The sequence below is a fragment of the Macrotis lagotis genome, chromosome 7 (assembly GCF_037893015.1).
Source record: "Macrotis lagotis isolate mMagLag1 chromosome 7, bilby.v1.9.chrom.fasta, whole genome shotgun sequence".
Lineage (NCBI taxonomy): Eukaryota > Metazoa > Chordata > Mammalia > Peramelemorphia > Peramelidae > Macrotis > Macrotis lagotis.
In genome coordinates, this window is record NC_133664.1 from 219393147 (window position 1) to 219869059 (window position 475913).

General features: G+C 37.1%; 3 protein-coding genes, 1 long non-coding RNA gene and 1 pseudogene across 13 annotated transcripts; 2 read left to right on the forward strand and 3 right to left on the reverse strand.

The window, feature by feature from the left end:
• Nucleotides 1-3308: 3308 nt before the first annotated feature.
• Nucleotides 3309-28857, reverse strand: LOC141493492 (tubulin alpha-8 chain). The gene is made up of 5 exons (XM_074194925.1): nt 28652-28857; nt 15118-15340; nt 12270-12418; nt 8553-9233; nt 3309-4049 (listed from the first exon to the last, which is right to left on the reverse strand). The coding sequence occupies exons 1-5, from the start codon at nt 28652-28654 to the stop codon at nt 3756-3758; spliced, it is 1350 nt and encodes a 449-aa protein (XP_074051026.1). The 5' UTR covers nt 28655-28857; the 3' UTR covers nt 3309-3755.
• A 29996-nt stretch (nt 28858-58853) lies between these two features.
• On the reverse strand, nt 58854-71955 carry PEX26 (peroxisomal biogenesis factor 26). 2 transcript variants are annotated; one of them, XM_074194937.1, is made up of 6 exons: nt 71754-71955; nt 71352-71571; nt 67661-67798; nt 67094-67389; nt 60309-60455; nt 58854-59026 (listed from the first exon to the last, which is right to left on the reverse strand). In XM_074194937.1, the coding sequence occupies exons 2-6, from the start codon at nt 71546-71548 to the stop codon at nt 58923-58925; spliced, it is 882 nt and encodes a 293-aa protein (XP_074051038.1). In that variant the 5' UTR covers nt 71549-71571; nt 71754-71955; the 3' UTR covers nt 58854-58922. The 2 variants fall into 2 exon arrangements, with proteins under 2 accessions (XP_074051038.1, XP_074051037.1); XM_074194936.1 differs by lacking the exon at nt 71754-71955 and having other exon boundaries at nt 71352-71633.
• A 21136-nt stretch (nt 71956-93091) lies between these two features.
• Nucleotides 93092-440477, forward strand: MICAL3 (microtubule associated monooxygenase, calponin and LIM domain containing 3). Of its 9 annotated transcripts, XM_074194929.1 has the most exons (44): nt 194168-194307; nt 198530-198649; nt 247332-247429; nt 285308-285641; nt 287204-287411; nt 290031-290147; nt 290568-290669; nt 291271-291426; nt 293784-293884; nt 296051-296308; nt 296761-296876; nt 299001-299127; nt 299949-300045; nt 303163-303310; nt 305414-305610; nt 306831-306937; nt 307048-307110; nt 308185-308361; nt 309764-309844; nt 314716-314814; nt 316828-316884; nt 319938-320045; nt 323075-323182; nt 323743-323929; nt 333414-333502; nt 334650-334737; nt 362508-362703; nt 369995-370245; nt 373734-373823; nt 376742-376879; nt 381965-382027; nt 391143-391247; nt 397200-397346; nt 398473-398552; nt 399275-401123; nt 401446-401540; nt 409234-409284; nt 410923-411033; nt 412476-412569; nt 417052-417102; nt 428235-428300; nt 430900-430999; nt 431152-431225; nt 431310-440476. In XM_074194929.1, exons 4-44 carry the CDS (start codon nt 285378-285380, stop codon nt 431492-431494), a joined length of 6801 nt encoding a protein of 2266 aa, XP_074051030.1. In that variant the 5' UTR covers nt 194168-194307; nt 198530-198649; nt 247332-247429; nt 285308-285377; the 3' UTR covers nt 431495-440476. The 9 variants fall into 9 exon arrangements, with proteins under 9 accessions (XP_074051033.1, XP_074051036.1, XP_074051034.1 ...); XM_074194932.1 differs by lacking the exons at nt 194168-194307; nt 198530-198649 and adding an exon at nt 93092-93113; XM_074194926.1 differs by lacking the exon at nt 198530-198649.
• Nucleotides 93120-106233, forward strand: LOC141493495 (large ribosomal subunit protein eL21-like; annotated as a pseudogene).
• LOC141493496 (uncharacterized) lies at nt 309674-326891 on the reverse strand. Its single transcript, XR_012470230.1, has 4 exons — nt 326824-326891; nt 321735-321871; nt 312226-312430; nt 309674-311001 (listed from the first exon to the last, which is right to left on the reverse strand). It is a non-coding gene; the product is annotated as an uncharacterized LOC141493496 (long non-coding RNA).
• Nucleotides 440478-475913: the final 35436 nt, after the last annotated feature.

A 475913-nucleotide genomic window follows, 5' to 3' on the forward strand; every position in this document is an offset into this window, starting at 1 on the left:
TTCAAAACCTTACAGAAAATGATAGGTAGAAACTACTACTGTATTTAATTGGAAAACAAATAAAATAATAATAATAAAAAAAGAAAGAAGGAAGGAAGGAGGGAAAATGTTTAGTATGTGCCAGATACTGGGAAAACAAATACAAATTGATGAACATGTAAGATCAAATCTGGAGACAGTAAAGTCTGAGTTCAAACTAGCTTTAGGCACTTAGTAGCTGTGTAACCCTGGGCAAGTCAACCTCTCTCTGCCTTAGTTTCCTCTTCTCACAGGGTTATTGTGAGGATAAATAAGATATTATTATGGAAGATAACACATATGATGGAGTGGTGTTCAGGGAGGGGGAAGTTTTGATCTGGGAAGTCAATTGACCCCTTTCCAGAAATTGTGACAGTGATTCATTATTTATTGTATAAAGGGCAAGAATGAAAAGCACAGTAGTTTAGCTGAAGACAGTCTGGGGACACTTATAGATATAACAAAATCCAAATTAGCAGGAACATATAGTTCTAAGACTCCAGGACAAGAGCTACAGTCCTAGGTCTCAGGCAGAAGAAGATAAAATATTTAATTCCAAATTCTTTAGGAGGAGAAAAAAAACCAAAACAACTGCCTTGTAGAAGACAGCTTCTCAATATTTTCTTGACTTCCAACTTGCCTATCCAAAGACTTTGAGGAATTTTCCAGTGGTTGAGATTGGGACCTATCTCTTGGTGGAGCAAAATCTCAACTTACTCCCATCTAAAGGACTCATGTACTCTTTTTTTTGCTGAAATTTTTTTCTGAAATATTACAATTTGTAGAAATATTATTTCTTTTTGCTATCTACTTGGATACATGAGTTTAATCACTATGAACTACTTGTGATGGTTTTTTGGTGAAGTTAGCATTTGTTGGGAAGGAGTTAAGCATGAAGGTATAAATTTGGGTTACAATCCCCCTTTAAGAAAAGCTTTGAGGAATGTATCTTAAACCTAAAAATTATGTCCCTAGACTAGCCAATATTCAGAGCAGGAGAATGGGCCTCTGTTTTCCTCTGAGTGAGAAAGGTACTGGACTAGAATTATAACTGTCTGTTTCCTCTGAGGTCTCTGTATAAACCTCTGGACATTCCATGTGGATAAGCAGATCTTTGGGTAGCCTTATCTGTTGTTCACAAGCCCCCACCAATGAATTTACCCTCAGTAATCAGCCAGGATATAATTAGCCATGCTAACAGATATTATGAACCCCATTTTGGAGGCAAGGACACGAGCTGAGAAAAGTTATAAGTCACATAGCTAGGTCATAGTCAGAATTAGGGCAGAGGTTTCATGAATCCAAATTCTAATGCTCTTTTAATTAGCATATAAACTTGGAGGATCTTGAAAGGCAAGAGGTAGAGAGAAAAGAGCCCAAAGTAAAAAACTATTATTTTCCCCAAAATAAAGGGGAAATGGGCTGGGAAAATAATTCCCTAAATGAGCACAACTGAAAAAGAAGAAGAAAAGGGAAAAAAAAGAAAGTAATTCCCCAAACCGGGCTAAAGAAAGATCTAAGAGTGATGGAAGAAAAGGCCCAGGAGAATCCCAATGAATCCATACTCAATCAATGGCACCAAAGGCCTCCTTGGGCAAGTAACTCACACCTGCTCAAATATAATCATGTACCTCAAGAACAGCTAGGTGGTGCCATAGTGCCTAGAGTGCTGGGCTCGGTCAAAGATTCCTGCACCTAAACTATTTGGTCTCAGAAGCCACTAGCTGGGTGACCTTGGGCAAGTCACTTAACCCTGTTGGCCTCAGTTTCCTCAACTACAAAATAGCAGGGGAAGGACCTGGCAAACCACTCTGGTATTTCTGCCAAGAAAATCCCGAAAGGGGTCACAAAGAGTCAGACATGACTGAACAATATCAATATCTGTTTATAGGTTATAGTCTCTCAATAAAATGGAAGATCCTTTATGTCAGGGACTGTTTTTCATTTTTCTGCATTTTGTCTCAGTCCCTAGCAAAGGTGAAGGAGGGAAAAGGGGAAGGGAACAAGCATTTATATAATTCCTAGGGGGCCAGGCACTGTAGGTGACTTCCTCAGGATCACAAAGCTACTAAGGGTCTGAGGCCAGGTCTGAATTCAGGTCTTCCTGTCTCCTTGTTCACTACACCACCTACCTACCTGCTTCAGCATACCTGGGGCACCATGGGCCCATAACTGAATGTTGGATTGGATTGGGTCAGAACAAGTGGGATCTGATTATAACCAAAGCTCACTGATGTCCATGGTCTTGTTCAACACTGTGGATGGTCTGTCATCTGGGGCCCAGTCCCTCCCTCTCCTGCCACTACAGAGGGAAGGATGCAAGGCCCATTGAGTATTAAGGTGATGCCCTAGTAAGTTGGAGGGTAAATAGAAAACACAGCATCCCAAGGATGGCATCAGCAAACCATCTGGACCAACAGGCAGAAAATTAAGCAATAAGCAGAAAACTCAGGGGAGAACCATTGACACAGAGCAAGGCAATGACTGTTGTCTTCCATAACGTATGAGTTATGAGACACATGATATGAGAGCTAGTCAGTGGTGGGCAGGGGACCAAATAAGATCCTACAGCCAACAGTTTATGTATGATCAGCTCCAACAGAAGCCTTGAGGAGGCTACTCAAGCATCTGAAGGTCAGAAGAAGCAGAATTTCCTGTCCTTTCTAATCTAGAAGGATAAGCCTTTCAAAGTATATATTTCTAAAAAGTATATCCTTTATATTATTGCATCATGCCTCACTGTGCCATATCATAAAAGGATAATGCTACTCACTTCATTGTTCCATATGGAACTGCTCTGAGGTTTCCATTTGTTTGTTTTTCCCAGCAGTAGCAATTTGTGATGGGGTTTGTAAGATTAGCTGAATAGTGTTGGGGGCACAGGCTAGATACTGGGACATAGAGAGAAACTAACTAGCCTGTAATAGAGAATAAAAACTGTGTTTACTCTCATGAATAAAAGGCTTAGGCTACCCAGCCTCACCATTCACATCCTTGGTCAGCTACAGAAAGTGTCAAATCTGGGGTCTATGACCAGGAAAGGTTGTCTGGTAAGGAGAAATAATAGGATCATTGGATTTAGAAGTAAAAAGAAATCATCTCCAACATGTTATTTCTCAAATGAGAACTAAATTAAATTGATTCAATTAAATCAATTAAAGACATTGCTCAAGGTTACATAGATAATAAACAGAAAAATCAGGATTTGAACACAGATCATCTGGAAGCTTTTACAATGAGGAAAATGACCTCTTATTCTAATTTCCCCAAAATATGGAAGGACTCAGGTATTCTTTTAGTTTTATTTATTTAATCACAGGATCTCATAATCTCTTTTCTGTCTCCATTCCCAGGCTTTGAGGCTTTTGCCTAAAAACAAACAAATAATTAAACACATAACCCCATTCCCTACTACATTTAGCTGCTGATGCAAACCTGAAGTGCAAAGTAACTATTGGCCTTAATTAGAGCACTGAACCCAGGCCTTCAAACAGTGATGTTTTCTGGGCAGCATATTCAAATTTGGCTGAACATATAAAAGGACACAGTTGTCTGGGGTATGGGGAATGGGTTATTCTCCATTTCTGAAACCTATTAGCAACTGCCGTAATCTATTAGTTTTATTTCCAGATACCCATTCTAGTGAGTCAGGCCTATCCTCTTTGGAAAGTCAGATTTCATTGAGTAGAGGCCATGCAAATAAGGAAACATGGACAAGTAAGGGGAAACATATAAAATTAATACTCATCCCCTTCATTTTCATCTTCAAAGGAGTCAGTCCCCACTTCTTCATAGTCCTTCTCCAGAGCAGCCAGGTCCTCTCTGGCCTCTGAAAACTCTCCTTCTTCCATGCCCTCACCCACATACCAGTGCACAAAAGCACGCTTAGCATACATCAGGTCAAACTTGTGGTCCAGTCTGGCCCAGGCCTCAGCAATAGCAGTGGTGTTACTCAGCATGCAGACAGCCCGATGAACTTTTGCCAGATCTCCTCCTGGTACCACTGTTGGGGGCTGATAGTTGATACCAACCTAGAGTACAATAAGAGGGGAAAATATTAGAGGTGACTTGGGCAGTCAGTGGGATATTGGAAATAAAAACATAGCAAAGACATACCAAAAGACAAAACAAAGGCATATTAATGTTAATGATAAGCCTTGTAGTAAGAGATTGAGATTTAATTTGAGTAATAGGTTGAGATGTAAAATGATAAGAGTCAGTAAGTATATATGGAGGAAAATAATAAAAAAAAAAGGTGTGTCAGATCCTGGATATGGAGCAAAAGGAGTAGAAAAGGTTACTTGAGGGATAAGTAATAGTAACAGAGTGATAGTTAAGAGATATGGAAAATTCTAAAGTTCTAAGAGATAGAGAGAGAAAGAACTATAAGATCAGGACGGGGGAATGATGAGGACAAACTTTGACATTGTTATCTACCCCTCCTTGGAACTCTTTTCTCTCATGAATTGATTCTCTTCCACCTTTTCTCTCACAATAACCTTTGATGATTTCTCCAAATATTTATGCTTTCCCTTAATTATAGACATCTCTCAAAGTTCTTCCCTTTCTTCTTTATATACTTTTTTTGAGAATTCACAACTCCTCTGACCTTCAGACAGGATTTTACAATTCACTTTCTTATACTGAATAACAAGACTATTTGTAACAATGCAGGCATTTTTTCCCCCTCTTAAACTGAGAGCTCCTTGAAGACCAAGATGATATCTTACTTCTTTTTATTGCCCACAGTTCCTACCAACTTACCCTCCTAATAAGGACTATGTAAATATTTGTTGAATGAATGAAAATTATGAACAGAAAGGGTTAATGGAGAAATTCGAGTTGGTAAAGAAGAATAATAAATAGGGTTAGTACACATTCCCAAATGGGATCAGGTGTTAGGTAAATTGCTTTATAGATTTAAAATTTTGGGAAAAGTTCCTTTCCAGCTAGCAAGTTTCTTTTAGAAATGTAACTCAATTTTGTCATTTCCTTCTCCAGTCCATTTACAGATGAGGAAACTGAGGCAAAAAGAGTTAAGTAGCTTGTTCAGAATCACATAGCTAGTGTTTGAGGTTGAATTTGAACTCACAAAAATGAGTCTTTTTGACTTCAAGTGTTCTATCCTCTGTACTTTGCTGCTTTATTTATTGAGAAATGCTAGCCTACAATCCCTGAATTGTGTATATTTGACTTGTTTTTCCTATTCCTTTGTTAACTCTTTTAGTTCTGATTAAACATTTTGCTTTTGAAAAAAAAAAAAAGAAATGTAAACCAAAAATTTACAGAAGCTATCTTTCAAGGATTGGGACCTGTTCCAAATCTTCAGATCATCAGGGTTTAATGAGAGTTGGTACCCCTGTCTCAGGAGAGAGATACAGTTGAAAAGAAAAACATGAAACTTACCTAAGAAATAGCAAGCAGGTTAATAGCAAACAAAATGTGACTTCTGAGAATCCCAGACCAAAATAAAAATGAAACTATGCATTCCCCAATTGACAAATGGTCAAAGGATATGCAAAGGCAATTTACAGATGAGGAAATCAAAGCAATCTATAGTCATATGAGAAATTGCTCTAAATCATTACTTATTAGAGAAATGCAAATTAAAGCGTCTCTGAGGTACCACCTCACACCTCTCAGACTGGCCAATATAACCAGAAAGGACAATGATCATTGTTGGAAGGATTGTGGGAAATCTGGGACATTAATACATTGTTGTAAACTCATCCAACCTTTCTGGAGAGCAGTCTGGAACTATGCCCAAAGGGCAACAAAAAATGTGCATACGCTTTGATCCAGCAATACCACTACTGGGTCTATACCCTGAAGAGATAATGAAAAAGGGTAAAAACATCACTTGTACAAAAATATTCATAGCAACCCTGTTTGTGGTGGCAAAGAACTGGAAATCAAGCAAATGTCCTTCAATTGGGGAATGGCTTAGCAAACTGTGGCATATGTATGTCATGGAACACTGTTGTTCTATTAGAAACAAGGAGGGATGGGAATTCAGGGAAGCCTGGAGGGCTTTGCATGAACTGATGCTGAGTGAGGTGAGCAGAACCAGAAAAACACTGTACACCTAACAGCAACATGGGGGTGATGATCAGCCTTGATGGACTTACTCATTCCATCAGTGGAACAATCAGGGACAATTTGGGGCTCTCTGAAATGGAGAATACTATCTGTATCCAGAGAAAGAGCTGTGGAGTTTGAACAAAGACCAAGGAGTATTACTTTTAATTTAGAAAAAAAATTGATATCTTATTGTCTGATCTTGCTATCTCTTATACTTTATGTTTCTTCCTTAAGCATATGATTTCTCTCATCACATTCAATTTGGATCAATGTATACCATAGAAACAATGTGAAGACTGGCAAATTGCCTTCTGTGGGGGGTGGGGGGAGGGAAATAAGATTAGGGGAAAAAATTGTAAACTCAATAAAATCTTTAATAAAAAAAGAAAAGAAAATGAAACTATGATCCAAATAAATGCTCCCACATGACCCCCTAACTTAACTCCAGTCTCAGGGGAACCTGAAAGACTAGAAAAAATTTGGACTTTAATTTTGAGGGTACCAAATCACAGTGTTCTTTGAAAAGACCTGGGGCACAGAAAAAAATCCTCCAAAAATTCTATATTTCATCTCCTATTCATTTCTTAATCCCCTATAATTTGGTTTCAGTCCCATCACTCAAACAAAACTGCACTCTCCAAAGACACCAACTATTTTTTATCTGCTAAATCTGATGGCCACCTATCAATTCTTATCCTATTTGACTTCTCTGAAATTTTTGACACTAATGATCAACTCTTCATCTTGGGTATTCTCTCCTCTCCCTGGCTCTCTCTCCCCTAGTTTTCCTATTACCTAAACTGATCTTTCTTGGTCCCCTTTCTTCAAAGCTGATGCATCCCCTATCACAGGTGTTCTCCTAAATCCTTCTCTTTTTCATCACCTCTCTGAACCATTACAGTAGCTTCCTAAATGTCCTCTCTGCTTCTATTATGTATCCTCTTTAGGCTATCATACAATTGCCAACATTTTCTTAAGGAGAAATCTGATCACCTTCCTACCAATAAAAAAGCTTCAATGGCTCCCATTTGCCTCTAGAATAAAATACAAACCACTTATTCTTGAACTGGAAAGCCTTCCATAATATGCTCCAACTTATCTTTCCAATCTTGTTTTATGTTATACCTTTTCATATAGTCCAGGTTCTAGTTTGACTATTTCTAAAAGTTAGAATCTCTGTGCTGAAACATATTCCCTACTTAGCCTGCTTCTGACTATGTTGCTTCTATAATGGAAACTCAGTAAATTTTTAGATTCAATATATTTAGACTCGGAAAGGATTCTAATGTTTAACTCTTAATTTTATAGATGATGGATCTGGGACCTAGAGATATTAAGAGACTTGAAAAAAGTTACAATGATAGTAAGTGGAGATACGGGATTTGAATACATATCTTCTTATGTCAGAGCCAAGATGCTTTCCATTACATAGTGACACTGATGGCACCTGAGAAAGCTCATCATTATGAGGTCACTCAGCCCATGTCCCCTCATGGGATAGTGAGCAGAGTGACTCACTGTCACTTGCCCAGATGAAATCTCCATCACTAATCCATGTAAGTGAAGGTGATATTAAAATTCATGACTGCCACTTTCTAACATGAAGATGTTTCACCTATATTTATGCAGAGTGCACCTATTTTCCCTAGCTTTGGCTTAAACATGGCAGGGAGGAAAGTCTTGTGGAATTTTAAATTTTCCTTTTAATTAAGTATTCAGTTCTCCTATAGATAAATATAATGTCAAATAGAATCTAGCCTACTCATGTTAAGCATCTTAAAATTATTTGTTGATTAAAATATGAAAATAGTGAAGGAATTACTATTATATCTTTAAAAAATAAAATGTATATAGTGATTAAATTTTAGTACCATTAGGCAGGAACTCAAAGTGAATTGCTATCCCTGAACCAGAATGAACAGCTCTAGGTTATAAGGTTGTCAGAAGTAAATAGAAGGTACAGTGGATATAGAGATGGTTTAGAATTGGGATTATCTGAGTTCAAAACCTAGTTTTATGACTCTGGGGAAGTCAATTTAGCACCATTTGCTGAAGTTTCCTCAATTTCCTTCAGGGGTTGTTGTGAAGATGATATTTGTAAATTTATCATGCCAGGGTCTGGCATGTAATAGGTCTTTATATAAATGCTTATTCCCTCACCTCACCCCTAGGTTGCTGAATATGAAACTAAATTTACAATTATTTTCATCTGATCTGTAAATTGAATAAGGTTATATATCTATCTAGCAAATCAATTCACACCAGACCCAAACCAACATATTCTAAAATTACTAAACCAGATGACACTGGAATATCATAATAATTTGCTGACCAAATCTGAAAGAAATCAGTATTTCATAACAAATCCCTGTGTCTAAAAGGCTTAAAAAACCCCAAATGAATGCTTTTCTTCCATTTCCTGTATTCACCCTTCTCTAAATCAGTGTTCTTACCTTGAAACCTGTGGGGCACCAGTCTACAAATTGGATGGTTCTCTTGGTCTTGATAGCTGCAATAGCAACATTCACATCCTTGGGGACAACATCCCCTCGGTAGAGCATGCAGCAGGCCATATACTTGCCATGTCTTGGGTCACACTTTACCATCTGACTATTGGGCTCAAAGCAGGAGCTGGTAATCTCTGCTACTGAAAGTTGCTCATGGTAAGCTTTTTCTGAGGAAATAATAGGCGCATAGGTGACTAAAGGGAAATGAATTCGGGGATAAGGCACCAAGTTGGTCTGGAATTCAGTGAGGTCCACGTTGAGGGCACCATCAAAACGGAGGGAGGCAGTGATGGAGGAGACAATCTGACTAATGAGGCGATTGAGGTTGGTGTAAGTTGGACGCTCAATATCCAGGTTGCGACGGCAGATATCATAAATGGCCTCATTGTCTACCATGAAAGCACAGTCTGAATGTTCTAGGGTGGTATGGGTGGTCAATATTGAGTTGTAAGGTTCAACAACTGCGGTGGAGACCTGAGGAGCTGGATAGATAGCAAACTCCAATTTGGACTTCTTGCCATAATCCAAGGAGAGGCGTTCCATCAGCAGAGAAGTGAAGCCAGAGCCAGTGCCCCCACCAAAGCTATGGAAGATGAGGAAGCCCTGAAGGCCTGAACAGGAGTCTGTCTAAGAGACAAAGAGAAACCAAAAGGAATCATGGAGATGAAAGAGTTTTGAGGAGGGATTGGGAGTGGCAAACAATCAGATCTGCCAATGTTCCTTTAATTCAAGTCCAGGATAGACAGAACAAATAGAAATCAGACTGTGTTCCACTTCAACTATTAATACCAGAAAAAAATCACATTACCATAAATATCATACAGTCTTAAAGAAGAAAAAAAGTCCCATTATCCTAATAAATATATGTGCTGTCTGCTTTGTCTTAATGGTGGGCAGAATCCTCCTGATTGCTTTCTTTGTGTTTTTCGGATGCACTTTTTTTTATCTTTTGTTTGCCTGTAAATTACAAACAGTTACAGATTGCTCCTTCATGAAATCTAAAACTTTTAAAACTCAGTGTTAAGAATTTTTTTCAATACAACTGAGAAAAAATACTATTAAAATACTATTAAAAATTACTGGAAGTGTGGCACAAAGTCAGACAAAACAGGATAAAAAAATAGATTGAATACTGAATCACTGTAATTGAAATTAAATGGAGAAATTGGGGAGTGGGGAGAAAGGAGGAAGTCTCAATATCCTAATCCAAGAAATGAAGTGGGACTAGCTGGCCATGAGCCCCGGACATTCTTCTGTAATCTATCAGAACACATGGTTCTAACTCTAGCTCTATGATCCTTCCAGTTCTAAATCTATAATTCCCTTAAGATCCCAATGTCTTTCTCTAGGACTAGGTTCCCATTGCCAGGTACTATACTTCTCTAATAATAGAGACATTTGTGAGTAGATATTTTTAATATAGATTTTTATATGTTTGTGAGAAGATTTAGTCAATTTGGGCAGGAAGGTATTGCAGTGAATAGAGCACCAGACCTGAAGTCAAGAAGACTCATCTTTATGAGTTCAAATCAGACACTGACTAGCTGTGTGATCCTGGGCTCTTTTGTGAATCACTACAGGTGTTTAAGATGTCACTATTTTGTTAATTCCCTGAGATATTTAATACAGTGAACATTCTTTTATAATCTATTTAGCAAAGAAGTGCTCCTAACTTGGATAAGAATGCTCCTAACTGGGAGCTCTGTTTTTTTAGAGCTGGGAAGAACCTCAGAAACCATCCAATCTTTCTATTCCATTTTTTTAGCAAGGAAACTGAGTCCCAGATAGGTCACATGACTTTCTTATACTGAAACAGCTATATAATGAGGGAACTGGGACCAGATCCTATGAACATGGGCTCTGTAATGACTATACCTGTATGTTAGAACTTCTCTTCTTCACAAAGTAGCAAGACAATGGAGTTACACAACAACCAGTCAATTAGAAGGATTTCTGAGGCTTAGGGATACTTGACATACCAGTGATCCTTTGCGAGTGAACTTTAGCTAAATTTGGAGTCAATTTGGATCAATGTACAACATGGAAACAATGTAAAGACTGACAAATTGCTTTCTGTGGTGGGGGGGGTAAGATGGGGGGAATTGTAAAACTCAAAATAAATAAAATCTTTAAATTTGGAAATGACCTTATACCAGGATAAGGTCAAAATAAGCACAAGATTTGGACATTAAGGGTGATACCATAAGCCAGATAGGAGACAAGGAACAGTTTATCTGTCAGATCTATGGAGAGGAAGAATTTATGTCCAAACAAGAAAAAGAGAACATAATAAAATGTAAAAATTATGATTTTGATCACATTAAATTAAAAAGGGTTTGCACAAACAAAACCAATATAACCAAGATTAGAGGGAAAGCAGAAAGGAAAATAATTTTTATATCCAATGTTTAAGATAAGGGCCTCATTTCTAAAATATATAGAAAATTGAGTCAAATTTATAAGAATACAAGTCATTCCTCAGTTGATGAATTGTCAGAGGATGTGAACAGGCAATTTTCAGATGAAGAAATTAAAGCTATATATAGTCATATGAAAAATATGAAAAAAACACTATTGATTATAGAAATGCAAATTAAAAGAACTCAGGTACCATCTCACAGTGATCAGATTGATTAATATAAAATAAAAAGGAAACAATAAATGTTAGAGAAGTTATGGAAAAATTGGAACATTTTTGTTTTTAGAACAAATACATTGTTGGAAGAGTTATATGAATTCCATTCTAAGAGTAATTTGTAACTATGCCCAAAGGGCATTACTAGGTATATAAAGAGATACTACAAAAAGGGGAAAGGACCCACAGGTACAAAATATTCATAGCAGCTTTTTTTTGTGGTGACAAAGAACTAGAAATTGAGGGGATGCCCAGTAATTGGGGAATGACTGAACAAGTTGCAGTATATGAATGTAAAGGAATGCTAGTGTTCTAAAAGAAATGGCAAGTAGACAGATTTCAGATAAATCTGGAAAGATTTATATGAACTGATCTTGAGTGAAGTGAGCAGAACCAGGAGAACATTGAACTTAGTAACAGTAACATTGTGTGATAATCGACTATGATAGATTTAGTTTTTCTCAACAGTACAGAGATCAAAGACAATTCCAAAAGACTTGTGATGGAAAATGTCATTGACATCCAAAGAAAAAGCTATGGAGCCTGAATGCAGAGCAAAGAATACTATTTTCACTTTTTTTATTTGATTTTTTTCTTTCCCATAGTTTTTTTCCCTTTGATTCTGATTCTTATTTCACAGAATGACTAATATGGAAATATGTGTATGTATATATGGTATATTGTTTAACCTATATCAAATTACTTATTGTCATGGGGAGGGGGAAGGAAGGGAGGAAAAAAATAGAAATTTGGGACTATTGATGCATTTGAACATAAATTTGATGCATTTGATCATAAAATAGATCAGTAAAAAATAAAAATTTAAAAAAATAGATTTGAAGATGCCTATAACTGCCAGAAATCCCAGAACCAGTCTTGATCAGCTCAAGGATATTACCAATTCTTTGAAGTTTCATTCTTTAAAGCTACATCTACTGGCTAGCATGATGGCTATTTTTCTCACCAACTCAGAGAGAAAAGAATCCCCTTCACTATCCCCCCACCCCTTAATCTTACTAGACACTTACCAGCTTTCTAATTCGGTCCAATACTAAGTCAATGCTCTCTTTGCCAATGGTATAGTGGCCACGGGCATAGTTGTTGGCAGCATCTTCCTTCCCAGTAATCAGCTGCTCTGGATGAAAGAGATGTCTATAGGGACCAGCCCGAACTTCATCTGCACAAAGAAGAAGATAATGAGTATCCAAAGCCAGAACTAACACTGCCCCTGGCCTGAACACCTGGAATCAGCGAGGGATAAGGAAAAGGATCAATGTCAAAGGCCATTCCCATAGCTCATAGTAAATTGAGCCTTCATCTTCCCCAGTCCTTAAACTCTTTTGTGCTCTCTTTCTACTGAGTCCTCTGGAACTCAACTTTTTTTTAATAGAAGCTACTTTATATCTAATAGCTTTTATCTTCTTTCTCCACTCCTCTGATCTCTGGGTAGTCACTGAAACCTAGTTTTCTATTAAAGATGCCAAAATCTTTTCTTATCCTTTTTAAGAGATGCTTCTCCTTTTGTTCTCCTTAACATAGAGTAAGTTAATCAATAAGCATTTATTAAGTGCCTACTGAGTGCTATAAGGGAAATGCTGGGGAAACAAAGTCAAAAGATAGTCCTTGCCTTTAAGGAGCTTAAATGGTAACAGAAGAGGCAGTATGTGAACAATTATGTACAAACTATATATGATAAATTGGAGAATGGCAAGTTGTGTTATATGATTGTAATGGAATACTACTGTGCTATAAAAAATGATGAACTCTGTGTCCTTAGAAAAGCATGGAAATGGGGTGGCTAGGTGGCACAGTGGATAGAGCACCAGCCCTGGAGTCAGAAGTACCTGAGTTCAAATCCAACCTCAGACACTTAATAATTACCTAGCTGTGTGGCCTTGGGCAAGCCACTTAACCCCAATTGCCTTGCAAAAACCTAAAAAAAAAAAAGAATAACCTTGACTGAATAAATCATTTTGATTATTATAAATACCCAAATTAACTACATATCTGCATTCCAGAGAAAGAATTGATAAACAAAAGTATGTATAGAATGATTTAAAACACACACACACACACACACACACACACACACTAGTGTGTAATAGTAGCCATGATGGGGAGAGGAAGAAAAGAAAAAATTATATAACTTTATATATTTAAAAGAATAGCATGTTATTTCATGTTCAATCATCTTTTTTATTATGTTATTGAAATGCCTGTTTTATTCCATAAATTAAAATTAAAATTAAAATAAATAAACATATTTTTAAATTATATATGGGAAATAATCAATAAAGTGTCTAGGGACTGGGAAAGTTTACTTTTTGGAGAAGGTGAGATTTTAACTGGAACATGAAGGAAACAGAAATGAGGAAGGAGAGTATTCCAGCATGAGCAAGTGAGAATGCTCTGAGCAGACAGGTAAGGTATTTTGTTTGAGAAACAGCAAGGAGGCCAGTATCACTAGATTGAAGGGGTAAAAAAAAAATAGAAAAGTAGATGTGGTGCTAAGTTATGAAGGACTTTGAATACCACACACAGAGGTTTTTCTATTCAGTCCTGAAGGTGATAGCAAACCACTGGAATTTTATTGGCTACAAGGTCTCCCCTGTGCTTTAGAAAATTCACTTTTCTGGTTAAATGGAGGATGGACTGGAGAGACTTGTGGCAGTCAGACCAAGCAGGAAGCTACTGCAATAGTCCAAGAATGAAGGAATAAGGATCTGAACTAAGGAGGTGGCAGTATCAGAGAGAAGGGGGGAGTATTAGAGAGATACTATAACAGAATGAATGGGGGGGGGTAGTGGAGACACAGTAAGTTGTTCAGGATGACACCTATGTTTAAATGATGAGGAAACTTAGACCCAGTGAAGGGAAGGCCAGGGTTCTCTCCACAAGTAGCAAGAAACAGACTTGTGTTTGGACTTGAACTGGTTTCAATTGACTCTTTCCATGAACCATACTTCCTCTTGTTCACCTGCAAATATCCACATGAAGCTAAGAAGGGCCATTCTTGTGTCTAGTGCAATGACTTCTTTCCATCCATCACACTACTCAAAAAGACAATCAAGCATTTGTCCAGTTGTCTCTGAGAGTAACCTTCAGGTTTTAAGTTGTTTTTTTTTTAAACCACATGCATAAGATGTTGCTAGGAATTTCTATTGAACTGCATCACTTTTATGGAGTTCTTCTGACCTTAGCTTCAAATGAAGGGAAAGGCAGAATGATAAAGTAGGAAGAGCAAGAGGAACAATCAATCAGGACCAAACATATACCTCTCAACAAAGGGGTATAGAATGAGGTACATGTGTTCAGATATGGCTAATTTATTGACCTGTTTTGCTTAGCTGTATGCTTATTTTGTTACAAAGGAAGTTTCTACAGGGGAGAGAGAGTAATGTTTAAAACAAGAATGCTTTAAAATAAATGTTTAAAGCAAGGATGTTTTTTTAAAAAGAGCACCAATAACATTTTTTAAAAAACAAAAGCAAAGAACATAGGAATTGAGTTGGACAAGTATGGGTTGGACAAGATGATCTTGAGGAGTCATTCCAACTGAGCTTCTGTTATCTTGGGTTTGAATCCTAGCTCTTCAACAAACAAATTGTCTCACTTTTCTCCTCTCATCTTCAGTTTCCTCCTCTGTGAAATAAGGAGGTGGGACTAGGTGATTTTTGAGGTCCTTTTCAAATCTCAGGTTGATGACTCTTACTAAGAAATTCCTAAATATGGCTATGTGACAGACTGTTCCCCAGAATCAAATCCAAGAAAGGAAATGTAAAGTAAGGATGCACACTACCTCCATACAAAATCAGAATTTTCCAGTATTTGTCAACGTCCACTTGGGGGTGATAATACTGGAAGGTAGGTACTTACCTACTACAGATGGTTCCAGATCAACCATCACTGCCCGGGGCACATGCTTTCCAGTGCCAGTCTCACTGAAAAAGGTGGTGAAGGAATCATCATTGTTGATCTTGTTGGCCTGTGTGCCAAAAGTACCATCAGCTTGGATGCCATGCTCTAAGCAGAAAAGTTCCCAACAAGCATTGCCAATCTGGACTCCTGCTTGACCCACATGGACTGATATACATTCACGCTGTGAGAGGAGAGGGAAGAAGAGAAAGAATGTAGACGGTTAATCATTCTTTTGCCTTATAGTCTCCCCCATTTCTGGGAGTGTGTTCATACCTGGGACAACCTATCCAGAAACCCAATTCATACCTGTTACTATTCACCTAGAACAAGGGAGGAGAACCTTCAGCCCCCAGGCCAGCTTGGTCTGGTGTTGCCTAGGCAACCACAAGTGGGGACTTGGAATTCAATATATCTGGGAATTTTTTAGGGATGAATCAATTAAATGCTTGACTAAATATAGAAGGATTTTATAAATATCCAAATGGCTCTTGGCAGAAAAAAGGTTCCCCACCCCTAACCTAGAACCATCTCCCCTAGAACCTCTAGGTCTGGAATCTTGGGGTCCAGGGCAATGCTTCTCCAGAATTTGGTCTGAGATTATACACCCCACCACCACCACTCCTTCCCCCTCCATGTGGTTACAATACTGTTTTAGGGATGAGAGCAGGAGTTTAAAGGTCATGCCATGGATTTTTACTAAAAAGAGCAAGCTCTACTTTTTCCCCCTTCTCTCTCTCTTCCCTTTTCTACTCCTATGAAAGCAACAACAGCCTTCAGGATAGAGCTAACTATACACCAGCCAGCCCAGAGCAAAAAGGCTTGTGACATATTCCCATGGATAAAGCATGTGACTCATCTGTTTATGTCTATTCTTATCCATGGTTTGACGCACACTGAGGTGGCATTTCAAAATTCAGAGTTATCTAAAATGGGGATTAGAGCTTCCTAACCATTCTACTCATTCCTGAAGCAAGGACCATGTCAGAAAGAAGGTCCCTAGGGGATTTTGTGAGTTTTTTAGTTCTCCAGGGGTAGAACTAGGACAGGAAGATGAAGGCAATGTTCCTATTTATCATCCCCCAAAGGGTGCCTGGACCAATGCTTCTTAATTTGATAAATTCCATAAGTATTTTTTTTTGGAAAAAAATTTTGGGAGTGGGGTGAGCTGCAAAGCAAAGGGGTTAAGATCACATAGCTAGTAAGTATCAAGTGTCCGAAGTCAAATTTGAACTCAAGTCCTCCTGAGTCCAAGTCCATTGCTCTATCTCCTAAGTCATCTAGCTGCCCCCATTCCACAAGTAATTAAGGAAAATCTGCTATAAGTCTAAACCTGTACTAGATCCTGAGTGATAGAAAATAAGTATAAGATGTGGTCCATAGGAATACACAAGTTAAAAAAACTTAGCAAACAAATAAGAAATAATTAGGAATCAATACCAGACAGTATATAATAAGGCAGTAAAGTCATAGACTTACAGAATTGAGAACCAGAAAGGTACTTTGTTGTTATTGTTTGGTAATAACTAATTCTTCAGGAACCATATTGGAATGGGATTTTGTTGGCAAAGACACTGGAGTGGTTTGCCACTTCTTCCTTCAGTGAATTAAGGCAAATAGAAGTGACTTGTCCAGGGTCACATAGCTAGTATCTGAGGCTGAATTTGGACTCAGGCTTTTCTAACTCCCTCCCAGAGCACTGTCCACTTAGCCACATGCCTCTTAGGCATACAAAGGTTAAATGACTTGTCCTAAGTCACACAGCAAGTATGTTTCTGAAGCTGAATTTGAACTCAGGTCTTCCAAATTCCATTGTTCTATTCCCTGAGTAATCTAGCTGCCTTTAGAAATGCATTTAAAAATAATCTAATCCAATATCTCTATTTTACATATGCAGAAACTGAGGCTCAAAGAAGTTGAATAGACTTGTTCAAGGGCAGCTAAGCAATGGCAAAATCAGGACTAGAATCTTGGTTTGGTATCCTTTTTCCTATACCACAATTAAAAATAAGTAACAAAATAAATATAAGTTCTCTGGATATTGGGAAGTTTACTAATCTACATATTTTCCTGCCCCAAAGTCAGTCAAGCACATTAATTGAGTGGCTACTAAGAAAATAACAAGTAAGACTTATGCCAGCGTCCCTGACTTTTCTGCCTGGAGATCTTCAATGGAATTTTCTGGGACTTCTCTCAAACATTCTACCCCATCCCACAGTTCCTCAACTCTTCCTCTGTCTAAGAACTCCCCTTGGCCTAAGAGATGGCAATTATACTTCAGAGATCTTTTTATGGTCTGGGCCACTGGCAACATCATGATTCTCTATTTCAAAATACCTATTTCATTATCTTAATAGTTTGCACCCACACGTCTGGCAGGTAGTTGTGGCTTTCTGGTTTCTTACAGAGGGTATCATCACTGTGAAGTATTAAGACATCTTGAGAATTGACATTCCTTTGCTCTATAAACTCTATGAGAACTAGGCTATGTCTTATGGGCATATAAAAATGCTAGAACAACTAATTTTATATTTCCTCCAATACCTAGCAGCCCAGTATTGTTGCACATAACCATGTGCAAAAGCTTACTGAATGAGGTGGGGAGAAATATTGAATTTGATATTTTTTCTGTGGTTTTTACCTATTATATTCCAAGTAAAATCTTCCAACTTCTCATCCATGCTTCTTTTCTTATCCAAGGAACAGCTCTATCTCTAACCTGCTTCTCCCCTTCCTTTCCTCCCAAAACAATAGCCAAAATAACTGCCCTGGGCCTTAGGGGAGGAGGGAGAAAGAAGGTAGAGCAAAAATTCAATAAACTCTGCATACCATTTGATTCAGTGATGCCACTACTAGGTCCCAAAAAAAGGTCAAAGAAAGAAGAAAAGGATCCACATGAACAAAAACATTAATAGCAACTCTTTTTGTTGTAACAAGAGACTTGGAAACTAAGCATTCTTTAGAGAATGACTGAACAAATTATGACATAGAAATATGATGAAATAATATAAGGTAAGAAATTATGAAAGGGATGGTTTCAGAGAATCAAGAACTGATGTAAAGTGAAGTGAGATCAGGAGAACAATTTATACAAAAACAACATTTACTTAAGTACTACTATACAATAACAAAAGAAAAACAAATCTGAAGGACTTAACTCTAATCATTGCAATGACCAACAATGATTCCAGAAGATCAATTATACTCCCTACCTCCTAACACAAGATGTATTAACAAGACATACATTTTCAGACATAGCCAATGTGAGAATTTGTTTGGCTTATGACCATGCATTTTTGTCAGAATGCTTTCTCTTTCTCTTTCTTATTTTAAAAGGGGTGAGAAAGAAGAATGAAAACTAGGGTAACTAAAAATTTAAAAAGAAGAAAATAAAATAGAAATAAAAGATAACTGCTGAAGAATTTTAAGCAAATAGAAAAGAAAAGGAGGCCAGAAAGAAACTTTGAAAGAAAGTTATATGAAAGAAAGTTATATTTATTATTTTAAAATTGTACATAATTAAGAATTCACAAGTTCAAGTACTACTTTCTTTCTATACTACCATGAATATGAAAATGTTCATTTAATTTGATGTTTTAAGTTGAGAATTAAGGATAATAAAAGTCTTTTAAAAAAAGAAAAAAGAAAGGAACATTAAAGTAGATCATATTTTATAGCCTTAAAAAAAGTATAATTTGGAGCCATAAGACCCAGATCAATGCTGCTCCCTGTGTCACTAGGCAAATCACTTTACCTTTTGAACTTCAGTTTCCTAATTTGAAAATTGAAGGGATCATATAAATAATATTTAAGATTTCCTCTAACTCTAAATACAGTGACCTATGATTCTCTGCTGAGAGAATAGTTTTAAGGAGTTCCAAAATCCTTTAAGGAATTATCAACATGAATATACCATGAACCACCAGTTTAGTGACCTCCATATGTTAAGGTTCCCCTTAGTTCCTTTATGATCCCATCCCATAATCAAACAACAACATTCTCCTCTTCTTTCACCATTCTTGCCTATAGAATTCAAAGCAGGTTGTTCTCACTATCAAACATCTCCACAAGTTATCAGTTACCGGGGACCAGAAATGTTTTAATGACTCCCAACTGCCAAAAAGTCAAAGCCAATGGAAAGTCACCACAGGAAAAAAAGGGATACAGACCTAAGGATGTTATAATGGCAGAGTAGTAAACAGAAAATCCCTATACAATTATAGTCTTTATCATCCTGTCTGAGACATATAAAACTCTCCCACCCCATTGCAGTATAAGAGAAGAGAGCGATCCTCTTTCCCATTTAAATGATGTTTTGGGTGGAAGGAAAGAAAAAGGGTGGTAGATTGTTCTGCCCAAGTCCTCTAGTTTATAAAACAAAAAAAACCTTCTCTATCATCATCCTAATAATCTTCCCTATGCTCCTAAAATTTCAGAATGAAATTTTTTCCATATATAAAAATACAACAGAGAAACAGGGCCTGGGAAAGCCTGTCCTCCTGCCCACCAAGAGAGAAGGGGTAGCAAGATGATGCACTAACTTCCAAACAGAAGTCCTCAAGGTCAGTGTCAGGCAAGAGCCAAGTCATGACAGGGCAGCAGTGCCATTTTGCCCCTAACTAGATTCAAAACTTCAGGAAGACAGAGAAGTAGATGGATGGCTCATATAAACAGCTTCTTTGAAAATAGGTCATCCCTCCCTAACAGAGCCAGAGGCCAATATGCCTCAGCCCTAGGAGTAAGCTGATCTTACAGAGGAAATTTAAGTCCTAGGCCTACTGCAAACTCATATTTCAAATACCCTTTCTGGCCATCCAGGACTCACAATTATTCTTTCTAACTATATCTGTGTGGCTCTATTTTAGAACTGAGCTTTCACCCCAGGGCCCTCTGGTTTAAGGAGTTGATTTTTTGCCTCATCTCTGTATGAATTTACAAGCTAGTCTCAGCATCTAAGTTTTTGTAGCCAACTGAAAGAAGCAAATTATTATTAAAGGGGGTCTATTTCCATTTCCCTGAGGGGTGTGTGTGTGTGTGCATGCATGCGTTTGTACATGCATGCATGTGTGTGTGTGTATGTGTGTATGTACAAGTCAGCATACAGTGTTAGCCTCCAAAAGTCATGTAGTCACCTAAGCTATCCTCGACAGATAGTGGAATACCAACAAAGAAAGAAACACCACCACAATTTCCAAAGGTCCTAACTTCACTATCAATAAATCATTTAAAATGCTTTAACTATCATTTCTCTCTATAAGAAGAATAGCTGGTGACATCTTTTCTAAAAGAATTCTTTAAAGATTTGAAAAACATTGGGTCACTTTGAGAACTATTATTGGATATTCTAAAGAAAATACTACAAATTGCCATGTGGCATATTCTATGTTAAATCCTAAAACTAATTCAAAATCAGATTTGCAACTGACTCATTCATATGGAATACTGTGCTTTATATTTATCTACATTTGCCTTATTGCCCTATTAGTTTATATGCTTCATGAAGGCAGCTATGATTATGCCTATCTAGGAAAAATTTAGTAAATATTTGTTAGATGAATGGTTGATAAATGAAATTTGCTATTTCACATGGCATAAGCTTGTGCTAGGTTAAAAAATAATATTGCTAGGCTAATGTTATCAGGGATATATAATGTTGGTCAGGGTAGTTAGTGGAAATTAGATATTTATATTACAGAGGGAAAATTAAAAACTAATGAACTTCAAAAGAGATTGTTGGGACTCCCACCCTATTAATTCTAATTAGGACATATTTTAATTGAAGCCTCACTCAGATCAAAGGATAAACGTGAACAAATAGACCTAGATTCATGCCAATGAGTAAATGTGGTACAAAAAAAGATTCATTCTATTTAGGGGGCTATAATAAAGCATAAAATATTCATTATGATGAAAAAATAGCAATAATGGGATCTTATTAAGTGGTAACACAGCATTGGAAAGGGTGATAAGAAGATATGTGATCTAAATAGTTCTTTAGCATTGACAGGACTTTTCATAACATATTTAATTCAGTCCCTTCATTTTAAAGAGAAGGAATCTCATGTCCAGAGAGGTTATGTGACTTGATTAAAAGTTCACATGGATAGTGAGAGATCCTTAGAGGTTTTCAGTCTCAGATGAAATACTATCTATTTTTTTTCTATTCAAGCCAATTCAATTCAATATAATATTGATTGAGAGCCTGCTATGGCCCAGGCCCTTTGCTTGACCATAATTTCCCCCATTTCCCAACCTTTGTTTCCTTTCTGGTAAGAAAGATGGGCTTAAGTTTGTATTAAGGAGGACAAAGGCAAAGTTCTTTACTAATATAAGGGTCTGTCCTTTTCAGACTGGCAATTTTGATGTTTGAAAGGGACAAAAGCAAAAACATATGGAAAAAATACTAAGAAAACAAGGACAATTCTATTTGCCTGGAGCACAGTTACATTATTCTCTGTTACAATTGCTATTTGTATGTGATCTAGTGGAGAACTCTGAAGTTAATAAATGGGGATTTATAATCCCAGAATTGTTTTGTAATCATTGAAAAAATAGGCATTGCCTTGTTATGGCTTAGCTAGCAGAGACAAGCATTTGGTTACTCATCATGAATGATGAGCCATTTTTGAATCAGGAAGAACTAATCAAAAATAAAACCTCAGAGCTGTGAGAGTCTGTCTGTCTCTCTGTCTCTGTCTCTCTGTCTCTCTCTCTCTGACTCATCTGTCTCCCTTTCTCTTTCTCTTTCTCTGTCTCTGTGTCTTTGTCTGTCCATCTGTCTCTCTCTCTATCTGTATTAACATCTCAGAAGTTGAGAAAAACTTCAAAACCCAGCTGATGAAGCAGATCTAAAGAAGATTCCACCCATTAAGGTACTAAGGTAGGGGCATCTAGTTTTCTAAAAGAACAGAACATCTCTGCTAAGGACTTCATCTAAGCCTGGTGTGTGTGTGTGTGTGTGTGTGTGTGTGTGTGTGTGTGTGTGTGTGTGTGTGTGTGTTTATGTGTGTGTGTGTATGCCATCTCTAGCTACTATCCATTTGAGCAGAAGAACTGCCCCCTCCAGTAGCAGAGTAGCCATTAGAGCAGTCCAGTGCCTTGACCTTTCCAGCTGCGACTCCATGCTCTCTAAGGAGTTAGTCCAGCAGTAGAGCAGCCCAGAATCACTCGTCCAATACAAATGCATTAAAGTGACCTTTGGAAAATATAGACTCTAAGAAAGAGAAAGGCTATTTTGGGCCAAAGTTCCAGATTCATGTTATCCTGGTCACATAAACCTCACCACTATAGTACCTCATTTATGCCAAATTCCTTATGGATACCATATGCATTTGTGAGAAAGTATACCACATGTTTATGAGTGGACTACTTACATAATTATCTTTTTTGTTTTGCCTTTTTAGTAATTACTTTTGGTTAAGAATACATTGAGGGCAGCTGGGTGGCACAGTGGAAAGAGCACATCCCACCCCACCCCCACCCCGAGTCAGGAGGATCTGAGTTCAAATCCTCAGATACTTGATACTTTCTAGCTATGTGACCTTGGGCAAGTCACTTAACCCCCTTGCCTCACCCTCCCCAAATATATATATGTGTATAAGCTAAGGGAGAAATGAGCTAGAAAAATGGAAAGGTGGTCCACACAGATAATTCATGTTGATGTTTTTGTTCAGTAAGAACATGTTATGTCTGTTTTTTTGGTCATGTCTGATTGTTTGTGACCCCCCATTTTCTTGCTAAAGGTACTGTAGTGGTTTGCTTTTTTTTTCCTGGTTCATTTTAGAGATGAGGAAACTGAGGTGAATACTTTAATTGACTTGTCTTAGCTTCTCACAGTATCTTGAGCTAGGTTTGAACTCAGAGAGATGGCATTTCTCTGACTCTGAACATGGTGCTCTGCATCATCTAACCCTTTAATTCATGTACTTGAGCCAATAATAATAAAACTTACTAATACCCATTTTGTAGAGAAGCTAGAATTTCAGTCACTATCCTGAAGTAATTATTCTTGTCATTCATTATATTAATGGCATGCAAGCTTTCATTTTGCATTTTATTTAATTTGTACTTTTGTCGTTATTATTGTTGGAATAATTTTTATCATATAGAGGACCAGAACACTTTCCCATCCTCCTTCTTTAGGCATTCTCTTTCTCTTCTAATTCCCTGACCTCTCAAACTTCTGTAGTATAATTTCTAATTAACTTTAATTGTTTATGTAGTTCTTTGCAATGTTTTGACTCATCATCTTTAACCTTTTGACTTGTCACTTTCAATTTTTAATTAAGGGCATTTGGAATTTCTAAAATATATTTTTGTTTTTCAGATTCCATACCATTTTTGATAGCCTTTAATTAGATGACATGGAGTTCAAATATTTTATTGTATTCATTAGCTAGATATTGATTTAAAAAACTTCCAGTGTTTTTCAATAGGTCTTTAATAATTTTCACAAGGCATTTCTGTCCAGGTGGCATTTGGTGCTTGTCCTTAGAAGTTTCCCCAGATAATTCTATTTTCTTACTATGGTGCTTCCCATAACAATGGCCATAGTATATACTATATGTGAAGGTCATGAAATATCTTTTTTACTCATCAAATATTATAGAACAAAGCTTATCAAACATTGTCAAATAATGCGGGACATAATAGATACCAACTTTTTTGAATTGCTGTTATAGTAAGTCTATTTGATGGATTCACATTCAAAAAAGAATGTGAATCCAAGAACATTCATCTTTTCAAAATCATTCAAGCCATTCTCATTTTTTTTGCCATCTATTTCATTATTTGGTAGTACTTTTGGTGTTAGCTCTTTCTTCTTTAAATTTAAGGAATTTCTTAACTTCAACTTTTATTTTATGTATTCTGGGTTTATCAATAAGTTTTTAAAATAATTGTCCTACATTGATATGCAATATATTGTGTAATTTGCAGCTGAGAATATCTTTGAGAAAAAATAATATGAAGTCCATACCTAAATCTGTTAAAAATATTCCTATTTTGATATGTAGTAATGGTCCATAATTAATACATTTCTAACCAGTCATTTCATATGTATTCATGGTTTATCTGCTTTAGTAGACAGTATAAAATGCACTGAAATGACAGTTGATCCACTGTCTTACATAACAAGTTGCTTATCATAATTGTCTCAAGGAGGATCAGTGTGTAGTTCTGTATCACCAGAAGGTTAAGAGTAACCAATTTTTATTGATATCTTTTCATTGTTACATCATCAACATTTTTCTTGTATCCCTTTTAAAAGAATTTTCAAAAATAAGAAAAAGAAAAAAACTAATCAAAAATATATCAAAAGATTAGAAAGGGGGAAAAACACAAATTTGACATTGTATGCAATGTTCATACCAGTAGGTTGTCCCACCCTTACCCCAACACATACACATTTACCATGGCAAAGGAAATGGGTGAAGTGTTTTCTCATACCTCTTCTTTGGCACTAAACTTGTTCTTTATCATTTTGCAAATTTACTTTTGAATTTTTTTGTGATTGTTATTCTTTCCATTTTATATTGTTGCCTTTATTGTGTATATTGTTTTTCTCACTCTGCTTGTTTCATTTTCATTAGTTCATACAAGTGTTACCATGAGGAGCAATATTTTAACTTCCCCTGACTCTATGCAAATTGTCTAGGTTTTTCCTTTAAAACACACAGAAACAATTCTCAAGACTCACTTGTTTCTGACAACTAAAGTCTTAGGTTGTTGACATTACTCCCAGTTGCCTGATTACCAAATACTATGAAGAGTTTCAAGCTCTCTCTGATGCTTGCTTGTCTAGAGGACCACAGTAGGGAGAAAATTTTTGCTGAAGTGAGTCAATTTTTGTTGTCCTGACTACCAATCTTATTGAATATTCTTCCCCTACTATGGCTAAATTCTTTTGTTAACTCCTGAATGATTTACTAGTGTCTCATGAAATTTCAATATTATTCATCACTACCAGGGGATTAGCCTAAGTGGGGTTCAGCATAGAACACCTATCTGTTTTCAGAATTTATAGACACAGTTTCATCACACTGATTGTGGTGCTAAGCCCAAGCCCAATTGTATGGCATTATAGGCTTCCTTCATAGTTTCCACATTAGGTACCTCTGGGTACCTGGATACCTCTCCTTTATTTTGCCATTGCCTCCCCCTCACAGAATTGATGAAAGATTGGAATTTCTGGCAGTTATTATTATGATATTTATTATTAAGGGAAGAGCATTGATGATAGGTTGGGATTTCTGGTAGTTATCATTATTAATATTATTATTATTATTATTATTATTATTATTATTATTATTATTATTATTATTAAGGGTACAGGAACTTTAATAAGGATACTAAGTATCCCATATCCAAAGCTTTCCAATCTAAACAGATTGTTCCTGGGGTCACTGAGGGTTTACTCTCCAAATACTGACTGGTAAACTCACCATTATAAGAAAAAAATAATGAACAGTGAACATGAAGCAGGATACATGAGGGTTTATTGAAGTCTGTTTAGTCTATATTTGGAGGGGTACTGTCAGGAATGCCAGAACCTCTGACATAAAATATCAATCACATCCCAGGAAGGCTGATTGCCATCTGCCTGGAGAGTAGCAGAAGATATTGACTGTTTCTAGATAAACTTATGAACTAGAACCAGCTAAATTTAATAACCACAACATCCACTAAAGTGAAAGATTTTTTAAAAAAACTATAAATCTTCAACAAGTGATACATCCCCAAGTTTTGCATCTTTCACCAGCAACCCATCAGTGTAGGTCAAGGGAAAGGACTGAGTGGAAAATAATAACAACAGTACTACTAATAATAACTACAAATCAGTACACTCAGTAGGTACCCAAGCCAAATATTCCTCTTTATATAAAGAAATATTGTAACCACGTACATTAGGTACTGATTGCTTATTCATTCGTCAAAAGATTCTTTCACCTATTCCACTCCTCTAAAAAAAATTGGTCTCTTGGCAAATTTAAAATATGCTATTTAGGGGGCAGCTAGGTTGTGCAGTGGATAGAGCACCGGCCCTGGAGTCAGGAGGACCTGAGTTCAAATCCAGACTCAGACACTTAATAGTTGCCTAGCTGTGTTACCTTGGGCAAGTCACTTAACCCCATTGCTTTAAATAAATAAAATTTTTAAAAAATATGCCATTTAAAAAAATCTGATTTGCACAGAACTTTTCAGGAGCACATACAGGACAATGTTGGAACCTGCCCTAACCAATTATTAATTTTCAGTATGAGCACTTACACCTCAGAAATTGACAATTGCTTAAAATCAGGTCTTGACTTATTGTTTTGACTTGAGAAAGGTTTAATAATGCAGAGTTTATGCTTACTCCCCATTCCCACCCCAGCCTGAATTTTAAATATTTACCAGAACACCTGTGTATTATTCTATAAATAATATTTGAGCTGAAGAATAATTCATTAAAAAGGCAAAGGGAATGAAATTATCATCAGACTGGTAATAAACTAATACTACTAAGACTGTCAAGACCACTATACTACAATAATAATAACTGACATTTATATGGTGATTCAGGATTTGCAAAGTACTTTACATCAATTACCTCATTTGAATCCCACAATACTCCTAAATATATCTATTGTATAAAGAGAGATGTCCCTACAAAGCTTGTATGAATAACAGGCTTAATATTATGTAGTACTTCATCCAATAAGAGAGTCAGAACTCTCTTTGCTGTTTAGGTTTGGGTAACTACCACATGGAAGCCATACTATGTAATCCAAAGGGAAACAAGGCAGTAGACAAGAAAGCACTTGAAAATTTTATAAGTGCTATTTCAATGTAATATTATCAACACCAAAGCTTAAAGGAATCGTAAAAATCACTTGTTTCTTCTTTTTACAGAAGAGGAAAAAGGCCAATTAAGTAGCTTCCCTAAACTTACACAGGTAAATTTAGTGGCAAAGTCAGGACAACTTTCCCATGAGTCCTATTTCATTTTATTACCATATCCTCAAAAATGGAGAATAAGTGGCCATTATTAGGTCAGGATCCTTTAACCCCTAAAAAATGTATAAATTTTGGTCACAGCTCTTTTTTCAAACAATGTTCCCTGGACCAGAATACCAAAAAGTGTAGATGAGGAAGTAGGGAAGAGGTTTAGGAAAGGATTACATGGGGACGAGAGAAAGGAAGGTCACAAACAAGTAGAATAGAAAGCAGGAACTGAGAATTAGTCCTGCTCTCAGCAGAGAATTTGTTCTACCTTCCATTCCCCACCCCCATCATCTCTCTCTGCCCTTCCCCTGTAGTACTGGGGCCAGAAGTACTATAATTACCACTTCGTACAGGGACTGATATTTGAGAAGTCTTTATGGTTATACTTTGCTACCTATTTCAAGGATCTGGGATAGGGGAAAGTATTCTAACTAGAGATATAAAGATTCTAGAACATGACACAAGAGAAGATCTCTGAGGGAATCCCCAGAAAATTAGATATCTAATTGAATATTAGAGTACTCCCTGAATGTATAGCTTGGGAAGAGAAGAAAGGGTTTTTCTTTTCTAGGTGGGAGAGAGGTAAAAGAGGGAATAGAGAAAGGTGTCAGGATACACGTGAGTAGGATACTCAGCTTCCCCAAAACACTATGATCTTGACTCAGTCTCTCAGGAATGTGGAGATTTTCAGAGTTTCTCGTACAGACAACCTGGACTGAAAGTTAAAAACCTACATACTACCTTTTTGCTCACCCTAGTCCTTCACTCAAAGGCAGGACCAGGAGAAAGAACTGAAGGAAACACACAATGCCTCACCACCCAATTTCTGTGGCTATTGAGTTATCCAAAGTTGCCAGCTGAAGTTCCATTTTCCTTCTACCCACTGTGTTGGTGTAATGTTAAAGGAGCAATAGATTTGAGTCTTAATTCTGCTCCTTAACTAGTGTGACCTCAGAAAGTTATTTGACCTCTCTGGGTCTGGCCTAAATAAGCTCTAAAGTCCCTTCTAGTTCTAAATCTTATGAATTCATAAACACCAAGGCTATTCTCCCTGGCAGCAGCCCCCACCTTGTTTCCTCAAAATTACTCCCTAACCACCCCCATTCATGGTAAGGAAACACACCATCTTCCCCTGGCCCTATCTTTTCACATAAATTAATTGGAAGTTTCTCTGACTCTCCAGACATTTGCCCTGGATCCATAGTCTCTATTTCCCACTCCCAGGTTCAGCTCTCCCTAGTCATTTAAGTCTCTGTTTCCCCTCCCAGCTCCAGGACGATCCTATCCCATTTTCTGCACTTTCCCTTCAAGTAAAGTGTCTATGGGTCCTCTGTGGTGTTCTCTAACATTGCTGATTGCCTCTGGTCCCACAGAATTGTCACTCTACCCCTGCTCTCAGTTCCTCAAGGAAGACCATTTTCCTTTCTATTCCTGGAACTGCCGATTCTCTCTCCTTTGACCTCCTCCCAGGCTCCCACCTCCCAGGGACTCTGGGTCTGGAATCTCTCACCATTCTGGCGGCAAGCAGCTGCAGTGTTTTTCTCCCTCTGGTTTCTCTTAGCAGACACAGCTTCTCTAGCCCTCAGCTTGCAACTCCACCAGTGAGTGTCTTCTCCGCTGTTGAGACACACTGAGGCTAGAGGGAGCCAGGGACAGGGACTGGCTCACAGACTGTGGCCGCCCTCCAGCTTCATAGTCCCCTGGGGATAAGAGAAGGGGAGGAGTAAGTCAAAGTGACTTCTACCCCCATCTTCTTCTCCTGCTCTAGCCTTCCTAACTAAGAAAGACAAAAATACACTTTTATAATTTTCATGAATCATTGTTGCTACTGTTACTACTAACTATATTTACAAGACACTTTATGCTTGCAAAGCTATTTGCATGGATTCTCATTTGATCTTCACAAAAACCTTGTTGGGCAGTCTGAATATGGATTATTATACATATTTTGTCAAAGAGGATGAGATCCAGGGAAGTTAAATGACTTGCTCAGAAAGTTTCAAGTTTCTCTTGCAGAGAAACTGGGACTCTGCTTTTGCATTGCTTATGATCCTGATGCACAAAGCTATAGTCCTATTATGGTTAGTAAAATAGACCTACTGATCCATGGTACTGGAGCACTCTCCTACTAAGCTCCCAGCTCTGGATTCAGGGAAACTGGTATCAGAGAAGTTTGCTGCCTATTTCAGGGATCTGGGATAGGGGAAAGTATCAGAGAAGTTAAGCTTTTTCTCTTGTCTAATCATCTACCTCATGTAATAGAATTCTAGGGAAGATCACTGAAATTGTGGCTATGACTCAAGTCTAGGGTCTCCCCTAGAAGATTCTCAATGTATAGGATACCTATTTATTTCCTTCACCACAAAAGAGAAAGTCTCATAAATGTATACAGTAATTCCTATATACTTTCCACATGCTCAGAAGACAGGAGGAAAGAATGTCAGGGAAAAATTGTTTCTCACTTGATTCTCCCAAGGAGGCAGTTCATGTTGCCCACTGACTCTTTGGCATAGCTTTCCATCACTGGTGCAGAAGAGGGAAACACCCAGGCACCAACCAGAAGCCTCTGTTTATCAAGAGTCCAAAGCATTCTGTGGAAAGTACTCCTTTTAAAACAAATGTGGCAAGGTATTGGTTGTAACTCCATATGGTCTATAGAATGGCCATTGATTGATTTTCTGTGTGTGCATGCATTTGAGAGAGACAGAGACAAAGACAGAGACAGAGACACAGAGAGACAGAGACAGGTAGGGGAGTAGAGAAAGAAGGGTAATCAAGAAGCCTTCCTACCTGATCTACTAATTTGAGTACTTACATTGGAACTAACGGTGGACAAGTCACTTGTATATGTATACAGAATTTGTGGTTGGTCACCCTGTGAATCATTCCCCTAAAATTGCTGCTGATTCAGGAAACTTTAAAAGGGAGAGAATTTCTACTATTTCTCTACTCTTGTCTCTGTCTCTCAGACTTTCAGCCAGGGGGAAAAAGATTCCCTCTCTCTGATACAATGTTAGCTGCTCACCTATGGCAGAACATAACAGAACAATCCTGAGCCTGTACTCTTCTGTGTATCAGTGATCCTTAACAGTAATCCTGAAATGATTATTTCTAGCCTTGGTAGCAATATCTGTGAATTCAAAAGGTTGGGAACTCCTGGGTCTAGAATAAAGAAGGGCCTGACACCTTTTTATGGGGTAAGGTTTTCCCAGGATATAAATCTGTGAGATTTATACAGTTAAGGCTCTTTAAGAGGAGAGGGACAATGTGGCATTCCATATTCATAGCATAGATTATGATTTATAACTTAATTTACTTAATGTTTAAATTTACAGACATTTTCCTCAAATATTTAATTCTACCCTTCCTCCTAAATCCTGACTAATGCTTACTAAAGGTATGAACATGGACAAGTCACCTATCCTCCACAGGCTGCAGTTTCCTTAACTATAAAAGTTGGAATAAAGGGTCTCTATAAGGTCCTTTTTATGTATGATCCCATGTTCCCATATATCTTTGACATAACAAGTTGGACTGTCCCTAACTCTGAAAAATTCTTGGTTAGTTATTTAATTTCACAACTGATTGTGCCTGCTATAATAATTGTCCTTTCCCTTTCATTTTTCATCCTTTGTTCTATCTGACTCTTCAACAAAATACCCTTTCTCCTAATACAGATCAGATATCTCTACCTGTCCTAGAATTAGTTTCTTTCAATCACATTTTATTTCTTTTACTGGCATTATCCAGGCAGAATTCCATTTAAATTGATCCTAGATGAAGGTAAAAAAATTAGAAAAATCATATACTTTTCTCTTAGAGATAGTTATTTAGTTTTGGAGGACTGCCCCAAAACTATGAGACTTTGGGAGGAGCTACTAGATGCTCCAGCAATTAACCAGAGCATTCATTGTTTCCTATTTCATCTCCACTTCTGAGAGGTGCTAGTAAAGAGCATAAACAAGATCCAACTTGATTTATTTTCTTCTGTTCTAGATAGTGAAACTTTCCACCCTAGGACCAGCATTAGTGAAGGTGTTGTGATTGGGACTATAGAATACAGCCCTACATATCCCATCCTTTTTCCCCTACTAAGGGGAGGCTGGACAAATAATTCAATTCACCTCATCCCACATTTAATACTGTTTTGCACAGACACTGTCATGGAAAGCTTCCTAACAACTGGAATGGAACCAGCTACCTAGAGAGGTGGTGGATTTCTTTTCTTCGGTCTTCAAATAGAAGCTAGATGGCCTATTGTTGGATATATTATAGTAGGAATTGTTTTGGGGTATGAGTTCAACTACATGGCCACTCAGGTCCTTCTCAACTCCCAAATTCTATTTCCCAAGAGGGAAAATAACTTAAAGTTTGGATTTGGCTCACATTTAGGCTCTCCTCCTAAAGGGAAAGTAGCAGGTATGGGTCTGATATTTATTTCCTATTTAAGTATGCTAAACACAACACACAAGCATGTATTGACAGAATATAAACAGGATTTAGTAACTTTAATAACTACTGCTTACTCTTCTGGGAGGCTGAGATTTAAACTTTGTTAGAGCAGAGAGTAGTTGGAGGATTGTTAAATAGACATTTTTCCATTTCACCTCAGTTCTGGACAGAAGTTCGTATCTTGTCAGCCATACCAGGGACAGGGCTCCCTATCTTGTCTATAGCTATCTTTTCCTATGCAGAAACTTCCCTTCCTGCCAGTCAGTTCCACCAGACCTTCTTGATTTCTCAAACTCACAGTTACTTTGAAACTTAGACAAAATCATCTTAAGGTAAGTTTTCAGTCACCCTATATTCAGTAAAGAAGCATAAAACAGAAGTGGCTAGGACTGAGATACAAACTCAGCCTCACTTGGGCAGGATTGGGCAGGACACATGTTTTAGATGCCATACACTAATGGATACAGGGCAGTCAGAATGGGGAAATGATGAGCTGCTTTCCTCTAACTCTCACAAAAAAAGAAGCTTGAGTGACCTTGCCATGCTACACAAATGGAAAGAGAAACACTCAATTAAGCATGAGTCACTTCCCTTTTAAAGACCCACAGACTTAGCTCTTCTTGCTCAGTAGCAAAGGGTTAACTCCCAACTCTTGATATTAGAAGTCCATAACAATTGTTTAGTCCTCATTGTCTCTTGACTCCCGGTTTTTTGTAGTATACTACATGTTTATGATCATACAACTGACTGAAAGATATAAAGATAAAAAATAATAATAAAATGCAATCTTGAAAGCTGTCCTCAGTCAAGTTGCCTTCCATAAATGAATTAAAAATATATGCCATAATAAATATGACTACTGAGGTAAATACTTATGCTTCCCTAAGGTCATAGAGCTCAGGTTTAGAATTAGAAGGAATCTTAGAAATCATCTGCACCAGCCCCTTCACTGTACAGATGAGGAGATTAAGTGCCAGAAGGGTCAAGAGACAATCAAATAGGTATAAATAGCAGAATGAGGATTTGAACCCAAGTACTCTGACAGCATATTCAACATTTTTCGCACCAAACTTGATGTTCTTTGGTGCCATGGAAAAAGTTCTCTATGCATATAGAGATCAAGAGTATCAAGGGAATTAATAAAAAAAATGCAAAGGAACATGATTTAGCCATACCAGACCTAAATTAAATTATAAAGTATCAGTCATCAAACCTCTTTGGTACTGGCTAAGAAATAGTGTGGTGGATCAGTGGAATAGATTAGGTGTTGCCATCAATAGGGAATCCTTTTCATCTTTGGATTTCAGAGGACCTTATAATAAAGGGTTTTGTATTTAATAAATATTTGCTGAATTGAATTTTAGACAACTTTTTTGTAGAGCCTGAAAGGAAGATATAGCTTAAGGGAATGGCATGGTCAAGTGAAATTTTTTTTAAAGGTAGTAAGGGCCTGAGTGTATTTATAGTCAACATCAAAGGGAACACTAGTGTAACCCGTTGCAAATCCCATTGGCCTGTCCCAAAAGCTTGGGCACAGCGGATAGAGCACCGGCCCTTGAGTCAGGAGTACCTGAGTTCAAATTTGACCTCAGACACTTAATAATTACCCAGCTGTGTGGCCTTGGTCAAGCCACTTAACCCCATTACTTTGCAAAAAAAAAAAAAAAAAGTATGGCACTCTTACCTTAATGAATGTTCTACCCTATGTGAGGAGAGCTGGAAAGGACTTGTTGAGAAACTAGAGACTTAGAGCCTTCTCTAGTGCCCTTTGGGGCCTCATCAAGCTTTATATGGCAGGTTCCTATTTTGAAAGCAAAAATGAAAGAGGCCAACTACACTTTGGGAAGACATGAAAAGAATAGATAGTCTCCATACTGTATCTATCCCCGAGTCTCATTGAAGAAATTGAAAAATTTCCTCTTGGGTGAGATCTGAGATTCTCTCTTAGATGAACAGTTATCTCTATCCCACTGAGGAAGTTCTTTTATTTTCTATAGTCTGGAATATATATGTTTACTTTCTCTGATTTCTCTCTGGTTTTGAAATTGGATAAATGGATTCTTTTTCTATTTGCTATGTATATTCATTGTGGAACTGGTATTTGGTGAAAATGGGATCAAGTCTTGTTTGTAAAGCATGGAGTCTAGACTAATAATATATTTTTTAAATTTTATTTATTTATTTTTTATTCTCATTTTGTACAAATGTTTTTTTTACATTAATAAAATATTCTTGTTTACAAGTAAACAAAATACCCCTCCTCCCCCATGAATATAGATAGACTTGCTTGGGTGAAAAAAGTAAAGGGGAGAGAAAAAATTAAAATAAAAAAAAATAATAGTAATAATTGTAGGTATGGCCAGGTGGCGCAATGGATGAAGCACCAGCCCTGGAGCCACGAGCACCCGAGTCCATATCCAGCCTCGTGTAAACCCAACAATCACCCAGCCATGTGACATGCAAGCCACCCGATCCCCACTGACCTGCAAAAACCAAAAGAAAAAGAAAAAAGAAAAAAAAAGACCCAAAATAAAATAAAATAGTAAGAATAGTAGGGGTGGCTGGGTGGCAGACAGAGCATTGGTTCTTGAGCCAGGAGCACCTGGGTCCGAATCCGGCCACAGACACCCAAAGATCACCCTGCTATGTGGCCCCAGGCAGGCCATCCAGCCCCACTTGCCCTGCAGCCTCCCCCAAATAATAATAACAAAAAATGTGCTTGAGTCTTTGTTCTAACACCAACAACTCTGTCATGGGTGGATCTCATTCTTTATGATAAGTCCATCACAAAAGTTACTTCCGTATTTTTCCACCGTTGCCATTGCTGATCGCAACTCCCTCCTTTCTTATTTCTCCATTACCATGTACTGTATTTTCTCTCTCTTTTCACTCTGACTCTGCTGTAGGGTTGTTGACTGGCTCAGCATACAGATCCCTGGTCCTGGGGCCAAGAAGCCCTGAGCCCCCATACCACTCCTTAAGCCCAGCATCCACCTGGCTCCATGGTCCTGGGCAGGCCTTCCAATCCCAGCCCCTTGCAAGAAGTAAGAAAGAAAATGTGTTATATCTGACCAGTCTCCCCCCATGGTCCATACTCTCCTCCTTTATTCACATCTTCACCCCTTCCCCCTGCTCCCCCCTCCTTCTTACTCCAGATGTCTATACCCCATTGAGTATATATGCTGTTTCCTCTCCTAGCCATTTCTGATGAGAGCAAAGGTTCCCTCATCCCCCCTTGCCTCCCCACTTCCATATCATTGCAATAGCTCATTGTAATAAAAAAAAAATCTTATGTGAAATATCTTGGACTATTCCCCCTCTCCTTTTTCTTTCTCCCATTCCATTTCCCTTTTTTTCTATTGACTCCATTTTTACACCATATTTTATCTTCAAATTCAGCTTTTTTCCTGTGCTTCAACTATAAAAGCTCTCTCTACCTGCTCTATTAACTGAGAAGGTTCATATGAGTATTATCAGTGTCATTTTTCTATGCAGGAATACATGCAATTCATCATCATTAAGTCCCTCATATTTCCCCCCTCTCTGCCAATCTCCATGCTTCACCTGAGTCCTGTATCTGAAGATCAAACCTACTATTCAGCTCTGGCCATTCCAAAAGGAACATTTGAAATTCCCCTGGTTCATTGAAAGTCCATCTTTTTCCCTGGAAGAGGACATTCAGCCTTGCTGGGTAGTTCATTCTTGGCTTCATTCTAAACTCTTTTGCCTTCTGGTATATTGTATTCCAAGCCCTATGAGCTTCCAATGTAGCTGCTGCTAAGTCCTGTGTGATCCTGACTGCAGCTCCACGATATTTGAACTGTGTCCTTCTGGCTGCTTGTAATATTTTCTCTTTGACTTGGGAGTTCTGGAACTTGGCTATAATATTCCTAGGGGTTGGTTTTTTGGGATCTCTTTGTCTCGGGGATTGGTGGATTCTCTCCATTTCTATTTTGCCCTCTGCTTCTAGAATATCAGGGCAATTTTCCTGTAGTAATTCTTTGAAAATGATGTCAAGGCTCTTTTCCTGATCATGACTTTCAGGTATTCCAATAATTTTTAAATTATCTTTCCTAAGTCTGTTTTCCATATCAGTTGTTTTTTCAATGAGATATTTCACATTTTCTTCTAATTTTTCATTTTTTTGGTTTTGAAGTATTGATTCCTGATTTCTGGTAAATTCATCAATCTCCCTGAATTCTATTCTTTGTCTGAAGGATTTGTTCTCCTCAGAGAGTTTTCTTATCTCTTTTTCCATCTGGCCAATTTTGCTTTTTAAAGCATTCTTCTCCTCAATAACTTTTTGAACTGTTTTGTCCATTTGACCTAAGCTGTTTTTTAGCATTCTATTTTCTTCAGCATTTTTTTGGATTTCCTTGACTAAGCTGCTGACTTCATTTTCATGTTTTTCCTGCATCTCTCTCCTTTATTTTCCCAGTTTTTCTTCCAACTCCCTCATTTGATTTTCAAAGTCTTTTTTGAGCTCTGTCATAGCCTGAGCCCAATTTCTGTTTTTCTTGGAGTCTTTAGATGCAGGAGCTTGTGCTTCCTCATCTTCAGATGGAGTATTTTGATCCCTCTTGGGCTCATTTGCAAAATATTTCTCAATAGTCTTCCTTTTGTTTCTTTGCTTGCTCATTTTCCCAGCCTGGGCCTGGTTTGGGGGTGCTTCCTGAGCTTTTGGGGCATTCCTACAAGGGTCTCAGTGTGTGAAGCTCTGTCCTCCCTCCTGGTCTGTGAATGACCATAAGCACCCCCCTCTGCCACAGGGCTGAGGTGGGGGGGGCCCTGCTGTTCTATGGGCGGGCCTAGACTTCGATCAGGATCTAAATGTGATCAGAGCCCCAGAGTCCTGTTCCAGGGGCAGAAAACAGAGCTCAGCAAGTCTCTTTCTCTTCACTCCCCTCCCTCAGCTCAATGGGCTCATGCCCTGGAGGCTCCTGCTTACGGGCTACACCTGCTTCTGTTTCAGGCTCTGGGCTGCAGAAAGACCAAGCTGCTCCCTGTGTACCCCAAGGGCTGGGCTCCATGTGCTCCCTCTGGCAGAGGTCCCCCACTGTTCCCCCACTTCGTGCCCGGTGCTCCCCGGGGTGCAGCTCAGGAGACTCCCCCACTGCTGTGAGCTGAGACTCCCAGCGCCCTGGGGCTGCCTCCGGGAGGCTAAGTTCTTTTGCTCTGGCGGGCCACCCCTCTGGCAGGCCACCCCTCCGACCCCGGGGAGCAGAGCCTTTCTGCTCTTTTCTAGGTTACCTCGAGTAGGAGAACTGCCACACTGGGTCCCTTTGTGGGTTCTGTCTCTCGAAAGTTTAGTTAGAGTCCTTAGCTTATGAGTTTTATCAGAGAGCTCCTAAGACTCGATCTCTTCTTGTCGCCATCTTGGCTCCGCCCCCCCAGACTAATAATATTTAAAGGAATTGATACATATAATTCTAGGCTGATACCCCCCCCCCCCAGAGAGGCAGAGTGACCTCTGGCCCCAGTTTCCTATACTGCCTCCTGGCAGAAATGACTCATACTTGGAGAAAGTAGGTGCAGAACAGACTGAAATTGTCTATACTGCTGCCTCCTTTAGAGCAACTAGGGGCAACTAGGTAGCACAGAGAATAAGTGCCTCCCTGAGAAAGGGAAATGCATCTTCCTGAGTCCAAATCTGGCCTCAGATACTTACTAGCTATGTGACCCTGGAAGTCATTTAACCCTATTTGCCTCAGTTTCCTCATTTATAAAATGAGCTGGAGAAGGAAATGATAAACTACTCCAGTATCTTTACCAAAAAAAAAAACAACAATAAAACCAAAAAGGATCATGAAGAGTCAGTAACAACTGAAAAATGATTGCACATCTAGCAGCACTTACAAAATGTAAGGGGGCCCAGTCTTTTCCTACCATAAGCTTGGAGATGAGAGAGAAAATGATTATTGACAAGCTCTCACATGAGCAACTGGGGGCAAAATCATAGACATAAGTAGAGGGGGGTTAGCCCTAACAAAATAAGTTAGTCTCTTCCTCGGAGATCAGAATATAGGAGAGAAAATAAATGAGAACTCTCAGTACTGTCATTTTGAGTAAAGGAAATGGAAGTCCTCTGAGTCTCAACCTTCTTGACCTCTCTGTAGCCTTTGACACTGTCAATCACTCTCTTCTCTTTGATACTTCTTTCTCTTTAGATTTCCAGATATTCCAGGTTTTGCTCTCTTCTGCTTCATCTCTTACCTCCCTGACCACTCTTTCTCAGTCTTCTTTGTTGGATCTTCACCCAGAGCACATTTGAGGTCATAGGCTTTAATTTTTCACTATAATGTAAAAGGTAAGATCATCATCTTAGAGAGAGGTGGGTAAGGCATCTTGAGAGAACAGATGGTTAAAAAATAAAGGATTGCTGTGTAATAGTGAGAAAATAGTTTAATAGACTCAGTATGCATTCTTGCATGACTTCCTCTAACAATATTCAGCAACCTGAGAGTAGAAGTGAAGAAAATAAGACAATGAAGATGAGGCAGGGTGGAAGTTTGACAAGGTGTGAAAGGCAGAAGGTAAAAGAAGCAAGAAATTCAAGGGTGGAGGATAGAATATAATTGAATTAGTCAACTATAGTGTCTAGACTATGAAGAAAAGAAAGGGAGATTAGAGCATTTATAATAGATTGGGGGGAAAGTAGGAAGAGAAGAACCAAAGATAACACAGAAGAAGAAATGGAAAGATAGGAGCTTATGATCAGAAAGTTGAATTTTTTAAAATCTAAGATCATGGATTCAGGTGGGTGGCATAGTTGTAAGCATTAATTGTAAGCACAGCCATAGGCATTAGCAGGCTTACACTCCACGTTGGGAAAAAACATGCTAACAACAAACAAATGCCTTTAGGCAATGGCTAGCAGCTAGGTGGCACAGTGGATAGAACATTGGCCTTGGAGTCAGGAGAACAAGAGTTCAAATCTGGCCTCACACTTGACTCTTACCGACTGTGTGACCTTAGGAAAGTCATTTAATACTGATTCCCTCCCATTCAGATCATTTCCAATCATCCTGATTCATATCTGACCACTGGACCCAGATGACTCTGAAGGAGAAAGTGAGACTGGTGAGAGCCCCACCCCCGCCTCATTCAAATCCAATTCACATGCTTGTCATGGTGTCACCCACTCTGATATCATGGTTTTCTTCAAGAATGAAGGACAAAAAAAAAAAGAATGAAGGACAAACATTATTATTAGCAAAAAATATCTCAGGAGTAAGGGATCCTGAAAAACTCAGAGGCCAAGGTAGTCAAAGATTGTTCTTGTGTTTGTGTGTGTGTATGTGTGTGTGTGTGTGTGTTCCCATAAAGAAAGGAGTTAGGTAGAGAAGAAAATTAAGACAGTTCCTTGAGAAAGAAGGGATAATGACTTAGCATATTATAGCAATACAGATCTGGACAGAGTGATATAAGTGATATAAACCACAAAGGAAGGAAGGTTGCTGTATGATAGTAGCAAAGAGAAGATATGGAAGAGAAGAACAGACTAACTCCTCTTCCTGGGGAGAAATTGAGTTTCCATGAGTACCAGACTTTGGAAAGAATGCAAAATAGGAAGACCTAGGATGAAAGGATATCGACTAATATTTCAATGGATACTAGAGACATAATGGAATCAGAGATAAGATGATTATTTGTACCATGAAGGGAAAGGGTTGAGCCAGAAAGAGATGAAAATGGAGGAAGAGTCAGAAGGGGAGAAAGGGAAAGTTTTCATTTCAATAGATAGCATCTCTGAATCACAGGGATAAGGGGATCAGGAATTGGGTGCTTGAACTAGTAGATTGGGGATTCTACCCAGTAGGGTCCTGAAATGACTGAGTATTGTAGATATAGGAGCAATAGCATAGGTTTCCAAGACATGTAACTTCAACAATCAAAAAGCTAGCTAGAACTATGGGGGTTGGGAGAAGATGAAAGTCCTAGGAAGCTTTACCAGTAATCTGGTTCAGTTAATACATTGTTATTAGGCCTCCAGGGACTAGATTAAATTCATGTTGTGTCAGTCATCCCAAAATGGTGGAATCTGAGGTAAAAAGATAAAGTATATACAGAAAATGTTACACATCATTGTCTCAATCTCTGTAATTTTGATACCTTGAGGCTTAGGGTCTCTATATCCTATACATATTTTTTTCAACTCAAGTTGTTGATCAGTGAGTTCAATTGTGCAATAAAATTTGTCTCCCTTATTCCTTCTCATCCAGATTTTTCTCTGTGTCTTCAGAATTTCATTTTTGAATGTGTCCCAGCCCTGTAGGATTGGCAGAATCTTAGTTCTTAATATATTATCATATATATATATATATATGTATACATATATATATATATATATATATATATATATATATATCCTGTAAAATGTATGCTCCGAAAATAAATTTTCATATCAGTTTGTTAAATAGGCCTACTACTTACCAGACTGTGTTAAGCACTCAGGATACTAAGAAAGAGGAAATAAAAAATAGTCCCTACTTTCAACAATCGCACTGTTTATTGAAAATGACATCATGCTATGAACAATTTTTTCACTTATTTTCAATCTCTATCTGCTGGCTGCTTTCCTTCTGCCTACAAATACACCCATATCTCCTCCAACTTCAAAAAACTCTCACTAGATCTCTTCATCTTTTTGTGTCTCATATCCATAAGAATGCCATCTACAATTAATACCTCCACATGTTTTCTTTTTTACTCTCTTATTATCTCTTTTCCAACCTCATTATTCAATTGAAACTGCTCTCTTGGGGCGGCTAGGTGGTGTAGTGGATAAAGCACCGGCCCTGGAGTCAGGAGTACCTGGGTTCAAATCTGGTCTCAGACACTTAATAATTACCTAGCTGTGTGGCCTTGGGCAAGCCACTTAACCCCGTCTGCCTGGCAAAAACCTTTAAAAAAAAAAACTGCTCTCTCCAAAGATATTAATAATCTCTCTCTCTCTCTCTCTCTCTCTCTCTCCCCCTCTCCCTCTCCCTCCCTCCCTCCCTGCCCAAGGTTACACAGCTAGGTAACTATTTAGTATCTGAGGCTGGATTTGAACTCAGTTCTCCTGACTCCAGGGTTGATACTCTATGCCCTGTGCCACCTAACTGCCTCCAATCATCAAAGCTAAGTCTTTTTCTCAATACTCAACCTTCTTAACCTCTCTGTAACCTTTGACACTGTCAGTCATTCTCTTCCCTTTAATACTTCTTTCTCTTTAGGTTTTCAAGTTTTGCTCTCTTCTGGTTCACCTGCCTGGCCATTCTTTCTCAGTCTTCTTTTTTGGATCTTCATTCAGCTCACATTTGTTAATCTTGAGATTTGTATCAGAATCCTAAGGATCTGTCCTGGACCTTCTTTTATTCTCCCTCTATACTATTTCACTTGGCAAACTCATTGTCTTTCTTGGATTCAATTATCTCTATTCTGATGATTCTCATATCTATTTTCCAGATCTTATCTATCTCCTGAACTCCAAGTTTACATCTCCTACTGCCCACTGAACATCTTGAATTGAATGGCCTATTGTTGTTTAGTCATTTCAGTCATATACAATTCTTTGTGTTCCCTTATAGAGTTTTTTTGGCATAAATACTGGTGTAGTTTGCCATTTTACAGATTAAGAAACTAAGGTAAACAAGGTTAAGTGACTTGGTCACAAATAGTAAGCACCTGAAGTCAAATTTGAACTTAGGTGTTACTGACTTCAGGTTCTGCATTCTGTCCACTGCAAACCATCTAGCTGTCCAATAGACACTTTAAACTCACCAAAACTGAACTCCATCCCCATTCAAACTTTTCCCTCTTTTTAACTTCTCTGTTACTCTTTAATATACCATCCTCTCAGGTACCCCCGTGTCATGCTCAACTATTCACTCTCATCCCTCATATCCAATCTGTAGTCAAGTTCTGTCATTTCTAGTTTCAAAACATTTCTTGATTATTGTCTGCTCTGGCACTGCCATCACCCTGGTCTAGGCCCTCATCATCTTATAACTGGACTATTTCAATACCTTGTTGGTGCTGGCCCCATTCCAGCTCATCCTTCATTCATTTTTTTTTAGGTTTGTTTTTTTTTTGGCAAGGCAATGGGGTTAAGTAACTTGCCCAAGATCACAATGCTAGGTAAATTTTAAGTGTCTGAGGGAAGATTTGAATTTAGGTCCTGCTGACTCCAGGGCAGGTGCTCTATTCACTGCTCCACCTAGCTGCCCCACCTTCATTCATTTGTAAAGTGATCTTCCTAAATCACAGCTCTGACCATGTCACACATCCCCTCCTCATATTCAATAAACTTCAGTGACTTCCTATTACTTCCAGGATCGAATAAAAAAAATTTTATTTGCTTGTTTAAATCCCTTTATAACCTGGTCCTTTCCTGCCTTTCTAGACTTCCTACCACTTTCTTGACTCTGTGTACTCTGTTATGGGATTCAGTGACAGTGACTCTCTTGCTCTTTCTCATAGGACATCCATCTTCTGACTCCAAGCACTTCTATAGGTTGTTTCCCATTCTTGGAATTCTCTTTCCCCTTCTCTTTTTATCTTGGTTTCCCTATATCCCTTCATGTTTCAAATAAAGTCATACCTTCTGTGAGAACCTTTGCCAATTCTCTTTAATCTTAGGGTCTTCCCTCTGAGATTATCTCCAATTTATCCTGTATAGATCTTGTTTATGCATAATTGTTTGCAAGTTGTCTTCCCCATTAGAGTGTAAGCTCCTTGAGAATAGGGACTGTCTTTTGCCTCTTTTTGTATCACCCAGTGCTTAGTAGAGTGCCTAGAATATATATAGCAGTTGCTCTTTGAGTTGACATAAATTCAAGATATATTAAATTAAAACTAATTTAGAGGGGGAGCACTAGTATTAAGGGGATAGAGAAAAGTTGTTTTATAGGAGTTAGGATTTTAGGTGGCTCTGGAAGGAAATCAGCATAGCTAGGAGAGGAAGAGGAGAGAAAAATCTAGGTTATAGGAAACTCCATGCATAGAATCAGGAGATGAAGAAGGAGGAAGGCAGGCCGGAAGGCAGGAAGGAAGGCAGGAAGGAAGGCAGGAAGGAAGGCAGGCAGGCAGGAAGGAAGGAAGGAAGGAAGGAAGGAAGGAAGGAAGGAAGGGAGGGAGGGAGGGAGGAAGGAAAAAAGGAAGAAGGGAGGGAGGAAGAAAGGAAGGAAAGATTTATTAAGCACCTCCTATGTGACAGACATGGTGCACTTTACAGATATTATCTCATTTGATATTCACAGAAACACTTTGAAATGGATGCTATTATTATCACCATTTTACAGTTGAGTAAATAAGGCAGAAAAATATTTAAGTGAGTTACCACACAGATAATAAGTATCTGAAGTTAATGATGGCAACATTTTATTACTTCCTCTTTCTCTACTAACAAACTGTGTGTATGTACATTATGAGTAGGCCCAAGATGAACTGGCAAAATTCATTAAATGAATATTCTAAGCCTGCATTTATATAGTGAGAGCTGTGAAACAGACTTAGCTTGGTTCATTTCACCTTATCTATAATGCATGCTCCATAGTAGGGAGCCTAAAGCCTGCCACTTCATTACTTCTTTGACATTAAGGGTAGCAGTGGCAAACCAAGATAACCAAATTTTATGTAGTCTCACTTCCAGTTCACCATGGTTGTACAGACATGACTTCCTTCACAGTGACTACAAGAAAAATGATTCCTCACAAATTCATCTCAGTTCAGCAGAATTAATTGTATAATGTACAAACAATAGTCACATAAGAAGAGTACAAGAAAGGCAGGCCCAATTTCCATCCTGAAACCTCACTTTAACCTGATCCAGAATACATAACAGTCAAATATAAGACTAAAGGTTTAGGGGTAGCTAGGTAGCACCAGCCCTGAAGTCAGGAGGACCTGAGTTCAAATCCAACCTCAGACACTTAATAATTACTTAGCTGTGTGATCTTGGGCAAGTCACTTAACCCCATTGCCTTGAGAAAAAAAGGTTCAGCTTAGACAAATGACAAGTTCTAAATGATGCATACATATTGGGGTACTGCTGAGTTCTTTCCTGAAGGAGACAAACTAAAGTAGGTATTCCAGTGTATGGTGAATCCCTTGCAAATGCCTTAGAATATTCTCTAGTAATAATGATCTAATGAGCCTAAACATAAGAATTGGTTGAAGTCCTTATTAATCAAGCTGTATACTCCTGGTTATTTAAGCAGACATCATTTCACAGTACACTGGAATAACACTGGATAGGAATTCATAAAATCTGAATCCAAATTATGTTTCTACCATTTACTAACTTAAGTGTTCCCAACTCTTCTCTGTGGGCCTCAATTTCCTTACTTGTAAATTAAGAAAGTTGAACAAGTTAACTTCAATAGCCCCTTCCAGAATAAGTCTACAATTTCACTCTGTCTTTATTTGTGAATCCTACTTCCTCTCTAGTTTAAAGGTCCCGTTTTAACAAATATGTATCATTATTTTAATTTTTACTTCCAAAACCTTTAGTTCCAAATTTTCTCCCTTCCTCCCACCCCTCTTCCCTTGAGAAAGTAAGTTAGTTGGTGTAGGTTAAAAATGTGTAACCATGAAAAACATGTTGTAAACATTACACACACACACACACACACACACAGAAACCTCAAGAAAAATATAAGAAAAAAACTATGCTTCAATCTATATTCAAATACCATCAGTTCTGTCTTTCAGACGAATAGCATTCTTTATCACATACATCAGTGAAGCTCCTCAATATTTTTTCTCCACAGTGCTATTGTTAGCTATATTTCCATTCATCCTATTCCCCTCACCCCCATTTATTCTATTCTCTCTCCTTTTACCCTCAAAAGTGCATCACATCCGACTACCCTCTCCCACAATCTTCCTTCTCCTCTATCACCTAAAACCCCTTCCCCACCCCCCACCCTGCAATCTTTCTCCCATCCCTATCCTCTCCTGTTTTCCCCTAGGATAAGATAGATTTCTGTACTCAACTGAGTATGTTATTTTTGAGTCACTTCTGGTGAGAGTAAGGCTCATTCACTCCCCCTCAATTTCCCCTTCTTCCACTCATTGCAAAAACTTTTTCTTGCCCCTTTTATGTGAAATAACTTATTCCATTCTACCTCTCCTTTCCTTTCTCCCAGTGCATTCCTTTTCCCTCCATTAACTCAATCTTTTTATTATACCTTCAAATTGAACTCCTTCTTGTGCCTTGTCTATATAAGCTCCTTCTAACTCCCCCAATAAATTAAAAGCTTCATATGAGTTATCACTACTTCTTTCCATACAGGAATATAAGCAATTCAACATCATTAAGTCTCTTATGATTTGCCCTTCCCATCCACCCTCTCCATGCTTCACCTGAGTCCTCTGCTCTGGTTGTTTCATCTGGAAAGTTTGAAAATCCCCTAGTTCATTGAATGTCCATCTTTCCCGCTGAACAGTATATTTGTTTTTCTGGGTAGTTAATTCTTGGTTGTAAGCCAAGCTCTTTTGCCTTCTGGAATATTATATTCCAAACCCTATGAGCCCTTAATGTGGATGCTGCTAAATCTTCAGTTATCCTTATGTAGCTCAAAGATAATTGAATTGTTTCTTTCTAGCTAATTGTAATATTTCTCTTTGACTTGGGAGCTCTGGAATTTGGCTATGATATTCCTGGCAAATTTTCCTTTTGAAATCTCTTTTAGGAGGTAATCAGTGGATTTTTTCAATTTCTATTTTACCCTTTGCTTCTAGGATATCAGGACAATTTTCTTGGAAAATTTTTTGAAATATGACATCTGTGCTGTTTTTTTTTGGGGGGGGTGGTCATGATTTTCTATCTCTCCTGGAGAAATAATTCTAGGTCAGTTGTTTTTCCAATTAGATATTTCTCATTTTCTTCTAGTTTTTTGTTCTTTTGGGTTTTATTGTTTCTTGATTTCTCACAAAGTCATCAGTTTCCCTTAGCTCCAGTCTACATTTTAAGGAATTATTTTCTTCAGAAAGCTTTTGTATCTCCTTTTCCATCTGGTCAATTCTATTTTTTAAGGCATTCTTCTCATTGACCTTTTGGACTGCTTTTTCCATTTGACCCAAACTGGTTTTTTTGATATGCTATTTTCTTCAGTATTTTTGGTATCTCCTCCCCCCAATGTGCTGATTTGGTTTTCATGATATTCCTGCATCGCTCTCATTTCTCTAATTTTTCCCCTGCCTCCCTTACCTGGTTTTCAAAAAAAATTTTTTGAGCTCTTCCATAGCCTGAGACCAATTTGTATCTTTCTTGGAGGCTCTGAATGTAGGAGCTTTGACTTTATCTTCTGATTGTGTATTTTGATCCTCCACAGAACCAAAGCAATTGTCTATGGGTGGATTTTTTTTCTTCTGCTGATTGCTCATTTCCTCAGCCTATGGCTTGATTTTAACTTTTTATTAAGGTGGAGCTCTGCTTCCAGGATAGAGTACACACTGTCCCAAGACTCTGATGGTTTTTGCAACTGTTTTCTGGGATACATCCCTTCAAGGTCTCATGAGAAGCTGTGACTGCTCTCCTGGTTTGTGCTCTGATCTGTGAATGATCACAAGCACTCCCTTCTGCACTGGAACTTTGAGGAGAGGCATCTGCTCCTTTCCCCAAGACTGGAACCTAGATTGGGCTCCAGATCTGAGTATGAGTGAAGCAATAGCTTCCTCTCTCAGGGAGAGCAAAGAGACATTTGGAATCTTCCTCAATCCCCTTACATCCATGTGCTGAGTGCTCTGGAAGTAGCTACCAGGTGGCTCTCCAGATAAGCTCCTGGTTCCCTGGGCTAGGTCTGCACTGAGGCCTGGGTTAGACTGGACTGCACTTTCACTGTGGTGCAATAAAGTTTTCCTGCTGAGCTTCCCAAAATGTCCTTTGCAATCCCTAGGCTGAGGGTCTGGAAACTGCTGCTGCTGCCATGGACCCAAACACTCTGCAGTCCAACCCTGGATGACTGGAGCTGGGTTCCTTTGTGACCCAGGCTGCACTACAGGCCCTTTTTAATCTTGATATAATAGACCTTTCTCACTGATCTTCCAAGTTGTCTTGGGCTGGAAAACTATTTCACTCCATCTTTTTGTACACTGTCATTCTAGAATTTGGCTAGAATCTTTATTTAAAGGTATTTGGGAGTGGTTTGGGGGGAGTTCACAGGAGTTCCTGTCTTTACTCTGTCATCTCTGAAGCTAGATTTTCATTCATGTCTTTTTGCTTCCAAATGTAACTCACAATCCTCTTTACCACCAAACTGTCTAGAAAGCAGCATGGGAAGATTGTGGAATAAGGCACAAAATGGCTCTCCCAAATTCCCCCCTCCCCCCAAGTGGCAGATGACTTCAAATAATACCACAAAGTGAATTTTAGAGCAACAGAAATAATTATAAGTTGGGATAAAGTAACTATCCAACAAAAGGCAAATTTAGGAAAGATCTGAGCTCTTAGGGTGGTGGTTTGACCAGAGCAGGGATACCTCCGGCAGGTATCTCAGAGATACCTCCAAGCAAGCCCTGGCAGTAGCTGTATAGGCAGCAGTTTTAGCTTTGGGAACTTTTACCCACAGAAAGCAGAGGAGTTTAATGGATGATAGGATGATTGCAGGGCCCAAGTCCACTGATCAGACAAGGTCCCAGAGTATGAAGTAGAAAATGTGGTTGCAGAGGGGAAGGCCCTGCTGATTGTAGTCACTCATAGGAGATCAGAGTTCCTGGTTTCAATTCTAGGGCAGACAGGAGCACATGCCTGAGGCCCATAGAAGGACCACAAAGAGCATTTATGGCAGCAGTGCTAGGGACTCTGATGATTGACTCAGGGGACAAAAGTACCTGAGATCACTCATAGACCAAGATAAGAGTCAGAGGCCCTACTACACCTAGCTCTATATTACAGAATACTGGAAGAACCAAAAAGTCAAAACCCCCCAGATTGAACTCAGAAAAAAAAAAGCACAAAGAACTGAAGCCTGAAACATTATGCCCCACACTCCAGAAGCAGAGCCCAACCCTAAGATAAGCAGTCAAGAAATAGGCCATTTAAAAATAAAAGAGTAAACAACTGAATAAACAACAGATATCTGCTTTGGGTGATAGAGAAGTTCAAGGTTCAAACTCTAGAAAACAATTAAGTCAAAACAACTATTCTTAAAGTTTCAAAGAAAAATGTAAAATGATCATAAGTCCAAAAAGTGTTCTTGGAAGAACTTTAAAAAAAATAAGAGAATTGAGAAAAAAAATTGGGAAAAGAAAAGTAAAAAAATTATGAAAAGAAAAAAAGAAATGAAAAGAGAGATCTGAAACCTTATGGAAAAAAATAACTCCTTAAAAATTAGAATTGGGCAAAGCATGACCTTATAATACATCAAGAAATAATAAAATAAAATCAAAAGAATGAAGAAATAGAAGGAAATGTTTCATTAGAAAAACAACTGGAAAATGGATCAAAATGTAATATAAGAATTGTTAAATTACCTAAAAATTCTAATGATAATTTAGAAAAAAGAGTTTGGACACAATTCTTCATGAAATTACTATGGAAATTTGCCCTTAAGTTTTAAAACTAGAGGGCAAAATAGAAATTGAAAAAAATCTACCAATCACCACCTGAAAGAGATTCCAAAAATGAAAACTCACAAGAATGTTGTAAATAAATTTTAAAACTCCCAGGTCAAAGGACTCATGATGAAACATGTTATCTGCCTTTAGAGAAAGAACAGATGTTATCTGAATACAGACTGAAGCATACATACTACTTTTACTTTCTTTCTTTTTTAGTTTGAATCTTCTTGTACAAAATAAATAATATGGAAATTTTTTACATGATTATACATGTATAATTTATATTGGAGTGCTTATTGAAATAAGGGAAGGGGAGGAAAGACAAATACAACTTATAATTCAAACATTATCTTAAGATATTTAAAATTACTTTAATATGTAATTTGGGAAAATAAACTTTTTAAAATGCTAACAATAGCAATAAGAAAAGAAAAAGAAACTGAAAGAACCAGACTGGGCATTGAATTAATAAAACTATCTCTTTTATTTTTTTATTTATTTTTTTTTAGGTTTTTTCAAGGCAAATGGTGTTAAGTGGTTTGCCCAAGGCCACACAGCTAGGTAATTATTAAGTGTCTGAGACCGGATTTAAACCCAGGTACTCCTGACTCCAGGGCCGGTGCTTTATCCACTGCACCACCTAGCCGCCCCAAAACTATCTCTTTTAGAGAAAATACTTGGGAAATCCAAGAAATTCATAAAAAGCTTGTTGAAATAATTTTCGTAAAGAAGCAAAATACAAAATAAATCAACATAAATCATCAGTATTTCTATATATCGTCAACAAAATCCTGCAAGAAGAAATAGAAAGAGATGGCCCATTTAAAATAACTATAAATAGTATAAAATCCTGGAAGTAAACCTGTCAAGGCAAACCCTGGAACTACATCAACATAATTATAAGCATCTTTTAAACAAATAAAGTCAGATATAAAAACTTGGAGAAAGTTATTGTTCATGGGTGGGCAGAACCAATATAATAAAAATGACAATTCTACCCAAACTAATCTACTTTTTCAGTGCTATCCCAATTAAATTGCCAACAATTATTTGAGCTAGAAAAAATAATAACAAAATCCATTTGAAAGAACAAATGGTCAAGAAAATAAAAATAATGGAAAAAACTGTACATTACCTGATCTAAAGCTATATTATAAAGTAGTAATTATCAAAACCATCTGGTATTGCTTAAGAAATAAAAGGGTCAATCAGTGGAAGAAAGTAGACATACAATACACAATAGTAAATGATTATAGTATCCCTGTGTTTGACAAATGTAAAGATTTAAGCTTTTTCAGATAAGAGTTCATTATTAAAGGACTGGAAAGTAGTCTGGCAGAAATCTTGCAGCATTTAACAAGATAAGATCAAAATGGATGCATGACCTAGACATAAAGGAAGATGTCATTAAAAAAAAATTTTAAGTGGAATATTTTATCTATCAGACTTATGGATAGGGGCATATATGATTAAGTAAGAGAGAGTATCATGAGATATAAAAGAGGTAATTTTGACTATATTAAAATTTTTTGTACAAATAAAACCATTGTAGCCTATATTAGAATGCAAAAAAATTGAAGGAAAAGTTTTAGTTTCCATGAAGATTTCATATCTCAGATATGAACTTTGTCAAATTTATATGAATATGAGTCATTCCCCATTTGATAATCAAGATATGAACAAGTGATTTTGAGAAGAAATCAAATCTATATGTCATATGAAAAAATGCTCTAAAATCATTATTAGAGAAATGTAAATTAAACAACTTTGAGATCTCATCTCATATCTATCAGACTGTTTAAAATATATTATATTGGTAAAACTGTGAATTGATGTATTTTGAAGAACAAACTGGAATTATACCCAAAGAATAACCTTCTGACCCAGCAATACCACTATTTGTTCTGTTTCCCAGTATGGTCAGGGTAAAAAAGAAAAGAACCTGTATATTCTAAAACATTTCTATTTTAACTCTTTTTTATATTGGCAAAGAATTGGAAATTGAGGGAAGTTCATCAGTTGAAGAATGGCTAAAAAAGTTGGTGGTATATGATTATGATGGAATACTACTGTGCTAGAAGAAATGATGAGCAGGTTGATTTTAAAAAAAGAAAAGACCTGTATGAGCAGAACCGAGAGCATAATATACAGTAACAGCCATATTGTTCAAAGAATATCTATGAACAACTAAGTTATTATGAGTATTGTACTTATTTAATTAAATCAACTACAAAGGATCTATAAAAGATGCTATTTACCTTTAGAGAATAAGTAGAAGTATATATAGTATGATCTTCCATGTGTATATATGTGTGTGTGTGTGTGTGTGTGTGTGTATCTGTGTCAAATGATGCTCTTCTCCAGAGCAGGGTAGGGGGCAGTTCAGAAACTGAAATGTAACAAAAAAAATTAAATTGTTAAAAAAAAATTAAGGGGGCAGCTAGGTGGCGCAGTGGATAAAGAACTGGCCCTGGAGTCAGGAGGACCTGAGTTCAAATAGGACCTCAGACACTTATACAATTACCTAGTGTGACCTTGGGCATGTCACTTAACCCCATTGCCTTAGAAAAAAAACCTTAAAAAACAAATTAAAAAAACCTTAAGAACTCACATCATTACAAGGAACCACAATTCCAGGACTATTGATGAAATATAATACTTACCTCCTGATAGAGGATAGAGAAGTGATAGATTCAAGAAACAAAATGAGAAAAATATTTCTGTACATTAATAATGTGGAAATTTTTTTGACTGACTGCACATTTTTACAAGGGCATTGTGTTTATTGTTTTCAATTGGAAAGATGGAAAGGAGAGAAAATAAATGTTTATTAATTTTAAAAATGAAAAGAATATTTCTTGCCAATTTTCTTATTTATAAAATTTCCCTTAGAGATGTTAAATGAGCTAACATATGTAAAGCACTTTGTAAGTAAAAAACACTGTATGTTATTTCCCTCTTAACTTCGTTCAAGATTAATTTAAGCAACGATAGTTTTAAGCCAGAGTAAATCTCCTGCCCCATTCCTGCTATCCACTTTCCTATTTTCTGAATTTCTTTCCTTTTTGATATCCAAAATTTAGTTTGATTTACCATGTTTACCAAATTATGAAATATTTAATGAATGCAAGGCATTGTGATTGGAATATAGGAAAATTATAAAAGACCCATCCGTCTGATGATTTCCCCTGGCCACTTTCTCTGGGTTGAACATTCACACATCCTGCTATTTTGGCCACATCTGCACATTTTAACCTACTCCTCCTCCTCCTCTCAAGCAGTTTCAGAAAAATAAAAATACATATAAATAGCTTAAGGACAAATTTACTTCTTGCTGTCTGCTCTCAAGGGACTCCCATAAAAGAATCCCCTAATAAAGCTTGACTGATAATCCTGGTTTTGGGTGCCTCTTTCCTCAGAAAATGGTACATCAGAGGTGGCTAGGTGGCGCAGTAAATAGAGCACCAGCCCTGGAGTCAGGAGTGCGTGAGTTCAAATCCTGTCTCAGACACTTAATTATCTAGCTGTGTTTACCTTACAAAAACCTTAAAAAAAAAAAAAAGAAAAGAAAATGGTGCATCACAAAAAGATGCAATTGAGGCTGATTTGGTATCCCTAACTGGAACAATCCATCTACCATGCCAATCCTCTTCACCTGTTGTTGAGTTTCTTCCAAGGTCTCTATTTTGAGAGGGGTCCAGGCCTATGAGATTTCATTTCCCTCTCCACTGTGCTTCTGATTCTCCAGATATCAATCCTCTCCCACCGTCCAAGGTACCTTCATTCCTCTCACCCCATGACAGTTGGGATTGGGGGCAAAGAGGAGGGACTGGAAGGGGACAAAGGTGAATTCAATTTTGGACAGGCTGAATTGAATGAAGGCAGTAGGAAACATACAAATGGAAATCAATTAGAAATAGAATTAGAGCACATCCTCCCAAAGAAACACAATTAGAGCTCAAGTGAAAAAAAATCCTACAGCTGTAGCTACAAAATTAAGGATGACCTGAAGCAGAGTCATAACTAGAAAAGGTTCGAGGCCTACAGAGAGATCAAAAAGTCATTAGTAAAAAGAGCACAAAGTACAGTCAAGACAGAAGAACTCATCAAGATTACAGAAAGACCTCAGCCTTAGCCTGTGTCCCAACTCCAAAGTATATGCTCACTTTGTATTCATATGGGTGAAGTCTATCCAGTGAAGGGATGACTTATCATGCTGGAAGTCTGACCTGTTTCTCTTCCCCAATTCCAGACCTTTAGACCTTGCCTAAACCTAGCTAAGTACAAAGCAGGCACCGTGCCAAGCCCTGGGAGTACAAACAGAATGTAAGCTCCTCAAGGGCATAGACTGTCTTTTGCCTTTCTTTGTAACCCCAACACTAAGTGTTCCATTGTAACTGCTTAATAAATACAGAAACAAAAAGACCTGGCCTCAAGGAGCTTACATTCTAAAGCAGTAAGACAAAACATTGTCTCTCCTTCCTCAAAGAGAAACTTGACATCAGGAAGGCTGGCACCATGACTTGCAAATGATTTATGTATATAAAATCACCAACTTCACTTTCTCCTTAGGAGTTAGCTGGGTCCAGTGGCAAGATGTAGATCTGGAAAACTAGAAATGGCACCAGATGTAGTGAGAGACCTTGGCCTTTTTAAGCTAAGGTTTTTCCTAGGTTTGATGGAGGCAATGCCCATTCAGTGAGTAAGGCTAGATTAAGAAATGAGACAAAGAATGGCTTCTTTTACCTTGTTAAAAAAAATCAGTCTGGGAGGGGAAGAACTTCACAGGATACATGGTTTCTGGTCAAAACAGAAACAATTGCTTCAAATTGTTCATTTGAAGATGAAGGGGAAGGGTTGAGAAGTACTTATTTGAGGGGAGTAGCAGAGAAAGATGTCCTGAGAGTCAGGAGCAGCACCTGGAGAGTAATGGAGTGAACATATCCTGGGCCCAACAGGAATATTACCATCAAGGGTAATATTAACTTCTCTGTCAAAAAGGTTGGACTATCAGGAAGAAACCTCTGAACAAATCTAGAAATGACAGAATTCTAGTAATGTCCTTGTACTCCTGCTCTTGAGGTCTTTGCTTTCAGCTAGGTTGAGCTAAGGAAGGAAAGGGAAGTAATTATTAAGGGAAAGTCTCAACATCAAGTGAAGTTGAAAAGATAGCTGACTCAGTAGAAAGTTCATACTGGAGAAAAAAAATTCAGTGAAAAGTTGGGAAATTATACCATATAAAAGATGGAGGAGTTTGAAATTTATTTTATAGGGAATGGAGACCCACTCAAGATTTTGAGGAGGTAAATAATATAATAAAAATGGCTTTAATTTTTTATTTAAAAACTTTGTTATCTTTCATTTTGAAATTACATTCATATCTGACTATAAGCCCTTTCTCTTCTGCTATCAAGTATATATTATCACTTGTAACATAGCTTTTAAAAAGGAAGAAGGGGAAAACAATTTAGTAAAACTAATCAAAATACCAACTGATTTCGGCAGTATATGCAGTTTTGCACCTCTGCAAATAAGGGAGAGATTCATTTCTTATCTTCTCTTCAGTCATCATAATTACATAGCATTTAATTTCATACAGTGTCTTATGATATAACTTGCTCTACCCAGATATTACTTGAAATGCAAATGCTTTACATGAGATTGTTACCTTTTTTCCTGGATTATAGTTCTATAATAGCAGGTATTCTACTAGTTCAACTGTGGAATTGGCACATACACAGGAAACTTATCCTTTTAAAAAACTGCCAATGTGACTTTCCCTCAATTGATCCCTTTTCGCAAAAACTTTTTCCTTTTCAATCATGTTTTAATACAGTGTAACTACTAAGTTCAATAGGATTCAATAAAAAAAAATTTTTTTCAAATATCTCCAGGAGAAAAAGCTCAAACCCTAACCATTTTTGCTTTTGGATCCAATAGGTGCTGTTCTTCATGTACTTCTCCCACCTTCGTAATATGCACAATGACGAGTGGAAATTAAAAGGCTAATAAGAGGCTGCTCGAGAACAAGACCTTGTCTTAGGTAACTTTTAAAATTACAAACAATAAAATCCACTAACTTGTAAGGGCCCTGCCTCCTGATGGCAGAGTGTTTCCTGACAGGTCACAGAACACAACATATAAAAGACTATGTGCCAGAATAACAGGATGCCTCTCCCTCCATTTCCCCCTTCCTTTTTTGTCCCTCCCCTCCTCATCTGGGTGTGGTTTTTCATAATCACAAACTCAAGACTGTACAGACCTCAAAGGTTTAAACTTTCCCTTTACAACAAACCTGACAGGTGGCCATCCAGTTTCTCTCTGAAGTTTAGTAAAGTTCAGTAAACTGTCATTGGGACAGTTCTAATTTTTAGGAAGTGTTCCCTTCAAAGGAGTTGAAATCTGACTCTGTAATTTACCTATTTCTCCAAGTACTGCCCTGAGGCCAAATCAAATAGTTTAAGTCAATTATTAAGTGAGCCTCCTTTCACCTCCAACCCAAAACCTCTTCTCCAGTCTAAATATCTCCAACTTCCTTTAAAATGATTTATTTATGGCATGGTTTCCAGTCTTCTCACAATCCTGGCTGAATTTTTCTGGATATATTTCACTTTTTTTTTTTAAGGTTTTTTGCAAGGTAAACAGGCTTAAGTGGTTTGCCCAAGGCCACATAGCTAGGTAATTATTAAGTGTCTGAGGCCAGATTTGAACTCAGGTACTCCTGACTCCAGGGCCAGTGCTCTATCCACCTAGCTGCCCCTATGGATATATTTCAATTTATTAATATTATTCTTCACATGTGATTTCTACAGTTGAATTCAAAATTCCAAATGTGTTCTGATCTAGGACAACAGAACTATCACCTACATCATTCTGAACACTATCTCTCTTAATGCAATTAAAATAGCATTTGCTTTTCTTGGCTACAATTTCATTGTTGATGCCTATCAAGCTTGGCAGACTACAAAAAAATCCCCAGAACTTTTCCAAAGTAAATATCATCTATAATGCATATTATATGCATCATCTTATAATTGCATATTGATTTTTTGGTGTTCAAAGTCAAAAGATCTTTCCATTTGCCTTTATTAAATGTCACCTTACTAGATTCTGCCCTTAAAAGATCTTGAGTACCAATCTTGCCATTTAACACAAGCATTCATTTCAATGTTGGTTAAATTGATTTTTTTCTGCAAATGATACTTTGCTCACAGCTATAGCAGTGGTTCAGAAAGAGAAGTGTGTAGCTTTCAACATTAAAAGGCTATAACTGCCTAACTTTTTCTTCAACTCATTTTCCAAATGCTCTAAACACTGCATAAAGAACAATGAAATCAGAACACAGTTTTGGAGGAAGCTAGGTGGCACAGTGGAAAGAGCACAGGCCCTGGAGTCAGGAGTACCTGAGTTCAAATCCGGCCTCAGACACTTACTTAATAATTACCTAGCCATGTGGCCTTGGGCAAGCCACTTAACCCCATTTGCCTTGCCAAAAAGAAAAACAAACCTTAAAAAAAAAAAAAAAACAGTTTTGAATGTAAAGGTGAGGCAGATTAACATGATTTCAAATGGCTTAAACTTTCAGATGAGAGAGCTAGGTGGGGTAATACATAAAGCTCTAGGCCTGGAGTCAGGAAGACTCATCTTCCCAACTTCAAATCTGGTCTCAGACATGTACTAGCTTTAGCCCCATTGCCTGTTCATTGTAAAATAAGTTGGAGAAGGAAATGACAAACCAATCCAGTATCTTTGCTGAAAAAAATCCTAAATGGGATGACAAAGAATCAGATGTGACTGAAAACAACTGAACATACAAAGAAACCTTCAGCTAATTCCTTAGAGTACTAATCATGCTTTGGTATCAGAGGACCACACCAACCAACCATGACTTGCACAACTACGTTTATTTTAGTGAAGGGTAAAGCTGTGCAAAGTATCCTCATTTATCTTTACCAGAACCATTCCACCTCATGACCTGACTCATAGAAAACAGGGTTACTGGTGGGGATTTGGCTGCTGTGAGAGTCTCTTAAGTCTGGAATTGGTTTCTCTTCCTCTTATAACAGCAAGGCAACATAACATCAGCACTGGGCAAGCCCAAGCATGTGACATCTGGTGACAGAATGCAACCACCCAATATATCCTAACCTGTCTCTTGATGGATTGATCATCATCAGTATGGCCTTTCATCCCAAACCTTCTACCATTGAGATGCTTATCTTAGAATAAAGCTTTGGAAGTCAAAAAAGTTGTATTTTAATCAGTCTTGTTAACAAATGGCAATACATTTCAGCATTCTATCATGTTTGATCAGGATGCCCCCTATTGTTTCCTGTACCCTAAGTCAGAGAACAGTCTTATCAACAGTCAGTCCCAAAAGGAATGAGGACTAGTTGTAATGACTAACAGAGATATGCTTTTAGTTTAGCTCTTGGGAGCCTCCCAAACAACCCTGTGAGGTAAGTACTACAGGTAGTCTCCTTATTTTACCCTTGAGAAAACAGACGACCTCAGAGACTAAATCATTTGTCTGGTTGTCACATCAGAGGTAGGAGTCAAACTTAAGTCTTCTTAACTCCATGTTCAGCTCTAAATCCAAGGATATGTAACCTGGGATGTCCAAAAGACTGGGCTAACTCTGCTTTTATAATCCACCCACAAGTTGCTCCACAGAGCCTGGTATGCTCATAGGTGTTAACTGAAATAACAGTTCCCAGGCTACAGATCTATTGTCCTGCCTTCTCAATTGTGGCAAAAGATATGGGCAGGCTCACACTGAATTCTTCTGGCAGTCTTTGTACACTCTCCTCTTCTCTGGGGAGGGATGAGAATTTATTGCTCTGCAGCTACTGAAAATCAAACATTTAACATGTCATCTCCCCCAAAGTCCTTTTTCCATTTCTCTTGGCATTAACTCTGACTCTAGATTCTAGAAAAGTGAGGTTATTAGAGCTCACACTCTGGCCAGTTTCACTGAGCTAGTAAGTCTCTGAGGGTCTCAGTAACAAATTGTGGTTTGTTATACAACAATCAGCCTAGCCAAACTGGAGAGAATGGCAACATAACGATAGACTTTGCTGGTCACAACAAGAGATGAAAACTGCCTCCAAAGGCAAAGAAGGGATGTGATTTACATAACTGATGGAGTGTCCATGATGATGAAACTGTGGCTCTTCTGAAGTTCTGACATACTGGGGATGGTCTCTGCCAGGGGTCTGCTCTGCTGCAGAGAAGGAACATGACTTTCCTTGGACATCATAACATGTTAGTTGATTGGTGTATCATCAGAAAAATTTACACTGAAAATATATAAAGGTAAATAAGCAAAAGGCAAATAATGGAAAATATAGAAGTATCTCAGTTTGATTCAAATCAACTTTCAGTGTACTCAAATGTGATCCATACTACTTTCCACAAAAAATTTTATTGTACAGCTCTTTCAAGTCTGAGGTCTCCTCCACCCATATAATTACCTTAATTCCATTTTTAGCCATCAGTTCCTGCTGCTGCCCTATTTCTCAAGACCACAAGTGACAAAAACCCATGTATTATCCAAATAAATGGGAGATTTTAAAGCACAGAGTGGGAGGAGGTGATCAGGAATGATAGGACATGCTAAGGGATGAACCAGCTGCTGTCCCAGAAAAATGCCCAGCAATCCTGCCCCAGAGGAAAAGAAACAAAGAATCCAAGATCAGCCCTCAGTCAAAGAGCAGAAGACATGGGGCAGAACAAGGAGGCTGTGACAGGGAGCAGGACAGGCACAGAGGCACTCTGACAAAAGATGAGGTGAACACTTAGCTGACTTCTCTTTTCAGTGTAGCTGCATGGAGTTTCCCAATCTGGCACAAGCTCAGTTTCTAGCCTGTCACTCTTGCTCTGTTCAGCCAGACTGAGATCTGACCTGGAATAATAGTAAACATTTACATGGTGCTTATTCAGTCAGCACTGTGATGAGTACCTTTAAAATATTATACAATTTGATCCTCCCAACAAACCTGAGAAGAGGTAGCTACTATTATCAGTCTCATTTTACAGATGAGGAAACTGGGTTAGACTGCCCAGGATCACACAGTCTGGAAGTCCGGGGCCAGACTTGGACTTAGATCTCCTGACTCCAGACCCAGCACTGTATTCACCATGCCACCTACCTGCCTCTAATTTGTGGTGAGCTCCAGAATTCATGTAGAGATTCAAACGGAAACAAAAGGGTTTTCCCCATCAGCCCTTATACACGCTAATTAATTAACATAGTGAATTTCAGAGGAGTTTTGCAATACTTCGGTGGAATAAAGAACCAGAGTCTTTGTCAATTAGGTTCAAATGCTCTGACCTATAAAATCAGCTCCTTCCCTTCCCTCCCCTCCCTTCCCATATAACTGTCTCTAGTCTCCAAGCCTACCTCTCAATGGTCCTGCAGATGGACAGAGACAAGAATATTCCATAGCTCATTCCAAAATAATCCCATTTGAGAGGGACTCTAGAAAGGGAGCTATTCTAAAGGAGAGGGACAGACAGGCCTTTATCGGCACTATCCATGTTTTTATCACCTAGAATATGTCACTGAAGCTGGAGAAAGTAAAATTTATAAAGTCCATGTCTGCCCATCCCATTCCTCTGGGTTTTTTGCTGAGTAGGCTGTAGTCATGTGACCAGACCTAACTTTCCCAGATTAACATTAGCCCTAAAATAAGAGACCCCAGACAACAAGCTGAAAAATGTAGAAATCATTGTTGCTGCCAAGAGTAGAACAGCTGAGTTGAGTTGCATAGTTCACTCCATTATGAATTATAAGTCAACTGGTAGCATGGAGAAAAGATGGTCCCTCGAATTCGATAGAAGACATGAGCCAACTTGTAGAAGAAAGGCAGTGAAGAAGGACAAGCTGTAGGACACAAAGAGATTTTTGTGAATAATCTTCCCCTTCTCATCTTCTTCATCCTTATCTATACTTCCTACCTCCCTTTTAAAATTTCAACCACTATTATTCTTCTCCACTATGATCTATCCGATTAGAGTTTCCCCTTTTACCTACAAAATAATCATTGACAGTCAAAATTATCTCTTAGTTTCAGACCTGGGAAAAACTTTGGAATAAGTGTCAGAGTCTTAAACCTCAAGGAGAACCAGTCCAGATCCTTCAACATCTTCCCCTCAGACACTACTGAGAAACAGAGGCCCCAGACAACAAGCTTTCATAAGAGGCATAAAATAAAGAAGGCAAAGATTTGGCAGGAATGAATGAAAAACTATCCTTAGTTTACCTAAGCACTAGTGAATGCACTGAAAAGGCAAAATGAAGTTATTAAGTACTAAAATGAAAAGAAAAGAGACAGGTAAAAGAACTAGAAGAAAAAGGAAAAACAAGTAAAAATTTTTGAAAGTATATAGCAGTAGGGTGGCTGATTGGCACAGTGGATAGAGCACCAATCCTGGAGTAAGGAGTACCTCAGTTCAAATCCGGCCTCAGACACTTAATAATTACCTAGCTATGTGGCCTTGGGCAAGCATAGCAGTCCAGAATCAAAAGAACATGATACATATTAACAACAACATTTTGAGATGAGCATCTATAGCTCCTCTCTGTTTAGTGATCAAGGACATCCCTGAGACACCTGTTATGGAAAATGCCATCCACATCCAGAGGAAAATCTATGGAGTCTGATTGCAGAGAAAAATATATTGTGTTCACTTTTTCAAACTTCTTTTATATTTTTCGTCCTTCCTCATGGTTTTTCTTCCCCTTAGTTCTAATTCCTCTTTCAATATAACTAATATGTAAATATGTAAACACAATTATAGCAAGCATAACTTTTACTAGACTGTTCACCATCATGGGGGAAAAGAAATGTTAGAAAAAGTGGAACTCATAAACTTGCAAATGAATGAATGTTGAAAACTACCTTTGCATATAATTGGAAAAATAAAATAAAAATAATAAAGGTTAAAAAAAGAAAATAAGAAGTCATAGTAAAATTATTAAACAATTAAATGCAAAAGAATAACAACCTATATAGAGAGCAATGAAAATTAAATTAAAAGGGAGATGGTGAAAATACTGTAAATTTTTATCAATCGAGTTAGTGTTCCCCTTTTCCTATGGGGTCTAGACAACTGCCCTTGGGTCTTCAAGTGAGGAAAGTGAGCAATCATATTTCATCACTCACCTGGATCAAATCTCACCACCAAGAGGCAGAGGATCAAAGCAATCAAGAAGGTCTTCTTTAAGGGCAGAGAAAGGAGATGGTCCACTGCATACTCTAGCAACCAGCGCAGCAACTTCCATAAAGCCAGCAGCTTTCGACAGACGATACCTGAGAAAGGACAGGAAGTTATATTTGGAAGAACTACACTGATCTGATGTCCTAAGCTTGATTCCATGGTGCAATTGCAAGCTAATGGGACTATCATGTGAAGCTCTTAAACTGGCTCTAATGACAATCTCAAAAGTGTAGTTCAGGAGGAAGAAAAAAACAAAACAGAACTTCACATTTTAAGCAAAGATATAATGATTCCATGCCCATATTTCTATAATACCCCAGTTTAGAAGGAAATTTTCTCTATGATTAACACTATTATACATATGAGGACCAGAGAGATTAATTGCATTAAACATTACTTCTATTTTAGGTTCAGCTCTCTTGCTACTATACCAACAGCTGACTCCTAAGGCAATTTATATACCTCCTTCCTTGAGCAAATGAGATAGTGCTATGATGGAGAAAGTATAAACATGGAAGTTAGAAAGACCTGCATTCAAATTCTGGCTTAGACCTGCTGAGTGGCCTTGAGCAAGTCACTTAACATTTTCAGCTTCAGTTTGCTTCTCTCTCTCTCTCTCTCTCCATATATATACATACACACACATATATGTATATATATATATACATATATATGTGTATATATATATATAATATGGAGTTGATAATATATCTCACAGGGTTAAATGAGATATGAAAATAAAATAAAGGCATTTTGAAAACATTAAGGTACTCTATAAATGTTGCTATCAAAACCATTTTGCAGGGGCAGCTAGGTGGCTCAGTGAATAGAAAGAACACTGGTTCTGGAATCAGGAGGTCCTAAGTTCAAATTTGATCCCAAACACTTTAAACTTACTGTGAACCTGGGCAAGTCACTTAAACACTAATGTCTTGCAAAATAAAAAAACAACCAAAAAAAAACCACCCTATTTTGTAAATCTTAAATGTAAATAGCAGCTATGATTTTTTTTTTTTAGGTTTTTGAAAGGCAAATGGGGTTAAGTGGCTTGCCTAAGGCCACACAGTTAGGTAATTATTAGTGTCTGAGGCCATATTTGAACTCAGGTACTCCTGATCCAGGGCTGGTGCTCTATCCACTGCACCACCCAGCCGCCCCCATAATTATTACTTTTAAGGACAACACTCATTTGGATATAGGAATAGAATTGTTTTTTTTTTCTTAATAAGGCTCACTTAAGTCTTACCTCCTTACTTTGGCTTAAAATAATAAAATAACTAAATAGTTCAAAGAGTCAGCTCCTGCTTATTCATCCAGAAAAGGGTGAGCAAAATAAAACAATTGATAATACAAAAAGAATTTATATTAGGTTGGAAATGCAAACATAATAGATCTTTATCATTTTATGTAGAAGCTAGATCTGAGAGATGACAAACTGGAAACAGGGAAACCAATTAGGGACTGTTGTAATAATCCAAGTAAGATACAATCCATCTACAACCTAACATAGTTTTCTTCTTTTTTTTTTAATTAAATTATATTTTCAAAGATTAGCCTTCTTGGTTTTTCTCTTCCCTCCCTTGCCCTTCAAAAAAAAATCAAGAAAACTAAGACCCCTGTAACAAGTATGTATAGTTAAACAAAACAAACTTTCACATTGGCTCTATTTAAAAAATACTCCTAAATCTAAACTCTGAATTCATCACCTCTCTGCCTGAAATTAAGTAGCAAATTTCATCATGAATCCTTAAGAATTCTGGTTGGTCATTTTGTTGATCAGAGATCTCAAATTTTTCTTCTTTTTTTAAAATATATTTTGTTTCAATCAGTCAAAATACTGCTTTTTACTCTCCCATCCCATTCCACATATCCCCATTGAAAGCACAAGAAAAATAAAACCTATTACAAACATGGATAATCAATCAAAACAAATCCTCACTTCAGCCATGTCCTGAAAAATATTTGTTTCAATCAGTACTTTAAGTCCTTTCCCTTTCTTTCAGGACATGTGCAACATGTTTTATCAATAGTCTTCTAGAATCCTGTAAAACCATTATTCTGATAAGAGTTCAGTACAATTGTATTACATCTATATACCATCACTTGTTCCATTCTTTGCTACCTCAGAAAGAACTGTATTTTGATTCACCCTTAGAATTTGTTTTGCTTCCCTCAACTACCCTTCCTCTAATTTCCCCTCTACCCTCCTATCTCTCTGTTGAGTGAAATGTATTTCTGAATCCAAGTATGTCTGTGTGTCCTACCTTCTTTTGATCAGATCAGTTAAGTGAGGTTAAAGGGTCAACCACTCTTTTCCACTCCATTTTCCATTTTTGTATAGATATCTACTTGTGTACCCTGAACATATGGGGAAAATTTTCATAACTTCTCTTTTTCTTTTCCCTTCTTTTTTCATTTTATGTCTTTTCTTAAGACACAACAGTGCAGGGGCAGTTAGGTGGCATAGTAGGGCCTGCATTCAAATTCTGCCTCAGACTTAACAATTACTTAGCTGTGTGATATTGGGCAAGTCACTTAACCCCACTGCCTTGCAAAAACCCCCCACCCCAGAAAACAGACATAACAGTACCACTCCCAGATCTTGTCTAATTAGTCTTCCTCTAAACTTGGATGATGATAGGAACCAGGAGATACATGTATCATCTCTCCACATTTCAATGTAAGCAATTTTACTTTTTTTTTATTTTTCCTCTTCATTCTTGTATTTGAACTTCAAAATTTCTCTACAACTCTGATCTTTTCATTAGGGATACTTGGAAGTCCTCGATTTCATTATAGGTCCCCTTTTGTAATACTCAGTTTCTCTAGGCAAGTTAAGTCTGGGATAAAAGCTCAGGTCCCTTTGCCTTTTAGCATTATATTCTGAATTCTCTGCTTCTTTCTAGTATGGTTAAATCATGTTTGATATTGTCTATGCCTTAGTGGTACTTGAATCCTTTCTTTCCAGGTGCTTGCAGTATTCTTCCATTGACTTGGAAGCTCTGTATTTCAGATATGATGAAGTTTGGGGTTTCTTTTAAGAAGATGAATGGTAAAGAAATGTAGTAAATAGGGAAACAATCTTTACAATAATTCTGACAAAGGACTCATTTCTTTTTTTATTTATTTTTATTAAAGATATTATTTGAGCTTTACAATTTTCCCCCCAATCTTGCTTCCCTCCCCCCCCCCCCCCCCCCCCCCACGGAAAGCATTCTGTCAGTCTTTACTTTGTTTCCATGTTGTACCTTGATCCAAATTGGGTGTGATGTGAGAGAAATCATATCCTTAAAAAAGAGAAGAGAAGTCTAAGAGGTAGTAAGATATCTGTTTTTTCCTAAATTAAAGGGAATAGTCCTTGAACTTTGTTCAAACTCCACGGCTCCTTATCTGGATACAGATGGCACTCTCCTTTGCAGACAGCCCAAAATTGTTCCCGATTGTTGCACTGATGGAATGAGCGAGGCCTTCAAGGTTGAACATCACTCCCATGTTGCTGTTAGGGTGTACAGTGTTTTTCTGGTTCTGCTCATCTCACTCAGCATCAGTTCATGCAAATCCCTCCAGGCTTCCCTGAAATCCTGTCCCTCCTGGTTTCTAATAGAACAGTAATGTTCCATGACATACATATACCACAGTTTGCTAAGCCATTCCCCAATTGAAGGACATTTACTTGATTTCCAACAAAGGACTCATTTCTAAAATATACAGAGAACTGAGTCATATTTTTAAACAAAAAGCCATTCCCCAATTGACAAATGGTCAAAGGATATGCAAAGACAATTTACAGATGAGGAGATCAAAGCAATCCATAGCCATATGAAAAAATGCTCTAAATCAATTATTAGAGAAATGCAAATTAAAGCTTCTCTGAGGTACCACCTCACACCTCTCAGATTGGCCAATATGACCAGAAAGGATAATGATCAATGTTGGAAGGGATGTGGGAAATCTGGGACACTATTACACTGTTGGTGGAGCTGTGAATTCATCCAACCCTCTGGAGAGCTATTTGGAATTATGCCCAAAGGGCAACAAAAATGTGCATATTCTTTGACCCAGAAATACCACTACTGGGTCTATATCCTGAAGAGATGATGAAAAAGGGTAAAAACATTACTTGTACAAAAATATTTATAGCAGCCCTGTTTGTGGTGGCAAAGAATTGGAAATCAAGTAAATGTCCTTCAATTGGGGAATGGCTTAGCAAACTGTGGTATATGTATGTCATGGAACATTACTGTTCTATTAGAAACCAGGAGGGACAGGATTTCAGGGAAGCCTGAGGGATTTGCATGAACTGATGCTGAGTGAGATGAGCAGAACCAGAAATACACTGTGCATTCTTAACAGCAACATGGGGGCGATGATCAACCTTGAAGACCTCGCTCATTCCATCAGTGCAACAAGCAGGCACAATTTTGGGCTGTCTGCAAAGGAGAGTGCCATCTGTATCCAAATAAAGAGATAAAGAGCCATGGAGTTTGAACAAAGTTCAAGGACTAGTCCCTTTAATTTAGAAAAACACAGATATCTTATTGTCTGATTTTGTTACCTCTTAGACTTCTTGTCTCTTCTCTAAGGATATGATTTCTCTCTCATCACACCCAATTTGGATCAAGGTACAACATGGAAATGAAGTAAAGACTGACAGATTGCTTTCTGTGGGGGGGGACTAAGATTGGGGGGGGAATTGTAAAACTCAAATATCTTTAATAAAAACTAATTAAAAAAAGATGAATGGTGAATTCTCTGGTTCTAAAAGATCAGGATAATTTTTTTTTTTAAGATTTCTTGATGTGTGGCTAGGTGGCATAGTAGATAAAGCACTGGCCTTGGAGTCAGGAGTACCTGGGTTCAAATCCGGTCTCAGACACTTAATAATTACCTAGCTATGTGGCCTTGGGCAAGCCACTTAATCCCATTTGCCTTGCAAAATTCTAAAACAACAAAAACAAAAGAAAAAAAGATTTCTTGAAATAAGATACTTAGGTCTTTTTTTTTTGATAATGGTGTCAGATCATCTAATGATTTTTTTTCCATCCAATGATTATTAAGCCTTTTTTCTCTCCAGCTTTTTTGCTATGAAATACTTTATTGTCAGACTTGTGACTTTAATTTTGTTGCTGTTGTTTTCTCATGGAGTCATTGCCTTCAATTTGGTCCAAATGAATTTTCAGAAAATTTGTTGCTTGGATAAGATTTTGTACCACTTGTGCCAAACTTAATTCCCTTTCTAATTCCAAAGATCTTTTTTGTTTTCCCTTAAGTGCTCTTATTCAACTAATAATTTTTAACTCCCTGAACTCTGCAAGTTCCTGATTTGGATCTGGATCTGGGTAAAAGTAGATAGACTGCTGCTGAAAAAACTACCCCTCTCAGCCAGCTGGAAAACTCTAGTGGTTCAGTGGCAGAATTGTAGGTTCTCCTTTAATCTGGGATTCCCATCCTGGTTATTCTTCTTTATTTTGTGCTAGATGTGACAAGTACAACCTCACTTTAAACTTGGGCTCTGAGCCACATAATGCTTGCTGCTGGTGGCTTCTGAACTTTCTTTCTCTATAAAGAGTTTAGAGCCTCCCCACCTGGGAATACCATGACCCTGAAAAAGGTCTCCTTCTCAGAATCTGTAGCCCAGGATTGCCATTTGTCTCCTGTCCCCATGGGACTGGTTGCATTTCATTGCATTGCATATACATTAGTTCTGGTTGCCCCAGTCCACAACTTCTCCCTGGTTCTTGGAGAGCTCTACCTGCTGTGTGTTCCTAATCTGATCCCATGGCCTGGTCTGAAGATGTCCCTGTTGGTCTCTCTGACCTAGTCTGGACAAATATGGATTTCTGGACAAATGTGAATGTTTCTGGATTTCCCCACCAGGATCTCCCATCTGGTACAAGTTCTAGATTTGTTTAGAAGAATTTTGTGGAGACCTGTATTACTTCCTACCTCTCAGATCTTGATTCTACTCCTACCAGTAGATATAGTTTACAGGAATTTCTGTAACCAAAAAACTTGTCAGCATGTGGTCAATATGTTGTAAAAAGCCTCTCCTAATTTAACTTGTCTAGATCTTGGGCATTAGACGTACACCTATAACTGGCTATAACCAGAGAACCCAATTATCTAAACCAAACACTAAAGCTGATCTAACAGAAATAACCCTTATGAACATCTAACTCTTCTATTCTATTCTTTTGCTCTCCAACATAATATATTTTCCTATATTCTGGTCTGTTTAGTAAACCAACTACTAGGAGAAAGCATCCTAAGTGGAGTAGAGTTATCCTTCCAGAAGTAACACCCACTGCTCACAGTATTTCAGTACTATGATTTCATTCTAGTTGACAAATCAGTCTTTTGTTTAAGTTTCTGGAAATCAGGACCTATTTTATCTAAATTTTGTATGTCCACAACAATGTTCAATTTAGCCCAAATCTTTCATTTTGCAACTTCCACCAATTTGTTCTTATTCTGCCCTCAAGAGCCAAGCAAAACATATCTATTCTTTCTTCCATAAGACAGCCATAATAATAGCAACAATAATAGCATTTCTATAGGGCTTTAGGGTCTGCAAAGTGCTTTACATTTATTATCTGCATCCACCAGGTCTTTTTGTTCAGACTAAACCTGGCATTTATTCTCAAGCACTCATGGATATCAGAACAATGTTCTAAATATCTGTAGAGGTTTACTTCCCTAGTGGATTTAGAAGGATGCTGTAATGTCCTACCTCCCTGGTCCTCCTTCTTTAAGTCTGGTTCTTTGGTTTCCTCAAGGTTCTCCTCTTGTTGCTGCCTTGCTGAATAGATGGCCTGAGCAGCAGCCCGTCGCTGTTCCTCCTCTGCACAGAGTCCAGCTATATCCTCTGCATCTGTCCAACAGTGCAGGGGCAACAGCACCCGAAACAGATGAAGTTCAAATATAGCCCCATATTCTGGCAGATCTTGATTGGCTGGGTTTCTCAACCAATTGCTGGCCACCTCCAGGATCGCCTGGGGTTCTTTTACTTTGCTGTATAAAAGAATGCTACAATCCCCAACCCCAACAGAGAACAATGTCAACCATTCATTATTCATATTCCTCTTCTCTTAGCTCCCAACCTCCTTTCATATGAAATGCTAGGACATATTTAAAATACCCCCTCACACTTCCTCCATTCCTCTATCTATTGTGTTTCAGGGTCTAGAGATTCAGGGATCAAAAACATGGAAGGATATGGTCTACAAATGAACCTCACTGCAGGCATCAGACCCTTTTGTTTCTAGGGTGTATCTTTGAACTGCCAATAGTAACTTACCACAGTTCCAGAATTTGGGGGGGCAGATGTTCTGGGACCTGATAATACTGCAGAAGCCAAGAGAGAACTTCTCGCCATCGATCCATCTCTGCCAGGGCCTGGATCCCCACCACACACAGGAAGCACTTCAGGTCCTCGCTATGGTGATCAGAGTTTTAAAGTAAAGGCTACCATTTCCACCTCTCCCTTGCCTTCCCCCCTCCATCCTCAACCTCAGATGCTCTTACCCTCCTAGCTAAATTCACTATCATAATCACTGTAACCATTCATTAGATGCATTTCACAAGTGCACTAATTAACCTCAGCATTTATGGAATGCTTCTCTCAGGAGCTGAAAATTATTGAATATTCTTGAAGGACTGAGATACACTAAAGTAAAGTGCTTCCCCACCAAGTTTGTACAGGTGATAATCAGGTTAAAATGAAAAGTAGGCATTAGGAGATGAGAATAATATTAATAATAGAAGTCAGCATTTATACAAGTTAAGCACTTAAATATTAACTCATTTGATCCTCACAACATTCCTGTGAGGTAGAGATTATTGTTATCCACATTTTACAAATGTGCAAACTGAGGCAATTGAGATTAGGTGACTTTAAGGTTAAGTGAGGTTAAGTGTCCAGTCAAGGTCACAAAGCCAGTAAGTATCTAAGGAAGAATTTGAACTTAGGTCTATCCTGACTCCTAATTCTTGAGTTCACCTACCAAATTACCATAAAAGGACAGCCTGCAAGGTAACTGTAGAAGGGGGTAAAGCCTATTTATCTAGACCAGAAGGGGTTCAGAGAAGGAATATATTATTGTTAACTGTGGTATAGAAATAAACCTATAATCTATACACACATATATAATCATGTTATATATACAACCATACATACATACATGTTGTACACATATATATACAGGACTGAGAAATCTTTATCTTTTTTAATGTCTTTTTAATAGTATTTTATTTTTTCCCAATTACATGTAGTTTTCAACATTCATTTCTGTTAAAATTTTCTCCCTCCTTTCCTCCCCCCCTCTCCAAGACAGCAAGTCATACATTTGTTTAAATATCAATTCATGAAACTACTTCCTTCTCTCCTGAAAAGGAAATAGCTATGTCAACAGGAGCTGAACATTCTAGATTTTTAATTTAGCTTTCTGGAAAAATCTAAAGAAACACATTGCTCTTAAATGGCCAGAAGTTTCTTATGGCGATGGTGAGGCAGAATCAGACTAGATAGTTGAGAAGAAGCATATCTCAGGCCCTCTGCTACCATTGGAAGTATGAGGCACTGGGCCAAGGGAAGTAGTTATAGGGAGAGGTTCTTACTGTAAACTTTAACCTGATAGGTACACTTCCCTTACCATCCACCACCCTGAATGCTACTCTTGACTACAATTCCATCATAAACTTAGAGCATGTCTTCTTGTAAAAAATGACTAATATGCTTTACATAATTGCACATGTTTAATCTATATCTAATTGCTTACCACCTATTGGGGGGAGGAGGGCTCAAGAGGGAGAAATAGAAATTGAAACTCAAACTCTAAATAAAAATGGTTTTTAAAAAACTGTTTAAAAGAGGCTAGGTATTAGAAAAATAAGTAAATAAACTCAGAGCAAGAGTCTTCTGTTGAGAAAGCAGGAAAAAATATACAACTGCTAAAACTGTAAAAAATTAAGACAGCTTTAAAGTGGCAACACAATGAATGAAAAAAAATCACTTTTTTTTCAGAGTAAGTTAAAAAACAGAGGCAGCTAGGTGGTGCAGTGGATAGTGCATTGGCCCTGGAGTCAGGAGGACCTGAGTTCAAATTTGACCTCAGACACTTAAAAATTACCTAGTTGTGTTCCCTTGGGCAAGTCATTTAACCTTATTGCTTTACAAAAAAACAAAAAAAAAAGCATACCGGTCCTTTTTTTTTTTTTAACAATTAACTGCTAAAGGATAGGGTCTCCTGTACTATCCATTGACATTGTTTTTTTAGGGTGTTTTAACTATCTTACCACAAGTGTCTTATAATTTTGCTTTTCATCTATGTATCCCAATGGCTAGAATGATGACTTGTGTAGAGTAAATGATTAAAAAATGTTTGTTTAATTAATCCTTGTGGAATATTCAAGTATGAGGAGTAGAGAATTTATGTGATGAATCCAAACAAAATTTGTCACTTTTTAAAAAAATATTAACAGAGGGGGCAGCTAGATGGCATAGTGGATAGAGCAAGGCCCTGAAGTCAGGAGTACCTGAGTTCAAATTTGATCTCAATAATTACCTAGCTGTGTGGTCTTGGGCAAGCCACTTAACCCCACTCCCTTGTAAAAACCTAAAAAAAAAAATTAAGAGAAAAAGGTAGCTGACGTCTTCAAATTAAGCTTTTCTAAGGCTAAAAAAAGAGATGTCCTAATTTCTTTTTAATCCCATACCTATCAGTAAAAATTTCTGAGCACTCCAATATGTATATTCATATACTATTGTACTAATAGTTATGTTCAATATAATTGATGTAATATTAAATATTATAGAATTTATTTCAAAGGTATAATGAAACATTATAAAATTGACAAAAATGGAAATGATAAAGATGAAATAATATGTGATCCCAGAGTTAATAAAGCGGCACTAAAGTTTATCGAGTGGCGGGAGGGAGTGATGTAATCAGACCTGGGTTTTAGGAATATAAATTTGACGGCTGTCTGAAAAATGGACAGATAGAAGAAAGAGTCGGGGCAGGAGGACGGAAATCAATGGCCGAGGCAAAAAGCGATGGGGTGGGTAAAAGGGATGAGGCGAAGGTAGACTAGAGAAGACGAATAGGACATAGAAGGTTCAGGAAAACAAAGAGTCAAGGCTGATGCAGATGTGGTGGAAATATGGGAGTTCATGAGAGAGATGGTTTTTAGGAAATGATAATAAATAATAAGTAAAAGATAATAAATAAGAAAATAAAAGATAATAAATACGGAAATAAAAGATAATAAATAAGGAAATAAAAGATAATAAATAAGGAAATAAAAGATAATGAATAAGAAAATAAAAGATAATAAATAAGGAAATAAAAGATAATGAATAAGAAAATAAAAGATAATAAATAAGGAAATAAAAGATAATGAATAAGAAAATAAAAGATAATAAATAAGGAAATGAAAGATAATAAATAAGAAAATAAAAGATAATAAATAAGGAAATAAAAGATAATAAATAAGGAAATAAAAGATAATGAATAAGGAAATAAAAGATAATAAATAAGAAAATAAAAGATAATAAATAAGGAAATAAAAGATAATTTTAAAATAAGGTAGTGAGCTCCGTGCCGCAGACTACACGGCCGGCTGTGAAAGGGCAGCGGGCGGGTCTGATCGCGGCCAGGGACGCGCGGAGGGGTCCAAGCCAGCGGCCCGGGCTTCGGCCTCGGGGGCGGCGCGGGCTCCGGCCTCGGGGGCGGCGCGGGCTCCGGCCTCGGGGGCGGCGCGGGCTCCGGCCTCGGGGGCGGCGCGGGCTCCGGCCTCGGGGGCGGCGCGGGCTCCGGCCTCGGGGGCGGCGCGGGCTCCGGCCTCGGGGGCGGCGCGGGCTCCGGCCTCGGGGGCGGCGCGGGCTCCGGCCTCGGGGGCGGCGCGGGGCGCGCGGGGCCTCCTTTTTCTCCGTCTCTTCCGCACCACAACTAAGGCCCGGCCGGGGCGCCCCGCCCCCGACCTCGTACCTGTCCTCCGGGTCGCCGGCGCGCAGCATCGCGCAGCCGCGCTGGCACGTCTCCAGGCACGCCCCGAAGTCCCGGTGAAGCACCAGGTAGTCGGCCGCCTCTTCCAGCAGGCCCAGGAGCGGCCGGGGCGGCGGCGCCGAGGCCGCGGGCTCGCTGCACCTGGGCCAGGCCGCGGGGCCCCGGGCCCGGCTCTTCATGCTCCGTTTCGGCCGGGGGCTGCCTGGGAAGGGGAGACAGTCCATCTAGGCGCCGCCCCGGCCCGCGGCGGAGGGAGCCCCAACCTCCCCGGGGAGGCGGCTCCGGCTCCCCTCCCCGAGGCCACCCCGGGTACCTCGGGCTCGGCAACGGCTCCGCGCCGCCGCGCATCCGGCAGGGCCCGAGCCCGGGGCCCCGAAAGCTCACCTCCGCCTCCTGCAGAGAGGAGGGGCCCCTCAGCCCTCCGCGGACATCTTGGTCGGCCTTCCCGATAGGCACCTGGGCGGCTAGGGAAGCAGAGGCCTCTGGGAATTGTAGTCTGCTCGGGCTCCGAGCTGGAGCGCTGCCTGGGGAAGGACAACTACAACGTCCAGCGTTCCGAGCCCCAAGGAACCTGAGCCGCCGCTGGGGAGGCGCATGGTTGGACCGCTTTCCTCAGCCCGCCTGGAAATTGCTGTCCCGATAAAGGAATTACAGTTACCAAACGGTGCGTGTCCTTGGACTCAGCCGTAGCATTACCCCAAAAGAGAACCAAGAAAAAGGAAAATGAGCTCTGTGTAGAAAAATATTTAGTAGCCCTTTTTTGTGGTGGCAAAGAATTAGAAAGTGGGCGGATGCCCGTTCATTAGGGGAGAGCCGAGAATTTGGCTCTAAGAAGTGACATAGCAGGATAATTCTAGAGAAACCTGGGAAGACATGCAAGAACTGATGCAAAAGGGGTGGATAAGGGGCGCAGGGAATAGGGCACCGGCCCTGGAGTCAGGAGGACCTGAGTTCAAATTCGACCTCAGACACTTAATAATGACCTAGCTGTGTGGCCTTGGGCAAGCCACTTAACCCCATTTGCCTTGCAAAAACCTAAAAAAACAAAACAAAACTATTGCATGGCTATTCCAAAGGACATGATGAAAAATGCTTCTTGAAAATGAAAAAAAAGGGGGGAATGAAAAAATTTCCCAGAGAAAGAACTGATTGGTTCTTTCAAATCAAAGAATACTTTTTTTTAACTTTATTTTTTTCTGGATTTTTGTGGGGGGTTTTGAATTGTTTTTGTTTTGTTTTTTTTTTTGCAAAATGACTTCTATGGAAATATTTTACGTGACTCCACACATAATCTATATCAAGTTGCTTGCCTTCTCTAAGAGGGGGAAAGGAGGGAGAGAATATGGAACTCAAAAGTGTTTTTTAAAGAACTTAAAAAATTTTTGTTTACATGTAATTGAGAAAAATAAAAATTAAATGTAAAAGAAAAATGTGCCGATCCTGGAGTCAAGATCAGAGTTGGAATCTTCCTGACCGTGGGTCTATTGCTTAACTTCTCAATACTCCAAACAGTACTCCATTACTAAGTTGTGAAAGAAAATTGCCATAACACATCACTGAAGCCAATAAAAACATAGATTCCAGTCAACACAAACAAACAAAAATCTGGTTATACTCTTGTTACTATAGCTTCTAAGAAATCCAGGCATTTGCTCTTAACAGGTTTGGGAGTAAGTTCCTTGTTAGTAATTTATCACCCTTGAATCTCATGGATATGACCAGATACTGAGAAAGAGAGAATGTGTGAAGTTTAATAGAAATAAAATTTAACTCAGTAAATGAGTGGGATAAAGTCTGAGATTTCTTCAGTAGAATATTATAGATTGGAGAATAGTTAACTATGTGTTCCTCCACCCTTGACAAAGCAACCTCTGGGCTATTGGTGAAGAATTAACTATGACCCCACCCTATCTGTTGAAGTCTGGATGACCTTTCAATCCCTGGTGCTGAAGAGATAATCTGGTTTCAGTTTGAATTTCATGCTCTTTTCCCTAGATTAGTCCATTCCTCATTAATGAGGGTGGGTCAGGGGGAGCAGGAATTGAGTTAGGATAAATGTGACTCTTGGGCCTTTTGCTTTTGCCTTAATCTCTGTAACTGATTGTGGCCCTTCCTTGAGAAATAAATTTCTCTTCATACCTTGAGGGATCTCCGAAATTTATTTAAGTGGAATTTGTCCCACAGGTAAACAATTATTAGGAGTCAATAATGTTCAGACTATTGTGTAGGCATTAGAGATATAGAAACAAAACAAAAAAACCCAACAGCAACAGTCCCTATCCTCAGGGAGTTCACACACCATTAAAGGCATACAAACATGTATCCATATAATTAAATACAAAGTAATTTGAGTGAGGGAAGAACTCACATCTATATTGGTTACGAAAACCCTCACTAAAGAGGGAATGATCTGAACCCTTTAAAAAAATTTAGAATTATGAAAGGCAAGAAGACTGAGAAGGGAGTAAACTTGAAGTAGAGCAAAGGATTGGAGGAAAAGATGGATTACAAAATGAAGCTGATAGTCCAGTTGAGTTAGAATGTTGAGTGAGTTAAGAGGAATTATGTGTAATCAAATTGGAATGGAAGATTGGAGTCAGTTTGTGCTGAAACTTTAATGCCTTATTAAAGATTTTGTATTTTACCCTAGAAGATTAATGAATTAAATATTAAGTAAGGAACTGCTAAAGGTTTTTGAGCAGGGAAATTACTTGGTCAGACCCATAGGAAGATGAATTGTATTACTATATTAGTTGGAGGGAGAAAAGACTGGAAACTGTATAAAGGTAGTTCAGATGAGAGGTGATGAGTCTAAACAGAAGTGGTGGTTATTTAAGCCAAGAGATTGTGGCTGATTTTTAAAGATTTAGGGATTTAGACATAGAAAACAGAAGGTTTTTGCAAGGTAATGGGGTTAAGTGGCTTGCCCAAGGCCACACAGCTAGGTAATTATTAAGTGTCTGAAGTCAAATTTGAACTCAGGTACTCCTGACTCCAGGGCCAGTGCTCTATCCACTGCACCATTTAGCTACCCCTGAAAACAGAAGATTTTTAAGGTCACTGAAGAGACAATGAATTTGCACGCTCTCTGGGATGTTAAAACCTGCACAGGATTTTATAGTAGTAAATTACAAATATACAGGTTAAGACTCCTAGAAAAGCAGTAATCATGTTAAGGATAGGCTAGGTGAAGTTTGAGTGAGAAAGGGGCTGGGGAGAGAGATAAACAACCCCAGTCACGTGGCATGGGGGCCCATGGTCAACCACCAAGATCTAACATGGGAGCACATGGCCTAGGAAGGAAATGTAGATGTCCTACAGGATCAGAAGATAGAATCAAGAAGAAGAAGAGCCCAAAAGCTTTAGCCGGTGCTTCCTATTAAATGCTCTTCTGTAGTAGAGTGGACAAGGGGTGGCATTTGGGGGAGTGTCTTAACACCTTGGGTCAGATATCTTCCAATGGCAAGCTATGTACCAAGACGCTAGACCCCCAAGTTCAACAAGTTTCTAGTCACACCATCCTCTATGGCCAGGGTTAGATGAAGGGGGGAAATGAGGGACAAGATACAAAACAATAGGGTCAAGGGAAGACTGGATACAATCAACAGGGAGTCAGTTTATATCTCAGGAACAAACAGCACTCCACAATTAAGATTTTCACAGCATTAAACCTACATTCACAATTCTCTGTATCAAAATAACTGATGGAGTAGACATGCTGGAGGTAAAATCAATAAGACCTGGAAGTTGTTGGATAGGGGGAAGGGGAAGGTAGAAAGAAGTGCTGGGGAAAATTTCAGTGTTTCAGAATGGGATGACTGGGAGGATGGCGATACCCTCAAAAGAGATGAAGTTTATAGGAGTGGTAGATTTAAGGAGATGGTAAATTCTGCTTTAGACTTAGGACACCTGGTCAGAAAGGACTTGTAGTTAATGTGAGACCAAAGAACAGGAGAGAGATTAAGGCTAATTATATAAACATGGCAGTCATCTACACAAGGAAGATAAGTAAACATAGGGAAATGCTTAGATTTCAATTTATATATTGATATTCTCTTAAATATCTTTTTTTTTTAAGATTTTTCAAGGCAATGGGGTTAAGTGGCTTGCCCAAGGCCACACAGCTAGGTAATTATTAAGTGTCCAAGGCTGGATTTGAACTCAGGTACTCCTGACTCCAAGGCCAGTGCTCTATCCACTGCGCCACCTAGCTGCACCTCTCTTAAATATCTTAACTGCAAGGTTTGTTTTTTCTAATCTCCCATGACCTATTCCTTTCTCCACCTCAACTACATACGGAGTATGAGTAAATGAATGTAAGTAAATTGAATGAATGAGTAAATAAATTTAAAAGCATTTATTAAGTTCATGTACTTGTTATTGAGTTAATTCAGTAATTTTTGACTATCTGTGGCCCCATTTTCTTGGCAAAGATATTAGAGTGGTTAGCCATGTCCTTCTCTGTATTCTTAAATTTTTACCATGAGCCAAATTTGTGCAAAACACTAAGGATATAAACATAGCAGTGAGAAAGTCCCTCTTCTTGAGAAGGTCACATTCTAATGAGGGAGATAGCACATCTAGGAGGGTCCAGATGCAAGGTAGAAAAAAGAGCCCCATAATACTTGAGGTACAACAATGAAATAAAAAAAACTTTTTCTTTAATGTCATTCCCATTAATAAAGTTAAAATGGTTTCAAATACTAAAACCATTGATGATGCTAGGGATTTTTTTTCTGACCTGCAGAAACAATTGTCCTGTCCCATCTTCTGGAATTATGCTTGTGAGGGCTACCACTCTTAGGTGATTTGTTTTACCTACCTATGATGCCAATTGGTCAGCAATTGAAAGTGAGTCTCTTGTCTTTTATTTTGCTATCACCAAATGTTCTACTTTCACATTCATAGACTCTTATCATAATCTTTTATCATTTCTCTTTCCTTATAATCTTTAGCCCAGTTTTTTGTTCTCACCATGATCTCAAGTCCAGTTAGTTTTGCATTCCTAATCTCTTTTATCTATACATCCCCTTCTCTCCTCTTGATGCAACTAGCTTGTGTGGTTAGACCTGGAGTCAGAAAGAGCTGTATTCAGATCCAGCTTTAGATCCTTAATAACTGTGTGATCCTGGATTTAATCTTTGCCTTAGTTTCTTCAACTGTAAAATGAAAATCATAATAGCCCCTATCTCATAAGGTTGATGCAAATTAAATAATATTTGTAAAGCAGTTAGCACAGTGTCTGTTACATTGCATTCTTCTCTTCTTCCCCTTCCTTTCTTGGATATTGCTAACATACTGATGCAGGCCTTTATTACTTGCAGTAACATGCTGGTGGGTCTGCCTGCCTTAAATCGCTCCCTACTCTAATCTGTTCTCCAATCAGCTAACAAATCTTCCTAAATCTCAGAGCTGATTATGTCATTTCCACCAATTCAATAAATTCCAGTGGTTCCTTATTACCTCCAGGATCAAATTTTAAATCCCTTTATAATTTGGCCCTTTCTTACCTTTCTAGTGTCCTTATACCATACTCTGTTACACACACTTCACTTTAACTAATCTTGGCCTTTTTGTTATTACTTGAACAAAAGTCTTAATGCACTAACTCTAGATAGAAAAACAAAAAGAAGGGTAATATCATCAAAAGCAAGGAAGGAAGAAATAATTTGGACAACAAAATGGTTAATAATGCCAAAGAAGCATGAAAAAAAGGCCATCAGTTTAGCAGATAAGAGAACAGTTACAGTCCAACCACATTACAAAGGATTAAGAAATAATGCAAGGTGAAGAAATTAAAAGCAGAGATATAGGATTTAAGGAACTATCAAAATCAAATAAATCAATTTTCCTTAGGATGTTGGAGAATTGGGCCTGCTTCATTCATTCATTTATTCTTTTATATCTAGCTCTAATTCCTAATTGAGGAAGCAAATATACAACAAAATAGTTGTCTTATAACTATCTTATTTATGATGAATCTATCATAAATATTCTTGATTCCAGTCTTGAGGGGTGCATGTGAAGACAACTCTAATCCAAATGCCATTGACTTACACTTGTGCATGGTGGTGGTGGTGGGGTAAGCAAGGTTTGCTTTCAGTGTCTTCTGCAGGAAAAGAATACTCAGATAAGAAATAATCAAGATAAAACTTCACAGTATTTAAAACTAGATCATATGACAGCAGAAATGTTAGAAGAAAATAAATCCCACTAACATATGAAATCATTTCTGGTCCCTGGGTACCTTCAATCCTGAGCATCAATTCTGATTTTGAGTTTACCTTTTTAAGAATAAAAAACAATGGCAGAGAAGTCATACTATATTACTCAAGGTAAAGCCTGGTATGCGTTGCCTCAAGGTGGAAGCGGGACTTAACTCCCTGTCTGGTCTTCTACTAATCATACAATTTTCAGCTAATGTACTCCCTCCCCTCAAACGTTTTTTACCCTGGGGGAAAAATATTTATAGTATAATGAGAGTTTTTGCTTTCTGATTTTCTTTTATTCCTCCAGCAGTTTTTGATTAACAGCAGATCAGTCTTCTGTTAATATTAATCTCACCTGACCAGAACCTGATTCATAAATAATAGTAATATTAAGAGAAGGTCAGGGCCATTTCTCCTATTTGAGAGGCTGAGTTGGTTGAAACCTGTCCCTTGAAGTGTGTAAATTTGTGCAAGGCCTTAAACATGCTTAGAGAAAGAATCACAACTATCCCTGACTCCTTGTTGACGTGTAAACCTTCCTCCTCAATCAACCTATTTGTGAATCCTCTAAATGTAGTTTAATTTATAACCTTAGTTTACCTAAGAGTCTGTTTAATTAGGTTTGCACTCAATAGATAAAGAAAGAATGAAGATAAGAGGGCTGACCTGGGTATATGCCCTATGTTTTCTCTCAGTTTCAGCTTCCAAAAGATTAATTCCTTAATTAAGACCTTAGGATAAGGATATGACAGGTAATTTAATACACACATTGATGTGGGAAGGATATGGGGAGAAAAGTCCCCCTTTCCATCTTGGGGCAAAGCTCCATAACAGTGACTTCTCTGCCACTGTCTTTATTCTCAAAAGACAAACTCAGAGTCAGTATTGGTGCCCAGGATCAAAAGTAGTCTGGGTACCAGGAGTGGTAAATTAGTGGGAATATCTGTTCTCTTCTAATATTCTTATTATATGTTCTAAATATGTTATATGCTTTATGTTTTAAATATTCTAAAGTTTCATTCTAACTCCTTCCCTGATTATCATTTTCTTGCAGAAAACACTGAAAGCAAATTTTGCCACCCCTAGTCCCCCCACCCACCCAAAGAATGAGCTAGTGGTTTGACATTTGGTGAGGACTGGAAATGGAGTACTTATGACAGATTCATTATAAAAAATATAGTTATTAGACAACAAAATATGTTTGTTTCCCTACTTAGTAATTTAACCTAGTTACAAATGAATGGAAAAGAATTTATTAAGTACTTTTTATATACCAAGCACTGGGTTAAATGATGTAGATACTAATAACAACTAACTCCTATTCCCCCCCAGAGAATTACATTGAATGCCTTTCAGAAAGGGGAAGGTGATTCATTCAGAGAAAGTATTTAGATATTAATGTAGATATATACATACACAATACACATATATGTTTTTATGCATGTAAAATCAAAGAAAGAGTGAATTGGCATCAGCACTGGACCTCCATAAGAGCCTCTTACCCTGATGTCTCTGAGAACTTTTACTTTGCCTGAAGAAAGCCCTTGTTATTCTCACTTTCTCCAGAAGATGGTAGCATACTCCAGAAAGAAGCGGAACCAAGAAATTGTCTTTATATGGCTGATAAGGCTTTGCAAATAGCTGGAAAAAGAAGTAAAGAGAAATGGAAGGGAGAAAGGGAAAAATACACCCAACTGAATGTAGAATTCCAGAGAACAGCAATGAGAAATAAGAAAGTTTTCTTAAATGAACAATGCAAATAGAATGGGAAAGATGAGATCTCTTTAAAAAAATTTGAGACATCAAAGGAATGTTTCATGCAAAAATGGGCATGATAAAAGACAAAAATGGCAAGGACTTAACAAAAGTAGAAAAGTTTAAGAAGAGATGAAGAGAATATAGAGAAGAACTATACAAGAAAGATCTTAATATCACCAATAACTACATTAGTGTGGTTACTAATCTAGAACCAGGCATTCTAGAAAATGTAGTCAAGAGCACTTTAGGAAGCATTGCTATCAATAAGGCTAGTGGATATGATGGAATCTTGCTGAACTATTTAAAAATCCTAAAAGATGATGCTATTAAAGTGCTGAACTCAATATGCCAATAAATATGGAAAACTCAACAGCAGACACTAAATTGGAAAAGATCATTTTATGTGCCAGTTCTAAAGAAAAGCAATGCCAAAGAATGTTCAAATTCCTTAACAATTTGCACTTATTTCACTCACCAGCAAGTTTATGCTTAAGTTTCTTGTAAGGAAGTCTTCAGAAATATGTGAACTGAGAATTATCAGAAGAGCAAGCTGTTTTCAAAAAGGCAGAGGAATTAGTGACTTGGCCATTACCAACATTCACTGAATTATGTTTCTGCAAGGGAGATCCAGCAAGGGGGTTCCAGGGGGAAAAAAAAAGTCTACATCTGTTTCACTGTCTACACTAAAACTTTTCACTATTGTAAATCACAATAAAAGGTGATAAGGTCTCAAAGAAATGGGAGTACCAGATCATGTTCTTTGTCTCTTGATGAACTTCTGTGTGTGTCAAGAAGCAACAATTAGAATACAAAATGGAACAACTGATTGGTTTAAGATTAAGAAAAGAATTTGAAAAGACTGCTTATTGTCACCTTATTTATTTAACTTGTTTTCAGAATACAACATGCAAAATGTCAGGCTAGACAAATCACAAGTCAGAATTAAGATTGTTAGAAATATCAACAATCACAGATATGCAGATTATACCTCTATATTGGAGAAAGTGAAGAAGAATTAAGAAGCCTCTTGATGAGGGTGAGGGTGAAAAAGGAGAATGTAAAAGCAAGACTGAAGCTTAACATCGAAAAAATTAAGATTATAGCAATTGATCCCATCACTTTCTGGCAGAGGATGAACATATGGTAGCAGTGTCAGATTTTATATTCTTGGGCTCAAATATCACTGCAGACTGTGACTTTCAGTCATGAAATTAAAAGATGCTTGCTTCTTGGAAGGAAAGAAATGGCAAATCTACTACTAAAAAACAGAATCACTTTGCCAGCAAAGATCTGTAAAATCAAAGTTATGGTTTTTTCCCAATAGTAATGAAAGGGTGTGAGAGTTGAACTGTATGGAAAGCTGAGTACCACAGCATCCAGACTTATTAATTGTAGTCCTAGAGAAGATTTTTCAGAGTCCCTTGGACAACAAGGAGATCAACTCAGTTAATATTTTTTAATTAATATTTCATTTTATTTTTCCAATTACATGTTATGAAGGTTTTCAACATTCTTTCACATGCACGTTTTTAAGTTAAACAATTCTCTTTCAACCTCCCTTCCATACCCCTCCTCTTAGCAACAAAAAATATAGTGAATATTGTATATGTACATTTGTGTTTAACATGTTTCATATTAGTCATTCTGTGTATGAGGAATTAGGACTAAGGGAAAAGAAAGAAATCAATGGGATAAGAGAAAATTTTAAAACATGATCTGTATTCATTCAGATTCTATGATTTTTTGATTTTTTGTTTTTTCACTTGAATGTGGATGGCATTGTCTAAAACAGGTCTCCCAGGGGTTTCCTAGCTCTCTGAATTGCTGAGAGGAGCTGCATCCATCATAGTTGATCAACACACAATGTTGTTGTTCATATGTACAATGTTCTCTTGGTTCTGCTCATTTCTCTCAGCATCAGTTCATGTAATTCTTTCCATGCTTCTTTAGAGTCTGACCACTTATGGTTTCTTATTTAGTCAATACTTAAAGAAATTAATTCAGACTACTTATTTGAAGGACAAATACTAAAGTTGAAGCTTAAATTTTTTGTCTACATAATAAGAGGAGGGAGTCATTGGAAAAGACCCTAATGTTGGAAAAGATTGAAGGCAAAAGGAGAAGGGAAGCAAGATGAACTCAGACAGACAGACAGACTTTGGAAGATAGTGGAAGATAAAAGGGCCTAGTGTTCAATGGTCCATGAAGTTTCAAAGAGTTGGATATAACTGAATGAATAAAATATGTCTTTAGGGATTGTTATCCCTAGAGTTCAGAGAATTATATAGCGTTGACTGAAAGGTCATAGTTCAATCTTTTCATTTGACCAATGAGAAAAGTAGAAGACTCAGAGAGTAATTTGTCCAAGATCACACAGCAAATAAATGGTAGAGATGGTATTTGAACTTTGTTCCTGAGACTCCAAATTCAATAAACTTTCTCTTGTACATGAATCCCCTAGGGCAAATGGATATACTTCATACATGGGATTGTGTCATATTATACCATATTAGAGGTTGCTACATGGCACAATGAATAGAGTACTGGACCTAGAGTCAGGAAGACCTGAGTTCAAATCAGGCCTTAAATCTTTAGCTGTGTAACCTTGGGCAAGTCACTAAACTTCTGTTTATATCAATTTCCTCATCTGTAAAATAGAGATAACAACAACAATAATAATAATAACCTCCCAGGGTTATTAATGAAATAATATTGAAAAAGTATTTAGCACAATAAATGCTAAATAAATGTTAGCTATGAGTATTGTTATGATTATATTGCTGCGATTGTTTAATCTTTCCTACTGTCAGGATACACAGTAATTTGGCATTTTATAACTTCTAGACATTACATGGCACTCAATCACATCCTATCTTTCATCTTCATTCCAGATATGCTGTGTCCCAAACACTAAAATCTGGCATCCCTTTACAAGAAGATTTTCAAGCAGAAGACATAGATTTTTTTTATCATCCAAAACCCATCTTCCAAATTTCAATACTCTCGAGTACATGGGCAAATAATAGTATTATGATTGGAAACTCAAGAAACCCAATAAAGGAAGAGGAATTCTAGGCTCTTGTGAAACTAGATTCAACCTTATTGGGGAGGAGTAAACATCTGACCCCAAAGAGAGGATTCATTTTCATTTCTTTCTAGTTTATTGCTCCCACTTTAGAGTAAAATTCCAGGAAAATACCTATAACAAAGATTAGGTATGACTCAAGGCTAGGGTGTCCTTTCTCATGCCTGGAATGTTTTCCCTCCTCATCTCTGCCTCCTAACTTCATTGAAGACTCAACTAAAATCCCTCTGTTAGTTATTTCAAATTTATCTACACATAACTTCTTTGTACATAGTTATCTGCATGTTGACTCCCTCATTAGATCTAAGTTCTCAAGAACAAGGACTATCTTTTAGCTTTCTTTGTATCAACAGCACTTAGCCTAAAGCTTCTTACTAAGTATTTATTGACTGTCTAAGTGACTAACAGGGTCCCTTTTTAGTAAAGCATTTAATTATATAATGTGGGTTTTCTATTGCTTTCACCCCAGAAAACATTTAAGATTCAAAGAATATATGTTCTCATGGGCAGATACAAGAACATAAAACATCTCAAATAGAACATTATACTTGTCCATTAGACATCCCCTGGGAATAAAGGCTTCAGTGTGACTGCCAGACCAATATTTCTCATTCACTTTACAATACTCTGTATAAGCAATCTTCCAAGGTCTGGATCTTCTAGCCAGCTGGGACATTGTTTTGATTTTCAGTCCTTTTCAGATTTAGAAACCTGATACTGGTAGTTCTTCAAGAATCATGCTCTTATGGCTCTCATCAACTAACTGAACTCTAGGATGAAAACTCTTGAGGTAGGCACCAAAGCTGAGAATGTTTTTCTTTTTCCTCAGGATCAATCATCATTAGCTTATGCTCAGGAAATAAAACAGCTAAGCATAAGATAACCAACAGGGACTCATTCTCGCCTAGGCAAGCGTGAGTTCATGTTGCCATGTGCCAGTACTCAAGGGAGACAATGATGGAAAATAGTCCCACCAGAGAAAGTGAGTGGGACTAGTTATTTCCACTCTAGGTAGCTAGAGCCCATCTTCCTGACTCTCAGCCAAACTTAATCTTCAATGCAACTTCCCTCACTTCCCTTCTAAACATAGGGACTCATGGAAAACAATCAGGAGTTTTCCTATGTCCAACTTCTGAGAAGCTGCTCCAAGTTAGCAAATTAGAATTGGGGGTGCTCCTGATCATTCCTGTTACATCTGAATCATAAGATTGTTCCCAGAGTTCATCTACTTCAAACTCCTTTATTTTATAGATGAATACACTGGAGCCCACTGAGGTCACATAACAGTAAATGAGAGAAGTGGGATACCAATCACTCTAGGTATGCAAAAAAGGTTAACGAAAAGGCATTTAATTGCTTATTATATACTAAGTACTGTTCTAAGTGCTGGTGCTAAAAATACAAAAACCCAAAACAGTTCTTGCTATCAAGGAGCTCACACATAAAAGAAAGTTCAGATACTGGAAGGATGGAAAGGTTTGGAAGACCTAAGTACAAACCAGAAAGGTAGATGGAAAGGCCCAAGGACCCTTTCCCTCAAGATTTTTGACCTTTTATAAGACCCCCCCAAGGGGGCTTAGATTAAGTCAATAGATCAGCTAACAGGGTTATAATAAGAATAAAGAAGCAGCTGATGGGAAGGCCAGTAGGACCCTAGTAGGCAAATAGTAAAACCTGGGGCTCCTCCCTGACACTAGAAGGGATGGAAATGTTGATTCTCATCTGGTCCAAGCTATGTCAGCAGTCAGCTAACCTAGGGTGGTTCCCTAGAAGTTGTAATGAAGGTATTGAATTATGAGAGGTAAAAAAAATAACAGGCCCTGTCAGGGATAGCTAAGATGAAGTCTGCCTGTCTCTGAGGATTAGGAAATGTGAACAATACTTATAGTTCTTGACATTTTGCATTTTTTGTTTATTCTATTTTATTTTGTTATTTTTTTCTCTGATATGGATGGCATTGTACATAACAGTTGTCCCAGAGTTGTCCTAGATCTTTGAAATGCTGAGAGGAAGCTGCATCCATCATAGTTGATCAACTCATAATGTTGTTACTAATGTATACAATGTTCTCGTGGTTCTGCTCCCTTCTCTCATCAGTAGTTTCTGTAATTCTTTCCATGCTTCTCTAAAGTCCAACCACTCATGAATAGGATAACATGACATTCATATACCATAACTTGTTCTGCCATTCTCCAATTGATTTCTAATTTCCAATTCTTTACCATTACAAAAAAAACTGCTATAAATATTTTTGAACATGTGAGATTTTTTCCATTTTTTTTTATTTCTTTTGGATATAGACCCAAGATTGGTATTGCTGGGTCAAATGGTATGATTACTTTTATTGCTCTCCAGAATAGTTGGATTAGTTCACAACTCCATTGACAATGCATTAATGTCCCAATCTTCCCACAACCTCTCCAACACCGATTATTTTCCCTTATAGTCTTCTTAGCCAATCGGATAGGTGTGAGGTACCTCATAGTCATTAATTATTCAGTGCCATATGAAAAAATGCAAAAGAATATGGTCTAGTTGTACCAGATCTAAAACTGTACTTACTATAAAGTGACAGTCTTCAAAACTATCTGGTACTGGTTAAGAAATAAAGTAAAGGATCAGTGGATTAGAATAGGTGCAAAAGAAATAGTAGTAAATGACTACAGTAACCTATTGTTTGACAAATTCAAAGATACTAGTTTTTGCAATAAGAACTCACTCTTCAACAAATACTACTGGGAAAAACTGGAAATTAGTATGGCAAAAACTGGGTACAGACCCACACCCTATACCAAAAAAAAATGTCAAAATGGGTACAAGATTTAGACATAAAGGGAGATACTACAGACCAATTAACAGATCAAGAAATACTCCATCAAATCAATGAAAAGGGGAGGATTTATAACCAAACAAGAAATAGAGTGCAGTATTAATTGCAAAATGGATGATTTTGACTATATTAAATTAAAAAGTTTTTAAACTAATAAAAACCAGTGTAGCTAGGGATTCTGATAAAGGTATCATTTCTAGAATATATAGAGATTTGAATCCAATTTTAAGGTTACAAGTCATTCCTCAGTTGAAAAATAGTCAAAGGATATGAACTGGAAGTTTTCAAATGAAGAAATTAAAGCTATATATAATCATTTGGAAAAATGCTCCAAATCATTATTGATTAGAGAGAAATGCAAATTAAAACAATTGTATACAATCCTTTTAAAAGGAATTTAAAACATCAATATATAGAAAAAATGAATACATGAAGAAAACAAGAGGAAAATAACCAAAGAGAGCCACAAAATATAGATAAAAGTCAAAGAAGGGAAAAAAGATAATAAAGAGTAAAGCTGTTTCACAAAGTGAGAGGGAACACTGCCTTAAATCAGATTCAAAATTTGCAAACATTGAATCTTGCTGTTTTTTATTTCTTTGTCTGGTTAATCTTTGAACTTTTGTATTGACTCCAAACTTTAAATGAGAAGACACATACCTCCATCAACATTCATATCCAGAGTCTTATTATCCAGTCTAATAATGTGCCTTATTTTGGCTTACTTTCCTTCTAGTTTTCAATTAATTCATTTATATGTAAGCAGGTTTGGTCCATGTCCAGATAACTTATGAGAGAGGTACCCCTGTGTGGCATGAATTTACCACTATCTTAGATACCCCTACCTCCTTGTACCTTTTCTCTTCCATTATTTCTGCAGGCTCCTTTTCATACATACATGCAATGTTAGAGTTGGACTCTTAGAAGGATAATTGACCCCAGTCCCAGAATCATATGTAATTGGAATAGATCCTAAAGTTCTATTTAAATTCCCACTTGAATTCCCACTATTACACTGGGAATTCATTTCTAACTTCTTCAAGGGTTGACTCTCAAGGATACTGATTTAGATCTATAGAGACATATATTCACATTTATGTTATTGTTAATGGTGTTTCAATTTGTAGACTGCAAGCTCCATGAGGGAGGAAGACTGTTGGTCTTGGGTTTGTTTTGTTTGTCTTTGTATCACCATTGCCAAGCATAGTAAGTAGTAGGCATTTAATGAATGCTTGTCAAATGAATGAATAAATGAATTTAGGAAAATCAGTAAATTAGGGTAACTAGGTAGCAAAATAAATAAAAGTACTGGGTCCAAAGTCAGGAAGACTCATCTTCTTGAGTTCAAATCTGACCTCAGATGCTAGCTGTGTGTGACCCTGGACAAGCCACTTAACTGTCTCAGTTCTTTATCTGTTAAATCAGCTGGAAAAGGAAATGGCAAAACACTATAGTATCTTCACTAAGAAAACCTCCAAATGGGATCATGAAGAGTCACACATGACTGAATAGCATTTTACCCACTGAAAACTATATTCCTTAGGAAAACTCAATATTTGTCAAGTACAACAAGCAAATCTCCTAATTCCTCACCTTATGACTTCTAGTGAAAGGTTGATATCAGAAAAAAACTTTTTAATTAAAGCTGTCTATAAAATTAACTGAGTTGCATTATAGGTCTTCAAGTGAAGGCAAGACAGCAATGACCTGGCTGTGTTATGGTGGGGATTCATTTTCTGTATAGGTTGAATTAAACCATTAAGTTATGTGCAGACTCTCAAATTTTATGATGCACCTGTTTTTCTAATAGAAAACAAAAGTACCCCTATATACTTTGTCCAACCTAACCATGATTCATTCAAAAAATATATATTGAATGCCATCTATATGGAGGATACTGCCTCAATACTGAATCATGGAGAATTCTAGGCAGACTTTATTCTTTTGTACCAGTGAACAGCATGCGCAATTCTTTTGAGTAATGACAGCTGTTCATCCAGAATTTTTCCAGTGAAAAATATTTTTTTCATAGTAGTTTGTAACACAGGATGAGTTAGATGTAAAAACAAAAACAAAAACAAAAATAAAACAGATTTCAGAGAGTGTGCAGTGTTGCAGTGGTTGATTGAATGACCTGCTCTCACACCTCATTTTCTTCATTTGGATGGCATTGCTATGCCAAGGGAATAAGCCTCTTTTAAAGAAACTAATGAAGATTTTAGAGTAGAAATTTTTCCTTACTTATAGACCCTTACAACAATGCAAAAATCTTTGTTTCTATTTTAAGTTTCTGTTACCTTTTTAAACAACTCTTTCATAGACAGTATGAAATCATTATGCTCAGCATTCTCTAAGTTAATCAGGGAAGCCCGGAGGGATTTGCATGAACTGATGCTGAGTGAGATGAGCAGAGCCAGAAAAACACTGTACACCCTAACAGCAACATGGGGGTGATGTTCAACCTTGATGGACTTGCTCATTCTATCAGTGCAACAACCAGGGACAATTTTGGGCTGTCTGCAATGGAGAATACCATCTGTACCCAGATAAAGAGCTGTGGAGTTTGAACAAATTTCAAGGACTATTCCCTTTAATTTAGAAAAAAAATAGATATCTTACTGTCTGATCTTGTTATCTCTTATACTTTTTGTTTCTTTAAGGATGTGATTTCTCTCTCATCACACTCAATTTGGATCAATGTACAACATGGAAACAAAATAAAGACTGACAGATTGCTTTCTGTGGGGGGGAGGGAAGTAAGATTGGGAGAAAAATTGTAAAACTCAAAACTAAAATTAAAAAAAAAACTAAAAATACTTAGTTTGGGATTATCAGTCTAATTCAGGGTGCTTTAGAGAACTTTATCCTCCATGAGGCTGGAAAAAGATTACCATTCAGTTTGAGAATGCCTCCTTTTATATTCTTAGTCCCATATTAAAATGAGCTCGTTTGCTGCTGGAAGTTTGAGGACATTCAGTTCTTTCTGAGGATGAATTTATGAGTTTAAAGGTTCAGACAGGAGCTTTCCCAGATAGAGTCATCTCTTTCAGTTAGATGCCCAATGTCCTGCCTGCCTCCTAGTTTTAGCAGCATGTCTGTGCTGGCTTCTCTGGGAGAAGATCATTAATAAAAAGACAAGCTGTCACCATTCCTTCTTTTACTTTGTCTGGGTCTGCCTGGGAGGGCTTTTTTTTCCCCCTTTTTTTTTCTTTTTAATGTGTCTGGTTCTGAAATATAATAGTGATTATAGAGGTAGATTACAGGTAGGATTACCACTCCCTTCCCTAATCCCCACCAACAAAAGGTGACTGATTATTGAAGCTGGTTGATTGAAGAGGTGAAAGCAAAACCAGAGTTTAAGGAACCAGAAAGAAGAGATGTGGAAAAATGGGAATCACATATGAACATAGTTAATAAGGCAACTCATGTGTGTACAGGCTTTACTGAAACTGCTCTATTATTTTTGATGCTGTTTTTCACAGCCTATGTAAGTAAACAGAGTTGAAGACAAGTATTCCAGACACCTCTTTTATGGTTAAATAAGCTGAGGGACCTTATATGCCCCCTTTTTCTTTCTTTCTTTCTTTCTTTCTTTCTTTCTTTCTTTCTTTCTTTCTTTCTTTCTTAAATTGTACTAAGTAACTTTTGTGTTTATGTCATCTATATTTCAAAATATATCTTTTCCTCTTCCCAAACTAGTCAACCACTCCTTACATCCAAATACAAAATGCATTAAAACTGGAGAAGGAAAAAAGAACACTTCAGTAAAACAAACTAACACATCAATGGGACAGTATTCCAAAGATCCCCCACCCCTATAAAAAATGGAGAGAAGATGCAAGAGATTTTATCCTTTTCTTCTTGTAGGTCAAACTGGTTCATCATTAATTACTCATCATTCAGCTTCTTTTTTGTTGTTAGTTCCTATTTATATGATTTTAGTCACTGGGCATGATAGCAAATTAATTGTATTTGAGTGTGCTAAATTCCCATCCTTAACTTTCTCTTCCAGAGCTATCTGGGTCCAGTAGCCAGATATGAATCAGTATGACTGGAGATGGTCCTGGATGTGAGGCAATCAGGATTAAGTGATTTGCCCAAGGTCACACAATTAGTGTCAACTATCTGAGATTGGATTTGAACTCAGGTCCTCCTAACTACAGTTCTGGTTCTCTTTCTATTGCAGTACTTTGTTGCCCTTAATTTTTTTTTTTGCAAGGCAAACGGGGTTAAGTGGCTTGCCCAAGGCCACACAGCTAGGTAATTATTAAGTGTCTGAGACCGGATTTGAACCCAGGTACTCCTGACCAGGGCCAGTGATTTATCCATTGCACCACCTAGCTGCCCCTAATGTTGTTCTTAATAATGTAAAAGGTGACTCAGGGACATAGACAAGAAACTAATACATTGAACAATGGTTGCTAGGTATAATGTTTTACTGGATCTATTTACTTCACATTGTATGAATTCATATGTTTTCTCATGTTTCTCTGTATTACTTATATTTATTATTTCTTGCAATGTAATAATATTCCATTACAATTTATGTACCAATTATTTAGCCATTCTCCTAGTAATGGATTTTGTATCAATAGAAACTTTTGTTGGCAGATGCTATATTTTAAAAAGTGGTGCTATCAACATTTTGATATATATAGGACCTTTTCTGGGATATAATCCTAGCAATGGAATCTATGGGTCAAAGTGTCACATTTTAGTTACATTTAGTCATAATTCCAAATTGTTTTTCAAAATGCTTAAATCAATTCACAGTTCCACTAACAGTGTGTTAGTATTCCTAGCTTTCCATAACCTCTCCAACATTTAGTCATCTTTGAAAATTTGCCAGGAATGGGGTGAAATCCTGGTTTCCTTTTTATGGCCATCTACTCTTTATAGTTATGTTGAGGAAATTGGTAAAATGCTTGTTTTCCAACCAACTTACAGTTTTAATAAAATACCGATCAATACACCAAAATCTGATAATAGGATAAAATTATTATAAATTCTTCTGAACAGCTAAATAGTCAAGAACATCAAGAAAAAATGTGAAAAATATCTCAGTGGTACAGTGGAACAGAAGGTAACACAGTAGAAAGCATATTGTTGATATGAAATCAGAGGACCTAGACTCATTCTGGTTTTACTGCTTTTAATTGTGTGACCTCTCTGAGCTTCCATTTTCTTATATATAAAACGAAAAAAAAAATGAGATATCCAGTAAGATGACTTTATAGCACTAACTCTATGATCCTATGAATGGGTCCTTTAAAATTCCAAAATGTTGGTGATGGGGAGGGTTAGGAAGGGCAGGAAGGAAGAAGTAGGAGGAATAAAATCAAGGAGCAAAATAGAAAGCTCAGGAATAGAATACAAGTGAAAAGTTAGTGGTTGATAGTTGGTCTGAAAAATGTTGTAATGAAGAACAAATATCTAATTAAAAAATATTGGGGAGCGGGGTGTGAAGATGGCGGACGAGGAGGCCGAGCAGGAGAGCCTCGGCCGAGGCGGCCGGGGCTGCGCCGCAGGAGCTGGAGCCGCAGCTGCGGGAGAGCCGCGGGCCGGCCGTGGAGGCGGCCGCCCAGTACGGTCAGCAGCTGTGCCAGTCGAAGAGGACAGGAACCTGGAACCAGAGGCTAGTGAAGAGAGTCATCTGAAAGCCCATTCATTATCTGAAGGATTCACTGTGATCCACAACCCCAAAGGAGAGCCTTCATCCATTAAGTTGCTAGTCCTAGCATTAATAAAACATAGTGTACACTCCAGAATCAACTTTCTTCAGCACCAGCAGAAAAGACTATTCCCACCTTTAGGGTTATCTGGAAAAAAGTTAAGGAGGAACAACTTTTATGGGCAGTCTAGTTTTGACAGTAGAATGAAAATGACTAGAAAAAAGAGCAATAGCTATTTTGCAATTTACCAAATGAACAAGATGGTTAAGTAGTATTGTAACAATTCAAATTTAAAATCATTTTTCCTATTGGTTTGCTCTAAAACTTGGCAGAATTATAATGGCCAGAATGTTTTGAAGTTCTTAGTTCTTTCCAAGTTAATAATACTTAAGATCAAGCTTCTACAGCATACTAGTTGAATTATCTTCAGTGAGAGGATATATTATTTGTAAAACTCTACTTCTTAGTTGCAAACAACTGCTTTTGTGATGTTGGGGAAATGGCATCTATTCCATAAAAAGTTATTTTTTACACATGCTTCATTTATTTTGTCTTTCAATAAAGTATTACTTTACAAATAACTAAAAAAAAAATATTGGGAAAACTGGGTAACAATATGGTAAAACAAATAGATCCTTACCTCATAATAAAGAGAGCTTCCCTGGGCTTCTCAACTGGGACTTTTCATCTGGAACTGAGAATGCCCTCAAACCCTTTTCTGGTAAAACATGTGCTCTGGACCCTTGCTAAAGGACAAATATTACCAACAGTTCATGATTGGTCCACAGATTCCCCAGAATGATGAGACTCTGAAAAAGATGGTTGTCAAGTTAGCCAGAAAGAGCCATCCTCTCTTGTGTCCAGAAGGAGAAAGGAAAGATAGCTTTTGGGCTCTTTTGAGGTAGACTCACAGAATCAAAAAATTAAGAATTGAAAAACAACTCAGGAGTCCAACCAGACAACCAAAGTCCAGAGCTCTATCCACTATGCTAGAAATTCTATAATAACTGATTCTTCTCTCTCTCCTTTTTTTCACTATCCTCAAGTCCAGGAAGTTAGAAGGGCTCTTCCACAAAGCAGGAAAGTGGATTAAATAATCTCTAAATCCTTTTTAATTGTATTATTCTCTTGTTCCTTCTACCTGTGAATTTTGATACCTTTTACAGTGAGGATGGAAATCAGGATCTATCATGCAGAAAAGAGCCTTTTATAAGCATCCACACACAAATGCTAGAGGAAGTTTAAGAAGTAAGATTGATGATACAAATCAGGTCTATTTTCATAAATTTTGGGGAGGGGAGAGAGGGGTGGGGAACAGAAAGAACTGAAGTGGAGGGTCAGAGTTAATCCTTTTCTTTCAGTGGTAGGGAAGTGACCCTGTTATTGGGCTTGATGGAAAATGAGAGGCTAGAGATGATTAAACAAAACAAAATGAAATGTGATACAGAAAAAGAAAAAAATCTTTAAAAACATAAAGGTAGGTAGAATGAGATAAATAATAGAGAGAAAGGCAGTGAAATAAATTGAACAGGATTCTGGACTTTAAGTTAGAAAGAATAGGGTTCTAATCCTACTTGAAATATTTTATTAATAGCTGGACCCTAAGCTCTTCGAGCTTCAGTTTGTAAAAATGAGGTTAATAATAGCACATACCAAAAAGGTTTGTTATGAGGATGAAATGAGATAATGTATCTAAGGCACTTTACAAACCCTATAGAAATGCTAGCTATTATTATTTATGAAGTATGCAGTGTTAGGTCAGAAAAGGCAATTAAGCAATCATAATAATTTTTTTTTCTTTAATGACAACTTTTATTTATAGAATGTACATTCCTAGAGAAAATTCAAAGCACTTTAAGACTGTTAACTCCAATCTTTTTGATTGGATGGGGCATAATTGGGCCTATTTTACAGATGGGGAAACATAGCCTTAGCAGAGCAATGCTTTACTCAGAATTATATGGAGAAAACTCGGGACAGAACCAAAGGCTTGATTAATATCCACACCTACAACATCAAGCACCCTGTGAAAAAAGTCCAACTGTCCTGTTAAACAGAATAAAAGTCTTTACTTGTCAGGAACTACAGCTCCCAGCAGACACTAAAAAGAATGAAGGCTGTGCCCTTCCTGCCCAGTCTAGATGTCTAAATATGGAGAAGGACTGGGTTTTGGAAGAGGAACAGAATGAGGTAAGTTTAGAAAATTTAACTCTTATCACTTAAGCATGTACATAATCTTACCAGTGCTGCAAAACTACTCAGTCAGTTGTTAGAAGGTCAGAGTATATGAAACTTGCTTCTTTTATATAAAAATTCATTCCCTGGGATCTTATTTGTTGCCTAGGACTTGGAGTTTTAGGGAAGGGATAAGGTATGATCACATGGAAATACCCAAGGAATCAGAAATATTTTCTCTGGATTTTTTACCAACAGTATGGAGTAAGAGAGGTAAGGAATTAGAGGAGGGTAAGCAGGAGCAACTGAGGCTGGAGAATGGAAGAAATCCATTTAAGGATGTGTCACTTGTATCACTGTGGACACAAGGACAAGGGGACAGAAGACATCAGCCTCAGCATAGCTGGTTAAGGTGGGAAGACAAGGGCTATTAAGAGTCAGGATTACTTGGCTTTTTGGCTTATTTTTTAGGATGTCTTCTGGGAAAAATATGGTAAATATAAAAAGTTTTGTGTTCAGATTCTACCGATTAATAAAATCAATGATTTAATCAATAAACATTTATTAAGTATCTACTATGGATTTTACTAAGTACCTATTATGGACATTGTGGCATAATTCAAAGACACATAAGTGAAAATAGTGCTGATCCTCAAGGAGCTTTCAATCTGTCAAGGGAGACAATATGTACAAGTATGTTACAAGTATTCAAAAGCAGGTACAAGGGGCGGCTCAGTGGTGCAGTTGATAGAGCACTGGCGCTGAAGTCAGGAGTACCTGAGTTCAAATCCGGCCTCAGATACTTAACAATAACCTAGCTGTATGGCCTTGGGCAAGCCACTTAACCCCATTGGCAATGGGTACAAGGTACAAGGTACAAGGTACGAGGTACAAGGCAATCTTGGGGAGAGAGTCACTAGCATATGAGGGGATCAGAAGGTGGCACTTGAACTAAACTCTGAAGGCAAGCAGGGTCTCCAAGAGGTAGAAATGAGGATAGAGAGCATTCCAGACATGGGGGACACTCAACGCAAAGGCTAAGTATTTATCATATTTCTCTGATGTTCAAAACACTGTGCTGGATACTATGAATTATACCACAGTGGACAAGGTGTATTCATTAGCCTCAGAAAACTTACTATCTACTGTCTCTTTAAGGTTCCTTTTCATATGAAGTAGATTAATGCTGAAAGGAGTATAAAGGGCACTTTTGCATAAAGAAAAAGTTTTAAATGAACAGGTAAAGGATGTAAGGTACTACCTCCATCAGAGATGAACATTTTATTACCTTAAAGGAGTAGGAAAAAAAACTCATAAAAAATTGTAATAACATATTTTTTTTTTTGCAAAGCAAACGGGGTTAAGTGTCTTGCCCAATGTCACACAGCTAGGTAATTATTAAGTGTCTGAGACCGGATTTGAACCCAGGTATTCCTGACTCCAGGGCCAGTGCTTTATCCACTACACCACCTAGCCACCCCTAGTAACATACTTTTTTGGTTTGTTTTTGCTAGGCAATGGGGTTAAGGGATATGCCCAAGGTCACACAGCTAGGTAATTGTTAAGTGTCTGAGATCAGATTTGAACTCAGGTCCTCCTGACTCCAGGGCCAGTGCTCTATCCACTGCACTACCTAGCTGCCCCAATAATATACTTCTGAAGAAATATAATTGTTAAATGGGCTTTAAGCAACTTGGGACATAAAATGAACTGTATCATAAATATAAAAACAAATAACCTTCTGGAAATTGCAACATGATTTTTTTTTGGAAAATAGTTTTATAGTTTAAAAGAGAAGAACTTGTATTTATTAAAAACTGGAAAAGGGGAGTATGAAGAAAGTTTCACAGACACAATGAGATGATGGACTGTACTGAGATGTAGGGCATTATGGTCCCTCAGCTTATTTGCACAAAAAATGTTTTAAGACGAGAGAGAGAGAGAGAGAGAGAGAGAGAGAGAGAGAGAGAGAGAGAGAGAGAGAGAGAGAGAGAGAGAGATCATACCACTATTTGGAGACTGAGGTATTATTAGAGACCTTCATGGGGGAAATCACTGTATAAGCTGATTTTAAATCAGATTAAAATTAGTTTCTGATTTAAGGCTTTAGAAATTATAAAAGACTGAGGCTGAGACTAACGCTGAGGCCAGTAAAGAGTAAGAAACTTGACAAACTAAGGTCAAACAAACAAGAGTTTCTAAAAGCAGCTCTGTCCAAGATGTTTGTGAAGAATCTAATTGACTAGAAGCTTCATACCAGTTAGGACAAGCAGAAAAGGGAAAGATGTTGAAATTTAATTGGACAATGCAGAATCCTGGTGAATGAAGAACTGTCTGATTTATATAAAACTGGTCTTGTTTGCCTTACCCAGAGCTTTTTTTTTTTTTTGCTATAGTTTGATTGGGCAACCATGCTGTCTGGATAAACTACAGATTTATGTTACTGGGTCCTCACTGAAGCAAGGGAATCGTTTTTACTCTTATTCCACTCATCCCAGTGCCTTATGCAATCTTTTCATCCTTCCTCAAACATTCCCATGGCTCCTTCTCCTCTTCTTTCATCTGAGAACTTTGTTTCTTATTTCAATGAATAATTTGAGGCTATTAACTGAGAGCACCTTCTTCTCTCCTACTCCTGTTCTCACAGCAATCACACGCCTTCTACTATTTGCTCCATCTCCCTTATCCAGGGACATGCTAGCAAATGTTTACTAGCTAGTTCTCTGGGGAAGAAAATGCACACATGATAAACACTTAAGTTTAATCTGCATTATTAGCATTTTCTCCATCACGTTCTAAAGGATAGACAAACATCAACAAAATAATAAATCAAGCTCTGATTTGTAGTGTTACTGATTTCTCAGTTGAAAATGCTGTGCTGAAAATTTAACAAGGTGGCTCCCATACACCCCTTTCCCTGTCTCATGTGAAGAAGTGGCCCTTCTCCTTGTCAAGGTAAATCCTTGCATGCTCATTACATCCCATCTTTTCCAGCAGATTTTCCCCCTCTTCATTTAGTCTCTTATTTATCTTCAAATTTTTCCTATTAACTATTTCCCCTATTTTCTGCAAACACATATGCCTTTCCCATCCTCAAAGCGCACTCACTTGAGTCATCCATCTTTGCTAGCCCATATTTCTCCTCCTTTTTGTAACTAAAGCCCTTGAAAAGGCCATCTAAATAAATGTCTCCACTCTCTTTCCTCCCACTCTCTTAAGTCTCCATACTCTCTACACTTCTACACCTCATCATTCACCTAAAACTGCTCTTTTCAAAGTTACCAAAGTGCTTTTTGTTTTGTTTTGTTTTGTTTTGCAAAGCAATGGGGTTAAGTGTCTTGCCCAAGGCCACACAGCTAGGTAATTATCAAGTGTCTGAAGAAGGATTTGAACTCAGGTCTTCCTGACTCCAAGGCCAGTGCTCTATCCACTGTGCCACCTAGCTGCTCCCTAATGTGCTTTTAATGCTAAATCTAATGACCTTTTTTTCAGTCTTCATCCTTCTTTACCTCTCTAGAGCCTATGACACTATCAAGCATCCTCTTCTCCTGGATATTCTCTTCTCTCACTGTTCCTAAGACTGTGTCCCTTTTCCTCTCCTCTTCTCCCTCTTCACTATTCATGCCATATCCTATAGATTCAACTATCATCTCTTTGCAGATAATTTTCAGATCTATTTGTCTAGCTCAACTTCTCTCCTTATCTCATCACCTAAGTGCAGAACCTTGGCTCCTCCCTTTCCCACACCCTGGCCCTTGCATCCAATCTATAGCCAAGTCCAATAGATTCTACTTTTTTCTTCTCTGACACTGCTATCATTATGGTGCAGGCCTTCATCAGCTCATCACCTGGATTATATTGATTTCTCTGACTCAAGTCTCTCCCCACTCTAGTCTATCATTCACTTGACTATTAAAATGAAGCATACATGTCACTCCCTTATGCAGTAAACTATAGGGGTTCCCTATTTTCTCCAGTATCAAATACAGAATCCTTTGATGGCTTTTAAAGCCCTTCATAACTTGACTCCTTTCTACCTTTCTAGTCTTAGACATTACTACTTCCCCTACACCCACACACCTTGCAATCCAGTGACTCTGGTCTTGTTGCTGTTACTTGCACAAGATAATTCACCTCCCAAATCTGAGTATTTTTTCTAAAGATTTTATTTATTTTGAATTTTACAATTTTTCCCCAATCTTACTTCCCCCACCCCCCAGAGAAGGCAATTTGTCAGTCTTTACATTGTTTCCATGGTATACATTGATCCAAATTGAATGTGAAGAGAGAAATAATATCCTTAAGGAAGAAACATACAATATAAGAGATAGCAAGATCAGACAATAAGATACCAGGTTTTTTCCCTAAATTAAAGGTAATAGTCCTTGGCCTTTGTTCAAACTCCACAGTTCTTTGGATACAGATGATATTCTCTATTGCAGACAACCCCAAATTGTCCCTGATTGTTGTACTGATGGAATGAGCAAATCCATCAAGGCTGATCATCACCCCCATGTTGCTGTTAGGGTATACAGTGTTTTTCTAGTTCTGCTCATCTCCCTCAGCATCAGTTCATACAAATCCCTGCAACCATCCCTGAATTCCCATCTCTCCTGGTTTCTAATAGAATACTGTTCCATGACATATATATACACCACAGTTTGCTAAGCCATTCCCCAGTTGAAGGGGAACTTAGTTGTAGAAAGTTTGTGATCGAAATTGAAGGACATTTACTTGATTTCCAGTTCTTTGCCACCAAAAAAAAGGGCTGCTATGAATATTTTTTGTACAGGTGATGTTTTTACCCTTTTTCATCATCTCTTCAGGGTATAGACCCAGTAGTGGTATTGCTAGATCAAAGGGTTTGCACATTTTTGTTGCCCTTTGGGCGGTTCCAGATTTCTCTCCAGAAAGGTTGGATGAGTTCACAGCTCCACCAAAAACATAATAGTGTCCCAGATTTCCCACATCCCTTCCAACATTGATCATTGTCCTTTCTGGTACTATTGGCCAGTCTGAGAGGTGTGAGGTGGTACCTTAGAGAAGCTTTAATTTGCATTTCTCTAATAAGTAATGATTTAGAGTAATTTTTCATCTGACTATGGATTGCTTTGGTCTCATCTGTAAATTGCCTTTGCATATCATTTGACTATTTGTCAGTTGGGGAATGGCCTTTTTAAAAAATTTGACTCAATTCTCTGTATATTTTAGAAATGAGTCCTTTGTCCAAATCCGAGTATTTTCACAAGCTGCCCCCCCATAACTGTCCTTCCTTAAATACTCCATAATCTTAATCTGAAACTATTTCTAATTTATCTTGTTTACATGTAGCTGTTTACAAGTTGTCTTCCCCATTAGACTATGAGCTCCTTAAGAGCACTGACTATTTTTCACCTTCCTTTTTATACCTCATATAAAAAGTATTTGGCTCATAGGAGACACTTAATATTTGTTGACCCATTGACTGAAAAGGCTGCATCCCAGCAAGTGAATAGATGGTTGGGCTGATCTGATTCCCAGAAATATCTAGTTGGATGAACTTTGCAGGCTCAAAGGGAAGCTTAGAGGGGATTTTTCTCTAAATTAATAACATTATACTTTTCTAACACCCTTTTAAGGGTGGTTGTAAAGTGAAAGAATTTCTAAATCCAACTTTGGTTTCAGAATAGAAGATTGTTGGCACTGGAGCCAAGAGAATGAGCAGCAAGTAAGTAGTTAGCAGAGAAGTACAGATGTTCCTTAATGAGTCAATGACATCAAAACTTACAGGTACCCTGAGCATGTGGGTTTTCCTCATGTATGCTTCCTTGAGAAGTTTCTATGAGTGTATGCCCACTCTCCCCCATAGATAATAGATGCATTTGTGGGGCATCTGACTTATGTGTGAATTACAATATGCTCATTATTCCTATATTTCCTCTCATCTAATGTGTAACTATGCTAGTATTATTCCTTTTACCTTTTTACTAGGTAAATCTTATGTTTAAGATTTGAAAGTATCACCTTTATCTAAAAGACAATGGATTGGATCCCAAGAGAATAAGAATACAACCTTGTAGTACTGATAGTGTTTTCTAGAGCACTAGGACTTATCTATGTGAAGAAAGGATGAAGTGATTGAGTCGGTTCAGGCAATGAGTATCCACATGCCTTTGTGGGAGATCTACCAATAATGTAGTTAGACTAAATATACATGATAAAGGTGGGTTTGGGTCTAGTTGTCTATTTTACTGATGGAGTACATGATCAAAAAAGTTTGAAGAACACTGACCTAAAGATAGAAGCTGGGCAGAGAGCTGGGGTCAAGGACCAAAACTAGGGTAAATTTTCTGACAGTTAAAAGGAGGAAGATTTAACTTCTGGCCCTGTAGAAATCCAGAAATTATCATTGCCAGTTCTCCCCCCCCCCTTTGCCAGTTCTTAAAAAAAGAAATTGAACTGGTGGTGCATCTTAGACCATTTCTCTGTTCATGAATATAATCATTGACTGATGTCCAAATCCAAGTCAATGGAAAGGACCCCAAGTTGTCAACCCTGTGCCAATGGAATACTAAGCTGGAAATGCTCAGAGTTTGGGTCCAATGACAAGTAGTATGTCTGTGGCCTAAATTCAGAGAGGCTAACCAGGTTAAGAGTAGTGGCAGAGTGTTGGTCCTAGAGTGAGGAAAACCTAAGTCTAAAGCCTCAGATACTTGCTTAGAAGTGTGACCTTGGATAAGTCAAACTCTGCTTCAGTTTCCTCATCTATAAAATGAATTGGAAAAGTCAGAGGCAACTAGGTGGCACTTCAGTGAATAGTGCACTGGGCTTAGAGTCAGGAAGACTCACCTTTGGGAGTTCAAATTCTGTCTCAGATTCCTACTGTCTGTGTCAGTGGGAGAAGGAAATGGCAAATCACTCTAGTATCTTTTCTAAAAAAATACTAAATGGGGTCACAGAGCTCCAGCAAAACTGAAAGATGATCAAATAAGAATAATAAGGTTAACCAAAGGGTGATTAATTTTTTCTGGCTAAATTAACTCTCTAAGGCTATCAACTTAGTTGTAGAAAGTTTGTGATCAAAATCACTGTACAGATCTTTGAAGCACTGACAACAAAATGTGGCAATGACACCTGGGTCTAGAGCTTTGGGGGAAGAAGGAAGGGCAACAGATAGGGTTAGTGGACAAAGTGTGGTTGCAAAGAGGCAAGAGAAGAAAATTGGCAACTTTCCAATTTTGCCTCAGGGAAGAGAAGAAAACTGGGGGTAGGGGAGAAAGGAGTGAAAGAGATCTTTCTAGTAGCGAAGTGGGAACCACAGCATAGTTTCTTATCTGTTAACTGAGAAGAAGATTGGACAAGATGATTTAAGTCTCTTTCCAGCTCAAACTTTCTATAATTGTTTTGTAGACTATAAGACGTTCTCTGTTACTAAGATCCACAGTGTAGTAATGGGTAGGCTGCTTTGCTTCCATGGAAATCAAGAGTATACCTTAGGATGCTGGAAGGCAGCCAAGGTTTTCTTTTGGTCAAATCAAGGCCCTCCTGCTCTTGAGACAGATGGTCTATGTAGAGTTAGTTACTAATAGCTCCAAATTGATGGGGGGACAGGGTGGAATCCCAAAATTCACATTCACCTTATCACTGTCCTAAGGTATCTAATTCTAGCTCTATGCCTTCTGAGAGACAAATAGTAGAGGTATCTTCCATCTTAATTAAACCAAAATAAATTGCAATGACACTTGCTTGTGTGGCAAATATATGTGTATGTTGGTGGAGAAAGGAGGACTGGCAATTTTTATGCCAAATCTAATTTATTTGAGTAACTCAATAAAGAGGAGCTACCACTTAGCAGCATTCCCTGGGAAAATATACTGAGAAGAACATGAAATGATTCCCTCTCATATTATAAATGGGGCTGATATCACCTGAAGCCCATGGGACTCCTACCCATAAAATAGCTCCAGTTCTGGCTTCAAGTAGACTAGACTCAATTCTGGTGCAAGGTTAATCCCAAAGAAAGGGGGAATCATGTTTTTATAATACTATCTGACTCATTATGCCCCCAATGCAGTTTTTGGAGGAAAAGTATTTTAATATCTATTTACTATTTAATCAATTAATTGAAAGATTTCCCCAAAGGACCAGAAGAGAATTCCTTCTAGAAAAGTTCCTTCATGTAAAAAGTTATAGTGAATAAGTATATTGAGTCATCTATCTTCTTTAGCATAGAAACAGAAATGCTTTAAATACTAAAAACTCACAAAAACACCTTAACAAGTACTATTATTAAACCATGAAATGAGCCCTTAAACAGATACAGAAATATCCAACATATTACTCCATTATACCCCCTCCCCCAGGAGGCAAAGACTATCTATCTAGAAAGTGGTGGGATTGCCAAAGATAGTTCACTTTCACCTCAGTTTGTACTGTCTGAGCATCAACACAAGGCCTTTTGAACAGCCAGTTCATAGCTTGGGCCTTCAAGTTCCAAAATGATATTGTAATGTTCATCCCCTCCTCAAATAGTACAATTTTAAGATATACTTCCACTTGACATAGTCTCCAACATTATGCTTCAGAATTCCCAATCTGTTTTCAGCATCTGTCCTCAAGAGCAATACAACAAAAGAGTTAGCTGGAGACTGGGATCTAGACTCAAAGTTCATTTAGGTCATCACAGTATGCATTATCTCTATAGTTGCCATGTGTATAGTTGCCAGGTATGTAGTTGCCATAACTGCTTCTAGGTATTGTGACTGACTTACCTATCTTCTTTGGCATAACCTTTCTCATTCACTGTTATGAGGATCACAGAACTAATTCAGAACTTCTAATTACATAAGTCTTTTAATAAGGAACCAGAATATATTTGGTCCCCCAGAATTAGGATTTATTCTAACTCTTATTCTTTTATTTCTCTCACTGTTATTCACAGGACTTTGAAAATAAAGGTTACTCAGTTGTGTTAAGAACTTGCTCCTCAAAGTTTCTGGAATTACATAACTCCTCATTCTCCCAACCAGTTAATCATCCACCCAATAAGTGTTTGTAGAGCATCTTTGAGAGATCAGTTCAAAACAATCCAAAAAACTTACTATGCTTGAGGTGCTATTCTAGGGACTTGTTTTGAATTTTCTTCTTTCTTTCTTCAATCTTATACCAATAGTTGGTCTCTTGTATTTTTAAAGACAAAGCAAAACAAAACAAAACATCATCTATTCTCATTTTACTAGATAGGTATCATTTACACACATAAGTACTTGCAAAATTTTGAGGAGGGAAACAAGGAAAATGGGGAAAAACAAAAAAAAAAAAGGTTTTGTCCTAAATTTTAAACAAAGCTAAGAAACCTAGAAAGGCAGTGATAAGAAAGAAGTGCTTTCCATGCAATGGAGACAGACTATTCAAAGGCTCCAAGTCAGGACATAGAATGACAAATTCAAAAACAGAAAATTTATTAGTTTGCTAAAACTTGGGCACAAAGGTAGATAATTTGAAACAAGACTGATTCGGTAGACTAGAGCAAGGATTTAGATGTCAGACTGAGGTGTGCATAGCTTATCTTAGTTTTCTTAGAGGAAATAGTTACTTGCTTTCTTAGTTTGGTGGTAGGACCATCCTTTTTTCAACACCACACCCCAATCCCTACTAGCTTCCCAGGTGATGGAAAAGATCCAAACTCAACCTCAATCTTTTTGCAACATCAGTTGGAAATGATGAGTCTCCTTCACCATCTTTTATCCACTGTTACCTCTATGACTTCTCTTTCTATCTCAAAAATAATTAATCATTGGTCATTAAGAAGAAAATTGCCCCTTCTCTCTTTTTTATGTTTTATCATCTTCACACCAATTAAGCTAATCTCAACTAGGTTTCAGTCCAATTCTGTCCACCCCTTTCATTATGCCCTTGGAATTCCTATGCATAATAAGAGGTTCTTCATCCTGGACCTCTTTCCATCACAATACCTAGTTCTCATCTGGTGAAACCATATTTCTGGTTATCATCTCCAGCCCTGGAGGCAGTACCTTCTGTCAGACCAAGACCTTGCTCTCCATTGTTATTTCCAGACTTTCCCTTTGCCTCCTTCACTTAGAAATTCTTCGTTTTTTGAAGATCACTTTTGAAAATCCCTTCCTCTAAAAATGTGTATACCCTTTGATCCATTAATAACACTACTTGATCTATACCCTGAAGAAATGACAAAAAAGGGGTAAAAACATCACTTGTACAAAAATATTCATAGCAGCTCTGTTTGTGGTGTCAAAGAATTGCAGATTAAGTAAATGTCCTTCAGTTGGGGAATGGTTTAACAAACTATGGTATATGTATGCAATGGAACATTATTGTTCTATTAGAAACCAGAAGGGACGGGAATTCAGGGAAGCCTGGAAGGATTTGCATGAACTGATACTGAGGGAGATGAGCAGAACCAGAAGAACACTGTACACACTAACAGCAACATGGGTGTGATGATCAACCTTGATGGACTTGCTCATTCCATCAGTGCAACAATCAGGGATAGTTTGGGGGTATCTACAATGGAGAATACCATCTGTATCCAGAGAAAGAATTGTGGAGTTTGAACAAAGACCAAAGACTGTTACCTTTAATTTAGGGAAAACAACCATTATCTTATTATGTAATTTTGCTATCTCTTATACTTTATTTTTCTTCCTTAAGGATATGATTTCTCTCTCATCTCATTCAATTTGGATCAATATATGCCATGGAAACAATGTAAAGACTAATAGACTGCCTTCTGTGGGGGTTGGGGAAATGGGAAGCAAGATTAGGGGAAAAATTATAAAACAAAATAAATAAAATATTTCTTTAAAAAATCCCTTCCCCTTTTGAAATTAATAATTTCCACCTGATCAAAATTATGTTAGCATTAGTATACCAAATTCCAGGTCATAATATCTCCTTTCTGAAAAGGATTAGTGCTTGAATAACTATCTTTCTCTTTTATATAATGCCTGCCCTTCTACTGGGAAACTTTAATATTCATGTAGTCACTCCCTCCAAGTTCCTAACTTTTCCTTAACCTTCTTAAGTCTTGTGATCTGCTTCTCCAATTGACCTCAGCTATGCTTAGAGATGGTTTTTTTGTTTTTCTTCAATCATTTCAGTTATGTTTGATTCTTTGTGACTTCATTAGGGTTTTCTTGACAAAGATACTGAAGTGATTTGCCATTTTCTTCTCTAGTTCATTTTATAGATAAAGCAACCAAGGCAAACAGGGTTAAGTAAGTTGCCCAGGATAACAAAGCTAATAAGTATCTGAGACTAGTCTTCTTGACTTCAGACCCCTCAATAATCCACTGTGCCACCTAATTGCTCCTTAGGGATGGCTACACTAAATCTAATCCTTAAGAGTTCCACTTCCCTAATTAGAAACTCTGATATTCTCTTATTTGACTATAGCCTCCTATTATTTTATCTCCTTATGCTCTCTCACCCTCCTACAACTGTTCTGCCTTATTGAGATCTTCTTCCCCTCTATTCTCAGTACTTTCCAAGACCATTAACATTGTTTTAATTTCTCTTCTTTCTCTCTCCAACCTCATTCCAAAGGTTAGGCATTTATATTTTAAATTTTTATTTTTTAATCAATTAACAAGTATTTGTCTTCCCTCCTCTCACTCCTCCCCCCACAATTGAACAAGAAAGAAACAGAACAGAAAAAGAAAGCTCATAATGAATATACAGTCAAGTGAAGCAAAGTCACCCATTAACAATGCCTAAAAAATGTCTCATTTGTAGTTTAAGTCCATTACCTCTGTCAGAAGGTGAATAACATTCTTCATCTTTGATTTTCTCAAATTAAAGAATCATCTTCTGTTCTTGAACATCTTGTCCACCTGTTCCATTGCCCATCTTCCCTTGCCAAACCTCAGTTACTGATTACTCCTGTCCTCTGCTTCCTCTACCACTACCCACAAGTTACTGAATGAGGCTGGAAGTAATCTTACAAATGTTCTGACTAGGTACTTTAGGAATTTCTTATCCAACCTTTACTAGGCTAGATTAACTTGCAGCAAGGAAAACCTTTCATTCCTCTCTAATTGATTCTCTATACCATTCCCCTAAGAAACTATTCCAAACCTTTTCTTTCCTCCTGAAGTCTCCCCAATTTCACTCCTTACCTCAGCTGAGGACCTTGTGCCTCTTACTAAGAAAAAAAAGTTGAGATCATTTGACATGATTTTCTTCTTTTTCTATTCTCTTAATCTCAAAATCTCTTTGGTATCATCTCCCACTGTCTTCTCCTTACCTGCAATCTCTGACAAAAAAGTGTTTCTCTCTTTGCCAAGGCTAACTCCTCTATACATAACACTTGATTCCTCCCCATCTTGTTTTTTTCCCCTAGTAGAATGAATCTTCAATCATACCCTTTCTATCTCAAATCTTTAACCTCTTATCGTCAACTTGTCCTTTAGTTCCTGCCTTTAAACGTCTCCAAGTCTCTCCTCTTCTTTAAAAACTGAGCAGGGGTCCGCCGGCTCCTCCATATTCCAGGTACATGGGGCTCGCGCAGCTCCTATTTCCTCCCCAGGGAAGCTCGGGAAAGAGCGTTTGAGGCAGTGAGTTGCCAAAATGACAAACACAAAAGGGAAAAGGAGAGGGACTCGACACATGTTTTCTAGGCCCTTTCGAAAACATGGTGTCATCCCTCTGGCTACATATATGCGCATATACAAGAAAAGTGATATTGTAGATATCAAGGGTATGGGCACTGTTCAGCAAGGAATGCCCCACAAATGTTACCATGGCAAAACTGGACGAGTCTATAATGTTAACACAGCATGCTGTAGGCATTGTTGTAAACAAACAGGTTAAGGGCAAGATTCTAGCCAAGAGAATTAATGTGCGTATTGAGCATATTAAGCATTCTAAGAGCAGAGATAGCTTCCTGAAGAGAGTAAAGGAAAATGATCAGAAGAAGAAAGAAGCCAAAGAAAAAGGCACTTGGGTTCAACTAAAACGTCAGCCTGCTCCACCTAGAGAAGCACACTTTGTGAGAACCAATGGCAAGGAACCTGAGCTGTTGGAACCAATCCCCTATGAATTCATGGAATAAATGGCTTAAAAAATAGCCAATAAAAGATTTCTTGAATTTTGGGAAAAAAACTGAGCAGGGGAAAAATTTACATGATTACTATGTATTAAAAAGGAATAGTAAGTTGCACATAATAGAGTTAACAGTTTCATTAGCAATTATCTTTTTAAAATTATACTGTATTATAGAAATGCTAACTTTATTCCATAAATTAAAAATAAAATAAATAAAATTTTAAAAAGATCTTCACTTGACCTTACTATCTCCATAAGCTACCATCCTACCATCTCCTTCTGTTGGCCAAAATCCTTGGAAAAATTCTCTAAATTCAGTTTCCATTTCATTTCTTCTCTCTCAGTTGTCAATGATTTTCAATCTAGCTTTTGTCATAATCACTGAATATAAACATGAAAATTTCTTCAACATTACCAATCATACAAAGTAACTGAAGACAACATAAAATACCTGGGAGTCTATTTGCCAAGGCAGACTCAGAAACTTTTTGAAAACAATTACAAAACACTTCTCACACAAATAAAATCAGATTTAAATAACTGGGCAAACAGCAACTGCTCATGGATAGGTCAAGCTAATATAATAAAAATGACAATTCTACCAAAACTAAACTACTGTTCAGTGCTCTACCCATCAAAATTCCAAAAAATTACTTTAATGAGTTAGAAAAAGTTGTAAATAAATTCATATGGAAAAATAAAAAGACAAGAATTTCCAGGGATTTAATGAAAAAAATACAAAATAAGGTGGCTTAGCCCTAAAATTATATTATAAAGCATTAGTCATCAAAACTGTCTGGTTTTGGCTAAGAAACAAAGTGGTGGACTAGTGGAATAGATGAGGTGCAATAGCAGGAAATGATTATAGTAATCTGCTGTTTGATAAGCCCAAAGAGTCCAGCTATTGGGATAAAAACTCTCTCTTTGATAAAAACTGCTGGGAAAATTGGAAGTTAGTATGGAGGAAACTTAGATTAGGCCAACACCTCATACTCTATACCACGATAAGATCAAAATGGATATAGGATTTAGACATTAAAAGTCATATTATAAACAAACTAGAAGATCAAGAAGTAGTTTACCTGTCAGATCTATAGAAAGGGGAGCAGTTTATGACTAAGGAAGAGAATCAATAAAAACAAACTAGATGACTTTGATTACATTAAATTAAAAAGCTTTTGCACAGACAAAACCACTGTAACCAAGATCAAGAGAAATGTAGTAAACTGGGAAACAATCTTTCCAACTAGTATTTCAGACAAAGTACTCATTTCTAAAATATACGGAGAACTGAGTCAAATTAAAAACAAGCCATTCCCCAATTGACAAATGGTCAAAGGATTTGCAAAGGCAATTTACAGGTGAGGAAATCAAAGCAATCCATAGTCATATGAAAAATTGCTCTAAACCATTACTTATTAGAGAAATGCAAATTAAAGCATCCCTGAGGTACCACCTCACACCTCTCAGACTGGCCAATATGAACAGAAAGGACAATGATAAATGTTGGAAGAGATGTGGGAAATCTGGGACATGTTGGTGGAGCTGTGAACTCATCCAACCTTTCTGGAAAACAATTTGGAATTACATCCAAAGGGCAACAAAAATGTGCATACCCTTTGATCCAGCACTACCACTACTGGATCTATACCCTGAAGAGATAATGAAAAAGGGTGAAAACATCACTTGTATAAAAATATTCATAGCATCCCTGTTTGGGGTGGCAAAGAATTAGAAATCAAGTAAATGTCCTTCAGTTGGGGAATGGCTTAACAAACTATGGTATATGTATATCATGGAACACTATTGTTCTATTAGAAACCAGGAGGGATGGGAATTCAGGGAAGCCTGGAAGGATTTGCATGAACTGATGCTGAGCAAGATGAGCAGAACCAGAAGAACATTGTACACCCTAACAGCAACATGGGTGTGATGATCAACCTTGATGGACTTGCTCATTCCATCAGTGCAACAATCAGGGATAGTTTTGGGCTATCTGCAATGGAGAATGCCATCTGTATCCAGAGAAAGAATTGTGGAGTTTGAACAAAGACCAAAGACTATTACCTTCAATTTACCTTCTTAGTCTATCAGACTATTACCTTCTTAGTCTATCAGTTATACTGACACTGATGATCACCCTCTCTTGTGATTCTATCTCCTCTATGGGTTTTGTTACATTTTTCTCTTCTAGTCCAACTTCTTCCTGGCTAACTACTCCTAAGTCTCCTTTGCTGTCTCTTCATTTACATCATGCCCCTTAACTATGGGTCTTCTCCAAAGCTCAGTTCTAGATTCTCTTTTCTCTTTATACACCCTCCCTCTTGGTAACCTCATTAGTTCCATGGCTTTAGCAATCATCTCTTTGCAGATAATGCCATATCTACATATTCAACCTAAACTTCAGTTCCACATCACCTACTGCCTTTTGGACATTTCAGAGTAGATATCCCGGAAACATTTCAACTCAACTTGTCTAAAACAAGGCTCGTTATCTTTTCCAGAAACTATCTTCTCTTAGAAACTTCCCTATTAATTCCAAATAATCCCTGTCAAAGACACCACTATCCTTCCAATTTACAACTTTTGCATTATCCTCCACTTCTCATTCTTTCTCACCCCACATCTTGCCAAATCTAATTATTTCTACCATCACAGCATCTCTCATAGCCAAAACTACCACTGTTCAGGCCCTTATGACCTCTCACCTAGTTTGTTGCAATATCCTTTTGATTGGTCTCTCTGAATGAAGCCTCTCTTCACCGTAATCCATTCTCCACATACTGTCTAAGTAATTTTCCTTAAGTAAAGATCCACTGTCAACATTCTTCTCAACCAGCAGCTTCCTATTGACTTTAGAGTAACATATAAACTACTCTGTTTAGTTTTTCAACCCTGATACAAATTGATTCAAACTATTTTTCCAACATTTCCCTCTCCCAAACTACAAACTAGTCAAACTGGTCTTCTCTTTGGTTCTTACTTACAGAGGTCCATCTCCAGCCACTTTGTCATTGTATCAGTATTCCTTCATGCTGAAATTTACTCCCTCTTTACATCTACCTCATATAGTTTTTCTTCCTTTAAGCTGCAATATTATCTTCTTCATGAAGCGTTTCCTGATCCCCTAATTATCCTTTTCTTCAAAATACCTGATATTTAACTACTAGATAGATTATATATATATATATATATATATACATTTTTGTGTATATGCAATTTATTAACTTTTTATTTATGCTCTTTATATTTTATATGTACTTATTCCCCTCAATAGTATATAAGCTCACTGTGAGCATGGATTGTTTAATGTTTTATATTTGTATTTCCTAAATTTTTTGGCCACATAATGAAAAGATATGACTCATTAGAAAAGATCCTAATATTAGGTAAGATTGAAGGCAAAAAGAAAAAAGATGACAGAGAATGTGATGAATAAATAGCATCATGCAAATCATAGACATGAGCTTGGACAGACTTCAGAAGACAGTGGATGATCTGGCATGTTATAGGTCATATGATCACAAACAGTCAGACATGACAATGACTGAACAATAAAAATTTGTATGTCTAGGATCTAGCACTTGATAGGCATTTGATAATACTTGTGAATTGATTGATTTAAATAGGGAACTGCTAAGGGTCCTTTTTGTGACAAGTTAAACTTGAACTACAGGAAGATTTTTTTTTTGGTATCTATGTTGAACACAAATCAGAGTAGGAATAGTTTAGGAGTTGAGTCCAATGAGGAGGTTATTGCAATAGTCCAGGTGAGAGGTGATTAAAGCCTAAACCAGGATGGTGGCTATATAACTAGAGGAAAAAGTGATGTATGCAACAAATATAGAGATAGAATTGATAAGGCAAAAGGAGGTGAAAGGGAGAAGAGAATAGAATCTACATGACTTGAAAGACATTTGTACTTCAATAAACATGGGGAAGTTTGGAGGAAAATAAGTTTAGGCAATATCTATGGAAAATCCATTTGGAAATGTCCAAAAGAAAGTTACTGTTAAACTTAACTCAGGAGAGATTCAGGTTGGACATATAGATTTGAGAATTATTCAATAAATTAATCCATTTGGTTGCTGATAAGATCATTGAAAGAGGGTATAGGACAGGTATGGGGCAAATGACAGCCAAATCCAACCCAGTCTCTTTTTGGATAGCCAGTAGCTGAGAATGGTGTTCATTTTTAAATACAGTAAAACTTTATTTAAAGGTATTAAAAAAAAACTATTCTAAGCTCCATGCAGAGTATATTTTTTGTGTTGACCATGGGCCACAGTTTGTTGACACCTACCATAGAAAAGAGAAGAGGACCCAAGAAAAAATTCTGGAGAGATATCTCTGTATAGTATGTGTGACAAGGATGCCAATTCAGCAAAACTGAGAAGAAATGGTAAAAGAAATAGAAGGAAAAGGGCAGAGCCAAGATGGCAGGCGACATGAAGGGATCCAGTCTTAGGAGGTCTCTGATAAAACCCATAAGCTAAGGACTCTAACTAAACTTTCGAGAGTCAGAACCCACAAAGGGACCCAGGGAGGCAGTTCTCTTACTCGAGGTAACCTGGAAAAGAGCAGAAAGGCTCTGCTCCCCAGGATTGGAGGGGCAGCCCACCCGAGGGGTGGCCCTCCAGAGTGGAAGAACTTCAGCCTCCCGGAGGCAGCCCCAAGGGTACTGGGAGCTGTGGCTCACAGCAGCAGGGGAGTCTCCCCAGGGAACACTGGGCACAAATTGGGGGAAATGCGGGGGACCCCTGCCAGAGCAAGCACATGGAGCCCAGCCCTCAGGGCACACAGCCAGCAGCTTGGTCTTTCAGCAGCTCAGACCGGAAACAGAAGCAGGTGGAGCTGGTAAGCAGGAGCCCCCAGGGCATGAGCCCATTGAGCTGAGGGAGGGGAGTGAAGAGAAAGAGGCTGCCAAACTCTGTCCTCTGCCCCTGGAACAGGACTCTGGGGCTCTGACCACATTTAGATGCTGATCCCAGTCTAGGCCCCGTGGCAGAGGGGGGAGCTTATGGTCATTCACAGACCAGGAGGGAGGACAGAGCCGCACACTCTGAGACCCTTGTGGGAGTGTCCCAAAAGCTCAGGAAGCACCCCAAAACCAGGCCCAGGCTGGGAAAATGAGCAAGCAGAGAAATAAGAGGAAGACTATTGAGAAATATTTTGCAAATGAGCCCAAGGATCAAAATCCTCCATCTGAAGATGACGAAGCACAAGCTCCTGCATCTAAAGACTCCAAGAAAAACAGAAATTGGGCTCAGGCTATGACAGAGCTCAAAAAAGACTTTGAAAATCAAATGAGGGAGTTGGAAGAAAAACTGGGAAAAGAAAGGAGAGAGATGCAGGAAAAACATGAAAATGAAGTCAGCAGCCTAGTCAAGGAAATCCAAAAAAATGCTGAAGAAAATAGCACGCTAAAAACCAGCTTAGGTCAAATGGATAGAACAGTTCAAAAAAGTTACTGAGGAGAAGAATGCTTTAAAAAGCAAAATTGGCCAGATGGAAAAAGAGATAAGAAAACTCTCTGAGGAGAACAAATCCTTCAGACAAAGAATAGAATTCAGGGAGATTGATGAATTTACCAGAAATCAGGAATCAATAATTCAAAACCAAAAAAATGAAAAATTAGAAGAGAATGTGAAATATCTCATTGAAAAAACAACTGATATGGAAAACAGACTTAGGAAAGATAATTTAAAAATTATTGGAATACCTGAAAGTCATGATCAGGAAAAGAGCCTTGACAACATTTTCAAAGAATTACTACAGGAAAATTGCCCTGATATTCTAGAAGCAGAGGGCAAAATAGAAATGGAGAGAATCCACCGATCCCCCAGAGAAAGAGATCCCAAAAAACCAACCCCTAGGAATATTATAGCCAAGTTCCAGAAGTCCCAAGTCAAAGAGAAAATATTACAAGCAGCCAGAAGGACACAGTTCAGATATCGTGGAGCTACAGTCAGGATCACACAGGACTTAGCAGCAACTACATTGGAAGCTTGTAGGGCTTGGAATACAATATACTGGAAGGCAAAAGAGCTTAGAATGCAGCCAAGAATGAACTACCCAGCAAAGCTGAATGTCCTCTTCCAGGGAAAAAGATGGACTTTCAATGAACCAGGGGAATTTCAAATATTCCTTTTGGAATGACCAGAGCTGAACAGAAGGTTTGATCTTCAGATACAGGACTCAGGTGAAGCATAGAGATTGGAGGAGAGGGGGGAAATATGAGGGACTTAATGAGGATGAACTGCATGTATAGAAAAATGATACTGATAATATTCATATGAACCTTCTCACTTAATAGAGCAGGTATAGGGAGCTTTTATAGTTGAAGCACAGGAGAAAGCTGAATTTGAAGATAAAATATGGTGTAAAAATGGAGTCAATAGAAAAAAAGGGAAATGGAATGGGAGAAAGAAAAAGGAGAGGGGGAATAGTCCAAGATATTTCACATAACAAGATTTTTTTATTACAATGAGCTATTGCAATGATATGGAAGGGGGGAGGAAAGGGGAAATGAGGGAACCTTTGCTCTCATCAGAGATGGCTAGGAGAGGAAACAGCATATATACTCAATGGGGTATAGACATCTGGAGTAAGAAGGAGGGGGGAGCAGGGGGAAGGGGTGGGGATGTGAATAAAGGAGGAGAGGATGGACCATGGGGGGAGAGTGGTCAGATATAACACATTTTCTTTTTTACTTCTTGCAAGGGGCTGGGATTGGAAGGCCTGCCCAGGACCATAGGGCCAGGTGGCTTCTGGGCCTAAGGGGTGGTATGGGGGCTCAGGGCTTCTTGGCCCTGGGACCAGGGATCTGTCTGCTGTGCCATTCAGCGACCCTACAGCAAAGTCAGAGTGAAAGGAGAGAGAAAATATAGTACATGGTAGTGGAGAAATAAGAAAGGAGGGAGTTGCGATCAGCAATGACAACGTTGGAAAAGTATGGAAGTAACTTTTGTGATGGACTTATCATAAAGAATGTGATCCACCCATGACAGAGTTGTTGGTGTTGGAACAAAGACTGAAGCACATTTTTTGTTATTATTATTTGTGGGGGGGTGCAGGGCAAGTGGGGCTGGGTGGCCTGCCTGGGACCACATAGCAGGGGGATCTTTGGGTGTCTGGGGCCGGATTTGGACCCAGGTGCTCCTGGCTCAAGAACCAATGCTCTGTCTGCCATCCAGCCACCCCTACTATTATAACTATTTTATTTTATTTTGGGTCTTTTTTTTTCTTCTTTTTGGTTTTTGCAGGGCAGTGGGGATCGAGTGGCTTGCATGTCACATGGCTGGGTGATTGTTGGGTTTATGAGGCTGGATATGGATTCGGGTGCTCATGGCTCCAGGGCTGCTGCTTCGTCCATTGCGCCATCTGGCCATACCTACAATTATTACTATTATTTTTTTAATTTTAATTTTTTTTCTCTCCCCTTTACTTTTTTCTCCCAAGCATGTCTATCTATATTCATGGGGGGGAGGGTTATTTTGTTTACTTGTAAACAAGAATATTTTATTAATGTAAAAAAATTGTACAAAATGAGAATAAAAAATAAATTTCAAAATAATTTTTCTAGCTCAATAAAGTAATATTTTGGGAAAAAAAGAAAAAAAAGAAATAGAAGGAAAACCCAGGAGAAAAATGTGCCATGACATCTGAGGGAAGAGAGAATATAGAGAGGAAGGAAATAATAGACAGCAGTATCAAAAACTCCTCAAGTCAAGAAGGATGAGTATTGTCCAAAAAGATTTTGATTCTTAATCACAGGGATTAAGAGAGGAGGGAAGTTACTAGTCATAGAACAAGAAAGTACCATTTAGACAAAGTAAGAGCTCAAAGATTATTTAGAGATCTAAATCAAACCCAAGATTTTATAGGGGAGAAAACTGAAACTCAGAAAGTTGTGTCACATTGGATTGATTCCCCATGATGGATAATTGGATCAATTACATTAGTTCCCATTTCATGGTGCAAGTCATATATTAAGACTTTATTAATTTAGACTAACTTTTCCTTAAAAGATATGGAAATAGTCATTAGATTTAATTGGTTCAAGAGATTAAGGCACTGGTTCTTGAGTCACATGAGTATTAAAAATAGGAAGACACAAAAATAATAGTTAACTTTGAGGTTTACAAAGCATTCTAATTTTATTTCATGTGATTCTCATAACAATCCTGTGAGTAGATGCTTTATTATCTTCATTTAATATATGAAAAAATTAAAGTTGAGAGAAAAGTGACTTGCTTAGGGTCACATAATTAGTAACTGTTTAAGGTCAGATTTGAATTTAGGTCTGTTTGTGGTAAGGTCTCAGTTTATTACACTATCTTAGGTTTCTGCAGACCAGCAGCTTGAACCACATTCAGAGTCTATGTTCAGTTGAATAGATGCTTTGTCTTTAATGAATGTTCTTGATCTGCTCTGAAATTCCTTTGTCAGTCTACTATGGCTAAGTAAGCCTTTGTTTCCCATTCTCTATGTTCCTTTCTAATCTTGGTTGCATCGGTTTCATTTGTGTAAAAGCTTTTTAATTTTATGTAATCAAAATTACCTATTTGGCATTTTATTTTTTTGCCAGGCAAATGGGGTTAAGTGGCTTGCCCAAGACCACACAGCTAGGTAATTATTAAGTGTCTGATGCTGGATTTGAACTCAGATACTCCTCACTCCAGGGCCAGTACTCTATCCACTATGCCACTTGCCCCCATTCAGCATTTTACAATGTTTCCTATCTCTTATTTGGTCATAAATCCTTCTCCTCTCCATAAGTCTGATAGATAAACTGTCGTTTGTCATCCTAATTGACTTATGACATCACCTTTTATGACTAAATCATGTACCCAGTTTGACTTTATCTTGTTATAGGGTATGAAATGTTGGTCTGTGTCTAGTTTCTGCCATATTATTTTCCAGTTTTCCCAGAAGATTTTGTCAAATAGTGAGTTCTTATTGCAGAAGATAGTCTTTGGGTTTATCAAATAGTAAATTACTTTACTCATTTTCTACTGTTTCTTTTTCTATTGTTTCCACTGATTCTCTATATTTCTTAGCTAGTACTAAACAGTTTTGATGACTACTACTTTATAATATAGTTTTAGATCTGGTACAGCTGGTACTTACTTTTTTTTTCATTATTTCCTTTGATATTCTTGATCTTTGGTTCCTCCAGATGAATTTTATTATGATTTTTTTGTAACTCTATGAAATATTTTTGTGTAATTTGAATAGTATGACATTGAATAAATAATTTAATTTTGGTAGAATTGTAAACTTAGCTAACCCATGAGTAATTGACATTTTTCCAATTGTTTAGATATGATTTTATTTGTTAGAAAAGGTTTTGTAAAAATGGAGTCAGGTGAAAAGGAAAGGAGAGGTAGAAAAGACTAAGATATTTCATATAAAAGAGTCAAGAAATAGCTCTTGCAATGGTATGGAAGGGGGAAAGGTAAGGGGGAATGAGGGAGCTTTCATTCTCATCAGAAATGGCTCAGAGAGTACACAGTGTACACACTCAATAGAATATAGAAATCTAGAAGAAAAATGAGAGAGGGGGTGGCTAGGTTGCGCAGTGGATGAAGCACCAGCCCTGGAGTCAGGAGTACCTGGGTTCAAATCTGGTCTCGGACACTTAATAATTGCCCAGCTGTGTGGCCTTGGGCAAGCCACTTAATCCCACTTGCCTTGCAAAAACAAAAAACAAAAAAAACAAAGAAAAAGGAGAGAAGGGGGATGGGGGAGGGGAGGGGAGGGGATGGGGGAGGGGAGGGGGATGAGGGTTATAGAGGAGAGGGTAGATCATGGGAGAGGATAGTCAGATCTAATACATTTTCTTTTTTACTTTTTGCAAGGTGGTGGGATTAAGTGGCCTGTCTGGAACCATAGAGCCAGGTAGTTGCTGGATCTCTGGAGTGGGACATAGACTTGGGGTCTCTTGGTTCTAAGACTGGTGCTCTGTCCCCTGCACCACTTGGCAGCCCTACAACATATTTTTGAAGAACAGAGTGAAAGGAGAGAGAAAATATAATAGATGGTAGTGGGGAGGAATAGATGGAGGAAATTACAATAAGCAACAAGCAACTGTGGAAAAATATGGAAGTAACTTCTATGATGGAATTATGATAACGAATGTAATCCACCTGAAACAGAGCTGATGGTATCAGACTAAAACACATTTTTTTCTCTTTCCTTCACTTTATTTCTCATGAGGTTGTGCATTTTTGTGAGGGGAGAGGTATTATGTTTACTCTTACAACAAGAATATTTTAGTAATGTGCAAATAAATTAAAGAAAATTTTAAAAATAAAATAAAAAAAGAATTGCTGGGTCAAAGGGTATGATCAGTTTTATTACTCTTTGGGCATAGTTTCATACTGCTTTCCAGAATGGTTGGATATTCATAACTCCACCAACAATGCATTAATGTCTTATTACTTCCACAACCTCTCCAACATTGATCATTCCCTTTTTGACATCTTAGTCAATCTGATAGATATGAGATGGAACCTCATAATTTTAATTTTCATTTCTCTAATCAGTAATGATTTTGAGCATTTTTTCATATGCTTATATATATAGCCTTAATTTCTTCATTTGAAAAATGTTTGTATCCTTTGACCATTTAAAAAAGATAACATTTCTCTTATGATATTGAATAATAGTGGTGATAATAGGACTCTTTATTTCATCCCTGATCTCTTTCTGGTTTAGGTATTAGCAGCATATTTATGTCATAAAAGGAATTTGGCAAAATTTCTTTTTCGCTTATTTTTTCAAATAGTTTACATAAAATTAGAATTAATCATTCTTTAAATGTTTGATCAAGTTCACTTGTAAATCCATATGATCCTGGAGATTTTTTCTTAGAGTTCATTGATGGCTTATTCAATTTCTTTTTTCTGAAATAGAGTTAAGTATTTAATTTCCTTTTTGGTTAATCTGGGCAATTTATATCTTTGTAAATATTCATCCACTTCACTTAGAGTATCAGATTTATTGGTATACAGCTGGAAAAAATGAATTATTACTTTAATTTCTTCCTCATTGGTGATGAATTTGCTTTTTTTTTAATACTGGTAATTTTGTTTTCTTCTTTTTTTTTTAAAGCAAATTAACCAAAGGTTTGTGTATTTTTTTGGTTAGTTCATAAAGCCAAATCTTAGTTTTATTAAGTCAATAGTTTTCTTACTTTCAATTATATTAATCTCTCCTTTGATTTTTAGAATTTTTAATTTGGCATTTAATTGGGGATTTTTAATTTGTTCTTTTCCTAGGTTTCTTAATTATGTGCCCAATAATTTATTGATTTCCCTTTTTTCTATTTTATTCATGTAAACATTTAGGGACATAAAATTTCCCACAAGTTTTGGTATGTTGTCTCATTATTATCATTATCTTGTATGAGCTTATTGTTTCTATGATTTGTTTTTTTTACCATTTATTCTTTAAAATTAGGTTATTTAGTTTCTAACTAATTTTACTGTACCTTTACATGGCCCTTTATTACACATAATTTTTATTTCTTCAAGATATGAAATGGGTATATTTAATATTTCTGTCTGGGTGCCATGCACTGCTGAGAAAAAGATAAATTCTTTTCTATCACCATTCTATTTAATCCAGGGGTCTACTATATCTAACTTTTCTAAAAAAATCTATTCACCTCTTTAACTTCTCTCGTTTATTGTATGGATAGATTTTTTTTTTAATTCTGAGAGAAGGAGGATAAGGTCCCCAACTAGCATAGTTTTGCTGTCTATATCTTCTTGTAACCCATTTAACTTCTCTAAGAATTTGGATGCTATACCACTTAGTACATATATTTTTAATATTGATATTATTTCATTGTCAATGGAGTCTTTTAGGAAGATATAGTTTCTTTCTTCATCCCTTTTAATTACATATATTTTTGTTTTTGTTTTGTCTAATCACTACTCCTTTTATTTACTTCACCTGAGGTATAATTTATCCGGCTCCAAACTTTTACCTTTATCCTGGGTGTTTCTTTCTACTTTGAATGTATTTCTTGTAAACAATCATATTGTTGGACTCTGGTTTTTAATTTACATAGCTGCTTCTGTTTTATGGGAAAATCCATCTCAGTCACATTCACAGTTATGATTACTAACTCTGTATTACTTTCCATTCTATTTACCCTCATTTTTCCTCTTCTTTCACCTTATCCCTCCTCACTAGTGTTTTGCTTCTGACTTCCACCTCTCTCAATCTACCTTCCCTTCTATCAGCCCCTTCCTCCCTTTTTTTTCACCTTTCTCCTAATTCCCTGTAGGGTAAGATAAAATTTTAAATCCAAATGAGAGTATATGTTATTCTCTCTTTGAGACAAATCTGAGCAAAGTAAGATTCAAGCAATTCTTGCCCCCCCTTCTTTACCTATAATGCAACAGGTCCATTGTACCTCTTCAATTGATGTAATTTACCTTATTCTACCTTCCCCTTTTTTTTCCTAGTATAATTCTTTTTTATGCCTTAATTTTTTATATCATCAAAACTCAAATTATATGATCAAACTCAACTTATACCCATACCCTCTAAGTATACTCCTTCTAATATAGGTATAATTCTCAAGAGTTACAAGTATCATCCTCCTAAGTAGGAATATAATCTATATAATCTTATTGAATAATATTTTTTTCCTTTTAATGTATCTTTTGAGTCTTGCATTTGAACATCACATTTCCTGTTCAGTTTTGGTCTTTTTATTTGGAAATTTGAAAGTCACCTATTTCATTGAATGTCCATCTTTTCCTTGAAAGAGTATGTTCGATTTTGCTGGATACTGATTCTTTGTTGCAATCCAAGTTCCTTTAACCTCTGAATTATCATATTCTAACTAGATCTTCTTAGCTTTTAATATTGATTCTGCCAAGTCCTGCATAATTCTGATTGTGGTTCCTTAGCATTTGAATTGTTTCTTTTTGACTGATTGCAGTATTATCTCCTTGATCTGATAATTCTGAAATTTGACTATTGAGGTCTTCTCAGGTGAATTCTTTTCAATGACTGTTTTATCCTTGGTTCTAAGATATCAGAGCAGTTTTCCTTGATGATTTCTTGAAAAATATTGTCCAGGCTCTTATTTTGATCATGGCTCTTAAGTAGTCCAATAATTTAAGAATTATTAAGATCTCAATTTATTTTCTAGGTCAGTTTTTTTTTCTAGTGAGAAATTTTACATTTTCTATTTTTTTTTCATTTTTTGATTTTGTTTGACTGATTCATGATGCCTCATAGAGTCACTAACTTCCACTTGCCTAACTCTAATTTTTAATAAATTATTTTTTTTAGTTAGTTTTTGTATCTCCTTTTTTTTATTTGGCCAAGTGTCTTTTTAAAGGGGTTGTTTTCTTTTGTCCAATTGCCCAGTTGTATTTTTTTTTTAGGTTTTTGCAAGGCAATGGGGTTAAGTGGCTTGCCCAAGGCCACACAGCTAGGTAATTATTAAGTGTCTGAGGTCGGATTTCAACTCAGGTACTCCTGACTCCAGGGCTGGTGCTCTATCCACTGCGCCACCTAGCTGCCCCTCTTCAGATAATTTTTGTGCTTCCTTTTCCAAGTTATTGACTCATGCCTATCTCTCATTTCTTTCTCCAATTTTCATACTTCATTTTTAAAATCCTTTTTGAGCTCCTTCAAGAGAGGAGACCAATTTATATTCACCTCTGGTGCTTCACATGTAATACTTTTTCTATTGTCCTATTTTGAGATGATGTTGTAATCTTCTTTATCACCATAGTAACTTTCTATGGTCAGGGTTTTTTCTGTTTCTGTTTCTCACTCATTTTGAACTCTGTTACTAGGCCACAGTGGGTGCTATCCAAACTTCTTATGCTGGGGGTCAGTGGCCTGCTCACATACTTTCTGTGTTGGGGACTCGGGTGCTAACAGCTCTCCCACTGAGTTGGAATTGTCTGATCTGGATGCCCTGGTTTCACAGGGGTTCAGGGTTCAATTTGTCATCTGTACTGGTATCATCTCATAGCTGGCCTGCTAAATCAGGACCAGGGGACTCAGTTGCTGATCTTTGCTGTGACTGAGAGCTTCCCTCTGTCTTTCCTACCTACACTGGACAATGTTCCCCCTCCATCCAAGTAAGATAGACCATCCAAGTAAGACAGACCTTTCCTGAATTCCTTCCAAGATTTCTTAAGGTGGAAAATACTCTATTCTGTCTTCTTCTTCTGAGGATAAACTGGGAAGATCTCAGGGAAGTTCCTGGCGTCTCTCTGCCATCTTTCAGAGTTTTACAGTTACTGTTCTTACATATAGTAAATTACATCTTAGTAAGTCCTTTGCTTTAAGCTAATTGCATCTGATGGCTATTAAAGGTAAACTCACTGATGGGGGCTCATGAGTTATAATTTTAGATAATAAATCCATAGGATTTCCTAGTAAGTGTGAAAGTAGTTAGATACCTTCTGTAGACATACTCTGAAGGGGATGCAACACATTTCTAATCCTATTTTGCAGATGAGAAAAGTGAACTTAGTGACTTGCCAAGAATCACACACTTAAGCTAACAAGTAAGTGTCAAAGCTGGAAGACAAAGGCAAGTCTCCCCGACTCTGAGACTGCATTTTTCCCCTGTTTTAAGTCGAATTTCTGCCTGGGAAGGGATATGAGTAGAGCTCTGGAGGACTACTGCCCAAAACAGGATTATAGTTTTCTATCAAGGCTGCCTCTAAATTCAGGTCACTTAATTAGTTAAAAAGGAAATGGGGGGGGGGGGCGGAGCCAAGATGGCAACAAAAAGGGATCCAGTCTTAGGAGCTCTCTGATAAAATTCATCAGCTAAGGACTCTAACTAAACTTTCGAGAGACAGAACCCACAAAGTGACCCAGTGAGGTAGTTCTCCTACTCAAGGTAACCTGGAAAAGAGCAGAAAGCCTCTGCTCCCCGGGGTCGGAGAGGTGGCCCACTAAAGGGGTGGCCCACCAGAGCCAAAGAACCTCAGCCTCCCGGAGGCAGCCCCAGGGCACTGGGGGTCTCAGCTCACAGCAGCAGGGGAGTCTCCTGAGCTGCACCCCGAGGAGCACCGGGCACAAAGTGGGGGGAACAGCGGGGGACCTCTGCCAGAGGGAGCACATGGAGCCCAGCCCTCAGGGCACTCAGCAAGCAGCATCCTCTTTCCCCAGCCCTGATCCAGGAAACAGAAGCAGGCGGAGCTGGTAAGCAGGAGCCCTCAGGGCATGAGCCCATTGAGCTGAGGGAGGGGAGTGAAGAGAGACTGCCTAGCTCTGTCCTCTGCCCCTGAAACAGGACTCTGGGGCTCTGACCACATTCAGATCCTGACCACAGTCTAGGCCCCCCCCATAGAACAGCAGCCCCCCCCCCCACATCAGCCCCTTGGCAGAGGGGGGCGCTTATGGTCATTCACAGACCAGGAGGGAGGACAGAACCTCACACACTGAGACCCTAGTGGGAGTGTCCCAAAAGCTCAAGAAACACCCCAAACCAGGCCCAGGCTGGGAAAATGAGCAAGCAGAGAAACAAAAAGAAGACTATTGAGAAATATTTTGCAAATGAGCCCAAGAAGGACCAAAATACTCAGTCTGAAGATGAGGAAGCACAAGCTCCTGCATCTAAAGACTCCAAGAAAAACAGGAATTGGGATCAGGCTATGATAGAGCTCAAAAAAGACTTTGAAAATCAAATGAGGGAGTTGGAAGAAAAACTGGGAAAAGAAAGGAGAGAGATGCAGGAAAAACATGAAAATGAAGTCAGCAGCTTAGTCAAGGAAATCCAAAAAAATTCTGAAGAAAATAGCATGCTAAAAACCAGCTTAGGTCAAATGGATAGAACAGTTCAAAAAGTTACTGAGGAGAAGAATGCTTTAAAAAGCAAAATTGGCCAGATGGAAAAAGAGATAAGAAAACTCTCTGAGGAGAACAAATCCTTCAGACAAAGAATAGAATTCAGGGAGATTGATGAATTTACAAGAAATCAGGAATCAATACTTCAAAACAAAAAAAATGAAAAATTAGAAGAAAATGTGAAATATCTCATTGAAAAAACAACTGATATGAAAAACAGACTTAGGAAAGATAATTTAAAAATTATTGGATTACCTGAAAGTCATGATCAGGAAAAGAGCCTTGACAACATTTTCAAAGAATTACTACAGGAAAATTGCCCTGATATTCTAGAAGCAGAGGGCAAAATAGAAATGGAGAGAATCCACCGATCCCCCAGAGAAAGAGATCCCAAAAAACCAACCCCTAGGAATATTATAGCCAAGTTCCAGAACTCCCAAGTCAAAGAGAAAATATTACAAGCAGCCAGAAGGACACAGTTCAAATATCGTGGAGCTGCAGTCAGCATCACACAGGACTTAGCAGCAGCTACATTGGAAGCTCGTAGGGCTTGGAATACAATATACCGGAAGGCAAGAGAGCTTAGAATGCAGCCAAGAATGAACTACCCAGCAAGGCTGAATGTCCTCTTCCAGGGAAAAAGATGGACTTTCAATGAACCAGGGGAATTTCAAAGGTTCATTTTGGAATGGCCAGAGCTGAACAGAAGGTTTGGATTGGAGGAGAGGGGGGAAATATGAGGGACTTAATGAGGATGAACTGCATGTATTCCTGCATAGAAAAATGACACTGATAATACTCATATGAACCTTCTCAGTTAATAGAGCAGGTAGAGAGAGCTTTTATAGTTGAAGCACAGGAGAAAGCTGAATTCGAAGATAAAATATGGTGTAAAAATGGAGTCAATAGAAAAAAAAGGGAAATGGAATGGGAGAAAGAAAAAGGAGAGGGGGAATAGGCCAAGATATTTCACATAAGATTTTTTTTTATTACAATGAGCTATTGCAATGATATGGAAGGGGGGAGGCAAGGGGGAATGAGGGAAACTTTGCTCTCATCAGAGATGGCTAGAAGAGGAAACAGCAAATATACTCAATGGGGTATAGACATCTGGAGTAAGAAGGAGGGGGGAGCAGGGGGAAGGGGTGCGGATGTGAATAAAGGAGGAGAGGATGAACCGTGGGGGGAGAGTGGCCAGATATAACACATTTTCTTTCTTACTTCTTGCAAGGGGCTGGGAATGGAAGGCCTGCCCAGGACCACAGGGCCAGGTGGATTCTGGGCCTAAGGGGTAGTATGGGGGCTTAGGGCTTCTTGGCCCCCGGACCAGGGATCTCTCTGCTGCGCCACTCAGCTACCCTACAGCAGAGTCATAGTGAAAGGAGAGAGAAAATAGAGTACATGGTAGTGGAGAAATACGAAAGGAGGGAGTTGCGATCAGCAATGGCAACATTGTAAAAATATGGAAATAACTTTTGTGATGGACTTATCATAAAGAATGAGATCCACCCATGACAGAGGTGTTGGTGTTGGAACAAAGACTCAAGCACATTTTTTGTTACGATTATTTGGGGGAGGGTGCAGGGCAAGAGGGGCTGGATGGCCTGCCTGGGGCCACATAGCAGGGTGATCTTTGGGTGTCTGGGGCCGGATTTGGACCCAGGTGCTCCTGGCTCAAGGGCCAATGCTGTGTCTGCCACCCAGCCACCCCTACTATTATTACTATTTTATTTTATTTTGGGTCTTTTTTTCTTTCTTTTTTTTTTTGGTTTTTGCAGGGCAGCGGGGATCAGGTGGCTTGCATGTCACACGGCTGGGTGATTGTTGGGTTTATGAGGCTGGATGTGGACTCAGGTGCTCGTGGCTACAGGGCTGTTGCTTCGTCCATTGCGCCACCTGGCCATACCCACAATTATTACTATTATTATTTTTTTATTTTAATTTGTTTCCTCTGCCCTTTACTTTTTTCGCCCAAACAAGTCTATCTATATTCATGGGGGAGGAGGAGGGGTATTTTGTTTACTTGTAAACAAGAATATTTTATTAATGTAAAAAAAAACATTTGTACAAAATGAGTATAAAAAATAAATTTAAAAGGAAAAAAAGGAAATGAAAAGTATTATTCCCTTGAGGACCCAATTCACAAAATCAAAATGCCCTGGAACAAAATAATAAGCCCAGGGACAAGGGCTAAGTAGGTTAAGTGAGTAATCTCAGAGAGCTAAACCACTAGCAGATTGGAAGCAAGAGGGGATTTCACTGAGTTACAATCCTCAAATAATTACTGAATTTTATTTCAAAAAGTTTGTTCAAGCCTGCATTTACTTTTCCATTGGAGATGGACTATGCATTAATTTTTATCCATTTAATAATAGTTCCCTCCAATCCCCCCCCCCCCCATTCAGCAGCAGATTCTGAGTTAGAAGACTTGGAGCCTCAGGCAAGTCACTTTATCTCTGAGCTTCCGTTTCTTCATTTATACCTATCTGTGATTGTTCATCTGTTTTTCCTCCCCAGAGGAAATTATTTCCAAAGGGTGCCCAGCTGGATGTCAGGAAAAATAATTCCAGATAATTTGAATAACCCCACTGTTGCCTTGAGGGACTTATGGGGAACCAGTCAGAGAAAAACTGGGATACTTTGTCAAATTTTTAGGCTTGCTAGAAATGATGGAATGAGTATTAGGGCATAAGTAAAAGAAATTTTAGGGTCACTTACTCAGATTTATTCAAGGATAAGGGATGCTAATTTCTGTTTCTGATTCCTGTACAAACTTTTTTGCTTTGTTTTTGCAAGGCCACAAGACCTTGGTAACATATTTTCTATGGCAAGTGAGAGAGCTGAGGAGTTAAGGATGATTCCTAGTTTGCAGACCTTGGTGACTGGGAGAACTGTGTGTCCTCAACAGAAATAGGAGAGTTAGGAAGTGGGAAGTTTTGGGGAGAGGGAAGATAATGAGCACAGTTTTGGACATGCTGAATTTAAGATGTCTGTAGGACATCCATTTTGAAATGTCTAATGGGTAGTTCAATATACAAGTCTAGAGGTTAAAAGAGAGGTTAAAGCTAGCTAAACAGATCAAAGTTTTATTAGCAAAGCAATGATAATTGAAACCATGGGAGTTGATGAATTCATCAAGTGAAATAGCATAGGAGGAAAAGAGAAAAGGGTAGGTAGGCATGACCTGAATGAAGATTCAGCAAAGAAGACTGTTAAAGTGTGCCCAAAGAATTAGGAGAACTATGATAGAGCAGTATCAAGGAAACCTAGAGAGAAGAGGGTGATTGATGGTATAAAAGACTACAGAGAAATGAAGAAGCCTGAGGATTGAATGAAGGTCATTAGATTTGGCAATTAAAGATTACTGGTTATTTAGGAGAAAATTTAAGAGAGAGTAAAAGGAAAGAAAGTAAAGGTATCAGTTATAGGTAAGTTTCTCAATGAATCTAGTCACAAAAGGGAGAAGGGATATGGAATAATAACTAGAGGGGATATATGGATCAAGTGAGGTTGGGTTTTTTTGAAGATAAGGGAGACTTAGGCATTTTGTAGGCAATAGAGAAGAAGCCAATAGAAAGGGAAAGATTGAAGATAAGAGAGAGTGGTAGTATAAGTAGGAAAAAGGGGAAGAACTGTGTGGTATTTACAGGCTAGCTAGGTGAGAAATCTTTCAAAGTTTACTTTTCATGCCATGTAAAAGGAACAGAGAGCTTAGAATATAATAGTCTAGAAGGTAAAGGATCTAGACTTACAACCAAGAACCTAAAAAATTATCCAACAAAACTTGGAAAGGGAAAGAAATAAAAATTCATTAGGTAGAGGGGGGATGGAGAGAAAGAGTGGGGAAAATTATCTCATGCAATCAGCCCATGCTTCTAGACATTATATAGAGATAATGAAGAATGAAAGAAAAACTATTATTAAATATTTGCCAGATGCCAAGCTCTGGGATAAAAATACAACAGTGAAGATAGTACCTGTCTTCAAGCATCTTGCATTTTAATCGGGACACATAAATACACACACTTATGTAAGTGGTGTTACCAAGATGATAAATAATACCATAGAAGAGTAGATTGATGAACTCTTCCCAGTGACAATGAAAGAGTGGATTTGATTTCTATTTGGCTATTGACTTGGATAAATGGACCTCTTGGCTATTTCCTACATTTAGTATTTGATGATTCTGAATCAGAACTTAACTTGAAACTGAAAACCCATATTCCTTAGGTTAATAATATTTAAGGGGTAGATAGATATAATTCTATTTGGGTATACCCTCTCTGTGAGGAGAGGAGAGTGACCAAACTTTTGGCCTCTACTTCCTGCTTCTCTGCCTGGCAGGAAATAAAGTCTTTTTTGGTGAAGAGTTGGGAGAGAAGAGGCTAGAGATGTCTATCTAAACCATACAACAATACTCCAGTGCTATATGTGGCAGACAGACTAAATATATCTGTTAGATCTAAGAGTTATAAATTTCGGTTTTTATTTAAAGGCTATGGGTTTATGGGTATGGCTAACTTACATTAGATTATACAATATGATTATGTCACATTTCTATGCTTATGAGAAATCCAAATAGGATGCATGCCTTAGAGCACAGCAAATGTAATATAATGTCTTCCATCTCCTTAAAGGGTAAAACCTTCTTTTCAAATCTCCTTTGTTTCAGTATTAATTGCAAACACAGGAATACAAGCAACTAACAGATTTTATATCAGATATTTGGACTTAAATTATAATGCAAAGTACAGTTAGGACATAAATCAGATAAATGCCATTGGCTTTGCTTGGGTAGCCAGCAAGTAGGAGAGATTGTCTCACCACCTGCTCCTCCTCTGAGCTGAGTAGGAAGGAATTTAAGTCTCATAGCTGGCCCTGTAGTTCAATGGGATTTAAGTGACATTTGAGCTAATCATCTTAGAGATAAAAAAAAACACCCAGGCAACTTTGGCAAGTAAATCTTCACTAGTGTGTCATTCACTCTTTTCCTTCTCATACCATTGGTTTGAATATACACTATTTTACAATAGCAGTCAGTCAAAGTTCTAGAGGAAAAGACGAGTAGGAAAATAGGCATTCAACCTACCTACCACCCTTGATACAAATGGAGTACAAGATTGAATCCCTTCTGTTTCGACCCAAAAATTTGAATAAGTTTTTTTAAAATGCTACCAAATTGGGGCAGCTAGTTGGTGCAGTGAATAGAGCAATGGCCCTGGAGTCAAAAGGACCTCAGTTCAAATCCTACCTCAGACACAAACCACGCTTAATCTCATTGCCTTAAATAAAAATAATTTTTAAAAATTCTACCAGACTGATGAATTCTGAGACAGTCCATTTGATCATTTTCTGACATCTCTATGACAACTCCATAATGGGTCAGTGACTTGGGAGCAAAAGGGTTATAATTGATTCACTTATTTGGGGATTTAATCTCATTTCTTCCTCACTATTTGACCTTAAAAGTCAACAGACTGCCTCAAAGAACAATCAGGTGTTTGTTCAGTTGTCTGTGGGAATGGCCTGCACTTTTTGAACTACCCTATATGAAGGAAGAGAATAGCAATGGCTTACCATCTCCTGAAACTCTGGGTCAACTATAGGCCTCAAGGGAATATGCCATCCAACCACTGACCTTATGCTAGGGTCAGAAAGAACAGAATGCCAAATAACCTAGGGACACAATGATGAACAGCTCATAAAAAACAACTCATAAAAAAATCAGAGTGCTTAGTCCAAGTAAATGCTGCCTTTTAAAAAAATTATTATTATTACTGGAAATTTCAATTCAAATTACCTTGGTTGGTAAAATAAGAAGGAAAGAGGAATTACAGAAAAAGTAGAAACCAAGGAATATAAAAAGCTGTCCATTTTTCTTCTAAAACAAGGCTAGATTAAGGGGGGGGAAGATAACAAGACAATGTTAAGGAAGGGAATCTAAAGAAACAGAAAACTTACTATAAATATAACAAAAAATATTTGTCTTAGCTGATGAGATCATTGCACATGATCTCATGATAGGAATATTTTTGTTGCTTTCTTTTTTTTTTTTGCAAGGCAAATGGAGTTAAGTGGCTTGCCCAAGGCCACACAGCTAGGCAATTATTAAGTGTCTGAGACAGGATTTGAACCCAGGTACTCCTGACTCCAGGGCCAGTGCTTTATCCACTGCGCCACCTAGCCACCCCCTTGTTGCTTTTTCTTAATAGTGACTTGGAAGAGAGCAGAAACAAGAAGAGAACTCTAGACTGTTATCTAACACAGCATTACATTTTTAATGATATGCAGTCCAAATCATTGAGAACTATCATGGTCATCCCAGACACTGGTTCTCCATGTCACTTCAGCCTCCACCACCTTCTTTCATCAAAACTTCACTGGATACTTGCTTATCTCATCTTCTGAGGGAGGTAGGGAAGCTAATATGGAAGTGATAGATAGCCCTGAGGTTAGGGTAGAGAAGAAGAAGCCACTCAATAGTCAAAGACAGAAAGAGAGTGGTATGCTTTTCTCTGAAGGATATTAACAAAAGATACTTTGGTCCTAGGACTTCCCCTCACAAAAAAGGAATGATTATTCAAATCTTCAATAATATAAATAACTTGTATTAACTTATATAGTACTTGAGAGGTAGAGAAGAAATATGACAATCCCTGACTCAAGGAATTTGCTCTTTGGTTCAGGAAATGGGCCCTTCACATATGAAATAGTCTACTGGCAATTAGTGCTACAGTGAAAATATTAGATATTGCAATTTTGAAAAAGAAAGATATGAGGGAAAGGGGACTTGTATTATTAAGGAAGGATTTCTGGAAGAAGCAGGTTTGTATTTTGCATTGAAAGACTAATTGTAGGTTCCCAACTTTCCCAGCATCATGTAGTCAGGAGCCACCATCATCTGTTTTGTTATCTATCTATCTGTCTGTCTGTATATACATATATATGTGTATATAAATATATATATAGTCTTTTCCTTCTAATTTGGTAGTCTAGTCACCTTTTTTCCTCTAAAATCTAGTGCATCTAGAACAATGGTTCTCAATTTTTTTTCCTTTTCTTTTTGCTTATGGAATATTCTTCTTTATCATGAAGAATCCTGGACATTTAAGTTGATAAAAAAGGAGTTCCAAGAAGTAGGCCTAGGATTTATCTGCCTCTCCTCTTTCCTTACCTCCTCACCTTCTTCATACATCCTCAAAATTCACAGCATCCTCAATTAGGGCTACAATTTTGATCTTCCCAACCCCAAAGAAGAGCTGACAGGAAACTTTAGCTGTGGATAACAGCCAAATAATGTGGAAATCTCAGTATTGAAAGGAGGAATATAGAAAGATATGGAGAAGGCCAATGAGATGAAATTTTGCAATAGATTAAGTTTAACAATCACTTCTAATTCAGAAAGATATTTTTTTTAACTCTGTTGGGTCATAATGTAAATTACAAGACCAAAAGGGACTAATTTATGGTAGAGACCAACCCAGGTAAATTATAATATAAACAAAATTTGGGACATAACTAGAGAAGAGTTTTGGCCTACTAAGGAACATTGCATGCCCTTTGAGAACTATTGATCTAGTCTCTCTGTACTCTTGATAAGTCAAAGCCTAGACAGTGCAAATGATAAGGAATATATGATTTCTCTTCTTAGTCTGACTAGACTGATCCACAAGCAACAGCAAAAATTTTTTTTTGAAACTTTAAAGTTGGAGAGTATGTTTACATCTAAATTGAGAAAAAAATTTATTCTCTGAGAGGTAGCTATGGAGTAATGGGAAATCATTGAACTAGCAATCAGGATACCTGGATACCAGACCTGCCTTTTCTACTACTTTGGTTAGTTAGTTTTCCCCTCCAGGCTTCTCTTCCCTTCTCTGGGCCTAACTTTTCATTCCTGCAAATGAAGATGTTTGGATTAGCTGTCCTGTAAGGTTTCTTCCTTCTCTATTATTTTATGTACTCTAGAATATTTGATTGGCTTACGCCTTCCTAAAACAACCTTCACCAAAGGTCCAGAATAGGGTACAGATTGGAAAATTTCTGACAAAACCAGAGATATTTCTGGACTATTAGGAAAGAAAGAATTTTCTGAATCCTGGCATTTTTCATAAAGCCTCCTTTCTTCTGATAGGAGGACAATATTGCTGATAAAAGTAGAAAAGAAATATTAGGGTCCTTACTACTTTCAAGAAGGCTCTAGCTGACAGGCTAAGGAAGATTATGTATGGACCATCTAAGTTCCAGGCAGGATAAGTAGGGATAAGGCCCTTGTTGGTACTGGCAAAGTTATTTTTGAAACTGGAATTTCTTGTGAAACTGCTTCCCAAAGAGGCAGTTTCTTCTCCCTGCCCTTCCCCCCAGTTATGGCTTCCTGCCACTACCCTAGATTACTTCAGCCCTTCTGGGAGAGCAAAATTCTTAATCATAACCTTCCTCCTCTCTACTCAGCCTCCTTATCTGCTTACTGTGGAGGTAGAACCAAGATAGATTGGAGAAAGTCAACAAAGCTTTTCTATAATAGCTAGGCCATTTCCTCTCTGCCATATCTCAAAGCTGTAGATAAGGAAATAAATGCTAATACTCTACAACTGATTTTTTTTTCAGAATACTGGGATGATATAGGAATCATCTAGAATGACTCCCAAATGCTTTAGTAAGGGAGGGTCTGGAGGCTGTCTTCATGTTCTTGGATGGCATTGATTAGCTGGAATGACACTGTATCATTGGCTATTTTGGTACAAGGGTATTTTATGCTCCAATATTCTGATTCCCTCATTGCAGTGGAACTATCATAATCCACAAAAAGAACAGGACGTATAAAGTTTTGTGGATCTTGTACTGTCCTGATTTTTGAAAAACTGGTCTATGGGAAAGTGATGCTGCCACTTTGGGGGCAGCCTCTTGGGACACAATTCTAATTAATTAATTCATTTCAGGAATGTTGAGGGTGTAGGTGTTGAGGATAGTGATGATTGCCCCAGGCCTCACATATGGAATGCCACTAGGCAGTTAGCAAGAAGCAAAAAGAATTCACGAAACCAGTGAAACCAGGCAACAGAAAACTGGTTGCCAGATGTAGCAGGTGGTCAAAGCCATTCAAGGAAGGGATAGAGCAGAAAAGACTGAAGAGTCAGGACAAGAAATGACTGAGGGGAGGGAAGATATGATAATATATAGTAAAAGGTTCTTGAGATAAAAACATTAGTAAAAGATTTGGTGTATATAAAGCTCCTTATATGGAGGTCTCTTTTTATAGATATTTTCCCTTAAAGAAAGGAGATATAAGACCTTTAAAAAAAACAGTTGGATTTCCAAGATGCAAACAATCTTGTGTAAAACCCTTTATGGTGGATTTCATAAAGTGAAGGAATATGAGCTGGTTAGAGTACATAATTACCCCAGGTTGCTATCCTAGTTTTACTCTTTATTCCCTATGTGAGTTCAGGCAAAGTGCTTTACCACCATATGCCAATCCTTGGCTGTGTCATTGATAAGTATGTCACTGGGGAGTTGGAATTTGTTAAGCAAATTGAATATCTAGCATGAGAAACACTGTGCAGATCAAAAGTCTTATTGTTTATTTATCTTTCTTATTTTCTTTTAATGTCACTGTTCATTGCTTTATCTATACTTTATCTGGAAATAAACCAATACAAAATCTTACTATATAGATGAAACATGTACCAACTTATGGAAGTGAGTTGGCTTTTCATGAGACATTTATGATATGGTACTATTATTACCTTTAAAAAAAAACAATAAATGAGTGGTAACACATACTTGCGCAATATTTAAAAGGCTAACAAAAGCATATTATTTTGTCCAAAGGGAACAGAGCCTATTGGGGGTCATGTCAGCTTATGTCACTAGATCTTTTTCAACATTCCAACATTTCCCTAATAACTTTCTAAGTAGTCACCAAATTTTGACCAACTACTGTCATTTTAAAAGCATGTTAGATACCTTTAAAATGATTTGTTTATTGTTCTATTATCTGGAAATGAGGTCTTTGTTTTAACTCAGTCACTCAGCACTTCAAGTTTATTTGTAGGTTCCACAAGAGCATATCGAAATAAAATTAATCCTCAGAAAAGTCATATTCAAAAATATATGTTCTACAACTTATATTTATAATATTTCTGAAATGATTTGTTTATTGTTCTATTATCTGGAAATGAGGTCTTTGTTTTAACTCAGTCACTCAGCACTTCAAGTTTATTTGTAGGTTCCATAAGAGCATATCGAAATAAAATTAATCCTCAGAAAAGTCATACTCAAAAATATATGTTCTACAACTTATATTTATAATATTTCTGCCAGGAGGTTTCATCATAGGTCCTTGAATCACAGATATTTCCATCAATTAGAAAACTTTAGTCTTTCAAAAAACCTGCCAAAAAAACCCTAAAAAAAATCCCCCCTAAACAAAAAAACCCCACAATCTTAGATTGTAGTTCTTTGATCTTCTTCTTCCCTATCCTCTCTCTAACCCTTCCTTCAAGAGTAGGAAGTTTATTTCATTTGCAACTCTTCCTTCCCCAGTATTATCCTCCTCCTCCTTGAGCACTGCACTCATCTTCATTTATTTTCTTATTGAGTTTTTTAAAAAATCTTATTTATTTAAGGCATTGGGGTTAAGTGATTTGCCCAAGGTCATACAGTTAGGCAATTATTAAGTGTCTGACAGATTTGAACTCAGGTCCTCCTTACTCCAGGGCCAGTGTTCTATCTACTATACCACCTATCTGACCCTTTCTAATTGAGTTTGATATATTTATTTTTTTTAGGTTTTTTTGCAAGGCAAATGGGGTCAAGTGGCTTGCCCAAGGCCACACAGCTAGGTAATTATTAAGTGTCTGGGAACGGATTTGAACCCAGGTACTCCTGACTCCAGGGCCGGTGCTTTATCCACTACACCACCTAGCTGCCCCGAGTTTGCTATATTTCTGCAACAAACTGTAAGTATATGCATGTGTTCAACTCTCATTTGTCTATTTAAGACAAGAATGAATATCATCTAATGCCTGCTTTCCCCTTCTCCATATTTATATACTTTTCTTCTCATGAATTCCAATTATTAGAAATAAATTTTTGTTTGTATCTGATTTTTGTGAGCTATTATTATCATAACACTTACTTCAGTACCAGGGTGATCTGTGATTCTATTAGTGTGGGTGTTTCTTCTCTATATGACTAAGTTGGTGATCTTTGAGAGTTGCTGTGGCCAAAAACATTCCTCATCTGTGGCCAACCTATGAGGCTCTGATAACTTATCTACACTATTTTTTTGGACAACAGTTATTACTGGCCATACTCAAAGCCTTTTCATCTCTGGTAGAACCTGACAAAGATCATCTAGGGAAAAAACTATCACCTAAGCAAAATGTCTTTTTGTATGTTAGTTGACATGTGTCATTTCATAATTATCCTGAATGAAATTTATAGTACACAGTACTACTGTATTATTTTTTCTTAGTTTCTTTATTTACAAAGTATTTTCTCATCCTTTACTTCATTCATTCCTCATATTATTACTATGAGTAATATTTGTAGAGCAAAGCAATAAACCCATTTTGTAAAAGGGAAAACTAAGACCAAGGAAATAAAATGACTTGTGCAAGGTTTATTCATTGTTCATACTGGATCCAGAAGTAGCTCATATCTTTCTCCTAAAATTACCGAACTAAACTAAAAAGATCATTTAGGAACAAAAGGTAAGAAATATAGAGAAACTCAGTGATATTATAAAATTTTGCTGATTGAACCCTATGGGGTTCTATAATATCATCACATCATATTATAGAGTATGATTACAGAATAATATTACAGAACCCTATAGCCAGTCCTAGGGATCAATAATAGTTCAGATTTATGTGGAACTTTTTTGTTTGCAAATCACTTTTATCTTAACAACCCTAAGGAGTAGGTAATACAAATTAATATTCCTCTTTAATAATTTTGGAAACCAAGGCTCATAAAAATTAAGCCACTGGGCAACAATAGTACAATAAAAAAAATCACATAACTAGGATTTCAACCTACATCATCTGACTCCAAATCATATTGTTCTTTCCACTCTAGTATCCTGCCCCTATCCCAGAAGTCTGACATATAAAGCAGGCACTGCCAACTGAGTTATATTCCCAGAAGAAAAAAGAGAACAAATTTGTTTCCCAGGCCCTGCCACTTCACATTTAGGAATGTGGGGGATGGGAAGAGAAGGATGTTGTTTTCATCTCCCACATTTAGATGCTGACCCTGACAGTGGGACCAGTAATCACTAAAACATCTCTCTATTATTTTTCTGTGATGCAGCTGGGGATGGAGGATCCTGGCAGCTGGATCTAATGTTTTGGTCTTTTGTTTCCCTGCACTTTTCTCTTGGCACAATTTACAGGCTTTCACTGTTGTGCTTTGAGAATCACATGGTAAAATCTTTGCATAGCTGCCTGGGGAAAAAGAGAGAGAGAAAAAATGTGTACCTCCCACTCGATCCTTACCATATGTGAAGTTAAAAATTAGGATTGTCATCACTAGAAACCAACAAAATATTGCCTTTCTGACCCTTAACCTCACTTGCATAATAATCCCTTTGCCCACTTTTTGAATATCCACACACAAATCATCAACTTGTCTTCTACCCACATTTGTGCATTTTAACACACACACACACACACACACACACACACACACACACAGAGCATGCATCTACACAATATCATGGTCACTAAATAAATGAGAAAAATTTAGTCAACCCAGTTGTTTGACTAATTGGATACCAAAGAAAAAAAAGGTTTTAATGCTTCTTTGTTTTTTTTTCCCTTACTGAATTAAGTGGTTGTTAGAGCTTCATGTAGACATTGTAGCCCACACTTACCCTTTTCTTTCTCACACTGCCCTAAAACTTAATAAACTCTTCCTTCAATTCTTCTCTCTACATATACTTGTATCTTCCATAATCCAGCTTTCCCCTACTGATTTGAATAGATTTACATGACTTGATTCAATATAGTCATGGGTCTTTTTTTTTTAACCATCATCCACATCCTCCCATCCTTCCCTTCCTAAAATACCATTCCCCTAATGTCTCCACCTTTTCCTACTGCTGTCACCTGGTATTGCTCTATTGTTTCAATGTATTTATATAGTCTGTTTTCAGTCATTCAAATTGGCCTCCAATAATAACTACTCATATGATCAACATTAATGTGGTATTTTAAAGTATAATCATAGACTCATAGCATTGGAGATTTGAAAGGTATTTCAATTTAATTCTTTTAAAGTCTAAAGTATGAGTTCTTCACTCTACAACAAATGAGAGTGGTTATTGGACAAACATTCCAAAATTTGCACACCCATATGAATATTGAATTCAAAGTATTCACCTTAACAAATCAGGTCTATAGCTAGAGATTATCTATTCCACCCCCTTTCTTTTATAGTGTAGGATATTAAAGTGCACAGAGTTAAATAACTTGTCCAAGGACACAAAGATAATGCCACTGTTCAGAATATGTTTTATAGCACCTTTAAAGCCTACATCATATTATTTTTGTTTATAAAAGAAAGATTTTATTTATTTTGAATTTTATAATTTTCCCTCAATCTTGCTTCCCTCCCTTCACCCCACACAGAAAGCAGTCTGTTAGTCTTTACATTGTTTCAGGGTATACATTGATCTAAGTTGAATGTGATGAGAGAGAAATCATATCCTTAAGGAAGAAAAATAAAGTATAAGAGACAGCAAAATTACATAGTGAGATAATGCTTTTTTTAAAAAATTAAAGGTAAATAAATAGATAGATAGCTAAATAAATAATTAAATAAATGAATAAATAAAGATTAAAGGTAATAATTGTCTTTGGTCTTTGTTCAAACTCCACAATTCTTTCTCTGGATACAGATGGTATTCTCCATCGCAGATACCCCAAAATTGTGCCTGATTGTTGCACTGATGCAATGAGCAAGTCCACCAAGGTTGATCATCACTGCCATGTTGCTGTTAGAGTGTACAATGTTCTTCTGGTTCTGCTCATCTCTCTCAGCATTAGTTTATACAAATCCTTCCAGGCTTCTCTGAATTCCCATCCCTCCTGTTTTCTAATAGAACAATAGTATTTCATGATATACATATACTACAGTCTATTAAGCCATTTTCCATTTGAAGGACATTCATTTAATTTCCAGTTCTTTGCCACACAAACAGGGCTGCTATGAATATTTTTGTACAAGTGATGTTTTTACCCGTTTTTCATAATCTCTTCAGGGTATAGACCCAGTAGTGGTATTGCTGGATCAAAGGGTATGCACATTTTTATTGCCCTTTGGGCGTAATTCTAAATTGCTCTCCAGAAAGGTTGAATGAGTTCACAACTCCACCAATAGCTACATCATAGTTTTTTTAATATTTTTTTAGGTTTTTTTTTTTGCAAGGCAATGGGGTTAAGTGGCACACAGTGGGGTTAAGGTCACACAGCTAGGTAATTATTAAGTGTCTGAGGTCGGATTTGAACTCAGGTACCCCTGACTCCAGGGTCAGTGCTCTATCTACTGTGCCACCTAGCCACCCCTAAAATATTTTTTAAAATATCTTCAGTACTCTCATGATTTCATTTTTTATTTTTGCAAACAAAAGCAAAGTTATTTGGAACCATGCCCAGTGAATCCTATCTGAATGAACAATACTGATTTTGGTTTTGAAAAAAATGAGCTGGGACTATAAAACTCTTAGACCAAGTTTTTGTGTTGTGAATGTAGCCCTTTGGCCCCTAGTCAGTGAGAATTGTCAGGGTGATTCAGGATTCTGGAAGAGTACAGGAAAACAGACTGTTATCCAGAGATCACAAAAATAATGATGTTGGAACTTAGAGAAGGGAATCCTAGGAGGCAGACAACATATACGGTGAGAATCAGCTTTCCTGGTTCATATTGCGAAGAGAGGAGTTATCCTGCTCTGGTTGCCCTCTTTCCCATGGTCCCTTGTAGCCCTCTGTAAACCTCCTGCCTAGGCAGTGTTGCTAGTTGACATTGTAAAGTAGAATTAAGATAATCATCCAACTATTAAAAGATAATTGTATAGGGAAAAAACCACACTGAGCCTCTGATATTCTTCTGTCTCCTCCTCCATTTCTGGTGAAGATTATTATTACTACTACTACTACTCAAGCTATCTATTTTCTAATTTTCCTTCCTTTAGAAAAGGGGAAAAAAATAAGAGAAGCCTTTTCTTACTTTCTTTTTTAAAATTTTAAATAAATTTCATTTTTCTAACTACATGTAAAAATAGTTTTCAACTTTTTTTTAAGGTTTTGAGTTCCACATTTTTCTCCCTCTCTCCCTTCTCTCACCCCTCCTCTAGACAGAAAGTAATCTAATATAGATTATACATGTATAACTATGTTAACCATATTTTCAAATTAATCATGTTGTGAAAAAATCATAAAAAAGGAAATAAATGAGAGAAAAAACAAAACATAAAACAAATTTAAAAATTTAAAACAGTATGCTTTGATGTGCATTCAAACTCCATAATTTGTTTTCTGGATATGGATGGTTGCTGTTAATTGCATAACATTCTTCTGCTCTGCTCACAGTATCAGTTCATGCAACTCTTTCTTGGCTTTTCTGAAGTCTGGTCACATGATTTCTTACAAAACAATAATACTCCATCACATTCATACACCACAATTTGTTTAGTCATTCCCCAATTGATAAGCATCCCCTCAGTTTTGAATTCTTTGCCACTACAAAAGGAACTGCTATAAATATTTTTATGCATGTGGGCTTTTTGCCCTTTATTATGATCTCATTGGTATACAGATATAGTAGTGATATTGCTGGATTAAAGGGTATGCACAGTTTTATTACCCTTTGAGCATAGTTACAAATTCCTCTCTACAATGTTTGAGTCATTTCACAAATCTACCAACAATGCATTAGTGTCCCAATTTTCTCACATCCCCTTCAACAATGATCATTTTCCTTTTTTGTCTTATTGGCCAATTTGATAGGTGTGAAGTGGTACCTCAGAGTTATGTCAATTTGCATTTCTATAATCAATAATGATTTAGAGCATTTTTTATTTAGAACATATTTTTATAGTCATATGACTATAATATGACTATAATAAATAGCTTGAACTGCTGGTTCTTTGCCTTTGCCTTTGATCATTTATCAATTGGGGAATGATTTGTATTTTTAAAATTTGACTCAGTTCTCTATATAGTTTAGAAATGAGTCCTTTATCAGAAACACTAGCTGTAAAAATTGTTTCCCAATTTACTGCATTCCTTTTAATCTTGGTTGTACTCATTATTTATGCAAAAACTTTAAATTTAATGTAATCAAAATTTTCCATTTTGCATTTTACAATGTTCCCCATCTCTTGTTTGGTCGTATACTCCTCCCCTTTCCATAGATCTGATAAATAAACTATTCCTTATTCTCCTAACTGGCTTGTGGTATCACCTTTTGATATCACTCATTTCAACCTTATCTTGATATGGGGTATGAGATGTGGATATATGCCTAGCTTCTACCATAATATTTTCCAGTTTTCCCAGCAATTTTTGTTAAAGACTGAATTCTTATCCTAGAAGCTGGAATCTTGGCATTTATGAAACAATAGATTACTATAGTCATTTATCACTCTTTCTTTTATACCTAATCTATTCTACTGATATACCACTCTGTTTCTTAGCCAGTATCAAACAGTTTTGATGACTACTACTTTTTTAATATAATTTTAGATCTGGTATAGATAGGCCACCTTCCTTTGCATTTTTTCATGAATTTCCTTGATATTCTTGAACTCTTGCCCCTCCATATGAAGAGAAGCCTTTTCAAATGACCATTTTATGTGTTTATTGGTTTACTAATTTAATTTGTTACCTTGTCTGGTCACCATAGAACATAAGTAGAAAGCCAGGAGGCATTTTGGAATCCACCTATTACCAGTTCTTCATTTTGTAGATGAGGAAACTGAGTCACAGGGTTGCCTTAATGCCTTAGTGTCTTACTAATTAACTAATTAACCAGAGAAAGACAAAAGGACTCAAATTTTTTACTTTTGGTCTCCAAGATTCATCTCTCTAAGTCACATTGCTGAATCTCTTAAGTCATTTTGAGAAGGAAGGATTAAATGCCCTCTCCAAGACTCCTCCAGTTTTATGATGATAAAAGATATCATAAAATGGACTCAGAGACTCAGGGACAAATTTGCCCAAGGGACAAATCTGACCAGAAGACTGTTTTGTATGGCACTTGAACTAAGAATAGTTTTCATATTTTTAAATACAATAAAACTTTATTTAAAAATGACAAAACTATTCTTAACTCATGGTCCTTAAACATATATATATATATTTTTTATTTTTATTTATTTATATACTATATCTATAGGCAGTGGATTGGAGTTTGCTGAGCCTTGCCCAAGAGCATCATCTTCCCTATCCTTCTAACCCTTCCCCCTCTCATAACTTAAAACATACATGCCCTGTGCTACTCTCTCATCCCTGTCCCAACCAATTCTCACTTCTCCTCAAACAATTATGAGATAATTGAATAAGACAAATCACATTGACTATTTTCAAGTGTCAGCATAGAAAAAGAGAACACAATTGTCAGCCACAGTTTGTGATGAGTTATGCAAAATCATTCTTGAAAAGCTTTTTGAATAAGCTTAGATAAGGTAGCCAAACCCTTGACTAGACAATGATGAAAATAAACATGAAATCATCAATAAGAAGGATGAAGTAGGGTGTGGTGAAGTGTAGCAAGAGCTGACATTAGGTTCCATATTGGGCATACTGAGGAATTACATAGCAGAGAAAACTAATAAAAACATCTTGGATCAAATTAGAGATAGCGTCAGCTTTATACATTAGCAGAGTGATCATCTGATCATATGATGAGTATTTGAAAGGGCACAGGGAAGATCCTCACATAAAATAATAAAAACTAAAGAAGACTTTTGAAATAAAAACAAAGAAATAAAAGACTCTAAAGAGGCAATGGAGAATGCTGATATGTGTCTGGAGACTAGAGGATAAAAAAAGGTGACAGAAGAGAAAGAGAAAGACCACTGATGCCTTTCAACTAAGTATTAAACATGAAGTAGTTCCTAAAGATAAATATGTACTGTTCAAGAAGGCAAAGAACAGATTCATGGTGTCAAGTTTCTCCTCCTTCCTAGCTGGCCACTACTCAATTTCCTTTGCTGGATCATCAACAGTGCCCCACCTCCTAATTGTGCTCTCTTCCCTCTCTACTTTTTTCCTTCTTCCTTTTTCCTGTTGGCCAAATTATAATTCTTATACTGATTACTCCCAGATCTATTTATCCAGCCTTTCTCTCTTAAGTTTCAGTTCCACATTACAGACATCTCAAATTCAATATGTCCAAATTAGAACTTATCTTCTCCCTTAAATTCACTTTTCTTTCTAATTTCCCTTTTCAGTTAAGAGTACTCTACCCTTCCAGTTACCTAGGTTCACAGTTTCAGTCATCCTTGATTCTCCCATCTCCCTCATCCTAAATAGCCAATAAGTTACTAAATCCTGTCAATATTACCCCCAAGATATCCATCACATCAATCTCCTCTCCACTCACATGACCACAACTCTAATTTAGACCCTCATCACATCTTGCCTGGTTTATTTCAATAGCCTCCTAATTGTTTTCCATACTTCTAGTTTCCACCTCCAATCCATCCTACATACAATCGCCAAAGAGAATATTCCCATGTAAAGTTCCCATGTTTCTGCACTTCAAGAAGTCTCTAAGATTAAATATAAACTACTTTATTGAAGCCCTTCCCAATCTGGCTCCAGCTTCCCTTCCCAGACCTATGCTCTGAAGTAGCCTCCTATTTACTTTCTCCATTTTTTATATGTGTTTATAATTCTGTGACTTTAATGCTAGAGTAGGCTCAGATTACCAGACATGTCAGGGAATCCAAGGGAGGAATGAAGTTGGAAACAGCAACAGCAATGATCACCTTTTACTGAAGACTTGTGCATCTCATGACCTTCTCATCACAAACACTGCCTTCCATTTTCCAAAACGCATTAAAACTTCCTGGATGCACCCTTGTAGAAAACTTTAGCATCTATTGGACTGTGATTGTATGGAGAAGAGACAGACAGGATGTGAGAGTGATTGGTGCAGAGTGCTGGACTGATCACAGGCTCATCTTCTCTAAGCTAAATATTCATATTCAACCAAAGTGACAGCCCCAAGGCAAAATGAATACTAGATGAATAAATGTCAAGAGATTAGAATGTCTCCCTGAGTGGGAATAGTTTGTTGCCAACTTGGAGGGAAAACTGAGCCAACACACAGTTGGTAACAGTGGAGCAGAAAAGGAGTGGGTAGCTTTCAGAGATCTGGTATACAGCACTGCATTTGCTCATCTGAGTCAGAATACTTGCAAATACCAAGACTGGTTTGAAGAAAATGATGGAGAAATGCAGAAGCTGCTAAATGAAAAATGAGGGTTTACCAGCAGGATAGTTCATTCATTTCTAAAAAAGCAGCATTTAATTTAATCAAAAGTAAAGTCCAAGCAAAGCTTAGAAAGATACAGGACTCTTGGCTCAGTAAGAAGGCAAACAAAATTCAATTTTATGTAGACAGTTACAAATCAAAATGCATTTATGATGCCCTGAAGGCTATTTATGGGTCAAAGATATATGGTGCATCTCAACTACTTAGTGCTGCTGGATGCACATTGATTAATGATAGGGACATGATCCTAGAGAGATGGGCTGAACACTTCTGTAGTGTTCTTAACAGACCATCATCAATCAATGCAGAAGCCATCAACCATTTCCCTCAGGTTGAAGGCAATCAGTCCCTAGGTGAAGTTCCAACTGAAGAAGAGATTCTAAATGCCATTAGACTCTTTTCAAGTGGCAAAGCACCTGGTGCTGATTGTATTCCAGTTGAGATCTACAAGGTGGGGGGATTCATTAATCATCCAAAAACTGACTGAAATTTTCCAGGTTATTGGCATGAAGAGGTTATCCCCCAAGAATTCAAAGATGCCTCCATCATACATCTCTATAAAGGTACAGGGAATAGATTGTCCTGTAATAATCACTGGGGTATTTCTCTTTTAGTCATTGCTGGTAAGATTCTTGCCAAAATCCTTCTCAATAGACTGATCCTTCACCAGGAGATTGATCACCTTCCTGAGAGCCAGTGTGGCTTCAGAAAGGGTCAAAGAATAGTCGATATGGTGTTTGCTTCCCAACAACTCTAGGAAAAGTAGGAACAGAAGAGTGGTCTAAATACAACATCTGTAGATCTGATCAAGGCCTTTGATACCATCAGTCTCAAGGGTTTATGGAAAATTAAGTCAAAATTTGGTTGCCTGGAGAAGTTCATCAGTATTGTCTATCAGCCTGATGATGGCATGCATGCCTGAGTTCTGGAAAGTGGACAATGCTCTTGAGATTTTCCATTTACCAATGGAATAAAACAAGGATATGTCTTTGCTCCTGTGCATTTTAGCATGAAGTTTTCAGCAATGTCATCAAATACCTTCAATGAGGATGAACAAGGTTTCAAGGTCAGCTACCGCACTGATGGCAAATTCTTTAACTTGTAAAGACTACAAGCCAAGACCAAAGTAGAGTGAGTGTTGGTGCATGATCTTGTGTTTGCAGATGAATGGGCACTCAATACACCCTCTGAAACTAAGATATGGATTGATTCTCTGCTGCTTATACTAATTTTGGTCTAACACCAGGAAAACATAGGTGCTCCATCAGCCAGTACCACACCATTTACATGGAACCATCAGTTACAAAAAAATGGAGAAGTACTGTGGGCAAGTTCACTTTCTTTGGCAGTGTCCTTTCCAAAGCAGTACACATTGACAATGAGGCTGACACTCACCAGAGCTAGCTTAGTATTTGGGAGGCTCCAAAAGAAAGTATGAGAGAGAAGAGGTATTAGACTGACTACCAAACTGTAGATCTACAGAGCTGTTGTGTTGATCTCATTGCTATGAAACCTGAACAGTCTGCTAGAGCCTTATTAGGAAACTAAATTGCTTCCATTTAAATAGTCTGAGGAAGATTCTGAAGTTCACCTGTCAGGAGAAGATACCAGACACTGAGGTCTTTTCTTGAGCTAAACTGCTTAGCATTCTAGCATTACTGCAGAGAGTACAACTATGATGGGCTGGACATGTTAGAATGCCAAACGTGTGCCTGTCCAAAAAACTATTTTATAGAGAACTCGCACAGGGCAAGCACTCACAAGGAGGTTAGAAGAAGCAATACCAAGACACCCTGAAGATCTCATTGAAAAACTTTAGAATTGATTGCACAGTATGGGAGACACTGATACAGGATTGAAAAGTCCTTTGACTTTTCCTTTTGGGCAGCCAGGTCATACCTTTCCAAGGTCTTTGGGGCACCACTGGACATGACCAGCATGTTCAATAATGAGAGTTCAAACCAGGAGAGATGAGTAACAAGTTTTATTAACAAGCCACTACATCTCTGCATTTGCAAGCAGAGAGTCCTTTTTTATACATGTAAGACCACTCCTTCAGCTTCTTTTAGGTATGCAAAACAGTATAACTCAAAGATGGTTCCCAGGCTTCCTCTTTCACACTAGATGTTCTCTTTTCTATCAACTTCAAAGGGGTAAGATAATAGTTAAGTAAAGAAGGATCAGAGCTCCTCCCTGAGTACAGAGTACACTTAGATATTTGCTGTTATCAGAGCATTCTGACCTTGTGCAAACATCTGGATCTCATGTTTTCTCAAGAGAACTTCATGGCCAGCATTCTTAACTTTAACCCTTTACACAGGACCACTCAGCATGGTATACTTTCATCATTGAGGGTGCTGCACTCTATGAGGAAGGCAGAATTGAAATAACTCTAAGGAAACATTACATACATAAGTTTAGGGTACCTACCTCAGGTGTTCACATGGACTATTTGTGCCCAACCTGTGGAAGAGCATTCTGAGCTTGTATTTGTCTGATCAGCCACAGCAGGACACATTGTAATTTGTCTCAAGCACAGTGATGTCATTTTGGTCTTCTTCTATAACTAAAGACAAGAACCATAAGTATATATGTTGAGTCCCTCCTCCCCCAGTAGAATGTTAGCTCCTAGGGATTATTTCATTCTTTTTATTGAAGTACAATATCAATGTTTGTGAAATTCCTGTATAGAAAGGGGTCCCTGACATCCTTCTGGGCCCTGAGAAATTCCTTAGAAATATAACTTTGGCTAGGTGCCTTTGGGTCTGAAAATAATCTGATAGGACACAAGGGGTCATGGATATACCATAAAATTGTCTAAAGATTTACAAAGCACCCTTGTTAGCCTAATTATCTTGCTGTATCTGTTAAATTCCAGGACTGCCTCCCCCTTCCCCAGATGCAGCTGGAACCATAAGATAGTAAATTCCTGACTCCCTCCATCTCAGACAATCATTACACAAAGACCCTGACCCCTTCTCATCCCTATCTATATGGAACCCTATGTTTACATATGTATATGTCAAGATAATATATCTAACTGCTGTCTTTGCTTTTCTGTATTTTTCTTGCTCTCAGTACTCCCCCCCCTCAAACACTATAAAAGCCCTATCCCCTGAACACTTAGGTACTGTCTGATCTGGGTACTCAATCCCCGGGAATAAAGATCTCCAACCTTATCAAACTCTGGTCTCCGTCTCACTCTTTGGGTACAACATTTGGAGGCCCCAGTGAGATTTTGGTGTTTTGTGTCACCAAAAGAGATCACGGGAGCCTCAAGTTTAGGTTTGAACGGACTGTCTCTCCCTTCCCTGGGGGACCTGGCCCCTGATGATGTTCCAGGGCCCTAGGACTAGGTAGACATAGTCTTAGTATGGACCTCTCCTCGACTGCCATCCCCCATTCAGCCTAAGTGGAGATCCTGTTACACCTCCAGAGGTAAACTTGTTCTGGTTCTGGGTCTAGACTTTTGTATGCAGGGGAATTCCGTATCAGACATGATGCTTGGGTCCCCTCTTTTGAGTGGTCCCTGTGATAGCAGGGACACATTTGGTCGGCCTTTGGGAGGGTGAGATTGTCAGACGCAACACTGAAATCTCCCCTCACGGCATTCCTGAGATGTCAGGAATTTGCCATTGGCCTGTGTTTGTGGATATGTGTTGAGATTGTCAGTTTGGAAAATTCTGTTGTGTTTGTGGGATCTGTGCTTGTGCCTCATCTGTCTTTATGTGTTTAGATTGTCTATTTACATGTGTGTTCAGGTTCTTCTACTGATTTCTTTGATGGGGAGAAAAGTTCCCCTAAAATTGTCCTTGGGTTGTCTCATTTAAATTGCTGCTCTTTGCTATTTTTGGGCAGCTAGATTTTTAGGCATCTAGTGCCCTCACTGGCTCTCCCCTGGAGCCTGCTTCCTGCCTGTGTTACAGTAGCTAATCTGATCCCTTCCTCCTCACCTCTGAGTTGTCTCTTGAGCACTTCCAAGAGGGATTTTTTATTTTTATTTAAAAAAGGAATGGATTTTGGTGTTAAATTGACTGAGGCCAAACTACTCACCCTGTTATTTTACTATTATGAGAAGGGTCCCCCCCATTCCTTGTTTATGTTCCCTTCTCTTTCCCATTCTCCTCGATTCTGTGCTGCCAGAGTGTTTCCCCCCCCCCCTCCCTCCCTCCCCCTTTCAGGAAAGAAAGTTACTTCAGGAAGAATTAGTAAAGTAAGTGTTAAAAAGGATCTTATTTTGAAGTTAAAGAAACAGCAAATATTACCAAATATGTTAAACAAAGAAATCATAGAAAGAAATACTATTTTAATTTGAAAAAAGGGAAAATAAATTTCAGAAAGACAAGAGAGTCAAGTTAATCCTAAAGTGTATAATGTGGTTACCAAGATGCCTGTATAGGGGAAACAAAATAGTCTTTTTCCAGAATGATATGGCATCATTAGAGCTTCAGAAGTTTATCAATATAGATTCAGATATTGTTAGTTATTAAAGAAAATTATGGGACATGTAAGAGTTGAAGAATAGAAGACCAACCCCACCCCAGAAAGAATCTAGGATAGTCTCTCTCTATAAAAGTTATTCAGTTTACTCTATTTGAAGAAGGGGGGCAGGGAATATTCTAATTAAGCTAAGGGAGTTTTGAATGACTGCCTTCTCCAAGATTTTAGCAGTTGTAATCAAGAAATGTTACATATCAAAACCTTGGAATGGAAAATGCATTGTGAAAAGTGGAATCATATCTGTAGTTTATATAGCTGTATAAGCTATGCAACTGTAGTTCTGAACAGTATGAATTAAAGTCAAGAAGAGCTAATGAAAAGGAATGGTGGAAAATGTGAGTTGTAGAGTTTGAGTAAGAGATTCTGAAAGTACTGGAAAGAAAATCCAGACAGAGACAATCGGGGTTTCTTTTGAACCATTTGTTAAGTATGGAAAGTAGTAAAAGTATGTAGACAGAAGGTTTGAGCAGGGTTGACTTTGTACACCAAAGATGGATTTGGGGACCTTTGGAAAATGGTGTACAAATCATTGTAAGAAAAGAAGAAAGTATTGAACTATAAGTCTTTAAGGAGACATGTGTTTAGATGAGGTTGGGGTGATTTTAAAATTGCATTAAATTGGTACTTTTTGCAATATTTGGCAATGAATTGATTAGAAAAATAATAAACCGGGGCAGCTAGGTGGCATAGTGGATAAAGCACCGGCCTTGGAGTCAGGAGTACCTGGGTTCAAATCCGACCTCAGACACTTAATAATTACCTAGCTGTGTGGCCTTGGGCAAGCCACTTAACTCCATTTGCCTTGCAAAAAAAAATTCTTTGTATTTTAAAGTTTTATGGAATAAAGAAAACATACATGCAATTGAAATATGCTGTGTACAATTAGTAAACTTTGTATAAGAACAATTTAAACTACACTTTCTGAGATTTTAAAATTGTTTTGTAATAACAAATGAATTGAAGTTTCACCTATCACATTTGTAAAGATTTTGTTATGAAAAAAACAACTAGAGAATACCTTGCCAACGGGTTATAGTTCTCAAGGTCCTTTTGGCCCAGAAAATTTGTGAAAAGCTTTGTTTATGAAAGGGAATATTAATATGTGAGATCAGTGTAGCTTATTTATTATCTGTTAAAAAGAGGAAATTCTACATATAACCATAACACTGTCATAGGTAATAAGTGTACATTGGGCTTTTGAAATTATTGTGTAAAACTAACATTGATAGAGGATCTTATTTTCTTTGAAAACAGAAGTGTATTTGGAAGAAGAGATAGCATAAGTTATAAATCAAAAATTCAGAAAAGGTTTATGTGTAAGAGATACTTAATTATAAGGTTAACTTTAAGAGCACCTGTTGTTTTATGTTGCTTTAAGAGAATGAGATGTCAGCATGTTATGTTTCATGTAGGTTAAGAATTTAATGTTTTCATTATATCTTAATTGTAGGATACCCCTTTCCAATGATATTGAATAAATGTGAGGGGCTTTGGAAAATGATTAGGAAATAAAAAATTATGTAACCCTAATTAGATGACTTATCAGTAAGAATGAAGGGTGGTGTCAGGCATGTGATCTGCTTTTGAAAATATAAATTATTTTACTTTAATGATGTCAAAGCTGGAATTAATGACTGTTAATGAGGGAAATTATCAAAGCATGACCCTCTGGGTTCCCTGAAAATTTTAAATGATGTTTGGGACCTTGCTCTAGATCTGTAGGTCAAGGTATAAATGTAATAATGGAAAGATTATTTTGTGAAATCTAGTTCTTAATGTGTTACACTTATTACTGTTTTTTTAAATTTAGAGATCTCAGCCCCTGAATTTCCAAACCCCATCCCCCCACCCATCACCAGGTCCAGTCTGTTCCGCCTTGGAAGATTCCTTCACTAGATCAAAAGGGGGAAATACAAGAGCAGGGAAGGTAATGAACATTCCTAGACCTGTCTCCCCGTCCCCCTGAAGCAGCCTACTCCCCTCTCAGCAGATTCCTTCACTGAATAAAAAGGGGAAAAGAGGATAGCAGGAGGATGGTGGGGAACTGGCAGAAAAATCCTTACCTACTTAAGCCTTAAAGGGAAAGAACCCTCCACAGGTAGGATGTGTGATTGGGAAAGAAAAAAATCTGAGATCCAGGGGTTAAGAGACTCCTCTATTGAAAGGAAATGACATTTAATGACTATCTGCTAACCATGTGGTCTGAGTGATGACTCTCATTGTTTTTAAAGTTTAAGAACTAGAGTTTTGGGTTTTAAAAAAGGGATACTAGTGTTGTAACATTCTGACAAAGTTTGTACAGAACTGGAGGAACTAAATAACCTAGATTGTTAAATTAGTTTGGGATTAAACTATTTTAACACTATTGTAACTTTTGCAAGGAGTTCTGTGGTTTGGGATTTTAAACTATTATAACACCTTTGGGTTAAAGAAAAGTGGTATTGGGTTACTAAGAAGAGAAACACCTAGGTTATCAGGGATGTTTACTGATGTCTTTTGGGGAAAAGCTCTAATTGGTTTTAATGTTAAGTTTAGTAATGCTAACAATTGTATTTTTATTTAGGATAGAGCTTTTGGAATATGAGTGCTGGATTCTCTGTATAAGGTACTCTAAAGTTTTTATCAAACTTAACTGTTGGAAAGTTAGTTGAATTGTAATTACATTGGGGTTTTAAATGTGTCATATGTATGAGATTGGATTCTGATAATTTGGGTAGAGACAAAAGTGTAAAGAACATGGGATATCATTTTGCTTATGTTCTAAGGGAAATGAGATGTTTAAATAAGAATCTTAATGTTTAATTATATTAACAATGTAGGTTTAATTTTAAAGAAGTCAAGAATGTGGACTTCTCTCTTGGTAACTGCAAACAGTTGATGGGGGCTCTGAACAAATTGCAATTGTGGGCCCTATTGTAAGGTAACTTATTGATGAATAACATATTTTTATCAGTTATGTGATGTTCTTTTGTAACTGCGAAGAGATAATATTTGCAATATTTAACTATCTATTGTGAATGTTTTTTTAAATACTGTATTATTCAAGCCTGGGATTCATGTGATTGCTTTGAAGAGCAATAAGGAAAATATGAAAAAGTATGACCCTTTCTGGAATAGATCTGTGGGTTCATGAATAATGTAATAATGGAGGAATTGCTTTGTACAATCTAGTAATTTGTGTGTTATTCTGTTGCTCACAGAAATTAATAGCACATGTTGGAAATTTAAGGCTACCTAAGATGTTTTAATGGTTTTAAAGAATTCTGAAAAGTAAATTGTATGTTGGGGGCGGCTAGGTGGCTCAGTGGATAGAGCACTGGCCCCAGAGTCAGGAGACCTGGGTTCAGGTCAGGCTTCAGATACTTAGTGATTGCTTAGCAGTGTGACCTTGGACAAGTCACTTAACCCAATTGCCTTGGGAAAAATAACCATTAGTATGATGGATAGTAGGTAAACAAGTTTATGTATAGAAGTTTCTAGGGGTGGCTAGATGGCGCAGTGGATAAAGCACCGGCCCTGGAATCAGGAGTATCTGGGTTCGAATCCGGTCTCAGACACTTAATTACCTAGTTGTGTGGCCTTGGGCAAGTCACTTAACCCCATTTGCCTTGCAAAAAAACAAACAAACAAAACGTTTCTAGCTATGTATGTGAATTAGGAATATTTTGGATCTATATATGTATATTCCAAAGCAGTGGTTTTTTGCTTTGAAGTAAAAGCACTATAAAATATAGGAAAGATAAACACAAGATAATTTGATATTTCTCTGTGCAATCTCCTGGACAAAGGAGGTAAGATACAGCAGGTTAGAAGGAGGTTTCTCTAGCCAAAGGGAATCAGACAAAGGGATGTCTCTAGTAAGAGGTAGGAGATAGGCCTGTAGGGCCAGTCATAGTTGGAATACCTGGTTTTAGGCAAAGACCCAGGAAGGATAATCGAGGTAGGGTTTCATTAATTGGGACTCCATTAAGATTATAATTGGAATTTAGTGAATTGTATTCACTGGAAGTTCTAACTAGGTAAAACAACCATTTTTAGATCAGGGACTTTTAATTGATTTTCTCTTATATCAGATACCAGGATGGTCAGCAAAAAGGAAATGCCACTGGGTAAATGTCATGTTCTTGCAGCCAAGGAAGCCAAGATGTCAGGTGACTGGGTTGGGCAGCCAAAGGGGCAACTTCTTAGTATGGCTGAGGTTAGCCCCCTTTGACTTGATTTCCCCAAAATGACATTTGGATAATATGTCACCTGGAAGAATAAATCTGGCCAAGACATGTGACCTCTGCCTGGACACTGACATGCAATACTTATATCTATAAAGGAACTTTCCTTTAATGTCCTGGATCTTTATAATAATTTACTAAGCAAACTAGAAAAAGAAATTTTAGGTAAATTGGATCTAATAGCCAGAGATAGGTTAGGTGTGTTAGGTGTGTGGCTCTGACACCTGCTAACAGCTACATGTTAAGATAGGAATTAAGTTTCTTTAATTTTTAGAAGGGATATTTAGGTAAGAAGAAGAATGGGAAATTCTTAGTATAATTATAGTTTTAAGGCCTAGCTTAAGGAAAGGAATGTGAGTCAGATAAATATATCAGGAAAAGGAAAATCAATGGCATATTTGAGAATATTTTGAAAATTTTCATTTTGGTTAAGGATATTTGAGACATTATTGTAATAAGAGCAAAGGCTAAGATTGTTTTATTTTTAAACCGTACTCTGAACTAAGATGATTGTTGAATGGATGTTACAAGCTTAAGACAGTATGACAATTCTCATTGGGAGTTTGCTCATGTAGTAAAACACTAATGAAATTTATTGTGTTAAAATTAAGTATGTTACACATCAATATGGCAATAAGGCAAAATGTAAATTGCAGTAAGCCCCAAAATCTCATTGTCTTGTGAGGAAAACATGTGTTTTGATCTAAGTAAAATGTTAAGCAGATTCTTTACCAGAAGACAAAGTTTCAACTAGTCACCTGAGCTGGAGAGGACTTTTTGGAACAGATTCAGAAGATGCAGAAGGACATCAGAGGTCTCCCGGAGAGAAGAGAAGAGAGGGGAGGGGCAGCTAGGTGGCATAGTGGATAAAGCACTGGCCTTGGAGTCAGGAGTACCTGGGTTCAAATCTGGTCTCAGACACTTAATAATTACCTAGCTGTGTGGCCTTGGGCAAGCCACTTAACCCCATTTGCCTTGCAAAAAAAACCTAAAAAAAAAAAGAGAGAGAGGGGAGACATTGGACCAGTTCATCTCTACCATTTCTCACCAATGTTTACATTGTATAGTCCAGGAATCTGTTTTTGTAACTTCCCCTTGATAATGTAAGTGTGATACCACTACTTATGCCCTTCTCCCTATGAAAAGGAGGAGAGGCAGGGTGCAGATGTTCTCCAGTGAAAGAAAAGGAGGAAGACTATTGGGTGGTATGTTTATATCCTATCTAAGGAGAGTCTTATCTCTGATGTAGCTGGCCTGTACAACTTAAAGAGATAGGTGGATTGAGATGTAATGATGATACCTGGATCCTTCATGAAGATGTTTGTAGTTCATGCTTATCCAGGTTATGAAGATGATAACTCAAGGGTTTGAGTTATTTTGAAAAAAAGTGGGGAATGAAGTACAATACCAATGTTTGTGAAATTCCTGTATAGAAAGGAGTCCCTGACATCCTTCTGGGCCCTGAGAAATTCCTTAGAAATATAACTTTGGCTAGGCGCCTTTGGGTCTGAAAATAGTCTGATAGGACTGAAGGGATCATGGATATACCATAAAATTGTCTAAAAATTTACAAAGCACCCTTGTTAGCCTAATTATCTTGCTGTATCTGTTAAATTCCAGGACTGCCTCCCCCTTCCCCAGATGTGGCTGGAACCATAAGACAATAAATTCCTAACTCCCTCCATCTCAGAAAATATGTTCAATCATTACACAAAGACCCTGACCCCTTCTCACCCCTATCTATATGGAACCCTATGTTTACATATGTATATGTCAAAATAATATATCTAATTGCTGTCTTTGCTTTTCTGTATTTTGCTTGCTCTCAGTACTCCCCCCCCTCAAACACTATAAAAGCCCTATCCCCTGAACACTTAGGTACTGTCTGATTTGGGTACTCAATCCCCAGAGAGTCCCTGGGAAAAAAGATCTCCAACCTTATCAAACTCTGGTCTCTGTCTCACTCTTTGAGTACAACAGTATCTGCATCCCCAAATGCCTTGAAATGCCTTGAAATGCCTTGAAAAATGCCTTGAATGCCTTGAAAAATACCTAAACTTAACAGAGGCTAAATAAATGTTTATTGATTGATTTATTGATTTAAATGGAGATGGTTTCATTAAAATCATTTTTTAAATGCCATGTCAGGCATTGTGCAAAATGCTTTATCAGTATTATCTCATTCAATTTTGACAGTAACCCTGTGAGTCAGTTGATATTACTACCACCATTTTGTGGCTAAGGAAATGAAAACAGAGAGATTAAATGACTTTGCTCAGGAGCTCACAGCTAGTAAGCATGGGAAGTTACATTTGAACTTGGGTTTTCCTGAGTCCAGGCCTAATGCTCTGGACAACCAAATTGTTCTAGCACATAGTACAATGTTTATCACATAGCAAGAGTTTAATAAATGCTTTTTGATTGATCATCTGGATATGTTCAGGTTATAACATAAAATGGTTATTATCAAAGAAAAATATAGTAGAAAAAAAGATGGGTGAGACATGATGTGGTAAACACAAGAGATAACAGTGGGCCATTGTGTATCCTTAAGTTAAGAGATATCAAGTGAGATCTCTAGCACATTGAGTGGATTTCCTGTAAAAATTTATGAAAGACCTTGAATGAGGTTATGTGGTATTGGCATTGATGGAAGGAATTCAGTTTACATCATTGAAGAGAATCTCCATGTTAATAAGGTCATATATTGAGTTATGGATTAATATGCAATTCTACATATTAGTCTAGCATAGTACCTGGTACTATTATTGTTCAAAAGTTTCAGTTGTCTTTAACTCTTCATGATCCCATTTGGGGTTTTCATGACAAAAATACTGTAATGGTTTACTATTTCCTTCTCAAGCTCAATTTACAGATGAAGAAAGTTGAAGCAAGTAGGTTTAAATGACTTGCCCCAGGTCACATAGCTAGTGAGTCTGAACCCACATTTGAATTCACAAAGATGAATCTTCTTGACTCCTGACTATTCACTGCACTGCCTAGAAGCACTTGTCTATCACAGGGTAGGCACTTAATAAGCATTTTTTAATTGAACTCAATATGAAACTATTTTGTAGACTAAGTAAAATTTGAGAGAAAACAGAGAATTTTTGAAAGTATTAGTTGAGGGGCCGCTGGATGGCACAATGGATAGAACAATGGCCCTGGAGTCAGTAGTACCTGAGTTCAAGTCCAGCCTCAGACACTTAATAATTACCTAGAGTGTGGCCTTGGTCAAGTCACTTAATCCCATTTGCCTTGCAAAAACCTTAAAAAAAAGAGAGAGAGAGAGAAAGTATTATTTGAAAGGAACAGATTAGTGAAGGACAAGGCAAAATTTGGATCAGAGGGGAGAGGTAAGAGTCTACCTCATCACTGAGTGTTACCAGAGGCAATCTATTACTTCCAACCATGATCATTTTTTCACTTTGCCTATCCTTCTATCATTGCCATTCCTCTGTTCCTGATCTCTCACATTCTTCCTTTTTCTTCTCTCCTGTTTTCTTTTATATTTTGCTTTAGTTCTAGCCTCTGGTGATATCTATCCATATTTTTTTCATCTCACCATGATAACGAGTACTAAGGAAACTGCTAACTTTCACCCTCTCTCTGGGACTTCAGGTGGTCTTCTCTTGTAGGAGTTACCAGGAAGTTTGACAAAATTGCAATGAGATCTTTCATGACTTACCTTTGTCCTGAGGACCCTCTCCAGCATCAGGGATTTGATTGTGCAAATGTCTTCTAGTTTTATTATCCAATATGTTTCTGATCCAAAGTTTCTATAGAACATACAAATGGGGAGGTGGGGAGGATGGGGTGTGACTGTTTCAGAACTGCACTTAAACTCTATACCTGGTGCTGATTGTTTCTGAACCAGGCAGCTAAGTGGATGGACAAGCTTTCCAGTCCTGGCTGGCATTCAGCCATCTTGGTGACATTAGCTCTAATTGCCCTTCTCCTTCCTTTCTCCATCCTGCTCATGAAATCACTCTGATGAGAATGCTGATGAGCAAGATGTTCCATTAGATAACAGTCATTTTTATATCTCCTTGTCTGATTGATTGGGAAGTAGGAAACCACTGCCTTACAAAGAATGATCTCTCTCAGGAACAGCAGGCAGAATAGCTTCTGAGTGGAGACAGTTTTGCTGGAGATGGTGTGAAGACAACGGGTTTCACTAGAGGGGCAAACTGACCTCTCCTTAAACCTAGGGATTTTATAACATTTGGACCTAAAATGTCTATTTCCCAAAAATTATTTCTCCCTCAGGTCTATCTTAATCACAAGTATATCTAAACAATTCTCACACTGAGAAAAAGAATTATTATTCAGAAAGCAGAAAGTTAAGTTTTTTAACTCAGAAAGTTAAGTTTTAAAATTATCCACAAGTTCATGTATCCATGTTCTCCCATTTTCTTCACGAATTCAGACATTTATCAGGGACTTCAACAATCTCAAGTTCATTCATTCACAGTGGTTTCTTCACCTGTAAAATAAGCTTTGAGACCCATCAAGGTGGTAACCTACCAAAGTCACATGGCTAGTTAACAGCTCCCTTAAGGACATAAATTGCATGGCATTCATTTCCACTCTTACACTTGTTCCTCACCTTCCCATTTGGCTATATTCTCTCCTTCTTGTTGTTGAAGACATGTTAATTCCAGAACTACTAAATTGGCATAATGGGCAAGCCCAGGTGGAGATTATTGGTGTGTTGATTTATTGCTTCAATCTAGGAGCCTCACCCAGCATTTTAATGGAATATAACAATGAAGAACATTCACTGGCACTGGGGTACAAGCAATTCTAAATATTATGATTGGTGGTGAAAAGTGGCCTGATTAAGAACAATGAGAAAAGGTTAGAAATCAAAGACTCTTGGAAACTCTGAGGAAAGGAATTTAAGGTTCCCATAGACATTTCCCTGATCCACACCCACAGACTGTATTTAACAGACTATAAGAACAGAATACAAGTGATCCTTCATTTAGAGAAAGCCTTGTACAAGAACTGATCTGAGTCAAAACTCCACCAGACAGAAATATCACCTTAAAAAGCACTTATTAAGAATCTAATTGTGTGTGCTACTGCAAAATATGATTTAGTCACACAGTCTCAACTCCCAGGTCACTAAACCATACAGATAACATTATCTATGTTCTATTATATTTTTATTTATTTTGTAAATATTTCCCAATAAATCTTAATCTGGTTTGGGCCTCCCTGGAAGGTGTTTCAGGATGCCATGCTAGCTGTATGTTTTACACCTCTGTTCTGAGGTATCAATTCTCAGCCTATCATTTTAATAATGTGTAATGTCTTTACTTATGCCAATACATAAATTTTGCCCAATATTCTTAAGGTAAAACTAATGTTATATTTTATTTAACAAATACATATTAATAAAGAAAGGTAATATGATATAGAAGTGAGAGAATTAGCCTTGGAGCCAAAAAAATCTGTTTTCAAATTCTGCCTTTGACACAAACTTGTTGTCATGGACAACATAGATAAATCATTTATCCTTTCAATACTTTAGGCACCTCTTTTAAAACTTTTCATATGATTAATATGGAAATAAATGTAAAATGATGGTGCATTTTTAACCTATATCAGGATGCTTGCTGACTTGGGGAGGGGGGAGGGAAGGGAAGTAAGGAGAAAATTTTACAAAAATAGATGTTGGAAACTATCTCTGCATGGAAGACTATGCCTGCATTGGTGGAGAAAGTTTCTTAATTCAAAAGTCTTCTATCCTGATGAAATTACAGGGTTACCATATTCCTTTAATAATATATAATACATAAATTTATAATATATTATAATAATAATAATAATAACAAATCTATATAGTGATTTAAAAATTATGAGGGATTTTCCTCACAATGACCCTGTAGGGTGAGTACTGAAAATATTATCACATTTTATAGATGAATAACATATACTACATAATGGCATTTTATGAATTACAAAACATATGACAAGACAGTATTTCATAGTTTATGGAGAGTTGAAGGCAGGGTCAAGAAGGAATGGGTTTAAGTCATTCCTTTGACATGGATAAGTCTGTTAACCTCATAAGGTGCCCTAGACATCTCAATTAGATTTTGTTACATACAAATGCCAATCAATGTGCTTAAGTGGAGAGAGTTGCCATGGGGAATTCTTTATATAAATGAAACCACAAATCTGTATCTCCCCTTGCCCCTCCCTAAAAATGTGTGCTATATAAAATATTTAGATTTTATAAATTTATAAACGATACATTATGGGGGGGGGGGAATGCAGTTGGGATATTGCTAAATCAAACAAAAACAGATAGCATGTCCTAACTCTGAAAATGCACTCTAGGGAGTTACAATCTTCTTGTTTTTTTACCTATTAGAAGATGGATGCCCCCAAAAATGTGCATACCTTTTAATCCAGCAATACCACTGCTGGGTCTATACCCTGAAGAGATGATGAAAAAGGGTAAAAACATCACTTGTACAGCCCTGTTTGTAGTGGCAAAGAATTGGAAATCAAATAAATGTCCTTCAATTGGGGAACGGCTTAGCAAACTGTGGTATATGTATGTCATGGAACACTATTGTTCTTTTTTCCCCCCATTTGAGTTTTTTTCTTTTTTTAATAAAGATTTTATTTGAGTTCTGAGTTTTACAATTTTTCTCCCAATTTTACTTCCCTCCCCCCACCCCACCCCACCCCTTGGAAAGCAATCCGTCACTCTTTATTTTGTTTCCATATTGTACATTGATCCAAATTGAGTAACACTATTGTTCTATTAAAAACGAGGAGGGATGGGAATTCAGGGAAACCTGGAGGGATTTGCATGCACTGATGATGCTGAGTGAGATGAGCAGAATCAGAAAAACATTGAACTCCCTAACAGCAACATGGAAGTGATGGTCAACCTTGATGGACTCCCTCATTCCATTAGTGCAACAATCAGGGACAATTTGGTGCTCTCTGCAATGGAGAATACCATCTGTATCCAGAGAAAGAGCTGTAGAGTTTGAACAAAGAAAGACCAAGGACTATTACTTTTAATTTAGGAAAAAAACCTGATATCTTATTGTCTGATCTTGCTATATCTTATCCTTTATGTTTCTTCCTTAAGGATATGATTTCTCTCTCATCACATTCAATTTGAATCAATGTTTACCATGGAAACAATGTAAAGACTGAGGGTGGCTAGGTGGCACAGTGGATAGAGCACCAGCCCTGGAGTCAGGAGTACCTGAGTTCAAATCCAGCCTCAGACACTTAATAATTACCTTAGCTGTGTGGCCTTGGGCAAGCCACTTTACTCCATTTGCCTTGCAAAAACCTAAACAAAAACAAACAAACAAACAAAAAAACAATGTAAAGACTGGCAGATTGCCTTCTGTGGGAGGTGGGTGGAGGGAAGCAAGATTAGAGGAAAAATTGCAAAACTCAAAACAAATAAAATCTTTATAATTAAGAAGAAGAAGAAGAAGAAGAAGAAGAAGAAGAAGAAGAAGAAGAAGAAGAAGAAGAAGAAGAAAAGAAAGAAGATGGATGCCCAGACTCTATGGATTTGGTGACAACTGACACAAGAAGGGGTTACCTTTCACCTGGTCTTCAGAGGGCTAAATAGATTACAGAGAGAGGAAAATAAGGAAATCTGTTCAACACCTGATCTTTTATCATAGGTTTCCTAAGAAGAAAGCAGATACTTGGCTTTCCAGTCTAGTTAGCCAATAACACATACTGAAAGCATAGTACTATATTAGATACCCTGAAGAGTAATAAATGGAAAATTAGTTTCTCTGCCCTTGAGCATTTTACCATTTGCAGCACAAGTACACTTTGGGAAAATATAATATAAATTGTACAAAGAAAAGAAAATATAAGCAAGTGTGAATACATTTTCATAGTAGAATTGAGTATTTTATTAAACTCTATGGATAGAGTTTAAAACCTGAGCTTGGGTAATTTCCTTTTTTTTTCTTTTTTTCGATTGATATTTTATTTTATTTTCCAATTATATGCTATGAAAGTTTTTCAACATTTATCCACTTGCAAACTTATGTTGCATATTTTTCTACCATTGTCCTTTCCACAATCCCTCCCCTCAGTGACAGTTTAGTAAAAGTTGTACATTGTTCATTTGTGTTTAACATGTTTATGTATTAGTCATTTTTGTTTATGAGGAATTAGGAATAAGGATAACGAAAGAAAACCATAGGTTAGGAAGGAAAATCATAAAAGAAATTTTTTAAAAGTGAACATAGCATCCATTCAGATTCTGTGGGGAGTTTTTGTTTTGTTTTGTTTTGTTATGTTTTCCTTTGAATGTAGATGTTGTCTATAACAAGTGCCCCAGGGTTATCCTGGATCTCTGAATTGCTGAGAGGAGCAGCATCCATCATAGTTGATCAACTTGCAATGTTGTTGTTACTGTGTACAATGTTGTCTTGGATCTTCTCCCTTTGCTCGATATAGGCTTGTGTAATTCTTTCCATGTTTCTCTAAAGTCCAACCATTTATGGTTTCTTATAGAACAATAATATTCCATAGCATTCGTGTACCATAACTTGTCCAATTGATGGACATCCCCTCAATTTCCAAGTCTTTGTCACTACAAAAAGAGGTACTATAAATATTTGTGAACGTATGATTTCTTTTGGAAATCATTGGCATTGCTGGGTCAAAGGGTATGATCAGTTTTATTGCTCTTTGGGAATATTTCCACATTGCTCTCAAAAAAGTCAGACTCCAGGTAGAAGGACTTGATCATATGTTTTGGCATACAAAGAGAAAGCAGCACATAGCTGTGGAGTTAAAAAGATTTCATTTCAAGTCTTGCCTCTGACCTATATTGTTTGTCAATGGACAAATTACTTAAGTTTCTAGTGCCTTAAGTAACTTTCTTCACCCCCCCCCAAGTTATCTTTTAAGACTAAATTACAATTGTAAGTACAGTTACTCCTATTCCAGGGGTTGTCTAAACTTGATGAGCTTATAAATCCAGACACCTGCCACCCTATAAACAAAGAATTCACTATGTATTTAATCCTGGAGTAGATGCTTTGGAATCTACAGACAAGTAGAATTTAGTTGGAGAAACAAGGCAAATAGAAATAAAAATAAGAGAAGAGTTAAATAGCAATACAATGCAAAACTTCTTGGGCTTCAAAGAGATATTCAAGGTCAATGGGTCAAGCCTCCCATCCAATGGAAGTCTCTTTCATACCATCCCCAATAGATAGTCATTCAATATTTAAAAATGTGTCCAGTGACAGGGAATTAATTCATTATTCCCCCATGAAGCCTGTTCTTTTTTGAACAAGTCTAATTATAAAGAAAATTGCTCCTTATGTTGAATTAAAAGTTTTTGAAATTTTTCCTTTTATTCCCTTTTTGACAGCCCTTTGAAAGTTTTGTTTCCCCTTATTTTTCTCTTTCCCAGGCAAAAGTGAAATAGAATCTTAGAACTGTAATGCAACTTTAGATAATTTTGTCCAAACCCCTCACTGTATAGATCAATCACTTAGCATGGGTTCTAGACCCTATGTCACTCTCATTTTCATTCAAGAGTAAAAGTGGACTGGTAGGTGGTATAAAATGATGAGACAGATCTTAGTTTATGCAAAACTGAAGGTGGGGAGGTGGTAGTGACTATAGTGTTATTTGTTGAGACTAAGGAAAGGAAGTTGAGAGAGGTAGTCAAGTTGGGTGTTTCTTATTTTTATTTTCAGTCCCAAATTCTTTTTCCTCCTTCCAGTTTCTTCTCCATTAGGAAGGCAAGTAATATGATATACATGTGAAGTCATTAAATTCATATATTAATATTTCTATTAATATTATATTAATATTTCTATATTAACAATATTGCAAGAAAAATAAAGTAAAAAATTTACGTAGAGCTAATCAAGTCTTTTTCTGGAAGTAGACAGAATCTTTCATTATGAATTTTATGGTAATGTGATTCATCATAGTAATCAGATGAACTAAATCTTTCATAACTGGTTATCATTACATTTTTACTGTTTCTGTGTATAATGTTTTCCTGGTTCTACTAATTTCTCTTTGCATCAGTTCATGCAATTCTTCTCAGGTTTTTCTGAAATCATTTCTTTCATAATTTCTTATGACACAATAGCATTGTAGTAGACTACAATCTGTTAAGTCATTCCTAATTGATCTGCATTCCCTTAAGTTCTAATTCTTTGCTACTGAAAAAAGAGCTGCTATAAATATTTTTATACATTAGGGTCCTTTATATTTTTCTTTAATCTCTCTGAGATACAGATGTGGAAGCAGTATTACTGGGTCAAAGAGTATGTATGCACAGTTTTATAACCCTTTGGTCACAGTTCCAAATTATTTGCCAAGATGGAAGCAGTGGTCCACAACTCTACCAACAATGCATTAGTTTTTTTTCCAAATCCAGAGGCAGTCGAATTGTTAAAAAGTAGTGATTTTGATATTTAGATATTTGATATTTGATATTTAGAGTTAAGAACCACAAATAGTTCAAAAAGAAAAGCTGAAAATATCAATAAATATAATATTTTTTTAGTTTTTACAAGACAGTGGGGTTCAGTGACTTGCCCAAGGTCACACAGCTAGGTAATTATTAAGTGTCTGAGTTCAGATTTGAACTCAGATCCTCCTGACACCAGGGCCAGTGCTCTATCCTCCAGCAGTACCTAGCTGCCACTTCTCAATTAGTAAACACAGTAAAATAGAGTAAATAGAGTAGGAAATATTATACAGTGACATGTTGTCATAGATAAGTAATTGACATCTGTATTCCAAGTGTTAGTGGATCAATCTCTGAAAAAGTTTAGGGGTATGGAAGAAAGACTTTCCACATTCCAGGCTGATAGAATTGATTCCAGGTTGATAAGTATATCTTAAAAGTACATCTAAAAGAAACAAAAATGAGATTTTAATGGAGGGAAAAGTAGATCTGATTTGAAAGATGTAAGATTTGACCCTTGTTAAGGGGTTAAGAAGTGGAAAAGAATTAGTATACAGAGAAGGGAAAGGAAACTTAGGATTTAAAAGATCTGACCATCTTCCTGAAAATGAGTGAATTGAATTTTCTAAGAAGGAAGAAGCTACCTGTTCTCCAAAATATGTATGGTAATAATAATAATGATGATGATGATAGTTTAACATTTATATAGTGCTTTAAGATTTGTAAAGCACTTTACAGATAAAATGTCATTCAATCATTGCAACCACAGGAGATAGTTGCAATTATAGATGAGAAAACTAAGATATCAGAAGTTAAGTGATTTGCCTATTGTTACACAATTTAGAAGAGTCTGAGACTTAATTTGAACTCAAGTCTTCCTGACTCTAAGTTCAATATTCTATCCATTGCACTACTTGGCTAAGCCATAGACAATTAGAGGAAGAAGAGAATAATAATAGTTGGTAACCCCTGGGAATACTGAGGCAGCTATTTATCAGTCTGATACAACTACTATCTTTCCAGGGCATGTATCCAAGATATAGCAGAGAACCTTTCAAAATCTGTCAAAATGAATGATAAATATTTATTTCTGATGAGTCATATGGGCATGGAAGATACAGTTGTGTCCAATTTCCTAACTGCATTTGGGGTTATCTTTGCCTTCTCCAACTCATTTTACAGATGAGAACACAGAGACACAAAAAGGGTTAAGTGACTTGTCTAGGATCAGTGTCTGAGGCCAGATTTGAACTTGGGAATATGAATTTTCCTGCCTCCAAACCCAGCTCTCTATCCATTGTGGTACCTAGCTGTCCTTATCTATCACTATTATCAATCTTGATGAGGAGAAGAGTAAAGTGACCACTCCCTCATAGTTTGTTCTAGAGAAGAGAAAATCTAGGCATTGTCTGATCTAAATTAGCCCAGGAAGTATGGGAGAAGTTAAATTACAAAATTCTGAAGACACAAAGAGAAACAATTCCAACAAGGACAAAAATGGAATTTGTCTAAAGAAATTAAGATAGATACAGAGGGAATTCACCTGACAATTTAGATCTTATAAAAAAAATATACATAGTTTGTTTGTACATATTTGTTTGCTTGTTGTCTTCCCCCATTAGATTGTGAGTTCCTTGAGGGTAGGTACATTCTTTGTATTCCCAATCCTTAACAACTATTGGCATTATGATGCTTAAGCACAGAGATGCTTAAAACTATTTATTGACTGATTTTCAGGGTCTCATTTCCTTAATTTCCTTGCTTTTTAAAAAAGATCTAAGAGTTGTTGAGAAAGACTTCTTTTTTTTTGCTTCTGCAAGGGGTTAAGTGACTTGCCCAAGGTCACACAGGCAATTATTAGGTGTCTGAAATCACATTTGAACTCAGATCCTCCTGACTCCAGAGCTGGTGCTCTAGCCACTAGTCCACCCAGCTGCCCCAGGAAAGACTTTTTTATAGAAAGTGGGACTAATGGACATCAGGGAAGTCAATAGATGGAGATGAGGAGGGAGGGCTCCATGAGATGGAAAGATTAGTGTCATTGAATCCAAGGGATTATGGTGAAGAATAAGCAAGAAGACTGGAAAGGTAGGAGGGGGCTAGATGATAAAGGTCTTTGAATGCCAAATAGAATTTTATATTTGATCTTAAAAGTGATAGGAAACCACTGGAGTTTATTGAGTAGAGGGATGACATGGTTGGACCTGCACTTTAGGAAAATCACTTTGGTGGCTGAATGGAGGATAGATTAGAGTGGGGAGGGACTTGAAGTAGACACACCTACAAATAGATTATTGCAGTTATCTACAAAATTGATGTGATATGGGGCTTGTATCAGAGTGTTGATAGTGTCAGAGGAAAGAAGAGGACATTTTTTTGAGAGATGCTACAGAGGTGACTTCAACAGGTTTTAAGTTGAATATAATACTAGATTGCAAACCTTAGATTGCAAACCTGAGGGATTGGGAAAATGGTTGTTGTCCTCTTTATCCCTAAAGATAACATAGATAATGAGTTCAGTTTTCTACATGTTGAGTTTAAGATGTCTTTTGGACATCTGATTTGAGATGTCTGAAAGGCAGTTGGGGTTACTAGATTGGAAGTTGGTGCAAAATAGAGTTGAGAATTTTCAGTGATATGGTACTTAAATACATGGGAGCAGATGAAATCTCCAAGGAAAATAGCCTTGGTTTGGATGAGGATCCAGCAAAGGAGACTGCAAAAGAGTTTGTTTTAATAAATAGGGATAGAACCAAGAGAGTGATGTCTCAAAAACCTAGAGTGAAAAAGAGTATCAATGAGAAAAGGGTGATAAAAGATGTTAAAGATTGCAGAGAGGTCAAGGAGAAGGCATATTGAGAAAAGATCACTGAATTTGAAATTAAGAAATCAGTGGTAACTTTGGAGAGAACATATTCAATGGAATGATGAGATCAGAAGCCAGATTGTAAAGGGTTAAGAAGAGAGTGAGAAGAGAGAAAGTGAAGGCATCTATTGTGATAGCCTTTTAAAGGTATTTAAGGTCAAAAGTTACTTTACCTATTTTACCTCAAAGGACAGAAGAAATATAGCATGTTAAATAACAGGAATGGAAGGATCTTTGAGGGATTTTTGTTCATTTGTTTTTTGGGGTTTTTTTTAGATTTTTTCAAGGCAAATGGGGTTAAGTGGCTTGCCCAAGACCACACAGCTAAGTACTTATTAAGTGTCTGAGGCGGGATTTGAACTCATGTACTCCTGACTCCAGGGCCAGTGCTCTATCCACTGTGCCATCTAGCTGCCCTGAAGATTTTTTGAGGAGGAGACAGACATGTTTGTGGCCAATAGGAAAGGATCCAGTAGGCAGGGAGAGATTGAAGATAAGTGTAAACAAGATAGAATGGGATCACTTGTGAAATGATCCTTACTTGATCCAAACGCAAGTATTGGATGGAGGAGGCAGCAGATAGCAAATAAGTGATGTGAGAGGAGGAAAAGGGGAGGAAAGCTCATAACAAATGACCTCAATTTTTTTCTATAAAAGATGAGGCGAGGTTCTTAACAGAGAGAGAGAGAGAAAGAGAGAGAGAGAGAGAGAGAGAGAGAGGAAGAGACATAGACAGAAACAGAAAGACAGAGACAGAGGGAGAGGTGAGAGAAAGAGTTATGGGATATTTGAGGAGAGATGAAAAGGTTTGAGTGGGAAAGGACTTGATGAGAGATGTAAAATTTCCTAGCAATTATTAAGGGCCCAGTTTGTAACATAAATTTGTAGTGATTAAATCAAAAAATAAAAACACTTATGAACATTTCTCCACCTTTATTCAGCAGTATGTGCGCAGGAGTGAGGACAGTACATAGTAGGAGTGATCCAAGGTTGAAATCTGGCATGCCCAATCAACAATATTATAAGGGGTTAAGGACTCAAGAATTAAGAGTTGAGATGGTTTATCTTGAGATGGTCAAAAGATGAAAGAGTAGCAAGTGTAGGGAAGATGGTGTTGAGGAGAAGTGAGGGGAAAAGGGATTAGAGCTCATACTGCCCATTAGGAGAAGGGTTTGGAAAAGGGGAACTCAGAGAGAGAGATTATGGTCAGATAAGGGAATTTCAAATTCTTGAATATGGAAGTTCAAGACCCTGAAAGGCTATAGCATCAAGGTTAAATCTAATAACATGAAATTCAGTACAGATAAATGTAAAGCCTTGCACATGAGTAACCAACCCCCCCCTAAAACAAACAAATATTCGGTATCATAAATATCAGATGGAGAGGCAAGGTTGGTTGTTTTGAAGATCTAGGGATCTGAATGGTCTGAAAGCTCAAGATGAGTTAGTAGTTCAAACTGATGATCTGCTTTCCATTCAAGAAGTTATTTTAACCAGAAGTTTTCCCAGGAGTAAATATTGGAATAACTAATGGTGGTCTTCGAAGATCAAAGTCACAAAGGCAGTCTCAGAGCCAGCCCTCTTATCTATCATATTGCCAATTGGACCTGCCAGACTTTCCTGCACTTAACTACTCTTTCAAGAAACACCCCCCCAAAACAAGAGCAATGCTTTTTAAAATACATTGAGAGATTATAGCTTCCTGGAACTAGAAGATGACAGTTCCATTATTCTCAGTCCTCATCAGGTCATATCTGAAATACTGTGTTCAGAAAGTGATAGAGTTTCCCCAAGAGAGTAATCAGGATGGTGAAGGGTACCAGATCTATGTAATTTGTTGACCAGTTGAAACAAATGGGAATATTTGGAAGAGAACACCAAGAGAGTTTATAATACTTGACTTCAAGTATTTTAAGGGCTGTCACATGGAGTAGGGATTATAATAGTTCTATTTGACTGCAGAGGGCAGAACCAAGAGTAACAGGAAATTGCAAAGAAGCAAAGTTAAGGCTGTTAGAAAAAACATCCTGACAATTGGTTATTCAACGGTGGAATGGACTTTTCTTGAAAGGTTTTGAAGAAGACCTCTTTGGAGGTCCTCAAACGGAAGCCAGTTGTTCATTTTCAGATATCTCATAGTTGATATTCCTTTTGTATTGTACTAGTTGCAAAGGTCCTTTCCAACTCTCAAAGTCTGTGACTCTATTATTTTTTAATATTTATGCAATTAATTATTTTAAAAACATATGTAACAGGGCTTGATGCATTCACAGATCACCTAAGATAGAGGGACTCATGTGGAAGATGCCTGGAAACTGTTTCTAGAAGTCATTCTATGTTATCCAACATATGGTCCTTTTTTTAATTGACTGCATAGTTGGAACTAGTTGCCAACTTTTTGGTTGTTTTTTTTTTTTTTGCAAGACAATGGGGTTAAATGATATGCCCAAGGTCACACAGCTAAGCAAGTATTACATGTCAAATTTGAACTCTGGTCCTCCTAACTGCTCTGTCCACTGCAGCACCTAGCTGCTGACTGGTTGCCATCTTTAAAACTACCAGATGGATATTCAGTCACTCTTTCCCAGTAAGAACTGGGTGGGACAAGGGACCCATTAGTCCTAGGTCCTGGGTTTAAATACCAACTCTGTCACTTGCTCTTTGTGATTTTAAGTCACTTAATCTCTCTTGACCTCAATTTCCTCAACTATAAAATCAATTACTTTTGAGATCCCTTCTAACTCAAACTATGAATTAATATAAATATCAACACTGGGATTCAAACCTTAAACTTCTGACTACAAGTTCAGTAACTTCTCCACATTGTCCTATAATTCTTTTGTAAATAATAAAACAAAGACTGGAAATTATCCTGAAAGGTTAAAAAGTTGGAACAGGATGAAATATGATTACACAGTAAATAGATGAATATAAAGTCCTGCTTTACCCACTGCCCTCACCTCTACCTCCTCAGTCTAAAGACCAGGTGTGTTATATTTCCTTTCCTCCTGCAGTATTCTCTTGGAACCCTTAAGGGGGGGCTTTGTCTCATATCTGCCAATGACTTGAGCCCCCAGATTTTGTTCCCCCAACCAGCTCAGTTCCATTTAACCACATCACAGTCAGATTAGCTTTTACAAAAGAACACTTACTTCAAAGCTATAGCAAGAACAACCACAATTTTTTCCTAGGCTTTCAGGGGAATAATTCCCCCATTATCACCTTAGTCAAGTCTTTGAGTCTGGCAGGCCCAATTGGCAATATGATAAGAGGGCTGTCTCTGAGATTGCCCTTGTGACTTTGATCTTCAAAGACCACAATTAGTTATTCCAGTATTTACTCCTGGGAAAATTCTAGTTAAAATAACTTCTTGAATGGAAAGCAGATCATCGGTTTGAACATACTTACTTTGGCAAAAATTCTGAAATTCACAAGTCTAAATAATCATCAAGAAATTCAATGAGAAACTTCAGTGATTTCCCCCCCTACTCAAAACTACACAAAAGGTCACCCAGTAAAATTATCTTCAGTGTAGAAAAATTTCCTGGAAAAAAAAGCAAACATGGTCAGTGACACACATAACCTCCAAGACTTTGTGTCTGAAGGCAGCAAGAGTGGAGGCCTCCTCAGATAAAGCTCTAGAATTATCAAAAAGTTAGAGGATAGAGATGTTGGAAGTTCCTCTGCTCAGGCCAAGCTACCCTAGTCTAAGGAATCTGAGATCCCTAACATTCTGTCTTGAGATACTAAACAGGGTGCTGAAGATTCTGCATAATGAAACTCAAAGATGCTGGCAGTCCAGCACTGGGAGACAGAGGTCAATACAAGCAATCCACCTAGGTAAGCCAACTAACCATAAATTCAATAGAGGTAGAGATTGGTCCTGGCACAAATCCCAATTCAGAAACTAAAGATGAAAGAAAATACCAGTAACAAAATTTATTGTAAATAAAGATACCCATAAAGGAGAGAATAACTCTTTAACAACTGGAAACTTGAAGACTCAAAGGAAAAATAAAAGAAATGAAACAATATAAAAAATTCAATAAAATATCTGGAGGAAGGAACTGGAAGTAAAAAAAATAACTTGGAAGAGAAAGTGCTCAAATTTTTCAATAGAAAGAGACTCCTAAAAACCAGAATAGACCAGGTGGCAAGAAATAAGAAAAACATAAGCTATCTGATGAATATTTTAAAATGACCTGGAAAAGAGATCAAGGAAATAATTTAGTAATCACTGACCAGTAATTTTCTCCTGTTCCATTAAAGACTATTTCCTTCTTATCCCATCAATTCATACAGGATTTTAAAGCAGTGTTGAAATTCCCTTATTTTTATAGATAAGGAAACTATGTGTTTAAGAAGACTACTATATCTCATATTCACCTAAGAGGTAGTAGAAGAAGGGCTTAACTCTCCGGTTTACCAAAAGAAATGCACATTGGATTTCAGTATGAAGAAAACTTTGCTTGCACTATTTATTTGTCCTTCTTTAACCATAACATCATCATCATTCATAACTTAGAACTTTTCAGTTCCAGGAAAATTTTTCTCATAAACATGAATTCTTATGGGGTTGAATCAACATAACCAAAGTCTGTTGGTTGATGTGGTCCTTACCTACTGGATTATCTGAGTAGGGAAAAGCCTCATCTCACCTTCTAGAATTCCCTCATAACTGTTCTTCCCTGCTTGTCAGTGTGTTTTTCTGATAGATTACTTTTGGGAAGCAACAGAGATTTTTAAGAGATAATATCATCATCTGAGGATAGGTAGGCCTAACTAGAGATTGTGAAATTACTGGATCCCTCTAAAGTAGTCTGCACAAGTTCTTGATATATTCTCCTTTCCCATTCACTTTTTAAATTAAAATCATTTGTTCTAACTAGGTTTATGTGTGTGTGTCTATCTATCTATCTATCTATCTATCTATCTATCTATATATATGTGTACATGTATATATATATATCCATATAATATTATTCCTAGAAAAATCATATATACCTCCACATCTTTATTAAAGCCATTTCCCTGTCTGTAATTACCTCTTCTCTTCTCCACTTATCCAAATCTTACCTTTTCTTCAAATCCAGTTCAAGTTTCATCTTTTCTGATTAGATCTCCGGTCTCCTGACTTCCAATCATATAGTAATTTCATTATACTTTGCTGTCACTTTTAAATTATTTGAGAGTGAATTCAGATAATATTCACCTCCATTTCTATTTATTTCTTACTTGTTTTCTCACACTTATCTTCAGTAGAGAATTAAAAATCATAGAATCACCAGATTATAAATGCATGAGAGCAGAGATTATGATTTATGTAAATCTTTGTATCCTTTAGTATAGAGCCCTGAATGTAATAAACAATAAATATCTATTGAATTACACTGACACTTGGAGGTATTATCAGGTATTTCTGTAGAATTGAAGTTATTAAAGATTTCTCTCTCCCATTCTACCTAATTTTTGTGTTTGACTGAAATACTAAAGAGTAAAGGAACTAGTTAGATTCGATGGATACATATATAAGTTATAGGGATTTGAAACTGGTTAAACAGGTAGATTTAAAGTGTTGATAAATGGGATCAGTGTGAACCTGGAGAGAGGTGAATAGTGCCATGACACTGAATGCCCCCTAAGCAAACTGGGTGGAGTTCCTCATGTCAAATTTAAGGGATGATATGAACAAGAATTGCAAAAGATGGGCAGATATGGATGAGCTGTTATTTGTATTCTTGGAAAAACCATCTAAGTGAATTAGAACATGAATCCTTTTGAGTTTATGAGTAGAGACTAGAAGCAGAGTCACTTCTTGGATTATATAGGGTGAGGGACTTTAGGTACTGACTTCTTAAGGGAGCCAGGATTTTTCCTCTTCCCATTTCCTTGACTTCAGAGGTCTTGCCCACATTGCTTTTTCCTCATCCTTCAGTCTGCTTGTCAGACACAATCATCATGAGAGTCACCACCCTATAGAATGTATCTAGCACAGACTTTTCATTTGGCAGGATTCCCTGGGAGCTCAAGATAATACTGGAATGAATAGCCTATAAATTGTCTGGGGTAGAGGGGGGAAGAAGAGACAAGAGAAAGGGAATATTGTTCTAATCCTCGAAGGGCACAGGCTCTTGAGTGCACAATCTGGGAGCCAATCTCTTCTCAGCATCACTATTTCTCTTACCTTTTGGCTGCCTGTGTTAATAAGCTTGCAGGAGGCTCTAGCTCCTGGTTGCCATGACAACCACAAGGAGCCAGTCGTTAGCGCCATTACGCAGGATGCTCCAACCCCAGCTGAGATGCAGTAAGGAGTGCAGACAGTGAGAGGAAGATAACCAGGATCTTACTGCCTTAGCCGTAAGCATTCAAAACAGCCAGATGTAGATGCTGGCACAAAGAGAGGGGAAAAAAAAGGAAGGGAAACAAGAGAAGAAAGGGTGGGAAAAACCAGTAATTCAGGGGCTTCCAAAGCTTGCCTGGTGTGGAATCTGACCTGGAGGATGGGCAGGACATCAGTTTGACTATATGCAACAACAGCAGCACTTTCACATCAAGAATGGACTGACCCTGGAGGAGGAGGCATATAAGCATATAAGCATACAAGAAGCAAATATTTGAAGTCCTACTAGGTGAGTAACTTTAAATTTTCCCTTTTCTAGAGGAAACCTTATATAAAATATGGTTATATGCCTTTGTGAAACAATTTATACTAGGAAGATGTTTGCTTTCCCGAAATCCTGTAGTTGTTTCAAGATATTGTTATTGTAATTCACAACAATAGCACAATGGCTGCAGTCACTGCCCCACACAGACAGGAGACAGGTGGATTTGTGGGAACACACACACACACACACACACACACACACAGGAGTGGATTTAGAGAGATGTAACATGCCCTAGAGCCTCTGCATTTCATATGATCTGAGCATCTGGGGGACGACTCAGCTTCCTAGCCTTTTTTCATCATTAAACTTCTTGTTCTTGCCTTATAGTCAAAGAAAGAATGTCACTAGATAACCTAATGGGATACCAGGTGGAAAAGATATTGTAAACTAAGCCTTTGATTGCTTTCTCTGGTTAATGGGTTATGTCCTTCCCTATGATCTGAAGTGAGCAAAACCACCCTCTGCGTCTGTATATTGAACTGATGCACAAAAATATAGTAAATCTTTCTTATTCCAGCAGAGGGCACCAGGATACATGTATATATGTGAGTGTAAACATCAAAATGATATATGTAGATGTGCATATGCACACACAGAGGCTATCAACAGAGATTGTGGAATTCCCTCTCCAGGATTTTTAAACAAAAAATGATTTAAATTTATTACTACATATAGAAGAATGACCTTAATTACCTTTGGAGAACACCATCTAGTTTTGGAAGAATATAACTACCATTACCAGATGGGATGTTGAAGATCTCAAATGAAAAGCCTTATTTAGATTAGCACTAATAGCTTATGTTTTTATATATTTGTTTTTTCCAAAGGGAGATAAAATACCACCTTCCCAGAGCCAGATTCCTTTTAGTATGTGCTCTGGGTTGTATAATCCTGTCATGCCATAGTCAATTAGGATTGGGATGGGCTGGGCTTTTCTTTTTTTTTCCAGGTAAATTCAGTGATGATTCTATTTCTCAGATAGACAGGCTTCTGAAAAGAGCAAGGTATAGGTATTTATATTTGCATTAGAAGTCAGAGGTTATGGTAATCTTGTAAGTTGGAAAAAAAGCTAAGAGAGTTTAAGAATAGGGTGATGCAGCAGAGAAGGAAGGAACCATCGCCCTAAAAATGGAGGTGGGTAGTATCACTCAGACCCAATGACCTGAATTCCATGGAAACAGAAGGAGAGAAGTCAAGATTTATGCCCATATAAATGAGAACAGAGGAATCCTGTGGATTTATAGATTCTTAGTACAAACCAAAGTCAATGAGTACCAGGATTAGATAGAAGAGGTGATAATCATACCTCTTAAAATGTATAAGGTTTTGTTTTTTCACTAAATTAAAAATACATCACAAATGGTAAAGTAATCTTAATTTTATAGGAGATCTTTGAGAATAAATTAGAGACATATTCCTGGACAAGGTTGTGGATTTCATGATTTCTGGAGGACCCTTCCAGCTATTAGGTGCTATGACTACTTCATAAATATTCAGTGTAATCCTGTGAGTTAGGTGGGAGGCAGAAACTGTACAACTGAATGAATTAGCATGACCCTACAGGTCAAAGACCTCAAAGAAATTAGGTCATGTCAAAAAGAAACCAAGACCTCAGGCAAATAAGGTGAGAGTTTTAACAAAACCTGGCAATGTAACCTTGTACTAGGCTTCCTAAGTTGGTTGTTACCTATTGTCATTGCACTAAGCAAACATCAGTGAACTGGTAATCATCTTAGTTCATTGCTTAGAATCCTTAGCAAAGGGCTTTTATTACTCTTATAAGAAACTAAGGCAATTTTCTCAGCCACTGGCCACTGAACCACCGATAAAGTTATGTCAGGCTAACTCAGTAGGGGAAAATAACTTGGAAATTTCTAATAGATTTTTTCATTCTGCTAACAGAATGAAGACAGATTCTGTCTTGCTACTTCCACCATATTACTCATCTTTACATTCCCAGGGACTGGCCTCAACAATCCTCACTTTGTATGGTTGTTTATATACCTGCAGCATTTATAGACAGGTAATAACCTCCACCCTACCCTTTAGTCATTATCTTTTCTAAGCTTCACTCTTGGGCATGCATATGCAGACACACACATACACAGTATTGTTTTGGGGTTTGTTTTTTTTTTTTGCCTCCTCTAATCTGTGCAACCTCATGAAGTAGTCACTTATTCTGCACCACTCCACCCATGGTCTTCCCAATTCTTATGGTTTCTCCATACCGTATGTCCAGCACAATGGACTATTGATGCCATCCCTTTAAAAGTGACCATGGTTTGTCTCATCTATTCCTTCACTTCCTTTAACAAGAGAGAATTTAGCAACCATTAAACTGCACTAGCTTTGGGTAGTCAAAGTTGGTTTCTAATACTCAGAATTAAAGTCAATTCCTGCATGTGGTAGTGCTGGTGGTGATATTTGGCTGCCCCTGAAGGGAGACTTGAGACACACACACCAAACCCCGACTTCTTTTTAGAATACTGCTGGCCACCTCTTACAAAAGGGTGCTGGATTCTCATGAAATTAACTCATAAGACAGGACTTGAGGAAAACTCTGATTCCTTTTCATTGTTACCTACTCCTAGGAAAAAAAAAATTTAATATAGGCTACTCTGAAGGCTACTGTGAAAATGCCTGATTGCTCTGGTCTAAGGCTTAATCTTTTTAATGTATTTTTTATATTTTTCAATTTCCAAGGTGGGTGGGCTGTACTTATCTCTGAAAGACATGATTAGTAAGAAATTTTTAGGAAGACATTAAGAATATAAATCAAGAAATTATCTTATTATTTACAATTTACTTTCATATATATATATATATATATATATATGTTGTAGTTCCTTATTTTTTTAATAGAATATAAGATTCTGACTTCTCTCCTGGCCTTCATTTTCCAACAGTTCATTAGACATTTCAAATTGTATGATCTGTAGACATCTTAAATTTGATAGGTTCAAAACTGACCTCATTATCTTTCCTCCTTTCTTCTTAACTTCCCTGGTAGTATAAAGGGTATTACCATCCTCTCAGGCTCTCAAAGTAGATGGAATCTTGATGGGGACCCCTGCAATATCCAGTTTGTTATCCAGACTTGTTGATTCTACCTTTGCAACATCTCTCATCTTGCCACCACTCTCATTATTTCATACCTGGACAATATTATATTATCCTCTTGGGCAACCTCATTGCCACAAGTCTCTTCCTACTCTAAGTGGCTCTGTGGATAGAGTGCATCACTTCCTATTCTAGTGCATTTCACCGTTAAGTTGACAAAGAAATCTTCCTAAAATTCAAGTCTGTCCATGTTGTTCCCCTATTCAATAATGGCTCCCTATTGCCTCCAAGACCAAATATAAAATTTTCTACTTGACTTTTAAAGGTCTTCATAAACTTTTAAAGCTCTTCATAGGTCCCTTCATTTTTTTTAAAGTTTTTTTGCAAGGCAAATGGGGTTAAGTGGCTTGCCCAAGGCCACACAGCTAGGTAATTATTAAGTGTCTGAGACCGGATTTGAACCCAGATACTCCTGACTCCAGGGCCAGTGCTTTATCCACTACACCACCTAGCTGCCCCTATAGGTCCCTTCTTAACTTTCCAGACATCTTATATTCTCCTCCCATCTAGATACCCTGCAATATCCTGCAAACCAGGGACCCTGGCCTCCTTTCCATTCCTGATACAAGATGCTCTATATCCTGACTCCATGCATTTTCACTGGCTTTTTCTCTCCCTCCTTAACTCTGCCTTCTTAATTTTCCCACAAGAAACTTCTGAGATTATATCCAATTTTTTCTGCACCTATTTTAATTTGTACCTAGTTGTTTGCATATTGTCTTCTTCTGACAGTTTTCAACTCCTTTAGGGGAGGGACTGATTTTTTTTTGGTTTGGTTTTTTCCCCATTTTTTTTGTATTCTCAGAGCTTCATACAGTATCTGACACACAGCAGGAATTTAATAGATGCTTGCTAGCTTGAATTCTTGAGGACAGGTACTTTTCTTTTTCCTTTGCCTTTATATAGGTAGCACAGTTAGCACAATGCTTTGCAAAGTTTATATAAATGTCCAAGTGTATTTATATATCCACTTAAAATATTTCCATCAGATTGAAGTGATTGGAATATAATCTTAGAGCTGAAGAGACCTCAGTTTTTATCTAGTTAAATCCTTACCTGGAGGCTGAATCCCTTATAAAAGTTCTTTCTGGAACAATGAAGAAGTTTACAAGTTCCCATAACAACTTAGTCTCCTTTTTGGACAACTCTAGTGTTAAGTGGTTTTTCCTTATATAGAGCTAAAATGTCTCACTGCAACTTCCACCTCACACTCCTAGTTCCCTCTGGAGATAAGTAGAACAGATCAAAATTTTTTTACACATAACATTCCTATAGTAACCTTCCAACTGTCATCATATCCCCAAACATCTTCTTTTCCCATGGGTCAACCTTCTATTTTTTTAAGCACTTTCTAATATGACATGTCCCTTCATCATCCGAGTCACTCTCAAGAAGTACTGCAACTCATCTTAGAAAAGAACTTTCAAATCAGTCAAATAATTAATATTATATTCCAGGCACTGTGTTTGGCACTTGCAACAAAAAGGGGAAAAAAAGAAGCAATTCCTGTCCTCAATAAGCTTGCATTTTAATGGGGGAGATAACATATGCACATATAGGTACATACAGAGTATATATAAAAATGAATATGAGGTAGTGGTAAAGGGGGCTCTGGGATCAGAAAAGTTTTCATATAGAAAGTGGTACTTGAATTGAGTCTCAAAGGAAAAAAAAATTCTAAGGAGCTGAGATGAGGAGGGAGTATTCCAGGCTTGGAGGGGTGGGAGGGACAGTCACAGTAAAAACAGAAACAGGAGATGGGATCATGTGTGAAGAATAGTAAGTAATAAGGTCTTTGGGGCTAGACTGTAGTGTAAGAAGGGAAATAATGTATTATAAAAATAGAAAAGTGGTTTGGAAATGCCAAACATCTCTTCCTGTCTATCAGCTGCTTCCCTACTGCCTATAAATGCATCCATGTCTCTCCTGTCCTCAAAAAAAAACAACCCCTCAAATCCTTTCATTTGATGGATTCATCTCTACTAGCTGTTATCCTATATTTCCTCCTCCCTTTTGTGATTAAGCTTCTTGAAAAGACCATCTAGAATAGATTCCTTTACTTCCTCTCCTCTCAATCTCTTAACTCTCTTCAGTCTGGTTTTTGATTCCTCATTCAAATAAAAGTTATCAATTATCTCTTAATTGACAAATCTAATGATCTTTTCTCAATCTTCATTATTCTCGTTTGCTTTACTGTCAACCACCCTCTACTTTATACTCTTTCTCTCTAAGTTTTCAATAGTCTCTTTTACTTGATCTTCATCAAATTAGCAAGGTAGTACAGTGGACAAAATAATTGAGTCTGAAGTAGGAAGATGTGAGTTCAAATGTGGCCTCAGATATTTACTAAGTTTGTGGCCCTGGACAAGTCACATAACCTCTGTTTGATTTAGTTTTTGTTTTTTGTTTTTTGCAAGGCAATGGGGTTAAGTGGTTTGCCCAAGGTCACACAGCTGGGTAGTCATTGTCTGAGGTTAGATTTGAACTCAGATACTCCTGACTCCAGGGCCAGTGCTCTATTCACTGAGCCACCTAGCCACTCTGTTTGACTTAGTTTTGCCTTATTTCCTCAACTATGAAATGGGTATAATAATGGGATCCATTTCACAGGGTTGTTGTAGAGATTAAATGAGATATTTGTAAACCCCTTACAACAGTGGTACATAGTAGGTGATATATGAAATGATTATTCCCTTTTTCCCCCTCCCTTCATCCAGGTCATACTCCCTAACATTAAATGCTCAGGACTCAAGTCAGAGACCTGTTCTTATCCCTCTATATGCTTTCATTTGGTGATCTCATTAGTTTCCATGAATTAAATTATCATTTCTATGCTGGATTCCAAAATTATATCAATCTTTCTCCTGAACATCAGTTTCATATCTCAATCAATCAATCAACATTTATTAAGTGCACATTCCCAAGTGCCTTTTGAGCATCTTGATCTGAATTTTCCATAGGCATCATAAACTCAATATGTCCAAAACTGAACCCATCTTCCCCACCAAACTCTCCCTTCTTCCTAACTTCTTATCAAGTTCCTATTAATTATCTTGTCAAGGATATTACATTTCTTCCTATCACAAGCTAAGTGTTATCTTAGAGTCCCTTCTCTCATTCACTCCTCCCCACCTAATCCCAAATCCAATCTGTTTTCAAAGTCTATCATCTATTTTCAGAACATCTCTTGTAAATGTTCCCTTTTCTCCTTGAACACTTTGTTCAGGCCCTCATTTCCTCACACTTAGACTGTTACAGTAACCTTTTTACTCCAAATCTCCTTTCATCCTAGTCCATCCTTCACTTGGCTGTCAAATTGATCTTTCCTAAAACACAGTTCTAATCATATCTATAAATTCCAGTGGTTCCTTATCACTTTCAAAATTCAACATAAAAATAGAATATTCTTTTAAAACTCTTCATTATCTAGTCCCTTCCTATCTTTTCAGTCTTCTTAAAACTTACTTTCCTTCATTTATTCTATCATTCATTGGCACTGGCTCCAAATGTGAGCATTTTTTTCTGGCTGTTTCTTGACTTCCTTCTAGCCTCATTTAATCTTGTCTTCTGCAAAATGCTTTTCAGGATCCTCTATCTTAGAACCTTCCCTCTGTTGATTATCTCCAATTTATTCTGTATTTATTTTGTTTATACAGAGTTGTTTATATATTTCCCCCATTAGACTTTGAGTTCCTTGGAAGTAGAGAATTTTTTTTGCCTTTCTTTGAATCCACATGGTTCTTTCATGGAAAGAACTGGAACATAGTAGGAGGCCAATAAATGCTTGTTGCCTTAATTTGAAATTGAGACATTTATATTTTATTCTAAAAGTGATAGAGAATCACTAGTTTATTGAGTAGAGAGTGAGAAGGTCAGAGTTTGATTTAAGGAAAATCCCTGGGAGGAGAGTAGATTAGAAAGGGAAGAGATTTGAAGCAGGAAGATCAATTAGGAGACAAGAGTAGTAGCCCAGGAGAGAAATAATTAGGGCCTGTGCTTCCATGGTGGCTGTATGAGTAGTAAAAAGGTGTCAGAAGCAAGATAAATTGTAGAGAAGGGAAGAGAGGTTGGGAGAGAGTGTTAGAAATTGTATTAATTTTATGGTTATTTTTATTATTATTAATCATTTATATACATAAAAATAATAGCCTCATTTTCATCAATACAACCTTGACTTCCTTGGTTTCCTCCAAGTCCCAACTAAAATCTAACATTCTACAGCAAACCTTTTCCAATCCCTCTTAAATGTAGTGCCTTCCCTCTTTTGATTATTTCCAATATATGCTGCAAATAACTTGGTTGAAGTTTTTTTGCTTGTTTCCCCATTAGATTGAGAGTCCTTTAGGGGTTTTCCCCCTCTTTCATTGTATCTCCAGAAGCTAACACAATGTCTGTTACATAGTAGGCAGTAATAAATGCTTACTGACTAAACCTATAGAATAGGTGGTATAAGAATTCGTATGTCCATTTTATAGCTGAGGGAAACTAGTGCTTATATTAAGGGATTCAGTGGCAGAACCAGGACTTAAGAAACTCAAATATTGTAGGAACTTCTTGGTCTAAAGTATCATTTAAATGATTTGTTATATTTTCTGTTGAATATGTGGCTCTAAGTCAGAATGCTTTTTTCCTGGCTACAAATTCAGGTCTCATTTTACAAATTTCTAATATGTTCAGGGTTACTTTCCGCCAATTTTATGGTATTTTTCTTACCTATTGAACCCCTTCTAGGTAAGCCATAACTTATCTCTGGGGTAGTATTAGGTAATTATTTCCTTTTGTTTTGTTCTCTTAAATATTATAAGGCCATTTTTAAATCATAGGAAACTGCTTTGGGAACTGTGCTTGATATTAAAAAGGATGTGAAAAAAACCAAATGTCTTGGGAGAAATGGACTATGCATTGGGAGATTGTTGCTGTTGATCAGTTGTTCAATGATGTCTGACTCTTCATGACCCCATGGACCACAACTCACCAATATTGTCTATGAGGTTTTCTTGGCAATGATACTAGAGTGGTTTGTCATTTCCTTCTTTAGTGGATCAAGGCAAAGTTGAGGTGACTTGCCTAAGATCACAGAACTATTAAGTGTCTGAGACTGGATGCACTCTATCCACAGAGCCACTTAGCTTTCTCTTAGTGATTATATATCAAATATCAAGAAATAGAAGATTTTGTTTATAATTCAGTTTTATCTTCTGTCTTCCTATGTTGCCTTGAGAAAGTCACTTGCTGTTTTTTTGCCTCCATAAGAGAAGTGTTTTGAAGCATTATATAAATGCTAGTTATTAATTTTATTATTTAGCTTACCTTGCTTCCTACCACACAGGAAAACTATGGATTACATGAATTCAATATAAAAAAGGCATTTTTCTACCTTGGGAGGAAGAGCTAGAAAAAGTACCTAAAATCTCCTCCCAGCAAGTCTCCCAGAAAATAATTCAGTCTATTTAAAGTGATAATAGTATACTCTGTAAATTATCTTTATATTATAATTAGTGCTTTCTCAGGCAAACTACTAGATGCCATATTTCTAATATCAGCTTCAATCTCAATACTTATATATGATTCAATAATAGAGTATCTATACTTAAACATTCACCAAATCAATAAATACAAATGTCCACAAAAATTGTCTCAAAAACAACTAGTTCTGACTTTTAAGGAAACATCAAAAAAAACTGATTGGTGTTCAATAACAGAAAGAAAACCAAAAGAAGCAGGGAAAATACCTTTTTTTTTCTCTAATTGATCTAGGGTATCTAATAATAAAAGTCCTAGGTAGAGAAACTCTCTAATAGGTCCCCCAAAATGCAAGATGAGGCTCCCAAAATGTAGTCAAACCAACCTCTAAGGATTATCATCCCAAATCCCACTTTTACATGAGTCTCTGATTCCAAAGCAAGATTACATCTTCCCTGTTTAGGGTTTAGGTGTGTCCTTGAGGAGTTGGAGATGATTTTCTAATGCCATCAGAACAAACCCCAATCAGTATACTTCTCTCAAATCCTATCTCTAACAAACCTACTGAAGGGTGTTTGACAAAGATCACAGGACCAAGTCCTAGATAACTCCTTTGTGAACTCAGGGAGATTCTGTTTTAATCCTTTTCCCTAGTGTTTTTTCCTAAAGTACCCTGGGAATGGAATGGCTAGGTGGCCTTGGAGTCAGGAGTACCTGGGTTCAAATTCTGTCTCAGACACTTAATAATTACCTAGCTGTGTGGCCTTGGGCAAGTCACTTAACACCATTTGCCTTGCAAAAACCTAAAAAAAAAAGTACCCTGGGAAGTCTGTGAGGCAGTCATTAATCAAATCCAACAATTAATATTCTTTTCTTTCCAACAGGTTTAAAATCCTGTTGTAGTTGGGGGGGAAATTGCAGTTTTTCCAAGTTTGTGGAAGAACTTTTTGAGTATCCCATGAATAGATAAAAGGGATTTCCAACAAATAGAAATTGTGATTTAACCTTTGCTACATGAGCTCTTTATATTTGGGCTTACTTTCCTATGGAATTTGATGTACTTGTGGGAGAACACATTACACCTTTGATAGAATATTCTGTAATAACTTTTTATTGTACTGCCTTGGTAAATAACCCTTTCTAAGAGCTACTGAAGTCTGACTGACTAAAATGTTTCTCAATTTATAATCTTAAGAGAAAACACCCTGGGGAAGCTTCTCTGATGGCATTGGAAAATCAACCTCGACTTTTCAAGGAGTGCTCCTAAATATTAAAAGTTGGAATAAAGATCCTCCTAGCTGATGTAGGCTATCTTTATAAGTCATTTATTGGTAATATGCCACAGCATATTTGTTCTAATTATGCAACTCTCCAACACCTTTTCAGTCATCTATGATCTAATTTTTTTAACATCGTAGTGCCTTAGGATTCATAGTCATATAGCATCTCCAGAATAATATTAGTGTTTAAAAGATAAGTTTTCTGTGTCAAGGGTCATGTGAGCTACTATGAAGATGAGACATTTTCTCTGATCCCTGTGACTTTTCAAACCTCTCCAAAACAGAAATACTGTGCCATAGATAAAGCAAATTCATCAGTCTCCATGGCCTAGGACACCCAGAACCTAAAAGAAGGTTTAAAACAACAACAATATGAATTAACACTCAATGAACTTGAGCCTACTCAGCATCCCCTCCCCACCCCCTAAGCTACTGTAGCAAGGCTGCACCAATAAACTCAAGGATCCAGTAGAAGGAAATATAGACCTATGAGTTCAGATGTCTATGAATAAATACTGCAAAACAAAGGAAAATGATACAATACTTGATAAGACAAAGGACCCCATGGAACATGAGAACATGGAACCAAAGCATGCTGTTCCTGAATGGTTCAAAATAGAATTGACTTATGAAAGCACAATTTATGGCCTTTGCAGCAAAAATAAGGGATATAACAGAAAAACTTGAACATGAGATGACAAATTTCAACAAAGAAACAAAAGAGAACAATAGATTGGAAAAATAAATATACTGAAGTAAAGCCCAATCTAGAAGAAAAGGAGAAAAATCACAATAACATTAAAAGAAAATATGTTTGCCATGCAAGCAAAACAAATTGATCGGGGCGCCTAGGTGGTGTAGTGAATAAAGCACCAGCCTTGGAGTCAGGAGTACCTGGGTTCAAATCTGGTCTCAGACACTTAATAATTAGCTAGCTGTGTGGCCTTGGGCAAGCCACTTAACCCCATTTGCCTTGCAAAACCTAAGGATCACAGGTTTCCAAGAAAAATATGACAAGACAAAAAAAACTTATCATTCTAATGCAGCAATTAAGAGAGAACTATCCAGAACTTCTGAACATAAAAAATGAAATCCCAATTGAAAGAATTCACAAATCACCTCCAGGGGGGAAAAAACTAAGGCTGGAAACTCCAAGACTCCTCATGGTAAAAATCTAACAATTGATTTCAGAAACAGTAAGTACTGCAAGTATCCAGGAGAAAGACCTTCAAATACAAAGGAAAGGAAATTTGAAAACTTGAAAAAAAATGCAAGACTATATCCATCAGAAAACATGAGAGGGATTAAAACAGAATATTCCAAAGAGCCATTGCTCTTTAGCTTAAGGATAAAGAGCTTAGGATAGCCAAGGGTGAATTCCCCTGAAAAGTGAGATTAAACATACATGAAAAGATAGATGTTTAATAATAAAGAGGTGTTTGAAAAATTTGTAGAAAGAAAACCAGAACTGAAGAGATTATTTGTTTCTTCAATACTCCAAATAATAGAAATGCAGGAGTGAAGAAAAGCAGCAACATCATGACAGCAGAGAAACCAGCAAGCAACCACTTCCTATAGATAGACAAAGAGATGCGGTGAAGATGGGAGTTTGTTGGAGAATGAAAAGAAACAGACAAGGGGCATTATGGATAAAATCTAAAGATACCCTGCCTAAGTAAATCAATAATCTTTTTTGTGGGGCTACATAATAAAAAGAGAGAGTACATAAAAGGATAGGGGGAAGAAAATAAGGCTAAAAGGGACAAATGTGATATCCTGGGGGTCAAATCAAGGGTTAGCAATGAGAAGAAAGTGATCACCATGGTCTCAGAAAAAGAACTTACAGGGTAGTGTGAGGAGAAGGGGAAATTTTTAAAAGGGGGGGGAGAAGGAAAGAGGTCTTGCTTTGATGGTGGGAAAGCATTCCACTGATGAATATTTTTATGGGTGAAGAGAGATGGGTACCTTGCAATTGATGTGGCCTAGGAAAATTTGGTTCTTGAAAATCTGCATGTCCTACCTGGGGATGGGAGAGTTAGAACTCATTGAGGTACTTGGCATCTGGTGGAGTGAGAGAGAATGGTCTAATAGATTTTGATGCAAATGAAGCGGGAAAAAAGGTAACCATGGGAGATTACAGATGAGTAATGACTGTATAAACAGAGATATAGTAAAGGAAAACTCCTAACATGGGACAGTGTTCTCTCTGACAGAAAAATTGGTATTACTCTGGAATAATGGAAAAGAAGAATCCATGGACTAAGCTCTACCAGACAGTGAGTGACAGGAAAGTGATTCCAAAAAAGTAGGAGCTTGCAATCATGCTATCTGATAAAGCAAAAACATTCAAAAAAAGAAAAAGGATAAATGGATTCACAGGAGAACTCTATCAAACTTTTTTATTTTTAGGTTTTTGCAAGGCAGTGGGGTTAAGTGGCTTGCCCAAGGCCACACAGCTAGGTAATTATTAAATGTCTGAGGCTGAATTTGAACTCAGGTACTCCTGACTCCAGGGTGGTACCACCTAGCTGCCCCTTCTAGCAAACTTTTAAAGAACAGTTAATACCTTTACTTCACAAATTACTCTCAAAAAATGAGAAAAGCTACCAGAATAATTTCTGTTCTTCATTCCTGAAGAAGACCATGACATCAGGGAAGTGATGCTATGACAAATGTATGAATTGGAATTGAGTGAGGAGGTGATGTTATATCATCAGTCTCACTTTCTTCTCCAGAGTCATCTAGATCCAGTGGTCAGATATGAATCAGGATGACTGGAGATGGCTCAGGATGCAAGGCAATCAAGATTAAATGATTTGCCCAAGGTCACACTGTAAATATCTGAGGTTGGATTTGAACTCCCATCCTCCTGACTCCAAGGCCAGGGCTCTTCCCACTGTGCCATCTAGCTGCCTTTTGCTAGAATAAAATTAGAGAAATATAGTTCTAATCTCTTACCCAGGGAAATATAAAATTGAAAAAGAAAACTATAGGCCAATATCATTAATGAACATTTATTCAAAAAAAATTAAATGAAATCCTGTCAAACAGATCAAGGTGATTTATTTAACAAGTCATTCATTATGTCCAAATGATATTTATACCAGAGATGCAAGTATGGTTCAGAATAAGGAAAACAATCAACAAAATTAATCATATTAAAAACAAAAACATGGCAGTATAATAAAAGACATTATCAAAATTAATGTACATTTTAATGCTATATCAATTAAATTACTAAGTAGCTATGAAACCTTATTTTAAAAATTCTTTTAGGGGCGGCTAGATAGTGGATAGAGCACCAGCCCTGGAGTCAGGAGTACCTGAGTTCAAATCCTACCTCAGACACTTAATAATTACCTAGCTGTGTGGCCTTGGGCAAGCCATTTAACCCCCATTGCCTAGCAAAAAAAAAAAAAAAGAATTAAAAAAAAATTCTTTTAGAAAAATAAAAGATCTAGAATATCAAGGAAAGTGATAAAAAGAAGCAGGGAGAAAAGTACTTCTAGACCTCAAACCATATTATAAAGTAGCAACCATCAAGTCCATCTGTTATTGACTAACAAAATGGACAATGGAACAAACTAGACATGGGAGAAGCAAAAACAATGGAACTCAATAACTCAATGTTAAATAAATACACATGTCCTAGAAAATCCTAGGGAAAAAACTTCTTATTTGATAAAAAAAAAACTGTTGGAAAAATGAAAGCTGTTTGGCAGAAATTAGACACAGTTCACTATCTTATATCACATTCAACAATGCATTCTATAAGGATATACCACCCTTATATTAAAGATCAAACTATGAAAAAATTAGAACATCTCACAGTTATGGATAGGAGATTATTCATAACCAAACAAGAGACAGAGGCAAAAGACAAAAGAAAAATAGATAACTTTGATTATTTAGGATAAGAAGGGAAATTGTGAAATGGAGAAAAATATCTTTGTATCAAATTTCTCTGACAAGGGTATCCAAGACACATAAACAGTTAATAATATGTGTAAGACTAGTAATCATTTCCCAATAGATAAATGGTCAAAGGATATGAACAAATAGTTCTCAAAAGAAGAATTTCTTAGTATTCACAACCATATAAATGAATGCTCCCAGGCACTAATAATAAGAGAAGCGCAAGTCAAAATAATACTGAGATCTAACCTCACACCTTACAATTTTGCAAAAATGACCAAAATTGACACTAATCAACACTGGAAGGCTTATAGAATGATAGACACATTAATACATTATTGGGGGCAGCTAGGTGGCATAGTGGATAGAATACTGGCCCTGGAGTCAGGAAGATCTGAGTTCAAATTCATCCTCGGACAGTTGGGCAAGTCACTTAACCTTGTTGTCTTGCAAAAAAAAAAAAGACACTGTTGGAAGAGCTGTGAAATGGTACAGCTATTTTAGAAAGCAGTTTGGAATTGTGCAAATAGATTGACTATAATGTCCATACCTTTTGAACCAGAGATTCCATTATTGAATTTATATCCCAAGAAAGTCACAATATAATCAAAAGTATTTATAGCAGGCAGCATTGTGATTGCCATGAATTGGAAACAGTAGAATATCATCAAAATAGATGCTCATCAATTGGGGAATATTTAAACAAATGATGATACATAAATATATGTGTTTTAAGAAATGATGTCTGATCATTCAGAGAAGCATGAAAAGATCCATATGAACTGATGCAAAATGAAGTAAGGAGAGCAGAAAGCAGAAAATTTACACAATAAATGGAAAAAAGCAACTATTCACCAAAAAATCAAAAGTAAATGACAAAATTTTAAAGAAACCAGCAGGATTCCAATGAAGACATATGAGAGTAAACCCCTAAACCATCCCTTTTTGAAGATGGGAGGAATATAGATATTATACATTTTTCAGTCTTTTTAACTATATTGATGAATTGTGCTGATTTTTTCCCTCTCTTAAAAAATACTATTTGTTAAATGGGATGACAGTAAAAGGGGGAATAGGATAACTATGATGATGTAAGAAGCAGAAGATAGCAATAAAAAAAGACATTTTTCTGAAGGAGCAGTTTGGTATAATAAAAAATGTTATTCAGTTTCTCAGATGAAATTAAGGCCATTCTTTTCTTCCTACTCAATTATGGACTTTATATTGCTTGTCCAAGATAGGTACACTGATGGACAAACTCAATGGACTACTTATCATAGTATATGGATACTACAGGAATTCATCATCTATTTGAATTTTCTTGCATATAGTTAGTCTTTTTTGAATGATAAGGAATCTCATTGAAAAGGCCCAATAGGGGTGGCTAGGTGGAGCAGTGGATAGAGCACTGGCCCTAAAGTCAGGAGTCAGGAGTACCTGAGTTCAAGTCCGCCTCAGACACCTAATAATTACCTAGCTGTGTGGCCTTGGGCAAGTCACTTAACCCTATTGCCTTGCAAAACCCCCCCAAAAAGCATACCGATCCTTTTTTTTTAACAGACAATTAACTGCTAAAGGACAGGGTCACCTGTACTATCCATTGAAATTGCCTTGGGCAAGCCACTTAACCCCATTGCCTTGCAAAAACCTAAAAAAAAAAAAAAAAAAAAAAAAAAAAGAGTCCCTGTAGTGTTCTGGAGCTTGATACAAACAGTGTAATGTCATCCACAAATAAGAAGAGAATTTTATCATTGAAGTATGAAACAGTATTATTTATAGTTTTCCATTGTCCTCCTTTGTAATGTTTTCACATTAACATACTTCTCCATGGGTACTGTGTTTCACTGCTTGACAAAGAGAATTTATTGAGGTGCTTTGGGAACTCTTTTGGTCTCTTTTTTGTAATAATTGTTTTATGTTGTGCATAATTATGGCTGATATCTTTTACAAGGGTGTGTCTTTGTGTGTGTGTGTGTGTGTGTGTGTGTGTGTGTGTGTGTCTGAGAGAGAGAGAGAGAGAGAGAGAGTACAAGGAAATGGTTGATCTTTTAACAGAAAAGGGAATTCTTTTATGGGGCAGTGTAAGACATCAAATTTCTGATTTTATGGATGTGGGAACTCACACAATCAGTGTAGATGCATAGTAGATAAGTGTGCTAGAAAGTTGTGTGAATCTCAGGAAGGTTGTGATTTGTCTATGGTCACAAAGTTAATAAATATCAGAAGCAGGTCACTGGGCAAATCACTTAATCTCTCTGCTTACCTCAGTTTCCTCAACTGTAAAATGAAGAAAATAATAGCATCTACCTCACAGGGTTATGAGAATATATCATATCAGCAATGATACTGTTCTAACAGATAATATCATTTAGTAGTTAGTGGAATGGGGAAACCTAGGGAATGTTAGGGAAGAAGGTATAGATATATACTTAAAAGCACAGAAATTCTTCATTATTTGGAGATTTGTAAAAAAAAAAGGGGGGTTCAACTTGAGACAAATAAGAATTTTCTGTAATTCTTCTGCTGGCCATTTTTAAAAAGAGAAACGAGCTTTTTCTTTCTCCTATGTTTATAGAATCAAAGCTAGGAGAAAGAAAAAGCTCATTTCGGTAAAGAATCTTAGAAGTCATTCAGTTCAACTTCCATTTTACAGACGAGGAAATTAAAGCCCAGAGAGGTTGCCACATGTCCAAGCACATATAATTGGTGTCAGAGGAAGATTTGAACCCAGGTCATAGGATCATAGATTTGGAACTAGAAGGAATCTTAGAAGTCATCTATTCCAAACTGCTTCATTGTACAGATGAGGAAATGAGGCTTAGAGAGATGAAGTCAATTTTGAAGCCAGGTATAGACTCCAAATCCAGAACTATTGTTCCACTATTCCAAACTGCTTTAGGTTGAGTCCAGATATTTCTGATTACCTGCTCTCAGTAATTAATTTTCCCATCTCAAGATCCAGCCCTCTATTATTTAAATTCACATTCTAGGATCTCGGGTATTTTTATTTGTTTTTGGTGTAAAATTCAGAAGAAATCCTTAAATGTTTTGTATTTTAAGGTGTTGCTTCAGAGAGAGAGAAATTTTTGTACTTGAGGGTAGCACCAAAAATCAATCCTAGTTCAAGAAACGTGAAAAGCTGTAGCTGTAGCATGGAACTCTAAGGGGAAGAGAAAGTGACCATAGGGCAAGGAGGTAGGAAGGAAGAATTTATTTTTGTTAACTGTGTGTTAATCAGAATTCATACTTCTAGGGGAATATAAGGTTTTTAAAACACTTTCCTTAAAACAACACTTTGAGGAAGTAATGTAAATATCATTATCATTGTATCCAAGTATCTTTCTAGTTGACTGGGTGTTAAGTTCCAGTTGTTTGAAATCATTCTAGATCAAGAGTTCTTAACAAGCAATCCTTGAATTTAAAAATATTTTGATAACTATTTTATTATAATTGATTCCTTTTATTAATCCTATGAGGACAATTAGGTGCAGTGGGTACAACTAGGCCTGGAGTCAGAAATATCTGAATTCAAATCCAGTCTCAGATATTTACTAGTTTTGTGATCATGGGCTAAAGTTCTGTTTGTTTTTGTTTTCTCATTTGTAAGATGTAGATGATAATAATAGCATCTATCTTCCAGGGTTATTGTGAGGATCAAAGGAGATAATAAATGTAAAGCACTTAACAAAGCCTAGAATATATATGTAATATAAATAATATATATGCAATTATATTTATATAGTAGGCATTATGTATTTATATTTATATATATCTAGTAGGCAGCATATAAATCTTAGCTATTATTACTATTAATTTATGTATTTCAAAACATTATTCTGAGAAGTTCATAGGTTTTGCTAGGCAGCCAAAGGAGTCTATGGACACAAAGAATGTAAGAACCTCTGCTCTATCTGCTAAAGGTGTCAGCTCTCTAAATCTGATGCCTGAGAACAAAGTCCCGATTAGCCTGAAGCCAGGTTTTATCTATACTCTATCTAGTTATATTTAATTATTATCATTTTTATTGTTAGAAAGAAGTTTAGCATCTTTAAAATCAGAGTATTTTCTAAAATACAATCTAATCTGTCTTTCTCTTTTTTCAATTCTGCTCCAAATCTCTCAGCAATGTCCATCTAAAACAATCTGTATGTGTGTGTGTATATATATATATATATATATATATATATCACACTATCATTTTTATTTACTAATTTGACTATTCTTTGGCACAAAAATTCCTCTTTCAAACCCAATATTCTCCTAGTTATGCTATATGGCCATAAATTAGGGAAAAGCACCCAAAAGACAATGAATAAATGCATGACAGGTGTTAGTAGGTTGCAGCTGCTTATATCATCAAGCATTTATTAAGTATTTGCAATGTCTCCGACATCATGCTGAACACTGGGGATATAAAGAAAAGCAAAACCAAGAGAACATTAAACCAAAAGAATATTGTTCACATTAACAACACCATTGATGATGGATGCAGCTCCTCTTAGAGATCAAGGACAACCCCAAGAGACCCTCTATAGACAATCAGAGGTAAAAAACAGGGGATCTGAAGGCAAACTATGTTCAATTTTTTTAAATTCCTTTTTTCTTACATTCTCATGTACATGAATGTACATGAATATACAACTTTCACCAGACTGTTCACTGCCTTGGGGAAAGAGGAGGGAAGGCAGGGTGATAGAAAAATATGGAACTCATAAATTGACAATTGGATAAATATTGAAAAACTACCACTGCATGTAATAGGAAAAATAAAATTTCAATAAAAAAGAAAGGCAAAAGCATGATTTGTGCACTCAAAGAATTCACTTTTGAATGGACATGATAACATACATAAATGATGTGCACACATGATTATATAGTGTGAATGGGAGGTAATTTCAAGGGGAAGGCATTAGCTGGCAATTGGGGGACAGTAGGAGGGGATAAGAAAAGGTCTTCTTTAGAATGTGGGATTTGAACTGAGTCTTGTTGGAGGCCAGAGAAGCCAGGAAGAACATTTCAGGAATTGGGAACTGCCAGTGAAAAGGCATGGAATACTACTAGCTGAATTTATCTTTTCTAAATGTCAGCTTCAAGACCTCAGCCTAATTTCAAACACCTGGTTAAATGATAGGCAATTCGTGCAAATTCTAAAGAGAAGTTGAGCAGTCACTAATCCAGGGACACTGACAAGAATTACCCAGGGTCCCACAATTGGTTGTCTTGCTCAGGTGTTCTGTGCCTGGACAGGTGGTTACCAAGTTCCAAGCTGAAGAGACCCTAAAGGGATTTGAGGGCCATCATCCTCTCCAGAATCACAGCCCCAATGGATCATATAATTTGCCTGCCCCCTGCCACTCCTGAACACAATGCTAGAGTCATTTGTGAGGCTGCCTTTGGGGGCTTGTTCTACATTTCCTACTCAGTATGGGAATCCCTACTTGCTTATAAGATATATCATCATAGAAATAAATTATCAGAAAAAAGTCTAAATCATGTATTAAGAGGAATAGATAATAGATATTCTGAACTGGGTGATATACTGATATTAATAAACATAAAACCTCCACATATTTTATTTTCTTATGTTTTTCATTTGTCTTTTTTTTTCCCTTTCCCCCTCCCACCTCCTTCAAGATTAGTTCTCCTCAATTGATCAAGACTAGAAGTACAGGGATAATTTACCAGTCAATACCTTTCATATTCTGAACAGGACAGGAGCTTTGACTGGCTCTTGGACTGGTTTGCCCTTCTTCAGGAAATCTCATTCTCGTTAACTTTCCCTTAACTTGCTGCTGAACTTAGGGTGAACACTTTTTGGGTATAATTTATTAAAACTCAGAACTCTGACTAGGTGGGATTATAGATCAATTCTGCCACAACTCACATGCCCCCCCCCCAACATTTTATCAGCATGAGAACTCCCGCAGGAATCATGCCAATTGTTAAATGAAACTGGCATTTTTTCTGTCTCTTCTGCATAAACTATTTACTGACTTTGAGTAACAAACTGAGTAATTCTCTCCCTTGTCAAGTTGGATGTTTTATTCCTTGTTTAGGAAAGTCCTTGACCTTGTTGGAATAAGCACTCTCATCAAGCTCCACATAGGAATTGTTCTTTACTATAGAAGATACCAGATATGTCAAGGACATGCAAACAGCAACAAAACAAAATCACCAAATAATATATAACAGCATGCGCATGTGCACGCATGCACGTGCACACACACACACACACACACACACACACACACACACACACACACACTGACATCTTATAGAGAAGCTTTCATTTATTTGCTCCTTCTACACAATTTTGATCACTCCTCATACTTGACTCCTATATCTTCCCAGAATACTTTTGGAATATTGTCTTCTATTTTTATAAATGTATTTTTTTAACAGTCTTAAGTAATTCTAGTACATATGCTTTGTTTTCTTGAGAATGGGAATGGGTATTCTTCTTTCCTTCCCCTCACCCCTCCAATGTTAGGAGCACAATAAGCATTCAACAACTGTTTATATAATAGATAAAAAAAAGTAAAGTTCAGAAAGAAAGGCATTTTAGTGACATAAAGCAAAAGGCAAATTTGGAATGTAGGATAGGGAAAATAGCTATGCAATATCCAAAACCAGAAAGAATAACCATGAACTTTCTTTTGAACTATCTAGGAAGACTTCATAGAGAAATGGAAGTTCAGGAATTTTCAGCCCTCAGCATAATATTTTGTGCATGTTAGTTGCTTAATTCAATTTTTAAAATTGAGGAACTGTTTGTGGAAAACTGTAACTCACAAGTATGAAGCCCTTTGTGATTAAAAAATTTTTTTACGGACAAAATTTCATGAATCATGAACAGCAACTCTGATTAGACAGGTAATGCAAATTTTATAACATTTATTTTAAGCCCAGGGAAGTTTTAGAAGTAATGTAAAGTAGGAGGAGATCAGATGTTCTCGAGGCATGAGTTCCAACATTTATTAGCTATGAGATTCATTTCACTCAAAATCATTTCATTTCTCTGAGATTGTGTTTCTCATTGTAAAATGGGTTGAGAATATTTAAACTACTTATCTCTGAGTTGCAAGGAAGGGTTTCTTAAGCCAAGCACATATATTGATTTTATGAAGAGAAAAGCTAAATGACTTAAAAAAAATGTAAACTTCTGTTATCCCCAGCACATATCACACTGCCTGGCACAGAGCAGGGGCTAAATAAAAGCTTCCTGAATTGTGTATAAACACACCACCACCACCACCACCACCACAAACCTGTCCAAGGTCTTTCACAGTTAATATGTGGTAGAACCAATTTGTCAGGTCTTCTGACATCAAGCAAGTCTATTGTCTTTGAACTATGCCAAGAAGATGGCTTGGCTGATGTGAAGTAGAATTAAGTCATAACAAAGTGTATTTCTGTTCCTTATGCAAAGATTGAAAAGTCACTTCTGTGAATTACTGTTCACTGAAAGCTGTGAAGTTCTGCTAATGAATGTGGTCTATCAAAAAATACATACTATCTTGAAAATGGTATTTTCTAACATTATTTTAAGATCATTGTGAGAAGGGAGTTTGATTGGTTTTTGTTTTTGAAGGGGACCAAAATGACATCTGTATGTTAGAAACAAGTTACTGTGTATCTGACTGTGACTTTTCAGACCAGAGGAGCTCAGAAAGCTCTAACACATAGTCCATGTAACATTTGGTGAGAAGGGATACTTGCACCTGAATGTTTAGCACCTAGCAGAGAGTCTGGCAGGCAGGAAATCTTGAATGATTTTTGATGAAAATATTTGCCAAAAATATATTATGAATTTTGTATTAGAATGATGAGGTACACTTTTTTGGTTTGTTCTTTGTCAAAAACTTCCCTCCATATTCCCCTAACACTGTGGGTTTGGTGGTTGAGAGGAAAAGTGAGGAGAGGGATGTTGAGGAGATATTGATGTCATAACTAGGTAAAAGGGGCCATGAAAAAAATGAACTGACACAAATGAGAGGGAGGGAGTGGCTTGAGGCACAGGAGTTAAGGATGTCACTGCTGGAAAGCTTTGAAGCAGAGATTAAAGATCTTGGAGTGGATGTTGACAAACCACCAAAGGACCTAGCAGAGTGCAATAAGTAGTAATGTTTCCAAGTTCTCCAACCTTGCCATGATAAGATCTTATTTTAGCTCTTGGGTTTTCTTAATTTTTTTTTCAGTTGTAGGATCCTCCTGGTGGTGATATTTCTCTTTTGAACAGTGGTGTTTCTGTGGGTATCTTCTACTGCTGGACAGCTGGCATTGGACTCAGGACCTCTCAAACTGGCACAGGGTAGGCACTTAATAAATATTCACTGATTGATTGTTTGAGGTAGCCATAATTGCTAGAAGGATGCATTTCTCAGAATTGCAGTTTGCTGACGAGCTCAGAGAAAGAACACAAGTAGAAGCATATAGGGCTCAAGGCTTCCCTCCCCTTGTAGATCTCTAGAAGTCTGTGTGAAAAAATTAAACACCACACTAGAAGAACCAGAAGAGAGAATGCACCTGAAAAAATGGATGGCACTTCTTGACACTGTGGTGGGTCACATTCTTGATAAAACAACTGCACCACCCTCCCACCAATCAGGAGCTACCTTTCAGCGTCCTTTGATAAAGAACCAGAGTTTGGAATCCTGTAGAAATGAACTAGGGTACATGTCCAGGCCTGGAAGACACTCAGGTAGATACCCAGAGTTGCTCCTATCTCCTTTATTACATAAGGGGAAGGGAACAAGAAGTAAGTGTCTACTATTTTACAGGTGTTTTTCTAAACCTTTATAAATATTATCTCATTGGATCTTTTCTACAAACTTGGCACCATTTATCTTCATTTTTACAGTTGAAGAAATTGAAGTGGACAGAGGTTGTAACTTGCCCAGGGTCATATAACTAGCAAGAGTCTGAGCATAAATTAAAATTCAGGTTTTTCTGATAGTTTATATGGACTACATACAAATAGGCACTAGGAGCCAGGAATGGATGGTGGTAGTGGATCAGGAAAGGTATAAGAGTACCTGAGGCTTGAGTTGAGAGTTGATGGAAATTAGGGATTCTAAGCAGTGTAGATGAGTAGGGAGACAGTTCATGCAAAGCTAGTGATGGACGTTGGAAGGATGTTCAGGAGAAACAAGAAGATCGGTTTGTCCAAATCATAGAAATTGGGAAGGAGTGTAATATGCAGTAAGGGTGGAAAAGAAATTTGAGGCAGGTGGGGGAAGGATTTTATACAAATGATGGTTTTTTTGGTACAAATGATGTTTTTTTTTAACACATTACTAAAATATTGGGGGAAGGATTTTAAATGGGTTCAAATTTTGTTTTCGAGGCAACAGAGAGCCGCTGAAGCTAAGGTCAGATCTATGGGGCTTTGTGGAGGATCTATAGGCTGCATTTGAACTCCTTACCAGCTGTGTGACCTTGGGCAAATCACTTAACCCTGATTGCCTCATATCCAGGGACATCTTCAGCAGTCCTGATTTATACGGAGATAGCTCTGGAGGAGAAAGTGAAGCTGGTGACCCAGCCCAGTCTCCCCCTCACTCAAATATAATCATATGCTTGTCTCGGCATCACCTCCCTGATGTCTTGATCTTCTTCGAAAATGAAGGATAGGGGCGGCTAGATGCGGTGCATAGAGCACCGGCCCTAGAATCAGGTGGACCTGAGTTCAAATCCAGATTCAGACACTGAATCATTACCAAGCTGTGTAGCCTTGGGCAAGCCACTTAACCCCCTTTGCCTTGCAAAAAAAAAAAAAAAACCAAACCTAAAAACAACCTAAGGAAATGAAGGATAGGGGCGGCTAGATGGTGCAGTGCATAGAGCACCGGCCCTAGAATCAGGAGGACCTGAGTTCAAATCCAGATTCAGACACTTAATCATTACCAAGCTGTATGGCCTTGGGCAAGCCACTTAAACCCACTGCCTTGCAAAACCTTAAAAAAAATAAAATGAAGGCTAAAACATTCCATAGGGCGTCAGAGAGATATAAACAATTATGAAGCTATTGGGGGGAGAGCACATGCGCGCCAAGCACAAGGTCTCTTTAAACTCATCCTTCCCTCTCCCCACCTGGCACGATTTGATTCTGCTCCTTCCGCCTCCCCATTGGTCACTTCGTGTGGTTTCCCCGCCCCACGTCCAGCCTCCCAACCACTCACCTCCTCCCCCTCCCGCTCCCGGAGTAGTATCAGGAGCATACCAACGGGACCCCGCGGGTGGGAGCGGAGGAAGGGCGTGGCGTGCTTACTTCAGTTGCCTCTTGCGCGTAGGGAGCCGGAACTCTGGTAAGGGAGGCGAGAAAGGGGCACGGAGGGCCCCCCAGCCTGTGAGGAGCGGTGGGCGCGCCCGGGGGCCCCCGCCCCCCATGTGCGAGGCCGGCCCGCCGCCCGCGCTGCTGCCCGCCGGCTTGGCTGCGAGGCCGGAGCGGCGCCCGCGCTGCTGCCCGCCGGCTTGGCTGCGAGGCCGGCCCGCCGCCCGCGCTGCTGCCCGCCGGCTTGGCTGCGAGGCCGGCCCGCCGCCCGCGCTGCTGCCCGCCGGCTTGGCTGCGAGGCCGGAGCGGCGCCCGCGCTGCTGCCCGCCGGCTTGGCTGCGAGGCCGGCCCGCCGCCCGCGCTGCTGCCCGCCGGCTTGGCTGCGAGGCCGGAGCGGCGCCCGCGCTGCTGCCCGCCGGCTTGGCTGCGAGGCCGGAGCGGCGCCCGGCGGCCCGGGCCGGCGCGGCGCGAGGCGGAGGTGAGCGCGGGGCAGCCCCGGGGGAGGTGCTCGCTGGCGGCCCCCGGGCGGCGCGGGGCCGCGGCTCCCGCAGGTAGGAGGCTCCGAGGGAGGGGCGGCCGGCCGCGGGCTTTGTTCGTCGGAGCGGCTCCCGGGAGGCCCTCGGCCCGGCCCCAGCCCGTCTCTTGGCCGACCCGCGCCTTAGGCTTGAACCCTGGGTAGGTGCTGCCCGGAGCCCCGACCCCCTTTAGATCGCTTTCCTTCTGCTTTGCGGAACGCCCGAGGACGGTGGAAGCGGCCCGTGGGGACAGCCGCTGCTTCCACACACTCGTTTTATTTTTATTTTGAGGAATGCCGGGTGTGGGTGAGGTGGTATTTAAGCGTGAAGATAGCAGCGCCCGTTTGGGGTTTTCTGTGGGCAGCAGGGCACATTGGGCAGAGCTCTGAAGTCGGGACCTGGGAACCTACCTGAGTCAGATTTCTTACCTGTAAAATAAAACTAGTTGGCCTAAGTGACCCCGGAGATTCCTAATCGTTCTAGATTCTAGATCTAAGATTCTCGGGTGGCAATAAACCAGGGCCTGGAATGAGCTAGGTTTTGTAATGAGAGAAACATCTAATTTAAGGAATGAAATGCTTCTATCCAGCAGGCATGCTTCAACCTCTCATTACCTGGCATTATAAAAACGATGCCAAATTATTATTGCGGGTTGGCTGCCTATTCCTGCGAGCCTGTCTGTAATGGGGCCTTTAAGAGGAACTTTTAAATCCGGTATATGATTGTCACATGTCCTTGGGTCAGAAACTTGGAATGCAGTTTTCTTTCATTCTGAGATGTAAACTTTTTAGCTTTTTTTGATTGTGCTTAAATGACAAGAGTGGGCAGGTTTCAGCTCCTTGTTCCAGGTCTGTAGAATCATGACAGAATGTTCCTGTTAAATGTTGAGTGTATTCTCTTGTAACCTGGACTAAACTAAAACTCCTTTTGTGTTTTAAAAGTATATTATATCTGAAAACATTCTAAATAAAATTTTTCAGTGTTTGATTATGCTGTGAGTCTGACATCCTTTTCTTGGGTTAGTAAACAAATGATGTTCCCTTCTCTAACCAACCAACTTTATGGGTTTGTTTTTTTTTTGCAAGGCACAGCTAGGTAATTATTAAGTGTTTGAGGCAGGATTCGAACTCAGGTCCTCCTGACTCCAGGGGCAGTACTCTATCCACTGTGCCACCCAGCTGCCCCATCTCTAACCAACTTTTTTTTTTTTAGATTTTTGCAAGGCAAATAGGGTTAAGTGGCTTGCCCAAGGCCACACAGCTAGGTAATTATTAAGTGTCTGAGTCCAGATTTGAACCCAGGTACTCCTGACTCCAAGGCGGGTGCTTTATTCATTGTGCCACCTAGCCACCCCCTAACCAACGTTTAAGAAATTATACCTTCCCTTCTTTTTTTCTAATAGTATGTTGAAAAGGAAGCACATTCACTTCTCACAGGACTAAGAAAGTCAAACAAGACAATCCAGATTAAGTGATACCTTAAAGATAAGGTAGTACAATTCACAAGATGGGGAACACATTCTGAGGTTTAACTTGCTTTTGGGACAACTTACTAATGAGTGATCTTTATAATACAGTTATATAAACCTCTTTTAATTCCTCAAATATGTATTTTTGCCATTTCAGAAGCAGGGTCAGAATATATTGGTCAGGACTCAGGCAGAGGTGATCTGCAGTCTTTTCAAGCTCTCCCATAGACTATGCCACAGCTATCAATAAAATGTTTAACAGGCTCAGAATTTCCAAGTTAGGGGGAACTCAGAGGCTCAACGCATACCCCCAAAGATATCCCAGTTACTATAGAATTAGTTTTTCTCATGTAACTCCACAAGGGGGAATCTACTACTTCTGGGTCTGTCTAAATTTTCCTCTTTGCAGCTTCTACCCACTGTTCCTAGTTTGGCCTTCAGATGCAGAATAAGTCTTCTAGCTCTTTCAGAATTGTTTGAAAGAAAGCCTTTTTCAAAGGAAGGTTCTCAGTTTATTTCCAAGCCTTGGTTGATATCTTCATTAAACTTGAATTCTGGATAGGTTTTGCCTGGAATGCAAACTATATTTATCATTTTAATCTTGGTATTTAACAGAAAAAGTCTAATCCTTTTTCCTACATGTCAGACTTTCTCAGTTACTTGAAAACAGTTATTGTGCTTTCCCCAAGTCTTCTCTTTTTTAAATTAAAATCTCCCTATCTTTCAGCTGATCTCCCATGCCATGAACTCAAGTGCCATTGCCATCCTTGCTGCCTTTCTGAGTTTTTTCAAGCTTCATTGTTGGTTGTTTTGGTCATGTCTGACTCTTTATGACCCTATTTGGTATTTTCTTGGCAGAGATATTGGAGTGGTTTGCCATTTACTTCTTACCTCATTTTACAGATGAGGAAACTGGGACAAACAAGGTTAAGTGACTTGCCCAGGATCACACAGCTAATAAGTGTCTGAGGCCAGATTGAATTTAGGAAGATGAGTCTTCCTCCTTTCAGGTCCAGTGCTCTGCCCACTTCATCACCCAACTGTACCAAGCAGCTCAAGCTTTTTCAGTATCTTAGAAATATGCCCAGAATTGAACATAATACTCTAAATGTGGCCTGACCAGAATAAGAGTATAAGAGTATAGTGGGACTACACCTCCTTTTTTGTAAAAATGATTGTCTCTTCATATAACTCAAGATGGCATTTGCTTCGTTTTTTTTTTGGCAGCAATATCATTCTGGTGACTCACATTGAACTTGCAACTAACTAAAACCTCTAGATGTTTTTCAGACAAATCATCCAACCATGCTATTCTACCTTGTACTTGTTAAGTCAGATTTTTGAAGATTTATCCCTATGAATTTTTTCCTTATTACATTCAGTTCTTTATTGAAGTCTTTTTTGAACCCTCTCATCTTGTGTTATAATGCTTTTTTGTCATCTGTACTTTTTTTTTCTTTTCTTTTTTTTTTAGTTTTTACAAGGCAATGGGGTTAAGTGGCTTGCTCAAGGCCACACAGCAAGGTAATTATTAAGTGTCCAAGGCCAGATTTGAACTCAAGTACTCCTGACTCCAGGGGCACTGCTCTATCCACTGTGCCACCTAGCCACCCCCTTCATCTGCACATTTCTAAAGCTTGCTATTTAGATCTTTTTCTAAGTCTTTGATAAAAAATATTCAACAATGCCAAGCACAGATCCTTGGGGACATTCCATTAATTACTCTTTCCAAATTAACATTTTTCAGTTTGACCCTTCTACCATTTCCAGATCTAATTTTGCTTTCATTTCACCCTCATCTCGACTCTTTATTAGAGTAGCACGAGATACTTGTTAAAAATCTAGGTAAACTATATCCACAACAGTCAAAAAAGGTTAAAAGATTTATCCAGCATGATACTTGATGACTACTACTACTACTCTTGATGACACCATTTTGGCTCCTGATGATGAGCTTGCTTTCTTTCTTCCTTCCTTCCTTCCTTCCTTCCTTCCTTCCTTCCTTCCTTCCTTCCTTCCTTCTTTCCTTCCTTCTTTCCTTCCTTCCTTCCTTCCTTCCTTCCTTCCTTCCTTCCTTCCTTCCTTCCTTCCTTCCTTCCTTCCTTCCCCTCTTTCTTGCAATAGGGTCACACAACTAGTAAGTAACAAGTATCTAAGAATGAATTTGAATCCAGGCCCTCCTGACATCCAACTGTTCCACCTAGCTGCTCTCCCCCTCCCCGTGTTTCATTTTCTAGATGTTCACTAATCATCTCTTTAATGATTCATTCTAGAATTTTCCCAGGAATTGACATCGTTTACCAGTTTTGCCATTTTCCAGTTTAACAGACCTGATCTTTCAGATATCACTGATAGTGTCTCACCAATCATATCTACCAGGTCTTCTGGGACAGGTAATTGAATTCATTTGAAGTGGTCAATTTTTCTTAATCTCTCCTCATTTTCCTTGGGTATCAACTCCCATTAAGTGGTTTTTGGTTTTGTCGTTTCAGCTATAAAATTTGCTTGCCAGAAAGAGCATAAACAAAAATTAAAATTGATCAGTTCTACCTTCTCTCTGTTGACAGTTATCACCATCCCATCCATGTTGAATGGGTTTTTCCCTTCTTTGATCCTTTCTTTCCTCAACAGCTTAAAAAAGGAAGCAGGATAAGGGAAAAGATAAGCTGAATAGAAACAATCTGTGTTCAGAAAAATAATTCTTAATATTCCATTATAAAGATAGATGAAGTGTCTCTAGTGCATAGAGTTCTATTTACTTAAGCTTTCCTTCTGCTATAGGGGTTTTTTTGGGCAAGGCAGTGGGATTAAGTGACTTGCCCAAGGCCACACAGCTAGGTAATTATTAAGCAGCAGAATCCATATTTGAACTCAGGTCCTCCTGACTCCAGGGCTGGTGTTCTATCCACTGCCCCACCTAGCTGCTCCCATTATAGTCTTCTTGACATTATAAACCCAGGGGCATTTGGTCTAAAATCTGTTCAGTTAATATGACTCCTTAGCTATATAAACAGACAAGATTGAGTCTTGTGTGAGTCTCTTGCTTTCCTAAATCCTTTCTTTGTTAGAGATATCTGGAAATTGGGGAACCTCTAGGTGGCGCAGTGGATAAAGCGCCTGCCCTAGAGTCAGGAGGACCTGAGTTCAAATTTGAACTTCCCACACTTAATAATTGCCTAACTCTGTGACCTTGGGCAAGTCACTTTTAACCCCATTGCCTTAAATAAACAAAAATTTAAAAAATTCTTTTAAAAAAGATATCTGGAAATTAACAGCAACTTTAATTTTCCGGGACAATTTTTCCTTCGTTTCCTGCCTTCTTGGTTTTTAATTTCTAGAATTTATTTTGAATAAAGCAGAAGAATCTGACCATACTTTTGATCTAACCTCTTTCTAAGAAGTTACTTGGGACTTAGTTTTTCTTTGAGGTTAGGTATTTTGTTTGTTTGCTCTAGCTTTTTTTCCCTTCACTGTTACAGACAGGGGAGGAAGTAGGGTCTAATTTCGATCTCGTTTAAAGCTTATTTTGGGAGACTTGAGTTCAAATTCTGCCTCTGATAGCTACTGGTAAACTCATCCAAGACAAGTCACTTAACCTCTTACTGCCCACAGTCTTTCCATTGGCAGAAAGAGATCTTTCCCTGTTCTGTTAAAATTACAAAGGATTCTGAGAGGTGAATATGAAGAAAGAATACATTCCAGATATATAATTACCCTCTTATAAAGTCAAGTAAACAGACAATAGAGTGTCTTGTGTGACAAAAAGCAAGAAAGTCAATTTGGCTGGGCAGTTGAATGAAGAATAATTCTATATAATAAGTCTGAGAAGATAGGTTAAAGCCCAGTTTTACATTTTATCCTCTAGGTATTAGGGAACCAATGGAGTTTATTGGCAGGGAATGACATGGTCAAACCTGTGTTTTAGGAATATCATTTTTTTTTTTAGCTTTGTGGAGGTTGAATGGTTGAAACTGGAGGTAGGGAGATCAACTTGAAGGCTGTTTGCAGTAGTACATAACAAGAGATGAAAATGGAGAGAAGGGAATGAATGTGAGAGATAGTATAACTTCAGTCTAGCTGTATGATTATCTCCAATACATTTTTTTATCTTATTAGATTCAGCCCAGTCTTATTTGGCAATATATTTTTTATGGTTAGTCATCTTAATATGTTAGCAGGTTTGATAATTATGACATATGTAACCTTGTCCATGTTAAATATGCTCCTTTAGATCCCTCAGTTGAAATTAGACCATTGATGATTATTCTTTTACAGCTGGTTCTTTAACTGATTTCAACCAACCTAACTTCTACTCTTGTCTAACCTATATTGTCCAGAGTAGCACAAAAGATCTCATAAAATGCTTTGCAGAAATCCCAGTAAGTTATCTATAAACAGTCCTTTGATCTACCAGTTGAGGGAATGTCAGAAAAAGGAAATGTTCACTAATATTCTTAGATTTTACTAGTCAAGCATACCAGAGTATAGGTTGCAGACTATACTATTTTTGTGAAAATTGGTACCTTTGCCTTTCTCAAGATCTTCAGCATTTCTTCCCAAGGGTTTTTAAAGATCACTGACTTTATGTTGTGATTGCTTGAGCAATTAGAATTCATTAAGAAAGGCATAATGGACTCTCTACCCTCTCAGCATGGGATCTCCTTTCATACTTTGGTCTCCCCCCCCCCCCCCCCAAATAGGTACCTATTCTGACACTGCCACAAGTGCAGACTCTCTTATACTAGGACTATTGGATGGGGCTATTAGCCCAAGTGAGTTTGCCTGTCTCAAGTCTCTCTCCTCCACAGTCCATCATCAAGTGATTTTCTTAAAGCACAGATCTGATCAAGTTACCTCCCTCCCCTCCCCCAGTTAAAAAAAAAACTGGTTTCTAATTGCCTCCAGTAGCAATTACAGAATGCTGTTTGTCATTCAAAGCCCTTCATAACCTAGCCCCTTTCTACCTTTCCAATGTCCTTACACTTTGATTTCTGATATATATAGTGACATTGGCCTCCTGGCTGTTTCAGGAAGTGAGGGAAGATCTCCACCTTCTCCCCACCATATCCCTCGCCCATCTTTCTCCAGTCTTTTCTCTTCCCTTCCACCCTCATTCTGATTACTGACCTCCCTGATTTTAAGTCCTAACTAAAAATCCCACTCTCTACTTGGAAGCCTTTCCCATTCTTTCTCAATTCTATTTGCAAGCTCCTTGAGAACTAAGACTGTCTATTTTTGTATACCCCTAATCTTAGATGAGGACCTACCACTATGCTTAATAAATGTTTATTGATTGATTGATTGACCTACTGAATGACACTTAACCAAAGAAGTTAAACAATTCCTCCCCTTAGAATTCTCCAGTCCTTCTATAGAGATAGGAGATCACTGATAAGCAAATAATGATGGGTATTTTTGTGTATATAGGCCCCAGGACTTGGACCCATAATTTAGGAATCACTGAAACCTTTTGAAGACCCTTAAGCTGAGTCTTGGCTAGAGGGGAAAAGGCCAACTTTTTAGGCACTATGGAAAATAGAAATCTACTTTCTAAGTAGCAAAAAAGAGGTTATTTTGTTATATTGCTATTTTGAGTACAGGATGTGAGGGGAACCAGTGTATAATCCTGGAGTTAGACTATGAGAAGCTATAATGTCAACCTGAATAGGTTATATTTGATTGGACCTTCTTGAATAGCAGGTAAAGGCAGTGGTTAGACCTATTTAGGATTTTAGGACAACTTTGTGGAAGATGGATTGGAGAAGGAGTGACTGAAGATGGAAAATCAGATTGTGAGGTGTAAAGTTAGGGTATAGACATGAGAGTTGTTAAGGGGGTGGAATTGATAAGACTTGACAACTGAAGTACACTGGTTGACTTTTCTCTCATGCTTTATATCCTCAAATCTTTTGATAATAATCCTTTCTTTATTTCAGTTTTTGATAAAGTCGCCCTTATCATCAGGGTATCTTCTTTTCTATTTATACCTTTGATCATCCCACCCTGTCTCCTTCTGCCCCCAGAATTATTTCTCATCTACTCGCTTTTTCCCACTTACCTATTAACATACCACATCATCTTGAAAAAAAAATCTATTGGTTCTAACATCCCCTCAAACTATAATTTTCTTTTTCCATCCTTTCATAGTTGAAGCTCTGCACTTCTTGCCTTTACTTTCTCAGCTTGCCGTTCATTTTTTCCACTCGTAACAGTATGATTTTTGACTTTATTGCTTAGTTGAAAGTGATCTTTGCAAAGTTTTTGGTGATCTCTTAATTGTCTAATTGACCTTAGCCCAGTTCTCATTCTTCTTGACTTTGCAGCACTGTTGATTACCTATTATTTCTGATCACTTTCTCCTGTCTGGATTTTCTTGTTTCTACCCATGTCCATATCTCAGTTCCCATCAGTTTCCCCCCCCTTGCTTCCTTCCCTTTTCTCCCTCCCCTCCAAGGCTTCCTTCCTCATGTCATTGAATCCAAGGGAGCAAGAGATAATTATCATTTCTATGCAAATGTGCCCAGAATTTTACATCTAACCCTAGATGTCTCCTCTGAACTCCAGTACTACACTGTATATTGCATATTTTGAATTGAATGTTCCATAACTGCCTCAAATTTAGCATGTTCAAAACAGAACTTGTTATACAGTTACTCTTGACTTTCCTGTCTACTCCCATTGTCACCCTTCATATTCATTTGCCAAGTGTTGTGAATCCTACTTTAGCCTCCACCATATCTCTAGTATCCATTCTCTGTCACCATTCACAATGCTACCCATTCTAATTTAGGCCCCCAGCACCTCACCAGAATAATTGTCTGGGCCTTGTATTTGATCTTCCTTCTTCCTTCTCTATTCCATTTCTCTACAGCAGCCAAAGTGATATTTTCTTTTGTTTTGGAGGGGTTTTTTAGGGTTTTTTGCAAGGTAGATGGAGTTAAGTGACTTGCCCAAGGCCACAAAGCTAGGCAATTATTAAGTGTCTGAGGTAGGATTTAAACTCAGGTACTCCTGACTCCAGGGCTGGTGCTCTATCCACTGCATCACCTAGCCACCCCCCAAAGTGATATTTTCTTAAAGTATAAGAGCAATCATGTAATATTAATTCTTGCTATTTGAGACCTCTATGGACTCTATTGCCTAACTATTCTACTTAGCACATTACAACCCCTCACAGTCTTCTTACAGGCTTATTACCCATTGCTTCCCAAGACTACTATCCAGCCAAACGTCAACTTGATCTCAGTCCTGGAGAATCCATTTTCTGCCTCACTGTCTTTGCACAGGCTATCCTACTCTCTTGTCTGAAATGTATTTCCTACTTAACCTTCACCTGTCAGGTGACCTAGTGTCCTCTCAGGTGCTATTTTCAGGTCTTTCCTGATTTTCCCGTTTCCTCTTTAAAATGATCTAAATATAATTTTTTTCTTTAAAAAATTATTTTTGTACTTGAAAAGCACCCATTAATATGGCCCGATCCATAATATTTGTTTGTTAATCTTCTGAATACTGATATTTCAAACCTGAATTGGGCTTTGTGTTAGGGAGAGTTTTCTCTTGCACTCTTGAATAGGATGGTAGGGGGCCCTATTTGTCCCTGATCTCTGTTGTCTCTGCTGTTGCTGTTGGCTTGTAATCTTCTTGTACCTGCCCTGGGGGAACAGGCTTCTGGCTGCCCCTATGTGCAGGTCTGGTTTGGGTGAAACTTGAGTTTCTCATTGGATTTCTTGATCATAGCTATCTAATTCTCTCTTTTGGCTCTTTTTTTTTTTAGGATACTTGTATAGGAGCTGGGCTGTTCCACTTCTATTCACTTGACCATCTTTTAACATAAGAGAATATACCTTCTATAGAATATAAACTCCTTAAGGGCATTTTCTTTTGTCTTCGTGCAACAAACATTTGTATATTTTTATATATGTATATGTAACATATATACATATATATTTGTATGTATATATGGTTTTCAAAGTGGTTTACATATATTATTTCAATCTCAAAATAATACTGTGAAATAGGTACTAGAATCAGTATTATCCTCTACATATGAAAAAATTGAAACTCGGAAAGATAAGTGTTTTTTCTCAGGGTCACCCAATCAAAATTTTTAAATTTGTCCAGATTTTTCAGCAAAAACTTCAAAGTAATGGGGAAGCATGCTTTAAAAACACTAAATATTGAGATCATAAATTCTTGGAGAAATTAGTTTGGTGGCAAAAAATAAATGAGTTTGGATCCATACTTTACTCAAAAAAATGTAGAACACTTCACAAATTTTCATAGGATCTTTGCTCATGGTCCAAGCTGATTTTCTTTGTGCAGTTTCAATTTTAGTATGTTCAGTTCAGTAGTTTTTTAGTTGTGTCTGACTGTGCTCCCATTTGCAGCAGCTCATTTTACAAATGAGGAAACTGAGACAAATAGGGTGAAGTGATTTGCCTAGGGTCACAGTTAGTGTTTGAGGTCAGATTTGAATTCAGGAAGATGAGCCTTCCTGACTTTAAACCTAGAACTCTATCCACCATACCTCCACATCCATCACCTGGCCCATGATAGATAGTGATTGTTTATCCTGTGATGTGATTTGTCTGGTTCTCAGTTTTCCCTTGCTTATGCTACATGAGCAATGCCATTATTATCCTCTCCTTTTTCTGATCTCCTCGTCCTTAATATAGCTTACAAGTGTAGCTCTTTTTGTGGACTTTAATTTTCCTTGCTAATATCGGCTATAGTGTTTCCAAAAGTATTCTTAAAGGATTATGCCACACTCATGTATCCATCCTCCATTGTCTAATCTTGCATTTTGACTCTGCCCAGTCTCCATTAATCTTGTGTACCAATCTCACTAATGTACAATCCTTTTTTTTTTTTAAATCTTATCATCAAAATTGTTTCATCTTGTAGCCTAAGAAACTTACTCTAGAGAGTCATGGTTCTCTTTTTGGGCTAATTTCCACCATTCAATTTTTCTCTACTTTTTCTGTGTCTATCTTGATAAATCTCATGGTCATTATCTCTTATCTTTTGGAATTTTTTTGGAATTTTTGAACCAAAATTTTTCTTCAGCTATCTCAAACTCAACATATCCAGAACAGAACACCTTTTCCCTCACACCGAACTTTCTTTTGAGTCTGTCTTTTTCTCCCAGGGACACCATCATCCTTTTAGTCTCCCAGTTTCACAATCATGGCAATATTCTTGACTGCTTGATCTCCTCAACTTCAAATTGTTCTTGTTTCTACATCTCTCATGACCATCCCTTTCTTGACTCACATGACCCCAGTTCCAGCTTTTTTACCGCTTGCATGGTGTATTGAAATTCCCTTCTAATTAGTTTCCCTACTTAAGGTCTTTTCCTGATCCATTTTCTACATGTGCATATCTGACCATGTTACTTTCCAGCTCAATATATTCTGGGGGCTCCTTGTTGACTTTAGGATCAAGTGTAAACTTCTGTTTGATTTTTAAAGCACTTTTAGGACCTGGCCTCAACCCATCTTTCCAACTTTGTGATAAATTCCTCTCTTTCTTGCACTCTATTCTGTTCATACTGACCTTCTTGTCTTTATGCCCTTTGGACTGGTTCCCCTGCCCTGGCCTAGAATATATTCTCTCCTTGCCTCTGCTTTTTAGAGTTCCTTGTTTCCTTCTAAGCTCAGTTCAAGCATTTCATTTTTCATGAAACCTTTTCTGATTTTTACCCTTCTAATTAACCTCAAGTTTATTTTTTATGCACTTACTGTCTTCTCTGAAAGACTCTTAAGTTTCCTGAGGACAGGGACAGTTTCATTTCTGTGTTTATATCTCTAGCACCCAGCAGTGTGACTGGTATGTAGGGGTCCTATATTGTTTCCTAGCCTACATATCTTTCTGATTATAAAAGAGAAGTTTTTAAAAATTGAGGTTATTGAGGTTTCATGTATGAGAGATTTCCCACTCCTGGTAAAACTAATGTCTTCCTGGCTCTGATTTCTATGGGGAGTGGGGGTCCTCCCTTTCCCACAATTCCCTTTTCCTATAATCCCAAAGATGGTTTACTCTTTACAAAGTACACTTTACAAGTGTTCTTCAAGTTTTCCTTGTTAATGGCCCTGTTACTGACTTTCTCTTTTAATACCCTTTTGGGTCATGTTACTTCTTGGTTCAGGAACTAGAGCTGTTGTCATAAGTGGGGCAATCTGAAGTTTTGTTTTTGTGAACCTGATAATGATTCTTTTTTTTTTTTTTAGGTTTTTGCAAGGCAAATGGTGTTAAGTGGCTTGCCCAAGGCCACACAGCTAGGTAATTATTAAGTGTCTGAGACCTGATTTGAACCCAGGTACTTCTGACTCCAAGGCCAGTGCTTTATCTACTGCGCCACCTAGCCGCCACTAAATAAATAAAATTTAAAAAAAAAGAAATTTGTATCTTTTACTGTTTCATGGGGAGAAGGGTGAGATGGGAGAACTTTTTATGGATGACTGTCAGTGTCTTATCAGTGTATTTAGTAAAGTTTCCTGATATGGGTATTGTACCAGAAAGTATCTTAGCCTGAGCTTCTTCATTGCTGTAGGACTATTTTTTTTTTTATTTTGGTGCTGAGTAACTTTATTTATTTATTTATCTATTTATTTATTTTTAAGTTTTGGGGTTAAGTGGCTTTCCCAAGGCCACACAGCTAGGTAATTATTAAGTGTCTGAAGCTAGATTTGAACTCAGGTCCTCCTGACTGCAGGGCTGGTGCTCTTATCCACTGTGCCACCTAGCCACACCCCTTGGTGATGACTAACTTTAATTAGCTCTTGACTATTGTTTTTTTATACCTTTTTTCGAGAAACTGTTAAGTTCTAATTCTCAGGAGACAATGGATAGGCCCCTGATCCAGGAAGCAGGAATCAGTCAAACAAAAAATATTTATTAAGCATTTATATATAGGGATTTATTTTGGGGAATCTTCAGGTTGATCAGACCTAGACCCTGTGCTTTTGGAGCATAGTCTATTTAGGGAAAACCTTGTTTCCAGTTCTTGGTGTTGCTGTATAAGTCAATCTTTTTGTTCCTTAATTTTGCCCAAAGTAATAAGAGCAGCTTTTGTTTCTGCCTTGTTCAGAGTTGGTGGTAAATACTTGGAAGTTATGCCTGAAATAGTAAGAATGGTTAGACTTCAGGAAGGAAGAAGAGAGAGGAACTAAATAAAAGTATTTTGAAGGTAAAAATGATCATTTATACGCTTATGCTCCTATTGTTATCAAATAAAGGTCAGTTGTAGATTATTTGGAGGATAAGGGAGAGAAACTCCATATAAAGGACTTGCTTCTCTTTTGAAACTGAAGTTTTTAATGTAATCCCAAACAAAGCAAGAAACTTAACAGATTCATTCAGTAAATGCCTACTATTTTATGAATAGTGGAAGATAGAATAAAAGATAGAAACCATGGGCTCTTTTCTCTGAGAACTGTCTACTTGGGAAGTCAAAAATAAAAAGGACAACTAGAGGAAATAAGTTATGAAAAATTATTAAATTCTGTGAAACACAAAACAAAACAATTGTTGAGAGTTGAGATTAGTTTGAGAAGACTTCTTGGAGGAGAAGCCAGATGAGGTGGGGGGGGGGGGCTGAGTGATGGAAATTGGTTGAGATCTAGGAAGGGAAGCCTTTTGAATGAAGGCATGGAGATTGTAAGCAAATCAGGTCTGTCTTAGTGATAGTAAAGGCAAGGCTATGATGAGGGACTACCAGGATAAGATGAATTAGGTATTAAAACAGACAAAATGGAGAACTTTGAATTCTGTAATGAGATGATACTTGATCAGTTAGGGAGCCAGTCAATTTCTGTTCTTGAGAATGTATCCTGAAAAATAATTGTTCTATGATTTTGTTTCTTTGCTGAAAAGATGAGTTAACTCCTAGGTTCTTGCCTTTAGATATAGGTGGGAAAGGAAGAAAGGGAAAGAAAATAGACATTGTAGCACCTACTATGCAAAGCTTTTCACAAATATCTCTTTTGAGAGACTAAGACTGGGAATAATAGTTTCTTTGTAGAGAGGTATGAATTAGCATGAGTATACATGAGGTAGGACGGAGAAGGGCAGTAAGCAGATGAAGGATTGAACCCTGTGTGGTAATGCATAGAAGAAAAGAATTTATCAAAGTAGATCCAAATGCCAGAGAACGCAGTGTCACCGAAGGGGAGATGGAAATGGGGAAAGGGAAGGGAGATGAACTAGAATCTTAGGTGTGGAATTGGGTTTTTTTTTGTTTTGTTTTGGGGTTTTTTTGCAAAGCAATGGGGTTAAGTGGCTTGCCCAAGGCCACATAGCTGATGTGCTCTATTCATTGCACCACCTAGCTGCCCCCAATAATTTTTTAAAGGCCAAAAAAAAGTAAAAAAAAAGTCAGCATAATTAATCAATACATTGAAAAAGTCTGAAAATATTATTCAGCATTTATCATTTGACACACACAGACACACCCACCCACACAGATACACACTCTGTCTCTCACCCATTCCCACCCATCTCTGCAAAAAAGTAACATTTGGGACTGTTTTCTCAAAATCTTTTTTTCAAACTATGCTTGTTATTTTAAAGTTCTTCAGTATTCACTTTTCATTGTGTGTGTGCTAGCCTCCTAATCTGTTATAGTTATTGTGTTTGTTTTATTCCCTCTGTTTCCTTCACTTTTCATCAGTTTGTATAGTTCTTTTCATACTTTTCTCTATTCATTAAATATGCCATTTCTAACAGCACAATAATATTCCATCATATTCATGTTTGCTTAGTCATCAGTGTGCATCTATTTTGTTTCCAATTCTTTGCTATCACAAAATGTACTGACAAAAACATTTTGCTATATATAGTCTTTTGTCTTAACAATGACTTCCTTGGGATATACTTAGTAATGGAGTCTCTAGTCCCAAGGATACAGGACATTTTAGTCACCTTCTTTGAATAATTCCAAATTGCTTTCCAAAAGGTTTTATTCATTCATGACTCTGCTGTGTGTTTCTCTCTTCCCAACTTTGACTATTCCCATCTTTTGGCATGACCTGTTCTTAATGAAACTATGTTGGCTCCTTGTGATTTCAGCTTCCTTTTCAGTATGTTAAAAAAAAAATCACTTTAATAATTTTCAAATAGAATTTTGCCAGGAATTTAAGTCAAACTCACTGGTCTAGTGTTGGCAGGTTCTATTCTCGCCCTATCCCTTGCCCTTTTGAAAAGAATGAGAGTCTTGTGGAACTCATTTTCTAAGATTTTTCCATAACTCATACTTTGGGATGTAGTTCATTTGGGTCTGGTGATTGGAGCTTGCTAACTGTGTGATCTTGGGCAAGTCACTTAACTATTTTTTGTTCCAGTTTCCTCATCTCTAAAATGCGTATAATATTTCTCTCTCATCACACTCAATTTGGATCAATGTACAACATGGAAACAAAGTAAAGACTGACAGATTGCTTTCTGTGGGGAGGGGGGGAGGGAAGTAAGATGGGGGAAAATTGTAAAACTCAAAATAAATAAAATCTTTAATAAAATGCATATAATAAAAAATACCTACCTCTTAGAGTTGTTGTGAAGATCAGATGAGATAACATTTATAAAGTGATTAGCATTGTGCTTGGTACAGAGTAAAATTAATAATTATATTAGTTACCAATAAATATAATAATTATTATGATTAATTGAAGTAATAATATATTATTAAGGGCAGCTATGCTATAGTATAAAATATTGCTCTAAAACTGTTTTCTGAAAAACTAGTCTTATAGAATCTGTCCTCTCTTCCTTCTAATTGGCATTTTTTTTTACCATGAGAGTTGTATTCTTGAAAATTAGTTATTCATCCTAAACTGCCTTTCACAGGGCTTAATCTATGGAATCCTACCTATCTTTTCTTTTAGTAATCTCATCTAGGCTCTAGGGTACAGATTAGATAGACTATGTTTGACTTTCTTTTTTTTTTTTTCAGTCACCTATTCTATCATGGTGTAGCTTTGCCTTAAGGTTCCCATTATTTCCACTCCAGCAACCAGTTTCTCCCTGGTTGATGAGAATCTGATCAAAATAGAAGTTACTGCTTTTGGCAGAGACAGTTCCCACAGATTTGTAGACAACTGAAGTTTTCCCTCCTCCCTCTCTAATTATATCAAGCCTCTATGTCATACTTGCCAACTATTCCCCAAATTCCTCTTCTATTTCTTCTTTATATTTAGGTGGTCTATGGTGTGTATATCTAAGATAACATCTCAACTTTTTCTGTCTCCACTTTTGGTCAACTATCTGATGAACCCCCTCTCTAATTCTTAGATTTCTTCACAAAAGCATAGCTTCACATTATGGAGTACTATCTCATTTCTTTTTTTTCTCTTCTACTTCCCCTTCTCTACCTTTTACCCTCATTGCTCCTTTGCTAATAGGACATACCCTATTAGCTCTAGTCTGATCATGAGTCTCTTCCTACTAAATCCAAGTTAAACATTTGAAGTCAAATTTGCTTCCTTGTATTAGGCCTTACCTATTCTTTACAACTTTTTCCTTCTGAATTTTTGTTTCCTATTAAAAATCTTGGAGGCTCCAGTGTAGTTCTTCCTATGTTGTATACACTATGATACAGTGCATAAATGGGCAATCTCTCTCTTTCTCTCCCTCCCTCTCTCCCTCTCTCTCCCTTCCTCTTTCTCTCCCTCCCTCCCTCTCTCTTTCTCTCTGTCTCTGTCTCTATCTTTGATCCTTAGTACCTTATTTAGTATTTTGCACATAGCTCATATTTAACAAATGTTTGCTAATTTAAGTAAATAACTCTTTGTGATTTCAAAAAAATTTTTTTTGTTCTAGTTATGTTACACCGAATCTTTGAATTCTGTGATATACCTCTACTTGAAAAGTATTGGTGAACTACCAATAAAAGTAATCCTGTAACATAAGCTTGAAAAGCCTAACTCTCTTCCTTGGCCTTTCACTAAAAAAGTTGTCAATACAATACTGTCCGAATGTCATAATTAAAAATGGTTGACATTAGGATTTGGATGAGTCAGGATAATCTAGTAGAAGGAGGACTGAGAGTCAGAAAGCCTGCTGATTTATTTTCTCAGCTTGGACAAAAGCTGTTTGACCCTAGAAAAGTCATTTAACTTCTCACCAAGTCCATTTTTAAAATGGGTTTAATCTTTCATTTCCTGCTTTATAGGGATGTTATAGGAAAAATGTAACACTTAAATGCTATATAAATATTAGTTATTCCCCACCCCCCCACAACAGATATCCAGAAGGATAATATATCCCAGGATGTTCACAATATTTTTAGCCATTCTTTATTGTGGCAAGTAACTGGAAATAAATCCTGTATCTATCAATTGAGGATTGGACATAAAAATCTATAGTTTATGAATGAAAGGTGAAAGGAATCTTTTTATACAGTCTTTTTTAAAGAGACAGTTTGAAGAATATGACATTATAAGATTTATAGAAACTGGGAAAGCATGAATGAGGTAGAACCAAAATACAATATAAATAGTATGTGATGAAGTGATGGCAAGATGAAGGATAACTCTGAGTCACTGAACAAACATGAAGCATATTTTGAGGCAAGAGAGGGAAGGATGGACATAGTCCATAGTCCAGATCACATTTTGGTTTTTTTGCTAAAAATTTTGTTCCAAGGGAAAGAGTTCGTGGTAGGAAGGGGAATATTGGAGGGGATGTCATTGCAATGATTGTGACATAAAGAAAAAGACATCAATAAAGAATTATAAGATACCATCATTGGGAGTAGAGAAGAAAGAGCCAAGAAAGTGTTTTGGGAAAATTTGCTGATTGGGAGGTGGCTTTTTGGGAGATCAGGGATGGTGTCAGCCAAAGAGGCGGAAGTAAATTTCATATTCATGACATTATTTCATGTAATGTATGTAGGAACAATGTTAGGAACGAATGATAGGTCAAATAAGGTTACATTGAGTTTGGTTATAATGAATTAAGGAGATTATCAGGCAGCAACACTGGGAATCATTATGTGGAATATACTTTGTATAAAGTCCCAAGGTGACCATTTTTTTTCCTTTGTTTTTTTTTTCCAAGGTGACCACTTTGAAGGATTTTACTTGCTTGGATGTGTAAGGCCCATTTCTTTTTAGAAAACAGGATCATTTTTTAGTCATACTTTTATACCTCATAACAATTTCATCCACATCCACTTCTACTGTGCAGTTTAAGACCAACCTAGTACTTCAGTGATATCGTTAACACCCTTGCCTGCTTATATTTGCAATCAAATCCCAATTTTGAGGACCAAGTTGAATTTATAAATTAATTGAGAGTTTAAAGTTTGGGGTCATTTAACTCAGATACTTCTGATTCCTCAGCTGGTACTCTACTTACTGCACCATCTAGCTTCCATATTCTTTATCTATTTTTAAAATATATTTTCCCAGTTTGCAAGTGCTTACCAAGCAGTAATCATCAGTTAATTTCTGATCTTTTAGCTTGATATTTTCTTTGCTTTCCAAACTAATGTTGTCTGGCAATTAATGGAGAGCCAGTTTTGTCCTTGACTTTATTCTCATTCAGGCTGTCCAGGGGAGATAGTCTTCTGGTAGACATTCTCCAGTCAGGTGTTTAGACCCTGAAAAGGAGAGAGAATGACTCCTTATCTAGGTCTGTATCCTTTATTTCTTTTCCTATTGTATTTTAATTTTTTCTCCTTAGGATGATTTTGGGGTTATTAAGCACTCATTGGTGGTACCTGGTAGCCAGGAGCTCATGCCAGACCTTATCTGCCCAAAATCTTTTGTCAACACTAGGCAGACACTGCAGAAGATGAGTGGGTACCCACATGCATCTTTAATTGCCACACTCTTCCATCCACTTTCTAACTTCAGTCCATTCCTGCATTTCATATCAATAGCCATACCTATGCAGGCTATAGCATCTGTTTCTGACTGATATGGGCTGTTTTTTAACCAGTTGTTATTTTTCATACAAGACTTGACATTTGTTTAATGTGACTCTCTGTACCTAGTTTGAAACTAGAAACTAGAATGCAGATGTCAATGTTCTGGGGACTGAGCAAGAATGAGAAGAGTAGGAAATTTTCAAGTTGAACTAGAAAAGTATGAATATCTCTCTGAGAACCTCTGAATTTTAGTATTCACTTTATCTATGGACTAATCACTTACTTAGGAATGTATTTCTCAAGAGGAGTAAGTGTTATCCATTTCTCTGATAAGATGTACTAGGAAGACGAACTGCTTAATGGGTACCTAGGGGAAAAACAGTTTCTGCATAAGAAGTCTTTCTAAATACTAATTTATAATAGTTGGTTGCTAAAATATCATTAGAAAACATTTTCCCCTTATTTCTGCCTTCCTGTGATTTTAGCAAGAGGAGATGATGACAAAAACAATATTGATGAATGAATAAGTAAATAAAATATTAAATATGAATTTTTAAAATTATTATAAGATATAGTAACACTAAATTAAAATAAAAAAGGAGTACCTTGGGAAAAGAGTTTTGGGGCCAAGACCCTAATCATTAAGCAACTCTAAAGAAATAGTAAAGGGACCACTGGTTTTAGAGCTGAGAATCTGAGTTCAAATCCTACTTCTGACACTTGTTCTCTAAGTCATTTTAGGTAAATCCTTTTCTTAAAATAGGAGGGTTGGATTAGATGACTTTCAAAGCCCCTTCCAACTCTAGTCCTATTATCCAATGAGCTCAAGCCCCAGGAACTCAGGAAACCTGGGTTTATGTCCCACTCATCTCTGTTTACATATTGGGTATGTATCACCAGGGGCAAGATCCTCAGCTGACCCCTCAAGACTCTGGTAGAGGGAGTGGGAAATTGTCAATTTGCACAAGTATTTATTAACCATTATGTCAAGAACTATGCTCCATTGAGGATTCAAAAACAAAAACATTCTTGTCCCTCTAGGAGCTTACATTCTATCGGGAACAACAATGTATGCATAAAAAAATTAAATAAAAATATAGTCAAAGTCAGGGATGACCCAGCTAGGGAGATCAGGTTTCCTCTTGGAAGGTAGCACTTGACCTGACCTTTGAAGAATAATTGGTCAAAGGATATGAACAAACAGTTCTCAGAAGAATTTTAAATAAGAACAATATGAAAGACCACTTGCATTTACTTTTAATAAGAAAGCAAAATTAAAACAACTCAGGGTTTTCATCTAACACTCAGAAAATGGGCAAAGATGATAAAAGATGGAATAGTGTTATAAAGATTATGGAAATCTAGGCATACTAATCTATTATTTATAAAGCTGTTAATTTGTCTAACAAGTCTGGAAAATAGAATTTGCTAGATTAAAGATGTCCTTGTCTTTTGGTCCAAAGACTGGCATTATCTCAAGGAAATCAAAGATAAAGGTTCAAAGTAAACTGAAATGTTTATAGCTTCAGTTTTTTCAGTAACAAAGAACTGGAAATAGTAGATGTCCTTTGCCTATTTGAAAGGCTAAAGAAATTATAGCATGTGAATTTGATCGAATGTTGTTCTATGAAATGAATTATGAAAACTAGAGAGAAGCGTAAGAAAACTTATATTAACTGATGCAAGGTGAAATGAGTAGAACTAGGAGAATTATACATACAGTCATATGAAAATAAAATGGAAATTGATTGCAATGTAATTTGAGATTAACCTGTCCTATTGAAAATTTCATAAGAGAAAACATCTCCTTAGCTTCTTTGTAAAAGTGGGTGACTATAGTGTGATGATGTATTATCAGTTTGTCACTTTTACCTTAAAGGTATAGATTTGTTGATTTAAAGAAAAAAAATTTGTTATATAGTGTACCACAATAGCCACTTCTTTCAAAAAAGTTGAGGAAATATCTTTATGTAAGAAAAAAATGTATAACATTTGGTTTTTATGACTATGTGAAATAATTTCTTAAGAAACCAGAGAAATTAAGTGGAGAAAATTATGGTGTATATAATTTTTCAGAGCTTGTTTTATGAATATTTCTTGGTGAAATGCATAATTTCCCCCCCTCCTATATTTGAATCTAAAATTCTTCTAATGTGCCTATATTGTATTGTACATCCCTTCTTATACCACTTTTTTTCCTTGCTTCATGACTTTAGGGATCCAGGTTGTTGAAGCCAAGCAGTTGAACCTCTTAGATGAGACAGACAAATTTATGTGCTTATCCATTTGGTAAATCCTTTACCATTCACTTATTTAGTAAGCACATATTATATGCTCAGAATACAAAGACAAAAATTAAACTTCTTTCTGTCAAAGCAGATAAGATATACATAAATAAACATATGCATACTTTATAAAAATAAATGCAAGGGGGGGACTAGGTGGCACAATGGATAGAGCACCAGCCTTGGAGTCTGGAGTCTGGAGTCTGGAGTACCTGAGTTCAAATCCATCTGGCCTCAGACACTTAATAATTACCTAGCTTTGTGGCCTTGGGCAAGCCTCTTAACCCCATTTGCCTTACAAAAACCTAACTAACTAACCAAATAACTAAATAAATGCAAGGTTGTTGGAGACAGTGAATAGAGAATGTAGAATATTCTTGAAGTGAAGCTTAAAGGGAATAAAGGATTCTTAAGAGTCAAAGATGAGGAAAAAATACATTCCAGGTTTGGGGGACAGATAATTCAAAGATACAAAGCCAGTTAGTTTGGCTAGACTGAAGAGCAGAAATTTAAAAATGTGTAAGTAGGTTGGCTATTATAATGGAATAAAGACCCCTGGTAAAATATTATCTAGACAGTAGTTCATTTAGCAATGCATACAACTGCATTAAAAAAATGGGTGCAATGCCCTTGGCTAGTGCAAGAACCCAGAATCTTTGTTTCTACCTAGTTTTTGTTCCATCATTTCAGTTTTGTCCAGTTCTTTGTGACTCCATTTCGAGTTTTCATTGCAAAGAAAGAAATGGCTTGGCTTTTCCTTCTGTAGCTCATTTTACAGATGAGGAAACTGAGGCAAGATAGGATAAAGTGACTTGTCAATGTCTGAGGCTAGATCTGAACTAAGGTCTTCTTGACTCCAAGTCTAGTACTCTATACACTTTATCACTTAACTGCCTTCTACAATTTATGTATAGTTAAAGAAATGAAAAACAGGATGTAGGGATTGAGTCATCTTGTTCCTTATTGGTAAAGAAAACTGGAAAGACACTGACAGGAAAGGAAGGTGGTAGTAGTCTTGTGACGTTTCCATGAACAGGTAACTTATAAGAAGTTAGAACTGTGTGGAGGGCAGCTAAATGGCAAAGTGGCAGATAAAGGCAAAATGGAATTACTCGTGTTATTTTTTTTTAATATTTCCCACTTTTATCCTCAGTATATCCCAGGATCACTTATTAAACACTTAAAAACTAATTAAACATTATATCATGGATTTCTTGGCAGAATGAAAGTCTACCTCAAGGGACATCAAGAGGGGTGAGGCAAGAAGAACTTTTGGTCACTAGGGATAGGCAGCAATTTATGCATATGCAAAGAATCACATAAAGTACAAGCAGAAAAAGCAAAACTCTATAAAATGTTCTACTCAGTACCTCCTAATTTATATGAAACAATCAGGATATGGGATCCCACTAGGAGGAACAGGTTGCTAATGTAGGATTTCTCAGTTTCTTACTAGAATGGGTGATGTCCCATTTGATTTTATACTGCCCCACCCACAGTTTTCTTCCATGAAGAGTTAACTTTTGATTAGAAAGATAGAGACCATATGATGGTCTTCTGCATAAATTCTATGACCACACCATGATTGCCATTCAAGAGCCTCTGATATAAGCCATAACGGGATGACACACTTAGCTCAGAGTTTATAGCCCACATACTGCAAAGTTCCATACTATTCACAGGGTATTAGAGGTAGAATCAGAATTAACCAGGTGTCAGATTTCCTGTTCAGAAAGGAAATAGCACAATGGAAGATCCTACAGGAGGATCCTACTATTGCCTATGCAAGGTCATCCCCTCAACTTAACCCAAGCACAGGCATCCACTGCTAGCATTTCTCAGATTACACTCCCTTTAGGCAGCACTTGGCATTCCCCTTGAATGGTGGAATAATAAAAATAATAGAATAATATTAAAATATAGTTTCACAAGATTTTACCTCAAAAGCAGATTTCACTAATCACATTTTAGGGCTAGGTTATTATTTTTCTCATCTTGTAGTAACAGTTGATAATGAACACATTTAAGGGCATCTTATTTACCTTTCATTCATAGTTTAAGAATAATTGTATTTTGGAGTTTTATTCTTGCAGTGAATGCATGATAGTTGATTCTAAACTCCAGAACAGCTCTGGTTCTTTGAAATTACCAAACTAAGGGAAAATGAAATCTTTGACTTTAGAATCTGTTGTTACTAAGTAGGCTCAAAGGTGTGACTTTAGTATGGACGGTTCATTAACAGATATCTAACAATTTCCAAATCTTTGCAATAAAACTCATTGTTACTAGCAAACTTGTAAATCTCCTTTGGGCATGATCCTAGTTTCTTAAACTTCAGTACTTTAAAATTTTATCATATGCTGTCAATAGGACTGAAAAGATTTTATGACCTGCCCAGCATCCAGATTAAAAGAGAAAATTACTTTTCTATCAGTATTTTGTAATCTTTTTTTAGATTATTTTTTTGCAAGGCAATAAGGTTAAGTGGCTTGCCCAAGGTCACACAGCTAGGTAAAGTGTTTAAGGCCGGATTTGAACTCAGGTACTCCTGACTCCAGGGCTGGTGCTCTATCCACTGGGCCACTTAGCTGCCCCAGTATTTTGAATACAATAGTTTTCCAAATTTCTCAATATAAGAAAATAATTTAGAAACCCAATAATATGTAAAATGTCATTCAAAACATGAAACAAAACTTATTAGCATCAAGTCACATCAATACAGTTGAATATTTCCAAATTATCACAGGAAATCATTTATGTCACTTTCGGCATTCTATATTGATTGTATTCAAGACCAATATAGAATTTCTTGCATTTACTTACAATTGCATAATGCTTTTGGTTCCTTCAAAATCATTCAGCAAATCATATCAATTTCTTTTTGTTCTAGTCAACCTCTCCCAGATACTTTTAAGAGGGTGTATAAAATGCATGCCTTAAATTTCCCCTGGGAATTTACTATTCTCTACAGTTTTAACCCTGGGAAACCCTCAGTCTCACTATCCCCTTGCTTTGGAATTCATGAAGTTCTAAGGATTACACCTTTAAAATGGTCCTCCAAGGTTAGTATGCCACTCAAATATTTTCATACTGCAAACCTACAAACATACAAACAAAAAACACAACTATATTCAAACCACAATTTGAAGATTCACAGTAGAGACATTACATAGCCTTTAATGAGTTAACAATGTTATGAATTTCTGTAGTAGAAAAGATTACTTTCCCTCTTATGACTTTATCTTTGCAATCTTCAGTCTGACTAGGGTTAGAAATATAGAGAGAAAATATTATTTTTCTGAAGACTTAAAAAAACTTTAGAAAGGTTTTCATTCCTTACATTCCTTCTTTTGACTGATCAGACTACTGGAAGCAATTAGTTTGATTTACCAATACAGATAATATGTTAAAATACATAGAAGCACTTGCTGGCAAGGGTTTCCTTCTTAATTTCCACTGAAAATTTAATCAAAAAAGGCAATGCATGTCATTTTCTAAAAGCAGTCTCAAAACTTTAGGCCAATTTTGGGACTCAGTGAGATTCTTAGATATCTTAGATCAATCTCCGTCCAAATGGGAAGCTTCTAGATTCTAAACCAGTAAGAACTTACCTAATGGATGTCCATCTGCTTACTAGAACTATCCTTGTTGCCTTCTCAGTGACCACTCACCTCTAAGAAGTTAGCCATCTGGATATGGTAGGATTTGAAGATCAGGGACAGGTTGTTCTTTGTCAAGGAAATTTGGAAGAAAACTATATTTGAGAGGGAAGATAATGAGGTCTATGAAACATATAGCAAATTATACACGAGGACAAGTGAGCAAGGGCCCGATTTCTCTAGCCTGTGGTCTCTGCATAGGACTTAGGGGAGAGATATTTAGTAATTATTAACTGATGCTGAGCATTTAGGAAATTTAGGGTCCAGGAACCCAACCAAATCTAAAATGATAATTCTTATTCCCTCTCAGGCCTTAAAAGTTTGCATGTGATTCTCCCCAGACCTAGTTCCTCTGGTTGGCAGTACTTACTTTTTATTTCTTTTACTATGAACTCTGTATTTTGCCCTGGATTCTGGTTTTCTGTGTACCGATCTCTCTACCAATAGGTTGTAGGCTGTATGAGATTAGGGATCAAGTATGCACAAATGACTCAGATTACAAGTCACACTGCTTTTAGACATCACCATTTTGTTAGCTTCCCTGTATCCAGACTTTGCTTTTGTCAGCCTTATGCTCAGGCTGAGCAGACTTTCCTTTCTATACTTGATTCTCATATATAAAATAGAATTAAATTAATACTTGTAGTTTCTAACAGTGGAGTTATAAGGAAAGTGCTTTGTAAAATGTTATCAGTGTGACACATTTCAAATAAATTCTAAGCATCTTGAAGGCATGAGTTCTGTGTTATTGCATCACTGTCTCTCCACTGTCTAGTATTGTAACTTTTAATTAAATTCAACAAACATTTATTATTGCACATAGTAATCACTTAATGTTTAGTAAAGAACTAAGAAGATAGAAAATAAGAAGGAGGATTAGATTTAATTCTACATCTTCTGGTTAGTAGTCAATAGTGTAAGGAGGGTGGTGTGGCTGGTGATATTTATAGTTGTATCTCCTCCTCTGAATCATAAGGCAAAGCCTTGGATGTTTCCATTCAGAATTCCCTGATGACTTGGAGAGAATGGGCAACCCATCCACCTTTCCTGTAGATCACAAGACTACATGTGAACACCAGAGAAAGAGACTGGCCTGTCTGACATGACTTTTCTTTGACTCTCTTTTTTTCGTAGAGGTAAGCAGATTGAAGTTTTGTCAAGGACCTTTTTAAGTCCAGAGCAAGGCTCTGCTCACAAAATACCATCTGAAGATTATGTATATGGCACCAGGCAGCATGTGAGTCCTTTTGGTCTGGTGTACACAGTACACATTACTTTGAGTTTGGCAATGCCAGTTCTACTACATACACTGAAGGGTCAGATTACAGTTCCTGTGGGAACTGTGACCTTTGAATTTCTTGGCATATGTGTGGAATTTCAGTTACTCAATACTAACAACTGGGACTTTTTCCCCCCCTCTTCCCTTTTTGGTATTTAATTTTTATCTCTCTAAATGAGATCTATTGGTTTTCTTTTTTTTGCCATAAAACAGATGGCTTTCATTTGCTTTCGCTTGCTTGATAGAAGGCAGTGTAATCTGCTGTGGCCTCTTGAATGGACTAACTGCTCTGAATCTCAGGGTGGTGGAAGGATTTTTGTTATCCTTTAATCAAGGGGAAGTGCCTATTTTGGCCTGCAGTACAATGGAAAAAGTACTGGTTTTAGAGGACCTGGGCTTGAATTTGTGACCTGAATTGGTCATATTCCTTATGAGGTGAAGGGAATGAATGACCTCAAAGATTCCTTTCCAGCTCTAAATCTATGAGGGAAGATGCCCCCCATTTTGTTGAAATGGAAATTATTAGTACCCTAGTTAACTCATTACTACCTAAACTCAAACTCTGTTATGGTTGCTCTCCTTGTTCCAGCTGTTGGTAGTATCAAACTCTACTTCCCCTATTTAGACCTTTTTCATTAAGGTAACTTAGAATTCTCCAGAGTTAGGAGAGTCTTTCTCCCAGGTTTATTGAATAGCTGTTATTTTTTTTTCTTTACCTTTTTTTTTTAACCTTTTCATGTGTCTCTTGAGTCTCCTGTTTGAAGTCCAAATTTTCTATTAAGCTCTGGTCTTTTCATCAGGAAAAGTTGGAAGTCTCCTATTTCATTAAATGTCCATCTTTTCCCCCTGGAAGAGGAGGCTCGGTTTTACTGAATAGTGAATTCTTGGCTGTATTCCAAGCTTCCTTGCTTTTCAGAATATTGCATTCTAGGCTCTTTGATCCCTTAATGTTGATGCAGCCAGGTCCTGTGCAATCCTTACTATGGCACCTTGGTATCTAAATTGTTTCTTACTGGCTGCTTGCAGGATTTTCTCTTTCATCTGATAGTTCTGGAATTTGGCCACAATATTCCTTGTGTTTTCATTTTGGGATCCCTTCATTAGGGTAGCTTAAAGTAAGATTTCCCCTCCTTGCCTCTTGCAGCAGTTCTCTGCATAATTTATTTGGTAATTAATCATTCATTACTCTCTGATATCTATTTTTTGAAGTTATTTAAATCTTACTTTTTGTCTTACTTCTAACTTTTGACTTTTGAATTCCCCAAATAGAGAGTAGACCCTTAAACTTGAGTTCATATCTTTTATTTATTTTGTATCCTCTTGTAGGACCATATTCCTGGCATATAATAAACATTTGACAAATTTTTATTAATTTGAATTGATCTATGATTTTTGTGTGTCTATACTTGATTCTGTTTTTTTTTCTTTTTTGCAAGGCAGTAGGGTTAAGTGTCTTGCCCAAGGTCACACAACTAAGTATGTATTAAGTGTCTGAGGTTGAACTCAGGTCCTCCTGACTCTGGGGAGGGTGCTCTATCTACTGCATCACCTAGTTGTCCCCTATGATTTTTTAAAAATTTTAATTCTTGTTAAAAATAAATGTTCATTATATGCAAGGGGTATAGAAGAGCGGTAAAATATAGTCTGGCTTTATATGATTACTTTTAAGAAACAAGTTACATTTACTGTGAAATAATAGATTTTTCTTTATCTTTGTTGCTTGCAATTGCATTAGTAAAGTTGATAAATGTAAGCTGTCTTCTGAGTATAAAATCTTTAGGCAAGGAGATTGATATTCATAGTTGTCAATTTTCTTGCTACAAAATACTTGGAACACAGATGTTACATATTATACTCAAAAGAACTCTAAACTTGGAGGGGAAACAGGACTTAAATCCTAGCTCTGCCACTTGTTTTTTTTTTAATTTTTCTAATTAATGCAAAGATAGTTTTCAACATTCATCCTTTTGCAAGCTTTGAATTCCACATTTTTCTACTGCCTTCCCTTCCCTCTCTTCTCCCCATGGAAGTGAGCAAACTGATATAGATTGTACATGTACAGTTGTGTTTAACATTTCTATATTAATCGTATTGTAAAAAGAAGGGGAAAAAAACATGAGAAAAAAAGGGAAAAAAAACAAAAGAGGTTTTAAAAAAGCGAAAATAATATTCTTTATTCAGACTCCATAATTTTTCTCTGGATGTGGATGATATTTTCCATAAAAGGTCTTTTAAGATCATAGTTGATCATCTCACAATGTTGCTGTTAACATGTAGTGTTCTCATGGTTCTGCTCACTTCTCTCAGCATCAGTTCATGCAAGTCTTTCCAGGTTTTTCTGAAGTCTGGCTGCTTATGATTTCTAACAGAATAATAGCACTTATCCCATTCATATATCATGATTTGTTCAGCCATTCTCCAATTGGGCATCCACTTAATAGCTTTGTGTTTCTGAACAAGTTAACTAACCCAGGTCCCAGGTTTTTTTTAAGCTTTAAAATGGGGATAATGCCTTTGCCACTTACTCCAGAATTGTTGTGATGAAATCATTTGTAAACTTATCATATGAATGTTGGTTTGTCATTGTCTTCATTACCACTTTTAAGATCTTCATGGACTACTCATCCCTTAGTTTCTGAACCTACCAGAATGGTATTTTGAGAAACAATAGTCCACTTACAGAATAATGGACTAGCATTCTAGAGATATTCCACTGCAGTTTTGTCTCTTGTATTGATTTCCTAGATAACCACAAGCAAGTAATTGATTTCTTATTTTCTTATCTCCAAAATGAAGATAATGCTTGCTCTTTCCTAGTAAATAGGGGTGCAGTATATGACACACATAGAATCTTTTAAATAAGAAGAAAGGTTCAGTAAAGAATTAGTTGTGAAAGTACTTTTAGTAAGAAAAAGGAAACAAAAAATTTTAGGTATAATTATTAATCAGAATTTCATCTGGTCTGATTCTGTGTAGTTTCTTTTGTTGTTGCAGAGGCTGCCGGTACTAACATGAGAAATGTAACTGAACCATCCCTAACCTCTCCACTGGCTGTATTCCTCCCCTCCCCCAACTTTGCACAGTCTGTAGATAAACAAGCTTTTTGATCATATCTGTCTTTAGAATGAGAAAATAGTGATCTTCCTAAGAGCACATTATCATACAATCGTTTGGTACCTGCCTTTTGGCAGATATGTTGTCTGACTGGGCTTCCTTATTCTTCCCAGCATGGTAGCAAGGAGGGGGTTTGCTTGTTTGGGTAGGCCCTTGGCTCATTTTATTAAACAAAAGTTAGGAGTATGCATTTAGTTCTAATTCTGTCCCTTAATCCATTCTTCATTGAAAGGTTAAACAACCAGACATCTAACCTGTTGCAGGTCCAGACTGCTCTGACCCTTACCTCTCTGACTGTCGACTTTCTAAGTCGACTTGGCATGACATAGATGCTGTTGCAGAAAGAATAGTGTCCATTGTAGCAATACTTGCAAATGATAATATTTAGTTAATGAATAATAAGTATTCATGAGTGTATAAACTGGGGTCTTAGAAGTGGGGGAAACTACTCATACAAAGACAATGAGTAGTATGAGGAGGGCAGGGTAGAAGAAAGGAGAGGAAAGAATAGTAAACTTTTAGAGGTATAGAACAAATAAAAGTGGATGGAGAAAAATAGCACATGATATATAATAACAGGAAAAGCATTTAAAGTAGTCTGAAGATGCTGATGTAATAAAAGTCTGCTGTCTAAAATATTTTCTATTGATATTCTATATTAGATTATACCATATCCAATAGATGAATGGTAAAAAGATGTGGAATGCTCTCAAAACCATCTGGGGGGAAAAAAGCTCAAAGTTAACTTGAGATTTATTCTCAAGGAAGATAACAAAAGAGAGAAATAGTATTGAAGAGGCAGTGGAAAGATAGACACTACTACACTATTAGTAGAGCTGTGAATTGGACCAAGCATTCTTGAAAACAATCTGAAGTAATAAGAAGTGTTTCTAAATTGTTCATACCCTTTGACTCAATGATCTCCTTACTGAGTATATGTCACATAATAATAATAATAATAATAATGATGATGATGATGATAATGGCTATCATTCATGTAGCATTATAGAGATAATTCCAAAATGGAGAGACTTTAGTAATCTAGAGTGCATTGCTATTGAGGTACAGGTTAAACTAAATATCTTGTTGGAGTTTCCTATTATGTAAATTAGAATTTATGAGATCTCTCAATGGCAATTAATCCAGACAGCAAAACTGTGCCTCAGGAGTTCTGAAGGTCCTCCACAGACTTTCCTAGAAGAGGAAAAACAATTCCTTGAGCATATATTAAGTGCACCAGACTCTGAAGATAAAAGAAAATGGAAAATAGGCCTTGATATTACTTCTTTCCGGTTCCCCTAAAATAGAGCATATATGTCCAGTTCCCCTAAAATAGAGGATATGTATAGATATGTTACTTTTTCTTTTCTATTATGTTTTTAAATGAAATATTACTTCCATTGAAGTTTATCATCACTTGTATTTTATCATTCAGGTCTTTTATTCATCAGAACAGCATTTCTTGTTACTTTTGTAACCTTTTTGGTGGGAGAAAATTTTCATTTATGTATACCCCAAGATACATAATTTGATTTATTGGAGAGAAATATAGGAGATGGAAATCCCCTGTTATTTATGTATCATACTACCATGCCAGCTTTAAATCCTTTAGTCCAGGGGGATCTGTAATACATTGTAATACAATAATGATATTTCTCCTCCATTAATCTTTATCCAAATAATCTTCCTTATGCTTCAGTCTTCTATCAGGTTCTTAAATTTTCTCACTAATATATCTTAATTTTATATAATGTTCCCTTCACTTACTAACTAGTTAGATCTTTCACATTTACATTCTACTTTAGAGTTTACAAAACACTTTCTTTGCAATAACTATGAAATAGGTTATATAAGTATTTTCCCCATTTAAGGAAAGAAAGGTAAGAAAATTGAAGTTCAGAGGTTAAATAACTTACCATAGAAGTTGGGACTTAACCCATAAAAGTCTCCAACAAGAAGTAAGAGTAGAGGGGGAGATTAATCAAAAACATGCCACAATTAAGCAGAGATAGACAGGAATTTACTTTCTGCTCTACTAAAGGAGGAAAGGTCCTTAAATGAACAAGATTAAGGATAGATCCGGGAAATGACAATGAGGAGTACTAACTCCCCCTCATAGTACTGTAGAAGGAAATCTCTCGGTTTGGATTCAGAGAACCTGGGTTCAGAATCTTGCTCCTGTCTGCTTACTACCTCTGTATAAATTTGATGGATTGCTTAACTTTTCTGGCCTTATATAAAATGAAAGGTTTAAAACTGGATAACTTCTGAGATATTTCTAAATTGATGAGCTTGTACTATTTTGTTGGACTGGGAGGGTCTTAGTAAGAAAAAGGTAAAAAATAGCAAGTACTAAATGGTGGTAGAATTCAGGATCTTTAGGGGAGGGTCCAGGTTTCTGCAACTGCAAGGAGATGGAACAAAGTCCTAGAGTAAGAGAAAGTTCTGGAATAAGGAAAGTTTGTTAGAAATAGAATGAGAGATCCATAGCATAAAACTGAAGCAGCAGTAGAATGAGAGAACATGTTAGGGAAATTAATTTTACAGTGATTAGCATTAAGGATAGCTTCAGTAGGTTCCATGATAGTTTCTGTTTGATTTTCTATTTGAAAATATTTCCTGGGGTGGCTAGGTGGCCCAGTGGATAAAGCACCAGCCCTGGAGTCAGGAGTACCTGGGTTCAAATCCAATCTCAGGTACTTAATAATTACCTTAGCTGTGTGGCCTTGGGTAAGGCACCTTACCCAAGGTAACCCTAATGCCTTGCAAAAACCTTTAAAAAAATTATCTGAAGAAAACAACTTCTTTAGCAATACAATTGGGCAAATAAATAAAAAAGAAAACAACTCTAAAAAATAGAATTGGCCAAATGGAAAAAAAAAATCTAGTGAAGAAAATTTTTTAAAAATACAATTGGGAGGGGCAGCTGGGTGGTGCAGTGGGTAGAGCGCCGGCCCTGGAGTCAGGAGTACCTGAGTTGAAATCCGACCTCAGACACTTAATAATTACCTAGCTGTGTGGCCTTGGGCAAGCCATTTAACCCCATTGCCTTGCAAAAACCTAAAAAAAAAAAATCCTTTGTTGTTGTCTTTTTACCTTTTGGTCTTGAGGAACAAATTTCCTTTTCCAGTCTAAGTATTCTGTATGAGGTGTGAAGCCCTGAGCCACACTGCTCTGTTATAATTGCTTCTGTTTGAGGGATGTGAGAAAGTTTATTAATATGAATTATTTTCCAGAATTTGGCCTCTTCCACTTTCCCTCAAAGCAGGTTTGTATGAGAGCACCCTTGAAATTCTGGCTCTTTCCCTCTCCTCCAGAAACATAGTTTTATTGCTGAAGAATTATTTGTAAATAATTTGCAAGTATACAGCATGACAAATGATAGCTGGGATACATTGGAAAGAACAGACATAGTCTTGTCCTCAGAGATCATATATTGTAGTGAGGAAACCAAACATTATTAGAATAATATATGATAATATAATATAATATTATAATAAAATAATATATAAAAATGATTGAGAAGGAGAAGAATAAATCAGGGATCACACTAATCATTTGGAGGACAGTTGGAATTAAATAGGAGGAACTTTCAGGAAAGAAATGGAATCTGAGGTAAGATTAATTTTATGAGCCCCCTTTGCATTTATAATAATTCATGTAGACTCAAGTCAGGGAGGGAGGATATTTGAGGTACAGTTAAAAATTTTGTTTAGAATCTAAGACTAGAGACTTATGTGTATATTGTGATAGACTAGGATGAGTGTACTGATAACTCATTTGTTTAAGTGGAAATCTTTTTGTTTTGTTTTATGTTCTCCCTTTTTGATATGATCTGTTGTAATGAAGGTTTTATGGTTGGAGTTTTTCCCTTTCACTTTTGGTGGGTGTGGTAATGTGATGAGAGACAAAAATAATCCTATTTCCTTTCAATCCCTACTATGTTTTCTACCTCTTGTCAAACAGCTTTTTCCTCTTACAGTGAACAGTGAGACAAAGTGAATTGAGTGGAACAAACTTCCTCTATAGGGGAAAGTGTGCAAACTTCATGTCTGTCTAAAGTTATTGCTTTCCATTCATTCTGTCTTTCTTAAAATTCCAACAGAATACCAACCACAAATGATTTTTAGGTCTTACCATTTATAGTAAATTAAGCAGCAGTGCTTGAATTGTGAATTCATCTGTGTGGCAATTTATTTTTTAATCCAAAAGCACTGAACTTTGTCCTTTGTAAATGAAGTGAGTTTCATTTTAATGACTGGTTCATAGCAGAAGACAGCTGCCTTTAAGCTGTTTTATATCTTTAAAGGGAAAACTCAATGAGTGTGGGAAAAATTCACTGCCTGCTTCCTTTTCTGGGGAACTTAGAAGATGCAAATTTAGAACTAGGTGATAAGTTTCAGTGGTAATAGAGTTGGAACTTATTCAAAGTGAAAAGGATTAGCTACTTGGGCATAGATCCTTCATGAGATTTTAGTTAGTAATACCTGTGGGGACCTTGTTTTGGGATAATATGTTTAACAGTATAGGACAAATGTTTGTAGAGAGAGGGAAGAGTGCAGTGTCTTGTCCTCTTGCCTCTGTGCTAGATGGTGAAACAAATGAAGACTTAAGATGGCATCTTGTACAGGTGCTGACAATAGGATCTTATAATAAATACAATGTGTCCTTTTATTGTTGCTACTTTACAAATACCATGATGAAAGAATCAGAAAGATGTCCTAGGAGCACTAGGATAATTCGAGAGGGATGAAGAAGGCAGAGTAATTGAGAGTGCTAGTTGAGCTTGCTTTTCATGTTTTCCTTTATTTTGTATTTCTACTTTTCCTTGAGCTAAGGAAAAGCAGATTGATTGTTCTAATAGCGGTAACACTTCACCAGTCCTAATGTCTTTTTTGTTTTGTTTTTATATTTCCGTTAACATAAAAATGATTTGGACAATAAAAATCCTGTCTTAATGGTTTTTCTTATCATGTATATTTAATCTCTGGTGTGTTCCTACTCTAGCCTCATTTTGTAAATTTGGTATAAGGACCATATCTTCTCAATGTATCTGTGTTACCAAACACAGTGTCTCATACTTGGTTGTTCCTCATTTGGTGGTTGTGTTATTGATGAGAAGATGACTCTAAGTAAGTGTCTCATAGAAATCTTTCCCAATTTTAGTGTCCAGAATATTATATTTTATTATATTTTGCATATATCTAGGAATTTTTAGATGTTTTCCTTCTTGTTTCTCATCCTCTTTAGACTGTTGCTTCCTTAATCCCCTTTTTACCCCCCGAATATTGAATATATACATCTGAAACTTTTCAAACAAGCATTTATTTTCTTTCCTCTTACAGCCTACACCAATTGAAAGAGAAGAAAAGGAAACTGAAATCTTTGTAACAAATATGCATAGTCAAGCAAAACAAATTACACATTTGCCAGGTTGAATCCAAACATGTCTCTTCATAGACTTTATCATTCAGGCAGTGGATATTTTGTTAGTTATATATGGTCCCTTTCAGCATTCCTTACAGCACAATAGTATTTCTTTTTTAATTTTTATTTTTTAGGTTTTTGCAAGGCAAATGGGGTTAAGTGGCTTGCCTAAGGCCACACAGCTAGGTAATTATTAAGTGTCTGAGATCGGATTTGAACCCAGGTACTCCTGACTCCAGGGCCAGTGCTTTATCCATTGCACCACCTAGCCGTCCCAGCACAATAGTATTTCATCACATTCTTATGCCATTTTATTCATTCTTTTTTTTCCCCAGTCATTCTTTAATTGATGCCTTAGTTTCTAGTTCTTTGCTACCACAAAAGGAACTACTGAAAATATTTGTATTCATGTGGTCTTTTTCTTTTCTATTCTCTTTGATTCATTTTTGTTGAATTGACCAAATGGTTGCCTTGCTGGATAAAGGGTTATGCAGTTAAGTGACTTTTTGGGTAGGTTCCAAATTTCCCAGAGTGACTGGGCCAAGTTATGGCTCCACCAAAAATATATTAGTTCAAAAATTATTTAGGAAATTCTTGCTAAGTGCCAGGAAACTCTACTGAAAACTGAGGAAACAAAGTAAGACAAATCTGCCTCAATTTGTTCCTCACCATAGTGCATACTCCATTCACTTGCCAAAATGATCTTCCTAAAGCACAGATCCATGTCATCGCCTTATTCTATAAACTCCAGTGGCTCCCTGTCACCTTCAAGATCAAATATAAAATACTCTGCCATTTAAAGTTCCCACCTTTCCAGCCTTCCTATACCTTCCTCCTCTGCAAATACTCTCCAGCTCAGCAACACTAGCTTCTTTATCACAGAACACTTCAACTCCAGACTGTGAGCATTTTCACTGGATGTTCACCATGTCTAGAGTGCTCTGTTCTCCTCCTCATCTCCACCTGTTGGCTTCCCCAACTTTCTTCAAGTGCCATCTAAAATCCTATCCAAAATCCCATACTCTAAAAGAAGCTTTTCCTGAGTCTTTTGAATTCTCTGTATTGATTATGTCTAATTTATCCTGTGGATATTTTGTTTGAATATAGTATGAATACTCTTTTCCTCTATAGACTAGGAGCTCAATGAGAGCAGGGATTATTGTCTTTGTACCTTTCTTTATAGGACATAGCACATAGGAGGTGCCTAATATAAAGACTTATTGACTGGTAAAGAACCATGATAGAATCACGTCCAGTGTTCTTATTTTCTTTTAATCCCTCATCCAGTTGTCATTTTTCTCAATTTAAATATGATAGGGAACCTCAGAATTGCTTTTATTTAAATTTTCAAAATTATTACATAACTTAGCATTTTCTTTTTTTGTCTGTTCATAACTTGGATTTCTTCCTTTGAGAATTGCCTGTTTCTGTTGTTTAATCTGTTGAAAATAGCTCTGATATAGTTGAGCCAGTTCTTTATATTTTGGAAAAAGACCTCTATCAGAGAAGTTTACTGTCATAATTTTACTCAGTTAACTTTTCCCTTCTTATTTTAATTGCATTAATTTTGTGCATTTTTTCAATTTTACATGATCATAATTGCCAGTTTTCCTAATGTGATTCTCTATCCTATAACTGATCATAAATTCTTAGCTTATTCATAGTTGCAATAATATTTGCTTATTTTTTTAATGATAAGACTTTCTATTTCCAAATCATGTAGCCATTTGTAATTTACCTTGGTTTATAATATGTGGTGTGATTTTAATCCCAATATAGTGAGCGCAGTAATTAGGATTTTATTTATTGAACACTGTGCTATTGTCTACTTTTTTCAGTATATTGTATACTTAATCTGTTCTGCCACTATTTTAACTCTCCATTTTTTAACCAGTGCCAAACCATTTAAGTGATTACCACTTTGTAATATAGAGATCTGATTTTGCTATGACACTTTTTTCCTACTTTTTCCTATTATATCTTTGGGACCTTTGACTTTTGTTCTTCTAGATAAATTTCATTATTTCTACTAACTCTATAAAGAAATCATTTACTAGTTTAAATATGGCACTTAATAAGTAATTTAGGTAGTATCATTTTTATTATTTTGGTTTGACCTACCCACAAGGAAAAATTAATATTTTCCCTATTATGTAGACCTTTTTTATTTAAGAATATTTCGAGGTGGGGAGGTGGTGCAATAGATAGAGCACTGGCCCTGGAGTTAGGAGTACCTGAGTTAAAATTTGGCCTCAGACACTTAATAATTGCCTAGCTGTGTTTCCTCAGACAAGTCATTTAACCCCATTGCCTTGCAAAAACCAAAAGAAAAAAAAAAGAATATTTTGTAATTGTATCCATAAAATTTCTATGAGTTTTGGTGGGTAGATTTCCAAGTAGTTTAATTTGGGGCTTCTTTTTTGATATTAGCAGTTAAATCAGTACTGATTTTAATCTGCCATATTGATTTTTTTTCATCAAGTCTTTTTATTCCTTCCTTAGTGCCTCTAAACTTCTATTTGGTTCCACTTTATGACTTTTCCAATCAGTTGAATGATTCTGGGGAATTTTTTTATTTGGTTGTTACTTTGCTTTTTCTTAATCACATTTTCTTTATTGGGTGATTGTGTGACTTGCTTTTTGGAGTAGCTGGGAGTAGTCTATGTGAAAAACTCTTGAAATTGATATGCATATTCAAAATGGAAGTTTGATTTTTATCTGGAGGTTCATTTGAGTACTGGATTTGTTACAGGTTTGATAAATGATAGTTCTCTAAGGAATATATTCTGTGGGGTGTGAAAATTTGCCTTACTCTGGAGAAAACCCTCCCTGCCCCTTAATACTATAGCCTGGTCCTGTGAGCAGAAACTGGAAAACTATATCATAACTGGTCTTTCAGAAAGATTAATTATTCCACAAAGTGAAAATATGTCTTGAACAATATTTTTGTTGTTTTTGTTTTGCAGCTGCTTTTAGGAATGTTATTATAGCAAATGTCCACCACTAAGGCTTTTAGCTAGCACTTGTACTGGTCATCTTAAATTTGTTAGCCTTTTTAGCTTACCTAACACTAAAAAAATTCTGAATATAAATCCCTTAAAAAAGAGGACATTTCTCTATACACAGGAGAACACAAAAAGAGAATTCTCTTAAGTATTCCAGTCTGCTTGCTCTTAAAAAATTAATAACAGTCATTGCAATTTGAAAATTATAACTTTCAAAACTGTCCTGTGTTTTCAGCTGACTTTTCTTCTCCTGCTTCTGTACATTAAAACAAAAAGTATTTCAGTGACCTTTTTTTGACATCATTACTGCTAAACTTCTCCATTCTTCTCTCCAAATAAGAAAAAAGAAAGAAAAAAAAACCTTTGTAACAAATACTCATAGTTAAATAAAATGAAATCTACACGTGGCCATGTCCAAAAATGTGTTTCTGTCTTCATCATCTCTCCGTCAGGAGGTTGCATTATAGAACTTCTGGAGACATGATGGTTGGTCTGTCATTGTATTGTATGAGAATTCTTAAGTCAAAGCTTATTTCCTTACTTCTGCTCACTTCAAGCCTTATCATTACCTATAATTCTTTAAAAATATCTCTTTTGTACCTTGTATTACATAATAGTGTTCCATTTTACCACCACAACTTTTTCAACTAATTTCCAATACGAAAAAATATTAAAGGTATACACAGCCTTAAATTCTAATTCTTTTCTTTTTTCTCATTTTGTCCCTTGGGTTCAGGATTTTTCCCCCCCTTTATTCTACCTCCTTGGTATTAACTTTTCTCTTTACCCCAACTTTCTCTGCATTGTTTCATTTGATGCCTTTCTACAGCAGATTCTGTGAGTGTGGATGTGTTCTACCCTCCTTTGTCTGATAATGATGAGTGAAAAATCAGCTAAGATCTCTTCACCTTTCCAACCATGTTTGTTTACTGTTTTCTCTCACACTCTATGAGAAAGAGCAAGTCCCAGTCCTTTATGCCTTTAACATGGTCTGCCTCTTTTTCTTTACTGTCTTTCCTATTTGAACCCTCAGAACAGAACTGAACTGCTCAGATCAAAACACCTAAGGGGCTCTGAGGTTTCTAATAATCCTAAAGCACCAGAGAGGGCTCTATAGATCTATCAGTAAGATTAATATCTTCCAGTTGAATGCTGAGGTATTACTTGTTGGTCATTGATATATTGTTCTCTACTGTTCCTTAATAATTCCTTAGGTCTCCACCTTGAGGCTTTTTGTGTTTTTCTCTGAGAAGCTCATCACTTTTGTTGAGTTAGGAGAATCTTGCAGACTTGCATGTCTTCCTGGAAGTATTTATGGTTTGGGATAGAGGGGGTTCCCATTTCCTATTTCCCACTTCTGAGATACAAGAAATTTTTAACTATATTTTGCATTGGACTTTGTGATCATTGTTTGGTAAATTATAAACTTCAGGTTTTGCTGAAAAAGGTTTGTGGAATTACAGGGACTCCAGGAAGTTATTACAGAGTTTCAAGAGGAGATTTTGGCCACCTAATTTGATTTAAAAAAAATAACAGTATTCCACAACAACAGACTCAAATCTCCCCTGCTGTAATATGAGTCCTTTTGACTTTATTATAGCAAAGAGTTTCTGTATCATTCAGGACCTGGTTATTGATATTGTACCAGTATTGTTCTATCCACCTTTAATGCTATTTGATACCCTAGGAGACAAATGGTCACGAATTTTTTCTTCATAGTAAATAATGCTGTTCCTTTTGTCTTGGTTTTTGTCTTCCATCCATTTAGGTGGCTGTATTATTTTGTTGGCTTTTGTTGTTGGTTTTTTTCAGATACTTTTCCAGACTTTCCAAATTTTAGATAACTTCCTTAACTAGGATGTGAGCTAACCCACTTCAAGAAGCAACCTTTCCTACCTTTTCATTGGTGATTCACTGTACACTCTTTAAAATGGTCATCCTTAGAAATCACTGCCAAGACAGACTGTATTCAGTTCACTCACTTAGATGGGAAAGTCTCCAGATCAGTGTGCCAGCCTCTTGTACTTTTTATATCTCAGAAAGATACTCCAAGAGATTACAAAGAGATCTGGCTGCTCCAGGAAGAGAATGTCACTAGCCTGAAGTTTTTTTTGTTTTGTTTTGTTTTTTAGTTTCTTTGCTAGGCAGTGGGGTTAAGTGGCTTGCCCAAGGCCAAACAGCTAGGTAATTATTAAGTGTCCAAGGCCTGATTTGAATTCAGGTACTCCTGACACCAGGGCTGGTGCTCTATCCATTGCACCACCTAGCTGCCCCTTAAAGTTTTATTTTAATAAATATTTTATTGATTTTTTTCCCCCACATTTTTCTTCCTTCCCCACTTCCCAAACCTTCCTTTACAATGAAGTTAAGCAAAGCAAATTAGATAAATGTATATTTTATCTCTGAAAACATAGGTACCTTATTTCATTTTCTGTCCTTGAAATTGCTTAGCATTAAGTTGGTATACATTAAGTGCTTAATAAATTCTTACTGACTGGTTCCATATCTATAATCTATTACCCTTCTATTGAAAGGAGGGATACTTCATCTTTAATTCACTAAAATGGGTTATAGTTTGTCTGCTCAACATTTTCCTTTTTTTTATTGTAAGTTCACTTACTTCTACTTATTTCAGTCTATAGTATCTCCTAAAGAACATTCTAACATTTCTTTGAATCTTTTCTCTTATATCCTTTCTCTCTGCCTCTTCCCTCAACCCCACTTTCTCTAATTCTATTTACTTTAAAGGTACCTTACCTTCTTGAATAACTTGGGGAATGATACTTCCAACCAAATAAGAGGCTATTTGAAAAGTAAATATTGTTTTTTCTATAATGAAATAATATTAGCATATTCTTTTTATTATCACTGGATATATTGAATTTATTGAGACAATCTTATCTTCTGATTAAAAAAAATTGATCAAAAATAACATTGATTGGACCTAAAACATGCCACAAAATGAATCAAAGTGAATAATAATAATGTAAATATTGACACTCATTTAATGTTTGCAATATATTTAATGTTTTGTCTGAGAATCTAGAATAATTTATCCTGAATGTGCTGGTTAACAAACTTAAAATTAATTTTAACTGGGAAGAAAAAGCTTTAGATTTATATAAAATGTGAGGACTAATTGTATAATATCTATGCTAGGAATGTCAAACTCAAAGGGAAATGGATCCCTGGAAATTATATGCTGATTTAGGAAAGTCACAAATTCATTATTATTATTATTATTAATTATTAATTAAAATAATATTTTAACACTTCTCAGTTAGATTTTAATTTAATTAAGGCTATACTTAGGAATTTTGTGGCTTCCTCATTGTCATCATACCTTGATGGTTTTTGGAGGTTTATAGAAAAGCAACTTGGAAGGAGCTATGTCAGACCTCCTTTTGAATTCTGACTGTCACTTTTTATATTTTGGCTACTGGTAAAGTAGACTGAGTTCATTATGTATTAAATAGGGATAATAATACTTGCTAAGATAGAATAAGATTTAAACTTTATGTAAATTTTTTTAATTTGTTGGTGAGAAATCCTTTTCCAGCATTAGATATTCATTCATACATACATACATATGTACACACACTCATACACCCATTCATACATATACAGATATCTTCATATCCATTTAGGGAGCTACATCAGCTTATTAAAATAGGCAGTTAGCACTGTCTGATCATCTAGAATAGTCTGTTAAGATGTATAGGGACTTGAGAAAGCATTTCCCCTTACCCCTTCAGAGCTGACTAAATGGGTTACTGTGGCCCAAAAGATCTCTTTCATTATCTTAAGAGGCATACAGTTCACAAGAGTCTTCCACCACCAAGAAAATTTCTATTTAAATCTCCTCTGTTTCAATAAAAATTAATGTCTTCCTGTACTATTTTTACTAGGGACAGAACTCTTATTGTAATGACCCTTCACAAAACTTTATTGTTGAGTTGCTACTTGGTCTTTTTTGTAGATTTGATAATAACATTATTTGAAATCAAAGGCAGATTGTTGATAAGAGGAAAATGGATTTTCAGAATTAAAAGGGACCTTAGAAGCCATCTAATTTAACCAATACTTGAAATGGAATTGTCATTCCAATATGTGCAAAGGTATGATCTTGAAGAATTTTAAAATAAGAAATCTAGTAATTACCAATCTAGTCCAAACTAGTTTAGGCTAGCTCCTAAAGATTTTCATGACACCTAGCCTGTTCTAATGCTGTTCTATAGTTTCTATCTGTTAATCCTGGTTTTTCCTAAAAGAATCAAGAATAACGAGTGATTCATGTCTTAGTTCCTTCAGATTCTTTTTTTAAGAAAGATTTTATTTATTTTGAGTTTTACAATATATCCCCTAATCTTGCTTCCCTCCCCCCACCTGCACAGAAGGTAGTCTGTTAGTCTTTACATTGTTTCCATGGTATACATTGAGTCCTTCAGACTCTTGAAAATAACAATCAGATGACTCCAAGGTCTTTTTTAATTTTACCATCCCCAGTTCCTTCAGCAAGACCTTACATGGAAAACTCTTAAAACCTTTCAACATCATGGTTACTTTTGTTTGGATACTATCTATATATTCGGTGACAGATGGAGGATAGTATTCAAATGTTGTTTGTATATTATGTTTGCTTTATTACAACCTAAGGTGAATCACACATTAACCCATTTTGTCTGCCAAATAACATTCTTGACTAAGAGAGCTTGTAGTGTCCTAAAACCTTAGGTCTTTTCCAGACAAACTGCTTTCTAGCCATGTCCTCTTCATTTTGAGCTTATTGTTTAAAATCTAAATATTTGAATATTCCTTTTATCCCCTTAAATGATGTTTAAGATATGTTTCAGATATTCTGGAATTTCTGAAGTAGGATCCACATCCTGTTAGTGTGACCTGAAGAAGTCATATACCCTCCCGGTGTTCTAAACAGTTCTTTAAGATATTCACATCTGCATTGGTACAGGGAGTTTTCTCAACCAGATGTCATCTTATTAGATTTAGTTCAGTATTATTAATGTGCTAATTTTATAGATTCTGCTTTCTACATCATCCAATCAGCACATCCAAAAAATCTGACTATATGTCAGAGAGAAAAGAGTCCAGTAAATATCTAAAAACTTGAAGCCCTCCTCATTGCTGTTTATCCTGCTTGGATGCTAGGTTTGTGATCTATTTCTTGAATTCTTCCCTTTTCTTTCCCTTTGGATTATGGTATCTGATGTAGCATCACTTCTGTTTCTATCTCTGATCTTCACTCAAGAGTCCTTTGCCTTGTTTCCCTACTAATAGAATGTCAGTTCTTCAAAGGTACTTTTCCTAATTCCAATACTTAGACCAGTACATAGCACATGTTGATTAATTGCTACTTTCTTGTATTTCTGCCTGCTAGTATATCCTTTTAGTTTATAAGCTACTTTATGTGCAATAACAAAAAATATGTATAGTGATTGGGGCATATCTGAACAAACTGTGCTTTGTGAATGTAACAGATACTATATCATCATAAAAATGAAGAATTCAGAGAAATGTGGGAGCACTTATATGAAGAGATTTAGAATGAAGAGAGCAGGCAGGGCCAAAAGAACAATATAAGTAATGACCACAACAGTATAAAGAAAGACCACAACAATATAAAAAGCAACAAAACTCATGTCAAATACAACAATGTTGGTATCAAGCAAGCTATTAAAGTTAATCAAGATAATAAGTAGAGAAATAGTTAGAGAATTGTACTCTCTAAATTCAAATCACCAGACCCAGAACTGTTGAGAAGGAAAACTAAGGACTGTAACAATGATTGAGTTTGTGTCTGTGTCTGTGTGTGTGTGTGTGTGTGTAAGTGTAAGTGTAATTTAAATAATATCAAAAAACAGACTCATTAAAAGTGTCTGGATCTTCTGATCCAGTCATGGAACAATTGAAATATGATGGGACAGGGAAAGTGTTCAATGTTTACTTTAATTCTATTTTCTCTGCCAAAGATATCTAAATTGGGGTAGCTAGGTAGCATAGTGGATAAAGCACCAGCCTTGGAGTCAGGGGTAAGGAGTACCTGGGTTCAAATCTGGTCTCAGACACTTAGCTAGCTGTGTGGCCTTGGGCAAGCCACTTAACCCCATTTGCCTTGCAAAAACCTAAAAAAAAAAACCCAACAAAGAAACCTAAATTGGGAAGAACAGAGCAAAAGTGACCCCTGAGGAGCTGAAATGCTAATTAGTGAGATAGAAATCCCTGCCCATATTGCCTTTAATGGATTCAAGCTAGCAGTTCCAGATAAAATATATATTAGGAGGTAAATGTGATTGCTAAGCCTTAGTCAGTGATTTCTGAAAGATTTTGGAAAATAAAACACCTGCCATAGTATTTCTCACCTTACTGAAATGGAAAGGGAGTGACACCTATTTTAGTGTAGGATCAGTGCTTAATTCCACGTTATTTAACATTTCTTATCAGCAACTTGGAAAAAAGATATAATGAGGTAGCATGCTTATCGAATTCACATATGAAACCAAATGGGTATTGTTGTTTAACATTGGTTTTATAAAATGAGGGAGCTGTGCCTATACAACAGTTCATCTCAAAGCAACATAGTTGGGTTTTAGTGGACTGCAATCTTAGCATAAGTGCATACATTTATGTTCTATCAACCAAAGTTGAAAGTAATAGTAGAATGTCCTTACTTTTAAGCAGCTTGCTAACTTAATTTTGTTTTTTGTCCATGGTACAGGGATCAGTTTACTAATAGGTGCTTCTTGATTGATTCCTGGTTAGATATCATAAGTATATGCTCTGGATGCCACATTTTAGGATGGAAATTGATAGGCTGGAAAGTATTAGAATGACAACAATCAGAATTGTAAAGGACTCAGATTACATCATGAGAGGATCAGTTGAAAGAATTGGGAGATAATTTCATTAACCTAGAGGGGGAAAAATGGGGGAAAGGATCATTAAAAACTATGAGTTTAGTAGAAGTCAGAAAAGGGATAATCTGCAGCAAACACTGGACTATATGCATCAGGAACTAAGCTTTCTCTAAGACCTCATTGAGTTGGATCTCATTGAAGGAGGTTGGATATTTGAATTTTTTGGTTGTAAGGTTTATTTTTTTAAATATTTATTTATTCTCTTTTTGTACAAATAATTTTTTTATATACATTAATAAAATATTCTTGTTTGAGAGTAAACAATACCCCTCCCCCCCACAAAATATAGACTCTCTTGAGCTATAAAGTAAAGGGGAGAGAAAAAAACTAAAATTAAAAAAATAATAGTAATAATTTTAAGTATGGCCAGGTGGGGCAATGGACGAAGCCCCAGCCCTGGAGCCAGGAGCACCCGAGCACATATCCGGCCCCGTACACCCAACAATCACCCAGCCATGTGACATGCAAGCCACCTCAACCCCACTGCCCTGCAAAAACCAAAAAAAAAAGGAAAAAACCCAAAATAAAATAAAAATAGTAATAATAATAGGGGTGGTTGGGTGGCTGGCCCTTGAGCCAGGAGCACCCGGGTTCAAACCCGGCATCAGACACCCAAAGATCACCCTGCTATGTGGCTCCAGGCAGGCCACCCAGCCCCATTTGCCCTACACCCCCCCCCATAATAATAATAAAAAATGTGCTTCAGTCTTTGTTCCAACACCAACAACTCTGTTGTGGGTGGATCATATTCTTTATGGTAAATCCATCACAAAAGTTACTTCCATATTTTTCCACCTTTGCCTTTGCTGATCGCAACTCCCTCCTTTTGTATTTCTCCACTATCATGTACTATATTTTCTCTCTCCTTTCACTCTGACTCTGCTGGGGAGGGTATCTGAGTGGCGCAGCAGACAGATCCCTGGCACTGGGGCCAAGAGGCCCTGAGCCCTCATACCACCCCTTAGGCCCAAGCATCCACCTGGCCCTATGGTCCCAGACAGGCTATCCAATCCCAGGCCCTTGCAAGAAGTAAAAAGGAAAATGTGTTATATCTGACCACTCTCCCCCCATGGTCCATCCTCTCCTCCATCACTCACATTACCCCCCTTCCCCCGTCCCCCTCTTTTCTTCTTACTCCAGATGTCTATACCCCATTGAGTATATATGCTGTTTCCTCTCCTAGCCACCTCTGATGAGAGCAAAGATTCCCTTATTCCCACTTGCTTTCCCCACTTCCATATCATTGCAATAGCTCATTGTAATAAAACAAATCTTATTATGTGAAATATCTTGGCCTATTTCCCCCCTCTCCTCTTTCTTTCTCCCATTACATTTCCCTTTTTCTCTGTTGACTCCATTTTTACACCATATTTTATCTTCGAATTCAGCTTTCTCCTGTGCTTCAACTATAAAAGCTCCCTCTACCTGCTCTATTAACCGAGAAGGTTCATATGAGTATTATTGGTGTCATTTTTCTATGCAGGAATACATGCAGTTCATCATCATTAAGTCCCTCATATTTTCCCCCTCTCTTCCAATCTCCATGCTTCACCTCAGTCCTGTATCTGAAGATCAAACCTTCTGTTCAGCTCTGGCCATTCCAACAGGAACATTTGAAATTCCCCTGGTTCATTGAAAGTCCATCTTTTTCCCTGGAAGAGGACATTCAGCCTTGCTGGGTAGTTAATTCTTGGCTGCATTCTAAGCTCTTTTGCCTTCCGGTATATTATATTCCAAGCCCTACAAGCTTCCAATGTAGTTGCTGCTAAGTCCTGTGTGATTCTGACTGCATCTCCACGATATTTGAACTGTGTCCTGGCTGCTTGTAATATTTTCTTTTTGACTTGGGAGCTCTGGAACTTGGCTATAGTATTCCTAGGGGTTGGTTTTTTGGGATCTCTTTCTCTGGGGGATCGGTGGATTCTGTCCATTTCTATTTTGCCCTCTGCTTCTAGAATATCAGGGCAGTTTTCCTGTAGTAATTCTTTGAAAATGATGTCAAGGCTCTTTTCCTGATCATAACTTTCAGGTATTCCAATAATTTTTAAATTTTCTTTCCTAAGTCTGTTTTCCATATCAGTTGTTTTTTCAATGAGATGTTTCACATTTTCTTCTAATTTTTCATTTTTTTGGTTTTGAAGTAATGAGTCCTGGTTTCTTGTAAATTCATCCATCTCCCTGAGTTCTATTCTTTGTCTGAAGGATTTGTTTTCCTCAGAGAGCTTTCTTATCTCTTTTTCCATTTGGCCAATTCTGCTTTTTAAAGCATTCTTCTCTTCAATAACTTTTTGAACTGTTTTATCCATTTGACCTAAGCTGGTTTTTAGCATGCTATTTTCTTCAGCATTTTTTTGGATTTCCTTGACTAGGCTGCTCACTTCATTTTCATGTTTTTCCTGCATCTCTCTCATTTCTTTCCCCAGTTTTTCTTCTAACTTGCTCAGTTGATTTTCAGAGTCTTTTTTGATCTCTGTCATAGCCTGAGCCCAATTTCTGTTTTTCTTGGGAGTCTTTAGATGCAGGAGCTTGTGCTTCCTCATCTTCAGACTGAGTGTTTTGATCCTTCTTGGGCTCATATGCAAAATATTTCTCAATGGTCTTCCTCTTGTTTCTCTGCTTGCTCATTTTTCCAGTCTGAGCCTGGTTTTGGGGTGCTTCCTGAGCTTTTGGGACACTCCCACAAGGGTCTCAGTGTGTGAGTCTCTGTCTTCCCTCCTGGTCTGTGAATGACTACATGCGCCCCCCTCTGCCACAGGGCTAAGGTCGGGGGGGGGGTCTAGACTGCGATCAGGATCGGAATGTGGTCAGAGCCCCAGAGTCCTATTCCAGGGGCAGAGCTCCTCAGTCTCTCTCTCTTCACTCCCCTCCCTAGGTTCAATGGGCTCATTCCTGCTTACCAGCTCTGCCTGCTTCTGTTCCTAGGTCTGGGCTTCGGAAAGACCACCTTGCTGGCTGTGTGCCCTGAAGGCTGGGTTTCACTTGCTCACTCTGGCAGAGGTCCCAGCTGTTCCCCCAGTTTGTGTCTGGTGCTCCCCGGGGCGGGGTGTAGCTCAGGAGACTCCCCTACTGCTGTGAGCCGGCTCCCAGCGCCCTGGGCCTGCCTCCAGGAGGCTGAAGTTCTTCTGCTCTGGCAGGCCACCCCTCTGGCTGGCTGCCCCTCCGACCACTGGGAGCAGAGCCTTTCTGCTCTTTTCCAGTTTACCTTGAGTAGGAGAACTGCCTCACTGGGTTCCTCTGTGGGTTCTGTCTCTCGAAAGTTTAGTTAAAGTCTTTAGTTTTGAAGTTTTATGAGAGAGCACCTAAGAGAGTTCCTCTCTTTCCCCATCTTGGCTCCCTCCCCCCATATTTGAACTTTTGTGAAAGTTATTCTCTCTGTAATGAGCTTTTCAAGCTGAAGAGATCAGTGAATGGAAGAAAAGAAGAGCAGAGATTCCCTAGGGCATGATTCTTGGAGCTAAGTAGAATTAGAACAGAACAGGATAGAAGATAAATTGCTGACCTGGGAGAGAGTGAGTTAGCAGACTTGCTAAAACTTTTGCTCTTTTCCTATTTGAATTGATCTGGGGAAAAGGAGATTGTGAATTTGTTTATTTGAGTAGTATCTATTAAAGTTTCTAATGTTCCATTTTCACTGTGAGGTAGGTAGTTCAGCTGTAATTAAGGTTAATTGCTCTACAATGAATCCTGCAACCCTTGGGAATTTTGTTCTGGAGTGGCAATCATTTGGATGACAGATTAAATTTTATCTGCTTTATTTTCTGGGACCAAGCTAAACTAGAAATAATGGGTTAATGTTGAGAAAAAAGCAAGTAAGTTTAATCTCAATGTAAAGATAAGTTCATACAAAATTTCCCAGGTTTCTTTGAAACTGGCCCCCTTCATCATTTCTTCATGGTTGAAGAGTATTCAGTTACATTCATATATCATAATTTTTTCAACTAGTACTCAATTGATGGGCATTCTCTTAATTTCTACTACTTTGTCATCCCAGAAGAACTTCTATAAATATTTTTATGCATGTCATTTCTTCTTTAATCTCTTTAAGATGTAGGCTTGGTAGTATTATCAACAAGTCAAAGAATACATACTGTTAAATAATGTTGTATAGAAAAATGACACTGATAATACTCATATGAACCTTCCCAATTAACAGAGCAGGTAGAAGGAGCTTTTATAGATGAAGCACAGGGGAAAGCTGAATTTGAAGATAAAATATGGTGTAAAAATGGAGTCAATAGAAAAAAGGGAAATGTAATGGGAGAAAGAAAAAGGAGAAGGGGAATAGGCCAAGATATTTCATATAATAAGATTTTTCTTCATTACAATGAGCTATTCCAGTGATATGGAAGGGGGGAAAGGCAAGGGGGAATAAGGGAATCTTTGCTCTCATCAGAGGTGGCTAGGAGAGGAAACAGCATATATTCTCAATGGGGTATAGACATCTGGAGTAAGGGGGGGGACAGGGCGAAGGGGGGGTGATGTGAGTGATGGAGGAGAGGATGGACCATGGGGGGAGAGTGATCAGATATAACACATTTTCTTTTTGACTTCTCACAAGGGGCTGGGATTGGAAGGCCTGTTGGGGACCATAGGGCCAGGCAGGTGGATGCTGAGCCTAAAGGGGTGGTATGGGGGCTTGGGGCCTCATGGCCCCAGAGCCGGGGACCTGTCTGCTGTGCCACTCAGCTACCCTACAGCAGAGTCAGAGTGAAAGGAGAGAGAAAATATAGTACATGGTAGTGGAGAAATACGAAAGGAGGGAGTTATGATCAGCAATGGCAGTGGTGGAAAAAGCACATTTTTAAATTATTTTTATTTGGGGGGGGCGTGCAGGGGCTGGGTGGCCTGCCTGGGGCCGCATAGCAGGGTGATCGTTGGGTGTCTGAGGCTGGATTTGGACCCGGGTGCTCCTGGCTCAAGGGCCAGTGCTCTGTCCGCCACCCAGCCACTCCTACTATTATTGCTATTTTACTTCATTTTGGGTCTTTTTTTTTCTTTTTTCTTTTGGTTTTTGCAGGGCAGTGGGGTTCGGGTGGCTTGCATATCACATGGCTGGGTGATTGTTGGGTGTACACGGCTGGATGTGGGCTCAGGTGCTCCTGGCTTCATGGCTGGTGCTCTGTCCATTGTGCCACCTGGCCATACCTACAATTATTACTATTATTTATATTTTTTATTTTAATTTTTTTCTCTCCCCTTTACTTTATCGCTCAAGCGAGTCTATATTTATGGGGGGGGTATTTCGTTTACTCTTAAACAAGAGTATTTTATTAATGTATAAAAAAATTATTTGTACAAAATGAGAATAAACATTAAAGAAAAAAAAGAAAAAAGTTAGACATAGTTCCAAATTGCTCTCTGTAATCGTTGGAACAGTTCTTAGTCCCATTAGTTCATTAAAATTTTCCCATTACAGCTCCATCATTGGTTATTTTCTTTTGTGTTAACTTTGTCAATTTGAAAAGTGTAACATAGAAAGAACTTAAGAATTTTACATTTTTCTAATTATTAATGATTTATAGCAAATATTTGACTATTGATAACTTGGATTTTTTCCCCACTGTAGCACATTATTTATTTTTTGACCATTTATCAATTAGGAAGTGATTATTATTTTTAAAAATTTCAGTCAGTTCTTTATAGAATTTAGAATTGAGATCTTTATCAGAGAAACTTGCTGCAGTTTTACTCTGCCTCCCCCCATTTACCTACTTCTCTTCTAATTTTCATCTGATTGATCTTGTTTGTACAAAAAAATGGTTAAAGTTGATGTAATCAAATTTAAATTTAAATTGTCTGTTTTACCTTCATTGAGCCCTTTCTCTCCCCTATCTCTTGTTGGTCATGAACCTTTTTTCCTATCCATAGACCTGATGGGTTCTTTCTTGCTCCTCTAATTTGTTTATGATGCAAGTCATGTACCTATTTATAGCTTATCTTGTTTAAGATGGTAATTGTTGGTCTAAGCCTAGTTTCTACCAGATTACTTTCCAATTTTCCCAAAAATTTTTGTTGAATTAATAAGTTTTTTACAAAATAGTTGAAATCTTTAGGTTTATAAAACACTAGACTACTATGCTTTTTAAAAAATTTTTGTTTTTTATGTGTCTCATTTGGAAAGGTCTTAGCACAGTACTTATGATATAGTAGATACCACATAAATGCTAGCTATTATTATTATTATTATTATTATTATTATTATTATTATTAGTCTGTCCCATTGATCAGTCTATTTCTTAAATCATTTCCAAATCATTTTGAAGATTACTATTTTTGTAGTGTAATTTAAGATGTAGTTCTATGTTCAGGTGGTTTTTAGATGTAGAGAGGAGGAAATGGAACTCAGTAGTCTCACGCTTTGCTAGACACTGTGGTTTGTCCTCAAGTTTACATTTAATGTGAGAAGGTATAAATACAAGGTAGTTAAATAAAATCTGCTAGTGAAAGCATTGTAGCAGTTAGAGATTGGGATACATCAGTAATGGGATTAGATAAAAAGTGGTACAGGCTACTTTTCACCTCAGCCACAATCTGAGTCTTGGAGGAAGTTATTCTCTGAGGTCAAAATGAGGACAATAAGAAGAGCATATGGAGAGGCCTATATGGGGAGCAGCCATTTAAAAGAAATGTAGAATGTTAGAGAGAAGAAACAAGAAGACAGGCAATTTGACTAGAACCTAGATTTGGGAAGGGGAATAATGTGTAAAGAGATTGCAAAGATCTATTGGGACCAAACTGTTTGTTATTGTTTAGTTATATTTCAAGTTGTGTACAGCTCTTCATGACTCCATTTGGAATTTTCTTGGCAGAGATATTGGAGTAGTTTGCCATTTCCTTCTCCAGCTCATTTTTAAAATGAGAAAACTGAGGCAAACAGGGGTAAGTGACTTGTCTGAGGTCAGATTTGATCTCATAAAAGATGAGTCTTCCTGTCTCCAGGCTGTGTCCTAACGACTGAACCACTTAGCTGCCCCTGGAACCAGGTTGTAAAGGGAATTAAAAATCAAATAAAAGAGTTTGTATTTTGTCTTAGAGACTCCCAGATCTAGAAGCAATAGTGAGCTACTGAGATTTGAAGTAGCAAAGGACTGATGGGAAATGAAGGGATTCATAAGAAGAAAAAAATACTTGTTAGAGTGTGCAATAGAAAATCAATGATTATAAAATGATTTTCTTGCTATAGTGAAAGCCCAGTTGAGATTAGGAAATACATTTGTAGTGGATAATATTGGTTTGGTTGATTGTTCTCCAGCTCTGATCATCAGCACATGAGTAGGAGGAGAAAAGGAGACAGATAGACAGACAATGTAGAGTTAAACTTACTTTTAATTAAATTAAAGAGTTAATAAACTCTTAATTGACCACTAATTTGAGAGAGTACTAAAGGACTAGATATCTCAAGGCAGACAAAGAATAGGTTTAGGAGGGATAAGGTATAGGGAGAGATATCTAGTTCTTTAGTACTCTCTTAAACTAGTGAAATTATGACATGCTAAAGGACTTAATGAATTTTGATCATGGAGATTTTGAATACTTTTGTTCTTCTTTCTCATTTATCATGTTAGTATCCTAAAGGTTTCATTTATTCTCCTTCTCCCTTTAGAAGGTAAATAGTTCAACTCTATAAAGTCCTTTACAGGGGCGGCTAGGTGGCACAGTGGATAAAGCACCGGCCTTGAAGTCAGGAGTTATTACCTGGGTTCAAATCTGGTCTCAGACACTTAATAATTCTTAATAATTACCTAGCTGTATGGCCTTGGGCAAGCCACTTAACCCCAGTACCTAGCAAAAACTTAAAAAAATAAATAAATAAAAAATAAAGTCCTTTACAATTAGTTCATTGTATTTATCTTTTCTCACCTCCTGAATTCCTTATTTTCTTTACAAGTTTTGGTTTTTTGATCAAGAACTTTTGAAAGTTTTCAGTTTCATTGATGATCCATTTTTCCATGTAAGATTATACTTAGTTTTTATGCATTTTAGAATATCTTATTCCATGAAAAATCCCCTCTTTTTTAGTAGAACTTGCTAAATCTTATGTGATCCGGACTGTGTTTTCTTAGTATTTGTTATTTTTCTTTATCTAGAAACTGTTAATGTTGGCAATAATATTGAGAGTTTTTATGCTGGGGGCAGGGGTTCCTTTCAGGAAATTATCAATGGATCCTTTCTATTTTCATATTATCCTTGTGTGCCAGTTTTTCCCGACAGTTTTCTTAAATGATTTCTTGAAATATGATATCCAGATTTTTTTATTGTTACTGTTATATATTTCAGTTAATCCATGGTTCTTAAGTTATTGTCCTTCCATTTGTTTTCCAGGTTATTTGTTTTTTATATAAGATACTTTACATTTTCCTCTTTTCTTAGTCTTTTGTCTTTGTTTTTAATAATTCTTGTGATCTTCTCAAATCATTCACTTCAGTTTGGTATATCCTAATTTTTAGGGAGTTGGTTAGCAAAGCCCTTGGCAAAATTCTTAATAAAGGCTTTTTTCACTTCTTCAGGGAAGAAAATGGAAAACTTAGGAGATGATAATTGTATTCATCAGAGCTGATATGATCATCAATCAAGAAAGTATAAAAGCAAGGGTTCTTATCCTGGGGTATGTAAATCTGGTTTTTAAATTTTATTGATAATTATATTTTAGCATAATTTGTGTCCTTTGTAATCTTAGGCATTTTATTTTATACATTTGAAAAGCATTCATGCTGGACATGATGGTATATGGCTGAGGAGTTTTAATTGATAAGTTAAAAAATTCTATGCTTCAGACTGATCTGTTGATCTGGTGCCCTCACTTAGTCTGATATTAATATCCTGAACCCCTGGGAGTGAAAAACAAGAGAAGAGGGCCCAGGTCAAAACCTTGAAGAACATCCATAGTTAGTTGATATGGTGTGGAGGAAGATTCAGCAAAGGAAACTGCTAAGGAGTGGTCAGACAGGAAGGACAACCAGAAAAGATCAATATCACATCTAGAAAGGAGAGAGGATCTAGAAGAAGAAAGTGTTCTTAGAATCAAAGAACAGTCATAGAGGTCAAGAAAAATGAGAACTGAAAAAAAGCCATTAGATTTGACAGTTAAGAGATCATTGGTAATTTTTGGGAAGAATAGTTTGAATTGAAACCAAACTGCAGAGAATTTAAAAGAGAATGAGAAAAGGCACTTGAGTGTCTCTCAGAAGACATCTTTCTCAAGGTCTTTATCCACAAAGATAGCAAATAGGAAAATTCCTTGTATCTAGCCTCCTAAAACAAATAAGATAACCGGGGAAAACTTTGCTTAAAGAACTTTAGTCCAAGTGAGTTTGGGACTTCGTGTAGAGCAAATGTTGTTATCAGATGATCTTTTTTACATGGCGCCACTGGGCATTCTTTTCCATGAGAAGTCCATGGTGATTGTTCTCAAGGATTCCTGGAGCTTCTATCTATATGGAGATATGGACTGGCTTTTATATTAGGTTGTCTTGATGCAGAGACAAAATGATACTTCAAGGAAGGTACTCATAATCCAGCTTTACCATTTACCATTCCTTATAAAAGTGTCTTAAAAAATCTGTGTTAGCTTGGGCCTTGTCAAATATCTCCAAAAGTTTCTACCCAATAAATCAAACCAGTTCAGTAACCTGAGCTGTGGCATGTTTTGCAGGAAGAATTGTTGGTGGAACTTAGGCCTTGTCATATTGTTGTTCCCAGTCCATGGAATTGTTGTGGTGAAACTGGGCTATATTTATCTGTCTTGAGTAGCCAGGGCTTTGATTTGTCATGTGAAAGGAAACTCTGAAGCTATCCCCACAACCTCAGTCACTCACACCCCATGGCCCTATTTAGCTTTCTTAGGCAGAGCTTAATTCCGTGCTTCCCTGAAAACATACAATCACTGGACTATCTTTAGATGGATTGTGGTGTAACTTCACCCTAGAGGAGACAGAACATTACAGCTGGTTTACATTTTCCTGTACAAAACATACACTGACTTTGAGATTAGGCACACCACTTTGTCACGTCTCAGGATCATTGCTCAGCTCTTCTTTTTGGTGAGGCAGTTCAAAGAAAGATTCTGAATAGGTTCATAGATCAGATAGCTTGTTATGTACATGAGAAAGTGGTAGTGTGGCAGTATTGGAATTTGATATGTTAAATATCCAGGTGTATCTGTGCTTTGTAAGCCACCTTTACTTTCTCCCCTAGCCCTGTGCTTTTTATTGAACAGTTCATAGAATCAGGTTGAAATATAATTTTTTTCCTCCTATAATTCCTTCCCATCAGTACTGTTTCCCCTATTTTCCACTCCTTTCCCCTTTCATTCAATCTCTTCCTCTTTTAAATTTAAAACCCTAGACAATTTAGTTCACATAAGTAGGATGTGGGACTTTTTCTCATTTAATAAAAGTATATGTTCCATTAATAGAGGGTTTTCAAAATTTTCAACTCAGCAGCTATTATTCTGCCAAGTTATGAAGTCTTACCTACAACCATCATACCTTTTCTGTCCATAGTTTGATAGGGGAAGTTCACTTGCTACTTGGAGAGCTAAGTTGCCTGGTGTGGGATCAACCATGGGTGGTTGGCTTCTAAGCCTTATAAACTTCTCAAAGAACAGAAGAAAATAACAGAATAGGGAAGCATGCCAGGCCATGTTCTTCTACTCAGTTGTTCTCTTCATTGTCTATTAGCCCTCTATGCTTTGCTTTTCTGCTTCAGGATTTTAATTTTAAGTAGAGCTGGTGAGTAAGTAGCTTTTTTTACCCTTGTGGAGATACTTTCAGAGTATGAACCTGTTCACAGGCAGTAAGGAGGAAAATTGTCCTTTATTAGAAACACCTATAGATTACTCTAGTAATTGAGTAGTTTCACTTAATCGTTTACCAAATTCATTCCACTGATCAGCATTGCTATCTAAATCCTTTATTTCTAAAATAAGCTATTATTTTCTCTTCTCATCTTGTCTCATCTCTTGATTTTGTTTCAATATTTCCTGTAGTCTCATGGAATCATTAACTTCTAATTAGTCTGTTCCTTGGATAAGGTTTTGTACTTCTAGTAAGCTATTAGTTTTCCTTTCAAGTCTTTCCTCCAAATCTCATTTCTTTTCCTGTTCCTTTTTCTCTAGCACTTTAATTTAATTTGTGAAATTATTTACTTAGCTCTTTTTTTCCTTTGTAAACTCTTACTTCATTTATTTCAGGAATTCTAGTTGACTGTTGCCAATATTTTAATTTGAGACTTTTCTCATGGATCATTTTCTTTGACTCCTTTTTGTTCTTTACCGTCTCTAGGCCTCTTTCAAGACCTGATTCCCCAGTGCCCAATGACCTGGACTGGAAAAATGACACTCCTTGTCCTGCTTCTCTGTGATTCTTTCAGTTTCAGTCCTTCTGTTTTCTTCTGAGCATTAAAAACAAAAACTCACAATTTTTTTCCATCTCTTTTCTTTTTTTTACTCATTCCCTAGGCCTGTCTTCCTCCCATCTTAAACCCAAATGGTGTGGGCCAGAGGAGTAAGAAAGAAAAACAAATCCTTTATAATAAGTATACATAGACAAAGCAAATTCCCATTTGTCTGTTTCTGAAAGCATGAGTTGTTTTTCATCTTGAGTCCCTCATCTTTCTGTCTGCAGGATCACAGATTTCCTCATTGCTCATTTATAATCATGGTTGGTCATTCAATGTTCTTACAAGTTTTTCAGAATTGTTTTTCTTTATAATATTGTCATTCTATAAATTGTTCGACTTCTCATTTGATTGCATTAATTTATTCAAGTTGCCTCAGACTTCTCTGGAATGGTCTTATCCTATGCTAAACTTTCTATTCCATCCTATCTGTTAAAATGAGTAATGAAAGCATCATTCTAGACCAAAACTTATTTTAAAAATTTTATTTTTTTAATGAAGCTAACAATTATTCCCTACCATGGGGGACTGTATTAAGATAGAAAGGAAGGGTAGTTTTGTTTGTTGGTGGTGTAAAGTTTGCAAGTCAGTAACATTCATAACTTGTCTCTGCCAATCTTTGTAGTATAAAACAAAGCTAGATCAGTGACTTATTTCCTCTTTCCCTTTATCTTTGATCTATTTGTAAAGTAATATACTATTTATGTCTGAATATTTTATTTACACAGTAGAGTTATCTCGAGGGATTTTTGTGTTTTAAAAAATACTGTATTCTGTATTTTAATACTGTACAGTATTTTGAAAAATAATGTATTTTGTATTTTAAAAATAGTGATGTGAATAGTTTTATTTCCTTTTAGAAAGAAGTTCATAGCTTTTTCAGTTCTTTGCAAATTTAATTTCTTTAATGTCTTATTCCCATGTAGAGCCCAACACTTCCATCATTTAATGACCTTTGAGAGGATTTCTAGCTAAAGCAAACACTCACTCTACAGTCATTTGAGTGATGAAACTTTTAGAACTTAGCTAGACAGGTGCTCAGACAAGTCTATTCTCAACCTTACCAATTTGATGTAGGGCCTGTGAGAGTTTTGCGCTACCTTTGAAAATTCAGAGTCACTGCCACATAGTGAGCCCATCAGAGGAGAGTTTTAGTCTGTAAACTTGCTGGGTATCAGTATGGAGCTAGGGCCAAGTGCTAGATATATTAAATCACAATCTGTAATTTGGGAAATTGCTAACATATTCCTCTATTGGTTTTTCTGAAGAGTGTGTATGTGTGTGTGTGTGTGTGTGTGTAGTTTTTCCCAATCATATCTTTCTAAAGCCCTTGCTGACAACTTTTCTTTGTGAAACTTCAGGTCCCCAGTTGATAATATTTTTAGCCCAAGAAGAGACCTTAGAGTCTGTCTAATTTAACTCCCTCATTTTTACAGATGAGCAAAAATTATGAGACCAGGATAAGATTTTATACACACACACACACACACACACACACAAGATTTGGACTTTATCCAATTAAAATCATTTTTGTTTTTGTTTTTTCAAATAACTACAGATTTCTGGAAAAGAATTATTTTTTTTCCTCCTACTTTATGTAGGTAGGTATAGTAGGTAGACAGAGAAATCACACCTTAGTGGGTATGGTTGCTGTGCATTTACTGCCAAACTGGTAACTATATTATCTATTTCATAATGTCTGTTGTGGGGATTAAGCAATCACTTTTAAAAGGATAAAATGTTATTTGGATACAGAATAAGAAAAGATAAGCCTAAATTGACCCAAAGATAAGTTTCTGAATTGGAAGATTACTGAGAATTTGAAAGGGAAGGAAAGTCTTTTGAATTAAAATATTATGTATAGTTTTAACTGTATCTTATCTTTGTCCAGGAAGGAACTAAAGAAAAATAGAAACAATTAATGATTTTGACCTTATAACAAACTGTTTCTTCAAGAATAATAACTCATAATGATAAACAGTAACTCATAATGACTTCTGAATGACAAAAATGATCAGCAGGTCTCTCTGTTGTCTTCTTGGAATATAACTTTTAAAGAAATTCTTTATATGAACTCTGTCCGGAAGAGATTTTAATCAATACGTAAAAAAGGAAATTATAGAGGTGAAAGAGTGAGATAGGTTGTTAGTAACTTGACTGGGAAGTAAATAAAGGTAAGTGTTCCTGGGATTATCTCTCCTAAATAACAGGAAATCTCAGTATAGAATGAGAGAATTAGCAGAATTGAACCATTATATATGCTAACTTGCTGAATTTGGCTCCTGATCTCCTTCTTCACTTCATATGTCTATATATACTAAGCTATTTTTACAAATGATTTGTCAGTATTGAGTGATATATTCCATTCAACAAAGAAAACCAGAGTCTAGGGACTAAGGAAGGACCTTTTCAGGGAATTTATATCCGTCAAGTGATGGGACATATATCTCATGAATTCTATAGAAGTAGTTAGCTCAGGTTAAAAGCTTCACCTCTTAGGAGCCAAGATGGTGGCAGGAGAAGATACTCTCTTAAGTGTTCTCTCCAAAACATTTCAAAAACCTTAAAATTATGACTCTACCTAAATTTTTGAGAGACAGAACCCACAGAAAGATCCAGTGAGGCAATTCTCCAGCTCAAGGTAGCCTGAAAAATAGTGGAAAAACTCTGTTCCATGGGGTTGGAGGGGTGGCTGCACCACAGCAAAAGAACTTCAGCCTCCCAGGAACAGCCCCAGGTTGCCTGGGAGTGCTGGCTGCCAGCAACAGAAAGCAGTTTCCTGACCAGCATCCCAGGGAGCACCAAGCACAACTTGGAAGATCAGCAGGGAGACCTCTGCTAAAGCGAGCACAAAGCCAAGGACCTCAGCAAGGCCACAGCCCCAGCAGCCCAGATCCCAGGAAACAGAAGCAAGCCCATGGAGTCACTCAGCAGGAACTTCCAGGCAATTGTGCCCTCAATGCTCAGCCCACCAAAGGTAAGAGAGTGGAGACTGCTGAGGTCTGTCCTCTGTCCCTGGAACAGGACTCTGGGACTCTGACCACATTCAGATCCTGGTCGTAGTCTAGGCCCCGCATAGAGCAGGGGCCTGCCTCCCCCCCCCCCCCCCCCCCCCACAGCCCTGTAGCAGAGGGATGAGCTTGTGGTCATTCATAGGACAAGAGAGCAGAGCTTCACACACTGAGGTCCTTGTGGGGGTGTCCCAATAATACTCAAAAGCTCAGGAAGCACCCCAAAACCAGGCATAGGCTTGGGGAAATGAGTAAACCAGAAAAAAAAAAGGAGCCTGACCATAGACAATTACTTTGGTCCCATGGAGGACCAAAATACTCAATCTGAAGATGAGAAAGTCCAAGCTTCAGCATGTAAAGACTCCAAGAAATATAGAAGTTGGGCTCAGGTGATGACAGAGCACAAAAAAGATTTTGAAAAATCAAGTAAGGGAGATAGAAGAAAAATTGGGAAAAGAAATGAGAGCGATGGCAGGAAAAACATGAAAATTAAGTTAGCAGCTTAGTCAAGGAGATGCAAAAAAAATGGCTGAAGAAAATAGCATGTTAAAAACCAGTTTAGGTCAAATAGATAAAACAGTTCAAAAAGTTATTGAGGGGAAGAATGCTTTAAAAAGCAGAATTGGCCAGATGGAAAAGGAGACAAAGTTCTCTGAGGAAAACAAATCCTTCAGATGTAGAACAGAGTTAAAGGAAGCTGATGACTTTACTTCACCAAAAGAATGAAAAATTTGAAGAAAATGTGAAATATCTCATTGAAAAAACAACTAATCTGTAAAACAGATTCAGGAAAGATAATTTAAAAATTATTGGGATACCTGAAAGTCATGATTAGGAAAAGAGCCTTGACCTCATTTTTAAAGAATTCCTACAAGAAAATTGCCCTGATATCCTAGAAGCAGAGGGTAAAGTAGAAATTGAGAGAATCCACCAATCTCCTGGAAAGAGATTCAAAATAAAACCACAACCCCCAGGAATATTATAGCCAAGTTCCAGAACTCCCAAATCAAAGAGAAAATATTATAAGTAGCCAGAAGGACACAATTCAAGTATCATGGAGCTGCAGTCAGGATCACACTGCAACTTAGAAGCAACTACATTAGGGCTCATATGGAAGGCAAAGTAGTTTGGAATGCAAGCAAGAATCAACTACCCAGCAAAACCAAATATCCTCTTCCAGGGGAAAAGATGGACTTTCAATGAAACAGGAATCTCAAATGTTCCTGTTGAAACAACCAGAGCTGAACAGAAAGTTTGACCTTCAAGTACAGGACTCAGATGAAGCATAGAAAGTGGAGGAGAAGGGGTAAATTATGAGGGACTTAATAACAATGAATTATATGTATTCCTGCATGGAAAGATGATACTGATAATGCTCATATGAACCTTCTCATTTAAAAGAGCAGGTAGAAGGAGCTTTTATAGAAGAGACACAGGAGAAAGCTGAATTTGAAGATATAATATATATTGTAAAAATGGAGTCAATGGGTGAAAGAGAAATGTACTGGAGTAAGGGAAAGGAGAGGTAGAATAGGCTAAGATATTTCATGTAGCTTTTGCAATGGTATAGAAGGGGGAGGGGGAGGGGGGAATGAGGGAACCTTCATTCTCATCAGAAATGGCTCAGAAAGGAAGCATACACACTAAATAGGGTATAGACATCTAGAGGAAAAGAAGAGAAGGGGGGACAGGGAGAGGGGTGTGGGGATGTGGGTGATAGAGGAGAGGGTAGATCACAGGAGAGAATAGTCATATATAACACATTTTCTTTTTTACTTTTTGCAAGGTGCTGGGATTGGGTGGCCTGTCCAGGACCATGGCCAGGTGGTTGCTGTGTCTCTGGGGTGGGATGTGAGCTTGGGGCCTCTTGGTCCCAGGAAAAATATAGAAGCAACTTCTATGATGGACTTACGATAAAGAAAATGATCCAGCTGAGACAGAGCTGATGGGATCAGAACACAGACTGAAACACTTTTTTTCTCTTTCTTTTACTTTATTTCTCATGAGGTTTTATATTTTTGTGAGGGGAGGGGGTATTATGCTTACTTTTAAACAAGAATATTTTAGTAATGTTTAAATAAAAATAAGCCTCACCTCCCTTAGGTTTCCTTCCTGTCTTCCAGATTATGTTAATCAGTGAGTTGAAGGTTCAGAATTTCTTTGAATTCATGAGTTGCTTTAATACATACTCCTGAAAATCATGGGAGAGAAGTGGTTAGGGGATACTGTTCTCTAGAGTCAGCTAGATTTTAGTGTAATGTGCTGTTTCTCATTTGGTTTTGTTTTATTTGTATAGGGTAGTTCTCTGATGCTATATATGATCTGACATCTTCATCTGTGGTTGGCAGCAGTAATTTTACTTCCCATCCCTGAACATCAACCCTTTAAACCTAAGTAGACTGTAAGCAAGAATGGACTGTTTGTGGACTTCATCTTTTGCTGTCAAAACTTTAATGTCATGTTGTAAGAAGACTGATTTAATATAATCTATAATAATAATTATTTCAGGAAAATGCCAAGCATAATGACTTAGACAGCAAAGACATTTAATTAAATGATGATGAATAAGTATATAGATAAATAGATTTGAGAAGTAACAAAACAATTTGGGAACTGCTGTTGTTTTACTCCTAATGTGAAATACTACATATACTATCAGAGATAGTCAATCTGTTAGATTTACTTAATTTTTTCCCTCTTGTTTTATAATCATTGTTGCAATAGATTACTGGGAGAGAAAACATATTTGGGAAACCAATGTGATGAAGCAACAACAAAAAACAACAAAAACAAAAAGAATTCCTATAACACTGCCCATGACAACCTGTCCTCTTTTCCTCTACAGTTTACAAGGTCTTAAAATCTACCCCTACTCTTTCTGCCTTTGTCTTACCTCTGATGTGTTAGATGACTCCTGAGGAGAGAATGAGGTCGGTGACTTTGCACATCTCTATCTCACTATGGTCCTTTTCAAGAACAAAAGGACAACAGCCACCATGAGTAGTAGTAGGAGCTACACCACTAGAGACCCAACCGGACCTGGCCAGTTGGGCAGCCTACTTCCTTCCTTCCTTCCTTCTTTCTTTTTCTCCTTTCCCTTTCCCTCCCCTCTTTCCATAGAGGATATTGTCTTCATACCTAGGGGTACTGTGCCAAAAATACTGTAAATTTAATCCCTGAAACCTCAAAAGTTATCTTGGTTTACTAAATAGGTTTCTTTTTCACTGACCATGCTTTAAGTCCAAATACTATCTCTTCATTTTGCCAACTATAGGTCCCAGGCTAAGCCGAACTTGGTCTTTGGTTGGTCCTGATTGACTCACAATGAATGTAAATATTGCTATTTACTGATCAGAAACCCTTAAGGATCTTTCCCTCCCAGGCATCTTGATCCATATCTGGTCACTGGACTCACATGACTATAGGGGAGAAAGTGAAGCTGGTGACTTTGCACAGCTCCCCTCACTTGAATCCAATTCATTTGCATATTATGGAATCACCTCCCTGGTCCTCTTCTAGAATGAAGGACAAATACCAGCAATCTGTGTTAGAGAAAATCAAACCCATTTATTCTTTGCCTCATATCTCAAAATCTTCCTCAGATTTTTTATTGAAGTAATTGAAGAAAATGGTAGTTTCCTAGAGGTTGGTATGTATTATCCTAAATTATGAACCATTTGCAGTTTTGTTATTACTGTTGTTTCAGATAGACTTTTGAATAAAGATAACAAAAATACAATTTCAGAAAGGGTACTAAGCAATAAGATATAACTTATAACAGGGTTAGGAAAGAAGGAACAGTATCATATAGATTTCCTTGAATGGACATTTATTGTTTTATATTGAATCCTCTCCTATATTCTACTTTGTACATTGAAATATTCTTCCCCCCTTTCTCATTTGCATTTGTTTAAAAAATTTATTTTAAATTTAGAGGAGAAAGCACAGGAGAGAAGTATTTAAGGATACTGTTCTCATGAGTCAGCTAGATTTTTAGTGTAAAGTACAGTCCCTTAGCTGGTTTTGTTTTATTATAGGGCAGTTCTCTGACATTTATATGTGATCTGATATCCTCATCTGTGATTGGCAGCATTAATTTTACTTTTTATCCCCGAACAGACTGTAAACTCTCTGAGGGTTATGATTTTATGTTTTGTCTTCCTCATGAGAACTTACAGGCATTCAACTTGAGGTGCCATCTCCTTTGGTGGTTTGGGGGTGTAGTTCAAAAACTCCATGTGAAGTGTCCTGAATCCTTGACTCGAGTTACTCTGTAGTCACAAATTAATTCTTTTATTTGATAAACTGGTACAGTAGATAAGTACTAGATCTTATATATCTGCTTTGCTTTGCTCAAAGCCTCTTGTCTAACACTGTAATTTTTTTTACTGAAACCAGTTTCTTTGTCTAAAGAGGGAAGAGATAGGAAAGATCCTGTTCTCTCTCATAGATTCAGAGGTGGATTATTTTGGGTCTCTTTGTTCCTCTGACTGCTTAACCAACTTGTTGCTCCTTTAAAGCCACTAGGATATGTTTGGCTTTTAGTTTGGCTTCTTGTCAACAGTTTTGAGGAAAAGATGTAAGGAGAAAGTAGATGAAATGTTGTTATTTAAATAATAATTTTAGTTGTCTGTGCTGTACCTATCCTTTCTGTCTTCCTGCCACCTCTTCTGTCCTGGGTAATTTAAGGGGGGGGGAAATTGGGGTATGCTGGAGAGGGGATGAGGGAACAACAACAAAATATCTTCAAATCATTATAAAGCAGTTTTATGTATAATATGCTTATGTGTATGTAGATGTATGTATATGTTGCTCCACAGGACAGAATTAGGTCTAATGATTTAAAGTTGAAGGGGAAACGTACTTAAATTCAGAAGATGAAAAGAAGTTTCTAACAGTTAGAATAGTTAATTGTCTGTTAGCTATATAGTGAGTTCTGTCATTGGAAATACTGAAGCAGAGGCTAGGCAGCTTCTTTGGAGAGGCACTATAATCAGGATTTCAGGGACGCCTTGGAACTTAATTAGCACTCATAGTGTATGGGTCTACAAACATTTCTACAACCCTACTGAGCAGCTAGGTGGCCTATTGGATAGAGCACCCACCTTAGAGTCAGGAGGAAGGAGTATGAATCTAGCCTCAGATACTTGATACTTACTAACTGTGCAAACTTGGGCAAGCACTTAACCATAACTGCATCATAACCAGGGCCATCCCTAGTTGTCCTGGTTCATATCTGGCCACTGGACCTGATGGTTCTGGAGGAGAAAATGAGGCAGGTAACATAGCATAGCACCCCCCTCACTCAAATCCAATTCATGTGCTTGTCATGCCTTGAGAATAAAGGACATACAACTACAAGCCTGCTATCTTCTTAAGCCCCAGAAATGTGAAGGCAAAAATGATAGTCCTTTATGCATATGCTACTAGTACAGGGAGTACAAACATTCACATAAGTAAAGAAATCCAAAGTAATTTGAGAAGGTAATGCAGAAGACTGCATTAATTGGAGGTATAAGAGAAAGCTTCCCTAAAGAGGTACCATCTGAGCTTATCCTTGAGGGAAAATAGGGATTCTGCAAGATAGGAAAGAGAGTTATTTAAGACTTGGGGTAGAATGGTTTGTTCAAATGCATGGAAGAGAAAGATGGTATGTTGAACTTGCTGAGTTCAGAGAACAGCTATTAGCCTATTTTTGTAGAAATATAGAACCTATAAATAATATGAAATGTCTGGAAAGGCAGAATAGAGGGAGGTTGAAGGAACTTGAAATGTCAAGCTAAGAAGTCTGTGCTTTTATCTGTTAGGCAATAGGAAACCATCCAGTTTCTGAGTAGCAGAGTAACATGGTTGGACCTGTACTTTATGAGGATTATATTGGATACTATAAGGAAGAAAGGAATGAATAAAGCATTGTATTTTTTATTAATACAATTAATTAATATTGATACATCCCATTATGTATATTAATCTAGTAATTATGTTAATAGATCTAAATACTAACTAATACTGATTTGTATATCACTAATAGTATTTATTTAGTGCTTTAAGGTTTACAAAAAGCACTTTACAATTATTACCTCATTTTATCCTTACAATAATTCTGGGAGGGAAGTGCTATTATTATCTTCATTTTACAGATGTGAATACTTGGGAAAAGAGAGGTTAAAGGACTAGTCCAGTGTTATACTACTAGTAAATATCTGAGGGCAGATTTGAACTTGAGACTTAGTGACTCTAGACCCAGCACTCTTAACTTTCTGTGCCTACTTTATTGATTCTTCTTGGACCCTAGCATTCTAATATTATGCATGGAGCTTTCTTGGAAAAGATGTTGGAGTAGATTACCATTTCCTTCTTTAATAGATTAAGGCAAACCCTTGCCTGGGGCCACAGAGCCATTAAATGTCTGTGGACAGATTTAAACTAAGATCTTTCAGACTCCAGGCTCTCTATCCATTGAGCCATCTAGCTGTTCACTATGCTACTTAATGTCTCCTTCTGTTAACAGTTCACTATATGTAAAGCAACATGCTAAGTGCTAGCCATAGAAACAGAAAAAACACTTCCCTACTCTCCAGGAACACCTATTCTAGAATTAACACATAGATAGTTGCAGCTGTAGTCAAGTAGATCGGTCCAGGGTCCTTGAGGTGCAGCAGCAAAGCAGATGGTGATACCTTTTCTTAAACAGGAAGGGGGGGGGGGATTTAAAAGGCAAGAGAATGGAAACAAAAAAATAATGGAAGAGGTAATGAGTATATGTACCAGTTACTATATGAGTAGGTAAGAAAAGAATGATGCAAGAGCTGTTATACAAAAAAGAATTGACAAGACGTGCAATTGGAATTTTTGGCTCAATGCTGAGTCATTGAGCTTGTAGTCCACTTAAATCCCCAAATCTTTTTTTCAGAATAACTGCTTTCTCCGTGTCTTCCCATCTTATTTTCGAGGAGATTATTTTTTTTTTTTGCACTCAAGTATTCGGTTTTACATTTATTGCTGAATTTTATCTTATTAGATTTAGCCCAATACTTTGCCCATTTAAGACCCTTTTGGACACTGACTCTCATTGTGTTAGCTATCCTCAGTTTTGTGTCAAATGCAAATTTGAGGAGTATACCACCAAGAATGCCTTTATCCAAATCACTAATAAAAATCATAGATTCCTTGGGTATTCCACCAGAGTCTGCCTAACATATTGACTTTGAAGGATTAAGAATGACTCTTAGGGGTGGCTAGGTAGCTCAGTAGATAGAGCATGGGCCCTGGAGTTGGGAGTACCTGAGTTCAAATCCAGCTTCAGACACTTAATACTTACCTAGCTCTGTGGCCTTGGGCAAGCCACTTAACCCCATTGTCTTGCCAAAAAAAAGAATCTCGATGATCAGCTGTAATGGATGCAGCTGTTCTCTGTTCAGAGATCAAGGATAGCTCAGAGAACCTGCTATGGACACTTCTAGAGGAAGCAAACCATGAATTTGAATGTATAGTATGATGGTTTTCTTTCTTTCTACTTTGTTCTAATTCCTCTTACACAAAATGACTAATAGCATAGTACTTCCTCACTAAAATCCAATTCATGTGCTTGTCATTCATATGCTTCACCTCTCTGATGTCATGATCTTAAAGAAGGAAGGACAAACAGCAATATGTAAATATATTAAAAACAATTGTACATGTACAACGTTTGTCAGACTGTTTGCTTCCATTTATCCATTTGCAAATCTACCATGGCAAAAATAAAATTAAAAAAATAAAATGAGTAACTTAAAAAAGTTAAAATTTTTGAGTCCCTGTGTCTAACTTGTGAATCCATTTGATGGTGTTACTTTGTAATCCTTATCTCTCAATAATGATCATTTCAGACACTTAATCAAAAGTTTTGCTAAAATCTAGGTAAACAATATTAGCAAGAAATATGCAACCTACTAGTTGTATAAACCCTCATTTACTAGTTCAGTAATTCTGTCAAAAAAAGAAATGAGATTATTCTGTCATGACTTGGTCTTGATGAAACAACATTGGCTTTTTGTAATTGTTACTTTTCTTTTATTCAACCTGCTCTTTAATGATCTTTTCAAGAATTTCCCATATAATCCATTGGCCTACAGTTTCTTCATATCCTGTCTTAGTTTCATTGTACCATCACAGGAAAGTATACTTTTCTTTCTCTTGACATCTTTCCCTCAGTTCTTAGAAGCATTTTCTTTCTCACTCACTCAAATGACTGTAAGCTAGAATATCCTAACACTCAGAGATGCTTTTAAGTAAAGTCTATGTTGAGTTGAAGACAGTTATCACCGTGGAACTGTATTTGGATAGCACAACTACAATCCAGGGATTCCAATCCAGAGAGATTCCAATTTGGACATGTGATCCTTTAAAGACAACAAAAAAAAACTCCCCATTTCTTCATAATTTTATTTTTCAAAATTATGGCTTCCTTGAAGTTGACTTATAACAGAAGGTGGTCCCTCATCATTTCATGGTTTGTGAATTGACCTAGGCCCATTTCACTGTACAAGATAGAACCCTGATTTTCTAAGGACTAACTAGTCTGTCTCTCTGCTTTTCTCCCACTTTCCATGTAATCTCTGTACTCCCTTATCATAAGAGAGTGAATAGTGATATATACCATAGCTCTCTGACATCCTTTGGTCCTTCCTGTTTGTAAATGGAGAAGAGCTGCCTCTTTGAAAAGTCTAGGCTTATGATAGTTTTCTCATTCAAGTTTTAAAGGAGGTTAGAATTAGACATTTCATTGACCTTTCATTTTCTCCCTGAGTGGTTGAGCTGGGATGCTAGAGTACAATTTTATAGTCCCTGTGTGTGGGATAGATAATGTGGAGATTCAAAATTATGCATTTTCTGGGTTGGTCTTTAACCATAACCTTCTTCTCCCCCATTAGAATGTAGAGGTCATGCTTGAATCTGGTCCAGGCTTATTTTAAGTAATAGTCCATGAACTTGTTGATACTAAGGGAAAAGGACATGCCTGACTGGAATATTAGTTTAGATCAGTGCTTCTTAAAGTATAATTTGAGTACCCCCTGAGGATGCCAAAGACCATTTCAGGGGATCCACAAGGTCAAAACTAATTTTTTATTGTTAATAAAATATTTTTTCTGATATAAGTATAAATAACTGTAATACATTTAAGCAAAGATCTTTGAGGAATTTCAGAGAGATTTTATATATATGACTTATTTCCTACCATATTAGAAGTGAAAATATCTTCATATTATTAGAAAAAGTTTTAATTTTGTAGACTACATGAGACCAAAAAGTTTGAGAACCAGTCACTTGAGGTCTATGTGACTCAGGATTCTCACTTATAATAAGTGTCTTCAGTTTAAAGGATGATACTGGACAGAGGAGCTATAGTTGTCTTTGACAAGACAACTATGAAGCATTTTCTCTGGAACACAATGCTTATGATAGAAGAACTTGCTGAAAAGTGGAGAGACCCTGAATTCTTTCCATTATTAGTCTGCTGTGTACTGCCTCTGTGTTGCAGATATAAGAAGCTGTGATTTTCCTCTTTAGTGTTTCTTTTACAGAAATGTAGTCATGATTTTTTTTTTGGTTCTGCTCTCTTCCTTCTTCCAAAGAAATCTTCCCAGATTTCTTTGAATTCTTCATCTTTCTTATTATATGGTGATATTCCAACCATAATTTGGTCAACCATTCCCCAGAAAATGAGCACCCATCTTGTTTCCAGTTCTTTGAAACAACAGAAGTATTACTGTAAATATTTTCGTTCATATAGACCCTTTCCCTCTCTTGATCTCTTTCATGCTAGGACTGTTTTTACTGATTTGGGGAATGTGGTTCCAGAATGATTGGACAAATTTATAACTCCATCAGCAGTGTATTAGGTGTTTGTACACAACCTTTTGGGTATGTTTTTGTTGTTGTTGTTCTTGTTGGTTCATTTGGTTTTTTGGCCATGTGTGCAATGTACATTAGTCCAACATATTTATAGCACTTGGTTGTACTCTTCACACCAGCCTTTCCAAACCTCTCTCTTTTTTTAAATTGGGCAGCCTATACTTTTCTATCCTTTTAGAGGATTGCTCTTTGATTGTCCTGTGAAAATAAACACTAGTTTTCTTGAACACCTTTTTCTCCTTCATCTCAAAACCCCTCTTCTTTATCTTCCATTCTTTCCCTAGACTCCTTTGTCTTGATATAGAGATAGCTAGCCAGAGCCAGGAGCTATTTCTATACTTGATCTCAGGCAGGATAGTGCCCTTTGAACCCTTACCCTTTGATCTTAAGTCTTCATGCATTCTCTGCTTCCTCATTGACCTATAGGTATTGCCAGTTCTTCTTTAATCTTATATAAAACAAAACCTTTACTTGAGCTTCCCATCTGTCTTCAGAGTGTTGTGCTATATTTCTTCCCTTTCACAGCCAAATTCTCAGATAAAAAATTTTTATCTACACTTTGTGCCTCTACTTTCTTACCTTCCCTTCTTAAACCTTTTGTGAGTCTTGTGATCCACCTCATTTACTAAAACTGTTCTTTCCCAGATTATCAGTGATTTTTCATAATTTTCATTTCTAATTGATTGTCTTCATTCTTTTTGATCTCTCTGCCTCTTTTGACCCTGTTTCACTTTCTGGATATTTTTCCCTCACATCTTGTTAATTTTCTCTCTACAACATCTCTTGCATCTATCCCTTCCTTATTCTCATGTACCTTAAATATGATGATCTTTAGTCCTGTCTATTATGATAGTATATAATTAGTTTCTCACTTCTCTATCTATATTACACAGAGTTGCCAAATAATTTTCTTAAAATGTGTATCTAACCAAATCATTCATTTCTGTTATTTATCAAATCATTCAGTTTACAATGGATGATTCACATACAAACTCTATAATTTGGGGATAGGTCTGTGAAGGGAAACCTTTTATAGTCTGGCTCCAGCTTCCTCTAAGACTTCTTTTACACCACTTCCTAACTTACGAGTTCCAGACAATCTGGCTTATTTGCTGTTTCCCAACTCTCTCTATTCCATCTTTTGCCCCCATGAATAGAATGTACTTCTGCCTAATATCTTTCTCTTGTCTTCCTTCAGGGTTCAGTTCAGGTGACATTATTGTGGGAAACCTTTCCTGTTCCCCTATCCAGGAGGAGGTCTCTCCTTTTTTGGATTATTTTAGATTTGCTTCTTTATATGTTTGCCCTCAATAGAACATAAGCACTTTAAGGTCTTGGAATATTGTTTTTGTCTTTGTAACCCCCTGTGCTTTATAGTATTATCTACTTAATAGATACCCATTGAATTTGACTAAATTTCCTCATGAATAAAAAAGTCAGACCTGTATTTCAAACTGACTAGAGAGATACTTGGAAGCTATAGGAAAGTTATAGGAAATTATAGGAATCTCCAGTAGTAAAAAGGCAGGACAAGACAAACTAGAAAGGCATTTGAAAAGGTGATGGGGACAATTAACATTAGCTGTGTTCATGACTTTTTTTGTTGTTGTTCTTTGGACATTTTCCCCCACATCTAACCCTTTAAGTCCTTAGTGGCTACATTTGTAAATAACAGTTACCAAAGTGGGGAGCTGTGATTATTCACGGCACTGTGGACCTTGTTCCATCACAAAACATAAAGAAATGAGAATTCTTTGACATCCTCCTTCCTGATTATGTTTCTAAGCATCCTTTCCAGCTCTTGAGATATGTTTAGACTAGTTATATCCCTGACTGATTAAGGTGTGGGGAAGAACATTTCATAAGCTCCTTAGAGAATCTCAGTTTTGCATAGATCCTGAGAATTGCACATCTGTTAGTATTTAAATAATCCCGAACATTAATGTTCCAGTGGCCAGGGAATTTATTGTGGTTTTGTATAGTCAAATTCTGTTTATACTACATATACATTTATTTTGGGGAGTGTGTGTATGTTTTAGTTTTCAGTGTCATTTCCTTTCCTGCCCACCAAAAGAACCTAGAAAGTGAGTGTACCATCCATGAGTCAGTGACATTATTGTAAATAGAAATATAAATTCTGTTCCTGCATGTACCTTGCTCTCCTTATGTGTTCTTCAGCAGTTCTTCGCACCAGCCAAAGAATGTTTAAAGCTTCTGAGTCAGCAGTCATCAACTTCCACGAGATCAAACATGCAGGATGTTGTTTCCTGGCAGAAATACCAGGTGCATATATGGATCTTCTTGAGAGATGGCATAACTGAAGCCTCTTTCCTGCTCTGGCTTCTTCAGCTTTCTTCTCCAACCTTCCAGCCCCAGATCTGACACCAGGACTCATACATTTCCAGGATTTCTGATTCTTATCTGCAGATTTCAATGTCTCTAAGGTCCTAAATAAAAAATGCATGATTTTTTAATAGGGTGGTTTGGGTTCAACTAGACAAGAGGATTTAAAAAATATCATTTGGGTTTTTTATCTTTAGGAATAAATGGAGTATCTATTACCTATTATAAAATGGGAATGTGATAACATGTGATTTGAGCTCAATTCCTATGCAAAACGTGATATATTCAAGAGGGAAAGTCATAGCTTAGCAAAACTGAATGATAGACTCATAGAATATCCCAAGTTGGAAAGGATCTCAGGCCAGTTTGATGATGTTTGCCCTTTGTTCTTGAAAAAGACCATGACATCAGGGAGGCAATACCATGACAAGCACATGGATTGAATATGAGTGGAGGGGGGCTGGTAAGTCACCAGCCTCACTTTCTCCTCCAGAGAATCTTGATCCAGGGAGCCAGATATGAATCAGGATGACCGGAAATGGCCCTGGATGTGAGGTAGTCAGGGTTAAGTGCCTTGCCCAGGGTCACACAGCTAGAAATCGACATGTATCTGAGGTTGGATTTGAACTTGCATCCTCCTCACTCCAAGACCAGTGCTCTATCCACTGCACTACCAGCTTCCCATCAGAGTAGCTTATCCCTGAACCAGAATTCTCTCTACAATATACCCAAGTGACTGATCATCCATCCTTTACTTGAAGCCTTTGAGTTGGGCTATTGGGAGGTGGGGGGAAGGGGGAGGACAGGGCATCAATAGATCCCATTGTAGTCATATTCACTTTGGAAATCACCCTAATTCTTTGGAAGTTTTTTCCCTTGCATTAGGCTTCAATCTGATCTTTGCTTCTTTTGCTCCCTTATTCCTAACCTCTTGGACTAAAGCAGAACAAGTATAATCCTTTCACTTACCATCTTTGGTATCATTAGAAGTAGTCATGTCACCTCTAAATCTCCTACCTAAAGGTTCTTGTTCTCCTACCCACCTGAGGCCATCATTTCATGGCAGCATAGTAGAATTGATAGAATACTGGACTTGGAGCACCTGTGAGACCATGAGGGAAGTCCCTTTTCTGAGACTCACCTTCCTTAAATGTAAGCCAAGAAGGATAAAACCTGTATCACAAGATTGTTAAGAGACATTGGTTAGATAACTGTCAAGTATTTTTCAAAACTTAGATAACTATATGAATATCAACCATTATCATCATTATTCTTGATGTGTTTCTTTGAATGTTTTCTTGTTTATCAGTATTTTTCCTAAAATGTGATTACCAGAAAGGAATACAATATTTCACATGTGGTCTAATCAGGACAAAGAACGGTGAACATTTTACTTCTCATAGTGTAGCCTTGACTGTCTTTGTGGGGAGAGAGAGGAGGACTGACATATTCACAGTATAGATTAATCTTAGCAGTGCACTCAAACTCCCTGATAATTTTCAAAGTACTACCTCACCATTACTGTAATGAGTTTCTAGAACTAAATGTGCTTTAACTTGCCAGTTAGACAGACACTCCAGTGCTTCTGATGTCTTCCTTTTGCATTTGGCTTGCTAAGTAGGAAATAGGAGGCAGCCCAGGAGAATTAATCTTGTGTAGTTTTACACTTGGTGGCTGTCACATTGTTCTAGGAACCAACTTACTCTTTTATCTCTTATGACCTGTAGGTCTTAATCTCTTTCACCATGTGCTTATAGTATTTGTCATTTGGAAGCAGTTATTTGACTGCTGTCCAGAAGCTGTGGATGAAATTTGTTGGGGATTATTGGGTCAAAGGGGGTCCAAATAATGCCTGAGCAGGATAGGTTGACAGTAATATAAATATTCTGCTGTTTTTTCCTCACAATAATGGATAAGTGGGGAAGGGGAAAAAAGTTACATGATAACTATTATATATTTAAAAGGAATAGCAAGATCTATATAAGGATTTGCAGTATCCTGTACAATCATCTTTTATTCTATTCTACTGTGCTTGTTTTATTTCTTAAGTTCAGAACAAAATAAATTTAAAAATATAAAAATAGGTATAATACAAAGTCTGTAAAACCAAGTGAAAACAAAATGACCCTGGCTTGTATCCCATGAGAAAACACTGAAAAGCATGTATGCTGCACTATATTCAAAATCCTGTACTAGGAAGTCAGAGGACCTACATTATAACTCCTGAATACCTATAGTATAATTTATGGTTCTACTTTAGGAAAGTCATTTTTTCTTAACTCACTGATAGAATGAGAAGGTTGGACTCAATGAATTCTGGGGACAATTTCAGCTCTGTGATGTTAATAAGCAAATAAAAAAAGATCATCATTTAAAATCAAATTATGTATTAGCTATATATATCATTAAATCAAATTATATATTAGCTATAAAATATTATATATTAGGTATAAAATCTTAGCTAGTCAGCTAATATAGCTGAGTTGACTGTTTCAAATCCTGTTGTCTATGAATTAATCGAAAAACTTCTGTAGCCCCCAAAAATGTTATTTGAAAAATGATTTAATACCTTTTTACTGGACTGATCACGACAGAAACATCATCCACTAGAGATAATGTTAATCATCTTCAAGGGTTTCATCAAGAGTGACTTACTAGAAGAAATATTGTACAATGAACCACAAAGATGATTAGTATTGATTCACTGTTAGCCAATTGACTGCAAGTTCAAATTTTAAGCAATTTTCTAATATAGAATGAATCTCATTGAATTCTAAATATGGTGATGTTCAGAATCTCTTTTGAAAATAATTCTCGGGGAGGCTAGGTGGTACAGTGGATAAAGCACAGGCCCTGGAGTCAGGAGTACCTGGGTTCAAATCCAGTCGCAGACACTTAATAATTACCTAGCCGTGTGGCCTTGGGCAAGCCACTTAACCCCATTTGCCTTGCAAAAACCTAAAAAAAAAATAATTCTCATGCTCATTTGAAATAACATTGTTGGCCATAGAGACTGGAAAAAATGTGACTATTAATGTTTGGATTGGACTTGTGAACAAGAAAACAGCAGAAGAATGATAAATTCTCTTCACCCACTTCTTTTTTTTTTCTTTTTTTCTTTTTAGATTTTTCAAGGCAATGGGGTTAAGTGGCTTGCCCAAGGCCACACGGCTAGGTAATTATTAAGTGTCTGAGGTCGGATTAGGTACCCCAGGTACTCCTGACTCCAAGGCTGGTGCTCTATCCACTGCACCACCTAGCCGCTCCTCTTCACCCACTTCTAACCTAATTTTGCTTTCCTGTACTTAGCCTCCACCAGTTTTTCAAAAATATATCTTATATGATTTATAGTATAACAGATTCACCTGGAACTGAATGGAATCATGAATCTTGGGGGGGGGGGAGAATTACTCTTTTGGGCTAAGGAAAATCATTTTCTTATTTGATTAAAAAAACAAAACCAGATAAAACAGGTGTACTCCAAACATATATTCTCTACTAGAGACAGTCAAGAAAACAGGCTAAGTATGTGTGGTTGAAATCTTTGTATGGTAGCCAGAAACAAATCAAGTCTTGGAAATCCCCACAAATACCTCACAGGGTGAAAAGTGAGTCTCTGACTCACTGAGAACTGTGTTTCTTCTCCTTTTTCAGCCTCTCTTTCATCTCCCTCACCCCTTCGTCGTTGAGTTCTTGAATATACGTCCCCCTTCTCTCTTTCCACTCTTATTTAATTGACTATTTTTAAGAAAGCTTGGATTTCTATAAGAAAAAGTTTAGGTTCTTTTTAAAAATTTTTGCCCCTTTGAAGAGATGTGACAAGACAAAGCAACAAAAGAACCAAAGTTACTTACAAGGAAAAACTTCTCATCTTGTTCCCATTGTGTTTGGAAAAAATAGACTATATTCATTCTTCAGAGTAAGTATCTAGAGGCACAATGTTTTGTGCAGTAGCACCACATGATGGAGCTGAGACTGAAGAACAGATAGGTATGTTAGAAAAAATTTAAGCTACTAGCTACAAAGTAGGTCTAGATAAAGTAGATTCATATCCTTATTAGCTTGAGACAATAAAGAGAAAATTGCAGTTCTTTGAATTTCATCATTTCCTCATAAGAACTTTAACCTAGCATTATAGCTATGTGATATAGGTTCAACTCATATTATGATCCCAATTTCAAAGGTGTTACTGTTCAATCATTTTCAGTCATTTCCAACTCTTTGTGACCCTATTTGGGGTTTTCGTGGCAGAGATACTGGAGGGGTTTGTCATTTCCTTCTCCAGCTCACCATATAGTATTAAACAGTGACTTGCTAAGGATCACACAGCTAGTAAGTGTCTGAGACTAAATTTGAACTGGGAAGTATCTATCTAACTCCAGGCCACTGTACCACTCAGCTATCCCAGATTTCAGAGATAAGGCTATAATAATTAGTACCCAAAATGTTAGCAAAATCTAGAGAAAGGTCCATAGTAGCGCATTAGCTACTTCACATAAAGGATTTAAGGAAGTATGAACAAATCACACTAAATAGATAAATTGAAATCTGTACATTTGAGGGAAGACCCACATCAGCATATGTCATGGAGCTACTAAAGTACTGAAATGGTCAATTAACAAGATTCATTAATCAACTGCTGTTGCCAGACATTATGTATTATCTAAGCATCACTGATAGAAAGAAGAGAAGGGGGAAAACAGTCCCTTCTCTCAAGGACTTCATAGACTAATAGAGGAAGCAATATGTAAACAACTGTGTCCAAGCCATATTATATGTATATGTGCATATATGTATATAGGTTATATAGAAATAATCTCAGAAGAAAAGCATCATTATTAAGGAAATCCAATTTAGATGAAACTCAGCATATGAAAGGGGGAAATGTATAACCTGCCTGGAAAGATAGACTAGAGTCAAGCTTTGAAGGGCTTTTTATGTCAAACAGAAAAAAGTAATTTATCCTAGAAACAACAGGGAGCCATTGGGACTTCTTAAGCAAAGCATTCATAGATAGGAATTTTTGTAGCTCATTGAGGTTGTTTGACTTTCCCACAGATGTTTGGGATTTTGCCCTAGATCTAGTGTTTCTACAGTATTCATTGTCTTCCTTTTGTGATGGAAAATAAGTAAAAAGTTTAATTTCTTTGCTTGATAATCTGTACCATGACTAACACAGTTAATCTCATTAGGCAGTTAGCTCTCTCTATTTGAAGCAAGTGTTCTTTCCTTGATTTTTCACCCTAAATTTAGTATATCTCTGTGAAACAAAAGGTTTCAAAATCCCTTTTTGAAGTAGTCACTATTTCCCAATAGCTCCCAAACCATGGGGTCAAGGAGTTTTCATCTCCTGTAAAACTAGGAAACCACTGAATGCATCTCTTCTAGAAGTACTTCTTCCTCCCATATTACAGAGAAAGAGTCAAGTTGTCTGGAACCAAGATGGTCTTGTGTTTAAAAAATGATTAAATGATTTTTAGTCATATACCCCCAGGTCAATTACAGAAAGAAAGGTCCAGTATTGCAATATTTTTTAGCACCATTCTTTGTAGTAAAAAAGAATTAGAAGCAAAGTAGATTCCTATTGTTTGGGGAATGACTAAATAAGGTGTGATAGATACAAGAAATGAAACATTACTGTGTTGTAAGAAATGATGATTGTGTAATACCATTACTGGGTCTATATCCTGAAGAGATGATGAAAAAGGGTAAAAACATCACTTGTACAAAAATATTTATAGCAGCCCTGTTTGTGATGGCAAAGAATTGGAAATCAAGTAAATGTCCTTCAATTGGGGAATGGCTTAGCAAACTGTGGTATATGTATGTCATGGAACACTATTGTTTATTAGAAACCAGGAGGGATGGGATTTCAGGGAAACCTGGAGGGATTTACATGAACTGATGCTGAGTGAGATGACCAGAACCAGAAAAACACTGTACACCCTAACAGCAACATGGGGGTGATGATCAACCTTGAAGGACTCACTCATTCCATCAGTGCAACAAGCAGGAACAATTTGGGGCTGTCTGCAAAGGAGAGTACCATCTGTATCAGATAAGGAGCTGTGGAGTTTGAATAGAGTTCAAGGACTATTCCCTTTAATTTAGAAAAAAACATCTTATTGTCTGATCTTGTTACCTCTTAGACTTCTCTTCTTTAAGGATATGATTTCTCTCTCTCACACTCAATTTGGATCAAGGTACAACATGGAAACAAAGGAAAGACTGACAGATTGCTTTCCATGGCGGGGTAGGGGGAGTAAGATTGGGGAGATAATTGTAAAACTCAAATAATATCTTTAATAAAAATAAATTAAAAAAAAAGAAATGATGATTGTGATCAGTGTAGAGAAACCTGGGAAGACTTGTGAACTGATAAAAAGTGAAAGAAAAGGGGTGGCTAAGTGGGGTAGTGGATAAAGCACCAGCCTTGGAGTCAGGAGTACCTGGGTTCAAATCCGATCTCAGACACTTAATAATTACCTAGCCGTGTGGCCTTGGGCAAGCCACTTAACCCCATTTGCCTTGCAAAAACCTGAAAGAAAAAAACCCAAGATGATAATAATGTTCTAATTGTAAGTAGAAAGAAGACTAAAAAATGCTGCAAAAAAATTATAAAGACTTAAGTTTAGCTGTCACATATACAAATATTCAAAGCAGCTTTTTTTGTAGTGACAAAGAATTGGAAATTGAAGGGATGCCTATCAATGGTATATGGTATATGAATATGATGTATGTTATATATATATATATATATATATATATATATATATGGTATATATGGCTCATGGTATATGAATGTGATGGAGTACTTTTGTTCTGTAAGAAATCATGAGGAATTTCAAAAAAGCCTGGAAAAACTTGCATGAACAAGTGAAATAAGTAGAAACAGAATAGCATTGCGCACACTAACATCAGCATTGTGTGATGATCAGCTATGATGGACTTGCTCATTTCAGCATTACAATAATCAAAGACAATTTTAAAGGACTTGTGATGGAAAATACTGTCCACATCCAGAAAAGGGACTATGATCTAAATGCAGACCAAAGCTAACTATTTTGAATTTTTAAAATTTGTTTTATGCATATAGGTTTTTCCCTTTTTGATTTGATTCTTCTTTTACAACACGATTAATATGGATATATGTTTAGCATGGCTTATACACAGATAATCTAAATTAGATTGCTTTCTGTCAGGGGGCGGGGGACTGAGGAGGAAGGAGAAAAATGTGAAACTCAAAACCTTACAAAAATTGAGTGGGATAAAGTCTTGAGATTTCTTCAGTAGACTATTATAGATTGGAGAATAGTTAACTATGTATCCCTCCTCCCTTGACAAAGCAACCTCTGGGATATTGGTGAAGAGTCAACTGACCCCACTTTATCTGTTGAAGTCTGGATGACCATTCAGTTCCTGGGGCTGAAGAGATAATCTGGTTTAGGTTTGAATTTTATGCTCTTTTCCCTAGATTAGTTTGCTGGTCTAGATTGTAAGACCACATTCCTCATTAACGCAGGTGGGTCAGTGGGAAGGGGGCGGGAATTGAGTTAGGATAAACGTGGCATTTGTCCCACACAGTTCGGGGGCTCGTTCGGGATAGCATGCCCATTGGGGACCTCGGCCTCTCAGGACTTGGCAAAACAGCACTGCTGCCCCAAATTCTGGCAGTTTGTCATTTTCTGGGAAGCCTTGGTTTCCTCTTTGTGCAAATGACCCGAAGCCGAGAGACTCAGTAGCAAGAGAACAGCAAATCCGCGGCAAGAACCTGATGTCAGTGAGGACAAAGAACAGTCATTAAACTTCTGTGCACAGACCCCAAAGATGGTAAGCCTAGACCTTGGAATCTGAGGGCACTAGATTCCTGGAGGATCCAGTTGGGGGTGACCCCTTCCGGTTTGGGTGTAAGAATTGGATCTTAAGGGCACTTGATCCTGAAAGGTCTCTGTCCATATTTAAAATGGGAAGGACCCTGTCCTAAGCCTTCCCCCGTGGTAAATCAGGTAAATAAGACTAGAATAGAAAAGGAAAAGTAAGAAGAAAATGATCAAGTATTGCTGTCTTGCCTGGGAAAATAAAGAGATAGGAGAAGGAGCAAATTTGGTCTGCCTTTGGGAAGGAGAGATTGTCAGAAGAGAGGCTGAAATCTCCCCTCTGCATGTCTGAGAAGTCAGGAATTTGCCATTGGCCTGTGTTTTGAAATTGTCAGTTTGGAAAATTCTGTTGTGTTTTGTATGATCTGTGTTTGTGCCTTGTCAGTCTTTATGTTTAGAATGTGTATTTACTTGTTTGATTTGTTAAACAGAGAAAGGAGGAGTTAGCAAGTTCCCCTAAAGAGTTCCTTGGGTAGCCTCATTCTGTTTTGGAATTTGGGGCAGTATTTATCTAATTCTCCCTGGCTCTTCCCTTGAGCCTGATTTCTGCCTGTATTACAATAGATAATATGATCCCTCCTTCCTCACTCCTAGGTTGTCTCTTGAGCACTTAAAAGAGGGATTTTTATTTTGATTAAAAAGGAATGGATTATGGAGGCCAAACCACTCACCCTATTAGTCTACCATTATGAGAAGGGCCCCCTCTTTCCTGTTTATGGTCCCTTCTCTTTCCAGTTCTCCATGATTCTGTGGTGCTAGAATCTTTTCCCCTCACTTTCTTTTAGAAAAAGGACAGAGAGAGAGAGAGAGAGAGAGAGAGAGAGAGAGTGAGTTCAGGAAGAATTAGTAAAACAAATGTTCAAAGGGACCTTATTTTGAAGTTAAAGAAACAGGAAAGCGATAGTGAATATTATCATAGAAAGAAGTGCTATTTTAATTTTTAAAAAAAGAGGTTGTTCGAAAATAAATTTCAGAAAGACTATGAGAGTCAGATTAATCCTAAAATATATAATGTGGTTACCAAGATATGCCAGTGTAGGGAAAACTAAATAATCTTTTCCCAGAATGATATGGTAACAAAGCTTCAGGAGTTGATCAGTTTAGATTCTGGTAATGTTATTACAGAAAATTATGGGATATGTAAGGATTTAAGAATAGAAGATCACACCCCCCCCAAAAAGGATTGTTCCTCTATAAACGTTATTCAGCTTACTCTATTTGAAGAAGGGGGCGATAGGGAATATTCTGATTAGGCTAAGGGATTTTTGGATGACTGCCTTCTCTAGGGTTTTAGCAGTTATAATCAAGAAATGGTAACTATTAAAAGCTCAGGATGGAAAATGTATTGTGAAAAGTGGAATCATATCTGTGGTTTATATAGCTGTATAAGCTATGTGATTCTAGTTCAGAATAGTATGAATTAAAGTCAAAAAGAGCTAATGAAAAGGAATTAAGTATTGAAATTGGTTGAAGCATGTAGACAGAAGGTTTGAGCAGATTTGACTTTGTATATACCAAAGATGAATTTTGGGAACTTTGTAGAGTGGCTTACAAATCATTCTAAGAGGAGAAGAAAGTGGTGCAGCGGCCCCCATGTGGAAATCAACCCCTCCCTCACCTGGTGGTACTGTGGTACTTTACTAGGTGTGCAGAGTTAAAGAAAGGTGAGGGGGATTCTTAAATAAAAGGCAAACTGTGTTTTGGGGAAGAGTTTAGAAGAAGTTCAAGAGAAGAAAGAACCTTTAAGGGAAAGTGAGAAGTTAGAAGAGGGAAGAATTCCTATCGTTATGCTTTCTCCCCCTGTTGGGGGAAGGGTTGGACACATGGAGGTCTCGATCCCATCCACCGTCTTGTTAAGACTAAACCAAGTCCACCTGAGAGCCCCATCTGCGGCCCATGGAGGGAGAGAGGATAGACCGGAGAGAAGCCTTAAAGGGAAAGAGATCCACCCACAGGTGGGATATGTGATTGGGAAAGGAAAAAAAATATTTAAGATCCAGGGGTTAAGAGCCTCCTTTATTGAAAGGAAATCACATTTAATGAGTATCTGCTGGCCATGTGGCCTGAGTGATGACTCTCATTATTTTTAAAGTTTCTTAACTAGAGTTTTGGAAAGCACACTGAGGGTTTTAAAAGAGGGATACTAGTGTTGTAACATTCTGACAAAATTTGTACAGAATGGGAGGAATTAAATAACCTAGATTGTTAAATTAGTTTGGGATTAAACTATTTTAACACTGTTGTAACTTTTACAAGGAGTTTGGTATTTTAAAACTCTATTATAACACCTTTGGGTTAAAGAAAAGTAGTATTGGGTTACTAAGAAGAGAAATACCTAGGTTACCAAGGATGTTTACTAATTTCTTTTGGGGGAAAAAACTCTAATTGGTTTTAATGTTGAATAATGCTAACAATTGTATTTTTATTTTGGATAGAGTTTTTGGAATGGGAGTGCTGGATTCTCTGTATAATTTTTTTATCAAACTTTACTGTTGGGAAGTTAGTTGAATTGTAATTACATTGGGGTTTTAAATGAGTCATGTGTATGAGATTGGATTCTGAGAATTTGGGTAAAGAGACAAAAGTGTAAAGAACATGGGGATATTCATTTTGCTCTTGTTCTAAGGGAAATGAGATGTTTAAATAAGAATTTTATGATTTATGTATATTAACAATGTATGTTTAATTTTAAAGAAGTCAAGAATGTGGACTTCTCTCTTACTGCAGACAGCTGGTGGGGGGGCTCTGAACAAATTGCAATTGTGGGCCCTATTGTAAGGTAACTTGTTGATGAATAAGATGTTTTTATCAGTTATGTGATTCTTTTGTAACCACAAGGAGATTATATTTCCAATATTTAGCTATATTATGAATATGTTATTTAAATACTGTATTGTTAAAGCCTGGGATTAATATGATTGCTTTGAAGGGCAATAAAGAAAAAATGAAAAAGTATGACCCTTTCTGGGATAGATCTATGGGTTCATGGATAATGCAATAATGGAGGAATTGCTTTGTACAATCCAGTAATTTGTGTGTTACTCTGTTACTCTTATTGCTGTCCTGTTATAATGAAATTAATAATGCATGTTGGAAATTTAAAGCTGCCTAAGATGTTTTAATGGTTTTAAAGAATTCTGAAAAGTAATTTGTATGTTAGGGGGTAGCTAGGTGGCACAGTGGATAGAGCACTGGCCTTGGCATCGGGAGATCTGGGTTCAGGTCAGGCCTCAGATACTTAGTGATTGTCTGGCTGTGTAACCTTGGGCAAGTCACTTAACCCCAATTATCTTGCCAAAACCAAAATAACCATTTGTATGCTGTGGATGGCTAGTAAGTATACAAGTTTATGTATAGAAGTTTGTGTGTGTGTGTGTGTGTGTGTGTGTGTGTGTGTGTGTGTGTGTATGTGTATGAATTGGGAATATTTTAGATCTATATGATATATTCCAAAGCGGTGATTGTTTGCTTTGAAGCAAAAGCACTATATAATATAGGCAAGATAAACACAAGATAATTTTATATTTCTCTGTGCAATCTCCTGGACAAAGGAGGCATTTATTTGCTGTAAGATACAACAGACTAGAAGGAGGTTTCTCTAGCCAAGGGGAATCTGATATACCATCATTATATAGAGATACAGTAGCTATGATTTCAGACAAAGGGATGTCTCTAGTAAGAGTTTGGAGACAGGCCTGTCGGGCCAGTCATAGTTAGAATACCAGGTTTTAGGCAAACACCCAGGAAGGATAATATGAACTTTAGGTAGGGGGTTCATTAATTGGGAGTCCATTAAGATTATAATTGGAATTTAATGAATTGTATTCATTGGAAGTTCTAACTAGGTAAAACAACCATTTTAGATCACAGGACTTTTAATCGATTTTCTCTTATGTCAGATACCAAGATGGTCAACAAAAAGAAATGCTACTGTGTAAATGTTATGTTCTTGGAGCCAAGGAAGCCAATGGGCCAAGGATGTCAGGTGACAGGGATGGGCAGCTGAAGGGGTGGCTTCTCAGTATGGCTGAGGTTGGACCCCTTTGACTTGATTTCCCCAAAATGACATTTGGATAATATCTCACCTGGAAGAATAAATCTGGCCTAAGACATTTGACTTACCCATGTGACCTTCCTGGACACTTGACATTCAATACTTCTATCTGTAAAGGAATTTTCATTTAATGTCCTGGATCTTTATAGTTAGTTACTAAGCAAACTAGAAAAAAAGTTTTAGGTGAATTGGATCTAATAGCCAGAGATAGGTTAGGTGTCTGGCCCTGACACCTGCTACATGCTAAGATAGGAATTAAGTTTCCTTAATTTTTGTATTAGAGGGGATATTTAGGTAAGAAGAATGGGAAATTTTTAGGGTAATTACAGGTTCAAGTTCTAGTTTGAGGAAATGAGTGTGTTAGAGAAGTATACCAAGAAAAGGAAAATATGGGAATATTTGGGGGAAAAAATCCTTTTGTTTAAGGATGTTTGAGTCATTGTAATGAGAACAAAGGTTAAAATTATTTTATTTTAAACCAGATGTTGGGTACTCTTAGAACACAAATGACTGTTGAATGTATGTGTGTGGAGCAAACTTCCAATGAGTGATCACATTGACTCAAGCTTGTGAGTTTGCTCATGTAGTAAAATACTAATAGAAGTTAAAAGTGTTAAAAGTGAAGTATGTGTGTCAGTATGTCAGTAAGGCAAAATTTAAATTGTAATAAGATCCAGAATTTCATTGTTTTGTGATGGAAGACATGCGTTTTGAACTGAAGTAAGATGTTAAGCAGTTTCTTTACCAGAAGACAAGTAGTCACCAGAGCTGGAGTGGACTTTTTGGAACAGATTCAGAAGATGCTGAAGGACATTGGATGCCTCCAAGGGAGAAGAGAGGAGAGACACTGGACCAGTTATCTCCATCATCTCTCACCTATGTGTACATTGTTTTTCTGTAACTTTCCCTTGACTCTGTAAGTGTGACACCCCTACTTGTGCCCTTCTCCTTATGGAAAGGAAGAGGGGAGGCAGGGTGAAAATATTCTCCATTGAGAAAGAGAGATTAGTGGGTGGCAGTACCCCTGAGTCTGACCTAGCTTCTCAGTCCCTGATCAGATATGCATGTGATACAGGATTCTGATGCAGAGGAGAGAAACACCAGTGGCATATGATTGAGTCAGTTCAGGGTGACTATTGTTTATAACTGACTGGCCAGGATATTTATCTGGGGAGTAGAAAATATCTGAATATGTCCAGAAGTGGGTTGCATATGTTTTGGATTATACAACTTAGAGATAGGTGGCCTCAGACTCATGTGAAATTAATGATGGTACCTGGATCCTTTGTAAATATGTGCAAACTAGAGCATTTATTAAGGGAAACTGATTATGAGTTAGTATGGACTTGCGAGGAAAGTGTGGAAATGGCCATTTGCAAGAAAAATAATTTAAGGAACATCACTAGATATATCAGCTATTTCTTGGGGCATCAAAATCAGGAATTTAGTTTGATCAATTTTGGAGCCAGGAAGACCTTTCTAAAGACTTTGGTATAAAAACATGCAGTGGAACGAGATGCAGTAACTTTAGAAATGCACTTGTTATCATGGTGATTACAGGGCTTATCTAAAAGGGTCCCTGGGAAGTAAGGAGGTGATCAAGGAGTTATTATTTAGACTTAAGGACCAACTCAGAAATATGAAGAAATCTCAAAAGAGGAGGGATTAAGTGGGATAAAGTCTGAGATTTCTTCAGTAGAATATTATAGATTGGAGAATAGTTAACTATGTGTCCCTCCTCCCTTGACAAAGCAACCTCTGGGATATTGGTGAAGAGTCAACTGATCCTGCCTTATCTGTTGAAGTCTGGATGACCATTCAATCCCTGGGGCTGAAGAGATAATCTGGTTTAGGTTTGAATTTTATGCTCTTTTCCCTAGATTAGTTTGCTGGTCTAGATTGTAAGACAAGGGTGGTCAGGGGGAGGGGGCAGGAATCTAGTTAGGATAAATGTGACTCTTGGGCCTTTTGCTTTTGTCTCAATCTCTGTAATTGATTGTGGCCCATCGCTCAAGAAAGGAATAAAGCTTTCTCTTCATAGCTTGAGAGATCTCTGAAATTTATTTAAGTGGCATTTGTCCCACACAAAATGATTGTTGAAAACTATCTTTCCTGTTCTACTCAACCAGTGTTCTTCCTTTCCTACTCCAGAAAGCTTCTTAAGAAACAAACGGGGTGGCTAGGTGGCGCAGTGGATAAAGCACCGGCCCTGGAGTCAGGAGTACCTGGGTTCAAATCTGGTCTCAGACACTTAATAATTACCTAGCTATGTGGCCTTGGGCAAGCCACTTAACCCCATTTGCCTCGCAAAAAAAAATAAAAAAAAGAAACAAACTGATTTCTCTTTGTCCCCATCTTGTTGATCTAACCTCCTCACACTTTCTGGCATAAGTGTACTTTTAAAGATGAGCCTTGGTTGTTTCCAAATTTTTACTCTTCATGACTCAGCTTCCCAATTTCCCAGGGAGAAAGCTGGGTGACCTTCTTCTCTTCCTTCAAGCCTTAACCATCTCCCAACATCCCCCCTCTGTGCCAGATTAGGAGGTTCAATTTCTACTTTCCCTTTTGCTCTGTTTACTGGTTTATTTAAAGGAAGTTTAGTCCTGTTTCGAACTGCTTTTTGTTCATATATTTTTTTCCACCACATCTTCCTTCTCACACCCATCTCATCCTTCTTGAGTTCTTTCTAAATTTTTCCATAATTTCTTCCCAGTTCTCTCCTTTGTTCCTTGAATCTCTTGCTTCCTTTGAATTGAATGTCCTTTCTGTTCTCTAAGGGAGTGGGGGTATCCTTATGTTTATATTCTCCTTCTGCTCCCTCTCTTCCCTTACTGCATTGCCCACTTCTCTCCCAATTGTACAGAGTTTTGAAGAACCAGGAAAGAAGAAATGTACTGTCCTGCCTTGGAAAAAAAAACATAGTTAACATAGTATGTGTCATATTTATGTAATCCATGGACTTTTATCAAAGTTCCTTGTTTAGACAAACCCAAGTTTAACCTTGGGGCCTTCCCTCAAGAATCATACCAATTTTTTTTCTATAACAGAAAGGAAAAGATCTTCATTTCCTTTATAAACATTCAGCTTTTATACATTAAATATTGGATAGGTTTTAATTTGATAAAATGAAAAATTGAGGTTCAAATTTAAATCCACAGTCATGATAACTCCCATTCTATGTGATTCATCTTACTTTGCCCAGACTTATAGAGTCCTCCAGACTAATAGTGCTTCCCTAGAATTGAGGCCTTCAAGGGTCTCTAAGAAGGTAGGCATCTCACTCCCTTAGAGATGTGCTGGAGTCATCTTGAATCAGTACTAGCCAGTTGTTAAATTTTCTTTGTGAGCATTTACAGCTCAGAAATTGGCAGACTTTGTTTATTATTTTAAGAAAATGACAAAATGTTAATCATGCAGATTAAATTTAAAAGTGTGTATTATGTCCATTTTTTTGGAGCACCAGTTAAGCATTTACCAGCATCCCCTTAGTCCCACCTTTGGGGACCTAAATGATGACATTCTGATGTGGAAAGACTACCCTTTAAGGATGAAAAACACTAGAAAGTCTTTAGAAGTCATTTAGAAAGTCATTAGAGGGGGCAGCTAGGTGGCACAGTGGATAAAGCACTGGCCCTGGAGTCAGGAGTACCTGGGTTCAAATCTGGTCTCAGACACTTAATAATCACCTAGCTGCGTGGCCTTGGGCAAGCCACTTAACCCCATTTGCCTTGCAAAAACCTAAAAAAAAGTCATTAGAAATTATTGAAAGTTTACTCTCCCACCCACCCCTTGAATCTTTATAGCCTATCTGACCCAGTTATCAATAAATATCAAGATCTCTTTACTATCTTAATGATAGTTCTCTGTCCTTTGTTGCCCTCCAGGTCTTATTTGGACTTGATCCAGTACTTTATATTACTGTTCCACTGCTAGTAACTGTTTAAAAGTGTTGTTTTGACACATAATACAAATTATACTCTCATTAGAATCTCTTAGAATTTGCACTTTTTTGGAAATAGGTAAACACTATAAAAGATAATACATTCAAAAAAAGGGTAAAAACATCACTTGAACAAAAATATTCATAGCAGCCCTGATTGTGGTGGCAGAGAATTGGAAATTAAATGAATGTCCTTCAATAGGGGATTGGCTTAAACTGGTATGTGTATGTCATGGAACACTATTGTTCTTTTTTTTTTTTTTTTTTTTTTTTTTTTTTTAGGTTTTTGCAAGGCAAATGGGGTTAAGTGCCTTGCCCAAGGCCACACAGCTAGGTGATTATTAAGTGTCTGAGACCAGATTTGAACCCAGGTACTCCTGACTCCAGGGCCAGTGCTTTATCCACTGTCCCACCTAGCCACCCAACACTATTGTTCTATTAGAAACCAGGAGGGATGGGAATTCAGGGAAGCTTGGAGGAATTTGCATGAACTGATGCTGAGTGAGATGAGCAGAACTCGAAAAACATTGTACACCCTAACAGCAGTATGGGGGCAATGATCAACTTTGATGGACTTGCTCATTACATCAGTGCAACAACCAGGGACAATTTTGTACTATCTGCAATGGAGAATATGTAATTTTACTATCTCATGCTTTATTTTCTTCCTTAAGGATATGATTTCTCTCTCATTACATTCAACTGAGATCAACGTATACCATGGAAACGATGTAAAGATTAACAGAATGCCTTCTGTGGGAGGTGGGAAGTAAGAATAGGGGGAAAATTGTAAAACTCAAAATAAATAAAATCTTTCTAAAAAAAAAGATAATACATTCACTATTCCATAAAAATTTTTTTAGTAGAAAGTAACAGTAGAAAGAACACTGGAGTTGGAAGACCAGGATTCAGATCCTGCTTACCTGAGGCTTGCCTTTTATGATCTTGGGCAAATACTTAAACTATATGATCTATGATTTCCTTACATATATATATATACATATATATATCCATACATAATATGTGTATATCTGTATATGTAAATATAGATATAAAATTTTAGCATTGCATTGTTCATTTTGTATAAGTTCATATCAACCTTCATTTCTTTAAAATATTTTAAATTAAGTATTCTGTTGAAAACTAATATGAACAATTTAACTTGTTTAATAATTATGCATTACATCTAGAATCATAATTTTTTCAATTAAACCTTATCAGGAAGCTACCAGTTCTTATTCATTTTTCTTCTTATAGCTTACCAATTAATATGTTCTTCATTCTCTGGTTCTGATTCCTTACTTCACAGTATTTCATAATGGGTTTTCTAGATTTCTTTATTTTCCTTATCTCTGTTGGTCTTTAATTGCATTATAGTATTACATTACTATAAATTATAGTATTTATAGTATTACATTACTATGAATATGGTATTATATTACTTTAAAATAGAAATAATTACTATAAATTACACAATTTATTTAGTCATTCCCTGTTAAATAAATATTTACAGGTCTTTTTGATAACATTTTTAGGGTTTATTTCCCATATTTTTATGAGCTGTTTTTATTAGTCATTACTTAAAGGACAGTAATAATCCATTTTAACTATGTTTATATATATGTATACACACACACACACACACACACACACACTATATAACTATGACAGGTCTTTGTGGTCAGTAAAAGCTTGATTGGATGTATGACACTTACAATGGAATTACCAAGGGCAAAGAATATTAGGAATTTTGTAACTTCTTGTTTAATCCTAAATTGTTTTCTAAAATAATTTTTTCAGCAGTGATTTAATGTACTTGTTTTTTTTGAATCTCACAAAACATGAAAAATTTCCACTTTTTTACTATTTTTGTCAATCCTTAAGATTTATTTTAATTTGCTTTGACTAGATGTTACTAGCTATTCTGATATTTAGCACTTTCATAATGGTTGCTGATAGTTTGCATTTCCTATTTGTTGGGCATCTTAAGATTTTGGGATGTCCAACTACCAGAACTGTTTCAAGAAAATATTTTTTCTTAGTATCTTTTTTTATTGATTGCATCTTCATCTATTTTTGCAAAAGCTTTTTATTTCGATTTATTTGAAGTAGTCCACTCTTCTGGATTTGCATTCTGTCTTTCCTTAGTTCTTCTAAACAGCTTTCAAATTTACTTTTTAAAAACTTTACTTCTTCATATTTTTATGGGAAATTAATAATTATTAGATGGTCTTGAACTCAGCCTTCTAACTCTGTTTTGGTCTGGATTTTAAGGTTCTCCTTCAGTTCTAATATTTCTTAAAGTTCTTTGTTCTACATTATCTTTTTGTTCTAGCTCTACATATCAGTACATTCAGATTTCCCATCTTGTCTATTTATCAATTTTCCTGTACATTGTTCCTCAATGATCCTAATGTCAGACCTTCCTTTAACTTTTATTGCTGTTCTGAGACTCATAATCATCTGAATTTTGGCTTTTAGAAGTGTGGTTGGCATTACAACTTCTTTCCTTCTGGATATTTATTTTCTTTAATCTGTAGAATTTATTCATTTTGCTGACACTATCCCCTTTCTACAGTTTCTTCTCCCATTTTTCTTCAGTTTTTCTTGTTAGTTTTTCTGCAGAATTTATTTATTTATTTATTTTTGGTGAAAGTGTCTTTCCCTTTCTTTTTTGTTCTTTTGTTTTATTTGGCCTCCGTCTGTCTTATGTTTTGAGGTAGTACAGGGGAATTGGCATTAAATCCACTATCTTTCTGGAGGGACCTGGCTTACATTTTAGTAGCTGTTTTGGCCTCAAGGATGGCAGCAAAATTAGGAATTTTCTGGACCAGCCGGTTCCCTTCAGATCCCCTGGATTTGCAGATTTCCCTTCCTGGTAGTATCTATACTCACTATGTTGTTCCATCTCCAGCTCTTGTCCTGTCTTATTACTGTTTTCTCCTTAAGGACAAGTCCAAGGATATAGTCCATTTATATGACCTGTATATGCATGCTATTCACATTTTATGAAAGGGCTTTCCTTGTCAAGAAAAATTTTAACTACTTAAAGAAAGGCAACGGAGAATCAGGAAGACACGCCAATATTCTTCCTAGGCACACCTTTTACCTGTGGTTAATTGCTTTGTCATCTGTAGCAAATTGTTCTGACAGGGAAATCAGGAAGTGTTGGGGTCATTTTGTGATGTAGTCAGCACTTTTCAGCTCCTGTGTTAAGAGCATTTTCAGGTGAACTTTTTTATTTGGTTAACACTTGGTCTATTACCTTACACCAGCTCTCACTAATGATGACATATATCATATAATATTTTACATAACTAAGAGCCAGATGCTTTTAGAACCACTCTAATCATCCTTATTAGAGACATATCTTTTCAGAAGATGAAGCTAGGGACATTGTGGGGGGTACGGATGATTCAGATGGATGGTACTACTCTCCAGAGAGAGAGAATTAGTTGTAGAGATCATTACTATTGAATATTCTAGCGAACAGAATGGATTAGCTTTATGAAATCTTTGTTCTCTTCCTTTAGTGACTTAGAAATTCCACTTTCAGAAAGTCAGAATTGACCCTATCCTAGCAAAAAACAATTGTAAATAAAATAGGTATTTGCACTGATAGGAACATGGCTGAATAGATTATGGTTTATGAATGTAGTGGAAACAAAACCAGAAGAAAAATAAATAAAATGACTAAAAAATGCTGAAATAAAGTGTCATTCTGAACAGTAATTAATAGCCAGTCTTTGACACAAAGAATAGAAAAAATGAAACATATCTCCCTCCTTTCTGTGGAAAAGTGAGTGGATGTTACTGTTTGTGATATACAGAAATGACTAATATAGAACAAGGCAAAAGTAAATAAAAATACTTTTTTTTGGTAATTGTTTAAACAACAGAACTGCCTCCTAGGAGACATTATAAAATTCAAGTCTATAAACTATTTCTTTTTTTTTAATTTTGACAGTTAATGTAGGTATCAGGAGAACATAACTGCTCTCCTCCCCTTATGCAGGGGTTACTAAGAGTGTGGAAGAATGGAGGAAAGTCGCAGTGAGAAGACAAATGAAGCTCATATCCTCTTTGACCGATTCGTCCAGGCCAGCACCTGCAAAGGAACACTTAAAGCTTTCCAAGAACTTTGTGACTATCTGGAGCTAAAACCCAAGGACTATCGTTCCTTCTACCACAAGCTGAAGTCCAAGCTTAATTACTGGAAAGCCAAAGCCCTCTGGGCAAAACTGGATAAAAGGGGTAGCCACAAAGACTACAGGAAGGGAAAAGTGTGCACTAACACCAAGGTAATAGTTGTTTGTATCAGTGACTTGGGGCTACAGGTTTAAGGTTTATAATGGGTTTTGTAGAGAAGAATTGGTGTTGGAAGATTGAATGACGTTTACATAGATTTTTCAGCAATAACCCATTGTGGAAAAAAGATTCTGTTAACTTGTTCAAAAGTCAGGTGTATTTCCTTCTTTTCCCCCATATTTCATATTTATTTCTACTTTTATTTCAGTCTCATTTTACTTTTAAAAGTGCAAATTTGGCATATGTTGTAAATACTTATTAATGAGGCGGTCCATGTTTGCTTCTATTAAGTTTGAAAAAACTAATGGCAATGTGAAATGACAAGTGGGCAATATACTGTGGAAGTCCAACAACAATTCTTCTTAAATGATTTCTTGTGGAATTGAGTAAAATTTGGTGTATTGGGTACCCACCAATAAAGTCCTAAAAATGATTCTGCCAAAATACATTTATGTTTTTGTCATGCTTTTCATTATCGTTCAGCTTTTGTATAATTGCTGAGACAGATACCTGTTCTCTTCCAGGATGCACATTGAAAGAACCATAAAATCTACTTATGGAACTTTCAAAATTAGAATGTAGAAAAATAGGGTTTCCTTCAAATTTGAATTTAGTATTATGGTCATGGGGGGGAGCCCAAATTCCTTTGGATATTAAATTTACCCTCCTGAGGATCCTTCAGAGCTGTGTAGAATAAAACCATATCTATTTAAAGTTTGCCTATTAGTAGATCACTAAGGGTTAATATTTCAAGACCTGGGAATTAAAAAAAAAAATTGAAGCCCTTAAAAGCTAAAGTAATAAAAAATCATGCACACTCACTGCCTTTATTTAACCATTATGATTTGATCAGTGGAATAATACTTGCATTTGTTTGGGGTTTGTATATAGAACTATTAAGCAAGTAGTATATTGAGACTCTTTTGTTGGTATTCAGCCCTTGAATTGCATGCATCTCTTATAGATGCTTTAATATGGCCTGGGTGTAGTACTAGAATTTATTAAAAGGTTGAATTCTGTGGAAATTTTTCTTCAGATGGGAATGTTAAAAGGAATTATTTCAGAGAAAACTTTGGAAGGTCTGTACAAAAGTTTTCTTTCTTTCTTTTGAGGGTGGGAGAGGTGGGAAGAAGGAGCTTAGCAATAGGTTGCCCAAGAATAGACAAAGAAAAAAGATAACCACTGGGACACTTTTTTAAAGGCATAAAAATAAACAGAAGGAATGACAAATAGAACACCTTTACAAGTTACACATTGAAATTATCATATACTTTATTTTTTGCATATTTATTTTGTTACATTCATAAAGTAAAAGTTACGTGCATTTAAGAAGGATTTAGTTATATAAGTCACAATCTTGTTTCTCTGTTCTTTGTAAATGGAAATGTTTACTTTATTTGGTGTTAATGTTCAGAAGGAAAAAAAAGAGAAATGGGGGAAAAAAGTAAATGGGAAATGTTCATTGGGGTGAATTGTGAAAATATGACTCTATTATACAAATATAGATTATCTCTGGAGGTGCTTCTCTGGCCCTAACAGTAGCTGTGTGTTTCAGTGTCTCATCATCGGAGCTGGGCCTTGTGGTCTTCGCACAGCCATTGACTTGTCCTTATTGGGAGCCAAGGTAGTGGTAATTGAGAAGCGGGATGCCTTCTCCCGCAACAACGTCCTACATCTCTGGCCATTTACCATACATGACCTGAGAGGTCTGGGTGCCAAGAAGTTCTATGGCAAGTTCTGCGCTGGGGCCATTGACCACATCAGTAAGTGACACAGACTCTCAAGAACACATCTTCCAGAACCTTTTGTTTTGTTTTAGTTGGAAGGACAGCTGGCACATTGAAAGAGTTCTGCCCTGTAGCCCAATTGTTTGGTGCTGGTGATGGTGGTAGTAAGATGGTATGTAGCTAGAATAATTCTAGCTATGTTCTCTCTAGATCTTGAACTATGATTTGTACTTGGGTTTCTAAGGTTTTTCAACTTAATGAAGACTGGCATTGCTTTCTTAGGAGGCAGTAACCCATCTAGAATGGTTTGGAACCAGAAAATACTTCAATGAAATATTAAATAATGGTCTTGATACTAAGGCAGTTTTATTAAGGAGCCTAAAATCTGAATGCACCCAAATGTTACCCTTAGAAGTCATACCCCCTGTATCAGAGGCAGTGGTGGCTTTAATTGTACAACATTATCCATCACACTCTGTCTTCTACTGGCTAGAGAAATTATTTCTTTCTCTGCTAGACTAGAATCTGTAAAATGTTTTGTATATATAATGCAATCTGCAAATAAAATGCTCTCTTTGGAATGGTTATTTATGAGGGTGGCAGTTCTCTGCAGCTGAAAAAGAAAAACTAAGCTGTTTTTTAGTAAGATATAGTTGTGCTTTCAAAAAATTATGTATAGGCCATAAGTTATATTGGTTTTAGAAAAGGACCTCTCGCTGCACTGATGCAACAGATTTGTCCATCTGTTATCTGTCATATTTTATTTGATTGGCAGTGTGATAATAGTGCAAAAGAGGAAGACCTCCATTTAAATTCTGGTTCAAATACTTGTTAGCTGTGTGACCATGGAAGTTCACTTGGTCATATTTCTCACATTTGTAAAATGGAGATAATTATAGTTTCTCTACCTATATAAGAAAATTATTTTGAAAAAGTTTTTTTTAGATCACCAGGCATTATATTAAGGTGGAATATTATCATTTTCCCTGATCGTTTATTAAAGAAATAAAGTTTTCAGAGATCATTTACTATATGTCCCTCCAAATTTTTTTGGTAGCCTTACCTGATAAACTAAGGTAATCTTAGGAGGTTCATTTTAACCTAAACATTGTTAACTTTTTCAGATAGTTCTTCAATTCTTTTTAAAATATGCCTCTCCCATGTCTTTTTATTAGGTGATAAGGAAGTTGGATTGCTATCACCTAATCGATCCAGGTAGCATCAATATTGAACGATACTTGGTAGTGATTTCAAAGAGATAATATGTTATATAGTGGAAGAGTTTGGAACTGAGAATTACATGATTATCCCAACTTTACCATTAACTATCTGTATATGACCTTTGATTATTTCCCTTTTTCATCTGTAAAATTAGAGATGACATTCTTGAGAAGTAGGTAGGACAAATGTTGAGAAATTAGGAAAACAAATTTGAAAGGAAGTCACTTTGCAAAAATCAGTGTATTTTAGAAAAGTGATGGGATTATTTCTGACCTGATGTGGTGGTGATAGAACTATATTCCACAGCAAGGCTAGCAAATCCATAATTACTACTGATAAACTTATGTTTGTTAATACTTTTTTATTCAATAGTCATAAAAATCCCATGAAGTAGACAAGAAGTATAATCCCATGTTACAGTTCAGAAAACTAAGGCTAAGACTTGCTTAAACAGAGAAAAAGGGCAATACATTTGGCCTAGTGCTTTTTAACCTTCAACTATTAGGAACACAAAGAAGTATAAGACATACTTCCAGTCTAAGAAATTCATAATCTTTCTTTTAGTCATCTACTTAAACTTTCCCTTATATAAACTATTGGGAAAGACTTTCATCTAGGAAACAGCTTTTGATCTCAGACTTTGTGATTTAATTTATAGGCCAATGTTGCCATGATATAGGTTTCTCTCCAGGCAAAATTTGGAATTGGATTATGCCCCTCCTTCTTTTATTGGAATGTTGTAAGGATAAATGAAGTAATATATGCTTATGTAAAACTTTTGAAAGAAAAGTGCTTTGTAATTCTTTTTTTTTTTTAAGATTTTTCAAGGCAATGGGGTTAAGTGGCTTGCCCAAGGCCACACGGCTAGGTAATTATTAAGTGTCTGAGGTCAGATTTGAACCCAGGTACTCCTGACTCCAAGGCTGGTGCTCTATTCACTGTGCCACCTAGCCACCTCTGCTTTGTAATTCTTTAGGAATATAATAGTTTTCTCTTTCTTAATGGTTATTTTGTGTGAATATAAACACATGAATACATGTGTCTTACCTTATTCAGGAGTGGCTTTCCTCCCATTATGCCAGGATAGCAGCCCAAACTAAGGAACCAAGTCTCCAGTTTTTCCTCTACAATTGACTTGTGGAAAGAGGGGGAAATTAGGAAAACTGTGCTTGTTGGCCTTAACTATACATCTTTCCATAAAAGAGGGGAGTGACAAAGAAACATATTTTCCTATAGTCTATATTTGCCCTTTAACAAAAACAGCAGTAGATACCTTGGAAAATGTTTCCTGCCAATGAAGACACTGAAAATGTGAAGAAACCAAGAGTGGGTGGGTACATGGGTGACTTGGAAAGATGTTATTGAGTGTTACCTTCTTTTCCATATTCCTTTGTTTAGAACTGTTCTTGGTCTATCTCTGTCCTTATTCTATAGGCATCCGGCAGCTCCAGCTAATTCTTTTGAAAGTTGCCTTGATTCTTGGCATTGAAATCCATGTCAATGTGGAATTCCAGGGACTAGTATACCCCCCTGAGGATCAAGAGAATGAACGTAAGTTGAAACAAACTATTGGGGGGACTTCAGAGAGTAGAATAATGAATGAGAAGGGTTGGAGTCAAAGGGAAAAGCTGTACAAGATTATAGGTTGGTTTAAGAGTAAGAAAATTTAGATTCCTCATGTATATTGCTTTTTAGAACTGCCTGGGGGTCTGAAAAGTAGGCAGTGGGTTGTAAGCATTGCATTTCTCGTGGTAAATCTCTTCCTTTGGGAGACTTCTTAGAACTTCTCTCTCCTAAAATTTGTTGCCCATTATTCTTCCATGTTTTTAAATATTTTATATTTATAGAAATATTATATATTCCTTGGTTTAGAATAATCAGAAATTTAAGATAATCCTGTATAGGCATTTTGTAGCCTTGTTTGTATGATATTGAACTGGGAGGCAACATTCATTTGTATTTGCTCCACAGGAATAGGCTGGCGGGCACAGGTACATCCGAAAACACATCCTGTATCAGAGTATGAATTTGAAGTGATTATTGGAGGGGATGGAAGGAGGAACACCTTAGAAGGTACTGAACATAGATATTCCTTTGCTTGGATATAGTGGAAGGGTGACTTAGCACATTTGACCTTTTCAGATGCTTGCTATGGTCGTAATTATTTTTAAAGTGGCATATTGTGTGAGAGTTTCTTGACTGGTAAACTGTGTCTGTGTGTCTTCGTGTGTGTTTGTATACCAGCTGCTTTGAAGCTAAAAAAATTACATTCCATGACAATTCCCATCCCTCTCTTCTCCTCTAGAAATCCAGGGAATACTTTTTGGGCCTTGTAGTGTACTATGTTCAAAACTATCTCTTAAGATCCAAGTATGAAAGAACAGGTTTCTTTATGTTGGTCATCTTCTTAGCAGTAGCAACCATTGAGTCATAGTTCACAGTATTAGAGTTCAAATCAAACTATAAAACTAGTTAACATCTCATCTCTGGATGCCCTTGTCCTGAATGATGGATGCTCTCCTGAGTATGTCTTCTTTTTTAGTAGGAAGAAGGGAATGACAATTTCAAGCTTTTCTCCCTTCTTCTCTCTCTGTCCCTAATACTGTCTTGTCTCATCTCTCATTTGAATTGATCATTCTCAGCACGACTTCTCTGGGAAACTGTTTTTCTCCAGGGTTTCGTCGGAAAGAATTTCGAGGCAAGTTGGCCATTGCCATCACAGCAAACTTCATCAACCGCCATACTACAGCCGAAGCCAAAGTAGAAGAGATCAGCGGTGTGGCCTTCATATTCAATCAGAAATTTTTCCAGGAACTTCGGGAAGCCACAGGTTAGTGATAGATGTTGTGATCCCCAACAAGGTTAGAAACAAAAATGCCCAGTTTAGGTATAGATTTAAGCAAAGGACCATAGTAGGTTTTTGAGTAAAACATTGAGATTATTAAATATGGCATTTTCCATTATTATTTTCCTTCTGTCTTTTTCAAAACAAGTATGTTAAGTTTTAGGCTCTTTTTTCTCTCTCTGCAACTTCCCACCCCAAATCTTGGAGATGAGAATGAAATTACCATTTATGTAGCTTCAGAATTTTCAAAACATTTTACATACATCAAATTATTAAAATGTTCTTGTTATTCCCATTTTACAAATGAAGAAACTAGAACTGAGAGACCTTAATTGACTGACCAGATAAATGTTTGAGGCACAATTTGAACCTGTAACACATTGAATTCAAGTTTTGACATTCTATCCAAGATACCAAACCTCTTATTATGAGTTGAGGTATATTGGTAGACATGCATTCTCTGGTTTTTCTTTTGGGGTGATGAAACTCACTTTAAGGATCAGGTGTGATTTAGGTTCACAGGCTCTGGTCTAAATTAGTCAAGAAGCTCAGGTTCTAATTTTAGTCCTGCCACTGAGTTGCTGTTTGATGTAAAGTCACTCATCTTCTCTGGAACAGTTTTCTCATTGATAAAATTTGTGTGTTTAAATCATTTTAAAATTTCTATGATTCCGTCTTCTGAAGCTCAGTTCAAATGCAACCCTTTCTATGAAGCCTCCTTTGATTCAATGTATTTGGCTTTTGGTTTTGTAACTTTCTATTGTACATGGATATTGTTGCATTCTATCTTCTCTTTTCTTTCTTTACTTTCACTAGGTGACGTTCTCAACTCCCAAGAGCATCTCTATGCAGATGACTCTTACTCTCTACTGACCCCTCATTCTGAATCATCAGCTACTTCTTTTCTATTTCAAATGAGATGGCTAGTGGACATCCCAAATTTAATATCTATAAAACAGCTCATTAACTTTATCCCACAAACACACCCTTTGTACTTCCTCATTCTGTTGAGACACAAACCACCATCTTTCCAGTCTCTTATGTTCACAACCTTTACATTACCCAACAATTTGGCACTTTTCCTTAACGCATAACTCCAGTCAGTTGTCAAATCTTACTATTTTTACATCTATAACATCTCTCATCTATCCCTTCTTCACTGCTTACAAAGGCACTATTTTGGTTCAGACTTTAATTATCTCTTTTCTAGACTATTTCAGTGGGCACTTAATTAGTCTTCCTGCCTTAAGGCTCGTACTAGTCTATCCTTCCCACAAATCCCTATGTGATTTTCTTGAGCTCAGATCTCATCATGTCAACTCCAGTAGCTTCCTCTTGCCTCTAGGTAAAATATAACTTTTGTTTGGCTTTTAAGCTATCTTTCCAGTCTACTGTCTGCACTCAAGCTACTTTATATTTATTTTGTGTATATACTTCAGTAATATGTGTATGTAGATAGATAGATTGATTGATTCTACCTTTCCCTACCCAGGGGACTGTTTCAGGGTTATTTAAGATCACATCCTTTTTAGGATTATTATGAGGATCAAATGAAACTATATGTAAAAGTATTTTTGGAAATATTAAAGTCATTTGTATATTTTAGCTATTAATATTATTTGTTTGGGGTTTGGTCAACCATGCATATAATAGATGCTTAATAAATCCTTTTCAGTTTATTGATTGCCTATAAAGTGGTATCAAACTCAACTTGACAGCACTAATCTATCTATGGGCTAACCATAGATTTGGTGTTAAAAGGTAATACCTGTTTTATATTTTTAATTTGCTGATTATTCCCATTTACATTTTAATCTAGTTTCATTCTCATACTCATGAATGTTACATGTATGCATCATATGTATGTATCACTTCTCTAATATATAAATTCCATAATAGTAAAGATTTTGTTCACCTTTAGCACTTAGCACAGTACTTTGTACAGAATAGGCAATTGATAAAGATTGGTTGGATTACATTGTTTTTGGATAAATAAACTACAGGGTGTTTTTCTATCACATTTCTTCTTTCTTCACTACTGTGAACTTGTTTTTGCTTTAGCACCTATCTTCATTAAAATCACTGTACTCTCTGCATTCTAGTTAGCACATAGGCATTTAATTCTCTTTACTTCCCATTTAGAACTGAAAAACTTTGTATTTCATCTAAAAACCTTCATACACTTTTAAAATCATTCCTTTTCTTTTTTCTTCTTGTAGTTTTCTTTACTTGTTAATAAAATTAACTCCTTTTCTATTTATTACTCCTTCATTCTCTGTGGGCCCATATTCAGTCAAGTTTGGGAAAGTACTTAAGTTGATACATTTGTCTTCTGGTTACAGGTATTGATTTGGAGAACATTGTCTATTATAAAGATGACACACACTACTTTGTTATGACAGCCAAAAAGCAGAGTTTACTAGATAAAGGAGTGATATTGCACGTGAGTTGAGTCTCTTTCAAAACATTTTCCTTTTATGCTGAGTACTTTCTGTTAATATTCACCAAATCACTGAATTTTATGATTGTTTTAGTTCTAAACCCCTTTACCTGATATCTTCCAAGAAAAATAAAAAATAACCATATATCTATCATCTGGAAAAATGAGTTTTTCTATTACTTCTGTGTCAATAATAGTATTAAGCCACAGAGATTTCATAGACTGGATGATGACTTAATTCAAAGTGAGAGAAAATACTGTGATAGGGGCATAGCAGATTTGGCACAGTGAATTTATAACTGACTTATTAAAAGTATGGCTGATGTTCTATACTTTCTGCATATGTTTTATCCAGATTACCTTGAGGATAGGTTAGGTAACAGTAAATTCAACTCAAGACAAATTTAGTCAGTCTTAATCACGTATAAACACCCAGGGTGTATCTCCGAATCTTTAATCTCTCTCTCTCAGATGATTGTTTTAGGATGATATCTGAAATGCCAGATTATTAGGTTTTGGTTGAGTAGTTGATATCCTATTATTAATCATCTTAGCATTAGGGCAGAATCTTATAAAAGGGAATCTTCCCTTGGAGCCTCAGAATTCTGTTTGCTGTTTGATGAGAGAGAGACCCAGGATTGATACAGATCTATTCTAGACTTCTGTTCTCACTAGAAACTGGAAGGTAGGTTTTAGGTAGTTCTTGGTGTTTGTGGGCTAAAAATGGATGATTAATTTCAATTTAGTTTTAAAGATATATATTACTGTTCCCTTATCTGAAGACAAAGTAAGTTGGAAAACAATAAATATAAACACATAACATAATTATTCTCTTTTTGCCCTGAATCTGACACTTGAATAATCAACTTAATGGATATGAAGAAAAATGGGACACTCGAATAGTAGCAATATATGCCCTGTTGCTTCTTCAGAAAAATTGGACTTCTTTTTTTAATGACAGAGCTGCCATCCATTTGTCATTGGTATCCATCAAAGGAAATAGGTAGCAACAGTTTTATAATTTCAAGACCTGATTTACTTTCCCTAGAAAGCAACAGGGATTATACCATATGACAAGCCTCTTGCAGACTCTCATTCATTAGTGAGAAAACACAGTTTCCAAACAAACTTGATTGTTTCTGTTTGATATTTTTCTATTTTACAATATATTTCTTCGTTCTAACCTCCTGGGCAACAATTGAAAAGTTAAAATCTTTCTTTTAGGCTGTATTCAAGGTAGAATTGGTTGTGATGGTTTAGGTGGTTTTGATTCCAGAGTGATGTCCCATTTTTGACATAACTTTTTAAATTTTTTTTTATTTAAGGCAATGGGGTTAAGTGACTTGCCCAAGGTCACACAGCTAGGCAATTATTAAATGTCTGAGTCCAAATTTGAACTCAGGTACTCCTGAGTTCAGAGCCAGTGCTCTATTCACTGCACCATCTAGCTGCTCCCTGACATAACTTTTTTGAGCTTAGAGAATTAGAAGCATCCATTTAAAATTTTTCTGTTTTTTTCCTGTTTTTATATCACCTTTATGTTTTTATATGTCTTTTCTTCTTAGCCAGAGAGCCATCCCAAAGAATTCATGGGGAGAAAAAAAGAACAATTCTTTTTAGGTTTTTGCAAAGCAAATTGGGTTAAGTGCCTTGCCCAAGGCCACACAGCTAGGTAATTATTAAGTGTCTGAGACAGGATTTGAACCCAGGTACTCCTGACTCCAGGGCTGGTGCTCTATCCACTGCACGACCTAGCCGCCCCCAAAAAGAACAATTCTAACAGCATATCAATTGAGTCTGACAGGATATGCAATATGTGGTCCCCAGCCTTCATCATTCTTCTCTCTCTTCCACACCCATCCCCCCCTTACCCCCCCCCCCAATAAAGAAAGAAGGGATGTACATTTCTTGATCTGTTCTTAGAGGTTAAGCTTGGCACATTATTTGGTTTGGGGAGTTGTGTTTTTATAGTCATTGCATATATTGTTTTCTTAGTTCTTAACTGTAGTTTATATCAATTCATATCCTCCCATTCTTCTCTGAATTATCCATATTCATTTCTTCTTATATTGTAGCAGCATTCCATTATTTTCATTTATCACAAGTAAAAAAATTTTCAATTTCTACATGAGTTCTTCCATGACGAATCTCTTCTCTATTTGGAGATAGGACTATGCTGACACAGAGCTCTTGTTATCTCGGGAGAATGTAGACCAGGAGGCTCTGCTCAGCTATGCCAGGGAAGCAGCTGACTTCTCCACTAATCAGCAACTGCCATCATTGGACTTTGCCATCAATCACTATGGACAACCAGATGTGGCCATGTTTGACTTTACCTGCATGTATGCATCAGAAAATGCAGCCCTGGTTCGGGAACAGAATGGTCATCAGTTATTGGTGGCTTTGGTTGGGGATAGCTTACTTGAGGTGAGTATGAAGGAATTTGTTGTTCAGTTGAACAACAAGTGTCCATCTCTTCTGGACAAAGATATTGAGAGGTTTCCCATTTCTTTTTTCAGCTCATTTCAGCTCATTCAGCTCAGATGAAGAAACTTGAGTTAAACAGTGTTAAGTGATTTATTTACCTACAGTCATAGAACTAGTGTAAGTTTCTTAGGCCAGATTTTACCCTTGAAGATGAGACCTATCTACTGTACCCCTACTGCCTGAGTGTGAAGTAAGGGGAATGATATTTTATAGGAGAGTAATTTATGTGATACTATAGAATGACATATGAGTAAGTTTTTACTTGTCATGTGTCACTTAACAGAATGTCATGCTTTTTCATTCATTTTCCTCTTTTAACTTATTTTATCTTTCTCTCTCTCTTTCTGCACTTCCCCCATCCGTTACTTACTCCCCTAAAAACTTTTTTGCAGCCTTTTTGGCCGATGGGAACTGGAATAGCCCGAGGCTTTCTGGCTGCTATGGATTCAGCCTGGATGGTCCGAAGCTGGTCTCTAGGAATTAGTCCCCTCGAGGTTCTAGCAGAAAGGTAATGAAAATGGGTACATCTATGTTTTAGAATTGAGAATACAGAAATGCATTACTTCTCTCTTGGCAACCTCATTAGCTTCCATGAATTTAAGTGACATCTGTATACAGATGACTCTCAGATCTATATTCAACCCTAGTCTTTCCCCCAAACTTCAGTCCTATATTGTCATTGCTTCTTGGAGATTTCAAATTGGATGTTCCCAAGACTGTCTTAAAGTCAGTCTGTCTAAAACAGAATTCTCTCCATAATCCCCATCATCTTTCAGACTTTACTGTTTCTGTCAAAGGCACTACCATCCCTCCAGCATCTCAATTTTGTAAACTTGGCATCATCATCATCATCATCATCATCATCATCATCATCATCATCATTGACTCCTTACTTTCACCCCACATGTGCTATCATTTGCTATATCTTGCTATTTCTTCTTTTACAAATTTATTGCTTCTCACAATTAACCTCTACTCTCTATTGGCATACCTTAGTTTGATTGCTCTTCACCTCTTGCCTAGATTATTGTTCCTTCCTAATTGGTCTCCAAGCCTGAAGTCTTTCACAACTCCACTCCATTTTTTACAAGGCTGCCAAAGTAATTTTCCTTACTCAGACCATGTTAATATCCTTTTTGACCAATTCCAGTATCTTCCTGTTGCCTTTTAAAACCCTACACAACCTACCTCCAGTCTACTTTTCCAGCCTCATTAGGTATTGCCCCCCCCACATACAAACATACACATAGTCTACAATTCACTACCACCCACCACCTCTACCCCCACATATGTACTCTATAACTCAACCAAATTGGTCTTCCTTGTGTTGTTATTCACAAAGCTTTGCCTTCCATATCTAATGCTTTTCTACTGGCTGTCCCCTATGCCTGGAATGTTCTTCTGTCCCTCTGCTACATAGAGTTCCTCTCTTCCTATGACATGTAGTCCATATACCATCATCACAAAAAAACTTCTCCTGATCCACCCCATATTAGTGATTTTCCTCCCAAACTATCTTGTTTTTAGCTATACTATATACTATATTGTGAGTATATATATATATATATATATATTTACAAACTATAAGTAAATACACAGACACAAATATATGTGGATAAATAATGTGTCTTCTCCATTAGAATGTAAGCTCATCAGAAGCAGTGGAGTGTTTCATTCTTTGTACTTTTATTCTCAACATTTATCACTATCTTTGGTATATAGCAGGCCTATTAAATATTAATTGAGGGGTGGCTAGGTGGTGCAGTGAATAGAGCACTGGCCTTGAAGTCAGGAGTACCTGGGTTCAAATCCAACCTCAGACACTTAATAATTACCTAGCCATGTGGCCTTGGGCAAGCCACTTAACCCCATTACCTTGAAAAAAAAATCTAAAAACAATATATTAATTAACTTAGTTTGAATTCTGATGTCTAAATTTGTCATTTAAAAACACCTTTTTATTTAATTTCCACCTATAACATGAAGAAAAGACAAGGTTATTTTCATGAGATTTTAGGATTGAAAGGAACCCAAACCTGAAATTTTTGTTTGTAGATCAGTTTTAAGGAATGATAATTATAATGTATTATTGATAGATGGTCCCTGGATCATTTGTGATAACATCAAGAAGGTAAATAATTATTTAGTTCCTTTTATCATTAGACTCAGTACCTCCTCCTTGCCCTTAGCAGTGGAATTTATGCTTGCTCTCATTGGTCATTAGCCAATCTTCCCCACGTCATCATTTCTCTGAATCGAGAAAGCAAGAAATGTTATGTGATTTGTGGCAAGTGGGTAAGAATAGTTTTTTGGTTTTGAGGGTTTTTTTGGTTTGCAAGACAATTTTTTTTGCAAGACAATTGGGTTAAGTGACTTGCCCAAACCTATACAGCTAGGTAATTATTCAGGTCCTCCTGACTGCAAAGCCGGTGCTCTATCCACTGTGCCACTAGCTGCCCAAAGAATAGAGTTTTTGTTGTGCCCCTCAGATGTGCCCTTCATTCCTTTATACATATACATAAACATATATATGTGTATAAATATGTATTATAACATTTGCAATTAGAAGAGTAAATAAGTGTCACTAATATTGTTGGGTCTTTTGAGTAATAATTGGTATGTGGTGTTTCAGGGAAAGCATATATAGGTTGCTGCCTCAGACTACTCCTGAGAATGTGAGTAAAAACTTCAGCCGTTACAGCATTGATCCTGTCACCAGGTATCCCAATATCAATGTCAACTTCCTGCGACCGAACCAGGTAAGGTCCATTCAATAAGCTATCATCTGGACTCAGTTTTATGATAGTCCTGACTTCACCTGTTTAGAGATTATCTCATTATCAGATAATCTTTTTTTTTTTTTTGGAATAGATCTGTGATTTCACCTTGTGGAATCTGATGATTTTTGGATGTTACAGAAACACTCTCCATTTACAAAATGGAGCTTTATTATAACAGATCCCACTGGTTCATGACATTCCACTATGATTGCCGAGTGGTGGGTGAAATTTCCATATGGTAGATGGAGAAACCAAGGTATTACTGATGGTGGCACCTGAACTACTACAACCAGGTCTATCTGACTTTGTTGCTTGTTTCATTGTCTTTCATTATCTAAATAGTAGTATTGATGCTTGAGGCAGGAATCTGGATTTTTCAAAAATTGAAATTACCTGTCTCTTACTTAGTTTAAATTTTGGGGGTCTAACCCTAATTTTTTTGCCCTCTACTTTTTATATTAAAGGAATTGAATTTCCTCTTTATGCAGAAGCAGAAGACAAAGGTCTATCCCTTGATAGGCAGTTGTTTTGTGAAGTATCTTTAATATGGCATGACTAGGACATGTCAGTTATAACTGCTTGATAATAGTGTTAAAGGTTTATGGAGGCTTCCTCTGTTCTTCTCCAAAGTAATGTTTTTGTTTTTCAAAATAAAATTTGTTGATCTTCAACATCTTCAGCCTTGAGAAAATTAGGATGCATTTCTCCCCATCTCCTTCTAAGCAACCTATTGTGCTAATAACTTGAGATTTCCTAGTGAACCATAGCATTATTTCTTTTAACCTCCAATTCTTCTACAGGTACTTCATTTATATGACACAGGAGAACTGAAAGATGTTCACCTGGAAATGGAGAATCTGGTGAATTCTCAAGTAACCCCAAAGCTCACCCGAAATGGTAAGTTCAAGCAGTGGTTACCCCAAGTGGTATTTATTCAGGTTATGTTCCCTTATGACATTTTGAATAGAGGCTAACTGACTGTGAAGTCAGAAAGACCTTGCTTCAACATTCTAGCCATAAGACATTGAACAAGTCATTGAACCTTTGGTTTCCAGGCAATTCTTTAGCCTAGATATTTTCACTGGACCTTCCTTTAACCACAAGTTTTGGGGGGGAAGGGTACCCTAAATAGAGATCATTTGATGTGATCTCTAATAATAAAATAAGAAAGTAGTACTAATTAGAAGCACATTTTCTTGCCTGTAATTAATATTATTAGTATGTAGATAGGATACTTGTGACCTTCCTTAAGTTATTGAATACACTTTGGTTTTGAACATATAACTAACAGACTATTTCTTCAAAGTATTCAAAGTTAGAACTGTGTTAGCATAAAACTGATTTTTCCTTTTAGTATTTTTTATTATTATATACTTGACAAACATCAATAAACATGAACATTTCCATTTTTCAATTAAGAACAGAAAAAGAATTTTATATTGAATACAGCTTATTTTACATATTAAAAACATATCTATATCTATCTATATCTTAATATATAATCTGTATATCCAGTCTTCCTTTTCTGATCTTTGAGAACTGAGGTTGTAGGTCTCTAGCAGCATTAATGTAGAATATGGGGTCACTTATTCTCACTTATAGTTCACCCTTCTTCAGGTACTTGAATAATCTGTTATTTAAATTTATTATTCTAAACTCTAGAGTAACTCAGATATATTTTATATTTCTTAATAAAATTTCAATATATTCCTTAAACAGGGAATAGGGGGAATAGGTGATAGAAGAGAGGGAAGATTGTGGGAGAGGGTACCCAAATACAACACAGTTCTGAACAGGGACAGGATGGAGAGAGAGAGAGAGAGAGAGAGAATAGAATAAATGAGAATGGGGAGCAACTGCAGGAAAAATATTGAAGCAACTTCTTTGGTGCACTTATGATAAGAAGGCAAGGGACGGCTAGGTGGCACAGTGGATAGAGTACCGGCCCTGGAATCAGAGTACCTGAGTTCAAGTCTGGCCTCAGACACTTAATAATTACCTAGTCGTGTGGCCTTGGGCAAGCCACTTAACCCCATTTGCCTTGCAAAAACTAAAAAAAAAGAAGGCAAGTCATCCCAGAGACAAAGCCATTGGAATCTGAGCACAGTGAAGTACATTTTTTTCTCTCTCTCATTATTCTTGAGGTTTCTTATCTTTTTGGGGAGGGGGTTATATTTACTCTCACAAAAAGATTATTATAATAATATAAAATAAATAAACCAAAAAAAATATGCCTTAAACATCTCAACTTAGTACCTTTCCCTCAAGCTAATCAACTAATATTTAATAAACTGAAGAAATGCTAGCGTGAGAGAAAATTGTATATTTTATTCATGAATAATTTCCCAATAAGTTATTCAGGTCTTTCTAAATATGAAATCTCATTATATCCTAGTATTTAACAAATATTAAAGTTTTTGGCATGGAATATTATAACTGAATTCAGTAATAAAACATAATTATTTACAATAGTTTAGCAATAAAAATAATCAGCCTCTAGTGTTCACAAAAACTACAGATGACTTTACTTCACTTATGAAAATACAGTTTGACACTTGTCTGTGCAGCTATACATACATAATACATAATATTTTTTTCACAAGACAAAGTTTCATAAAGAAAAACACCATCTCTGTCTTCTATTTCTGTGTTCAGTTTATCTCCAGCCATGATGGAAAACCTCAGTCTCTTTTGTCTCTCTTTAGCCCTCATTCTTTTTTTTTTTTCTTTTTTCTTTTTTTTTTTTTTTTTTTAGGTTTTTGCAAGGCAAAAATGGGATTAAGTGGCTTGTCCAAGGCCACACAGCTAGGTAATTATTAAGTGTCTGAGACCAGATTTGAACCCAGGTACTCCTGACTCCAGGGCCAGTGCTTTATCTACTGTGCCACCTAGCCGCCCCTAGCCCTCATTCTTGATGTTCTCTCTCCAGACTTTATAAAATTTTTCCTTTCAATATTGTTTTATTTTTAAAAAAATTTTTCAGAAATTTGATTTATATGCATATGTATATATGTATATATATAGTTGTTACCCAATTACATGTTAAAATGAATTTTAACTTTTTTCAAATTTCAAGGTATCAAATTCCAAATTCTGTCCCTCCTTTCTTTCTTTTTACTGAGACAGTAAGTAATCAGATATAGATAATACATGTCCAATCATGTAAAACATTTCCATATTAGTCGTTCTATACAAGAAGACTCAAAAGATTAAGAATGAAAGTGAAAAATTGCATGCTTCAGTCTGTATTCAAAAAGTATCATTTTTTTCTCTTTAAATGGATAGTATCCTTCATCATTAGTCCTTTGGAATTGTCTTACTGAAAACTGCTAAGTTATTTACAGTTCTTTGTACATTATTGCTATTACTGTTAATAAAATCCTGGATCTTTTAACTTCATTTTGCATCAATTCCCAATGTTTCTTTATTAAATAATGTTTAAGATGGTTTTAATATAAAAAAAAGTTTTTCATCTTTTTTTCTATCTTCTCCATTATGGAAATATATATCAAACTTTATTTCACACATATTATCTTTGACTTTAGGAAAAGCATATCAATATAATGTTAGAACTATACCACCCATCTTCTCTACTCTTAGAGACACAGCAACAATTTCTATAGCCTTATGGGTCAGACTTTTGAAATAGCCGGTTAAATTTGTATATACATAAAAATGGAACTTTTTTATGTTTGTTTAGGTAAGATTAATTTAAAAAAAGCCAACTACAAACCAGTTCATTTATTTCTTATCACTGTTTGAGGAGAAATAATTCTGATTTCTAAAGTGAGAATTGAAATAGAATGTTGGTTTCTGGTCTACCCTCCACATTCCTCTGCCATTGTTTGAAATCATTAATCCGCATCAGCTTCTTTTGAGAACAGATGATTCTTATACTTGCTCCACAGACAAACTTTACAGATTGCATTTGTATATTGTACAATGTCTTTGGAGGATTCCTTGGCCATACTGCTAGTTGACCAGTGCCTGCTATGACTTCCTCTATATTTTTAGAGTCCATTGCTCGTTCCAGCAAGCTGCTAGGTTGGTGCCAAAGGCAGACAGATGGCTACACTGGAGTGAATGTGACAGATCTTACCATGTCCTGGAAAAGTGGCCTGGCCCTCTGTGCAATTATCCATAGATACCGCCCTGATCTCATGTAAGTTGTGGTTAAACTATATTTGTATTTTTCTTGCCCAGGAATCTTAAGTGTCCCACCCGTAGTTAGCTGTATGTTTTTCTTTTAGTTGGGTGTTATAAATGAATGAAAAGAAAAACCTGCTAGAGTAAGAGAAAATTGTATATTTTATTCATCAACCTTGCAAGATACACCTTACAAGGTACGGGTACTCCACCTAGGTGTGAAGTATGAATTAGTCTTCAAAGTCAGGTAATTTATGGTCTTCAGAAACTCTTTCCCCTCCCTCTTGGATGTTCATAGGCTCTCAGAGTTTGAGTTACAATCTAAGAGGTCCACCCATTCCATGACATGCCCCTAATTTGAATCCCCCCCACATCATCCAGGCATGATATGCTAAAGAACCCCAATCGTCACAGGGGGTGTGTGGGTTAATATTCAATCATCTAATTGCAAAAACTCAGTAGCATTAGGTCAAGATCTTCACTCTTGACCCTTTGAGAATCATTTTGGGGTTTGGTATCCCTGGAATGGGATTAGGAAAACTCTCCCAGTCTTGTGATTGGCTGGGCCATTCCCCCTTTGTAACAGATTCCCTAAGGGCTCCCCTTCACACTCTGTGAAGACCAATACCCTACATTTCTCAGATTGGGTCAAGTGCAGAGTAAAGCATTTTATTTCAATGGCAATAATTCATATTCAACCAGTTATAATTAAACATCTTCTGCAAACTTAGAGATAGGATTAAGAACCCCAGATCCCTTCGTGTGGGCCTTCTTTTCACATATAGAAAATCTATCATTACCCCTGAAGAAACAACTAAGATTCCTGATAATTGGTCAGTGGTGTTACTTCCTTTTTACCTAACAGTTCAGTTAGATTAAATAGTTATAAGTATTTATTTCAGTCCCATAAAATAGATTCACATGAAAGTGAAGAGATTTTTTTTTAGCATAATATGCAGTTTTACACCATATGTGATACATTTAAGCAAATTGAGTTTTTTTCCCTTTAGTTTACTGCTCATAGCTAGTTTAGGAATTTTTTAAAGCATTTTGATAATAAAATAGAAAATGACATTTTCAAAATATTTTGGTAATAGAAATGATTAGTTTTCTTGCCCAAGGTGAATTTATGTTTTCCCCTTCTGTTCATTTGGTGGTTTCATTGAAATGACTTAAGGCAAAACTTTCCAGGGCATGGAAAGTTTAAGGTGGGTTTTGAATAATGAGATTAAGAAACTACAATTCTATGCAAAAGCTGTATCCAAAAGGAAAGCATAAGGAAGATGTGTGGGGAGAACCTTATCAACATAAGGTAGGCTCATTTGCCTACTTGGTTGGTTCTAGCTGAGTTAATTGTTTTCTAGTGGCAAAACAAAAGACATTGAGGTCATTTGGCATTGCTTAGACCTCAATCACATACTCAGTTTGGAGCCCTGTGTTTTGAGGACAAAATCTGTTGACAAAAGGAATAACAACGAAAAAAAATCACTTTAAAAGCATAACTTCTGAGGTCTGGAGCTTTAATATAACAAAAGAGACTGCTTAGTAAGCACCAAAACACTTACAGAGGAATCTGTATCCATTTTTCTTCAGGTTGAACAACAAGGAGCTTCAAATATAGTGGGGAAATATTCATCTCAGTACTTGGGTGAACTCAGGAAATTTAGCAATGGAAAAAAATCTTCCAAGGAAAGTTGTGGAATTTCCCTTAGTGGAGTAATGCTGATTTAAGAATTACCAGTGCTTGCTTAGGAAAACAAAATCTTATTACAGAGTGATGGATACTAAATCCCATTTGAGAAATCTGCTCTACTTATGATTGTTATTATTTAGTATAACATCAGGACCTATAAGATGCTAGATATTAAGATTAAAATTAAGGTCTGTCTGTGAGCTTATTTAATTAGGTAGATAAGAATAATTTTCTAGTTTTTCCTCACCTGCTTCCCTAAAATAGATCTTTGAGTAAAAAATTGATTAAAAATGCTTTACATAAATCAAAGGAAGGAGAAATGGCATTATCAAGTAACATGCAAGTTTATGCTTTCAGATTCAGTAGATTGACATTTCCTTATTTGTTCCTTTTAACAAATTGATTTTTTTAAACCTCACTTTCCAGAGATTTTGATTCTTTAGATGAGCATAACACAGAAAAAAACAATCAACTGGCATTTGATATTGCTGAAAAGGAATTAGGAATTTCTCCCATCATGACAGGCAAGGAAATGGCTTCAGTTGGGGAACCAGACAAGTTATCAATGGTGATGTACCTGACCCAGTTCTATGAGATGTTCAAGGACTCCATCCCCTCCAATGGTAAGAAATCTAGGACAAAAGTCTATTATAAGTGGCAATTGCTATAAAATTCCTTCATTTCCTGTTTGTCTGAATTTCTTCCTCTCCCACCCCACCCTTCCAGCCACATCCTTCAGCTGCACCACCAAAACCAAATTCCAACAGGGAAGTCAATGATTGAATAGAACTTTGTCCTCTTAGTCATGGAAACATATATGTGCATTTTTTGTTGTTTTTTTTTAATGGAAGCCTGAAGAAAACCTGCATAGACATATTTCAATTGAAACTGAATTGAACTGAGAACTAAATTTGAAAAGTATTTTAACTTCTCCTGTAACTGTTGGCAGGAATGTAGAAATGTCAGTGTTTGGTGAAATTCTGAACAGCCTGGTAACTTCTTACATCACTCCCCTTCATGTGCTCTCTGGTCCAGCCAAACTATGCTGCTCCCTGGATGGGATATTTTGTCTCTCTCCCATTGCATAAGCTGTCCCTTCTGCCTAGAATGTCCTTCCATTTCTTAGAATCCCTGGTTTCCTTAAGATTAGAGCTCCTCCATGAGATCTTGCTTGATTTCTGACTACTCACATACCTATCCATTAGTATCTTCCCTAAAATTACTTTTTTTGTTTTATATTTACTTAAATATAATGTGTTGTTTCCCCCATTTAGACTATATTTACTTAAAAATATGTGTTGTCTCTCCATTTGGAGTACAGTCTAAATCTGAATGACTGGGAACTCCTTTACTAGCTTTTTGAGTGGAGGGACTGTTCATTTTTTATCTGTATATTCAGTCAGTCAATAAATATAAAGTGCCTTCTATGTGCTAGGAACTCTGATAAGGGTACAGAGAAAGGCAAGAGAAAGTATCAGCTCTCTGGGAGCTCTCAGGCTAATGGGGAAAGATGTAGTACCTGCAGACAGCTATGTACAAACAATCTATAGAGAGAAAAAATTGGGATTTATCAGAAGAGGAAGTTTCTACTGGCTATGCTTGATAATAAGTATTTGGTGCTAGATCATCTAAAAGGAGGCATGGGGGTAGCTCAGTGACACAGACCTGGAGTCAAGAGGACCTGAGTTCAAATGTGGTCTCAGACACTACCTAGCTGTGGGACCTTGGGCAAGTCACTTAACCCCATTGCTTGGCAAAAAAAAAAAACAAAAGGGACAAGGACAAGACTGATTACTTCTGAGACTCCCATGGAAGTTTCTGACCCAATTATTTCTGTTCACAGCTACCTTGGATGCTGAAGAGAAAGCAGTTCTGATTGCTAGTACCAAATCCCCCATCTCCTTCCTTAGCAAACTTGGGCAGAGCATCTCCCGGAAGCGCACTCCCAAGGTAAAGAGGACATGCTTATGTGGGAAAACTGATCACATGGTGAGGGAAAGTCAAAATATGTTGACTGGAATAAATGTTTTCTCTTCCCCTCTCTCTCCCTCTTGGTACAGGATAAGAAGGAAAAGGAGGTGGATGGTGTGGGGAAAAGAAGGAAGACCAGTCAGTCAGAGGAGGTGAGAATCAGCTAGAAAGATTATTGAATATGTTAAATTGAACTACCTTTATGTTCTCCAAATTCTATTCTTTTTGCATGAGATTTGGGCATGTTTTCATATTCATCCTTAACCTTTATATGGACTTATGTAGTAAGATCATCTTTCTCCTTAATGTTTTCTTTTGTGGTCTTTTTGTTCATTTGTTTTTAATTATTATTATTGTTTGAGGAGAGTCATCAATTAGATGCACTAAGAAACCCATTATTTGCCATCTCCTGTACCATTGTCTTCTAAATTTCTCCCTCCAGGCCTCATTCTATTTTGACTCAAGGCCTCTGACACTGTCATTTGACATGTTGCTAAACCTTAGGACTTGGGGTCCTTTCTATTTACCCTAAAGCTGAATGTGATCTCCTCTAGAACAGAAACACTTTTTCAGTTTGTAGCATTTATCATTGTGCATAGCATAGATTAATTTTTTTTTAAATTTTATTTTATTTAAAGCATTGGGGTTAAGTGACTCAGCCAACATCACACAGCTGAGTAATTAAGTATCCAAGGCCAAATTTGAACTCGGGTTCTCCTGACCTCCAGGGCTGGTACTCTATTCACTGTGCCACCTAGCTGCCCCTATACATATACATATATATATATATATATATATATATATATATAGAGAGAGAGAGAGAGAGAGAGAGAGAGAGAGAGAGAGAGAGAGAGAGAGAGTTTTTTCTTTTTTTCTTTTTTAGTTTTTGCAAGGCAGTGGGGTTAAGTGACTTGCCCAAGGCCACATAGCTAGGTAGTTATTAAGTGTCTGAGGCCGGAATTGAACTCAGGTACTCCTGACTCCAGAGCCAGTGCTCTAGCCACTATACCACCTAGCCACCCTTATAGTAAGTTCTTAATAAATATGTTTTCAATCATTCTATCAAAGGGAACCTCTGGCTTGACTTAACTCTAGCAGAACTATACCTTTTCCCTTCCTGAGACTTCAGGGAAGATAGAATGTGACTAACAGAAGTTCTCTTTTAGGGAAAAACATGTAGAAGAAACTCTGTTAGATTAAATGTTTTGACTCTGGATTTGCCTTAGGAGGAACCCCCTCGAGGTTACAGGGAAGAGAGGCCTACTTTGGTAAGCTCCCTAACTGAGAGGAGAATTGACGTATCGGTTGGCAACCAGAATAAAGTGAAGTCCATGGCTACCCAGTTACTGGCAAAATTTGAGGAGAATGCACCACTACAGTCCACTGCTGCCATAAAGAGACAGGTAGGACAAAGAATCTTGTTTTATCCTTGGATTCTTACTTGGATTTAGGTTGAGGTATAGGAAAAGGTCATTTTGCATTTTTTTAATTACCAAAAATCATCTCTTGTGTGAGCCCACTATGCTGTCCTTATGCCTCAAACATTGAGAAACCACAATGATGGCCATGATCCCAGGAAGGTTGGACCTTAGGACAGGTGCTGGGCTTTCTTTGGCTGGTGTATATCTGGGTTCCCCATTGCCCACTCCTAAAGTCAAAATAGGTAGAATTCAGAAAGCGACTTGAGTTGGACTACATTAGTTTTCCCTCTAAATGTCCCAATCCCTTCTAAGAACCCAACCTTCTCAAATTCATGGTATTCTAGATCTTGGCCATAATGTCATACATTTTAGGATTTGGTCCCAGTTCTTAATACAAACCCATTTTTCTTTCCACTGTACAATACAACCTTGAAACTTGCTGAATCAAAATCATTTGTTTCCTATCACACCAAGAAAATGTCTCATAATTTAATCAGCAAGACAATTCCTATCTCAAGAGTCTGTGAAAAGACTTGAAAAAGTTTTGACTTAAAAAAAGAGAGATCTTTATCAGATATTACTCCTCTCTTCTATCTTCACAGGGATTTGGGGGGGGTAGTTTTTTAGAATCCATTTTTTTAAATAAATTTTTTACTTTTGTTTTTATGTCACCTAAACTTTCCCCTGTATTCCTCCCCACGTTCCCTTCTCTCAGAGAGAGAATCTTAAGAGGAATTATAGAATCTTAAGAGGAATTCCTTTCCTTTCCCAAAATGATCTGGCAGCCTAGGATGGTATCTTCCTGGTTTTTTTCTTTATGTTTCTTTTCAGAAGGTATCTTTTGTCTCTTCTCACTATTCCAAGTAGCCCTATAGTTTCTAGCCTATAAGGAGCAGGATTGACTATTTTTTTTTCAGCAGCCTAACCAACCTTCTTTTTCTGATTTGATATTAAGAGAAAAGCTGCATTTTAGCTATGTTTCTCATTCTGGGTGGGTAGTTTGGTTTTCTAAATGGAAATGAGACCAAGCAAGAGAAAGTAAAATTACCTGGGAAAGTAAAAGTCAAAATTATATATACTCCCATTTTCCTGTTTTTACATTGATTTGTTTTTACTACTTTATTCTTGATTTGTTTTTTACAAATTATCAATTTTACATTGATTTGTTTTTCATAGTTATATTTGGGACTTACTTGGGTAATCCATTCTTACTAAGAATCATTTTTACCAATAATTTTTTTATATCATAAATGTGTTTGATACCATGTCCCATCCCCCCCTCCCCCCCCCCCGCCGCTGGTCATCAGCTTCCTTTAAATTGCCCTGCTTCTTATTTTATTTCTTTGTCCTGACTCCCCATCCATTCTTGATTTATATGTGACAGCCAATCCAAGAGCGTATCAGCCATCCATCCTGCAGACAGCCTGAGCAGGGCCATCCTGCTCCGATACCTCAATGGAAACAGGTAAAGGAATTATGTAGTGACCAGGATGTTTGTACTCTAGGTTCTCCCCACCTTTATCTTCTTCCTCTGTGGTGAAGCCTAAAATCTTTTAGTTTGTGCTTCCTTTTGGATAACTATTAGGTTTACAGTAACCTTGTAAATAGTTACTTGCCAGATTAGAATAGGAATATAATACATCATGCTAATTTATCTCATTTTACTACTTGTATATTTCCTTATGATAAACCATTTTAAAGAGTTGTGGACTGCCAGGGGGTTATAAATGTATACTTGAATATATACTTGGTAGATAAAATAACTTTTGGTCTTTAGATTTTTATCACATTTAAGTAGATACTTTTCATTTTAAAATCTGGTTACAAGGAGAGTTATGCAAGGGAAAATGCTAAATTTTTAAGCCCTGGAGATAGTGACAACATGGTCTTTCATTTCAGACCATGAGAATTGTGTACAAGTTAATACCAAGAAAATTATTTTGCAGTTTTAAAAAATTCTAACAGCTATTCCCTGGGCATGTTCCTAGTGTTCTGTTCATAAATTTGAATCTTCTCCTGGGAAGGATTGTGAAAGCTGAGCAGGGTTAGGCTTCTACTCTTGGAGAAATGCCATTGCTAAGCAATACAGTACAAGAAACTTGTGGGTAGGGAGGAGGAGGAGGATGTGTATTTAAATAAATAAACATATATACATATATATATATGTATGTATGTATGTATGTATAAGAAGCAGAAAATCACAGGTGGGGTCTGGTTGCTTTTCTACTTGACTTTTTCCTTTACCATAATTAAATATGTGTTGATTATGCCCTCATTAGCTCCATTAGACTGCAAAATGGTCCCAAAAGTTGTTTTATACTAAGCCCCTTAACTCTATAGTGAACCAACAATAGTTTCTTTAGTAAAATTTACAAGTGAGAATATGGCTTCAATCAATTTTAGAACAGAACTTCCTTCCTAATCCATCTTCCTAGCTTTTTGATTCTTCTTATGCCCTATTAAAAACAAATCATTGACTAAAGAACAATCTTGGAGTAAGATTGTGATTGAGAGGATAGTTGATGTTTTAGTGACGATCGAAGTTTAGAGAAGTCTCTCAAGTACTTTTGAAGCATTCTGCTTGTGATCTGTCTTGTCAGATTCCAGTTTTGAAGAGAAATGCTTTTAAGGGACAAAAGTGAGAAGTATGTTAAAAAGGGAGACCAGACTATTTCAAATCCCAAGCTTTTTACATGCCTTTTGTTAAAAGGCCTTGGAAATTAGGATATTACTGTGTTTGGAGGTACTCTAAATAATGATTTTTGTGTTGGTGGAAAAAGGAAACTACTGTAAATACCATCTGCTTGGGTCAGTTTCAGACAGACCTCTGGGCAATATGAATAACTAAATAAGAAAAAAATAAGAATAATCAAAATTCTTTTGTTCAAATAGCTAGGTAGCTAGTAAATAGAGGATTGAACCTGGGGTCATGAAGACCTGAATTCAAATCCAATATAGATGCTTATCTGCTTGGCAAATGACTTCCCCTCTGATTGTCTGTTTCATCATCTGTCAAACTAGAATTTCTGAGAGGATGAAATGAAATCACATTGTCAAATTGTTTTTCAAATCATAAAGTACTATAGAAATATTAGCCATTATTATCATTATGAATTAATCAATAAATATTATTATCTATTTTACTATGTACCACGGTACTATATTATGTTGCAAGGAGACAGAAAGAGGGAAGTTCTGTCTTTTTTTTTTCAAGGCAATGTGTTTAAGTGGCTTGTCCAAGACCACACGGCTAGGTAATTAAGTGTCTGAGGTCGGATTTGAACCCAGGTACTCCTGACTCCAAGGCCGGTGCTCTATTCACTGTGCCACCTAGCCGCCCAGGAAGTTCTGTCTTTAAGGAGCTTACAATCTATTGTCATCATTATCATTATTACCATTATTATTATTATTATCATCAGCTAGGAAGTTGATAAGTTAGGGAGTTGCCCATAGAACAGGAGTTGTCCAAAAGCTCGAGCTTCGAGCTATTTTTGTCATTCTTATCAGCCTGCATGCAGCCATCTTATCAGCTGCAATGCAGCATTTGTGAGGTGCATTTGTTTTTGGCCCTATGCAGGGTACTCAGCAGAGAAAGTCATATGGGGACCATCTTGATGGCTTGGCATACTTTTAGTTTCAGTCCACACTGAGTTGGAAGCACATTTTAGGAAAAACAGCATGGACTAAAAAAATGAATAAACATACTAAGGGAATAAATAGGGCAAAGATGCATGCAAAGAGGACTTCTGCAAATTTCATCTTCAAATAAGATGGGGAAAAAACAATGCTTTTTTTAAAAACAGTTCCTGAACCCTTGGCAAGAATTTAGGTGAAAGAAAAACTTACTTGATCTGGCATTTTCTCCTATGCAGCAGATTTCTTTGAGAAAAGATATTACATGGTGCAAAGAAATATTCATGAGAAGACTGCTCCTTTCTTGCATTTAGATGGGACATGTTCATTAACTAAAATTTACATAGCTTTTTTTTTTCCAGAAGAAAAGCAGAGGATGGTATCTTGAGACTTGATCTAGAATTATCTTCTGAAAATTCTGAAAAAGTAGAGTAATAGTGTAATAAATAGAGTAATAGTGCTCTATATACTAGAGGAGCTTTCATGTCCCACTATAGATGTGGGCCGGAAAGCAGATGACTTACATGACTTATGGTGTAGTCTTCTCTTTCCAGGTAGCTCAGATGACAGGGTTAGAAAGCACCACTAAGTTACCCAAAGGAGCAATTTCTCTTTGGGCCAGGCAAAAGGGAGAAATGAATGGTCTTCATGTTTAGACATTGTGGCTCTTCCTCTCTACATCCTTTTTCATCTTTACCTTGGAAATATCTTCTTTAGACATACTCTATATGTGATGTGGATGTTTTTTCTGGTACTTGTACCAGACTGTTCTCTCCACTGGAATCAGATGCTCCATGGCAGCACCCCACACAATCATTATCAGTATCAAAAAGTCTGACATACACACACACACACACACACACACACACACACACACACACACACACACAAACCCAGCTCCTCAGAAGGTCACTAGAAATGTAATACAAAGAGGAAGCAGCAACCATCTTGAAACCAGTCAAGACTTCTTGCAGGAAATGACTAAAAAGGAGAGGGAATAGGGGAAAGAAGCCTTAGACAGGATATCCAAGGTGTTCAGTTGGGTGAAACGTGATTTGTTTTTACATCCGCCTTCTTCATTGTAGTCCTTTGGCAGAAATCCCAGAACTCTGTGAATATGTAAAAAGAGCTACTGAGGAAAGAGCCAAATGGCAAGATGGTATCACAGATGGTTTCTGAGTCTCTGCTTTGCTACTGATTGTCATTCATGTATTAATTAGTTCTTAATCTTTTTTTTGTGTTGTGGACCTTCTGGTAGTCTGGTAAGCTTATGAACCCTTGTAGAAATAATGTCTCAGATGCGTAAAATACATAGAATTACAAAGAAATAAACTGAATATATAATATAGTATATGAACATATAGTATATTATATTGAGATATAGTTAATTTTTTTAAGGTTCAAGGGACCCCTGGATGTCTCAGATGCGTAAAATACATAGAATTACAAAGAAATAAACTAAATATATAATATAGTATATGAACATATAGTATATTATATTGAGATATAGTTAATTTTTTTAAGGTTCAAGGGACCCCTGGTTAAGAATTTCCAATCTAAGTCATGGTGATTAATAACCAATAGTCACACTCTTATTCTTTACCCTATCATCCCATCTTCTAATATTTTTCTTATGCCTACAAATAAATAATACAGTGTTTTGCTTTAAACATCCTAGTTCATTTCAAGTGAGGTAATACCTACAAAAACCCTTATAAACCTACACAATATGTTATTCTTTTACCTTCCGGTTGGCTGTCATTGAGTATTGTGAATGTTGTCATTCCTACTTGATGAATGAAGAAAATTTGAATCAGAGGGATTAAGTGACTTGGCAAGGGTAACACAGCTTGAAAGGGGCAAAGCCAGGATGTAAATAAAATACTTTTAATAATACCAGATGCCATACTAAGAGCTGGGGAATGAGAAAATCTTTGCCCTCAAGGAGCTCATATTCTAGTTTGGAAAGAAGGCAACACATAAAGGGAAATTAGAAAAGGGTGGGGTCATGCTTGGTTTGGAAATAATCAGGAAGCCTAATTCCAGGATAAGGGCAAAAGCTCACTTTCAGATCTCAAAACAGTTCTAGGAGCAGAATTCTGAGTTCCAGTGGGAAGAGGATGAGAATGATGATGACTAGAGTGCAGATGGCCTGATTCTGAAATGGCCAAGAAGTCACCATATCAAGTGATTTAGAAAGTACCTTGCTTGATTAGCACAGGGACTTTTGTTTTATTCTTATATTTGTTTTTTTTTTTAACATAACAATTATCAGTAACCATGAACTTTTCTACATTGAAAGAACAAAAAAATTGGATTGCATTTGAAGTTTTATGAATTTATTATGTATAATTTGGGGGTTTGAAATTCATTGTTAACATTACTACCTTTCTTATTTTTGTACCATTTTGAATGCATAGTATATTGTGACTGAAATTTTCTCCATATTGGGTAGCCTATGTGAGCTGGCCCTTTTAGAAATGTAGATCTGATGGGGAAAAGAGGGGGAAATTGAAGATGAAAAGCCAGTTTCTCTTCTTGACTGTGCCATGATTTCTTACCTATGTAGAAAGGGCAGAGGAAGGAACCCTTCTTGGGGAGGGTGGGGGGTGATATGGCAGAGGCTGCCCAAAGCCAGCCTGTATTTTCCAATCAGTGTCAATGTGGTTTTTTTCCTCTTTGTGTGTCCTGTTAATTTAAAAGCGACGACGAAAGGTGTGTTCTCGGACTTGCCCGAAAAAAGTGATTACCCTTTCTTCTCCCTCCATTCTACCTTCTTCTCGGTTATATTGCAGTCAACAGGTGATTCTTTCTGCATGCCCTCTCTTCCCTTTTTCTTATCTTAATCAGCTGTGCAGGTGGCTAGACTAATGACTAAATCAGTGGTCCCTCCTATTATTGACAACTTGACAAAATCCAAATGTCTTATCTTCATTGCTCAAAATTAGTGATTCCTGATTATTCAGACCCTGAATGACTTTTTCACTCAAAATTCATATTATTTCACAAATGAATTTAAAGGTGAAGAATGTCACCAAACTAGAGCACAGAGTCACAAGCAAAGAAATTGATTCATTTTACATAATTTTCATGTCCCATGATGAAGTTGGGCAATATTTTTCATTAATATCTTATATATTATAGCTAAATCAAGTTGTGAAACATAATTGTGAAACCAGGAGACCCTAAATTCTACTGTTTCTTTTATTAACTGTTCCTATAACGACATTGGGCCAAAGTTATATTTTCACCAAACTAATTAACATTAGGTGGAGCATAACCTGCATATAACTCAGGTCAGAGTTGCCATTTCTTTATATTCTGTCTCTTCAGTGAAATAAAGTTAGATGGACATTTCCAAAGCTTCAGAGCATCTACTCTTGCTGAGCTCATGAAAACCCATAAATCCATCTACCTCCTTATTTATCCATTTATCCACTTTCTACATTTATCTAGCTCAGGGGAGGCATTGTGAGACCATTTCAGGGAATTGTATAATGAATTTAGAATAATGAGAATAGTAACAATTGTACCAAAAGCAATATTTCTCAGAGCTGCTTTTTTAAAAAGTGTATTTGGGGCAGCTAGGTGGCGTAGTGGATAAAGCCCCGGCCCTGGAGTCAGGAGTACCTGGGTTCAAATCCGGTCTCAGACACTTAATAATTATCTAGCTGTGTGGCCTTGGGCAAGCCACTTAACCCCATTTGCCTTGCAAAAAAAATAAAAAAAATAAAAAAGTGTATTTAAGATGAAATTTTTCTGGCCTTCAAGAGTAACACCTTTAGAATTTTGTCTGATTTCTGAAGCAAAATACAATGATTCCATAGGGAGTTTTCTCATCTAAGATGGCTTGTTTAAAGGATATGTGGTTTAAAAATTTTTGAGTCTATCAGGAGGCTCAAAGTCTATGAGATTGTACATGAGATATTTATATTGATCTTCTCTAAGATAATTTTAAACTAAGAATACCTCCTTCAAATTTATTAAATAAAATTCGGGACACTTAGCAAGGCATTATTTAATTATGCCATTTGAATTTGACTTGGTCTATTTAGGATCAAGAATTGAAGCTTTAAAAGATCTAGTGAATATATTTGTGTTCTCCCTTTGACATCCCACTATGTACCACAGCAGTCCATAGAGTGACAACTTTGAATCATTTCTTCAGCCCCTACATAATTTCAGATGCTCAGTCTTCTGAAGCACTTTAGTCATAGAAAATTATTCCCCACCTCCACCCCAAATCTGTGTCAGTTGCTTCCTTAATTAAACTGGGCCATATAAATTTCTCTTTAAAGTTTACTACCCACTCCTTCAGTGATAAAATTACTAAAAATGAATTTCTTCCCTATCTCCATCTGTTCTTTGAATTGCTTAAAGTTTTGACCCTGTGTTCTTCTAGGGTGGGGATGTCTCCCCATCCTAGAATTTCCTCAAACTGTTTGTAGTGGTCATTTATTCTAGCCAGTTTCAAACTCACTTTCTAATATCTGGTTTGGAAAACTTCACCTTTCTAACCTTCCTTTTTTGTTAACCCTTCTGTTTTGCTTTGTTCTCCTGCCACTGTGTGAAAGATATGAGTTTGTTCCACCTTTGTACTAACTATAGGTTCATTTACCTACCTGACCTAAAGTTGGACACCTTGACTACAAACACAGATTTATTATTGTGTGTGGGATTTAGTACAGATGGGATTTAAGGTTTTGGGGGAGAGGGGAGGCATGGGAAGAGGGAATAGTGAATTTGTTCTAGTCTCATTTCTCACCCAAATTAAGTTTTTGGCTGGTGCTTAAGTTTACACTTTGTTGCCTACAGATGTACAGGGATCTTGATGCTGAGAACCGTGGCAAGCAGAGTCCCCACTCTGAAAGGGTAAAAAGCATGAACCCATCGCATGGGGTGCTGAGAGGGTATACTACCCACACATGGGGTGCTAAATGATGGGAAGGCACAGTGGTTGGAAGATTGTCCTCTTGGTTGCTTTTTGCACTCTTGCTTTTCAAACAAAAAACAGATTTCATTGGAGTTTGTTAATGAGGATGATTCAGCACAGACCATGCTCCCAGCACAGCATTCAGAGTCTATGCTAATGATATAGTTCTGCTAACTATCTTCTCTTATGGTCATATCTCTCATTCTCTTTAAGTGACACAAATAGTTAATTCCATAGGTGAACATTCGAGAGACATTTCTCAAGCAAATGTCATTTTTTTTCTGTCTTTTTGATAGCTATAATATTTTGGGTTTGGTGACAGAAAGAGGTATGGAGAAGTCCGAATTTCAATATTAAGAGAAGGAACATTAGAGACAGATTTTTTGGAAAAATCAGGATTCAAAATAAGAACCTTGTTATTGGATAATTTAACTAATGAAATATTTAATCGACATAGTGAATATAAAAACTTAATTTTACATTAGCAGAAATTACCATTCAGTCTAAGAGTATACAAAGGATGTAAAGAATGATCGCTTTTCATTGACTTTATGTACAAAGTCTTTCTGTTCACTCTTTGCTTTGTTTATAATATTAAAATACATTTGGGGGGGCAGCTCAGTGGAGCAGCAAATTGAGCACTGGCTTTGGAGTCAGGGGGACCTGAGTTCAAATACGGCCTGAGACATTTAATAATTACCTAGGTATGTGACCTTGGGCAAGTCACTTAACCCCATTACCTTGAAAAAAACAAAAAAAAAGAAAGAAAAGAATACATTTAGGACTGGTAGTTTATTTATATTCAAATGTCTATGGAAGCAAACCAGTCTCATGCCTTACCCTCTTTGCTTCAGCCTCTGCTTCCAATGTAGAGGAGGAGAAAAAAAAAAGCTAGAATCTATTATGGATAGCAGCTGATGGAATTGATGATCCAGGATAAAATGAAGATTCAAGGTCATTATCCTGTTTCTTTATAGCCTGCAGGCTGTAGTTCTCTTAGGTCAACCTTTTTTTTTTTTATCATTTCCTTTATAAAATTAACTTTTCTATTTAAATATCAATCCAGTCCTTCAAAAAGGAAGCTAACTTCATTGAGATGGTAGTGCCCTATAAATGAGGGAAGGCTGAGGTTTTTTTGGTTAGTGAATTTGAAGTTAGTGAATTTAGAATTTAGAGGTAAAAAGGTTAAGGGTGGGGAAAAGACATGTCTTGGAGTTTTGCCTCAGAAGATAATGAATTGAATGCATTTTTCATTTCTTTTTGGAAAAGATTAATTTTTAGCTCCATTTATGTACTGAGCTGTAATCCAGTCATTTTGGAGGGATCTCATTTTCAGTGACCCTTTAAGCCCTGTTCATTATCTTGCTTATGACCTTACTTCCCCTCACATCTCCTTTCCCTTCCCGAATAACATCTTTGTCTGTTCTACCTCCTGGGGGAGCCTTATATTTGTTTTCCTGTTAATTTCTTTCTTTACTTCTTGTACTACCACTTCCTAAGTGATCTCACCAATTCTTTTCTGGTGGATTTCTAGTTGAAGCCATCCTGAATATTGAACTCAGGGAATGAGCTCAGTTGTTCTGGAACAAAAACCAGTCAAACTGTAGGTAACTGCCACCCAGTGTTGTACTCATCCATTTGTCTGTTAATGAAGATAGAGATGGGGATCTATCTCCTTGGAGCTGCGCTAGCAGAAATTATGTGATATGTTGCCTCCCACTTCTTTTAGGAGACTGTAGTGTTTTAAATCCACCCACAAGTCTTGGACCTCTAATAATCAGTAACTTTTCAAGGAATTGCAAGGGCCTGAAAAGTTCCAGGTTTATTAAAATAAGAAACTCTTTGATTGGATCTTTCTATAATTTGTGTATATTTTGTATTATAAATAAAGGAGTCGATGTTATTTTTTTTAACCTGGTTTTTTCCTACAACCTTCTGCTGGTTCTTGGCAAGCATGATTAATGGATCTGATACTCCTCTGAGGATTAGCATAAAAGAGGGGGAAAAATAGTAGCAGGTGTTGGCTTGTTTCAGAGAAGGAGATAACTTCCTTCTTTTCATTTGGTTAAGTTCCTTTACTTGTGCTCTTTGTAAAGGCAGTGGGAGAGGCCCTCTTTGCTCAGGGACTTAACCCAAGTCTGGCTAGTGCAGAAACATTAGGTTTGTGGGGAGGTGTCTGTGTTGTAGGCTACCTTTTCCCTTTACATCTGATTTTCTTATCTTCTGTGTGTCACTTTCTTGGTGTACATCAGCCATAAGGGAAAATGATTACATCTGGAGGATTATATTTAATTCTAGGTTCCACTTTCTAGGAAGGATAAACTAGAGAATGTCCTGCGGAGAGTAATCAGATTGATGAAGGACCTCCATCTCCATCTGATGAAGGACCTAATGACTTCTCATTTAGAATGATAGATACTTTCAAGTATATGAAGGGCTATTACATAGAACTGTAATTTCACTTTTCTGCTTGGCCTCTGAGGACAGATCTAGAAGCAGTGAATGAAATTACAGAAAGGCAGTTTTAAGCACAATATAGGTACAAACTTCTAGCCATCAAAGCCCTCCAAAAGAAGACTGAAGTAGACCTTGGAACTTCTTCACAAAAGATTAAGTTAAGGGCTTAGAGGACTGCTTGTTGATATTGTCATCAGGATTTACTCAAGAATAGAGAGCCTTCCTTCAGAGCAGTGAGATTATTGGTACTAAGGGTATTTTATATATATTTTTAGGTGGCTTACTGGCTAGATTCAAGAGTAGTAGTAGTAGTAGTAGTAGTAGCAGTAGTAGCAGCAGTAGTAGTAGCCTGAAGTAGTTTGAGTTCATCCTGATTTCCAGAAACCAAGGATGTTCCTCTCCTGCTTTTCTGTGATTTAAACATTATTCTGAGGCTAAGGGATTTAACAGACAAATTCTTGTCTCATAAATAGGCTTGAATTTTGATTTTTAACAGTTCCTTTGATTTTTTTCTCCATATTTTATTTTTTTTTAGCAAGAAACTGAACCTTCTCGACGATTTTTTGTTGAGCAATGGGAGCTTTCTCTTAGCCTCCGTTCCTCCAACCGCCCCGCTTCACCCTCCTCTGACTCTCTCCGACAGGTAGCATGCCTGGGTTTTGGCAAAACCACAGTTGGATGTCTGACCCCTGCTCACCTCACACCAACTAATGCAGTCAGTCACAAGAAGTTTCTGTTCCTAGGGAGTTGACAGAATCTTTGGCTCTGGTTTATCTCTTTTTTTAAGAGAGTGTGTGTGTGTGTGAGAGAGAGAGAGAGAGAGAGAGAGAGAAAGAGAGAGATAGTGAGATAGTGTTTGTGCGCATGTGCGTGTCCATGCATGTTATGCACATGAATGAAAGAAACAAGCTGTGATCAACTGAACGACTAGGCAATTTTTTCTTAAAGAGAAATCTATGTGGTAATGTTTATTGTAATGGAATTTGAAGCATAGTGAATGGTGTGTATATGGGTATGTGTGTTTATGATTGTTTGTGTTTGGTTGTATCTGATTTCAGACCACAAGAAATCAGTCCTGCCATTTCCCATAGTAGAATTCATCTAGTTATGAGATGATTAACATTAAATTAGGTCCTTTTTTGTTTATTTGTTTACTGTTTCTTATTTAAGACTCTCTGTGTGTAATCTTTAATATTACTAAGTTTTAACAGCTTCATAACAGCAAAGAGAAGAAAATTGGCAAATACAATTTGACTTTCTATCACTTTCCCAGAAATAGTTGCTATTATTAACACATTGCTGCTATTGAAATGAATCCAGCTGAAAAGCAAGTACAGTCCTGAACCATAATCATTTGAAGAGGCTGCTGGTCAGGATATTAGTGCTGTGGCCAAACCTGGAAGGACCGAAATCTTTGATCAAAGCTTGCTTAATTTCCTCATCCATTGTTTTCAGTTTCTAGTCTATGCTTGATCTTGTCTACTATGGAATGAAAGATGAAATAATTATCTATTACCTCTGTTTTTATTATTACACTACTTTGTCACCTCTTATCTTTTCTTTGGCCCTTCTAGGCTTAAATTTCTCCATTTTCTCTAATTTGGAAAACTTTGGATTTGGTAGTCTTTTTTTTTTCCACCAAGTAGCTCACAGTTTAATGAGGGAGAAATAAATTCAAACAATTATATGTATAAGATATATACATATTTTATAAATACAGATTGTGTATATATAAACAAATCTGTACAAATAGCATACATAAATTTACAGATTATATATCACACATATATGTGTACATAATTATATGTTTATATTTGTATGTACTTATGTATGTGTGTACATAGATGATAGATACATAAGTAGAAAGTAAAGGGGAGGTACTTTCTGAGTGATTGCACCAGGAATGGGAGCATATGAGAGGGAACGCTGTGGAAGGTAAGATTTGAACTTAATCTTGAAAAAAGTTAGGGAAACCAAAAGGTAAAGATGAGGAAGCAGAGCATTCCAAACAGGAGAGATAGCTAGTGAAAAGTAGGAGGTCAGGAGATTAGCCACCCATTTTTCATTACTTCTTATAGGAATAATGCTGTGAAGATATAGAAGTCATTAGTGGGGTAATGGCATCAGTCCTTTGAAATATTGCTCTTGTTAAGACAAGATTGCAGTGATTTCCCCAATCCTAACTAAATCATGGATAAATACTTCTTCCTTTTTTTTTGATAATTACTTTCTTATCTATATCTTGTTATACTCTTTCATATTTTTAAAGATAGTTCTTCCCAAGAATAAGCACTTTCACTCAGGTTCTCATATCAAATGACACACTCCTTACCCTTCAAAAATTGCTTCTGAGTGGCTTTTCAAGTAAGACCTCCAGCATTTGGCTGATACACAACTGAATGGAGCTCTTTGCTTTTACATGAAGCATAGCAGTAATATTATATGTCAGGATCTAGGCAGTTAATCCACCTGGAAGGTTGAAATGAACAAAGAGAAATTAGAAGACTGAATATATTCAGCAACCTACATTCATAATATGAAACAAAACACGCATTCAGAACTGAGATTGTATAATCCATGCAGCTCTCCAACCAGCTTCTAAGAGGTAGAAACTGAAAAGTTTTGTGTTAAAATATGAAGCTTTCTACATTATTCCATTATTTTTGTCCAAAATAATATTTCAGTACTCTTTCACACTTTAGTCATATACCAGAAGTATCTCCATTTTCCCAAGACACAAATTAAATTAATTGACTAAATAGTTTTATCTGCTATAGCATCTAATCAGAATATCCATTCCAGTCAGGGAGTATTTATCCATGGTACCTTGATCAAAAGGAATGTTTTTGTGGATGGACTATTCCTGATTTTTCAGTGAATATAAATAGAAATCATCTATGAGTGTTTCTTCCAGATAAAAACTGGGAATGTTTGCAGGTTCAAATAGAGCTGAGACTGCTGCTATGAAGGAAAAGGGAACATGATATGGTTTTTAAAAAATTGGCCTGTGAAGCAAGAGACTTGAATTCTCATTCTATTTCTGACATTGCCACTCAGTCTCTATGTCATCTTGGGCAAATCACTTATTTGGACTTTATATTCCTCATTTATAAAGTGAGAGGGGTTTGATTAAATAACCTGTAAACTTCCTTCAGGCTTCAATTGATAATATTAAATCACCATGGGTATAATTGGAGATTGTCATTTACTTCCTATGTGTAGGAAGAGGTTTTAAGGAACCTTGAAAGGAGTGATGTATTCTAGATATAGAAGAAACTCTCCAAATGTGGAGCCAGTCTGAGTGGGGCAAAATCCTCTTGACCTCTGTATATAGTTCTCTTTGTTATTAGATTTCCACTTTTATCACTTTGTGCCTTCTTGTACATCTCTTTGCCAAGTGCTGAAATTCTCTTTAAGGAGCAAGTAATGGGTTTTAATGTAGTTAATTGATGCTTTTTTTTGATAATTGTGCTAAAGTTAGCCTTTATGTTGTCACTGATACCCAATCCCTTCTTGCCACTAGTTATCCTGCTTTTAGGCACTATGCTGGCATGATTTGTCTGCTGCACCTTTTTCTCATTTTATATCTTTTAAAAACTCATTTCCTATCTTCTTAATTTTTTTTCTCATTTTCCTTAATTTCCTGGTTATTTTATGTCCTCCAACCAATAGAAGTATATAAAGATGTACACAGGCGGAGTGAGCTCATTGGCTGAGCAGATAGCCAATCAGCTTCAAAGGAAGGAACAACCCAAAACCCTTCTAGACAAGAAGGAACTGGTAAGAGATGTTCCAAGGGTACTGTGTGTTTAGACATAACATAAAGCTATGGTAAAGTGAACTTGCTAATTTTCCTTATATATTTATGATTCTATAGGCTTCCAAAGAGTGGTGTGAATTACTTTTTTAAATTTAAGGATACTTTGAACTCTGTTAAATAAATGTGAAGTGAAAAATACCCATATGGGAGTGTTCATCAGAAAATGAGTGACATCTCTCTATGACTGCCCTCCTAAGTAATTTGATATTTTTTGATCCATCTCTCACATGCTAGATATTGTCTGTTGGTGCAGTGAACATGAATGAATGTTTCCATAGTAAAGTGAAGTGTGTTGGAAGAGATGTCCCTCAGCTTTGGGGAGTCAATATTCCTAATGAATGATCCTTTAGTCATTTAATTGCCCCATTTTCTCATTGTGGCTTCATTGGTCAGGATTGTTTAGTGGTACAGAGAACAATATACACCTGCTGATATCCCTGTCTGGGATGCAAGAAACCCTGAAAGCCAATAACTCTGACCTATTTTTTCCCTCCTCTTCTTCCCCTCCTGCTTCCAATAGGGCTCATTGAAGAAAGAATTCCCTCAGAATATAGGGGGAAGTGATATTTGCTATTTCTGCCATAAGCGAGTCTATGTGATGGAGAGGCTGAGTGCTGAAGGGAAGTTCTTCCACCGAAGCTGTTTTAAGTGTGAATACTGCGCTACTACCCTGCGCCTGTCTTGTTATGCATACGACATTGAGGATGGTAAGAAACAATATCCTTCTCCATTATTAGGCCATTATCCATATTGTGCCTCCTAAGACTTTCCAATTCCTAAGACTGAAATCTGATTATGATGGTACATACCTATAATCCCAGCTCCTGGGATGCTAAGACAGTTCCCTTGAATCAGGAATTCTGAACGTCATTGAGATGATCATCATGATAATGGTAGTAATAACAGTAATAACAGATATCATGCTATGATCCCATTTTATTTCATCAAGTATTTAGAGTGAACATTTTAACATAATGAACCTCTGGGAGTGGGAGGCCACCACTTCTAAGGAAATACAAGTCAAAGGTTCCAAGCAGATCAGCTTTTAGATCAGGGCATGTACAATCATGTTTAACATATTTCCATATTAGTCTTGTTGTGAAAGAAAAATCTGAACTAAAGGGGAAAAAGCATGAGAAAGAAAAAGAAGTATAAAACAAGTTTTAAAAAGTGAAAATAGGGGTGGCTAGGTGGCACAGTGGATAGAGCACTGGCCCTGGAGTCAGGAGTACCTGAGTTCAAATCCGGCCTCAGACACTTAATTACCTAGCTGTGTGGCCTTGGACAAGCTACTTAACCCCATTGCCTTACCAAAAAAACCTTTAAAAAAGAAAAAGAAAAAAAAGTGAAAATAGTATGCTTTGGTCTGCATTCAGATTCTTTAATTTTTTCTCTGGCATGCTCCATTATGAGTCTTTTACAATTGTCCTTGATTGGGGCAGCTAGGCGCAGTAGATAGAGCCTCGGCCCTGTAGTCCAGAGGACCTGAGTTCAAATTTGACTTCAGGCACTCAAGGATTGCCTAGCTGGGTGACCTTGGGCAAGTCACTTAACCCCATTGCCTTGTGAAATAAAAACAAAACCACAATCATCCATGATCACAAAATTTCTGGCTAGACAAGTCCATCACAGTTGATCATTACACAGTTTTGTATACTTGTAGACTGTATGAATTTGGAGGGACCCATTGTTTAAGAAAAATAGGGGCAGCTAGGTGGCGCAGTGGATAGAGCACTGGCCCTGGAGTCAGGAGTACCTGAGTTCAAATCCTGCCTCAGACACTTAATAATTACCTAGCTGTGTGGCCTTGGGCAAGCCACTTAACCCCATTTGCCTTGCAAAAAAAAAAAAGCAACTAAAAAATAAAAAAAAGAAAAAGAAAAAACTCTCCTAGGCCCTCTTCTCCCTCTGTATTCTCTCTCAGTGACCTCATTGGCGCCTATAGATTTAATTATTATTATGTAGATGATTCAGATATGTATTAGGAGCCCAATTCACTTCCTGTTTTGGTCTTCAATCCTGAACTGCCTAGTTGTTATTTCAAACCTGATGATTCAGAGATAGCTCATACTCAATAGTCCAAAATAGATCCTAACCTTCTCCAGATTTTTCTGTTTCTTTTGAAAACTACATCATTCTTTATATCCCTTCAAGTTCATAACCTTAGCACTATCCTACCCATGCTCCCACATCCCACATATCCAGTCTATTTGCAGATCTTGCTGTTTTTACCTCTACAGTGTCTTTCACATCCAGTCCCTTCTCTCTCTCTCTGCACAAAGTCACCACCTTAATATGATACCCTTCTAATCTTTCATCTAGATTATTACCAAGGCCTTAGTCTTTCTTTCCAGTCCATCATTCCAATCCATCTTTCCCACAACTACCAGAGAGATTTTCCTTAAATAAAAATCTTGGTACAGCCCTCCTTTCTCAAAAATCTTCTTTAGGTCCCCATTATCTCTGACATAAAATCTTAATTCCTTTGCTTTATGAAGCCTCCAGGAGCAAATACAGAATTCTCTGTTTGACAGTCAAAGATCATCTTAACCTAGTCTCTTCCTATCTTTCCTGATATTTCCTGACGCACAGTTTTCAGTCCAGTGATACTGACCTTCTGGATATTCCATAAACAAGCCACTCTATTTTTTCAGCTGAGGGCATTTTCTCTATCTGTCCTCCATGTCTGGAAATCTGTTCCTTCTCTACTCCAATCATCCATCTTCTTGACTTGCTTTAAAATCCTATCTTCTACAGGAAATCTTCTTCAGCTTCTCTTAATTCCAATAGTTTACCTCTGTTAATTGTTTTCTATTTATCTTGCATATAATTTATTTGTACGTATTTGTTTGCTTGTTGTCTCCCTGATGAACTGTAAGGTCCTTGATGATAGCAGCTCTCTTTTGCCTCTTTTTGTATTCCTTGAGCTTAACCAGAGTCAGACACATAGTAGGTCTTATTGATTATGATTGACTAATTCACAGCCTGATTGATCATACCTTTTTAACCTCTTTATACATAATTCCTCTTTCACACTCTTAAGATTCAGCCAAATTGGCCTTCTCTTTTTTTTTTCTTCTTCATTCCATCTTCTGGCTTTAGGTTTTGGCACATGCTCTTCCCCATGTGTGGGGTACACTGTCTCTTCTCTACTCCATGGAACTCTCAGGATGCAGCTAAAGCACCCCTTTCCTATACAAAGACTTTCTGACTCTTCCCAAATGTCAGTGCTATCCATAACTACCTTGCATTTACTACAGCATCTGGCAAAGATACTTACTTAAATGTTTGTCATCTGATCAGATTCTCCCTTTTTTGCCCCTGTCTTGTCACTGGAGACAACTCAATATAATTTGTGAGAATGAAGGTATTTAGGCTTCACCAATAGATCCCAACCTCAATTTATTTCAGATTTGAGAATATGAAGAATAGTTATCATGCCAGAAAATTTGGAGTGCCTAATGTTTACACGGGAGAAATATTTGCTCGCATGCTGTTCCCAGAGATTTTTTAGATTTGTTAAGTGCTAAACAGGGACTAGTTAGTAAAAGAAATAGTGCTCAGAAGAACAGAAAATTGGGTAGCTCCCCCCACTTCATACCTTGTCTTTGAAATCATTGCAACCTCTTATGGTAGACTTTGGCATGAAAGCTTCTCAGAGCATAGAACATTGCTTTTAAATCAGCCAATCAGCAGCATTTACTGAACACTCTTAATAATGATGATTCTAACCTCATTTGATCTTCTCAACCACCTTGGAAGGTAGGTACTATGTTTAAGTGACTTGATCAGTGTCACCCAGCTAGTAAGATTCTGAGGCTTGGATTTTAACTTAGGTTATATTGACTCCAAACCCATCTTTGTGTAAGTGACTATACCATTGTGCCAAGATGCTGTGAAAGACAGGAGGGAAAATAATCAACTCTTCTTGTTATTAGGTATCTCAGTAATAATCTAGTTCAATTAAGGAGTTAATAGAGATAAATATTTCTACTAGAAACAGCAAATAACAAAGATTATATAATTAAGTAAAGTACACATTAGGGTTATTGTTACAGGATTTTCAGAACGGAGGTGAAATAGAATGCTTCATAGAAATTGTCATCTAAACCTTGGTACACAAGTAGATATGGTTGAACAAAATGAGCCAAAGACATAGCAGTAGAGATGATCTCAGTAATAAGACCAGCCTAATTAGAGGAGGGCAATGAGTCTGAAAACATAGGATCATAAATTTAGAACTGGAAAAGGCAATATTTAGAAGCAATCAAATCTACTCCCTCTATTTTATAGTTGAAAAAAATCGAGCCACAAAATGATTAAGTGATTTGGCTGTTCTTCCTTGTAATTCGCTGGGGCAGGCTTTGAACTCAGGTCTTTCTGATTCCCAAGTCCATCATCCCTATCCCTAAAAGCCATTCTGTGTACAGATGTTAACTAGAAAGGGTTATTATGAATAAGAGAAAGCTCAAGGAAATATGTTCTTCTTCAGATACTTGGAAGCTTGGCCTAATTCCCTTGTGTACTCAGGACTGTGTTAGTGACTATCAGTATGCCAAGAGCCAACTGCTTCTTGTCCTGAAGGGACTGAACATGATGCCTGGGGACAAGCTGACCCAGGCTTTGGCTGCTGGTTCCTGAATTAGTTGATGACTCTCAAGCTTATCCCTTAGAGGTAGGGATATTTTTTCTTTCTTTCTCTGAAAGAAAACAGAGTGTACTTAGATCCTTTCTTATTCTGTTCATAAACGTCTTTTCTTTGACCTCATTATAGCTAGTGGCAGCTTTGGATTGGTACCTTAAGTTTATGGTAGAATTTCTAAGCTTTTAGTGCTTCATTTAACCGTAGTGATTTCTTCCTTTGGACTTCAGGATCTGACAGCATTTACTCCTTCAATATTTTTCTGCGAGGATCTTTCATTTAGAAGGACATTCATCAATCTGATTTATGTCAGATAATATGGATCTTCTGGGTTTCAGAGAAGATTTTAAGGAAATATATTACTGCTTGTTCCTTCTGAAGACAAAGTGAAAAAAAAGAACGAAGTGCAATTTTGGTTAAGATTTAACTGAAGGGGGGGGGGTGGCTAAGTGGCATAGTGGATAAATCACCGGCCCTGGAGTCAGGAGTACCTGGGTTCAAATCCGGTCTCAGGCACTTAATTACCTAGCTGTGTGGCCTTGGGCAAGCCACTTAACCCTGTTTGCCTTGCAAAAAAAAGATTTAACTGAAAGGGTTTTTTGGTTTGCGGTTTTTGTTTCCCTGCTAAGGAATTATTGCTTTCAAAAATCTTATATCGAGAATATGATTGAAATTTTAAAGCAATTTACTAATTCTAGCCTATTTTGAGAGAGACTAGGTAGTTTAGAATGATCAGGAAATCTAGGATAAAGAAGGCTAGATTTGGAATCACAGAGATCTTGGTTTCAAAATCCTAATTTTGGGCTTTATATGACTTTGGTCAACTTAACCTCCCTGGGTTCTCAGTTTCTTTCATTGGACATGGTTGACATCTGTGGTCAGCTCTAAATCTGATTTTTATGACTGTCAGTTGTAAAGGAAATGAGACTTACTTATCTGGACAATAAAGAACTAGGACAAGTTGATGAGAAATATAAGGAGACAAATTTTTACTCAGTATAAGGAAAAAGTTTATCACAATTAGAACTATTTCAAAATTCATATAGGCTGCCTTTTTTTGAGGTTGTGTTTCTGCCTTGTATATTTTCATTTAGAGATTGGATTAGCAATCAATGTTTAGGGAGGTTTTAGGAAAGATTGTATCGAACAAGAAGGGCATTCCATCTCAAAGATTCTGTGACCGAGTTTACTTTCATCAATGATGCCAAACTGAGGGATGGCTAGGTGGTGCAGTGGATAGAGTACCAGCCCTCAATTCAGGAGTACCTGAGTTCAAATTCAGCCTCAGACACTTAATAATTACCTACCTGTGTGGCCTTGGGCAAGCCACTTAACCCTATTACCTTGCAAAAAAAAAAACTAATAATGTCAAACTGACAAACTAATCACATGTATTTTGGGAGTTTATCATTTATTTTGCCCATGCTCCTGATTTTCCTCCATTCTGCTTCCAGGATGACTTTTCATGGGAACTCAGCTGCTTAGAAAAAAAATAACCACTGCATCTCACCAAAAGCTAGTTCTTTTCCAGTTGTTGCCAACTCTCAAGACTAAGACTCCAGATTAGACAGTACGTCATGTCTTTTCCCTGTCGTCAGGATAGCTGTAGACTTACAATTGTGTCTTAAGGATGTTGTTGTATTTGGAGTTGGTGAAGAGAAAGCACATGCTGGAATGTGGCCACAGACAGCTACTTAGCGACAACTTTGCTTTGTCTTTGGGCATACTCTTTGGCTACCATTTATTTATTTTCTTACCAACTTAGATATTCTATACTTATTTAAAATAAGGGGTGGCTAGGTGGCGTAGTGGATAAAGCACCAGCCTCGGAGTCAGGAGTACCTGGGTTCAAATCTGGTCTCAGACACTTCATAATTACCTAGCTGTGTGGCCTTGGGCAAGCCACTTAACCCCATTTGCCTTGCAAAAACCTAAAAAAAAAAAAGAAATGGCAAATCAAATAAAATAAACTATACTTTCTCATACAATATGTAACATTTAAGTTCTTTAACTAATGGACACATAAAATCAATAAGATTTAGATTCTCTTTTCCTGAATTCTTACCCATGTTCAAGAAGTTCTAATGAATATATTTTCAGATAAAATAATTTATAAAGTGTATACTATGTGCACAGTACTGAGGATGCAAACACAAGCAAAAATAAATATTGTTCTTGCTTCCTTTGGACTTCTTCATCATGGTCCCAGAAGCCTCATCATTTTACAAGAAGGCATTAGCTTTGATACATTCAACACATGAGCACTCTGTGTCCTTCTGGTTGAAGGCTAGAGCCATGGACTCCTCCCAGAATCTCCTTTTAAGGAGGGAGTCCAGGCCAGCTAGCTCTTCATTTCCTAGCCAACTGCTCTCTTGGATTTCTCCATAATCTCCCTTATCAGGGTATATTTTCCTAGTCCTCCTACCCCCAAATTTTAAGCTTTTTTGTGTGTGTTGTCATCCTTCATTAGATTGTAAGCTCCTTGAGGGCAGGAACTGCCTTTTTTTCTGTTTATATCCTCATAATTTAAACAGTGCCTAGTGTATTATTAAAGAAAACCTTTCATAAATGTTAATTGACTGATTTACAGCAGTTAATCAACTAGAATTTATTAGGCATTATTCTGAGAGATATGAAGAAAAGCAAAAAAAGTCCTATCAGGAAATTCATACTCTGATAAGAGAGACAGCTTGTACAAGCAAGATGTGTACAGAATAAATTGTGGGTAGTCTCAGAGAGAAAACCCAAGATTAAGAAGAACAGGTAAGGCTTCCTGAAGGTGTGACTTTAGCTGAAATTTGAAGGAAAGCAGAGCGAGGAAGAAGAGAGTTTTAGGCATGGGAGGCTGCTATCAAAAATGCTTGCAGGTAACAACCGAATGTCTCATGTCTGAGTAATAGCAAGGGGTACTGGTGTCACTGGGTTGCAGAATATGTGGAAGGGAACAAAAATATAGTTAAGACTGGAAAGTTAGAAAGAAGCTAAGTTAGGCAGGGTTTTGAAAAACCAAACAGAAGATTTTTCTGTCTGATCCTAGAAGTGTGGAGAACTCCTTGAGTTTATTGAATGTGTAAGGGTCAGATATATGCTCTAGGAGAATCTTGGACAAGCTAAGTAGGTGAATGAAGGTTAGATTGGAATAGGAAGAGACTGGAGGAAGGCAGACCCAAGGTGGTTGCAAGGTCAGGAGAGAACGAGGCTTATACAGTGATGTGACAAAGGCAGAAACAATAGGACTTGCATCTGATTGGATATTAGGTGTGGAAGAGTGAAGGGGAATGGAATGACATCTAGGTTGCAAACCTGGGCAACTGGGACCCAACAATAATAGTAAAGTTAGGAAGATAGGAAAGTTAAGGTAGGAGAAAATGAGAAGTTTAGTTCTAGACATATTGAGTTTAAGCTACCTTCAGGATGACATCTGTTTTGAGATATTCAAGATAACTAACAGAGATGGACTGGAGGTTAAGAGAGGAATTATACAAATTGACATAAGAGTGATGTGCATAGAAACAACACATAAAACATAACTGAATAATGGAATAAGATGGGTGGATGGGAAGGTGTGATAATAGGGACAAGGTGGATAAGTCATCCTGAGAGTCATAGATAGAGCCAGGTTTGAAGTGAGCATAGCTGGCATCCAGTGGAGATTCTGGGGGGGAGAACATGGCAACTAAAGGATTATTATATAAATTTAAAAAATCCATCAGGTTAATGGGCTATAAAAATGAGACAGATTCTTTTGGATTGAACATATCATTGTTAACTCCTAGCAAAAGCTACATGACAGATTTTTTTTCCCTTTTAATGTAACATCAATGAGTGACTCTGCAGATTAAAAGTTAGTGTCTTTGCAAGATTCTTGGCCCCTTTTATTGCCTCATTTTGTCCCCCTGAGAGCTTAACTCTGATATTCGAAGTCTTTGGAGATGGGCATTATATAGGCAAGATGGTAAAATTGTGACTGTTACTTGCCCTACCACTTAACCCATGTATTGATAAAATGCTGTTTATTGGCTTACTCTATAAGCTATGAGATTATATCTATAGAATCGAGACTTCTGAGTGTCCTAGTTGCAAAGACTCTACTCATTAAAATTTGCTTTGCTTACTAGCAGGTTGTCACACTAATAGAATGTGTAAATTCTTTGAAGATAGGGACTATTTTGTTTCTCTCTTTTTATGTCCAGCACCTAGAATAATTCTTTGTGCATAGCAGGCCATTGATAAATACTTAAAAATGAAGTAGAGATAATTAGTCCAGAAGAAGGAAATAAATAGCAACTGTTAAACTTCATGATCATCAAATGTGTTTTTTCCATGCCTCCCACTGTTCTGAAAATATTAGCAAACCTTCAGAGAAGTCAAGTGACTTGTTCCACATCATTAAGGAGGCTGGTGTCCAAACTGAAAGTAGAATCCATGTTTCCTCCTAACAAAGTCAAATCAAATAAGCAGAGGTCCAGAGCTTAGAAGTCCTAGTATGACCAAGTAAAATATTTACAACCAAAAATTGAAAGCTATAAGATTGTTATTCTTTTAACTACTAATAGTCTCTAACAACAGATGCATCATCTCTTTGACACTAGTTGAGCTGGCAAGAGCTAGTGGAAAATTTGTGAGCTGGGAAAATATTCTATGGGCATGAATACTTTTTAAACCTAACTATAAAGCTACTATAAAGTATTTCTCCCCCCCCCCCCCCAACCTGTTTGGGATCAGTGAAAGGGGAAAAGGAAATTTGTAGAGGAAAAAGAGTTGGATCAGGTAAGCAAGTGAAGGGAAAAAGGGGAAAAAAATAAGATATTCCAATCTATTTTTATTTCACTCCATTTTTTAGGTTATCTCATTTTGGCTTTGAGAAGAATACATTTTTTAAGGGAAGATACCCAGTTTATCGTGCCTTTTTCAGAGACTGTTGTGTGTTGAAATTGAGGTCCCATTGGATCTTTGAGGAGATCCCATAGCTACAGTCCTAGAAGAAGCTAAAGGACAAGAACCCTAATGAAGAGCTAATTTGTTTCAGAAAATTCACCTTCTCACTTTTTGAGGTGCCCTAAGGCACTATCAGTTTCTCTACAAATAGCCCTTTCTGCATTCATACTTAGCATTGCCCCACCCCCTCAGTCTCCATCCCCCACCCTTCTAGTTATATTCATTACTGCTTTCCTCAGAAATGCAACTTCCAGCTTTTCATGTGATCCAATCTTTGTTCTTTTTATACACTACTGCTTTGTTTGTAGATGATGCCAGGCAAGCCTCAAATCTCTGCTCTGAGAACTGATTGAGATTTGGTTCAGTGACTCTCAGATGTCAAATGAAATAGGTCCCTACTTCAGGCAAAAGGGGGAGAGAGACTAGCTCACCTTAGCTTATAGGGGCCAGTTGACACCTTTAAATTAGATATATTGTCCTGGAGGGAGACTAAGCAACTGAGTGGGCATGCTCAGATAAAAGAGAATCCCATCTGTCTGGAAAAAGAGTGGTACAGATTTCAAGTTAATAAAATTTTGTTTACTTCTTTCTTCTTCTCATACTGCCCACAGGTAAATTCTACTGTAAACCTCACTATTGTTATCGACTTTCTGGATATGCACAGAGGAAGAGACCAGCAGTGGCTTCTCTATCTGGGAAGGTAACTTCTAATTTTGCTTCTTTTGGGTACTAGGAAGTTGGAGGGGAGACCATTTGAAAGTGGGATTAAGGTAGGTATTAGAATAAAGTAATACCTTATTGAATATTGTAGAATTAGTTGAATAGTTGAGTAATATAATATGCAACTCTTAAGGAAGGACAGGAATTATAGAAAAACCTAAGAGAGACAGTCCCTCTCAAGACTGGATAGGTACACCAGTCTTTTCAACTTCAGTCCCTCTACTAGGATTTCTCTGACATAAAATGGAACTCATGCTGCTTAATACAGTTTCTTCTCTACTTCTCATTAAGAATGGCATTGGAGTCACATTTGAAAAGGTCTCGCTGCTCCCTTTTTGTCTTATTCAGAAACATGCCCAAGTGGAGAAGAGACAAAAGTTAAATATTTTTCACTAGTCCTTTTAACCATCTTCATTCTATATATTCCACCTCATTTAGGGCTTTGGTAGCTTACTGAGAGCTAACTATTTGGGGGCATTTGGCTTTTGTTTGGTTTTGACTTTTTTTTTTTACAGCAGATGGCCCCCTTAATTCTCTCACTCTTGTTCATAAATAGATTTCACCTACTGAAATAGATTCCATAGCATGAGTCAGAAAAGATCTGGAATCATTTCCTGACTTTCACATTCCTACTTGTATGATGTTGGGCAAGGTACTTAAATCTCTCTAAGACTCAATTTTCTCTTCTTTAAAATGGAGACAAACACAATCCTGTTTATCCCAAAGAGATACTGGAAAGTTGTTTGTAAACTTTTAAGTAGTATGAAGCTCTGAGATGTGGTGATGGTGGTTAACATTATTAATGGAGAGAAACTAGAAAGAAAATTTAGATAAGGCTAGAATTTGCCTCCTGGTTACTTCCAAGATTACTTTGTCCCAGATCATAAAATATCTTTATCTAGTAATTTTTAAGAGTTTGAAATAGTTAAGACGTGTATTACTAGATTTGGAGAAATCTTAATACAGTGAAATCTGGTACTAGACAAAGATTAGTGGAACAGTTGAAGTAAGCCAGCTTTTCAGGCTCTGTTATCCTTGTAAACTGGACCTTATTTTAAACTTTTTGATCCTTCATGGAATCTAAAACTATCACCTATTGACATTCTTACCCATTTTTACTTTCTTAGGAGACTAAAGGAACCTTGCAGGACGGCGCCACAGCAGACCGAACAGGACGATCCAACTCTACCACCAGCTCAGTGGAGAGGACTCCAGGTAGCCTCGCTTCCTTGTTTGGCTGGGTGGTGCAGTACTCTCTTGGTCTCTATGACAAGGCCAAGGGAATGAGCCATCGACTCCAAAGCACCATTTCCTCGCTTGGGCACCAGGTAGCCCAAAACCCTTTGGACTCCTTTTTCATGTGTCAGCTGCTTGCTTTTGCAGTCCCCTTTCTCTATGTACTATACATATTACTCATACAGATTGTGGGGGAATTTCACTGGCAGGCTGCTAGCCCATAGAGAAGCAGTTTGGGAAATTGCTGCTAAAATAGTTCTGGGATCTGATTCCAACCTTTTCATTTGGGAAATTGTGCAGATATCTCAGGCATAACAGATTTCCCATGTCATTGTCCCTAGGTGAGAAATTTGGAGGTACAAAGTCTTCCTATAGCTGGCTATTTGGTACTCTATTGACATATTATTTTGGAATTGAGAAGCCTCACAATCTGGATTTTTTTTTTGTTTTCACTTAAATTCTAGAGTTCCCTCTGTCCTTATCCTTTCATTAAGTGTCTGAATAAGATGCCAATGCTGTATTTGGTTTCTAATTGTTAAAGAAAACACACCCACTTTGGTGGTCAATTATGCCTCTTTCATTGACCATCTCTGTCAATATCAGAATGCTTGTTAGTGCCATTTTCATTGCCTAAGGAGATATTTATCTAAACTAGTATTTATTTGGCAGAGATGATCTGAATGGATGTGAAGTGGGAGGAGGGATAAATAACCTATTATTTGGGATAAATAGCATATTATTGAAAACGTGATTTTATTCTTCAAATTGCTTTTTGTTGAATGCATTAAATCTTTGACCATATTTGCATTTAGAGATTTGATTGCACATATCACTCTTGTTAAAAAAAAATCTCTTCTAAGCAACCATTTAAGAATACATAATTTTCAAAGTGGAAAAAAAAAGTTTTACATTTTTACCAGGAAACTAGGGTTGTAAAACTGAAGAGTGTAATATTAGCAAATGTTAAGGACTGTGAACCAGCTGGTAATGAAAGTGACAGAGTGAAAGCAGAAAAAAAATTGTCCCCATCACAGACTATAAACAGTTATCTTCCCAGAGATGACTCCTCCTAGCACCTCAGTCTGTAAAAATCATTCCTTAGAAACACCAAGAATGGCAAGGGTGGGTGACTGGTAAACTGAACTAGATCACAATCTTGACTTCTTATACTATCTGTGCCCATCCTGTAAATCTAGGAAAAGTTTTTATTTACTATCCCTGTGAGACCAATATATCATAGAGTAAGTCATTAGTAATATTTAAGCCTTAGCAGTCCTTTATGCCCTCTCCTCTGATAGATAGACTGCTGATAGCTCTGCACAGTTGACATTTATGAGATATCAAGAAAGGTAGTATTTCCATGGTAGAAAAGCTAGGAAAGAATCTTCACAGTACCTTTTTCCTTGGGTCTTTGAATATACATTTCACTAAGTGAGAAAATCATCTTGATCAGTCTAGGAGGTTTGCGGAGGAAAGCTCTGTTTTGTATCAATGAAAAAATATCCAGGCATTAAATTCATAAGGATGTCTTTGAAAAGAATTGAACTGGCAGAATTCATATCATTTTTTTTTTTTACAAGGCAAACAGGGTTGAGTGGCTTGCCCAAGGCCACACAGCTAGGTAATTATTAAGTGTCTGAGACCGGATTTGAACCCAGGTACTCCTGACTCCAAGGCCGGTGCTTTATCCACTACGCCACCTAGCCGCCCCTATTCATATCATTCTTGACCATATCATTAGTGTATTTCCATTTTGGCCATCTGATTTTGGTTTCTGTTCTTGTCCACTAGTTGAGAAAATCATACTTTTTTTAGGTTTACAGTACTTCAATTCTTCTCTTAAACCAATCTCTTTTGTTTGTATTCCCTAGATTAATTACTGCTTTTGCTGCATTGTCATCTGTAAAAGATATCTGTTAAGGATAGTAAATATTGGTAAAACTCAAATTCCTATTTTTAAAATAATAAATAGAAATAGAAGTTCTAATCTTTCTGCATCACAATGGATCTCTTTGTACATCCCATTTTAGAGACCATTACACCAGGAAATTATCTGGGGTTTTTTTTAAGGTACTATTGGTGCTAAAATATGTGTTTTCTTTATTGTTTACCATTCAGAAGACACCATAAGTCATTAAAATGATTTTTTTGGTTTAAACTCTAATTAGCTCTGAGAGGAACGTTGTCTCCCCTATAATTGTTTTTGTTATTTTTCTGCCTTTTTGCAGTTCAATTAATTTTTCTTTTTTAAATAATTAATGTTTTATCATTTTGTTCAAACATATGCTTTATTTTTTTTTTAGCATTTACCCGTTTATGATGTTTCCATGATTATCCCTCTTGAAATTATGAAGTTTTTTGCTTTGTTTGATAATGTGATTACAACTCCTTTTGGAATCATTTTGAGGCATAGGAAAATTTGTTCTAGCTTCTTTTTATAATAATTCTAATAACAATACTTATTCTTATTTTCACTTTATACAAAGTGTCTGGTTTTTAGATGTTTCTTATATGCCTCAAATTGTCTTTTTCATTCTATCACTGTTTCATTTTATTGGCATCTTTATCCCCCATTCACATTAGAAATTTCCAGTTAGGTTTGCATTTTCCTTTTTTTATATTGAGTTTCATCACCTTCCTTCTTTATCACAGCAATTAGATTTGCTTACATTATGTTGATGCTCTTGTATTCCTTTTTACTTACCCTTTCTCAAATTCTTTGATTTTATTAAATTACAGTTTGTTTTTTTCTTTTCCTATGACCCTCTCTTGCCCCACTCAGTTACGCTTCAAAATCTTCCTTTCTTCCATCCTTCCCTCTTGAATCTCTAACATTTCTTTTCTAGGAATTTTCCTCTGTTATGATCTCATTATTATTCTTCCATTTTAGTCTCCAGTTCATGTCCCTTATAAGGTAGAACATCTGGAGTACCAGACTGGAACCAGATATGGCATTTTCAGATTTTACCCATCCTTGGTGCAGTCTTAGAAACACCAATGGATGGAGAAAGCAATATCGAATTGAATCACTGTTTCAAATTTTGAAGCCTTACACAGCTAGGTAATTATAAGTATTTGAGACTGGATTTGAACCCAGGTACTCCTGACTCTAGGGTTGGTGCTTTATCCACTGCACCACCTAGCCACTCCTTCCTATAGCCTTTTGATCTTCCATCTTCTCTCTTGTGTTCTCAGTCTCACGTTTCTAGTTTCCATTCGCATTCTTCATCCCCTCTCTCTTATATACTATAGATCTCTCCTCCAAAGTGGGATATCTTCATTTTCCTTAGCTGAGAGCCAATGGAGTGCTACCTCAGTGTTACTATTGTAAACTCTACAAGAAAAGAATATTCCCATCTGCTCTTCCAGTTCTCTGTGTGGCCACAGAAAGTATTTCCCTTCTAACTAGCCTTATACTATATTCTTCAATGATATTTAAGGACAACTGGGCAGCCTGGTGGCGTAGTCGGTAGAACACTGGGCATAGAATGAGGAAGAACTGAGATCAAATCTGGACTCAGATACTTAGTAGCAGTGTGACCTGGGCAAGTCACTTAACCCTCTTTGCCTTAGTTCTATCATCTATAAAATGAACTGGAGCAGCAAACAGCCAACCATTCCAAACCCAAAGGGAGTCAGAAAGTGTTGGACACAACTGAACAATAATAACCCCACCATTTTCCTGGTCACATCATCTGCCAATTTCTAAAGCTATTTCTTATAATTTTGTTTAAAAGGCTTATGGAAATCTTTTCAAATTAGAGGGAGACTCTAGACTTAGAAGTTCCAAAAAATGATCTAAGGAACAAAATCAATGAAAGACTCAAAGGCATGTCCATACATAGAATTCTTGAGTCTAAGCTAGAAAGACTATATGGTTAGTTAAGTTTCTGTTCCCTGAGCACTATGAATAAAAATAATGATCATTTGGGCACCCTAAAAAGATCAGTCTGTAGCAAAAATAGAAAACTGCATCCACTTCACAAGGAGGACCTTTTCTCTAAATTATAGTATAAGATTTCAGAAGTACAAATGGCTTAGAAATGATGGTGTATTTTCTGGAACCTATTGTAATCCTTTGTTTATTAGGGTTTTGCATTTGAACAACTAAATGTTGGTGGCCTTTTACTTTATTGGGGAGTGGGGTATCATGCCTGTGGATGTCATCAGTGAAGGGAATGCCTGATGAGAAAATTCCATCTTCCAATGCAGATTATTGTTGATTTTAAGAAATGTATGTTTTTGGAAAGTTGCTTGGGGTAAGTGAAAAGGTTGACTCTTGCCCTGGGTCATATTATATTATATTATTATACTTTCTGCCTCTCTAGTGATTTAATAGTTAGCATGACATATATTTTTATCTCTTTATAAGATTTCCTTCGTAAATCTCAAACTAAAACTGCCATTAATTTACCCAGAGTTTCTATATTTGAAAAGATGAGTTTAGTGAATCGAGGCTACAGTATAGGTTTTTTGCTTGGAAATCTTGAGAGAGAGAGAGAGAGAGAGAGAGAGAGAGAGAGAGAGAGAGAGAGAGAGACCTACCTGTGCTCATCCCTCTATGCCATTGTTGCTAAGACTTCATTATATGAGGCAAAAATGGGTAACTGCTGTGGCCTTATTTGGTGCTTGACTCTCTTGTACTTGTGAAAAACTCTGAATTATCTCTGTATTTTGTTATCTTACTTCATTATTTTAATGTTCTTTACTCCTTGTGCCAAAATTGCTAATCTTGCTCCCCCCCCAAAAAAAACCCCAACAATAGCAAACCCACAGAAGAAAAGAAACCACACCAAGCCACCTTTGAATTGCTGTCTGCTTTTGGTAACCCATTTTGTAACCAGAGTTAAATTTAATGTGGGGTGGACATAGTTTAGAATATTTTTGTTTGTAATATGCTTTTCAGACAGAAATTCTACTTTCTGTTCTTCAAGTCTACAAATGATTTCTTTCTAAACCTTCTATACTCTATAACAGTTCAGTATACTTGGAACAGATTTTCTTACCCTAGCATACCTGCTATGAATTAAAAGGAGACTTAAGATAAAAAACCATAAATAGTATCGTTCCCATAGATATGGAAAAGTTACATAAATGTTTTCAACAAGAGGAATCGTAGGAAAAAAGAGATTAGGAATGTATAGGGCTAGGAGGCTAGAGAGGGAATATGTGTGTGTGTGTGTGTGTGTATGTTTGTGTATGTAACATTCAATATACATGTATATACCTCTACACATAATCATTTTATATATATTGAAAAGATGGGCTCAGGGATACAGTGGGAATTCTTCCGTTATGATAAAGGCATAAGGCCTTGATGTGTGCACATATACCTATGTGTGTGTGTGTGTGTGTGTGTGAGAGAGAGAGAGAGAGAGAGAGAGAGAGAGAGAGAGAGAGGTCATCATAGTGTAATACAATTGTGGCATATCCTTTCTTTTTGTTCCCTAAGTGTTAGTACAAATATTTTAAATATTTTGTATACTAGGTAGACTATTTGAAAATCCAGGACACCTTTTTCAGTGTAAGGAACTATTTTCATGATACAAGGTGCTTCAGTAAAACCTTTCAGGTAGAAGGAGGAGGTCAGGAACTCTCTTTCTTATTGCCAGTTTTTGATTTCTTAGAGATATTGTGAGAAAATAGAATTCTGAATCCTTTTTTAAAAACTTACTATTTTTTGTCTGTTTACACTTACCATATCACACATGGTACAGACCAAATCTCTTCTTGTAATATTTCCCTCAAAAAAGTTAAACAAAAACATAAAATATTACTTTAGGTATCTGGTAATATATGCATCATTCTGTTTTAGAAATCCCCTCTCATTATCTTTTCTTTGGGAATTATCTTGGTTTTTCAGTTACTCAGAGTTGAACATCCTTTCCATTTACATCATTGCGACTGTTTATATTTTTTTCTTAATTCTACTTTTGTTTTTCATCAGTTCATAAAAATCTTCCCAGAAATCCTCAGAATTCTCTCAATTCGTCATGCTTGTGCAGTAAGGAATGACAATATTCTGTTCCATTTATTCATAAGTTTTTCTGCTATTCCTCAAACCATTATTCAGTATGTTCCACATTCAAGAGAACTAATTGGCAATGATTCTTGTATTCAGTTCTGTATCTGTATGTATATATAGATAGCTGTTTACAACTATGGCCTAAATATTCATTTGCTCTTTGCTTTGGAAATCTCTGGGGTTTCTTTATTAAGGGACCATGCCTTCTCTGGTACCATCATGGACAGTACTTTCTATCTCAGCTTAGTTTCTCTGTAATTATTTTATAGAAGGATTCTAATATTCCTTTCCACCCTCAAACATAATACCAAAAAGGGCATTATGTCCTAGGAGTGGTACACCTGGAAATTGGATAGAGATGTTAGGGTAGCATCTTGCTAAATTGCCAGTAGCGTTCCCCTCCAAACAGTATACCTCTTTCATAAAAGACTCAACCAACTTACACTTGCCAAGAAGAACAAGTTGTCCTTTTTATCTGGATTGGGAAAAAACAGACCTCTGGGTCCATTCTCCTTTCAGAATTATAATACTTCATTATTTATTACTTTAGAATCCTTTTTAATCAGGGAATTTTGTTTCGTTCATATATAATGGCAGTGTGTGTGTGAATGTTTGTATGCATATGGATTTTAAAGGCCTATATAAACTTCTTAAGCCGTTTCTCAAGGAAGCCTTAAAATGATCTTGAATGTCTGACAGAGACCTTCATTTGAAACACTTGACATCTTTATTTCTGCCTTATCTAGAACAGCTTAAACTGAGAAATAGCTAGCTGATGAAAAGAGGGTATTTTTTTTTTCCTAGAAAAGAAGAGAAACTAAGTTGCTATCAGTGGCATTGCTAAGAAACTTAAGGGTCAGCTGTGTTGAGGGAGCATTATAGGCCCACTTCTCCCCTTTCCTAAAGTCTTTTTTTTCCCCATCTTATGCCCTTGTTGTTGTTTTTTAACCTGTGCTGTTGTGAGCTTTTGGTGTTGTGTTCTTTTGTGGGGGTTTTTTGTTTTGTTTTGTTTTGTTTGTGGTGGGGGTGGGGGGTGGAGGCAGATAATTCTGTAATGTTTGCTTTTCTCGTTACTGTGAAATGAAGGTGTTTTGTTGTTGTTTATAATTAAATGTTATCTCTCTTGTTTGAGAATAAATTCCGAACAATCCAGGTTTCTGAGTTTTTCTTTTCCATCCCTTTTCTTTAATTGGTGGGTGGGAAAAGGGAAGATCAAAATGAGCTCCACACAGCTTTTGGGGAGGAGGCATAAAGCATAGGGGAAACCTTTAATACTTTGAAATTAAAGGAAAGAAAGATCTTTAAGATGGTGAGACTTTTCTGTCAGCTCACTGTTTTAGTTATCCAAGAGGGAGGAGGATGAAACTTTAAAAATTCAGGAATCCCTGAATTGAAAATTCAGATCTAGCTCATCCAGTGGAAATATCCATAGCAGAATTGTGAGAAGGGATAAAAGGCTACTAATTTCTTACTGATAGCAAGCTTGCTACCTACTTGGGCAGGAGGCCAGGTGCTTTTCTCCTTTTGTTTCCTGCTACATCAAGTTGCTATTTTTGGACTAGAGAAAAGAGAAAATTGATTTGCTTCTCTTGTCTATTTGAAGGGCGTTTTGGAAGAGGATCACTGACCTTGACTATTGTTCCTTTGATCTTGTGGGGTTCAGCTCTCTTCTCTCTGCCTGGTGCCTCTACTATTCTTCTGTCTTTGTAATGACCTAGGCACTGAGCTAAGATATCAAGTTCTATTTTGTTACTCTCAAGTCTGGAGGGATTAACCTATATTAAGAAGCCAAGCTGTCCTGTTTTCACTCCTGCTGCTGCTTCTGCTGCTGCTAACATCAGCAGACTTCTGCCCTGTTAACATGCAGACTGGGGAAGGTACAAAACCCAGCCACTGGGCTATGGAGAGTCAAAAAGGTCACCTTGTTGGGAAATATATGTAAATAAGTCCTGCAAGTCTTGCAGTGCCAATAACCTAGCATCTCACCTGCTGAGGGTTCCCCCACTGCATTCTAGGAAATGTGTGTTTCTACAGAAATTGGACATTCTTGGTCTCATTCAGCATATGAAGCAAGTCCTATTGGATTTTATTTTTCTGTCCTATCACTATACTAGGCAGATGTGGTCTGAAGCATGGATGGAGAGAGCAACAGAAATCAGGACAATAGGTTCCTGAGACCTTCTTCCCACTTTTCTAAGAACAGGACTCAGACTTCCAGGAAATATCTTACTGTATAGATTCTAAAATTGTTACAACTGGCATTGACATTAATTAACTTTATAACATATGTTAATTTCCCCCTCTTACTTTGACTTATGAGAATTCATGAACCTGCAAAATTTCAGTGTCCTTTCTAGAAGATGTTAAATCGACCTCATGGTTCCCCTTTCACTGTATCACAAGAGTATGAGTTCCAGATTACAGAGAATATATATTAGACAAGAGGGGAAAAATATCTAGAAGTGATAACTTTTTTTTTTTGTGAATTCTCCTATATAGACAGGTATATGCAAAGTTTTTGCAGTTATACTTCATCTTCTCCCTCCTCATTCATTTATATATGAGAGAGAGAGAGAGAGAGAGAGAGAGAGAGAGAGAGAGAATGTGTGTGTGTGTGTGTGTGTGTATTTCTAAAATCGACCATTTTGAAGACCTGAGAAAATCCTATGGCATATAACATAAGATTCTCTCTGAATCTTCCTGAAGTCCCTTTTCTCATGTAAAAATTTCCCCTTAATTTCTCTTAATGACAGACACTTCCTGGGGAAAACACTGAGGTAGACTTTGAAAGGGGTCATATGGCTATTAAAATGAGTAAATTTAATGTTTGGCAGCTATGGGGCAAGCAGGTAGAGCCCTTATTCTGGAGTCTGGAATGCCTGAGTTCAAAGCCTACAGAAAATTATACTATCTTTATAATGTTGCACAAGTCACTTAGCCTCTGTTTGCCTCAGTTTCCTCATTTGTAAAATGAATATTCAAATGATTAACTTCATACAGTTGTTGTGAGGATCACATAAAATAATAATAATTGTAAAGGGTTTAGCATACTGCCAAGCACATAGTGAGACATATAAATGTTAGCTATTAACTAGTAGTTAGTATTTTCATACTGAAATAGAATTACATATCATCTAAGATCCACCAATGTCAAGTGGATGGTAGATACTAAAGGGAAGATCTTTTGAACATATTAGCCAGAAAGGGTTTACAGAAGGATTAGTTCTTACTACACAGAATTCTGAGCCCTGTCACTTACACAGGTTCTATAACTGCCTCATGAATTCAAAAACTTAACTATGTCTGACTCAGCTTTTACCCTCCACCTCAGATCATGCCAAGCTTCCCGGCAGGTACCAGCAAGCAAATTATGCATCATGAATGGAAAAAAGTAAAATTGGCATTCATTGCCCTGTTTAGGTCATAGGGCTAATCTTCTTTTTCTTAACACCTGCTATTCTCATATTGTGGGGGTGGGGGATGCTGACACATCTTTCTCCATAATTGCTCCTGTACTTTGGAGAAGAGGATTGTTCTCAAAATATTCCCAAGGAATATTCCTTGAAGGAGAAGTGGAGCCCCATCTCTCTGATTTCACAGTCTACTATAAAGACCTTTTCAATCCTCGTGGATCTCTGTCTTTATATCTTTGTCAAAATGTTCCAGGTTTATGAAAATTTATTATTTCAAGACACCTCAAAGTTTGTCCAAGCAAGGCTAGCATAAAGATCTCCTGGTCTACTCAGTTGAAATTTGCTCAGTTGCCTAAAACTAATGCCAACAAATCTAACCTTGCTTGGTCACAAGAATAGCAGGAAGCATGCAGAGTAGCAACAAGACCACAATGAAAATGTTGAAAATTTTATCTTAATTTCCCTACAAAACTATAATTGTAAAAGAGAGTGTTCTGACATCCACTGGGAGGAGTGGCCACTTGACCTGACACTACCTTCTCTAAAAGGATCTCTTGACCCAGTCTGTCTTAGTCTGAGAGAGCCTAGCCACTGTTAGAGGCATCACGGGGGAGAGGCAAGCTTTTGTTAATATTCCCTTACTCAGTATGATGAGATAAGTGATATTTCTCAAATCCTTAGAGCCAGGTTCAAACAATTATATCATCTCTACATTTTTCATGAATTGATGCAAGTCTTAACAAACATCTTATGGTGGTGCTTTATTAATAATAGCATGAATAAATTCAAGGTGCAGCTCTGAAATAAAGAATGATTTCTTAAGCACACAGGGAAGTGCTGTATCAGTATTTCAACTGTGTGAGTGCTATGAACTCTTGTTTTTCCTTTGAAGGGTTTTCATGTAAAGAATGAAATTTCCTTGAAGGCAAAGTCAGTTTTTGTTTCTGTTTTTATTGTCTCCAGTGCCTAGTACAGTGTTTTACAAATAATAATTTTGTTGAAATTGCTATGAAAAAAATTAGACTATTCTTCTTGGCCCCTTAAGGCAGAGCTAGTACCAGTCAGCATTAAGTTATAAGAAAACAGAATTCAGCTTCATATCCCAGGAAATGTCATGACCCTCAGACTTGCCCAAAATGTAATAAACTTCCTTGGACACAGAATTACAAAGTTCAAACAGGGAAAGAGGAAAGTGGTTAGGGAAAGTTCATGCCTTAAATGGAAATTGAACTAAATAAATAAGATCTCTTCCAACTCTAAGATTTTATCATTCTTTTCTTTTTTATATATAATTAAGAAAAAAGAAAAGCTTTTGTTTAAAGATGATGGAATAAAAAAGCCAATGTAACTGTCATGAATCATTGAGTAAAAAATATGAAACTGGAAAAATAAAATAAAAATCTCCTTCCTGGTACACTGCTATTACAAGTGTAATAATCAGGGCTGCCTTTCTTTCATCCTTGCTGCTCTTCCTCCAGACATCACTGAATCTGAAGTTAAACTTTTTTTTTGTTCAAGATATATTTAAAACAACCAGTCCCAATGATTATAATAACCTTTTTTCCTTTATATAAAATCAAAAGTGTAAACTATCAAAAGACCCTTAAGGAAATTTTTAAAAAATACTCAGGGTTGGGTCTTCCTATGTTGCATATGTGTTACATACCACTGTGTGTCTCTTGTTTAGACTTCTCTTCCTCCATGCTCCCCATTTTGTGGATGGGGAAACTAGCTAAAATCAGATTCTAGTTATTCTTTGTGCTCTGGACTATAAAGGTGCCTCCCCCCCTAAAAAAAATTTTCTTAATTAATATTTTTATGCAAGTTGGAACAGAGAAGAAGGATTATTTATGAAACTGCAAATTTTTGATGCCTATAGCTTGCTTTTCTTTTGAAATACATAATAAATTTAACATGGTACTTTCAAAGCTCTCCTGTTTGTCTTGTGTTTCCTTCTAAAGTTTATTTTCTCTTGCCTGCCCATTTTTTAAAAATGCTTTAATGACCTTCTTCATTGTTTGTGTTTTTGACTACATTTTCACTAGCTGACTCTTTTTCTCTGAAATCTTATCTCCTCCCATAAGAAAAAGAAATTCACAATCTTTATAACAAATATAGTCAAGCCAAATAAATTCTTATATTTGCTGTATCTAAAAATGTATGCTTGTTTTGTACCTTGAATCTTATCACATACCCTGTAGTCCTCTTGAGTTATGATTGGTCATTGTATTGACCTGAGTTCTTAAGTCTTTCAAACTTGTTTCCCTTTACAATATTTTTACTTATTATATCATTTGTTTTCCTGATTCTGCTCATTTAAGATTCTTTCACTTGAATTCTCTTTTTGTAATAATAATTCACATTTCCTAGAAGAAACTACCTTCTTCCAGGTCCTGGATATGTTTAGGGGGTTAGGAAAGTAAATAGGAGAGATTCATACTTCTTTCTGACTTTTTAGTTTAAGTTATTAGAACCAGATTGTGGAAAAGGGAGAAGAATATGGCAGCCTTTTATTAGCTGTTTTGTCCCCCCCCCTTTTTTTTTTGCCTTAATGTTTAGCTAATTGATGCAGGGAGGATGATTTTAAGCCTTAGGCAAAATATGCATATTTTCCCAATGAAGAATTTGAGCTATTGTAAAAAAAAATTTGGTTTGGAAAATGAGCAAAAGGATGCTTCATTAAGTATCTTTAACATGTATAGACAATCTTACCCCAAATGTTAGAAAAATTCTTTTTTTTTCTGGTGTTGTTTTATTGGGGGGTTTTTTGCAAGGCAAATGGGGTTAAATGGCTTACCCAAGGCCACACAGCTAGGTAATTATTTTAGTGTCTGAGACCGGATTTGAACCCAGGTACTCCTGACTCCAGGGCCGGTGCTTTATCCACTTTATCCACTGTGCTACCTAGCCGCCCCAGAAAAATTCTTAGTAAAGACTTAGAACCCATAGCTTCTGGACTGTTGGAAGATTAAAGATGAGAAGAATTTAAAATACAGACCTGTAAGCTGATCTAGAATAGGACAAGAATACATGAATTTTAGAAAACAACTCTAATGGCAGGAAAGTAATTAAACAAGTGAATTACTGATTAAAATTGCTTCCCAAACCATAAACTTGCATTTTATATAGTACTTTAAGGTTTATAAAGCATTTTACTCACAACAACCATGTGAGATAGGTAATGTAAGTATTCCCCATGTTGGAGAAGTTAAGAATCAGGCATCAAGGGGCAGCTAGGTGGCAAATTAGATAAAGCACCGGCCTTGGATTCAGGAGTTACCTGGGTTCAAATCCGGTCTCAGACACTTAATAATTACCTAGCTGTGTGGCCTTGGGCAAGCCACTTTAACCTCATTTGCCTTGCAAAAACCTAAAAAAAAAAAACCAAACAAACAAAAAAAGAATCAGGCATCAAGACCTAGGAGGCTAGACTTGGAGTCAGTTAGAGCTGGGATCTAATGCCATCTCTGACCTTTCATAGCTATGTGACCACAAATTACTCTGGCTTTCTGAGTCTTATTTTCCTCTTTGTAAAATGGAAATAGCAATGATACCTGTTTTTATGAAACTCAGGTTCATGTAAAAAATTTTGAAAACCCTTAAGCATTATCTAAATATTATTATCATTGTTATTAACTTGCTATGTTTTGCAAACCTATAAGCATTATATAAATATTAATTTTAATTATTATTAAAGATAGATAGTAGAGGTAAAGAGCCTCACATGTAGGAAGGCAAGGGGAAAAAACTACTTTGAGAATAGAATAAGAACAGGAAAAAGAAATAAGGAAGGAGCCTCACTACAACACTGGAAGGTAAGCATGGGTGTTGTCCCTATTTTATAGGTGAGGAAAATGAGGTCAAGTGACTTGTCCAGGATCACACAGCTAGTGTTTGAGGTAGGATGGAACATAAGGCTTTCTCATTCCAGACCCAGCACTGTATATCCACTGTATTTCCAGCTGCTACCATTTTGAGTGAAATAAAACATTTTCCTTCTGTAATACCCTCTGTCTCATAAAGATCCAGGGTCACCACTTCATGTAGCAGCATTATTATTAACACAGTGCAGTAAAAAAAAAAAAAAAAAAAAAAAAATCAGGAAAGACCTGATTTCAAGTCTTGTCTCTTACAGTTTAAAAGATAGCCCTAAAACAGTTTTGTGTTTCTTAAGTCTAAAGCTAAAGTCCCTGAGATACTGAATCAACTTTAAAGTCTCCAGTGCCTTTTCCAATAGATTAGTGGTCAAAATATACTAACAGTTTTTGAAAGAAAATGCAAATTACAATAACTGTCAAATATGGCTAAAGGTGGAAATAGGGTATATAAGAAGAGAGGAAGAATAACATTTCTGGTGGAGCTCTGAATTGGCAAAATTGATCTCAAAAAAATACTGCAATTTATGTACTAACAACTATGGGGAAGGGAGGTGGAAAAGGAGAGGATGCATTTTGAAGGAAACCAAATCAAAGAAAAAAATAAATCTGGTAGTACTTCAGAATTGGAGATGGCCATGTCTATGTGGAAAGCCTTCAAAGCAGAGTAATAATAGGTGAAGGAAAGCCCCATGGAAGCTTTAGAGGTCATAGGAGCTTCACATCTGTGAAAATAAAAATGTAAAACAACAGCAATGACTGCCCTTTAAATAGCAAAAGGAAAAGGGATGTCTGCTGTCAACTGGTGATTTTCATTGGCTCTCCAAGCATCATTCCTCCTTTGTAGGGTTGTATTCCACACTGGTTCTATAAGAAATTGGCCTGCTTCAATTTTGTGAAAATGAGAAGGGAAGCCATGAAGAACTCAGCTGCTTCTGACTTGTAGAAAGCAGAACTAGGGTGATGGAAATTTACCTGAGTTCTGTGCCAGCTGTTTGGAAATACTGTCAAAAGTACTACAAATGTTTGGCCATATTTGAGATCTCTCTTTTCCCCATTCATCATGGATGTGCAAAATGTGTCACCTAATTCCAGAACACCCTGTAGTCTTTGGGTTTGGGGTTTGGTTTTTTGAGGGTTTGTTTTGGGGGGGGGGTTGGTATTTGCAAGGCAATGGGGTTAAGTGACTTGCCCAAGGTCACACAGCTAGGTAATTATTAAGTATCTGAAGCCAGATTTGAACTCAAATTGTCCTGACTCTAGGGTCAGTGCTCTATCTACTGTGCCACCCAGCTGCAATACCCTGTAGTCTTTAGAGTTGTAGTAACTAAAAAGTTTAAGACTTACAAATAAGGTTTACATTATAATTCATTTTAGATATTTCACCTGAGAAAGGCAGTTTGATTTTTTTAGTTTTCTTAAATAGGATTGGGTAGGAATGTCTCAATCTGATGATTTGGGCTCTAATAAGAGGCGTAAATATCAGATCTTAACATCCCAGGGATGCCTGCCTGTATTCTTTTTTTAAATTTTTTTATTTATTTTTTATTTTTTTATTTTTATTTTGGTTTTTGCAAGGCTATGGGCTTGGGTGACTTGCTATGGTCTTACACCTAAGTAAGTATTAAGTATCTGAGGTTGAATTTGAATTCGGGTCCTCCTAACTCCAGGACTGGTACTCTGTCCTCTGCACCACTAAGCTGCCCCTGCCTACCAGTATTCTGAATTTTCTTACAAAAGGGATATTTGTCCAGGACATGCTTCACAGTCAGATAAAGAACTATTTTCCCAGTTGCTTTCTCAGTCCTGTAGCTATATTTGTTATATAGGATTTTTGTTTATGTTTCCCAGTTAGTGTAGCTTGCTCTAATCAATCATTTTCTATATTTCTATAATTTCTTCCTCATTCACTATTAACCAGCAAATAAGTATTCAAAGTCTGGAATAGGACAAGAGAAAGCACACTGAAATGTTTAGGGACCATATGAAGCCATAAATACTTGGATTGCTCATCTGTAAAATAGGGATAATAACTTAGTACTGGGGTAGTTGTGAGGATCAAGATAATAATTGCAACTTCTGGTGCATGTAAGTGCTATCTAAATGTTAGTCATTATTATTATCATTCTTCTAGTACCATCTTTGACATATCCTAGTTCTTATATAAGTATATACAGAATGAATGCAGGGTAGTTTTTGAGAAGGAGAGCACCCTTAGCTTTGATGGGGACTGAAATCAGTAAAAGCTTGAACTCAAAGGTTTTGGATGAGTTTGGATGTCAATCAATAGTTCCAAAAATTGGAGATGATTAAAGAGTGCATTCCAAGCATGGGGATAGATAGTTTAAGGCAGAGGCAAGTAGAAGACACCAGAGGGCACAGAACTCCAGCACAAAAAAAGATCTGAATTCAAATGTGGCCTCTATTACTGAAAGTATGATCCTGGACAAATCACTTAGTCTCTCTGCTTCAGTTTCCACATTTGTAAAATTTAAATAATAATAATACCTATTTCCCAGGATTATTGTGGGGATAAAATTTGATGGCATTTGTAAAGTACTTGACACATGATAAGCAATATATAAATAATGTTAACTAATTATTAGAGATAGGAGATGGAGCATTGTATGCTGGCAATTGGGTGTGGACCATCAGGACTGGATTATAGAATCATTGAGGACAGTAATGTGTAAGAATTTTGGAAAGTTATGTTGGCGCCAAATTGTGAAAGTCTTTTAGCACCCATCTAGAAGGAATCACAGTTCTTTATTGAAATAGGACTGTAACATGGCTAGACTTATGCTTTAAGAAACCCTGTTTATCAACAATGTGAATGATAGATTGGAAGGGAGATACCAGAGGCTGGGAAGATCAAGAGGTGAGGAAGACCCGAATGAACATAGCAACTCTGGGTGGTGGAGGCAACTGCAGAAGATGTCACAGGAGATAGAAACAACAAAATGTGGCAATTTGATTGGATTTCTGGGGAGGGTGAAGTTGTACTTTGTCCCAAGAGATGGAGTTTTATGGAATGCAAAGAGACTTTTGCCAGGGCATGGCCAAGATAGTGACTACAACTGAATGTTATAGTAATAAATAATATAAGTAATGTTATAGTAATAAATAATATATTAATAAATAAATAAGAGAATCAGGATTATCATAATAATTAACACAAAGTTTGATCAAGGAGGTAATGGTATATTCCTTAAAATTTTTATTATGAAAATTCTACATATATGTAGGAAATGAACAAAAACCATCTTCAGTGACATTTAAAACAGCCATTCATGTTTTCTTAATTTAATTTTTTAATTTTAGAAAACTTTTATTTATTTTGAGTTTTACAATTTTTCCCCCAATCTCGCTTCCCCCCCCCCCCCACAGAAGGCAGTTTGGTAGTCTTTACATCATTCCCATAGTATACATTGATCTAAGTTGAATGTGATGAGAGAAATCATATCCTCAAGGAAGAAACATGTAGTATGAGATATAGCAGAATTACATAATAAGACAACATTTTTTTAAAAAATTAAAACTCCACAATTCTTTCTCAGGATACAGATGGCATTCTTCGGCACAGATACCCTGAAATTGTGCCTGATTGTTGCCCTGTTGGTTTGAGAAAGTCTGTTAAGGTTGATCATCATTCCCATGTTGCTGTTAGGGTATATGTACAGTGTTCTTCTGGTTCTGCTCATCTTGCTCAGCACCAGTTCATGCAAATTCTTCCAGGTTTCCCAGAATTCCCATCCCTTCTAGGTTCTAATAGAACAATAGTGTTTCATCACATACATATGCCACAGTTTGTTAAGCCATTCCCCAATTAATAGACATTCCCTCAGTTTCCATTTCTTTGCCACCACAAACAGCATTCATGTTTCTTTAACAGACTAACCTTCTTTTCTCTTCCATCTATGTCCCTGACTTTTTGTTTAGTTAAGGGCTGTCATAGGCAAAACCAGAAGGTATCTTAAATTACTTCCATAATTCTTAATTTATGTGATTAGAGGCTATTTTATTACTTTGTTCTTTTTCACACCAAAATCACAAAGCTGTTAATGTTGAATGGAGCTTTCCAAGGAGTCTGGAACAAACTAATGTGCTCCCTATGGGCTACCAGAATTTGAAGTTCCCAATTCATTTGAGCACTTTCAGTTTGCTCTTGGCATACCATTGAAGTGTGTCATCATGCCTTTTGCCCTAAAAAAAAGGAACAATTTAAAATATAAATCTGGCAACTCAGGATCAAACAAGCAAGACATTTATTCTAAGAACCAAAAACAACAAAGGACTTTGGATGCTAAACCTAAGAGTTTTTATTTGATATAACAATAATAATAATAATAATAATAATAATAATAATAATTTATTTAGCACTTATTCAGTGCCAGACACTGTGCTAAAGAGTAATATTGGACTATTAAAATTTGAATAGGTAAGTGATATAGTCAGATTTGTAATTTTTAGGAAAAATCTCTTTGGTAACTGGGAAAAATGGATTGGAATCAGGGCAGCAAGATGGTGCAGTGGATAGAGCACTGACTCTGGAATCAAGAGAACCTGAGTTCAAATGCGACCTCAGACACTTAATAATTATCTAGCTGTGTGACCTTGGACAAGTCACTTAACTCCATTGCCTTACAAAAAATAAAATTTTTAAAAAAGAATGGACTGCAATTGAGAGAAAATAGGAGGCAAAGATAACAAGTAGAAGGCTGGTGTAATCATCCACACAAGCCTGGGAGCATACTTAGGTGAAGACAAAGGCACATTGCTACATCATGTCTTCAAGTAAAATGAAAGCTGTGAGCAGAGGCAAGGAAGAAAGGGAAGATTTCATTCTTGTTCCTTCTTTTCAGTTGTGTCCAACTCTGTTTCCTTTTCTGGTATTTTCTTGATAAAGAGTCCTGGAGTGGTTAGTCGTTTCTTTCTCCAGCATATTTTACAGATGCAGAACTCAGAATCTTACCCAAGGTCGTATAGCTAGGTAGAGTCAATCTGAACCCAGATCTCTCACTGTAGATCTGACACTATCCACTGTGCCATTTAGCTGCCCAAAAGGAAAAGTAGCCAGAGTCAAACACTTAGAGGCAAAAAAACCTTGAAAAACTCACCTTTAAGCCTGGATGGTATCCACATATCCCTATTTAACTTTTTCTGGCATATTATTTTTCTGTTTGGTTCTTGGGTTTCCATTTTTTGACTTCCTTTATGAAATGTTTAACTTAGAAATTCCAAACTTTTCCTGTAGTTAAGAGCTCCACAGCTATTATAATTTACCATGTAACCAAATTAACCCAATAGCCCAACATCAGTTCTTTTATATACCAGTGACGATTAAATAAGCAATGAAATTACTATTCATTAGCAGGGAAGTACTGGTTCCATGATATTTGCTACAATACTTGAGCAATAACATCTTTGTCTTCGTGTTGTATGAGTGTACAAAAAAAATAATTTATATTCCACCTCAGTGAGTTACACAGAGAAAAATTATTGTAGCATAGATGTAAAGAGACAAAAATTACTTTATCCCAGCAACACTGTGAAAGTTTGTTTTTCTAGTCTCCTAAACAAGAGGAGCTTTCTCAAACAGGGTAGTCACCACACTCCAGGAATGAGAGAATAACTGTAAAAGGCATAAAAATGTTCAGCAGGACAAGTCAAGTCTGCTAAGTTAAATAAGTAGAGAAGGGAGTGGAAAGCAAATATTTGTGATTATGGTATCTTTACAATAAGCAAAAGAAGATTTTGTGTAAACTAAAAGACTTTATAACCTGCTTTGAGTAAATCTTTTCTCCATAAATTATAAATGGGGAGCTATTTTTCTCTGCTTAAAAAATAGGGAGCTATTTTCTCTACTTAAAAATACTTGGATGTCTCTTCATTTACAATAATGGTTAGGATAGCTGGTCACTGAAATGGGGATATTTTAGATTCAGATAGCAACCTATTGGTCCATTAGGAGAAATTAATAAATAGTGGTTCATTTCAAACTTTGAAATCAATCCAAATGTCATTTACTGAAGAACCTAGGTGACATTCTAGAATGTTCTACATCTGTAAAATGGCAGTGATAATACTTGTAGCATTATCATAGGGTTGTGTGAATCAAAAACAGCATATACAAATCACTCTACAAATGTTAAAGAACTAGAATGTCAATTACTATATAATTTTCACTTTTGCCAACTGCCCAATTCATTTTTTCCTCCCCCCAAATTTTTTTAAACATTAGGAGGAAAGAAGAGCACATGAAGAATCCTAGGAGACTACAATATTGTAGCAGAATAAGAAAAGATGTTATCATGGCTTGGTAACTGTCATCCTAGGAACCCTTTGTAAATACATTGGGTAGAGGGGTGGGAGTGTAGTAGGAGTGTCAAGGAGGGAAATCCCAATGAGTACCCTTGAAAATATTTTTGAGGGTGACAAATGAGAATCAGGAACATGATCTTTCTCTTCCCTAAAATTGTAATTCTAACTTAAGATACTAGTCTCAGGGACAGCTTGGTGGCTCAGTAGATAGAGTGCCAGGCCTGGAATTAGAAGATTGGTGTTCAAAATCATCCTCAAAGACTTCTCTACTGTTTGATCCTGGAAAAGTTACTTAATCCTATGTGCCTCAGTTTCCTCATCTATAAAATGAGCTGGAGTGGGAAATAACAAACCTCTTTGCTAAAAACAGTAGCAACAAGAAAAGGAGGGGAGCAGAGTCACATAGAGTCAGATGCAATTGAAAAATAATGTAACAACAACCACAACCAGTCTAATGGCTTATTCTGTCAGAATACTCTTGTCTTTTACTATTTTAGGCTTAAGGCTACTACTTCCCTTAGTGAAAAGGTTCAACAGGAAGAAGAATAAGCATCTGAAATAACTTTAGTTTGTTGTCTTTAAAGGAAGATACATGCAAAATAGATGTTTTTTTTTTCTGATTTTAAATAGTCTGAGAGGTTTTTTGTTTTAAGGGATGGTTCCCAGGGAGAGAAAGTTGTAGAAGGAAATTTACAGGAGGAAATTCATATCATGCTACTACAAAAAGTATTAGATGGAGGACATAAGTTCAAATTTGACACTCAGACACTATCAATATGACCCTGGGCAAGTCACTTAATCCTGTTTGCCTTCAAAAATAAAATATACTTATAAAATACACTAGTTAGATAAGTCACTTTTCAGTACCCCAAGGACCTCTCCAAAGCTTTAAGCTACAAATGAGTTACTAGTCTGTATCAATAGAAGGATTTTGCACATAAGATGTTCTCCACCCAGGAACAGGTCTAAACCCTTCCTTGCCCCACCCCAAAAATGATATCATTTTAGGCAATAGTTGCAGTTTACATCTTTAAACTATTTATTTCTTCCATTCAATAGGAGGCCTCTGTATTACTACACTTACACCTGCCTTTAGAAATGTACCATGTTAGATAAAAATTATTGACATCTCTGAGTCATGCTCCATATCAGTTTGCCAACATGTTTTCTAAGACTTTGTCACACAAATCACTTTCCACTCATTCACCCCTGGACTTATTATAGAAGAGGAGAAAGAGGAACAGGGAAACTTCCCAATGATGAGTAAACAGAACTAAGCATAAAATGGGACTTTGCCTATGACCCCAACATATGACTAGATGATATCATCTAAGTCCTCTCTCTCTCTTGCTGACCCTATTCAGCATCATGTTTCACCATATCCTTGGTTCCCAATGAAAGAAGAAAAAAGAGGAGAGAAAGGATATATGTGTAGAACAGCCAGGCAAGGGCTTAGTCCCTTAATGTTTTCTCTTGTTCTCAGATTTCTTAATACCAGTCAGACTAGGATAAAGAAAAAGGCCTCTGCAAACTTATACATATCAGCTAAGAGCAAGTTGCCCTTTTAGGGAAAAAAAATAATAATAAACGTTAATATTAGGATGGTGTAGATAGTGACTTCCATAACAGAAATGTTAGATCAGATCTTAAGTTGTTTTTCCTATTTAGAGTATGACCTGGATCCCATTTGATTGTTTTGTTTTGTTTTGCTCAGCTGTAGCTCTAGTTTGATGCCTGAAAATTGTGTACAGGTAGCCCTATGTTCCCCAAGGCTGCGTACATGCTGTTGTAGGTTAGGCTGTTCTAAAAAAATCTTTGAATACAATATAGGCAATGCATCTGCTTCCTGAGAATTAGCCTAAGTATGGAGAAGCTCATCACTTGCTGGCTGACCACTAGGTGATAAATTTTTTGGTCATGGCAACGAAACCAAACAGTTATCCTCACAGTGACCTGGGTTGTGCCTGGCATGACTTACTCAAGAATAAGTTTCAAAAATAGACCAATTCTTTTCTCCTACTTTCAGATACAAGTTTTCAGTATAAATATTATCACACCCCTTTGGAGATACTGACCAACTGATGAATACTGACCAACTGTTCTGACTCATATTATTTTACTTTAGCTCTCCACAGTTCACCTTATTGGCATCTTCGTTCCCTATCTTCTTAGTCTGACACTTCTAGCATTGGCTAGAGGGTGACCTCCAGTGGTAGGTGTTTATGTATCTTTATACATAATCTTTCTGGTTCAACTCGATCATCTGAATGTGAAGTTTCATCATCTGAAGCTTCAGTTATGACATTGAAAATAGTAAAGGATTCTAATTTTATTTTTGTTCTCAGATGTATTTTGAGGTTGTAGGATGGTGTCAATAGATTCTTAATACTTGCTAACAAAGATGCAAAGATGTTTTTTAAAATGAACCCACACATATCAGTAACATCAGCCTTTTCCAGGACTGCTTTCATCTTCTGTCAGACCAATTTATCCATACCCACCCTAGCTTGGTCCTCGTACTCTCACCATATTGCCACTCACACCTAATCAAACCCCAATCCTGGATTATTAGTGTAAATTAGCATCCTCAGCACCTCCATTTTTGGTTGCTGTTGAACAAAATTGAAGAAGGTGATGGCTGGGTCCACCCTGCAGCAAAACAGTCTTATTTATTACTCCTCCCTAATTGATTCTCTAATCCAGCTCCAGATCCTTTCTCTTTTTTATGCTTCTTATATCTCCTCCATTCCAAAGCTGAGAAAATGAATATCATTGGCCCTGAGTTTTCTCTTCTCTCCTTTTCTTTATCTCCCAGCTAGCAAGGAAAGATAGCCCACTAACTTAAAATTTAGAGTATAAATCAGTAAAGAGTTCTATTTAGTTACTTGCCAAGGCAGAGGGGAGCATTTTGTGATCCTTAAGGAAGGAAATTCTTTATGAATGAAATAGTCATTGAATTACTGCTATCATCAAGAACTCAGCTTTGATTCTCCCAACAACCCTGCAAGGTAAGGTCTATTATATTTCCATTTTACAGGTGAGGAAGTTGTAGCTGTCCAAGGTCACTTGTTCATGATTACATACCTTGTATCTGAGGCAGAATTTAAACTTGGTTCTTCTTGACTCTAACCCTAACATTCTGTCCTCAGTACATAGGGTAACCAGGCTACCGAATACAAGGTATTTTCCCCAATGTACATAATATAGTATATAGAAAAAATATAATTGTACTGGTCAATCTTTGGTCTTAGAAATGATTGGTTATGTCTCCTAATGTACTGCCTGGCATGAGCTTAGGATCCAAGATGGCAAAATATATTAATTGTTCTTGGTAGCTCTTAAACAGAACCCAAGTCCTTATAAAGGAAATCTAAAAATATAGGGATTGGATATGATTCCCATTTCACTGAAGTGGAGTCTAATTCTAAAATGTCATTTATCATGTCTAACGGAGGAAGATCCAGGTCATCCCACTCCTTTGCTCTCCTCTCCTATTCCCTCTTCCTTTAATCCAGACTCAGATGAAGGGATTTCCCTTCTTCCTGCCAATGCCAACACAACAACATGTACTCTTGTTTCCCATCCTCTCCCTTCCTCTCTAGCAGATTTTCCCTTCCATTATTCTACCCTCTCTCCCTACTCATCATCCTTTCCCTCTCTCCCAGCTTCTTCCCTGATGTCTGTAAATCTGACCAAGTCTCTTCCATCCTAAAAAAGAAAACAACTCCCTAAATCCTGCTCAAGATAATATCTATAGTTCAGTTTTCCTTCTCAACCAAACTCCTTGTAAAAGTTGCCTTTACTCATTGCTGCTATTTCTCTTACTTCTCAACCTTTTGCAGGCTGTATTTTGGCCTCAGCATTCAACTGAAATTTCTCTCTCCAGTTATCATAATCTCTTAATTGCCAATTCTGATAGTCTGCTCTAAGTTCTTTTTTTATCTCTCTTCAGCTTTTGATACTGTTAATCCTCCTTCTTCTCCTGAGTACACTCAACCCTTTCAGGGTTTTTCCCTCCTACCTGTCTGACTGCTCTTTTTCAGCTGTCTTTTTCTGATTCCCTCAACTACAGATACACCCTAAGGCTTTGACCTGGGCTATATCTTCTCTATGTATATTCTGACTTTTGGACCTTGTCATATTCCATGAGGCTTAATTATCATCTCTGTGCAAATGATACTATATATTTCCAGCCCTGATTTCTTTCTTGAATTCTAGTACTACATCTCCAAATACCAGCTAGAATATTTCAAACTGAATATCTGATAGAAATATCAAACCCAGCATGTTTGAAATTGAAGTCCTCACTTTCGTTCTCATACACAGTCCTTTATGATTTCTCATCTCTTATATTTTCTCTTTGGGTCTCCACTTTTCTTTTAATTCCCCAGATTCAGTATCATCCTCAGTTCACTCTCATTCACCCCAGTATCCACTGGGTACCAAAATTTGTCATTTTTACCACCATAACATATCATGCTTCTGTTCCCTTTCTCTACTCACATAAACACTACTTTTTAGTTCAGGGTCTCATCACCTCTCGCCAGCATTAATAGTCTCCCTGCCTCTTTCTCTTTTCCATTTTGAATCTTTACAAAGCTTCAAAGTAATTTTTTTAAAAGTACTCCCCACTTAATAAAACTTCCCAAAAAAACTTACTATTCTCTTTAAGAGAAAATAGTACCTCCTCTGTTCACCGCCTTACACAGACCTATTTTTCCATCCTTATGGCACATTACTCTTTTTTAGGAAGTCGCCCAGGCCTTCTAACTATTCCTTACTAATATTCTGTTGATTATTTTGTCCTGCTTTGTCTTCTACTCCAACTATTGACCTCCCTGGCTTAGAGGTAATTTAGGGGTAATTGGTTTCAAAGTCTTGAGGAAAAGGTTGAACAAACCTTTGTTATGTATGTCTTAGAGGTTCTTGTTCAGGTTTGGGTTGGACTATATTTCCTCATGTCCCTTCCAAACTCTGAGATTGTATGACTTTGAGCTTATGCCCCTGATGTAGGACAAATGGCATCTACATTCAGCTGCCCTGATAACTTTTTTAAAAATACCACCCTACAGTGAGACAATTCTTAATGCTACTGAACTATGATTTTTAGCCATATCTCCTTTGGGGGACTGATTATGAGATAAATCCAACAGCTTAGAGCATTTCTGGTTTCTTTTTTGGCTCTTGGAGCCAAATATTAATTAGATCAACATTTCTTCTCCCTTAAATGGGGTGGTATTTCACCGCCAATTTTCCTTGCTTGATGATATTATTAGTCAGTGGTGCTTGTAAACACTCTTGAGAAATAATACTGTAAAGAAGGAAGAATGTCACTCCAAAACAGACTGATAGTCTTTATTTCCAGTCTTATTGTGGGATAAAGCCTTATATCCTTCCAGGTAATAAAAAGAGAAATCTGATTACTTGGTGAAAGACCATTATGATCTGACTCTCAAGGGTAAAATTGGCACTATCTTTTATAGAACAGCATTCTTTTCTTTCCCTCTATTGTCCTGTATTTCACAGGTAGGCAGCAGCAACTCTTACTGATATATTATTCTTTCTGTTTCCTCAAATTAAATTTGTTCATCCTCTAGTCTTATCATAGTAAATTTGATTCTTTCTCTGATAACTGTACCTCAAAGACAGCCACTCATAATTCACTCTTTCTCTTCCTGTCTCTCCTCTTTCCATTTATTATATAAATAGGGGTATATAATAGGTTTGTAGGCAAACCTAGAAAATTTCTTGGTTGAAGGGTTACCTGTATCAAGGATTTAATGTCATTGTGTTCTTTGCCCTGTCCGAAATAAATATGCTTGTTTTTTTATGCCCTGTTCATCAAATTCCAGAAAAGTTTATGTTGAGTAATTGAACTCTTTCCCTAATATTCTATTTCTCCTTCTCTTCCCCTTTTAATTTCTCCCTAAGGTAATTGCCAAAAAATGTGAGCTAAAAAGGCAATAATCAAATATTGTATTATACAATAGCTCTTTTTTATTGACTCTGGATTGGGAAGGGCAGGGAGTAATAAAAGTTGGAATGAGGAAAAATAAGGGCAACATGAATTATTATTCTTAATTTTCTAATCTTAATTCTGTCAACTCATTCGAAGGCTTGACCTATAGCCCCACACATCCAACAGTGTGTAAATATTGAAAAAAAATGGCATAATGAAAACCTATTCTAGTAAAATGTCTGAAGCAGTTTAGGATAAAGAGAAGGGACTACTTTATTTATGGTAAGAAATCTCATATTCCATTGAAATGTTTTGCTGTAGTTGGGAAGATGTACATCTTTTTCACAGTTTCTATCAAATGTGAAATAAAGTTTAAAGCTGACATTTTTGTGAAAAAAAAGGATAAAGAGAAGGGAACCCACTGTTTGCCTCTTCCATTTTGCTGTTATTTAAAATCTACATATTCTTGTTCACTAAATATCATTTTTAGATTATTTGCTTGGTGCAATGAGCTCAGGACTGAAAATGAAACATGATTACAAAAATAAGGATATTTGATAAATTCCACAGATTAAACAAACACAGATATCCCTATCCCTCCTTATACACATATATGAATATACCAGATTTTCCTTGCCAAATATATATCAGCGTTGCAGTAAACGATCTTCTGTAGAGTTGAAAGACCTCATTTGATGGCTTCCTTTGCCAAATTCCAGATTTCCTTGGTAATTCAAATATATCCAAGAGACTTTTAAGTAGTTAAACACCAAATCCAAAACATTACTTATTCCAACCTTGGGGATTGACTCAAAAAATTGGAGGTTGTGAAAATGTTCAACAGTCTGTGAAATATATCTAACTCACATTTGTATATGTTGCCCTATTCCTTTTTCACTACTGAATCCATGTGTACAATTTATCAGGAAATGCTCAAAATTTTTTAAGTTTTGGTCCTTGGCATGAAAAAGTTAAACCCTCCTGGAGTAGGGTAATGAAGTGATTGAACCTGTACTTTAAGAAAAATCACTTTGATAGCTGTGTGAAGGGTGGATTGGAGTAGGAAGAGATCTGAGGTAGATGATAGTCTTTGTTCAGAAAGATAGGTGATCAGGTCCTTAAGGTGGTAACTGTGTGAATTGGAAAGATGATGAATCCTTGAGATTGGCTAATGGAGGTAGCACAAGATATGGCAAGTTAGGTAAGAATGGATTGGCAGCTTGGTAAGAATAAGGAATCAAGGATGACAATGAGGTATGAGTTTGAGTGATGGAAAAGATAGTGGTATCCTTGAAAAATAGCATAATTCAGAAAAGGGTGAATTTGTAGGGAAAGACAAGTTGTTTGGCTTTCCTATAGTACATCTAGATTGAAACATCCAATAGGCAGGTCCATGATCCTGAGCACAGGGAGAGATTAGGACTGGATATGTTGATCTGGAAATCATTAATATAGCAATGACAAGGAGGTTTATGTAAGTTGATACGGTCATCTAGAGAAAGAGAAAATGTGGAATCTGGGACCACATAAAGCCTTGGGTCTTCACACTCACAGAACGATATTATCCTAAGGGGAAGACTTGATAAGAGTCAATCAGAGAGACTCGAAGAGAACCAAGGGAGAATGCAGCCAGATGATCACAAATCATATCTGTTATATAGATTTTATTCTAGTAAGACTGTACCAGTTGGGCTCTGAGGTTCCTTTCAATTATGAGATTCTGGAAAGTAGTTTTTTGGGCATTGAAAAAAGTATATATGTTCAGTGGTTCAGCACAAAGTTTCTTCAACTCTGCCAGAACTTTCCAGAGCAAATTCTCTATAAAAGAATGTAGACTTTTATCCATATTCCTTCCAACAATTGTATTCATATAATCCTTCCACCTCCATTCCCAAATTTCCCTATTCTGTACTGAATCTAGGTCTTTTGTCTTTGGATTTGCTCAACTTTCTTTTTGAGTGTACCAATTATTTCCAAAAGGCAACTTTCTTAAGTATAATGAGTGATGACTATCTTACCAGTTCTAAAAGTTCACCTTTCCCACTGATGCTTCCCTTTTTCTCTCTACTCTCCTTCCCTCCCCCTCAAATACAGTACTTTTTTATGCAGGCTTTGAATTCAAATCTCACTACCTCACTTCTTGCTTTGTCTTTCAGGTTCAAGTGTGAATGGCCTAGAAGAGCCCAGTCTTGCCAAAAGACTGAAGGGTACTCCAGAAAGGATTGAACTTGAGAATTATAGGCTGTCCATGAAACAGGCAGAAGAACTTGAAGAGGTTCCTGAGGAAACATTAGCAGAACACAATCTGAGCAGTGTTTTGGACAAAGGGACAGAAGAAGACGTGGCAAGCAGGTTATTATGTGACTTATATGTCTTCAACCCCCTTATATTCCAGTTCATCCTATTTCAAGCAACATCATCCATTGAGTTTCCAAATGAATTTTTGCCCATCCTCTTAAAGGGAACACCCCCCCCTAATTTTCCAATTTACAAAGACTTTCACACCCAGTAACTCATTTAATCCTTGAAACCCAGCCCATGAAGGGGCTAGAATAATTATCCCATCTTAAAACAGGAAATTGAAGTAGAGAGTGGTGAAATGAATCATGCCCATCTTCACATAATGAGAAAGCAGAAAAATTGATCTTCAAGCCCAGGTTTTCTCCCTTTAAAAACCATAGTTTCATTCCCCTGCCCTGAGCCCTTTCTACTGCCTACCTTTGAATTGATCCTTAAAGGGTCAACACTTAACCACTGACTTGACCACCATTTCATTCTAGAATTTAGCAAGTACTAAACAGATTCTGTTTGCCTAGCACTGTACCTGGTCACTGGGAGTAGTACAAAGTTTGTTTTTTTAAATCATTGTCTCTGTGATCTTGATAGTTAAATTCACCCCAAGACCTTATTCAGGGCTTAACCACATATAAGATAGAAAATCAGGAGTTCACAGCTCTTTCCTTCAGAGTAATCCTTCATGGAATGGAATGAGACCATAACCCTTGTCCTTGGTTCCTAATGACATAGTGCATGCACTACTAATATCATCTTTGCTTGTCACAGTAGATAATGCATCAGGCCCAGAATCAGGAAAACCTGAGTTCACATTCTGCCTCAGATTCTTAGTAGCCTTGTGATCCTGAGCAAATCACTTCACCCTGTTTGCCTTAGTTTCCTCAGCTGTAAAATGAACTGGAGAAGAAAATGGTAAATCACTCCAGTATCTTTGCCACAAAAACTCCAAATATAAGGAGGACATGACTTTAAAAAAAATCACAGAGAGACCAAGAGCCATTTTCTGATGGATAAATGGTCAAGAAATATGACCAGTTCTCAAGAGAACTAATAAATACCCATATAAAAGAATAATTCAGATCACTAATAAAAATAATTTAGATCAAAACGACTCTGAGATTTCTCATGCCTAGTAAACAGTCAAAGGTGACAAAAAGGTATGAATAATCTATGCTAGAGAAAATCTTGTTCGTTGTTTTGACCATGCTAGAAAGCAATTTTAGAATTAAGTTAAGTATATCTTCCATCCCTGAGATTCATCAACCCCGAAAGAAAAATTCCCTAAATATAACAATATTTGTAACAGCAAGAAATGGAAATGAAGTGAATGCCCATCAATTGGGGAATGTCTTAATCAAATTGGAGAATGTGAATCTAATGGAATATTATTGTGCTGTAAGAGTATATAAATTAATAAGAAGTATCAGAAGACTTTTGAACCAGTGAGTAGTAATTAGAAAAAAAGAAAACCATATACACAGTGATTATAAAAATAGAACTTGAAAGGATAAAAAAATTCAAAAATGAATAAAGTATAAATATACTGATCAAACATTATTATCTTAAGAAAGGGTAGGGGGGGTACACTTACTTCTGTTCCTTTTGGGGAGTAAGAGAGGTGTAGAAAGAGGGATATGCAGTCTGTGTGTGCAGTTGGAACATTGGATCTTCCTTCTTTGTTTACAAAGGATGGCTCTCTGGGAAGGGTACAAGCTAGGAATATATTTGGAGGTAAAGGTGGGGATGAAGGGCAACTAGGTGTCAAAATGCATAGAGAGACAAATCTGGAATCAGAAAGACTCATCTTCCTGAGTTCAAACCCCACCTCAGACTCTTAATAGCTGTGTGACCCTGTGCAAGTCACTTAACTTAAAGGAAATAGCAATACTTCATTATCTTTGTCAAGAAAACCCCACCTTGGGTCCCAAAAAGTTGGGTATGACTGAAAATCAACTGAACAACAGAAGGTGATGCTAAAACAAAAGATATCTATTTAAAAAATTAAACAGCAGTATGAGGGAAGCTTGTAGTATGGATTATTTTTCAAAATATTGAAACAAAAAGTTTTTAATTATCCAAATTATCAATGGCTAGATAGAACATGATTTCCATCTCATTATTACTGCCAGAATAATACCAAATCCTTCCAACTTGGGTAAATATATATTGAAGCCCCTTACTTGTCTTGTAATGCATTCCCATGTGAGATATTAGAATATCATGTTGTAGGGGGAGGGGAAGCAATCAGTAGATATTTCTAAAATGGACTTCACTGAATCCAGCCTCCCTTTTATCTCTGTGATTCTATAGCATTTCTCTTGAAGTTTGTTTGTACCAGACTTGGAAGAAATTTCTGCCAATGTAAATCAGCAAATGTTCCACAATTTTGAGTAATAGAGAACTGACTGAGGAATAGGAAGGGGCAAATAACTTATTTTCTTAGGATTATACAACCTTTAAAAGCAGAACTTGAACCTAAGCCTGCTCAAACTTCAACAACAGTGCACAGTGATGTAGTCAACCTTCTTCCTTTGACTTGTTGATCTTCATAGTAGTTTTTCTGATGACTGCTGATTCTGGCAACTTCTCTAAAATGTGATTCTAGCTCTGAATGAGTGCTAAGAAATAATTTGTCTTAGCCTCTTTGGAGTATATCCTTAATACCAAATAATCACCCTTTTAATCACTAACATATGGAGAAGCTGCTTTTCCTTGTTGTGATTTTTGTGGATTCATTGCCTTACTGTGTCTGCCAGGACACAGGATTCCAGAGGAAGAAATGACAAACTACAGCTTCCTTTCTTCTTCCACACCCTTCCTCTTGGCTCTTCAAAGGTCAGGCACCCAAAGTCCAACACAGATAAGGGCCAGGGAATGTAAAGTGAGCCCTAAGATAAAGAATTTACATTGTGAGTATTACGTGACACAGGAGGCCTATGAAGGGGACAACAGCCTGTTCCATGAACTGGATTCTCCATGGAAATAACAGCGCAGCAGTTGGTGTTCTTGATGGCGCAGGAAAAAAAATAACAGCTGGCAGTACCTGGCAGTTTTCTTTCTCTTCCCCAGACAGAAAAGGAAAAGGTTCAGTCTTTATAAAATACTGAGAATATAAGAAGGCGTCTCAGAAGCAAGATTTTAGACCTGAATCTTTACTTTTATCTGAAAAAAAGGAAGGGACATTATAGAAAAAGTTTAACTTTTTAAAAGTTGTTAGATATTTGGTTCAGTCACTTAGTCTTTAGACTTGCATATAAACTAAACTGGGGAAACATTTAGCATCATTAGTCCAACATTGTTAACATTTTCATTGTGGTCATTCTTATAGATTTATTTTCCTCTTCTTCAGTTAGAATTGATCTGGGATGGAGAACTCTTAAAGGTCCTTGCTTTCTCTCTCTCCTCTCGCTCTCTTTCTCCCCCTCTTTAGAGATGTTATAATCACTTCATCTTCCTCCCCATCCCCCCTTTCTGTCACAAATTGGTGTATGAAACCAAGTAAATCTCTGTTATGTTATTCCCCATCTAGAAACAGGAATGCTTTTCTTCTAGACATGTAGGATCTCATGAGGAAGAAATTTGTCAAAGGCATTGAACTCCTTTGAAAAGCACTATAAAAATAAAAACATTTACATTAATGATTATTAATGTTATTTTATACTGTAGTATAGCAGACAAAATGTAGGCTTAGTGTTATGAGACATGACTTCTAATCTAGTCTCAAAATTCTTTTAAAATCTCATTTTCATTGATATCTTGATTTTACATCACTTTCTTTCCAGATCAATTCCTGTCCACCCTCCTCCCAACAAGCCATCCCTAAATTTAATATTAAAATCATCCATCATAGTATATATAATATGATCTATCTGTAGTCCTCCACATCTGCAAAAAAGGAAAGGAAGATGGATATATTTTTTTCAACTCTTATCTGTGTCTAAGCTTGGGCATTCAATTATACCATCATCACTTTCAGTTCAGGTTTTTTGTTAATCTTGTTTTTGTTGTTGTAGTCATTTAACATACTGCTTTGATGATTTTACTTACTCTTTTAAAGTGACTACCATATATGTCTTGCTTCTAAGGCCTTCACTTTTCTCCTTTCTTGAGCTTCAAGTGACCTTGGGCAAATCACTTAACTTTTCATCCATAAAATGGGATTATTTGTACAATCTCCCAAGACTTTTTGAAGAATGAACTTTGCAAACCATAAAGTGTTCCACAAATGTTTATTATTAAAATAAGTTCTAAAATGCAGCAAAAACAATAGTTGTTAAGACAGTAGTAAATAGTTAACAGAAACTTAAAAGAAACAATAACCCAAATCCTTAAGTGTAAGAGTCTGAGTTAATGTAGCAGCCTCTAAAAAATTCACCTCAAAAGATTTGAATCATTCTTATACCGACCAGTTTCAGAGAGATATCAAAATGTGTACAATAGAGCACTGGCCCTGGAGTCAGGAGTCCCTGAGTCCAAATCCCACCTCAGACACTTAATAATTACCTAGCTATGTGGCCTTGGGCAAGCCACCACAGCCTTGAAAAAACTAAAAAAAAAAAAATGTGTACAATATCCATACGATGCTGACAACAGATTTCAGCTCACTCTGCCAACCAACACTGCAGAATTCTCAACCCTAGCTAATGCTTTTCATTCAAAACTACCTTCTATCCACTCTGTATCTATCTTGTGTGTACATAATTGTTTGCATGTGTCTTCATCATTTGAACTTGGATTCCTTGAGGATAGGAAAGTTTTCTTTGTATCCTCAGCACTTTGCACACAGTAACATAGTAATCACTTCAATAAATTATAGGTGGCAAGTAGATAGAGTACTGAGCCTGTGTTGAATTCAGATTTAGACACTAGCTGTGTGACACTGAGAAAGTCACTTAATCCTGTTTGCATCCATTTCCTTATCTGTAAAATAAGTTGATGAAGGAAATGGCAGTATCTTTGCCAAGAAAACACCAGTAGGGTCAATAGTGAGTCAGGTACAATTAAAAAATAACTGAATTGCAAAAAATGCTTAATGAATACCTCTCGCTGGTACTTTCATTAAGTAAAGCACGGGGAATGCCCTTTGCATGTGTAGTACTGCAGTATAATAATAAACCAGGCACCTTCAGTACACTGTTGATCAGCATCCCTAACTTAACTTTGAAAGACACATTTCTCCCAGTGTGACTAAGCACACATTTCAAAGCCTCTCTGATGCATTACATTTCAGAGTTAATAGACCATGAAGTATATCTGGGGGACAGGAAATTCCCTACCATTTGGACTGGGGGTGGAAGGAATTTGTTTTTCTCAGGACAGGAACATTCCACAGGACTGTAGGTAGCTAGGATTTCATTCAAATTGTACCTTCAATAGCACTACTCCTGTAAAAGAAAAAAAAAACATTTTGGGGAATACTACTGAACAGTTAATCAAACATTGTGTGCCCATTGGGGACACAAAAACAGAAATTAAACTCTTCCTATCACAAGTGGCTTACATTCAGAGGAGTCGGCATGCATGTTCTTTTAGAGATGGAGGGGATACGTGCTCCTGACCTGAATGTGCCATGTAAGACTACTTCTGCTCTAAAAAGTGCTGCTTATAGTTATTTTTCCAAGCTCTGAATAATAATATGGGCTGAAAACAGAAGTTGTCTATAGGGCCATAAGACCAGGTGTTGGAATATTAGTTTCCATTTATTTCTCATAGGCCAAGTGTTCTGTGCTTTTCCAGTAAGATTAACCAAGTTTATTTTTATTATTGCGCCTTTTCTGGCTCTGTTGCCTGTTTCTCTTCATGAATTTTCTCTCATCCTTTCCTCTTGTCCTCCTTTCTTTTACAAGCTTATTCCACTTTGAAGGATTATTTTGGCTCTGACAATCTTTTCTTCACTTTCTCCACTATACAATATATTCCCCATTTGTAATCATCATGGTGATTCTTACTTACTTTGTGTATGTGTAAACACAAAGAAGTCATTTATGGGAGGGAAACCACTAGCAGGGAGTATCTAGAAAGGCTTCATGCAGAAGATTATGTCTGAATAAAAGAAGATATTCCAAGTTTGAAAGATAGTCTGAGCAAAGATAAGAGATAGGCAATGGAGTATTATGAAGAAGGAACAGAAAGAAAGACATTATGACTGAATCTCAGAATGTGATCCCAGAGAGACAGAGTAATGAGCCTAGAAACGGAGGTTAGGACAAACTTTGTAGGACTTTAGATAATGATCATAGAAGTTAATATTCTATAGACAAATGAAAAACCACTGAAATTGATTGAAAAAGTTATTGATGTGGGCACATCTTCACTTAAGGAAAATCATTTTGGTAGAAGTGTGTAGCTTGGACTGGAATAGGAAGACTTGAATCAGAGAGATCACTTAGGAGGATGTAGCAACAATCTAGGCAAAAGACCTGAATTATGGTATGTGATAGAAGGAAGTAAGCAATCAAGTAAGCATTCTTAAACACCTACTATTATATTGGGCATCATGCTAATTGTCTTACAGATATTAATCTCCTTTGATCTTCATAACAACTTCAGGAGATGGGTGCTACCATTATCTGTATTTTACAGTTGACTAAACTGAGGCTGGCAAAAGTTAAGTGACTTTCTGAGAGTTCATCATTATTAAGTGTCTGAGGTTGGATTTGAATTCAGATCTTCCTGACTCCAGGCCCAGTTCTCTATCCACACTTCTAATAGAAAAAAAAAAATATTTTGTGAAAGACATTATGATTGAGTACTTGGAATGAGAAGAGAGAGAGAGAGAGAGAGAGAGAGAGAGAGAGAGAGAGAGGTATTGAAGAAATGCTGAAATTAAGAACCTGATATACTAGTATACTAGATTGGCTAAAATTAAAATCCCTCAAACTAGATCTAGAAGGGAAGATCTACATTTCTAACATTCCCAAGGTGAGGATTTTGCATCCAAAAACAATTTGTGGAAAATAAAATTTGCCTGCCCTTACTTGTACAACTTGTTGTATGGTTGATTATTAGTCCCTTTACTAGTCCTATTTGCATGCCTACTTTAAACTTTTCCCATGTGTCTGTTACTTTAAACTAATTCTCTTCACATAGTTTCCAATTTGTATTACCATCCAAAAGCTGACCACCTTCATAGCTTACTTCTGAAAAGAGGAATATTCCTGATTTTGTTCCTTCCTTTCAAAATTCTGTGTAAAATCTTTGTCATAAATGGCTTCCCCATTTCCCTCACTTTAAAAAATCATTCTGATACCTCTTCCCCTCCTTAGCCCCTGGATATATGGTCTTCCCCTGGAGAGCTCTTTGCTGTTTCTTCACTTTGGTTGTTTCTTCTCTCTTGCCTTCTCTGTAGCAGTTCAGAGTCTGAGATGGAGGAAGAAGATGAGGAAGAAGAAGAGGAGGAATCCCATCTTCCCCCTTCAGACCTGGGAGGTGTACCTTGGAAGGAAGCTGTTCGAATTCATGCCCTTCTAAAAGGGAAGAGTGAGGAGGAGCTAGAAACTTCAAAAACCCATGAGCCCAGAAATGAAGAAGAGGAGGAGGAGGAAGAGGAAGAGGAGGAGGAAGAGGAGGAGGAGGAGGAAGAGGAAGAATCTAGTGAAGGTTAGGAAAACTATGTCTAATCATAACTCTAAGAAATTCCCTAATAAGAATACTTTTATACAATTATGTTTATACAGTTTGAAATTTTACTACTTAAACAAAGATACAAAAAGAGATCCATTCCTGGCTCAAAATTTTGATATTTCTGTTGCCTTAAACTATTAGATGAAAATCAGTATCCACAGAGAAAACACAATGGTAACTGGTAGCCAATCAACAGATTCAAAAAGATGTTTTTTTGTCCAGATTCATATTCTGTTTGTCTTGAGCATACATTGGTAATAGGGGATTAATAAATTTCAAAAGACAATGATACTATTGTGAAATTGGTGGGAGACAAATTTGATCCTCTCAAGTCTAAGGAACCTTATTCCAAAGTAATTTTCTTTATTCTTCTTTTCACTTTTGATTAAAGTAGTCTTATAAAACATCAATCAATCCATTCTTGTTCAGGGTAATCTAATTCATTGTCCCAGAGGTTGTTTTGAGCTAAAAACATAGGATCAAATCAAATCTTTTCAGCTCAAAGTCACTATCATTGATTTTGTTCAGTACTCATACCTTTATGCATTTTCCCAGGCCATGGGTTTTATTTCTGTACCTTTCTTGGACTTTGTATCCTTTGAATTTCTGGGTAATTGTACTGCTAGCTTTCTTCCTTCTCTATAACTACTGTGGAACATGGTTTAGTTGACATATATCTAGACAGTTTTCCTCCTTCTCTATCCCAGGCTAGGAATATGTTGCTCTTATATTGTAAGCTGTGAAATACAAAAGAATACAAATCTTGCTCTATAATAACATCTATATAAATAGGAGGTCACTTTGAAAACCAACTTTTCCTTCTGGAGTCCTTGCCTCTGATGAGAAGAAGTGATGAAAATGCCAGCCATGACCTTAAAGTCTTCAGTAGATCACCCAGAATTTTGTCATTTCAGCAGTGCTTTTTAGATTCCTTCTTTTAATATTTATTATTTGTGACCAATTAATCTGAAGGTAGTTTTCTAGTTGGACAAGCCTTGAGAAGGTCTCCTGGAGATAACAGACCTTTCTGGGATGACTATCATGTCAAAAATTATCTTCAGTCCCCATCTACCACTATTTGTCTCATCTTCCTCTGACTCTTATGGGTAATCTCTCACCTTATCACCTTTCCTGAAGATCTATACTATATTTTGTTGGCAAACACAACTGCTTCCTCTCAGAGGATTTAGTTCTCTTTTTCATGCCATCACTTGTCTCAAGTGGTCAGGGGTCCATCTTCCCCTTACTCTGTATCATCCTCTTTACCCTCCAGTATCTTGACACTAGTTAGGACTTCAGATCCTTTTTCTTTCACTTTTTCACTTTGAACTTCTTCTCCCTTCTCCCCCCTTTTTAAAAGAAATAATTTGTTCTCCTTGATAATTGATAGAAAAGAATATTTCAATTTGGTTTTGTCTTTAATTTTGTTTCTAAGACAAAACTCAATCTGTACCTTAAGAAGAGATAAATAATCACTGCACCATTGTGAAACTATAAACTTAAAACAATCTTTTTAGATCAATGTAAAATGCTCGCTCCCTGGTTTCTCACAAGATCCTTTGAAAATCTGAGTAGTAACTCTCCTAGAAAACTAGTTGTATGACCAACTGCTCTATGAGAGCTTTTGAAGTTGTCACTTTCTTCTCCTAGTTAGCTTTTTTTATTTTCTTTAATATTTGAATATTAGCTATTTCCATTATTTTGTTAACCTCATTTCTTTTCTTCCTCATATCTTTCTCCTGCTTCTCCATTTTTTCGCCTTTGGCTCTAATTCGTTCTTTGTTCTCAGGTCTTCTCTTTTTGCTCTCAGTGTTAGCTCTGCTTCTTCTTTCTCAGTTTCTACTTAAATCCTCCCAAATTTTCCATTCCCAAACTCAATTGCTGAACTTGTTCATAATTCCTCAAACTCTTCCAAAAAATTCCTTTTACTTCTTCCATCACCCATGCCCTTCTAAAAGAGGAGAATAATTGGGAGCTAGAGACCCCAGAGACAAGTTCAATCTAGAAACAATTTCTGTCTTAGATTTAGGATTTTGGTTTCTTTTGGGGGTGGTTCTTTTGTTAGTTTAGCTGTTGTTTTACTTTTGAATTTCTGGTTTCTTAACTTGACTTTGAGTCTCCTTTTTTATTAATTAACTTCTTTTTTCCTGTATACAGAAACAGAATGTAATCTTTGCCTCTCACTACCTCTTCTACCTCACAGAAATGAAATGTGGTAAACAGAAATGAGGTATAGCTCTTGGAATTCCATTGAAGGAAGATGCTGGGTAAACTTAGATTAATGATATCATACTAGAGGTGTGTAGATTGGAAAAAACAAGAGTCTTGACTTCTTCTGCACTGACACCTCCTTGTTTTCAGTTATAGCAGCAGACCAAATTTTTAATAGTCCCCAGTAGTTGGCACCAGATTAATGTGCTGCATACTATGCTTATCTGCTTCTTCCTGGAATCAGGAGTATTGTACAACTGTTTTAAACTGAAGTCTGTTCCTTCTGCCTCAGCAGGTACTAACCAGAAACAAAGTACTTCCTACATACAGTGTGTCCAGAAAGTCTAATGCAGTTAAATCATTAAAGCTTCAAACAATAAAACTCTTGTCATCCCCAACTTACCTTCCAGAGAAGCTAATAATCACTGGATAGAAATTTGCTAATGAGGTAGAGGATGAGCAAGAAAAAGTAAAAGCAGAGACACATTTATTTTCTGAATTTGAGGGTTTTGAGGAAGAAAATTGAGAACTTTTAGTTTAGAGACCTAATCAGCTTCCCTCCTTAGTTCTTCTACATGCTGACATATGCTTTTCCATGTGTGTCTGCTATTGATGACTGCTATTCCAAATTAGTAGCCGTTTACTCTTTCAGGATATAGATACTGCAGTCATCTGCATCTTTTTCTGCTTCTTTATAAAAATTAACTGATTGCATGAACAAGATCCTAGGAATTAGGAAAAAAAGGACCAGAGCCCTTGGGAATAGCAGATTCCTTGGACTCACCCTCCTGCATACTGCCTCTTGCTCTTAGGGTAGCAGTTGGCATAGTCAGAATAGGTATGATCATTTCCAAAGCATGTTTAGAAGAACAGTGCTTGGGGTAACGCTAATATTCCTCTTGCCTTCATTATCTTGGTCTTATGATGCCCTTAGACTAGCAGATTTTGGTGAAAATTGGGGTGTTGTTTGCTCTTGCCTTCCACTCAGAAACTGGATCCTCTGAACTGTTGTCAAGACAGGAATATAAGAGGTGGAGTTGGGAGGTGGGGAGGGGATTTTCTTTGCAGCCAAATACTTAACATCAAACTTGGCCAAATGCTGAAATACCTGGAAACAAAACTTCTTGACAGGACAAAGGGTGGACTTATTTGAGCCCAGGATAACTTCTTCTCTTATCTCTTCTCTCCTGATCCTCTCCATTTATTCTTGTGTCGGGGTCTTTATGCTTGATGTTTCGCTCCCCCTGCTGTAGAGGGAGAGTATTGCCCCTGGAACAAAGAGCTCCAGCAAAGCCACTGGCTCCAACATAACTCAAATGAAGAGGATACGGGTACATTTGAAGGTACCCGCTTTGCCCCTGACCACCCCCAATCCCTCCCTCACAGCTGGCCAAAAATTGCCCTGAAGAGCAGGTCCCACATGAAAAGATATTTGTAAAGGGATTTTATGGACTGACCCTGGCCCATGCCTGACTACTCTGCTCCCTGACCCTGGCACCAGGAACTCCATGGCAGCCTCAGAATCTTATCATAGGGCATGTATGGAAAAAACATGGGTTGGAAAAGAATTCCAGAAATGATCCTGTAGCAACGTAACTGTTCCAATTAGACACCTTGACCCCAAGTTGACCATCATGTTCAGGACACACATCCTTTCCTGACTAATTTCCATTTGGAACTGCAAGCCTAATGGCAAATGTATATTTGGGTCCCCTGAGTAGCTCTTGAAAGTGACACAAAATGTCTTCTGCCACCAGTATACTTGGACACTTCACACTAAAGTGTTTTCATTTTGCTATTTTTTTATTTTATTGTTTTTTTAGTAAAGATATTATTTGAATTTTACAATTTCCCCCCAATCTTACTTCCCTCCCCCCACCCCCACCCCCAAGGAAAGCAATCTGTCAGTCTTTACTTTGTTTCCATGTTGTACATTGATCCAAATTGAGTGTGATGAGAGAGAAATCATATCCTTAAGGAAGAGACAAGAAGTCTAAGAGGTAACAAAATCAGACAATAAGATATCTTTTCCCCCCTAAATTAAAGGGACTAGTCCTTGAACTTTGTTCAAACTCCACGACTCTTTATCTGGATACAGATGGCACTCTCCTTTGCAGACAGCCCAAAATTGTTCCCGATTGTTGCACTGATGGAATGAGTGAGTCCTTCAAGATTGAACATCACCCCCATATTGCTGTTAGAGTATACAATGTTTTTCTGGTTCTGCTCATCTCACTCAGCATCAGTTCATGCAAATCCCTCCAGGCTTCCCTGAAATCCCGTCCCTCCTGGTTTCTAATAGAACAATAGTGTTCCATGACATACATATACCACAGTTTGCTAAGCCATTCCCCAATTGAAGGACATTTACTTGATTTCCAATTCTTTGCCACCACAAACAGGGCTGCTATAAATATTTTTGTACAAGTGATGTTTTTACCCTTTTTCCATCATCTCTACCCAGTAGTGGTATTCACTTTCAAAAATAGTATTCATAGTATGTTGATCTTTTAAAGACTTCAGGGATGTAATTAGCAGCTGAAAGCGCAGTGTTAACAGTGAGAAATATAATTGTCTTCCCTTTTCTTCTTAAAAGAGGGTGGGATTCAGCATTTTTTTTTCTTTCTCCCAGTCTGTCTCTTCTACATCCTAGCATGTCTTAGGCAATCAGACAACAGACAACATCTCACCTCAAGTCTTTTTTTTTTTTTTAGGTTTTTGCAAGGCAAATGGGGTTAAGTGGCTTGCCCAAGGCCACACACCTAGGCAATTAAGTGTCTGAGACAGATTTGAACTCAGGTACTCCTGACTCCAGGGCTGGTACTTTATCCACGGCGCCACCTAGCTGCCCCTCAACTCAAGTCTTACTGGGTGATTCAGACCCCTAGGAATAGACTGAGGAATAGAGAAGGACAGCTAGAACAGAAGACCAGATCAGAGACACAATTCTTTTTCAATCCAGTGTTTGCATTCCCTTCCTTTCCAAGCCCTGAGCACTTGCAAACCAGAGTGAAGTCTAAAAGACTGAAACCTTAACCAGGTCAGCCAGTTGGATCGCCAAGGGAAGCAGTGAGGCATGGTTGCCAGCGTCCATGGGGACAGTCTTCTGGTGCTTAAAAGTATTTCCAGTCAGGTGGTACCTGCTCTCATTGAACCTTCCCCAGAGTCCCACTTCAGTTACTTACTCCTGATATTTTAACTCAGCTATGTGGCATGATATGTAGACTAATCCTGGGGAGCCCATGCAGTGGCAAGCTGCATGGATATGCTTTTGCTATTGCCTGCAAGCTCTTGTGTTACCTTGAACCAGGATCGTTGGTGTCAATGGTCACCAAAACTGGTTTCAAGGAAGAAATCTGAATCCAAAGAAAGAAGATGAGAATTTGTCTCAATCTCCTCCTTTACTTCTGTTCATGAGTTGTCAAAGCTTCAGCTGTTGATGAGGCATCTCCCCACTCTCTCCAAGCCTCCCTTTGCGTCATTCTCCATGCACTTATGCCCCTGTCCTTGCCAAATTTTGTAGCATGCACTATGGGACAGGGGTATAAAAGAAGAGCTTCTCACTCCAACCGCAGCCCTGACTAGAGTGAAAAGAGCAAATGCTGCCAAGGTATGTGCTGGCAGGTTTGATGCAAAGTGGCATATCCTCATTCCACTCATTAGTTGGCCTTCTAAAACACAAGAGTAAAGATGATAAGCTTTCCTCTTGCCTTGGTAATAATGTAAGTGCCTTGCTTCAGAAGGATCCACAGCATCCTAAGGGGAGTCACAGGGCTGCTACTTATAGATAATCTGATATTCTGTGGTGGGCATTGCAGCTAAATATATGAAGACTTTCTTTTGAAAGTTGGACTCTTCAAAGTCCTAAATTTAATTTGGAGTAGAATAAAAGATAAATTAGTTCAACAAACTGCCATCCCAGATGAAGAAAACATCAGAAGGAAACTATTATACCTCCACACAGTGGCATTGTTTAGATTGGCCAACACTTAACAAGATTGAGTTTTAAATTCTTGAAATTACTAAATTACTAAATCCAATTGGGTGAATAGTGGGAGAGTTTCTATGCTTGTCTGCATATTTTCAAATCTCAATTCTATATGCTATCTTAACAAATATTATCATTTTTCTTTTCTTTCTCTATTTTCCTTTTTCTGTACTTTGTCCTTGTTCTTCTTTCCCTTCCCCCCCTTCTTACTTCCTCTCAACCTTTCCTACGTCCCACCTCCCATATCCTTCCACTTTGTCCTTGCTATGCCAGCTGGGAATCTGAAGCTTCAGCAGATTGTAAATCTAGTCGATCCCCTGGAGATACAGGCAGATGTTCACTGGACACACATTCGTGAAAAAGAGGAGGAGGATAAAATGGTATCTACCTCCAAATCTTCCAGTTCCAGAGGTAACTGCACCAAGGCCTACAATCCTGTCTGAACACTTCTTAACAACTTCTTTACTCCTTAGGGGAAGACCCATCAAATCACTTAAAAGCAAAGCCAACAAAACATTTTATTTTCCTAACATTAGATATGTGTTTGCCCTTGGATTCTTTTCTAGTGTAAGTAAAGTTTTCCAAGGATTTAAGGTCTTTTGATCCTGAACCCTTTAATGCAAAAAAAAAAAATACATAAGCTTTACTCTTTTTTTTTTTAGGTTTTTGCAAGGCAAATGGAGTTAAGTGACTTGCCCAAGACCACACGGCTAGGTAATTATTAAGTGTCTGAGACCGGATTTGAACCAAGTTACTCCTGACTCCAGGGCCGGTGCTTTATCCACTGTGCCACGTAGCTGCCCCTAAGTTTTACTCTTAAAAAACCAGTTGATTTTTTTACCCCATGGTCATAAGCTAACCTTTCTACATTTTGTGAATTTTGTTGGCATTTTATTGCTGGAAGGAATGTTTGTATGCATATATAAATTAGATTATGTGTATTTATATGCATACACACATTTGCATATGCCCACAACATTGGAGTTTGTGGGCAGCTACATAAGAGTGGATATTGCTCAGGAAGAACTTAGTTCAAATCTGACCTCAGACTCTAATTAGCTGTGCTACACTGGACAAGCCACTTAACCCTGTTTGCCTCAGTTTCTTCATTTGTAAAATGAAGAAAGAAATGGCAGACCACTTTAGTATCTTTGCCCAAGAAAATGCCAAATGAGATCATGAAGAATTAAATACAACTTAAAATGAATAAACAAACAACAAAAAATGCAAATTTGTATATGGAGGATGAAGTTTGTGTATGCTCAAGGACACATTGTAGAGTATTCTAGAGAAAAGAAATTAGGCCAAAGGAATTTCAGAAATATCTATAGTTTTTTTTAGGATGAATTATATATTTTTTTTCATGTAACCTTACTTCTCCAAATTGTTTCTTAAGAAAACTATTTAAAAAAAAAAACAAAAGTTGGGGCGGCTAGGTGGCACAGTGGATAAAGCACTGGCCTTGAAGTCAGGAGTACCTGGGTTCAAATCCGGTCTCAGACACTTTATAATTACCTAGCTGTGTGGCCTTGGGCAAGCCACTTAACCCCATTTGCCTTTGCAAAAAACAAAGGTTATTGAGGATTTCAGTATCTCTAATTGAGCATGTATTTTAAAATACATTTTTATTTACTTTGTTTTTTTATATTGCCAGAATTTTTCTCAGTAACCCTCTCCCTCTCAATTTCCAGAGAATTAGTCCATATAAAAAATAATATATTTAAGGGTCAGAAATAAAAAGGAAAAGAAAAAAAAAACTAACCAATACGTTGAAAAAAATCTGAAAACATATACAGGATACCACAGCCATAGACCTTCTCTATCTGCAAAAGAATAGGCTAGGATTGTATTCTCTTATGTCTTTGTGGCTTCCTTGCTTATTCTTTGTAATTTGGGGTCATTCACTTTTGTAGTTGTCTTTTTCATTTATCATTTTGTAGTCATTATACATATTGTTTTCTTGCCTTTATTTACTTTACTCTGCATTAGTTAATGTAGATCTTTCCCAGCTTCTCTGTAGTCATCATATTCATCATTTCTAAAGCACATTAATACTTCATTACCATAGTTTGTCAAGTCAACAGACATTTATTATGTGCTAGTTTTTAATCTAAGATATTCTGCTTTGTTTCCAATTCTTTGTTATCAGAAAAAGTGTTACTGTAAATATTTTGATATATAGGGACTTTGTTCTTATCAATAAACTTAGGATATAAGCTAATAATAGAATCTGTGGGTCAAAGGATATGGATATTTTTAGTTACTTTAAATTGCATAATTTCACATTTCTTTCCAAAAATAGGTATGCTGATTCATAACACATGAATTCCCAATTCACTATTTTCTCCTAATCCCTCCAGTATTGATTATTCCCATCTTTTTTGGTCATCTTTGCCAGTTTGCTAGACAAGAAGTGATGTATTTCTCTTAGTATTATTAATTTGGAGCATTCTCTCCTATAGTTACTATAATTTATAATCCTTCTTTTGAGAACTATTTCTTTATATGCTTTAATCACTTGACTATTAGGAAGGCTTCGTATTTTTATGTGTGTATGTATCTACCTACATCTGTGTGTATACACATACATGTCACATATATATACACACACATGCATATACTGTATGTATATTAGTTTTTTATATATCTCGATTACCAAATCCTTATCTGATAAGTTTGACAAAGATTTTTTTCCCATTCATCTGCTTTCCTTTTTATCCTAGATTAATTTTGTTTGTGTAGAAGTTTTTCAGTTTCATGCAATCAAAATTATTTTGTAGGTTTTAAATTTGTTTTTAATCCTTGTTCATTAAGTCCCTTAGCTGTAGCTTTTCCATTTTCCCAGTAATTTTACCAAAATAGAGAGCTCTTTCCTTAGTAGTTTGTGGTTCCTGTTTGCTAAACACTGGGCTATTGATTTCTATTGTTTTCTAGTCTATTTCATCAACCTACTTCCTGGTTTTTTAGCCATTATCAAATGGTTTTGATGACAACTGCTTTATAATATAGTTTAAGATCTGGAAGTTAAGCACAAGTTTAGTTTCAATCCACAGCAAAAATCAAGTAATCAATCAGCCAGTGTTTATTTTTTATCCACTATATGTCAACCACTGGGCACTGTGGATACAAAGAAAATGCAAATAGTTCCTAACTTCAAGGAGCTTACATTTTAATAGGAAAGAATAATCTGTAAATCAGAACATGCAAAATAAATACAAAATATATGAAAACATAACCTTATAAAGAATTATCCTGGCAACTGTGGGGGTGCAAATAAAAGCCTTCTGAACTGAATTTTAAATGACATCATGGCTTCTAAGACTAAGAGAAAAAGCATTGAAAAAATGAGGTACAAATGTGAGAGATGGAGTATTCTGTGCATAGAATCCAAAGTAGGCCAATATGGCTGGATTGCAGAGTTCTTGGAGACAAGTAAAATTTAGAAGATTGGAAAGATTTTGAAGTGCCTTAAATGTCAAACAAAAGACTTTATGTTTAACCCTGGAGTTAAGAGGAAATTACTGGAGTTTATTAATTAAGGGGGTGGAATATTCTGACTTGGACTTTAGGAAAATCTCTGACAGCTTGTTTGGATGACTGGAATCAAGGAAGATTTGAATTAGGAATATCAATTAAAAGACTTATGATAGTTTGGGTAATGAGGGCCTGAATTTAGATAGCAATTGTGCAAGTAGAGGGAAAGGAACATATATAAGAGATGTCATAGAGAAATAAATTACAAGATTTGATATCTTATTAGATTTGTGGCACATGCAAGAAGATAAGAACCCAGGCTGAAACCAGTGTGAGCTTTGCATGACTGGGAGAAGCCTTAAAAATAAGAAGGGAATTTGGAGGAGGGTAGGAAAGATACTGAATTCTGTTTGGACCATGTTTAGTTTGAGAAACCTTTCATTTCAGGGTGTCTGACACCTGGAGATGAAAGACTCGACCACAGAAGATTCTCAGAAGAGAATAAATAGATTTGGGAATTATCTGCAGATGGATAATAATTAAACCCAGGAGAGCTGAGGAGATCACTAATTGAGAAAGTATAGAGAGAAAAGAGAAGAATGTCCCAAAGAGCCTTAGGAGACATCCACAGTTAGTGGATATGACATTGATGAGCATCTAGCAAAGAGATTGAGAAGAAGCAGTCATTAAGAGCAGAACAAAGGATTTAAAAAAACCCAGAAAATAACTAGCATCCTGGAAGAGAAGATGGTCACTTGAAAAATGCTCCAGAGAAAGCATGAGGGTGGAAATGCCTAATCTTGTACCAGGCCAAGCACTTTTTACAAATATTATCTCATTTGACCCTCACAACAATCCTGGTAGGCAGATACTATTATCTCTATTTTACATTTGAGAAAATGGCAAACAGAGGTTAAGTAACTTGCCTGCGATCACACAGCTAAGTGTCTGAGATCAAATTTTTACTTAGTTCTTCTTGACTCCACAACCAGCACACTGTCTACTGTGCCATCTGCTTTGAGAGAGGTCAAGAAATGTTTCCCAATTAAGCAGGTAATCGTTAGAAACTTGACAGAAAACAATTTCAGTTGAATGATTAAGTCAGAAACCAGTTTTCAAGAGGTCTAAAAGAGGGGAAAGATGGAATCATCTGTTATAAACTTTTTTGAGTTTAACTGAGAATAAGAGTAATAAGAATAAATAGAAGAACTGAAAACCAGAGATATTTAAGTTTGGCAAGAAAGTATAGATGATGGTGGGGGCAGTTTCCTGAAAAAGGTGGGAAAAGGTGGGATTTGCCTGGGCAAGCAATTTTTTCCTTTTTACTCACCCCCACAATAGTAAAGCAAAGTATACATGATAACTGTTTGAAATCTCTGAGTAATGAAGCAAGTCTCTCCCAAGTTCTTATACTAGTGCTTCAGGGACCTCCTCTGTAAGAAGGTCTTGATGAGATTCAGATTTTCATTAGGTTAACCAGACCAAATGGGGGCTCAGCCAAAGCAATCAAAGTGCTTTGCTATTGCTTCTGAGTATGGCAATGGATGGTTGTCAGGAGAAGCTGGAAGTTACTGTGATTGTGTGTGTGTGTGTGTGTGTGTGTGTGTGTGTGTGTGTGTGATTATATTTCTTTGCCTTGCCTTGCCTGACACACACACACACACACACACACACACACACACACACACACACACACTCTCATATACAGAGAGAGAGGGAATATTTGAGAGATTTTCTTAGAATCACTTTTCAAATGCCTTTCTCAAGAGCCCCCCTTGGACCTTTCAACTCAGCCTTTCAGAATGGAGTGTCTCTTTGTCCTTGTATTCACATGATTCTTTGTTAGTTGCTCTCCTTCTCACTACATGTCATGAACATCTGAAATGTGCTACCTGAAGTGAGCTTCTGCTCCTTTTCTCAACCTTCTAATACCTTCCAAGGTTCACATCTGTTCTTGGTTCCTCAGTATTAGAAGTGCATACCAGTATGTAATGTTGCATTTATCATTTGTTTTAAATTCAGTGCCTGACCTTCCTTCCATACGCCACGCAGCAGTACAGGCCTGGCTGGAGACAGTCTCTGGAGGTAGTCTGGTGATATTTCTTCTATACCAATTCACAATAACTGCTCCTTAAGCTCAGCAATTCAGCTGGTAGCTTAACAGAATTCTCGCCCTGTTGCACTTGCATGCTCAGGATAGGGGGGGAGTGGAGGGAGGGAGTCTGCACTGCATGCTTTGCTCAGACATCCATTCTTGCATGAACCAGATATCCATCTTAACCCTTGCAGGGCACAGCCAAAGAAGAAATGTTGTAAGTAGAGTATAGGTCAAAAAGTCAAGTATGGGGATTTGAAAAGTATCAGGCTAGTGAAGAAATATATTTTTGCATTGGGGTTTCAATTAAAGTCTGTAGGATAAGGTATAGAGCAAAGGTATTTGGATAAATTCCACAAAACCACTGAAGATTCCCAGAAGAGTAAACAGGAAGAAACATTTAGAGTTTTTTATGGAGTGAAATGACAGTTGCAAGATTGAAAAAGAGTAGGAATGGTATATATTGTTTAACTGAAGTCAAAGGAAGTGAACTACCTAGTAATAGCTATAACTAGAAATATAACTAGAAATATCAGTTTATTTTACAAACTACAAACTGTTGTTTCAGTTAAGTATGAGTTTGATAAGTCAACTGTTCATCCTAGATTAAAGTCTTTTGAGATAAGAAATAACAGAATGTTTATTTCCTATCACCTTCATTGACTTTTCCTCCCCCATCTGTCTTATTGGCAGTAGAAGGAAAAAATTGGGGTATCCAAATTCAAAGCATTAAATCAAAAGAAGAAATTTCATTTGCTCTATAGTTCAGCTGTAAAGACTATTGCTGCAGTGAATATAAGCCTTTAAGCCATTTGCATCTCTTGATGATTTGACAAGGCTAAAGTCTCAGAAGACATGAGCAAAGATCAGGGATTTCTGGCTTTCACTATATGTGTATGTGTGTATATAGCTCATTGATTGGTGTGGCAGCTTCTGGCTCCTTGCTGTTCATCCTAACCCCAATTCAGCCCTCCACCCCCTTTGCCCAAGCTGTATCTTTCAATATTAGCTGCTGCTGCAATGTTGTCTGCCATTTACTTATTTGTTTTTGACCTATGTGACTGAATTGTTTTTTTGAAGGTATCCTTAGGAGAGGATGTGTCTTCTTCCTCCTAACACTATGAGAGAAACTTCCATATTGTAATTTACAAATTGATCAAGGATCAGGAGACCAACCCAGTCATCCAGTAAACTAGATTTTACCTGATTGGGAACACTTATCTAATGATCACCTCTGTGCCTGTCAATTTTTCAACAGCAACAATGCTATTATTTTCTTCATGCTCAATATTGTTGACTTAGCTGCTTGATATAAGAGAGCCAAGGTGTTTCCTACTGGTCTTTTACTTCTCCATTTTGATAAGAGACTTGAGTAGAGTTGGCTACCATCCTTTGAAAATCAGTTGGACTTCTATGGTTCCATAGCATTCCTAAATTTAGTGATTTTTAGGGAACCATGGATTCTTCTCCAATGAAACAGAATTAGAGTGATTGATTAAAGAAAGCACATCCTAAGACTCTAAGACCAAGAAAATAAGACTTTATAGGCAAAACAATGAAATGGTGAAATCTAACTGAACTTGAATCCTTTGTTAAATGCCCTCCTCAGCCCCAAATGTGTTCTACTTCCTGACCTTTAAGAGAATTAACCTTCCTGAAAAAGCTTAATGCCAGTAAAATCAGTGAGATGTTTCCTTGCCTGTCTGAAGTATCCCAACATTAAGTTCCTCTATTAATTATTACTTCTACCTTTGGGGGGGGAAACCAGCTATGAAAATGGTACTTGAAATGGGTTGGAAAAGTAGAATGAAGGAAAGAAGAAAACTTTAGGTCATGCTGTTTTAATCTGATAGTTGTTTTTGTTTTGTTTTGATTTATGATTCTTAAGCTAGAGAGAATAGGGAAAATTGAAAAATAAGTAATTTTAGTATTTTCAGATATACCTGATTTTTGAAAACTACACAGTCAATCAAACATTTGTTAACTGCATCTTATATGCTCAACTCTGGAGAAACAAAGATAAACATGATACTTAATTAATTATAATAGGGTAGACAACTTGCACCTCTACAGTTCTATAAAGAGATACTAATTAACCTTGGTGAGGAGAGGGGTTTTAGCAGTATCTAATGCCTCATGTAAAAGAGGACTGTTTAATTGAGTCTTGAAGGGAACCAGAGATTTCACAAGGGTTGAGGATGGGAGTGCATTTCAAGTACAGGGTGGGGGCAGACATTGGAAGAGGAATACCATATTTGAAGAACATGCAGAAGACAAATTGACTGAACCAAAATTGTGTCCAGAGAAGAGTAGAATATAATAAGGTTTTTAAATGTTCAGAGTAGTGTTAAATGTCAAACAAGAGTTTGTAGAGGTGAGGGGAAGCTACAGGAATTTATTGAGTAGGGGGATGACACAGTTGGAAATTTGAAGGATGGATTTAAAATTTAAAAAAAAAAGCCCAAATAGCTCCAGAGTATCTTTAAACTGAAAAACTAACATTTTTCCATAAAATTTATATGTTTATCCCATAGACCTAATTCCTTTTCTCCTTCTATATTCCTGAAGTTAATTTTGAATAGCACTTTGCATAATTGAGAGGAGGTGCAGTGATAGACATTTTATGGCAGAGTTCTTACTCCCACAGAGAGCTTGGAGATAGAAATATATTAGGCAGTGCTATGTGGAGAGATGGCGTCTAGTTAGAATGAGACTTTCAGAAACGAGATTGCATTTTTATCTCAATTTCCCACAGGACCCTCAGGAAATCTAATCAAATGAGTGTTTCCTAATCCTCCTGTCATTCTGTCATGGATTTTGGTCCACAAACAATGTTTAATTAATAGCAAGTCAGAACACAAACCCCATTCTGCAAATGAAAAATGACTTTGAATTCTTTGACTGTTGCAACCCAGGAAACAAAGGAAAAAAAAATAGTGACCATCTTTCTTGCTCAGTCCTTTTCTACTTCTTCAGGAATGGTGGAGGGGTAAGGCAGAAAGTGTTCATCAGTTTTTTTAGACAAGTCTGTAAACATTAATTGAACTCTAAATAAGAAATTTTGTTAAATCATACTGAATAAACCCTTTAGAAGAACTGAAGCACATCAATATTGATATTTGTTTATCTTACCCCAAAGACTCCAAGAAAGATCCTTTCATTAGACCTTCATCATCTCATCTTGCAGTATTTGTGCTGCAAAGATAAGGATGGGAGATAAATTATAAGAACTTGAAGAAAATCTTCTAAACCACTTCATGTAGTTTAAATTCAGTTTAACAAATATTTATTAACTATTTTGCATGAGATAAATGAAATAGTTCTTACCCTCAGGGAGCTTACATTCTGCCAGAGAGGAATGACATGTACACAGAAAAATATATGACAAGGAAAATTAAGAGAGAAACCATAGTGGTAGTATGGGTTAGTAGAGTGACAGGGCAAGGGACAGGATTCTGAGAATGTTATCACAGAGGAGTTTCACCCATGAAATTGAAGCTTGAAGGAAAAAATAAAAAATCAGAAATGTTTGTCTTTCATTCTTGAAAAAAAAGACCATGACAAGCACATGAACTGGATTGGAGTGAGGGGAACACAGTGCTAAATCACTTTCTCCTCTGGAGCTTTGTGAGTATGGAGATGGACCTGAATGCGAAGCAGTCCATCTCACTTGTCCAAGTCACTTAACAGCTAATAAGAGCCAAGTATCTGAGCCAGATTTGGACTCCTGTCTCCTCTCTTTCTCTCTCTCTCTCTCTCTCTCTCTCTCTCTCTCTCCCTCCCTCCCTCCTTTTTTTTTTTTTCAAAGCAATGGGGTTAAGTGGCTTGCCCAAGGCCACATGGTTAGGTAATTATTAAGTGTCTGAGAACAGATTTGAACTCAGGTACTCCTGACTCCAGGGCTGGTGCTCTATCCACCTAGCTGTGCCATCTCCTCACTCTTAAGACCAGTGCTCTATCCACTTATGTGAAGAAACAGGCAAGAAATAAAGTTGTCCAGTTGGCTTGAACATTGGACTTTTTAAAGGGGGGGGGTAGTATGAAAGTCAGATTAGAAAAGAAAGTGGGAGCCAGTTTGTAAAGAAACTTTAATATCAGTAGTTTACAGAAAGCTCCCCTGAAGAGATTTTTTTTTTTTTGGTCCAGGAGAGCTTGTATCTTGGAGAAATTATTTTGGTCCTTGGAGATGGATTGGAAAGGGGAGAAGCTGGAGACAAAGAAGCCCCATTAGCAGGTTTTCTGGAGGAGAAGTATTGAGGGTTAGGATGGAAGCTGTGTAAGTGGAGTGGACAGAGCATAGGAATGCTAGGGACTGTTTTATATTGGAACCCTAATGAGGAAGTTGGACACAGGCAAGAATGTTAAAAAGTTCATAGGAGAATATAATTCAGGTTTAAGAAATGAAAGAAGTTCTGAAGATTTAGGAAACTCATGTTTCTGGAAGAAAGAAGATGGTAGACACTGCCATCAAAAAATATGTAATTTTCTCTGTCTTAACAGAAAATTTCTAGCTGTTGCTGTAGAAATTATATCAGAAATAATCAGAAGTCCATGAGTAGTTGGACCATCAACTAATTAGAGCAGAGTTAGAAATCAACATTGGATTAAACAAAAGGATAATATGACAAATATAGCCTATTTATTATTGACCCCCAAAAATGGGCTATGGAAAAAAGGCAAAGATCTGTTTTTATTACTCCACTATAGTGGTACAGTCATATTTGGACTTTATCTCATGAAGAAGAAGTCTTTTGGACAAAAGTGTACACTGATAACCTCTGTGCTGGAGACCATTTTACAGAATCTTTCATGGAAGCAAATTTGGTAAAAGGATGGGGATAAAATGAAATATTATTGCTATCTTCCCAACATTATCAAAGGCACCAATAATTTCCATTTCTATATACCAGACTTCTAATCTTTATAAAAGTTGAGTTTTGTTTTGGGATTTTTTTTTTGGTTTTCTTGATGCCTTTTATTTCTTAACACCAGTTATTCCCCAACCTTTTCACATACAGAAAATTGGCCCTTGTAACAAAGAAAAATAGTTAAGTAATACCAACACAACAACCTATATGTCAGCATATGTAATATGTTCGGCATCTGTAATGCTCCTTCCTTTTTAACCAAGAAAAAAGAAAGGATTCCATTGCCTGTCCTCTGGGAACTATATGGGTCCTTGCATCTTAACATCTTTTCATTGACATTATTGTGTCAGTTGTGTCTATTGTTCAGGAAAACTCAGCCATGTTTTCTTTGCTGTGTTTCATAAAAGTCTTCCCATATTCCTCAGAATTCCCAATAATTGTTATTTCTTATATTCCCTTTTATCTTTCCTCATTCTTTTTTTTAATTATTTGATTGAGGACAGGACAACCTTTAAAGTTTTCCTCCTATAAGGAGTCTCATGTATATATTAAACCACTAAATTGCACACTGGATAGAGCAGCATGTCTTGACTCAGGAAGACTTGAGTTCAACTGGTCTGAGATACTTAATATCCCTGTGACTTTTTTTTTTTTAGGTTTTTGCAAGGCAATGGGGTTAAGTGGCTTGCCCAAGGCCACACAGCTAGGTAATTATTAAGCATCTGAGGCTGAATTTGAACTCAGGTCCTCCATCAGGGCCAGTGCTGTATCCACTGCACCACGTAGTTGCCCCCTCTTAATATCCCTGCTACCTGGGACAAGTCTTGTCTCAGTTTCCCCATTTGTAAAATGGGAATAATAATACCTGATATTGTGAGGATTTGTGAGTTGTGAGGATCAAATAGGATAATAATTGTAAAGCGCTTAGGACATTACCTGGCACTTAGTAAATGTTATATAAATGTTAGATATTATTATTATCATCATCATCATTATTATTATTATTTCCTTAATAAATGCAGTGTCAGAGATAAAGAGTTGTAACAACAATTCTCTGATTACTCATGTCAGACAAATGCACAAAATGGGGATACTTTTGATTGCCAAAGATGTTCACCACTGCAAGAGAATATTCCAGAATGAACCCTAATGCAATTCCTTACAGAGGATTAAGTCTCCTATATACTTGCATCAATCCCTCAAATATTTACAAGGCCTCCTCCCTATGAGTTAGGGATGTCAAAATAGAAAGCTCTGGTTATCGATAGAGAAAAATTAAATTGAAAAATGCCTGTTATTCAGACTATGACATGTAATTGGTAGCTTGGGACAGAAAATGAATGCATTGAGTCAGGATTACCCAGGAGGAAGCAGAATGGATTGATGTCCCAAGAGAGTTCACAGTATAAAAACCTAACTTTCTAATCTAAATGCTTCCCCACTGTATATTTACAAGTCTTAAACACTGTGATCTATGAAACATCAAATGGCAGATAGCCAAAAGTTTGATGAAAAGAAGACATGGACTTAAGCAAGCTGCATCCTGTTTTCCACATGACCTACACATAAGAAATATCTTCATTTTTTTTTAGTTTTTGCAAGGCAAATGGGGTTAAGTGGCTTGCCCAAGGCCACACAGCTAGATAATTATTAAGTGTCTGAGACTGGATTTGAACCCAGGTACTCCTGACTCCAGGGTCGGTGCTTTATCCACTGCGCCACCTAGTCGCCCCAAGAAGTATCTTAACAAAGGTGTCATTCACTATCTGATCAGAAACTGAGATATGCTGGTCATGTAGTAAAATGAATAGCCTCAGTTCCTCATTGGTGCCCACAAAACACAGTAAAACCTTGGAAAAGCATCCAGTATATTGAGTAAAAACCACCCTCTCTGAAACATGCACAAGAATCATATAGGATGGGAAGACCCAGATGAGTTGCAGTCTATACTAAAGCAGAAAATGCCCACATTGATGAGCTTAGAAATCCCATGAAATGCAACAATGATAGTGACAGCTATTATGATAATAGCCAGCATCCATATAGTGCTTTAATATTTACAGAGCTTTTCTCTTTTGACTCTCAGAACAACCCTGTTCAGGTCTTACTATCTCTATTTTACAGTTGAAGCAACTGAAGTTCAAAGTTTAAACATTCATGGCTATATTACTAGCAGGGGTCAGAAGAAGACTTTGAATCCAAGTCTAACCTGACTCCAAGTCCTTTGCTGCTCTTTAGGTTATTTACCTTGGCCTGGTTTCAGTGCTCATCAACTGATATTTCCTGCTTAATATTTGTCTCTTATACAAAATTACCATTATCTCAGAGTGTTTATCTGCATTTATTTAATCAGCAACACTTATTAAACCCCTGTTGTATGCCAGACACTGAGGAAATAAAAATATAAATAACACAATACTGATGTAATGGATATAGTGCTGGGCTGTGTCACAAAACAAGCAAATTACAGGAATAGAAATTTTAATTTTCTAGGTTTAAGGATAAAAGAAAAATATGTCACCAAACAAAGAAGGGATAGAGGAAATCACAAAAGATGAAATCGACAGTTTTTATTACACACAATTAAAAAGGTTTTGCACAAACAAATCTAATGCAACTAAGTTTAGAAGAGAAGTCGTTTAGTGACAGAGTTTATAGAGCCAAGGCATGGAATCTTTGCACCTGGTTTCTCTGTTAAAGGTCTCAATTCCTAGATATATAAAGGAACTGATTCAAATTTATGTAAGAACTATTCCAAAACTGGTATGGATATGGACAGTTTTCAAGAGAAAAAAACCAAGAATGTTTATAGCTATATGAAAAAAGTGCTCCACATCAGTAATATCTAGAGAAATACAAATTTTAAAAATTCTGAAATTCCACTTCACACCTGTGAGATTGACAATAATGACAGAAAAAGAAAATAAGTGTTGAAAGAGCTACAGACACATTAATGCATTTATGAATGGGTCCAAGCTGTCCTGGAATGCAAGTTAGAATTGTGGGGGGGGGGATCACTGTATGCCCTTTGACCTAACTATAACACTCCTATGCCTATACCCCAAAGAGAGTGACAGGAGGAAAAGATCTTGTATGTTCAAAAAATATTTATAGTTGCTCCTTTTGTGATGCCAAAAAGCTGAAAACTAGGGATTACTCATATGTTATGGAATGGGTGCGGGACATACTGTGCTATGTGAATGTAATGGAATAAAAACTTTTGTACTATAAGAAGTGAGGAAAGTGAAGTAGGAGAAAGAAGAGTACTATAATGGAAACCCAAGGTGAAAAAAAATACTCAGAAGGGTTTATAATCAGTGTTCATTATCTAATAATGATTTGACATGTATATGAATATACTTTTCATATTTTGTAATGAATATGAAATGGAGGGTCAAGAAAAGGACAAGGATTAAGGAAAGGTCATTTGCTGGATTTGTAAATTAATTGGTTATTGATGGAGACTGAGTGAGCAGTAACAGAGGATGCTATTTTGACTAATTTAGCAGTTAATAAAGAGATATAGGGAGGTAGTTTGAAAAGAACATATCAAAAGAAAATTTTTGTTTTAACTAGGGAAATTCACTGTATGTATATAGTCAGGCTAATTTAATCTTGGAAAAAATGAAGGTGATGAATGCCTTGTCTCCCATTTGCAGTGCTTAAATAGTCTCATTTTATCCAAAATGTGGACTTTGAATCAATTACCACCACCTCCCTTCTCCTTTGGCTTTTTTCTTTTTAAGAGTATTGATCTAACAAAGCTATAGCCTCTGCTGTGAAGATCTTGGGAGAGGTTAGGCCAACTAACTATTCAGAACCCCATGGAGTCTGATTACTGATTCCACAGTTTTGCAACAGAACATTATGAATCAGGCTAAAGTGAATGTTAAATGGAGCCCAACAAAAGTTCAGTTCTTCCAGAGGTAAGATGCCATTTCAGCCTACATTAAGGGTTGGGCCTTTGTAGATCTCAGGAGAAGAAAAGAATGATGACTTTGGCCCAAGTGGGTCTTGAGCTTGTCTCTACCTTTCATATCACTCTAGAATTTTGTTTGACCTAGGCAAAATCATTCTACTTGGTTTAGAACTGATCCAAATATTGGTTTACATTCATATCTTCCTGCCCCCCCCCACTCTCAGACCTTGCTGTATATGGAAAGCTTTACCATCCCATTAGTTATCTTTCTCTACTCTGGAAACATTCTTTCCTTCTCTTAACCTTTCTGTATTGCAGCCCCATTTGATGAAAATGATCTGGAGGAAGATGTGGACACAGAGCCTGCAGAGATGGAGGGAGAGGCAGTAGAAGATGGAGATACTGGTGCAGAACTGGATGATGGTAAGGTCCTATGCAAGAGAAGAAGAGGAGGTCAGACTGTAGCAAACCCAAATTGTGTGTGAGAACACCATGATTGGTGATTGGGAATGAGTTTAAAAGGCAATGGCAAACAACCTAAGACTGCCAACTCGGCCAATGAATCCATCAATTTACAGAAGGAAATATAAGTGGAAAGCCCAGAACAGATACAGGGTCTCTTACTTTGTTCCTGAATTTGTTAGTACATACCCCTGCAAAGTGAAGCTAATTAGAAATTCACCTGGATTCCTACATTGGAATTTAAGGACATGATTTTGCTTGGCTTTTTGCAAGCTCCCCCAGATGAGAAATGTCAAAACACATGACCCAAAACCCTCCTCTTGGAAAAAATGAAGGTGATGAATGCCTTGTCTCCCATTTGCAGTGCTTAAAAAGTGTATTAAAAGATTAAAGTGTAATTGTAAAGTGTAATTTAATTTAACAAGATAAATTAAAAATGCAATAAAATATAGATAGCATTGCATTTAAAAACTAATCAATGTACTTCTAGAAGGGATTCTTACATACAAATTAGCAGCCCCCATTTGTTTGAATGCACTAGACTAGAAGATTGGTGTCCCCGGGAATACACTGGGAACTAGGAATGAGAAAAATATGTTCCAGTCAACAAAATTTTTTTTTTATTAATCACCAGTTATGTGCAAGACTCTAGAGATGTAAAGAAAAACAAAACAGCCACTACTTTCATGGAGCTGACATTGCACTAGGGGATCAGGGGATCTCAACAAAGTGAATACACAACAGTTGTCAGTAGGAAGAGGACACTGACAATTAAAAAGATGAGAATCACCTTGTGTAAGAGGCGGCACCTGAGTCAGACCTTGAAATTGGGCGACCTCCTAAAGGCACAGAGGGAGGAAACAGAGTAGGGGAGGAAATAGAGTAGATGATAAAGTAGAAGAGAAAAAGAAACAGCAACTGGGATATGTGGAATAGGGTACAGAGAACAGTAGAGATCATGGGAGACTGCAGGTAAGAAAGCCCTGGCAAGGAGACTCCCAAGTATAATTTCTAAACATTGAAGAGGGTGTCTGTGCAATTGAAGTATGGGACTTCATTTGTGACTTTTCTTAATCACATTGTTATTCCTCAATTAAAAAAAAGCATGAACTATATTGACAAATTAAACTAGTCTTCTTCCTGAGTTCAAATCTGAACTTAGACAGTTATTAGCTGTATGACAGCCTGGGCAAGTTACTTAACCCTGTTTACCTCAGTGTCCTCATCTGTGAAATGAGCTGGAGAAGGAAATAGCAAACTACTCCAGAATCTCTGCCAAGAAAATGCCAAATGGAGTCATGAAGAGTTGGACACAACTGAAGAATAACTGGACAACAACAATAAACTAAATAAGGTCCTTTTTAAATATGAAGGGCACTCCTCACCCTCTTTTTTTTAGAAGGAAAATCAAGACTCCCAAACAGTTCCTTTTATTAGAGAAGAGAAAGGCTCAACAGAGTTAGGAAAAAAATGGCACAAAGTTTACTGGATGGATCTGCATTTATTAAGCTCAATGTTGTTATTAAGCAACAGGCACTATGCTATACTCTGGAGATAAAAAGAACAATAAAAATAACTTATACAACAAGAAATAGGTTAAATTGGAGACAATCTCTGAGAAAATTAAAATTAAAAAGAATGGAAAAAGCTTCTTGTAGAAAGTGAGACTTCAGTAAAGACTTGAAGCAAGTAAGGGAAATGAGGCACAAGTGATGAGAGAATTCTACACAGAGGAAACCCAGTGAAAATTCCTAGAGTCCATATATCCTATTCTGAGAACTAGAGAGAGCTCTGTGCATTAGATTGAAGATTATGTTGGGAGTGGGAAGTAGAATATAACATGTAAGAAGACTTGGAAGTGTAAGAGGAAGAGGCCAGGCTAAGAAAAGCTTTACAAGCCAAATGACTCATTGGCAGGGAGTCTTCAGGGAGTCAGAAAGTTTAAAAGACAGGACTGATCACAGTTGAAGGAGGGAAGCAAGTAAAAGTAAGCCATTGGGCTTTGAGCCATGAGTTTGGAAGGGGAAGGATTTATGAACCACTAGTGTCAAGAGTATTTGTGAACCTAAAAGTCATATGGATCACTAGTGCCAGGGTACTTGTGAACTGAGAAGTTCTCATAGAATCCTGATGGAATAGGACTTCCAAAGAAGTCCACTAAACAGGTGACCATTCCCCCTAAAATTTTACCTGGGAGTCATGAGGACCAGCGTCTGTATTTCATGCTAACCTAGATGATGGCTAGCAAATATATTTCAAGGTTGGCAAAGCATTTTAAATTTCTCATGGAAGATGGCAACAAGAGAGGATTGTGTCTTAGGCACTCTTTCATAAAACTTGTAAACTAAGGACTCCAACTAAATTTTTGAGAGATAGAAAGCACAGATGGACCCAGTGAGGCAGTTCTCCTACTCAAGGTAACCTGGAAAAGAGCAGAAAGGCTCTGCTCCCCAGACTTGGAGGGGCATCCTGCCAGAGCGAAAGAACTTCAGCCTCCCGGAGGCAGTCCCAGGGTGCTGGGAGCCACAGCTTACAGCAGCAGGGGAGTTTCCTGACCTATGCACTGGGGAGCACCAGACACAAATTGGGGAAACAGCAGGGGACCTCTGCCAGAGTGAGCATGTGAAGCCTAGCCCTCAGGGTGCACAGCAAGCTGCATGGACAGGGCAGCCCAGATCCAGGAAACAGAAGCAGGCAGAGCTGGTAAGCAGGAGCCCCCAGGGCATGAACCCATTGAACCTAGGGATGGGACTGAAGAGAGAGACTGCCTAGCTCTGCCCCGGAACAGGACTCTGGGGCTCTGCCCACATTCAGATCCTGATCGCAGTCTAGGGCCCCCCGTGGAACAGCAGATCCCCCCCCACCTCAGCCCAGTGGCAGAGTGGGGCACATATGGTCATTCACAGACCAGGAGGGAGGACAGAGTTTCATACACTGAGACCCTTGTGGGAGTGTCCCAAAAGCTCATGAAGCACCCCAAAAACAGGGTAAGGCTAGGGAAATGAGCAAGCAGAAAAACAAGAGGAACACCATTGAGAAACATTTTGCCTGTGAGCCCAAGAAGGATCAAAATACTCAGTCTGAAGATGAGGAAGCACAAGTTCCTGCATCTAAAGACTCCCAAGTAAAACAGAAATTGGGCTCAGGCTATGACATAGCTCAAAAAAGACTTTGAAAATCAAATGAGGGAGTTAGAAGAAAAACTGGGAAAAGAAATGAGAGAGATGCAGGAAAAACGTGAAAATGAAGTCAGCAGCCTAGTCAAGGAAATCCAAAAAAATGCTGAAGAAAATAGCATGCTAAAAAACAGCTTAGGTCAAATGGATAAAACAGTTCAAAAAGTTATTGAGGAGAAGAATGCTTTAAACAGCAGAATTGGCCAGATAGAAAAAGAGATAAGAAAGCTCTCTGAGGAAAACAAATCCTTCAGACAAAGAATAGAACTCAGGGAGATTGATGAATTTACGAGAAACCAGGATTCATTACTTCAAAACCAAAAAAATGAAAAATTAGAAGAAAATGTGAAATATCTCATTGAAAAGACAACTGATATGGAAAACAGACTTAGGAAAGATAATTTTAAAATTATTGGAATACCTGAAAGTCATGATCAGGAAAAGAGCCTTGACATCATTTTCAAAGAATTACTACAGGAAAATTGCCCTGATATCCTAGAAGCAGAGGGCAAAATAGAAATGGAGAGAATCCACCAATCCCCTCAAGAAAGAGATCCCAAAAAACCAACCCCCAGGAATATTATAGCCAAGTTCCAGAACTCCCAAGTCAAAGAGAAAATAATACAAGCAGCCAGAAGGACACAATTCAAATACCATGGAGCTGCAGTCAGGATCTCACAGGACTTATCAGCAACTACATTAAAAGCTCGTAGGACTTGGAATATAATATACCAGAAGGCAAAAGAGCTTAGAATGCAGCCGAGAATCAACTACCCAGCAACACTGAATGTCCTCTTCCAGGGAGAAAGATGGACTTTCAATGAACCAGGGGAGTTTCAAATGCGCCTGTTGGAATGGCCAGAGCTGAACAGAAGGTTTGATCTTCAAATACAGGACTCAGGTGAAGCATAGAGATTGGAGGAGAAGGGGAAAATATGAGGGACTTAATGATGATGAACTGCGTATATTCCTGTATAGAAAAATGACACTAATAATACTCATATGAACCTTCTCAGTTAATAGAGCAGGTAGAAGGAGCTTTTATAGATGAAGCACAGGAGAAAGCTGAATTTGAAGATAAAATATGGTGTAAAAATGGAGTCAATATAAAAAAAGGGAAATGTCATGGGAGAAAGAAAAAGGAGAGGGGGAATAGGCCAAGATATTTCATATAATAAGATTTGTCTTTATTCCAATGAGCTATTGCAATGATATGGAAGGGGGGGAGACAAGGGGGAATGGGGGAATCTTTGCTCTCATCAGAGGTAGCTAGGAGAGGAAACAGCATATATACTCAATGGGGTATAGACATCTGGAGTAAGGATGAAAGCAGGGGACAGGGGAATGGGGTGAGGATGTGAATGAAGGAGGAGAGGATGGACCATGGGGGAGAGTGGTCAGATATAACACATTTTCTTTTTTACTTCTTGCAAGGGGCTGGGATTGGATGGCCTGTCTGGGACCATAGGGCCAGGTGGATGCTGGGCCTAAGGGGTGGTATGGGGGCTCGGGGCCTCTTGGCTCCAGGGCCAGAGATCTCTCTGCTGCGCCACTCAGCTACCCTACAGCAGAGTCAGTGAAAGGAGAGAGAAAATAATAGTACATGGTTGTGGAGAAATACAAAAGGAGAGAGTTGCGATCAGCAATGGGAACGGTGGAAAAATATGGACGTGACTTGTGATGGACTTATCATAAAGAATGTGATCCACCCATGACAGTGTTGGTGGTATTGGAACACAGACTGAAGCACAATTTTATTATTATTATTTTTTGGGGGGGTGCAGGGCAAATGGGGCTGGGTGGCCTTCCTGGGGCTGTATAGCAGGGTGATCATTGGGTGTCTGAGGCTGGATTCGGACCCGGGTGCTCCTGACTCAAGGGCCAGTGCTCTGTCTGCCACCTAGCCACCCCTACTATTATTACTATTTTATTTTATTTTAGGTCTTTTTTTTTCTTTTTTTGGTTTATGCAGGACAGTGGGGTTGGGGTGGCTTACATGTCACACAGCTGGGTGATTGTTGGGTGTACGGGGCTGGATATGGGCTTGGGTGCTCCTGGCTCCAAGGCTAGTGCTCTGTCCATTGTGCCACCTGGCCATACCTACAATTATTAATATTATTTTTTAATTTTAATTTTTTCTCTCCCCTTTATCACTCAAGCGAGTCTATATTTTTGGGGGAGGGGGTATTTTGTTTACTCTTAAACAAGAATATTTTATTAATGTATAAAATGAGAATAAATAAATATTAAATAAAGAAAAAAATATCTCATGAATCCCTGTGACAATCCTATAAAATAGATACTATTTTTATCCAAATAGAATACCAGTATTGATAGTAGACATTCTCTAAAGGATTTTAAATAGGTATCACCCAAAGGACAGTAATGAGTATAATCATAGTAAAGGACACCATCAGAAAATACAGAAAAAGAGTGAGGGAAAACTGATGTTTTCTACAGGTATTCTCTGAACGGAAAAGACAGAAGAGAGGTCAAACGATTTGCCCAGAGTCTCAGAGCTAGTACACATCTGATCCAAATTTGAACTCTGGTCTTTCTGGCCCCAAATCCATCTCTATATTGCCTATACCATCTCTCTAGATATAATTAATGAACATTAGAATATGATTTCTCTGGAGCCTGGAAGGGATTGCTACAACCTTAGAAGGTAGGAAAAGGGAAAGGAAAGACAATAACAATTTGTATCTAGAACACTTTATTAACTTTCTTCTCTCAGATCAGCGCTGGTCTGATGACATCCCATCTGATGCTGAAGCCGAGTTGGGTTTACAATGCCAGGAAGCAATAAAAAGAGAGCTGAAGCTTGAAGTGTCAGAGAAGGAAGAGGAGCAGCCAATCTCCCTACCACACCAGCAAAGAGAAGGTAACCTTCTCATAAGAGAAATGACTTCATAACAAGGAGGGAATTGTGTAGGAACTGTGGAGATCCTCTAGAAAAAAATAATTCAGGAATTCCGCCAGGTCCTTTAAATAAACAGATACTATCCAAGGGAGTTTGGGAAATAGAGCTAGTGAATTCAATTTGGCTGTTCTTCGACCTCCAAGAGTTACCTGTTCCTCAATATTCTCTCCTCTTCCAGGTTTTCAACAACTATCTTGGTCCTCCTTCTTGCAAACCTAATCACTCCTTTTTCTTCTTTATTGGAATATCTGTAACATAACCACTCATTGTAGATGTAACCAAAAGATGTCTCCTAGACCCTCCTTTCTTCATTCTGTACACTTTTCTCACATTGGTAACCTTATTAGTTCCCGAAGATTTGCCTTCTCTGTGCAAATATCTTCCAAATGTATTTCCAACCCAATCTCTTCATAGAGTTTTAGGCCTATATCACCAACTGCCCATAGGACGTTCCAAAATGGATGCCCCCTGTAGATCATCCAACTCAACATGTCCAAAACAACTCACTGTCATTCACCCTAAACCAGCCCCCTTTTCCAAATTTCCCCTTTTGAGTATTTCTGTTCCTTTTCACTCTCACTGGTTCTTAATCTTATATCATTATCTTCAGTTCCTCATTCCCCCTCACTATATCCAAGTCATTGCCAAATGTTGCAGTTTATATATTAGATAGTATCTCTCATATCCATCTATCTACTCACCACCTGACTACTGAAACAGGCCTCCTAATTGGTCTCCCTGCTTCAAGGCTTTCCTTCCTCTACTCTCCACTTCCCTTCTTCCTCATAATTTCTCTGGATTCTTTCAAGATTCAGCTTAAATCCCATCTACTGCAGGAGACCTTTTCCAGGCCCCCAAGCTAATATTTTCCCTTTTAAATCTTTTTCCTTCTCTTCTAACTTCTATATCTTTAATAAATGTATGGTAAAAAAATGTATTGGCAAAAATAGTACAGTATAGACAGTCATAGATGAGCTGCAATTGTATCATTAGAGGGGGGGATACTCATATCCATATGCAAATTATAGATTTATTTGAATTGTTGTTTTCTACCCAGCATATCTGATTGTGATTTTTTTCCCCTAAGGTCTCTCTCCACATGCTAGCCCTTGCAAGTCTCCTCTAGAAAGTACTGGTCTACTCTCCACAGTTAGAGTCAAAGCAGAGGTAAGCTTTCATAGGATTTTTAGAGTCAGGTTCATTGTGAGAAAGCAAAGTGTACCTAGAATTTCTGATGGCAACTTTCTTCTTTCTCATGAAATTATCTCCTTCCAAGATGAGAGTACTTGTTGTCATCCTAAGGAAATGTAAATTCTGTTTGTTCTTCCTAATAGGAATTCTCAAAGATTTAACTGAAGTGACTGGTGTGACAAAATCCCCTTAATTGGAAAAGTAGCACAGTGTAAGATAAACATTAATAATTGACCACAGTTCTAATCCTACATCTTACTGATTTGTTCCTCAGAAAACACATAACCACTTAATACCTCAGTTTCCTCTTTATAAAATATAGATATATAATATCTCACAAGAGGATCAGCAAAATAGCATCCATATAAAGCTCCTGAAAAAGTCATTTTGAAAAAATAAATATAAAATGACTTAGTTAAATGAAAATGAAAGCACAAATAATTTATAAAGAAGGCAAAAATTTGTTTCAGGTATCTGAATGCATTAAAATGTTTGAAAACTCAGTATATAAGTTCTACAGATGACCTATTAACTGAGTCAATCAATTACAGAATTTAATAAATTCTTCTTAATGAATAAACAGAATGGGAGAGAGTTGGAAAACCTCTTTTACACCTTTAAGATAGGAATCTTTAAAAGGACAACCTTAAGAAAACAACTCATCCTAAATCATTTTTGCTTATTTGCTTTTTTTGTAGGATATCCAAGTCCCTTTCTCTTCAGTTTTCAATAAAGAGAAATCTCCAGAGGGGCATTTTTTCCCAGATATATTCCTTATAAAAGAAAAGTCAGAAGTTGAAATCCCCATTGATCAGAAAGTTTTGGACACTTCTGAGACATTGTCTCCTATCCGATCTCAACCAGCAGCACTGCCAGAAGCCATCATGACCACTTCCCCAGGAATGTCCTCAACTGCTTCTACTTCACCTTCCACACAGCTTCCCATCTGCTCTCAGCCACAGCCTTCCTCTGAAACATCCATCCCATCCCCCACAGAGTCTCCTATATGTTTCCAACCCAGTCCAATAATAACATCTACTCCTCTGGTCTCCCTCACCCGTAAAGACCAAGATGATATAGTGGAAAAGCCACGAAGCCCTGTTGCTGCAGATGAATCCTTGAAGCGGAGTGACCTCGTGGAGGAATTTTGGTTAAAGAGTGCTGAAATACGCAGGAGCCTTGGGCTCACCCCAGTAGATAGAAAAAAGGGGACTGAGCCAAGTTTCACTTTGCCCAGTCTTGATTCTGTGTCCCTGAAAACATATTCAACCAAGAAGGTGTCACAGGATGAAGAAATACATCTCCTAAAACCCCAGCCTTCTCCTAGAAGGCCAGGCGTACCAAAGTTAGAGAGTGATCAGCCATCACTGCTGACTCCGAAATCACCCTCTGAGAAAGAACTGAAAAGTTTGATCCATGAGGAGAGGAAAGACTTGTCTAGCAGCTCTGGCCTGGGTCTTCACGGTAGCTCTTCCAACATGAGGACGTTGGCCAGCCAGAGCTTTAACACCTCTGATTCAACCATGCTTACTCCACCTTCAAGCCCTCCTCCTCCTCCACCACCCGATGAGAAACCAGCCACCCTTCGAAGAAAGAAACAGGCTTCCTGGCAGAATGAAACTGAGCCCACATCCTCACCCACCGCTACCCCCAGGGTCCCTGTTCGACCCCACCAAGAGCCAATACAGCCATCCAGAGAAGAGGTGCGCAAGTCTTTTGTAGAAAGTGTTGATGAGATACCATTTGCTGATGATGTGGAGGATACATATGATGAGAAGACAGAAGACACGAGCTTCCAGGAAAGGTTCTTCACCCCACCCAGCTGCTGGCCTTCCTCGGAAAAACCTCTGTACCTACCTGTGGCCAAAGAGAATGGCAGATTGCCTGCTCTGGAAGGTGAGTCCCAGCAACAAAAGAGAGAACTGCCTGTTGTATCTCCAGAAGCCAAGGAGCTGGCCAAAGAGCGGATGAGAGCCAGAGAAAAATCTGTGAAGAGCCAGGCATTGCGAGATGCCATGGCCAAGCAGCTCAAAAAGATGAAAGAAATGGAGATGATAGCTGCCACTGCAGCTGGAAGCTCCAAAATCTCAAGCAAAGCAGCTTCCTTGCCTTCCAAGATAAGAGAGCAACTGGTATCAGAACCTCTAAAACCATCAGCTCTCAGAAAATCTGAGGTGCCAACTCTGACACATGAAGCAACCAGTGAGGAGTTCTTTTCCCCACCATCTGACTCGGGAGGCCCTGATGGCTCTCTTACATCCTCTGAGGGTTCTAGTGGAAAAAGCAAAAAAAGATCTTCACTCTTCTCCCCCCGAAAGAACAAAAAAGAGAAGAAGTACAAGAATGAGGGCCGGCCACTAGAAAAGTCCAGTGGGAATGTCCTGGAGGAATCAGCAGCCAAGCCTAAGTCTTTATGGAAATCAGTGTTCTCAGGGTACAAGAAGGACAAGAAGAAGAAGGCAGACAATAAATCCTGCCCCAGCACTCCATCCAGTGGTGCCACGGTGGATTCTGGGAAGCATAAGATGTCCCCTATAGTCAGAACAGGTATGATAATGGATAGAGACCTCCACAGATATCAACATGGGTTCTTGACATGAGCATCACTCACCTGTCTTTCACTTCCTCCCACCCATTATCTCTTTATTTGCAATAAATGAGACATAGAAGAAGGAAACTAGTATATTTAAAATGAATGAAAATATCATTACTACTAGAATACTTTAGATATGTTGTTTTTGTTTGAGGTGTAGACTATATTCCTTGACAAATATTAATAGTTTGTATGGAGTCTGGTATATGGAGAGAGATATGCAGATAATGTATAGGACTTAAGTCACTTTTTTAACTTTGTTCCTTCTTTTCTTAGAGCTGCAACTACGTCGACACCTGAGTTTCTCAGAGGACTCAGATCTCTCCAGTGATGATGTCCTGGAAAGGTCCTCCCAAAAGTCCAAGCGAGAGGTAGGCACAGACAGATGAGCAGTAATGGTATTAGAAAGGACAAGAGGGTTCCCAAAGTCTCCTGTTAAACACCCTGTTGATTATTGGTGAGGGAGAGAGGAATGTTTTCTAAGACACAGGAAAAAAACCTATGACCAGTTGTTGGGTTTCCCCTTCAAAAAGCCAGACCCTTCTATTGTTGTTGAATGAAGAAGCTGCTGTCCTTGCAGAAAGATATACTTGGATGGAGTCTAGTCAGTCAGTCTTGAAAAATAGGTCTTTCTTAAATACTTCTGATGAGCAGTTTGAGGTCTTAAATTTTTATGATGACAGTTTCTTGGTATTCATAATATGAAAAGGGTTCAGCACTAAATTGGTGGTGACAGTGCCAGCACTACAGATGGGGCTCCTTTGTTTCTAAAAGAACTCATCTTTCTAAAGTTTAAACTTTGAGTGACTCTTGAGAGAGGTGACTGAGAGGCATATTGACATTTGCAATATGTCGAAGGGTAGTAAAAGCAAATAAAATTTATCACAATCAAGCCTTTCATCTGATTTCTAGCAAAAATTTTTTCCCCATCATCACCTGTAGCTATGATTCTCTTAATATCTGGAGGGCATGATCTATGTAAGGACTCCTTCCCATGAAGGAGAAATTTATAGCTGGTTCTTTTTGGATCTATCCTCAGACTTTAACTTCTGATACCAGAACTATCTGGACCCCCCACTTGCCTGGTAATTACAGAAACCAGAATAAGTGTTGTCACCTTTCTGTTTAAGAACTTTGTATAGAAAGCACACATGCAAATACCAATTTTCATGGTAGTAAAAGCACACTACTTCTTGAGTTAAAAGAACTGCCATTACTACAGGTATATTTTGGGATAATGATGTAGAGGGAAAGACAGTAAGTAAGTGTAGAAACTTGAGGACTGACATTTCTGCACATTTTACATATAATGGCTAGTGAGAGTAGATTTTATCAATATTAAGGAATATCCAGTGGAATGATGAAAGTGTTTGACACTGGAAGTTTAGCATGGTCATTTCTTCTGGGATCAGAAGATACTGTTAGTCTTCTCTCCTGGGAAGCAAAAGGGCTATATATCTGGAATAATATACTTCCACCACTGCCATCTTTCTTTGGTCAAAATCCTGTGTAAGAATGCTACATTGTCCTCTTTAGAGGACGAGTAATTTTTATTATCTCTTCCCTTTTTTTTCCCACTTTGAAGTGAAACAACTTTTCAAGAGGGAAAAAACTACACACCCCCTCTCAATCTCAAGGCATTTGACTTGGCTTCTGCCTTTCTCAAAAACTCTTTAAGATAGACCAATCTGATAATTAATTAGAAGAGTCAGGACAAGGGAAAGGAAAATAGGCATGAAAGGTTTAGGCCCATTCATCATAGAATACTGTTATAGTGCACAAATAATTGATTTTGGTCTGAAACACCATTTATAGTTTTGACCATATTTCTTTTAGAAACATCCTAAATTAGAATGAACAAAAATTAATCATTGAAATTGGATAACATTCTTATTTCAGCTTTTTCTCAAATCTTTGCCAGCTCTTCATCCATCAAGAGCAGATATCTCCCCTAAGACTCAACTCAGTCATGTACCCAGTCATTCTAGGTCTGAGCCGACATAAAGCATAGGAAGTAAGGATTCAGATAAACAGCTACTCTGGACCTCTATTCTCCCCAATGTAGGGCATGAAATGTTATTATCATCAACTATTCCCCCTCTAAATTTCCCCAAGTCATAGCACTGATGCTGAACCATAATTGACTGGCAAACCTTATGAGAACCACTAGGTGAGGATGGTTAGAAGAACTAGTTAAGCAGGTTAGTCCAGCTATTCTCTCCTCTGATCAGACCACATCCAGAGTGTTGGGTTCAGTTTTGGATGCCACACTTTGGGAAGGACTTTATTAATCTGGGATGTTATCCAGACAAATATCACCCGTATGGTGAAGGTCCTTAAGTTTATGCTAAATAAGGAAGGTTTGAAAGAACTGGATTTGTTTAGCCAACAGAAGAAGGGGCCAAGTATTTAAAGAACTATGACTCAGAAGAGGGAATAGACTTGTTTTGTTTGAACCCAGAAGACAGAACAAGTAGCAACAGGTGGAAGTTAGAAAGGAGAAAATATAGACTTGTGGAAAGAAAAAAGGTCTAACAAAACCTTCCCCAAAATGTAATAGAATGCACCAGTCAATCAACACATAATAAACAGTTTCAGACTTAATTATATTGTAGTGGGCACTTGGAGACATCAGCCAAAAATGAAATTGTCCCTGCCATTAAGGAGTTTACATTTGTTCAAAAGAGAACACATGCATATCTAAGGATATCCAAAAATCATTTATGAATCTGTGCTCTCTTTAGTGAAGAAGAGCACAATCTAGCCATACCTACACAACCTATGTGAATCTTTAAAATTTTTCTCCCATAAGTTTTCTAGAAACCAGTATCTTAGAATCTAGAGACTTTTCTTGCTTTCTCCTGACACATCACAAAGATTTGTTCATTTACATCCCTCACCCTTGATACATGACCAGCCTATCTTTTCTTCCTATCATATTTCCTTTGTGGCACTTGCTCTTATGTGGTAGCCTTCTTTCATCTACCACGCATCTCTCCATTACTTTCTGTGTAATGTTTATTTTTAATTCCCCAGACACTATTGTATTCCACATCTTGCTTCCATACAAAAATACTGGTACTTTTTAAATTAACTTTTTATTAATTAAATAAATTGGTGTTTAAAAGATAGGTCCTTAGAGACTCAAAAGAATTTTGTGGTTTCTCAGAGGCAATCTAACCCACTCCTTCCTAATCAATTCCTTGCTCAGTTAGTTTCTATCAATGCTATGTTCCAGATATACAGATTCATAGGCAAGTTCTACAAGTTGACCATCCAAATGTATACTGTAATCTGGGCAGTGAGCATTCTTTATTAAACCTTGACCTTTCCAGTGTGAAGGGAAAGGTTAAATTCTTTCTAAGTGGTTACAGATATGAGACTTAACATTTTCCAGGACTGTATGCAGCCCACACTATTTAATCTGGAAGCAACCTCTGAAGGACCTTACCAGCCACAGAGACTATTCTATTAAACTTGGTCTGTAAACTATATCTCCTCCATAGCTGTGGCAGAGACCTTTAGTGAGTATATATTCACTCCCTATTCTTTGCCTTCCATAATGTTTATGATCCCATAAGAGTTTTTTCTATTATCATGTGTTAGAAAGCAACTAACCCATGTAGATTGAACATTGAACCTGGAATCAGAGAGATCAGAGTTCAAAAGTGACCTCAGACCCTTGCTAGCTATGTGGCCTTGAGAAAATCATTTAACTGGTATCTGCCTTGATTTCCTCTATTGTACAAAATGGTGTAATATTTGTAAAGTGCTTTGCAAATCTCAAAAGAAGGCTTATAGAAGTTCTAGCTATTAGCACTATATCTTTTTTTAAAAATCTTGAGTTATGGATATGTGTGTGTGTGTGTGTGTGTGTGTGTGTGTATGGATAAAAGATACCTTGTTGAAAAGAAACTTTAACATGGCATTTGGCTTTACTAAATCAAATGCTTTTTGGTAATTATCATAAACTGTCAATGGAATTTTATATACCTCTTTCTTTAATTTGAAAAATTGTAAAGATGCAGTGCATTGTTGAATAACATTTTTTGTCTTTTCATCTCCAGCACTTTGCCATATAGAGAGCCTTTAATGAATGTTTGCAGATGGATTGATAGAAGTATATGCAAAATAAATATAAGGTTATTTCAGTGGGATGAGGTTCTGGGAGCTAGGAGACTCAGGCAAATCAGTGAACCTCCTTGCTTCAGTTCCCTCATCTTTAAAGTAAGAGTGTTTATATTACTTCTAAGGACCCTTCCAGCTCTAAATTTATGATCCCATGCTCTATGGTTAATCCATCTGCTTGTTCCCTACACATAGTCACCCATATAAATATCATAGAGATTTTATATGTGTGGGAGAATAGGAATGTGTCAGCATTTGTTGTTTTCTAATGCTCTTTTTTTGTATTAATAAGGTCTGAATAAGGTTCATTCCTTTTTTTTATTTTTCTGCTCTTCAGATGACCTATGCATGCCATTACTTCACAATTGTGAGATCTTCTCCAACAAAGAAAGATCTTCTCTATATAATTGTTCCAGTCCAACTGCTTTCCCCTTTTTTATTCTCAGTGTCATTTCTGTTGCTTAGTTGTTTTTCAGACAAGACCTTTATAACTTTCAAACAACTCTTTATAACTCCATTTGGAATTTTCCTGGCAAAGATACTAGAATAGTTTGCCATTTCCTTCTCTAGCTCATTTTACAAATGAGGAAACCGAGGCAAACAAGGTTAAGTGACTTACCCAGGGTCACATAACTAGTAAGTGTCTGAGACCAGCTTTGACCCAGGATCGGGGTTTTCCTGACTCCAGACCCAACATTCACTCCACTGTTCCACCTAGCTGCCCAGTGCCATTTCTACTTCTTCTATAAGCACATAAGGAAATAAAGTATTCAGGTATAAGTGTAGTGATTCTACTGTCCTTGATGATGAAAATGGTTTGTTAAAGTAACCTTTACAGATCTTTTCCCTCTTTGTTGTTTGTTGTCCTTCTGTTTTCATACTTAAGTACCCTAGGTTCATGTTGCTCATTTGGACATCTTACCAGATGTTTTTTGAACTGGTTGTTCCCACCACTGTTTCTCTTTACATTTTCAAATGGTTCAACATCAGAAACAGATGTTGTTATCAATCAGAATGGCATAAAGAAAATGAACTATTATCTGCTTTGACTATGAACTTTAAGGATTACTGGACTTTTTCATCTTACTTGTAGCTGAAATCTTCTCTATGCTTTTCCTTCTTAGGATAGTTCTTAAAAACAGAGATTACTTTTCTGTGTACATCCCCAATGCTTAGCACAGTGCTCTGCAAATAATAAGTGCTTAATAATTGCTATTTCTTTCATGTATTTTTTGTTTTATGATATTTACTTATAACTGTCCACCCTTCTTTATAAGATTTTATAAACAAGTTTACATTCTAAAGCAAAAATGTCAAACACTACAACTCTCTTGGAATAAGGCCTGAATTAGATTAAAATGTAATTGGGGAACATTTAACAAAATTTTAAAAATAGAGTAGAACATAGATAATTTCAACATGTGGTTTCTAAGTCATTATGCAACCTGTGGAATACTTATAAACAATTTAATGGCCCTGTTCTAAACTGTTTCTTTGACCATCTTCTTCACTTGGCAAGTGAGTCAAATGTTTGCTAACTAAGGCATTTTCTATGCACTTTTTACATTTTATTGTGGAAATAGAGAGGTATAAAATTATTATAATCAATGATATATCATTTTTAATGTCCATTTCCCATTTTTATTGCTAATTTCTTATTTAATTCAGTGTTGTGATTTCTACATGATACATTTTTTCATTATTATTATTATTGTTTTTGTTTGTTTGTATTACTAATTCTGATCTTTGCCTTGAGTAATTGATGACCTGACTGTACCTGACTGTACAGAGACATTTAATTACTCATAAATGAATAACAAATCTTCATGGATTGAAGTATGCTGGGACTTGATGCTGAAAGACCATCCTGATGGAGGTTCCAACAAAGGGAGGCAGCTTGGAAATATACTTGATTTAGAATACCAAGGATTTAATTTAAAAGCTAGCTTGCCTCATTTTTACCCATATGACTTTGGGCAAGTTACTGAACTTCTTGTTACTTTATCTTTAAAATGAGATGGTTAGACTAGATAATTTCTAAAGAATTTTCCACCTCTAAGTTCCAATATTCTAAGTTATAGTGATATGATTACTAACTTGACTGTGGTTTAGTCTTTAAAATAAATGAATGAATAAATAAATGAGTGGATAAATAAATAAGTGGATGGATGGGAGCCATTGGTATTTAAATCATAGATTATAAGCTAGAATAACTCCCATCATCTGTCACACAAGGAACTAAGGCTTAAGGAATTTAAACTACTTGTCTGAAGTCACAAAGCTAGAATGTTAACCTAGGTATATTGACTACAAATCTTGCATCTATTTCTTAATGCATCCTTAGAATCATATCACTTAGATTTGAGTCTTAGTTCCTATAGTTGTTGGCTGTACAACTCTGGCAAATAATATCATTTCTCTAAATCTCATTTTTGTCAACTATAAATTGAACAGAAAATATTTGCACTGCCTGCCTCGCAGGATTGCCTTCTCAGAGGGTGACTGTTATATTCAAGATTCCAACCTGGGGGGGGGGGGGTCCATGCTCCAATAACTATAGGGAACTTACTTTTGATTGGAAACCAGTGGACAAAGTTAACTTAATGCAAAGGCATATACTAAAATGGCTTAAGAACAGTGTCTGAAAATATCCACCTGAAAAACCTAGGGCACAAATGAATAGAATGGAAAGAGTTCTATAGTGGAAGACACATATAGGGAACACATAGCTAGGGCAGTTCATGTCTCTGGTGCTATAGAGCATCAGTGTTTTTTCCCTTCTTCTGGTATCTTCATTCTACTCTGCCCTCATTACAGCATCTTTGTCATTCAGCTAGATTCCTCTTCATTACTCATCTCCCAACTGTCAAGACTAATGCTCCCTTGAATCCATGTTTGGCTCTCTTCTCTGCTGTCAAGCTTCACACTACTTGAGGCTGCTTTCTATCTGTCTATATATGTCTCTCTGGAGAGTGTGTCTCTGTTCTCTGCCTCTAACTGTTTAACTCTAAACTGTCTCAGTCCACTAACCTACTTCCTGCCTCAAATTCTAGAACTATTTCAAGATTGACAGTCATATTAAAGGCCTCCTTGGAATGACCAATGTTGATTTAGCCAATGTATTCCCTTCCAAATCAAAAGGGGTTTTTTTTTGTCAATGGATATCAGAATATAAACACTTCATATTAACACCTCTTTACCTCTCTTAATGTCCCTTCCTTGTTCTCAGGAGAAACCCCTTACTACATGAAGAAAATGCTTCATAAGCTTTAAAATGCTATATGTATGAATATGATTACTATTATTATCAAGTTAATAATAATAGACAATTAGAAGGATGTTAAATATGAATCGGCCTATTTCAAATCTGAAATTCTTTTAACAGGTGAAACCTTCGGGGAAATTTTTTATGTTCCCTATCAGCACTCTGCTGTACCTTCTCTGCATCCATAGGACACTAGTCTTTATTATTCTGGGGGGAAAGAAACCCCTGCCAAATTTGGATGTTTTAGTGAATATTCCTAATTATATCTGTTGTCATATGTGTAATAACTTATGTGGCTAACCAAATATATTGTTGGAAGGAAAAAAAGATATTTTCATAGAAGTATTTTAAATAAAATTTTTTTTGTGGGGGGATCTGTATCTTGAGTTTGGGGAGGTGAAAGCAAAAATCTTTTGGCAAAACTAGAATTTATTATTTATTATGCTATCTCCAGAGGCTTTGGAATAGATGGCATCCACTAGGTTTTTTGCATTTTCTGCCACCAAGTTCATCCATGAAGTCTTGTGTAACATTTTAAAAAAATTAATTTTAGTCCTGTGTATGTTTTAAGCATCTAACTGATTTTGCTCCATTTGTGTGTTCTTTTAAATTTAATTTATTTTTAATTATTGTTGTTACTGTTTTGTTTGTTTTCTGTATCCAATTTAAAGTCGATTTATGTACCACACGTCTTGACTTTCAAGAGATCATATTCATCAAAGGTAGTATCTCCATTCCCATCAGCTGGCCATTGCATGCATCTTTGTTATTAACCAGTCCAGCCCACTATGCCTGACTCTACAAACACATGTTCACTAACCCTGATCATACATGCATGGAATTATAGCCAACAACAGAATTTCTTTTAGAGGTGTCATTTAAAAAAAAAAAGTAGAATCCTACCATTTGACTGACTAGAATGCATGTGATTATTTAGCTGTAAGATTCATAGAGGGAAATGTAACTCTCAGTGCAGTGCTCTGCAAAGTCCTGACAGCCTTCATCTTGGTGATGTTAAACCCCATTGTGAAGTGACAAGACAGGCTAATTTAGATTACTATTTAATTGATAGCATACCTAAAAGCTACATGTAAATCTTGTAGAGAAGAGAGCATACAATTAATATTATAATCTCCATTTATTGAATTTAAAAATTACTTTTATTCTCTTTTCTTTTTTGTTTTCTGAAATATAATGAGAGCATTCTATATAAAATTCTAATTTTTAACATAGTAATTCCTTCTAGGCTTGTTGAAGGATTTATTCAAACCTTCTTTGACTCCCACTTAACTCTAATGACCTACATCTGTAGACCAACATTATCATTTCCACTAGTATAGTTGCTTGAGATTAGGGAGTTGTCTTTTTCCTTTTCACATCCCTTCTCTGGTAACCATACAAAATAATGCATCTTCAGATTGGGACCTCTGTGTAAATTCTAAATTTCACCCAAAACCACTCTAGTTCCTTCTTGTAACCCTAATTAAGTGCACTTTATGCAAAGTTTGAACTTGACTAGTAGTACTTTTCCAAATTTAAAATAGAATCCACACTTTACTTTTGTTCAGTCATTTTTCAATCACGTCTTCCTCTTTTCCCAGTTGGGGTTTTCTTGGCAAAAATACTGGAGTGGTTTGCCATTTCCTTCTCCAACTCATTTTGAAGATAAGAAACTGAGACAAACAGATTTAAGCTTCTTGCTCACATACACACAACTAGTAAGTGTCTGGGACCAGATTTGAATTCAGGAAGATGTCTTTTTGACTTGAGGCCCTACACTCTGTCCATTGCAATACCTCTTTGTCCATCCTGTACTACCCACTTCAAAAATGAACCTCCTTAAAACAAACTTGAAAATATTATTCATCTGGTTCAATTGAGTTTTGAAACCAGATTCCAAAATGTTTGGATAGAGAACTAGTCTCAGAGTTGTGTATATATCTACATATATCAATATACATGGGTGCATGTACAGCTAGGCATATACTCACTTTACATACATATGTGTATACAAGGCCATATTTAAAGAATTTCTTAAGATGTATAAATGTATGTAAGTAGACTTCTCCTTTAGGAAAAGAGATGTCCCTTTTATTTACCTGGGACCATTTCACCCTTTGTTCACTGTCCTTGACACAGAGTTAAAGATAAATGATCTATCAGTCCTCAAGGGCTGTGTAGCAGCCAGAACAAGAGGAAAATTTTCTTTAGGAATCTGCGCCTCACTGCCTTCAGTATCAGAAAGCATTGTCCCCTGCACTGTGAGCACCTGTATGGACAATTGTCCCAATGGAGAGACTCTGTCCTTAGCTGTCTGTCTGCCTAAACATCCGACATTGACCTTTTCCACTTCCCTCCAGCCAAGGACCTACACCGAGGAGGAGCTAAATGCCAAGCTGACCAGGCGAGTACAGAAGGCAGCTCGAAGACAGGCTAAGCAAGAAGAGCTCAAGAGACTGCATAGAGCCCAGGTAACATCCTCCATCTTGAGAATGACAGACCCAAGAAGGACACATAGAATCTAGCACCCTGTAGTCATCATTATCTTCAGACAATCATTGTATGAGACCTCCAGGGTGCCATGACAGTGAAGATTAAAGAGCAGGAGAAGGTTGACATGGCATGGAGACCATAGGTCAGGAGTACATGAATTCAGTTCCTCTGTCCAAAGCTGGCCATATGGCCCTGACCTAGTCATTTCACCTCTTAAGTGTTCCAGTTCCTCCATCTCTAAAATCATAAATTGCAGACTATTTGTTAAGCTCTATTCAGTGCAAGTCTCCTCCTCTCTGAGCTGCCCTACACCAGTGAAATCACATAGGAACTGGGGCGGGGGGAGAGAAAGTATTTAGAATAGCAATTCTCTGAGTTTGTTTCTTGGTTTGGGGCTTTTTTTAATAATTTGAGAGATAATTCCACTGTTTGCATTCATCAGAAAACTTTGGCTTTATATAGCCACAGACATTTAAACTTGGTAGAGCTATTCATAAACAAAGGGCCAAGTTTGAGATTTCATAAAGTCCTAGGCTTGGCTGGATCTTTGAAAAAATTCACAAGTTTTTTGCCACACCTTTGGATTTTGATGTAAGTAAAGATTAGTTAGCCAACCCATAGAAACCCCATATTGCAAATTTCCTGCCCCAGTATTGCTAGATAAATAGTAAATGTAAACTCCCATTTTTAATTTGCATAGCTCAAAGGAATTGATTTTCTTTGTTTTCTTTATATTTATTGACATTAAGACTTTTATTATTGTGTCTTCTCTGGTTCCAAAGTAAATAATCCTAATTCTTTTTAGTATTCCTCTTTAATTAAGATTTTTTCTAATACCAAGTAATTTTTTTTCTCCTGCTGAATCTTCTTCTAGTTATTTTGTGTGCCTGAGTGAATTGTAACCCATTTTAAACAAAAATTGAATAATTTGTTTGTGTAGTTATGCTATTTACTTATTCCATTCGCAATGCTGCATAGAAAAGATAGTATAAATATAATGATGTTATGAATATTAGAAATATGTTAATGACATTTTTGCAGTATAATCTTGGGGATTGCAAATTCATGTGGAGATGCCGTCTCTGTTACCTTTAGATCCTTTTCTATTTGCATAGCTTATTTTTTTATTTTTTAGGTTTTGGTTTTGGGTTTTTTGTTTTTTTTTGCAAGGCAGTGGGGTTAAGAGGCTTGCCCAAGGCCACACAGCTAGGTAATTATTAAGTGTCTGAGGCTGGATTTCAACTCAAGTCCTCCTGACTCCAGGGCCGATGCTCTATCCACTGCGCCACCTAACTGCCCCTTGCATAGCTTATTATGCCTCATTTTGGATTTTTGCAATTAGATTGTATCCCTCAATACTAGGAGAGAGAGAAAAGAAAAAGAGAGAGGTACATACTAATTCTTTCTTGGCCTCTGCTAGATTATCCAAAGACAGCTGGAACAGGTGGAAGAGAAGCAGAGGCAACTAGAGGAGAGAGGAGTCGCTGTGGAAAAGGCTCTCCGTGGTGAAGCAGGTACCATCTTAGTTGGGTTGGTTGTCTTGTGGGTTTTGTAAAACATCTCTCCTTCCTTTCCCCCACAGCATAAATCTCTGGTATTATTTTACAAGGGACACTAGCACCATTGGAAGAAAACTACTCCTCTGATGATAGGATTGTTTCTCTTACCTGGAACATAGTTCTATTTCCCAACAGAAATGTCCAGATCTCTTTATCCCCAAGTTTCTATAGCTTCTTACTTGTTCAAGGAAGAGAAATATCCTTTTCTTGGTCTACCCCATGGTATGGATCAATTCATTGGCACAATTTGATACTTCCCAGTCTCTAAAGAATAATTGCTAACATTTCACCTACATATATGGGTGGCATTGATCTTTACCAGTACATCTTGCTCCTTCCTGTCTTATCTTTTTGAAAAGAAAATAATATAAAATTAAGTTGACTTTTTTCTCTAGTGTGCCAAGGGTCAAAAGAGAAGGGAGACTGTACTACAAGGAACCATCACAGAACTGGCCCACATGGGTGCCCCATTAGCCACCCCACCTCCTTTCTTCCCAGTCACCTCACCCTCAAACTGTGCCAAGCAAAGTTGGGTACATTGCCCCCAAAGCTCCCACTGTTATTAGAGTACAGAGCCCCATCTTTGAACAAATTCAGTTCCTATTGCCATGACCCTGACTAAAGAGAAAGTTTGTTGTCTCAAATTTTCCTGCCTAGGGAGCTTTGCAGATCATTATCATTAGTCTGCAAGGTGATGTCTTGCTGGTTTGAGATCCTGGACCTAATGACTAAGCACAGATGTCTGATACCAAGGGTTCTAATAAACTCAGAGAGAAGAAAGGAAGCCTAAGAGTGAGCATGTGGTTGTATGATTTGTAGCTAGCAAGAACTGTAGCCCTGTCTGAGGGCCATACCTGAGCCCCAAATGGAAACCAAGAATATTCAGCAGGGTGGGTTCTAGAACTTGCCTGGGGCCCTTGGAGAATAGCCACCCTAGGACAGGCAAAGCAACAGGATCGTGAACTGCTGGAGAATAGTAGGATGTTCTTGGGAAACTTCTGATATATTCTTTAAGCAATATGTCTGACGAGTTGGGATTTGTCTAGGCTGAGGGATTAGGTCGCTGTAGGTAACGGTGTTTGGCAGCCTGGCCCTACAAAGTGGCAAACCTTCGTCTTCCAGGAAGTAGAAAGGCTAGGAATGGGCTCTGCAGAGTAGAGATTCTGATCATTCACTGATGCTTTCCCCTCACCCTTTGAGAGGGGATAAGGACATAGGAACCTAAACAGGACTTTTCCAGTTCTGCATTGTTGGCTTTACCCCATAAGCAGCTCAAATTACCAAATAAGGCAGAGAGCCTCTGAACCCTGGGCAATCTGCCATGTAGCAAAGTTAAAAAGTCTCCCAGCTAGACAAGTACTATTCTCATCAGGAGCTTAAATGAAGATGCTGTTAATGCAGACTTTCTGTAAAAAGAACTCAGACTCATATGAGATGAGATGGTACCCTTATTGCCCTCTGCTTTGGCTTTACTAACTCAAGGTTTCCTGGCCTCTTGGACAAAAACTGTTTCTCGGGGCAACTAGGTGGCGCAGTGGATAGAGCACCAGCCTTGGAGTCAGGAACTTGGGTTCAAATCCAACCTCAGACACTTAATTATTACCTAGCTGTGTGACCTTGGGCAAGACACTTAACCATATTGCCTTGAAAAATAAAAAAAAAAAACCTGTTTCTCTGATCTGCCAGGGTGATGGGCCACCAGCTGACATTTGGCCATTTAACAAGCCACTTCCTCTGTGATGCTGCAAATTTTCCCCCTCAGAGATTGAAAGGAAATCCTGTACCTTCGTTAGTTCCTCCTATAGATTCCTTCTACTAATGTGAAAAGTAATTAATGGATCTCATATCAAAATGAATAACTTAAGAATCAGGATATATATTTTATGGTTAATGTATTTCTCTAATTTGGGATTTTTTTAAAAGTTTTTTTGCAAGGCAATGGGGTTAAGTGACTTGCCAAAAGTGATACATTAGGCAGTTATTAAGTGTCTGAGGCAGGATTTGAACTCAGGTTCTACTGAGTTCAGAGCCATCCACTGTGCCACCTAGTTGCCTCTAGTTTGGGATATTTATTTCTTCCCTCTGCATCAAAAATCCTGAGGCTTTACTGTATTCCTTCCTTCCTTTAAGGCACCTGTTGTCTGCATTGTAATTAGTCTAATACTCTGCTTTAAAAACTCCTTCAGCTTTTCAATCTCTTTTTATATAATCTGTGGACCACCCAAGAACCAAAGAAAATAGAAATTTCTTGAGGATACAATTGAATTTTCCTAAATCATGCTTTCTAATAATGTTGCCTCTTTAAGTTTTCATAACTTTATGAAGTTGAAAGGACTTTTACCCCAGGAAGATCAGCATTTAAACCAAAGAGATGAAAATATGTTCTCTTTTTAAAGATCATCTAAAGTTTTCTTATTTCTCTTAGAAAATATGTCTCATAAGCTATTAGCTACTTGTCACAAGGGTGAATTTTCAAATCCTCTTATTCCAAATAATCAGCTTATTTTTTTCCTTTTTTTATTTTAAACCTATCATTCCTAAAGTGAGACATATTGAAATTCCCATACTATGTTTGTTGACTTCCTTAATTATTCCTCTCTCCTTCATTCTATTTTTTTTATCATTATTGCTCATTTGAGCTCTATCTAGTTTGTTTCTGTCTTTCCTGCAGGAAGATGCTCTTAGCTAAGTATGATGATCTAGACTGTCAGATAGTAGGACTTCATCTCCATCCCTGAGACAGTATGTTAAGTTGAATATAGCAACATATTATGTCATATTTAACACAATTTTGCTTCCCAAGACTGCCTGGGATAAGACTTTTTTAAGCTGACCTGCAAGGCCAGAGGAAAGGATCAAGTAAGTATCTGCTAATCTAACCTCATGTCTGAGGTTCTATTGCATCTGGATCCCATGGGTTTAGCTACAACCCAGGAATATCAATAGGTATCTTAGGGCATCTCTTATACTGGGATGTTGGTCCAGACTTGAAATCACTGAGTGTTAACCTTGGACATGAAACAAGTTAGAACAATCACTCACTTAACTACATTCTGTTCTCTAATACTTCTGTGCATCTCTACCCAGTGTTTGAAGAGGAAATGTCTTATTCATGAGATAATAAAAATGGCAGAACCAAACTTAAGCTATTGAGGCAGGTGAGGTGAAAGTTTGAAATTGGACAGTGTCATCATTTTGATCTGATGCTTCTTCCATTCCAATTCTGGAAGGATAATCTCAGCAACTAAATTCCAGAGTCTTTCTTTGGCTCCTTTGTTCAGCCAGTTCTTTCTTCTTGAAAATATGAGAAGCTGAAATCCATGATTGTACAATAGTTGTCAAATATGTGATAAAAATGCCCATGGAAACCGAAAACACCATGGATGAAAATATTTTGAAAAACATGACACCAGTTGCATCAGAGTAGACAGGACTTAGAGGTTGTGATTGCACAGAGAAAACCTATAATCCATTTCAGAATGAACAAAGGATCCAAGGGGAAGGCAAAGCAGTTTCATTAGATTTTGGCTGCATTCCTAAAGTAGAGATTGTGTCTTTGTCTCAAGAAAAACTTTTCCTTAGCTACAGATGTGCCCAGAAAAAATAGGTTCCAGAAAAAATTGAACCACCGGAGGTGTTGCTAACAATTTTCTTAATTTTCCAACATTTTTTAACATTTTAAACATTAAAGATTCAAATATCTATTTTTAAATATGATCTTGCGAGTTTTTATAATACCTCTTCCTTTATCAGTATAGGGCTTAGAGCAGTCTTGAATATTCATTCATGTCTTCAGTTAGTAATTATTGAGTACATTCTATTTGCAACATATTGATCTTCTGATCTGCCCCTGCACTGTTTTAAGTCTCATGGTTTGAGCATTTTATGAAGGATCCATGGAAACTGGGCCCTGAAAGAAACGGTGTACTGAACAAACCCTGGTGAGAAAGCTTTCTCTGGGAGGTCCACCTCCAACTTTCACAAATTCTGAGTTGTTATACTCTTCATTCTAGTCTCTTGGCAGTCGACATATGTATATATTCTTTGTCTCTTTCATGTATCATCTTCCCCTCTCAAAATTTGCAAAAATTTTTCCGGTTGTATTTTGAGATGCTGCATATTGTTCTGTCATAGACCCTAACATTTCAAAAAAAACAACAGTATTTTCGTGAAGTATTACAAACCAGAAACACATTTGCAGCAGATCATGGACAAAGACTCCTTGACCACCAAGTTGTTGCCTTCCCCTAGTTCTCCAATTCCTATTGGAATGTATGTAAATAAAACATAAAGATTTGTGATTCCTTACTATTACTATCTCTTTCTGTGTGTATGTATGTGTGTCTCTATCTTCATGTTACTTTGACTTTGGGAATGGGGTGGGGGGAAGGAAGGTTATTTGATCCAGTAACTCTCTTCACCAATTCCTTGTTATAGACTATTGGGGAGAGTCTTATTACAGTGACATCATCGACTTGCATCTGGGTGGTATGTATAGCAGCATTTCTTGTTAGCACTAACCCTGCTGACATCCCTTCCCTACCCTGTCTCCCATCCCTTGCTCATAAACAAGAGGAAATAAGCCTTATAACCAAATAGCAAATGCACAGGCCCTTTTCCAGCTCAAGTGAGCTATTACTTCAGGCACTCCTTAGGCCACACATACTCTAGAAAATAATTTTGAATTGGTTTATTCTGTTCAATTTTTCACCCAAAATCTCACATCCCTTAACCAACCCATCAGCATTGTAGCCTGTTCTTTCTCCTAGTTCTGTCACATGTCAAAAAGAATGTTTTGTTTTGTTTTGTTTTTTTCTTCCTACTCCAAAGTGAGATCCCCTTTCAGTTTAGCTCCTCCATACCCTACAAGTTTTACCTTCCTTACAGTATTTCACTATAAATTTTTTTTTAGGGACCTGGAATAACAGACTCAAGTTAAAAAGTTACAGTATTCTTACTCTTCCTAAGTGATATTTGGCACAAAAAGTTCCCAAAGATGAATTTTAGATATGCTAAAAGTGTATAAGATATCCTCCCATTGATTTCTCTATATATTCACTGGACTGAAACAAGACTCTGTTAAATTTTAAAGTTTCATAGTTGCTCTTAAATATTCCAGTGTTTGTTTGTTTCTTAAGTTAGAAGTCTTTTTCTGTTTCTATCTCTAAATCCCCGTATTTTTGAAAATTTGGATCCTTAGGCTTGCCAGCAAGACATTCAAATGATTAAAGCCCAAATTAATCAGGGAGGAGTTCTGTCAAATTTTTATTCCTTGATCTTTAATTAGATCCTTATCATCCTCCCCTTAAAGACTTCATGCCCAAAGTTCAAGGAAGAATTTACAAGATAAAAAAGAGGAAGATAATTTTACTCTCCATCCTTCTTATCCCAACCCTATTTTTCCCAGAACAATTTCCCAATTTCTTATTTTTAAAAAAAGAACATTTTTCTGTCATTGTTGTTACTGTATTTTGTGATTTGCCTCCTTTAATGAACTGTTAGGGAATACCCATAATAGTCCAAAATAATCTTCCTTGAAAATGTAAGAGTTGGGGCGGCTAGGTGATGCAGTGGATAGAGTACCGGCCCTGGAGTCAGGAGTACCTGGGTTCAAATCCAGCCTCAGATACTTTCTGATTACCTAGCTGTGTGGCTTTGGGCAAGCCACGTAACCCCATTTGCCTTGTAAGAGTCATAAGCTTCTCTTGCTCTTGTTGATTATTATTGGTCTGTGAGTAGTGCCTCCCTTCTCTGGGGACCCATTTTCTAATTAATAAATTTCAATTGATATGGTTATCCCTGACTTCCTAGACTTTTGAGCACCACAGATCCCATGCCACCTTTGAGGATATAACAGGGTCCCTGTTTACCAGATGCTGTAAAAGGGCTGATGCTAAACTTCCAGTTAACATATCCTTTTCCCTGTCTAATATCCTCATTGGTCCTTCCTCCTTCTAACATTCGTGGGATTGGGGGAGGAGTGGAAATATGCTTCCCAAATTAAAACTGCTGATTGAAACATTTTTAAAATTCCTGTAAAATTTCTATGTTTAGGTAGAGAAAACCACAACCAGCATTACTGCTACCAAAAAAAAAATTATCATAGGTGCTCTAAAAAGTTTCAGAAACAACTAATAGGAAGAACTTCACTATTAAAACTGATTTTTAAGCTTCATAGAAAATCATCTTCCAGTTTGGACATCCATTTATAAAATAATGTTACCATTATGTCTTATATGCCTTCATATGCCTTATGCATATGTGCCTTCACTTCTCATAAAAGACCTCAACCTCATCCCATTCTGATTTTCTCTTTGTTTTTTGTGGTGTCTGCCAATGTTATAGAGAATACTGGGCCATTCTTTACCTAGGGGCAGCTAGAGCACTGGCCTTGGAGTCAGAAGGACAGGAGTTTGACACTTAACAACTGTGTGAACTTGGGCAATTCACTTAACCCTGATTGCCTCGCATCTAGGGCCATCTCCAGTCGTACTGATTTATAGCTGACCATGGATCCTGATGACTTTTGAAAATAAAGTGAGGCTGGTGACTTAACTCCTTATCATAGCATCACTTCCCTGAGGATCTTCATTGAGAATGAAGGACAAACATCATCTTAGGGTATACTGTTACTTACCCTCATTCAAGAACAAGAGAAATAAGCTTTAGATTGTTTTTCTGACAGCTGTCTATGTACCAGTGGCTGCAAAGAATCAGGTCAGTTTCAATCACCTTAGGCTTTTCAAACTAGAAATATGCCCTATTACCTGAAAAGTCCCTAGTCTGGTATCTGCCTTAGTAATGAGGAATCCTATTCTGCCTTTATTCTTACATTCTAACAGGGCTGTCGAAGCATCATGGGGTAATCTAATGTGGTTCTTACTTTTCCTTTAGGTAGTAAAGTCAGAGAGAGTCTCAGTAGTTAGTGTCTGAGAATGCTGAGTTTGTGTCCTAGGGAAAAATTGTTAAATCATTTTCGTAACTCTCAGTCCAGAGTTAATCATCAAAATCTGTCCTAAAAGAAACCCAATACTTTTTGAATTCATTGAATTCTATAGAATTAAAGCTTTCCTTTATTAAAAAAAAAATGGAAGTGGTGGCCAAAACAGTACAAACAACCCTGAAGAGAAAGAGAAGGTCCTAAGAACTCCCAAAGACACTTCCTCTTCTACTACACCACATTGTTTCTTATTTTCACTCAACAGTAAGGTAACATTCCCTAAGCCTTTGACATATAAGGCCATTGAGAAAACTGACAAGAAAAATCTTCATATGGAACTTTAAACAAAAAGATCTGCCTCCTCAGATTTATAGCCCACACCTAGTTCCTGTTTAAAAGACCTCAACTCTCTGATTGATCCACTATTCTAGGAAACTGAAAAACAGAATTCAAATAGAAGTATTCATAAAGAATTAGGAAATAATTTGCTTTCATTATTCCTAGTGAGTGCTGTTCCTTTTCCTCCTTTGAATGAGAGTATATGTGCACATGTCTTTGTTCTGTTTTCCTCTCCTTGATATACTGTATTTTGGCTTTCCTTTTAATTATTAATCAGATTCCAGTTATTAGAAAATTCCCAGTTCTCTCTCTCTCTCTCTCTCTCTCTCTCTCTCTCTCTCTCTCTCTCTCTCTCTCACACACACACACACACACACACACACACACACACACACACCACTCACAGAATCTCGAAATTCACACTTTCCTTCCCCCCCTTCCATATCTTGTTCCAGTCTAGAAATGGATTCTACAATGCAATCATGATTAAGGCAACTCTTCTCTTAACTCATAAGAGCCATCCATTTGTGTATAGATTGGGCATGCCTCACCAGGTATCTTCCTGTACAGCCCCCGATGGAAACTTCTTCTTTCCAAGTTACTGGAAAGCTGCTTTTTTTTCACTTTGTGGTGGGAAAGCATTATATTTTTTGTGGTGGTAGTATGATTGTCTCAGCCAAATCCTGAAAGAAACTAATTTATGGTCAAGTATATGTGTGAAAGAAGATACTATTAGAAGTAGGGCATATTAGTTTGGGGAAGCAGAAAGATCTATTTTAGTCTTAAGGATATGTACTAAAAATATACCACCTAACCAAAAGAAAAAAATGTCATCAATATAGTTTCTTTTTATTACATATAACTTACACAACCCAAAGAAAATCAATAGAAGCTTTGTTCTTTAATATTATACCACCAAAGAGTTTTCCCAACTCTGGTCATGTTGCTATCTTAGGTTTGTAATTAAATGTGATGGGACTTGATTTCCAGTGACTTACAATATAAATTTCTCTGAGTCTTCTCTTTCCCAAATGTAAAATAGGTTTGGTTTTTGGTTGTTGTTTTTTTCTAACCAACTCTTGAAATTTCAAGGGTGTGGGGAAGTGCCAATAAGGAAATTTCTTTTCCCAAGCAAGTCTTTAGCTGCTCTTAATGAATCTTGGGGTACTGAAGGGTTATATGACTTAAACAGTCCAGCCTTTCATCTATCACAGCTTCCTTTATTTAACACATATCTCCTTTTATACATGTAATTGTGTGAGTAATTGTCTTTAAATGTTATTGAAGAAAAGATGGTCTGTCAATACTAGTATAACATTGAACCTAGATTCAACCTTAAAAACAAAAAGTGTTATTACTACTAGAAACAAGACAAGAAATTAAAGCTTCACTCTCAGGATGAAGGACCTGCCCACATCCCACTAGAAAATAAGTTAAAGTATCAGGGAAATAGTCTAAATGCTTGACTCTTTGTAGGACAACATACTTTTATTAAGTGCCTAATATGGGTGAGGCACTATGATGAACATTGGTAGTGAGAGATAACTTTACCTGAGGAAGGAAGTGTGCCCTTTCTCTGGAGCTTTTCTTTGAAATTAAACACTTGAATGAAGAGAGATAGAAGCCAGAAAAAAATGACCCCCTTAAACTCAGCAACTATACAGGAAGAAATGATAGCACACTTGGTACCTTGATGAGTATATTCATTAAATAAACTGCTCTCCATCAGAAGAAAGATATATAAACAATCTCCAACTTTTTTTAAAAAAATGCTATTTTCCAAAAATATGTTGTTTTATTTGATTCTCAGCAGAGCCAAACAAAAATTATTTAACAATCATATTGTCCCAGATGTAGGCATTATGGGAAACTTACCTGTGTATCACCAAGGTTCAGGGAAAAAATGTGTTCAATTACACATCAGGAAAGGAAGAACATGTCTTCTCCCCCCCAAACTCTTGTGATGGCTTTCACTGTGGGATGTAGGAACTGCCTTTTCACCTTCCTCTACTTCCTGTTCACCAGTACACCTGCCCCATCACATTTTCCTTACTCAAATTGGACCTGTTCTGGGAAAGGGGAATTTGGAAGGGGGCAAAGTACAAGAGTTGGGTAGGAAGTTTTTGCTGGTATGAACTTAACTTCCCTTATAATATCTCATCTCTTTTTGGGGTCAGTTCTTCAATCTCCATGTTTTTGTTAAACCATAGAAGCTATCTTGACAGTTTTCTTTTACTCCAACACTTATACCAGTATTTCCCTATTGTGATCTATTGTATAGAATAAGTTCCTCTGAATAACTTCTTTCCTGCTCTTCAATACCTGAAGCATAATCTTCCTTTTGAGATCTCCATGGAATTTTTTCACTAGCAACAGTAGGAAAATTGAGGGGCATGGAAATTACAAGTGTAAAGAAATAACCATATCAAGAGATTTTTAAAAATTTACAGAGTTGTCCCAAACATTCTTTGGACAACAGAGTTAAGTTCCTTTGTAGAATAGGGATGGCAAGTATGGACATTTCCTGTTGTTTGTTTGTTTTTTTGGTAAGACCAGTGAACTAATTATGGTTTTTACACTTTTTTGAAAAAAATTTACTAGATCAAAAAATGTAAAAAAATAAAAATCTTAGCCGAAGGACTCAGCCTAGTTTGCTAACCCTTGGTCTAGAACCACATCTTTTGTCTTTTTCCTTTTGAAATACTAAGAAAAGTAAATGTCAGTTAGTGCCCTCAAGGAGCTCACACTCTTAATTGCAGAGACTTTACAAACAAACTATGTAAAAACAAGCTATATACAAAATACAGGGAAGGAAACTGGAATGAAGACGAATTTGGGAGAGGCTTCTTTAGAAAGCCTATACATTGGATTCAACCAGTGAAAATGCCCAGAGTTAGAAGATGGAGTCTTTTGTTCAAAGAGCAGCAAGGGAGCCATTGTCATTGAATGACAGAGTAGCAGAATGTAAAGTATAAGAAGACTTAGGGGAGGGGGGCAGTTTTATATTAGATCCTGGGAGAGATAGGGAGCCACTGACATTTATTGAGTTGGGGCTGGGGTTGGGGTCAAACCTGCACTTTAAGAAGATCATTTTGACATCTGTGAGGAGGAGAGGTTGGACTGAGGAGAGAATTGAGACAGAGAGACCAACCAGTAGGCCATTTCAGTAGTCCTTGAACTAAGGTGATAAAGATGGAGGCAGCAACATCAGAGAAAAGAAGAGGATGTATTTGAGAAATGCAGAAAGAAAAGTACTACAAATGATTGAAATTGGGGGAAGGAGAGCTTTGAGAGTGAGTAGTCAGTATAAACCTGAGGGATTGGAAAAATGGTGATGCCTTCAACAGAAATAGGGAATTTAGGAGATGGGGAAGGTTTGGGGGAAAAAACATCATCTTTGTATATGTTGAGTTTAGGATGTCCACAGAACATCTAATTAGAGATAGGTGGTTGGAGATGTGAGATTAGAGGTGCAGAAAGGTTAGAACTGACTAAGTAGATTGAGAATACTGGTATAGAGGGAATAAAATTCATGAAAGATGGTATCAGTAAAGTAGAATAGAAGAAGAGGAGGGCCCAGGATAGAGTCATATCCATATTTAGCAATTATAGTCTGGTTGAAGACCCAGTCAAACTCAGGAAGAGTAGTCATTTAAATAGAGGAAAAAACCAGGAGAGAACAGTGTCATGAAAACCTAGAGAGAAGAAAGTATTAAAGAATAGAGGAATGATAGTATCAAATGCTATAGAGAGAACAAGAAGGATAAAGATTGAGAAAAGATCATTAGATATGGCACTTAGGAGGTTATTAGCACTTTGGAGAGAGTAGTAATAGAGTTGTAGATCACCTAACATTTAACAAAAAGAAATTTACTCCTTGCCCTGTGGAAAGTTTTAGCTCTGCTTCAGATAAACAGATTGTTTTATCACCATTTAGGAATATATCTGGTATGAGGCTGCATTGACATGCATCCACCAAGTCTGAGGAGCTCAACTGCTTATGAGTAATTTTTATAAAACTGTATACCCAGGACCAGTCTGTTTTTAGAATTTGGCTTCCCTTTAATGAAAAACTAACCTATCCTACCTATATGACAGGGACTCTAGGAAATGGTGCTCTTGTTCATGCCATCCCCAACCCTAGAGGGGAAAAAACCTAAAACAAAAAAAAACAGACCTTCCTTTCTTGCTCACCGTGCTGCTGTTACCATTCTGCCATTTCAACAACCTGCTTTAGATACAAACTGGGGCATATGAAGAAGAGTCCAGGAGATGAAATGTGAAATTATTTAGTGTATTCAACTGAAAAATGGTTCATGACGTTGAATAGTCATTTACAGCCCTCCCATCTTTGCCCATAGAATACTGAAAAGTTCAAGAGTAATTCAACTCAAACATCTAGGGAGAATGAAGTTGAAGGAGTTCAGTTGGCCAATAATATGACAGGGATTCAGAATAGGCTTCTAGGGGTGGCTCAGGGGTACAGTGGATAGAGCACCAGCCCTGGAGTCAGGAGTACCTGAGTTCAAATCCGGCCTCAGACACCTAGCTGTGTGGCCTTCAGCAAGCCACTTAACCCCATTGCCTTACCAAAAAAAAAAAATCCAGACTAGGCTTCTGATTCAATTGAAAAAGTGGCAAGAATTGTGAAAATAGAGCTTGAAGTTAGAAAGCTACTTCTACAAGCATTTATTAATTTCTTACTGTATACACATGCTAGATACTAGTAGGGACCAAAGGTTTGGAAAAGACCTCCAGCTTCATGGAGCTACAGTTAAGTAGATTCGTTGAGTCAGACAAGTATTTAAGTGACTATTATTTGCCAGTCACTGCTAAATACTGAGAATAAGCAAAAATGAAATAATTCCTGCCCTGGAGGAATTTCCATTCTAGCAGGAGAGATGACATGTACATATATCAATATATACAAAACAGATAAATGGTAATAGAGCAAAGTACTAGCATAAGAGACATTGGGAAAGGTCTCATAGAGAAGGTGGCAGAGATAATTCATAAAGTCCAAATGTAATGCATAGTAGAAAAGCACAGAAATCTGATTCCATGGAAAGTATGAGTTGTGTGACAAGGAATGAATGTCTCTTACTTTTAAGAATTAATGAAAAAAAAGAAGCACACATCTTTCATTACTCAAAAAATAGTCTTTACTCCATTTAAGCTTTGTATGTCTGTCTTGTTACCTTATTTTTCTCCTTCCTTTTCCTATGTCCCCTATTAACCTCATTTTTATCATTTTCTGTCTCCATGTTTGACCTACTTCTGATAGCTTTTGTAAACCTTCCTGCTCCAACTCCTGATAATTTTAGCACAAATCCATTTCCTTTCTTGTGACTATACAATACCACTACCCACCCTACCTCTATTATCCTCACTTTTCAGAATCAAATTTAACACCTCAGGATCTATACTCTTTCTCACATCTGCTTACTCCCTTTCCATTCTCACTACAAGAATTTCATTATCCCTGATCTGGACTTATATTTTAACTTCTTAATTGATCTTCCTGCCTCCAGATTCATTTCTCCTTGCTCTGAAGCATCTGGTTTTTTTCTCCCAAATAAAAAGCAAACTCTAGATTCTTCATCTATAAAATTTAAAGATTGAATTAGATGATTTCTGAATGTCCTTCCAGATCTAAATCTTCTGATCCTTGATTCCCCAAATCTTGATGCCCCAACTCTAACTCCAACCTACCTTTTCATCCCTAGTCCACCCTTTTCTTCTTCACACACTACACTCTAACCAAACTGTACTGTGCAGGCTTTTGGTGTCCTCTGCCCTCCCTATCTTTGCCCATAATAATCTCAAACCTAGAATAAACCTTTACCCAATCCTTTATAGGGACCACTTCTTCTATTAAAATGTCCCTGATTCCTTGGGCCATTTTTTTGACCTCTCCAGTGCTTCTAATAATGTTCTAAATTGCATCCATAGTTATTTGTATATGATATAATTATTTGTATGTGATAATTCCCCACAATCATAATGTAATATTTTGAGGATGGGGATTATTTCATTTTGATCCTTTATGTCTCCATTGCCTTAGAAATCTTTCCTTGCTCATCTCTTTTTTTTATTTCCTGTTATCCCACACCAAACATCAACCATAGATACGAGCTTTCTCTGTTGCACCTAATGTTTATGGTCATTTCATGCTATCTCCCTGAATTTTTTTTCTAATTTCATCTCTCAAATTTCTGCATATTCCATGTATGATTTTGTCATTTAAAAATATTTGTATACCCTGTGGTTAATAATGCAATATATTTTAGGGTATATTTTGCCTAAAGAGGGAGGGCTATAAATTGATTTTGTTTGTCTTAGAGTCATTCATTCTGTACTTGTACACTTAGGAAAATTAATTATGATTGTGAGTTGGTTGTGTGTTTATTTCCTGTCAGTGAATTTGGACCCTATTCTAATTCTCATAAAGACCTCTTCTTTGCCTTAAAAAGAGCTAGTAAACTGTTTTGAACAGGAATTGTAACATCTGAATAAGGATTCAACCTTTTTTTAAAACCATTAGTACTCATTATACAGTCCTAAAAGAGCAACTCTGAAAATGATTCTAGCCAGGAGACAGGATAAATTTTTATGTGAATACCTCCAAGTGACTATTAGCTTAGCTGTTCTTAGCTAATTGTGCCTGATGTGCATGTCTGTATTATGTATTTATATATATTTACATATATACATATTATAACTTTCAATATTTCACTTATATTTGATATGTAGATTTTCACCAAAAAAATCAAAAGAAATTTTCATTGATTGCACCTATAAAGGAATATTGTCCCTGTCCTAAGTGATCTTGTCATCTAAAGTGAACTCTGCACAGCCCCTTAGCAAGATTCCAGCTTAAAGATTGGAATTATTTCCCCTATAAATTGAACCTGCCTTTTCTTCTTGAAACCTCTTGGTGTGTCAAACATCACTACATTTTCTTGTAATCATAGTAAACATTTAGATTTAAACTTTCAGACTCAGATTTGTGCAATTGGCATTAGATTAGGTAGGGTTTTCTCAGCCTGTGGCTTGACTATTTGTTCCTTTGTGTTAATTTAAAATAAGATTAATTCTTAAATCTTCTGCTAAAAAGAACTTAGCCCTGATTGTTCCTGATTGTTCTTTGCCTGTTAAACCATAACATCATCTTAGAAGCCAGAGCTGTCTGTTGTCTCCTTTTGTGTTCCTTTAGTTCTGTGATGGTCCCTTGCTAATTCCCCTCCCTTTTCAGTAACCTCCAGGTCTCTACCCTCAAAATTGTCTCTCTCCATACCACCGCGCTCAATGCCCTGTGCCTTTCTTTGGCATGTTAGTTTGTGTTGTGTTTTGTCAGCTTACTTCCTTGTTTCAGTCCTATAGTCCAAATTCTAACATCCTCTCCCTGCTAAATCAAGCCCCCTTCCCTCGATGGAAGGCAACTTTTAAAAGAGTCAAGGGGGAGGAAGAGAGATTGGTATTCTCTGATCTCAGAGAAAGGCACTATTTGTAATTTCCTTATTTAGCCCAGCTCAAAACTCTATTAATATCAGGCCCATTGGTACCATCAAAAATGTTTGAGTGCTACATCTGTTGTCTTCCTTTCAGTAGGCATGGCAGACTGGATGATATTAGACTTCTCTCCTACTCTTTAGTTTCCCCTCTGGCACACATTACACCGAGATCTTTGGATTTAGGTAGAAAGATAGAGCTTGCTTGGATTTGACTGCTAAATCACCTGCAAAATCAAAGAACTTTCCTCTATGACAGTTTGATTTGTCCCATATACCTAGATGTACTCAAAAGGACACATCCTATCAAGATACATTGGTACTTGAGAAGTAAAAGCCCACCATTCAAGACCTAACAGACCCATCTTCTATAATAATCGAAATTCTCAATATTATTATATATCACAATTAGAAACAACTCAATTTTACTAGAAGTCACTCTGTCACAATGGAGGGAATGTGTGTGTTCTTTGGGGACAAATTTTACATTCCATTTCTAAGCTGTAAATTCTGATCAAAGAATGTTTTGCCTGGTCCCTGGTCTACTCTTGTCTGGTTTCTGTGCTGCTTTAAAAAAAAGAGAGAAAAAAGAAAAAATAAAGGACTTAATTCATTTGTAGACTTGTTTCCCTTGTTTCTGCTTCTCCATTTTTCGTATTTTTTCTTTTCTTATTGTTCCTTTCTTTCTCACTTGTATGCTTTTTGTCCTCTGCTTGTCTTTTATTTCACCTTTTCCCTATTCTCCACTTCCAAATTCCTCTTTTTTTTCTACTTTTCCTGCTCCTTGTTCTTTCTCCTTTTCCTTCTCTTCCTTGTTTGGTACTTTGAAGTTGAGCCCAGTGGCGGGACACCACGTCGTAGACCTCCCTCCTTCTGCCCTTGCTGTGTCCATGAAGGTAATGTAACATGATACAATCCCATTCCCACTGCCACAGAGGGGGTCATAGTTTTAGTCAACCAGTAACCCAATTCCCAGATGTTTCTATTTCTTTCCCTTTCCCTTAAATCCCAGTATTTACCCTTTGTTGCAACTTTTTATGACTGTGGCAAGTTTCTTACAAGGTGCAGTATCCCTTTGACAATTTTGGGTGGGGGGGATTAGAGTATGGGAGTGGAGGCCAAGTCCTTGGTTTGGTGAACTACCAGTGACTGCCCTAAAAAGTTGACACCTCTATTGTTCACTGGGGCATTTGATTTCTCTGATCTTTCCGAGGAACCAGGGATACAAGTGAGAGAGTCTCCCACCTGTATGTCTGTGTTTTGCATTGTTGAAATAAAGGAATACTGTGTCCTTACAAAGACTGGTTTGCATAAACATCCTTAAGGTCTCTTAAAAAAAACAAGCAAGTTTGTACCCCATGTCTTGCTGAGTGTATTTTTGAATTTGTCTAATTTGGAGTCTGTTGTGATAATTGTCATTGCAAAGGCATGAGGGAAGGGGAAGGGGAGAATGTGATCATGACTAACTTTGCTAACCTCTTACTCTGCTTTCCATGGCTTTCACATTGACTTTCATCCACCCTACCTTTTCTCATTGGCTGTGAACAATCTCTACTGTAGTTCATGAGGAGTGTCCAGTTTTCAGAATTTATTTATAATTATTGTATTGTTATTTCTTTCTATTGGGAGATGAGAAAGGACTCTGCCACACTATATAGCTTGCATGCCTAAAAGTCTCATCTCCCTATGACTATAAGGGCATATTGTGCAGAGATGCCCAGAAAGGAATGCTTGGAACTGAGCATATGGCTAGATTAACAGCCAATAACCAAGTCTATTGGGTTGGGTAAGGAAGGCATTACTCCCTCTAAGACTCATTCATGTGCTGTATCAAGCAATGTGGATCCATAAATATGGTGGTAGTTTTAGGCTTTTAGATTGGGAATCAATGATAGGACTTAACCTTGGGAGCAACATTGCATGTACTCTGAAGCATAGCACGGACACTAACTCAAACTACTTGTGGGAATGTAATAGTAGACTTCTGCCCTTCCAGACTTTAACCACCAAGTAAAGACCTGGCTATGACATCTTATGCATTGAGTAAACCATGTTGCTGAAAATAAATTTGCTTTTGAATGGTGTGCCTAGATCGTGAAGCATTGGGAGTATAGAAAATTAGGAAAGAAAGTAGACAATGAGGTTCAAACCCATCATTCATGTAGAAAGAATATGTGTTTGCCCAAGGAGAAAGAAGATCCCTTTCTAAGGGAATCTTGAATAATAATGGTGATCACAGAATAGGTTAAAATGTGTATTTTAGAGTTTGGATGACAGCATAATATTTCTATAGTGACAGAGTCAGCCAATTGAGTCATAGGATAGGGATTAGGATTGAATCTTATTTCATTGGTATTGGGAACTCCAAGTGAGGAAATTTCCTTTACCAATGCAGGTTGGAACTTTCTCTGCAACTTCAAAGAGTTGCCTAGACCATTGAGAAGTTAAGTGATTCAGTCAGACTCATATAGCTAATGTGTCCTCTTCGTCATTTGATATGTCAGCTCTGTTCACTACATCACAATGCCTACTGAAACATAGAACAGAAGAAACCTTGAAAGGCTTCAGGCAAGACCATACTTAACACTGACCCAAACATAAGAATTCATGTTGCTCTTGAAGTACTTCAAAGGAAATAATTCTCTAAGTGTTTAAGAAGTCTGTGTTATCAGCATATTTTTCTCCCCATTTTGTGTGTACCTGTGGTCTGAAGTGCTTCCCTGACAGTTCTTCCTTAGAACTCAACTGCAATTTAAAACCTATTAAAATCAAAGGTTTAACTGAATAAGATATATATGGCTATTGTGTATTAAAGACAGATTAATTTCATTCTTAAATGGAAAGTTCTGAAAACTGGACTTGAATTGGATCTTGGAAGGTCTTTTTTTTTTCTCCCATCTCTAGTGTCTGCCAGACTTTCCATCTACTTTGTGATAACACTGCTAAGACACTAGCCAAACCAGAACAGACAGTGTGCCCTATAGGAGGGAGAACTTGGTAAAACAATCAGTAACAAACCAGGTAAAAAATAATCCTGTGCAAGAAAAGGCATTTTACTATATTGGGCTGTCAGTGTGTATAACTCTATAAGATAGGCAGGACAGGGAAGATATGGGGCTTTTGTTGTTGTTGTTGTTGTTGTTGGTTTAAGATGACTAAAGAAAAAACCCTTGAGCTAGATTGGAAGCAATAGAGAGAGAAGCATTAATAAGTCTGAGTCAGGAATAAATTGGTGGATAGAAGGTCTATCAAGTGGATATGAAAGTATGGGGAAAATAAATGTCAGAAGCCAATCAGAGATTGGTTGAAGGGGTGAATTGTGGACTCAGAGGGTTTCTGTAGTTCTCTTCTCATCCTGTGTGTTGTAGGTAAACTTAACAGATCTGGCTTGGAAGTGTTCCAGCAGCTCTTGCTTGGCTCTCTTTGCACATTGGCCCCTGTGTTGTAATTCCAACAAACTGGGTGATGGTGGCTGATTCTTTGTGTCTTTAACAGGCATGGGGAAGAAGGATGATCCAAAGCTGATGCAGGAGTGGTTCAAGCTGGTACAAGAGAAAAATGCTTTGGTGCGCTATGAGTCGGAGCTTATGATATTGTGAGTGACCAGGGTCTGTACACAATGTGGTGGTAGGGGGTTGTGGGTGGAAGATCTGCTGAGAGGGGTATCACCTGCCCACAGCAGAAAGAAGAGATGCTTCTCTGTGGGCATCACTACCATTTCTTTAATTCACCTGATCTGTTTTTCAGTGCCCGTGAACTAGAACTGGAAGATCGGCAGAGTCGATTACAACAAGAGCTCCGGGAACGGATGGCTGTCGAAGGTAAAAGACAACTTGGTTGTTGGAAGGTTTGTTGATTCTTGTCCAAGTCCTATATTTATCTAAAGCCTTTGACTTCCTCTGCAGATCACTTAAAGACAGATGAAGAGTTATTGGAAGAGAAGAAGATTCTGAATGAAATGTTAGAAGTGGTGGAGCAGAGAGACTCTCTGGTGGCCTTGCTAGAGGAGCAGAGGCTTCGAGAAAAAGAAGAAGACAAGGATTTGGAGGCTGTCATGCTGTCCAAAGGCTTCAACATGAACTGGTCCTGAGTATCAGCACATTCCCACTGGTTGGTCTTTCATCCATGTGGCTTGGCCCAGGCTCTCCAGAAACCCCTAGCTTGAGAGATCTAGAAGGTCTAGCATTTTCTGAGAGCAAACTTTCAAGTATCCCATGTGCCTCTTCAACTGTGGAATTGAGCCTCACTCCAGTGAAGTTGATTAGCTGCATCTGGCCTGAATGAGTTCTTGGAGAAGCTGGCTCAGGGGGCCCACCTGAGATATATGCACAGGGAGAAGGAAGAACACAGTGATTGACACTTACCATGAAAAAACCCTTTATCCTCCCAGATGGACTTGGTTGATCCTGTTGCCATTTCCTCTACTAACTGGTTCAATTAGAGAAGGAAGGTGAAGAGATTCCTTTTTTGTTGGCACCACTGCTTCTTTGGAGTTAACTTCCTGTTGCAGGGGAATCTAAGCAGCCTAAGGGAGCGACAGTTTTGCCTATTCTTCTTATGACTCTATGAAAGAAACCTAAAAAACACACTGCACCCTAAGAATGAGAATATCCAAAAGAGTGACATCATCAGCCTAGGATCTAGCCATCTTTCACAGAGGTCAGGGATGGCGACTAACCAAGATCTCTCTCTAGGGGAGTTCTTTGGAGTTGGCTCAACACCTGAAGAGGGTGCAAAGGGAACAACTCTACACTACAAGATTTAAAGAAAGTTCATTTAGAGTGTGTGACCCAATCATCCCATGGCTCAAGCGCTTCCCTGTGGCAAGGACCACAGACTTGGGGAGTGCTCCCTTTCACCTTTGTTTTGAATTGCAACTATTTTGACACTGGAAAATACTGACTCTGAGAGACAGTGGGGTGGGGTCAAGGCCCCAGGTTTCAGAACCCAGTTGAGGGATGCCTCAGGACAGAAAGTTATTGACACTGCTCACTACTTTTAGTTGGGAAAGGAGATTATGTTTTCCTTAATTTTTTCTCTTTGTTTGCACAATGATAATGAAGCAAAGACCTGACAGGACCCTTGGTTACTTTGAACCCTTTTTTTTTTTGTCAATTAACTTATTTTTTTTAATACTTGAAAAGAAGCGAGTTTGCTTTTTATATCTTTACATGAAACACAAATCATCCAGTGCTCAAATGAGGGAGTGCCAGACATCTGTTTTTACATCATTCGTCATCCAGTCATCAATTGACTTGGTTACATGCGTCTATTTATTCTTGTCCTTCATGATATTTCTAGCCTGTTATTCCTGTTGGCTTCAGGGAACAGAACATGACCCTGTTGTGACCTAGTTTTTTTTTTCTTGTTTTATCTGATGGCTTGTTCTGGCCCCCCTATGTGTTCTATTCTGACTGAGAATTAATTTTGGCCCCATGCCTCCTCTGACTTAGAGAACAGCACATCTCCAGGACCCAACTTCCCCTTTCCCTCTGAGCTTTGCAAATAGTCATGTGTCAGAGAATATATTTCCATTAATATTCAAGATAAAGCCAAGATTATGATAACAACTTTCTATCCCCTATCCCCACCCTACTCTTGGTTTCTCTTCTGTTGTGAGAACCCAGCTCTCAATAAGCGGCTCTTCACATAACTGACATCCAGGGGTTTCTCCTACCAAAAATACACTTAGAGAAGGTTAGTGAACTTAACTTTCTTTATTAATTAGGCCAATTGACATAGATGCATCTTAATCCAGTGGGCAGGAACCTCACTAAGGAGGATTCCTCAGATCAAACCCATCTTAAAAGAAATGCACTGGGGAAGGCAATACTACTATACTGGTAGGTTTGGGCAGACTTCAGGCAAAAAGATGAACTACATTTGCTTACCTCTTCTCCAGAAAGATAGAGAAGCAAGCCTTAGAATCGTAGAATTGATTTGTAGCATGCCTCAGCAGCTTGAACCAAGCTCACTGCAGTTTACTGGAGTTCGCCCAGAAGCTAGCTTCTCAAAGTTCCCAGGTCCACTAGCTCAGACTAACCTAAGAGTCTAATTGTTGTCACCAGGAATATCGTGAACTCAGGGAAGATGTCATTTTTGCCAGACCAGATGTTCTCCATCCAACTCTTGATTAGGCTGAATGATGTCCATAGAGAACTAAGGCTTTGGCACCTCTCAGAAGTAATGTGGATAAAGCAAAAATCAGATCTGACCTGGAAAGTTCTGTGAGGAATCATTCTGTGCCTCAATCACAACATCCTCCTTGGACCTCGGTTTCCTCATCTGTAACATGAGGGGGATTGACTAGATAGCCTCTGAGGTCCCTTCCAGCTCTAAAACTATGAGCCTTTTAACAATAAAGGAACAAAAATTTTGTCCCTTAATTCTTTGTGACTAAAGGCTGCCATCTTTTTCTATGGAAACCCCTGCATTGATAAGCTGCTAGATACTATCACAAGTTCTTACTTTTATCCCTATCTCCCATATTTCTAATTGTCTCCATTTTTTCTCAAAAAGAAAGACTCTGCCTTTGAGTCCCCCAGCTTTCCATGGAATGGGGACTCTCCTCCCCATAGTGTTTGAGCACTATAACTATGTGGCCTTCTCACCAATCTCACCATCACCACCCCATCAGTCAGGAGTGAAGGATCAATTCAGGATTAAATCCTAAATTACTTAAACAGATGTAACGGTGGTGATGATAGGCTTCCAGTAGTGTTACTTTTATCTCTTTCCTGCTTCTGCTGCTGCCAAGAATGTGAATAGTCACACTACTGTATCCTTTAAATCACAGTCTGCTGCATTTTCGGTCAAGGGAAAGTAGTGTGTTAAAACATACTATGCATATAGGAGAGACTTAATAAATGCTTCATTGAGTTGAATTTGCAAAAATATTTTTTAAAAAGCTATAAGCCTACAAAATATTCCCTAGTTCTTCCAGTCAACAGTATTATGACTTCAAAGTGGTCAGTGGCAGGAAATGTATCAGTTACCTGCAAAAATTCTGTTTTATATTTCCTGCCTTTATTTGAAATCTTAGTTACTCCTTATGAAGGAGCTTGAGCTCCTTTTGAGTCCAGCCTCATCCTTTTCAGGTTATCAAAGTAGATTTTTTTTTTTAGCTCCCATTTTTGTTAACCACTATTTAGCAAATTTTCTTAGTACACTGGCAACATGAGTAGCATGAAAAATTTCCCAGCTCTGGAAATGTCATATCCTCCAGTTAACTTTATTTCTGAGATCTTAGTTCCTGGAAAACAGGGTCCCTGGTTCTGTAGAAATTCTAGATTTGCTTTTAGTGAACACAAGCACAAAAAGACATGACCAACCACTTAGCAGCTTGGGGGTAACAGGATACCCCCACTGTTTGAAGGGAAATCTCTTGCTTTGGAGTCTTACAAATCTTTTAACAGTATGGCTAGGTACAGCTCGTGGTTTGTGATAATGGTGCCATCACTCTGTGACAGTGCCATCAGTTTGTGGAATCTAGCCTTGGTACTTTCTCCTAGACTGATTCTAACCAGCACCAATGGAACAATCATCTACTCCCATCAAGCAGAAGTGAAGGGTGAGAAGGGGGGGAGAGTAGAAGAGGGAAAACATTGGACCTGCTTGACCAAGAAAAATGGTCCATTTTATGCACAATAAAAGTTTTAGAAAGAAATAATGGTGTATTTTTTAGGTATTTTAGTGACTATAGTTAACCACTCTGAATTTCTTTCACCTTATTCAAGCAAGCAGTCAATTGTCTGAGAAAAGCCCACATTCACATATTTTACTATATATATTATATATATATATTCATGTATGTATTCACATACATTGGAAAATACTTATTTTGTAAAGAATGTAACTTTTATTGGATTTGTTCCTTTAGTCCATCTGTGAAACTCCCTTCTTATCTCTTGAACTCTCAAACAAGGCAGTATTTGATAAAGTTCATCCTGGCCAAAAGTGAACAGTGCTGTAGTAAAGTAGGTCGTATAACACAATCTATTCATAAACAGAGATTCTCCATGAAATTAAATAATCCATTTTGTCCTGGATCTCCTCCCAGAGCTTCAACCACCCTCCGTTTAGATTCCCAATCCAAGAAACATATTCAAGAGAAATGAGCCAAGCTCTAGACATTGGTCCACCATCTTTAGCACAACTAAGCAAATGAGCTGCTACCCCATAGTATCAAAACATATTCAACTGATAGGAACTGAAAGGCCTCTAGAATGGGCCAAATTCCTTCCATGATTGGAAGTCAGTCCAAATAGAGAGAAATGGAAAAAAAATTCCAAATTCATTCTTTTCTACTAGACTTTCTTGGGTCTTTTTTCAATAATTTTCCTGGCACAAAATAAGATGTTGTCTTCCTCATTCTCTTCATCTTCAAGATTCCTCTCCAAATTCAACTTGCTTCTTCAAAACATGGTTGATTCCATGATCAGCAAAAATACACACAAAAACTTATTTTTCAGTTGGTGAATAAGATGTGGTCATGTATAACCAATGGAGGCAAGCCTAGAGACAGTGAATTAGAGGTCATCTTCATGAGCGTATTCTGGAAGCTAGAGAAACTAGTTATCTAGATCTTTGCCTCAAGAGGAAGAGAATCTGCCAGCTGTCCCAGAAATGGCAGAGGAGCCATAGGATAAGGATGATGTGAAGGTCTTAGAAAAGAAAACAAATGTATTTGAACTAAAATCAGTGAGATTTTGTTACGCAACTTGGGTTTTTTTTTAATATTTCCAAGATGAAACCACCCCTTCTCTGCTTAAAATTTGTATTATCTAATTGTTATGACTCTGGAAGTCATTAAATCTAGGACTGTCATATAGGGAATAGAGGCATTCTCTGTAGAGACACTGCAATAACCAGATAAGAAGGAGGACCCAGTGTGAATCCCATCTAATAACTAGCATCCATGGGTTGAGGAAGAAGAACAGGCACCATGGAGTAGTACTAAACTTGACTTCACCTCCCAGGCCCTACTGGACATACCTACTTAAAATGGATTAGTTGAAGTTTAACTGGGCAGGAAGGGAAATAGAAAGAAATATCTTTTCCTTTTTATTCTATTTTACTAGCCTTAATAGTCTTTTCTTTGGGGCAAATTGAGTCCTCTTAAACATTCTGAACCCACTCCATCTCCTCTGTCAAAGTTATCCAAAACAATGAATATAGAGCCCCTTCAGTGCTAGCTCATGGGAATGGACAGGTGGAGTAGGGTAAAATGTTAGATTGGGGGGGGGGGTGGCTGGGTGGCATAGTGGATAAAGCACCGGCCCTGGAGTCAGGAGTACCCGAGTTCAAATCTGGGCTCAGACAATAAACTTTTTAAAAAAAATGTTAGATTGAAAATAGTTCTCCTTCTCAGACCTGATCCTCATCTTACCACCAGCATTGAACACTAGAGACCACATTTTGTTGGTAGCACCAGATAGGTAAACTGCCTGATGATAGCCACTCAGTATGTTTTCATGTGACCCCAATAAATTCCAAGACTTTGTTTCTGGCCCTAGGGATGTGTCCTTTTGACACATTTAATGAGGAAAGCCCAGTTCCCTCACCATGAGATTAACCTGCAGATGAGACTTCAAAAGGAAACTTTTCATCCATTCTCTATTGCAACTGCTGCCAGCTATTAGACAGCCACTTGTTGCTAGTTGATAGAGCAGAAGACTATTCTTATATGACCTTTTTTCTTCAGTCCTACTGCCATTCTTAACATTTATAGAATTCAGGATCCAAGCAAGAGCCCCCTCCCCCACTTTCCCCTTCACAATAGCCAACTATAAAGAGCCTTCCAATATCTGAGAATAAATTAATATGCCCTAAAGTGAGTTGTCTGGCTCTGCCAAGCTTCCATAGGGAATCTCTTAGCCCTCCTCATTAGGATGTTTTAAGACCAAGTTTTAGTAACTGCTAAATAAGTCAGCCAGACTAATAGATTTCCCCAAAATAATTAAGATATTGGCCTCAAATTCCAGGCAGTATTCCCTTTGTAAGTAATGCTCACCTTGTAGAGGGTAGCTCTTCATATGATTTTACCAAAAATGAAAGCGTGGGTGAAAGAGGGAGAGACAAAAAGACAAGTCTCCACAATTTAATAACTACAAGAAATAGATTGAGGTCATGAAGAAATTAACATTTCTGAGTTCCATTCCTACTTCTGCACCAACTTGGGATGTGATATTGGGCAAGTCATCACCTCTCTATGCCTCAGTCCCCCTGGCAATAAAATGGGGATAATGGTACCTACCTCACAGGAATGTTGTGGGGAGTCATAATTTATAAAGTGGTTTGATATCCTAAGGTGGTTGGGGCCACATAGTTTTACTTTCAGTGGACATTCCTGTTGTTTGAATTCATAACTTCCTGTAGAGATTGGTCTAAAGTGTACCCTTAAGGAAACTCAACAGGGCTTCACAAGAGAATATATTCCTGCTGCCAAGTAATTCTGTCTTATCTGAGATCAATCAGGTTATATTTTAAGTGTCCTCATTTGACTCTTATTATTTTTCTTCCTGCTTATTAGATGTTGGCTGCTAGATAAGCAATAATGAAGGCAATGTTAAGTGCCCTCTACTCTTCTGCCTTCCACTCATCCTTAAAATGTGCTAAAGCCAGTCAGCATTCTCGTATTTCAACCTCGAATGCTGTGAGCTCCATTCCACAGAAATGTATGTTCTCTCCACTTGGTGTTCTGATGAGGCTATCAAGGGAAATGTTGAAGAGGGTGATTATTGCCCTCTACGATATCACCAAGGTTGTATCCTACCAAGCAGGAGCCAAGATGGCAAAGCCTCAGGACCACCAAGGAATGTGGGACTTTCTAGTAACTGTTACTCTGGGTGGTCAATAGAGATGAGCACACCTATGATAGTGCCTTGACAAATAGGAGAGCACCTAGCACCTAGAAAACCAGACTCTACCCTGCTGAAACTTGGGGAAGTTCACTGCTATTTTCAACCAATATTAGTCCTGCCCTAGGAGTGTCCTTCACAAAGATAAGGAGAAACTTTTAACAGCCTTCATTTCCATGTTGTAAAAGGCTTCTTGCCTGAAGAAATAATTATTCACACACTTTTTAAAAACATTACTCTTCACCAGCCTCACTTTGGAACACAGGATAAGGTTTCTGGAGCAAAGAATAAGGGGGTTAGACTATTTCAAGAAATCCCTTTGTATTTTCGTATTTATTTAAAGCTAGGGAATGATCTGAAAGTGGGTGTCTTACACATTTCTATAGACCCAGTGGTCCTAAGTTCTTTGTGGAGTACTGGGTGTCTGATCTACACTTGTGTACTATGAGAATATCCTTCACCTTTTCCATTTAAATATCTTCACAGATTGATATTAAGCATTCTGCCAGCTTACACTGCATAACCTAGATCTCTATTGGTTCAAGAACCTCATGATTATATAAAACTTAGAGAGATGAGAATAGGGAAACACTACCCAGTTATCATCTGACCTAGGTTAGGAGTGGACCAAGCCCTCCACACCAGGGGGACAAGAAGAGATCTGACTCCTCCATCACAACTGAAAAAAGTTTTCTCCATTCCTAGGTGGCATGAGAAGTAGAGAACTGGTTATGGGGGGGGGTTCCTTTAAAACTTTAGATGAAAAAGGTGGAAAGAATGCCCTATTAGAATGGCATTGTAGTAATTTAAATAATGCAAACATACACCAAATACACTCTAAATGAAGGGATTTGCCTCTTGCACCTTCTTCAAGGGTAGGGGAATTCTGATATTCAGACTGTTAGAAGTCTTTAGAGCTTGTGTGTGGAGTATAACAGTAAAAGTATCTTCTGTGTAGAAATAAACATTTTCTTCAATTTGGTTCTGGTATACATTTGCTCTCTAGATGTTTCTGCCCTTCAAATGGTCAACAGCTAAAATAAAGTCTGTTGTTATTTTTGTCTTCTGCGTGGTAGAAGCTTATTTTTGTCTCAAGCAAGCCTTCCGTGGGCCTCCAACTTAAGGTAGCTATGTTTTTCAGTAGCAGACTAGATCATGATCAGAAATCTGTAATGTGCAGTCCATATAGATATATGCAATTACACTAAACATATTACAATCACTTAATCCAAGCATACCAACATGTCGCCTGACAATATTCAGTTGCATGATAGTAGTGATTGCAAGTGATGGTGGTCAGACCCCACTAGTAAGTGAGTGTACTAGCTAATTTGGTTTAAAAAAGAAAAATGACAGAGATGAGGGAAGGAGTGTGTAATGTAGCCAGAAAAGGAGCCCTCTCAAAAAAATTGTAAAGTGAACCAGGAGGTTCCTGTAGATTGAAAATTGATCCCTAAGATAATATGGTCAAATTCATTAAACTCCCATAATTGAGATCAATGAAAAGCTAGATGGCAAGAAATAACAGTTTTGGGATTGGGGCAAAGGCAATTGCTTGGTTCTAGTTTCATGGTTCTCAGACTTTTCCACCTTTTGATACATATACCCCTCCACACAAGAATTGCCAAAATTCTTTATTTCCATGGTTCTTAAAACCTTTCCCCCCCAAAAGATCAAAGTTTAGAAGGTTCTAAAATCACCAGTTATTAAGAAAGCAATTATACAAATCTTCCTCTTAGCTGTTGAAAGTAAAGCAGGATAAGGGGAGCATTTAACAATGGAAGAGAACGGATGATTATGATCAGATAGTGTATAGTATGTCACCCCCACCAGACTACTCTAATTAACTCGTTATTTTTGTTGCTTTTTTGATGTTTTTTTTAAAAATGCAATTATTCCAGAAAGCCTACTATTGTAGCAATGAAGCTTTGCAAAATAATTTAGTCAAAGAAACCTATACTGTTGATGCCTGGCAGCATGTGTCTCCTGTAGAAATCTGATATATTTTAGCATTTCCTTTTTATTGTGGTCAATGTGTATATTGTTCTCTTTATTCTATTTACTTCACTCTCATGAATTCATACAGTTTCCCAGATATTTCTTACTTCTTCATAAAAATTATTACAATAAAAATAGTAATATATTATGGTCATATGCCATAGCTTGTTCAACCATTCCCCAATTAATGAGCATGTGTTTTGCTTAATTTTTTTAACTACCTTAAAGAATGTGTCTATAAATATTTTATTACATAGAAGTCTTTTATTTCCATTATTAAACTCCTTGAGGTGTTTTTCCAATAGTGGAATCACTGGGTCAAAAAATATTAATGGTTTAATTCCCCAACAGCTTTACTATTGTCATAGAATTATATTAATATTTGCATGTTCCAGCAACTAGTCTTCTTGGTGCCCTCAGAACATTCCCCAGACTTAGAAATAGGCATAATTTAAAAAATTCTACAGTTACTACCCCTTACCTCTTCTAAACTTTTCAAACTAAAAATAGCCTCTGAGGAATGGAAATAGCTTGTCTGGGCTTATTTTTCCATGTTCTAGGACAAGGCTGTCCAACCTTAAGTTATCTTAGGGCCGCATTAAAATAAAATAATTATTCAAGGGCCGCACCCAGAATTAAAAATATAGTACACTAATATAATAGCTAATTTGTAATCTTACCTTAGGTTTAGCAAGTGCTAGGAAAAGTCATGGTACCTTTAACTTCTTAGAAAGGGGGAGCTTGCGTCATCAGTACTACAGGCAAAGCAAGAAAGTAAACACAAAACAACAAAGGAACAACACAACAGTTTAAAGGTAAGTGCATGCTGACTAGCCTTCGTTGTACAGATGGAATGCATCCCACAGATCAACTGAAAATTCAGTGCGAAACGTTCCATCTGTAATACTGCTTAAAAACACAAAAGTAAGGGGAAGCTAGGTGGCGCAGTGGATAGAGCACAGGCCCTGGAGTCAGGAGTACCTGAGTTCAAGTCTGACCTCAGACACTTAATAATTGCCTAGCTGTGTGGTCTTGCATAAGCCACTTAACCCCAGTGCCTTGCAAAAACTAAAAAAGCAAAACAAAAACACAAATTAAATTAACATCGAGATTATTTATTAGTGATGGAATTTAAAAAATCTAAAACACATTCCATGCAAATCATCCACAAGCAGGCTGCAGTAAATGGCACTGTGGCCACATGCCACCCAAGGGCTATATTTTGGACAGCCGTGTTCTAGGATGTGGCTCCATCACCACTTTTCCAGTAGTATAAGAGAAAAGAAAAAGATGGAAAAATAAGTTGAGAAATTTGTTCAAAAAATCTTGTGAATGGATGTTATCTTGTAGAAATAAAAAAGGTCAAACTTCTCCAAGCTCAGTTTAAGCCTCAACATATGGTGGATAAATTATGAAATCTATGACTTATGTTAATGCTTTTCTTCCTAACAATAATCCAAAACCTCAAAATTAGTAATGAGAGTGGTCTGGAGGCCAATTGCTGTCAAAGAAAACACATAACCTTCATGAACAAACCTCACAAACATATAACCTTCATGAAAGAAAGACTATGTTGTTCTTTTCTAAAAGTCAATATCAAGCACATTTCTCTTGCCCATCTATTAGATATATCCCTGAATATTCACCTCTGTAAGCTGTAGGATTGGCTTCCATAATTATTAGTGCCAAAGTGAAATATCTTTTCTATGTTCTGAGGCTGTTAAGATGTATTTCACACTAGTTTTTTCAAATTTGTTTTCATGGAAAGGTACAGCTAGGAAAATTGCTCTATTTGCCCTAGCCAATATATAGTGATAAAAACTGAGAAGGGCAACCTTATGATTCTAAAGAGAATGGAAGAGATCAATGAATATTTACACACACACACACACACACACACACACACACAAAATAATGGGGGGAAAGAAGAATGAAGGTACTAGGATCTGGTATCTCAGGGAAAGTTTCATGTAGGAAGTAATTCTCAAAATGACTTCTTAAGAAAATTAATTCTAAGAGGCAAAGATGAAGACAAAGTGTCTTTCAACATGGATTATGCAAAGGAAAGCATAGTCAGGAGATAAAGTGTGGTATGTGAAGAACAACTAGAAAACCAACTTGGCTTGCTCTGTGAAAGAAATGTAGGTGTTAAAACACAGAAGTGATTCAGCTTTCAATTGAACAAATATTTATGTAACTTATTGTTCAAAGCCTATGAGAAAGCCAAAGATGAGTTGTCCTAAATCTATTGCCTAATAGAGTTTATAAGAAATGAAAGTAAATACCCATAATAAAAAGTAAGATGATACTTGATTTTCATGAAGGAAGAAAGATTTAATTGGGAGTGTATCAGAAAAAAACTTTGAAAAGAAAGAAATATCCAAGCTGGACTTTGAATGATTAGTAGAATGTTGGTAGGCAGAAATGAGAGGAATGGTTTTCTGAATAGAAAAGATAAAATGATCTAGAAACAAAGTAAAGACTGACAGATTGCTTTCCATGGGGGGGGGGGGGAAGTAAGATTAGGGGGAAAATTGTAAAACTCAAATAATATCTTTAATAAAAATAAATTTAAAAAAAGATAAATGATCAAAGACATGAAAATAGAAAAAAGAGAGATACTTTTAGAGAACAGTAAGGAGTTTGCCAGGAACATAATATATATATTGGGGAATGATGAGATATAGCAGAGAACAATATATTGGACTAGATTTGGAGAGGGCCTTCATTGTCAAGTTAAGAAGTTGGAACCTATTCTTAGGCACCTGATAGTCACTGAAAATTTTTGAGCAATGAGGCAATGTAAGAGTTGCATTTTAGGAAAATTAATCTGATAGTAATGTGTAGCATGAATTTGAGGGATAAAAGACTAACCAAAGGCTATGTCAATAGTCATGAAAAGAAGTCTTGAATTAATTTTATTACAGTGGAACAACAAAGGAGAAAAGGAATGTATGAGATGTTGTAGATGTAGAATCTACCAGATTTGTCCACCAACTGGATTGAGTTAAAAGGGAGGGACCAAAAAGAGAAAGAAATCAAAAATTATTATCTGGGTGAATAAGAGAATAGTTATGACAGTAACAGAAATAGAGAAATGAGTTGGGGTTTGATGGTGAGTTGCATCTAATTTTGTTTGAGGTACTGATGAGACATCTGATTGGAGAGGTCTTGCACACATTCGGAAATGTTGGGTTGGAACTTACAAGATAAGTGAGAGCTAAAAATATGAAAGCTATGCAAAGTGAATGAGATTGTCAAAGAAGAGATTGTAAAAAGAAAATAGAAAAAGGAATGGGTTATTAGGGAATGTCTATATTTAGAGACGGGGGGGTGGGGGTGGGAAGGAGCCATTGGAGAGGGAACCAGAGTTCAGAAGTTAGAGTATGCAATATCTTGGAAACAAAGAAGAGAGGGTTTCAGATGTTTCAGAGAGATTAAAACCTAAAAAATGGCCTTGAACTTAGCCACTAAAAGAGCAGAGCCCATAAATGAGAGCATTTACTGCAAGGAAGGCCTTCCTGAAACACAAATTTTGCAATGCCCTAAGTGGGAAACACTTCCTTAAGCCCTGTGAAGATGTGAAAAATGATAATTTATTTAACAACACTGAAAGTATCAAATCCAGCAACTCATAAACCAAAGTCTGGGCAGTTCCCCTTGCCACTCTTTCTTGGTTTCAGGGGAAATGAAAAGGAAATGAAAAATATCTCTCTTAGGATAGAAGAGGGAAGGTGAAGCCTACTACTCCTCAAGGCTGAGAAAGCAAAGGTGAAAGTCAATTCCACTAAATTGCACCAGAGGGCAACTGTGTCTACCCAGTAAGATTCCTTCTCTGGTCAGAATTCCATAAGGGAATCTGCAACTACAGGCTTACTCAGGGGTTCTTAATCACATGTTTATGTGTGTGTGTGTGTGTGTATGTGTGTGTAATACACAGGATTACAAAGAAAATTAGTTATGTAGAGATGCAATAATCAAAATATTAAATAAATTCATTGACCCTGGATTAAGAACTTCTGGGAAAAAGAAATCTGCACCAGGGAAGTCATCCAGCTCTCCAACCAGGTCAATCTATAAGAAACTGGGAGATTATATCTCTGAGCTTTAGAGGAGACCTGACATTGACCCTGAAGAAGTGGTACCCCTAGATTTCCCCCACTAGCTAAAGCTGCTGAAAATTAAACAGTATCCCCAAGAACTAGAGTAGAACAGAGTAGACATCCCAAGGGGTACTACCTGATGAAAGGTGGGACTTCAATTCAGATTTTTCTGACTCAAGTCCAGTGCTTTATCCACACTACCACTTACTTGCCTCTAGAGTTAATATTCCATCTTATTAAATGATCGTTTCAGTCTTCAAAAGATGAAGGAAGCATCAAGGTGAAATACTGTCCTGACCTTGTTTTGTGCAAAAAAAGAAAGATTTGGTCATCAAAGTAAATAGGAGCAGCACCTTGAGAAGCCACAACCACTCATTCCTGTAATTTGTAATGTTTGTCCTTCATTTTCAAAGAAGATGACATCAGGGAGGTGATACCATGAGAAGCACATGAATTGGATGTGAGTGAGGGGGGCTTGGGCTAAGTCACCAGCCTCACTTTCTCCTCCAGAGCCATCTGAGTCCAATGATAAATCAGGACAACTGGAGGTGGACCTGTATGTGAAGCAAATAGGGTTAAGTGACCTGCCCAAAGTCACACAGCTATTAAGTGTCAGAGGTTGGGTTCAAACTCCCATCCTCCTGATTCCCAGGCTAGTGCTCTTTTGTGATAGAGAAGTAAAAGAAATCTTAATACAATCAACAGATTTTATATATTATATATATATATTATATAGATAAAATAATAGATATATACTCTATATTTTTGAGAAATCAGAAAGGAGATCAGCTCCAGTGGACAAAATTCTCTAAGGGAAGACAGTCCCACAGGGAATAATAAATTCTCAAGAATAAAATTCTGAAGGAGAAAAAATAAGCTTTTCTAAGGTAGAGAAAAGTCATCTAAAGGGATCAATGTAGATGCAAAAACTCATCAACTAATATAAAATTTTTAAAGGATCTGTCCAGAGTGGAAACAGGGCAGGCTAAGGAGAATGAATTGTTGTTGAGTAATGTCTAACTCTTTGTGACCCCATTTGAGTTTTCTTGGCAAAGTTATTGGAGTAGTTTGTTATTTCCTTTTCCAGCTCATTTTTACATATGAGGAAACTGGGACAAAGGGGTTAAGTGACTTACCCGGGGTCCACATCTAGTAAGCGATTGAGACTATATCTGAACTGAAAAAGAGGAATCTTCCCAACTCCAGACTTAGTTTTCTATCCACTGTGCCACTTAGCTATCCCCAAATACACTGTACCTGTGAGAACAGTGTCATGCTACTAAAGCTCATGATGAGCTCAAGATAATGGAGGAGTTGAATCATGTCATTTTTTTTAAAAGAAGGAGAAGGAAGTTGCAGCTGATCGTTCACAGGTACTATTTCAATATGCAAAGACAGGACTTAAGAAATATTATTTCATAAGACATTTGGTCATCACTTACTCAATGCTATTATTAAGTATTTGCAAAAATATCATCATGAAAACACAGCTTATATACCAACATTTGTTGCTGAGGACAAATTCTAGGAAAAATTTACTAAGATTCCCATACCAAATCAACATAAATTCTGAAACATGTATGGTAACTTCCATGAAAAGATGGGGGAAAGTAAGAATGGGAAAATATGGTATAGGAGAAATAAATGAGAGAGGTCAAAGACTTGTGGATTATGCAAAAGAATTACAGCTCCACATCACAAATACAAATTCTTTTAAAAAAAAAGAATTAGAATATCTTATTGTCTGATCTTGCTATCTCTTATACTTTATGTTTCTTCCTTAAGGATATGATTTCTCTCTCATCACATTCAATTTGGATCAATATAACATGGAAACAATGTAAAGACTGGCAAATTGCCTTCTGTGGGGAGTGGGGGGGAGGGAAGTAAGATCAGGGGAAAAATTGTAAAACTCAAAATAAATAAAATTTTTATAAAAAAGAATTAGTAGGCATTGTACATGGTGAGAAACTAATCACATTTTAACAGATAGGAAAGACATTTTTGAAGTGAAAGTTATTTGTGAGTTGATTGTGTAGTCAGAACATCAGGTTAGAATATATTAATACAAAAAATAATAATAATGAGGAAAACACATGACCTATAATTAAGATCTAGCCCCAAATTTATTTAAACAATCTACTGGAATTTTAAAATATGAAATGAACTACAGAAATGACATTGATACTAGTTATAATAGTTTCATCCAGAAGTTAAAATGTTGCAATTTTTATAACAACAACTAAAAGTCCAGAAAGCACCTCAGTCAGCAAATAGTTCTCTTAGTTTCCAAACAAAAAGAGATGGCTATTAAAGGCAACACCAGTTGGAATATAATGTAGTATGTAAAATTTTATGTCTAAGAGAGATCAGCTAAAATGGCAGAATCAGAAGCAATACACTTCAGTTCCCTCTGACAACTACTCCAGTAACAGAACTAAGCAGACCACTACACTGAATAGTATTGGGAAATCTAAGGAAAAATCACAGGGATGCATCTTTGCAGCCCAAGATGACAAATTTTACCTAAAGGCAAGTAATGAGAAGGAACTATGGAAAGTGAGAAAGCCCATAAGGCATACTTAGTCCTGGGACCCAAGCCAATAATGAGATCACTAGGTTTGAAAAATCAATCCCTGGGGTTCCAAATGAGCAGCATTGCCAGGTACCCAGAGTGGATCAAGGACTCAACACTAGGTCAAGAACAAAGGTAGGCTAACAGCTTTGGTCTCCCAGAAAAAACTGTGGGCTCAGTCCCAACTGAGTACAGGAGCAACTTGGGGTTGCCCAGAATAATGGGTTTTCCAGTTGAAGAATAAGGCAATGAAGACTCAGCTCACACAAAAAAAAAACCAAAAACATTAAAGGCTAGACCATCAGTACAATTTCTCTATATCTATATCTTAGATTTTATTTCATTTTAAAAGCTCTTTGACAGGAGCCACTCAGAGTTAAGTCTACATACAGCTGTGTTGTCTAGACACAAAGTGGGATGTGGAATACCCAAAAAGGTAACAATGAAACCATGCTCTTTAACTACATAGGGGTACACTGAAAGCCTGAGCTTCCTACCTCTAGCTACATCTATGATCTTTCAAGAACACAGTACTCAGTCCTCAAAAACATAGTGGTAGGACCCCAAATAAGACAGGCCAGGATCATTCAAAGCCATAATAATACTTCCAGAAGGGTTCAGAGCCTAGTCCTAAAACAAAATCCCAATCTGGGAAGTAAGCCTGGAAGAATGAGTAAACCAAAAAGATAGAAAGCTACATGATTTCAAAGATGACCAAGACATAAACTCAGAAAAGAATAAATAACTAAAGGGGGGGGGGGGGGGACCTAAAGGCAAAACCTTAAAGAAAAACACAGTTTGGTCAAAACAGCAGTTAGAGTTATCAGAAGAAATAAAGCAAGAGTTGGTTAAAGTTTAAAATGATACTATAAGTGAAATGAGGGAGATAAAAGAAAGAACTGGAAAAAATAAGAAGCTCTGGAAGAAAGACTTGGAAAGAGAATTAACAACTTAACACAGGAGGTGCAAAACTTCACTAAACCAAATGAAAGTGGATTATTTCACAAGACAACAAAAAAAAATGAATTAGAAGTAAAAGATCTTTTTAAATGAAATAAAATCTAAGATACCTCATATAAAAAATTTTCCCTAGAAAACATCAAAGCATTTTAAATCTTTGAGCTACTTGAAAGCCATAATTAAAAATTAAATGTCCTAGACAAATCCAAAGGGAGGAGAAATTCAAAACCAGAAAGAATAGGGTTCAAATACTGAGAACCACAATCAGGATCACACAAGATTTAGCTATTACTAAGGAAAGTGTGTGGAACATGATATTTCAAAAGGTTAGACATTTATGTAAAATATTAAATATATATTAAATTTTTAAAAAGCTATATATTACTCAGAAAAAAACTGAGCATAGGACTATGGGGGGAGGGAATTTATCTTTAATGAAGGAGAGAACTTCAAAGAATTTCTGAAAAAAGACAAGAGTTCTACCTTGGGACAGTGTGACCATCAAGATGGTAGACTAGATATTATCTCTGAATTCCATTTCTCAAATCTCTTCAAAAAAGAAATTATATATATATATATATATATATATATATATATATATAATCACCTATCTCCATAATCTAGAATACCTTGAATCAAAAAGAAGGTAACTCCCTCAAAAATAGGAATTGATGCTCACTGACCCTGAGCTCACTCAGCACCCCTCCTACACCTCTCACCCTAATGGCATCAAGGCTTTCCTAAGAGGACCAAAATCCACCTCTACATCTGGTTCCCTCTCTCTCTTTCCATTACCATGGAGACCCTAGCTCCAGGCTGCAGAAGTTTGTTCAAGTCTCAATAGCCTGCTTGGTCACAGTAAAGTTGCAACCTAAAAAAAAACAAAAACCTCAAATATCAAAAGAATTACTATAAAATAATAACAAAAATGCAAAAAATCAGTAAAAAAGGAAATACAAATTCAAATAACTACAAAGTACATAAAATTTCTGGAGAGCAACCTCCAAAAGCACACAAAAGACTTGCATAGATTCAATTACAAAACTCTTCATAAAGAATTAAAGAAAAACCTACATAGCTAGAGGAACATTTAGTGCTCATAGTTAGACTGTGGCAATATATATAATGAAAATGACAACTTAACAAAATAGTATTCTCAAGCACATAAAAAGTGCTCTAAGTCAATAATAAAAGGAGAAATGCACATCAAAAACATACAGAAGTTTCACTTACAGTGTATCAAATTGAAAAAAAATGAACAAAAATGGCACCAGCAAATGTTCAAGAGTTGTAAGGAAAACAAACATCGTGGACCTTTGAAATGCTACAGGGGGTCAGTGTAGCCCACACTTAAGTGTAGCCTCAACACCATCATACTGCTGCTCTTGATGTTACTAATACATGGGATTCCAGATGAAGCAATTTTCAGACCTTGCATAAGGCCTTAAGACTTTTTATTCATTTCCCCCTTCTTTTCTACGTCATACTTATCAATATTATATTTCATCAAATGATGAAATTCTGCAATTATTAGCTGTGACTAGTTCTGCAATTTATTGCTTTCATAGCTGTTTTCCAAGGTGCATGGTTCCTCTTTTTTGAGAAGATATCTCACTTAGCTTCGTTATATCCCTCTAACATGGGATCTTTAGGCCTAATCTTACTATAAATGAGGCTCCTTTTTTTCTAACTTTTATCTGTTTTTCTGATGGCAACTTTTGTCTTTAAAACTTCCCCTTTTTAGGTTTTTTTTTTAGGTTTTTGCAAGGCAAATGGGGTTAAGTGGCTTGCCCAAGGCCACACAGCTAGGTAATTGTTAAGTTTTTGAGACTGGATTTGAACCCAGGTACTCCTGACTCCAGGGCTGGTGCTTTATCTACTGCGCCACCTAGCCGCCCCTTCCCTTTTTAGTTTTTAAAAAGTATTTACTTAGTATTTTTTCACAATTACATGTAAAAATAATTTTTAAAAGTGTTCAGTTTCAAATTCTCTCTCTTCCCCCTCCCTCCTCACTAAAAAAAGCAATTTTATATAGGTTATACATGTGCAATCATGCAAAATATATTTCCATATTAGTCATGTTGTGAAAGGAAATACAGACAAAAACAAAAATAAAACCAGAAAAAATAAAGTTTAAAAAAGTATTCTTTGATCTGCATTCAGACTCTATCAGTTCTTTCTCTTGCAATGGATAGCATATTTCATAATTCCTTTAGAATTCTTTTGGTGAGAGGAGTTAAGACATTCACACTTATCATGGTATAATGCTGCTGGTACTGAGTACAATGTTCTCCTGGTTCTGTTCATTTCACTTTTCGCCAGTTCATATAAAGAATTCCACTTTTTAAAGCAACTTCTCCTGTGAGGATGGATGTAGAAAGAATAGGTCAGTCTAGAAACTGGTTCCCAGTTGCTATTTCTACTGTCTATTTAACAGGAATTTTTGAAAGAACAAATCCTGAGTATTTACAAAGTCTGACTTTGCAACAAATCATTTTTACAATACTCCAAAATCATAATTGCTCTTTCCAATAATTTTATTATATAGATTTAAAACTCAAGGTCAACTCATAAAATCAAGAAACCAATATATTGGATTCAAATCAAGCTATTTTTTACACTACATTTATCGAATATTATAGTACTCAGCAAACAAATAATACTGAATTAAGCATAGAAACAGTGCTACACATTAATAACATAATGAAACAATAGTTGTGTGCAAGTAACAAAAATAAAACTACCATAGATATACAAATTAATGGTGACACAAAATTACATGTACAGGATCAAAAAGAGAGTTCTTATAATATTTGTACTCAAATACCAACTATGAATATATTAATTAGCATCAAAACTAGGCACTTTGAATTTATAATATTCATGAATGCAATGATTTTATGATTGATCAATCAAAAATAGGAGAAAATAAAACAAAAGCAAAAGCAAATAAAACTAGAAAACAACATTTTTTAGAAAGTTATGGTTGGGGGTGGCTAGGTGGCGTAGTGGATAAAGCACTGGCCTTGGAGTCAGGAGTACCTGGGTTCAAATCCAGTCTCAGACACTTAATAATTACCTAGTTGTGTGGCCTTGGGCAAGCCACTTAACCCCATTTGCCTTGCAAAAACCTAAAAAAAAAGTTATGGTTGGAAAAATGTTTCAGTAAATAACATGAACATACTTTAAAAAAATCTCAAAATAGAAAGAGTAATAATGGAAAAAAAAGAAAATTCTTTCCAAAAAAAGAACAAGAAAAGCTATGTGATTAAATAAAACCAATGCAAACAAAATTAAAAGGAATGCAGTAAATTGAGAAATAATTTTTACAGCTAGTATTTTCTGATAAATTTCTAAAATATATAGAAAAATGAGTCAAATTTATAAGAGTACAAGAAAAGGTAATTCTCAGCTGAAGAAATTAAAGTTGTCCATAGTCAGATGAAAAATGCTGTAAATCATTACTGATTAGAGAAATGCAAATTACTGATTAGAGAAAGGCAAATTAAAACAACACTGAGGTACCACCTCATACCTATCAGATTGGCCAGAATGACTAAAAAGGAAAATGAATAATGTTGGAGGGGATATGGGAAAACTGGCACACTAATGCATTGTTGGTGGAGTTGTTAACTGCTGTAACCTTTCTGGAGAGCAATTTGGAAATATACCCAAAGGGCAATAAAACTGTTCATACACTTTGATCCAGCAATGCCATAACTAAGTCTATATTCCAAAGAGATCACAAAAAAGGGTATAGAATCCACATATACAAAAGTATTTATAGCAGCTCTTTTCATAATGTCAAAGAATTAGAAATTGAGGGTATGCCCGTCATTTGGGGAATGGTTGAACAAATTGTGGCATATGAATGTGATGGAGAACTATTGTTCTGTAAGAAATCATGAGGGAGGGTACTTCAGGAAAGCCTGGAAAGACTTGCATAAACTGATGATGAGTGAAGTGAGCAGAAATGATAAGTGCAAAGAGCAACATTGTGTGATGATCAACTGTGATGAACTTACTCATTTCAACAGAACAATACTCAAAGACTCTTGATGGAAATACTAACCATATCCAGAGAGGGAACTACAGAGTTTAAAAGCAGACTAAAACCTAGCTGTGTGTGATATTGGGCAAACCACTTAACCCCATTGCCTAGCAAAAACTAAGAAAGAAAAAAGCAGACTAAAGTTTGGTATCTTCAAGTTTTAAAAGTTGCCTTATGGGGCGGCTAGGTGGCATAGTGGATAAAGCACTAGCCTTGGAGTCAGGAGTACCTGGGTTCCAATCTGGTCTCAGATACTAAATAATTACCTAGCCATGTGGCCTTGGGCAAGCCACTTAACCCCATTTGCCTTGCAAAAACATAAAAAATAAAGTTGTATTATGTTTTTTTCTCTGTTTTCCTTTTTATTTTGATTATTCTTTCACAACAAAATAAATATGGATATAAGTTTAACATAGTTATATACATATAGTCTATATTAGATTGCTTATTGACAGAGGTAGGCAGAAGGAAAGGAAGGGAGGGAGAAAAATGTGAAACTCAAAACCTTACCAAAAAATTATGGTGAAAACTATCTTTGCATGAATTTGGAAAAATAAATAAACTATTTTTTAAAAACAAACAAAAAATAAAGGAAAAAATAGCTGGGGGGGCGGAGCCAAGATGGTGACAAGAAGGGATCCAGTCTTAGGAGCTCTCTGATAAAATTCATCAGCTAAGGACTCTAACTAAACTTTCGAGAGACAGAACCCACAAAGGGACCCAGTGAGGCAGTTCTCCTACTCAAGGTAACCTGGAAAAAAGCAGAAAAGCTCTGCTCCCCAGGGTCAGAGAGGCGGCCACCAGAGGGGTGGCCCACCAGAGCCAAAGAACCTCAGCCTCCCGGAGGCAGCCCCAGGGCGCTGGGGGTCTCAGCTCACAGCAGCAGGGTAGTCTCCTGAGCTGCACCCCGAGGAGCACCGGGCACAAAGTGGGGGAACAGCAGGGGACCTCTTCCAGAGCGAGCACATGGAGCCCAGCCCTCAGGGCACACAGTAAGCAGCATCTTCTTTCCCCAGCCCTGATCCAGGAAATAGAAGCAGGCAGAGCCGGTAAAAAGGAGCCCCCAGGGCATGAGCCCATTGAGCTGAGGGAGGGGAGTGAAGAGAGACTGCATAGCTCTGTCCTCTGCCCCTGAAACAGGACTCTGGGGCTCTGACCACATTCAGATCCTGACCACAGTCTAGGCCCCCCATAGAACAGCAGCCCCCCCCCCACATCAGCCCCTTGGCAGAGGGGGACGCTTATGGTCATTCACAGACCAGGAGGGAGGACAGAACCTCACATACTGAGACCCTTGTGGGAGTGTCCCAAAAGCTCAAGAAACACCCCAAACCAGGCCCAAGCTGGGAAAATGAGCAAGCAGAGAAACAAAAAGAAGACTATTGAGAAATATTTTGCAAATGAGCCCAAGAAGGACCAAAATACTCAGTCTGAAGATGAGGAAGCACAAGCTCCTGCATCTAAAGACTCCAAGAAAAACAGAAATTGGGCTCAGGCTATGATAGAGCTCAAAAAAGACTTTGAAAATCAAATGAGGGAGTTGGAAGAAAAACTGGGAAAAGAAAGGAGAGAGATGCAGGAAAAACATGAAAATGAAGTCAGCAGCTTAGTCAAGGAAATCCAAAAAAATGCTGAAGAAAATAGCATGCTAAAAACCAGCTTAGGTCAAATGGATAGAATAGTTCAAAAGTTATTGAGGAGAAGAATGCTTTAAAAAGCAAAATTGGCCAGATGGAAAAAGAGATAAGAAAACTCTCTGAGGAGAACAAATCCTTCAGACAAAGAATAGAATTCAGGGAGATTGATGAATTTAACAGAAATCAGGAATCAATACTTCAAAACCAAAAAAATGAAAAATTAGAAGAAAATGTGAAATATCTCATTGAAAAAACAACTGATATGGAAACAGACTTAGGAAAGATAATTTAAAAATTATTGGAATACCTGAAAGTCATGATCAGGAAAAGAGCCTTGACATCATTTTCAAAGAATTACTACAGGAAAAATGCCCTGATATTCTAGAAGCAGAGGGCAAAATAGAAATGGAGAGAATCCACCGATCCCCCTGAGAAAGAGATCCCAAAAAACCAACCCCTAGGAATATTATAGCCAAGTTCCAGAACTCCCAAGTCAAAGAGAAAATATTACAAGCAGCCAGAAGGACACAATTCAAATATCGTGGAGCTGCAGTCAGGATCACACAGGACTTAGCAGCAGCTACATTGGAAGCTCGTAGGGCTTGGAATACAATATACCGGAAGGCAAGAGAGCTTAGAATGCAGCTAAGAATGAACTACCCAGCAAGGCTGAAAGTCCTCTTCCAGGGAAAAAGATGGACTTTCAATGAACCAGGGGAATTTCAAAGGTTCCTTTTGGAATGGCCAGAGCTGAACAGAAGGTTTGATCTTCAGATACAGGACTCAGGTGAAGCATGGAGATTGGAGGAGAGGGGGGAAATATGAGGGACTTAATGATGATGAACTGCATGTATTCCTGTATAGAAAAATGACACTGATAATACTCATATGAACCTTCTCAGTTAATAGAGCAGGTAGAGAGAGCTTTTATAGTTGAAGCACAGGAGAAAGCTGAATTTGAAGATAAAATATGGTGTAAAAATGGAGTCAATAGGAAAAAAAGGGAAATGGAATGGGAGAAAGAAAAAGGAGAGGGGGAATAGGCCAAGATATTTCACATAAGATTTTTTTTCATTACAATGAGCTATTGCAATGATATGGAAGGGGGGAGGCAAGGGGAAATGAGGGAAACTTTGCTCTCATCAAAGATGGCTAGGAGAGGAAACAGCAAATATACTCAATGTGGTATAGACATCTGGAGTAAGAAGGAGGGGGGAGCAGGGGGAAGGGGTGGGGATGTGAATAAAGGAGGAGAGGATGGACCATGGGGGGAGAATGGCCAGATATAACACATTTTCTTTCTTACTTCTTGCAAGGGGCTGGGAATGGAAGGCCTGCCCTAAGGAGTGGTATGGGGGCTCAGGGCTTCTTGGCCCCGGGACCAGGGATCTGTCTGCTGAGCCACTCAGCTACCCTACAGCAGAGTCATAGTGAAAGGAGAGAGAAAATAGAGTACATGGTAGTGGAGAAATAAGAAAGGAGGGAGTTGAGATCAGCAATGGCAATGGTGGAAAAATATGGAAATAACTTTTGTGATGGACTTATCATAAAGAATGAGATCCACCCATGACAGAGTTGTTGGTGTTGGAACAAAGACTCAAGCACATTTTTTGTTATGATTATTTGGGGGAGGGTGCAAGGCAAATAGGGCTAGATGGCCTGCCTGGGGCCACATAGCCGAGTGATCTTTGGGTGTCTGGGGCTGGATTTGGACCCAGGTGCTCCTAGCTCAAGGGCCAATGCTCTGTTTGCCACCCAGCCACCCCTACTATTATTACTATTTTATTTTATTTTGGGTCTTTTTTTTCTTTCTTTTTTTTTTTTTTGGTTTTTGCAGGGCAGTGGGGATCGGGTGGCTTGCATGTCACACGGCTGGGTGATTGTTGGGTTTACGAGGCTGGATGTGGACTCGGGTGCTCGTGGCTCCAGGGCTGTTGCTTTGTCCATTGCGCCACCTGGCCATACCTACAATTATTACTATTATTTTTTTATTTTAATTTTTTTCCTCTCCCCTTTACTTTTTTCACCCAAACAAGTCTATCTATATTCATGGGGGAGGAGGAGGGGTATTTTGTTTACTTGTAAGCAAGAATACTTTATTAATGTAAACAAAAACATTTGTACAAAATGAGAATAAAAAAATAAATTTATACTATGACAAATTAAAAAAAAAAGAATAGCTGGGCAAAAAAATTAGCTCAAAATTCAAAGGCATTTAGAAAAAAGAAATCTTTCAAAATGGGGATGTCAACATTTAGCTTCAGTGTCACTGAGTAAAATCTGCTAAAAGGACAATATAAATAATAAAAGAAGGAACATAAAATTTAAAATTCCCAAAGCTAGGGGAAAAAATGTCCAAAATCCAAGCGCCAGTTCCCATTCTAAGGTCCCATTTTTAGAATTGACTTGAGTGAGATGGAAACCCAAGAAAAACAGGGGCTCCATGGAATATACTCCCAAAGTCTTATCATTTGCTGGATCTTCAAGGTTACAACCACCTATGTTCCCAAAGCTTTTTACTGGGACCTCTTTTCCTTCTATGGTATACCATTTGATGATTTCATCAGTTCTCAGAGATTCAGTTATCATTTCTATGCAGATAATTTACAAATTTTTTATTTCCAAGCCTGAATTCTCTTGAATCCTAGTCATACATTGCCATCTATTGACATTTTGAACTGGATGTCCTTAAGTTGTCTTAAACTTAACATATTCAAAACAGATACCATCATCTTCCACCCCCCCCAAAAAAAACCTGAACAGCTATTGTAGACAATTCATTGATTTGTTCTTTCTCTCTTTTATTAATGAAACTTTTAAAGATATAAATTTTCCCCTAAGACCTGCTTTGGTTATATCCCATAACTTCTGGCACATTGTCTTATTATTGATATTTGCATTGGTGAAGTTTTCTATTGTTCCTACAATTTGTTCTTTTTCTCATTAATTCTTTAGAATTCTGTTTTTTAGTCTACAACAATTTTTTAAATCTTTCCTTAAAGTCCTTTGTCAAATAAAATTTTATTGCATTGTGATCAGTTAATGGTTAGATTTAGTATTTCAGCTTTTCTGCTGGAAGCTCTTGATTTTTGTCTGACATTCTTGAGAGTATTTTGAGGAAAAAAATCTTTTCAGGAGATGTGCAGTGAATTTCTTCTTTTTTTGCTTTGGTGCCTGTTTCTATTAATTCTGGGCAATTTTAATTTATAATTTATTGCAATATGGTATCCAGTTTTTTTGGTGGGGTATATGATTTTCAGGGAGTTTAATAAGTCTTAGATTATCTCTTTGATCTGTTTTGTAAGTCAGTTGTTTTAACATACTATATTAATTTTCTTCTAATTTTTTCAGTTTTTTGTTTTATTTTAATATGCTTTATCTTCTTATTGATTTTTTTAATCTGGTCCTCTCTGATTTTCGGTTAAATTTAAGGGGAGGTTTTCCATTATTCTAAGGTATCAATCCTCCTTGCTAGTCTTTCCTTCCTGGCCATCCCATTTTGTATCTTGTTTCATTTCCACTAGGTAATTCTGTAATCCTTATGGCCAAGACATGTTTTTTTCCTCTTCATTTTCTTTTATTGGATCTCTACTCACATAGCATTCCACAGTACCCTTTTCTGGGTCTTCTCCTTTCTTCCCTACACTGCTTCACTTAGTGATCTTATCAACTCCTATGGGTTTGTGCATTCCCATGACCATTAGTTTTGTTTCTATCCTAGTCCTTCCATATTTGGTCACATCTTGATTTTCTTTTGATTTTTTTCTTTTCTATTTTTTTGCAAGGCAATGGGGTTAAGTGATTTGCTCAAGGTCACACAGATAGGTAATTATTAATGTTTGAGCTGTATTTGAACTCAGGTCTTCCTGATTCCAGTCTAGCTCTTTATCTTCTACACCAATCTAGATGTCAAATAGAACAAATCTTCCAAATTGCAGTTCTTCAAATATTTGAATAGTTAATGTGTCGTCCTGAAATTTCTCTTCTACAGTACATACTACATTCTACAACTTGTCACATAGCTTGACTCAAAACTCTTCTCTATTCTTCTTGTCCTCCTCAGATACTCTTTAGCTTTTCAATGTCCTTCAAAACCTATTGTATCTGTAACTGAATTTAATACTTTGGATGTGGTTTGAGTACAGAGTACAGTGGAAGCAGCATTTCCCTTTTCTGGGAAGCTATAGTTTTTCTTGCTATAGCCCAAGACTACATTGGCATTTTGGATTGCCCCATGACATTGCTGAGTCATACTGAATAAGTCTCCAATTCCTTTTTCTTTTTTTTTCTTTTATTTTTTCCAATTATATATAAAGATAGTTATCATCATTGATTTTTCTTTTTTTAAAATTAATTTTTATTAAAGATATTATTTGAGTTTTACAATTTCCCCCCAATCTTACTTCCCTCCCCCCCCCCCCCACGGAAAGCATTCTGTCAGTCTTTACTTTGTTTTCATGTTGCACCTTGATCCAAATTGGGTGTGATGAGAGAGAAATCATATCCTTAGAGAAGAGAAAAGAATTCTAAGAGGTAACAAGATATCTGTTTTTTTCTAAATTAAAGGGAATAGTCCTTGAACTTTGTTCAAACTCCACAGCTCTTTATCTGGATACAGATGGCACTCTCCTTTGCACACAGCCCAAAATTGCTCCCGATTGTTGCGCTGATGGAATGAGCAAGTCCTTCAAGGTTGATCATCACTCCCATGTTGCTGTTAGGGTATACTCATCATTGATTTTTTAATAGATTTTGAGTTCCACATTTTTCTCCCTCCCCATACAAGTAATCTAATATAGGATATATATGTTTAACATATTTCCATATTAGTTGTGAAAGAAGAATCAGAAGAAAAGGGAAAAAATACATGAGAAAAAAACATAAAACCAATTTTAAAAAGTGAAAATAGTGTGCTTTGGTTTGCTTTCAAGCTCCATACTTTTTTCTCTGGATATGGATGGCATTGTCCATCTTTTAGTGTTGTCTTTGGTCACTATGAAGCAGGGGAACTCTGGGCAGAGAGAAATTTTGTAATCCTTTTGGATAGGAAACAAATCTTGTAATTTTTCTGTACTGTTAAAGTGGCTTCCATGAGGTATTGACTTTTGTAAACCCCATTAAGCAGTAAGTCTGGAAAAGATAACCCTGTGTGTCTTTCCCCATGTCCTAACAAATTCTAAGCCCCTCTTAATTTAACAGTATTTGGCCATATGCCTAACCTTGGTCATGTACACTCATCTTTGGAGCAGGTGCAGCAGATAATACCTTACAGGTGCTAATTAAGTATCTCCCTGCCCTTGGAGTCTGTAGCAGTAGACTCTACCTCACACCAGATAGTAACCATTCTTACACAACCTTCTGCCTTGTTTCTCTTATCAGAGAAAGTGTATTTAAAGGTGTTCTCACCCTTTGTTCCTTCTCTTTTTATACTTGATTTGGGCCCAGTAACAGGCTTATCTGTTTACTATTGTGAAGTCTTCTCCATGTGACCACATCTCAAAGAATTCTTAACCCTCTACAAGATGTTTAACTTCTCTGTCACTTGTCTACTATATGTTTGTTGTAACTTTTAATAATTTTTTCTCTCTTTTTTTGACCCTTGCACTCTGGGGTCTGATGGTTCTGTGAATTCCTCACCAAACGAACTCTAATAGCAGCCTGGGGTGCCCAGCACCAACTGTATTACTGAGAAGAGCTAAGTCACCCATCATACAATATTGCTATTAATGTGCATACTGTTCTCCTGTTCTTCCATCCCCCTTTTCAAACAAACTGCAACCTAAATGTGTCTTTCTTGTTCTGCATCTTATTTTTGTATAACCTCCTTAGAAAGACTAGTGAAGATTAGATGTCTGGAAGGGATGGTGACAGGTGACTTTTGTCCATTTTCCTCTTGTTCCCCCCATCCAAGGATGAAGAGAAGATTCTAACTTTGGAGAAAGTCCTATATGCTGAAATTTTCAAGAGTAACTGAATTTGAGGATGATGTGTTTACAGTCCCCTTAATCAGGGGTAAAGACAAATCTAAAATGCTGAGAACATTGTTACAATGTAGGAATGGATGTCTATGAATGAAACTAGGTTGAGGTTCCCCTCTCCTAGAGAAGATCCACTCTCCTTTTATTCACCTTTATCTATATCCTGCTCTTACCCATTCCTCCACCCCCAATAAAAAGCAAAACAAAGGGAAACCAAGCCACCATATTTCTCCTTTCTCTTCCTGACTGAAGATGGAACAGATAGTAAAATTAGAATTGTTATCTCTTGGGGCGGCTAGGTGGCACAGTAGATAGAGCACCGGACTTTGAGTCAGGAGTACCTGGGTTCAAATCCGATCTCAGACATTTAATAATTACCTAGCTGTGTGGCCTTGGGCAAGCCACTTAACCCCACTGCCTTGCAAAATCTAAAAAAACAAACAAAAAAAGTTATAGAATTGTTATCTCTTTAGATGACATTTTGAGGTTTTCCATCTATGAGTTTGAAACTAAAGTTGGATAGCTATCCAAGTTATCCCTATATCCCTATATACATGAAAAAGGGTAATAGACCAATTATCACTGTATCTGTGAATCCTTCCCACAGATCTCTCTATCCTACGAACTTCCAAAGTTATAATAATAATACTCATTATACAATCCTACACTGCCTTCTAAGTGCCACCGTGGATAGAGCACTGACCTTGGAATTAGAAGGATGGGTTCAAATCCAGCCTCAAACACTTGATATTTACTGGCTGTGTGACCTTGAACAAGTCACTTTACCCTGATTGCCTCACATCCAGGGCCATCTCCAGTCATCCTGACTCATATCTGACCACTGGACCCAGATGAGTCTGGAGGAGAAAGTGAGGCTGATACCTTAGCACAGCCTCCCTCAAATCCAATTCATGTGCTTATCATGGCATCACCTCCCTGAAATCAAGGTCTTTTTTGAGAACAAGCATTATCATCATCATCATCATCCTTCTCCTCCTCCTCCTCCCCCTTATCATCAATTGTGATGCATGTGTTTCTGTGTGCCCATGCTGTCTCCCTCATATTAGTTTTTGTAAGCCTTGTCTTGGTGCAGTTCACATTTCTCCTCTTCCCCTGGCCATCTTCCCCCAACCCATGTTATCATAGAAAACTGGCAGAGCAGAAGTGACTTCCCTCGGATGGATAAGCATTTTTTTACATTCTCCAAAGTCCTTTTAATTTTGAAGGGACTTGAAATGGAACCAATCATGTGAACAGACTCCTCCAGGAATCTAGATTAGTGGCATTCTTTTTATGTGCCCTTTTTGTTTGCCCAAACACAGAGCAGTGAAGAGTAAATATCTAGACAAGAAGACTGGGTATGGACCTGATATAATTTTCCAGGCAGAGTAGAGCTGATGTTGTCAAGATGTGACCAAATGGGGCAGTTAGGTGGTACAATGAATAGAGCACTGACCCTGGAGTCAGGAGGACCTGAGTTCAAATCCTCCTCAGACACTTAATAATTACCTAGCTGTGTGACCTTGGGCAAGTCACTTAACTACATTGCTTTGCAAAAATAAAATAAAAACTAAAATCAAGACATGACCAAACATGGAAGGACTGAGATAGAAACAAGCACCAGTGGTCATGGGACAGTGAGATGCATAAATCCATGGGAGCTGATAAGATCATTATTTGGAACTTAGACATGGTCCCTGGTCTCAAGGACCTCCTCCATCTCACAAGGGTGATGAGATATGGTAGAACATAACAGTAACAGTAGAAGCATGAGCTCTTTAGGAGAAACCTAAAAGAAGTTTTGTGAGAGTTCAGAACTTCTGGTAGAAGTGATCAGGGAAGATTCTTTTTTGTTGTTATTAAATGAGTTTGTACTTTTTTTAATAAAAGAAAGATTTTATTTATTTTGAGTTTTACAATTTTTCCCCTAATCTTGCTTCCTCCCCACCCCCCACAGAAGGCAGTCTGTTAATCTTTACATTGTTTTCCTGGTATATATTGATCTAAGTTGAATGTGATGAGAGAGAAATCATATCCTTAAGGAAAAAAATATATAAAAATGTATAAGAGATAGCAAAATTACATAATAAGATAAGGGCTTGTTTGTTTTTTTTTTTAATTAAAGGTAATAGTCTTTGGTCTTTGTTCAAACTCCACAATTCTTTCTCTGGATACAGATGGTATTCTCCATCGCAGACAGTTCCAAATTGTGCCTGATTGTTGCACTGACAGAATGAGCAAGTCCATCAAGGTGATCAGGGAAGATTCTATAAAGAACACTTCCTGCATCTCTCACCTGTCTCTAACCACTGTTATCAGATTACAGGATCATAGCTTTAGCCCTAAAAAAGATCTTAACATATACGAATCCAATGACTTCATTCTCACAGATGAGGAGATGGGTGCAGATGTTAAATAATTTGCCTGACTAATTTGGGACCACAAGTCCAGCTACTTAACCATCAGTAACACCACCAGCTCAGACAGGATTCTTGGTGCTAGTTATTATATCTATTCTATCTATATACACCTATTAGTAGATAGTCACAAAAACAGACAGAAATTTAACTGTATGTTAGGCAACTGGGCGAGCACCAGGAATGTATACAAATACAAGCAGTGCAAAAAGCAAGATATCTGCTCTCAGAGAGCTTACATTCCAATGGAAGGAGTTGAGGGGAGGGTGTCACAGGTTCCAGGAGTCTAGGGAGTTATGGATTGAATTAGGTGCTTAAACATATGCACATAGATGCTTCCCCAAGGGTAAAGTAAGACTCAAATGAGTCTATGGTGAATAGAAAGCATTTTAAAACCTTAAAGCACTATATAAATGCCTTTATTATTATTATTGTTATTATTATTGTTATTATTATTATTAGCCTATAATCAATCTGATGTTGATATCATTCATTCCTTGAGACCTCTATGGCATGCCTATTGAGCTCAAGCAATATTTCTTAGAACAGTACAAGTGTATATTGATAAATGATTAACAACCAGGCTATCTAGTATGAAAAAAAAGTATACACACATTTTTAAGTTAAACCCGCATGCATATTCATTAGACTTTCCTAAGTCTAGGCAATCAATCAAACAATAAATCAAACTGGGGCAGCTAGGTGGTGCAGTGGATAGGGCATCAGCCATGGAGTCAGGAGGACCTGAGTTCAACCTCAGAGAATTAATAATTACCTAGCTGTGTGACCTTGGACAATTCCCTTAACCCCATTGCCTTAAATAAAAAAAAATTAAAGAAAAACAATAAATAAAGCCTTAACTTATTCCCATTGTTAACCTCCAAAGAATAAATGCTCACACTGAAAATTTAACAATTTTTCAAGCTGATTAGAACTGTCTCCAGTATTTTTCTGGTGCTTGCTCAAATGAAGGTTTTGAGATAGATTCACCAATCAGAAGAAGGTATTGTTGAGGTTCTAATGTGAGGAAAGTTTCCAGGGTTGATGTCCAGAAGGAGTTTAGACAATTGTGGGCCAAATGAGATGGTGTAAATATTATTTAAGTAAACATTATATAATTAAGTAAACAGTATTATATGTAAAGATTATAAGATTAACTAGATTCTGATAAATCCTTGGTCATGTGGTTATTTCTGCCTCAAGGTGGGCCAGGAAAGTTGTCAGAAAAATTTGTCTTGTTCCAAGATGCCCACTAGATTTCATATAGTGCTGGAAATGCTACTTATATTAAGAGAAGAAAAAGAAATTGATAGACTAAGAATAAAGGACTTATTTAAACCCCATATAGGATCAATGAAAAAGCTAATTTTGATAATAGCTTCAGTAGACTGATAACTCCTTCCCTACCCCTTTGGCCTAATCTGTCCTTAATTCCCAATGTTAGACACTTCCATCAACTAATTAATCTAATCGAACACACTAAAAAGTAAATGAGGGCTGTATCCAGATAAGGAGCTGTGGAGTTTGAACAAAATGCAAGGACTATTCCCTTTAATTTAGAAAAAAAGCAGATAGCTTATTGTCTGATCTTGTTACCTCTTAGACTTCTCTTCTCTTTAAGGATATGATTTCTTTCTCATCACACCCAATTTAGATCAAGGTACAACATGGAAACAAAGTAAAGACTGACAGAGAGTTTTCTGTGGGGGGGAGGGAAGCATGATTGGGGAAAAATGTAAAACTCAAATAATATCTTTAATAAAAATTAATTTAAATTAAAAAAATTAATTTCTAAAAAAATTAAAAAACAAGAAAAAAAGTAAATGGGGGGCCACTAGGTGGCGCAGTGGATAGAGCACTGGCCTTGGAGTCAGGAGTACCTGAGTTCAAATCCAACCTGAGACACTTAATAATTACCTAGTTGTGTGGCCTTGGGCAAGCCACTTAACCCCATTGCCTTGCAAAAAAACAAAAACCCATAAATGGGAAGTCCATACTCACAAAGTCCTCCTCTGGCCAAAGGGAAGTTGAAGAATATCCTGGGTCAAAGCTGAGGGCTCTCCTTTCTCCCCAGGTTATTCCTTTTCAGGGATTTTACTAAATTACCAGATTGCATCAATTTCTGGAATGATCCTGCTTCTGACTTGCTTGATAATTTTTAAATAACCTCCCCCAGGTATGGCCAATGTCCTCAAACTATCTAAATACTATTCTTGTTTATTATCACTCTAGTTGAAAAAACTTTTCAAATTTAGTCTAAAGTCTATGTTTGATTGATTGATTAACATCTCACCTAGTTAAGTTATCGCAACTAAAATGAGATTAGATGATTTCAACTCTATCTCTATATAACTAAATCCAGCATGTTCTTTTCGTTTTTAAAATTTTAAATGATACTGTAATAAAATAGTTTGGAATAATATGGAAATTTATTTTACATGATTGCACATATATAACCTATACCAAATTGCCATCTCAGGGATAAAGAAGGGAGAAAATCTAGAATTCAAAATTTTATTAAAAATTAAATGTTCTTAACCCCATTGCCCTGAAAAAACCTAAAAAACAAAAACAAAAAAAAATAAATGTTGAAAATGTCTTCATATATATTTAGAAAAAATAGGATACTATTTAAGAGGAAAAAATTATGTATTCTATTTTTACATTATCATGTTATCTCCAGTATCCCTCTCTTTGCACCTCCAAGACAGCCATCCCATATAATAAATAGATTTTTTTAAAGATAAAAAAAGAGGAAAAAAGAAAAATTGGCAAAAATTATCAATACATTGTGAAAAAGTCTGAAAATACATGAAATGTGCAACATCTGTGGACTTCTCAAATCCATGAAAAAGTACATTGGGAATGTCCTCTCATAGTTCCTCATTTGAATCATGCTTTATCTTTGTAATTCTGATTTTTATGTGTGGTTGTTCTTTCTATTGTCATGGCTGTTCAACATGCTATTTTCTTTTTTTTATTCAACTTTTTTATTGCTTTTTGAATTTTACAATTTTCACCCAATCTTGCTTCCCTCCTTCTACCTCCCCACCCTCCACAGAAGGCAGTCTGATAGTCTTGACATTGTTTCCATGCTATATATTGATCAAAATTGAATGTGCTGAGAGAGAAATCATATCTTTAAGGAAAAAATAAAATGTAAGAGATAACAAAATTATACAATAAGATAACAGTTTTTTTCTAAATTGAAGTCTTTGGTCTTTGTTCAAACTCCACAATTCTTTCTCTAGATACAGATGGTATTCTTCATTGCAGATAGCCCTAAATTGTCCCTGAGTGTTTTACTGATGAAATGAGCAAATCCATTAAGGTTGATCATCAACCCCATGTTGCTGTTAGGGTGTACAATGTTCTGGTTCTAGTCATCTCACTCAGCATCAGTTCATGCAAATCCCTCCAGGCTTCTCTGAAGTCCCATCCCTACTGGTTTCTAATCGAACTATAGTGTTTCCATAACAATTTGTTCAGCCATTCCCCAGTTGATGGACATCCACTAAATTTCCAATTCTTTGCCACCACAGACAGGGCTGCTATGAATATTTTTGTACAAGTGATGTTTTTAACCCTTTTCATGATCTCTTCAGAGTATAGACCCAGTAGTGGTATTGCTGGATCAAAGGGTACCAACAGTATTTTCAAAACTATCCTATTCAAGTTTCCTACTGACTTTTATTCTCCTTTCTGTGCACTTTACAAAATGATCTAATGCCCTTTTTCCTTAGTTTTCTTCTTTTTTTTAAAAGTGTTCTCCCCTTCTCAGTCACTGCCCACCCCCTCTCCGGATTTAAAAAAGGAAAAAAACAAAATCTTTGTATCTAATATGTATAGTATCAAGGAAAACAAATCACTACATTGGCCATGTCTAAAAATTTATGTCTCATTCTGAAACTTAAGATTATCATTTCTATAAGGAAATGAGTAGCATATTTTCTCTCTAGTTCCCTGGAGTTGGTCATTTTATTAGTCAGAGTTTTGAAGTCTTTCAAATTTGACTTTAGAATGTTGCTACTCTAGAAATGGGTTACTTGTTACATTGGTCCATACAAGACTTCCTAACTTTGTCTGAAATCTTCACTTCCATCATCTCTTATTATTTTCTATTCCGATACAATAATTTGTTCAGTCATTCCTTAATTGACAGATACTTCATTTCCAGTTTTATGCAATGCGATCAAAATTTTTGTACATAAAGTTTCTTCCCCTTTTTCCTTTTTTTTATAAATATTTTATTTGTTTCCCAATTATATACAATAATACCTATCTTTTTTTGGTAAGGCTTTGAATTTTACAAATTTTTCCCCCATCCTCCCCCACAGAAGGCAGTTTGATAATCTTTACATTGTTTCCATGCTTTACATTGAACAAAATTCTTCCCCTCTTTCTTTGACCTCTTTGGGATACCAATATATGCCTGTTTTCCCATGAATTATCTACCAATTGTCATTTTGGCACCCCAGAGTTGCTTTAATTTTCATTTTTCTTTTGTTTTGTTTTGGTTTGGTTTTTTAATTTAATATTTATTCTCATTTTGTACAATTAATGTTATTTTTACATTAGTAAAATATTCTTGTTTAAGAGTAAATGAGATACCCCCTCCCCCCATAAATATAGACTTGCTTCAGTGATAAAGTAAAGGGGAGAGAAAAAAATTAAAATTAAAAAAATAGTAATAATTGTAGGTATAGCCAGGTGGCACAATGGACGGAGCACCAGCCCTGGAGCCGCGAGCACCCGAGCCCACATCCGGCCCCGTACACCCAACAATCACCCAGCCACGTGATATGCAAGTCACCCGAACCCCACTGCCCTGCAGAAACCAAAAAAAAAAAAGAAAAAAAAGACCCAAAATAAAATAAAATAGTAATAATAGTAGGGCTGGCTGGGTGGTGGACAGAGCATTGGCCCTTGAGCCAGGAGCACCCAGGTCCCAATCCGGCCCAGACACCCAAGGATCACCCTGCTATGTGGCCCCAGGCAGGCCACCCAGCCCCATTTGCCCTGTACCGCCCCAAAAAATAATAATAATATTAAAAAATGTGCTTCAGTCTTTGTTCTAACACCAACAACTCTGTCGTGCATGGATCACATTCTTTATGATTGGTCCATGGCAAAAGTTACTCCCATATTTTTCCAACGTTGCCATTGCTGATTGCAACTCCCTCCTATGGTATTTCTCCACTACCATGTACTATATTTTCTCTCTCCTTTCACTCTGACTCTGCTGTAGGGTCACTGAGTGGTGCAGCAGACAGATCCCTGGCCCTGGGGCCAAGAAGCCCCGAGTCCCCATACCATCCCTTAGGCCCAGAATCCACCTGGCCCTGTGGTCCCGGACAGGCCATCCAATCCCAGCCCCTTGCAATAAGTAAAAAAGAAAATGTGTTATATCTGACCACTCTCCCCCCACGGTCCATCCTCTCCTCCATCACTTGCATCCCCCCTTCCCCCTGTCAGCCCCTCTCCTTACTCCAAATGCCTATACCCCATTGAGTATATATGCTGTTTCCTCTCCTAGCCACCTCTGATGAGAGCGAAGTTTCCCTCATTCCCCCTTGCCTTCCTCCCTTCCATATCATTGCAATAGCTCATTATAATAAAGAAAAGTCTTATTATATGAAATATCTTGGCCTATTCCCCCTCTCCTTTTACTTTCTCCCATTACATTTCCCTTTTTTTCTATTAACTCCATTTTTACACCATATTTTATCTTCGAATTCAGCTTTCTCCTGTGCTTCAACTCTAAAAGCTCCCTCTACCTGCTCTATTAACTGAGAAGGTTCATATGAGTATTATCAGTGTCATTTTTCTATACAGGAATACATGCAGTTCATCATCATTAAGTCCCTCATATTTTCCCCCTCTCCTCCAATCTCCATACTTCACCTGAGTCCTGTATCTGAAGATCAAACCTTCTGTTCAGCTCTGGCCATTCCAACAGGAACATTTGAAATTCCCCTGGTACATTGAAAGTCCATCTTTTTCCCTGGAAGAGGACATTCAGCCTTGCTGGGTAGTTCATTCTCAGTTGCATTCCAAGCTCTTTTGCCTTCCAGTATATTCTATTCCAAGCCCTACGAGCTTCAAGTGTAGTTGCTGCTAAGTCCTGTGTGATCCTGACTGCAGCTCCACGATATTTGAATTGTGTCCTTCTGGCTGCTTGTAATATTTTCTCTTTGACTTGGGAGTTCTGGAACTTGGCTATAATATTCCTAGGGGTTGGTTTTTTGGGATCTCTTTCTCGGGGGGATCGGTGGATTCTCTCCATTTCTATTTTGCCCTCTGCTTCTAGGATATCAGGGCAATTTTCCTGTAGTAATTCTTTGAAAATGATGTCAAGGCTCTTTTCCTGATCATGACTTTCAGGTATTCCAATAATTTTTAAATTATCTTTCCTAAGTCTGTTTTCCATATCATTTGTTTTTTTCAATGAGATATTTCACATTTTCTTATAGTTTTTCATTTTTTTGGTTTTGAAGTATTGATTCCTGATTTCTGGCAAATTCATCAATCTCCCTGAATTCTATTCTTTGTCTGAAGGATTTGTTCTCCTCAGAGTTTTCTTATCTCTTTTTCCATCTGGCCCATTGTGCTTTTTAAAACATTCTTCTCCTCCATAACTTTTTGAACTGTTTTATCCATTTGACCTAAGCTGGTTTTTAGCATGCTATTTTCTTCAGCATTTTTTTTATTTCCTTGACTAGGCTGCTGACTTCATTTTCATGTTTTTCCTGCATCTCTCTCATTTCTTTTCCCAGTTTTTCTTCCAACTCCCTCATTTGATTTTCAAAGTTTTTTTTTTTTAATCTCTGTCATAGCCTGAGCCCAATTTCTGTTTTTCTTGGAGTCTTTAGATGCAGGAGCTTGTGCTTCCTCATCTTCAGACTGAGTATTTTGGTCCTTCTTGGGCTCATTTGCAAAATATTTCTCAATTGTGTTCCTCTTTTTTCTCTGCTTGCTCATTTTTCCCAGCCTGTGCCTGTTTTGGGGTGCTTCCTGATCTTTTGGGACAATCCCACAAGGGTCTCAGTGTGTGAGGCTCTGTCCTCCCTCCTGGTCTGTGAATGACCATATGCGCCCCCCTCTGCCACGGTGGTGAGGTGGGGGGGGGGCTGCTGCTCTTCCAGGGGGTCCTAGACTTCGATCAGGATCTGAATGTGGTCAGAGCCCCAGAGTCCTGTTCCTGGGGCTGAGGACAGAGCTCTGCAGTCTCTCTCTTTTCACTCCCCTCCCTCAGCTCAATGGGCTCATGCCCTGGGGGCTCCTGCTTACGGGCTCCACCTGCTTCTGTTCCTGGATCAGGGCTGCAGAAAGACCAAGCTGCTGGCTGTGTGCCCTGAGGGCTGGGCTCCACGTGCTCGCTCTGGCAGAGGTCCCCCACTGTTCCCCCACTTTGTGCCTGGTGCTCCCCGGGCTGTAAGTCAGGAGACTCCCCCACTGATGTGAGCTGCGGCTCCCAGCGCCCTGGGGCTGCCTCTGGGAGGCTAAGGTTCTTTCGTTCTTGTGGGCCACCCCTCCAACCCTGGGAAGCAGAGCCTTTCTGCTCTTTTCCAGGTTACCTTGAGTAGGAGAACTGCCTCATTGGGTCCCTCTGTGGGCTCTGTCTCTCGAAAGTTTAGTTAGAGTCCTTAGCTTATGAGTTTTATCAGAGAGCGCCTAAGACTCGATCCTTTATTGTCGCCATCTTGGCTCTGCCCCTTGGTTTTGGTTTTTGCAAGGCAATGAAGTTAAGTGACTTGCCTAAGATCACAGAGCTCGGTAATTACTAAGTGTCTGAGGTTATATTTGAACTCAGGTCCTCCTGAGAGTCAGTGCTCTATCCACTGCACCACCTAGCCACCCCAATAATTTTCATTTTTCTTTTTTTTCTTTTATTATAATTTTCATTTTTCTAATATAATTTTGAGCATCTTTTTCCCAGATATCTGGGATTTAAGTACACGTGTTCTTATCCATTAACTACTTATCTATTGATGAATGGTTCCTACTCATATATTTAAATGTTTAAATTAGTTCCTTATGCATTTTGGAAATTAGACCTTTCTCAAAGACATTTGCTATGTAGTTCTCCACCTCCCCAGTTAACCCCGCTCTCCACAGTTAACTGTCTTCCTTCTAATTTTAACTGACAAACTTCTTTCACTTTTATGTTTTTAAAATCTTCTATAATCCTCTCTAACTATCATGAACTCTTTTTTTTTTGCAAGGCAAATGGGGTTAAGTGGCTTGCCCAAGGCCACACAGTTAGGTAATTATTAAGTGTCTGAGACTGGATTTGAACCCAGGTACTCCTGACTCCAAGGCCGCTTTATCCACTATGCCACCTAGCCTCCCCCTATCATGAAATCTTAATCACAGTTGGATTCAGTATTTTCTTTTTTCACATGATGAAAAAAGCTATTTGTCTGTAGAGAAAGAACTGTATTGTCTGAATGAAGATTGAAACATATTATTTTAAACCTTATTTTTAATGAGATTTTTCTTATTTTGTCTGTCTTCTTTCATAACATGACTAATATTGAAATATGTTTTGCATGAATGTACATGCAAAATCTATACCAGATTGCTCACCATCTCAGGAAGGAGGGTGAAGAGGGAAGGAGAGAATGAATTTGGAACTCAAAATTTAACAAAATGAATGTTCAGAAGTATTTTTAACATGTAATTGGGGAAAAATATGATTGAAAAAGGTATTTCCTTTTTTACTCCTTTAATTTTTTAAGATGTAATTAGTTACATATCTAAATTATGTGTTCATTTGGAATTTATATTAATCTATAGATATGAGCTATTGGTCTATACTAAGTTTTTGCCAGAATATTTTCCAGTTTTCCCATAACTTTTTGAAGAATAACAAATCCCTGACCCCATAAGTTTGGATCTGTGCTTTTATTGAACATTATGTTATTGTGTTCATTTGCCTCTTTATATTGAGTGCTCAATCTGTTCTACAATTCAACTTTCTTTTTTTTAACTCATTCCAAATTCTGATTATTATTTTGTTTTATAGTTTGAGGTCTGGTACTACTAGTCTCCTTTTCTTCCCACTTTTTTTTTAAATTTCTCTTGAGATTCTTGACTTTTGTTTCTCCAGATGAATTTTGTTAAGATTGGCTATAGGGATGAAAGATTTCAACCAAACAACAGTATAGAATTGAAATGGTTAACTATAAAGTCAAAAAGGGAACAAAAGGAAAGTGAAGTTGGAGTGGAAATGAGGATGAAGGGAATGGAACTCTCAGATTTAGAATAGGTTTAGAAGGAATGAGATGCAGGGAGAGATGGATTCTCAGAAACTATAGTCAGATATTTAAAGTAGTGGGAAATTGTGTGTAAAGATGACATTTAGGGTATGACCATCTCTATGTAGATAAGGTAGAGTGAAAGACTAGGTCATGGAATTTGAGAAAGTTGAGGATTTAGGAGATTAGGGAGTTTGAGGAAGCATAAATGTGTTTGGGTTTTTTTTTGGGGGGGGGAGAAAGGAAGAAAAATGACATGGAAACTGAATCAGTAGCCACCATGATTTAGACTAGGTGGAAAATCTTGATTTAGTGAATTTCATAGGGAAAGACTGCTAAGTGTTAGGGGTAAATGGAGAGTCTGGAAGTGACTTTGAAAATCCAAGAGCGTTCTACTTCTACCTCTAGGACCATTGTGAGAGCAAAGAAAATGATAGAAAATAAAGTTTGTTGTAGAGATGATGTACTTGGATACAATGGAAGAGGAAGGACTTAGTAAGGTTTAGGAGATAGAAAAATGAAAGGAGAGAAAGAAAGGGGGAGATTTTCTTCAAGGAATCATGTTTCTATAGGACATAGTTGAAGGGGTAGCCAGGATTTTAGTAGGATATCAGGGATGAGTATATTGGGAATGAGAGAAAAGGAAATGAGGATTGAAGATAATATAGAACTAGGGAGAGAAACAGGAAGTGAGAGAAAGTAAAGTCTGTAGGAGTAGTGGTTTTTAGCATGCTCACATTTCCCAAGCGTGTTATAGACAATGTTAGGTGAGACATGGGTCTTGATTGTCCTTGCGTGCTACTGTAGCTGCTCTTCCAGCAAGTGAAAGAGAATGGACAAAAAAAGAGAAGAGGACTCAAACAAAGATGTGGAGCCATAAGAGTAATTTGAGGCATGATATAGAAAAGATGATGAATCAGTAGACTATCAAGTGGTTAGACAAGTAGAAGAATAAAGTGGCTTTTAGAATATAGAAGAGAACATATCCAAATGGAGAATGTGATTAAAAGTGTCAAATACCACAGAAGATTAAAAAAAGATAAGGATTGAGAAAAGGTCACCAGATTTAGTAATTAAACCATGTTATCCAACTCCTGACAGAGAGGCGATGGACTCAAGGTACAAATTGAGATAAAAGTTTTTTTGGACATGTCCAAGAATCGAAATTTGCTTTGTTTAGCTTTGCAGATTTAATGCAAGGGTAACTAACTAGGTGGTACAGGAAGAACAGAATTCAAATTTGGTCTTAGACATTTGCTAATTATGTAATTCTGGGTAGGGCAGCTAGATGGTGAATAGGCCTTGAAGCTAGGAGGATCAGAGTTTGAATCCAGCCTCAGACACTTGCCACTTACTAGCTGTGTGACCTTGGGCAAATCACTTAATCCTGCTTGCCTCGAATCCAAGTCTATCTCCAGTCATTCTGATTCATATCTGGCCACTGGATGAAGATGACTCTGGAGAAGAAAGTGAGGCTGATGATTTAGCATAGCCCTACCTCACTCAAATCCAACTCATGTGCTTGTCATGGGATCATCTCCTTGATGTCTTGATCTTCTTTGAGAACAAAGGATAAACGACATCAACTCTGGGCAAGTCACTTAACTTTGTTTGCTTCAGTCTCCTCATCTCTAAAATGGGTTGAAGGAGGAAATGGTTAACTACTCTAGTATTTTTGCCAACAAAAGCTCAAATGGGATAATTTGTTGCAAGAGTTGCATTTCCTCATGAATGCTTGGATTCTAGAGAAGCATGAAATGAATTATAGGAACTGAGGCAGACCAAAGGGAATAGAACCAAGAGAATATTGTACATTTTAACAACAATGTGAGTTGATCAACTTTATTGAATGCAGCTCCTCTCAGTAGTTCAGAGATCTAGGACAAGCCTAGGAGACCTGCTATAGACAATGCTATCCACATCCAAAGGAAGAAAAACAAAACCAAACCAAAAACTCTACAAAATCTGAAACTACATTCACTTTTTTTAAAATTTTTTCTTGTTTTTCTTTCCTATCTCATGTTTTTCTTTCTTTTCCTTTATTCCCAATTCCTCATACAGAAAAAGACTAATCTGTAAACATGTTAAACACAAATGTGTATGTAGAATATTCACCCAACTAGTCACCACTGAGAGAAGGGGGAGGAGGGGGCTGGAAGGACATTATGTAACTTAAAAATATGTATATGCATATGTGGATGAATGTTGAAAAACTTTCAGAACATGTCATTGGAAAAAAATTCAATTGAAATATCAATTAAAAGAAAAGTTTCGTTTCCCTTTCCCTGTTCCAATAGGGAGGGAAGAAAGGAGAAAGAGAAAGTCAAGGTTTAAGTTTTTTTTCTTAAAGAGAGAGAAACTTGTTTATCAAAGTTTATCAGAGATATTCTTTGTATATATAAAGATGTCAGGAGAACTAGAAACAGGACAAAAAGCTCTGTGATTTTTTTTTCCCCTGACTTTCAGGTTCAGCTTCCATTAGTTTTGAGGGCATCTCTAGGAGTTAGGAATTGCATGCTAGGGGCAAGCTGTAGAATAGAGCCCTGAAGAAAGGGGAAAATTGGATTTCTTTTTCTTCTCTATCCCCCCCCCCCCACCCATTGATTATGACATCTAGTAACATGGCTATCTGCTGAGAAAGAGACACTTCATCAAGAAGTTCAAGACATGGGGCGGCTAGGTGGCGCAGTGGATAAAGCACTGGCCCTAGAGTCAGAAGTACCTGGGTTCAAATCCAGTCTCAGACATTTAATAATTACCTAGCTGTGTGGCCTTGGGCAAGCCACTTAACCCCATTGCCTAGGAAAGAAAACCTAAAAAAAAAAAAAAGTTCAAGACAATTCAGAGAGTTGGAGGTAAAGTAATGAAGCAAGGAGGCACCCCCAAGATAGACACACACAGTGAGATAGTCACTTGAAGAAGCAATTTCAGAGAAGGAAGTCAAAGCCCTAGACTTGGCAGTCAAGAGTTGAGCTGAGTTGAAGACTAGAAAGTAGAGAAAAGACTTCAAGGCATGGCAGTTCTGAAAACAATTGTCTTAAAAACCATTTCTTCCTTTCATTGTTCCCATTCCTCTTTTGTATATATTATTGGAAGAGTCCACTCAAATTTCTTGGGAGGAAGGAAATGTTTTATAACTACTGTTCATCCTATATTATTTTTAATAAATACCTTTGTTAAAAAAGAAAACTAATATGTGCTGACTGCTAAATGGAAGAATACAGAGGATGTCTGATTTTTCTTCAACCTTGAGAGAACAATCACTGCCAGGGGACCCAGTAGACTAAAGGAAATTGAGGGGTTGAATACCAACTTCTATATGAATACCAACCTCTAAAACTATAACTTCATATGGAAAGTTTTCCATCTCTGATACGTGGTTAGAGTATTTTAGTTTTCCAGAATTTTAATGCCATGGATTCTAGTACAACAGTTGGAGAGATGTTAGTAAAAGTAGTAGCTAGTATTTATATAGGTTTTTAAGCTTTGGAAAGTGCTTTACATGTGTTATCTCCATAGCCACCCTGGGAGTTAGGGGTTATTATTATCTCAATTTTGCAGATGAGGAGAATGATTCAGATAAAGGCTACATGGTGGGTCCGGAGTTACACCAAGCTTCTATATCTGAGGCTGAATTTGAACTCAAATCTTGCTGACTCCAGTCCAAGTTATCTAGCTTGATACTTAGCTTCCTGTTATTGTAAGCATGGAAAATAGATTGTTTATACAAAGCAGATTGGTATTAAAAACTATTCATTTATTAAATATTATTTAAATAAATGTTATAATTTTGGGGAAAAAGGAGGGATTTCTTAAAAGTTAAGTGATATAAAGCAAAATAATGATAAGCAGCACATTGCATAATTAAGATGGAGAGTTTTTCTAGGACCTGGGCTTTTAATAGACTATCTAAGAGTAATGACCATAAGGAATATTCTTGTGAAAAGACAATGGAACCTTTGCTTTTTGTTATTTTTTATTTTATTTTTCTCGAGTTACATGTAAAAAACAGGTTTTAACGTTCATTTTTAAAACTTTAGTTCTGAATTTTCTCCCTTCTCACCTCATTCTACCTCAATGAGAAAGCAAAGTTATTTTGATATAGATTAAAAATGTGTAGTCATACAAAACATTACCATAATAAACATATTGTGAAAGTAAACAGAGCCCCCCCCCCAAAAAAAGAGAAACCTCAAGAAAAATAATGCAGGAAAAACAAGTATGCTTCAATTTGTATTCAGTGCTGTCTTTGGGAATGGATAAAATTCTTTTGCATAAGTCCATCAGAATTGTCCTGGGTCCCAGCATTGCTGAGAAAAGGCAGGTCACTCACAGCCAATTGGTCATCCTACAAGCATTGCAGCCACTCTGTATAAAGTACAACTCCCATTGCATCTGCTCATCTAAGTCTCTCCAGGTTTTACTGAGAGCATCCTATTTTTTTCATAGCATAATAGTATTCTATCATAATCATATACCACAATTTGTTCAACCATTCCTCAACTTCCTCCTTGAGACCAAAAAAGAGCTGCTATAAATATCCCTATACAAATAGGTTCTTTTTCTTCCTGTTTTTCATCTCTTCTGGAATATAGATCTGGTAGTAGCATTGTTAGGTCAAAGGGTAGGCATGCTTTTACAACCCTTTGGGCATAGTTCCAAATAGCTCTA

Excerpts from the sequence above, each read along its gene's own strand:
- MICAL3 (XM_074194932.1), top strand. The coding sequence starts at position 285,378 with ATGGAGGAAAGTCGCAGTGAGAAGACAAATGAAGCTCATATCCTCTTT. Across the intron at positions 290,670-291,270 it reads AAGGAGGAACACCTTAGAAG|GGTTTCGTCGGAAAGAATTT; the intron begins GTACTGAACATA and ends GTTTTTCTCCAG. Across the intron at positions 323,930-333,413 it reads TGCATACGACATTGAGGATG|GTAAATTCTACTGTAAACCT; the intron begins GTAAGAAACAAT and ends TACTGCCCACAG.
- PEX26 (XM_074194936.1), bottom strand. The coding sequence starts at position 71,593 with ATGGACTGTCTCCCCTTCCCAGGCAGCCCCCGGCCGAAACGGAGCATG. Across the intron at positions 67,799-71,351 it reads GCCGGCGACCCGGAGGACAG|CGAGGACCTGAAGTGCTTCC; the intron begins GTACGAGGTCGG and ends TGATCACCATAG. Across the intron at positions 60,456-67,093 it reads AAAGAAGGAGGACCAGGGAG|GTATCGTCTGTCGAAAGCTG; the intron begins GTAGGACATTAC and ends GTCCTTTCTCAG.
- LOC141493492 (XM_074194925.1), bottom strand. Across the intron at positions 12,419-15,117 it reads TCTGGAACCATCTGTAGTAG|ATGAAGTTCGGGCTGGTCCC; the intron begins GTAAGTACCTAC and ends TTCTTTGTGCAG. Across the intron at positions 9,234-12,269 it reads TGGACCGAATTAGAAAGCTG|ACAGACTCCTGTTCAGGCCT; the intron begins GTAAGTGTCTAG and ends TTTGTCTCTTAG.